General features: G+C 44.3%; 1 protein-coding gene, 1 long non-coding RNA gene and 1 other non-coding gene across 4 annotated transcripts; all 3 read right to left on the reverse strand.

Moving 5' to 3' along the window:
• Positions 1-100,948: 100,948 nt before the first annotated feature.
• ZMAT4 (zinc finger matrin-type 4) lies at positions 100,949-474,939 on the reverse strand. 2 transcript variants are annotated; one of them, XM_027962641.2, is made up of 7 exons: positions 474,799-474,939; positions 389,703-389,808; positions 332,839-332,928; positions 260,722-260,878; positions 233,011-233,238; positions 155,312-155,408; positions 100,949-102,867 (listed from the first exon to the last, which is right to left on the reverse strand). In XM_027962641.2, the coding sequence occupies exons 2-7, from the start codon at positions 389,802-389,804 to the stop codon at positions 102,852-102,854; spliced, it is 690 nt and encodes a 229-aa protein (XP_027818442.1). In that variant the 5' UTR covers positions 389,805-389,808; positions 474,799-474,939; the 3' UTR covers positions 100,949-102,851. The 2 variants fall into 2 exon arrangements, with proteins under 2 accessions (XP_027818442.1, XP_027818440.1); XM_027962639.3 differs by having other exon boundaries at positions 100,949-135,908.
• Positions 371,347-371,418, reverse strand: TRNAC-GCA (transfer RNA cysteine (anticodon GCA)). The gene has a single exon. It is a non-coding gene; the product is annotated as a tRNA-Cys (tRNA).
• Positions 474,940-529,036: 54,097 nt separating the features above from the next.
• LOC114110998 (uncharacterized) lies at positions 529,037-534,354 on the reverse strand. The gene is made up of 2 exons (XR_009598656.1): positions 533,151-534,354; positions 529,037-532,788 (listed from the first exon to the last, which is right to left on the reverse strand). It is a non-coding gene; the product is annotated as an uncharacterized LOC114110998 (long non-coding RNA).
• Positions 534,355-576,716: the final 42,362 nt, after the last annotated feature.

Here is a 576,716-nt window from a genome sequence, read left to right on the forward strand (position 1 = left end):
TTGAACCCTTAACACTCAGGTACCCACTGCTCCTGCAGCCCTGGATACATACCATCCATATTGAGTCCCTGCTGGTCACTCCACAACTGAGCTCTGCCTTGAACTCAGACCAAGTGTCAGAACCCAAGCACCTGCCTAACCCTTGCAAATGTCTCTTCCAAGAATTCCTGCCCTCTTAGAATACTAACTGCTGGCTCTTTTTCCAGATGAGAAGTCCACAAGGAACCACTTCCACCGTCTTTTCCTGGGGGCTCTGTGGAGAGTCCTGACCCAGCCACACCTTGGACAACCTTGATAACAGTAGCCCCTCTAAGTCATTGACCATGACCTTTGAGACTGACCAATTTCTACAGCCTGGTATAAGCCCCAGACTTCCCTCTTTCACTCTTTTTTTCTACTTATATCCAATAGTTCCACCCAGGTTGGATGAAGGGAAGAAGAGCTGGACAACCACTCATCCTAATCTGAAAAGGGCATTATAATATCACTGCAATAAATTGGAATTATGATGCCAATTAACTCAGGTTTCTATGGGGACTTATTAGAAAACCGGTGACATTTTAATTGGTCCTGCCTTCCAGACTACCCTTGCAGGTAAATTAAAATTAAAAATTAAATGTTTCCATGTTGCAAGTACAAATCTTAGATAAGTCAGATGCTGGTCTTCTGCAATTGGCATACAAGATCTAAATTCCAAATCAGAAGAATGGATGCTATAATCCTGTTGGCTGAGCTTTCTCCACAGCCCAAAGTTAGCTTCAGACAGTGGAAGTGAATTATTAGGGAGATCTTTTTGAAATATTTATTAATAGAAATATTAATTATATGTTTCCAAATAAACATATCAGCAAATAAATGTCATAGTACAAAGGTTGAAATGCTACAAACATTAACTTGGAAAGGCAAAAAACTGTCTTCTGTCTACATCCCCCACAAGTCTGTCCAATGTGGGTTTCACCATTCCTCATAGTCAAGAAGTGTTTTCCAAGTTGAAGCCCAAATATTTTACTGTCTTGGCTGAAAATGCAGATTGCTGGCCCAAGGGTAGCTCTACTAGACCATCAGGGGAAAACTAGACATCTTCATTCTAACAAGTAATTCTTATACATACTCCTACTCTCGTGTCAGTTCAGTTCAGTTCAGTTCAGTCGCTCAGTTGTGTCCAACTCTTTGCGACCCCATGAATTGCAGCACGCCAGGCCTCCCTGTCCATCACCAACTCCCAGAGTTCACTCAGACTCACGTCCATCGAGTCGGTGATACCATCCAGCCATCTCATCCTCTGTCGTCCCCTTCTCCTCCTGCCCCCAATTCCTCCCAGCATCAGAGTCTTTTCCAGAGTCAACTCTTCGTATGAGGTGGCCAAAGTACTGGAGTTTCAGCTTTAGCATCATTCTTTCCAAAGAACACACAGGACCGATCTCCTTCAGAATGGACTGGTTGGATCTCCTTGCAGTCCAAGGGACTCTCAAGAGTCTTCTCCAACACCACAGTTCAAAAGCATCAATTCTTCAGTGCTCAGCTCAAAGGTTATTAATAGCTGAAGGATTATCAAATGAGGATGAAGAGGGGTGAATTAATGAATGACAGAATCTAAATGCACCTTTTCTTTTTGGTAGATTTAAGTCACATCCTTTCCCTCCGCCCTCCCAACTGCCTGTAATCCTAGTGGACCTCCCTTTGGGGAGCCCAGGTTATCTGGGGGCAGTGACAGTTCTCATCAAGCGGTCGATGGACTTTCACCCATCTCTTCGGGTAATTAATTCTTTACAGCTCCATTTAATACAAAAGAGGTAAATCCTTGAGGGTATGGTTTTACGAGATATTGCAAAGCCTAATTACAATCTTTTACCTTATTTTGAAAGCAACTTTCTTTAAAAGGGTTTAGAAATATTTAAAAGTAATAAAAAGGCAACTTAGCCACACTAACTTCTGCCCTTGGAATATTCTCAAGACATGTCCATATCTATGGAAACATGTTTAATCCCTAGGAATCTTGATATGGGGTAAAAGTTATGCTAAGTGCTGGGCCTAGAATTATCCAGATTTCCATAAAATTAGAGCTAGGCCAAAGGTAGCCAGTATTTACATGATCTCACTATGGAGCAGCCATTAATCTGAGCACTGTGGAGACCCTGGACTCTTTTTCTAGGTGCAGAACCTAAAGCACAGGGAAGTTAACTAACCATCAACCACCCCCTACCACCATCCCCTCCCATTGTCCCAGGAATGGGTGAGCCAGGCTGTAAATGGGGAAAATTTGCCTTTAACCCCTGCACTGACTATCTCTCCGAGAGTCACATCTTTTCCAAATAGGCAAAGTGAATCCAAGAAATGCAGCAGGGGCCAAGGTCACATGGCCAGGGAGCAACTGAACTGTCATGACCTTGGGTGTCCGGGTCAATTTCTCCTGCTCTAGAGATCAGTGACTGTCAAGCACAGAAACTCAGAATTCCAGGGCTGAAAGGAAAGCCTGGAGCTCACTTCCACCCAAAGAAGGTAGCAAGTCCTCACCTTTAAACTTTTCCTGAATTTCCCAAAGCATCTGCCAAAGCTGATCCTTTGGTTGCATCTATGAATATCTAGCATTGAAATGATATTTTCTCTTTGGCTAAGAGAAACCATCCAGGAGGTTCTTTTCATGGACATGGGAAATGTCCTCTAAGTAAGACACTAGGAAGCTCTGAAGTTGGAACCCTCTGCTGAGCTTTCCTGCCCTGGTCTCAGGCTCATTGGCTCCTGCAGGGGGTTGGGGGAGGGCTTTACTTCCTGTCTGCACCTCTGCACACGGAAGCAGGCCCTCTCCATCCCAGCACTGGGGGGAAAGCCTCCAGGTGGGGGACTCCAGCAGCAGAGCCAGTCCTGCAGTCCACATGCCTCCCAGAAGTCGAGCAGACTCAATGCTTTCTCCCCCTGCATGTTCGTTCTTTCACTTTCCATTTGGTAGAAGGAGAATCCTCATACTTCCAGTTAGATCTGACCTTAAACCTTCTTTGAGCTTTTGCTAAGGTCCTCCTAGAAGATTGCCAAGCTTAAGTTATTACAGCAAAATCACCGATGACAGACTCACCAAACTTTTTATTTTTATTTTTTGGCTAGACCACATGGCATGCAGGAATTTTAGTTTCCCAACCAGGGATCAAAACTGTGCCCCCTGCAGGAATTCCATCATCAAACATTTCCTCCCTCCAAGAGAAGCCATGTGGCCTATTACCCATAGCTGATTATTTGTGTCATAAAAGGATTCCATACACTTTGACAATCTACAAAGTACGTATTACTTTAGCTTCAATCCCATTGCTACTAACTCCAAAGCTCTTGTCATACACTTTAGTGCAAGTGAATTTTGTTGCATGAGGAGATGTTGCTTTAAAAGCAGTAAGTTGTCCAATGGAGCTTCGAGATCATGTGATTATGTATAAATTCTCACTACCAAAGCTATCCAAATTCAAGAAACCCCTCTTCGACATGCAAGTGTATTTAGCTCCATTCCAGCTTATATACTTTGGCCTTTCCAGGGAGGAATTCTTCTCTTTGTCCTCACTCGCTTCCTTGGGTCTTCTTATCCAACAATAACCTCCCTGAGTGTGTCATGTAACTTCGACCTGCCAATAACTTCCAAATGAGTATCTCCAGTGCAAACTCTTTCCTTAGCTTCAAACTGTCTATATGACATCTTTACACGGATGTAACCCATGCCCTTCAACAATGACCTTTTGCCCAAACCCCACTTATCCTCCTTAACTTTTGATTCTGGTGAATATAACTAATCACTCAATTCAGTAAACCTGAGAAGCGTAATAGTCACCCCCTCCACTCCCCCACACCCAGACAATTCCTTCCTGTATTGAACAGTGTTGACTTACTACACCCCCACTTTTACTTCCCTATTTCCAGAAAATTCTGACTTTGTTCAGCTTGCTCCCCTCTTCCCCACTCACTTGCTTCTTTGGAGATGAATCTGAACATCAACTTTAGGAAAGTCCTGGTTGGTTTAACAGTCATCCTATGCTCCTTGCCTGTGGTTGATTTAGGGCTGAGCACATGGCCCAATCATGCAAGAATCAAAGAGAAATTCATTAGGAGCAATCAGGAAAGTTTGTCCCTGTTGGCTGGGCAAGTTTCTAGAAATGATCCTCTCTCTGGATGACGTCATACATGGATAGATAATAGGTCTGGAATTGCTGTAACCATCTTGCTCTCATCTTTAGAATAAAATTGACACAAAGAAGTGAGCATAGAGGAATTTTCCCAGGTGGTCCAGTGGCTAAGACTCTGAGTTCCCAATGCAGGGGACCTGGGCTTCATCCCTGGTCGGGGATCTAGACCCCATACATCATAACTAAAGATCCTGAATGCTGCAATTAAGTCCCAGCAGAGCCAAATAAATTAACTGATTAAAAAATAAATTTAAAAAATAAAAAAGTGAGCATAGAAAATGAAGTGGACATGCAGAGTCATAGTCCCTGGAATCCTCTCCTGAAGTCTACCCTCTTTCTGGATTTAATATCTTATGAGAAAACAACTGTTGAGGCTAGTGTGTACTGTTTATTTTCCTATTATTTGCTGCAAAAAGCTCCTTAAATGACCCATCATGCCTCACGAATATCTAATATCTATCTCCCCATCACTGTCTCCATGGCCACTGTCTCAGTTCCAGCTTTCATCATTTCTCATTTGGATTAATAGAACAATCTTCCCAACTGGTGTTGTTGCCTCTAAGCTCAATCTGCAGCAATCTATCCTCTCCAGCTGCCAGAGTGATCATTCTAACAGAAGGAAAAAAAAAAAAGAAAAAGAAAAGAAAAAGCAATCTGCTTATCTCAGGGCTCCAAGCTAAAAATATAAATCTCTTCAGATTTATCCTTTTTCAACTACCACTTAATGCAAAATGACCTGATGGTTTACACTTATTTAGAAAGCTCTAGAAAAGTGTGGGAGTAGAGAAAGAATGAATCAGCCTTATTCAAGGTCAAGACCTGAGTTTTAGACAGAAGCCCCAATGACCAAAAGGTAAAGTAATCTCTTGGAATGACTCTGGTCCAGCTTGAGTAAGTCTCTCAATCAACTGTGTGGGCAGAAGCTAAGGCATGTAGACCCCACAGGTCTTTTTTAAGGTCAAGATCAAGGCATGTTCCAATTATAATGTGCTGGTTTAATCAACATCCCAGAAGAGCAGGGAGCTGCTCTGACATTGTTAAAAGCTTAAGAAGTATTCAGCTCCCACCTTCTTCTCTGCCAGCTTCCCTAAATGTGGACCGCACAAACCAAATCATCTGGAGCAAACAGAAGGCCCAGGAATGCCAGGCACACAGGTCAGCAAACAGAAAATGGGAAGTCCTTGACCCGTTATTCAGTGTCATTCATGATGGCGTCCTAAACGTTCTCTTCAATAATGACAGATCTTTGCTTTCAATAACAGAGCGATGTTTTCTTTTCCTGCAGCCCCAATACCCACTTAACCCTCTCTTCTATCCAAGATGATCATATTTTCAACAGGAATTTTCAGGCTCCTAAATATAGAATCCTGAGTTCTGGCTTTATATCCTCGATGCATCTTTTGGAGGTAGGTCTTTGAACCCAAACTGGGGCAAGCAGAGGACTTCCCGGGGAACTTTTGAACTACAACCAGCAGCGCGGGCTGATCTCTGTTTTGATGTCTAAACTGCATGCGGTAAAGCTGTTGGTGTTTAAGTTTCCTGCCCTCTAAATGGAAAAAGCTGAGAATGTAGGTGAGGAGCTGGCGAGAGAGAGAAATCCAAAGAGAAACAGAGGGGAGAGAGGAGACGCACGCCTGTCTTTTCTGATTATAGTCACTTCTAAGACTTGACGCTATTTCTGTCCTTAGGCTCCCGGAGACACCACAGTTCTTGATAGCAAATAATTCTCCCCCTTCATCTTCTCTGTCTCTTCGTTCTTGCTTAAGCTGTTTCTACTTGACATTTATGACGCTTGAAAGCAAAATAGTGTTAACTAAGAAGCCCAACTGCTCTCTCTCTCCATTTAACTCCGTGTAGCTCAGGCTCCAGGCAAGGGCACTGTGGGTTTGCAGATCACTCCACCTGGCTCCCTGTTTCTTCCGAGCTGACCTTCCCTCTCATGCCTTCAGTCGTGCCTTTGCCCACGATTCTCCTCTGATTCTTTCCTAAAATACCTATGTCCCCTACTTATCACTACTTGTCTGATGTCTTTTTCAAGTCCTCGGACTTAAGTGAAGTGCCCAGTGCATATAACTCTAATAACTCTGTTATTATTCTTTTATATTGCTGTTTGGTTGCTAAGTCATGTCCTCCTCTTTGTGACCCCATGGACTGCAGCATGCCAGGCTTCCCTGACCTTCACCATCTCCCAGAGTTTGCTCAAATTCATGTCCGTTGTGTTGGTGATGCTAGCGAAGCGTCCTATCTTCAGCTGCCCTCTGCTCCTTTTGCCATAGATCTTTCCCAGCATCAGGGCCTTTAAAAAATATTTAATATTTTTATTGCACTCTTTTAAATATTTATTTATTCATTTTATTTTAGCTGCCTTGGGCCTTAGTCATGGCATGTGGGCCCTTCTGCTATGGTACACAGATTCTCCAGTTGTGGTCCTGGGGCTCAGGACTGTGCTACATGGATGCTCTAGTTGTAGCCACCAGCTTAGTTGCTCTCTGGCACGTGGGACCTTAGTCCCCCAACTAGGGATTGAACCCACATCCCCTGCATTGCAAAGTGGATTCTTAACCACTGGACCAGCAATAAAGTCCCTCTATCATTACTCTTTAAATGCTCTGTTGTGCTGCCCTGCTAACTGTAATGCTGAGGTCTTATGAGAACTTCATCTCTCTCTCTTTCTGCAGCTCCTAGCAAGGCATTTATTCGATAAACAGTTCTTGACCAGATAGTTAAATGAATCAATCAATCAGTTCAACAAATAAATTCTCTACAGCAACCTGAGTGCTTCTCATGAGCAAATTAGCAAAACTTTTAAAGATAAATAAGTTAAAGACACAATTTCTGGAAAACTGGCAAACACATGTACTGTTGGTGGTACTGCAAATTAGTATGTCCCTTTTGGAAAGCAATATACTGCATGTACCATAAAAGGGTCATATCTTGGGCCCAAACATGGCAGTTTTTCCTAAGGAAACAATTTCATAAAACCAAAAGCATCAAAATACTCATGGCAGCAATGTATAATAGCAATAAAATTAAAAGAGACAAATTGTCACTTTTAGTTCAAATTATAGTTCAAATTTAGTTCAAATTGTCACTTTTAGTTCAAATTATAGTTCAAATTCAGCTCAAATTATAGTTCAAGGTGATAAAATATTATATTTTATTTAAAATAAATGAAAACTGGAAATAAGGAATAATATTTATTATGTGTTAAGTTTTTTAAAAGAAAAATTGTGAAAGGACAAATTCAGGATGGTTTTTAAAATTTCAAAACCATTTTCAAGCCTGGAAAGTAAACAGGCAAAAATGCAGCAGTCACACTAAGCAACGGGATTATCAGTATTATATTTTCTTTATCAAAATTTTATTTTAGTTGAAAAGATCTTTTTGTGACAGTATTTATTAAGCAGTAGGAAATGATTACTCTCCTTCATGTTGTGAATTCTTCCTAGTCATTGCTACAAAATCTTCTTCTGGATATGGTATGGACACACCTGCCTAGAAAGTTCTTGACCCATGGAATTCAGCACATTCAATTGCGGACCATTCTGTCAACAGTCACAGTTGGCAAATTTGCATCATGATTTATGGACATTTGCCCTAACAATTGCATGGGGATGTGAAGCAGCTGTTCACTCGCTCAGCTTTGGCTTTGCTAACGAGAGGTGGACAGCTGTGGTTAATGAAAAACAATTGCTAATAGATAATCCCAATTTAGCCTTGAAGTGCCTTTAGGTATGGCCAGTATATGGAGGGACTTTTCAATACGGATCTAGAACCTCATACGTATCCCCATCCTCTCCTCGGACTCCACCTCCTGGGCTGGACTCCTTGTGGGGAGATAGTTCCAGAAGGCCATCTGGGAGCACAGTGCATGGGAAGGGCTGGGTTTGGGCTGGTGGTGAGAAAGTATAAACCCCATGATTTACACGGTTTGTTAAGAGAGAACCAGGAAGGCTCCATTCCTAACTGAGTCTCCTCTACTGCTTCAGCCTAAAACACGAGGACCCTCATTATGAGGTGGCTAGACATTCAGTGTCACCCACAGACACAAGTAGAAGCCAGTCAGCCCGGGACAAGGCTGAAACAGGCAAGTGGCAGGACCCTCCGTTTTCAACCTTAGCTCTGTTGCTTTTGTTGAATGGGTCACTCTCTTTGGACCTCAGGTGGCCCATTTAGAGGAGGGAGAATTTGAAAGATCTCTGAGGCCCCTTCCTTCAATTCTATATGTCCCATTTGGGATGGGTATCCTTTCAGCCAGCTTGTCTTAGCCCACCAGGCTCCTCTGTCCATGGAGATTCTCCAGGCAAGAATACTGGTTTAGTTGCTCAGTCATATCCAATTCTTGTGACCCTGTGGACTTTAGTCTGCCAGGCTCTTCTGTCCATGGGATTCTTCAGGCAAGAATACTGGAGTGAGGTGCCATTTCCTTTTCCAAGCTTGTCTATAAGTAAGTACAATGGATTTGGGGTTTGTCTGTGATTGCTGAAGCCCTAAGTCATGTCTTTGGAGTTCAAGTACAAATTTGGAATGGCAATGGCCCTCACGTTAGAAACTGGTTAATTGGTGAACTGTGCAGGGGACTATTTTTAATATATTGCAAGTTTCAGTTCATATACCACAACTTAATTGAATTTGCCCTAGAGCCCTTCAATTAAAAATTGTGCACAAACTAGCATTTTTAAGATAAATGGGGGGCCTTGACCAAATTCCAAGAAAACAAAATGGTAAGTTTTTGAAAAGTTAATAACATTTTTCTAATCAAAGCCATACTGGAGATAGAGTATTTTCTTTTCTTTTTTAAATAGTGTATCAGAGTTTGAGAGTCTCATCCCAGGGACAACTTGGTGCACTCAAGAATTCACCTGAGAAATGAACAGCCTCTGAAACCACTGGTAGCTCAGACCACCGAGTTGGTTCCGTCTCCACCTCTGGAATACGTTAGTACCATAATGAGGTTCCCCACTAGGGAAGACAATGGCAACCCACTCTAGAATTCTTGCCTGGATAATATCATGGACAGTGGAGCCTGCAAGCTATGGTCCGCGCGTGCGTGCCAAGTTGCTTCAGTCGTGTCTAACTCTGTGCGATCCTATGGACTATAGCCCCAAAGCATCTTAGAACAAAAGACGCTCCTAGTACTTATTATCACTTAGGAATTTACCAGAGTTTCAGGTGCCTATATCAGGGATGGAATCAAAGACAAATATTAGAACAGGAGATGCCCCTATTGTTTCTGCCACTTACGAAGTTGCAAGGTGTTAGGAGCCTTGTGCCGGGAACTGGAGGCAGAGTTGTTATTGTTCAGTCGCTAAGTTGTGTCCAGCCGTAGCCCACCAGGCTCCTCTGTCCATGGGATTCTCCAGGCAAGACTATTGCAGCGGGTTGCCATTTCCGTCTCCAGGGGATATTCCGACCCAGGAATCAAACTCATGTCTCCTGTATTGGCAGGTGAATTCTTTATCACTGAGCCACCAGAAAAGCCCCGGAGACAGAGACCAGTATAAAAATGTTCTAGTAATATTACGCACAGGTTCAGCTGTTTCTCTCTGGTCATAAATGATGTGTGTTCAGGAAACTGTTCACCTTGGTTTACCTGGAATAGCCCTGGTTTCACTAATTGTCCTGGTTTAATGATTAAGAGTGTTCCCCTTTCCTTCTCAAACGTGGCCCAGATTGAGCAGTATACATATATTAGTCTTATCACCTCAAGAGGTCGTTATGGAGAAACTCTAAGCTATTTCTAAAAGGTTAATGGCATTATTTTGAAAGAAAGGAAGTTACACATCATTCTTAAGAGAAGCTAGAAGATACCCAGCCATGGGAGGTCATGCCCAGTGGGATGTTCAGACCTCAGGGAAGGGGGTGGGTAGCATGGATGCAGAGGGTTACCCGAACACGCTCGTTCTTCTCAGTCTGCTTCCTGCGGGTCCTTGGGGTCCCTGTCCTTCCCCTCTGTGCCCCAGCATCTCACTGTACAATGAGGAAGCGAGAAGCAGCACCTACTTCATACTGTCTTTGTCAAACACCAAGGTCTGAAGGTAGGTGAGAATGCTTTGAAAAGCCTGGAACGAGAATTTGATAGATGCCAGGATTTGTCAGGGCTGCCCTGGTGGCTCAGAGGTTAAAGCATCTGCCTGGAATGCGGGAGACCTAGGTTCAATCCCTGGGTCAGGAAGATCCCCTGCAGAAGGCAATGGCAACCCACTCCAGTACTCTTGCCTGGAGAATCCCATGGAGGGAGGAGCCTGGTAGGCTACAGTCCATGGGGTCACAAAGAGTTGGGCACAACTGAGCGACTTCACTTTCAGGATTTGTCATCGGACTGGTGGTTGGATGTGACATTATCTGTCAGTGAGACCCAATATATGGTGGGTTTGTGGATCCTCTTTGAGCGACCCATGCTTTTCCTTCCTTACACAGATCTGGGAAGCCATTTCTTTACAAAGAAAAGATTAGGACCCATATGTGCCTGCAGCTTTTCAATTGACCAAATAAAAACAAAGATCTCTTTATTAATAAGATGCACTTCCTTGGAGGCCCATTGGTTAAGACTCCATGCCTCCAATGCAGACGGCATGGGTTTGATCCCTGGTCAGGGAACTACGGTCCCACATGCTGCACAGAGCAGCTAAAAGAATTTTTTTTTTTTTTTAAGAAAAAAAAAATGAAGTTGTAGGTGTAGCACTTGACTGCTCTGGCAAACTTGTGTCTTGGTGTACCTGTCTTCTCTGCTAGAAAGAGGTCTCTGGGAGCATAAGGACTGTGTTTGACTTCCCCCCAGCCCCGTCTCTTGTATCTTTGTATCTGACTTTGTACCTGACTCTGTACCTGACTCATAGCAAGAATGCAGTATTTTTGTAGAGGAGCTAGGAAATTTTTGCCAACCTAAACAGAGCTGTACTCTGGAACACAGCTGTGTGGTTATAATTTAATGGCTTTTACATTCCACATTTCAAATTGTCTCACTGCAATCAAGTAGACCTTACCCGCTGAGCACCGATGTCCTTTCATGGGTTGATATGGAATAAACAGTTAGCAGTTTGTATAGGAATCTTCGAGCACCCAGCCTGGAGCAAAATGCAGGTTAGATCTAAGCTTAGAGAAAGGAAAGAAGCAATAGCCTTAACAGTTGGCAGAGAAGGAGAGGTTACTTTTAAAGATGATGTTAACATTATAACCCCAAGTTCTATTTTTTCCTTTAGAGGTAGTACATAAAATGGTTAAAAATCACCAACTCTGGGGATCAACTCCTGGGTTGTAACCCTGGCAATGGCAAATAACTTGCTTTAAAGCCTCAAGTGAACTGGATTCCCTACAAGCGCAAATACAAGGCATAAAATGACATACTTACGTGTCTGGGGAGTTCATGACCCTGCTGAATACACAAGTGGAATAAAAGAGAGAGAGAGGAGAGACAGGAAAAGGTGGAGACTAAATACAAAGACAGACAGGGAAAGGAGGAAACGACATGTGGGGCTGGGCTGATCAATTTCAGGGTAAGCTGGTTTCTCTGTTTTGCTGATACCTTTTAAGAGATTGTATGCAACTACCTCCCAAGGATTTGAAGAAAAGAATTTATCTGCAGTGTCTTAACTGCCATTGATCAAAGCTCATACCTACTGGGAGTTAATTGCCCTGACCTTCTGCTTCACCCATGCCTGAGTGACTAGTAGGTCTCACCCTGTAGAGACCACAGGGAACCCCAGGTAGGAACTAAGGATCAGGTAGCCCAGTGTGAGGCCGGGTCTGTGGGTTGTGCTCAGAAGCCACAAGAAAGGCTGATAGAGCTGCTGCCGGTGGCCCCTTGGCCTACAGGTGCAAAGGCAGCAGCATCAGTGCTGGGTTCTTTGGATGCTGAGGGCAGTGTTGGCCATCGCTAGGGTGCTCTGGCTAGACAGGGCCTGGACCTCCAGTGAGGCAGGGACTGAATCCAGTACCTTGCCTGGCTTTGATTGAACAAGTTAATATAGGGAATCTAATTTAGACAATTCCTGGCACACAGAGAACATCATCAAATGTTCGTTCCTGTATGTATCCAATTCTACCTTTCCCTGGCAACCTTTTCTCAGCTTTTTATGTTTCTTCGGAGGGATGTATTTGGAGGTGGAGTTCTAAGGTCTGAGTTTGGTACTGAGCAGTGTCTCAGAGCATCAACATCCCTCGTGCCCTGCGCCTCGTCCCCTTCCACACCAGCTGATTGGATGCTCAAGGAAGAGAGAGAAACTAGACAAATCCCACCAAATAGACACCCAACTCATCTCCGCCTTGGTCCCAAGAGGTGCTCTGGAAGAAGTTACTGAGTTCTTGCCATGGCAGATACACCCATTGGCTTGAGTGGGTTTCCTCAAGTGGAGTTGTTCATAAAATTATCTACAAGTGGTTCAGAGACATAAGTGGGTGCAGCAATGCAAGCTATTATATGTAGAAAAGATAAACAACAAGGACCTACTGTATATCAATGGAATTATATTCACTCTCCTATAATAAACCATAATGGAAAAGAACACAAAAAGTATATATTATGTATTTGTGTACCTATATATAATATATACATAGAGAGAGTATAGTTGATTTATAATGCTATGTTAATTTTTGCTGTATAACATAGTGATTCTCTATAAATCAGTAAAAATTAACATAGCATTATAAATCAACTATACTTTAAAAAAAAAAGAAAGAAAGAAACACTGGTGTAACAAGGGCTTAAAGCAAAGTTTCCATAACCTGGGGGCTCTCTGGGCAAATCTAGCTTGCAGAAGTTTTTCGTTAGCGAAAATATTTCAATTTGACCCTCCTGTAATGACTCCCCAAACAAAAGGCTATTCAAAGTTGCTATGTTGCAATTAATAAAAACCAAGATTTAAACATGTTAAAACCAACATTTAAAATCATAATATCTTTTATAAAAGTTCTCACTCATCACTTCCCTTTAAAAAGTAACCAGATGTTTGCATAACCTGAGCCTGAATTTCCATATAGCAATAACTACTGGGAGTAGAATAAGGGTTCTTCATGTTAGGACATACTTGCCCTAGTCCTTTCCTCTCCATATTGTCTCACCTGGCCGGTCTCACTTATATTACATTCTATTGCAGATTTTCAGTTTTCAGCTCTGGACCTGAAGCTCTTTGGACTGAGATGGCCATTTATTATGGTGGGCTTCCCTTGTGCCTCAGCTGGGAAAGAATCTGCCTGCAATGTGGGAGACCTGGGTTCGATTCCTGGGTTGGGAAGATCCCCTAAAGAAGGAAAAGGCTACCCTCTCAGCATTCTGTTCTGGAGAATTCCATGGATTGTACAGTTCATGGGATCTCAAAGAGGCGGACACGACTGAGTGACTTTCACTTTCACTTTATTACAGACAAGCAGCCTCTAGGACTCTAAAGATACTTTATTTGTTTATTTTGGCTGTCCTGCATCTTCTTTGCCATGCGAAGGATTCTCTAGTTGTGGCAAGGGGACTTCATTGCCCTGTGATATGTGGAAAATGACAACCCACTCCAGTATTCTTGGACAATTCCTGGAGAATCCTGTGGACAGAGGAGCTTGGTGGGCTACCGTCCACGGGTCGCAAAGAGTCGGACACGACTGAGCGACTTCACTTTCACTTTCATGTGGGATCTTAGTTCCCTGACCAGGGATCAGACTTGTGTCCTCTGTATTTGAAGGTGGATTCTTCGCTACTGGAGCATCAAAGGTGTCCCTCTAAAAGTACTTTAAAGATGAGCTGGTCCAATCTCTGTAGTCCTGTGTCCACCTGCCAAACTTGCTCATTAGATAGTTGTTTTGTATGGCTTTTGCAAAAATGGAATAGTTTTTTGGTTTCATTAATAATATCATACATTTTCTGTGTTAAAAATGAAAAGCAGCATAGAAAAAGGAGTTGAAATAAAAAGAAAGGCATGTAGTCACATGATGTAGAGATGCACTAGAAATTTTGGCATAGATCTGTTGCAGCTATTGCAGAAAATCTCTCTAAGCTCCATTCAAATTCCCATAGCAAGTCCTTCTTCACCTTGGAAGCTGGAAATGTAAATTGCATATTCTCAGACTCCCTTAAGCCTCAGGTTTGTCCTGTGATGCACCTGTCCCCAAGCCAAAGCACTGTCGAAGGTTGGAAAACGAGATAGAGTTGATGCTTTTGCTGTGTCTGCGGTTTCTCCTGACAGCAGTATAGTTGTTAAAGCACTAAAAACAGTGGCACAGAACCTGTGCTGTGTTTGGCCCCTGTCGGTCACAAGACGCCAAGTTGCTGGTATGATGACAGCTGAAGCAGTAGGTCTTCAGCCAGCAGCAGCTACAATAGCTTCTTGATGTGGCTGCTGATTGCAGCGGAGACAGTAGCTTTATTGGTGGCCTCTTTGAAGATATTGGAAACTCAAGGCTGGAAACTCAGGCTGGAGCTTGCTCCTCATAACTTTCCAGTGACTTTGTAATCAACTGATTCCCTGTAAAATTTGTTTGTGCCTAAACCAGCTAGAGTGGATTCTGTTATGTGCATCTGAGTCCTAACTAGCAGTGTATTTTTCTGATTCTCAGCATGTGTCTCCTTCAGTGGAAACAAATAACAGAGACACTTCATGTAACTTTTACATCTTGGAAAACTATAGTACAGTGTCACCTGCAGGACACTGACATTGTTACAATCTAACGATTTTATGCAGATGTCCCCTGTTTTGCAGGCAATTTTATGGATACATGTGTAGATTGGTGGACTCATCACTGCAGTCAAGGTACTGAACAGTTGTAACACCACAAGGATCCTCATGTTACCTTTCTGTAGCCATATCCACCCCCCAAACCCCTCCCTAATTTTGGACCCCTTCACTTTCTAATCTGTTCTCCAGTTCTGTAACATTGCCATTGCAAGAACGCTTAATATAATATAAATAGAATCACAGTATATGAACTTTTAAGTTTGGCATTTTAGGGCAAGGGTTTCCTTTTGCTCAATGTAATGCATCATTGATTCATCCAAGTTGTTGCATGTATCAACAGTTCATTCCTTCTTATTGCTGAGTTGTAACTCGTGGTCTGGATGTCTCATTTGACCTTTCACCTGTTGAAGACACGTGGAGAGGATTGTTTCCAGTGTTTGGCTATTATGAGTAAAGCTGCTGGGAACATTCATATGCAGATTTTTGTGTAAATGTAAGGCTTAATTTCACTGGGATAAATGCCGCAGAGTGTAATTACTGGTTCACATGGTAATCACATATTTAGTTTTACAATAAAGGGCCAAAATGTTTTCCAGAGTGGCTGTACCATTTTACTTTCCTGCCAGCAATGTATGAGTGGTCCAGTTTCTCTGCACACTTGCCAGCATGTGGTCATCATGTAAAAAAAAAGGTAGCCATTCTGATGAGGGTGTAGTGGTGGTTTACTATGGATAGGCTTTATTTTATGCCAATTTGTGCAGCACCGCATTATAATTTCAATGGTAGTTTTAAACTGTTTATATCATTATATTCAGAATTTATATCCCACAGCATTGCCTTTCACTTCCATAGCACTTTTCACACATTTTAATCACATTTAATTTTTCCTGCCTTATATCTCTTTATTATTATCATCCGCGTTTCTTTGATGAGGAAATGGAGATAGCAAAAATAAGCGATTTACGCGAGGTCTCTCATGGGAATGAAAATACGTTTCCTGAGCATCTACTTTATGCTAAGCATGCCATATCCTTTGTAATGATACAGTTCTTTCTGCAAGTATATACTGTCATTCCTGTTCGAAAGGGGATTTGAGAGTGCTTATACTCACTAATATGTGACTGTCATGAATTTTATTTGTCAAAAAAATACAGACATAGAAACATATATAGAGAAAAAGAGAGAAAATAATCCACATATTATCTTAGACTATAAATACAGTTAATATTTTATTATATTAACATGCAGTTAATATGTTGATTGTATATTGATATATATATGCATAATATATACTATATGTATATATATCATGGGCTTCCCTGTGGCTCAGTGGTAAAGAATTCACCTGCTGGTGCAGGCAACGTGAGCTCAATCCCTGGGTCAGGAAGATCCCCTGGAGAAGGAAACGGCAACCCAGGCACTCCAGTATTCTTGCCTGGGAACTCCCATGGACAGAGGAACCTGGTAGGCTACAGTCCATGGGGTCACAACAGAATCAGACACAACTTAACAACTAAATAACAATATATATCATTATATATATATATATATATATATATACACACACAGAGAATATAATAGATATACATATATTAAATATATCATGTTTATGACATAACAGGCATGATATAGAGAGACCCACTGGGAATTTTTGTCCATGCATTTACGGCAGATACTACAGAATGGCTCACTAAGCTCCATTTGAATCCCATAACAAAGTTTCTTTCTTCTAAGCTGTACTGCTCAGCTGGCAAATTAAAGACTGGGACTAGAACCTGAGTATCTGATACCGAGTCTGGCAGGTTTTCCACCAAAACAAAGTTACTTCTCATTCTCACTTGAGAAGATTAAAAAAAAAAAAAAAAAAAACAAAACACCAAAGCAAAAGTCTCAGGGAACATTCTAGTTTTGCATTTCGATTGATTAAAGTGTTTTCAACTTCATGTTTCATTTCTTCCACCTCCTTCCCCATCTCTACTCCTGAGATACTTAGACAACATCTGTTCCCAGCTCAGTACTTCATGATGGTATGCGTGTACATCCTGGGAGCCTTTGTTTGATGGCAGAGTTTGGCACCTCATTCCTTCACATGAACACATCCTCTGGGAGTTGCACTGGTGGGCTTAGGAGACTGAACTGAGATCAGGTAGATGCAAGTGCAAGAATTACCCAAGCTTGGAAAAGTCATTTCACCATGTTCTTAAAATGCAATGATCAGACCAGAGCATCTTCAAGGCACCTCCCAACTCTTTGATTGGCTTTGGTTTGTCTTTGGGTGGCTTCACTTGCTCTTCATCACAGCCTTCAATGAGTAAGGCTGTGTTGGAAGTCATCAGTCACTTCATCAGCATCAAGTTTTACCAAGGATTCCTGACACCTTGGTCCCTTCTCAGAGAAGAGAGGTCCAGACCACCCCCCCCCCCACCAAATGCAGCCTCCCCACACATAGAGCAATCTGGTTATTTCCTAGGGAGTACAGTTTCAAATAATGGCACATACGCACAAGTACCTTCTCACTTCAACAATTAAGATAAAGAAAGCATTAAAATTGCAAGTCTGTATTTCTATTCTAATTATGAGTGATGACTTCCCCTGAGGTCCTTAGGATAGTCCTGGCTTAAAAGATGGATCTGTGGCTTGTTCACACACATCAGTCACTTACTCGGTCCTGAGACATGACCCATATAGGCACAGAGATGGTACATGGATCTCTGTAACAGAGGACTCTCTGTCCACCATCATCCCTCCTGATTTTCCCATGTTCTGTTTCCTTCACCAGGAGACATGGGGTCAGGGGGAGTGTTAGGTCCCCAGGCTCCTCTGCTTCATGCACTACAGTGGTTAATAAATAATCGTGAAAGCCGAGCCTTGTCTTGCTGACATGGGACCTCCCAGAGTCCATTCTTACCCAGCTGTTGTTGGCAGACCAGTATCTGCTGAATAGTTATCCCTAATCAGAAGTATGTGATAGAAAAATGAAACCTAGCCTTGGAGAGCCTCCACTTCTTGCACTGTGAGAGCTGGGAGGGACTTGGAGATCATTCAGTCTGACACATTCATTTCAGAGACAAGTAAATAGAGGTTCCAAGACTGACAGCTGGCTAGCGGGAGAGCCAGGCTGGACTACACGTTTCCTGGCTACACTGTCTCAGAACCTCACAGTGTGTGATCCTGCGGCAGCTGCCAAAGTAAACCTGCTATAAAGAAACAGAGTCTGTTTCCATTTTGTCTTGTTTGGGGTAGTGGCAGTGTGGTAGTGGCATTTGTGGCCAGTCTTGGCGGTGGGGGGGGGGGCATGCAGGGATTAAGCTCTTAACTACCAGGGTGCTCCTAAGGCATCAAATCCTAAGCATTGATAAGTGAATAGTGTAGCAAAACTGCAGAATCCCCCATCCCTGGTGCAGCTGTGATTTCCCCAAGTTCTAGAAAAGATGTTGTCAAAATATGGATCAATATAATGATCCTACCACATGAGACCTCTTCTATTTGGTGTGGAAAGTCAAGATAAGCATCAGGAAAAAAAATACACTGGAAAGATATCAAGGCTTGCATTCAAGGAAAGCAATTTGACCAGCCACAGCTCCTCAAATAGCCTGTAATCTTGTTATGACTGTTGTTTTGAACACATGGGACAAAATAGAAAACAATTTAGAACAGGCTAGGGTTGGGTGGTGTAACGATGCAGAATGAAACACTGGAAATACCCCGGGAGTGGGAATTATGACTGTGTTGCTCACAGTTTTATTTCTGTGCCCAGCACAGCTCCTGGCATATGGTAAGCCCTTATTAAACAAATACTCAATCTAATATATGGTAGCGTTAGTGTAAGATATGACATGCATTTTGTACTCTTGAAAAATAAGAACCGTGCCAATTAAACACGATATACCAGTGTTGGAAATGTTAAAATATAAACAGTAACCCAAAAACACACCTTAGAAATCACTGAAATACAGAATTTCACACTGAATATATATTCACTACTGTATGTTCACAGTGAATGAATAAATAAATGAAAAATTCAGGTTAGAATCCCGGGGCAGTTGCTCACTGCATTTGTGAGCTTGAGGAAATCATTACAAGTGCCATAATCTTGAAATGAGAAAATAGTAATAATAAACGCTGCCTCAAAGTTTTCTCATCATGATTAATATACAGAGTTGATGATGAGCACTTGGTGAACTCAGAGTTTTAGTAGCAAATGTCAATGTGTGGTTTCAAAGTTAACTCCTAAGCCAGAGTTGCAATACCTTGATAGGAAAAGATTGTGTGTGAATTATAGCACTGTGAAAGGCTTACTGGAATTCACAGTATGGGCACCGTGTGTTAAAGGATGGAGAAGATTTGGACAGGGAGGACATTTTTCACAGGCTTTATGCTGTAGGTAAGTGCAAGTCTTTGGTGAAAGCAGAGATCTTAGACCCAGACCCAGAATGAGGGGCAGAAAGAAGGGCTGTTGCCCCAGCTGTTTGTCTGTAAAAACAAAAGGGCAAAAGGTAGCCTCACTTTACTCCTTTCCAGGCACAGCCTCTCACATAACTGGTCAACCACAAATTACTTCCAAAGAGGCAGGAGACAAATGTGGAGCTAACATTTTAAAACACTCCCTTTCAGTGCTGACCTTGCCTGTTGAGTATTTTTTTGTGTCACTCACGTTGGCAATCGAGGAGAGCCAGAGTTCTAAACAACAATGCAGGCTGTAATAGAGCTTACGAAAATTTAATGATTTTTAAAATTACATGCCTTTTAAGCCATTTATATGTGTCCCAAGAACTCGTGCACTCCTTGGAAATAATGAAAGCAAAGTGGAGAACAATTATGGAGAAATAGAAAACACTTTACCAAGTTTCCTGGTTTTTCCATGCATATTGATTCTGCTTTAGCAAAGAGAAGTAAATTAGTAAGCAGAAGAGTTTCTTAAAACATTTGAAATCAACAAATGAACCTACCTACGAAACAGAAAGAGAATTATGTACAGACAGAACAGACTCAGGTTGCCAAGGAGGAGGGGCTGGGGGAGGGATGCAGTGGGAAGCTAGGGCCAGCAAATATAAGCTTCTATATGCAGAATGGATAAGCAACAAGGTCCTGCTCCAGAGCACAGAGAACTATGTTCAATATCCCATGATAAACTGTCACGATGGAAAAGAATATATTCAAAAAAAGAAAGTATACACACATATAACTGAATCATTTTGCTGTACAGCAGTATTTAACACACACTTGTCAATCAAATACACTTCAATGAAAAATTGAGTGTCCAATTTTGTTTAATAGAGTTGTTAACATAAATCTCGTGTCCTCTCCTCCACTAAATAAACAGTGAAACAAATTTAAGAAATATGACCTTGAAGATAATTCTCCTGTCTTGGTTTCTTTCCTATGTTTATCTGGCTTTGATGAGACCCAAGTCTTAATCTTTCTGAGGTTCCTGGTTGGAGAAATGTTCCTTCTGGCTGTTCAACAAAAGAAAAGGTTGAATAAACACTCCCGAATGTAAATTTCTTCCAAGCCTCTTTTTCTTTTCTGGCAATTATCCCTTCTGGAAGCATTTCAATTTTGTCTGACACAGTGATCTATTGCACAGATATTTTGGTAAAAACTGACACTTAATGTTTAATGAATAAGCATTGAGTGTATAACTGGATACTGCATCCCTTCCACTCACCTGATATTTGAGATGCCGTCGTAGTCCTCTCTAGCGTGGGGTTCCCATTAGAAGGATCACGGGAGCTTTACATCCCTATGAAACTTCCATTCCCAAAGAATAAATCCAGGACAGATTCGGTCATTGGATTGGCCACTGAAATTCTCTAAAGCTCTACTTCCTCTACCGCTTCTTTTCTGCCATTTCCTCTATGTTTGGCTACATGACTAGTGAGTCCACCTCACTAACAGCATCTGACCTTCTCCCACGGCCCTCATAAGGCACACCTCCCAATTCACGGGAATTTGACGTTCCCAGTAATTTGAGACCTTTGCTTACCTCCTCATGGGCTTTATCCCTCTTTCTTTCTCCATCATACATGTTGCACGAGACAGTAGTGAGCCAAAACCATGTCTACACTCTTATGATAGAAGTATGCATAGTCCTATCTACAGACTGGCATGCTATAGTCCATGGGGTCGCAAAGAGTCAGACACGACTGAGCGGCTTCACTTCACTTAGCAACTGAACAGTAACAACACGCATAGTTCCCCACAGCCGCTGTGACAGATTACCACAAACTGAGTGGCTTAAAGCAACTGAAATTGATGCACTCCTGGTTTTGGAGGTGAGAACTCCACATCCAAATATTGACAGGGTCATGCTCACTCTGGAGGCACTAGATGATAAATCTTGTATCCTCCATCTTCTGATGCAACAGGTGTTCCTCAGCCTGGGGCTGACTGGCTCCAACTTTGTCTTGTCTTCACATTGCCTTCTTCCCTGGCCTCTCCTCGGTGTTTCTCTCACAGAGATGCCAGCTGTCAGATAATCCAGGGTGATCCCTTCCCAACTTGATCCTTAGCTCAACTACATGCCAAGACCTCTCTTCCAAATAAGGTCAAATGTACAGATTCCAGGACATGAACTGGGATTAGAACATGGACAAATCTTTTCGGTGGGGAGAAGAAGATTCAAACCACTGCAAGGCATCAAAAGGTCTCATTTTCTTAGTTAACGTCCACAAGTCCACTCTAGAGACTCTTACTTGACTTTCTTGTCAGTTTCTCACATGCTTTTACCAAGAAAATTCAATTAAGGTACATCAAGTATTGAGTTATAAGATGATACCAAAAAAAAAAAATGTGCTTTGTCTAATTTTTTTCCCCAAAAATTTGAGCTTTTTTCAGGAAGGTACTGTATGCAAGTAGGAAAGAATGCTTATCAGATATCGTTTGGTATCTGACCACGATCTGATGGCCGGGGAACATTCACTGCAGTGAGTATGTGTATAGTGTACCTGATGCCCTTCTTGAGGAGGAGAAGGAAATTTCAGAGCCATCACCACATCCAGTTTGTCTTACCAGGCTGCAGCTCTGTAGCGAGGGCTTGATCTTGACTGTCTCAAGGCTAAATGAAAAATCTCTATGCTATCTTCATTATAGCCCAAACTATAATCCCTCAGATCTTCTTTTTTCCCCAAATTTCTCTACATGCATCCTCAAATTTACCATCCTTCCCCTCTCTTGATCTAACTTCCTCCTGCTCTCCTGTCTCTAAAACTCATCTCTGCAATCCTCTGGAAGACATACTCCACAACAAGCAGACTAATCTATATCCTCAGTTCTGTTCCAATAGTTCCAAGGTCATGGTCTCCAAAGTTGTGGAGCAACCGAAATTCTAAAGAGTATTGAGAAATACACGCTGATTTCCTATTTTAGACATACTGAATCAGGAAATCCTGAGCCAACAGGACCCCTGTCGTTAAAGATTGTCCATAAGTCATCGATAAATTCATCTCTTTATCATGGGCCATAATCAACATCCTTTACAGGCTTTGACTACAACCAATGGGAAATTAAAAAATTTAGCTAGAATGCCTAAACTTGTACTTGACAGAAGAACTACAATAATACAAAACCTAAACTTCACATTTTTTCACGGAAAGAACTGTCAAGTCCTATCTGTTTCATATTCTTGGAAAAATATTGTCCCACAAAAGATTTCTATCCTACTGACTATTAACTTTTCACATGAAGAGCGCTTCTGTATTTTTAAGAGGAGCTTCACAGCAGGGGTTCCATAGCAGCCTTATCAAGAGATCTTATTTCCTTTTTCCTATAAAGATGAGAACAAGAAAAGAAAGGCTTCCGATCAACAGTTTACTTCTATCCCATCTCCCCTCCTTGCCTACTCACCATAAACATCGCATGTTTACCTTGATCTAACCCACCTAAGAACTAGTGTTAATCAAGTTCTTACAAGTTGAAGTCTGAAGTCAATTTGGCCACTTGGACTTACAAATCTACCCAATTTCTGATTCAGTTTGCTTAGCATTAAGCACTTTATTTAGAAGATGGCTTCTTCCTTTGTTGTTGTTTTTTTTTTTTTTTTTAAGTTTTGCAGAAAATTCTGTTTCAGCTCTCTCTTCTTTTCCTTTCTCATTGTTGACAAAGTTTCAAATGAGGTGTTTCTTGGATTGTCTTAAAGCTTATATACCAAGTTATTTCACATTTGGGAGAGAAGTCCTGCGGATTAATTTACCACCTGCTTATGTCTGGAGCTTTCACAGTAGAAGTGAGAAGTAGATAGCACAGATCTACAGGGAATATTTTATAATTCAATTGTTCTTCTGAAATAGGAAAACTTCACTGCAGGTAAAAAACACAAAAAGACAACTTTGGGGCCATCAGTTGAGCATTCACTTTCTTTTTGTCCTAAATCTTGCCCCCAATATACTACAGATGAAATTCTATCCTTTCTGTTTCCTCTGAATATCACTTATTGAAAGACTTTTGACTTTCAGAATCCATTCAGTTCCTGCCCATTACATGAATCATTTGACCAAATCCCCCCACAGTGACCACTGTATTTCTACCCTGGGTTCCTCATTCATTCACTATTTGTTCATGTTTCCAAAGTTTTTACAGGTTCCTAGAAAACGAGCATTGTGTCATAGCAGAGATGGTTACAGCACAGTAGAAAGTAGTCAGGATTTGTCATCAAAAAACTTGATAAGGAGACAGAAAATTTGCTGTGCATGTTGTTTTCCATAAGATCCATGATTTTCTTCATCTTTTTTTTTCCTATGCTGATCAGATGCAAGAAACCAAAGAGAATAATGGTTTACTGAAGGTTTTGAACATGTAAATGAGTCAGTAAATATTCAAACGATGATTAGAGAAAACCTTATCATCTAGCTGGCTCTATCATTAATGAGTTGCATAAATCTTAACACATGCTTACTTCATGTTTGCCTGAGAAACCTGGCTTTTAGCTTCTTGAAAATTATATTTGACAGAGACAGCCAGTTGGTTTACTTTCTACAGCTACTTAAGCTATGTTGCCCAAGAAGTGCCCTTATGAGTTGTTTGGGTCTAAACATGCATATCTTGACATCTTAGGATTCACCCTGGATTTCTTTCCTCTTCCCTTCTTTCCTGCCCCCTCCCTCCATTCCCTCCTCCCTTCTTGCTGTCCTCCTCCCTCTGTCCCTCCCTCTCGCTCTCCCTCTTTTTGTTCCTTCTTTCTCTCTCTCTCTTTCTTGTTTTTCTTCCTCTCTGTTTTGGCTTGGTTTTGCTTGTTCTGGCTCGGTGCTGAGTTCATCTCTAGCCCTCATTTGCATGTCTCATGCAAATGAGGCATCCACTGGTAGCAACCATGATTGGTGGGTTGGTTTTATGGTCTGACCATTAGATAATCTCTAGATAGAGAGGGATCTAGTCTAACTGGAGGAGAAATACTAGTTTTTGGTGGTGGTGGTTGTTGTTGTTTTTTCAATTTCGTGTGTGTGTGTGTGTTTGGGCAAGAACATGCATGATTCCACTGGAAAGGAGAAGAGGTCCTTGAGATCAGGATTGGTGCATTTTTATTTTCCATGCCATTCTGTCCCATGATGTAGTGGTAAAGCATAAGCTGAAAACTCCTTGTCCCTGCAATTGAGAAAAGCCTTTGCCTCTCGTTGTGTAATGTGTGTGTGTGTGTGTATACACACACATACACACGAGTGTGTGTGCCTGCACGTGAGTGCATTATGTGTATTAATATACAGGATTTGATAATAAATTTAACTACAAAGTCCCTTAAAGTAAATGTGCTCTGTTCTTTTTGATTTACAAACATTAATAAACTTATCTCTCCAAAATTCTATAAAGCAATTTTCCTTTAATTAAAAAATAAACAAATTAAAAAAACTTATCTAAACATCATATTCTCACAGTTACTAGAAACTTTAAAAAGAATTGAGCTTCTAATGTTTTAAACATGCTAACATTTAAATAAAAGAAAATGTCTCATAGAAACTGCTAAATCAGAAGCTAAGCTCAGGTGATAAAAATGAATCCTTGAGCAAATCAGACTGGTACAATAAATTTGCTTTAAAAACAGCTATATTTATTTCCCTGACTTTACCAGTAAGAAGTATACACAAATGCACACTGTTTCTTTAAGGAAGACGTAGGTGTTTTGGGTTTTTTTTCCCCTTTCTTTTTACGTTCTTGAAGACAAGTTTGGTGAATCTAATTTTCCTAAACATCTTATACTGATTTACTAAATACAGAAATTTAAAGTACTCTTACAAACACTTCAGACTCTGAACAACATAAAAGTATGCATTAAAATTGAATTGTAACTCTGACAAATTGTATTATGAATATAATACTATCCATATTAATAGTAATTGTGTCAATTTAGACATAATTATCAAATCTCATAGATGACCTTAAGGTCTTAAACCAATATTCATTGAATTGCTCAATGTATACAATCTTTGACTATTTGACTAATTTCTAAAATACTATCAAGAAAAAATACATATATACGTGTGTGTATATATATATATATATATAATATAGTGTTTACTTTGTAGCTTCTTATTTTATGCAGTTTGGAGTGTATATCCCTAAGTAATGTTAACAAAAGTGTTCGTTTTTGCTGCTTTAAAAGGTTAAAAAGGGGTAAGCAGGATAGTATCGCTGCAAGAGTCATGCTATAGATGTAAAATGAGCTTGCAATTTTGTTAAAATGATTATATTTGACATGTTACCTACCTCCTAATTCTTTCTGTGAAACAGATGTCACATAGTTTGGTACAAAGTTTTATTTACCATACATGAATGCTCTCAGTTCAGTTCAGTTGCTCAGTCATGTCTGACTCTGTGACCCCATGGACTGCAGCACGCCAGGCTTCCCTGTCCATCGGACTCCTGGAACCTGCTCAAACTCATGTCCATTGAGTCTGTGATACCATCCAGCCATCTCATCTTCTATTGTCCCCTTCTCCTCCTGCCTTAAATCTTTCCCAGCTTCAGTGTCTTTTCAAATGAGTCTGTTCTTCCCATCAGGTGGCCAAAGTATGGAAGTTTCAGCCTCAGCATCAGTCCTTCCAGTGAATATTCAGGACTGATTTCCTTTAGGATGGACTGGTTGGATCTCCTTGCACTCCAAAGGACTCTCAAGAGTCTTCTCCAGCACCACAGTTCAAAAGCATCAATTCTTCAGTGCTCACCTTTCTTTATAGTTCCACTCTGACATTCATACATGACTACTGGAAAAACCATACCTTTGACTAGATGGACCTTTGTTGGCAGAGTAATGTCTCTGCTTTTTAATATGCTGTCTAGGTTGGTCATAGCTTTTCTTCCAGAGAGCAACCGTCTTTTAATTTTATGGCTGCAGTCATCATCTGCAGTGATTTTGGAGCCCAAGAAAATAAAGCCTCTCACTGTTTTCACTGTTTTCCCATCTATTTTCCATGAGATGATGGGACCGGATGCCATGGTCTTAGTTTTCAGAATGTTGAGCTTTAAGCCAACTTTTTCACTCTCCTCTTTCACTTTCATCAAGAGGCTCTTTAGTTCTTCTTCTCTTTCTGCCATAAGGGTGGTGTTATCTGTGTATCTGAGGTTATTGATATTTCTCCCGGCAATCTTGCTTCTAGTTTGGGCTTCTTCCAGCCCAGCGTTTCTCATGATGTACTCTGCATAGAAGTTATATAAGCAAGGTGACAATATATAGCCTTGACATACTCTTTTCCAGATTTGGAAACAGTTTCTTGTTCTATGTCCGGTTCTAATTGTTGCTTGTTGGCCTGCATACAGATTTCTCAGGAGGCAGGTAAGGTGGGCTGCTTTTCCCATTTCTTGAAGAGTTTTCCAGTTTGTTGTGATCTACACAGTCAAAGGCTTTGGTGTAGTCAATGAAGCAGAAGTAGATGTTTTTTTCTGGAACTCTCTTCCTTTTTTGATGATCCAACTGATGTTGGCAATTTTATTCTCATGAATGCTCTGCTAGGAGGAATAATAACATATAGGTACAACTTAGTATGCAAGGGCATTAGATGTGCTTATTTGCTTAGGTGAAAAAGTATGATAGTTTTGTTTAAAATTAAATGACTGGCCCTTTTAAAATGTCATATATATATATATACATATATATATGAGAAAAACTTGAATTTCTTTTGCAGAAGGTGATTTTATTTTCCTTGGATTATGATACGTGCAAATAGTGAGTCTGAAAAGAAGCAACACAATATGCTAACATTTTGCCAAAAGTGGCTCAGTTTTGATGAACTTATTCAAAAGATTCTTTTAAAAGAGCTTTTATCCCTTTAGCAGCATAATATTTGCTGCTAATATTTATTGATGCATAACTAGAATTAGGTTTATTCTCTGTTAAAATGTTAAATTTATCTTTGAATATTAGTCTACTCTCCTCTACTTCCTAAGATATTTAGGCTAGTACCTGGTCTATGACTGAAAGGAATAGTTAGCAAACCATGGCCACCCATCCAGTTCAGCCCAGCAACTGTTTCTGTAAATAAAGTTTATCAGAACACAAACACATCCATTTGTTTACATATTGTTGATGGGTCTACAATAGCAGACTGAGTCATTGAAACAGAGGTGTTACAGCCTCAAAGTCTAAAGTATTTACCATCTGGTCCATTACAAAAAGTCTACTGACCCCTTGGCTTAAAGCTTCCAATCCTTAGAAGTAGTAAAGAAGGCTACTTCTTGGCTGGCCATGAACCTTAGTCAGAGGAGAGGGAATTTCACCAGTATTTATAGACATTGGGCTTGATCCCATGTCCTTAAACTAAAAGAAACAGTGAGAACAATGAAAAATAATAGAAACTATTCAATTTCTTCAGACAGAAGTTAATTTTCTGGCCTTACAAGCTCTAGACTTGCTGACAGTGCTAAAATGTGGCTTATATGCGTAAATTAGCAATTTTTACTGAAACTATGTAAATGAATTAGCATCAAACACAATGAGGCCAGCTTTTTGTGATCAAAAATAATCTTTGGAGATTATTTATGATCAGAGGAAAGACTGCTAAGAAAAATACGCACAGTGCTGAGAAAAAATAGACCAGAGGGATTACTGAACGTTCTTTCAGTGTATCTGAGTGTTTTCTGGCAGGGTCCCCTAGAGATTACCTGATTCTCCGGGTCAGTTCAGTTCAATTTTGTCATTCAGTGGTGTCCAACTCTTTGCTACCCCGTAGACTGCAGCACGCCACGCTTCCCTGTCCATCACCAACTCCTGAAGCCTGCTCAAATACATGTCTACCAAATCAGTGATCTATCCAACCATCTTGTCCTCTGTCATCCCCTTTTCCTCCTGCCTTCTATCTTTTCCACCATCAGGGTCTTTTCAAATGAGTCGGCCCTTTATTAGGTGGCCAAAGTACTAGAGCTTTAGCTTCAGCATCAGTCCTTCCAATGAATATTCAGGACTGATTTCCTTTAGGATGGACTGGTTGGATCTCCTTGCAGTCCAAGGAACTCTCAAGAGTCTTCTCCAACACCACAGGTCAAAAGCATCCATTCTTCGGTGCTCAGCTTTCTTTATAGTCCAACTCTCACATCCATACGTGACTACTGGAAAAACCATAGCTTTGACTAGATGGACCTTTTCTGGCAAAGTAATGTCTCTGCTTTTTAACATGCTGTCTAGGTTGGTCATAGCTTTTCTTCCAAGGAGCAAGCATCTTTTAATTTCAGGGATTATCTGATTCTCCAGGTCAGGGGTTGGCAAACTATGCCTGCAGATCAGATACTAAAACCGTCTTTTGGAAACAATGTTGAATGGGAACAGCCACACTTCCTTATTTACATATTGTCAACGACTGCTTTCACAGATAGAAAAGAGGAGCTACCCCAGAGACCAGATTGCCCATAAAACATAAAGCACTTACTATCTGGTTCTCTATGGAAAATTTGTGCCAACTTCTCCACTTGGAATGGTTTTCTTCATTTAATTTATTATTTACTGCTGATTGGGATAGTTTGCAAGTCTATAAGTATAGATAAAAACTTACTAAAAATGTATAGCAATGTAAATGATTATTGTCTGATATGAACGCAAACTTTTTTTCCCCCAATTTGGTAGAGATGAAAAAGGTTTATGTATACAGAAATGATAATCTTCCAAATTGAAGTTTTATTACACTATAGGATTTTAACTATTCAAAGCATCAACCACTACAAATTCTCCACTCTCTTCAATTCTCTTTAAATAACCTCACCACTTGGTTGGTTTTCTCATTAATTGATATGTTGGATGTTCACTTTAAAATAAAAGATGTGTAAGATATATATATTTTTTTTACCTGTGATTTCAACAATATTACCACCAGAAAAAATGTAAGCTGAAAGCACACAAAGAATACAAATTTACAGACATCATTACTGGCAAACAATAAGATCTGATAATACCAAGTTTTAGACAAATCATTTAAAAACTATACTTATCCATGATTTATGGAAGTGTACATTAGTAAAACCACTTGAAAAAAAAACAATTTGTAGTTTTTTTTAGTAAATATGTACCTGTAGATTAAGAAAGATTCTTGATGATATAAGCCCTAAAGAAACGTATACACAGATTCACAAGGACACTTACGAGAAGGTTCATAACAGAGTAGTTTGCAATAGCAAACAAATCTAGAGATAAAACTCTAAGAGCAGCAGAAAAAAATCATAGTATGTGCATGGAATATAAAAAATAAATTCGTTATAATTGCATGCAACCATATGGAAGAATTCCAGAATACACATCTTCCTAGATTTATAAAGGTTTTGTGTGTATGTGTGTGTGTGCCAAGTCACTTCAGTCGAGTTGGACTCTTTGTGACCCCATAGACTGTACCCTGCCAGGCTCCTCTGTCCATGAGATTCTCTGGGCAAGAATGCGGGAGTGAGTTGCCACGCCCTCCTTCAGGGGATCTTCTGGATTCAGGGATCGAACTTGCATCTCTTAGTCTCCTGCACTGGCAGGTAGGTTATTTACCACTAGCCACCTGGGGAGCCCCCAAAGTGGTTATTTTCTCATAAACCCATCTTCAGATGTAAATAACATAAGTAAAAAAATGCATTTAATATACCTAACCTATTGAACATCTAGCTTACTTAAGCGTGCATTAGCTTACAGTTAGGTAAAATCATCTAACTCAAAGTCAATTTTATAATTAAGTGTTGAATGTCCCACATGATTTATCAAAAGTGAGAATGAATGATGGTAAGTGTATCAGGTGTTACCTTCTTGATTGCACGGTTGATTAGGAGCTATGGTTCTTTGCTGCTGCTCCACATCTAAAAGGGATCATACTGCATATCACTAGCCCAAACAAAGATCAAAATCTGAAGTACAGTTTCTACTGAATGCATAGTGCTTTCAAATCATCTGAAATTTGAAAAATCCTAAGTCATACCATTGTAAGTCAGGGATCACCTCTACAGAGTTGAATTTAAAAAGCAAGTCAAGGAAGAATACATACACCATGACTGCATTTATATAAAGCTAAAAATTATGCAGAGCCACTATATGTTATTTAGAGATACAAACATATAATACATTCATCAGAATTCAGCATAGTTGCTACTTCTGAAGCTGTAGAGAAGGATGTAGAATCTAGGAGAGGTGACAAAGAACTTGAAAAAGTCATGTTTTCTTTCTTAAACTGGGTGGCAAAAGTTGGGAGTTTGATTTATAGCTATTTTAAAGTTATTCCTTTTTTATATCTTCAACATTTAATATACATAAATTTTAGAAAACACTTTGGAGTGACAACCAAAATGGATTGCCAAAACAAGGAACTCAAGGCGAACAGATCTTCATATATCAGTCAAGATTCTTTTCTAAAAAAATTGAAATATATTTGAAATGTAACTCTATTTAAGGTGTAGGATGAGTTGATGTGATACTTTTATATACTGCAAAATGGTTGCCATTTTAGTGTTACTAACATCTCTATCATGTCACATAATTATCATTTCTGTCTTAGAGTGGGACTAGTCAAGATCTAGTCTCTTAGCAAGTTTGAAATTTAGTATCTGGTATTGCTGCATGTAGTCAATATACTGTGCCTTACATCATGAAGGCTTATCTACTAGTGGCAAATTTGTACCCTTAAAGCAGTCAAGATTCTTTGATTTGTAAATGAACAATAACAACCGAACAAGCAACAACTGGTTTATGCAAAAAGGGAACATGTTGGCTGAAATAAATGAAAAGTCTAGGGTCTTAGCCATTGCTTGATGGGAGGGAAGAGCGTGATCAAACTATGTCTCCAGGTCCCGACTTCTCTGAGCTCTGCTTCCTCTGTGTTGTGTCTGTTGTGAGATAGACCCTTTGGGTTGGCAAGGTGGCTGTAACAGCCCTATTATCACATTTTCTGGGTTCAAGCCTTCAAGTACAGTGGAAAAGAAAATATGCCTCTTATCTAGTAGTCCTAGCAAAAGTTTTTATCATATCACATTGGCTCACTTCGGATCAAGCTACCATCCTGGACCAGCCATCGGCCAGTGGGTATACAACGCTCTGATTAGCTGGAAACAAACCACATGTACTCCTTAAGTTGGACTGGGAATGAACACTGGGTCTGCATAATCAGGGGTGGTAAAGGGAAAACTGATCAAAAAAAATCAAGTTTTGTTTCTCCAAAAGAGAAAGTCAAGTCTAGGTGGCCAAAATCAAAATGAAAAATCAAATCAATCCCAGAATCTAACTTACCCTCAGCCTGACCAGAAATCCTAGTCTAGTTTAACTGGAAGCAGGAGAATCGGCCCAGCAGGTAAGCATCTATCTAGGCCCAGGTTCTTCTGTCTCAGTTCCCCAGGAAGCTGAGACCAAAGCAGAGTCTTTCAACTTTCCGTTCACCAGGAAACTTCCTAGAGCAGGAGATAGGAGCAAGGAGAATGAAACAAGACTGAGAGACACCATCCAAACGACACTGATGAAGCAGCCACCCATTACACGTAACTTGTCCTAAGGGCCATCCACCAAGAAGGGCTGTGTTAGTCACTCAGCCGTGTCCAACTCTTCATGTCTCTATGGACACTAGCCCACCAGGCTCCTCTGTCCATGAATTCTCCAGGCAAGAATATTGGAGTGGGTTGCCATTCCCTTCTCCAGGGGATCTTCCCAACAGAGGAATTGAATCCTGGTATCCTGCATTGCAGGCAGATTCCTTACCAATTGAGCCACCAGAGAAGCCCAGAAGGGCTGTAAATCGCCCCCATCACCCCTTAATCAAAGGTTTTTACTCTGCAGGTCGCAGATGCAATGGACTGAGATGGGAGATGCCCTGGAATGGGAAGCAAGGGATAATGTGAGATGCTGCCAAACTGTACCTGTGGGAGGTGTCTGTGATCCACACAGAGCCAGTTGCTGCCATACCAGCTGGGACAGGAAGCGGGTGAGACAGAACAGATCAGAGACTGTGCCTTGGGTAGGGAGACTCATGGGGGTAGATTTCATGACTGAGCCTTGAGTGCAATCGCTTCAGTGACACAAGAGGACCCCTCCAATAGCATTTTTCTCGCTCCTGTCCTAGAGGCTTCAGGGCTCCATTATTTCCATTGTCTCCTCTCAAAACCTGCTCGGTACACCGAGGACTAGGTGGGAGGGGTCGCTCTCTCAGGTACATCACTTCCTTGCCTGATGTTCTGCTAAATTGATTGCTTAACTCCTGGGGCAAATTGCAGCAAATAATCACTATCCAGGCTGGGTTTCTGTGGGGCCCTTCCCACTTCGCCTGAAGCCCAGCAACCATGTGCCCAAGTGGAAAACTAGGGTGAGGTCAGGACAGCACCGTGAGGATGAGAAAAGGATTGAAAGCTTGGGGGTAATTTAACTGAAGGGGAGTGGAGAGAGTGTCCAGAATATGTGGCTTGCAGATAGTTGGGAGAATGGTATTCCCATAAAGGGACTGTTTTCTTGTTGTGTGAACTGTTTTAGCTCCTTGAAGGTTAACTTTTCATGTAGCATTCTGTGCTGCTCTGGTGTGTAATTGGTTTCTGGGGGTCAGTAGTGCCTCATGAAAAAGCCCATTTGAAAAAAAAAAAATCAATCTGCAACATCACAGTGGAAATAATTCCATGCTTAGCTACAGAAACTCCAGAAACACATTTCATTGATGAAAAGCTTTTAAAAATAATATAGACCTTTATTTCCTCATCCATAAAATGATGGGGTTGGATTAGGTGATCTTGAGGTCACTTGTTTTCCTTTGTCTTGGTTGCTAGGAAGCATAAAGCTCCAGTTGCAGCCGATTTTAAAAAGGAGTTTGGGGTTTGGGCTTGTTTTTCTCTCTCTGTCTTGCTCTGTCCCTTTTACCTTCTCACTCTGTGTTAACAGCTTCAGTGTATATGGGTCTCTCTGTTTATGGTGAGCCATTGTAAATCCCTTGGGTAACATATACAACCAAGATTCCTTTCATTTCTAAGACTATGATTCTAATAATGCCGATACTTGCTTTTCCCATCTGAAAAAATATAAGCAGCAATTCTTGCAGCTCTCTTTGCCCAGATGCTGAATCTCGGGTACACTGAAGCATCAGATGTTAATCACAGTTAAGAAAGGCTTCAGGGTGCCCTGTGCCGTCAGAGCTCCGACCTTGACCACCGACAAGCCTGGGATGCCCCAACAGATTCCTCGCTATACTGGCTTTCATCATCACCAGACTCTCTCCTCAAGCACGAGGCTCCAGCTCTGCCATCTGCTTTGAGGTTTCATTTCGGAATTTATCTCGTATCCTTCTTATACTCAACCTACATCAGCGGCACGAAGACACCTGGGACCCCCTGAGGCTTCGTCTGCGCAGGCGCATGGCGGACCCTCAGGGAAGCACGACAGACTGGTGATGGCTAGGCCCTTCCTAGGTGGCCTCTCTCATCTAAGAAGCTGGAAGAGGACGCAGAGTCACCTGACCCACCTCCTTCTTCCGTCCTGTCTTGTCATTCCCTCCTGCCACTGTGCCGGTTTCTCTGCCTCCGCGGACCCGAACTCTTTGTGTTTCAGCTGCCTCCCCGACCCTGAGTTTCCCTTCGTTTTCTCTGCCGTTTGATTCTTTTTCTTCCCTCATCAAATGCCTCTTCCCTCAGGAATAGCTTAAATGTTGTTTGATATTCGACAGCTTCAACCCCATATTTTTAAACAAAGGGAAATGACTTTTATCCCATCTCTTTTGAGCTCATGACTGTGGCCTGGAAGGAATGAGGCAAACCTGTGACTCAACCGCACATAACCATCCTGGGCTTGGAGCTTTTGCGGGCGTGGCAGGGCGGGGGTTATTGGTCTTTGTATAAGTAGAAAGTTCCACGTTCACGCACCTTTTCGACTTGCCACCTCGGGCAGAAAATCCATTCCCGACTGCAAGAGTGAGCTGGATGGGTGAACTCAGCAAGCTCCTGGCAGGCCAGTCCTTGTCTGCCTGGATAAATCGGGGATGATGACAGGAAAACCACTTTCTACACAGGCGCCAGATAAGTGAGCGCGACCTGTGGCCCCCAGAGGAAGGGAAAACGGCGTCATCACACCTCTGATACCCGCGAGATGTTTTCCTAGGTTCATGGATTGTCCCTTAATTCTAATAACAGCCGATTAGGAGATGATCCTTGAGCCATTATGCAGATGCATAAACTGAGGTGTGTTTTTTTAAATTAATTTATTTATTTTAATTGGAGGCTAATTACTTTACAATATTGCAGTGGTTTTTGCCATACACTGACACAAATCAGCCATGGGGGTACATGTGTTCCCCATCCTGAACCCCCACCCCCCACCTCCCTCCCCACCCCATCCCTCTGGGTTTTAAGATGTTAGGTCTTTTCCAAGACCCGGGTGCACCGCCAGTAGGTGGCAGAGGGGAGATTACAACCTAGGTTTGTCTGATTGCAGAGCCCAGGCCCTTTTTACCAGGCCCCATACAAAGTCTTTTATTAAAATTGGAGAATAATTGCTTTACAATACTGTGTTACTTTCTGCTGTCCAGTGAAGTGAATCAGCTATAGTAATGTAGTGGTTAATTACTCAGTCGTGTCCCACTCGGCAACCTCATTAACTATATAGTCCACCAGGCTCCTTCTGTCCATGGGATTCTCCAGGCAAGAATGCTGGGGTGAGTTGCCATTCCCTTCTCCAAGAGATATTCCTGACCCAGAGATTGAACCCAGGCCTCCTGCATTGCAGGCGGATTCTTTTCCATCTGAGCTATAGGGAAGTCCCACATCCTTTCCCTCTTGGACCTCCCTTCCATCCCCTCATTCCTTTATATGTACTTTCTCAACTCATCACAGTAACAGCCGTCCAAGGTGAGTATTAGCATCCTCAATTTACAAATGTGGAAACTGAGATGCAGAAAAATCTATTAACTTGTCCCAATCCATGCTGCTGTGAAATGACAAGGCCGTTCCCACGCAGGCTTGGTCCAGAGGCCACATGTATGTCATACCCCGATTAAACAGGCAGAGCACTTGCTGCCCAAGGAGGATGGCATGGGATGCTGAGACCTCAGGTCCAGAGCGGGCAGATCTGGTCTGCAGCAGGCCAGAGTTCTCAGACATTCTGCTGGGCTCCCATCAGCGCGTACTTAAGCCCCAGGGAGCCGGGCAAACAAACAGTGTACAGCCTTTCTGTGCCAGGCCTCTCCCTCTGCCCCGAGAGCACTGGTCTGTCGGGGCAGCTGCACCATTAATGGCCCATATGGAGGAGCTGCATCCCACTTATCTGTAAAGGATGCGACCAGAGAGACTGACAGTAGGCAGCAGCTTGGCTGCCCTGGGGAGGATCCCATTTGGAAACCAAAGCAGGGGGCCTGAAGACTGCAGTCACCCCACCAGTGGCCCAGCCCAGCCCTGGCCACGGGAGCCAGTCGCCACGGGGCAAAGCTGCTGAGTTTGGTGCAGAGAAATTGCTAATCAGATTTTCAGCCCCACTACCACACACACACACACACACACACACACACACACACACACATGCCACTTCCCCACCTCAAGCAAAGCAGCACAACCAGCTCTCCTGCTGTGAAGTCGGAAAATATCTATGGAGACAGAGCAACAGGAAAAATACAACCAAAGCAAAACAAACCCAGACTTCTCCATAACAAAACGGCCTCTGTACTGATTACTGTAATGCCTGTCCTCCCAGCGCACCAGAATGTCTATTTTAGAAATGAAGCTTTGTGACTTCCCCCATGCTCCAGTGGTTAAGATTCTGTGCTTCCAATGTAGGGAACGCAGGTTCATCCCCTGGTTGGGGAACTAAGATCTCACTTGCCAAGTGCTACAACAAAAAAGAAAAAAGTCTTAGAAGTGAACCTTTTCTTCTTTCCTCTTCTGTCCCAGCCCTATGACTGTTGAACCCTGCCTGGCACTGATTTAATGATCATTAAAGAAGCAGATGGGAAAATCATGAAATGCATCAGTGGGGAGGGAAGAACACTGGGAAGGCAGAAACGAGCCTGAGAGGGGCTTTGACATGGTGGTCTTTTCCGAGGCTGGAGCTACTGACAGGTAAGCCTGAGATAGCAAAAGAGCCTTGGGAAGAGGAGCTCAGATACCTCCATGTGGCTCGGAAGGAAGCTTGTAAATCTGGGAGACTGTGACGCACACGGTGAGATTCTCTGAAGATGGCAACATGGTCTGGCTTTTAAGAAAAGTGACCTGTTTGTCTGCACTTGGACTGACTGTTGAGCTCTGCCGGGAAGGAAGGCCCCTGTGTAAGGCAAAAGCAGAAATGCCTGTCCCTGTGGGAAGGAAGGAGCAGAGAGGATGCTGAAAGGGATGGATGGAGACGGTGGAAGGTGGAAGGCAGGGCCTGGGAGGAAGGACGGGAGGGGGCTGGGCTCGGGAGCCCCAGGCAACCTCAGCTTCAAACTCCAGGGTCAGCTGAGCAAGATCGCGGACTCCAGAATGCGGTGTGTTTTGGCGCCAAGGTGAAGCCTGCATGTATGGGCAATACCTTGTTCCCTGGGGCAATATGTTCTTGACTGATAGCAGGAGGGGAGAGAGAGTCTATCATACAGAGTGAAGTAAATCAGAAAGAGAAAATCAAATAATGTATTTTAACGCCTATATGAGGAATCTAGGAAAATGGTACAGATGAACCTGTTTGCAGGGCAGGACTAGAGATGCAGAGGTAGGGAATGGACGTGAGGACGTGGAGGGGTGGGGTGAATTGGGAGATTAGGGTTGACAAAGTGTCAGTCACTCAGTCGTGTCAGACTATTTGCAACCCCATGGACTGTAGCCCACCAGGCTCCTCTGTCCCTGGAATTCTCCAGGCAAACATACAGAGTGGGTAGCCATTCCCTTCTTCAGGGGATCTTCTCAACCCAGAGTTTGAACCCGGGTTTCCTGCGTTCAAGTGGACTCTTCATCATCTGAGCCACCAGGGAAGCCCGTGGTTCTCTATACTCATCATTAGTTTAATTCCTCCATGTGTCTCCTATATTTGAGTTTGTCTCTTCGAATGATATCCTGTGTATTGATTGTACCTTGAGACTGATTGGTGATGTAGATGTGTTGGTATATTAATTTTATAACTAACATCCTTATTAAATTTTGTTATCAGTTTTAATGTTTTAATAATTATCCTGCATTTCCCATGTGCACAGTCACATTATGTGCAAAAGTAACTTTCTGACATTTGGGCTAGTTCTTTTCTCTCTTCTCCATATATCGGATAATTCTTCAGAATATTACTCAATATGTGTTGATAATAGACATCTTTATCTTGTTTCTAACTAATAAGAACTCTATTAATCTTTTCACCGAGTCTGACGCTGGTTTTACATAACATAAAATCAAGTCAAAAGTACGTTTAAATTTTATTAATAACTTTTTCTTAATCTTTTTATTCCTTTTTATTAAGTCTACTTTTTTAATCAGTAAAGGTATATTTTATTAAATATTAAGATCTTTATTAAGATTTGTGGAAATAATATGTTATTATTTTCTTTTACATACATAACTTAGTTCTTTAAATGCTGGGTTTTTTCCTTAATTTATTGCAAATATACTGATATATAGTGCTGTGTTAGTTTCAGGTGTAAACAAAGGGATTATGCATATATATACATATGCATATATTCTTTAATTAGATTTTTAAATTCTTTTTAAGTTTTAGATTCTTTTAAGGTTCTGTTACATTATAGGTTATTCAGTTCAGTTCAGTTCCGTTCAGTCGATCAGTCGTGTCCGACTCTTTGTGACTCCATGAATCGCAGCACGCCAGGCCTCCCTGTCCATCACCAACTCCCGGAGTTCACTCAGACTCACATCCATTGAGTCGGTGATGCCATCCAACCATCTCATCCTCTGTCGTCCCCTTTTCCTCCTGCCCCCAATCCCTGCCAGCATCAGAGTCTTTTCCAATAAGTCAACTCTTTGCATGAGGTGGCCAGAGTACTGGAGTTTGAGCTTTAGCATCATTCCTTCCAAAGAACAGCCAGGACTGATCTCCTTTAGAATGGACTTGCTGGATCTCCTTGCAGTCCATGAGACTCTTAAGAGTCTTCTCCAACACCACAGTTCAAAAGCATCAATTCTTCAGCGCTCAGCTTTCTTCACAGTCCAACTCTCATATCCATACATGACCACTGGAAAAACCATAGCCTTGACTAGACGGACCTTTGTTGGCAAAGTAATGTCTCTGCTTTTAATATGCTATCTAGGCTGGTCATAACTTTCCTTTCAAGGAGTAAGCGTCTTTTAATTTCATGGCTGCAGTCACCATCTGCAGTGATTTTGGAGCCCCCCAAAATAAAGCCTGACCCTGTTTCCACTGTTTCCCCATCTGTTTCCCATTAAGTGATATTAAGTATGGTTCCCTGTGCTATACAGCAGGTCCTTGGTGTTTATTTTATATATGCTAATGTATATCTGTTAATTCAGAACTCATTTATTCCTCATCCTTTCCCTTTTGGTAACCATAAGTTTGTGTTCTATGTCTATGAGTTTATTTCTGTTTTGTGAGTAAATTCAGTTGTATCCTATTTTAGATTCCACGTATAAGCAATATCATATAACATTTGTCTTTCTCCATCTGACTTGCTTCATTGAGTGTGATCATCTCTAGGCCCATCCATGTTGCTGCAAATGGCTAAATGCTGTCTTGACCCAGTTATAAGGACCTGGCTAGGCTGGTCAGTTCTCCGTGAGCAGCTAAGTCCGCAATCCCACCAAATCTCTTCCGGAGGCATCTACACTGCAGGCCATCCTATTCCAGCCTTGATGGCCCCAGGGCCACCAAGGCCATCAAGGGCCATGTTCCAGTCACCCGGGCACTGTCTATACCTGGAGCCAACTAAGATCGTGCAAAGCCACTAGTTCTCCGCCTGCTTTCCCTGCCTCACTCACTCCTTCCTGCAGACACCACGAGAAGGACATTTATTCTTTCCCTGGACCTCCTGCCCCACCTCTGCCACCCCCAAGGGGCCCAGGAGCCTGCAGAACTCTCAACAGGGTCCCATAAGGAGCAAAACACCAGCTCTTTCTGGTCTCTCTCTCTCGACCTTTATCTGGCCTCACCACACCTCACCCGAGGAACTAGTGTGAACATAACATGTTGACGTGTTGAACGACATGATGTGTTTTACAGTATTCAACACTTAACATTTCTTTTTTGCTTTTAACTTTGGTAAGATGGTCTCTCTTTTTATTAGAGTATAATTGCCTTATAACACTGTGTTCGCCTCTGCTGGGCAGTGAAGTGGCTCTGCTATGTGTGTGCATACGTCCCCTCCTTCTTGGACCTCACCTGCCCAGCCCACCCCTCTAGTCATCACAGAGCACCAAAGCAAGTTCCTTGTGCCACATAGCAGGTCCCCACTAGCTATCTGTTTTATACATGGTGGTGTACACATGTCAATCCTAATATCCCAGTTCACCCCACCCTCCCCTTCCCCCCATATCCACATGGCCATCCCTTATGTCTGTGTCCCTGTTCCTGCGCTGCCAATGTGCTCGCGTGTACCATGCTTCTAGATTCCATATATATACATGTGTTGGAACACGACATTAGTTTTCTCTTTCTGACTTACTTCACTCTGTATGACAGACTCTAGCTCCATCCACATCTCTGCAAATGATCCATTCTTTGATCAAGTATATTAATCTTCTAATATGCTATTTGATCCTATGCATAGGTGTTTTACTTTGGAATTTTGGATTTTTATACTAAATACATAGTCATAAGTTCGTTGAATGTGTACATATGTGTTTTAACAATGCTTTGTCAGGTTCTCTTGTCAACATTATTCTGGTTTTAGAAACTCAGTGTGGAGTATGTCCTCTTTTTCCATGTGTACTGGAACAGTTTACAGCATCTAAGAATTCCCTGTTCCTCAAAGGTGTGAAAGAATCAGCCTGTGGGACAGTCTGCACCTGAGAGGGGTTGGGGAAGCAGGATTGGGTAGCTCTGGAAACTATTTTTCTCCTACAGCAACTGTTATGTGTGTGTGTGTGTGTATGTGTGTTTGTGTGTTTTTAAGGTTTTTCTGGAATAAATTGTTGTCTCATTTCTGACAAGCACAAACTGGGCATCTGGAGGGAAAAATGCTCAGATACCCGGTGCCAGACTCCCTCACTCAGCTCCAGTCCAGGGCACCCTGCCAGCTCTGAGCTGCCCACCGACCTCCAGGAGGCCTTTCCTGGACCCAGGGGGGCACATTGCCCCAGCTGCTTGTTTGGACACTGAATCAGCACTCTCTGATGGAACTCAAAAGGGTTTGGGAGTATTTGTTCATTTGACAGTTTGAGAGCACTCACCTGGAAAACAAATGAAATAGTTTTCCAGTTTTTCATGAATCTGTGCTGTGAGGTCAGAGCAGAACTCACAACTCAGGACCACAGGCAGGACAAGGAAGGCTTCTGAAGTGAGATAATATCCTTCCTTTCTAGGATCCAAGAGCCTGTGTCTACAGTTGTGTGGATACACCTGCAGCAGGGAGGGCCTGGAGGGGAGGACCCTGGATGCAGCCACCCTGGCATGTTTAGTGCAAGAGCATAGCAAGGCCCTGGGTGCCTGCTGTTCCCAGCAAAGGCGGCAGCTTGGTTGCACCAACGCCAGAAGAAAAATGACACACGGAAGATGCGGAGAAGAGATATAAAGCCCATCACAGGCTTTGGAAAAGGTGGTGAACGCTGGTTCTCCTAGGGCACAAAAGCTCAGCTTTGAGCAGAACACAGCTAGTGGGATCCGTTCACCTGCAATTTGTTTTTAATTAGCTAACCCATTACTGGAAACAAGGGTGGAATGTATCTTACAGTTCGTTATTCAGATGCAAAGGTAGACCAAAGGCTTGGGTTCTCAGTCTTCTTTATAAATTATCTCCACGCCCACTCCCCAGGAGCCCAGATCCTATTCCATACCCTGACTCCAATAGCATCATCGCACTGTCAGTCACCATGAATTTCCAAAAGTTTTTGGTGAAGAACTAAGTAAAAACGAAAGAGAAGTGATGAGTCTTGCAAGGCCTCTGCTCTGATCAGGCTAGTCTGGGAGTCACACAGAAGACAATCCATTCCAAGGTGTGGGTGCTGTGAACGGAAAATGTTGCCTGCCATGTCGGTAAACAGAGGAGGTTGCCATAACATTACAGCTGCCCGGAAGGTAAGCCCAGAGGTAACTCAGGATGGAGACAAAGAATGCCTGGCATTTAGCAGTCAGCGATCCGCCACTTCCCACCGGGTTGCGGGGCACCCTGAGGAGACTCAGGATGGAAAAGCACAGAATTCTAGCCCCAGATAGCTGAGGGGCGGGTCAAAGGCATGATTTCAGTGAGGCCAGACTCTTGCATCGTCCTAGGGCTTCCCAGATGGCGCGAGTGGTAAGGAACCTACCTGCCAGTGCAGGAGACGTAAGAGACGTGGGTTTGATCCCTGGGTCGGGAAGATCCCCTGGAGGAGGAAATGCCAACCCACTCCAGAATTCTTGCCTGGAGAATCCCATGCACAGAGTAGCCTGGGGGGCTACAGTCCATCGCGTCGCAAAGAGTCAGACACAACTGAAGCGACTTAGCACACGCACAGAAAAACATTAAATTCACTAACTTGAGATGTCCAGTTTTCTTTAATTAATAGCAATCTTTTGATGTTCCAACTACCTGTTTTTTGTTGTTGTTGTTGTTGTTGCAAAAGCTCCTGTATATCCTGTCTTACTGTACCCCGCCCCAACACCGTTGCCTCTTCAGAACAGTCTCTCAGCATTATCTGAGATGGTGTGTCCCAGGCTTGAAGTCCCCAGAATGTCTGCCAATTAAAATGTGATTCTCAACTTTTTGATTATGCTTTTCTTTTTTTCTTTTTCAGTTGACAGGACTGAATGTGGACAGGGGTAGGGAAAGGGTTTCTCCATGAAAGTTTCTACCCAGAGATGAAGGGTTACTGGTGTTTTCACAAGGTAGCCAAAGGGAGCTGTTTTCCACTGTTGCTTTGTAATAAGGAAAACAAATGACAATCTGAAATTATCCCCCATAAACTTACTCTGGTTTCAGGCTGTGTTGATGATGGCATCTTAAAAATGCTAATTGTCAGCAGTCTCATAAAATAAAGGTTCACAGCACCATCATTTGAAACGGCCAGAACATGGAAGCACCCTAAAGTGCCCATCAACAAATGAATGGATAAAGAAGATGTGAGATAATATCTATTTTGAAGTAAGTTTAAGTGTAATGTATAAAAATATTAAATTGCTATGTTGTACACCTGAAGCTATCTTCATGCCATAAATCAACTATACGTCAATTAAAATACAGTAAATGCACTCAAAAATAAATAAAATACATATCATTCTGCCATCAGGGGACAATTTGGAATAGATGAGGGACTGTGTGAAGGGTCTTTCTCACCCTTCATTCAGTACCCTCTGGTTTAGGAGAACCCACAAAGGGTTCACACATCTTGGAAAAATCATTAAAAAGTATCAAAACAAGGGTTTGATTCACCCTTAAACTCCACTTGTGATCTTAGTGACAGAAATGTCCTCAGTTTTTCCTGAGCAATTGGTTTTCAGGATCCACCTGAGGTGCTCCCATACCTTCTTTGAACAAGTAGCACATGAAAATGGGAAAATTAGAGTCAAACCACAGGTCAGAAGAACCAGACTGTGGCTCTGTCTCCAAGAAGACTAGTTGAGTGACCTTGGACTTGTCATTTCTCTTCTGTGGGTCTATGTTTGCTCACTCAACCCATGAAAATTCATTCCATTAATTCAAGCTTAAAACATCTTCTGGGTGTCTTGTATGCTGTGCCAAACACAATAAAAGACACTGGGGAAATGAAGGTGAAGGTTGGGTCCTTATTGCTGCTTAGCTTGTGGTGTGTTTTAGTTTGTTTGCTTGCTTGCTTGTTTGGCTGTACAGCATGTGGATCTTATAGTTCCTGGACCAGAGACCAAAGCTGTGCCTCCAATACGGGAAGAACAGTCTTAACCCCTGAACCACTACGGAAGTCCTTGTTTTTCGACAGAATGATATGTGTTATCGTTAAGATCAGTGTAATGATTTTCTTTTGGATGGGCATTCAAGACTTTAGATAATCCCCAAAGTCCTTTTATTTAGGTGTCATTTTCAAAACATTTAACAAGGGTTAAGAGAGCTCACTGCCTTTTTGATCACAGCCAACACTGTTGTTTGTTTCTATGTCCTCTTTGCCAACAATGTCCAGTTTTGTTCGGGTGGCCATGTGCCAGGTCTCAGGAGGTGAACTGTGATGGAGCCTCATCAAGCATCAGACCCCTTGCCCTCTGTCCGTGATTGATCTGGGGTCGTGTTAGCTCAGTTCATACCAGTGAGCTGTAGGATGACGTCCACTGGGGAGCTTCTGGAAAAGATTTTTGTCTCTGCTGTAAGAGAGGGTCACAAGAAGAACTCTATCTCACTTGCTGTCTTACTCACTGCTTACTCTCTCCCTATTACTGTGCTGGCTTCTTGCCTAATTCCTACTTTAGGGGGCACAATCATACGAAGAGCTAACAACTGAGGATGAGCTGGCCATTTGGCACCATTACGGGAGAAGACTCTTGAGAGCCCCTTGGACTGCAAGGAGATCAAACCAGTCAATCCTAAAACCAACCCTGAATATTCATTGGAAGGACTGATGCTGAAACTGAAGCTCCAATACTTTGGCCACCTGAAGCAAAGAGCCACTAACTCATTGGAAAAGGCACTGATGCTGGGAAATTTGAGGGCAGAAGGAGAAGGGGGCAACAGAGGATGAGATGGTTGAATGGCATCACTGACTCAGTGGATGTGAGTTTGAGCAAATCCCGGGAGATGGTGAAGGGCCAGGAAGCCTGGCATGCTTCAGTCCATGGGGTCACAAAGAGTCGGCATGACTTAGCAACTGAACAGCAACAACATGGGACACTAAGAAATCTCACACGTCTCTACAGGCTCTAGGGTGGAGATCTGTGCCAATCTAGAAGCCAGCCAGCTCTAGACTTATTATTATAATAAGTGCAAAATATGTATGTCGTATGTTTTCACTACTCTTAGTCAGATGTTCTGGTTTTGCTGCATTCCTTATTCATGCGTTGATACGATATTTTCTGCTGCTTAACTGCCTGTTTATGTGCAAGAGAATCTTATACCAAGAGAAGGTTGTAACTTCACCTTTCAGCTCAGAGAATCCCCTGGGCTGGAATACTCAGAAATTTTAGCATCTTTAAAGAAATTAGTACAAAGAACCCCCCTTTCCCCTCCCAGGAAGCAGGTCTCCCTGCCCCATCCTCCAACTGGGCACTGCTCTGGAGGCCTGGCTCCTTATGTCCTATGAAAACGCAGTGTCGAAGCCTCTCTGTCTTTGCTTGCAAGTGGAATTTCTAGGCTTAGCCAGAGACAAAGGTGGTTGAGCTGGACCCAGTTCTTTGCCCCTTCCATCCTCTACATTTCCTTCGCATTCTGAACTGGTGGAGAAGAGATCACAAACATTTTTAAGTTACATTGAGAGATGGTAAGTAGTCTGCAAAGAATTTTTTTTTTTTAAGTTTGTGTTGCTTCAGAAAAGACCCATAAGTGATTTAGGTCTGAAAGGACACCAACCCACATCAAATCCAAACTCGTTTTCTTCAGAATGTTGGGTTGACAGACATAGGATCACCCGTGCAAACTGTGCTTGAATTACCGGAAACATGATGCTGATGATTTTGGAACCTGTAGTTGGTGGGGCAGAGGGGTAGTTCGCTGGTGGCTCAGATGGTAAAGAAGGGAATGGCAACCCACTCCAGTACTCCTGCCTAGAGAATTCCATGGACAGAGGAGCCTGGCGGGCTACAGTCCATGGGGTTGCCGAAGAGTCAGACCTGACAGAGGGACTAACACTAGCAGGGTGGGTCAGGGGAGAAACAGTTGGCCCCAGGGGATAAGGAATCAGAATTATTGTTTAAACATTACGAGAAATTATTGAAGGTACCAAAGGTCACTAAAGTTAGGAAACGCAGGAGGTTAGGGAGAGTCTGAAGGTGGTCCCCGGTGTAAAAGTCATGAAAGGTAAGTGGCTGCTTGCTCTGGAGCATTTTTTCTTTGGCAGATTAGAAACTGCTAAGGAAGCATGTGCTAAATTATTGACCACCTGGCAGAAAAAGGACTCGCAGTTTTTTGATGAGGTTAGAAATATTTTTATATATGACATTGAAGAGAGGAAGGATTCATGAGGTGAGATAAATTCCATGCGAATTTAGCAAGTACTGGTGAAAACTCCATTAAGTCCCAGCTCTCCTATCAACCATGTGTACTGTGAGAGGTGCAAAAGGATTCGCCCTGTTATTTCAGTTGACTCAGGTAGAGGAGAAGACGGTCCCAGCATCAGGGAAACAAACCACACAGGGTTCCTGGATGGAGGGGGGAAGCCGGAGAAACTGTAAAAGTTTCTGCTTTCATAATAAGAGTGAACACCTAGACACATTCAGGGACTCTCTTCTGTCAGGGGAGGCCCCATCTTCTACTTCTAGCGTATTAGCAAAACCCTGCTGGCGTCATGGAAACATTTAGAAGTTCAAGTGCAGTCAGGAAAAGGTCCTGGGGGCACATGTAAGAAGCCTACAACCTTGAGAGGCTCTGGGTTCTGTCCCATATTTCTGCCCTCAACCTATTCCTTCAGAAGGGATTTTGGTCTCTTTTGTATGAGGTTGGTGGTGCCACATGTGACCGCAGGGAGAGGGGAACCAGCAGGCCTGCACAGCAAGGATCAGGTATTTACAAACACCGATCGTCTATGAATAACCTTGGTCCACATTCAGCTTCCACATTCAATAGGACCTCTGTGGCCTGAGCTTAGAAAACTGCATTACCTGTTTGCCTCCCTCCAGACACTTTCATACAATTATTTCTCCTAATAAAATCCTTGTATGCTTAGCCTGTCTTGGCATCTGCTTTGAAGAAGATCCTGACTAATATCTTTCCTAACTAGTACAGTAAGTCTCTTAGATACAAATGGGTTCCTTTCCAAGAGCTTGTGCATATGGCCAATTTGTAAGTCCAACACAGTTAGCCTAGATGCCCAACTACAGCAATCAGCTTGTATAGTCCCGTACTGTAAAGGGTTTATAATAATTTTCACACAAATAATACATGAAAAACAAACATATAAAAAATACATTTATGATATTACGGTATAGTGCCTAGAGGAGAGTGAAAAAGTTGGCTTAAAACTCAACATTCAAAAAATGAAGATCGTGGCATCCAGTCCCATCACTTCATGGGAAAGAGATGGGGAAACAGTGGAAACAGTGACAGACTTTATTTTTGCAGGCTCCAAAATCACTGCAGATGGTGACTACAGCCATGAAATTAAAAGACACTTCATCCTTGGAAAAAAAGCTATGACCAACATAGACAGCATATTAAAAAGCAGAGACATTACTTTGCCAACAAAGGTCTGTATAGTCAAAGCTATGGTTTTTCCAGTAGTCATGTATGGATGTGAGAGTTGGACCATAAAGAAAGCTGAGTGCTGAAGAATTGATGCTTTTGACCTGTGGTGCTGGAGAAGACTCTTGAGAGTCCCTTAGACTGCAAGGAGATCAAACCAGTTAATCCTAAAGGAAATCAGTAATGAATATTCATTGGAAAGACTGATGCTGACGCTGAAGCTCCAATACTTTGGCTACCTGATGTGAAGAACTGACTCATTGGAAAAGACCCTGATGCTGAGAAAGATTGAAGGCAGGAGGAGAAGGGGATGACAGAGGATGAGATGGTTGGATGGCATCACCAGCTCGAAGGACATGAGTTTGAGCGAGCTCTCTGAGATGGTGATGGACAGAGAAGCTTAGCATGGTGCAGTCCATGGGGTTGCAAAGAGTCAGACACGACTGAGCAACTGAACAACAGCAAAAGTACCTTGTAAAGTACAGCAGTACAGCACAATAGCTGGCATCCAGGGGTGACAGCAAGTGAACCGGCAAGAAGAGTTACTGACTAGAGAAGGGAGAGGAGGTGGGAGACAGTGGAGCTGAAGGATCGTCAGCAATAGGAGACGGAAGACAAGTTGCAGTATCATTCACACCTGATGTTGATGGCACAGGTTCTGGTTCCTTGATGGAACTGGATACACGTTCGCACCTTTGAACGTTCACAACTTGAAGGTTTGTATGTCAGGGACTTACTATATAAGAATCTTCTAGACCATGCATTCTCAATGTGGGTGATGCCATCCCAAAGGAGGTAAAAATTGGATCTGGGTGCACAACAAAACCTTGATCTTACAAGTGTTTGCGGCCCACAAATTATGAGATAGATTATTTCTGTGATAACAAAATGACATAGAAGAGAGGTGATTAGGAAAAACAGAATCTGAAAAAACTCCTTATGGGAACAGTAGTGTTCCAAAGACTGACTAATTGTTCTGGATGAGTCATTCTGCCAGAAAGCAATGATTTCAGAGCTCATGTCAAGGACCTATCTGGATTGCATTATAGTCAACCCTTACCTTCAGTTTGCCTCTCTGATTTTGATGTGTGAATTAATCGATATGGAACAGATGAACTCAGACTGAGTCATACACATTTCTCCAAGTTCAGGAGGTTTTAGATACTCAGTAAGAAGCCAATGGTTCTCAAAGTTAGACCTAAGAAGTTAGAACTTCCTAACACAGGTATTTTTGCTGTCATGCTCAGACATATCCAACTATAGCTCTCTGGAGAGCTCATCCTTGATGGAGGAGACCAGCACAATCCCTAGTCTGCGACCGTCATTATCTAGTTGGCGAGCAGTGCCCTGAAAAACTGTTGGAAGGCAATTTTCTCTGGGTGTCTTACATGTCAGCACATCTTGTGATAAGGCTTCAATAGCTTATTTCCAGACTATCTTAAAAGGATGGCTGCATAGCAAGTCGCCTTTGAAGATAGAAACAGTATCTTCTTCTAAATAAGGAGGAATATTTGTTTCATGACCAGGCAATGAAGATAATGTCTCCTCCAGGAAAATTTTGGGCACATTGGCTAGAAGCCTCCTTATAGATTGGGGGTTTACTAAGCTTGGGATTCCCTAGCTGAGATAAGCCTGTTACATGGGTAGCATCCTCCTGGGCCCATCACCGATCACCCCAGTGGGGCTTTGGGGCCAAGAGGAAGCAGCGTGAACATGAAGCTCATGCTGTCTGCTGTGCCCTAATTAGTGAGGTCTTTTGCCTTTGACCCCAGGGCTCCCCCGGTGGCTCAGCTGGTGAAGAATCCGCCTGCAATGCAGGAGACCTGGGTTCGATCCCTGGGTTTTGAAGATCCCCTGGAGAAGGGAACGGCTACCCACTCCAGTATTCTGGCCTGGAGAATTCAGTGCATGGGGCCCACAAAGAGTCGGACACAACTGAGCGACTTTGACTTTTGTCTTTGACCCAGGAATTGTGTGTCTCCTTCCCACACCTATGAAATGGTAGAAGGCTAACTTGCTGGCTTGCAAGCAAAAAGAAATCTCAGAGCCTTCATGGGCCTTAGCAGAAGCAGTAAGGGGATGAATTGCATTCTCTCCTCAGTGAGGAAACAGTAAATTGGGCAAGAAGATGGAGAGAACCAGCAAGTCCTAGGATCGGGGAGGAAATGGTGTTCCTTCTCCAAGGGAGGCTGGTTCCCTTCCTCCCATAGCACAGAGGCAGGATTTTCCCACCACCAGAGCCCAGGAGTCTCAGAATCCCAGCCTGCCCATCCCACACCCTGAATGCAGAAGGAGAACATGGTCAAGATGATAGAGCCTTGTCTTCGGCGCACTTTCCCTGTGGCTACACCCTGCTTGACATTTTAAGGTGCACTGATGCAAAAACTCCTTCCACTCAGCTCTGTGTAATAACTGGGGGACAGAGTGGATCTCCACGGTTGTAAAGCTCAGAAAATTATACTAGTGGATAGAGTGAAAAGGTCACCCTTCCTGCCCTTCAGTGTATTCTCTCTTTATTTGAGGCAAACAATTTCTTTTAATTTAATATCATTTTAAAGTCATTCCAAGAGAAAATCAATGAAAGAGACTTCTGTTTATCTTGTCGATGCTCCAAGGTGAAAAATGTACGCTAATACTAGGGCCCGAGCCTTGGTGGTTATGGCAGAATAAAGCTGAGATGATGAAAGGAGACGTGTGAAGGAGAGGAAGGGGAGGGAGTTGACCAATGAGCAAGGGACCCGTGGACACCTTGGGTGTTCATTCAAGGTTTGTTCCAGTGGGCTTATCAGAGATCCACAGAGAAATATAAAGAAATGACAAAGGAACTCATGCTGGACTGTGAGAGTGTCCATGATAAGCTATTGATACTAAATTATATTATTATTTTTATGTAATTCATATTATATACAGTGATTAGATTATTATTACCATAACTAAAATTTATTAAGAATCCACTATATTCTAGGCACTGTTATAAGTGCCTCCAATATATATTAACTCAGTTAATCTCAATAAGAGTTTGAAGTAGGACCACTTTTCTTCTTTTATAGGTGAGAAAATGGAGTCACTAAAATGATAAATAACATGCCAAAAGTTACAGAATTAATAAACTCAGTCCAGACAGCCTGTTCCAGAGCCCCCATTCTGGACCACGTACAACTTTCCTCACATTCTATTGCTCTCTTTCTCTCAGATACGCCTAAGTTTCTTGTATCTTGTGCTCCCAAATAGTACTGTTAAGAGGCAAGTTCTAGAAACGTCTACTACTTCCAAACTAGAATTGAATCTCTTTAAACTTCTCTTGATGATTATGTAATCATCACGGTGAATGCCCAATACCCTGATATCATTCAGTGAAGCTTCACAGAGAATTCAATTGACAATTCAATTGTGCCTGCCATTCTGTGATTATCTGGAAGTTTCCCTTGTTTTCTTCTTCTTTTTTTTTTTTTTTATCTCAGTCATATATTTTCTTTTCTTTTTTATTTATTTATTTTTGGCTATGCCACGGGGCATGTGGGATCTTAGTTCCCTGACCAGGGATCAAACTTACCCCAGCTATAGTGGAAGTGTGGAGTCTTAACCGCTGGACCATCAAGGAAGTCCCTTCTGGTCTTCTTAATTAAGCTGACCAGTGTCATTGTCCTTTTGTTTTGTTTTTTAATAAATCTAGCACAGTTATACAACATGTTAACTTTTAGGGAAGTTGAGTGAAGGTTTTGTGAGATGTTTCTGTACTATATTTATTGCTCTTTGGTAAAACTGCACATATTTCAAAATAAAAAGTTAAAGAAGAAAAAGCAGAGGCCAGGTATGACTATGACTAGGATTCTTGGCTCCTTGAATCACACTTGGGTTCCATCACTAGCTATTCTACAACATTGCTTTTCACATTAGAGCCTGCGTTTCCTCATCTTTAATAGGCTTGCAGGATAATGATAGTTATAGGTGGTTCTCTCAGGAGGATTAGATGAAACAAAGCATTGAATGGCTTTAGCACACAGCTCACCAAGTAAATGTTCAAAAATTGTAGCTCTAACTATCCTTCGTATGACCATAAAGAGAGGTCCCTAATCTGAGTCCACAGAAGGCTTCAGAACATCTGCAAAGTCCCTAAAGCTTTCCATAAAATTGATGCAAAAACTCATGTACATTTTCCTGGGTAAAACATTGAGAGATTTCACTGGATTCTCCAACAGGGCTCAGTCGTGTCTGACTTTGTGACCCTATGGACTGTAGGCAGCCAGGCTCCTCTGGTCATGAGATTCTCCAGGCAAGAATATAGGAGTGAGTTGCCATTTCCTCTTCCAGGGGATCTTCCTGACCCAGGGAATGAATCCGTGTCTCCTGCATCTCCTGCCTTGACAGGTGGATTCTTTACCACTTCACCACTAGCACCACCTGGGAAGCTGGATTCTCCGAGAGGACCTGCCCCAAATGATTTTAACTTCAAGCCTAAAATAAAGGCTTTGAAGATTCTGAGGAAGAGAACAAGGGGGCTTAGCTTGAAAGCACATTCTGTAATTTTTATTGTACTTTTCCAGAGATGGGCTGCTCAAGTTTTTTCCACATATAGAAATTTTTTATCCCTTAGATTGTGTGCTTCACCTGAAGAAGTGAGAGAGAACATTGGATTCATGAAATTGCAGGGGCGGCATGAGAGGGTCATTTCTCAGCTTCTATCACTCCCCATCCTCTTTTTTACTCTTAATGTACCACTATCTGACCTCACATCCACCAGTGGAATTGCTGATGATCTGTCTCCCCACCAGACTGTAAGCCTCAGGAGAGCAGGGGTGTCTTTGTTCACCACTGCAACCTAGCGCCTAGAATATGGCCTGGCCTGTGATTCAGTTCAGTTCAGTTCAGTTCAGTTTAGTCACTCAGTCATGTCCGACTCCTCGCGACCCCATGAATCGCAGCACGCCAGGCCTCCCTGTCCATCACCATCTCCCAGAGTTCACTCAGACTCATGTCCATCAAGTCGGTGATGCCATCCAGCCATCTCATCCTCTGTCGTCCCCTTCTCCTCCTGCCCGCAATCCCTCCCAGCATCAGAGTCTTTTCCAATGAGTCAACTCTTCCCATGAGGTGGCCAAAGTACTGGAGCATCATTCCTTCCAAAGAACACCCAGGGCTGATCTCCTTCAGAATACACTGGTTGGATTTCCTTGCAGTCCAAGAGACTCTCAAGAGTCTTCTCCAACACCACAGTTCAAAAGCATCAATTCTTCAGTGCTCAGCTTTCTTCACAGTCCAACTCACATCCATACACGACCACTGGAAAAACCATAGCCTTGACTAGATGGACCTTAGTTGGCAAAGTAATGTCTCTGCTTTTCAATATGTTATCTAGGTTGGTCATAACTTTTCTTCCAAGGAGTAAGCGTCTTTTAATTTCATGGCTGCAGTCACCATCCGCAGTGATTTTGGAGCCCCCCAAAATAAAGTCTGACACTGTTTCCACTGTTTCCCCTGTTTCCCCATCTATTTCCCAATCTATTTCCCATGAAGTGATGGGACCAGATGCCATGATCTTTGTTTTCTGCATGTTGAGCTTTAAGCCAGCTTTTTCACTCTCCTCTTTCACTTTCTTCAAGATGCCTTTTAGTTCCTCTTCACTTTCTGCCATAAGGGTGGTATCATCTGCGTATCTGAGGTTATTGATATTTCTCCTGGCAATCTTGATTCCAGCTTCTGCTTCTTCCAGCCTGTGATTGGCACTGAGTGGATGAAGCCAGCAAAGTGCAGGCTGAGAGGAAGGCAAGCTTTAAGAAAAGCTGAGCTGGGTGGGATGAATTGGGAGACTGGGGTTGGCATATATGCACTATTGGTGCTGGGTATGAAATAGATCACTATTGAGAACCTACTGTACAGCAGAGGGAACTCAAGTCAGTGCTCTCTGGTGACCTAAATGGGAAGGAAAACCAAAAATAAGGGGATATATGTAAATGTTCAGCTGATTCACTTTGCTACACAGTAGAAAGAAACACAACATTGCAAAGCAACTCTACTCCAATAAAAATTCAGAAAAAGGAAAGTTGGACTGGAAGCCCCAGAACCGAACCCAACCATAAGGATTTTCAGCATGAAGCTGAATCGTCCATCTCTCCACTCAGATAGCTCTGGGTCCCTTCTCAGCTTTCCAAGTGACCCTTCCCCCCAGAATCTGCAGAGATCACCAACAGGTCTGCCCTGAAAAGGTTTGGTTTTCATGGAGCTAAGACCACAGACGGCTGCTATTATGGGCTAAATTTGTCCCCAAAGTCATATGTTGAAGTCTTCATTCTTAGAATCCCAGAATGTAACTGTATTTAGAGACTGGTCTTTAAAGAAGTAGTTTAGTGAAAACGAGGTCATTAACAAGTTGTGCCCTTATAAGATGGAGAAGGCAATGGCACCCCACTCTAGTACTCTTGCCTGGAAAATCCCATGGATGGAGGAGCCTGGTAGGCTGCAGTCCAGGGGGTCTCGAACAGTCGGACATGACTGAGTGACTTCACTTTCACTTTTCACTTTCATGCATTGGAGAAGGAAATGGCAACCCACTCCAGTGTTCTTACCTGGAGAATCCCAGGGACGGCAGAGCCTGGTGGGCTGCCATCTATAGCGTCGCACAGAGTTGGACACGACTGAAGTGACTTAGCGGCAGCAGCAGCAGCAGCCCTTCTAAGAAGAGGCATAAAGCGAGGAATGACCATGTGAAGACACAAGGGAAAGACAGTCATCTGCTGTAAAAGACAAGGAAAGAGACCTCAAAGGAAACCAATCCTGCCCACATCTTGATCTCAGCGTTCCCATCTTCAGATCTGTGAGACAATCAATTTCTGTTGTTAAAGCCCCCCAGTCTGGGCTACTTTGTTATAGTGGCCTGAGTAAACTAATACACTTGGATACCAGAATTTAGGGTCTAACCTCAAGATTCTGTTGAGAGTTAAGCCCTGCAGACAAGAAGATGAAAGTTCTATTCTCCCCTAGAGTGGTAGAGGCAGCAGTTCTCAAAGTGTGGTCCTCAGATCAGCAGGATTGTCATCGACTGTGAGTTTGCAAGAAATGCAAATTTATGGGACCTACTTCAGATTTGCCGAACCAGACTCTCTGGGAATGGAACCCAGGGAACTTTTTTAAAGAGACCCCCCATGACTCTCAGTCACATGGATATTTGAGGGTCTCTGGGGAAGAAGCTGCAGGGTGTGGGTTTCATCCCTATAAACTGGGCTCAGGCATTCACCCCATCTCAAAGTTGCCACACTTCCTTTTAAGCACTGCAATGGTAAAACAATGAGAAGTGTGTCATTAATGGTGACTTCATTTAAGATTAAGAAATGCCAGGTTATCTGGTATTGAGGCAGACAATAAACTCAACTGAAAGTTCAATGCTTTTAAATGTACTTGGAAGCAATAGGCTTGAGAAAACATACTGCTGGCAATTCAGTCAAGAGAATCAAAAATAATTAGCTTTTTTTCCTAAAGGAGATCAATAAAAAATTGAGTTCTATTGCAACAGAATATTCTAAAAATCTAGTGCTTCAAGCCTTGTCTAATTGCAGGACTCTCACTGGGTCCCTTTGCCCAAAGAGCACTTTGCTTTCCACCACCAGGGAACAGAAAGTCACATCTGAGGCTTTTCAGGGGTTTTCCTCTTTCTGGATGGGCAATTTTAATGAGTGATTTTGCTGATAAAATGTGTAATTTCTGGAAAGGTGAAAAGCCACTGAGTCTTTTTGGTGAAACTTTGCAAAGAGTGAAGTTTAAAAGTGAAAGCTTAGAGCTTAAAGACTACAAATTCACTCCACTCCCCAAACCCATAATTCATGTAAGTTCCCCCAGGATCCCTGCCCGAGGGGACCTTGTCTCCATCTTCGTGACGTCATGGACTAATGCACGTGGACAGTTGGCTGTACCTCCAAGTGTGTTTGACGGTCTTGCTTCTGCTTCTCGGTGATGACGGAAAAGCCTGATCTCGTTTCCAGACCAACGGACAGGAGAAGTCAGTACTTTCTCCCTCTCTGGTCTCCTGGACACACTCAACTACTCATCTCCATGGTTTCAATCAACACCCGCATTGAATACCAAACCCCATATTTCAGGCCCGACCTTCCTGAACATTTTGCTAACCACTTCTGGTGATCTCAACCTGAATATCGTGTAAGCACCTCAAATTCAATACATCTTGAACTTCAACACTATTTTTTTTCTTTCAGTTTTTTATTTTTTAAATTTTAAAATCTTTAATTCTTACATGCGTTCCCAAACATGAAGCCCCCTCCCACCGCCCTCCCCATAACATCTCTCTGGGTCATCCCCATGCACCAGCCCCAAGCATGCTGCATCCTGCGTCAGACATAGACTGGCGATTCAATTCTTACATGATAGTATACATGTTAGAATGTCATTCTCCCAAATCATCCCACCCTCTCCCTCTCCCTCTGAGTCCAAAAGTCCATTATACACATCTGTGTCTCTTTCCCTGTCTTGCATACAGGGTCGTCATTGCCATCTTCCTAAATTCCATATATATGTGTTAGTATACTGTATTGGTGTTTTTCTTTCTGGCTTACTTCACTCTGTATAATCAGCTCCAGTTTCATCCATCTCATCAGAACTGATTCAAATGAATTCTTTTTTACAGCTGAGTAATACTCCATTGTGTATATGTACCACAGCTTTCTTATCCATTCATCTGCTGATGGACATCTAGGTTGTTTCCATGTCCTGGCTATTATAAACAGTGCTGCGATGAACATTGGGGTACATGTGTCTCTTTCAGTTCTGGTTTCCTCGGTGTATATGCCCAGCAGTGGGATTGCTGGGTCATAAGGTAGTTCTATTTGCAATTTTTTAAGGAATCTCCACACTGTTCTCCATAGTGGCTGTACTAGTTTGCATTCCCACCAACAGTGTAGGAGGGTTCCCTTTCTCCACACCCTCGCCAGCATTTATTGCTTGCAGATTTTTGGATTAATAATTAAACTTCCATCATATGAGTGCCAAGCAGCATATTTCAGGTCACAACTTCTTGTGTGCTTACTCCTTACCAGCCACTGGTCTTAGCACGTTTGTAGTCTCTCTTTTCATACCTACTCTCATACCTTCCCCAACCCAGCTTAGAATAATCACTCCCTTCCTTGAGCCTCAACTGTCTTGACCCTTCTTCCCTTTGTCTCATCATTACAATTACTCTGCATCAAATCCCATCTTTTGTAAACTGGACTCTCTCTTCAGCACCTGCATCAAGCAGATGAACCTGCCTAAAACAAAAACAAAACTCCCTGAAACATACTGACTGATCTCACTCTCAGTTTATGTGCACAGATCTCAATGTGACCCTTCGTGCTTCTAGGAGTCATGCTACTTTTTATCCCCCAGCTCTCCAAGATGACTATTTCATTCCTTCTCTTTCTTCAAGCTTCCAAACCTCCTCCATCTTCCTCTTGCCCAACTGATGATAGCTTCCCATTTCACTGAAGAAATAGAAGCAGTCAGAGAGAATGTCCCTCATCTCCCTCCCCACCACTGCCCACAACCTCTGTCTGTGTCCCTGTACCAAGACCTCTTTCCTATGAATGAGGGTGAACTGCGCCTCTTCCCTACTGAGCCTGACTCCCAAGAGTGGACCAGTAATTTCACCGGTTAAGTGAAGGGTGAGATAATGCCCAGCAATGAAATGGTAAAAACCCTGCTCATGTCATTTCTCCCGGTGATGCTCTATGACATGGGGGTGGGTAACCTTGAGCTTGAGGTAGAATATCCCTGGAACCCAGCTATAGGATTTTAGGGTTGGAGTGAACAGTTCTCTATCTAATACCATCAGGCAGTGCAGAACAAACAGAGAGACTGGAAAAAGAGCCAGATTCCCCAATGCAGTGTATCAAAGGAGGATTCTGATCACTGATCAGTGGAACAGCCAGAATCAGAGAACAAAGCCAGCAAATGGGACAAAGGGCCACCACGTCAGGAAAGAAAGGGTAGGAAAATTATGGACAACCAGGGAGCTAGGATGCCAGACACTTGGTGACCTCATGGACTGCATGACCACGTCCAGGTATTGTTTGTAGCTCAGTCCACTGATTTTTAAAGGCCTGGGTGAGAAGAGACTGAAGACACAATATGGGCACAAAAGGGCTTCTTCCTGCCTTCTCCATGTATCTCTTCATTTTTTTAAATTCCTTTTCACATTGAACATGGGACTTCCTGTATCAACAAATCAACTTAGGAAGGTACACAGGAGGGGAAAGCTCTGTGAGTCATGCTGTGAAGGCTGATGCCCCCACTGCAGCGCTAGGAGCTGCCCACGTCCAGCAGTGAGTAGCTCAAGGTTTCTCAGAGCCACTGGTAATTGGTTGAACCACAGGTCTCCCCAGCAGATAAACTAAGAGAGAAATAACTCATCTTGATTCCAGCAGATCTCACTCAGTGATTTTGTGTCTAACAGGGAAATAATTTGATCTGAACGAGTAAAGAGATGGCTCCAGAAGTCATCAGGCATTATGGAGGGAACATGACCTCCCAAATCCATCAGGGACTGAATGAAAGGTATCCCATTTAACAATTGAAGATCAATTCTTCACGTGCCTTCTCTTCCAGCTGCAATAAAAAGAAAGAAAAAATCCCTATTGGTATAAAATGGGCCTATGATACTTGACATTATTGACCAATGACTATGTGAAATGGTGACCAGACAGTCATTGGGTTCCCAACAGCTACTGTGTTTCACCCCAGAACCTTACATTCAAAGCCAAGAACTCATACTCTTTCACCAAAGAGTGAAAGGAGTGACTTTCACAGCCAATCCACTTCCTTATTACCATTTCTGAAGATGTACTAAAGGCCTCACTCTGAGAGTCAGTGCATGTTTTATTGGGGTAACTCATCACTACCTGGTGTTAGGTGACCTGAACAAAGGTAGGAAAAGATCTTCTAATAATAGCAAGAATACCTTTTCCTTTCCTTCCAGTCTACGAGCCCTATGTAGTGATAGGGTTTCCAGTAAAACACAAAATAATAAAATTAATAGAACATGAATAGAATGTTGCAATAGAACGTGAAGCCTTCATCCGATGATCCCGTGTCCCTCAAATCTGAACACTGATTGTCTCTGGAAGTCAGGAGTATGAGTGATTTGTACTATTTCTTTATCTTTTTCCTGGGGAATCTCAAGTTGCCCACTAAGAAGCATATATCATTTTTATAATTTTTTAAAAACTGCTAATTTTTTCAAGGAAGGATAGGGAGGTAGAAGAAGAAATGAGGACTTTCTTCTCGATGAAGAGGGGAAAGTTGACATCACCAGAGTTCTTGGCAGAAAGCCCAAACTCCTACGAGTGACAGAGCAGGTTGAATGCCACATCTCACCCACATCTACGATCTTGTTATTCATCCCTACATTTCCGTGCAGCTTTTTGAAGCCCAATAGCTCCAGCTTGCTTTATTCGTTTTATCAAGGGGAGACAGAAAGCAGAAGGGGATTGACAGCAAGCAGAGAGTGGATTCTGCAGCTTCTGTTCATCCCTGAGCCCACTTCACAGCAGACAGGCATCCACACGAATTCCTGTCATAGGAAAGCACAGGTGCTCGTGAAAGAAAGCTCGGCCAGTGACACTGCTCTGAGGTCTTCATTATCCCTCTTTGACTGTCTACTGTGACACAGAGTGCAGAACCTTCTAGACCTGCAGGTTCGATGTCTACTTAAACAAGCTGATGTTTCTTGGTTGAAATTTAGTTCCCTTATCCATCAAACCCCTCCGCAACCTCCAAAGCTTTCTCCAGATGCAAACTGTCCCAGCATCACCCATAAGACCTTGAACCTGTGGAAGGAGAGAGCTCCCCTTCTTCCCTACTGACTACAAAAATCTGGGCTTCCCCAGTGTCTCAGTGGTATAGAATCCCTCTGCAATGCAGAAGTTGCTGGTGACATTGGGATTTCTGGATTGGGAAGATCCCCTGCAGGAGGGCATGGCAACTCACTCTGGTATTCTTGCTTGGAGAATCCCATGGACAGAGGAGCCTGGCGGGCCACATGACTGAGAGACTGAGCTCACACATACACACACAGAAAAACCCCAGAGCCATCGGCATGGTTTATACGGCTCTTCGCTCGCCATCCTTAGTTTATAATTTCAGCATTCCCACCACCCCAACTCATGTGACAGTTCAATTTTACCAGGCTAATAACTGCCTGCCCTCGCCATGCTTTTATGTTCCTTCATCTTTGTCTTTTTTCTCTGCCGAAAATATAGTCCCTTTGTGCTGTTATTCACTTGGAACATTTCTTCCCATCCTTCTCTACCTAATATCCTCAGCTGTCTCCCAGATCCAAAGGGCAGACCCCGCCTCCTTAGGCTCTCACAACATTTGCACCCACCTATGTGTGATCACACTTCCATCTAACTGGTGCTTTATCTGCCCTCTTATCTGTCACGACCTGTGACTCCCATTGGAAAACTATTCATTATTCTCTGTGTTCCCAACAGGCAGTCGCCTAGTAGTTGTTCTCTAAGTGTTTGATGAATGAAGAAGTGATTTCTTCTGCCAGGTTTTCAAATGCTGTGAGATTATGTCTCTCAATCTAATCACAAATGTTGGGGTTTTTTTTTTGTTTTGTTTTGTTTAAATATCTTCCACTATGACTGGATTAATTTGGCTTTGTGCTTTATTTAAGGGATCAGATATCTGTAGATTTAAGTGAATTAGCACCTGCAGTTAAGTATATGCCATTCCATCAACAAATGAGTATGCACTGAAACCTTATTTTACGCTAGCTCCGTGCTGGGTCATGGGGAGACGCTATCTTGTTAGGTCAGAAAGAGAAGGTACATATGGTCTAAGGGGAGAGATAAAGCTGAAAAAAATTTAGACACGTATGTTCAGTTCAGTTCAGTCGCTCAGTCGTGTCCGACTCCTCGTGACCCCATGAATTGCAGCACGCCAGGCCTCCCTGTCCAACACCAACTCCTGGAGTTCACTCAAACTCACGTCCATCCAGTCGGTGATGCCATCCAGCCATCTCATCCTCTGTCATCCCCTTCTCCTCCTGCCCCCAATCCCTCCCAGCATCAGAGTCTTTTCCAATGAGTCAACTCTTCACATGAGGTGGCCAAAGTACTGGAGTTTCAGCTTTAGGATCAGTCCTTCCAATGTACACCCAGGACTGTTCTTTAGAATGGACTGGTTGGATCTCCTTGCAGTCCAAGGGACTCTCAAGAGTATGCATCTTGGTTAATTAAGATTAATAATGTAGGTTTGATTTACATCATGATACATTACAGATCTTCCTCAGTTTACAATGGGCTTATATCCCAATCAACTCATTGTAAGTTGAAAACGTAAGTTGAAAATTTTAAATGTTTTAAAATGGATTTGAAACATCTTACCTACTAAACATCTTAGCTTTGCCTGGTCTATTTAAAGGTGCTCAGAACACTTATATGAGCCTACAGTTGGGCGAAAGTCATCTGACCCAGAGCCTATTTTATAATAAAATGTTGACTCTGTCATATAATTGATTGAATACTGTTTTCAGTGGGAAACAGCATGCTTGTCCGGGTACAGAAGAGTGACAGCATATGGATTGTTTACCTCGTGGTGGGGAGGGAGCCGCGGCTCCCTGGGCTGTTCGCAGAGGGTCTTACCGCAGATCCCTAGCCTGGGAAAAGATCACAGTTCTAAGTTTTCTACTGACTGTGTGTTGCTTTCACACCATGGGAAAGGTGAGAAATCATAACGCAAGGACCTTCTGTAGTGTCTGTTGCTAATCGTGCTGGCTCCGGGGTAGGAGTGATCAACATGCTCGGGAACAGTGGAGGAAGGCAGGGAAGGAAGCTGGGCTTTGGCCGCTGCTTGAAGGATCTGCACGTACGTGTAACTGCAGACCCTGGAGTGTGCCCACACTTCAGGAGAGGAGGCCGTCTTTTCTCTAGTAGATGCTGCCCTTAACACATCTGGGATATCTTATGCTCAACAAATGGATTCCCAACAGCAGGGTTTCTCAACCTCAACACCATTACCATTTTGCCCAGGATACTTCTTTGTCACAGAGACTGTCCTGTGCATTTAAAATGCCTAGCATATCTCTCAATGTCGTAGCAACCCACCTCTTGCCCAACTGTAATGAACAAAAGTATCTCCAAACATTAAAAGTTATACTCAGGCAGGTATAAAGTCATGAAGTCTCTAGGGGTCCAGCCACTGTAAATGGGCTTTCCAGACTTGCTTTATTGAAGCATTGTTATGCATTCTTGAAGAGAGAGAAAGAGAAATTGTATGGATTACTAGGAAGACAGCTCCTAAAGAGTCACTATTTTTGTTTTCTTTTGTGATTTGCTAGTACTGGGAAAATGAGAAACACACACACTCTTCACTGTCTATTTCCTAGTGTTTATTACTCATCCAAGATGAACTGATAATACTGCAGCAATATGAAAGTGGTGCCCAAAGCCATTGAATATGACTTTGAATTAAGCTTTGAAAATATTCTGAGCAACACGTTTAATTAACTAGGATACTTGGTTTCTATTAAATCCACATCAACTAATATTAAAAACATATATATTGAGGCTTAACAGCTTCAGAAGGGCTCAGGATGTAACTGTGATGTGATTCATTTTCCGTGTTCATGAGTTCATTGAGTCTCCAAATTGAGCACTGGGGACGGGTACATTACCACTGATTTGGAAGGAAAGTGAAGAAAATTAAGTCCTGTATAAGTGTTTATATTTCTTTCTTTTTAAAATGTTTATTGGAGCATAGTTGATTTATGATATTGTGTTCATTTTAGGTGTACAGCAAACTGAATCAGTTATACATTTACATATATCCACCCTTTTAAAGATTCTTTTCCCATATAGGTCATTACAGAGTATGCATTGCAGAGTACTGCTACACAGTAGGTCCTCATTAGCTGTTTCATTTACAGTAGTACATGAATGTTAGTCCCCATCTTTCCACTTACCTGCCCACCTTCATGCTTATATTTCTAAGCAGTGTTTATAATGAGCCATAAAGAGGTTGGGGGACCTTGCTTCACGGATGGCAGTATTCTTCCTCCTACCTTAAAATGTTTGGGTTTCAATTCCTTAAGCAAACGCAGAGCAACCAGAGTGATTGAAATGACTGATTGGTCATCCCTTCCCCAACACCCTCTGGCAAAGTTTAGTTGAATATTCGGGATCATCAGTAAGGCTGCCCTAGGTTTGACCAGAGCTTGGAGGAAGCAAAATGGAACAGGATCTAGAAGCAATGGATCCCTGCCCCCACTGAGATGAGGGAGACAAGGCATCATGGGATTTGGGGGATTGCCGGGACTGGGAAGTTGGTGGTGGATGCAGAGGATAGGCCTAAGCAGTTTCATTCGACAAATATTGAGACAGGCTGGGACCTGGAATGCTTTGCTGCAGTGCGTGCACCTGGATAAACATCTCTTCCAGCAACAAAACACAAAGAAACTGTATGGGACTAAAAACAACTGCATGCGTGTGCAGTTGGGGCAAATTATGGACAAAAGATACAAAAAGACCCAAAAACCCAACTTCTAAAGAGCTGGGAGGAAAAACAGGCTGTCCAGAGCAAAAGCAGGGTATGGTACATGGGCCCGCCTTTACCCCATAGAAGGAACCAGATGGCCCGCCTTCAGGGAGCACGCGAGGGAACCTGTTACTTGCTTTCGCCTCCTCCCTGATCCCTTTAAAAGGGGCCCCAATAAAGCCTTGTTTGAGTTTTTTTTTTTGTCTGGCCTGTGGCCAATTTCTATTGATTGGGAAGGTCAGGGACCTTGATTGGTATCAGTACAATAGATCTCAGACTATGTAATCTGATTCATAAGATTCCAGTTTTACAGGAGAAACCCTCCTAAGAACAGAATTCTGTAACACTTTGCTTAACCGTGTAACTTTCAAAATCTTACTCATCATACATACTCACATGTTTCCATCAAGTAAATGGTTTCCTGTGTGCTGATTTTTCTGCCCCCTCCCCCAAATATTGTAAGATTCAAAAAGACTGAATTAGAGAAGGGAGCAGAGCCTGTGAAGAAGGGACTTTCAGCCCCTGGTGCCCCCATGAGATCCCAAGGCTCCCTTGTCGGGAATCCCCTGACTCTGTCCTAAAAATATTTGTGGACTTCTTACTCACCAAGGTGAAGACCACAGTGGATGCTGGGACCTCATTTCTGAGCCCACGCTGGTCAGTAAGGCCCCATTTTTTGGCGAGTGCCCAAATGCTTGAACACAAGCTAAGAATGTCAAAATACAGTGAATTAACAAAGCTTTAACACTATTCTCCACATTCGCCCCTCTAGCAGCCCTCTCCCACTCTCCCAGCGGGTGCCTGCCAGGACACCTCTCTATACCCCAGACCATTCTTCTTTTTTTTCTTTTTTGCTGAAATATAGTTGATTTACAGTGTTGTGCTAATTTCTGCTGTACAACAAAGTGATTCAATTGTACATATTTTGTTGTTCAGCCACTCAGTCGTGTCTGACTCTTTGTGACTTGATGGACTGGAGCATGCCAGGCTTCCCTGTCCTTCACTATCTTTGGGAGTTTGCTCAAACTCATGTCCATGGAATCAGTGATGCCATCCAATTATCTCATCCTCTGTCGTCCCCTTCTCCTGCCCTCAATCTTTCCCAGCATCAGGGTCTTTACCAAAGAGTCGACTCTTTGCATCAGGTGGCCAAAATATTGGAGCTTCAGCATCAATCCTTCCAATGAATAATCACGATTGATTTCCTTTAGAACTGACTGGTTGGATATCCTTGCAGTCCAAGGGACTCTCAAGAGTCTTCTCCAGCACCACAGTTTGAAAGCATCAATTCTTCAGCACTCAGCCTTCTTTATGGTTCAACTATCATATCCATAGATGACTACTGGAAAACCATAGCTTTGACTATCCTATTGAAGACTTGATTTTTAAACAGGAAAAAAAAATACCAAGTAGCTCAAGATACTCCGAGTCAATTCTGTCATGTTGTGATTGCTATTGTTCTGGATTGATTAAAAATTTGATACTAAAATGGAAATATCCTTATTAAGGCGATTTGGGGGACATGTCACAAGAAATCCTAAAAACTCCATTTGGAAAAGACAATTCTGACTTTCAAGGTCCATGAAATAGGAAATATATATCGTGGCCCAAACATTGTGGATTTCACAATTTTGTGTGTCAATGGATAGGTGAAAAGACATTCGGAAGGAAAGATTAAAAGAGAAAAAACCAACTACAACTTGCAACTTTTAGAAGAGTGTTCGCAATCAAATTTGCTCTAAATTGTGTAGCTCATTGACATGTAACTTCTGAGCATTAAGTGGAGGAAGGAAGGGCAGGAAGTTGATGGTAAAAATCCTCTGTGTGATCATTAGCCTTATTAGCACTTAGTAGCCTGGACCTCATGGTGTCACCGCATTTAATTCTCACCACAACCTTCTTGGTTGTGTCATTTATTAATTGTTTTGCAGATGAAAGAAGTAACAGATATAAAACAGTTAAATAGCTTACCCAGCATCAATCAGTTTATAAATGACCATCGATCTTGAAATAAGCTGCAACCACAGATAGTTTGCCTTCATTTTACATGCAACTTGGACAGTCAGTAGAACGGATGGAAAATGCAAATTTCTTCTGAGGTGTTCCACTTACGGTTTTTATAAAGGAAACACTGTGTCACAGATTGGGTGACCAGTCTCATTATTAGTGGGCAAACATCAGAAATATCTCCATCTTGACTAATGAATGTGGGTGAGAAATGAGGAACTGTCAGCTTCTCAACATGATTCCTAGCAGAATTCTTCACTAACCTGTCTATAAACTCAGTACTAAAGATCTTTGTTGTTTTAGAAATGAAGCTAATGGTATGACTTCTTCCTCCAGGACATGGTGGCCCTTTGCATTCCTGGAGGCTGGATTCTGAATTTTGAGATCTCCTTCTAGCCAATTGTGCTTTATTTTTTATTTCTTACAAAAAATAACTTCAATAATTTATTGAGTAATTGAAAGTTACAATCAATCGTACTTTCAAACATTTGTTTCATAAATTATCTCCATATCCTGTGCTGGGCTGAGCTGAGTCGCTTCAGTCGTGTCCGACTCTTTTCGACCCCGTGGACTGTAGCCCACCAGGCTCCTCTGTCCATGGGATTCTCCAGGCAAGAATACTGGAGTGGGTTGCCATGCCCTCCTCCAGGGGATCTTCCTGACCTAGGGATCAAACCTGTGTCTTCCATAACTCCTGCATTGCAGGCAGATTCTTTACTGCTGAGCCACCAGGAAAGTACAATTTCCCAGTGCTTTTGGTGATAATGTTAGCGATTTGATTTTGTCACGCTGGAATGTTTCCAAAGAGCCACTGGTGCTTTAAAAATTTGTAGAGATGTGGATGGACCTAGAATCTGTCATACAGAGTGAAGTAAGTCAGAAAGTAAAACAAATACAGTGAATTAATCCGTATTTGTGGAACCTAGAAAAAAAAATGGCACAGATAAACCTATTTGCAAGGCAGGACTAGAAACACAGATATAGAGAACAGATGTGCAGAGACAGCGGCAGGGAAAGGGTTGTGTGTGGTGAATGGGAGATTAGGATTGGCATATATGCACTACCACATGTAAAATGGATAGCTCATGGGAGCCTGCTGGATAGCTCAGGGAGCTCAGCCTGGTGCTCTGTGATGACCTAGATGGGTGGATGGGTGGGGAGGAAGGGAGGTCCAAGAGGGAAGGGATGTACGTATACGCATAGCTATCTGATTCACTTCATTGCACAGTAGAAGCTGACATTGTAAAGCAACTATATACCAGCAAACTTTTTAAATGCCCCTTTCCTGGTGCTTGTAGAGTTTACCAAGATTTTCTCATGTATTAACTCATTCAATTTTGGTGACAACCCTAAGGCACACGGAAACCATTTTGTTTTTCAGATTTGTGAATGGAGATTCAAAGAAGTTTAGTAATTTGCAGAATCATACGAACAGTAAAGACACAGAACTTGAACTCATGTCTTTTGACCTTTGTTGTTGGGTTCCGCCCTGTATTTATCCATCCAATGCCTTGGGTCCCCAAATACTACAGGGAGATTGGGATCCAGACACGGTGCTTTGCCCAGTACCTTATACGCACCCTTTAAGAAGACCTGAGGTGGGCACACATGTGATGGTACCAAGTTTATCAGTAAACCCTGCAATCTAGCCCTTCCCTCACCATGCCTGAGCCTTCCTCTACTCAGAGTCAAATTAAATAACTAAAACTATCTGATACCACTTTCTCTAGTTTGTCAACAGAAATCCATCCTGCCTGAGAAACACGAATTCAAGTATTTCCTTTTGACTTTTCATCAGGAGGGGTTGACTACCCTGGGGATACAGAATTCTGTCTCCTACTCCTCAAATCTGCCTGTCTATATACATATTTATTGTTAGAACTTAAAACATATTTGCTCCCAGGGACTTTCCTGGAAATCCAGTGGTTAAGACTTTAGCTTCCAGTATAGGGGTTACAGGTTTGACCCCTGATCCAGGAGCTAAAATCCCACGTGTCTCAGGGCCAAAAAACCAAAACACAGAACAGAAGCAATATTGTAACAAAGTCAATAAAGACTTTAACAATGGTCCACATCAAGAACAGTATTCTGAAAAAAAATTGCTCCTTGATAGGCCTCTCTCTACTAAGCCTGTTATATCAAGAATGTATGCGAATTCCTGGAGAATAAGCCAAGGATTTTGTGTTCAACCTCTGCACTGAAAAGTAGCCTCCCCATTAAATAGCAGATCCTTCATCTCAGAGGTTGAATAGTCCAGCTCTTCAAAAAGACTTCCAGCTGGTTACCTGTAAGGGGCTGGAATAAAGGCTGGTCCCAGAATATCTACTGGCTTGAGGCCACAATATATTTTTGTTTGATATTGAATGGGAAGCTTTTCACGTGTTCTCTGTTCCTCCCCCAGGGACCTTTGGTCCTGTAGACCCAGGCACGTGAGCCTGGGAGCCTCTGGCCGAAGTGCTCTGCGTAGTGACCCCACTGAACTTCTATCTTGTCATCATCAGTTCTGGGAGGGGAGGGACTCCTGCTTGGAATCCTTTGTCCAAAGAGAAAAACATACAAGACCAAAGGCTGTCTTCTTACGTTGCTTTCTGATTGCAAACTTTTCTGAAAAAGGGCAGCAAGAATAGGAAAGAGCCATGCCTTCTGGGCAGGGAAGTGGGTTTGCCTGTCTCCCCACCACCTCTGCAGGACTGTCCCCTCTGACCCTGCACAGCTGCACACCTGTCACCTCTCTTCATCCTTCTTCCACGGCTAATTCTCCTCTTCTCCCTCCTGTGTCCCTAACGTTAGACTCTCTCACCATTCAGGCTTTTAATCTCTGCCCAGTTTTAACTCTCTTTTTCTCAGAAAAGTATTGAGGTAGAAATAGTGCTCTGTCTTTTCCCAAGCATGCACCTTTTCACCGGTGTCTTATTTATAAAAAGATAATAAGAATTGGAATCATCCGTGATGCAGAATTTTGCTGTTAGTGCTTGCTGCTCACTTGTCCATGTCGACCTGGCATTTGCTTTGTCCTGTGCTTAGCTGCATCCAACTCTTTGAGACCCCGTGGACCATACCCGGCCAGGCTCCTTTGTCCATGGGGATTCTCCAGGCAAGAATACTGGAGTGGGGGATTTTCTCCCCAAGAATACTGGGATTTCCCACCCCTCAAGAGTACTGAGATTTTCCCAGCCCAACCCAGGGTTCAAATCCAGGTCTCCTGCATTGCAGGCAAATTCTTTTCCAACTTAGCCACCGAAGTACAGTAGCACTGTTTGAATAAATAGCATGTGCAACTTTTAAAATATTTATTTGGCTGCATTTGGGTCTTTACCATCTGAGCCGCAGGAACCATAATGAAGGGCTTTCCCGGTGGTGCTAGTGGTAAAGAACCCACCTGCCAGTGCAGGCGATGTAAGAGACGTGGGTTCAATCCCTGGGTTAGGCAGTTCCTCTGGAATAGGATATGGCTACCCACTCCAGTATTCTTGCCTGGAGCAATCCCATGAACACTGGAGTCTAACAGACTACAGTCCATGAGGTTGCCAAGAGTTGGAAGTGATTTAGCAGGCAACCACAATGATGTGTTTGTCTATGGAGATAACACCAAACTCTGTATGTCTAAACCCTGATCTCCTATGTCAGCTCCAATGTCTTAAGCTGACTACTTTCCTGACTTTTTTTTGGATGTGTTGGGTCTTTGTTGGGGCTTGCAGTTTCTTCCCTGTGGCATGGGATTCTCCGTGGTAAGGGCAGGCTTCTCTAATGTGGCTGAGTGGAGCTTAGTTGCTTCTGCTGTATGTGGGATCTTAGTTTTCCCACTAGGGATTGAACCTGCTCCCCCTGCATTGGAAGGCAGGTTCTTAACCACGGGGCCACCAGGGAAGCCCCTCCCTGACATTTTGATTGTATATTACACTTTCATCATTAATTGTCACTAAGGGAATAGCCATAATCCCTCATCTCACAGATGTTCCAAGGGACCAAGTAGTGGGTTTGTTCTGATACCAAAGACTGATGCAGCCAGTGAAGAAAGAAGAGTTAATCACCTCTGGAGAAAGAGAAGGACCAAGACCCAAGCTCAAATCCATCCCAAACTGGCTTCCATCGCTAAGGGACCTGATTCAGTTGGGACCAGAGGGTTGAGTGGCAGCAGTTCTTAGCATCAGGAAGACGATATTACTATTAAATCAGGTTGGTAAATCCAGGGGAGGCAGAATGAGCCAGAAGCAAGATGTAGCCCTGTGGTAAAAGGATAAAAGGTAGCAGGGACACGGCAAAGGGTCATTGAAGTGAATGGTCTCAGAAATGAGACCTCGTAGAGCCAATCAGACCTGGAATAGAAACATCAAATTCTGATTCTAGATCACCTGACCACTCGGGTGGCTATGAGACGTGGAGAATGTAGGTCAGGGCTGTGAGAACAGCAGACAAGGGCAACGTCTCCCCCCTGGAGAGAGGGGGCTTGTGTGCAGCTTGAGTTTCTGGGTTCTTGGTGCTGAGTCTGCAAGAGAAAGCCTTCGTGCCGTTGGCCACAGAGGGTGAGAGCAGGTGAGCAGTGACCAGTGGATGCATCTGCTTGAACTGAAATTTTCCCAGCTTCCCATGGTGACGTCACATTCTCAGACATCTCGTCTGAAGGTTTCTGCTAGGTCTGACTTTCCACCCTCTGCTTCCTCGTAGGTAAGCCATCATTAAGTCCAAACAGGCACACCTCCAGCCTATGCTAGCACCCTTGCTACCCGCTCCAAGCCTAAACTGTGCTGTTTCACTTCATCCATCATCCGCCTAACAGTTTCCCTCCAGGCTCTCTTCCATCAGTCTATCCTTTCTCCATCTAAAAATCTATGTATTTTAATCATAACACTCCCCTCTATGACTCAGCATTATTTCCTGGGTAAAGTTCAAATCCTTTCAACTCAGCTTTCAAACCATTCCACAAGCTGGTCCCCAGGAAGTGTTCTCACTTGATCTCTTGCTCAGTCTTAACAAAATCATGGCCATCAAGTTAGCCCAGCCACAGGCAGAACGCCTGGTAATTTTCATCCTACAGCTTCTGCACATGCTGCACCCGTGACTCAGACACTGCTTCCCAACCGTACTATCCTGCACTGTTGCTCCCACCTCACTACTAAGATCCTGCTCACCTCCTCTCAGGACGTCCATTGACCTCCCAGTTTGCAAAGAACTTTCCTAGCATTTACCGTCTCTTCCGCCATTCTGCTTCTTTTCGTATCTGCTTGTCTAGCTAACTGTCCACGTTTCTCAGACAGCATCCTGGTGGTTAGGCATTCCTGGGGATCCCAGCCTGTGTTTGTCTGTTTGTACCAGAGGATCTACCTCCACAGCAGATAAGCAAGAGATATTTCCTCAATAAATGCTCTCCTTTTTCATACTGATGTCTGCAAATGGATATGGCTGTTCTATTGGATATAGGCAATAGCGTGATCATTTCTATTTTTGCTATACACAGGACAGCACTCTGAACTGCTTTCCTTCCGGTGGGAATGGACTTGTATGGACCCATTTACACAGGAGGTGTCCCCAGTAATGAATAAAATGGATTTGTGAGATGGTCCCCCAAGGCTACCATGTCTCAAAAGAGGTTTTTGCTTCTATGGAACTAACAAGGCAGAGTGGACTTTGAACCCGCTTTAACAGAATGCATTAACCGTCAGAGGCATATGGGCTCTGATCTGCTTCAGCTTGGTGCAGTTATTTTTAATAATGAGAATAACTTATAGATATGAGCCCATGATTGTGGACAATCATGCCCACAGACACATTCACTATAAGCCAACACGCCCATCTCCCCTTCTAACTTATTCTTATTTTATTATATCCCACTTATATAGAAGTGGCCAGAACACTCCAATAGACCTTTGAGGTAGGTTGTTTTAGGGTGAAAGCTAAACCACCAAGTATTTGAAGGAGGAAAATAACACATTTTTTTTTCTGTGTCTTAATTTTGAACAAATTAAGCAGTTAAACAAAGACAGACAGCTGCCAAATTTCACCTTTTTACTGATATACATATGGGCATTTTGTCTTCCTAATATTTTAGCTGAAATCGGGCAAACTCTTACATCTGGGATGGCCTTGCTGAACCAGGACAGCCCTCGGTACCTGGGGCCACTTGGGTACCTAGCTGCCTTGCCAGGGCAGAGACCACCACTGTAAAAAGTAAACGTTCATAGTGGAATACGGAGGAGATGAAATAAACAGATAATTTATTCTTCTCCAAGTTCCTGATCAGATTTGCCACTCTCCCTCCCTGAGGCAGAGTAAGCCAAGGAGTATGACGGAGCCAGGAATGCTATATTCCCTAAGCTTTCCCTCGTGGAAGGAAACAGCAGGTGTGGAAATGAAACACCGTACTCCAAGGACATGCTTGTGCCAGCGCCGGGCTCCAAGTTTCAGAAGACTTTTAAGTTACTACTCCCTCATCTCTCTAATTTGTTACTCACCTAAGCAAGGTCGGAAAGCAATAGTCAATCTAGGACCAGCAGTTTCAAGAGAAAAGCCAGGCTAGCTTCCAAAAATTGGGACTAGATAAAAACAAATGAGCCAATTGGTCTATTCTAAATTCCGGAGAAGAGCTTATGGAAACATATGGAACTAGCTCAACACGAACACCTGGATTTTGAACCCTATAGCAGGACTGTGCACATACATACAAAGCAGCAGGGGTTTGACAGGCACTCATTTTGCGGGACCCTCTGTGTCAGCCCCAGGCTGCGACTTGATGCCAAGCAAGAATTCTAAGTCTGTCTAAAGGCTAAAGCTTCTTGCGTTCATTTGCGGAACTAGGAAATCCCAGCATGGATAACACACTCTGATTTGTTTCTTATCCAATCTCTGCTTGTTTGTTTTTGATTGTATGTCTCTAGATCCTGGAATGAATGGGGTCCTTCCTATTGTTAGAGATCAAGCCCATCTTAAGTACCAACTGTTGTGCTGAGGATTTATTGATACTATATCAACTCATCTAATCTTCACAAGAAAACTCATGAAAAACGGACAATTCCCAACAGAGCATCACAAAAGAATTTCCCCATAGTCACAGAGCTACTATAGGCTGAAGTTAGGATTTGACTCAAAGTTTTGCTGGTTCCAAAACTAGGTTTTCTCACCATGCTTGGCTCCAATCTCTAGATCATAGGAGAAAGGGGCTGGTCGTTCAGTCCCAGCCTGCTATTAATCTAATGAATGGGACTTCCCTGATGGTCCAGTGGTTAAGAATCTGGCTTGCAGGGCAGGAAACTTGGGTTCCATTCCTGGTCGGGGAACTAAGATCTCTCATGCCTCGGGACAACTAGGCCTGAGTGCCACAGCTAGAGAGTCCATGCACCACAGTGAAAGGTCCCTCGTGATGCAGTGAAGATCCCACGTGCCACAATTAGGACCCAGTGCAGTCAGGTAAATACATATTTAAATATATATATATATATATATATATATATATATAGTTGTTTTTTTTTTTTTTTTAATTTAATGAATGATCCAGAGCTGGGCACTTCTTGCTAAAGTCCTATTTGTTTAGCAGTGAGGTCACTGTGAACCCCACCATGACCCGCCAACAGTGTTGATCCAGCTGGAGCTGATCCTTTTCTCAGCACTTACCTAGGACTTCTTTCCACTCTCCCTAGGCCCCTTCTCCCCCAGCAGGGCCTCAGAAGGCCTGTCCCCTCCCTGCCTTTTCTCCTGGCCCATAGCAACTTTTCTCAGCGTGTTTCTTGCTAAATACGACTCTTTTGTATAAATAAAATATAATTTGAAGTTGTTCTCCCTCTCAAAAAAAAATTGTTTATCTATAAACTGCCTGCCTCACTGGGCTATTGTGAGAAATAAAGGAGATTATTTATGTGAAGCTGTTATGCAAATTGTTAACAAAAAAAAAAAAAGCACAGGAGTAGAAAGGATTCGAAGTATTTCCTTCCTGATCTGAACCTCGGGGGAGAGGATCAGAGTGACACACTCATCAGAGCCTGAGCTTTGTTCCCTTGGACCTCGTCGCCAGCTCCTGTTTGTCCCAGTTTCTGCCAGCTCCCTGTGTCCCAGGATTCTCTTCTTCTGTTTCTTCCCTCCAGTTGGCAAAGCAGGGGTGGGGGAAGGCTTGGCATTTGACAAATGTTTGATAGGTGGAGGGAGTAAAGGAAGGCAAAGATTGCAAATGAACAAATGATTTTCGCTTTTTGGTAGAAAGCTGGCAATGTGGGCAGAGGGATGTCGGACTGGAAAATAACTCAGGGAGATACGACTCCCTGGGTAGCGAATTCATCGACCTCGTGTGGATAAATCAAATACGAAATCACTCCTGACATGGGTGTTGGTCAGATTCCTCCTATGCACACCTTTCTCTTGGCTTCTGGGTGCATTTCCTTGGATGAATTCCTTTTCCAGTTGGGCCTTAAATAACATGTCTCTGAGCAGGAAAGCTCAGGAGAGAAATAATTCACTTCAATAGGGGAAAAAAATCACACGTGCTAATTAATATTAAAATGCCAGGAAATTCAACAACAAATCCCCACTGAGTTGCATCAGGGGAGAAATGTCATCCGGAAAATGGAAACTCTCTTGGAAGGTCAGGGAGTGAAAGTAAGTGAAGGGGCTGTGAGGTGGGTGGCAGGGGGACTTCCTAGCAGGGTGACCCAACTGCCAAGAAGGGACTAGAGGGTGGACACTGTCAACTACACACTGGCCCTTGCCATGGGCACTTGCCACCTACCTTGGTCGTGTTTGCCTGCTCAGTAGCTTAGTCGTGTGTGACTCTGTGAAACCCCTATGGACTGTAGCCCACCAGGCAAGAATTTCCCAAACAAGAATACTGAAGTGAGTTGCTATTTCCTATGCCAAAGGATCTTCTCCACCTAAGGATCGGACCTGAGTCTCCTGTGTCTCCTGCATTGGCAGGCACATTCTTTACCACTGAGCCGCCAAGGAAGCTGGCCATCTACCTCTATAAGGGTTAAATCTAACTCTGCTGCCGCTGCCGCTGCTGCTGCTAAGTCGCTTCAGTCGTGTCCGACTCTGTGCGACCCCATAGACGGCAGCCCACCAGGCTCCCCTAGTCCCTGGGATTCTCCAGGCAAGAACACTGGAGTGGGCTGCCATTTCCTTCTCCAATGCATGAAAGTGAAAAGTGAAAGTGACGTCGCTCAGTTGTGTCTGACTTTTAGCGACCCCATGGACTGCAGCCCACCAGGCTCCTCCGCCCATGGGATTTTCCAGGCAACGGTACTGGAGTGGGGCTCCATTGCCTTCTCCGAATCTAACTCTACAAGGATTAAATCAGGGAACCCTGCAGCAGCTGACTTGCAACACCCCCTGAAAGGAGTTCAGGATGGAGATCAGGAATGAGGCACTCTGTGCTCTGGGGAAAACTGGCATAACCGGTCTGAAAACAGATACTTTCAGGAGCTAATTTTATAAGTCCAGTTCTTACATCTCCTTATATCTAGAAAAATCACTAAGCTCCTTCACGATGACATCTGCTCCTCATGGCTAACAGTAATTCTTACAAGACTAGCAGAAACAATCTGCAAAAAAATAAATAAATAAAATATGTGCTTGATTCCATGTAGCCCCCCTTCACTAAAATCACATATATACTGACCTTCCCCCTACCTCTTTGGAGCAGTTTCTCAGAGCTATCTGAAATGCTGTCTCTCGGGCTATAGTCCTCATTTTGCCCCAATTAAATGTAACTTAAAACTCTCACATTGCGCATTATTTCAAAGTCAGCAAAACCTTGAAACAAGAGAGCCCCTAAATACCTGAACTTGAGTTTCCTGCTTGCCGGGTGGGATGAAAGCTGTGAGTCTAAATTAAACTGATTTTTTAATTAAAAACAACAACAACAATATTCTTTGCACACCTGTCTTTGAGAACTGCGATCCGTACTCATTACACAATCACACAGGAAATCAGAAAGGTCTCACCGTGATTTTAAAAGGGAAATGAACCTATATGAGCATAGTCATATTTTCCAATATGAAAAGGAAATCTGTTTTTATATAAATGAAGGATAGGATAGAGAACGGGAGCTTTAAGATTGAAAATTCTCAAATATGGCTCATAAACAAGACAAGGACTGAGGGCAGCTGCTCTGGGCTTTTTTCCCAGATTCTCAGATTTCTTCATTTGGTTAGCAGGATCCAATTTTGTGCGTTTACTGCGTTCATCCAGGGTTTTCTCACTCGGGGTCTGGCAGCCTAATGGAGCGGAAAGACCTCTGGGGGGCAGCAGAGAGACCCAGGTTCTATGAGATGCATCAGCTCAGGGGCCATTGGCAAGATACTGGGTCCTTCACATTCCTCCTCAGTAAATAAAAGGATGGGGCTCATTTACTCTACTCTCAAGCAACTACACTTTATGGGGGCCGGGCGAGCAGCCACCCAGCTGGAAGAATATTTCTTCACTGGCATTGTTTAGAATTATTGGTGCCTGGCTAATAAAAAGAAGACTGACTATTATTTTTATTTTTTGAAGTTCTTTCCAAAAAATGCTCCCCTTACTGGCCTACTCCATCAGTGGGAGGCTCAGACCCCTCCCTCTGTTCCTTCTTGGTACCCTCTGCTTGGAAGTCTTTTTCAGTCCCTGTGAATCTAAGATTTTATTTTATTTTTTTCCTGATCAACATGGAAAGGTATCTTCTGCTTCTCCCCATTATTTTCTGGCTGGGCTTGGAGAGATAACAAACCAGGACTGTGCTGGGTTACCAGCAAAGACACAAGATAGCAAACTGGCATGGAAAAAGGCAGGCATCAGCCTGCCAAATGGTGAGTGTTATTGAAAGATGTAAAATACCTCATGACTTTCATAATGTGGAGAAATGGCTTGACACAAACTCTAACTGCCAGCCAAACAGAGGCAGTGACAGCTGATCCATTAGGCCTTCTTAGTTTCCAGGCATGAAGGTTCTTGTTGGTCCCCTGTGGCTTATTCAAAATCTGGCCTGAAGTATTAATTTGCAACCTGCTAAGAGCTCTGTGAACTTGGATAAATACAGATAAATACAAGACAACTCTTTTTAAAATGCTCTTTCCCTTGTTCTGCTGATTTCCCTCCAGTGGGTATAGTATTTCCAAAGAGCTCTGAAGTCACTTCTTCCGCTGCATGGGCAGGACTTCACACTAGCCCTGCCAGTATGGAAAACCCCTGAGCGCTTGCGGGCAGCACCGTTTGAGCTGCAGACGGTGAGGCTGCAGAGAAGGAGGGAAATGGTTCAAGGAAAGGAAACCTCGGAAGTGAGCATCTCACGTCAATGATGACCCCTTTTCTCTGGCCCACTCCACCTTTGAAAGTGAAGTCAAAGTATTAGTCACTCAGTCCTACCCGGCTCTTGAGACCCCAGGGTCTATAGCCTGTAAGACTCCTCTGTCCATGGAATTCTCCAGGCAAGAATACTGAAGTGGGTTGCCATTCCCATCTCCAGGAGATCTTCCCCACCCAGGGATCAAACCTGAGTCTCCTGCATTGCAGGCAGATTCTTTACCACTGACCCACTAGGGAAACCATTCCCAGCCTTTGGAGATTATCTGCTCAAGGTTCATGGTTTACAGAGGGAAAAGGGAGAAACATAGAAGAATGAGCAGGGAAAATAAAAACTAAAATCCATCCTAGCTGTTCTTTTCTTCTCCCCCTTTCAGTTTTGGGTATTTCAGCATCTTGGCTTGGGGGACTCATTTGTCTCCCAGGTAAATCTTAACTCATCCCTTCTTTTATATTCCGAAGTTTTTACAGTTTTCAATTCAGTTCAGTCACTCAGTCGTGTCTGACTCTTTGCAACCCCATGGACTGCAGCATGCCAGGTTTCCCTGCCCATCACCAACTCCCGGAGCTTGCTCAAACTCAAGTCCATAGAATCGGTGATGCCATCCAACCATCTCATCCTCTGTCATCCCCTTCTCCTCCTGCCTTCAATCTTTCCCAGCATAATTCGGTGTGTCCCTTCCACCCTGCTCCACAAGGAGAACACTGATCTAATTCAGTTTCTCATTTTATAGATGGTCGAGGATCAGACAGAATAAGTAGACTGTGATGCTCTTTATTTAGTAATCAGGCAGGAACTAGAACACCAGCTCACTATATTTTATTTTTTTTTTTTTTTTTCTGTTCTTTGGGCTCTCAAGGCAGCACCAGCTCTGGGGGCTACCACCCCTGGCCCCTGCCAGGCTTAATTACCAGCTGATGTTTCTAGTGACAGCAGCCAACATGGATGTGTTTCAGTTGTAGGGGGCTGCCTGGACCTGGGGCCAGTAAGGAAACGCTCCTCAAATCCTGGGCGGCTTTTGTGCAGGAAGCAGAGGTGTTTGCAGCTGGAGTTGAATGGAAAGCCCCCTCTTCTGTCTTGGGAGACCCTCAGTGCTGGAAACTTTGGACTCTGAATCCTGCCAGGCTGAACAGGTTAGAAAGTCACAGCTCCAGGCCTTTGAGAGAGAGTGGTGGAGCAGGAATTCAGAGATGAGGTGGTAACTTTTCTGAAATGAGATGTCTTTATTTTTTACCTGTTTTCCTTTCATCTGTTTCATGCGGGAATACCTGAGAAAGCCGAGGGCCCAGGCAAGAGAAATTTGGCCCCCGCTCAAACGATTTTCAGCTCAGCAGACCAATCCAAAAATGAGTTGCATTTTAAAGGAGAAGAGATTTACCCAAACAAAGAGGAGATCTTAGATCTGACTGAGCAATGCACTCAAAGTAGATGGATTTCCTGCTAATCCTCTGGATCCTCCCCACCCTGGGAGACAGGGAAGGCAGCTTTCTGAGTGAATCATTGTCGTTGTGGAGGTTCCCATAGCCTGAAAGGTAGCGTGAGTTCTTGGAAAACCAAGATTTTGGAGGAAAGCCTGAGATGAGAGCAGGGTGTGAACACGGGGTGGGGCAGGGTGATGAGGTGTAGCAGGGCTGGAAACTCACTCTTGTGTACTTTGCATCTTTTGCTGTGGCTCCAATAGGCTCTGAATTATCTGAGAAGTCCTCTGGTCTGCAATTTAATGGGAGAGGTCAGCAATTTAATGGGAGAGGTTCCTCAAATGGTGATGCACAGCCCACGTGGAGCCCCCTAAATTTTTCATACAACCTGCAAGCTAAGAAAAGTTTCTACAAATTTACAAGGTTAAAAAATATCAGCAGAAGAATAGCGTTTTGTGAAAGTTATATGAAATCCAAATCTCTGTCTTCACTGACAAAGTGCAGTTGAGCACAGGCTCACTCATTAATATGTGTACTGTGAAAGTGAAGTCGCTCAGTCTTGTCCGACTCTTTGCGACCACATGGACTGTAGCCTACCAGGCTCCTCCATCCGTGGGAGTTTCCAGGCAATAGTACTGGAGTGGGTTGCCATTTCCTTCTCCAGGGGGGATCTTCCCGACCCAGGGATCAAACCTAGGTCTCCTGCATTGCAGACAGACACTTTACCTTCTGAGCCATCAGGGAAGTCCCGAATAAGGGCTATCTCCAGGCTTCCTAGGTGGCGCTAGTGGTGAAGACTCTGCCTGCCAATGGGAGACTTGGGTTTGACCCATGAATCAGGAAGATCCCCTAGAGGAGGGCCTGGCAACCCACTGCAGAATTCTGGCCTGGAGAATCCCAGGGACAGAGGAGCCCCATGGGTGGGCTACAGCTCATAGGGTCACAAAAACAGACACAACTGAAATGACTTAACACACACAGGGCTATTTCCATGCTACTGAAGCAGGACCCTCTGACCCACAAAGCCCAGGATACTTACTATCTGGCCCTTTAGAGAAAAAAAAAAAATGTTTTCTGGCCTCTAATACAGGGGCTGAAATAAAGACAGCAGTCATGGGGATTGCCTGGTGGTCCAGTGTTAAGAATCCCATCTTGCAATGCAGGGGACGCAGGTTCGATCCCTGGCTGGGCAACCAAGATTCCACATGCCTCAGGGCAACTAAGCCCGTAGCTGTGACTAGCCAGTTCATGCACCACAAGGAAAGGTCCTACAAGATGAAATGAAGATCCTGCGGGCCGCCAGGAGGACCCTATGCAGCCAAAGGGATTTGTAAAGTCACAGTGGAGAAAGGTTTGTCTCCATTCCTCTGAGATGAGTTGGAGGAAGGCATTTGCCTCCCTGGTAAAACCCTCCCATCCAGTTCTCTGTGTGTTCTTTCTTGTCACCAAGGTCAACCTCTGATTGGCACATCCCTTCCACCTGACACCGGATGATGCCAGTTTTTACAACAGAAACAAGCGAAGGCTTTTCTTGAGCAGGAAGACTGGGCGCTCAGTCCCAATGTCAGGAAACAGCCCAACCTTCATATGTTCTTAGCAGACAGGCAGTGACTTGGGGTATTGCTTTGGGCATGATCATGTTTTATTGTGGGAGGGAATCGTGTGTTTAACTTTCAATACATATTTGTTGAACTGTTGTCGGGCCTAATGAACTGTCAGTTTTGAATCTGGAGGACAACCTCTGGATTCCAACACTTGTTTGCCCTTCCAAACTTTCCACTGGCACAACCCTTGAAATACAGAAGCCAAGTGAAGTCGCAACCTCTCTAGAGACATGGAAGTTGGTGGATGGTCTCGCTTTGAGCAACAAACAGAAAGATTTGAGGTACAATATCTTGGCTGTGCAGACACCAAGGAGGCTTTCATTTCTCCCCGTGTGTCCCTGTCTGAGCCACGTGGGCTTTTGTCAACCACAAACGAAGGCCACTCCCCCAAAGTGTAGCTGCTGGGTCTGTGGTGGCCCCACCCATTGGTTTTCCTGTTCTCCCACCCACACCTGCATCCCTCAGCCAGACCCTCTTCCTGGGAATTAGTCTCTTTCTCAGCACACCCTCTCTGAGACTCAAACCCCCAGTAGGGGCCAACAAAAGAAGGAAACAAATGGGCGTGTTTTACTTTGGAAGACTGTAATAACCTGGAAGAGGTGGGACCAACAATGGGAGGAAACCCATGGGGGACTGTAGTCTTTCATTTTCTGTTTCTTGAGAAGGGAAAGAACTGGAATATTTTAGTTTTACACAAATAAATTCACCTTCCCACTGTCAGATAACGGTAACATGTGAGCAGATGAATCTCACTTTCTGCAAAGACGGAAACTTCCCGTGTCTGCATTCAGAGGCCGCTGAACACTTGAAATGTGTCTTGTCCCAATGGTGAACCACATTTTAAGTTTATTTTGTTTCAGTTACTTTGTAGCTGCATGTGGCTAGTGGCTACTGTATTGAACAGTACAGGTCTAAGGGGTGCCCATGAGACAAATAAATGCCAGCCACCAGAAATTTGACTAAGGCTTCCAAACCCCGATATAGCCTTCTGCTTGAAATCTAACATGCAAATTCAAACAAGTAAAAGCAGGGGAGCTAGGAAATTCCATTCTTTTTGAGGGCAAGTAATAGACCCCACTAGCTCTTGTCCCAATTAAGGATGAGTAACAATAAAAAGAAAACAAACATTGGACCCAAAAATACATTTTGAGGTATCAAAGAGCAAACCTATATTTTTCATCTTCTAATGCAGGAAACAAAAAAATCTCTTTTGAAATCTATTGCTTAATGTTGCTTAAATTCTCCATAATGCCCAAGAGTAGGAACACTCTATAAAAGGAAAATTGAAAGATTAGCTATTGAGACAACAAATTGAGATGGAAAAATAGGTAGTTGAAAATCAGAAAGAGATTTTTTTAAAAAGTTGTTAGATGAAAGAAGGAAAGATTATAGACAATTGAAATGCAATCATAGAATTTCCATCTGCATCAGAAGTCCCAAAAGACAGAATCAATACTGTAAAAATCGAAAGAGCAATCTGGAAGACGCATTTCCAAAGCTCCACTTGCCTGTGGATTTTAAGAATGCAAAGAGATGCAAACCAATAAAGTTAAGAGGAACAAATGGAACAGAAGCAATAAGCAAACATATAATCAGAGAAAAACATTCATAAACGTACAGACAGACTCAAGGCACAGATTGATAGAGGTCATTAAGTGAAAGCTGGCAAAATAAGTGCAAACAAGCCAAAAGGCAGGAAGAGTTAGTCAACAATTCTAAGAGTTTTCAGACAAAGCTATTGTCACCGAGTCCAGCCTCTGTCTGCTTGCCACATGACAGGCCCATAATCAGGAGATGAGGTCTTGAGGCAAGGAATAGTGACTTTATTCAGAGAGCTGGGCATCCCAGAAGCTGGTATGAGGTATCCAGACAAGGAACAGTGACTTTATTCAGAGAGTTTGGAGTCCCGGAATCTGGTGGACTGGAGTCCTAGAGTACCATCTATTCAGAGTCTGGGTGCTAGTTTCTTTAATAGAACAGAGAGGGGGAGGAGGTGAGGATGTAAAGTAGAAAGACTATAAGTCTTGAAAAAAAAAAAATCCCTTGGCTTGGCCAGCCTTGGGGAGAAGTTGTATCAATTTCTTTTATCTTTCAGCCATTCACAGGTGCTCAGGGTCAGAAAGTCTCCCTGTGAACTGAACAACACCAAACTGAACAACGGCAATTTAGTTTAACATTCAGGCAAAGGGGCAGGGTTCCTCCCAGGCAGCCCATTATTTGGGCTTAAAGCTATAAACAGCATCACTGTAGTAATTATAGTATTAATAACAAAAGCAATGGTCATCAAAGGTTAAAGCAAAAGGAAACCGATCCAACGTGGAGTCAGCTTTTGTTCTTCTCTGTTACACTATCTCTTCACCTAACCTCCCCTAAAGCGGATGATATAAGAGAGAACGAATTTACTATTTCTGTAAGATACCTTAGTATCGCACTTGACAGTCAACTGTGTACACACACACTGTAGCTACAGAGCTTTCATTCACGTGCAGTCTTTTACTGGATTTTTATAGAATAGCATCAATTCTTAAACTAATGAAAATATTTTAAAATAATTTAATAAAGTGATGAGACATTAATATGTTTGAAAGAATGTCCATTTCTTCCTCAATATTCAATGTTCCATCCATAAAATAATTTTTTTCTTTTCTACCATATGGACACTATTGGGAATTTCCTGGTGGTGCAGTGGTTAGGACTCTGAGCATCCACTGCCAGGGACTGGGTTTGATCCCTGGTCAGGGAACTAAGATCCCACAAGCCATGTAGCCAAAAAATAAAATGAAATAAAACATGAAGATATTGCCTCTCCAGCGTTTCTTTCACAGATTTATTCCAGGTAATTACATTTTGAACCCTTCATAAAACTACATTTCTAACAATACTCAGAAATTGGTCCAAAATAGGCTATAATTTTTCACAGTTATATCTTTTATGACTATTAAAACTGTTACATTTTAATGGATCGTGATAAAACCAGATCCAAAGATTCTTAAGGTCAAACTCTTCTTTTTAATCTTGCTTAGTGTCCATACCACAGTTTGCAGCATAGTAGGAACTTAATAATTATTTTAATGTACCCTAACAACCTGTACCTTTGATGAACTGCTGCACTGTAATACATCGAATTTTGTTTGTTTTCAAAGGCCTCTTTTCTGGAAATCTTCCTGAGTGTGTAAGTTCCATGCCAGCATCCCTGAGATGGCAGGAAAGTTGCAGCACTGTTTCAAGCTGCGTCTGGGATTTGCCCACAGACTTTCATCTCACAGACCCCTTCCTCACCCTCAGAGCGCAGGAATGTGTGAGCCGCAGCCTGGCCAGTCCTCCCCAAGACTGTTTATAGAAATACCCCGCGGGGAGGAGTTCTCTTCCTGCCCATCTGACATTGGCCACCTCCCCCCTCATCCCCATGGAGAGAGCAATTCTGAATGGGCAGCAAGCAGAGAAGGATCCAGATACAGGCAGCTGGGACCCAGGGGAGGGTGGTCCCTGCAGCCTGGGCCTGCGGCTTCCCTGGGCCTCTGGGTGCTACCCTGGAATGTTGTCTTCTAAGTCTTTTTCGCTCATGTGGATTTGAATTAGATTCCTAATTAAATTCCTACCTCCCAGGTGGCTCAGTGGTGAAGAATCTGCCTGCCAATGCCGGAGCCGCAGATGTGGATTTGACCCCTGGGTCGGGAAGCTCCCCTGGAGGAGGAAATGGTAACCCACTCCAGAATTCTTGCCGGGAAAATTCTATAGGCAGAGGAGCCTGAGGGGGCCATGGTCCATGGGGTCCCAAAAAGTCAGACACCACTGAGCATGCAGGTACTCTTACCACCTGCCACGGGAAGAGAGCTGACTGATAATTACAGGAATAAAGGAAAATTTAAAAAAACCACACACACACCTGAACCTTGAACAATGTAGGGGTTAGGGGTGCAGTAGAAAAGCCAGGTGTAACTTTTGTACTTGTGACTTATGTATCCAGGGTTCCTCTGCCTCTGGGGATTCAACCAACCACAGGTACCTTAGTTGGTATTTACTGAACAAAATCTGTGTATAAGCGGACCTGGCAGTTCGAACCTATGTTGTTTGACAGTATACATATATTTATATTTTTAGACATTTTGTTAGTTAGAAAGAGGTTCCTATTATGACAGTTGTTTAATTCACCACTGAACTCTGTTCTGCTAAGCAGCTACCATTGCCCTCTCATATTGTTTTAGACTTGTATGTTTGCATACATATCCCTGTTGTTGATTTATTTCTGTGTAGCAAGTTATCCCGGTACTAAGTTGCTTGAAATGATCGTTTCATCTGGCAATATGATGGGTCAAGAATTCAGACAGGGCTGCACGGATGGTTTGCTGCACACGATGTCCCTGGGGTCACCTGATAGCAGGCAGCTGGCGACTGGTCTGGTCCAGCAAGGCCAGAGAGTCTCAGGCACACATCTGCACTATGTGGGAGTAACTGAAAGGCAGGGCTCAGCCAGGCGCTTTATCCACCGCATGCAACCTCCTGTTCTCCCTGCGGTCTGCTCAGCAGAGTCAGACTTCCTGCATGGTGACCCAGGGCTCCGCGAGAGAAAGGACCTGGAAACCGCCGATCTCTGAGGACTGGGCCCAAATCTGGCACATCATCACTTCTGCCATATTCTCATTGCCAATACCAGCCCAGACTCCAAAAGAAGAACAGTGTCAAAGAATCTGTGGCTTATTTTGTACCTACTACTCTGAGAGCAAGAAATGTGCCTTATGGATCTTTGTATCCCGAGGTCAAAAATCAGGCCAGAAGCACAAGGACAAAGTTAGAGAAAGACAGTCATCTGGAATCTTAAAAATATCCTTGGACAGCTGTACCAGTCCTGGACAGCCCACCTCTCAGCTTCTTGATACATGAAAACACAAACCAACAAAAACTATGTGTTTAAACTCTTGCTAATACAAAATCAGACTGGACTAATATTCCTCCTCTCCATGAGGTCTCAGAACACAGCTGCGCAGCCTTCACAGTGGGGCTTCCTTGGAGGGACAAAGAGGATGGGGCGATTGTAACTTAAACCATGTTGATTTCTCTAAAGCCATATTAAGAGGAATTGACATTTTTGCATCAAGAAGTAAGGAAATACAGACTTTGCGGTGGTCCAGTGGTTAAGACTCTGCCTTCCAATGAAGGGGGTGCAGGTTTGATCCCTACTCAGCGAGCTAAGATCTCATATACCTCCCAGCCAAAAGACTAAAACATAAGACAAAAACAATATTGTAACAAATTCAATAAGGACTTTAAAAATAGTCCACATCAAAAAAGAATCTTAAAAAAAGGAATTAAGGAAATAATAGCCTTGAATATATGCTTAGAAAAACTTAAAGGTAACCATTACAGAATTTAAATTTTATTTAAATTACAAGTGAGTAGGGGAAAGGAAATACTGTCCATATAATTCAGAGAACACAAAGGAAACACATAAAATGCAAAGCAAAGTGATTTCAGACTGACTTTTTTGAAAAGTCAAAATATGTAATGGTTTAATTCTCCTGGTAAGATACATAATCAAAGATTAAAGAAATAAAGCAAAACAAACAAAAACACAAGCCCAGTTAGCAGTATATTTTTGACAAGAGACACATCTAGATAAATGACACAGAAAGCTGTCAGGGCTGATGGGTGGGATGAGGTAGGGTGAGCAGAAACAAAACAGGTTTATGAAAAATAAAAGTAGGAATAAGGGGGCAGCCTTAACAATGTACCCAGTGTTCAGTCGTGTCCGACTCTTTGTGACCGTGTGGGCTGTAGCCCACCAGGCTCCTCTGTCCATGGGATTTCTCAGGCAAGAATATGGAGTGGGTTGCTGTTTCCTTCTCCAGGGAATCTTCCAGACTCAGCCATCAAACCCGACTTTCCTGTGTCTCCCACATTGCAGGCAGATTCTTTATCTGCTGAGCCATCGAGGAAGCCCAATCTTCACAATAGACAATAAACTATAAAATATTAACCCAGATAAGGAAGGTTAGTTCATAATGTTAGAAATCAGTTCAGTTCAGTTTAGTCGCTCAGTCGTGTCCGACTCTTTGTAACCCCATGAATCGCAGCACGCCAGGCCTCCCCGTCCATCACCATCTCCCGGAGCTCACTCAAACTCACGTCCATCGAGTCGGTGATTCCATCCAGCCATCTCATCCTCTGTCATCCCCTTTTCCTCCTGCCCCCTATCCCTCCCAGCATCAGAGTCTTTTCCAATGAGCCAACTCTTTGCATGAGGTGGCCAAAGTACTGGAGTTTCAGCTTTAGCATCATTCCTTCCAAAGAACACCTAGGGCTGATCTCCTTTAGAATGGACTGGTTGGATCTCCTTGCATACAAACCATGATAAATATATAATAGCTGTGACACTTATAGCCAAAACCATTTTGAAATACTTTGGGTAAAAAGGTAGTGCTAAGCACACTTACAAATAGTATCTTATGGAATCGTCATCACCGTACTTTAAAATAGGTATTATTATATCTACTTGACAGATAAGGAAATCTAAGGGTCCAATCTTAGGTAAGAGTACAGGGGTGAAGATTTTCAAGTGCAAATAACAGATGTAAATTTAAAAAAGTGGAAAGAACTGGGGTCATTCTTTGAAATCTGCCCCAAACAGAGGGATTGGCAGGAGTAAAGGCAAGAGCTGGCCTTCTTTCCGATGCCTGGTAAGGCATATGCCCTCCTCTCCTCCAGACCCCACACTGGAGAGGGTAGCAGAGATGACCAGGAAGCCTGAGAGGCCCACAGGAGGAGGGCTTAACTGAGGATGGAGGGGTGGAGGGCACTGCTGTTCTGACCTCCTGGCCTCTGGCTGGTTGCCGGGCTCAGGTAAATGCAAGACTGAAGGTTTTAAGGACATATGCTATACCTGTTGGAGGGACCCTGGCCCCAGAGTGGACAGCCTTGCTCACTCTTTAAACATCTAGGAAATAGCTCAGGGGTTGTTTATTGCTTGTTACTCCTCAGTTATGGATGTTCTTCTGCTTATAAGCTATCAAATAATAATGTCCATCACAAGCACAGCTATAGTCCAGAACAAAAGGGCATCCATCCGGGTTGCTATTAAAAGAAGCCTCCGGCTATTCATACACTGTAGCCCAGCCATTGTCTTGGATCGGTTGTTTGGCTGGTTTGGTTATATTTGGACTTTGCACTGAAATGTCTTACAGACATCATTAAGTTCAACAAGTCCAGTGACTCATTCGAGGAGAAGGTATTGAAAACACCAGTAAGATGAGGCAGTGGGTTAGACACGGGGAGAAAAGTAAAGATAATGCATGAATAAATTAAAAGTGGATTTAAAAAATATTTATATACTTAGGCTTCTCCGGGTCTTAATTGCGGCTCATGGGTCTTTGTGTCATGCGCATGGATCCCTGACCGAGGATCGAACTCGGGCTTCCCGCATTGAGGGCGCTGCGTCTTACTCACAGTCTTATTTTCTTCCCTGGACCACCAGAGGAGTCCCTAACAGTGGGCTTTTTAAAATGACGAATACTGCGTGTCCTTGTGTTTGTGAAAATGAGTCATTGGACTGTCACAAGGATTCTGAAAGAGCTCATTGTGTGTCAGTGATAACCTGGCAACATGGGGAGAAGTGATTGACCACCAGCACCATTGGCCTTCATGGGGTCAGCTCAGGAAACTGACAGGGTCATGGAGAAGCAGGACAGATGGGGGAGGGGACCTCAGAACAACGCGTGTGGGAGCCCCATCCCTGTGGTCCACTGGTTTAAGGCCGATGGAAACTAACTAGTTCTCCTGGGGAATTCATCAGGGAAAAAGTCCCTATTCATGTCCAGTTATGAAGGGTGGTCTCCCCCTTTTTGTTGGGCATATACCTGAGGCTGCAGGTTAAGCCTCTCATTATCAGTTAGGGATTACAAGCGATTCAGAGCCTCCTAGAGTCTGGGTTTCTCTTTGGGGCTTGTTTTCAGAGTTCTCAAAGCCAGGGTGCACAAGGGCTTCGGGGGGCCCGACTTGGCAAAGAGTGAGGCTCTGATCTGGAGTCTCTGCTGCTTCCGCCCTAGTTGTCATTTAAGGAGTGGTCACGCCGCCCAGCCTTGCTAAGTTGCTAAGTAGTGTCTGACTCTTTGTGACCCCATGGACTATAGCCTGCCAGGCTCCCCTGTCCATGGAATTCTCCAAACAAGAGTACTGGAGTGGGTTGCCATTCCCTTTTCCAGGGAATCTTCCTGACCCAGGATTGAACCAGCATCTCTTACGTCTTCTGCGTTGGCGGGCAGGTCTTTTAACACTAGTGCCACCTGGGAAGCCCAGGTTCGGCCCTAATTCTGCCCCTGGTCAGCTAGGACTTCAGGTGAGTTCTCTACCTTTTTTGCCTCATTTCACTCAGTTGGGCTGGTACACAGTCCAAGTTCTACAGATATAAGGGCGAAGAGATGTCACAAGACCTGGTTTCAGAGAAGGATGCTGCACCTGCTACGTGAACACATGTCTGCCAGTAAGCCTCCCCTTCCCTCTGATTCATTTTTTAAATTAATTTTTGTATGAGCATAGAGGCTCCATGGTAAAGAATTTACCTGCCAATTCAGGAGCATGCATGCTAAGCTGCTTCAGTCATGTCTGACTCTTTGCAACCTCATGGACTATAGCCCACCAGGCTCCTCTGTCCATGGGATTCTCCAGGCAAGAATACTGGAGCGGGTTGCCATTTCCTTATCCAGGAGATCTTCCCAACTCAGGGATCGATCCCAAGTCTCCTGTGTCTCCTGCATTGGCAGGTGGGTTCTTTACCACTAGTACCACCTGGGGGTTCAATCCCTGGGTCAGGAAAATCCTCTGGAGAAGGAAATAGTGACCCACTCCAGTATTCTTGCCTGGGAAATCCTATGGACAGAGGAGCCTGGCAGGCTACAGTCCAAGGGATGGTAAAAGAGTCTGTCAGGACTTAGCGACTGAACAACAACGTGAGTATGGCTGGTTTACAATGTTGCATTAGTTTCTGCTGTACAGAAAAGTGAATCAGCCTCTTTTTTGGATTTCCTTCCCATTCAGGTCACCACAGAGTATTGAGAAGAGTTCCCTGTACTACAGAGTAGGTTCTCATTAGTTCTCTATTTTACATTAATGCATAGTATCAGTAGTGTATATACATCGATCCCAGTCTCCTAATTCATTCACTACTCCCCATGGTGCCCATACTCTGCATCTCTAGCTCTGCTTTGCAAATAAGTTAATCTATACCATTTTTCTGGATTCCATGTGCTCAGGTGCTCCGTTGTGTCCGACTCCTTGCAACCCCATGGACTGTAGCCCACCAGTCTCCTCTCTCTGTGGAATTCTCCAGGCAAGAATACTGGAGTGGGTTGCCATTTCCTTCTCCAGGGGCTCCTCCTGATCCAGTAACCAAACCTGCATCTCCTGTGTCTCCTGCATTGACAGGCAGGCTCTTCACCACTGAGTCACCTGGGATTCCACATGTATCTGGAATCCCGTTAATAGACGGCACTGTTTTTCTCTTTCTGACTTACTTCACTCTAAATGACAGAGTCTCAGTCCATCCACGAAGAGACTCTGACCAAAGTCAACAGGCGCGGTTTAGCCGTTTAACCAAGGTGTTAGCCATGGTTTTATTAATTACGTCTCACCATCTTCCTTCTGCATCCCATGTATGAGGGCTTTCCCGATTCCAAGATGACGATCACTCCATGAGCACGGGGGTGCAAATAACTTGTTTTTTGCCATTAGCCTCTCACAGAAGTCATTTCAGCTTACTTGTAGAAGAGGATTAATGAGGTCTATCTAATCTTCTTTTCCCAAAGTTACTATATTTAACAGACTATTCTCATTGCAAGAGCCCATGGATGATCTATAGCTTTCTGCAAATGTGTAAAGGGCTAACTCCACATGCTCCACCCCACAGAGTGACTTGACTCCATCTATTTCCCCAGATTTGGGGTGAGGTGGAAGATTTTCACAAGGAAAGGATGCAGATAGTCCCCCCAGAGAGTTAAAGCTGTAACCCTTATCGGTGGCTTGAACCGGCCTGGAATACTTCACACACTACCAGAGTGAAGGAACATGACAAGTTTTGTGTGTGCGTGTGTGTTTGTGTGACCAGCAGAACACCTTGATCTTTCATCAGATGGAAAGCCTTCTGTGTATGTGTTTGAGAGCATCATGTTCCTCTAACACAGCTCTGTTGGTCCCTCGGTACAATAAGCAGTTACATGTCTCTAGGTATATTGATTTAAATACCAATTATGTAATTAGCAAAATGCAGTCTAATTAGAGCTTTAAGTCCGTGACAGTTAAACACAGCTTTCTCCTTAACCTGTGCGAGCGTGTCTGTCCTGTATTTTTAGCTTCTGAAACACACTGAAATAAGCCCTACAACAGCACAGACTGTTATCCACATAGCAGGTTTATCTGTAGATGCTAATTTGCGAGTGGACAAAAGACCCTAAGTTAGCACTACAGGGGACCGTTATGCACTAGTCCCCCTCTGCTGTCTTAATTCCTGGATGTGGTCCCTTGCTAGGGTGACGCTTACCAATGGCCTGGTGTCCACCGAAGCAAGACCTGCCTCGTCCACATCCCTTGGCTTCTGAGCACCGTGGCTAAGCTGACCGCCCCCCTGAAACGGGCTGGTGGAGAAATCTGGCCATTTACTGTGTTCCCAGAAGCTGTGGGCAGAGGTCCTTGACATCCTAGGAGCAGAACTGCAGAGGAACACGTAGAGAAACCTGAAATAAGTCTGGAGTGGCATCCTACCCTCTCTCTGGTTGATGGCATGGATGCGCTGGGAAGCTGGGTCCCCTCCGTGTGGCACTGCCCTGGGCTCCGCTGGCCTGCTCTCCGCGTCCTGCCTGTGGGCACTTCCCCTGGGGTTCTTGGCTTCACGCTTTGTTCTGCCTTTGACTTTGCATCATCTCCACGTCCATGTCCTCTCTTGGCTCTCAGGCCGGCCTGGGGCTCCTGCTCAGTATGGGCCAGCAGGAGGAGGAGAAGGCCCTGCATGGCCAGCTGAGCGAGCCAGGGCCGACCCCAGACAGCTCATCAGTGTTGCCTGGACAATTGATGTGCTTTTCACCTGATGGCTGGGAGCCAGCCCCCTTCTTTCCAGCCTCTCCCTGGCAGCTTCTGACGGGCCGCTTGGTCTTTGCCACAAATCTGTGTTCCTGCCCTGTCACTGGATATGAACGCTTTTCCAAACGACACCCGAGTTTGCACGATTGTCTGAAAATTGCGTGATGTCCAGCTGAGCGAGTCTTTCTGTCTGAGCGCTGGCTGGCTGTCTGGTCAGTCTTTTGGGTCTCTGCCCCGGTTTAGCTGCTTCCTCAGCCAGGCCGACACAGAGCACCGGGTCCCTGGGTGCCTGCCATGGAACGGGCCTGAGATGTGACAGGGTGGGCATGCCCCGGGAGGGTTCCCTCGCAGGCCAGCAGTGGTCTGCGGCCAGGTAATTCCCTCCTCGTCTCCTTTTCTAAAAGGGCTTATGTGAAGACGGTGTGCTCCCCAGGGGCAGAAAGCCATGAGCAGGGTGAGCCGTCCCTCTCAGTTTGTTTTGCAGAGAAGGGGTAGCGGGAGGCGGGAGCGGACTCCCTTTCCTGTTCTAACACCAACACTGCCAGAGAACAGGACGCAGCGTGGGCTGGGATGGACTTCCAGCCTGCACTGGATGAGCAAGAACGCAGAAGGCCTCTCCAGGACTTTCCGGGTTGATGGCAGACCTGGAATGAACACAGCGACGCCTGCACTGCTATAGGCCTTGTGGCTGAGGTGCCTCAGGGAATGACCCAGGGCACTGTGCAAACTATGGACCTGTCCCTGCGTAGCTGACCCCGAGAAAGCTCCATTTTCAATGCCTCCTCTTTAGCCTAGTATCAAATGGCTAAAGGAACTTCTGAAAATTCACATTCCCCTTTCCTTCTGAAGCCCTGATTTTTTTTTAGCTTTTCATTTCATGTTGGAATATAGCTGATTAACGATGAGATAGTTTCAAGCGCACAGCAAAGCGACCAAGCCATACAGACACTGTGTCCATCGTCCAAATCCGTCTCCCATCCAGGCTGACACATAACAGTGAGCTGCGTTCCCTGTGAAAGCTTTGGTTATGTGTCAGTTTTTTTTTTTTTAATTGTTGTTGTTTTGTTGTTTTTTCTCTCTTTTTGGAGATGGGGTTTTGGCATGTGGGATCGTGGTTCCCAGACCGGGATTTGAACCCATCCCCCCAACAGCGGAAGTATGGAGTTTTAACCGTTGGGAGGGATATCCCTCTTAAGCCTTGATTTTTGCCTGAATTCTATTTTCCCATCCCTGTGCTTTTCCTCCCCTGTCCGAAGACCTAGAACTTAGCTACAGCCTTTTTGCAGGAGCCAGACCTTCCCTCTCCCTCTCCTCTCTCAGCCCAGGAAGCAGAAACCAATACAGTGTTTTAATCTTCCTGGGGAACATCATTATCATTTGATATGCCAATGTGCTAGTGGGCAGTTTGCCAGTCTTGTCATTTTGGAAGCAAATTGGCTTAAGTAATCACCTAAAGCATCCTCTTCCCTGGGACTTTTTCTTCCCCCTACATAGGAGACAGCACCTGTCATTTCTGACTGTGAGGAACGGAGGAAAAAGCTCTTCTCATAAGTGATACAAGGGGGTTGTTTGAAGCCTTTGCCGGCCTTCCGTTTAAATAAAGCTCTCTCTCTCTTCTTCTTTTTTTTAAAGTAAAAATTCCCTGCACGCTCAGTGTTGTCAAATATTCAATTTAAACTCTCCCTGTTATTTACATCCTCCATCCTAACAACCATGATTACACAAGAAAATGTTGTCCCTGCGGAGAGCATTCCAGCCACGTGGGTCGGGTGTTATTACCCTAGCGATTCTTGTCTCGCGTGAGCTGGGTTCCAAAGCCTGGACCCCATTGTTCCCTTTGTCCCTTCCAGCACCCAGAGGCGTTCTCTATGGCAGCAGACAGCGATGATTTCCATCTCCCAATAATCAGCCCTGCTTCCAAGGGGATGGAGCTGGGAGAGCCAGAACCTGGAAGCCGCTGGGCGCTGTGCCCCGGCGGTGGACAGCCCCCCTGCCCCACTCTCCCTGCCTCCCTGCCGCTCTCGATGGATGGATGGATTCGAGGAGATGAATGTGAGGAATGAGCATCCTGCCTCTTCTGTTTCTCAGACAGAGGTTTTCTAGGTCGCCTAAAACCAGGTGCCGGATGCCGCTTCCTTCCTTCCCCAAGGCTCTGCCTGCCAGGCTGCTGTCTCCTTCTGACTCAGGCCCGGGGGCAGTAACAGAACATTGTGTGACCCTGGCAGGTGGTCGTGGGCTGACTCTTGAAAATGACGATGGGGGCCGCACACCTGAGAGTTCGATGACAGCGAGGCTGCAGAATAGTCTACAGACCCTCACCCTGGCTGGGTGCTGCCTTGCCACGTTTCCTCCTACTGCCCGTAAGATCCACATTGATCTGACCTCGGAGTCAACGCTCTTTCCTCCGTCATCGCTGAATTGTTTGACCTATGTAGGTAGGTGAGCAAGCAAGGGGACCTGCTGTTTGTTCTTGCCCCCCCCAGGCCCCACCACCCCCGCTGAAGCAGGGGTCCCAGTAAAGCCTTGCCTGAAAGACAAAGATGAAAGTGCTTCCTCCCTGTCATCTGAGACCTGGGATGCCTTGGACAATTGCAGGATCTTGAAAATATAGAAGCTGTGAGTGGGAGCCGTGTTGTCAAAGAGGTGAATGGTGATAACACCGAGGCATTCTCCTGTCACTGCTGAGTGCGAGGAGTGAAATGCCAGAATCCCCTCTGGACGTCTTTTTTTTTCAGGGGTGGGGTTGATTGTGTAATGTTGTGGGCAAAGTAATTGCAAACTTCATTTGGGATGCAGGTGGCATCCAGTGTAAGCCTCCTGTGATCTGCTCATATAAATTTTTCTGAGTTGCTTTAATTCACATTCCTGAACCCCCAAATAACCTTACTGTGGGAGGTATTACTTCATCACAGCGTACCACAGTAAAACGCATCATCACTTTCTTTATTATTCCATCGACTTCCTATTTTACATGGTAACTGAGACCGTCTTGTCCATAACTACCCTCCTGTTTTATCTGAGAAATCTGGGCTTAGAGAGAAGAAATTGTCTTGCCTTATAAAAACCCCAATTTCTCTTTTGACAGAGCCTGGTTAAAATTCCTACATTTCCTACATTTCAACTCCCTTCTGGCACCTCGATGCCTCCTAATTCATAGAGCTTCAAACTAAAGTCATGATCATTTCTGTTAAGTATTTAGCCTCAGATCATTGAACCAGTGAAACCAAATATATTTTTAAAAAATGTGTGCAAACCATAGCCATGCATGGCTCCTTCCCCAACCCCCCCACCCCATTGTTAGGATTATCACTGCCCCATTTGCTGATGGTGAGAAGAAAAGCAGGAAGAGGGCTGCAAGCTAAAGATGGTCGGTGCAGAGAACAAACCAAGAGAGGAGGACCCCATCTTCAACGGAGGGATCAGTAGTTCACGTCATCAAAATTGAGGGAGCTGGTGAAATCAACACAACCTCGATGTCAGAATCAGGCTCCAGGAATGAGGATCGAGGAGAGGAGTCAGCAGCTGGCCACATGTCTAGGACTGTCTAGAGAGACGGAAGCCTGATATTGTCAGGATATTTACTTTGAAAAGCTCAAGTCCATCAGGCTCTAGGTAGAAGGCTACCATACACACCCAAACCTCACTGATTGCCAAGCAGTGCTCTCACTAGCTCGAGGACTGGGTCAGATGGGACCCCTAAACCCACTGTGCCCTGAACAAGCCTGGGCAGATGTAAGCCAGCTCCAGCCCCGCGAGAATGCACTCATTTCCCAGTGATGAGGATGCCGCCCATGTTTCTCCAGCATGCGCGGTCTGATTCTGAACCAGAGGGAGGATTTCTGGGAAAAAGTATAGGGAATTTTAGCCAGCTAATAATGAAAATTTAGGGTGCCAAGGGGCAGACATATTTAGAGAGCTGGGTCCTTTGATCTTGTGTCCACGTGTAGTCAGCTTCCTGGAGTTGGGGGCTCATGCACGTGTCGTGATTGATGCAGTGGGTTAGACTCAAGCACACAAAGTTTACGATTCAGCAATGTCTGCCTGACATTTATTACCACTCAGACTGGCAGTCATAAATCCAGCTTCATTGTTACAGTCAAATGACTCCTCTCATGAGACAAAGGAACAAAGGGGAATAATCCACAGCTGTGCTATTCATCCTTTGTCATATCAAAAAAAAAAAAAAAAAAGGGAAAAAAAGTTTAGAAATGAATAGGTCATGTTGTAACAGATTCATATTTATGAACAAGCACGCATGTATTCTATAGACAAATGCTATATAAAAACATCTGCCAAACTCAGCTCCACCTATGAAAATAATGTTGAGTAGGCGGCTGTCTCATCTCTCTGTATTAGAGTCAAACCTATCACAAGCACTTCTTGCTAGCTGCAAGTGTGGGTTCTGGAAACAAGGGAAAGCCCAACAGGCAGGCAGAGCTACTGACATAGATGCTTGTGGGGACAGGTGGCTAGTAAAGATGCTTGAGCTTGGGGTTGGGAGGCGGGGGGAGGCATTCGGAGACAGATAAAGGTGCCTCTTGGGAATTCATACTGGCAGCTTCCGGAAAGCTTTAATCTTTGCTCTTCTGGGAAGCTATTTCCTGTTGGAGTTATACTATATAGCATCCTTCTATATAGGGTTCTAAATCATCATGTATTTTTAAAAACAAGAATGATCAAAATGAAAAAGAGGAGCAAGATCCTCTTAATGGCCTCTTCCAACTCTTACACTGAATGGTTCTATTTTCCATCAAACAATTATGAGCTAGTTGGATGGTAGAAAAGAGGGGAGAAGAAGGAATGCATAAAGCTAATTGGTTTAAATTTTATAATTCTTTAATAAAAGTCTCACTCACTGAGTGTGTGAGCTCAGTCGCTTCCTTCTCCAGGGGAGCTTCTGACCCCCGGAGAGAATCTGTTTCTTAGTCTCCTGCATTGGCAGGAAGGTTCTTTACCACTAGCGCCACCTAAAGTATTACTCATCGCACCTTAAATAGTGAGAAACTGAAGCTCGGAAAACTCCCATAACTTGCCCAAGATCATAGAGCAATAAAACGGCAGAACCATGCTCTAAATTCAGGTTATTTTTAACTCCTCCATCATTTCCTTTATAGTATCCCCTTGGTTTGGAACTTTTTATTCAGTAAATAATTATTAAATTGATATATGCACAGAATCCATACAACTCTTTTAGTCTTTGCTATAGACTGGATTGCCAGGGTTTGAGAAAAAAAAAAGGTAAATAGGTTTTGGTTTTTACCTCCTGCTGCTACTGCTAAGTCAGTTCAGTCATGTCTGACTCTGTGCAACCCCATAGACAGCAGCCCACCAGGCTCCCCCATCCCTGGGATTCTCCAGGCAAGAACACTGGAGTGGGTTGCCATTTCCTTCTCCAATGCATGAAAGTGAAAAGTGAAAGTGAAGTCACTCAGTTGTGTCCGACTCTTCGGATCCCATGGACTGCAGCCCACCAGGCTCTTCCGCCCATGGGATTTTCCAGGCAAGAGTACTGGAGTGAGGTGCCATTGCCTTCTCCATTTTACCTCCTAGAGGTACCCATCTCTATTCTCAGAGAATAGCGCTTTGATGAAAGAAGAGTGATTGCAGAGTAAAGCTGGTTTGTTCTCTTCAAATCATAGCAATAAGCCAGATAACATCAGATATTTCCTAGAAGTAGGAATTGTACTCTGTCTTGACAACACATGCAGAGTTCAGGCTTTAGAATAACCAAGACATGTGTTACTGGATGAGGACTGAGTCTATATCCACCCAGAGAGAAGCTTACCACTCACCTGGGAAGATGGGCAGGTTCTGAACTAGTGAGCGACTGAAATTGAAAAAACTAGTTCATTTGCATCTCAGTGCCATCAAAGAAGTAAATGGCTGGCAGAATCCCCCAGGTGGAACACTCAGGTTATTATAAACCTCCATGGGTAGCTTGTAAAGCATTCCAGAATAGTGTTCATCACAATTAAACTCTCTACAACTAAAGGACACTGAGAGATGGTAGCTTATATAAAGAAGTAGGAGATGAGCTTGTAATTGACTTTAAAATAAGTGGTAAAGAACAAGATAATGAAGACAGAGCCTTTAAAAAAGATACCGCGTCAGAAGTAGAAACTTGTTGGCTTTTAAAAAATGTGTCTCCAAAATGCCAAGTATTCTCCATGCCCTGACTATATTTCCCTGTTGTTAATTACTTTAACAGCAACATGCTCTAGTTAAGCAAGAGGGCTGGAGAAAAGGACACACCATGGAGAAGTTCTGAATACGCGGTCCTCGTAGCCAATCAACAGGAAAGCTTCAAAGGAGATCTCATGAGAGAAAGGAAGAATGAACGTGGGAGAAAAAGGGAAGGAAAACTCAAACTATTTATGAATGCTCCTCCAACTAACTGTGGACACCTGGAGGCCAGAGGATGTCTTTTCTCTCATGGGTGTGATCTTCCAAAGGCTTTGACAGTTCTAAGAGTTGCTGTAGACAGACTTCCATGTCGTATGACTGTCCTTCTTTCCATTAGTCTCAAGCTCTACCAAAGAGATGATTTTTTAAAAGCTTTTTATTTTATAATGAAGTATAGTTGATTCACAATACTGCATTAGATTCAGGTGTACAGAAAAGTGATTCAGTTATACATACACACGTGTCTATTATTTTCCAAGTTCTTTTTCCTTTTGTTACATAATATTGAACAGAGTTCCCTGTGCTACACAGTAGGTCCTTGTTGGTTATCCATTTTATATTAAAAAAAATTGATGTGGAATCTAGAAAAATGTGAAGAGATGAACCTTTTGGCAAAGCAGAAATAGAGATACAGATGTAGAAAACAAATGGATGACGCACCAAGGGGGAAGGGGGAGGCAGGATGAATTGAAAGGCTGGGTTTAGACACTATAGGTATAAAATAGTCAGCTAATGAGAACCTACCCTACAGCACAGAGACTCCTACTCAACGCTCTGTGGTGACCTCAATGGGAAGGAAATCCACAAATAAGGGGATATATGTATGTGTATAGCTGATCCGCTTTGCTGTACAGCAGAAACTAACACCACATTGTGTTAGCAACTACACTCACAACAAATTTTTATTAAAAGAGAGATGATCTTTTTGACAAAAGAGAAAACCATCCTTACTACCTTGCTTACACATATGCAGCATTGATGATCTTCTTGGAATTCATATCAGGGGAGCCAATCTCATCTTTCCATTCTTGAGCTTCTTCGGACTATTTACAGCCAGAGTAGTGAATTGATGGGACACAAGGTCGACCCAACATGGCGGCTCTTTGGAGTCTGAACGGTAAAACCGCCAGTACTGCTGCTGTTAGGGATACCAGTTAACACTCGGTCCAGCTGTGAAGACAATACCCAGCGACATGTGAAGACAGTGACGGCCTGATGCTCAAGTAGAACGCCTGGCCCCTGAGTTGGCCACTGCAAGGAAACTTTCCTTGCCCATCGTTTGTGGCTTTATAGTCAGACTTTTAATCTTTTTTAAATTCAGGTAGAAAAATGCACTGAATTCTCAGAATAGCAAGGATGCAATAGGGGAATCCATTATTATGAACAGCAATTTCACTTTTCCCCTTTAATTAAAAAAAAGTGAATAAATTTACAGCCAAATGCACTACACTGTCCATTTCTTCAATGTTGTGAGACTGAATCAGCCCTTGCTGACCCTGGTGCCCACTTGGGGAATGAGAGAACTTGAGCATGGACTTCAAACAACCTCTGCTGACGAGTCAATTTGGCACAGAAGGATACTTCGAGTGTTCTTCACAGTGTAACATGTTCATGATATTTGGAGGTAGGGGGACAGAGAATTTTTTTTTTCCTTCACTCATATAATTTGAAGAGTATAGAATGTGGTTTTTAAAGGTCAGAATGAATTGCCAACAAAGTTGAGGCATTTGAAATTAACAAATAAAACTGCTCCTCAGAATGGTGACTGAGGAGCAATTAATCATGTGGGGATAATGGCAACTGAGTAGACCCAGCAGGAAAATTTCTTTTTAACTAGTTGCCATAGAGCCTTCAAATGGCATTACTGAGAAACGGTTTGGTTTTAATCCCTTTCCTTTCTCTTAGGCTATATCCTTTTCTAAGAAAAAACAACCAATGTGCACCATTTTTCTAGAAAAAGAGAAGGCAAGGCAGATGCTCCCCCGCCCAGGCTCTTGCAGACGTTCTGGAGTATATGGACTGGCCATGACTCTTCCCTAACTCAGCATGGGGAAGAATCAGGGTTACATTATGTAGGCATAACCTTCACCTTATTCTAATTAATTTTTAAATATAAATCACTGGCTATTTTGAGCATTTTTTTTCATTATAGAAAAATCAATTTTATTTCATTAGCAACAAAACAAAAAAAGTGAAATTTAAGAAGATGTCATATAAATCAAAATTTTTAAAAAGTGTAGTTTAGTCACCAAGTCCTGTCCGACTCTTGGTGACCACATGGACTGTAGCCCTCCAGGTTCCTCTGTCCATGCGGTTTCCCAGGCAAGAATACTGGAGTGAGTGGGTTGCCATTTCCTTCTCCAAGCATTTAACCTATTATAACACAGGGACTTCCCTGGTTGTCCAGTGGTTAAGACTCTGGGCTTCCATTACGGGGGGCATGGGTTCCATCCCTGGTCAAGGAACTAAGATCCCACAAGCAGTACAGCAAGGCCAAAACAGAAAAGAAAAAAAAAAATCTGTTATAACGCAAAATGACTTAATATACTCTTTAAAATCAGTGTTGACCTCCCCTCCTTCCTACCTTGGAGAACACCTGCTTTAAAATCTGCTTAAGGAAGCATTTTGTGTTTGCTTCTAGGGGCTTTGTGTTTCCATATGGACTACATTTGCCGGATTTGAGTTAGATATCCTGAGTCCATGGGCTTCCCAGGTGGCGCTAGTGGTAAGAACCTGCCTGCCAATGCAGGAGACTTAAGAGATTCAGGTTTGATCCCTGGGTGGGAAGATCTCCTGAAGAAGGGAATGGCAACCCACTCCAGTATTCTTGCCTGGAGAATCCCATGGACAGAGGAGCCTGGTAGGCTACAGTCCATGGGGTCACAAAGAGTCAGATCGGACTGAAGCGACATAGCACACACCCTTAGTCCATATGCTGAGACTCTCAGAATTTCATTTCACATCAAAATATTTATACATGAAATTTCAAATCAAATTTATCAACATGAAGATAACAATAAAATCACCAGATAGTTCATACATGTATATCTTAAAATAGAAAGCTCAGGCAGCATTTAACCCAGAAATTTGTATTTGTGAGCACTTGACATGTATTAATTAGCTAATCCACACCACAAACCTATGAAGTGGTTCAGCATGACTTTAGGATGAATACATTAGGTAAGACGCCAGAGAAGAAAAAAAAGTTCCATCCCCAAAATAGTATGCTGATAGGAACCTTCTTATTCCGGTCATGAAAGAACAGTCATCAGTTCTTTGTATGAGCTGATCAAACAAAGATTATGTAGCTCAGATGGAAGACAGAAAGAGTAGTGATTTTATTAACTGACCATTTTGTTGGTGCCGTTTAGTCGCTAAGTCATGTCCAACTCTTTGTGACCCTATGGACTGTAGCCCGTCGGGCTCCTCTGTCCGTGGTTTCTCAGGCAAGAAGAATACTGAAGTGGGTTGCCATTCCCTTCCCCAGGGATCTTCCTGACCCAGGGACTGAACCCATATCCCCTGCATTGACAGGTGGATTCTTTACCACTGAGCCACCAGGGAAACTTCGCCTGAGAGTTTAGAAAGGTTTTCTTATTGGAGTTCCAATATTCCATGTTCATGTGACCTGTCAGAAACTCCCCACTCAAAGGCCAGCCTTAGAAGAGATGTGTGACACCCTCCCCACTTCCCACTTACCCCAGGACTCAAATTTCCCAGTGGAAGTAAGAAAATCTATCACGTTCTTCTCCTCCTGGTCCGATGGCCCTAATAACCTCATGTCCAAAGAAAGGTAGAAGTGAAGTGAAGTGAAACTCACTCAGTCGTGTCCGACTACTTGTGACCCCAGACTATACAGTCCATGGAATTCTCCAGCCCAGAATACTGGAGTGAGTAGCCTTTCCCTTCTCCAGGGGATCTTCCCAACACAGGGATTGACCCAGGTCTCCCACATTGCAGGCAGATTCTTTACCAGCTGAGCCACCAGGGAAGCCCAAGAATACTGGAGTGGGTAGCCTATCCCTTCTCCAGCAGATCTTCCTGAACCCAGGAATCAAACTGGGGTCTCCTGCATTGCAGGCAGATTCTTTACCAACTGAGATATGAAGGAAGCCCTAGAAAGGTATAAAGGCTCCTATAGATCCCATGTATGTTTATATGTCATCTAAGAGGTAAAAGGAAAACAAATTCGATTGGTTTTTGTAGTCGAGCAACTACAGATAAGTTTTATTACTACTTTTGTCAGCCAGAGGGATCACTGGAGTCCTCTCTACTAGGCAGATTGCTTTATGATCATATTTATGAGTGTGCCTGGCTGGGGAGACTATGTATAATAAAAGCTTGTTAACTTGAGTCTCATTCCCATGGCATTTGTGGCCAATGGCCCCGAAGCCAGCCTGAAGTTTTCCTCTGTACATAAAGAAGAGAAACTCTTTGCAAAGTAAGTGCATTGCATGCCCAGTAGTGTAAATTTCCTCTCTCTGAGACACCATAGACTATTTCAGCTACTTAGTGAGTATCCTTTTAAATATAAAACTATTCCTCTAATATAAGCACACCATTAGCCTTGTGTGTGGGGGCTTCCCCAGGGGCTCAATGGTAAAGAATCTACCTGCCAATGCAGGAGACACGGGTTGATTGCTGGGTCTGGAAGATCCTTTGGGGGAGGGCATGGCAACCCACTCCAGTATTCTTGCCTGGAGAATCCCTATGGACAGAGAAGCCTGGAGGGCTGCAGTCCATGGGGTCCCAAAGAGTCAGATGCGACTGAACACTGAGGCTTGTGTGTTAACTCCAAATCGTTTTTCCCTCATGGGGGTTAACTTCAAATGGGCAGCAGTTGGTTGATCTAGTTGATACTGCTACAAATATTCTGGATTAGTGCCAGTACTTTGAATACTGATGATTTGGATACTCTCACTATTTCAAAGAGATAGGGTTCTCCCCTGGTTCCCTGAATGGAGATTTTAAGGGAAATTTTTGGACTCTTCTCTCTCCTGGGATCTCCCCTGTAATCAGATGGTCCTTCCAGAGCAGTAGGTCTGCAGGCGCTCATCCTCTCGACCAGAATTTGTATGGCTATCTGAAATTCTTCCCTTACATCTCAATCCTATTATTCTTCATGAAATTGGAAGGTAAGAAACTACCTAATTAAACAAAAAGAACCATTCCCACCCAATAAGGGACAAAAACAATAAGCCTCTAGCTTCCCTAGCTGAGACGCTCCCATTCAACACTTCCCCAAACAGAAATCACATCCATCGCAGAATATGTCACCTCCAAGGTACACAGGAATGATCATTCCTTTTATTTGCATGGACAGAAATAAAGAAATTTGAAAACAAGCCACAAGACCTCTGGTACGGTGTTTACTTGGACTTGACAGATTACCAAAGAGCCATGGTATCTAGATAAGGAATTCTAAAATAATCTGATATCTATAAAGGGTTTGGCACAGCCTCTCTGAAAAGCAAAAGAGATTTACATTCATTGGTGTGTCTATATTGTTATTGACAACAATAATTAAAAAAACACTGTGAACACAAACAGAAACAAATTTTTTTTTCTTTCTTTTTCTTTTTTTTTTTACTTAGTGCTTATTTTACAGCAGACTTGACAAAGAAAGCTTGATTTTACACATTCAAAGAAAAGTCATCCTGGGAAGTTTGTAGCTCTGTGGTGTGCTTTCCAAAACAGAAAAATAGATTCTTCCTATCAAAGCCTCCTTCCTTCCCACGGGACAGACCGTGGCTGGTGTGACTGGCGGGGCTGGCTCTCTCTGAAGTCACAGGAACTGACAAGCCTGCTCTCTCCTGAGTGGACCCTTCTCCAGAAAACAGGGCCAAATTGCAAACACCTCCGTAAAGACACTGTGCATCCCTAAGTCATTTCATTTATTGCTCGCCGAGTTGTAACCACCTTAGGTCTCTGTGGAAAAATCACAGACACCCAGAAAACCCTGACATGGGGAGACTAGGCCCTGTGGTCACAATGTACAAAGGGCGACCTCAGTCAGGGCTCTAAGAAGCATTCAGACTAGAGTGTAAATGCCCAGCTTTGCAGTGAGCCCGCAGGACTACAAATCCAGTTGCCATGGAGAAGATTTCAACCTAGAGATTTCAACCTCAGAGACATTCCCCTTCGGAGAGGAACGGTTTTCCAGTCTGCCATGTTGGCCAATGGCATTCTCTCCAGAGTGGCTGAATCTCAGCTCAGCAAAAGGACTTGAGTGACAAAGACAGAAACGGGTGACCTCAATGTCCAAGGCGGTTATTTGTGCAGAAATCCCCCATTTCTTTCCAAATCCTCCATGCCCTACGTGAACATCCGCAATTCAGGCCAACTTCATAAGAAAACATTCTTTTATTTCCCTCTCATTCTGGGGCTGATGGTTCTTTTCATGAATGCCTTTGGGAAAACGTTTCATTGAGGTCAACTGCTATTAAGACATTTTTGCCTAAGAGGATCATCATGCAGGCAAACTAATTCTTTTCCTAAGCTATTATTTTGGCAGCTTGCAAAAGAGGACTTGGCTTAACCTTGAGAAACTGTTCTTTGAATGATCAGGAAAAGAAAAAAAAGGAGGATTCCTCCTTGATTTACCCTCCTTATTCTTGATCGGATGGCAAAGCTGGCTCGTATTTTTGAAGGTGAAATGAGAATTTGTGTCCATTACGTATCTTCTACTAATATCGGTCAGGTTCTGTGCACGTTGCCACCAATTGTGTTCAACACGATGAAAAAATAAAGTTTATTTCTTGATAGACGTGGTTTGCATTTCCACCAGCAAGGAGTTAACAGAATAATTACATGGTGAAGAAATCTGAGAATAAATTGGAAACTGAGATTTTTTTTCCCCACTGTCTTTAAGTTTGAATGATGCTCCTGCTGTTTGCTATAGGATTATGATGTAGAACATGTGCTAAATATATTATCAGGAAAGAATTTTTCCAAAATCCATCCACATATCATAGCTTACCACAAAATTAAAAACAAAAAAATAGAAAGAAAGGAAGCTCATTCATTCCCCAAAACTAAGATTAGTCCTATGTTCATCTGAATCCTCATGAGAAATGTTCATTGTTCGTGAACAAATCTTCCTCTGGTGGTTGGTAAGCATTTCTCCAAGGCAGAAAATCCTGACTTTTTTTTCTCATCTCTTGATTGATGTTCTTACTACTTATTCTTCAGGCTGTAAGACAGAAGGAAACACTGTTTTATCTTCTTTCATAATTACATATTTCAATCTTCTCCCCACCCACCCTCTCTCTCAAGCTCTTCCCAACCCCCACACCACTTTAGCCATCAAATTAAAGTAAGGATGAATTGATAGGATGAATTGTTTAAGTTTTCAATAAGCTGTGTATATCTTAATTCAATTACCAATGTCACTTCTGTGTATGCACTAGAAAAACTTTACTTCTACTTTGGCAAACCAGCCACCAAATTCATTCTGAAAGTTCTTACGAAAATGAAAATAATAAGTTGAATCTTATGTACGGTGTATTGCAAATACCCATCTGTAAGATCCAGGTTTCACTCATTGCAAAGCCCTCCTTTTGGGAGGAAAGAATAATTTTATAGCATTTAGATTTCAAAGAATTATAAGTCCTCTTCTCAGTTCATTTGGCATTTTCAGTTAAATAGGAAAACATTGCTTCTGGTTTTGCTCTCAAAAAGTATTGATTGAAAGCAAATAGATAACCAATTTTTAAACAGGTTTTTAGTCTTTGTTCTTTGTGGTAAAAAGATGTCTCCATATATTACATTCCTACCATGTGGCAAAATGTCCACATTGATTATTATTATTAGCTGCATTGGTGGGGGCAGCATGTGGAACTTGCGGAGCTAAGGGTGGAACCCACACTGCCTACAGTAGAAGCCCAGAGTCTTAACCCCTGGCCCATCAGGGAAGTCCCACACTACTTTTACGTTATAATGTAGTCCCCTCAACCACCTTTAACGTGAATGTCATTTCTCCCCATTTTAAAGGTGAGAGCAGTGAGGCTAAACTTGGCTAAGTCACCAGAACAGCCACCAGCTGTCAAGAGGGGGAGTCGAATCCTGGGAAAGATCAAAATCAAAGGTGGAAAGAGCTTGTTGACAAGACATGAAAGGGATTTTTCTCACACTAAGGAAGGTTTCTTCTGTCCGCAATCAGCCTGCCGAATTGTATCTTTTAACAATCTCCATTTACCCCAAGGCTATATTTTAGGAGCGAGGGTGACAATGTGCTAGAGTAGGTCAGAATCTTTGCATAGATTTTCCTGTTCAACATTGAGATCTAAATATCTTAGCAGAAATCTGATAAATGAAAACACACACACCACAAAGGAAAATTCTTTTACTCACCTAGAAGCACACAGCATATCTTGAAATTTTATTTTCCAAAAACAGTGCTGTCATAGAATATTCTTAGGATCTGAATAAGAATTAAATGCTGTTGGGATAATGCAGACCAAATGAAAATGGAAACTACTTGCATTTGTGGGGGGAGGGGCGGTAAAAATAGCTTTGAAATTTTGCCTTGGAATGACCCTGGTAACCACAGATGCTTTTTAATAGTTGTTCTAAAAAGAAAGAGACTGTTTTAGAACCTCACATTCAGCGTCTGCTACCATCCGGTCATGACCTAAGGAAATTCTACAGTCCCTGTCATCTTCCTGAATTAATGTGACAGAGAGGTTGGAAGTTCTCACTAAGCAAACAAGTATAATCGCATTTTTTAAAACTGCAAAGATGAACACTTTTCAAATGAAAATGAGTTTGAAGTGCAGTATGTCCACATAATAGTAGGAAGACCAAATATATTCCTAGCTGAGCAGACTTCAATCATGATTACATCGTTTAGGAGAAATCACAAGAGAGGTTTTGGTTTTTCTTTTTTTTTTAAAAAAACTTATAGTAAAAGTGTCATACTAAGAACATAATCCCATAATGAGGAAAAATGGTACACTCTTCTTTTTTATAGGCAGAATAATTATTCAGATCCTTCCTAGAAACATAGAAGTAATGACAAATTAAAATGCCTTTCAATTCCATACAGCTTTTATAATTATTCAGCCGTTACTGTTATTATTGCTGGAAAGCCTCCTTAATAGTTTAGTCAGCATCCCATCTGATACAAAAGAACATGGAAAATTTTACTGCTATTAATAAATATGCAGCCATCCAATCCAAGGAGAAAATTCTTTCTCATCTGAGAGATAAGCTGCATAATTCATGTATTTTCAGAAATTTCCTTAAATAGAAAATTGAAGAAAGGCATAGGGGAAAAAAAGAATTCAGTACATAGCTTCCATTTGTGGGCAGGGATGGTCTTTATTTTCAGCCTTCAATGTGATTCTGTTTGAAGAGACAATTTCTGTTGCATTGTATTCATACCAATCAAAGAGAACTCACTTTATTTTTGACTTGTATCATCGTAAAAATGGTGACAATGTGATCTTTTCTTTCATTATCTAAAAAATAAGACCCTGTAATTAAAGGTTACTGGGACTTTTCTTGAGATTTTAGAATGCAATCAGAAAAGCTTAGAACAACTTGCGATGGGTATCTCTGATTTTCAAGAGAAGTTTCCACATCAGTACACAGGGCGGCTTCCATGATCCCCAGTCCTGTTGGAGTTCCTGCCCCCAAAGGGATGTGTACATGCATGCTTAGTCACTCGAGCGCAACTCTTTGCGACCCCATGGACTGTAGCCCACCAGGCTCCTCTGTCCGTAGGATGCTCTGGGCCAGAATACTGGAGTGGGTTGCCATTCCCTTCTCCAAGGGATCTTCCCCACCCAAGGATCAAAATCAAGTCTCCTATACTGCAGGTGGTTTCTTTGCTGTCTGAGACACCAGGGAAGCCCTAAAAAGACATGGGATGGCCTTAAAAACAGGTCTTGGATTTCAAAGTCCCAGCCAGAGAAGAGTCGCATGTGCAGGACCAGTTGGTAAAAAGCTTTTCTTTCCACTAATCACACCGTTCACCCATCTGACCTGACAGGTCTGGAGAGTAAAGATGCTCTGAATGGGCTGTGAGACAGAAGTGTAATGCTGTCTGATAAAGACTTAATCCCTGAAAAGGAGTCTTAAATGCTGAAATTAAACTGTTCTCACCATTGAAAATGATCAGAAATGTACACAGTTTTCTTAGGTATTATCAAGGTGAGAGAGAGAAGTAGAGAAAGCATTCAGACCAAGTGCCTTTAAAGCAGTGAGTAAGGGAAAATGAAATGAATCATTACCCCCAGGCTGAATTTACACTGTTTGATAAACCAATCAAAAAGCAAAACAGAACATCCTCAGTTCTGATTAAGCCCAGTTTCTGACAGCCAAGCAGCAGTTTGCAGTGACATGAACCATGAAGCTCTAAGCCGTGTCTTATCTGAAATGATACGCCCAGGATCCATCAGATGAGGAGTTACGTTCCAAAATCTTTCACAGACACGTTTCCGGACAGTCGCTGACTTTGAACTTATTCAGCCCACTGCCTGTGCCTAAAAGGACTTCCAAGGGCTTGCTCTCTTTGCCCAAGGTGTTAAGACACCGACAACAATAAACCAGATTGAATCATATTTCCTTAATCGAACATCAGCAATCTCTAGTCTTGCTTTCCCTACATTTTCTAACTTGAATCCAGAGCAGAAATTCAAGAGTTTTTCCTGACCTGTTTCTTTCTCTCCCTCACCCCATAACCAATCAACTGTAAATCTGACTGGCTTCGTTTTGCTCTCCCAAGGGTTATTTGCTCTGCCCCTGCCCTATTTCTGGACCTTGACACTGTACCATCTTCTAGCTGGTAAGTTTTGCAACCACCCTGCTGTCTCCTCGCTCTGCAATCATACTAACCCTAGGTTCCCGTCACCTACCGGAAGAAAATACAATCACAAAAGCCCTCTGTGATGTGACCACCGCCTTCTCCTGCATCTCCATCTTTTTGTTGGTCACCTTCATGATCACGCCAAACCCTGACCATAGAGACCTGCTTGAGGTCTCCGAACCTGCCAGGCTCCCACGTGCTGCTACAGTGTCTTTCTTCCCCCCGGGAGCTCATCCATGCCACGTGCTCTCATCCCACTTAGTAGAAGCATATTTGCTCACGATATCCTTTCAGGAAATAATCCTGACAAGATGTAACAAAATAAAAGGATTTGGAATCTTCTGAGCTGCCTCTCAGGAGCAGAGAATAGGATCCCAAGAAAATGTCCAAGCTACAGAAAGTGATTGGTAAACTGCTTCACCTAAGGCAAGGGGTGCAGTGTGCTTTGCTTCTGCGAGGGGTGAATGGAGAGAATAATAGGGGTGGGGGAAAAGGGGGAGGAGAGAAAGAAGATAAGGGGGAGGGGGGAAGGAGATGAGGCAGAGAGTGGACGAGGAAGACAGCATTGTTCCATGCATGATGCTGTCTCCATGATCCTCAAAACTTGTCTAAACACAGAAAATATTTGCAAAGTATTATTATTAGTGGAAGTCTATGTAGTCTGATTGATACAGGGGCACTCAAAATTATAAGGGGAGAAAGATACAGAAAGACCACAAGACACTGGAAGTTAAAAGAACAGATAGGGTTTTGTATCCTAACAGGTTGCATGAACTTTGTTGGGTGTCCTGAGCCAACCCACGCTGACTGAGAGTGGATGAGGTTCAGCTGGGCTATGCAAGGGGAACTTCTCCAAAGCTTCTTAGAAAAGTAAATCTCATATATTTTATAATCCATTAAATATAGAAATAACTTACAAAGATCCAGACTAATTCAGAGAAAATGCAGATAGTCTGAACATTCAAGGAACTGCGACTATTCTGAAGTAAACAGTATTTAAAATGAATGCAGCTCTTCCACTTCCTAATATACTTAGAGTAACAAAATTGAAAAGACTGATCTGTAATTAAGTTACCAAAACACCTAAGAAAACAAGCCTCCTCTGCTTATACAGAATTTGCATTGTTTATATGCAAATGAAGGCTCCTGATGTGTTTGAGAACAATTTATCCCCTTAAGAAGGCAAATATTCTCTTTATAATCTTGTTTACTTTATTCATTTGCTTTGCAAAACATTTTTCATCAAGATCACAAGATGTTAGTGGCAGAAGAGACCCCAGGGAAGTCCAAAGTCCTCATAGTACGGATAAGAAGCTCCATGGACCCTGAAGCACCCCCATATACCCTCAGCATTCCTGAGGTCTGCTACCCTTGCAACCCCATTCCTCTGATGCTGGCGGTCCAGCTATAGCTGAGGCAGATGCTAACAGGGCAAGGATCCTGCAAAGCTTTAGGTTCAGGGCATCACCAGGACCCATCCACCTCCTACTTTGAAGCAAGAGAGTCCAGTACCATTTCCGGATACACTGTAGGCTTTGTAAATCTCTGTTTCTAAGCCCCAGCTCCTACTTTAGCTCCCTCAGGAGATCTTTGCTGACTCCCTCTTACCCCAGTCCCATCCTGATTAGCTGCCCATCCTAAACATGTTCCTCTTTTTTCTTCTAATTAAGGTTGCAGATGGATCAAGTAGTTAACCAGCTGATTTATTTATTTGGCTGTGTTGAGTCTTAGTTGCAGCAAGCGGGATCTGCATTGCATCAAAGGGGATCTTTCGTGGCTCCACACAGACTCTCTAGTTGTGGAGCCCAGGTTTCAGTGGTTGCAGTGTGTGGGCTTTTGCTATGCAGCACATGGGATCTTATTTCCCCAACCGGGGATCGAACCCATGTCCTTTGTATTGCAAGGCAGATTCCTAACCACTAGACCACCAGGGAAGTCCCTCCACTACTGTTTTCTTAACTACATCCTATGGCCAACTTTCATACACTTTCTGCCCACCCTGCAAAGAAGCCCAGGACTCTGTTTCTATATTTTCAGTGCTTGGGATAAGGCCTGACACAGGCCTTATTGATGCATCAGCTTCTCCAAATAAACCCGGGAGGAAAAACTGGAGAGAGAATCAATTGTCTTCTAGGGAAGGAGCCTCACTTTCAGATTCTCACATGCTTCTTTTCCTGACCCATCTTGGCCAAGTTCGCTTCCATGCTGCATTTTTAGATAAGAAACACAATTAAGAATTCAAAGCATATCTCTATTCTTATCTTCTTCTACTCCTCTTCTTACAGATGCAAGGGACTTCTGATTTAAAGTTAGGAAACTTCGTTTTTAAACTTCAACACCAATTGCTACTACTTGGATATTCATGGACCACATTTTTAATTTTATTTAGTCTCAATGCATGCATCTGCCAAAAAAATCACTAATAGATAAGAAAAATGAGGTAACATGTATAATTGTGTCCAGTAACCACTAAAATGTAGAAATTCAAAGGTCCTTATCCTTGATCTTAGTCAGCCGAAAGAGACACTTTTGATGTAGCTGCTATATAATACAAAATATAGCAGATTTTTTGTCCCAGATTCTTGTGTGGAGGTCCTGAGCCCTTAGAATTTCCCAACTGATAGGAGTAAATTTGTTATTCATGACAGGCTCTGATAGTGTTGGAGAAGGGAACAGCTTGGGTAGCTCCAGTATTCTGGCCTGGAGAATTCCATGGCCTGGAGAATTCCATGGGGTCACAAACAGCCAGACACAACTGAGCAACTTTCACTTTCTGACAGTGTATGCTAACAAGGTGATGCCTGGTAAATCCCAGGATAATTCCAGGGTGGGGGCTGGCCATGCCAGATAGACCAGCCAGGAGATTAGAGAGTTGGGGCTTTCAGCCAAATGTTATTACTCTGACCCCAGAGGAAGGGAGGGTGGCTGGAGACTGAGGTCAGTGATGTGGCAGATGACTCAGTCCATTATACTGAAAAAAAGTGAAGCCCCGATAAAAACTCTGGACACTGAAGCTTAGTTAAGCTTCCTTGGTGAATACATCAGAGTGCCAGGACGGTGGGTGGTGCCCCTTGATTCCACAACGAGAGGGTGCAAGAGCTCTGCACCCAGGAGCACACAGACTTCACCCGGTGCATCTGGTCTGGTCCTGATTTCTATGCTTTACAAAGGTCCCCAAACTTGTTGGCACTAGGGACTGGTTTAATGGAAGACAATTTTCCCATGGACCAGGGGAGAGGGGGATGGTTTCAGGATAATTCAAGGGCATTACATTTATCGTGCACTTTACTTCTAGTATTATTACATCAGCTCCACTTCAGATGATCAGGCATTAGATCTTGGAGGCTGGGGACCCCTGCTTTATAATTAAACTGTAATCATAAGTCTGATCTTGTGGAGAAGGAAATGGCAGCCCACTCCAGTATTCTTGCCTGGAGAATCCCAGGGATGGAGGAGCCTGGTGGGCTGCCGTCTACGGGGTTGCACGGAGTTGGACACGACTGAAGCAACTTAGCAGCAGCAGCAGCAGCAGTGTTTTCTTGAGATCTGCAGTTCCCGTGAGTGAACTGTCTAACCTGAGGGAGTGGTAGGGGCCCCGGAAGTTGTAGACATGGTCAGAAGTGCAGAAAGCAAGGAGATCCCCAATCTTGCAGTTGGGGTCTGCAGGGAGGGTGGTCTGATGGAAGATTACATCCTCACCTCCTGAAGGCTTTGCAGACTCCAGGCAGCCAGTGCCAGAAGCATACTGCAGTGCTGCGGCAGCAAACCGATCCGGCTCTGCTTCTGGTTTAGTGGGCAGAGCCCAGCCCTGTCTCCGTGTGGGCCAGGCCCCAGGCAGGGACAGGGGGCGGGCTGGGAGCTTCTCTGCGGTGGTGCACAAAGTCAAGGCAGCTCTGTGGTTATGAGAGAGAGAGAGCTCTGCCATCACGTGCTGGAGACCTCACACCCCAGGCCTGACGCTCATGACACCCACGGCCTTTGCCTCTATTTCCTGATCCTTAAGGTGGGAACAACATAATATTCATAACAGCATAGCGCTTGTGGGGCTGCTTCAAGATTAAATGAGATGGGAATTCCCTGGTGGTTCAGTGGTTAAGACGCTACATCTCCAATGCAGGGGACATAGGTTCGATCCCTGGCTGGGGAACTAAGATTCCTGCATGCTGTGTGGTGTAGCCTAAAAATGAAAAAAATGTGCCATTTTTAAAATCTATTAATAAAAAAGACAAAATCAGTTAACACGTGGAAGTATCATGTACCTTGTGCACACGGAGCAATAAGTAAATGTCCTCTCTTGTGATCACTAAGCTCTCACTGTTGGTATTAGTATTACTTACTCTGTTACATGAGCGCCGCTTTAAGCTAAATCAATAACTGTACCTTACATAACAGACAGGAACAGAGACAGGGTGTTGAAGAGAAATATGCTCTCTACAATAGAAGCCAAGGGCGGCTCTTCCGTGTGTTTCTAGAGTAGTGAACGGTCATGGGAAACCATGAAGTATGACATAAAGACGCTGGGGGTAGGAGGAACGCTAATATTTCATGAGTTCTCAACATCCTCTCCTGCAACAACAACAACAGCAAAAAGCTTAACGATCTAGACTAGGCTGCCCATCATGGTACCCAGTATAAGCATGCAGTATTCAAATGCAAAATAATTAAAATTGAGTAAAACTTAAGGTTCATTTCCTCAGTGGGTCCAAGAGAGAGGGGCTATATATGCACCTACAGCGGATTCATTTTGTTGTACAGCAGAAACTAACACAACATTGTAAAGAAACTATACCCCAATAAAATAAATCAACAAACAAAAAGCTCCCCCGCCCACAAAAAAAAATAAAACGTTGAGAAGCAAGGCCTTATGAGGCACGTTGCTGAGCGGATAACCAGGAAGGATGGTGGGATGGTATGCAGCCAGCATGCAGGAGGGGAGCTGCCAGGATGAAGAAGGAGAGAAGGATGCTGATGGAGGCAACATGGGGTCACAGAGGACTCTGGTACCCAAGCCTGCCTGCTGAAATAGCATAACAATGCAATTTTTATAAGAAGTTACTTGGCAATTCTTATATTCTTATCAAAACACCAAACCATGGCATTGTGAAACTAGTGACCTCCGAAAGGACATTAAATTAAGATCTGGGCCTGGATTTAGCACTCAGTATCTACACTGCAAATATAGTGCCCTTTCCCCAAGCTTCAGCTTTCTCAGCGACTCAATCAAGAGATGGACAGACTGGTTCTCTAGGCCCTTTCACCCCCGTCATGCTGGAATCCTGCGGCTGGGCCAAGGTCACTGCAGTGAAGATAAGTGCAGCCCTGTAAGTCACCCAGTTCCGAGTTCAGCAGTTTTCTGTCAGCCCCATCTTAATGATCACAAACTCCAAAATGACAAACCCACAGATAGAGAGGCTTCTATACTTTTTCCTTTCCTTTTCAATTTATTTTCCCTTCACACTCAGAGTTTATTTTGCTAATCAGCATCAGCTACAGAGACAGCCAAATCTTTCAGCAGATACCCAAATTCACTACTGAAATTGTCAGGACATTTCCAATGGAGCCAAACTCTAGCTTAGAAATGCGCAGACAGGCTGAAGAAGAGGACCAATTCTTAGCCAGCATGTGCTCGTGGAGAGCCTCTGGGGGACACTGGTAGCACCCCTCCAGGGCACTCAGGTCTGGACCAAAACAAAGCAAAACACACACTGATAGGGAAACTCAATGAGGTGGAGAGAAATCAGCCCAAATTAGGGGCCATCCCAGTGAAATTACTCACCCTGATCCCTCACTCTAAATGACTCTAGAAAGAAGATCTAAACAGACATTTCTCCAAAGAAGACATACAGACGACTAGAAAGCACATGAAGCTCAGCATCAATAATTGTCAGAGAAATGCAAATCAAACCACAATGAAGTGCGATCTCACACTGGCCAGCATGGCGATCATCAAGCAATCTATAAACAATAAACGCTGGAAGGATGCAGTGAGAAGGGAACCCACCTACACTGCGCATGGGAATGTAAACCGGCAGGGCTGCTAGGAAGAACAGTATGGAGCTTTCATTAAAACACTAAAAACAGAGCTGTCATATGATCTGGCAATCCCACTTCTGGACATGTGTTGGAGTAGATATATACACCCCAAAGTTCATAGAAATACTATTTACAATAGTCAGGAACTGCAAACAATCCGAATGTCCATCAACAGGTGAGTGGAGAGTGAAGATGTGGTCCATGCGTACAATGGAATATTATTCAGAGAGAGAACAAAATAATGGCATTTGGGACAAGATAGATGGATCTAGAAATTGTCATACCAAGAAAGACAAATATCATATGACATCACTTACATGTGGAATCTAAATAAACAAGGCACAATTGAACTCATCTACAAAACAGAAATACAGCTACAGATGCAGAAAACAAACTTGTTGTTACAGGTGGTAAAGGCGAAGCAGGGATAAATTGAAATATTGGCATTGACATAGACACAGGACTATGTCAACAAATCTGGAAAACTCAGCAGTGGCCACAGGACTGCAAAAGGTCAGCTTTCATTCCTATCTCAAAAAAGGGCAATGTCAAAGAATGTTCAAACTGCTGCACAGCTGCACTCATTTCACATGCTAGCAAGGTTCTGCTCAAAATCCTTCAAGCTAGGCTTTAGTAGTACATGAACTGAGAACTTCCAGATGTACCAGCTGGGTTTAGAAAAGGCAGAGAAGCAAGTGATCAGATTGTCAACATTTGTTGGATCATGGAGAAAGCAAGGGAGTTTCAGAAAAACATCTACTTCTGCTTCATTGACTACTCAAAAGCCTTTAATGTGTGGATCACAACAAACGGTGGAAAATTCTTAAAGAGCTAAGAGTTCCAGACCACCTTGCTGCTGCTGCTGCTGCTTCTGCTAAGTCGCTTCAGTCACGTCCAACTCGACTCTGTGCGACCCCATAGACAGCAGCCCACCAGGCGCCCCCGTCCCTGGGATTCTCCTTACCTGTCTCCTAAGAAAGTGCTGTACATTGGTCAAGAAGCAATAGTTAGAAGTGGACATGGAATAACTGACTGGTTCAAAATTCGGAAAAGAGGAAGACAAGGCTGTGTATTGTCACCCTGCTTTTTTAACTTCTGTGCAGAGTACATCATGCAATATGCTGGGCTGGATGAATCACAAGCTGGAATCAACATTGTTGGGAGAAATATCAACAAACTCAGATATGTAGGTATACTACTCTAATGGCAGAAAGTAAAGAAGAACTAAAGAGCCTCTTGAGGAGGGTGAAAGAAGAGGGTCAAAAACCTGGCTTGAAACTCAACCTTAAAAAAAGAAAAAAAACTAAGATCATGGTATCCAGTCTCCTTACTTCATGGCAAATAGAAGTGGGAAAGTATAAGCAGTGACACATGTTACTTTCTGGGACCCCCAAATCACTGCAGATGATGACTGTAGCCATGATATTAAACCACACTTGTTTCTTGAAAGGAAAGCTATGAAAAACCTAGGCAGTGTATTAAAAAGCAGAGTCATAACTTTGCAAACAAAGGTGCATATAGTCAAAGCTATGCTTTTTCCAGTAGTCATGCACAGATGTGAGAGTTGGCCATAAAGAAGGCTGAGCGCTGAAAAACTGATGCCTCTGAATCGCGGTGCTGGAAAAGACTCTTGAGAACCCCTTGGACTACAAGGAAATCAAACCAGTCAATCCTAAGGGAAATCGACCCTGAATATTCCTTGGAAGGACTGATGCTGAAGCTGAAGCTCCAATACTTTGGCCACTTGATGGAAGGAGCTGACTTATTGGAAAAGACTCTGATGCTAGGAAAGATTGAAGGCCAAAGAAGGGGGTGGCAGAGGATGAGATGGCTAGAGCGCATCACTGACTCAGTGGATATGAATTTGAGCAAATTATCAGGAGATAGTGGAGGACAGGGCCTGGCATGCTGCAGTTCATGGGTTTGCAAAGAGTTGGACAGGACTTAGAGACTGGACAACAACAATAATATGTAAAATATGTAACTAATAAGGAGCTACTGTGTAGCACAGGGAACTGTACTCAACACTCTGTAAGGGCCTATATGGGAACAGAACACAAAAAAGAGTCGATAAATGTACGAACTGATTCACTTTGCTGTACACCTGAAACTAACACAACATTGCAAATCAACTACGCTCCAAGAATTTTTGTTTAATCGTATAACTGATTAAAAAATGACTTGACCTCTCTGAGCCCCAGTTCGCAAACCCTAAAACTGGGGAAAAGACATCTGCTGCATAGGACATTTGTGAGGAATAAGTAGGTTAATGAAAACCCTTTTAAATGATAAAGTGAGTGGGAAAAGCTATTTAAATGTAAATCCTTAGAATTATAGCTTTAGAGTAATGTAACTTGACTGCTTCTTAAAGACTGTTTTATACATTTTAACTGATATAGTGTTATGGGAATACCATATTAGCCAACTACACCGTCATCAGTTGTTTGTTTATATGCTGAATCTCTATCACTAAGGATTTGCAGGTGCCCAAGAACTTGAATCTAGCAGACTTGAGTTATTGGAAACAAGATGTCTGTTAGACTGGGGATGCTGAGAACCTTGGCCTGAGTAGCCAGGGGCTGCAAAGGGCAAAGAAAGCAAGAGGGAGGGGGAAGGAAAGAGCAGGGGGTGTGGGGGGATTTCACAATTATGCATGGGAGGGATGCTAAAATATAGTTTCTCCCTCATAAGGTGGTCTTGACCAGCACTAATGAACTTGGTGACTGAGCAGAGGAGATTCTTAAGCTATGCTGAAGGTGCCACCTGGCTTCATCTTGCTGCTTATGGGAAACGCTAAGAGTGAGAAACTGAAGGAAGAACTGTTAAACGAAAAGAAACCCAGACTAGATGGCTTTGAAAATTCTCAGCGTCTCTGGACAGAAAAAGATGCTAAAATTCAGAAATGATTTCTAAGCACTGTCAGAAAAATGTGGTCAAGGGACAGAGCTGAAGGAGACCTGCATGACACTGGGTTGAGACTCCAAAAGGATCAAAGAATGAGCTGTTACTGGGTCCAGCCCAGCAGCCTTAAAAGAGACTGAAGGCGTGTCTTACAGATTGTCCCAGTGATTTTTTCAATAGGACCCAAAGCTAGAGAAAGACTTTTCTCGGAGAGATTTGTAGGTGTGACATTATTCTAGTACAATGAACCCCTATAGTTCAGTTCAGTCGCTCAGTCATATCTGACTCTTTGTGACCGCATGGACTGTAGCACGCCTGACTTCTCTGTCCATCACCAACTCGAGTCAGTGATGCCATCCAACCATCTCATTCTCTGTCATCCACCTTCAATCTTTCCCAGCATCAGGGTCTTTTCCAATGAGTCAGTTCTTCACATCAGGTGGCCAAAGTATTGGAGCTTTAGCTTCAGCATCAGTCCTTCCAATGAATATTCAGGGTTGATTTCCTTTAGGATTGACTAGTTTGATCTCCTTGTAATCCAAGGGACTTTCAAGAGTCTTCTCCAGCACCACAGTTCAAAAGCATCAGTTCTTCGGTGTTCAGCTTTATGGTCCAACTCTCACATCCATACATGACTACAAGAAAAACCATAGCTTTGACTATACGGACCTTTGTCAGTAAAGTAATGTCTCTGCTTTTTAATATGCTGTCTAGGTTGATCATAACTTTTCTTCCAAGGAGCAAGTATCTTTTAATTTCATGGCTACAGTCACCAACTGCAGTGATTTTGGAGCTTAAGAAAATAAAGTCTGATGCTGTTTCCATTGTTTCCCCATCTATGTGCCATGAAGTAATGGGACCAGATGCCTTGATCTTCATTTTTTGAATGTTAAGTTTTAAGCCAGCTTTTTCACTCTCTTCTTTCACTGTAATCAAGAGGCTCTTCAGTTCCTGAACCCCTATAAGATTTACAGAAGTTTCGGTATTTTTGAGAAAATGATATTAGCATAAATACTGTCATTTTGGATTAAAAGAAGTAGACACAGTACAAAATGAGAAAGGGCCATCAGAACCCAGAAATTCTACTGGTAAGAAGAGGGCCAAGAAAATTATTCAGGGGCAAGCATGCATTCCTGTGTGTGTGTGTGTGAGCTGCTCAGTCATGTCCAACTCTTTGTGAGTCCATGGACTGTAGCCCACCAGTCTCCTATGTCAGTGGAATGCTCAAGGCGAGAGTACTGGAGTGGTTCACAGTGCCCTTCTCCAAGGGCTCTTCCCTAATCAGGGATCGAACTTTGCCACCTGAACTACCCGGGAAGTTAGATTTCATGAAAAATGAGGATGACTCAGAGAACAGACCATCGAGAGCAGCTTCCAAAGGCCCCCACCTTCTGGTACCAAGACCATGTATGATGCCCCTACCTTGAGTGTGGGCATCTGGTGACTTGTTTCTAGCGAATAGGATGGGCATGCATGCGTGCTCAGCCGTGTTGGTTGTGTCCAAGTCTTTGCAACCCTATGGACTGTAGCCCATCAGGCTCCTCTGTCCATGGGATTCTCCAGGCAAGAATACTGGAGTGGGCTGCTATGCCCTCCTCCACGGGATCTTTCTGACCCAGGGATTGAACCTGCATCTCCTGTGTCCTCCTGCACTGCAGCCACCAGGGAAGCCCAGTATATACGACATGTACAGTATTACTGCAAGACTAGGCTATGAAAAGACTGTGGTTTCCGTTTCCCCTCACAAACTCTCTCATCCTATTGCTTTCTTATTCAGATGGTTGTGAGCGTCTCATGGCCAGAAATGTCTCTGGTCAGTACTTAGCGAGGAACAGAAATCTCTGTCTTGACAAGTCACAAGCAGTTAGACCCTGCCCACAACCACGTGGAAGTTGACGCATCACTAGGGAAGCCTTGACGGAAATCTTAGGAGAAAACTAGAAAACCCAGGTAAACCACACCTGGATTCTTATAAAGCGACAAGGTTAGGGGTGATTCATTAAGGAAAAACAGATAACTAATGGCCAGTGTTACGAACAGAACTGTGCCCCCCACCCACTCCCCTTACAATTTGTGTGTTGAAGTTCTAACCTCCAGGAGCTTAGAATGTGGCCTTATTTGCAAGTAGTCATTGCAGGAGTAATAAGTTAAGACAAGGTAATCTTAACCCTGCAGTAGGAAGGGCCTCAATTCCAGTGTGACCAGTATGCTTAGAAATGGGGGAAACTTGGACAAAGATATGGGGACAATGCCATGTGGAAACTGAAATTTTGCTCCTATAATCCAAGGAACAAGCCAAAGCTAGGAGAGAGTTCTGGAACAGACCTTTTCCTAGCACCTTCATAGGGTCCTTCCGACACCTTGATCTAGGACTTCTGGCCACCCGAACTTGGAGGCAATCAATCGCTGCTGTTGAAACGACTCATCTGTGGTACTTTATTATAGCAGTCCTAGCTAACTATTATTAATTGTGGCTTCCCTGGAGGCTCAGATGGTAAAAAAAATCTGCCTGCAATGCAGGAGACCCCGGTTTGATCCCTGGGTTGGGAAGATCCCCTGGAGAAGGGAATGGAAACCCACGCCAGTATTCTGGCCCAGAGAATCCCATGGACAGAGGAGCCTGGTGGGCTACAGTCCATAGGGTCGCTCACAACTTAGCAACGGAACAGCAAAACTAATACAGTCAGTAAGTGGGAGGAAAAATGTTATAGAAGATCAAGTCAGAAGAGAACAACCAAGGAATGATTTGCTCTGGTTCCAGTAATCCTCAGAAACACTGACACACCCTCACTAAATCTCAGCCAAACAAACAAAAAAGATCTATGTATCCCCATTCAAACGCCATCCCTCTGGGGTGCTTCTGATCACAGAAAGGAGTCACACGACCCAGGCAGAGTCACCCAGGGGGGCGTGGTCTTTGCACCATGCCATTCACACTCCCAGAAAAGGTAAGCAGGGTAGAGTAGCTGGAAATACTCAAGACACAGTAAAAAGAAAGATTCGGGTAAGGAGATCCTATGCATCTCACCCCCTACATAGATTCATTACTAAAAGAATAAAAATAAATAAGGAGAAAATGTGACTCCCTTTTGTGTAAATTAATTTACAGCACTGGCTGACCCATTTAAAGAGCCACAGGGTGAATCGCTTTAACAAGAGACGCACCGTCTTCTAACAGACCTCTTACATAAGCTCGGCCTCTGTGGTGAGGCCCACGCCTTCTCAGCCCAGAATGTGAGCCAGCGGACTCCCAGGGGGCCAGATCCATGCGTTGTCAAATCCTACACATATTCGCTTTCAATTAATAGACAAAAAGAAATTGATTATGGCAAATTCAGGGCTGGAAAACAGACTCTCTGATTAAAATTCATGCTGACTGCTCTCATCCAGGGCTGGCAAGTCCTGGTGGGGAAGAAAAGCCTTTTCTGTTGACTTTGTTAATACTTGAGAAGAAAGAGTGAAGAAATGAATCACATTCTAATGGTCTCCAGGGGCGAGCACCAGTTCCTGGGGCAGCATGATTACATGCTTCCAGCCCATGACCTTTACTCCTTGGTGACTGGCAGGTAAGGGAGCAGGGAGAGGAGCCCAGCGTGGCTCTCCAAGGCTCCCTGTGAGCTGCAAAGGCCGGGAAGCTCTGCTCGAACAGATGCGACAGAAATGTAGGCCATGTGGAGTCCATCAAGCTGCACCTAAATACAGCTCGATGATACTTCCAGCACATCCTCTGAACAGATTCCAACACACCCCACCACCAGGGGTGGGTCTGAGCAGACCACAGTGTTTTTAAAGCATCACACACACACACAGCAGACTAACAGGGAACAAATATGGAAATGCAATCATGATAAAGGGGTGACCTTTCTCAAGGTGCATCATTTGAAGTATTTTGATTAATTCCTCTTTCTGAATGGGAAAGCAGCTGATGTGAATAATCAGCAAACTCCAGTTAGACATCTGTGCCTGCAGTCAAAGTGGAACCCTTGGGTGGCTTGCACGTGGCACCGGTTTTCCCAGGGTCTGGGTCCAGCCATCCAGCCTGGGTGTCGGGAAGGTTTCCAGCAGTCTCCCGAGGCACCTGCGTTGAACTCCTGGAAGCACGCAGACCACTGCAGGCTGGCTGCTGAGCACCCTTCTCTCCTTTTTTGGCTTCTCTCAATCAGATCCCTGACCACCACGCAGTCTAGATAGCAGGAACCCCTGTACAGAAACCGCTCCCTGAATATAGGAAATTATGGAGCTGGCCATTCAGAGAGAAAGGAAACCACCCAGCACTGAAAAGGTCATTGACCATGGGCCAGACACTGATCTGGATTTGACTCTCAGCCTTGCCATTTTCCTAAATAGGTGACTTGGGGAAACTGTTCCCGCTTTCTCAGCCCTGTCCTATGAATATCCATTAATTACCATTAATAATTAATATTTAGCAGCTGATGAGTATGAATATGGATGGGGATTTTAATAGTCACCCTTTTAGAGCCAGGCATTGCTGCAGTGTGCTTGAGGAAATCAAAGTGGCAAAAATCTTTGCCTTTTATTTTGGTAAGGAGAGGCTGGCAGTGGATGAAAATAAGTAAATTATATGGTATCGTGGAGGCAATAGAGACCATGAAAAAGAAGAAAGCAAAGCAGGAATTGGAGTTGGGAATGTTAAGAGTAGCCAGGGGATTGGCCATTCCCACGTGTGGGGAAATTGCCATGCTTATCGGGCGGCAGGGATGGGCAAGGGCAACAGGCCTGAGACAGAGCTCTGTGGAGGTGTCTGGGGAATAAGGAGGCAGAGAGCAGGTCTGGAGCTGAGGGAAGGGGGTGAGAAGCAAGAGGGAGAACAAGAGAGCTGGAGGCAGGACAGTGAGGTGGGTGCAGGGCCTCTCAGACTTCCACGGTGAGAAAGATGGAAACCTATCCTTGTGCTCTGGACCTAGGAGTGACCTCATCCTTGAGGATTTAGTGAATTTAAAGAAGATGAAGACAGGAGGAGGAGAGGGACTATATGAATTTACATTCCCACCAACAGTGCAAGAGGGTTCCTTTTCTCCACACCCTCTCCAGCATTTACTGTTTGTAGATTTTGGGGTGATGGCTATTCTGACCAATGTGAGGTGATACCTCATTTTAGTTTTGATTTGCATTCCTCTAGTAATTAGTGATGAGGCACGTCTTTTCATGTGCCTCTTGGTCATCTGTATGTCTTCTTTGGGGAAATGATACAGCCACTGTGGAAAGCAGTATGGAGCTATGACCCAGTAATCCCACTCCTGGGCATAAAGCCGGAGAAAAGCATAGTTTCAAAAGCTATATGCACCATAATATTCATTGCAGCACTATTTACAATAGCCGGGACATGGAAGCAAGCTCAAAGTCCACCAACAGGGATGGATAAAGAAGCTGTGGTACATATATATATATGTGTTATATAGTGGGAATATAATTCAGCCATAAAAAGAAAACTGTGCCATTTGCAGAGACATGGATGGACATAGAAACTGCCATACTGAGTGAAATAAGTCAGAAAAACAAAAATGCATATTAACACATATATATGTAATCTAGAAAAATGGTACAGAGGAACCTATTTGCAAAGCAGAAATAGAGACACAGATATAGAGAACAAATGTATGGACACCAAGGGAGGAAGGAGGGGTGGGACGAATTGGGAGATTGGGGTTGACATAAATACACTTCTATGTATAAAATCACTGCAGATGGTGACTGCAGCCATGAAATTAAAAGATACTTGCTCCCTGGAAGGAAAGCTGCGGCAAATCTAGACAGCATATTAAAAAGCAGAGATATTACTTTACCAACAGAGGTCCATATGGTCAAAACTATGGTTTTTCCAGTAGTCATGTATGGATGTGAGAGTTGGACCATAAAGAAAGCTGAGTGCTGAAGAACTGATGCTTTTGAACTGTGGTGCTGGAAAAGACTCTTGGGAGTCCCTTGACTGCAAGCTAATCAAACCAGTCCATCCTATAGGAAATCAGTCCTGAATATTCATTGGAAGGACTGATGCTGAGGATGAAGCTCCAGTACTTTGGCCACCTGATGCGAAGAACTGACTCACTGGAAAAGATCCTGATACCGTGAAAAATTGAAACAGGAGGAGAAGGGGATGACAGAGGATGAGATGGCTGAATGGCATCACCAACTTGATGGACATGAGTTTGAGCGAACTCCAGGAGTTGGTGATGGACAGGGAAGTCTGGTGTGCTGCAGTCCACTGAAGCAACTGATGTATAAAATAGATAACTAATGAGAACTGACTGTATAGCACAGGGAACTCTACTCAATGGTCTGTGGTTACGGAAGGGAGAAGGAAATCCAAAAAGGAGGGAATACATGTGTATGTATAGCTGATTCACTTTGCTGTAGAGCAGAAACTAACGCAACACTGTAAAGCCGACTATACTCCAGTAATGTTTTTTTGTTTTTTGTTTTTTTTTTTAAGGAACTTGAGAGGAAGGAGGACAGGGAAGATGAAGGAAAAATGATACAAAGTGCAATAGGAAAGAATAAATCTGACTCCATATTGGATTTGTCTATTTCACTTGAATCTTTGTATTCTATCACGTTTGCTATAGGTTTGTCATAAAGGAATATTGCCTATAACTTAGAGAGTTCATAATGGCCCATCTCTGGGAACCCTGCTTCGCATGACTAAGCATTAACCTCAAATGCCTTTGTTTAGGTCACGGGAAACATCCTGATCAGATCCACTCGTGAATGGCTGCAGGAAAGAAGAAATTAATACATGCCCTCCCAGAATCTGGTCAAAACCAGGAGATTTTTGCAACATCTTCTGACCTTTCAACTTTACCTCTTCATCTCCCTCCTTCTTTGTTCCATAAAAGAAGTGAGCATCCAGATCCTAACGAGATGGTTCTGTAGGAGCCAGATGTAGTTCTGTAGATGACTGTTTCGTCATCTTCTCGGTCTGCTGGCTTTCCAAATAAAGTCTTTATTCCCTGTCCCGATACCTCATCTCCTGATTTATTGGCCCACTGTGTGGTGAGCAGATGGAGCTCGGACTCTGTAGCAAAAGTACTCAGGCACCTCCTGAGACAGGTAAGTGCTTTAAAAATGCTCTTTTGAAACCATCTTCATATTCCCCAGAGAATCACAACCATCTCTCTTTCTCTTCTCTTTTGCCCCAAGACAGTGTGGTTTATACATACAGTTTTGCTTGGGAATCTTTATATTGCTGGAATGAATGTCATGAAACCTAAAAAATAGAAATGAAGTCTGGAATGAAAGCACATTGTTTTTACTAGAGATTCTGGTGATTTGTGTGGGTGATTTGTGTTTTGCTGGGTCCAGGAGCACAGGTTTCCATCCGTCCGTCCATCACTGACTGTCAGAGATGAGGGTGCTCATGACCAGTGTCTGCAGTTTCCACCCCCCACCCCCATGCACCTGCCTGGAGCGAGCAAGGATGCAGGTCTCCAAAGGGACAGAGGAAGACAGGGGCAGGCTGGTAAGTTCCTCATCCATGTGGTGAGAAATTCATGCTGCTGTTCTGCTTACTGACTTCTGCTAAGTAGACAAAGGTCAGAATCAATACCAAGATGCAAGGGAAGGGAGCTTACTCAACTCCCCTCTTTATAAGATTTGAGGTGACCACTGACCCTGCAGGGGTTGTTAAAATGCCTCCCAAGCAAGTAAAGCTCACAAATCCAGTGTGCATCTCATGCATTGAGTTATCAACCCAGGTCTGTGTAAATCAGTGCTGAGGGATCTACTGAATAAAATGCATTATTATCTAAAGAGCATTCATTTTTCCCAAACTGTTGTCTCTACATGCAGTCCCTCATAGCTGAGGGGATGTCTCCACTGTCTAGTGTGCAAGCCAGAAATCTGTAAACAAGAGACACCTCACACACAATTGGTGACTGAGTGATGTTAATTCTAACCTCCACATGCCTTTCGAGCTTCTCCATTTCTGGTATTACTGGGATGGCCAGAGCATCCCCTGTTCTACCTCTTTTCCCTATTTCTTACTATCTTCCAACCCATCTACTGATTCATTTTGGAGGAAAGAAAACTTATTCAAACCCTTCTCTACTTAAAAGGATTCCCAGGTGGCAACAGTGATAAAGAACCTGCCTGCCAATGAAGAAGACACAAGAGATGTAAGATGGGTTGGGAAGATCCCCTGGAGGAGGGCATGACAACCCACTCCAGCATTCTTGCCTGGAGAATCCCATGGATAGAGGAGCCTGGCGGGCTACAATCTATGGGGTTGCAAAGAGTTAGACATGACTGAAGTGACTTAATATGCCCTACTTAAAACTCTCCAATGTCTCCTCCCTGCCTAAACCCCTTAGATATACACATTAGACTCTGATTGAGCTACTGAACATCTCTGCTTATTATTGGGTCAGCCAAAATGTTCATTTGGGTTATTTTGTATGATGTTATGAAAAACTAAATGAACTTTTGAGCCAGCCCAGTATTTCTCAACATCTGCCCTTCATCTTTCTTCATTTCCCCATCAAAATGCACATTAGCCGGATGGATCTTGGAGATCGCCAGAAAGGTACAAAACTGCTTTAAGCAAACACTTTGCATAATCGGCCCTGTTGGTCCGGAGATCTGGCCTCATAGTCACTACAGGGAACGTGCCCCAGGGACCTGCCACCCACGGGGAGGGTGGCCTCAGACCCAGGGGCCTGAGTACAGAGCTCTGATGGCTTCTCCCAGACCACAATTGAGGGCTGTTCCTCCCAGACAGAGACAGAGGGCAGCCAATATGTTGAGGCCAATCCTTGCCCTGAAGGCAGGGAGCCCTGAGGCAGCCTCTCTCAGTCTTCCAGTGATTTCCTCGGATGACAGGAATCTGGGTCACTTCTACCATCTTCCCTCACTCTTTCCTTTACCCCAGATCAGCCGGGAGGTCCAACGACTTCCCCAGTTTCTCCTGGACCACCCCACAGTTCCTCTCACAGCTGTTCCCCCAGGAATATCTCTGCACATTCGACCCTCTCTCAGCCTCTGATCATGGGGCGAAAGCCTCCTTTTTATCAGACGCATCCTCTCCAAGGTGTCTTATGACCCCTGGGTAAAATGATACATCATATATAAAAATAGTGTATTGCATATTATAACTAACCATAGCACTGCTAATCTTGGAGAAGTAAACGCTCGCATGTGTCCACGGCACCCCAGCTGTAATGCCATCACACCTCCCACTATACTGCATGGGCTCGTGGCGTCCAACGCAACACCTCTGTGTCCAGAGAGCTGAGCACAGGGATTGGCCTGCAGCCAGCAAGGATTCACTGGTGATGAGAGAAGTGCTCAGCACACAACAGGTGCTCAATGAATACACATTGACAGCGTGAATGAGAGATGCTTACTGACTATACAAATGAACACAAGAATGGATGCGTACAAGCTTGGAGGGCAGGGGCTCCAACAAGGTCCCGGAGAAACCCAAGGGAGAGAGAAAATATTGTGTTTCATACATAGGGACCAAGGTGTCAATGTGTATGCATGGCTGGGTCCCAATGTTGTTCACCTGAAACTGTCACATTATTTGTTAATCGGCTATACATACCCCAATACAACATAAAAAGTTAAAAGAAAAAAAAATCAAGAAAGAAAATGTTTTGTTTCCTTGAAAGAATAATGGAGGATAAGCCTATTCTGACAGGTATGGATCGTAAGACAGGTACAGAATTGTACTTCTGACATGTCAATTTAAAATATAACCATACGTCAAATACTGGACATTTTGTAATTTTGTTTTGTGGACTGTTTGGGTAATTAGGCTGTTATGAGCTGTTGTGTAGTGGAGGATGGACTAAGTATAGCCTGGATGTTTGTAAAAGATGTGCAATTTGTTGTAGGGAACATACAACCTTGTCTCTGAATGGGAAAGACGTGGATTTGCGTAAGAAACTCTAAAAGAAAGTCGTCACCAGGTTAAATGTTACTATCATAAAACTGTATTGCCAAGAGCAAGGTTCTTTTCAAGAAATGATATGGACCTGGAGGTTACTCTCCACTGGTTTTTTATTTAAGAAGAGATGCTGTATCTTAGGAAATATTAGTTATTCCAGGATGTATCTGCATTTGCAATTTCTCATTTTAAGAAAGGAAGTTTGTGATATAACCCAGTGTAAAAACTTGGATTCAAAAAGCCCAGTTTCTCTCCCTTGCTATCTAGGTGACTTTGAACAAGGACCTCCCAGAGACTAATCACCTATAAAAGGAGAATAATAATAAAACTTCCTATATGGGGTTCGTGAGGATCGAATGAGATAATAAATGTGAACACCGAAGGAATGGTGCTCAACGCACAACTGCTGCTCGATAAACACCGGCTTAATCGACAGCCAAGTCTGTCGTGGCATCGAAGCCTTTTGAAATGTCTGAGATGAATTTCCAGCATGGTGTTTCTCCAAAATCCAAATCTACTTGGAAAGCCTGTGCATCATAACCCTCTCTCCCTCTCACCGGACTCACTTAACTGCTTTGGGCTGGATTCCCTACCCCAGTCTGAAGAGACCTCTTTTCTCGCCAGGTCTGAGAGATGTCCCCAGGCAGGTTCCCACTCTCACGGTCCTCTTCCCATCCATCAAGCCACTATTGCTACTGCCACTGTCAGAGACTGCAGTCCGCTTCCGGGCCTCCCGATCTTACCTTCCATAAACACGTGCAGTTATAAAACTGGGATTTGGGTGCTTAATTCCATGTCCTTTTCTGCTGGACCTTTGTCTCCCATCCCTGCACCTACTCTTCAAATCCTCATGTTCTCTCCCTCCTCTGCTTCCTAAAACCTGTGTCTTACTCCCCTGGTGGCCCAGGGCTTAAGATGTCACCTTCCAATGAAGGGGGTTAAGATTTGATCCTGGTCAGTTAGCCAAGATCCCACATGCCTCATGACCAGCAAACCAAACAAAACATGAAACAGAAACAATACTGTAAGAAATTCATTAAAGGCTTTTTAAAAAATGGCCCACATCAGAAAAAAAAAAATCTTAAAAAACAAAACCAAAACCCTTTGTCCTGGAAAGGATCTGATAAGTTACTTCCACTAGGGGTTTTGCAATACACTGAACTCATATTCATTGAACTCTTTTCTGAACTAGGCACTGTGTCCCTTCTTGCCATTTATTTTAAAGGAGACCATATGTTAGAATATACGAATAAACATAAATCAAACTCTACTGGGAGAACTTGAGCAAGCAGTTGAAGTTGGTTGAGAAGGAAGATGCTGTCCCCATGCTAAACGGATCAGGAGCACTGACTGTCTCATACTCAAATGATATCCTAGGGGACTGCTCATGAACTTTGACTCTAAGGAAGTGTGGTGGCTTTCAAATTCATCCTCATATTTGTTCACACGCCTGCCTTCATGAGGAGGAGTCTCAGCTCAGACTCCCCTTAAAGTGTGGCCAGACTTGACTCCTTTCTAATAAACAGGAAAAACGGTAGAGTTAATGGTGTCTGACCTTAAATACTTGGTCACACAAGGTGCTGTGTCTTCCTCTTGGATTTCTCATTCTGGAAGCAGCTGGCTGCATCTCATGGAGAGAGAGCCACGTAATGAGAACAGAGACCTCCTGCCAATAGCCAAGTCGGTATGCCGTCTTGAAAGCACATGCCTCAGCCCCAGTCAAGCCTTCAGATAAGACTATGTCACACGCCATTCCCGGTTCCCAGACTGTGAAATGGAGTCGCTCAGTCGTGTCCGACTCTTTGCGACCCCATAAACTGCAGCCTGCCGGGCTCCTCTGTCCATGGGATTTTCCAGGCAAGTACTGGAATGGATTGCCATTTCCTTCTCCAGGGGATCTTCCCAACCCAGGGCTTGAACCCAAGTCTCCAGCATTGTAGACAGACACTTTACCATCTGAGCCACCAGGGAAGTCCCAGACTGTGAGATAGCCAATATGTGCTGTTGGGAGCGCCTTAGTTTGGGGATACTCTGTTACCCAGAGATAGTTAATATAGAGGAAGCTGGATATTATGATGTTGTACAGTTAGTTAGAAGTCATGGTGTTTCAAGGTGGCTGCTGAGTTCCTTGTACGATCACAAGAAAATGGGCCTAAAATGCTAAAACCAACAGCACTGACGACCTCCAAAGGCACAGCTGACTCTCATCCCAGGAGAGGGATGCCTGGACCACAAGTGTCTTGGAGGACCAAAATAAAGGCGCCTTACATTCATGCATCATTTCGTGCCTGAAGTCATCTGATCTTCACAATAACCCCACTGGGAATGCAGGGAAATTATAATTATAAATACATTTTGTAGATGATAAAAAGTGAATGCCCAAGTTTCATAGATAATGAGGGATATGGATGGGGTGAGAATTCAGATCCCTGAATGTAAATCCAACATAATTTCTTCTATATTATGCTCTCTGCATGAATTTATTCCCAAGCCAATGACTGTGTTAGTTAATAGTGGAGAGGAAAGAAATAAACACTTTCTGATTATTCATTCTGTGCCAAGAAGTACAGCAGGTGTTTCACACACATGATTTCATTTAATCTTCACACCCATTGGCATAGCTCTTGTTATTTTAGTATTTCTGTCCTTGAAATTCCTTGTAGTTATAACCTGACATGATATAAGGTCAAGGTCTGTCACCCCTGAGTAATTTTTTGTCACATAAAGGCTTTTGTATTAGGGTAAAAGGCAAGAATAGAGCAGGCTTCAACTACAACTACCAACATCAAGGTCACCTCCCATTTCTGCTTTTGTTTTTGGTAAATACAAACCCATCACCATCTCTAACACAAGCAAAAAAGTTAACACCACAAAGTGATTTGGGTTCTGGAAATACATCAATGTAAAAACTAAATATAAACTTCTGCCCTCACCAAGCTCTCTGAAAAGTGTCAAGCAATCCGACATGTACGGAAACCAAGTAAAAATCTGTGTGGGAAACGTCATTCTGTCCCACGCTACTTCCTCATCCAGTTGGGTCATCGACGGCCAATCTTTTTATTTGTTCTCCATCAACTGCCTCACAAAGACTTTTTAAGAAATTGGGATATAGTTGCCTTACAACGTCATGTTAGTTTCTGCCACAGAAGAAGGTGAATCGGCTGTGGGCACACACATATCCCCTCCCTCCGGGCGCTCCCCACCTCCCCTCTAGGTCATCACAGAGCGTGGAGATCAGTCCTCTCTGGTATTCAGCAGGTTCCCGCCAGCTGTCTATTTTACACACAGCAGTGTATATACGTCGATCCCAATCTCAGAATTCATCCCACCCACCTCTTCCCCCACGATATGCACATACCTGCTCGCTACGTCTGCCTCTCTGTTCCTGCCCTGCCAAAGGGTCATCTGTACCATTTTTCTAGATTCCATACACATGTGTTAATGTTTGGTATTTGCGTTTCTCTTTCCGACTTACTTCACTTTGTCCGATAGACTCTAAGTCCCACTACATCTCCACAAATGACCCAATTCCATTCCTCTTTATGGATGAATAATGTTTCATTGTCTATACGTAGCAAATACTTCTTAGTCACAATCTAGGATACCTTCAGATATCACAGTCTTCAAGATTAATCACCACAACAAAAGCAACAGCTAACCTGCTTGTCCAGGAGAAGCCCTATGGGTAACGCTATGGTAACAATCTTATCTGTTTCTCAGACCCCCATGAGACCAGCACAGGGATCCAGTTCTATGGATGAAGAAACCAAAACCCAGAGAGGTTAAGCTACTTGCTCAAGGTCAAACCATGAGTGAGTCACGTGCCAGCTAGCAATGGTAATGTCAGAACCCAAGTTCTTCACTACAAAGGGATGTGGTCTCTCCTCAGGTCCCCACCCCTTCATTCTCAGCAGCAGAGGTTCCCTCTTCACTGATAAGACTGATCTGTGGAACAGCCCACCCGCCTCCTCCTCTCCAGTAAATCACACACCATGATCGCTTCCGGTTCTCCTTCCAGTTTCAGAGTGTGGGTCCTCCTCCTGCCTTTAGCTCTCTGCCTCTGCTTCTCCTAGGACTTTCCTTCCCTGTGAAAAGTGGATTTATGCAGTGAAGGGTCTGTACCCTCAACTTCCCTTCCTCCCCTTTCTTCACCCTTTGACACCCCACAAACCATCTTCTCTCCCGACCTCTCCACAAACTGCTTTTGCTGAGATCATCAAACCAGCCCACTTCTACACTCTCCAGCGAACAGGTAGAAATTATTTCATCAGAATTCCCTCTTGCATTTGACTCTGCTATGACTCCTTCCTTCTTCAAAATCTGTCCAGTGCTCCAAGGTGCTCACCACATGATCCTCTCCCCATATAACTACTCATTTTTGATGTCCTTCATTACCCATACTTAAACGGTTTCTATGGTTTTATCCTTGCTTTCCTCTCCTTTCACCTTTCATCCTCTTTCTATACAATAGGACTCAGGCTCTTCAGTTTAATAACCACCTAATTTGAGGATTCCCAAATCCCTAGATGTGGAAACACTCCTCAGTGATGTTTGCCCCTCCCAACTCTTGTATCCATTTTTAGGTGGAAAATCTTTCTTAATGCTCTGCAGATAACTCAAACTTAACATGACTAAAGCTAAATTCACAATTCCCCTCCTTTCAGATCAGCTCTTCCTCCCTTATTCAAGTGATAGCACTACCATCTCTTCCAGTTCTTGAGTCTGGAAGTTGGAGTTATAAAGATCACTTTCACTCTTCCCTTTCTTCAGCTCCTAGTATTGATCCTATTAATAATATTGTTGTAGATAATACTGTGTATCTTACTCCACCCAGTCCTAAAACCCACCCTCCTAGTGCAGGAGCTCATCACCTCTTGCCTGGATCACCTTGTTGCTATTGTTCTTGTTTGTATGCATGCAGGCATGCCTGCATGCATACTAAGTCGCTTCATTCATGTCAGACTCTTTGCAACCCCATGGACTGCAGCCCACCAGCCTCCACTGTCCATGGGATTCTCCAGGCAAGAATACTGGAGTGGGTTGCCATGCCCTCCTCCAAGGGAGCTTCTGGACCCAGGGATCGAACCCGTGTCTCTTACATCTCCTGCACTGGCAGCTGGGTTCTTCACTACTAGCACTACCTGGGAAACCATAGTTGTTGTTTAGTCGCTAAATCATGTCTGTCTCTTTGCAACCCCATGAACTATAGCCCACCACGCTCCTCTGTCCATGGGACTTCCCAGGCAAGAATACTGGAATGAGTTTCCTTCTCTGGGGGATCTTCATTACCAAAGATTGGAACCCACATCTCTTGCTTGGCAGGCAGATTCTTTATCACTGAGCCAGCAGGGAGCCCTGACTTACTGTAATAATTGATTAACTGTTTTCTCCAGTTCTACAGTTGTCCAATCTGTTGCTTTTCCTTTTTTTTTAAATTGCAGTATAATTGCTTTACAATGTTATGTTAGTTTCTGCTGTACAATGAAGTGAATCAGCTACATATATACACATATCCCTTCCCTTCAGTCATGTCCGACCCTTTGCAACCCCATGGTTGCTGCACACCAGGCCTCCCTGTCCATCACCACCTCCCAGAGCTTACTCAAACTCATGTCCATTGAGTCAGTGATGCCATCCAACCATCTCATCTTCTGTCCTCCCCTTCTCCTCCTGCCTTCAATCTTTCCCAGCATCAGGGTCTTTTCCAAGGAGTCAGTTCTTCATCATGTGGCCAAAGTATTGGAGTTTCAACTTCAGACTCAGTCCTTCCAATGAATATTCAGGACTGATCTTCTTTACGATGGACTGGTTAGATCTCCTCACAGTCCAAGGGACTCTTAAGAGTCTTCTCCAACACCACAGTTCAACAGCATCAGTTCTTCAGTGCTCAGCTTTCTTTATGGTCCAACTCTCACATCCATACATGACTACTGGAAAAACCATAGCCTTGATTAGACAGACATTTGTTGGCAAAGTAATGTCTCTGCTTTTAATATGCTGTCTAGGTTGGTCATAACTTTTTTTCCAAGGAGCAAGTGTCTTTTAATTTCATGGTTGCAGTCACCATCTGCAGTGATTTTGAAGTCCAAGAAAATAGTTTGTTACTGTTTCCATTGTTTTCCTGTCTGTTTGTTATGAAGTAATGGGACCAGATGCCATGATCTTTTGTTTTTTTAAATGGTGAGTTTTAAAACAGCTTTTTCACTCTCCTCTTTCACGTTCATCAAGAGACTTTTTAGTTCCTCTTCACTTTCTGCCATAAGGGTGGTGTCATCTGCGTATCTGAGCTGATTGATATTTCTCCCAGCAATCTTGATTCCAGCTTGTGCTTCATCCAGCCTGGCAATTCACAAGATGTACTCTGCATATAAGTTACATAAGCAGGGTGACAATATACAGCCTTGATGATGATGATGAAGTCACTCAGTTGTGTCCAACTCTTCCTGACCCCATGGACTATATCCTACGAGGCTCCTCTGTCCATGGAGTTTTCCAGGCAAGCGCACTGGAGTGGGTTGCCATTTCCTTCTCCAGGGGATCTTCCCAATGCAGGGACTGAACCCAGGTCTCCTGCACTGCAGGCAGACGCTTTATCCTCTGAGCCACCAAATTTGAGGTACTCCTTTTCCAATTTTGAACCAGCATGTTGTTCCATGCCCAGTTCTAACTGTTGCTTGTTGACCTGCATACAGGCTTCTCAGGAGGCAGGTCAGGTGGTCTGGTGGCTCTATTTTTAGTTTTTTAAGGAAGTGCCATCTGGTTCTCCATGGTGGCTATACCAGTTTGCATCCACACCAGCCATGTAGAAGGTCTCCCCTTTCTTCCACACCCTCTCTAGCATTTATTATTTGTAGATTTTTAGATGATGGTCTTTCCAACCTGTGCAAAATAATACCTCAAAAACATATCAGTGTGACTCTACGATCTGTAAGACTTTCCATTTCCTGTACCTCTACTCATCAACAACTTAAGTCAACTCAAGTCAAGCACCACCTCTTCTAGGAAGTCTTCTAGCTTGGTTCCCCATCTTTTGGCCTTCCTGCTTTCCCCTAATATGGCATTTTTCCATATCATATTAACATTTTCTGTCTCTGATCATCTTTAATATTAGAATACATTACATGCTTCCTATGTGCTGGCCCCTTCCAGGCACTGGGGATAGAACAGTACAAGTGACCCAGAAAATCCCCGTTCCTCTGGGATTTTTATACTATTTGTGAAAGCACAGATACAGGGATGGATGGCTAGATAAACAGATAGATAGAAATATCAGAAAGGAACATGTGCTAGGCAGGGAATCAAAACAAGATGATATGACACAGAATATTTTGGAGTTTTTAAGCTGAGCTGGCTGACAAGAGGGGCTAGTCACATGATGATTGCTTAAAAAATAATAATTTAAAAAAAAAAAAAACATTATAAGGAGAAATTCCAGGATGTGTACGAAATACTAGTTCAGGCAGAAAAAGTTTTCGCTGTTAGAAAATCAGAAAAAACACCACACGGGAGGCCTGGAGCAGCACAGTGGGCAGGGGGGAACTGGTCTGAGCTGACAGAGAGGTGGGCAGAGGTCAGATGACATCGGGTTCCATGAAGGATAAAGCATCTCAGTTCTCCTCTGTGTACAATGGGAAGTCTTCAGTGGATTTTCAGTAAAAGAGAATAAGATCTGGGTTACATTTTTAAAAGCTCACTCTGACTGTGTATGAGGAATGGTAAATAGAGAGACAAATGTGCCCCCAGGGAGCAAGTTAGAGGGCAAGTACACCAAGTCCAGAAAAGGCAGAGGTCAGAGGCTGGGACTAGAATGCTAAGTGACAGAGAGATGCAGACCGATCTGAGATGTGGAGACTGGAGGGAAAGAAAAGGATCACGATTAATTTCTAGACTTTTGCCTTGAGAAGCTGAATAAACTGTAGTGTTGTTTAGAAATATGTGGTGATTGGGGGGAAGGAGGAAGGAGGTTGTGGAGGGAAAGTAAGTGTTCTTTTTATTTTTCTTTCTTACTTTTTTTTTTTATTATTTTGTGGAGTTACCAAAAAATTTAAAAATTTTTATTTTTAAAAATGGAAGTAAATTGATTTATAATACCAAATTCGTTTCAGATATACACCATAGTAATGCAATAATTTTATAAATTATAGTCAACTTAAAGTTATTATAAAATACTGGCTATATTCCCTGTGCTATACAATATATCCTTGCAACATATTTACTTTATAGGTAATAGTATCTCCTAGTCTCCTAACCCTAACCCTCGTCCTGCCACACTGGTAACCACCAGCTTATACTTTACTGTTTCTGTATTGTTATTTGTTTATTTGTTTCTTAGATTCAGCATATAAGTGATAACATACCTTTTTCCAAAAAAGACATACATATGGCCAATAGGCACATGAAAAAAATGCACAAAAATAGGAAAATGTAAATCAAAACCCCAATGAAGTATCACCTCACACCTGTCAGAATGACCATCATCGAAAAGACAGCAAATAACAAGTGCTGGCAAGGATTTGGGGATCAAGGCACACTGTTGATGGGAATGCAAACTGGTATAACCGCTATGAAAAATAGCATGCAGATTCTCCAGAAATCTGGAAATAGAACCACTACCCAATCCAGCAATTCCATTTTTGGGTCTATAACTGAAGAAAATGAAAACAATAATTCAAAAAAGACACATGCACCCTAATGTTCACAGAAGCCCTATTTACAACAGCCATAAGACAGAGGAAACCTAAGCGTCCATCAATAGGTCAATGGATAAAGAAGATACACACATTATGGATTATCACTCAGCTATGAAGAGAATAAAACTTTGCCATTTGCAATAACACAGACAGGTCAAGAAGGCATTATGATTAGTGAAATAAGTCAGACAAAGAAAGAGAAATACTGTATATTATCAAGATTTCTCTTTCATGCTAAGTTTGAGGTCTGAATAGATAGTCTGGAGTTCCAGGGAAAAGTGTATATATACATACATATACCATCAAATGTATATATGTATATATATATACATGTATATATATGTATATATAGTGCATGTGTATGTGTGTGTGTATATATATATTCATATAGATAAATAGTATGTATGTCATTGAAATAGATCCCTTTTGGAAAATGTGTTAATAGAGAAGAACAGAGCACCCAGGGATGGTACCTATAAGACTCTTTGTGACCAGACTTTTTTGATAAGCCTCCTTGCTAGGAATTTTAGAGATGCTGGGGCTGAGCAGGGACTTGGAAGTCTTTGTAAGTTTCTCCCTTTTTGTTCCCTGAAGGAGGTCTGTGCCCTATCTCCTGTCCTCAAGCAGTTTCAGGAGATGGCCCTGCCACTGTGATCCTAGGACACCACCCAGTAAATTTCCCGCTCCACCCATTCACAAACTAGCTAGGCTATTTTCTTCAGAAAGATCTTCCATAACCCTGTCAAATTTTAAATATATACATTGGAAGCAAAATAGACAATTTCACCAAGGGAAATTGGACATTCTATCATAACTCGCTGTCCTGAACAAATTATATAAATAATAATACTTGCAACCACAGATGGTCTATTTCCCGGGAAAGCTCTGTAATAAATCCCTAAGCTATAGGGATGTACCAGCAGAAAATGTGTTTTGGTTTTTTTTTTTTTTCCTTTTTTACTCACCAGTGGGAAAACAAAACATTATTTTCTCTCTCCCTCAAATAAATTTCAGCAATTCAAATTAGTTTCAGATGAAACCATGTATTCTCCAGGTGGTGTTTCAATTCTTTAGTATTCTTGGTTCAATTCATTTCCAGGTGGATATTAATTATCTTACACATGTGATTCTAGAGTATTTTTATTAAAGTCATCAGTTCCATTAAAAATGGTCTTTCATTTATAATTTTTCTATGTACCTAAAGCAAAGAGATTTGGAATGCCATTCATTAATAAAACAAGGTCATTTTCTTGAGAAAATTGGAAACCTCTAAAGTTCCTCTTTAATTTTTTCAGAGCAGGACTAAATGACTCAGCACTTGATGCTCTGAACTTTGATCTGGTACTTAACTGTCTTTCCTTCTGTTGTTATCCGGCTGCTTTGTTAGTGTGCTGTGGCAGTTTTGTAGTGTGCTAACACGGCTAGACTGAATGTTTACTACAATCTCCTCCACTGTCTTGTTCCAGTTTTGTCTTTTCACGCTTGAAGATCAAGGCTTTTGCGGCTCACACAGACCAGCATCTGATTCCCCTGCAGAATGCACCCTTCCCCGAGGTGGGTGGTGATGACCAGTGAGTACTAACGAGGGATTCTGTCCATCCTCGTGGCTTCCAGCTGGTGATCAGGAATTCAAGCTCATCCTGGCACTTCTCCACTTTCAATCCCTTTCTCCTTCCAACAGCCTGGACTGCATCCTCCAAGCCCCAGCTTCTGATGTAAAAGCAACAGCCTTAGAGAGTATTTAGCCAGCTGCCACAGATGCCGGAGGTCAAAAACCTCTGTTGTGGATACCTGGTGGCGGATGGGGGAAGTTGTTCATGATGCTGCTTTTTCCTCTCTGCTCCTTTCCCAGCACCAAATGACACATCTGCCTCCGGGCTTTATCTTGATCCTCTCTGTGAAAGTGAACATATTAGTTGCTTCAGTCGTGTCCAACTATTTGCAACCCCATGGACTGTAGCCCACCAGGCTCCTCTGTCCACGGGATTTCCCAGGCAAGATACTGGAGTGTATCACTTCTCCAGGGGATCTTCCTGACCCAGGGATTGAACCCAGGTCTCCTGCATTGTAGGCAGATTCTTTACCATCTGAGCCATCAGAGAAGCCCTCTCTAGTTAACTCCAACATCCCCATTTTAAGCCTTGGCTTGTATCTGCACTCCATATCTATTTCCAGCTACCTACAGGACATTCTCATCCCTTCAAAAGCAATGCATTTAAAGCTAAACTGACTAAAATCCCTGCCAGCCTCCATCAGCACCCCTTCCATCTTCTAGACTGGACAAAGGCAGGTACCTTTGACCCTTGCCTTTGTTTTCTTCTCAGCAATGGTTTTCAAATGGTTCCTAAGAGTTCTAGAAAACAGTAGGGGCTCAGGAAGAAGTCCAGTGGGTAACACTTTTGACCCTACATGTCCAGTTCCAATAGACAGAGTTCTGTTTTCATGGAATTCCACATGCAGCTATTTTAAGAGTTCTGCTATTGACTGTGGCATCTTCATGAAAAGTCCTATCCTTGGCATGTCCCAGAGCCACATGTCACCCTCTGCCCTCCTCACTGCTAGTATCTGTGGGGCTGCAGGCCTGTCTTGCTCATCCTGTGAGAACATTGGTGAGGAACAACCTCACTCCACCCTCACACTCATCACTGGGGGCATCACAGTTTCCAAATGTCAGCCAGGCTCCTAGGGGAAAAATCAACCACCGCCTCCCAGTGGACAAGCCAGGCTCCCATGGGAAAAACCAACCACCGACTCCCAGCGGACGAGCCAGGCTCCCATCGGAAAAACCAACCACCACCTCCCAGTGGACGAGCTGGGCTCCTGTCGGAGAAACCAACCACCGCCTCCTAATGGGCAAACTAGATTTTTCATCTCTTCCTACTTGACTCTTTCTGGTATGAAGTGACTCTGTTTTTTACTCTGTTTGAAATGCTTTTCTTCCTTGGCTTCTAAAGCATTAGTCTGCTCTGTTCTCCTGCTATTTGAAAAGAAATAAAAAGGCATCATTATGGGAAAAGGGGATGACGTCACTTCCTTTTGTCACCCTGTGTGTGGGCATGTCCATCAGTGTGTGTGTCCCTGTGTTTTCCATATACTCTCTTCGAATGCTCTCATCTCTTCCTGGTTCATCCACTTCAACAATCTTCTATGAGCTGATGACCCTTGAGTCACATCTCAATCACCATTTATGATTTGCACACCAATCTCAAAAAACCAAATGTCCACTGGAATCTTGACCTGAACACTCCTAGACCTTTACAATCATACCATCTACAAATGAACCCATCCTTGTTCACCAGCCCAGGTTCATCTCATCCAAGTGTATTTCTCTCATTTATTCATGCCTGTACTAGTCTCTCCTTTCTCTTGATTCCTTGCATGATGGTATATAAGGTCATTCTCAGATATTAACATTTAAATATTCTTTTATTATGTACTTCTATTGTTTCCTCATATAAACTCTAGGCTTCTTGAAGGCAGGGATCACACCATTGGCTGGTCTTCTAGACTCACATTACCTGACATTTAGCTACACATAGAGCCAACATATGAAATGGTATAGAATTATTCTCCAGTATTTGGCTCAACTAATAAAATAAGATGCCAGAAAATCATAACTGCATCTGCTCTCTAAATCCAAAAGTAACAGATGCAATCCATCTTATTTGAGTACTACTAACAGGAGAAATCATTCTAAAGTGGAAAAATGTAAGGCAAAAATGTTCTAAAATAGATTTTAAAGTTTGACTTAGAGTTATGCCTTAAACATTTTCACCTGCATGACTTTGCATGACTTGATAATCCATCTTTCTCCAACTTCAGCCCTCTGACTGGACAAGGGCATATGAAGACAGATGAGAAAGGCATAATTTATTTGGCTATAGGGCTCTGTCTTAGAGATAGTCAATCCTTGATTCTGAAAGCCAGTCAGAAATTGGGGGACTAAGGGGCGGCTGGGAAACAGAAGTGGGGCTTCCAGCTTTGCTTCCTGTGGCCAGTCTCCCGGTCCAAGGACAACTGCTGACCTTCCACCCTGTGGCCACAGGAGGAGCGGCCTCTCCACTCTCTTATGCCAGGTTCCCCCAGACTCTCAGAAGCTTCACAAATCTGCTATCTACTACCTTTCTCTGACTGAGAACGATGAAACAACAATGAAGCTACTTATTCCCTGCTAGCCTGCCAAAATGATTAAAAAAAAAAAAAATGATGAGTCATGAGCTCAGTACATCCATAGTTACTTTAGAATACTTGAAATCTTGGCTTGACGGGCCCTAAGCAAGAGGAATGAAAGGAATCACTATGGACAAAGCCACAATGAGAAGGAGGTCTAGAAATCCTATGCAGGAGAAATAGTTAGCTCCTTGAGTCACATTTCTCACTTTCCCTTTTAAATCCAGATTATATAGAAGCAGATGCTATTTCTCCATCCTTCGGCCCCAAAAGGCCAAGCCTGACCTGCCAGCTCCAGTCCCCCTCTGCCCTCTTTGCCCTGCTCAATGACATGCTTTAAATGTCTACATCAATCCCTCCCATCCAAACTCCTCACAGATGAGATTCTCATATTTGTCATCCTATTGTACAACTAGCCCTGGGACTTCTATGGGAAAGAGACAAAAGTAACTTTTTTCTTCTTCTTCATTAATTAACTATTAGGCATGTGTGCAGGGAAGGGTATCATGATAAAGAAGAAAGCCATTGCCTGAAATCAGACCCCAAGGCAGGTCCAGTGGTCCAGCCTGTCACATCGTCTCTGGGGAATGGCAAAATTACTCACAATTAACAGAGAACATTTTGGAATGATATTTGGTGACTTTGGTTATTCTATATGCTATGTTGGCCTCAACCCTAATTAGATGGTTGAGGAAAGAAAGACTATTAATTGTTTAGCATCCATTGTGGACACAGGATGAGGTATTTTAATCAAAAGATATAGGAATAATCCTTCTTCAAGGTTAAAAGAAAAATTACCTTCATGGATAGTAAAAAAAAAAAAAATCTGCTTTGGAATAATAAAGCAGTTCTTGTTATGAATATCTGACTCAGGCTGACTCTTTAATCTGTGTGCTACCTTATAGAAGCTAATCATATGCTATCAATGCCTAGAACCATACACTAGAGCTTGTGTTAGAAGCTTGAAGAGAAAACAAATAATTAGAATTGATTTTCAACAGAAGTTGGACAGATAAATGCATCTAATCATCATTCTTTGATCACAACTGTCACTTATTCCTAATGTAATTTGCATCCCTGGTTTCTTCTGAGGAATCACCATGAAATATCCTATCAGATGTTATAAGATTTAAATCATCATACATTAGACATGAGGGCTCTTCAAAGAAAACCCAGAAAATAGGGCATTTTGAGTGAAGAAAGCAAAGGCTTTTGGGGTAAAGTCTTAGAAGGCAAAGCTTCTGTGACAGTCCAGACAATGACACGGCAAGCGCTTTCTTGATGCTTCACTCTGTTCATACTTGTCACCCCTCCTGCATCCTCAGACCACCTTTGCTCTTCCCTTCCCAGCTCAGGTTCCCAGCTGCTACAGAAATTAAAAGCTGCACCTAGAATGTGCATTCCTGGTGACATTTTCTTGGACACACAGCAGGGATGCTATGCCTGGTCACCCAGTTCCACTGCAGTTGGCAGCTGCTCAGATAATTTGTCAGCCTCCATCGCTGAGACGGGCCACCAGCCCTCTCTCCTGCAATTTCAATGGACCCTGAAATGAGAGGTCACTCTTGGGGATTCCAAAGCTTTCGTGTTTAGGCATTTAAAAAGGGCACGATTGCTTGAAGGATAAGGAATGTAATTTGTTAGTTTGCCATTCTCTGCTAAGTGACTTGGAACCTAGAATGCAGTGGATCACTCTGTCATGACTGACTCAGCTATTGACCCAATAAATGGTTGACCTGGAGTTCTTTCACCATGACTTATTGTTTCAATGAAAATGTCCAGCTCGTGAGTGGAGCAAATTCCATCAGTAGAATGAACTCTCAAGATTCAATATAGAACTACCCATTGTGTGTTCTAGAAGGTTGACTAATTAGTGGCTTGAGACTTGGTTTCTTGAGAGTTAAATTTAAATGAGAAATGCCTCCTCAATGTGCATACATACATGAAATCTGCTGGTAGATCTTTAACTTGTACTGATGTTTTTTTTGAAATACTGGTGTGAGGGAGCCTAACTCCTTTCCTGTCACTTTTAGAAGGGGAACAGCAAATGTCTTCCTTCTAATCTAGTAAATTTCTTGTCTGTAATGAATTGCTCAGATTACATTGTGAATTGGTCTCTCTCTTACACAGAAGGCATCCTTTTTACGTGCAGGATTCTCATGAAATAATACAATCGTGACATCTAGTTCCACGAAATAGAAAACTGTGTAGTTTGTTTAAAAGGGTCCTTTCTATTATAGATACTCAAGAGCAACTCAATAAGTTGCCTGACCATGAAAATCTTAACTGTTAGGAAATTTATCTTATTTAGCCCTGGAAAGATGTTAGAACACAGAATCTATTGTTTGAGTTTTATCCATTATCAAGGAAGCCAAATCAGAGGTCTGAAACTTCTCTATTTGGGGCTATTATAAGATCATTCTTGTTAGAACAGGAATAAATTCGGCAGTGATGGTTTTGGAATCAAACACAGTAAAGAGCACATGTTAGCCTGTTAGGTGTCTTTAGAAAAAAGAGCACTTAAATAAGGAAGCAAAAAGACAGATATATCTCTGGGGAGTATAACAGGACCAGAAGCTGTGAGTAGAACTTTGAAGTAATTGTGTCCTGAACTTGAAATGTCACCAACATTTTGAAAGCTAGCTAGGTTTTGATTTGTATTTGACTACTCAGCATGACACGGACTGAGGTTTCTCTGTGACCCTAAAACCTATAGAAAAGAAAATACACTTTCCTATTTTCTGTTAAGGACTATTCAAAGTGACACATATATACTATAATGATGCTCAAAAATGTATATTCAGACTGAGGCCCAGATTCTGATTGCGTCTTGCTATGCTTAACCCACTATAGAATGGCCTGGAAAATTTTAACTTAAAATTTTAAGGAAAAAAAAAACAAACAAAAGTCTTCAAAATGTTTATTGCTGAGTTATAACTTAAATAACAGTAGTTAACACCTGCAGAGGTGACTCCCTAACAGGAAGATCATTTGTTTTTTGAGAAAATCCTTCCAGATTCTGGAAGATAGGGCCATTTATCAAATGCTGTGAATCAAAGTCAGATTTAATAAGTTAATGTTGAGATTAGCTAGAATCTAGCATGAGCTGCAGCAGACAGATGCCTGCATAAAAAAGGATACATATTATTTTTCAATGGAGAAATAAAAAATGCAAATGAAGAAGAAAAATGTGGTCTGTGTTAACAGAATGGTAAAGAAAAATCTCTCCAAGGAGTCTCAAAAGAATATTAGAAGAATGACTTTAGGAAATGCATCCAAGAGTATAGTCCCATTTATTTTATTTACTTTCAAGGTTTATAACTCCCAGTCTTTGGAGAATAGAGTGCTAATTACTGATGACTGACAAAATGTAACTGGTAATCAGAGCCAGAGAAAGTCAGAAGCCTGAGTAGGAATCAAAGTGTAAAGACCACACACACACTGGGAGCATTCAAAAAATTTTCTCCATAAAAAAGAATGAAATAATGTCATCTGAAGCAACAAGGAGAACCTAGAGACTGTCACAGTGAGAGAAGTAAATCAGACAGAGAAAGATAAATATCATATGATATCATTTATATGTGGAATCTAAAATATGATACAAATGAATCTGTGAAACAGACTCATAGATATGGAGAACAGACTTATGATTGCCAAGAGGGGAGAGTGGGGGAAGGGAAGGATGGATTGGGAGTTGGGGATTAGCAGATGTAAAGTACTGTGTGTATATATATATATATATATATATATATATATATATATAGAGAGAGAGAGAGAGAGAGAGAGAGAGAGAACGGATAAACAACACGGTCCTATTGTGTAGCACCGGGGATGCTATCAATATCCTGTAATAAATCATCATGGAATGCTATTCAATATCCATGCAATAAATATATATATATAGGATATATATATATATGAATATATGAATATATATTATATATATTATATATATATTGAATATATATATATTCAATATCCATGCAATAAATAAATCCTATATATATATATATGAGAAACTTAATTACTTTGCTGTACAGCAGAAATTAACACAACGTTGTAAATCAATGATACTGTAATAAAATAAATTATTAAAAAGTGTTCTTTCGGATGCAGCAAGATTGAATACCAAGGTTGACACCGTGTGAAATGAGGACTTGGAACAGGTGGAAGTCAATAGACCCCAACAAACTCAGCATGGGACTAGCCTTCTAAAGGCTGTCCTAGATAATTCTTTATATTGCACAGTCTGATTTAGGTCAATTTGGGTTCTAAACCTTGAATGGGCCTGAACTTTTGCTTGAGTACAAAACCCCAACTTGGAGCAAGCAACTAAACTTTGCTGTAAAGAATTCTGGAGCAATCTTAACAGAAGGAACGTGTGTGTCACTTAGTCATGTCCGACTCTTTGTGACCCCATGGACTATAGCCTGCCCGGCTCCCCTGTCCATGGGGATTCTCCATGCAAGAATACTGGAGTGAGTTGCCATTTCCTTCTCCAGGGGATCTTCTGAATCCATGGATCAAACCCAGCTCTTCCGCACTGTAGGCAGATTCTTTACCATCTGAGCCACCGGGAAAGCCAAAAAGAGTACTTAGGACAAAAAAGTGCTGAGGGAGCCATCAATATTCATCTCCTTGTTCCCCAAAGCCCATTTCAAATGTAATTTCATTAATACAGAATGACAACTAACACTTATGAGAATAAGATCCATGCCGTTCAAGCCAAGTATTATCTAAGAAGAAGTTTCATATTTTTTGTTATTGTTGCTTTTTGTGGTTTTAAAACTCAATCTTCACCACAGTTTTGGTAAGAATTTTTATTTATTTATTTTTATTATTTTGTCCTTTTTTTTTCTTTAATTTTAGTTTTCTTTATTTTTTAAAATCTGTCACATTTTTCAGGTGTGGAAACTAAGCTCCAGGGAGGTCTTTGCGTAAGAAACTCAAGGGCAACCAGTCAGTAGCTGTAGAGCCAGGATTGAACCTTGATGGTCTCATTCCTAAGCCCCTTCCCTGCCCTCACCATTGACCACCTTTCCTTAGGGTCTCCGACCAGAGGCAACCACTTCTGAATTCCAGCAGCATTTTGTGCCAACATATCCTGTATTGATTTTAGCTGCATTTGCTTGACTACGGATTGCATCCCCTCAACTAGATTACAAGCTTGTTGAGAGGCATAGTGATCTTCTATTGTCCCTAAGACTGATTTCAATGTCTCAAACACAGTAGGCGCTCAACTGATTTTGGTCATTGGAGTGAATTGAATGGGGTGAGGGGTAAATTTGTCCAATCACTCAACCTACTACCTCCTTTATTTACACTAGGAAAATCCCAGCCAGAGTGGACCTCCTCAGTCCTCTCCTCCAGCTAAAGGGCAGTGATGGAGAGCCAGACTCAAAGCCATAACAATGGCACGTTTCCAGCCCCATCCTGTCTCCTCCAACCACTCACCTACCAGCATCGACCTATGTGAAGCAAGGTCCTTTATCCTAAGTCAGTTTCCTGGCATTTCCTGTTCTATGACAATTTTAAGAGATGAGACATATGTTGGCCAAATTCAATATTTTTTCCAGAGTTAGGTCAGAGTAAAAGTCAAGGCAGCTCAAGATAGGTAACACATGGACATATTCTAGTGTCTGATCACCTCTGGTGAGATGAGCGAGAACAGGTTACAGTAACTTACAAAGGCCCAGAGTGAGTATAAAACCAGAGGCCTGACTGCTCAGGTGAGGGGTCAAGGCCCCCTTTCCAGCCTTCCTCATGCCTTTGATCCATCCTGTTGGCCAGAGAAACCACCAGAATGAGTGCTTGGTATTCACAACACGGAATAAAGTGAAAGTAAGCTTTTTCCTCTACTCTTTCCTTGTACAATGAACTTCACTTCTTTTGCCCCAAGTCACAGTCTTTGAAAAGCCCCTTTGTCTTTGTCTAAGGATAGGATAAACAGGCCTGTAGGACACCTTTCCTTTAGCAGAACTTGACTCTGAGGGGGTTGGTCAATTTCTGGGCCACTCAGCAAGAGACAAATAAACACTGAAGAAGGATGACTTGACAAAATGTATCTGGTAATCAGAGCCAGAGAAAGTCAGAAGCCTGAGTAGGAATCAGAGTGTAAAGACCACACACACATACTGGGAGCATTCAAAAAATTTTCTCCAATAAAAAAAAAAATGAAATAATGTCATCTGCTGCAACACGGAGGACCTAGAGACTGTCACAGTGAGAGAAGTAAATTTTCTGCACCTGGAAAATCCTGAAAAGTTTAAAAAGCTTAACCTTGAAGCATAAAATTAGATAATGTTGGGTTAACAGAGATCTTGACTACCCTATATTCAAGGAGGGCTTTGAAAGTCAGTGAGGGGACATGATTTGAGAAGCACTGATCTAGGACTAGCTGTCCACCTCCCAGGCTGGGACTATTGAGCTCCATCACTTTCTTCTGGTGGTTCTTTTCTCTCTTAGCGCTGATGCGCTTTCCAGAACCAAATCAGGTAATGGCTTACACCCTTGGAAGTTGGTACCAAGTGACTTTCTTCTTCTTCTTTTTTTTTTGATGTGAACTCTTTTTGAAGTCTTCACAATTTTTTTTTTTACAATATTGTTTCTGTTTCATGTTTTGGCTTTTTGGCTGTGAGAAATGTGGGATCCTAGCTCCCTGACCGGGAATCAAGCCTGCACCTTTTGCACTGGAAGATGAAGGCTCAACTACTGGACCACCAGGGGAGTCCCTAGGAGACCTAAGTGATGTTCTGAAGCACTAAGACAAGAACCTGAGAGGCAGACAAGGGGACTCACGATCAAAGCTGAGACTTGAAACCTTCAGCTCAGACCACTCTGGAGACAGCCATGACTCATGCAAATGTCAAGCAGGGCAAAATCAAAGGCCACCCAGGCTTCCCTGCTGGCTCAGTTGGTAAAGAATCCACCTGCAATGCCAGAGACCCTGGTTCGATTCCTGGGCTGGGAAGATCCACTGGAGAATGGATAGGCTACCCACTCCAGTATTCTTGGGCTTCCTGTGTGGCTCAGCTGGCAAAGAATCTGCCTGCAATGTGGGGAGACCTGGGTTCGATCCCTGGGTTGGGAAAATCCCCTGGAGAAGGGAAAGGCAGCCCACTCCAGGATTCTGGCCTGGAGAATTCCATGGACTGTATAGTCCATGGGGCCGCAAAGAGTTGAACATGACTGAGCAACTTTCACATCACATCCAGAAGGAAGAGGATGGGAAATGAGTGAGCTAGAGAATCCTAGGGGTCATCAGCCAGTCTGTAAATAATATGAAAGAGTGAAAGAGCTCTGTATTTAGTTCTTTCCAAGCCCACAAAAGGCCTAATCTGTTCACAGACTGAAATTGTAATGCATCCTAGATATGGCATATAGAGCAAAAGCATGAAAGTGACATTTAGGAAAGACAGAGGTATTAGAATTGCCTGTGTACTAGTGCTATAGAGAGGGACATATCTAGTTTTTTCCTGCTTCTCTGGAATTCCTTTATCTATAGGCTACTGTCTTCCATTCGAGAAATTGGACTCTGGGGCCTTCCACAAAGAAGGGAAGACTCTTGATAATAGTGGACTTGAATATTCATTTAAAAACAGGGTTAACTATGGAAAAGACTGGAGGTTCCTTGAAAACCTAATAATAGAGTTATCATAGGGTCCAGCAATCCCACTCCTGGGCATATATCCAGATAAGACACAAATTAATTTGAAAACACACAGGCACTCCAATGTTTACAAGAACACTATTCACAATAGCTAAGACACAGAAGCAACCTAAGTGGCCATCAACAGAGATTCCTCTGTTGGACAAAGATTCCTTTGATGGACAAAGAAGATGTGGTAAATGGGCACAGTGGAATACTACTCAGCCATCAAAAAGGAATGAAACTTTGCCATTTGCGGCAACATGGATGGGCCTAGAGGGCATTCCACTAAGTGGAGCAACTCAGGCAGAGAAAGACGAATATCATATGACACCACTTGTGTGTGGAATCTAAAGAATGATACAAATGAACTTATTTACAAAACAGATTCACAGACATGAAAAACAAACTTAAGGTTACAAAGGGAAAAGGAGGGGAGGGATACATTAGGAGTTTGGGATTAATAGATACATACTATCATCTATAAAATAGATAAAGCACAAGAATGTACTGTATAGTACTATACTTGATATCTTGTAACAACCCATAATGGAAAAGAATCTGAAGCTGTACAGCTGAAAGTAACACAACATTGCAAAGCAACTATAGTTTAATAAATACATTTTAAAAAGCAGGGCTAAACAGAGAATGGCCTTTGATCCACAAGCCCTAACTCAGCCCCATCCTTGTGCTTCACCAAGCATCCTCTTCATAGTGCCTAGGATGTAAATGGGCTTCCCAGGTGGCGCTAATGGTAAAGAATCCTCCTGCCAATGCAGGGGACATAAATGCATGTTCGATCCCTGAGTTGGGAAGATCCCCTGGAGAAGGAAATGACAACCCATGCCTGGAGAATCCCATGGACAGAGGAGCCTGGCAGGCTACAGTCCATAGGGTTGCAAAGAGTCAGACAAGACAAGCAACTGAGCACACAGGATGTAAATCGAGCCCTGGGACTAGAAACACGTGGTGACACTCCACAAGCTCCGCTCCCTACAGGGGCTCGTCTGCACGGCCAGATTCATAAACTGGAACAAGCAAAGCGGTTGCCTTGGATTCTAGACTGTGCCCTTTATTCTCAGCCTTTCCAAGCAGCTTGCAAATTATCAGCAGAGGAGAACTAACTTCACCTTCTTTGGGTAAGGACAGCTCTGTTGTCAACACTGTCTCATGCCCTGTTGATCTCAGCACTCAAAATCAAAGTCCCAACCCCTCTGGTTATTGAAATTGGTTATTGACAGGAAACGACATTGAAAATTCAACAAAAATTTCTATATTTGTAGCCTTCGAAGAAGTCCATGCCTTGACTTGGCTTTTGTTTGTTGGCTTGTTTCAGAAGAGAACATCACCTTGGAATATTGAGCTACTTTACTTATTATAATTGCTATTGCTGAATAGTCACTAAGCTATAGAACTTCCCAGGCAAGAATACTGGAGTGTGTTTCCATTTCTTTTTTCAGGGGATCTTCCCAGCCCAGGGATTGAATCCAAGTCACCTGTGTCTCCTGAGTTGGCAGGCAGATTCTTTACCACTGAGCCATCAGAGAAGCCCAATAGTGAAGCTGAAGCTTCAGTACTTTGGCTGAAGGGAAGAGCCGACTCATTGGAAAAGACAGTGAAGCAAGGAAAGACTGAAGGCAAAAGGAGACAGGGCAGCAGAGGGTGAGGTGGTTAGACAGCAATGGACACGAAACTGAGCAAACTCTGGGAGATACTGGAAAACATAGCAGCCTGGTGTGTGACTGAACAGCAACACATTTATTATAATTCCTGTAGATTCTCCATGCTTGGCATCTCTTGCAAAAATATTTTATTTATTATTGATTGTACTCCCACTCAACTACTATCCTGAATGCAAGAACTGAATTCCAAGGTTTTTAAAGCAAATATATTCCAGCTCTGAAAATTAGACTGAACGTCCACTCAATCACTTCACAAATAAATGAACATAATGGGAAAATGAATAATATGAAGGTTTTGTCTGGATGATTCATATTAATTGGGAAAAAAACTGCAGAAAAAGCAGTGGATATCACCATTTCAGGCTTCTTCTCAAAGGAAGCAGCACATTTAGAAATTACAACTAAATTGTGGTCAGTCAGATTTATTCTCTTAGACACTTGTATCTCATTTTGAACTGTCTGAAATATCAAAGTAAGTAATGACAAGTTTTATATCCTTTAATTCCAGGTAATATAATGTCCTGAGGCTCGAAGTATTTCCTAAACTCAAATTTAAGTACATTATTGGGGGGAGCTTTTCATTAGTCTATAGTATGAACTCATGTGTCTTTAAATTTCATTTTAAGCATTTGTACTAATTGACAGGCTAGATCTCCTGGAAATGCTGAAAAAAATCTACTAATGGGCAATCGCTTTATATGTCAGGGTAATCATTTGCATTTCTAAACCTTTAATCTCATTAGATATTGAATATTTATCTTGCTATGTAACCATGGAGCAACATTTGACTGTCATTTTGCTGTTTATGACATTTGCCTAAAAAAGAAAAAGGCATTTAACTAGTTGAGCCAAGAACAGAAGTCAGGTTATTTGCAACCTTTACTATTACAGTTATAACAATGCTTAAATAATGCTATTATTGTCATATTGCTCTTAAGTATTACTATAACAGTAATAGTAAAGGTTGCCAAAAAACCTTCTGTTCTTGGCTCTGCCAACCAATTATTCTGGGGGCCTTGGACAAGTCTGAGATTCAATTTTCTAAACTATAAAGTGGAGATGCGTGGCTCTGGCCCATTATAGGACTGCTATGTGTATGAGATGTGATCCTTTCAAGGCATTTTAGTCTATAGCTGTGTCCTAGTCTCATACAAGTCCCACTTCAGTTATCCACGGTGGCATCACCATCACACCATCCTCTCCAACATCACCATCATTGTCATGATCAGGATCAGCATTGTAAGCAGTTGTCCAGGAAAATAGGACTGAAGGATTACTTACAAAACAAAGCATGTAAGTTTCACACTATATTAATTTCTTAGGGCTGGCCTCAAAAAGTAGTCAAAGCTGCTGCTGCTGCTGCTGCTGCTGCTAGGTCACTTCAGTCATGTCCGACTGTGCGACCCCAGAGATGGCAGCCCACCAGGCTCCCCCGTCCCAGGGATTCTCCAGGCAAGAACACTGGAGTGGGTTTCCATTTCCTTCTCCAATGCATGAAAGTGAAAAGTGAAAGGGAAGTCGCTCAGTCGTGTCCAATGACTTCAAATTACAGAAATGTATTCTCTCTGGAGAATGGAAGCTCTGGAAGACAGAAGTCTGAAATCAAGCTGTCAGCTCCCTGACATCTCTGGAGGAGAATCCCCCTGGCCTCTCCCAGAACATACTGGCTCCTGGTGGTCCTTGTCTTGGAAGGGAGCAAACTCCGATCTCTGAATCTGTGTTCACATGGCCACCTTCTTGGCGTGTGCAAATCTCCCTTTCTATCCCCTCATAAAGACACCATAAGTCATTCTTATAAATCCACAAAGATTTCACCTTGAGATTCTCAACTTTTACTTCTGTAAAGGTGATATTTACAAGTGAGGTCGTATTGTGCAGTTCTGGGTGGACATAACTGGGGTAGGGGAGGGTCATTGCCAGTTTCAATAGACGGTTAAGGCTGACTGGGGGCATGTTTCAGGAGGAATTTTAGGTCTGAATTCAGGTTTCATAAAAAAGAATACCAGGATCATGAGCAAAGCATGGAAAGTGGAACCACATTTGTCTCATTCTTGTCAGCACTAATCTTTCATCTTTGAGGGAAGTGAGCCTGAAAGGTTTGTTGGCTCCCAGGGTCACTCAGCGGCAAAATTGCCCTAGAAATAAAATTCAGTGTTCTTTCCACTATACAACTGAATCATCTTTGCTCATCTCAACACTTCTTTAGAAATGATTGCTTAAAATATAAATATAAAACCTTGAAAATTACTGACACTTTAATACTTATGTTGACTTAGATTAAAACAGTTAAAAAACCATTTGGCTGATCTCGGTTTCTGGTTCTGGTTGAGTAACTGGTCACACTAACCTTCCACCTGAAGACAAAATAAGAGCTGGATGCAATTTAAAGGAAAAAGCTTTTGAAAGCCTTGAAGAGCTGCTGTAGTTGATGTTGGTATACCTCAAGGAAAATACTACTAGTAACAAAGAAAGACATTTCATGGTGGCAAGAGATGATTTTAGAAAAAGGGCCCATACAATAAGAAGGCATTAAAGATCCTAAATTTGTAAGTAGCTAATACTATATCTTTAAATATATAAAACTAAATACAAAAGATTAACAGGACACATAGGCTAATCCATACATATAGTTGGAAGTTTTAATTATGTCTGCTTCTCATGGATATAACAAATAGATTTTTTAAAAAATCAGTGACCATATACTAATTTGAACTGGATTAAGAAACTACCTAATTGATAGCAAGGATCATTTACCCAACAGTAAATTCTTTTCAAGAAAACATAATACATGAGCAAAATTGACTGTATGCCTGGGGAACAAAGCACGTGCATGCGTGCTAAGTCGCTTCAGTCGTGTTTGACTCTTTGCGACCCCATGGACTATACAGCCCACCAGGCTCCTCTATCCATGGGATTCTCCAGGCAAAAAAAACTGGAGTGGGTTGCCATGCCCTCCTTCAGAGAATCTTCCCGACCCAGGGATTGAACCTGCATCTCTTGAATCTCCTGCGTTGGCAGGCAGTTTCTTTACCACTAGTGCTGCTTGGGAAGCCTCAGGGAACAGAGTGAGTCTCTACAAATTTCAAGAGACTGAGGTCATTTAGAGTATTTTCTCTGATCCTGGTAGAATCCAGATACAAACAAATTACAACAAATATAAATAGAAAAATCCTGTAAATATTTGATTTTAGACATAACACTTCTAATCAAACATGAATAAATCAGGAGAATTTCTAAACAAACATGAGTAAAAGGAGCAAAACAGAAAGTATATTGAAATAAGTAACAAAAAGCAAATACTACATATTAAAACTTTTGTAATACAAAAATTTGCCTTTAGAATGTAGCTAAAACAATCTGTTGAGGTACATTGAAAACCTTAAATTCTTATACTGCTGATGCTGCTGCTAAGTCGCTTCAGTCGTGTCCGACTCTGTGCGACCCCCATAGATGGCAGCCCACCAGGCTCCCCTGTCCCTGGGATTCTCCAGGCAAGAACACTGGAGTGGGTTGCCATTTCCTTCTCCAATGCATGAAAGTGAAAAGTGAAAGTAAAGTCCCTCAGTTGTGTCTGATTCTTAGCGACCCCGTGAACTCCAGCCTACCAGGCTCCTCCATCCATGGGATTTTCCAGGCAAGGGTACTGGAGTGGGGTGCCATTGCCTTCTCTGAAATTCTTATGCTAGAAAAAGAAAAAACATTGAAAAATTGCTAACTTACACCCTTTTTTCCCCTAATTTTTATATTGACGTACACAGTCCATGGGGTCGCAAAAGAGTCAGACACAACTTTAGTGAGTAAACAATAACAGCAATAGTTAATTCACAATATTGTGTTAGTTTCAAGTGTATATAGAAAAGTGATTCAGTTTTATATAGTGAAGTCTCTCAGTCGTGTCCAACTCTTTGCGACCCTATGGACTGTAGCCAACCAGGCTCCTTTGTCCATGGGATTCTCCAAGCAAGAATACTAGAGTGGGTTGCCATTTCCTTCTCCAGGGGATCTTCCCGACCCCAGGATCGAACCCTGTCTCCCGTATTATAGGCAGATGCTTTACCATCTGAGCCACCAGGGAAGTCCTTTATATATGTATATATACATCTTTTTTTCTTTTTCAGATTTTTTTTTCATTATGGATCCTACACTTTTATATTAAGAAGCTAGAGAGGAAATGCAGATTAAACCTTAAAAGGTAGAAAAAAAGGAAATAGTGTTTTAGAGGTGATAAAATAACTGCACATAAAGAAAATCAACAAATCCCCAACTTCTGATCATTAAAAGAAACTTAATAAAGAATGATAAACTTCTAACAAAAAGTTGAGCCAAAAAAAGAGGAAGAAACAAATAAACAATGTCCAGAAAGAAAAAATATTCCACAGACATCAAAAATAAAATTAGGTGATAAAGTAAACAACTTTACACCAATATATTTTAAAATGTAAATAAAATGGACACATTCATTGACAGACAGCTTATTTAAACTGGTGTAAGAAAAATACAAAATATGAACAGTATGGTAGAAAAAAAAAAGCTACTTTTTTAATCAAAATACTCCCATAGTATAAATCCATCACCAACTCATTGGAAAAGACCCTGATGCTGAAAAAGATTGAAGACAAAAGGAGAAGGGGTTGACAGAAAAGGAGATGGTTACACAGCATCACTAACTCACTGGACATGAGTTTGAGCAAACTGCAGAAGATGGTGAAGGACAGGGAAGCCTGGTGTGCTGCAGTCCATGGGGTCGCAGAGAGTCAGATGCAACTTAGCAACTGAACAGCAAAACATAAATCTCTAGGCCTAGGTGACTTCATCAATGAATTCTTAGTTTTTAAGATAAGAAACCAGAAGCTGTCTACCACAAACTCATTCAAGAATTAGAATAGAAGGAAGAGCTTTCAACTTGTTTAAGGAGACCCCCACACACTTGAAACCAAACCTAACAAGGATATTACAAGAAAGTTACGGAACAGTCTGTCTCATAAACCAAGACACGCATGAACACACACCCAGGATACTCAGATTCAGCATAATGGCGGATGAGCCAGACCAGCGGGGCGGAGCTGTGGCAGTTGTTTTCTTCACATTTCCCTCATTTCACTCTTCAGAAGCACAGCAAGCTCGTACTTTTGTGGTTAAAAAAAAAAAAAAAAGCAAACTCTTGTTTATTGAAAAGAAGGCAGCACAGGAGGCGATGTGCCCTTCTGAAGTCATGTGTGTTCATTAAGTTACACTAGGGAGGAGATGCCCTTTTTCAAAATTCACCATGGGACCTTCTACTGGCTGTCCCTGACATCCTGTGTCCCAAGCTTGTCTGCAGTGACTGAATGACATGAATTAATTAGAAGCGTGAGTCAGACGCTGCTGAGTCCAGTCCTGGTTCTGCCATTTGTCAGGTGTTGGCTGACTTACTTAGCTTCTCTGAGTCTTGGTTTTCTCAAATCAAATAATGGGTCAGTAATATGTATGTTCGGGCTTCCCTGGTAGCTTAGCTGGTAAAGAATCCGCCTGCAATGCAGGAGACCCCAGTTTGATTCCTGGGTCTGGAAGATCCCCTGGAGAAGGGGTAGGCTGCCCACTCCAGTATTCTTGGGCTTCCCTGGTGGCTCAGGGAGGAAGAAATCCGCCTGCAATGCGGGAGACCTGGGTTTGATCCCTGGGTTGGGAAGATCCCCTGGAGGAGGGCATGGCAACCCACTCCGGTATTCTTGCCTGGAGAATCGCCATGGACAGAGGAGCCTGGCGGGCTGCAGTCCATGGGGTCACAAAGAGTCAGACAGGACTGAGCGACTAAGCACAGTATGTATGTTGAGGTAGTTAAGGGGACAAAATAAGGTAATAGATGTGACTATGCCTGGCTCAAGTTCTATCACAGGAAGTTTTATAGGAACACAGAGAGAAGTAGATGTTTTCCTAAAACTGAGATGCTGTCTGCCTGCGTTGGTTATCTACATAATCCTTGTCACCTAAAGTCATCATTGTCAACCTTTTTCTACCCACGAAGAGCAATAAATGTGCTCTAAATGATGGCTGTTTCATGCTGCAGCTCCTCGTAAGGTGTGTGCGTGTTGGTTAGAATGTTGGTTAGAATGCACACACTGCAATGATTAGAGATGCTGAAGAGATTATGTTTTTGGTTGGGGGTGGCAGGTGGTATAGCAGCTGCTAATAATCAATGCAGGCGCTCAGTAACCAATCATAGAAAATATTGCTTTTGAAGATTTCCCTTGATAAAAGCCCTGTAGGGGTGACTAAGAGGGAAGCAAGTCATGAAAGCAGCTTTGACTCACCCAACAGCACCACATGGAGGAAAAACTGAGTCAGTAAGGGTCAGTCAGAAACTCTGGGCTTAAACTTCCCCACTGAAGCCAGACCCACTGTGATCTAAGCATCTTTACAATATCTTTGCAAAGACATTTCCTTGCCTGGAATGCACCTTCCTCATATATCTGCTTGGAAAGTCATTACTTATCTTTCAAAATCACACGTTCACACCATTAGCAATGTATTATTCTTGTTTAGTCACTAAGTCGTGGCTGACTCTGCAACCCCTTGGACTTTAGCCCACCGGGCTCCTCTGTCCATTGGATTTCCCAGGAAAGAATACTGGAGTGGGTTGCCATTTCCTCCTCCAAGGGCTCTTCCCAATCCAGGGATCAAACTCGAATCTCCTGCATGGTAAGCAGATTCTTTACCACTGAGTTGCCTAGGAAACCCATCAGAAATGTTCATGTAGCACTAGACATGGACCAAGTGCTGTGCTGGCCACTGAGTGATAATAGAAAACAAAATCAAAGCCGGACTTCATTGTTACGAGCTCAGCCCCTGCATCGATGTCCCTGGAAATCTTTCCCTGCCCCTGGTCCTCAGAGCTCGGGGTACCCACTTCATGGTAACAGTGAACAATCTATGTGTTTACATGACTGCTTCCCCAGCCTGGCGGAGAGTTCCCCAAGAGGAAGGCTTCAGTCCACTCAGCTTTTCTTCCCCAGGTCACACCCAGGGTCCGACACATGTGGGAGCTCCATCAGTGTTTGTCCAATGAGTCATTCATCATTCATGAGGCCCTGATATAGTCAAATCTATTTCAATGATTCTGCTCATGAATATGAGCGAAATGAAAACAATTATATTCAGGAAAATTGAGGTATCCTTTGTTTTTTCCCTATTTTATTAGATTTTATTAGCTACTTAAAAAATACCTAAAAGTATTGGTTTTGTAAAAAGATGAGCAGTATATATACAGGGCAAACAATGCCTGATTAGCCTTTTCTGGTATAAAATCATGAGAATCAGAGGGGGGTGTGGAATGAGCCTCCATTCAACTGAAAATAGCTAGACATGTGAATGACTTAAAATTCCAGAGTTGTTAGTTTTCCAGACTCATCAACCATACTCTTCTAGAAACAGAAAGTGGGCATGCATAGAATCTGACTTCACAACAAGGAGGCCTGGTCCACTCCCAAAGTACTAAGAGAAATTATATTGTTTACTTTAAAACATTTAATATAGACTTAAAGATTCCTGGGAAGTTCATACAAATGTGCTTACTGTCCTTGAAAAGAAGGAAAGAAATGGAAAAAAAAAATTGTCATCACTGTATCCAAAAAAAAGGGAAAAAGTCACTCTTCAAGCAATGTCAGGCAGGCTCTGTAGGCTTGAATGGCATAAATATCAAGGGAACCTTGGAGATCAGAGATGTAGTTTTCATCTACTTATTTTGCAATGAGTAAAGTGGTTAGCCTTCATTCATCATACTAACAAAAGGACTGAAGCGTGAAAGCGTGAAAGTACCTACTTGGTCTGGTGCTTGGATCCTTTCAGATGGGCGTGATACTGTTCTATTGAGTTTAGGGAGACACTGCAGGTGGTGCACCTGTAATTGCGCCTCAGACCTGTGGACGACAGACACACAGACCTGGTTAGCCGCACCATCATCATCAACCACAGGAACTAATCCCGGAATCGCCGAATGTTCAGGGACAGACTATCTTAGAAGCCGCCGGTAACATTTCAATTTCTCCTCCCAAGAACCCAACCAGCAGGTTCCTTAGCAGAAGCTGACTGTGAATACGTTGGAAGCAGCCTGTCACATTGCTGAATGACTGAAATGATTAGGACATACTTCTTGGTGTAAAATGTTTCTGGATACTTTGTAACCCAAATAAAGAAGCATTCTACTTTTTCCTTAAGGCAGACAGAAGTGGTAAGCTACTGTTTCTGCAATGAAATTTGAGACTCCAGAGAAAAATTCTGTCTCAATTCCTCTTCCATCTCTATTCCAGTCCCAGAATCAGAAATTCAACTTTTGATATCATTCATGTCAACTCTTCTCCCAGGATCATCTTATCAAATGCAAATACACAGGAGGAGGATTAATTCATCTATTTTTAAAGATTTTTTTTAATGTGGGTACTTTTAAAGTAAGTCTTCATTGAATCTGTTACAATATCATTTCTATTTTATGTTTTCGTTTTTTAACCCCAAGGCACGTGACAGCTCAGCTCCCTGACCAGGGATCAAACCTCCATCCCCTGCAACGGAAGGTGAAGTTATAACCACTGGTCCTCCAGGGAAGCCCCAACTAACTTAAGTCACGTGAAAATTCACTTCCCACCAGAGAGTTGAAATCAAAGTTATTCCCTCATCTGTTTACTCATTTAGCTCATGCAGCAAGAGAGTGTCAACTTTGGAGCAGATATTAGGGATTCCAAGATAAATAAGATGCTCTTTGTTTTCACGAATGTTAGTTCAAAAAAAAAAAAAAAAACTTGGCTGCCATATAATATTGATTCATCTACAGTCAAATGTGTTAGAAATAAACTTCAGCCAAACATCCGCCACAGCTCGTATTCTTTCTGCTGCTGTGTCCCCATCAGAGAGGAGAGAAAAAGTATCTGCAGCATCATGGCTGAGACGTCAGGTTTTAAGTCTTGGCTCCAAATATTCCTGGTTGTGTAATGTAGGGGAAGTCACATAATTTCTTCCTGGCTTTAGTTTTTTCATCTATGAGATGGAGACAAGATCATCCATATCACAAAGTTTTATAAGGATTAAGTGAATACACATACTCAAATGCTTAGCAAGTGAGACGTCTTGTTAATTTTACTCCAAGATTCTCTCTTCCCGTTGTCAAACCCAGAATATTAAACAGTTATAGCATTTTTCCTGATGAATGCATAATATTTTCTTTCCAAGGGGCAATATCATTCTTATTTTCCTAAAAAGAAAGTAATGCACAGAGCTGGAAGAACTTCGCAATCTGTTACCTGAGTGACTTTACAAAAATTACTTGACTTCTCTGAAGTTCTGTTTTCTTATAAGATTGTGAGGAGGACTGAGGAAGATAAGGTATAAAGCAGTGTCTGCTACACAACAAATAATCAACATAAACTAGTTATTATATGATTGCAAAGAGGTATTATAAAGGAATCTTGGTTTCCCAATGTCCTGGACGAAGTCCTGAGTTGAATTTCTAAGACACAGATGCTAGTTACACCACCATGACTAAAGCAGAGATAAGAGTCCCAGTTCAGGGCATTCAATGGACGTGATCAAGAACCAATTTCTAACTCAAACTGGCCACTCATCACCAGTCTGAAAAAAGAGACTGAGAAGAGAGAATTTATTATAGGGAGCTCTCTCATACTATGAGTTTGACTTACCCTTGTCCATATCAGATGGAGGATTCCTTCTCTTTCAACTCACACCCCTGGGAAAAGGATTCAGTGGAACTACCCGGAGATCTTGAGAAATTCCTTCCTGAGTTTGAGTGTCCTGGACTGGACACCACCCTCAAGATCCAAAGAGCGAGAGAGTCTGGCTGCTTAGCTGCTCTGATGGGGAAGTAAGAGAGGTGGAAGGATTGTACCTGGCATGTATTCTCAGAGCTTGTTAGAGCAAAAGATGTAAGTGTCCCACAGACCACGTGTGTGCCATGTATGAACAGTTGAGGCAACGTGACCTCAACAGAAGAATGCTATAGAGTTCAGCTGGACATCGAGTGCCTTAAAGTGACCCTAGAAGAGATACTTAGCTTAAGGCTAAGTATCAAGTAACACTGAGGTCTTGAAAAAGCCATGAAATCACCCCATGGGAAAGAGTCAAATGCGGTCTAGGCTAGCTTTGTCTGTGTATCTATCAAGTAAGCCTTTATCTCCCTTACCTTTCTAACCTGACACCCTGCATCCCTCAGCCCTGGAGGAACCTGAGCTGAGAGAAAGGAAGAAAAGCAAAAGCCAAGGGCAGCGCAAAAGAGAGAAGCCTATTGCCTCCTTTTGTATGGCTAACAGGCAGCCCAAGCAGAACTGACCTGAGGGAGGGGAGAAACTCACTTTCAATTAAGTTCGGAGTTATTTAAAAATTATTCTTCTATCCTGTGTGAACAAAGGATGTCACTTGCCATTTCAGTCAACAAAGGAGCCATCAGCCTCTGCAGCTGCTCCTGCTGGCTGTGCTGCCTGAGGGGATTCAGGATGGAGAGAAACAGGACACGGCCCAGGAGTAAAGGTGAGCATCAGAGGAGATGACCTCAGTGAGCCCAAGACTCTTGCATCTATCTCCCCAGAGGCAGAAAACACTAAAACCATTAACTTGAAATGTTTTGTTTTTCTTATTAGCAGTAATCTTCTGATGTTCGGATACATGTTTCGTTATGTTTTTTTCTCTCAACAAAAACTCCTACATATCCTCGCTCCTCCCTTATTTTTTTTGCAACAGTCACTCAGAGCTATCCGAGAGACTGCATCTTGAGCTAAAGTCCTCCATAAATTCCACCGAATAAAGATAATGCTCAACCCCAAAGCTGTGTGTATTTTTTTTTTCAGAAGACATTTGGATACATCAGCTAATGACATAGAGCTTCTGTGTATCTAAGAATGAAAGTCAAGAACACTTTACTAGTTAAAAGTGAGTGAAAATTCATGAAACTCGCCCCAGTTTATACCCAAAGAGTAGGAAAAAATTAACCCTCCAGAGATGGCATGAAAGGGCAGTGGATGGCAAAAATAAAGTTAGTTCTGATGATATCCAATGAGCCCTGCTTGCGGAATATTGTGGTGTCATCAGAATTGATCTTGTGTCCATTATGTGGCAAAGGGTAGAACTTCCTATAGACTTTCAGATTCCTACAGTTCATTGCATGTTTCTAAGAAACCTATTTGACATGGCATGATAAATTGATCTGGCCAGAGTATGAATTAAGTTGGTTTGTTTTAGCTTCAATTACAGAATAATTGGACATTGACTTACTAATTAGTCAATGAAGAATCAATTCAGTTATGAGAAAAGGAATGAAACCACAGTATCTTCTTGAGAAGCAATCTAAGGGACTGAAAACTTTCCAGGCACAGACTGACAGATCAGAGATGACAGAGATAATTCTTATCTCTCTATTCCCATCTGGTCCCATCACTTCATGGGAAATAGATGGGGAAACAGTAGAAACAGTGTGAGACTTTATTTTTTTTGGGGGGGGGGGTCCAAAATCACTACAGATGGTGACTGCAGCCATGAAATTAAAAGACGCTTACTCCTTGGAAGAAAAGTTATGACCAACCTAGATAGTATATTCTAAAGCAGAGACATTACTTTGCCAACTAAGGTCCATCTAGTCAAGGCTATGGTTTTTCCTGTGGTCATGTATGGATGTGAGTGTATGGATGTGAGAGTTGGACTGTGAAGAAGGCTGAGCGCCAAAGAATTGATGCTTTTGAACTGTGGTGTTGGAGAAGACTCTTGAGAGTCCCTTGGACTGCAAGGAGATCCAACCAGGCCATTCTGAAGGAGATCAACCCTGGGATTTCTTTGGAAGGAATGATGCTAAAGCTGAAACTCCAGTAGTTTGGCCACCTCATGCGAAGAGTTGACTCATTGGAAAAGACTCTGATGCTGGGAGGGATTGGGGGCAGGAGAAAGGGACGACCAAGGATGAGATGGCTGGATAGCATCACGGACTCAATGGACGTGAGTCTGAGTGAACTCCGGGAGTTGGTGATGGACAGGGAGGCCTGGCATGCTGGATTCATGGGGTTGCAAAGAGTCGGACACGACTGAGTGACTGAACTGAACTGATTCCCTCAAGCAAAGACTCCTGGACATCCTAGAACATGCTCTGGTGATGATGTTAAAATACGGATCCCTAGGCACAGCATCTGAAGGTTCTGATGCTATAAAACTTGGATAGGGCCTGAGCCTCTATAAGAAGTTTCAGACTTGTAACCCTAACCTCCAATACACTACACACACATTTTTAAAAGTGTCATCCCGTAGAGTCATACTTCTTTTGGTAGCTTGAATTTGTCAGAAGAACACTGGGTCTTAAAGAAAAAACTTATTCTATAATGAAGAGCTGTGGTTCCATGGTTTTTCCATCTCACAGGTGTTCATGATTCAGAAAGTTTACCACAGTCTCCAAAGCCAGAGGCAGTAAGTTATCACAACCTGCATGTGAGTTGTTTGAATGCTTATCCAGGGCTGGTCTATCGCCTCTTTTATGCATGGAATCAAAATATAAAAGCTAGCTTCAGGCATTCCTGCCTCTAGAGTTCTCTATCAATCTTATCATAATAAATGGTAACCAGTGTTTATATGGGTCCTCTTCAGACTACAGACTCATCAATGGTCTCCTCACAACGAATGGAGGTGGAGTGTGGCAAGAGGCATAAATATTTATGTTTTAAAATGGGCATTCTTAAGAGCACCAACAAATCTAAAAAATATTCTGATCCGTTGCTTTGCATTACAGTTCTCCAGCTCTGCAGCCAAACAGGAGCGTGGGCAGGAAATATTTGGCACTTTATTGCAATGCAAACTACAGGGAGCATAAACCAGAAAGGCAGTGCATAAACAAGAACAAAGGCAGAGAAGGGCCGAGGAGTCCTCCCCCACACATGACACAGTGTCCTTGGTGGGAACTTAGGGCTTTATTAATGTTCAGCTGAAATCCTAATTACTTTGGAATTATACAGCTCCTTTTTCCTCAGAGAAATGGAGAATCTTATTAAACAAAAATGCTAACTTTCTTATTCAATTCATTTTCAGCGCAATGCCATTTTATGTGTATACCCAAACCTCTGCAGATATAAAGGTTAATTTCTGCTGGATTGCCGCTATGTGCTCTGAAATATTCTTGCCTGCAAGGACTGACAATCCAGTTGCAGCGGGAAGATATGTATGCCTGTGCTTAGTCACTCAGATGTGTTTGATTCCTGGTGACCCCATGAACAGCAGTCCACCAGCCTCCCCTGTCCATGGGATTCTCCAGGCAAGAACACTTGAGTGGGTTGCCATCTCCTTCTCCGGAAGATATGTATACGAAACAGCAATAATACAAGGTCAGTCACAAAAAGTACTACAGTCAGAATGAAGTGGAATGTTAGGAGAACTAGAGGAGGAGACTGTTTCCAACTTAGAGAATCTGGAAAAGCTTCCTGAAGATGCTTCACTTATAAATTTATATTCCCTAGCACAGTGTATAAAACAGATGGTCCTGGAGAGTGTAGCAGTGTGACTGCTCAATGTGTCTTTTCAGTTCAAGCAAAGCTAGACTTTGGAGGCCCCTATAACTTCAGTTGCATTCCTGCTACATTAGGGAAACATCCTTGTGCCTTTATTATGATGCCAGATATTTTGCCAAATGCTAAGAATATAAGAGAAAGTGGAGTAAATTTTCATATGGAGCTATTCACATAGAAAGACAAAAAGCAAGGAAACAAACACAACTGTGGAAATATCACAGAGGATGTAACAGGAAAATGAGAGAGTCCCAGAAAAGAAGGCTGGTTTTGGATACTATGGTTAACAGAGATCTCTGACTATCATGAAATGAAACTGGAGAGATAAGAATTAGCCTGTGAAGTGAGGAACCAGTTAAAGAGTTGCCCAGGGAGAGTACAGGGCAAACAGCAAACAGAGGACCAGGAGTGAAATGGGCTTGAATGGTCTAAGGAACAAAAAGTGGTGAAGCAAACAAAATAAAACAACTGTCAACTTAGAATTCCATATCCAGCAGAAATATCCTTCAAACTTTCAAGTGGAACAAGGGCATTTTCAATAAATGAAATAAAAGTCTGCCAGGAGACTTGCACTAAAGAAATGCTTATAAAGTTCTTCAGTTGGAAGGCAAATGACATCAGATGCAAACTCATATCCACAGGAAAAAATGAAGAACACCATAAATGATTAATATATTGGTATTTTTTTTATTGCTCCAAGTTTATTTAACAATCATGATTTAAAGCAAAAGCTATAACACTGTGTTTGCATTGTGCTGTTTATTCTGTATACAGACGTAAAAATATTGAGTTGCAACATATTATGAAAAACTCAAACTTTTTGACCAACCCAATACGTGACAAGAATGAGTAAGAGTAAGCGGTATTGTTGAAAGTTCATTATATTTTATATAAAATATAATAACAATTAAGAAATAATAAATTTACCAAGATTAACTTAAATATAGACAGTGGTCATTTATGAATGCATACTAATCCCCTAGAAATAAATACAAAGATATAAAGCTTAGGAGACTCTAGAGAAAATAAATTGGGATGATTAAAAAGTATATGATTAACACAGAAGTGAAAGTGCCTATATTAAAATCAGATAAAACAGACTTCAATACAAAAAGGATTTCCATAGATAAAGATGTCTTGTAATAATAAAGGGAGAAACTCATTAGGAGAACCTAACAGTTCTAAATGCAATTTAACTAATAAAGCATAAAGATACGTGAGGTAAGAACTGATTGAACTACAGGCGGAAAGAGACACCATAACCGTAAAAGATTTAACACTCCAATCTCAGTAGCTGACAGTACAGTAAGATAAAACAATTAGTAAATTTTAAAAGATCTAAATGAAACTATCAACTATATTGTACTATAGTTTATACAATGCTACACTCAACAACTGGAGATGACACAATATTTTCAAGTGCACAGCAAGTAAAATAAGTTAGGGAATATGCTAAGCCATTGACAATTCTTACTAAACTAGAAATAATTACATTTTGTACTGTGATTTCTTTGACTACCATTGAGAAATCAAAAAGGATAAATAATAATATTATTTAGAAAAAGACCTAAAATACTTCTAAATAACCTATTATCATCATAGGGAAAAAAACCCAAGAGAAATCAGAAGATATTTTGACAAATGTAATCAGTTTTTAAAGGAAAATACATGGCTTTGTGTTAGAAAGAATGAAAGGCTTAAACTCAATGGTCAAAGTTTAAATGCTATAAAACTAGAAAATGATAAGAAAATTAAAACAAAATCAATCAAACAGAAGGAAAGAAATAATATACCAGTCAATTAAATATAACACAAATTACCAAAAAAAAAAAAACCAAGCAAAAAAAATCTGTTCTTTGAAAGGATTAAGCAAGTATTACCATTAGCAAGCTTGATGAATGTTTTTTAAAAAGGCAACATAAAAATTACTAAAATAAAAGAATTATTTTTAGTACAAAAGCTACAGACAATTTTAAAAGGATAATAAGAAAATATTGTGAACAATTTTATGCCAATAATAAACATAATAATGGACAGAAGCCATGAACACAACAGAACGAGAGTCCAGAACTAGACTGAGACCCAAAGAATTGATTGATTTGTTTTCACTTTCATTAAGGTATAACTGACACGCAGCTCTGTGTGAATTTAAGGTGTACACAATAATGGCCTGACATACATATATTGCTGAATGACTACCACAATGAGTTTAGTCAACATCCATGACCTCACATAGATTCAGAAAAAGAAAAAAAAAAGTCCTAGTTATGAAAATTTTTAGGATCTACTCTTAGCAGCTTTCAAACATATAGCAGAGTTAAACTATAGTCATCCTGGTGTTCATTACATCCCCAGTACTTAATTATCTAAAAGCTGGAATTTTTTATCTTTTGATAACTTTCACTGATTTTCAACAAAAGTATCAAGGCAATTCCATGGGAGAAATGAAACGTTTTTGAGCAAATGGTGCTGGAATAATTGAATAAGTGCAGGAAATTAAAAAAAAAAACAAACCACAATCTCTACATCACAGTACACATTAAAATTAAGACTGATTATAGATTCAAATATAAAGGTAAAGTTATAAAGCTTCTAGAAAAATACAGGGGATTATTTTTGTGAACTTGGCATAGGCATGGATTTCTTAAGAAATAAAATACAGCAAATATTTTTTTAAAAAAGATGAATTGGATTTTACAAAAAATTAAAAGCTTTTGCTTAAAAAAGACACATCAAGAAAACCAAGTGAGCCACATCCTGGGAAAAATTAATTGCACTTCATATATCTGATTCAGGACTTCTGTCTAGAATATATAATTAACTCCTACAAATCAATAATAAAAAGACAAACAATTCAACTTTTTCAAAGGACAAGCTATTTGATCAGATAGTCCATAAAAGAAGATATAAAAATGATCAATAAGCAAATGAAAAGGTGCTCAGCATCATTTGTCACCAGGAAATGAAAAGTAAAAGAACAATTCAAAATCATCTCATAACTATTACAAGTGCTAGCATCAAACAAAGCAATAAACATCAAATACAACAATACCAAATGTAAATAATCACATCAAACAGCCGAAATCCACATACAGAAGAATGTAAAATGGAAAAGTTTTCAATTTTTTGTAAACTTAGACTTACTTTGTGACTCAGAAATCCTACTAGACATTTACCCAAAAGGAACAAAAACTTAGTATAAAAAGAGACTTGTGCAAAAATGTTTATAGCAGCTTTATGCATCATAGACAAAATTCAAAATGATCTAAGTGTTCAACACAAGAATTGATAAGCAAATGGTAATGTATTTATACAATGAAATAATAGCTGGAAACTAGAAGAACCTACCGATTTATGAACAACATAAATTAGAACAAAAAACATAACATATAGGTAAAGAAGTCAGATAGAAGAGAGAACATACTGTGTGATTTCATCCATATAAATTTCAAGAACAGCACAGCTATTCTGTAATGCTAAAATGCAGAGTAGTGCTGCCTTCTGGCTGTAGGGATTGACTGGAAGGGGACATGAGAATTTTCCAAAGTAACATATGGTTCTATATCTTAGGATGGTAGTTACAGGGTATATTCACTTACCAGAAGTCATCAGATTATATACCTAAGACCTATATGTTGCACTTTCTTAAAAAATAAATGTGGATGGTCATGGTTCCACAAAGAAATCTCAGCAAACTTTTTGAGACTTCAGTTTATTCTCATTCACTCTCTACAAATTCCATTGTTTTACATTCCTAGGAGGTAAACTTTATATTTCTACTTACGCTTTGATAAGCTTGGATCACTCACATACATTTTTGCATATGTTCTATATTATAATGCATACGAAAGCTAGAACCATTTCAAAAGATAATAAAGTAAAAGTGAAAAGAAAAGGTCTTTGGTTTGGAATGATTCCCTTCTTCTCTGACTCTTAAATATTCATGAATCAAACTGTCTTGTAAATGGATGCATCATCTTCTGGTATGAAAAATAATAACTAATACTTATATATGTCATATATTAGCACTGTTGTGTTCATTTATTCTTGGCAATACTCTACAAGCAGGCACGGTTGTTATCCTGTTTTAACAGATGAGGAAACCGAGGTGGAGCAACTTAGTGACCTTCACAGAGCCACCTGGAGACACAGCTGGGTTTGAACCTATCCATTCTGCTCAGGCTGCCCCTCCCACTATGCATGTGGCCTCCTGGGACAGACAACTGGGAATAATAGATTCACAGAACTATGGAAGGTTCTTTGGAGTTTAATTGGTCCAGTAGTTCCCATATGGGCCACTAAAGAATCAGGCAGGAGCTATTAACAACACAAATCCCAGGCCTTACCCCTTAACCCAGGCCTTACTGTAAGTCAGAAAATCTAGAGTGAGACCTGGAAGTCTGCATTTCATAGAGCTCCAGAAGGTGCTAGTTTTAGAGAAACCATTGGTCTAGCCCAAAACCTCATGGGCATCACATAAGAGTTTTCCAAGCAGAACTGTTGGTGTCCACTTGCATTTGGAACTCTCCTTTTTCAAATAACCCACTTGTCCGAATTCTGCTTTGTGCACAAGTTTTAAGGTTCTGTTTACCAGGCTGAACATCCACTGATACTTTGACCATGTTCTTCATTAAAATATAATTTCAAGTTCCCCTTACCATCTCTATTACCTTATGAATGAAATTTCCTGTTTGTTGATAACATTTTTAAACCATGACCCTTAAACTCAAGTCCAAGACCCTCGTGTGTCTGCATCAGTACAAAACAGAGCAGGGTTGTCACAGCTCTGTGCACCATTAATTCCATCAATACCTATAAAGCTTGAAGTATGCGTGTGTGTCTGGCAACCCTGACCCACTGTAATCTATACTTATACTGAACCTGCTAGCAATCAATTCTAAGTCTTTTCCACATGGATTTCTGCTAAGCCAAATCTTCATTTCCTCTACTCCTATACTTGATGACTTGGATGTTTCTATTTATCCCCGATAAGTTCAATCTCAGTGAACTCTGCTTATGCCTTTAGGGAATCTAGCAGCAAATGCAACCTGGCTCATGTATCCATTCTGATTGGCAGCAGCAATGCTGTGAAGAAACTATGAGCTCTCACTCCAGATGACCATCAAGGACGGCCACCATCTAGTAGCCAGTCTGTCACTGGCTTGGTGTGCTTGGCCTGTCGGTGAGATTCCAGCTCCAGCATGTCAACATATATAGAAAAGTCATGGCAAGGAACATTCTGGTAAACAAGGCTTCATCTACATCTAGGTGGTAGTTAAAGCTGCGAGTGAGTGAGTGAAGTCACTCAGTCATTTCTGACTCTGTGCGATCCCATGGCCATAGCCCGGAATTTTCCAGGCAAGAGTACTGGAGGGATTGCCATTTCCTTCTCCAAGTTACAGCTGCAGGGCTGGTCAGATCATCCATGAAGACAATGTAGGTGAAGAGAGAGAGTGGTGGAGCAGTTAGTACCCCTTTATATTAGAGATACTCACCTTGACACGTGGGGTAGAGCCAGACTCACAAGCATCTCTGGTTCCGCCTTCAGAATCCACCCCAAGACAGATGTGGATTTGGAGACCTGGTATAAAGCCCCAGCATGTCTTGCATGTCACCCACATCATTAAGGCTAGAGCTTACCTGACTTGGATGGGCTGAATGACCCCCAGTCGCCCTATGGGTTCCAGCTCTCCCTCACAAGTACAGTTTGTCTTTGCTCTCCCTGGTGCTCATGGGCATCTTTCCTTTCTGATTGCCAGAGTTACTGACTTTGGGCCTAACACTAGACGCGGAAGGAAAAGCATTACCAACACTGCCGCCCCAGCTGCCATCACTCTTACAGTGCCTCCTTTTGTGTCCGTCGTGGTGGTTGTGCCCCTCTGATCAGACCCCAGCTGATAGAGGTGATATCGAGGAACTAGGGAAAAGAAAGCTTTGCTAAAAGGTCATTATTCTCATGTTTAATCCTCAAAACCTCTTTGTTAACATTATTAGCCCATTTTCCAGATGAGAAAACCCTACTTCAAAGACATTAAATCCATAGAACTAGCAAGTGGACAAGGAGACCTGAATCCACCTACTTCTGAATTCAAAGCTATTGACCTTAATGACGACACTAGGGCTTTTAAAAGAAATATAGAAGTGAAAAAAGAAAAGCAGGAGAACCCTGATTTCAAAAACAAAAACTCTTAATGTGAAACATATTAATATATAAGATTGACAAAGCACAGCTATTCGAGTTGAAATGGGGGTTAGCGGTTTCAAATAAGAGTCAGACCATCAAACTCCAAGCGTAGTGCTTAGGGTACTCCAATAAGGTACCTTGAGCTTGGTGGAAAAGAATTTGAAAATCACTGCATTTTATCGTGCTACTCATCACAAGGATAACATGAGGACTGCTGCCGTATCCAAACTTAGACTTGCACTGTGGAATATCTCTTCCTTGTGAACGTCAGTTAAGGAAACTTCCTAGGATCAGGGCTGGCTGCAGACCCAAATAAAGAAGATTCATACTCCATGCTAGAATCATTATGATGTACAGAATGCTTAAACACTTAACCTTCTGAATTCAGCCCACTGCTTGCAGGCACAGACTGCAGGATATCTAACAGTCGATTAAACAAAGAACACACATTTTCTAAAACAATTCTTTATTTAAATAGTATAAATGTGAAGCCTTGAAAATGGAATCAAGAAGCAAAGAGCTTTAACATCTTCAAAAGCTCTTGGCAAACAAACAAAATCTAAAGCTATGGACTAAATGTATTCCCCATAATTAAAAGACAATTTTTAGCCATGTTGGATGCCTGACCCAAGAAAGGACTGGAAAATTGTCACCCTACTGTGATGATTCAGAAGTAACAGAGTAGTTCATTCTAAGTACTTAAAGAGCTACTTGATCAGAAGAAGGTTTAGCTGTATTCTATCTGGTAGAGGACTGAGGATACTTTTCTTTTCCTGAGGCCATGCGGCAGGTGGGATCTTAGTTCCCCAACCAGGGATCGAGCCATGCTCCCCACACTGGGGGCGCAGAGTCTTAACCACTGGACTGCTGGGAAAGACCCATCACATTTTCATACTTTGAGCAAATCAGCACCCAGACAGCCTTGATTTTCGCCTTGGAGGGGATCACTATTATTATGACTGCTAATAGAAAATGGGCTTCCCCAGCTGCTCAGCGGTAAAGAATCCACCCGCAATGCAGGAGCCTCAGAAGACATGGCTTCAATCCATGGGTCAGGAAGATCCCCTGGAGAAGGCAGTGGCAACCCATTCCAGTATTCTTGCCTGGAGAATTCCATGGACAGAGGAGCCTGGCGGGCTACAGTCCATCGAGTCGCAAGAAGTCGGACATGACTGAAGCAACTTAGCATATACACACTCACTAGACAATGACAAGCAACCCAAATAACTGAACTGATTTTTTGATTTTGCGATTTGAACTAAATGTTAAGAAAAGAGAAGTAAGTAAACCTACTCTGAAGTCATCTACTATTTGAATGATACTCAAGATATCTATAATCATATGTTATAAACCAACATATTTGTGATATACCCTCTTCCTGGCTTGGATGTTGATGTGATGCAAATGGAAATTTATAGAAGATGAAAGGCGCTTTTTCCTTTGGGTCCCATGGCTATGCCACAGATCTTACCTTATACAGGCAACTAATAACATAGCAGGGCTGTAGGTTTCTCATGTAGAATGTTCTCATAAAACGTGTTTTCTTTTTTCCTACAATACAATTTTTGATCACAGATTGCTTCATCCTAAAATAAACTGTACCCGTAAGGTGAAGTTTTGGATTAACGGCCTCAAGGGTACCAAGGGGTTACGTTAAACACAAATGGGTTCAATTAAACTCATGAGGGCTGTTAGAACGCGTGTAAAGGAAAGAAGATGAGTGCCTCTTCCCTTCTCTCTCTGCCCTGTGCCTTCCAGGCCATCTCTCATTTGTCTCCGAGAACTAGGGAATCACAGGCCATGTGATCTCCCTGAAGAATTGTCCTGATAGAGCCACAGCTATCACAGAATCATGTCCCTAGCTCCGTAGCTGCATCAGCTGAGGACAAAGTGACTGTCAACTCTTTTGTCACGGGCTAGAGGTCCGAATGCAGCCCTGGTGACCCTTGCTTTAGAGCTGTCCTGGCTAACAGGTGAACCAAAAAGCCCCAGGAAGCAGGAGGAAAACTGGTGGTCATTTTCAAGAGACTTCATCCAAGAAGGATTCAAAGGGGAAATATGAATGAAGAAAAAGTCCTAATTGTCAGCGTCTTCCTTGAATCACGTTATAAATGAGATCATTCTCTCTCCCTGTTTCTCTCTCACTATCGTTCACACACAAGTCGGCTGTCGGGTGCTTGAATGTTATCTTTGGTGTCCTTCTGGTTCTTGTTAATCCCTCTTGCCTGCCTGTTGACATCTATCTCAGATGACTGGGTCTTTATCTTGTCTTCAGCAGACAGCCTGCCAAACCCCTTGTTAAGTCACGGCTGTCTGATGCTTCCTGCAGTATTGGCTCTTTAATAGGGATGTTTGACATTAAAAAGCTTTCAACATTTGAAGAAAAACAATGTGAAAGGTGAAATTTCAGGCCTGACTAGACAGGTAAGAGACCTTATGAAGACAGTGGGCTTCCAATCTCAGAAGCCCCCTGAATGTGCACCCTGCCTTCCTCTGGACCAGCCTGACACAGATACCCTGACACACGTGGCCCCATTGTGCCTTGAAAAAATGACTTTTCTCTGCAACACGTAGCAAGAGATCTCCCTGTTTAATACCACCATCACAGGAGCCTCACCCACTTACAGAAGCCCATTGATCTTATTCGATTCATACTGTAATAGAGAATAGCAAAATGTACAATTTACTGATAAAGGTTGATTTTAACATTGCAAAAAAAAAATCTAGAAAATGACTGAGGCTTCATAATTCTCAAATATAACTGGACCTGTGAATATGGGAAACAGAGAACATGAGAATGAAGTACAGATCATTTTCAAGAGGAAGAATTACTGGGTTGGCAAAAAGTTCATTCAGGTTTTTCTGTAAGATGGTATAGAAAGACCCAATGAACTTTTTGGCCAACCCAATATATAGTTTTTCCTCTTTCAATTTAAGCTTGTTATTTAATGTTTAGGTATCTCTATTTCTTGATCTATAATAGGAAGATAATAATTTTACCTACTCAGAAAGTTTCTATGAAAATTAAAAATGTAGGTGTAGGTGAACGACTTAGAAAAGAACCAAACAGCTCAATAAATGTAAACTATCATTGCTATTTTTAACCACAATGATTCTTTTCTTTGAACAAGAATAAAGGCCTAAATCATGAGAGTGAGACTTCATAGTAATTTAATATTCTAGAAAGAGTCCTCTTTCATATAGCATCCTGAGGCATATTTAAATTATTCTGGCAAGCTGCCTTCTCTACAGATGCTATTTATACACATCTTTTCTTTTGACAGGTCAAATGCTTCTTTATATACTAATCATCCTATATAGTTGCTCGGCATAAAGTTGAATGGAAAATTATCTCTATTCTTCATTTTTTTTTAAATTTTTGAAAACATGGAAGATATGACATTACATGAACTATTCCCAGGAAGCTGTTGACAGTGGATCTCAATATATTTTGCTGGCTTTGTTCTTAAATTGAGTGATTGAGGCTATTGAATAAGTAATTAATCAAGTTCATAAATTAGAATAAAAGGAAAATGCAGAAGAGTATATTGGAAGTCATGTAATTGCATCTTCTTTTTCTTAAGGCATGCACTCAAGGAGCCATCTGAAGACCTGTTTTTATTCTTCCATTAATAGCCTTTGTTAACAATATTCTTTGTTCTCTTGGGCCCTTATAAACACTGAGCAGGGAACAGCTCTGGTGAGAGCAGTAATTCTACTCCAAATGCTCAAACTGACTCCCCAGGAGACTTTGATGTACCTGAATAGAATATATATACAAATAAATAAGTACATAAATGGATCTTCTTATTATTATATTATATATATTATTTGGTTGGCCACAAAGTTCATTCAAGTTTTTCACATTACAGAAAAACCCAAATGAACTTTTTGATCAACCCAATATATTATATTATACTATACTATACTATATTGTATTATACTTTATAGATCTGCATTTGTGAATTCACCTACCACTAAAATTTATTTAATGATGATTTGTGGTCATTCTTGGGACAGCCCTCATGCACATTCTGTGATGAGGTTGAACAGGCTGTCAACCTGTCTCCTAGCTTCAGCTCTCACTGAGATGACCAGAGGGTGGAGACGGTGGGAGCCACCGGTGTACGGCAAGAAGTTCTAGCTTTGGAACCTGTTGATGGGATTCGAATTTTGACTCTAGTCCCTTTTGCTGGGCAGCCTCAGGCATGCTGCTTATCACTTCTAAACCTCATTTTCCCTTTGTTAATAAAAGGAAAATAGGCTTTCCTTATTTAAGTTGTTTATTAAGATTATAATCTACTTGAGATGAACCACAGTCAGCTCTCAGTCTTGTTTTTGCTGACTGTATAGAGCTTCTCCATCTTTGGCTGCAAAGGATATAACCAGTCTGATTTCGGTGTTGACCATCTGGTGATGTCCACGTGTAGAGTCTTCTCTTGTGTTGTTGGAAGAGGGTGTTTGCTACGACCAGTGTGTTCTCTTGGCAAAACTCTCTTAGCCTTTGCCCTGCTTCATTCAGTACTCCAAGGCCAAATTTGCCTGTTACTCCAGTTATCTCTTGACTTCCTACTTTTTGCATTCCAGTCCCCTATAATGAAGAGGACATCTTTTTTTGGGGTGTTAGTTCTAGAAGGTCTTGTAGGTCTTCATAGAAACATTCAACTTCAGCTTCTTCACCGTTACTGGTCAGGGCATAGGCTTGGATTGCCGCGAATGGTGTGCCTTGGAAACAAACAGAGATCACTCTGTCGTTTTTGAGATTGCATCAAGTACTGCATTTTGGACTCTTGGCTATGATGGGCTTTATGGCTACTCCATTTCTTCTAAGGGATTCTTGCCCACAGTAGTAGATATAATGGTCATCTGAGTTAAATTTGCCTGTTCCTGTCCATTTTAGTTCGCTGATTCTTAAAATGTTGATTTTCACTCTTGCCATCTCCTGTTGGACCACTTCCAATTTGCCTTGATTCATGCACCAAACATTCCAGGTTCCTATGCAATATTGGTCTTTACAGCATCGGATTTTACTTCCATCACCCGTCACATCACAACTGGGTGGTGTTTTTGCTTTGGCTCCATCTCTTCATCCTTTCTGGTGTTATTTCTCTACTCTTCTCCAGTAGCATATTGGGCACCTACCAACCTGGGGAGTTCATCTTTCAATATCATATCTTTTAGCCTTTTCATACTGTTCATGGGTTCTCAAGGCAAGAGTACTGAAATGGTTTGCCATTCCCTTCTCCAGTGGACCACATTCTGTCAGACCTCTCTACCATGACCCATCCATCTTGGGTAGCCCTACCTAGCCTGGCTCATAGTTTCATTGAGCTAGACAAGGCTGTGGCCCATGTGGTCAGATTGGTTAGTTTTCTGTGATTGCAGTTTTCATTCTGTCTGCCCTTTGATGGATAAGGATAAGAAGCTTATGGAAGCTTCCTGATGGGAGAGACTGACTGAGGGGGAAACTGGGTCTTGTTCTGATGGGCGGGGTGATGTTCAGTAAATCTTTAATCCAATTTTCTGTTAATGGGCGGGGCTGTGTTCCCTCCCTGTTGCTTGCTGCTGCTACTGCTAAGTCACTTCAGTCCTGTCCAATTCTTAGCTGCCCCATGGACTGAAGCCCACCATGCTCCTCCGTCCATGGGATTTTCTAGGCAAGAGTACTGAAGTGGGGTGCCATTGCCTTCTCCCCCCATTGCTTGACCTGAGGCCAAACTATGGTGGAGGTAATGACGATAATGGTGACCTCCTTCAGAAGGTCCTGTGCAAGCACGGCAGCACTTAGTGCCCCCGACCCTGCAGCAAGCCACCACTGACCCAGGCCTCCGCCAGAGACTCCTGGACACTCACAGGCATGTCTGGGTCAGTTTCTTGTGGGGTCACTGCTCCTTTCTCCTGGGTCCTGGTGTGCATAAGGTTCTGTTTGTGCCCTCCAAGAGTCTGTTTCCCTAGTCCCATGTAAGTTCTGGTGGTTCTTTGGTGGGGTTAATGGAGACCTCCTCCAAGAGGGTTTATGCCATACCCAGGTCTGCCGCACCCAGAGGCCCTGCAGCAGGCCACTGCTGACCTGTACCTCCACAGGGGATACTCAGATACAGCTCAGGCTCTGTGGGTTGGGCATGTGTTTCATGCCCTTCCCAGGTATGAGCAGCTCAGGAGAGCAGGTGCTTTTGGCGAGTGCACTGTCCCAAGAGGGTCGTGCATCTTAATCACCTCCCTGGTCCCAGCCGCTCGGTTTCCTGGGTGCACAGCAAGAGCACTGTCTCAGGTGTGCCGTGTGTCTCCTCTGGGGAGCTGATCTCAGGCTGCGACCCTCCTGGAGGATGGCAACCATCCAGGATCTCAGCAAGACTTGGTTAGCAGCTGGAAGCCTGCTCACAGTTTGGTGGAAGATGCCGTCTCTTGGGCTGAGACTGCAGCAGCCTCTTGCGTTCCAGCTCTGGCTATCGCAAGCCTGCCTCTCTGCCTCTGGGCGGAGAGGGGCTGGGCTGCAGCCTGCCAGCTCTCCTTTGGTGTTCACTCAGTCCTTTGTTCTGTGAGCGGGCCAGGCTGGGTGTTAAATTGTTACATTAGAGCCTTTCACTGGAAAAGGCTCTCTTTTCCACAGTTGCAGCTAGGTGTGTATTCTGTGTGTGTGTGTGTGTGTGTGTGTGTGTGTGTGTGTGTGTGTTTAATCCCGATTATGTCGTCTTCTGAGATTCCAAAACTCCCCACAGACCTGCCTGTGAGAGTTTCCTACTGTGCGGAAACTTCTCCTTCATGACTGCCTCCCCAGGACCGGTCTCCATCCCTAACTCTTTTGTCTCTCTTTTCGTCTTTTATATTTTGTCCTACCTCCTTTTGAAAAGAATGGGCTGCCTTTCTGGGTGCCTGGTGTCCTCCGCCAATGTTCGGAAGTTGTTTTGTGGAAGTTGCTCAGCATTCAAATGATCTTTTGATGAACTTGTGGGGGAGAAAGTGGTCTCCCCATCCTGTTCCTCCACCATCTTGGCATCTAATTGGACTGCAAGGAGAGCCAACCAGTCCATCCTACAGGAAATCAGTCTCGAATATTCATTGGAAGGACTGATGTTGAAGCTGAAACTCCAGTACTTTGGCCACCTGACGTGAAGAACTGACTCACTGGAAAAGACCTTGATGCTGGGAAAGATTGAAGGCTGGAGGAGAAGGGGACGACAGAGGATGAGATGGTTGGATGGCATCACCTACTCGATGGACATGAGCTTGAGCAAGCTCCGGGAGTTGGTGATGGACAAGGAAGTCTGGTGTGCTGCAGTCTGTGAAGCCGCAAAGAATCAGAGCGACTGAACTGAATTGAAATACTTGACATACACACACACACACACACACACACACACACACACACACATATATATATACAGATAAAATGATAGGTGTTGTGATTTATAAGAAATACATATTTTATCTTCACCCCTGCTTCTGGCACAAAGCTTCTAAAACACAGGGAATTTCCAAAGTGAGGTCAGAGAGGTGTCTTGTTATGTTAATGAGGGGGGTGGCTGCCAGGAGAACCAACCGTGTGATTAAAGGGTTAAAACTTTCAAGTCTGTCCTTCTGATATCTGGCTGGAGGTTGAATCTATCGCCCACGGCCAGTGGTGTAATCTATCATGTCAATGTATGATGAAACCTCCATAGATACCCAATGGACTGGGTTTGGAGAGCTTCTAGGTCGGTGTCCAGGTGATGCCCTGTGGAACCCTATGGGGTTCCTGCACATGAAAGCCTTTCTGTGTACCCCATTCCTTGATTACAGGAAATAGGCTTCACTCAGCCTTCATGATCTTCCCTAAGTTTCAAAGGGCAAGTTCAAATAGTTGCTAATTAGGAAAGCAAAGCGGTGTTGAGACAAGGAAGAAACAGTCAAAATAAAGAACAGCGGCCAGCCTTAGGGCAGGGTCCTGCGTCCCCCTTAAGGGATATACAGAACAATATCTTTGAGCTGTTTTGCAGATACTCCCACCCTCAAATCAGGTGGGAGAAATCAATGGTATGCTATACACAAGCACACAGAACCCAGTCAGGTTGGAACCAGCAGGTTGATGATGCTAACTCCCACTTACTCCACCAACCAGTCAGAAGAATGTCCGTGAGCTGGCCACGCTGTCTTTGAACCATCACCATAAAACTCCTCACTACTTTCTCCAAGTGAGGACACACAAGTTCAAGGACATTAGCCCACTGTGGCCCTCTTTGTCTGGCAAAGCAACAAAGTGATTCTTTTCTACTTCACCTAAAACTCTGCCTCTTTTTAAATATAGCAGTGTGTACATGACCTTCCCACACTGCTATATTTAAAATGGATAAGCAACAAAAACATCTTGTGTCACACATGGAACTCTGCTCAATGTTATGTCGCAGCCTCGATGGGAGGGGGCTGTTGGGGAGAGAATGGATACATGGATATGTATGGCTGAGTCCCTTCACTGTTCACCTGAACCTATCACAGCATTGGTAATTAGATCAAGGAACGAGATCCCACATGCCGCAACTGAGACTTTGTGCAGCCAAATAAATAAAATCTGAAAGAAAAAAAAACTAACCTCTGCCTCTGAGATTTAATTTGGTTTTGGGTACAGGAGCCAGATTTGACTTCAAGAGTGCCTGGAGATGGCATGAAAGACTATATCCCCTTCTTGCATTCATCTCTTCCATCTGGCTATTCCTGAGTTATATCTGTTTACAATAACCTGGTAATCTAGTGAGCAAAATGTTTCTCTGGGTTTTGTGAGCTGCTCTAGTGAATTAATCAAACCCAAGGAGAGGGTCATTGGAACCTCCAATCAATAGCCAGTCGGTCAGAAGCACAGGTATAGATGACAACCTGACCTAGTGGCTGGCATCTGAATTGGGGGGTGGGGGAGGGCAGTAAGGATGGACTGGACCCATGGGATCTGATGCTGTCTCTGGGTGGATGGTGTCAGAATCTAGTTGAATTTTAGGACACCCATCTGGCATCCCAAGGACTGCTTGCTGATGTGGGAAACACCCTGCCAGTGTTGGCATAGGTACCAGAACCTATTGAAATATCCATATTCCCCCTAGGAGCAATGGTTCAGTACGCACTCATTCAGTTTTGGGGTGGGGGATTTATAGAATAACTATCTTGAATAAGGGTTAACTGCATATACACACAAGGGGAGGGATCGAGGCAATGTGAGGACCTGTGGGCCACTGGGGTGACTCTGGCTCTTTACTGCATGATGGGAGCCACTGGACTGAAGGTCAACAGGATCTGACTGCTATTTTGAGAGTCGTCTACAGGCAACACAAGAACAGAAGCAGGGAGACGATGGAGAGATCGATTACAATCATTCCAATAAGAAAATGTAGACACCTGGAGCAGGGTAGTGGCCCAGATTTCGTAAAATGCCAAAAATGAGCTTAAAATGTGCCGTTCTCCTCCTAAAAGATGAAAAGCAAGAGAGCTTTAACCATGCGATGTCTCCATCTGACTGCTCCTCCACAGTGCTTTGCATCATCTCCCAGGAGCCCAGGCTAAGCCTTCAGAGCTATCCTCCGAGCCCCTTCCAGCCCCCTCCAGCTCCCTGGCACATTGGGTTGGCTCTGTCTCCAAAACGGATCCAGAACGTAATCTGACATTTAAAAAATTCTTTTGATTGTGGTAAAATACACATAACATAAACTTTGCCATCATAACCATTTTTAAGTGGACAGCCCAGTGGCATTAAGTAGAGTCAGCCCCCTACATGTGAACGAGTTCCATTGTAAGAGTGCATTCGTAAGTCCAAGTTGTTCAGGAATCCCACATAGTTAGCCTAGATACCCAACTAACAGTCTGCTATATACACTACTGTAATAGATTTTTTAAATACTTTTCACCCAAATAATACATAAAAGACAAACAAAGAACAAAGAAAAGAAACTTCGAATCTTACAGTAAGTACCTTGAAAAGTACCATAGTACAGTACAAGAGCTGGCACACGGGGGCTGGCGTAGAGTGAAGAGGCAAGAAGGGTTAAGTCACTGACTGGAGGAGGGAGAGGAAGTGAGAGATGGTTGAGCTGAAGGATCGTCAGGAATAGGAGAGGGAGGGCACTCTGGAATTTCACTCATGCCTGACGCTGATGGAACGCATGTTCCCATCTTTAAAAGTTCAAAACTCAAAGGCTCATACGTAGGGCGCTGACTGTTCATTCACACCATCCTGCTGCCATCATTGCGAGCCATCCTCAGAGCGCTTCCCACCTCCCCAAACCGAAACTCTGTCCCCATGAGACAACATTTCTTTCCTCTCTCCCCGCCGACAACCACCATCTACTTTGTGTCTATAAATATGACTATTCTAGGTACCTCATCTGTGTGGAATCATCCAGGATTTTGTCCCTTTGTGTCTGGTTTATGCCTTCAAGATTCACCCAAGTGGTAGCATTTGTCTGAACATCCTGTGTTTTGAAGGCTGCACAATATTCCATTTGTATGGATATACTACATTTTGTTTGTCTGTTCATGCATGGACATGTTGATTTCACCTTTTGCCTATTGGAAATATTGTTGCTATGAGCCTGGTGTACACATACATGTCTGTCTGAGCCCTTGCTTTGAATTATTTTGTGTACATACCTTAAAGTGGACTTTCTGGATAAAACAGACCCAGAAACCATCCTTGAAACCTCAGCTGCTACCACCCTAGTCTAAGCCCCCATAACTTTCTTATTTGGATGATACCAGTTGATACCCTCACGCTTCTGTTCCCCTTCCTTCTGTTTAGACCATTCTCCACGCAGCAGTCAGAAGGATGCTGTTCACATTTCAGTCGAATGGCCCCCTTTGCACTCTGATGAAAAGCCATCATGGCGGCATCACACTGTCACCCTGGCTGGACCTCCCCCATTGGCTCTGCCTCACCCCCCACCCCCTACCCCCCCCCAACTCCCACTGCTCCCTGCCTTGCACACCCCTGCCTCAGGGACCCGCCCTGGTCACTCTCTCTGTCTGCTCATCCCCAGGGCTGGGCATGGCTTGCGCTCAACTCCTTCAAAGCTTCTTTCAAAGGTCACCTCCTCCATGAGGTCCTCTCTAACTGCCCTGATGAGACTGCCACCTCCTGCTGCACTCCTGACTGTTTTCTTCTCATCTTTCTCCATAGTACTTAGCACCATCCATCATATTATCGATTTTACTCTTTAAAACAATTTTCTGAAATGCTGCATTAAAATCTAACATTCAAAAAGGCATACATCTTTGTCTTTCTGTTCCAAGCACAGAGAAGTGCCTGGCATAGAAGCACTCAGTAAATATTTGAATAGATAAATGAATGAAAAAATGAAATGGACAATCATTCATAGGTAATTCAGACAAGCTGAACACGAAAAGATGTTTAATCTTTAGAGAAATATCTAGTGGCCCTTTCTTTTGGTTTACCTAGATGGAAAAATTCATTGACCTATTATTTGAATTTCATGGCTATTGAAAACCAAGGTTTCCAGATGGGAGCGGGTTTCAGCAGTAACTATTCTGTCTCTCTGCCTCTCATCAAGATTCTAACGTGCCTCTCCAAAAGGAAGCATTTCAGGATGCAGAGAGGATATTTTTTAAACCTCTTTGAGTTTTATAACTTTATACCACAGATTGAAAAAATAAGAATACATACAATTCCTTTTTACATATGAGTATTATATACATATTTTAAAAATGAAAGTACAGTGCAAAGTATATTATTAAAGGGTATGGTGAACTGATTTTGGAATTCTTTGTGCATACGTACTGTTGTTGTTCAGTTGCTTAGTCGTGTCTGACTCTTTGCGACTCCACAGACTGCACCATGACAGGCTTCCCTGTCCATCACCAACTCCTGGAGCTTACTCAAACTCATGTCCATAGCATCGGTGATGCCATCCAACCATCCCATCCTCTGTCGTCCCCTTCTCCTTCTGTCTCCAATCTTTCCCAGCATCAGGGTCTTTTCCATTGAGTCAGTACTTCGCATCAGATGGCCAAAGTATTGGAGTTTCAGCTTCAGCATCAGTCCTTCCAATGAATATTCAGGACTGATTTCCTTTAGGTTGGACTGGTTGGATCTCCTTGCCGTCCAAGGAACTCTCAAGAGTCTCCTCCAACACAGTTCAAAAGCATCAGTTCTTCAGTGCTCAGCCATCTTTATGGTCCAACTCTCACATTCATAACATGACTATTGGAAAAATCATAGCTTTGTCTATAAGGAACTTTGTTGGCAAAATAATGTCTATGTTTTTAATATGCTGCCTAGGTGATTATGTATAGGAAAATAAATGGAATATTAGGCCTACAATCCACTGAGATGAAATCCCATCAGCTATAAAATATTGCTTTGATAGTTCAACCAAAAGTTTCCGCGATTAACCATCACCAGGCTTGTGAATCGTTACAGGCTTTTTTTCTGATCAACCAATACAAATGACTACTCTGTAGTTAACAGTCACAATCTGGTGGGAAAATTTGACCAAACAATTGTTAATCCAATAAGGTAAGTAGACATAGGCAAGTTAATCAAAAGGTTTAAATTTAAGATTTTCTGAAATTTTCCAAATATCTGACATTGATCTTGACTCCAAAACAAACTGCAGATTCACTAGTTGCTATTTATTTCATCCTTTTTCCTCTTCTTTTTCCCCCATTGCACTTGAATTTTCTAACACTCTGGCCTCTTCTAGTTATAGCCCCAGAGAACAGGAAATATCTGATTCATTTATGAATCTATTCCAGCTTAGGGCCTGGCGAATAGTAGGTATTTCATTGAAGTCTATTAATTATGGTTAATCATTGGACTCTGCAAATAGACACATACATAAACATACATACAAAATACAGACACATAAATGCATACACATAAACACGTATAAATACACATGCTTACACATATGCAGGCTTTCCTGCTGGCTCAGTGGTAAAGAATCTGCCTGCCAAGCAGGAGACATGGGTTTGAGTCCTAGGTCAGGAAGATCCCCTGGAGAAGGAAATAGCAACCCACTCCAGTATTCTTTTCTGGGAAATCCCATGGACAGAGGAGCCTGGCGGCTACAGTCTATGGGGTCACAAAAAGAGTCAGACATGACTAAGTGACTAAACAACAACAAATACACATATAGAGTCCAGTGTTTCTACACTGATTTTGAGGAAGCTGAAAGAGTTCAATTTCCAAGGTAAATTTCACCAAAGAAGGGCTTCCCTAACATAGCAGGTCTTCTCCATTAAAAGAGCTAAGCTGCTCTTCCCTTTGGTGAAACAGGGGCACACCTCATCTGACAACGTTTCCTCTTAGGAAACCATGAGCATGCTTTGAACCCAAGAGTTGGCATCTGCAAAGCCCCATGTTAGTGTGCAGCTGTGCAGTTCCTGACCATGGTTTTCTCTCCCGGGATTGTGCGCCAGGCAGGGGAGACGGTGGGGTGAAGACAGCTGGAAGGAGGCTGGCTGAGGCCGGTGCTGGCTTGAGCATGCTCTGTATGAGGAGGAGCGAAGGGAGGCTGGTGGGGTTCCCATCACTGAGCCCAACTGAGCCCTCTGTTCCTGGCAATAATCTCTTTTTCTGCCTGGTCTCCCTCCCCTTGCACAGTGCCCAAGTTACCCTTAGGATTCCTTGGACAGTGATGGCCTCCCCTGTTCAGGCAGAGCTTGCAAATGTTCTTGATCTATTCAAACAAGCATCATCTTTTTGGGTGTTTTCATCTTCCTGTTTAAACTAAAAGCTGCTTTGAAGATACAGTAACATCTCAAGATAGTCATGTTTTCACCTCCCTCAAGACCTGCAGAGAGCTCTGCTCACAGGGCTGCTTACAGAATGGGTATGTAATCAAATAGGTGTTTATGCAGGAGGGGACAGGGGTGTTGGAAGGGAGGAGTCAGGTGATGGATAAAGCTCTTTTTTTGCTTTCTTTCTATACTTCGGACATATGTCATTCCTCCTAGTATGTAAGTCAACAGATAATAATAGTCCAGTCTCCTCCACATTCAGATATGTTATTTTTCTGACCTCCTTTCTGGCCTGAGCCACGCGAACTCCTATCTCTAAGTTCTTCCAAGATAAAAATGGACCAACAGAAGCATTTCTACACCTTTCAGTACAGGATGCTGGAGGGTGCTGCCTGAATCCCAGCCCACAGATACTGCCTCCTCCATCAGAGTGGACCTAGTTGCCCTTAACAACAGAAAATTACACACACACACACACACACACACACACGCATAGGTCCCAACTTCCCCTGGGCATTCCCTAATGCCCCTGCCACCCTCAAGCAAGAGGCTATTCTAATCCTGGGGATTGGGCGTCTGAAGGGCTCCCAACATCTAGGCTGTGTAACTCCATTTTGCCCCACATCTGGAGACTGGATTCTCGACTGGCTCATGATGCCCGAGTCCTTGTCCTGGAGAAGCCCTATTTCCTCAGTCAGTCCCCTTGCCCTGCAGCCCATTCTCCTTCCAGCTATCCACAGAAAAGCCATTCGATCTTTCCCATCAGTTTCAGAATTCCAACAGGGTGGAAGTAACTTTTGCCTGTCTAGACAGGTGGGTTTGGAAAAAAGTAGTTTTAATCTATAGCTGAGCATGCAAGTGTCAAGTACATAGCACAGACAGGCGAGGGGAGGACCTCCAGCCCTCAGCTTGAAAATGGCTTTCACTAACAACAACCATGATTGCTTGAACATTTGCAATTGTTGAAGGAAATAATTTAAAGGATTCAAAGGGGGGGTGGTGTAAGAGGGAGGCTCAAGAGGAAGGGGATATATGTATACACACGACTGATTCACGTGATTGTACAGCAGAAACCAACACAGCACTGCAAAGCAGTTAGCCTCCAATTAAAAATAAAAAAATTATTTAAAGGATTCAAATAAAACCGAAAGTCTTTATTTATCTGATGTGCCAATAGGGAGCCCCCAAAACCAGGTGACCCAGGGTTGAAATAGAGTCAGTGTCACAGGGCACAGGAAAACTGAGTTTGGGTCCCTGTGGTTTAGACGGAGGCAACCTTTTTCCACTTGAACCAAAACTTGCAGCCCGGATACTAACAACCATTGGCATAGGATTTTCCTAGAAGGGTTTTAGCAAGCCTTGTGGTTGATCAGGCCTTCAAAGGGCCTGGGACGGGGAGATAAAGAGCAGAAAAGTAAGGAAGTGGGCAAAGGTGAAGACTGGGGTCTTTGAGGTCTGTTTTATTCCACTTATGCGGTCAGTCCTTCTCAAAATATCTGTGATGAAGAACCAGATGTTTTTGTTTTTATTGACTTTGAATTTTCACTATGTTGCAGAACCACACTTCTGTGAAATCTAATAAAAATTAAATTAGTAGGAAAATAAAGTGAAAACAAAGGCATGTAAAACACCAGCCCAGAATTATATTATCAGATTCAGCACACTTAAAATGACTCTATAAAGTTCTAGGGGGAAGTTGCTAACTCTCAATTTCTATGCTTATCTCATTACAGATGTAAAACCCAGTTCTCAGGCCAGCACGGGTCCATGAACTAATTTTTGAGCAGGACTGTCTTGATTAAGCGGAGTTTCTTCATTGCCCGTCAATCACAAAGCCCCATCTGCTCATGGGAACAGCCCCCTACTTGACGGCAGGCACCCCGTAACTGCCTGGCTCTTTCCTGCAGACCATTGCCCAAACATGGTCCCCATGTTGCTGTCTTCAGCAAGAATTTATTCCCCAAACCCACAGTCAGATTTTAACACAGGCCAATCTGATCACCTACCAGCCAGAGATAGGAATACCAGACCACCTGACCTGCCTCTTGAGAAATCTGTATGCAGGTCAGGAAGCAACAGTTAGAACTGGACATGGAACAACAGACTGGTTCCAAATAGGAAAAAGGTGTACGTCAAGGCTGTATATTGTCACCCTGCTTATTTAAATTATATGCAGAGTACATCATGAGAAACGCTGGACTGGAAGAAACACAAGCTGGAATCAAGATTGCTGGGCGAAATATCAATAACCTCAGATATGCACATGACACCACCTTTATGGCAGAAAGTGAAGAGGAACTCAAAAGCCTCTTGATGAAAGTGAAAGAGGAGAGTGAAAAAGTTGGCTTAAAGCTCAACATTCAGAAAACAAAGATCATGGCAGCTGGTCCCATCACTTCATGGCAAATAGATGGAGAAACAGTGGAAACAGTGTCAGACTTTATTTTGGGGGGCTCCAAAATCACTGCAGATGGTGACTGCAGCCATGAAATTAAAAGACGCTTACTCCTTGGAAGAAAAGTTATGACCAACCTAGATAGTATATTCAAAAGCAGAGACATTACTTTGCTGACTAAGGTCCGTCTAGTCAAGGCTATGGTTTTTCCAGTGGTCATGTATGGATGTGAGAGTTGGACTGTGAAGAAGGCTGAGTGCCAAAGAATTGATGCATTTGAACTGTGGTGTTGGAGAAGATTCTTGAGGGTCCCTTGGACTGCAAGGAGATCCAACCAGGCCATTCTGAAGGAGATCAGCCCTGGGATTTCTTTGGAAGGAATGATGCTACAGCTGAAACTCCAGTAGTTTGGCCACCTCATGTGAAGAGTTGACTCATTGGAAAAGACTTTGATGCTGGGAGGGACTCGGGGCAGAAGGAGATGGGCTCAACAGAGGATGAGATGGATGGATGGTATCACTGACTCAAAGGACGTGAGTCTGAGTGAACTCCGGGAGTTGGTGATGGACAGGGAGGCCTGGCGTGCGGCGATTCATGGGGTCGCAAAGAGTCGGACATGACTGAGCGACTGAACTGAACTGAACCAGCCCCTGGAATGTGACCAAACCACAGAGCCACCTCCCTGGGACAAGGCCGCATGTTTAATCCTGGATACATCTCAGTTTTCTTCTCACCTTCCCTCATTTTCTCAATTCTTTGATGGATAACTGATTCAACATCTTTTGTTCTGTAATCCCTTCAAACTTTTTTGCTTTTGACAGCTTTGGACCATGGTTTTGCCCAAGTTTCATGTCCTTTCTGTCCCCCCCAGTCCCTTTGAAAAGACATCGTGGGTTCCAGGTGAACCCACAGAGTTCCAATTCAGGGATTCAGGTCGCAGGATCTGCAGCGTCAATGACCAAGTCCAAGTCCTAGTCCCTGTCCTCTGTCCCATCTTCATCAGCCAAGGTACGGCAGCATCTCCAGCTTTACAGTTATTAGATTTATTAATTAGATGAATTAACGCATCACAATTTGAATAGATTCCAAGCGGTGAATTCTATGCAGTAGTTTTTAAGGAAGTTTTTTAAAAGTGTCTTCTAATAGAGTCAAGCCTTGAAAACAAACAAAACTGCAAAGAGTCCAAAAATAAATCCCCACTCATTATTGAATCCAGAGCCTGGAGATCTTCTGTTGTATACAATAAATCCAGAAAATTGACAGCTTATTTACAGAGGCACACACAGCCGAATGTAAAGAGTACCCAAAATACTGTTCACCTGTACAAAGACCACCTGGGTGTCTACTTAACTTTTATCTTGGATCAAACAGGCAAACCTCTGTGAGCACATCATGCCTTAGGTAGACATAATACTACAAAGCAAAAATGGATTGTGTGAGGCAGCCATGCAGGGTTGGAATTCATCTCATGAGGAGATACCCAAAGAAAATCACACACAAAAATAGCCTAATCAAGTGGATGATCCACCAAATCATACACATTTTTTTCAATGCATCTGTCTGGAAAGCCTGATTGCCAGTTGAACCACTTAAGGGAAAATGACTCGTCTGCTTCATGTGCTTTCATAAATGACATGAATACAATTTAATTCTGTTATCTTTTCTGCTTGGGAAAAGTGACTGGATTTCACACAGAAATAAAAATTTGATGTTTGTATATTTCCCATGTTTTCCTGAGAGTGTAATAAGAAAGAGATGGTGCCTCATGCATTTCGAATCTTTGGATGTGCCTTGGTTTCAATTGTGCACATTGTATAAACAGCAGAAGGGAGACAGAAGATGGGACAATAACAAAAGGAGGTTTTGTGTGAAACCCAAGCTGGTTCTAGACTAGATTTTCTTCTATTTTCAAATTAAGTAATCAGATTTCCTTGGCGGCCAGTCTCAGCTTATGTGTATGACAGCTGTTATGGAAATTCCTCTTCACCACCATATAAATATACAATTATCATTTTCAAAAAGATCCAAGGTGGCATCTGCCCTTTCTTTTGAGTTCTAAGAACAAGTAGCCTGTACTTAATTGAGAAGTTCCTTTGGCAAATGCAAAAGTTGTGAAATTTTTTGCTATAGAGAGTCACTTAAAAGTAGTTTTAATGGACCATGTAATAGCTTATTCCACTTCGCCCTTTTATTTTAGCATAAAAGCATAAATATTCCACTCGAATGCAGAAAATCTATTCAAAGCAAGAATACTGGCCCAGCATGTCAGCTACAGCACTTTTGGGGTTGTGGTCCATTTAAAGGACGATGGGTCATCATTCATCCCTTCTGCCTAGAACTTGTACGTATCATCTGTGGGACATATCACTGAAATTTACACTTCAACTTAATGTCTGCTGCATGTAGTCATATTGAGAAAACCATTATTCTGTCCTACAGCAAATCAATGTAGGATTTCCTTCTGGAAGAAGATGTAGGCTGTTCATATTCTGAGCATTAGTAAGGGAGACCAGTAAAGATGAAAAGTTAAAGTCTCCAATGTTCAAACAGTTTCTCAAGAGAGGTTAAAAATAAAATTTTACTATCATCTATTTTAGTTTTACAGACAAGGAGCTTAAGTGCCGCAGTAAACTGGGGAAGTAGGACCTGGAACTCTCCTGTAATCTAGAGAGCTGACTTTTCAGCAAGCGTTTTTTACTGTCAGACCTGCATTGTTATGGTTGAAAGGCAGAGAGAGTCCAGCGGAGGACAAATCCTGGGGGCTTCAGGCTTCACTTTCAGCTCCAGGCCTTACTGTCGTGAGACACTGAGGCTCAGTCTTCAGCTTTGCAAGAATAAAGATCATTTCATACAGTCTGGAGGTGGGGGGTTATTGTGAAGGACTGAAGGAGGAGCCACATGGAAAATATCCAGCACAGTTCATGGTCTTCAATAGAGGGTCTGTCAACTGCTCATTTCTAGTCTCTCTTCTCTCTCTCATGAATCTATTATGATAAATAATGACCACAAGTGCTCTGGGGCTAGACTGCAAACCCAAAGACTCACTGTGTGTCTACACAAATACAGAAGATGCGATTTGTTACTGGTTTTGTTTAGTTGGTAAATCGTGTCCAACCCCTTAGCAATCCCATGGACTTTAGCCCGCCAGGCTCGTCTGTCCCTGAGATTTCCCAGGCAAGAATACTGGAGTCGGTTGCCATTTCCTTCTCCAGGGGATCTTCTGGACCCAGGGATCAAACCCATGTCTCCTGCTTGGAGCTCTGTTTCCTAGGGAAATCTAGGACTAAGAAAATTTCTGAAAAAAACCTTTGCACAATTTTAAATAAAAGACTTTCTTCAATAAGATAAGAATTCTTAGCTTATTTTCCTTTTTTTTGGCATCAGGTATTAAAGGAAAAGAAAAATTAATGTTTATAGTTTAAGCATCTGTTGGGAGAAAGCTACATTCATTTTACAAAATGTGACTTTAGGTTTTCTAACAGCTGGAATGGAGAAGGAAGCAGAATAGGTTTCATTAGTCAATAACAATTGGAAGTAAATTTATCAAGAAAAAAATATCTCAACTCTTACTAGACCCTCGACTTTGGGAGGAATTTGTCATGATGTCATGATGCTCCTTATGTAAGAGTCATAAGGTAATGTCATGAGTCTTATCCTTTATATTTTTTACACTGAAAAAATAAACAGAATACTCCCGATGTGGAATTTTCTTATGCTAAAATTCAGGGGAAAGCAAGAGCAAGATTTTAGGACAGTAGTTACAAAATATTGATCTATACAAGAAGTTTCTTTAAAATACACATTTCAAGGCTTCATTGATGACTCAGAATTCCCAGGACTAGAGTCATGCCCAAAATATGTTATTTTGAAAAGGATGCAGGTATTGCCCACCAAAGGTTGAATACTGGCCCTTTCCAGTAGTTTAACCTAAATGTTGTCTAGAAAAATGGTCCAACTTTGGCCTCTTCTAAGGATACATTCTAAATGTTTCCTAAATGAGGAGACCACTACACAGAAAGACACATCATTGAGATTTGAGGAATTACCGAATGAGCATAAAGCTAAAATAAAATGGCAAATTATGGGTCACCAAATATGATGACTATTCTTTGAACAGATATCTGTGTCACATCCTCGGTGGTTACAATGCCTTATCTAAGTAAATAGCATGGGACACGCAATATTGGATCCTGAAAAGCAGAGGCAGGGCCCCCACCACCGATAAACTTATAGCACAATTGAGAGACAGGATCACACAGCGAAGGTTATGTCAATCAGGGCGAGTCAATGTACCATGAATTATGTCCACAGATGCAAACTATCTACCGAATATGCCAGCCACTGAGGACCTCCAATACCAGCCTAATGTTTTGTCTTTTCTAAAAGAAAGCCTTTGCCAGATAGCTCTGCTGCAGACAAATAGATTGAAATTAAAAATAAAACTAATAAGGAACCTCCTTGGTGGTCCTGTGGTTAAGAGTTCGCCTTGTAGTGCAGGGGATGTGGGCTTGATCCCTGGCCGGGGAACAAAGATCCCGTATTCTGAGCGGGGACAACTAAGTCCCTGGCACAGTAGTGAACCGGTGCGCCACGGAGCAACTGCGCCTGCGCACCGCAGCTAGCGCATCTGTGCACCGCGTCGAAAGCTCCTACATGATGATATGATGCAACAAAGATCCTACAAGCCGAAAGCAAGACCCAACACAGCCAAATAAACAAATACAAGTAATTTTTTTAAATTCCAAATAAAAAATAAGGCATGTGGGACAGATCAGACCACTAGAACTTTCTCTGAAATTCCACCCCACTCCCTACCTTTATAAAGCATGACTTAAACAGCCTGACTGGTCAGAGTTGAATCACCATAGTTTTCTATATATTTAACCTCCAAGCCCTAGGTTTCTACTGTCTGGCTGTGTGGCAACGAGCTGACCCACCACTGGGAACAGTACCATTTTAATATGATTTTTCAAATTCAATATTTAGAGGTAGTTTTAATCATTCCACATATAACAAAGAGAAAACATCCTTCATCCTGGGGTATCCAGAGCAAAGGCAACGTGAGGCAGTGTGCTCATTTGTAACAGAATCCCTCTGGACTCACTGGTATTTATCTTCTACATCATTGCTCTAAGAGGCTAAACACTCACAAACAATTCTGTCAGAGGATCTGGGGAAACACACATACACACACACACACACACACACACACACATAAATAATACTTCCCAACACCAAGTATATTTCATAGTGTCTAACAGATGCTCCAGATTTTAAAAACGGAACCATGGTTTAAATATCTTTCGAGGTGGATGCAGTCTGTGTGGACAGAAGAACAGATACTCCTGAGTGCAAGGATTTCGACTATCTTTTGAGACTTGCGAGTAAGCTTTCTCTAGCTGTGGCAAGTAGGGGCCACTCTCTGGTTGTGGTTTACTGGCTTCTCATTGTGGTGGCTTCTCTGGTTGTGGAACACAGACCCTAGAGCCCATGGGCTTCAGTAGTTGTGACACATGAGTTTAGTTGCCCCCAGCATGTGGAATTTTCCAGGACCAGAGATGGAACACCAGATGTCCCCTGCATTGGCAGCTGGATTCTTAACCACCAAACCACCAGGGAAGTCTGTCTTTCGAGACTTTTAAATTCAAGCTACCAATTCATTTAATGTAAAAACTGAAATTGCTAGGTCCTTTTGATTGAGCGCATTCCATTCTTCCTGTGACTAGCAAAATCATATGGCTTTTGGCGGTCAGAGCCACACTAAAGGTGGAAGGAGAAGAGAAGTGGAGGTCTGGCTGTCTCAGGCCAACTGTGCCCTAGCCTGAAAATCACTGCTTCCGGCCGTGTGCCCTGACTTGGTATTAAGTGGCAACTTAGCTTGGGTTTCTACAGAAGTGACTTGATTCAGGGAATCAAGTACAAGAATTTTCTTCTGAAGACAATTCCAGGAAACACTAATGAGGAAGGATAAAAAGAGGTAAGGAAGATGGTTCATGAAGGATTTGTTTTCCATTAAGTGGGCTCTTAGAACAAGGCTGAACTGCACCGGGTTAAGTGTCTGTCACAGATTAAGGCATGGACCCCACTGTCAATGAGCTCACAGTATCATTCAGAAGAGGCACACCAGCACCTGGTCCATCACTGAGGACAGGCTGCTGGGGAAGGAGAGGGCTATTCACTCTCTGATGCCTGGAGCCTGCCATAGAGACAAGAACGTGGACTCTGGTGAGCAGAGAAAGCCCTCAGACAAAGAGATGCTGGTGGCAACAGCCTTAGCTCAAGGTGGCGTGCCCTGAGTGATATGGGTAGAGTGCCATCAGAGTCAAAGGGGACTTGATCTCAAGTGCCCATTCAAATTCTCTGTAGTCAAGAAGATGGCGGAGCAGGGGTAAAAGAGAAAAGCTTTAAAAATAACTTTTGAAAAGCCTAAAAAATAATAAAAGCACAACCAGTTTGGTCTTCTCCACATGGGTGGAGCATACTTGGCACCCTCAGGGTTTATTCTGTACTGGGTGGGATGCAGGCTGGGGACAGGAAGAGATGCTCATAGGGCAGACACTGAGGAGTGAGCCGTGAGTCCAGATGGGGAGCACAGGAGAGGCAGTGGGGAAGGGAGGCAGACATAGCACATTCTGCTCAGTCCCTGGGGTAACCGAGGGGAAGACAATGCAGTCTGCAAGATGAGGTCCAAGGAGGTGGGCAGCAGAGAGACGCAGGGCCAAGGGGCAGAACATTTCGTGGAAAGTCCTGGCCGGACAAGACTTCTATCTGGCTCACCTCTGAACATCAGCTCTGCACTGCTGACGGGTCAAGCAGAGCACTGAAGGTCAATCGGGCAACTCTCCACCACACAAGTGAAGAAACATGCCCTGGGCAGAGGACAGAGGGGTCACGGTAGACCATGCCCACCACAAACAGACCGAGTGCCTGCTTTTCATTATGGGTCCACGGTGTCCTTCTCATACTTGCAGCCCAGCCCATTACCCACGGCCCAAGACACTGCAGTCTAGCTTCTGACCCAGGGAAATCACTTACTCACATGGAAAACACACAGTGGAAACACAGCAGGCCATCCGCCAAACGTAATCCCAGCATTTGAAAGCTCTTCATCACAAAACAGGAATCTAGACTGTTCCCTAGCCCTAGAGAGTTCTGAGAGATCCCAAGACATGGAAGTGTCAGGGCTGGTGGGTTGTTTAGGAAGGCAAGAGGCTAGAAATTGCTATAGGGCACAAGCCCTGACCCACCCTGTGACCAATTTACCCTTGCCACTCTTGGTCCCAAAGGGTCACTGCAGAGGCGCACTCTAAGTGACAACTAAAATCTGGATGTCTAGAGCAGCAGAAGAGTGGAAGGAAGCTGGAGCAAAGGTTGATGTGGGAACAGTCAGAGGCCCCCTTCCTTTCTGTCCTGCAGAGCATGGCAGGACTGGCAGCCTCAGGGCACAAAGCCAGGACAAACAAATGTTCTCAAGCCCCAGGGCTGGGGAATCTCCCCTCTGACCAACATCATTTTTGTTCCTCTTGTTAAAGATCATTTCTGTAGCTCAGGATCCTTCCTACAAGATCTGGGAATCTCGGGTATTAGCAAAGCAAGGACTCTGGTCAAAGGAAGAGAACAAATTTGTTTCAATTTTGAGAGGCTCGCAATGTAAAATTGTACGTTACTGTAACACAAATTATCCAGACAATGATTCCTCACTCCCATAGCGTGTTTACAGATTTTTATTATCGGGCTCTTGATCCAGCCACTGGGGCTTGCCAGGGCTTCTGTTTGAGTCAGCCTGTAACAAACAGCCCTGATAGGTTATAATTCTGCATTTACAGTGCCTAATACAATCTGGATGTGAACATGCACAAAAATGTAGCAGAAGATCTGTTTCTCTCTCTGGTTTTCTCAGACAAGCTTTTTTGCTGCCCAAGCTCCTTTTAAGCTGTGCTGTACATTTGTTTTTCAGCGAAAGCATTTGATTATATATCCCCTGCTGCTTGTTCATTTCCAGTGCATCTTAGACCATTCGGAATACTAGCAAATTCTTGACGGAATGATTTATATTCTAATCTTAGCAATGGTGTGCTCCACAAAATTGAGGCCTGAGTAGTTTTATTAGAGGAATGACATTCCACACTATTGGTCTCCATCTTTTTAACCTAATAAGAGCGGGTGATGCTCTGCAAAGGAGAGACACTGATTCTAGTCTCATCTCTACCACGGAGGGGTGATGGACCTTGGGAAAGTGACTCAGGGCTTGTGCCCATGAGACAAGCCTGTACACACCAGAACCACCTGTGGAAAGCCAGAAGGTGGAAAGATGGAAAGATGGAAAGATGCCAGAAGGCTAGACAAGGCCAGAACTCACTTCATGAAAGAGTGAATTCAGACACAAGAGCCTGGAGATAGTCCTGAATCCATATTCCAGTCAAGAGGAAAATAGGAAAAGGGCTGGAAGAGGATGTGATTCCAGTAGCTGAGGCTTTGAAGTGGGTTCAGGTCTGGGTAGCTGGTGATCTGCAAAGACTCAGGGATTCAGAAGTTGGGGCAGAAAATAAGGGTGGGGGAAAGAAGAGAGACTCACTCCAGTGGTATCAGGCAGGGCTGGGAATTAAAGGTCCAAGGTTGGAGTTGAACAATGTAGGAAGTGTTCAAAGCAGATCAAATCATATTTGCAAAAGCTTACCCACAGCTCTCAGATTTCAACTGTGTTAGAGCCAACACACTAGTGACAAGGTCATGGACTTTAAAGGGTGCTATAAATATTGAAACTTTCATTGAGTTTTAGTAAAAATAGAAACTCTACTTTCATTTGCCAAAATAACAGCTTTCAGAAGTTTAGTATAAGAGTCAGTTCAAAGTATTTAACATGTTTAAACTGCCCATTGATGATACATGAAAACACAAAAGAAAGTTCAACTGATAAATGAGCTGCCAATTCTTTAAAAAAAAAAATCATTGTGGCTTATAACTTAAACATACAAAACGTAGAAGAAACAAAAGGGTTTATTTCAGAAATCCAGAGTTTACACTTGTATCTGCCTGGAGGAAACAGTGAAGAGGATGAATACGTGTGTATGGTTCACAACCGAAGGATACTGGGAAGGACCGTCGACCCAAAGACGTGTCTTCTCAAAGACTCATGAGGAGGCCCCTCTGAGGCAGAGAATGTGACTTCCAGGAAGCTGGCACGGCCAACACAGGTTTATGGAGAAGAAAACACATTGGCCAAGGATCTGTTCTATTTCCATCAGTGGCCCTAAGTGGGCAACTTTGCATAAATCCTTCATTTCTCCTGGTTTTCTGCCTCATTTGCAAAAGAGGGTATTTAAGGCCAGCTTAAATGTTATAATTCTAAGAGGTTACTAAGTGTTAACACTTCCTTTGACAAACATTTACAGCTTCCCTCTGATGTGTCCAACTCTGTGTTTAGGGCTGGGCAGCAAGACAAATGAAACAGCATACGTGGCTCCAGGGGGCCCTCCATCTGGCTAGGGGATTAAGGAGGACACCCTAGTAGTGAAGTCCAGTCTGGCGGCTCACTGCTGGAAAGCCAATACTTGAGAGGCAAGGTTGGTGGAAAGGAAATCTTGCTTTTTTTTCCTTTCTGGCGGCTGGCAACCAGGGAGAGGGCATACTTGTGCCCAAAGGTCAACACTCCATAGCTGGTCAGTGGGTGAGAGCTTTTAAAGGGGAGTTTCAGGGGTGTCTGGGGGAGGGGCTACATGCAGAACATCACCGTCAGCTTCGATGGCCATCTCAAAATTGGTCATCAGTGGTCCGACCAGCATCATCTTGATTGTTTTAAGTCCAGTTACTTTTCAGTTCCAGGGTCAGTTTGTTTCCATTTCTTGAGGTCAGTTCTTGGAACTGTGGCAGCTGATGTCACGGCCATAGCCTGGTCATCATGCAGTTAACGTCTTCCACCCGGTGGGGGTTTCAGGATCTACAAGGCAGCTCTCAGGATATGGCTCAGAAGATTATCTGTAGTCCTTGAGCAGGAACTAAACATCCTTGACTTTAACGGCTAAATTATTATTTGGTCTTATTTGAGTGCTTCTCCTTTGTTTCCGTATTTTTCTCATTTCTCTGATTAAATTTATTCTTTGACCAAAGTCTTTCTACAGACAAAAGGCAGGCTGAGGACTTGGGGGTAAGGAGGGATCAGTCAAAAGGCTCCCATAGGGTCCTGCTCAGTTTCATAACCACGGGACGCTACACAGACAGAGGGAGGTCCCCTGATATAACAGAAGAAGCTAGCTGGAGATTAACAGCTGTTATCTGAGTAGCTGGCCCCATGGCAGCACAGCAGGGCAGCATGCAGCCCTAGGACAGTGTGACACGGAGACAAGACGGTGGGCTTGGAGGCTGCTCTAGGCAAATACCGTAAGCACTCTGCGTGCTCCTCTGTGAATCTGAAAAACAAGACTAGTATTTTCCTTAATGCATAAGAAAATACTAACAAATGCCTAGCATAATCTTAATATGGAAGGACAAACCTGACTTCATTTTAGATCTATTACTTTTACTTTAACCTTTGTGCCCTGTGGCCTGTGCTGAGTCATGCTGGCTCTGTGCTTTTTGTAAAAGAAGGTGGCCTGTAGCCTGAAATATACAGGACAGTCCATTCTCAAGGCTCCGACCTTTCAAAATCTAACAGTCTTCCATTCAAACAGAGATAACAGAGTTGCACAATAGAGAATAACTTTTGTGTTGTTGGAGATTTACAGGAACATCGTGATCTGACCTATGGGGAGAGCTGTAAGAACAAAGGATTCTGACACCAAGAAGTCTGCAACAAGCAACCGCATACCCTCCCCTTTTAGGGGATTCTAACTCAAGTAAGATGGTTCTTTGGGACATTAGTCTGATGCCTTCTAGGTTCAACGGCTTTCCAAATAAAGTCATTACTCCTTTTCCAAACAGCTCCTGATTTATTGGCCTTTTGTGGTGAGTAGAACAAGTGTGGACTTAGTAACATTATTTTGATGATTTTCATTTTTACTAATATGCAGATTACTCAGAAGGGGAGCCGAGGGGACAAAAAGACAGACAAGGCAGGTTTGCCTCAGCTTGGCTGGAGGAAGTGATCATCACTAACTTGTAGACCCCAGATCCATCTTTTCCACAATGATCAGTGTATATCATGGTACAAGGGGACCAGGGACCACATCTAACACTCCAGCAACAATCAGAAAACAACTGTGCCCTTGGCTGTGGGAGGGCCACCTCACAGGCACACGAGATATGTTGAGTTCTAGAACCACAGCGACCCTGGACAGACCACATCAATCCTAAGATGAAACAAAGGAGCTTTCTTCCTCCAAGTTTCAGCCCTGCTGTAATAAACCACAGAAATAACAAAGCCCATCCAAATCAGTGCTGACTCAGGTGGGAAAGACTTCTGTGACTGGAGGTCCTTTGTCCCCCTCCATCCTGTAAATGCTCAAGGTTTAAAAAACACAAGTTTGCCAGGCTCTCGTCATTGACCCAATATCAATACTTGGGGAAGTTCCTGGGATGCTCACCCCACTCACGCTCTCTCTGCCTGTCTGTGCCCCCCAGAACCTTGTGTTTTCTCTATGGGTGCATCTGGGTATGGATCTGCTACAGATTGAGTCATGCCCCTCACCCCAACCACCCTAACTCTAGCTAGTGTGACTATATCTGGAGTTGGGTTTTTTAGGAGGTAAGTAGGATTAAATGAGTTCATAAAAGTGGGGTCCTAATCTGATAGAATTAGTGGTCTGATAAGAGGAAGAGAGAGAAATCTCCTTCTTTCCAAATGTATGTACAGAGGAAAGGAGTGCCAACTGAAAAATAAGGGCATGACTAAAAGGTGAGAATTATATTCTATCCAACGAGCTTTCTGAGAACTTAAACACAGGAGACAACCTCTCAGCTTGCTCTGAGGGCTGCTCCAAGAGGTAAACGAAGAGTCAGGATATGTACAGTGTTTTGCAAAAAAAAAAAAAAAAAAAAATCCAGGTACTCAGAATATCAAAAATTACTGTTAATGAAAGAAAACCAAACATCTAAAGTTAATGATTTTAGCACTTTTCTCCGTACAAGAAAATGTGAATACTTGCTCAAGTATCCTGTTTCTGTCTATCCTGAATCCCCTCAGCGTGCATAGTCAGAGTGGAGGAGGAGGAGGTTCATGGTTTCAATGGCTGATTACTTGAGGGCAGCAGCATCCATTGATATGGCAGGGGGCACTTTTTGTCCACAAACAGGTGAGGTGGCAGCAAGAAGATGACCAGCAAAAGAGCCCCCAGCACAAGGCGACAATGCTGGCACCCTGTCTTGGGCTTCCAGCCTCCAGGACTACGAGCAGACGAATGCCTGCTATTTAAGTCTGCCAAACTGTGGCGTTTGGTGACGGCAGCCCGAACTCACTGAGATGGTGTCACCTTCATTACCAAGTTATGAGCTCCTTGAAGGTGGAGACCTCGACTTGCTCGCCTTTGTTGCCACAGCCTCAAGTGCCCAGCATATCTTTAATTTCTAAGACGTTTGTCGTAAAGAACCTGCCCATCAGAGCAGGAAACATAAGAGATGCGGGTTGGGAAGATTCCCCTGGAGAAGGGAATGGCAACCCACTCCAGTATTCTCGGCTGGAGAATTCCATGGACAGAGGAATCTGGAGGGCGACAGTCCATAGGGTCACTAAAAGTCAGACATGATTGAGGCGACTTAGCACATGCACCCACACAAGGCTGGAATACTTATCAGACATCAAAGGCAGATGGAGAACAGGCAGCCAGACACAGAAGCCTAGAGCTCGAAGAAGAGGTCAGAACTAGATCAGTGCATCTGCTGGCCATCAGCATACATACAGTACTTGAAGCCAGGAAATTAGATGAATGCATTGGGGGAAATAAATAGCTTGAAAACAGGAGGTGAGAAGAATAAAGTGCAGGACTTCCCAAGTGGGGCAGTGGAGAAGAATCTGCCTGCCAATGCAGGGGGCACAGGTTTGATCCCTAGTCTGGGAAGATTCCACCTGCTGCAGAGCAGCTAAGCTCGAGGGCCACTTCTGAGCCCACACACCCTAGAGCCTGTGGTTCACAACAAAAGAAGCCACCACAATGAGAAGCCTGCATACCACAACAAAGAGTGACCCCACTTGCCACAGTTAGAGCAAGCCTGCAGAAAGCGATGAAGACCCAGTGCAGCCATAAATAAACACTTTTAATTATATATATATATAATAAGATGCAGACACATACTGTTTGAGATACCTAGAATACTCAAATTTATAGAGTCAGAAAGCACACTGGTAGTTTGCAGGGACTAGCAGTTGGGGTGTGGGGAGGCGGGATGGATAGATAGTGTGTGATGGGAATGGTGTTTCAGTTTAGGAAGATGAGGAGATGTAGGAAGGTGAGGAGATGTATGATGGTGAGAGAGTTGCTCAACAACGGAAATGCGCCTACTGCTGCTGAAATGTACAGTTAAATATGGTTAAAATAGTATGTTTTAAATTATGTGATTTAACCACAATAAAAATATTAAAACTAAAATATTAAAATAATCAAAAAATTAGATACCATTTGTCACACACACACAAACATAAAAGAAGAGGCCCCGGGACACTTTAGTTTCTAGAATCACACATGCAAGAAGCAGCCAATCGAGAGCCTGAGAAGGCGCAAGCAGTGAGGAGGGAATCCAGGTAAGTTTGGTATTTCAGAAATCAAGAGGAAATCAAAATGTTTCCTGTTGCATAAAATGAAGATTCTGACAAAGTGGGAATTCATATAGCTGCTTTCGAGGGATAGGAGCAGCAGAAGAGACTTTTAGACCTCAAATGAGCAAACTCAAGGAAATAAAGTCCCTAAGGGTATGCAACTCTATCTGGGTAAAAGGCCAAGACTAGACTCCAAGGCTAAACTAGCCTGCGGGCAGGCCGCCCTGCGATCCTGACCTGCGGCACGCCACCCTCCCCCTGCCCTGACGTGAGCAGTGAGCGTGCCCAGGGTGTTCAGGAACAGCAAAGCTGGTTAAGATCTCTTCGTGCCTGAGCGTTGTGCCAGCATACGGGCTGGGAGGACAGACCAGATCTTTAAACAACAGGTGTAAAGTTAGGTCTCTGTGACTAAAGGAAGGAAAATTAAAATTAAAAAGGTCTTTAAAATTAAAAAGAAACAAAACCATCAATTACTCATGGGAGAGACTGGGTAGACAGGCACCAGTTAGAATTCAATGGGAGAAGTAAAAGAAAACACGGAGAGGAACTTTCCTATCTAGAACAAAAGCAAGCAAATGCAGACGTTTCCATAACAAAATGGCTTATGTATAGCTAGTGTATAACACCTGTCCTCCTGGTGCACGAGAATCTCTATTTCGGAAATGAACTTTGGGGACTTCCCCGGTGGCCCAGGGGTTAAGACTCCATGCTGCCAAACGCAGAGGACACAGGTTTGATCCCTGGTTGGGGAACTAAGATTCCTCATGCCATGGGTGGGGTTTGACCCAAAAACAGAAAAGAAAGCATTTATAACTGTAGCCTCTGTAGGAGGGTTTGGAGTTTGGGTAAAGGTGAACAAAACCAGGAGATATGGAATTATCCACTGGATGAATTAGATTTCCAAACCAAAACTCAGCACATCTGACCCTGTGATGCTCTTCCTGATAACTCCACTCTGAATTATGTGTTTCCTCTGCAGTTTTTCCAAATAATTCTGCCTATAAAATCGCGTTGTTCTTATCTACCTTTGCACCTAAGTGCCACTGAACCATTCCTGGTCTGGCAGACAGTCAGAAAGTGATTACTGAGCCAACCAATAATCAAACAATGAATGGATCAGAATATCTGACATTTGGTTTGTCCTTGAAAATCTGAGATGGGTACTTCCCTTAAGAATATTGCTGCAGAATATTCTATCAGAGAGGCTGAGATTTTCAAGGGCATTAAACACACTGAGAATGTATCGCTGCATTATGTAACTAGAACATTTGAGGTGTATCTGCAGCAGAGTCAGGCATTAGAATCCAATGCATAGATAAACAAAAGAATATATATACAAACACATATGTGCACATATATATATATATACACATATATACATGCATATATACTTAAAAGTGTATATATACATACAGATACTTGTCTTTATATATTTGTATGTCTATATACACACAAAGAAAGAGAGAAAAAAATATTCTTTCACTGTCTTTATGGACCAGGAAGACATACATATGGCTAAAATTAATATTCAATAACATTATTTACAATATTATAATTCAACTTACTTGAATTGTAATTTTTCTACCATTTAAAATTTTTCTACTATGTATAAGCTGGGACTAGAATTAAAATATCTTACATTTTTGAGATTTCAATACCTTCTAGACTGACTTTCATATTTAAATTATTTCAACTTGCTTCTTCAACTTTAAATCTAATGAGAGCTGTATCTCTTTTCTTATACACCAATAAGCATTCTCTGTGTTCAACAAATAGGCATGTTAATAAGGCTTTGTAACTGATTCAGCTCTACCTCTTAGGGAGTCCTTGGAGAGGAGATGGGAGGAGGTGAGGATTAGTCTACAGACAGAGGCAAGAGGCCAAGGGATTGAAAACTGGAAGGTCTCACTCCTGTCTCTGAGGTGGAAGGGAAGCCACCGCTGAAAGTGAAGATGGTGGAGGCCAGGGAGAGCTTTGCAATCAGTCGTCAGCTCTGAACTGTTCACAGGGCAAAGGAAAGTTACAGAGATACACAGGAGGACTGAGCTCCAAGTCAAGAGCTGAGGAAGGACTGCGTTAATTTATCACGGCCAAGGTTTGGGCTCTTTTTCCCACTGGCGTCTCAACATCCTGATCAGAGGAAAGGATGTGAAGATGCATGGGTGACTCCAGGTTACAGCCTGTCTGGAGGGATGTAACACACGAGATGGGCCGAGACCTGAGGGTACTAGTAAGAGATGTACTGAAGACAGGGAAGCAGGTAGATGTCTAGGTGATAAAAGAAATGAAGACAGGAAAAAGCTGATAAGATGATAATACACGTATCAAAGGACTGAAGGTTGTAACACTGGACAGTAAGGTTTTGGAAGGCTTATTATGAGCCAACTATTGTGTGAATTGTTTCACATACGTTACTCCATTACATAATAACTATGAAGCCTGCACTATGACTATCTCTATTATGAGCTCAAAGAGGTTGGGTAAGTTACCAAGGTCATGCTGCTAATAAGTTACAGAACTAACAGGACTCAGCCCTCTTATCTATTATATTAGAAGGCCACATGACAAACAGTTACAGTGAGATTAAGCAACTGCTTTTTGAGTTCAGAAAGCTGTGTGATCTGGGCAAGAAATTTTGGATGAAAAGGAGAAACTGCTGGAGGACTGAAGTTCTAGAAGTTGATAGCTGGCTGGCATAATAAGCATGGGAGGAACCTGATTACTAACTTGGAGCAGAGAGCTGGAAATTTGAAGATGTCTTTAATAAGCTATAAGGATGCCAACAATGCTTCCGGGTTATTTGTAACTTAGAATGAAAATAAAGAGTAGCTAGAGGGGCTATGCCAACCCAAATCTATGCAATACACAATCACTACTGCTGTGAATCTGAATACATAGCAGTAAACATCCATCACACAGTGGAAATAAAGATCATATTTCTATGGAAGATCACAGACATATTATAATGTCTTCTTAAGAAAACCTTACTTTCAGTCTTTCCTTTCTATTTGAATTCTACTTCCTGGCCAAAAAAAAGAAAAACAGCTCATTTTCAATTCCTACTTAATGGTTCAATCCTCTGCTTGGAAAGCTTCACACAACTCAGGCCGGTTCCTCCATCTGAAAGGTCCACCATCAGTGGCATTCATGTACACTCTCCCTTATCTGGACCAAATTCCACACATTCTATGCAAAGTTTTTCTATATTTTCCAAACAGAAAAATAATGTGTCCACCGAATCTGCAAGTGGTTGAATCTGAGAAACACAGAACCAGCAGATGCCAAGGGCTGAGTGTACTATGCCATTTCACACAAGGAATTTGAGCAGCTGCAAATTTTGATATGAGGAGAGACTCAATCTTCCCCAGAAACTGAGAGACAACAGTCTCCACTACCTATGCTCCAAAATCCCCGGCTTGCTCATTTACACTTCAAATGCCTCTCCTGTCTTTCACATGGAGTGTGAAAGTCGCTCAGTTGTGTCCAATTCTTTGTGACCCCGTGGACAATACAGTCCATGGGATTCTCCAGGCAAGAATACTGGAGTGGACAGCCTTTCCCTTCTCCAGGGGATCTTCCCAACCCAGGGATCGAACCCAGGTTTCCAGCATTGCAGGCGGATTCTTTACCAGCTGAGCCACAAGGGAAGCCCTTGTCTTTCATAGTTACATCCATAATTACAAAACAACAGCTCACAATCACTGAGAACATATTCCCTGTCAGGCTTAGCATGGTTCCTTTTAAACAGATTTTCTCTAACTGTCACACATCTCCTATGCAGAGCACAATTGGTATCAGATCCGTTTTATATAGATGAAGAAACAAAGGTGCAGAGAGATTAAGTTACATGTTCAAGGTCACACAATCAAACAGGAGGAAACCCAGTACTGAGACACAGTGATACCTCTTATTAATCTTGGACCCAACCCCAAGTTTGCCATACTTGCGTATTTATATTCTGTATATTCTGTATATCTTGAGTGTTTCTTAACAAGTAAGGACAGGGTAAGATCTGAGTCTAAATCATCTTTGTGTTTCCTAGAGTGACCATGACAGGACTTTGCCCATAGGAGGCTGTGCAAAGATTCTGAATGAAGGGAAAAATGAATCAGCTTATAGTATTTAATAAAGAAAATTTTGTTCCTGGGCATACAAATAATTGTAGGAGAGGGTAAATTATCAGAAGAAAAATAATTTAAAAGTGAGGAAAAGTTGTTAACGTAGAAGAAAAATGGCTGCCTTGGAAATGAACCAAGATCATTCTGTCGTTGAGATTGCACCCAAGTACTGTATTTCTCGCTCTTGTTGACTCTGAGGGCTATTCCATTTTTTCTAAAGGATTCTTGCCCACTGTAGTGGACATAATCATCATCTGAATTAAATTTGCCTATTCCTGTCCATTTTAGTTCACTGATTTCTAAAAGGTAAGTGTTCACTCTTGCTGTCTCCTGCTTGACCAGGTCCAATGTGCCTTGATTCACGGACTTAACATTCCAGGTTCCTATGCAATATTGCTCTTTACAGCATCAGACTTTTCTTTCACAGCCAGATACATCCACAAGTAAGCCTCATTTACGCTTTGGCCCAACCCCTTCATTCTTTCTGAAGATATTTCTCCGCTCTTCCCCAGTAGTATATTGGATACTTGAACAGTCATTGAAAGGACTGATGCTGAAGCTGAAGCTCCAATACTTTAGCCATCTGATATGAAGAGCCAACTCATTGGAAAAGACCCTGATGCTGGGAATGATTGAGGGCAAGAGGAGAAGGGGATGACAGAGGATGAGATGGTTGGACGGTATCACTGACTCAGTGGACATGACTTTGAGCAAACTCCGGGAGATACTGAGGAACAGGGACACCTGGCGTGCTGCAGTTCAAGAGGTCACAAAGAGCTGGACATGACTTAGCAACTGAACTACAATGGCAACAGACAGGAAGTGGAGCTGCAGCCTATCAGGAGCGCTGAAGCGCCCTGAGCCACCCCAGCGCTGCAGAAGCCTCCCGACTCCACTCACTGCCAGCATCCACCCACGGCGTGTCAGTGCATATGTGCATGTCTCACCAATGTTGTTTTTTTGACCCTTAAGAGTTTAATTTTCATTTTAAAAATTTTGCTTTATTTTTCTTATATCACTCCTTAATACCTCAGCAATGCATAGCCCATCAATGGCATATATATATATATTTTTTTTCCAAAGCTAAGTAATGTCACAAAGGTCATCTATTAATGCAGTGATACATAATTTAAGTCAAAGCTTTTACTTTTCTAAATTAAATGTTATAACCTAGACCAGTGGTGGTACTACACTGCCTGATAGTTAAGGAAGGAGAGGAAAAATGCCTTATGGTATATTGTTTTTTAAAAAGATGCCTTGTGTATATGTAGGTGTGTAGGAGTTTAGATGACCACGCATGGAAATTAAAAGCACACGTGAGGCATGAACACTACATGTAATGCTGAACATGTGGCCTTTAGTCTCAAAATTGTTTCACATAGACATCATAGAACACCACTGGACAACACAGATATATTGTGAGCCACATGTGTAATGTTAAATTTTCTAAAAGCCACAGTAAAAGAAAATAAAGCAAAGCAGATGAAATTAATGCTAATAATATTAGTGTATTTTACTTAATATGTCTGAAATTCTATCATTTCAACCTATAAGCAATAGAAAAATATTGATGATAAGTGCTTATTATTTTTAAGTGCCCAATAGCTGTCACTTCAGACGGTACACATGGAATGTTCCAGTTGGAAAGATTCACAGGGATTACATACTTGAATGCCATTAATTTACATATTAGACACCATATTCAGTCCATATTAGGACCGGAAGGGCTGAGTGACTTGTTTAATTCTACACATTTCTAATGTAAGATATTTTGTTCTTCTTTATGGCTTGTTCCCTTATTGTTTCTTGTTTGAATGTAGGCAGAAGGAGGTAGGCTGGAATAAAGTAAAATCATAATCATTTAAATTTTCTGAAATAGAAATACTTTAATGGTACCAGGAATTTCAAAACTCTCATTTCACAAATGAAGAAACTCAGAAAGAGGAATGGAGTCATATGTTAAGAGAGTTTCATGCTCCAAGCTTTGAGGTGAGACATCTGAGGCTCTGATTGGAAAGCTGCTTCTTAGAAGCTCCCTGAGCCCCACTTAGGGTGGGCACCCCAACCCTGAGGCGATAGCCATTAATTCTTCAGTTCAGGTTCAATCCTCCATATTCAAATGGGCAGAGTGTCTCTTACAAGGACATTCGTCATTGGATTTAGGACCCACCCTAATTCAGATGGTATCACCTGGTTATCTTACCTTAACTACATCTTCAAGGAGCCTTCTTCCAAATAAAGTCACATCCTGAGGTTCTGGGTGGATGTATCTTTTGGGGGCAACTATTCAACCCACTGTAGTAGATATTTCTCTTTCTTATGTGTGTGACCGGGTTGTTTTTATATTATCAATGGGTAAAGAGCAGAAGAGAAAATAGCATGACTTGCCAAAAAATCTATAAAACTTTGACTAAGATGCTTTCCTGCTTTGGGTAGGAGTAAAAGAAGAGGGATGAACAAACACCCCATAGATGAACATTACCTAAAAGTTTTGTTTAAGTATCAGATAAGACCAAGAGTTCAATGCCATTGGACTCAATAAAGTTCCTTTCTTTTCGGCACAGTAGCTAGAGGTGTGGGAATCCCCAGGTGGCTCTAGAGGTAAAGAACCTACCTGCCAATGCAGGAGATTTACAAGAAGCCAGTTTGATCCCTGGGTGGGGAAGATCCTCGGAGAAGAGCATAGCAACCCACTCCAGTATTCTCATCTGGAGAATCCCACAGTCAGAGGAGCCTGGAGGGCTACAGTCCATAAGGTCGCAAAGAGTCAGACACGACTGACGAGACTCAGCACACACGCACAGCTAAAGATGCATGACAAAGATTCTGTGTGTTTGCCTGCGTGCTAAGTCGTTTTACTTGTGTCCAACTCTTTGTGACCCTATGGACCGTAGCCTGCCAGGCTCCTCTGTCCATGGAATTCTCCAGGCAAGAATACTGGAGTGGGTTGTTGTGTCCTTTTCCAGAGGATCTTGCTGACCCAGGGATCGAATCCACAGCTCTTACATCTCCTTCATTGGCAGGCAGGTTCTTTACCACCAGCGCTACTACAAGCAACAAAGCATCTAAGCACAATGCAAATAAATTAGTGTTCACCCCAGGTTTGCTCCCTTCAATAGCTGGGGAAAAATATTTCCTATCTGTTGTCACCTCTAAGAAATTAGGGCTGCCTTGGTGGCTCAGTGGTAAAGAAACCAGCTGCCAACGCAGGAGACGCAGGTTGGATCCCTGGATGGGAAAGATCCCCTGGAGAAGGAAATGGCAGCCCACTCCAGCATTTTTGCCTGGGAAACCCCATAGACAGTGGAGCCTGTTGGGCTACAGTCCATCGGGTCCAAAAGAGTCAGACACGACTTAGCAACTAAACAGTGACTGAGAAATTATCTTTCACAGTGCAGAAACACTCCTTATAGCACTAATCCTAGAGAAAGATGATTTCCACATCCTTAATTTCACCCAGAAATTCAAAAGTAAGCCAAGGCAGTAATGTTATGCATCAAGCTGCCATTCTACATGCAATGACAAGGATCCAGAAGCCTTCATGCTGTGCATGGGGAGTCGGGCAGGAAATGTACACTGCTTGCAGGTAAAGGTTTTCTCACCTGGGGCATCGTTCAGCATGGTGGTCTTAAGCTCAATTATTAATTACTTCTCTCCATTCATAATACATCTGATCACTTTTCAAAAACTACTCAAGCATCAATAATCTCCCACAATTTACTTGTGTGTAAAAGCTGCTATAGGAAGCAGTCATCGACACAGAGAAAAAATACGGCTGCAGGATTCTATCACCTACATCCCTCATCACCTTGAAATCATTTGCTGCATTTTAATTTGTATAGATTTGTAGCGTTTCCTGGAGATGGATCTAGAGGCCAGTCATATGGCTCTATTTCTTCTCCCCATTTTGATGGTGGATGATCTTTTCAAAGGGAAGGGCAGCAATTTCCCTGGGGCTCACGTGTAAAGCGCTTGACTACTGATACAGCAAATGAGACTCTCCTCAATCTGATGAACAGATAGTGTGCCTACTAGGTTTGCTCTCCCAAACCAAGACAAAACATTTCCATTTGTATGATTTCTGAGAGGTCCACTTAGCCAAGGCACAAACAAAAAGAAGGTGGCTTAGGAAATGATGTGCAATAAATCTTGATCGTGACCTTTCTCCAAAGACCTGGACGCAAGTGGTGAGGATGACTGGGTAAAATTTGCTCTCTGTAACTTCCTCTCTCAAAAGAACATTCCCCACAACCACACACAGACACACTCACACACATCAGTCAACATTCAGGCATACAGACGTTCTGAGACACCCCATTCCCCGGCCAAGCAATCAAAATCCCATTCTCTTGTAGTGAATGTACGCTAAATATTCATGAAACATGATTCCTGGGAATTTCCTGGTGGTCCACTGGTTAGGACTCTGCACTTCCACGGCAGGGGTCATGGGTTTGCTCCTTGGTGGAGGAACTAAGATCCCACATGACAAAGCACAGGCAAAAAAATAAAAACAATACAAATTTTTTTAATAACAAATAAAAACTAAATGATTCCCACTGAAAGAGTGGCTACAATGTTCCAGAAAGAGCCTCTGACTTTAATTTGAAAATTTTGTGTATTCCCCTTGTTTTATCACTTAACTGAAAGGACAATGCCAAAGAATGTTGAAACTGCCTTACAATCGTGCTCATTTCATATGATAGCAAGGTTATGATCAAAATTCTTCAAGCTAGTCTTCAACAGTACATGAAATTTCAGAAGTACAAGCTGAGTTTCAGAGAAGTAGAGGAATCAGAGTTCAAATTGTTAATATTTGATGGATCATGGAGAAAGCAAAGGAGGTACCGGAGAAACATCTGCTCCATTGACTACGCTAAAGCCTTTGACTGTGTGGATCCCAACAAACTGTGGAAAATTCTTCAAGAGATGGGAATATCAGATCCCCTTACCTGTCTTCTGAGAAACCAGGTCAAGAGGCAACAGTTAGAACCAGACATGGGACAACAGACTGGTTCTAAATTGGGAGAAGTACAATAAGGCTATACATAAGGCTCAGTGGGCATGAATTTGAACAAACTCCAGGAGATAGGGGAGGATAGAGAGGCCTGGTATGCTGTAGCCCATGGGGTTACAAAATCAGACAAGGCTTAGTAAGTGAACAACAACAACAGATTCTGGGGCTTCTAAAAATTCCTCTGCATCTTCAGTGATCCCCTCACCAACTTTGGTGTCATGGCCAGGAAAGCATTTAATACTTTGGATAAGTAGTTAATAGACATCTCTTTTGTGCATGTGTTTGAAAAGCAATGTTTAAAAAGGGAAGCTTAAAGAGTGTGTGTGTGTGTGTGTGTGTGTGCGTGGTCACTTAGTCATGTCCAACTCTTTACAACTCCGTGGACTATATAGCCTGCCAGATTCCTCTGACCATGGGATTCTCCTGGCAAGAATACTGGAGTAGGTTGCCATTTCCTCCTCCAGGGGATCTTCCTGACTCAGGGATCAAACCTGTATCTCCTGCATTGCACAGACTCTTTACCGCTGAGCTGCTGGGGAGGCCTATGTATATATAAAACCAAATCACTTTGCCATACATCTGAAACTAAAACAATATTACAAATCAACTATACTGCAAGTTTGAAAAAGTTAAGATGTTAAAAATAAAAACTAAAAAGGGGCCTTAGGAAGTCAAAGAAACTATAATTGAGTCAAGTTTCAGAGTGGGAAAGGCTGAGTTCCGACATACCTTGTAGGGGTCCCCATCACCATCTGCCAAAAAGAGTGTCAGTGACCTGGGCCCTTTTCTAAAGGTTCCAGACTTCTGAGCAAGCTTCTTAGCCTCTGTCATAAGAGATGCCATGCAGATCTGTGAGAAAGTCCAGCAATGAAAATTGAGGACATTTCCAAAAGGTCCTGTGACTATTCCATGGCACCTTTCAATATGCCATTGCCTTTTCATTTAATGGGCATGGGAACATTTCCTAGTAGACATTTGAGGGTTACACATTTTGTGTTACCTTTTCTTCGTAAGAAACAGGCCTGCACTCACAGAACTGATTGCAATTGAAAAACAGACTCTGCCAAACAGGGACGATTGACGTATGGTGCAGCAAAGCCTTCACTCTGGGAAAAACCAGCTTCTCTGACAAAAGTCAAACAGTTGCTTCAAGTCCTACACATCCCCATTCTTATTTTTAAGCCAGTGTTCAATTTATTCTGACAAATAATCAAAATGGCCTCGCAGTGTTTTACGGGTTGTTTTTTGTTTGTTTTTTGGTGTTTTCGAAGGTCAGCTTTAAATGCCTTCACATTTCTTTGGCTGCCTTCTTTTAATCTTTCAGGAAAATAAACAACAACTTGGAAAAGATAATTTGCTATGCCTGCTAAAGCTTCTGGAGCTATAAGCTATAAACACAGGACGATCACAAGTGACATAGCCTAGGGGAGCTTGTAATGACATAGAGGCATTTTGAGTCCAACCAGAAACCACAGATGAAAGATCGATGGGGAGGGGAGACTTTTTGTCTCAGACAATCAAGTCTCATTCTAACAGATATATCTGGGGCACTGAGGAATCTTATATGAGGGATTAGGGTCCTAGGATCAATTTTAATTTCACTAAGTTCCTAAGACGCATTTGCCAAGTAGTTTGTTTCTTTTTTGTTGTTGTTTGTTTGCTTTTAATGAAAATTTATTTTTATCTTTAGAAAAAATAAAATAAAAACACCTCCCTCCAGAGGGAGTCCTGGTCCCTTTTTCTGATCTGAAAGCTGGGCTAGGTATCCTGCAAAAGTAATTGCTTCTTTAGCCTTGGCTCAAGTGTGCAGCTCCTGAAAAAATAACCACCTTCAAAAGTTCCAAAGAGAGAGAGACGGTCTGAATCTCAAATATAAAAAAATAATGAAATAGATTTTTTTTAATAAAAACTCTATGATTCCCAGGAGAGCAATCTTGAAATGTCTCCTCTGTCTCGAAGAGACATTTCTCAGCCAAATTGCAGGTGCTGGAGATGGGGGTCAGAAGGAGCACTACAGTCATACGACCAAAATAAAATAACAAAATTATCTTCAGATTATTCTCAGAATGGTACCCATTTCAGAGAGACAAGAAAAGCCAGTTGTTTTCATGGAATTGCTGAACGCCAAATCAGAATTAATGACAAGGAAGCTGATTCAGGCTCGAAGAGGCGGACACCCCAGTAAATGTGTGATTCCTCCCTTTGAGTCAGAATCCGCCAAGGTCTGGATAAAGGGACGAAAACCGAGATATCGATGTGGAATTCCTTACAGTTCTGCACCCCCTGTCTCCTCACAGAGAGAGAGAGAGAAATTAATGGGACTCAGAGAATTATTAAAATTAAACTTTAGAAGCAGAAATCCCTTCAAAGTCACATTAAAATAGTTATTAGCTGGGTCTTGTGCTATAATAGAAGTGGTGTATATTGATGATTCAGGTCATGATGAAGTCCTGGGCAAATGTCTGCTCTGAAGAAGCCCTGAACCACTCACGCGACTGCGGGACAGAGGCGTCCTTGTTTTCCAGACTCAATCGGGACACTAGGTACCCATCGCTGGGGGTCAGGGGGTGAAGCAGGGTACACTAGATGCTGAGCATGCTGGAATTTGGGCGCCGTTGGGAAGATGTTCCGGCGGCCACCAACAACTAACCTTCAATTTGTCTTTATGCTCAGTTAGTGGGGGATGGACTCTTTCATCGCCCAGTTAATAGGAGGGTCAGAAAGCTCCTCTGTTTAGGAGGAAATCAGTCGCAGTCCCTTCTACAGTGTGAATAAGTGCTTATTAGATGCGAGGCTACTTCTGTTACAAGGACCAAGAGATGATGGAGAGTCAGAGGCGTGGGGACCAGGGAGAGAAGCGCTGCAGGAGCCGGGCTATCGTAGCAGCTGGAGAAACCAGCGTGAGCACTAAAGTCAAACTTCAGCCACTTCTCAATTTTGCATTTTTCAGGCTGCACCTGGGTGTGAAAGGCCCCAGAGAAAGCTTCTGGTGTTTTGGAGAATGTGGGACGTAAACAAGGTCAGCTACAACCATACACACTGTTTGGATTTCTATTAAATAGGGGAAAAATGGAGTAAATGTCTAAGGCTGTATTTGGAGGAAGTAAAAGTCATAATGAATAGATAGCACATTATAAATGTGAAGTGCAGTAGAAAAGCTTCTGAGTTCAGTGTGTTATGTAGCTGTCATCTCTCTGATACAGCAGTGAGAAGTCATTACATAGCAATGAGAAATTACCCTCGGTCACAGCAGCCTCCATCTACCCCTACAATGACGATGTTGATGATGGCAGGGCACCCCCTCCTTCATCCAAACCCCCAGGCTTATGACTGCTGTTTTCTTTGCCTTAGGGCTTATGGGATCTTAGTTCCTTGGCCAGGGATTGAACCCAGGCCCTTGGCAATGAGAGTGCAAAGTCCTAACCAATGGACTGCCAGGGAAGTCTCTGATTGCTGCTTCTTAGCTGAGCAAAGCCCAGAGGTGGTAAGGGCTCAAGCCACAGACAAGGTCATGGAGAAATACTGGCCAGCCACCCTCTAAAGCATCATGCCTTCAGCTTGATTACTCTTTACCTTATTTCTCAGTTCAGATATAAATGTGAAGATTGGAGGTATGAAAATCATACTTTGGTAAAATTTTCCATCAGGTTTTGAGTGAGCACGGAGATAGTTTCGGAGATGGGAAGGCCCAGCTAGGGCTGATGCACCCAGGCAGGCTCTGGATCTCCAGGACCTCAGGTCCACACAGGGATTCCCACGCTCGCAGGGGAATTCCCGGGCTCACACAGGGCTCAAGCTCAGGGAGCAGTTCTAAGTTTTAGAATCTCCACCATTCTCAGTCATGGGATTTTTGTAACAACCTTCCACAGAGGTGGATCAGCACGACAAAGCTCTGTTTCTCTAAGGTGCAGCCAAGGTAAGTAAGGTTGAAGTGAAGTGTTAGCCGCTCTGTCCTGTCCGATTCTTTGCGACCCCAAGGACTATAACCTGCCAGGCACCTCTGTCCATGGAATCCTCCAGGCAAGGATACTGGAGTGGACAGGCATTCCCTTCTCCAGGGGATCTTCCTGACCCAGGGACCGAACTTAGGTCTGTATCGCAGGCAAATTCTTTACCATCTGAGCCACCAGGATTTTCCTAAATAACTTTTCTATGGAAATGAAAAGCGAGGGGGAAGAGTGAGACAAGGCAAAAACACAAACACACAGATGAAGTCACACAAAAAATCAGTATCTGAGCTCCTATTTGCCTAGGTCTAACCTTCATAGCTTTGAGGGCAGGTGCTTGTCTCAAACAAAAGATCTTTATTATAAATAAATACATATGTAAAATACAGAGGTAACAATGTATAAATGTATGTAAATCCATGGCTTATATTTGCATATATTTATAAATATATATATAAGTATGTGTGTAATATTGTATATATGTTTGTATGCCTACATTATTACACAAGGGAAAAATGAAGAGAAACACTCAAGTGAGGGGAGAATTATAAAAAAAAAAGAAAAAGAAAAAAATGACAAGCTACCACAAGCCACTCCGTTCCCCTGTCCTCTCTTTCTTTCCCTTATATCTATTTATATTTACATTTATTTTGCTCAGGTGACTTTCAAATCTTGTTACAGGAACAGGGAAAGTAAAAGCTCAGAAATGGCTCTATACTTTACATGTCTCAATGATTTATACAGAAATGAAATACTTAAAAGTACTGATAAATTTTAGTCTTTGTTTTTTTTAAATGACTTTGCAAATTTGAGGATCCTGCCTGACAGTAAAAACTGATGTTGCCAAGGGCAGTGAATGCATTTCCTTCTTCTAAGATATCTTTTACTCTTTATTTTATTGAAATTAAAGCTTTTAAAGATATTTTGGCCTGAAGAATTAGGTATGACATAAAGTGTACCAAATTTAGCAAGTGAACATACAGGAAGCTTGATTAAAATTGAATTTTGGATAAATAATAAATAATTTTTGAGTATCAGTGTGTCACAAATATTGGATATTCATTGCATACTAAACTTAAATATACTAAAAATTATTTGTTGTTTTTCTGTAATTCAAATTTATCTGATCTTCTTCTATTTTATCTGGCAACCCAAGGGGCCATTAAAAGAGTCATACCCACACCATATAGCCTACTGTTCTTGTGGGTGAGCATTAATATAAGAAATTAAAAAATAATTATCCTAGGATGTCAAAGACAGTAGGAAAAAATTAACCATTTAGTCATCCTCATTAGCATGGCTGAGAGGCAGAACATACCAACAGTCAACGTAGCTTCCCGAAGAGCCACACACTTTAGTGTATTCAGCTTTCCTAATTTCCTCCCTCGGCCAACGAGGTCATGCTTTTAGGACAAATATTTCCAGCTCACTCCATTCCGTACAAAGATAAAAGACTTCCTTCTAAAGCTGATGCACAAGCATGTCCTTCCTTCAGGAGAAAAATCTGGCTACCTTATGGCAGTTTTAGCCTCTCTCCCCTAAAAGCTATCTGTGAAAGGAGGGCTATTAATATTCTCCCCATTTCCTTATCTAAGGAAGGAGGGTTGCAGGCGAGGCCTCTCCCCTATCAGATTTAGAGGAAGAGCATCAGTGTGTGGGAGGAGTAAAGATCAATATCCATCCTGGTGGGTCTGAGACCTCACATCCGGGCCGCATTTCAGGAGAGCAAGATGACCGTCCTAGCTCCCCGAGGAAAGGAATCTGAAAGACGCTGAAGTCTTGTCTGGGTCAAACGCTGCTGTGAGGGAGCAGCGTCACACCTTATGTACCTGCTCCCCTGTTACAGGCTTTGTGAGTATGTCACTGTCAGAGCGGAAGTTTTGGAAGCTGTTTGGAAATGCCTTAGAGAGCACTCTCTATTCTAAGCTGCGAGGAGGGTGCGGGTGGAGATTTCTTGGCAGCCTTAGAATTCCTGTCCGTTTCTCCGTGGCTGGTTTCCCAGTCCGTTTAACCAAGCACTCGCCACATGCTACATCAGGACGGGGCTCAAGCAGTTCAGATGTTGTACTCTGCCCTCTGTGTTCGCTTGGAAATGATAAAAAGCGAGGCCAGGAACTCTGTCTTATGAGCAACAATAGATGGGTTACATTACCTGTTCAGATACCTACGGAGTCTCTGCCTATAAAAATCAGTATTACTTAACATTTGGAAAGCCATACTCCTTTGGAAGTATGTCTGGGCCCTTTATATCCTTGAGACTAGCATGAGGGGGACTCCCCCAGGGGGCACTTACTGATTCACTAAACACATACTTCTTCAGAGAATGTCAAGTGCCAGCCATTGGGTTAAGCGTTAACTCTACAGCAATGAAACAATGTACTAAGCCTCTGCCGTCACAGAGCCCTCAGCCTGCAGGAAGAGACGTGCAAAGTGATGACAACCATCGCGAAGGGTGTTGTGACGTGAAACCACAGTGCGGGGCCCTGTAGGGAGCTGAGGAAGGACCCCGGCTCGGAAGCGTCCTTGTGAAAGCTTCCTAGAAGATGCTTATCTAAGGAGAGGGCTACTTCATAGGAATCTACCCAGTGAAATGTGTGTGTTGGCGTGTCTGTCTGTGGTGTGTGTGGTGGTGGGGGGGGGCAGGGGGGGGGGCGCGGTGGTAAAAACAAAGGAGGAAGTGCAATGTTCCAGGAATGTAACTATGCAAAGACTCACAAGAAACTAGTTACTTCACTATGGATGAAGTGCAAAATGAGGTTGAGAGTTTATAGACGCAAAGTTGGAGAGGAAGATAGAAATCAGATCTCCAAATCCTTTCCAACAATATTAAGTTTAAACTTTCTCCTGAGAAAAATACTGAGCTTACAAAGGGTTTTAACCAGGGTAATGGCATAATGAGACTTGTATTTTATAAAAAACCTCTCTGGATGCCAAATGGGAAATAGATTAAAGAAAGAGACTGCTTAAGAGATTCTTCTGGTAGAGGAAAGATGAGCTAAAAGGCATAGATGCAATTTAAAAACAAAAAAAATACTTGAAGAGAAAGAATTTGACTACGTAAGGGCACTCCAATAATTAAGACTCCATACTTCCAATGCAGGGAGGATGGGTTAAATCCCTGATCAGGGAAATAAGATCCCACATGCCTTGTGGCATGGGCAAAAGATTAAAATAACAAAAAATTAATTTGACCAGATAGAATAAAATGAAAAAAAAAAAAAACCTTTCAAAATAAGCAAGGGATATAATGCCCAAATCATGGTTTCTAATATAATTATGAACAAAGAAGGGGTGCAAGCAGGATGTCTTCAAGAAATGGCTAATTCTAGGATGGAGGAAGGAAATTTACAAGATGATCCTCAAGTATCTTGTGCTGAAAAGTAAGGAAATGCCAACAAACCAAAACAAAGAAAACCCCACAATAATAGGAGTATATCAAAGAGACAGAGGAGCTTAACTACAAGAATTCCCTGAGGTAAAACCAGAACAATTCACGCAACAAACTAGAGTAGAATTGGATTATAACCAAAAGTGTAAAGTAAATATATCTGTGAGTTCATACTGATATAAACAAATGATTGAATAAATGAAGAGGAGATAAAAAAGAAAAACTTCCCAGGCCAAAGACTTCTAAATAATATCTACCTATCCAATTCATGCTCAAGATAGTGGAGGATAACTCTCCATTCCTTAAGTGTGGGCTTCTTTCCAAAGACATGGTCATGGGCTAGGTGTCAAGGTTAATATCAACAGTCAAAAGTCACACTGATAGTATACTACTTTGCCACTGCAGTCTTTGCCTCAAAAACTCATACCCCTGTCAAATCATGAAGATAGTACCAATTAAGGGGCATTCTCAAAAATATCTGACCAACACCCTCAAAACTATCAAGATTATAAAAAACAAACCAATTCTGGGAAACTGTCACAGCTAAGAAGCCTACGAGACATGGTTAATTGTTATAACAGGGACTTTCCTGGTGGTTCGGTGGTTAAGAATCCGCCTTTCAATGCAGGGGACAAGGGTTTGGTTCCTGGTCAGGGAACTAAAATCTCACAAGCCGTGGAGCAACTAAGCCTGAGCACCACAACTACTGACCCCATGCACCTGAGTGAGAGATCCTGCTGCTGCTGCTGCTAAGTTACGTCAGTTGTGTCCGACTCTGTGTGACCCCATAGACAGCAGCCCACCAGGCTCCTGTCCCTGGCCGACTCTTCACGACCCCATGGACTGCAGCCTACCAAGAGATCCTGCAGGCTGCAACAAAGATCATACTTGCTGCAACCAAGAACTGACACAGCCATAAATAAATCATTAAAATAATAATAACTACATTAGTATTCTAAAAAATAACAACTATAATTGACTTCTGGAATAGAAAAAGGACATTAAGTAAAAATTAAAGAAGAATGATCAATTAGGGACTTCTATTAATAACTTATCAATATTATTTCATTACTGATGACAAATGTGATACACAAACATAAGACATTAATAACAGGAAAAACTAGCTGTGATACACATGAAAACTCTCTGTACTATCTTTACAGTTTTCTTATAAATCTAAAGCTATTGTAAAATTTTAGTTTATTTAATATATGCATAAACAGTGGTGATAGAAATGAAAACCATGAATTACTGAGATAAGAAAGACTCTAATTGTTTTCAGCAAGAGTGTTTGAAAAGACACCTAAGGTTTTAGGGGGAGCCAAGACATAATATATATTTTACTTAAGTTTGACAGATTAGAGAGAAGAATGTATCGAGCTAAAGAGAACACTTAGGTAATCTAAGTTCATTGTAGTAAGGACTTTTATTTGGAAAAATAACTATACAGATAGAGAAAATAATTGGTAGAAGAGAAACTATATTCAGTCAGATTCTGGACTGAGGAAAAGCATTCTCTTTAGCCCAGTGGAAGGAGCGTGGAGAGCCTTAACACAGAGGTATGAGAGGAAATGCCCGGTTGAGATGTGATCAGAACGCTTCCTGCATGGCAGTAAGGTTTCCGGCCCTGGGTAGCTTTTCACACGAGGGAGGCAAAGTGACAGAAGCAAAGGTAAGTGGCAACTCATGAGTAGCACAGTTACCACAGGAAACAAAACAAAGCCAAAACTGTCTTTGAACCCTCTTAAATCATACATAAAGTATAGCGTGTACAGTTGTATGTACATGGTCGGGTGGGGTAATACAAATACTGTGTAGTGAGGTAATCGTAATAGAACAGGGTGATTGTGCTAAGATAATACACATCTCTTAAAGGTCCGTCTGGTCAAGGCTATGGGTTTTCCAGCGGTCATGTATGGATGTGAGAGTTGGACTGTGAAGAAGGCTGAGCACCAAAGAATTGATGCTTTTGAACTGTGGTGTTGGAGAAGACTCTTGAGAGTCCCTTGGACTGCAAGGAGATCCAACTAGTCCATCCTAAAGGAGATCAGCCCTGGGATTTCTTTGGAGGGAATGATGCTGAAGCTGAAACTCCAGTACTTGGGCCACCTCATGCGAAGAGTTGACTCATTGGAAAAGACTCTGATGCTGGGAGGGACTGGGGGCAGGAGGAGAAGGGGACGACAGAGGATGAGATGGCTGGATGGCATCACGGACTCGATGGACGTGAGTCTCAATGAACTCCAGGAGTTGGTGATGGACAGAGAGGCCTGCAGTGCTGTGATTCATGGGGTCGCAAAGAGTCGGACACGACTGAGCGACTGAATTGAACTGAACTGAACTGAATTGAACTAAACTGAACAACAGAATCCTAATATCCCCATTGTCGGTTATCCTCACCATGATACGTAATAAGTATCTCCTTTGAAATAAGTACACACAAAGAGGAGTTTCCATGGTAGGTTTAGTTGGGTCTTGAATTTTACTCATTCAGAAAATCTCTTCCCTTGAATTGAAGGGATAATCATGTCACATTTAACTGTAGTTATTCAAATGGTCAGATCTGAGGCTTCCATTTTCACTGCTTATGTTCATCCTATATATTATTTCTGTTCTTCCATGTTTCTTCTGACTTCTTTGAATTATTTTAGAATACGATTTTAATTTATCCATTATCTTTTTAGACAATGGATAAATTGCACTTTTTTCGGTGTTTTCTCTAAAGACTTTTGTACAGAAACTTTAACTTTTTATTCTATTTAGAATATTGCATCCCTTCCAAGAAAGTGTAAGAACCTTACATTTCCATTCTTTATGTTATACTTTTCTATTGTATTTTATGGTATAGAGACAAAGAAGGATATTTTATGATGATAATATAGTCAATCTAACAATGAAATAAAACAATTTTTCTGCCTAACAATAAAGCCTAAAATGTATGCGAGGCAAAATTTGACAAAAATGAATGAGAAATGGCCAATGGACTACAGTAATTAGAAGCTCCAATATCCAGATTTAAATATGGATAAAAACAACTAGGTGAAAGATCAACAACAACAAAACCAAAGACTTGAACAACACTACAGATAAGTGAGTTCCACAAAAGTTCAAGATAGTGGCCAATATTTTCAAAGCAGATTTCTAAATACGTGAAATAAATAATCCAAAAAGAAATAATCAGTAGCACTTACAACTGCATGAAAATGAATATAATATCAGGCATCAGTTCAGTTCAGTCGCTCAGTCGTGCCCGACTCTTTGCGACCCCATGAATCGCAGCACGCCAGGCCTCCCTGTCCATCACCATCTCAAAGTGTGTATAGGACCTGTACACTGAATACTACAAAATATTGTTGAAGGAAATTTTTTAAAGACCTCACTAAATTTCACAAATCTTGAATTCATGGATTGGAAGACTTAATATTATTTAAATGGCAATATTCCCCAAATTGGGCTACAGGTTCAATACAAGCCTATCAAAGCTTAGCTCTCTTTTTAGAGAGATTGACAAAATGATCCTAAATTTCATATGAAGATGGAAGGGAACCAGAAAATACACAAGATAGTCTTAAAAATGAACAAAGTTGAAGTGCGTACACATCTTGAGTTCAAAATAATATGTGACAATAATCAAGATTGTGTGATACTGGAATACAAATAGATCAATGGAATCAAACTGGTTGTCCAGAAACTCTCCCATACATTTGTAGTCAACTGGTTTTCAGCAAGGATACCAAGATAATCCAATAAGGGAATAATCCTTCCAACAATATTCCTGGGACAAATGGATATGAACACGCAGCAGAAGGGTGCTAAAATACTGTTACAAAGCATATGTATACAAATGCATATATTATACAAAAACTTAATTCAAAATGGATAAATGCTAAAACTGTAAAACTCTTAGAAAAATTGGGGGAAACTTTGTGACAGTCCGATGAGGGAAGAGTTCATTAGATTGGATAGCAAAAGAAGGAAAGAAAAAGAAAATATACACATAAATGTAAAATTAAAAATATTTGTGCTTCAAAGGATACTATTAAGAAAACGGAAAAGATAACTGAGAGATAGGAGAAAAACCCTGCAAAGCACATATCTGATAAGAGTCTAGTATCCAGACTAAATTAAGACTCTCACAATCCAGAAATGAAAAAACAACTCAGAAAATTGGCAAAGATTACACACAAATATTTCCCCAAGAATATATACAAATAAAAACATGAAAAAATACTCAATGTCAGCAGCAATAAGGAAAAAGTAAATCAGAACTGCAAGGAAATACCACTTTACACTGACTAAACTAGTTAGAATCATGAAGATAGATAATAATAAGTGTTGACAAGGAAGTGAAGTTGGAACACTCATTCATTGTTGGTGGGGATGTAAAATGGTTCGGTCACTTTTGAAAATAGGTCTTCAGTTTCTTAAAAAGTTATTTGGAGAGTTACTGCATACCTGGCAATACCACCCCTAGTTATATACCCAAGAGAACTGAAAACATGTTTGTACAGAAACTGTAATGGGAGTGTTCAAAGTAGTATTATTTATGACTGTCAAAATGCATAAACAGCCCAAATATCTATCAGTTGCTGAGTGGATAATCAAAAGGTGATCCATATGATGGGAAAATGACTCAGCAATAAAAAGAATGATGTACTGATACATGCTACAATATAGATGGATTAAAAAAAAAAAACATTATGCTAAGTAAGAAAGCCAGACACAAAAGTCACATATCATTGTATGGTTCTATTTATGCAGAATGCTCAGAATAGGCAAATTCACAGAGACAGAATGTACATTAGCGGTTGTCAGGGACTGTGGCAAGAAGACAATGGGAAATAATGCTCATGGTGCAGGGCTTTATGGGATGAAGAAATGTTCTGAAATTGTGTTCACATCAGCACTTCACAAATGGACTAAAAATCACTGAATTGTATGCTTTTAAAAGGTGAATCTCGTGGCATGTAAATTATATCTCATATTTTTTAAAACTTGAATTTAAAAAGATCATATGTATTTTTTTTAATTAAAAGAAAAGAAAGTCTGTTATGCTAATATACATATTTATTATGCCTGGCAATTTTCATTCCATCTTGAAGCTCTGATTTTCCATCTGGTATTTCTGTACAGCCTAAAGAACTTCTGTAGCACATCCTGCAGTGAAGATCTGCTGGCAACAAACTCTTTAGTTTTTGTTTATTTGAAAATGTCTTTATTACACCTTTATCTTTGAAGAATATTTTCACTGTTGACAGGTTTGTTTATTTGTTGCTGTTTTCCTTCCAGATCTTGGAGGAGTTCTCCTGACTTCCGGATACAATTTTTTGTTTTGTTTTGTTTTTTATCTTATAAAATTTGTTTTAGTGAGAAATCAGCTATAATCCATATTGTTGTTGCCCTCTGTCTAATGTCTAACTTTTTATTGGCTGCTTTCAAGGTTTTCTTCTTTATCTTTTGTTTTCAGCAGTTTGACTATGATGTACATGATGATTCAGCTATCGTTTTCTTTATATTTATCTTACTTAAAGTTCATGAGCCTATTAAATATGTAATTTCTTCTGTCATATACATTATCGTTTTTTACATTGCCTCATGCACTACTACTGGGGCATTTTAATATTTTAAAATATCTTTTCCTCTGTGCTCTTTAGTTTGGGTCATTTCTAGTAATATAACTTCAACTTTTCTGACTCTTTAGCCAAATCCAGTTGGTGTTATAAAGACATTTGATGAATTTTTATTTTGGATATTTTGTTTTTCAGAGCTAAAATTTCCACTCCGTCTTTTTGTTTGTTTCTATTGATGATCAGATTTTCTACTTCCTAACTCATTAGTATATTTTCCTTTCTGTCCTCAAATGTATCCAATAGTTGGATCATCTCAGTGAGTGTTAGTCTCTACTGATTGTTGTTTTTTTTTTTTGAATACCAGTCACATTCTCCTATTTCTCCATAAGCATGTATATTAACTTAGTAATTTTTTTTGGACATTATGAAAGAGTACCTTGTGTAAACTCTGAATTCTGTTATAGTCCTCCAAAAGAACTGATTTTTATTTTTTTGAAGCAGACAGTGGGCTTAGCCACTTAAACTTTCCCTGATTGTCTGTGTGTTAGAGTGGAGGTATCAGATGAAACTTCTGCTCAGTCCTTTTAGCCTTTGCCAGGCTGTTTGGAGTTGGCTTCATGAATGTGATGTTTCGGTGGCAGGGACAAGTTTAGGAAGAATATAAAAACAGAATTTGAGGCTTCCGCTCTATGGCTTCTCTTTCTTGAATTTTTCTTCCAATCCCTAGTGCCATTGTCCCCAAGAGCTATTTTATTCTAGTTCTTCAAGGCATTAAGACTGTAGCTTTTACCTCGGTTTTAGCCAATCAACTTGCTGCTGACTGAGGTCAGCCTTGAGGGGAAAAAGCCATAAAAACTGGGAGACTCACTCAATGTTGCTTCCTTCTTCCAAGTATTCACTTCCCTCGAGTTCTTGCCTGTTTTTCATGCTCTTCATTGCTTCCAAGTACATGATTTTTATATATTGACCAGAGTTTATAGTCATTATCAATTGGTGGGTTCATCTGATAAGAGTTATTCCACTGTTAACAGAGCTGGACTCCCATGATTGGGTGCAGCAAGAGTGGATTCCATTCAACTCGTAGCCACATTTGGAGAAAATGAGAGACAATTAGAAACCATGTGTATGATGAGTAATCGCGCATATGTGTACAGGTAAGAGTATGTACGTGTGTTGCAGAAGCCAATTTGACTACAAAGTTCTCCACTGAAGAACTTTTATGTTAGACAGGTACAGTTGTGTACTTGAAATTGAGGGAAGAGAAGTGAGACAAGGAGATGAGTAAGAGGCCAAAGCTGGCCTTTGCCCTTGGTGGTTCAAAGCATGTCTCAAATAAATCAAGGTGCCTCCAGAGCTCTACTTGTATGAGTTTGCTTAGAGCTTCCAGTAGAGATTTAGCTTGTCCAGACTCAAGTCAAATAGTGATTTTAAAAGCTATTTGCTAAGACTACACTTCTGAATCAAGTCCGTACCTAGCCCCTGGAGTGCAGAAGCCCATGAGTTGTCAAAAAGAATAGGGAGGGGACAAAATAAAGCTCTTCTTCATGGGCCCGAGGTAGGGTCAGTTCCTCATTAAAGCTGGGTTTGGACAATCTGATGCACCAGATTCCATTCCAGAGACGCAGCTGTCCACACCTGAAGCCCATGGACTTACAGTAGAGTGTTCCTCTGTGGTTTAGAGTGACTGGATGGAACCTAGATGGAAGATGATACTACAGGATACATTGCGGATGACCCAGCCTGACACCTTCACTGTATAAGAGAGGACTGAGGCCCAGAGAGGTGAAGCGGCTTCTCAAGATCTCCCAGCTCCTCAATAACAGAGACAAGACTCAACCCCAGATTTTCTAACTCTCAGTCCACTACCCTGAAGCTTGAGCAGTAGCCAAGACTTTGTGAAACCACAACCCTCTCCAAAGAAAGGGTTCATAGTGAGCAATGGATGCCCTTCTTTCACATGTAACCACATAAGAAATCAAGACCTTTACAAAATTTACACACACAAAATTTACAAAACAGGAATGCCTGATAACTCATTTTAAATCATTTAACAGTTTGCCAGCTGGTATCTGTGAAAAGCAAGGCTGCCGCTTCACTGAGCCATTAGCTATTTCAGTAAATGTATCATTATTTGTCATACTTTGCAAAAATAGACTCCAAATTCAAGTTATTACATATTTTTTTTCATTACCCAGATCTAAGAACCCACTTAGCTAATGGAGGCATCATATATACCTTCCAATTTAGAAAAAAAAAAAAAAGTTAAATAACATTTCTATCAGCAGCACACCACCAACCTCCATACTTATAAAGATACCTTCAGTTTTATTATTGTGTTATTCATTATTGTGTGTTTATCATTTTGTTAAAAATGATTTATTTGTCCTGTTTGTTACAGTAAAGACATATAAATCATTTGGGGATTTTAAGCACATTTTTAAAGTACTGTTAAAATGCTTACTTTTCCTATTAAACTTGGAAATTTCCTGAAGTCAAGGACTATGTCTTGTTCATTATTGCATTCCAGCTTCGAGCATGATAACATGTGACATATAATACACTTCACCGATGAAGTATTTGTTGAATGACTAGTGGATGAATAAATAAACAAATAAATAAAAATAAAGAGATTTCTCTTTCAGGTGATTCTATTCTAGCAAAGCATCAGTAAGACTGGATTTCTCCAATTTCATAGAGCAGTTTCCGCCTTGGGCACATAGCCCTTCAAAAATTCCAGACACAGTTTACCAGACCTACTGTTTCTTCCCTTACATCGACCTCCACTAGAAAAACCTCATTTTCTTGGGGGAAAAGTTTTCATGTGATGATAATTGCCAGTAGCAAAATCTATTTGAAAAATAGATCAAAAGAGTAGGATAGACTATTTGTGTGTGTGCGTTTTCCTTCCTGTATCTCAGTGCATTTATACACATAGGACACAGCAGAGATCTTCAGGGTAAAAGCTTTTCACAGTATTTCACTTGCCACCACCCTGCTGTGGACTTCTTGAAGATGGGAGAATCTCTTCTTTTATATTCCAGGACAATGCCATCTTTATATGCCAGGATTTATCACAAGGCCTGTTACATGCTAAGTGTTCATTAAATACTAGTCAAAATAAGATAGTGAACAAAAATATCAGTAGGCAGGCTCTCCTTTGAATAAATCTGACAATTTGTTTTGTGCACCTTAATCTCCGTTTTCACCATCCACTCTGATAGAATCTATCTATTGCAGAAAATTAGGTCTATCTGTAGCAGCTTTGAAAAAAACCGACACATCACTATTTTTTTTTTTGCATGGAGTTAAAGCTATCATTTTAGAAACAAAGAAAATAGTTTTCCATTTGTTAAAAGACAGGTTTCTCCTATCTTTGCATCTTTGCACAAAGCATCCCTTATTTTGTCAAATGACAAAGCCCGACTAACAAAGCCCACAGCTATTGGAAGAGTCAGCATGGCAGATACATGTTCCTAGAACCTAAGGAAAACATTGTGCTGAGCTCTCACTAAATACTAGCCTAGTTCTGGAGCTTAAAGTAAACAATAGAGACCTTCAGTCAATACTGAGGAAGAGCCTTAGGGCACCGAGGAAGGAGAGCAGCTTCACACTGATATTGTCAGCTTCCTCAGGGTAGCCAAAACAGGCATCTAAAGAACACTTCAGTGACCTGCAATTTTGGTGGGTGTGTTCTGATGTTGTTTTTGCCCTGTTCTTGGTCAACATCTCAAAACCAAGGACGCTGGTTCCATGTGTCAAATTTAAGGCCGTTTCCAACGCATTGTCCCTACTCTGAAACGAGAAATGCAAGCCGCTGTCTTTGATAAGTTTGCCCACAATGCCTAAAGGGAGGCAGAATGATTCCTTTGGAACAACCAAGCTCATCTATTTTGGAAGCTAGTCAGTGATGATGAAGAGTTAATCCAGCTTCTTTAGACATGGTCCCATCCATTAGCTACATGAAGAACAATAATGGACCAAAATCTGTCACAGCTGAAGAAAGAATGGCCCGACAGAATGTAAACAGACTGCCATGAGTGTTCATCAGCTACATTTCTTGCTGGATTTGAGGGTGAACAAAAATTTCAGTTATTATTCATATTACTCATTAAATTTCTATTTTTCCTATTAGTGTTCCCAAGGCCTTGCCAGGGTATCTTTCAGAATTCTAATGCTCTGATCCCTCTTCATTTGACTGGCGTGGGGAAGGTAGAGTCTACTGAACCCCCTGGGAAGAGAAATAAGTGTTACCTTTCAGGGGGCCCATTTCTCCCCTCCCCCTGCTAGACCTCAGGCCCCACAAGCCTTCACAGTGGCCTCTGCATCGATTCTACTTAGGTTCCTGGCCTCCTGAATCCCCCTACTCCAATCCATCACACAGCAATCCCCTGAAAGCCCAGATGAAGCCAGTCATCGTCCTACTTAGAAAAGAAAAAAAAAAAAAAAAAAAAAGGCATGGCTAGCAAATACAGTTCAGCTTTGCCTGCCATGGAAACTATTTATAATTTGGTTCTGATTTGTCTTCTCAGCTTCATCTCACTCGCACATCTAACTCCGCTGAACTTGACTGCTAATGGTGCTCACACCTCTGCCACCCCTCCGCACCTTTAGTCATGCTGGTCCTCTGCTCTCAAGACATTGATCATCCGTTTCCACGTGTCCTGATGCTGACTCCAGGTTGGAAGTCATCATTCCTCTATCTTCAATTCCCTAAAACATCGTACTGGGTTGGCTTTTCAGCTCTGTTTTTGTTTTCATATTTTGTGTTATATTTATTTTAATAAACATATTGTTTTGCTCTCCCCCTTGTTCTCAATACTTTAAACTCTTTGAGGTGAGAGGATGAGGCACAGACGTTTGAATATTCCGTGTAATTTGAGACACCGGGCCTGGTATGTAATAGGTGCTTAGTAAGCATGGATGAATGAATGACTGAATGAAAATGATTTCTTCCATATCACCCTCTTTTCCCACACCAGTAGTATGACAGGAACACGAGCCATTTAAGCAGTTTAATTATCTAACCCAAAATGTGGGCTCTGAAGATCAGAGCGAGTCTAGATGCAACAGCTGAGGTGTCAAAACACATTAAAAATAATAATGCAAAAATAACCAGGTGTAATCTAAGCTGAGCATTTTCTTCTGGCACCTCTTCCCCTACCATTCAATTTAGAATTATGTTCTATAATTATCATATCTGCTTAAAGGTCCTATTTTCTGCTGATTCTCAACTAGATAAAATGCATACAGCTCTCCAAGACTGAAAATATTTCTAAGAGGAATGAACTAAGGCTTTAGTTTTCCCTTCTTAAATGGAATAAAAAAACACCTCACTGAACATAGGAATTTTTTAAATCAAAAAGTCAGCACTGGGAAATGTTCCGTCATCCATCTGAGACCCATAATTGTGAGAGCACCAGAGAAAACCGGGGTTGCTTAGCAAGTGTGAGGCCACTCAAGCGCTTGGCCACCACTCAGGACCTTCCATCAAGGATACCTTGTTTTGGATACTGTAGGTGATGCAAAGAATAATAAGTCCACGACTGGGTTAAAAGTGAGGTAGGAGACAGATAGGCCCCTGGACTGGACAACTGGTGTTTCTCAAGTGGAGTAAAGCTGAAATTTTGTTCTCAGCCAGACACTCCAAGGACAAAGCTAGAGGCAGAAGCTGAGCTCTGCTGAAGTAAACAGATATGGTGCTCGCTCCTGAGATCAAGGGAAAAGTCCCTGTCTGCACATGCACAGAAGGTTTCTTGGGGGTCAAAAAGGGAGGCGGTGCCACCCCATAATAAGTGTGGGCATGCATTCACAGGCCTCTGTGGTGGGATCCATCTTAGCAAAAAGTTGCACACGCCTATTGCGGAGGGTCCTAGGCCCCGTCAGGAGTGAAAAGATGAAACAGGATATTAATGATTGGCCAAAGACCTGGAAGGACTGTCCTATCTAAGTGATTTAAATTACCTCTTTACTGAGCTCCTCACTCAGAATGCCTGCTATCCGCTCCGGGTGTATATTTCTGCCTAGCTTCCATCTTAAATAAACTGTTTCTCAGTGTGCTCTCCCATTTGTTATGCTGCGGCTCTAATAATAAACTCGTACCTGTTTTTTACAGTGTTTGCCTCCTTGAAATACTTCCACTTTCAAACAGGGAAAAAGAGCCAGGGCCGCTTTGCTTCTAGCCTCTGGCCCCCATAGCAGCTAGGATTCCTGGTTTCACCCAGGCTACACAGGTTTAGATCCTGGACAGGGAATTAAGGTCTCTCCTCAGGACTGCTTACTGCTATCTCTCCAAGATCATAAGCATCATGCCAGGTAACACCGAATGCCCAGCCCACGGTTCACACTTCAGCAGAAGTTTCTGACGGTATCTGGATACCCAGCCTGGCCAGTTAAGAGTCAGTCGTGGGCAGGACTTGCCTCTACATGGAAGGGACAGCTGTCCACGGCTCTGGAGGACCAGCTGGCCACCAAACTTTGTTGAATTCACATCCAATTCCTTTCTCATTTTTTGCCTTTACTGATATCCTCCCTGCCACTGCTTCCTTTTGTTCAAGTTGATGCAATTTCTCATTGGATTAAATTAGAAGCTTCCCAATAAAAAATTCCTTGCCTCCCAACCAGTTCCCTTCTAATCCAGCTGTCTTGGTGGACGTGTCTATAGACGTTTCTTTCAAAACCACAAATACAAACATGTCATTTTCATGATAAAGGTCTGAGTTACTCCCTTCAGGGTTCCATATTCAACTGTCACCGTGATCTGACTTTCTCTGGCCACTTCTCCCATTAACCCTAAACGTGGCCTTAAGCTCTTCTCACTTGGTGCTCCTTACCAGCCCTGAGACAACCACTGTTCTGATTTTTTTTTTTCCCCACTATAATTTATCTGGGGCTTACCAGGTGGCACTAGCGGTAAAGGACCTGCCTAAAATGCAGGAGATGTAAGAGATCAAATTTCTATCCCTGGGTTGGGAAGATGCCCTGGAGGAGGATCCCACTCCAGTATTCTTGCCTGGAGAATCCCACGGACAGAGGCGCTTACAGTCCATGAAGTGGCAGAGTCGGACACGACTGAAGCAACTTGGCACGCAGCAGGCAAGCTGCAACCACCCCACACATCTCCTCCAGGGGGCGCTGCTGTCCCCGGTTCATATGCCTCTGCGGGGATTCCATCTTCTGCCTGGAGCCTGGTATCACTTGGGCGCCTGACCTGCACATCTTTCAGTATCCTTCAAGGCTCACTTGATCCCAGGGTGCATTCCCAGGAATGACAGAAGCAGGACCTGTTCTTCGACAGAGGGAAGAGCCTGTGACCCACAGTGGAAATGAACCAAGCCCTAAAGTATCGAAAGGTGAGACATAGGGTTCTCACTGCTGCTGCTGCTGCTAAGTCGCTTCAGTCGTGTCCGACTCTGTGCGACCCCACCAGGCTCCCCTGTCCCTGGGATTCTCCAGGCAAGAACACTGGAGTGGATTGCCATTTCCTTCTCCAATGCATGAAAGTGAAAAGTGAAAGGGAAGTCACTCAGTCGTGTCCGACTCTTCGCGACCCCATGGACTGCAGCCCACCAGGCTCCTCCGCCCACGGGATTTTCCAGGCAAGAGCACTTGTCTGTTTTACACACAGCACCAGTAGTGTCCAAATGTCAATCGCCATCTCCCTCTTCACGCCACCACTCCTTCCCCACTTGATGTCCATGTTTGTTCTCTATGTTGCCCATTTCTGCTTTGCAAATAAGTTCACCTACACCATTTTTCCAGATCCATTAATGCATTAATATATGGTTTTATCTTTCTGACTTACTTCACTTTGTATGACAATTTCTATATCCATCCACAACTCGGCAAATGGCACAACTCTGTTCCTTTTTTTTATCACTGAGTAACGTTCCACCACACACACACACACACACACACACATATATATATATACACACACACACCACATCTTCTTTATCCACTCATCTGTTGATAGACATCTAGGTTGCTTCTATGTCCTAGCTATTGTAAATAATGCTGCAATAAATATTTGGGGTGCATGATTTTTTTAATTACACTTTTCTCAGGGTATATGCCCAGAAGTGGGATGGCTGCATCTTATGTTATCTCTATTTTTAGTTTGTTAAGGAGCCTCCATACCGTTCTCCATAGTGGTTGCACAATTTACATTCCCACCAGCCCTGTAGGAGGTGACCCTGAGGAAAGGCAGAACATTTAAACTCACAAGGAAGATAAGCTGCAAACACCTCTGCGCACTTAGAATAAATCACAACTTCTTCCAACAACCTACTAGGATCTACGCAGTGTGACCTCACCTAAATCCAGTCTCACTTTTTACCCCTCTCCTGTCATTAGCTTCAGGCTCTCTGCCTACCACAGGACCTTTGCACCTGCCAACACCTCTGCCTGAAGGAGCAGATGCTTCATGTTGGGATCCTTCGCTTCCTTCACAGGTCACAGTTCCACATATCAGCTTCTCTGAGTGGCTGTCACTAACCTTCCCATCTAAAGGAAACCACCTCTCTCCCATTCGTGCTTGTCATCAGCTAAACATATTTTGTTTGTTTCCTGCGTCTTCTCAAGATAGGAACCTTGTCTTCTCATTCACTGAAGTATTTCCAGTACTTCATACCTGGTACCTAGTAGGCATTCAGTGTTAGTGGAATGAAGTGGGAAAGAAATGAAAAAGTAAAAGAAGGAGTCAAAGAGGAAATACAGAAGTGACAGATAACCAGCTGTCTGTTTCTAAAATCTGGACCTCGAGTCACTGATCAGAAGTTCTGGGTCTGTCATCTCACAGGGAGACTGGGTACCCCTAAACAAGCTGGAAACTCCCGTTATTAATAACTTGGCCCCCAAATCTCTGGAGTCACCGAGGGTATTGAATTGGCCACGCCCTAAGGGAGAATGGTTTTCAGATGAAGAAAGGATTGCTGAAAACTCACATGGAGATGCTTAAGCAACCTGCCCTGTCTCTGTCAATTCCACCCATGACATCCATCAAGTCCTGGGCAGAGGACCTCAGAGAAACTATTTTCTGTTGATCTGGTTCTCATGAGAACAGGCAGAGATCTTTGTTAGATTTGTTTAAAACAAAATCCATGACTTGACGTGGTTTTTTGTACTTACTAATTCCACCTGTGGATGAGATATTTTTCACTCCAAAGTCTACAAGTGTGCAGTTTGTCACGTGGGCCAGTCGTTTGCCTGCATTACGACTGTGGTGGTTTAACAGTGTCCACGTGTTCCCTCATAGCCCTCTCTTCAGGGGTAGAGGTGAATTCCCTCCCACCACTTGAACAGTCACTGGCATTGACTTCTAGAGCTAGCCTGGTGGCTCAGTGGTAAAGAAACTGCTTGCCAATGCAGGAGACCCAGGAGACATGAGTTTGACCCCTGAGGTTTGGAAGATTCCCGTGGAGAAGGAGATGGTAGCCCATTCCAGTATTCTTGCCAGGGAAATCCCATGGACAGAGGAGCCTGGCGGGCTATACAGTCCATGGGATTACAAGAGTCAGACACAACTTAGCAACTAAACCACCATCACCATGATTTAATTCTAGCCTATAAAAAGTAATGGAAGCAAGACCATGTGACCTTGGAGCATCCTAAAAAGAATGGCCTCCACTTGAGGCTCCATGGGAAGCCAGTAACCACAGCATAGACACCTTCAAAATCGCTGGGAGAAGCCCACAAAGAGAAAAACCGAGGTCTCCTGCATCACACGAGTGAATTACCTTTTATTTCTTTTTTAATTTGACTTTTGAAACTGACATGTCACTGTCTCCTTGGATACAGTTACATGAGTTTTGACAAACAGACACATACAGCCACATAGCTGTATCAAGATCCAGGTAAGTTCCATGACCCCACAAATGTCCTCTTGCGGTCCCACTACAGTCGACTCATTCCCCTCGCCCCCAGGGACCAGCAAGCACTACTCTGCTTTCTGTAATGGAATGAACCACCTTTCAAAGCAGAACCGAAGCCCAGGCTGAAATCTCAGCTACACAGGGATGAGAAGTCTCAAGTCAGGATCACCCAGTCAAGCCACTCCCAAATCGCCCCCTAAAAACTTTCAGAGATAATAAAGGTCTACAATTTTTTAAGCCACTAAGTTTTGACTGTCACACAGCAATAGCTGTACTGTTTGCCTTTGGAAATGCTTCAGTTTTTTTAACCTAGAGTGCTTTTCCTTCTTAGAGAAGCCCCAAAGCCCAAGGCCCCTGCCCAGGTACCCTAGGTGACCAGAAGGTGGAGGAAGGTCACTGAATGATATGACCAAGCTCATCTTGTTTTGTTGTTCAGATACTCAGTTGTGTCCAACTCTTTGCGACCCCATGGACTGTAGCTTACCAGGCTCCTCAGTCCATGGAATTTTCCAGGGAAGAGTACTGGAGTGGGTTGCCATTTCCTTCTCCAGGGGATCTTCCCAACCCAGGGATCGAACCCAGGTCTCCTGCATTGCAGGCAGACGCTTTACCATCTGAGCCACCTAGACTTTCCTAATTCAATAATGTCTGCTTACCAGACATTATTTAAGAAAATGAAGAGCCAAGACATATGCTAAGACAAAATATTCATAATGGGTATATTTGTATTGATAATATATGGACACCTTCCACTTACTACTCAATAATAAAAAGGCAGGCAACCAATTTTTTTTTTAATTGGCAAAAGACATGAATTGTCTAATTCACAAACGTAGATATACAAATGACCAACATTTTAAAATGTTGGACACCATTAGCCTACAAGGAAACACAAATTAAATTCATAGTGACATGCTCTCCTACACCCACTAGAATGACTATTATTTGAAAGACAAATGTTGGTGAGGATGTAGAATTCATGTACATTGCTTTAGGGCGTGCAAAATAATGCAGCTACTTGGAAAACATTTTGGCAGTTTCTTATACAGTTAAAAATGAACCCAACTTATGACCCAACAATTGTACTCTGAGATATTTAACAACAGAAGAAAAAACATCTGTCTACAACAACAAAAATAATGTTCAGGAAAGCTTTATTCAACATACCACCCGCCCCCCCACCCAAAAAAAGAGAGAAGCAGGCATAAGCCAAATGCAGGATTTCTGCCTAGAAGAAATCCACTCAGTGATAAACAGCAAGAAGCTACTTGCTTTCTGTGCAACCAATGGATCCATTTCAAAGTGATATCAGAAACTAGATCTAGAAACATGCATACTTTCTGTGGTCATTTATACAAAGTTTTAGAACAAGCAGAACTAAGCTATGGTGAACCAAAGAAGAAAAGTCGCTGGGAATCTGGAATGGGAGGCTAGGGTTGACTGAGAAGGGGTACCTGGCAACGATGTTGTGATGGAAAAGTTATGGATTAACAGGAGTATGGGTTACACAGGCATTTGCATGGTTAAAACCCAATGAACTATATAACACAGTATCTCTGCATTTCACCATATATAAAATATATGTCATTTTTTTAAGTTAGATGAAAAAGTCATAAGTAATTTCCTGTAAAAATATGCAATCGGGATCCTTTTAGAAAGGAAAGTGTTTGCTGTGTTTAAAATGTAGAATTTTCAATGATTTATTTAAATCTTGCTTTCTCTATTTATTCATTCATCCAGCAGTCATTGAGTACCTGCTCTGTATCTGTCACTGTTCTAGGTGTTTCTGAACATATCAGCGGGCAAAACAGACATAGATCCCTGCTTTTAAGTCGCTAACAGTCTATAGGAGTAGGGAGAAATCAGGAAAACCAAATTAAATGGGTAAATGTGGTGTCTAAAATCTGAGAAGTGCTAAGAAAGAGAAGAAGCCTGTGACATTGCCATATCATCCTCCAGCTGCTTGACAACGTTTTTTAAAAAGTTATAGATATGCCTGTATTTACTGATTAGCATTTTTGCCTTTGTTAATTGATGGATCACTCACTAGAAGATTTCCAGAAATAGCAGACAGGGTGTATGTGTGTGTGTTTTAAAACTTGCTGGGTTATCATCATTGCTTTCTTCCCCAAGCTTTTGCAATATTTAATGCCTGGAAGCATATATATCAAGATGTCACCTGGGGTGAGTGGAAAGGTTGGTTTCAAGGACACTGTGCTCAGCGCAAATCCCATTTCGTTTGCTACTGAGTCAGAATCTCACTGAGTTATCAAGTCCCAGAGCAGCTCTTTTTGTCTTCTGTATAAAAAGACCAACCACTCAAATGTTACAGAATTCAGACACCCAAGTCATTAAGATGTGGTTGTACATAAAAGAGGCATCCCTGATAATTCAAAACAGACAAGAAGAATGTGCTCTAGGAATCATTCTTCTCCAAATCATAATATCTGGCACAAAACATAAATAAAGCCCTCTTTTTCTCCTTCAGTGCCTGCCGTCAAGGAGTTACAGAGCAGACTTGTTATCTGCCAGGAACAGCAAGTTGTGGAGAGGCCTTCAGCTAAAAAATACTCCTCCTGTATTTTTTAACAAGGCAGAGACTGAGAACACAAGTAATTCCCCAGCAGACAGCAATAGGACCAACAATTCAAAAGCATCTGCGACGTGATTATCCAACACACCAAAATATTAAGCTCCATGCTGTTTCTCTTTAGCTACAAGACCTACACAAAAATAAAGTGGTTTTGCTCTTTGCTCTTAGTTCTTGTTTTTAATCATGTATCTTGGAAAACTCAGTCTCTCATCAGGTTCCATAGATGTCCTAATGGACCCCCAGTCTTAAATCTATGCCATGTCACAGGATTCCTCCATGATAATGTGTTTATTTGCCAGTTACCTCTTACGCTTTCCTCTCTTTTACCAGAACATGCATGATTCTGCTCACAGAGAATGCCTTCTCACCTGTAAAATGCCACCAACATTTCTAGTTCCAACACAAGTCCCTTTCTTTAGTGAAGTCTTCCCCAACCAACACAGTTAGAAGTGACCTGTTCCTCCTCTCAGCTCACTCAGCATGATCTTCCATCCCACTTATTCTATCTAGACATGTTCTGGGTTCATCTTCTTAGAGGCTAATAGCCCAATCAGAGTGATAAGAATTGTAGGCTCCTTGAACCGAATCCAATTTAAACCGAGGTTGCATTCTCAAAAGTGATTTGCAAATTCTGTTATTACAGTTATTAGGATGGATGATCCCCGGGTCAGTCCCTAAAAGAGTATCTAACCCATAAAATATCTGAGATACAGTAGAACACCCTTTGTAGAATTATGTTTCTGAGAAAATGCATTTCTACTTCTACAATGCCAACATCAGCTGATCAAAACTGTGTAGGTGATCCAAAACTGCTTGAGTAGTCGCTGACGATCAAATACTCTACTAGGTCCTACAGATTGGTTTCTGGCTTCCTTAGGAATGCATAGGACTGATCCTCATCCTGTGACTTACAAGTCTCCACTTCACAGCTTCTGTGAAATCTCATAGACTTCTAATGCTCCGTGGTTTCCCAGCAACAGAAAATATGTGTCAGGTGAGGGAATGGAAGCAGCCAAGTACTGATTCCACACCGGTCCACAGCACTGACTTACCTCAGCTTCCTAACATGCATGCAAAGGTCTTGGGCTTACTTCAAGCCATGAAATAGAGTCAACGGTTTGCTTTGTTTCAACTGACTTCATAAAAGCACACAAATGTAAAACAAAGATAATGGCATTTGCCCTTTTGCATCTGCTCCCTTACAATTCATGTACAAAAGCATTCTTTTGATAAGGTGCTTAAAGATAAGGCAGAAGGAAAAACTGGTTCATAGATGGGCAGCTCTGATCTGAAACTCAGTCAATTAAAATCTGACAACCCCAAATACTTTGAAAGAAAGGAGATGGCAAAATGTTTATGTCCATGTCCATTTCCTTCATTCCTTTTGAGAAGCCTAGAATTGTCCTTAGTAAGCAAAGCAATAAGAAGAATCATCCTAATTTGTGAAAGCGCCACCCTTTCTCAGAAAGCCCAGTTCTGCGGCAGAAATTAGAAGTTTCTCTTACCTCTTAGTTCGCCCATATCCAGAGTTGTCCCCAGCTGCTCTAACAAAGCAACTCTTGCCGCATTCTTTTTGTGCTTCTTGCCATCGTAATGCTGCTGGGCCATCAGAGGATTGTTGAACCAGGCTGCACAGAGTCCACAGTATCTGTCTGAGTCTCTTCTTTGATAGGGAGATGGAGTCACTGGAGCAGTGTCCACCCTCGGAGGTTTAAGTGAGCTCAGAGGTGTAGCTGGGGAGAGAAAAAATGGAGAGAACGACAAGCCAGGTTAGTCCCTTCCTGAGTGCATGCTTCCTCGGTAGTTGAAGATGGAAGAGTCTCACATTCATTCTAGAGCTGAAAAATCCAAGAATTTGGGAAATTTCATGAACGAGAACAGAAAAGATCTTGACTGAAGAATCTTGAGGACCAGGGTATCATTAACAGCCACGAAGGCCAAAGCCACTTAAAACCAGTTACTTCATGAGTGTGCTTCATGGACTGAAAGCACCAACATCACCTGTAGTTTATTGAAGATGCAAATTTCAGATTCAGTCCTGGACCACTGGGTGAGGGCGTACATTTATGAGAGCTTCAGGTGACTCCTGCAAGTTAAATTTGGAAAGCATTGAATTTGGATTCAGTGGTCCTCATCCTTGACGGAGCATTAGGATCGCCTGGGAGGGGTTGAACATTTTGCTTTTGAACCTGGGCTACAATTAAAAATTCCTAATTTATTGCAGTCAGAGATTGTAGTCTGTTATGGTTTCATCTGATAGTTCGGGAGACCACTCTTTAGGAGGAAAGAAAGGCTTTGTTTTTTGTTTAATAAACTCTTGGAGGTCAAGAAATGATTTATTAACCAAAGCCAAAACTTCAAGTTAACATTGAACAATCAGGACTTGAAAGATTCTGAATGAATTAGACATCTGTGTGCTATAAATGGGTATAACTAATAAACAAGGGGTTTGTTGAAGTGATAGAAGCAGACCCATCAGTTGCATAGATGGTACCAATTGACAAAGTCATGCTAATTTTATTGTCAATTACTTATGTTTATTGTGAGAGGTTATTTTCAACCCAAACCTGCTAAAATTGATGCTGAAAGTACAATATTTGTTTAGACCAAAAGACAAACACTATAGAGCACATGTTGCTTATCTAAACTGAAAAGATGGGACTTTCACTATTTTGAGATACACAGCCTCAGCTATTAGCACATTCCATTGTGAGCTTACAGTTATTTTGGGTTCGGGCGGGGGGGGGGTGGGCGGAAAATGAATCTAACTTGGAAGGGTTTACTAACAAAAAACATAATTAACTTTTTTAATGCATTACAACATTCAGTTGCTTGCATCTTTTCAATAACTATGAGTTGGATTATTGTCCTTCTCAGATGATGGACTTCAGAGATGTCCAAGCTTGGGTTTTGTTGTGGTTTTCTTTTCTTTTTAAAAATCATTATTTATTTGCCTGGACCAAGTCTTAGCTGTGGCATGTAGGATCTAGCTCCCCAACCAGGGATCCAACCCATGCCCCTGCACTTCCATGCAGAATGTAAAAACAATGCAAATGAACTTTTATGGAAAACAGAAATGAACTCACAGACACAGAAACAAACTTGTGGCTACTAAAGCGGGACTGGAGGGGCAAATTAAAGTGTGGGGTTCGTACTCCCAAATTACTACACGTGAGACAGATGAGCCTCAGGCATCTACTGTACAGCATGGGGAATTATATCCGATATCTTCTAATCATCCAAAATGGAGTGTAATCTGCAAAAATATGGAATCCTTATGTTGTACAACTGGAACTGACACAAATTTTAAATCAACTGGGTCTCAATAAAAGATAAATAATTTATATACAAATAAATACTCGCTAAAGGACATTTTAACTCAGAAAATGTCTGCATGTCACAATACCTAGAGAGCCTTTTTGGACCTACCCAGAGATCTCACCATTAGGGAAGTTTTTAGCTACTCTGGATGAAACCGAGTGGTATTATTCCTATAGGGACTTAAGAGAAATAAGAAGTCTCTTGAAAGCCTCATTGCAAGATTTAGTAATACATCACCTGGTGATGATAAAACTCCAACTGGGGCTATACCGTTCCTGCAGCCACACAGAATCACTCTGCTCTGACTTAGAAATGCTAATAAAAGCTACAAATATGCAGTTGACCTGTAATGTGAAAGGACTTCTATCCACTTTTCTGAAGGAAATTGGATCTTTCTTCCAAAGTTTCCAGCATCTTTATCAATTTCTGAGGATTTATGGCCATCTATGGTTTTGGATAGAAATGAAAAACATATCAAATGTTTGCAGCCTGGATGAATGCTGACTCGTGAAGCATAATTTACTTATCTCTAAACTGGACCCTAAAAACATTTCAGAATTGATTTTGTCAATTGATACCTTATATACCACATTCTGGCAGGAGCGATACAGCATAGAATTTTCATCAAATAAGATAATCTTATCTTGTGCATAAGAAAGTAGTTTAATGTTGCATTTGCATGGGAGCTTCTTCTCTTTAATAATCCTACCATCCTGGTACAGACCCAGAGTTTAAGTTTTCTTATGCCTCTTTGTCTAACTGTCTTCATAAATCGAAGCTCAGTTTATATTCCCTATGTGTATGTTAGTTGCTCAGTTGTCTCCGACTCTTTGCAGAGTCAGAACTGTTATCTCGCCAGGCTCCTCTGTCCATGGGATTCTCCAGACAAGAATATTGGAGTGACTTGCCATTTCCTACTCCAGGGGATCTTCCCAACCCAGGGACTGAACCTGGATCTCTCACATTGCAGGCAGATTCTTTACCATCTGAGCCACCAGGGAAGCCCATATCCCCTATAGGCAAACAAAGGTAGTAGCTGGGAATGAAAACAGCTTTGACTCAAAATTGGAAATCAAAGCGAAGTTGGACCCCACCACTCCTGAACTGTGTGACCTTCAGCCAATCTCTGATGGCTCTGGTCGCCACAAGGTTCAGTTCAGTTCAGTTCAGTCGCTCAGTCGTGTCCGACTCTTTGCGACCCCATGAATTGCAGCACGCCAGGCATCCCTGTGCATCACCAACTCCCGGAGTTCACTCAGACTCACGTCCATCGAGTCCGTGATGCCATCCAGCCATCTCATCCTCTGTTGTCCCCTTCTCCTCCTGCCCCCAATCCCTCCCAGCATCAGAGTCTTTTCCAATGAGTCAACTCTTTGCATGAGGTGGCCAAAGTACTGGAGCTTCAGCTTTAGCATCATTCCTTCCAAAGAAATCCCAGGGCTGATCTCCTTCAGAATGGACTGGTTGGATCTCCTTGCAGTCCAAGGGACTCTCAAGAGTCTTCTCCAACACCACAGTTCAAACGCATCAATTCTTCGGCGCTCAGCCTTCTTCACAGTCCAACTCTCACATCCAGACAGGAAAAACCATAGCCTTGACTAGGTGGACCTTAGTCGGCAAAGTAATGTCTCTGCTCTTGAATATACTATCTAGGTTGGTCATAACTTTTCTTCCAAGGAGTAAGAGTCTTTTAATTTCATGGCTGCAGTCACCATCTGCAGTGATTTTGGAGCCCCCAAAAATAAAGTCTGACACTGTTTCTACTGTTTCCCATCTATTTCCCATGGAGTGATAGGACCAGATGCCATGATCTTTGTTTTCTGAATGTTGAGCTTTAAGCCAACTTTTTCACTCTCCTCTTTCACTTTCATCAAGAGGCTTTTAGCTCCTCTTCACTTTCTGCCCTAAGGGTGGTGTCATCTGCATATCTGAGGTTATTGATATATCTCCACAAGGTTATCTTTGCATATTTCAGAGAGTACAAATAAGGTATCTCATTCTGGAAATTTTGCATTCAAAAAGGAAGCCATTTTCCTCTGATTCGTTGATCACAGTATCCAAACCCTCAATGCGGCTTTTGGCAGGGTACCAGTGTATCTGTGACCAAGAGGGTTCCCAGGACACGCGGCTTTCAGAGCTAAAGTGGGAAAGTGAAATGAAGTGAAAGTTGCTCAGTCGTGTCCAACCTGTTGTGATCCCATGGACTACACAGTCCATGGAATTCTCCAGCCGAGAATACTGGAATGGGTAGCCTTTCCCTTCTCCAGGGGATCTTTCCAACCCAGGGGTCAAACCCAGGTCTCCCACATTGCAGGAGGATTCTTTACCAGTTGAGCGACAAGGGAAGCCCAAAATGGGAAAAGTTCTGAGCAAACAAGGATGAGTTGATCACCCTAGCCTCTGGGATCAGAATGGATTTAACATCCTACTGGAGAAAAGAATTAAAAGAAAAAAAAGTTCAGAAATAACTGCTCAGGAGACTAGAGCACGTTTTCTTTCAACCAAGCAGAGAAGATCCATTGATAGTTCTCAAAGGCTTACTTGCTAGATCATGAAGTGGGTGTCTTTTGCCAGAGAAAGCGGTAAGACAGTCTCCAGGAAATGGTGTAACGGTGTTCTCACTGACCTGTCTGCCTTCCAGTCCAGAGTCACATGAAGACCTTCAACCCCCACACCCACCCAAGTGAGGCTTCACTAACATCTCTTAGTTCCGACACTTTGTCTCTCTCTTCCTCTCTTCCTTCTTTTTTCCTTCTTTCCTCCTTTTCTCTCTCCCCCTTTCATTCATTCTCACAAAGAATTTGGGGGCTTTTGAAATAACCCTGTAAATGGATGCATTTAAAAACAGGTGGTTTTCTACTCATTGAAAAAGACACACGCACCTTAGTGTTCACAAGAGCATTGTTTGCAACTGCAAATATACGGAAGCAACCTAAGTGTTCGTCGACAGATGGACAGATAAAGATGTGGTACCTATATATACAACGGAACATTACTCAGCCATTAAGAGGAATGGAATTTTGTCATTTGCAGCAACATGGAGGGACTTCAAGGGCATTACAAAATAAGTCAGACAGAGAAAGACAAATACTGCGTGATATCCCTTATATGCAGAATCTAAAAAATACACTAAACTACTGCTGATAACAAAAAAAGAGGCAGACTCACGGACACAGAGAAGGAACCAGTGGTTACCAGCAGTGAGGAGGAAGGTATGATACAGGGCAGGGTGGGTGAGGCACAAATTATTTGGTATAAGACAGGCTCAAGGATATATTGTACAATATGGGGAAAACAGCTAATAGTCTGAAATAACTAAATGGAAAGTAACCTTTAAAACTTGTATAAACATTTAAAAAATAATAATAAAAGTCCATAATGCATTCCCCCCAAAAGTATGTGCTTTTCTTACTGAAGAGTTTTTATCCATGATACTAAGTCTTCCAAGTTTTATGATATTATGCAGTTTATCCTGCCTGCTGTTGTTTTGTTTTTGAAAATCTGAGCTGTCCCCAAATCCAGCTTGACCAATGGGGCAGCTTGAAGCTCGGGAGATAAATCAGCCAGTGTAGGACTCCTGCTTAATAAGTAGCAAAGGAAACGGCAGCGATCAGCTCTCCTGACTTGAGACCCAGCACCATATTTCAATGTCAGCTCGCTTCTAGTGATGTCAAGGGTGCTACAGGCCAAATGCTAACAGATAAACTACAGAGTCGGAACACATTTCCCAGGCTTCAGCATCTGTTCTCAGTAGGGATTATTTGAAAATATGCGTGTTCTCTTAAAATAATTTTCCTAATTTCCAGGCCCTATGATAAACTGCCTTTCATTTCTCTCTCTCTCTATTTTCCTACCCTAAACCAAATTCATGATAGGAGGAATTCTTCTTCAAGTATCACTGTTTTTTTGTACATGCTGTTGACAGTTCAATGTGACCAGGTCACTTAGTGCCTGGCTGAAAAGCAGCTATCCCTACACAGCTGTCCCTACACAGCTTAGCCCAAAGAGTCCAGCCCCTTCTGCAGATAAATGCCTCAACGCCATGCAAACTGTGCAAAGTTGGGGCTCAGAATGTAGGCTCCCTTTGTGCCTCTCACAGAGGACAGCATCCCCTTGTGTAGACAGTAAATGTTCAATAAACATGTGATGAATACATGAAGAAAAGAACTAGTAAATTTCAGTTAATATCAACTTTCGTGTTTTAATAAATGCCTTATGATAGCTAAATTTAAAATCTTTGATAATTTCATTAAACTTACTTTATAGGATTAAAAACAAGTTAGATATTCATAAGTGGAATGAATTAAATACATTGTGGCTCTCTACACTCTGAAATGACCCAGGTTCGGTCCCTGGATCGGGAAGATCCCCTGGAGAAGGAAATGGCAACCCACTCTAGTATCCTTGCCTGGAAAATCTCATGGACAGAGGAGCCTGGTGGGTTGCAGTCCATGGGGTCATAAAGAGTTGGGCACAACTAAGTGACTAATACTTACTGACACCCTGAAACACAGCAGTCAAAATTATGTTTTAGAAAAAATATTTAGTGACCTGGAGAAATGTGCAGGATATAATATAAATGAAAAGACAGAGATTACATGGGGGATGTAAACCAAATTACTTATTAAATTATGCACATAGACATATAAAACTATGAAGACTAGCAGGCTATAAATAAAAATCTTAGGCAATGGTTATCTTAAAGTTGTGGATTATGGATGATGTGGTTTATACTCATGGATATATAACCCTTGATGCGGGGAAAATCATTTTTATTTTTCATCTTATATAGAGGCCACATTTCATGCTAACTTGTTTTAGTGCAAAGTCCAGAAAATGGTGCTTAGGGGACTTTTGGTGCCACAATCAGGTCTTAAATTAAATCTCACAAGATGTTTATTGCAGTGATTTATTCATTAATTTATTTTTGTTTGGGGGAGATGGGCTGGGTGAAAGCTGACTCAGTCAGAATATAATGTAAAAGCTCCAGCTTCTCCCACAAAGGTACTGGGTGATTCCTTTCCCACTACAGCCAGTCCCAAAAAGGCTCTCATGATTTAGACAAAATGAAGCATCTCTCTTGCTTCTCCTCTGATATGTTAGGAAGTGAATACTGCTATCTGAGGCTGCAAGACAGAATAGAAAAATCCATGTGCTACTTCTTAGATGCCATGAAGAAAATTAAAGAACACTATCAAATATCCCATATTCCAAAGCACGTGTCATTAAACACTTCCTGAGAATAAACAAAGATGAGGGTGACTTACCAGAACCATCATTCCGATTCAGTTTTGTATCAACAGTCTGAGTAGAATCAGCCTATTAGTGAGAACTGCTTCCTTACCCACACTGCATTCATAGATCATCAGTCTTCATTAATGTCCTATTCATAGATCATTGATTTTCATTAATATAGGATAATTCCCTCTAGTTCAGTCACTGATTAGGTTCTAAATATCTTGAGTATTCCTGTTTTCTGCAGAATCCTAATCTTCGAAACTAAGTCATTAAATAGAACTTCAGAGGAGATAAAAGCCCTTTTGTAACTTTCTCATGTTGCTTGACAAAAGACTCCCAGGGCTGTGATTCTCCACATTCTTCTAGGCATTGAGATAAGGAGGACAGAATGTAAGTTTCATGAGGACAGAATCTTTATCTATTTTGTCCGCTGACATATCCCAGGTGCTCAGAACCAGTGCGTGCAGAATGAGGGGGAAAATGTCTTCTCCACTGAGCTATTTAGTTAAGAGAAGGAATCACATTTTACTTCAGGAGAGGGGTCCCTCACGTCCAGGATCTAATGCCTGATGGTTTGAGGTAGACTTGATGTAATAATAACAGAAATAAAGTGCAAATAAATGTAATGTGCTTGAATCATCCCAAAACCAAGCCCTAACCTGTATCCATGGAAAAATTCTCTTCCATTAAATCAATCCTTGGTGCCCAAAATAGGGCTTCCCAGGTGGCACCAGCAGTAAAAGAACCCACCTGCCAATGCAGAAGACAGTAAGAGACGTGAGTTCGATCCCTGGGTGGGGAAGATCCTCTGGAGGATGGCACGGCAACCCACTCCAGCATTCTTGCCTGGAGAATCCCATGGACAGAGGAGTCTGGCGGGTCATGGTCAAGAGGGTCACAAAGAGTTGGACACGAGGGAAGTGACTTAGCATGCACACACACTTTAGGACTCTGCTAGGATGACACGGTAGCATCCTCTTTGTTCCAGACTGATCTTAAAAACTCCTTGCTGCGCTGTGGGTACAGCACACTCAAGGCATTCAGTCTTCAAACACTATTCAGTTAAGAAGCTTTATTCCCTCTGAGTTCAGTCTCAGAATCTTTAGTTATGGCCCCCATCCTCAAACTCTGTGCAGAGGTGCCCTGGACAAGGCAGTGAACAAACAGGAGAGCCCATAAGATCTTTTGCAATCCTAGAAGGCATAGTGAATCCAGCAGACCCCATGGGAACCTCTACCTCCAGGTAAAATTCACAGTTTTCAGCATGAGATGCTACCATCCTTTCCATGCTCTCCACATTCCCAGGAAGCTGGACTTCTGGAGGCTGCCGTGTACCTCCAATCCATCCAACCAACCAGTGAGGAACAGGGAACACAGTAGACAGCATCCAGTCTAATTCTAAGATTTGAGAAGTCACACAGTGCCTGCCAGGCAAATGCACCATTAGTCAGTGTGGTTATTTGAGGATAAAGTGCAAAGTTAAGACTTCTTTCAATGTATGCGCATTACTTTTGCACATGGCTGAGAAGTCATTAGGACATAAATACTCATTAAGTTGTTTGGACCCGAAGAGTTATGACATCATCCGGCTGTATTCTTTGCTTATTGCTTGAGCCAGAATTAATGACCGGCTAATTGGACGCTGCTTGAAATGCCTCTCCTCACAAATCTCAGACAAGAGGCAGAGTCGGCTTCCCCAAGAGAGACTCTTGACTCACTGCCACCCCCTGCCCACTCCCAGCAGGTGCCATTCTTAGAGTGGCGAGCGAGACAGCATCACCCAGACCATCGTGGGTACAGTGAGAGAGGGTGGGCGGGTCACTGAGCCTGGGAACAGATACCAACCCCTGCTCTTTTCATTCTGCTACCATCCCCGGCGTCACCTAATCCATACTCCATGCTCAAGGGGTGGGCATGATTTACTCATCCAGAAGCATCAGCTATGCAACCAGGGAGCCAGCTTCCTGGGATCGTTTCTTATAGCCTATGAATATTTATAGAGGATTAAAAGATGAGAAAAGTGATCCGTGCCAGAAGCACAGCGGAGATAAAGCGCCAGCTAAGTTTAGAGGAAGAAGGAGAAAGAGGGTGGCCTTTTGGCCTGGGCTGGAGGGAGGCTGAGACTTTAGAAGTCATTTTAAAGCAGTTGTCGCTGATACTGTCCCCCGAGGAGAACACGTGCATGTACGCTTCCCTCCTTCACCCTTAGCCAGCATCCCCCATGCCCCCAAAGGGACCTCCTGGCTTCTCCATCCAACCTCAGCTATGACCTTGCTTAAGCCCACATTCATAAAAGGAACACTGATCGCAACAGCTCAGAGTTTGCAAGTTATGAAAACTGCCACTGCTTTGTATTTATTTTTCATTTATTTTTACTTGGAGGATAATTGCTTTGCAATGTTGCATTGGTTTCTGCCATACAACAGTGTGAATCAGTCGTTCAGTTGCTCAGTCATGTCCGACTCGGTGAGAGACCCCAGGCTTCCTTGTGCTTCACTCTCTCCCGGAGTTTGCTCAAACTCAGGGCCATTGAGTCGATGATACCATCCGACCACCTCACCTCCTGTCGGCCCCTTCTCCTGCCCTCCGTCTTTCCCAGCCTCAGGGTCCTTCCCAGTGAGTTGGCTCTTCACAAAAGGTGTAAGTATACACAGATCCCTCCCTCCCATCTCAGCCCTCCAGGTCATCACGGAGCACTAGGCTGGACTCCCTGCGCTTTACAGCAACTTCCCACTAGCTGTTTTATACCTCGTGATGTATATGTTTCAATGCTGCTCTCAGTTCCTCCCACCTTCTCCTTCCCCTGCTGTGTCTACAAGTCTGTTCTCTATGTCTGTGTATTTAAAACTTTGGATATTAGCTTTGCATATATTTTGCATGTATCTATTTGGCTAATCCAAACAATCTAGAAATAAAAGTACTTTGTATTAACTACCACTTAGAAACTGCTTCATCTGTGCCCTTGGGAGTCAGCTCTATAAACCTCAAAGTAACCCAAGAACTTCCAGAGGTCAGACTGTGACACAGACAGAGCTCTTGGGCTCCATCACATGACTTGCCCTCCAATACCTGGATCAAGAGAATCCAGAGTATCAAAAGCTAAAGCAAGAAGGTTTTCCAGCCCCAATGAGTTTAAGGACCACAGACTTACAGCACTGCTTCTCATCTTGGACAAAGGCTGGTGGACAGAGAATGAGGTTTTAGGCTGGATGAGACTTTGAAGGGAAATGTTAGAAAATTACCAGGCAATCCAGTTTTCCTGAGGAAACAGAAGCCTACTCAGAGCCTGAATTGATTACATGTAGATGACGCCACCCTTATGGCAGAAAGCAAAGAGGAACTAAAGAGCCTCTTGATAAAAGAAGAGAGTGAAAAAGCTGGCTTAAAACTCAACATTCAAAAACTGAAGATCAAGACATCCGGTCCCATCACTTCATGGCAAGTAGATGGGGAAACAAGGGAAACAGTGACAGACATATTTTTTGGGGCTCCAAAATCTCTGAAGATGTGACTGCAGCCATGAAGTTAAAAGATGCTTGCTCCTTGGAAGAAAAATTATGACCAACCTAGACAACACATCAAAAAGCAGAGACATTACTTTGCCGACAAAAGTCCGTCTAGTCAAAGCTATATGGTTTTTCCAGTAGTCATGTACAGATGTGAGAGTTGGACCATAAAGAAAGCTGAGCACCAAAGAATTGATGCTTTTGAACTGTGGTATTGGAGAAGTCTCTTGAGAGTACCTTGGACTGTGAGAAGATCAAACCAGTCCATCCTAAAGGAAATCAGTCCTGAATATTCATTGGAAGGACTGATGTTGAAGCTGAAGCTCCAATACTTTGGCCACCTGATGTGAAGAACTGACTCGTTGGAAAAGACCCTGATGCTGGGAAAGATTGAAGGTGGGAGGAGAAGGGGAAGAGAGAGGATGAGATGGTTGGATGGCATCACTGACTCAATGGACATGAGTTTGAACAAGCTCTGGGTATTGGAGATGGACAGAGAAGCCTGGCACACTGCAGTCCATGGGGTCTCAAAGAGTCAAACAGGACTGAGTGACTAAGCTGAACTGAACTGCTCATCCATAGTCATTCCTTTAACCATGGTTTTGACCACAAATTGCACCCTTCATATCCAGACAGACACAGCCTAATGGGAATGCATGAGAGAAAACAGAATGATCTCAACTGAAGACTTTCTACCATTAACAGCCAAGGAGGGTGAAGCCTCTTAAAACTTGCTACTCTGAGTGTGCTCCATGGATCAAAAACATCAGCATCGCCTGGTAGTTTATTGGAGATGGAAATCTCAGGTACAATCCTGTTCATAATGTATGAGAGCTTCAGGTGACTCGTATGCAAATTAAATTCTAAAAGCATTGAATTAGGATTCAGTGGTTTTCATCCCTGTCTGAGGGTTAGAATCACCTGGGTGAACACTTAGGCACTCTAGGTCACACTGTAGGCCAATTAAATCAGAATCCTTTGGCTCAGGGCTGAGCATCAGTAGGTTTCAAAGTTTCACAAACTGCTTCCAGTGTGGGGTCAGGGCTGGAAACCATGGGACTGGAAGGACACCATCTGGCTTGGACCCTGTGTTCACCTTGACCTCACCAAGCCCCTGTGACCCTTTGTCCCACCCATTTGACTATAACTAGCACCATCTTTCCCTTGAGATCTACAGCACCATGCTGGCCCATCTTTGATTATTTTTAAGTGGCATCTTGTCCAACGACATGTAGAATTCAGGAACTTGGAGCCAAGACAGAGCCTTCCTGGCTTAGCACAAGGTCTCCCAGGACATCTTTCCAACCCCCTCCTGTCAGAGGAGAGGTGGGCCATGCCCTAGATGCTCTTTGGGCAGTTTTACTGCAGATGTTAGCGCTTCCCAGGTGGCTCAATGGTAAGGAATCTGCCTGCATTGCAGGAGACACAGGAAACACAGGTTTGATCTCAGGGTTGGGAAGATCCCCTGGAGAAGGAAATGGCCATCCACTCCAGTATGCTTGCCTGGAGAATCCCATGGACAGAGGAGACTGGCGGGCTACAGTCCATGGCATCGCAAAGAGTCGGACGCAACCAAGCTGCGCAAGCAAGCACCACAGATGTTATTTTTAAAATAAACATCCTTTCCCCCTCCTTTTCAAATGAACAGATTTGATTGAATAAATTCTAAAATTATTTTAAGTCTATGGCCATACCACCCTGAATGTATCTGATTGCCGCTGATCTTGGAAGCTAAGCAGGGTCAGATCTGTTGAGTACTTGGATGGGAGAACACCTGGGAATACTGAGTGCTGTAGGCTTTAAAAAAAAAAAGTAAATAATAAAAAGTTTAAGAACTATTATATTTTGCTGCATTAATTCTACAGAAGTCCATGTATCTTTTTAAACAAAGAGATAATGGGAATGGAAAAAAAATAGCATGGCTTTTAGATGAAATCCAACAACTCAGGATGGAGTTTTTAATTATACAAAAAAATGATGCTAATGGTTCAACCTCATATTATTATTGTGAGGATTCAAAGTACCTGCTTGGGGGGAAAATACTTCTGTGGTAGTCCAGTGGCTAAGACTCCATGTTCCCAGTGAAGGAGTCTCAGGTTGGATTCCGGGTCAGGGAACTAGATCCCACATGCTGCAACTAAGTAAGACCCAGTACAGTCAAATAAATATTTTAAAAGAAAAATATTTATGTCAAAAAAAAAAAAACCCTGCTTAATAGACATCAGTTCCCTAGCAGCCCAGCCATAAGGAAAATTAAGACTGGAACTCAGTTCTCCTAACCCTGGCTCTGTGGTTTCCCACTGCCCTGCACTGCCTCTAGTTCTGCCAAGCTGGTCCACAGCCTGGCCCAGCAAGGACCAGGAACACAGTGAGCTTGAGGAAGGGCAGAGTCAGGTGAGAATAAGCTCATTTAGTGGTAATGAAATGTTCACATAGCTTGCCATAAGCTTCCAGTATTACAGTAAGTGATGTATGTTGTAGAATTATACATGAGAGCCAGAGAGCTGGCTTAAGGAAGAACAGTGTATGAGGGGTTACATACACCACTGCTGTAGTTAAAGGATTTGGAATGGCTAAACCAGAAGAAAGGAGGCTAAAGACTGAATATCTCTTGAGACTCATCGAGGATGATGGCCTTTGGACTGATGGCCAGCTATTTTCCAAATCTGCTCAAGAAGGGAAATGGACTGAGTCTGAAACAGTGGGCTTTTGGAAAAGAGGCAGCTTAAAGGAGCTCATGTCTGATGCCTGATGTGAAGCACACTTCCTGCCCTAGGATGATTACCTGAAGGAGATTTCCAGAATGTGAGCATCATCAATACCCAGTGTTGGGGGATGCCAACAATGGGACAATCATGCCAAACAATGGGACTTAGAATGAAATGGAATCTTACTGGAAACAGAGAGATGGATAAGACCCTAAATCCAGGTTCTGTGACTTTCTAGGTATAACTAGCCTCTGAAGGAAACATAAGACTTTTTTTCAAAAATCAAAATTCTTCCTTTTTATGCATTCCCATTCTATATTCTAATTACTACACATAGCTCACTTAACATTTTCCAGCAAGCCATTCTCTGTGAATCAATACATTTTAGGTTTGTTTATACAGTCCAGTGTTCTTGCCTGGAGAATCTCAGGGATGGGGGAGCCTGGTGGGCTGCCGTCCATGGGGTCACACAGAGTCGGACACGACTGAAGTGACTTAGCAGCAGCAGCATATAGTCGGGTTGGGTACATCTTTCTTTCTTTCTTTCTTTTTAATTGGAGGATAATTGGCTTACAATGTTGTGCTAGTTTATGATGTACAAAACATGAATCAACCATAAATATACATATATCCCCTCCCTCTTGAGCCTCCCTCTTGAGCCTCCCTCCCACTCCCCATCCCACCCCTCTAAGTCATTACAGAGCATCGAGCTGAGCTCCCTGAAAAAAGCAAAATTCTTGAATATTAAATCATCAGAGTTATATATATATCTTTCTTTATGACTTATTTTGACTAAAATCATCTGCCTTGGGTGATAAGAAAGATCAAGAAAAACTTTGCCAAAGTTAGTTTTTGCTTCCCTGGCCCATTAGTATTCTTGGTCTATTAGTTTTACTGTCTGAAAGTGAAAGCCCAAGTATTAATATTTCATCCATTCTATTGATGGAAAAGCAAAATGAAGATGTAACGATTTGTACTCTGCACTAATCAAGATGTAATTACAGTAAGAATTCACACGGAGGCCTTTAACCCTGGACTCTTGCTTCCAAGTAAGTGACTCCAGCAGGTGGGACAAATGGCCATCACGCCTTCCAGTGACCCAGGGCTGTTGGCTTCCAAAGATCTTTGTATATTTCAGGTTCGAGGCTAGCACTTGGGACTCCAAGGTCATGTCTTTAGCTAGTATCACTAACAGTGGCTGTAATTCCTGCTCCTTCAACATAGCCAACATTCTCTTGAAAAACTAGATGGATTTGTAATTAAAACCACAAACTGTGTGCCCAACAGGCCATAGAAGAAGGTCACTTAGCAGTAAACCCTAGACAAGAGAAGCTGCTTCTCTAAAGGCTGGTCATACAGCGAGAAAGCATGAAATGTTCTCTCTGTTTTCAGATGGGGAAACTTGGTGTCTAGATCACATGATGATTTATAGCACAGGATAACCTGTAGAGAAATTGTCTGTTTTCCTATAGACCACCTCCTGATAAGGAAAGGTGCTTTTCTACCACATTCCGACAAGAGAGATAAGCCTGGAAATATGATTTTTCCCACCCCCATGAGAGAAGGGACACTGCATTTATCCTGGGCTGTCTGAGAGGTAAAAGGATATGAATGTCAGAGGGGTGGGTCCCATGTCAGGACAGGAACTGCTACTTAAGGATTAGGAAAAAAGAGGGCTGTACATATGGATAGAGACTGGGGTGTCCAAGGTAGCTGGACCTCCCCTGGGAATGTCCATAATGGGACTACGGTCTTTGCTTTGAAAGCCTAGAGGGGTTTGAAAGGCACAGAGGGATTGAAACCACCAAGGAAACGCATTGACCTGGAGGAAAACTCCAGGCTATAAGAGGAGAGACAAGTGAGACCCATATCTGGGAAAGCCCCAGGTCTTCATCCCGTGGAAGAGAGAATCCAGCAGTCTCCTGGTGATCAGAAAGCTCCAGGCTGAGGGATCTCTTTGAGGGTCCCCCACATGTCTCTGGGGCTCTGTATGGCACTAAAGAGAGGGTACTCCAAAGAAGGACCAAGACTGGCCTTCTCATCAAGCTTCAAGGCTAGAGGACACATGTCAGATAAATTGATTTTTTAAATATAAAGAAATATAAAGTTTATTGCACTCAAGTGCTATCCAGTAATTCATGCCCATTGCATCTTTATTGTAGAAACCAACCTGAGTGTTAATTAAGATTTTTAAGGCTGATGTTTAAACTATATAGATATTTGAGAAGATAAGAGTACAGTTTGGGACATTTATGACCAATTATTTCAGGTAGAATATTTACTGTACAAGTACCTTCTCAATCTCATCAAGTAGACGGTTTTAGGGTTCTGATCTTTAGTCGATGATTGAAGAGTTGCTGCCCGAACATCTCTCCCTCATAGTTTCCTGAATCATGATGCATTCCGTGTACGGATGCCAAGACCTGAACATGTCTTCTACTGACAGTTTCAGAGAAATCACAGGAAATTGGTTATTTTATTGTTCTACTATATTCTTTCCTAAAAATGTGTCAAGGAACACTTTCTGGAATAAGGGTATAACCACATCATAAAAGCTGCTGATATCATCAACTATCTTCTACTGCTATTAGATTACCTAGAGGAGAAAAGTGAGTTTGGGATATTTAAAAAAGATTTGTGAAAATCGGCTAGGCAGTAGCCTCATTGTCGAAATCTTTAATTCAATCTAATCATCAACCTGTTGTTTTATTGGTCATCAAATATAAAATAAAAAGACAGTAGCCTCGATCAAATCACTGTTCCAGGCCTCATATGATCCACTGTACAAATGCATGGCCAAAAGAATTTGGCTCACCTCCCATTGCTAATTCATTCAAACCTAATTTCCCATGGAGCAGCCAATGGCCTGACTGGTGCAATTTCTCCCGGTTCGATTTCTCCCTGAACATGCTCCTGACCAGGGAATCATCACCTCAAGAGAAGAGAAGCCTCTTTGCCATCCACCAGTTTTATCACCTTGGACAAATAATTTCATCTCTCTAGGCCTCCATGTCCTCATCAGGAAGATGAGGTGGTTGAAATAATAATTGCTACGTGCCTTCCAGCTCTGTAATTCTGTGAATCTATTACTTGCTGTATTTGTAAACATTAGATAAGCCAAAGGCATCATCAGAACGAATGCATTGATCTGAAGACAATGCCTTAGAACATGGCAGCTTTCCTAATTTAAAAGGAACTGCACTGCTGTGAGGATCTGCCTGTTTGACAAACTATTGTTTGCATCTATTAAAACAAGTATCCAGACAGGTTCTGCCAGGCAACCCAAATAACCTGATTCAGATGATAGAACTGCTGTGGTAAAGAAACTCTTCTATGCAGATATGAGGCACCGACTGGACCTGAAATGCATATATTATTCAAAACGTGAATATATAAAAGTTTCAAAGAGATCCAGAATACCCTGATCTTTATTCATTCGACAGACAACTCAAAGAAGCAATTCGGTGTCTGCCATAGAAATTTATGGAAAAGTTCTGAAACTCTGTCTCTCTCATTTTCAACAGGAAATAAGGAAAAAAATAGAGACAAGCAACATGGTTTGAGAAGAGGCATATACGATAAGCAGACCCACACACAGGATAAGCAGAGCCCCCACGGTCGTTGGTTGTCTGTGTCTTTCCTCCCAAGGTGGTTCACTGCTCCTACAAATGAGAAATTCTCTTTTTTTTTTTCTTGAGCTTCATCTTTTTAATTGAGTGACGTTTTTATATAAATATCAGTCTTTGCATCTTTATTGCTTTCAATCATCTTAGTGACAGCTTCGGGGTTTGAACTGTGCTCTTCATTAGGTGAGCAAAAGTCTGTAGATCATTTTACGAAGCATTATTTATCGTCACCTAGAGGTCAAGGGGAAAGCTTTAGAAAATGCAGTCAGAAGTCCTGGGTTCTGACTTCCTTGGTGATCCGGTGGTTAAGGAGCCACCTTCCAATGCAGGAGACAGAGGTTCGATCCTTGGTCCAGCAACTAGGATCACACATGTCTCGGGGCAACTAAGTTCGAGTCCTGCAACTACCAAGCCTGCACCACAACTAAGACCCGACGAAGCTAAAGAAATAAATAATTTTAAAAAAAAAGAAAAGAAAAGAAGAAGTCCTGAGTTCAAATTCCTATTGTGTATTTCATTATGTGACACCAATCACCGTACCCTGTAGAGTTTCAACTTCCACCCACAAAATGGAGTTAATACTACTTTATATTCATTTTGAAGGCAATATTTCTGATATAATATCTTAACAACTATCAGTTATGATCATTGATTTTTCTCATGAGGTTAGAGTCAGCCTGGTCAACTAGAGTTTACCACACTGCAGGATCTCTAAAACATATTACATTTTTATTTCGTGGTTGAGAGATGAACAGGTTTTTTTTGAAAGTTTCATTTTATAAATGAAATGAATATAAAGGAACTTTTATCATGTAGGTGTTTGATTCTTGCTATTCCTGGCAGTTATATTCTATAAACTCTCCAAGTACACTGAATTAGCAAATATTGATCAAGTGTTCCTTGGAGGAATAGAGTTAGATTCCTGTGAGGCTGTGGTCACATTCTAATCAACTGGTCAACACAGAATCTTGTTGTACATGTGCTTCTGTTTAAAGACACCTTCTTTCACATACATTTTTGATTCACTAGCTTTTAACTCAAATCCACCATATTACAATGCATGCCTGAACAAAGCTTATCTAAACAAACACATTTTCCCATAAGGCATATCAAAGCCTTCTCGCACTTAGAAGCCCTAGAGAGCATTCCAGCACTCTCCTGGGGAGCCATTTTAAATAACAACATATCCAACAAAAAGCATAAAAGTGCAAAATACTTGGCAGGAACTAGATTGTAAAAAAGGCATTTGTTTGCCATATGAGAGTTGAAATTCAGAAGACAGAGTGTGGCCTTCAGCTGAGAACATACTCACAGGGCAACTCAAATGTTTTACCACTTTGTATACAATTGCACACATGGCCCATGAAATGCCATGAGTGTTGATTTTGCGGTTACAAAGAAATTTTAGTGAGTAGGTGCATTCACAGACACAAAACCTTGCAAATACTGACGGTTGTGTGTTTGTGTATAACTATATATATATATATGTATTCTTTCAATATTTATGTTGTAGGGACTACAGTAAGTATTTTACATATACCTTCTCCTTTATTACAATAGTTACATAGACTCAATATCTCCATAATCTTACCAACATGCAATTGAGGGCTGAGGACTTTAATTGCAAAAGTTCACACAGATATAACCAGAATGTAAAGCTGAGTCCGATTCCAGGGCCTATATTTGTCTTATTCTTTATTCTGTGTTTTGCCAAATTTGTTTTTTTAAAATCAGGCAAGTGGCCAGGCATGCCACTTCTTGTCAAATTGGAAAACCACTGCCTTTGATCATCACATTGACGTCAAATTTAAATAAGGTAACTTAATTTGAAAAGCAAGCTACAGACATTTAAACGCCCCTCATTATTCTAATGCATCCTTCCAATTTTCAGTATTCTAACAAATATTCATTAAATGCCTACTAAGTGCCAATAAGTATTGCACTTGCAGTCATCAACACAGAGGTGATGACAGGAGGCCTCTTGGAGCACATCAGACTGTTCTCTATCCATCTCCTAAGGTTAAGATATACACACCACTACAGCAACTTCAAACTCTTACTGGTCAAAAAATGAAAGAAAGGTTAAAGCTAAATGTGATGCCATTACCTGTCAAGCTAGTGATTTGGGGGAATTATATATATAAAAAAGTACTCTATCCATTTTGGCTAAGAATGATGGATGTATTCATAAAAGCTTATGTGTGAAACAGTAACGTTCAGGGACAATGTATCAAGCAGGATGGATTAGACTCTCCTGAAATAACAAACAGCCCCAAAGGATCACAAAAAAAAGCCTTCTTTATTTGCTCTTGCAAAGTCTAATGTCGGTTGAATGGCCCTCTTCCATCTTGTAACCGGTCTTAAGGCATCTACTCCGTGAACTTCCCTGGAGCACCAGTGGTTAAGAACCTGCCTGCCAATGTAGGGGAAACGGGTTTGATCTTTGGCATCCCACATGACCCAGGCAACCAAGCCACAGCAACTGCAGCCCACGCATCATAGAGCCCATGCTCAGCAAAGAGAGAAGCGACAGCAATGAGAAACCCCTGCACCTCACCCAAAGAGTAGCCCCGCCCACCACAACTAGAGAAAATCTGCACAGAGCAACCAAGAAAAACTGCAGACAAAAATAAGATGAATAAACTTTTCAAAAAAGCACATCTCCTCTCAATCATCTGACAGTCTGCGGAAGGCAGAAGCAAAGAGTGTTTGGATGAGCAAGGTCTCTGCCACAAATACAAATAACTATTCCTGATAATTCTGAAGATAATACCCAACCCCTCACCCATCAGAAAAAGACCCAGTTTCCCCCTAACTCAGTCTCTCCCATCAGGAAGCTCCCATAAGCCTCTTATCCTTCTCCATCAGAGGACAGACAGAATGAAAACCACAATCACAGACAACTAGCCAATCTGATCACATGGACCACAGCCTTGTCTAACTCAGTGAAACGATGAGCCATGCCATGTAGGGCCACCCAAGATGGACGGGTCATGGTGGAGAGGTCAGACAGAATGTGGTCCACTGGAGAAGGGCATGGCAAACCACTTCAGTACTCTTGCGTTGAGAACCCCATGAACAGTATGAAAAGGCAAAATGATACGATACTGAAAGAGGAACTCCCCAGGTCAGTAGGAGCCCAATATGCTACTGGAGATCAGTGGAGAACTACCTCCAGGAGGAATGAAGAAATGGAGCCAAAGCAAAAACAACACCCAGTTGTGGGTGTAATTGGTGATGGAAGTAAAGCCCGATGCTGTAAAGAGCAATGTTGCAAAGGAATCTGGAATGTTAAGTCCATGAACTAAGGCAAATTGGAAGTGGTCAAACAGGAGATGGCAAGAGTGAACATTGACATTTTAGGAATCAGTGAACTAAAATGGGTTGGAATGGGTGAATTTAACTCAGATGACCATTATATCTACTACTGTGGGCAAAAATCCCTTAGAAAAAATGGAGTAGCCATCATAGTCAACAAAAGAGTCTGAAATGCAGTACTTGGATGCAGTCTCAAAAACGGCAGAATAATCTCTGCTCATTTCCAAGGCAAACCATTCAATATCACGGTAATCCAAGTCTATGTCCTGACCAATAGTGCTGAAGAAGCTGAAGTTGAATGGTTCTATGAAGACCTAAAAGACCTTCTAGAACTAACATCCAAAAAAGAGGTCCTTTTCATTACAGGGGACTGGAATGCAAAAGTAGGAAGTCAAGAAATACCTGGAGTAACAGGCAAGTTTGGCTTTGGAATACAGAATAAAGCAGGACAAAGGCTAACAGTGTTTTGCCAAGAGAATGCACTGGTCAAAGCAAACACCCTCTTCCAAAAACACAAGAGAAGACTCTACACATGGATATCACTAGATGGTCAACACCGAAATCAGATTGATTATATTCTTTGCAGCCAGAGATGGAGAAGTTCTATACAGTCAGCAAAAATAAGACTGGGGAGCTGACTGTGGCTCAGGTCATGAACTCCTTATTGCCAAATTCAGATGTAAATTGAAGAAAGTAGGGAAAACCACTAAACCATTCAGGTTTACCTAAATCAAATCCCTTATCATTATACAGTGGAAGTGAGAAATAGATTCAAGGGATTAGATCTGATAGACAGAGTGCCTGAAGAACTATGGACGGATGTTCCTGACACTGTAGAGGAGGCAGGGATCTATACCATCCCCAAGAAAAAGAAATGCAAAAAGGGAAAATAGTTGTCTGAAGAGACCTTACAAATAGCTGTGAAAAGAAGAGAAGAGAAAGGCAAAGGAGAAAAGGAAAGACTCTTCATTTGAATGCAGAGTTCCAAAGAATAGCAAGGAGAGATTAGAAAGACTTCCTCAGTGATCGATGCAAAGAAACAGAGGAAAACAATAGAATGGGAAAGACTAGAGATCTCTTCAAGAAAATTGATACCAGGGAAACATTTCATGCAAAGATGGGCTCAATGAAGGACAGAAATGGTAGGGACCTAACAGAAGCAGAAGATATTAAGAGGTGGTAAGAATTCACAGAAGACCTATACAAAAAAAGATCTTCATGACCAGGATAATCACGATGGTGTGATCACTCACTTAGAGACAGACATCCTGGAATGCAAAGTCAAGTGGGCTTTAGGAAACATCACTATGAACAAAGCAAGTGGAGGTGATGGAATTCCAGTTGAGCTATTTCAAATCCTAAAAGGTGATGCTGTCAAAGTGCTGCACTCAGTATGCCAGCAAATTTGAAAAACTCAGCAGTGGCCACAGGACCAGAAAAGGTCAGTTTTCATTTCAATCCCAAAGAAAGGCAATGCCAAAGAATGCTCCAACTACCACACAATTGCACTCATCTCACACGCTAGTAAAGTAATGCTCAAAATTATCCAAGCCAGGTTTCAACAGTACATGAACTGTGAACTTCCAGATGTTCAAGTTGGATTTAGAAAAGGCAGAGGAACCAGAGATCAAACTGCCAACATCTGCTGATCATCGAAAAAGCAAGAGAGTTCCAGAAAAGCATCTATTTCTGCCTTATTGACTAGGACAAAGCCTTTGACTGTGTGGATCACAACAAACTGTTGAAAATTCTGAAAGAGATGGGAATACCAGACCACCCAACCTGCCTCCTGAGAAATCTGTATCCAGGTCAAGAAGCAACAGTTAGAATTGGACATGGAGCAACAGACTGGTTCCAAATTGGGAAAGGAGTATGTCAAGACTGTATATTGTCCCCCTGCTTACTTAACTTATATACAGAGACATCATGAGAAATGCCAGACTGGATGAAGCACAAGCTGGAATCAAGATTGCCAGGAGAAATATCAATCACCTCAGACATGCAGATGACACCACCCTTATGGCAGAAAGTGAGGAGGAACTAAAAAGCCTCTTGATGAAGTGAAAGAGGAGAGTGAAAAAGCTGGCTTATAACTCAACATTCAGAAAACAAAGATCATGGCATCCAGTCCCAACACTTCATGGCAAATAGATGTGGAAGCAGTGACAGATTTTATTTTGGGGAGCTCCAAAATCACTGCAGATGGTGACTGCAGCCATGAAATTAAAAGACACTTGCTCCTTGGAAGAAAAGTTATGACTAACCTGCTGCTGCTGCTGCTGCTGCTGCTAAGTCGCTTCAGTCATGTCCGACTCTGTGTGACCCCATAGATGGCAGCCCACCAGGCTCCTCCGTCCCTGGGATTCTCAAGGCAAAAACACTGAAGTGGATTGCCATTTCCTTCTCCAATGTATGAAAGTGAAAAGTGAAAGTGAAGTCACTCAGTCATGTCCGACTCTTAGCGACCCCATGAACTGCAGCCCACCAGGCTCCTCTGTCCATGGGATTTTCCAGGCAAGAGTACTGGAGTGGGGTGCCATTGCCTTCTCCGATGACCAACCTAGAAAGCTTATTAAAAAGCAGAGACATTACTTTGCCAACAAAGGTCCATTTAGTCAAAGCTATGGTTTTTCCAATAGTCATGTTTGGATATAAGATTCGGACCATAAAGAAAGCTGATCACCAAAGAATTGATACTTTTGAACTGTGGTGTTGGAGAAGATTCTTGAGAGTCCGTTGGACTGCAAGGAGATCAAACCAGTCCTTCTTGACTGGCAGGAAATCAGGAATTAGGGAATTCGAATTTCCTAAAGGAAATCAGTCCTGAATATGCATTGGCAGGACTGATGATGAAGCTGAAACTCCAATACTTTGGCCACCTGATGCGAAGAACTGACTCATTTGAAAAGATCCTGATGCTGGGAAAGATTGAAGGTGAGAGGAGAAGGGGCAACAGAGGATGAGATGGTTGGATGGCATCACCAACTTGATGGACATGAGTCTGAGTAAACTCCAGGAGTTGGTGATGGACAAGGAGGCCTGATGTGCTGTAGTCCATGGGGTTGCAAAGAGTGAGACATGACTGAGCCACTGAATTGATACTGATAGAGGATGGGTGATCTCAAATCTCACTTTGATTAATGGCAGACAGTGGGAAACACCTGTAGTTGAAAGCTTTTGTTTTATGCTTCAAGGGGACATGGTTTGGGTTTCCTTGGAGATGGCCTTTCTGGGGTGAGTTCTGTGAACAGAGGTGGGGGACTGACCCAGGAGAGGGGAGGAGTACGGGAGCTGGGGGACCTGGGGAGCACTGAAAATGCCATCTAGGCTGACCATGTAATCTAGCAACTTAAAACGTCCTCTGGGCTAATGTTATGATGGTAGAACCCACCTCAGGAAATGCCCTGCCACGTGGTCCAGGCTCTGCTTCAGCAGCCCCTTATCCCTGGACACACAGTCCACCTTCAAGTGTCTCTGAATACTCAGATTTCCCTGGTGTCCAGGTTAAGACTCTTCACTTCCAATGCAAAGGATCCAGGTTCTATCCCTGGTCAGGGAACTAAGACCCCACAAGCTGCATGTCATGGCCAAAGAATAAAAACAAATATCTCTGAATATGAGATACTCCTTCAGAGCTCAGATTTAGGCCCCTAATTTCTACCTACTCATTGGTTGTATCTTTTAAACCCAAGCACACACAAGCACGATGCACATTCACGCGCACACACAGCATGATTCTCTCTTTCCCATGACAGCCTTCCCAGTAATCTCTCTTCCATGCTCAACAGCATCACTTCCTTTCCTCCCCCTCCAGTGAGAGGATCCTCATGCTCTTCACTGTTCTGGCCTCTATTCTCTGGGTCCCCTCCAGAAGCTTCCCACAGTGTGGCAGTGACATGACCAGGGCGGCCTCTACCTAGCCTCCGATCTGGGCAAGACCTCTACACTAAGGTCTGTCAACCCTTAGAGAACATGGTGAGTTTGTAGTTTCCTCATGCTCTCATCTTACAGAAAGAAAAGCATGAACTAGAGCAGAGATTCCAAAACACACTGGCTTTTGTCCTTAGCGGCGCCTCCAAGCATTTCAGACATCCTAGTAAACACACAGGAGAAGGCAATGGCAACCTACTCCAGTATTCTTGCCTATAGAATTCCATGGACAGAGGAACCTGGTGGGCTACAGTCCATGGGGTCACAAAGAGTCAGATACGACTTTGCCTGTGTGTACTGAACTGTAACTTCCTCCAATTTTAAAGGAAAACTGGAGAAGGAAATGGCAACCCACTCCAATGTTCTTGCCTGGAGAATCCCAGGGACGGGGGAGCCTGGTGGGCTGCCATCTGTGGGGTCGCACAGAGTCGGACACGACTGAAGCGACTTAGTAGTAGTTAGTAGTAGTAAACACACACCCATTTGAAAAAAGCAACTCAAATGCCAACTAATTCTGCAGGATCCTCAGCTGATGTCTGATCAAAGTGCATCCTGAGTAGGAGGAAAGGTGATGCTTCCCAGACACCAACTGCTCACCTTCATCACATAGGATAGCTCTGAGAAGGAATGAATCATGCTTTATTCAATTATTCCCACTCAGAAGTCACCACCATTCAGGAGCCTATTACTTATGGAGGGGAAACTCCAGGAACCCACCTGATGAGGAGGGCGACTGCTTCTAAATTCAGTTGGCTGGGTTTTTAATGTTCTGTGTTTTCCTTCTGTTTTCACTGTCGAAGTGATGTCCAGCCACCCTAGTGCACTGGACAGAGAAGCTCCTAGATCGGTGGAGGGCAGCCCCAGCTTCAGGCAGTGCTGCTGGGGCAGCTACAGGCAGTGAAGATGGATGGTAGGCTGTCTTGAGGCCATTCACGGATCTGAAGGAGCTTCACTTGGGGACTCAGGAAGTCTGTGTCCTGAGTGTTCTTTTCTGCTGCCTCTTGGTCATTATCCTCTATTTGTAGTAACCAAATTTGTGCTAGAGACCAAGCCTCAACCTCTAACCTAGATCTGGGAGCCAGGTTCTTGCTATGTTCCTGAATGGTTTCCAGCCCAGAGCTCTGGTTGAAAATGATGGTACCTTGCCATGCTCTTGGACTTCCCTGGTGTCTCAGATGGTAAAGAATCTGCCTGTAATGTGGAAGACCCAGGTTCAATCCCTGGGTTGGAAAGATTCCCTGGAGGAGGAAATAGCAACCCACTCCAGTATTCTTGCCTGGAGAATTCCATGGACCAAGGAGCATGGTGGGCTACCACCCATGAAGTTGCAAAGACTTGGACACGACTGAGCGACTAACCTTCTTTCTGCCATGCTCTTAACAGTCTTTCCTTTCCCCAGAACCTCAGGACTGCAGCCAGGGCTCTGCTACCATTTGCCTGACTCTCCTGATGCTGGTACCCTGCTTGGTCTCAGGATGATCTCAGTACTCCGAATCCCCATCACTGGAGTCCACCCTCCTCCCAGGCCCTCCATCCTTCTTCTGTGCCCCAGGACACAATGCCTGCCCTCTGCTTACACATGACTAATGTGTGAGTACCTAATGACTCACCTCCCTCTAGGAGGATGCCTTGTTTCGTTTGCTCCCTGGTGGCAGTTGGGTCGACATCAATGTCAGCCTGGGGAACCAGTGTAGCTCCCCAGGCTCTTCAATTCTGTCTGGAGCTAACACATTCCAAGATCCTTTCTGCTCAAAGCAGCTTTGGAGGAGAATGGATGAGAGGTGAAGCTGCAGAAAGGGGATGTGCAGCTTCGGGACCCTAAGCTAGATGAGAAATGGAGATGTTGGGAAAAGAAAACAGCATCTCTTTCCCCATCCCGAGCCAAGTGCTGTGAGTGCTTCCTACCCCCCAGCCCACTCCTATTCCCTCCTCACCCACCCAGCAACTCAATATCTGTCACAGTGAGGACTGGGATAGCTCTGTGAACACCAGAACTAAGTCATTAAGTAAACACTGCAGTTTCCGTATTGTAGATTGTTTTCCCTTGGAATATATAGAAGGCAACTAACAAATTACCCCCAAGTTATATTTACCAGCTTTGAGGGTAACTCGGAGAAACAAAATGGTGCTTGGCTATCTTAAGGATGTGTTGAAATTCACAAAGAACTATTTTTTTGCCAGGTGGTGATTCTTCTTTACAGAAATAATAACTCCCACTTGCTAATTGATGTGATAAACGAAGACAGAACCTCTTCTCTTCCATCACTACCTCCAAAATTAAATTTAACAGCAATACTCTGCTTAGGCAGGGAGAACAAATGGGCTAGTTACTCATTCATGGAGAACAGGTAAAAATTTTCCAGTGGCTGTTTCTTTGAAGTGTCTATTTTGAGAGATTTGAGGGGGTGTAGGTTACAAGGTGAGTATCCAACCTTTTAGAGAGCAAAAATCAGGAGTTTCAACCAAGTGCCTGCTTATCAAATGTCAATACAGACAGTGTACCTCAGTCAAGCTGAGCTTTCTTCCAATTCCATGTGCTTTGCAGCCATCCTATATCTGAATGTCACAGCTACCTTTACAAAAACAATATTCTTCAATTCAAGTAAGCAGAAAAATACAGTGAAAAGATTCCCTACTAGTCTCTAGGTAAAAGCAGATATTTTTCTTAAGAAAAACACTAGTGAGAATAAAAGCCAAGTATTGTTTTAGATTCTCTTCAATTTCCAAAATACCATTTAAAAAATAATTACACCCACGATTCATGCATGATTCATTAGGCAGGCAGCTCCAATGCACAGCTCCATTGTAATTGCAGTGAAAATGTCGACATCATGAAATATACCCCCAACTTCTTGAGATTATCACCTATTCTAGTAACATCTTTGCTACCATGTAAATCTTGTCCTAATAGTCTATCTTCATTAAACGATAACGATAGTATTTCAGTTCTATGACTGGATAGCCTTCTGAAGAAATTTTTTGTTACTTCTGAATAATTAGAAGGTCAAACACTCTGTTACTGATATTTAAACCTTTTATCGTGAAAGTTAATAGGCTTAAATCACAGAATCCTCTAAGAAGATGACTGGAATGTTACCTAGGGTGGGGTGGGTGGGGAGAAGGCACACCATGGTTGTCAGCAAATACAAGTGTTTCTAAAGACAAAAAATGGTACAGATGAACCAGTCTGCAGTAGGGAATCAATAATATACAGTACACTATCCATCACCTCTGCCGATTACAGACCAAAGTCAGAAAAGACAGCATTCCTTACATAACAGATAACCTTACATAACACAACATATAATAAATATTATAGACAATATCTTGCAGGATAGAAACAAAAGATGCAAACTGCTGAATCACGTATCTGAAGGGACCAGGTTGAGAGGACCAGCACCTGGATTTAATGGCCTTACAACTGAGAGTTCCACTGGGCGACCTGCCCATCCCTTTAGGTTTGAAGGGCATGCACTCTGATCTGGCAGCCACCCCTGAAGAGGCAGCCTGATGCACGGGCCAGGCACTGGAGGTCAGGGTCTGCCCACCACCACCATCCAGACACCTACCTGTGGTCTTTAACGGGGTTTTTTCTCCTAGCAACAGCTTTAACCTTTTGGCGTGGATTTTGCCTTGATAATGTGAGTCAGCCACCACCGCAGAGGTGAAGGACATGTTACAGAGGGTACAGCATTTGTTCTTATCCACCAGATCAGCATCATTTCCCTGAGAGAGAGAGAGAGATTGAGAGAATATTAGAGCACCCCAAGGCTTCCAGTGTCTTTGTTCCACTCACCATGAAACTCACCATTAGTCTTTTTCTTGTCTTTTTTCTTTTTTTAAAAAGCACTGCATTGAGTATTATTCCATGTGGGATTTGTAGATGAAAACTTGTTTTACCCAGGCTATGTCATGTAACTCCATTATAAAATGAGGGTTTTATACTTAGTATTGTTAATATTAACTATCAACAAAATTAGTTAATATTCATTGAGCAAGTTAGTTAATATTGTTGAAAAGATTGAAATAGTCAATCCATATAACAGGAGTTAATCCAATGCCTGGAAATAGTAATCAACACATAGTAGGTTCTACTATTATCATTTTAATTTTGGCCTGATCATTAATGTTATCCGACTAGAACCGATTATGTGTGTGTGTGTGTGTGTGTGTGTGTGTGTGTGTGTGTTAGTCGCTTAGTGGTGTCCGACTCTTTGCAACCCCATAGACTGTAGCCCATCAGACCCCTCTGTCCATGAGATTCTCTGGGAAAGAACATCAAAGTGGGTTGCCATTTCCTTCTCCAAAAGGAACTATAAAAAGAAAGAACATTAAGTCACTCAGTACTGTCCGACTCTTTGTGACCCCATGGACTGTAGCCTACCAGGCTCCTCCACACATGGAATTTCCCAGGCAAAAGTACTGGAGTGGGGTGCCATTTCCTTCTCTGAGAACCAATTATATTCTTAGTTAATTATTGGCTAGTTTTTGATCCATTCTACGGTCCATCTAGTCAAGGCTATGGTTTTTCCTGTGGTCATGTATGGATGTGAGAGTTGGACTGTGAAGAAGGCTGAGCACCGAAGAATTGATGCTTTTGGACTGTGGTGTTAGAGAAGACTCTTGTCCCTTGGACTGCAAGGAGATCCAACCAGTCCATTCTGAAGGAGATCAACCCTGGGATTTCTTTAGAAGGAATGATGCTAAAGCTGCAACTCCAGTACTTTTGCCATCTCATATGAAGAGTTGAGTCATTGGAAAAGACTCTGATGCTGGGAGGGATTGGGGGCAGGAGGAGAAGGGGACGACAGAGGATGAGATGGCTGGATGGCATCACTGATTCGATGGACGTGAGTCTGAGTGAACTCCGGGAGTTGGTGGTGGACAGGGAGGCCTGGCATGCTGCGATTCATGGGGTCGCAAAGAGTCGGACACGACTGAGCGACTGAACTGAACTGAACTGAACACAGTGCTTATCTATACTTTCTCCATGTTCATCAAACTATCTCCTCATTTGACACAATTTTAGTCAATGGCTTTATGTTCTATATCATTGAAAACTTTGTGGTCATCAATCAGATGAGCTCAAGAATTTTTCCTTATAAATAGCATCTCTGCACCGTCACTTCACTGTTCATCATTTTTCAAAAGGCATCTTAAAGCTGATGCAATAGTTGTTCAGTTAAGCAAGAGTTTACTAGTCTACTCTCTGTTTCTTGTTGGTTTTTTTTTTTTTTTTTTTTTTGACCATAAGTAAATTCTCACCCTTGGAAAGAAGTAGCCTCTTCCTTTTTCTTGAAATGTCTCTTTTGTCCTTGCTCTGCAATCTATTATTTCCTACATGATAAACATCACCAAAACTTTCTCAGTGACCAACTTCAACCTCTATTTAATAGGGAGCACTACTGCCAGGCTCTAGGAACACCGCACAAATGGGAGAATATGAGCTACCTGCAGAAAATTAAGGCCCACAGCGGGTGAGAACCCAGTGGATCTGGTACCAGGAGGAAAAGGTTCTCTCGTTGCATCTGTATTATGCATCAAAGTAAGTAAAACACCAGAGTTCACAGGGCCTGAATTATTTAGCAGAAATTATCATTTGGCATTCAGCTCTGCTTTGACACACTTTAGCCTCACCAGGATACGTGGCCCCATGTTCAAGATTTTTTTTAAAGATTTCTTTAAGGAATCCAATATTTATCATAAAAAACTTGAGTCTATCATAAAGCTACGGTGACCATGCTGGCTGAATTTTCCGGGAGAGTTTGCATCATTTTCCTTTTCTTCAAGACAGGTGATTCATTAACTGCTGCGCAAAATACTTAAATCCAGCTTGATTTTTATTCCTCTGTTAGACTTCATGAAAATGAATAATGATTTGGGAAAAAATAAATCCTTTGTCAGACCATGTGACCTGGCGATTGTGCCCACAGGTCATCAATTACCTATATTCTGCGAGGGGAAGATTAATTCACGGGCTCCCCTCCCGCCTAGTTAGAAATTGAGGGTAAAGAGGACTCTCAGATAAGGAGTTAATCTATTCCTTAATGGAATGGTAGGAGCAAAGCATCTCTTTGTTAAAAGAGCAGCCATGGGTGAGTATCTGGCCTCACAAAAGCCCCTTTCCTGGCAGACTCCAAAGAATGCAATTTAAAATGGCATGGGGACAAGGATGAAGGTGGGGGTGGGACAGAGAAAGGGAATTCTGTATTTTTCTGCACAACAATAAGGTGTCCAGAGTGATGGAGAGCATTGCCTTGCATATTTTGTGGCAGTTAGAAAACTAACACTTTCCTTCTTAAGGCATCTGTTGGTAATAGCACTGATAATTTGCACTCAGTCTTGGGGCGTGTGTGTGTCTGTGTGTGTGTCTGTGTGTTCTAGGAGGCTGGCATGCAGTTCAGGGGTGGGGGAAGGGAGAGACTCCATAAAAGTTTCTGAGATTTGGAATCCTACCTATAGCCAGTTATTAGCTTGACCTTGCGAGCGTGCTCAGTCACGTACAACTCTTTGAGACTCCATGGCCTGTAGCTCGCCAGGCTCCTCTGTCCATGAGATTTCCCAGGCAAGAGTACTGGAGTGGGTTGCCATTTCCTTCTCCAGGGGATCTTCTCGACCCAGAGACTGAATCCACATCTCCTGCATTGGCAGGCAGATTCTTTACCACTGAGCCCCCCGGGAATGGTAGCATATATTAAATCTTAGAATCTACCCAAGACCCTTATCACATTTTAAAAGTGAGATTTAAGGAAATGTACTGCTAGAGGTTAGGGTGGGGAGTCCATGAAAGGAGATGGATTTTACGGACAGAGGCTGGGCCTCCCAAAAGGGGTCTCTCATAGCGAGGCACAAACCTCAGGACACCTGGGTAGGTACTGAGGCTGGACCCACCAAGTGTATCTTTGCTGAGCACTTCAAGCTGAGGTGCTTTGAGTTTCCTCATCAGTAAAAATTGAAAGAGGAACTTCCCTAGAGGTCCAGCGGTTAGGACTCCACACTTCCACTGTAGGGAGCATAGGTTCGATTCCCTGGTCGGGGAACTAAGAATCTGCATGTCATAAGGGGTGGCCCAAATTTTTTTTAATTTAAAAAAAATTAAAAATGAAAAAATAAAAAGCTTTTAAAAACAAAAAGAAGTCATAGACACTTGAACCCCTTTGTGTGGTCTGCTGTGGAGCTGACTGAACCAGGCAAGAAAGGGGAGACTTGGTTTCCTGGCATCTGTGTGTCTAACCAGGCCCAGGACATGCCCCAGACCCACGATGGGGCAGAGCCAAGAAGACCAGGAAGCACAGATCAGGGAGTTGCTGAAGGGGTCGAGCCCAGTGAGGGAACAGTGGACAGCTCGGGAGGACTGAGCCCTAACTGACACTTTTCCGCTCTGTCAGGGAATATTGGTCTGATGTTTAAAGGGACAAAAGGGGAAGGTTGTCAAGGCGAGAGTGGTTGCTTGGATTGCCCATTTTCACCTACTTATGCATAATATGGGCTCAAGCATCTCATTTTTCTTAAAAGCACAAGATCATAAGCTAAAGCTTAACTCACAATCCACACCTATTTAGAATCTGTGCATCCCTTATGCCACTTCTAGCAAAACCACCAGCTGAACCTGGGCTCAGGAACTAGTCCCTGTCTCCCTGGAGCTCTAAGGTGGAGACATCTCTACAGAAAGGGGCTGCCATCATTGTATGAAGTGTATTCAGACCGAGTTTCCAAGGCAAAGAACAGCCCTTAAACTGGATAATGACTAGTGGGTTTATGGTATTCATTCATTCAACACATTTTTAAGGACCCCCTAAATATGTGCGATGCTGTGCTAGAAGAATAAAACTCCACTCTCTGTTATTAAAGAGGTTGAGACCAGGGGAACTGGAGAAAGCAGGCAAAAAATGAAAGAAAAACAATATAATCAAAGAAATACAGTCTCCTGTTGGAACCATGCTCTCCCAATTAGGTAAGGTTAAAAGACCAGTCATGCAAATGAGCCTATTTGTATGGATTTTCATCTTCCAGCCTTCTCCTGCCTGGTACATCCTTCCTCATCATTGCTTATCTAATCTGGTCTATCCAAAACCTTTTTTGTGGCTCAGTTTAACCATCACTTTCTTGAGATGAAGCTTCTTCTATTTCCCATCCTGAAGAAGCTGACAGTGGCCTTGGGGTCTTCCATGTGTCCTGTATATGCCTTTTTTATAAGAGAATGCTGAATTCTGACATGTACTTTTTTCATATTTGTTCCCCTCAAGAGGAACAAGGAAATAATAGTTAAAGTTAAGGAAAATTTTTCATTAATCCTGGGGCCTCAGCTCCTAGTACAAAGCTTGCCACACAGTAGGACCTGCAGGTGTTTATTGAATGAACACAGGAGTTGAGGGTTGGTTTGTGGGATTAGTAAATTGCATGCCATAAAAAGACAAAACAGGAAGACAGGTAACACAAGGGGGTCTATGGTCAGCCAGGAAGAGAACCAGAGTTTTCAACAATTTGTAAACTAACTTGAGGGTTCAACTAGGGAACATTTTCCAAAAGGTATGGTCATTTCATCATGGTTTTAATATGCATTCTTAGATTTCTGCTCTGCTGTATCAATCTCATGAGACTCTTGGATTTCTGCTCAATCTCATTCACACCATCATAGACAAGAATCAAAGAATAAGACAAGCAGAGAACCAACGGTTATGCAAGAAGATATCATGGAAGGCGGTTATGCCATCATTACAGAAGAGGGACCAAGAAAGGTTAGGTGTCTGACCATACAAGGGCTGTTATGCCTTGAGAAGTCAGGCAGCTTTTTGAGGCCCATAAGGCATCTTTTATGGGATATTTTGCTAAGGGAGGTCAATGTAACTTACACAATGTCACCAACTCTGATTCCTCGAATGACCCCAGTGGAGACGCAACTATCCAGAGAGAATCTCAATATTAACCAAGGTCCTAGAATGTGCCAGAATTTAGTTGTGTATTCCTGGCTATCTAAATTCCAGATCAAAGGCTGCTTGCAACTACAGATCACATCATTGTTACTGGAGTCTCTCACTGTCCCAAAAGCCCTGCTGTTCTAAGCTCAGGGGAGAAATTCCATAAGGGTTGATGAACTGATGTCAGAGATCACATTTAAAGTTTCTGACTTAACAAATTGAGAATGGTCCTAAGCTACCAAGTAAATGAAGGGGAATCCAAGATTGTCTTTATAAAATATGGGTTTCAATCAGAAGGCAAATATTTGGTCAGACTTTTTCAATGCAGTGTCCACATCACTGAAAGAAAAAAAAGCTTGTGGAGCATCCTAAGACCGCTTATTCAAAGCATTTCACAAAGTTAAGAAGTTTTCTGAAGAATTCCAACCTCATGAAAAACCCTGACTGACTCAGCCAAAAATCTAGTTTTGAAATTCCATTTTATTTTATCATAAGCTTTTTTTTCCACTCCATTCAAATAACCATCTTCATTCTTCTTCAGGTAAATGTAAAAAGCCTAAGAGAAAGACTTTTATTTCAGAATGTCAGAGTGAGGAATTCTGCAATGTTGTTCCCCAGCAAAACAGCTATAAATGGTGCACGTTATTTGTTTAAAAAACTATTCAAAGTCTTTGAAAATTATCCTAAAAGTAAATACCACGTTAAAATCTTTTTCAGGAAAACATACTAACTCTCAGTAAGAACAGTGAGAGTTCCATGGCACTACAGAGATGACCTTTTCTCTCCCTCTGGACCGCCCAGCTCAGCATGATGGCAGCTCCACTCCACTGTGTGTGGTCCAGAAATTTGGACTCCCCTTCCCATCAGCTCCCAGTTAGGAGATATCAGGAAGAGCAGGCCACTAACCTGAACCACATCCCCTTCAGCTCCAAGATGCAGAAACTAAATTCCCAGCAAAGCAACCCAGAAACTAGGTACTCTCTCCCTTCAGTCTTATTCATAAGACAGAAGCTCCATCCCCCACACAGCTGGCCCAGAATATTGGAACCGTGATAAGATGTGCCCCAGTTTGCTTGTAGGACAAAGGTTCTGTGCCTGGGAAACAAGCTAAGAAGACCAGAGGCTGTCACCTCTGCCCAGATAATGAAGCAGAGCAGTCACTCTGAGAAAAGCAGTGGCTCAGAGATTTTTCCATGAGAACAGAGGGGAAATAAGAACAGGGAGCTGCTAAGCTCTCCCCAGAGGAACAGACCGTGTTTGAAATAGAGTGTGGGAAAGTTTAAGCATAAGGATGCTCTCAAGCACAATGGCAGTTTTGGTGGTAAGCAATTAAGAAAAATCCAATGGCTCCATCAGAGCAACAAGCTAGTTTACCAGAGAGAACCAGAGAAAGAGACAGCTAAGGCGTGCCTTATCATCATCAGAACAAACTGCAAAGACTTGCCTTAAAAACTGATGATACAAAAGGGACTAAATTCAATCAAATTGGCATTTATATCTTAGAGTATTGGTAGAAACAACAGAGCAATCATCCAGCAACAAGCAGAGCTTAAGAGCTAGGTATGATTCCAGCAGAGGGAGACAGCTTAACAGAGGAGACCAGGGAAAGAGACAGCTCACTGGAGTCCTGCAAAACCCACTGTCAGCCCACAATGACTGTGCACTCTCCTGAGGATGTCCCTCTGAGGAATCTGCAACTATGTATAGTTGGGGAAAAGGATATAATTAAAATAATCTAGTAAAGACACTGGACAAATAAATAAGCAATCTACAACAAAAACAAGTTCAAGAGAGTGGGAGAATTAGTTTCCAACATTGCTACATTACCTAAAATATCCAATTTCCAACAACAATAAAAATTATAAAGTAGGCAAAAAAAAAGAAAAATGTAACACATATACAAGGGAAAAAAAGACAACCAAAAGACGGTCCAGATAGTAAGTTTATCTGGCAAAGACTTCAAAGCAACACCAAAGATTTCAATTACTGATGTGTTCAGAGAATTAAAGGGAATCATGTTTAAATAATGGAATGTATGATGCCAATATGCAGTAAAATAGAGAATATCACTAAATAAATAGAAATAATGAGAAAGAAAATGGATATTCTGGAGTTAAAAAGTACAGTGACTGAAATTAAAACTTCATTAGAGAGACTCACCAGTAGCTTTGAGCTTACATAAGAAAAAAATCACTGGTCTTAAAGACAGAAAAAAAAGTAGAGATTATGCAATTCAGAAAAGAAACGAAAACAAGAATAATAAAAAAAAAAACTGAAGACTGTCTCAGAGAAATGTAGAACACTATTAATCACACCAACATATGCATTAAATTATAATACCAGAAGGAGAATAGAAAGAGAATGGAGCAGAAAAACATATTAAAAAAAATATTGACCGAAAACTTCCCAAATTTGAAGAAAAATATTCTCATACACTTCCAAGAAGTTTAACAAAACTCAAGTAGGATAAGCAGCAAATGATCTCTGCATCACAACACATCATAGTACAAAACACTGGAAGCCAAAAACAGACAGAGTTTTGAAGCAACAAAGAAACACAGCCACCACGGACAAGGCAACCACAATAAGATAAACAGTTGATTTCTCATCAGAAACAATGAAGGTCAGAAGACGATGTGATGACATACTCAGAAGGCTGAAGAAAGAAAAATCTATCGACCAAGAATCTTATGTCCAGCAAAACATCCTTTTAAAATTTGAGGTGAAATAAAGGCATCCAGAGATTTTTAAATTTTTTTAATATAAATTTATTTATTTTAATTGGAGATTAATTACTTTAGAATATTGTATTGGTTTTGACATGCATCAACATGAATCCACCACAGGTGCACACGTGTTCCCCGTCCTGAACCCCCCTCCCTCCTCCCTCCCCGTACCATCCCTCTGGGTCATCCCAGTGCACCAGCCCCAAGCATTCTGTATCCTGCATAGAACCTGGACTGGCGATTCATTTATATGATATTATACATGTTTCAATGCCATTCTCCCAAATCATCCCACCCTTGCCCTCTCCCACAGAGTCCAAAAGACTATTCTATACATCTGAGTCTCTTTTGCTGCCTCACATACAGGGTTATCGTTACCATCTCTCTAAATTCCATATATATGCGCTACTATACTGTATGGGAGTTTTTCTTTCTGGCTTACTTCACTCTGTTTTTTTAAAACTGAATTTGTTGCTAGCAGATTCACACTACAGGGAATACTGAAGAAAGTTCTAGCTGAAAGCAAAACACATGAGACAATAATTTGAATTTCACAAAAAGAAATAATAAACAAAGAGCACCAGTGAAGGTAATTATATAATTATAAAAGACAACATAAATGCATGCATCTCCTTTTTTCTCTTAGCAAATTTAAAAAATATATAGTCACATGCATGTATTTGTATAGTCGGGTCAATAATACATAGAAATATAATGTAGAGGATAATAATAGTACAAAAGAGGTAGGTGGGACCAAATCTATATCATAAGGTTGCAACTCAAATCCATAGGAGTTAATGTTAAGAACCATAGAGAATAAATAAAAAGGTTATTACAGCAAACACTAAAATACATACTGTCTTCCTTTCATTTCTAGCTTCCTTATAAAATTGCATAAAACGGCAATTATAACAGTGTATCATTGGATTTATGACATGCCTAGGCAGAATACCTATAATAATAGAAGCATGAAAAATAGGGAGAAGACAGCTACACAGGAGTAATATTCCTATATCTGGTTAAAATTAAGTCAGTATAAATCAAGCAAATTCAGAGAAGTTAGGATGTATATGTAAACCCTAGAACAATCACTAAATAAATAATTCAAAATAATATGATGAAAAATCACTTAAGGAATTAGAGTGGTGTAATACAAAAATTCTCTTAATGCAAAGGGCCTCCTGTACTACAGGCAGATTCTTTAGTATCTGAGCCACCAGGGAAGCCCAGTACAAAATATTCTGTGAATGCAAAAGAAGGTGATATAAGAGAAACAAAAGAAGAAAAGAACATAATTCATACAGAAATTAAAACCAAAATAGTAGACATAACTCCAACTATTTAGCAACAACGTGAAAGCCTTGCTGCCACCCAGGCATTCAGCCGAGTCTGACTCTTTGTGACCTAATGGACTGTAGCCCACCAAGCGCCTCTGTCCATGGAATTTTCCAGGCAAGAACACTAGAGAGGGCCACCAGTTTCTACTCCAGGACATCTTCCTGATCCAGAGATCGAACCCACGTCTCCCACATTGGCAAGAGGATTCTTTACCACTGCGCCGCCTGGGGAGCAGCATGAAAGTTTTGTCTAATCAAAATAGAGAGGATAAGACTGGATAAAGAGAAAATTTGGCAGATCAATATGTTGTCTGGAGGACACACACTTTGGAGTCAATGATACATATGAATGAAACTAAAAGGATGAAAAGATATATCTGGCAAACAGCATCCTCAAGGAAGCTGCAGTGACTCTTAGGAAAAGACATGGGCAGTACACTCCTTGACATCAGTCTGAGAATTATCTTTTTCAATATGTATTCTCAGGTAAGGAAAACAAAAAGACACACATGGGACTATTATCACACAAAATACTTCCTCATAGAAAAGGAAACCATCAACAAAACAAAAAGACAACCTACCAAACAAGAGAAGATATTTGCAAATCAAAGAGGTTAATATGCAAAATATATAAAGAAGTCATACAACTCACAATAAAAATCTGATTAAATAGTGAGCACAGGAGTTGAAGAGACATTTTTTCCCCAAAGAAGACAAACAAATGGACAACAAACATGTGAAAAGTTGCTGAACATCGCTAGTCATCAGGGAAATGCAAATCAAAACCACAAGGAGCCAAAACCCCACACCTGTCGGAATAGCTACTTTCAAAAAGACAATAAATAACAAGTATCAGCTAGAACGGAGAGAAAAGGGGACCTTGTGCCCCACTGTTGGGAGTGTAAAGCGGTGGAGTGGAGTGTAAAGACTGTGAACAAGTGTACCGAGGTTCCTAAAAGTTAAAACCAAACCTACTATACGAGCCAGCAATTCCATTTCTGGGCTTCCAAAGAAAACAAAAACAGTAATTTGAAATGATATTTGCAGCCCTATGTTCAATGCAGGATTATTTACAATAGCCAAGATATGGAAGCTACCAAAGTGTGCATTAACAGATGAATGGACGGTAATCATAAAAAGGAATGAAATTTTGCCATCTGTGACAACATGGATAGACCTAGAAGGTATGCTACATGAAATTAGTCAGACAGGGAAAAACAAATACTGTATTATTTCACTTACAGGTGGAATCTAAAAAACAAGACAAATGAACAAACATAACAAAAAAGAAACAGTCAAAAGTACAAACAGGTGGTTGCCAGAGAGAAGGCAGGTAGGGGGATGGGTGAATTAGGTGAAGGAAATTAAGAGGTACACGCTTCCAGTTACAAAATAAATGGGTCATAGGATGAAATGTATGGTGAGGAAACCTAACAATAATGTGATATTGCATGGTGACGAAGGAGATCAAAAGGTACAAACTTCCAGTGATAAGATAAATAAGTTCTACGGCTATAACGTATCATAACAAGACTCATTAGCACTGGTATATGATATATACAAAAGCTCTTACAAGATGAAATCCTCAGAGTTTTATCATAGCAAAAGTATTTTTTCTAGTTTAATTTTGTATCTGTATGAGACAATGTATGTACACCTAAATTATTGCGGTAATTCAGGATGTATGTAAGTCATACATACATACATACATACACACACATACATACATACATATACATAGATACATACAAATTTTGTAACTTAAGTCATTATGCCGTATACTTTAAACTAATACAATGCTGTATCTCAGTTACATCATATTAAAATAAGTAGAGTTAAGTAAAGGGTCTGAATAAACATTTCTATGAAGAAATGGCGAATAAAAACATTAAAAAGTGCTTGACATTACTATCAGGAAAATGCAAATAAACCACAATGAGATACCACTTCAGAAACCACTAGAATCAGTTCAGTTCAGTCACTCAGTCGTATCCGACTCTGTGACCCCATGGACTGCAGAATGGTTAGTATAAAAAAGATGGGTGATAAAAGGCATTAGCAAAGATGTGGAGAACCAGGAACCCCCCTCCACTTCTGGTGAGAATGTAAAATGGCATCAGCAACACTGGAAAACCACCTGACAGTTCCTTAAAAGGTGAAACATGGAGTTACCAAATGATCCAGCATTTCCAGTGCCAAATGCAGTCTTCCTTGTTTACAGGTGTGTACCAGTATCCCCAAGGTTTTAGAAGTTTGGTTTTACGAAAGACCTCCATTAGCACCTGCTTCACTAACTGAAAGAAATCCCAAGGGGATTTTGGCTTTTAAGGGGACTATCTGGAAAATGAAAATAGCATTCAGCTTTTGTTTTGCATTGGCCTGAAATAAAAGCGGCAGGCACCCCGCAGCAGCCCCTTCGCCAGGAATTACGCAGCATCTCGGCATCAAGCCACCATAGCTCAGAACTGCCTCTGAGCTTCTGTGCTTTAACTCAATCTATTTTGTGCCTCTAATAGCAAGATGTGTCCTAAGCTAATCGTTTCTTTGCTTTATGCCATTCCAGCATATGAAAGGTTTCATAGGAACACTCTTCTTTCAGACAGTCGGGAGAGCCTACCTTTGCAAACTTACCTACTTGCAAATATTTATTTATGAGCCCCAAATTCAAACTTGTGGTGCTTTGGTGGTAATTCATGGGCACGTACAGAGTGTCAAAAAATTTGTCACCTGCCACACATGTTCTCAGCTGAGATTTAACAAGGCAACAGTGCCTTCTTGCCTCTAACGCTGTAAACAAGTGTTCTTTTCATGGCCCATTCAGTTTCACATTCTTTTTGTTGCATGTGTGTGTGCTCTTTGTTGGTGATTTCATTGCTTCAAATGACCCCCAAGGGTAATGTTGAAGGGCTGGATAGTGTTCTCAAGCACAGGAAGGCTGGGAGCGCCTCATAGAGAAAATACAAGTGTTAGACCAGCTTCATTCACGCATGAGTTATAGTGACGTTTGCTGTATGAGTTTGGTGTTAATCCATCAACAATATTGTACATCCAGAATAAGGAAGAAAAAATTCACTGATCCATATGTGAGATCACTCCAGAAAGTGGTAAATTAATATCTGTAGAGCATGATGAAGCTGCGGAAAGGCTGGAAAAGTGGCTAAGTGTGTGGATTCACAAGATAACCACCAATGGAAAAAATACAATGGACTGCATTATTGTAAGGCTAAAAGTCAATGAAATGTACCGTGTTATGTAGAGTCAGGAAAATATTTAAACATTTCTCGGCTCATTTTATTATAAAAAGAATTACATATAGTCAACTATTTGTAAGAAATATATATTAAATAAAGCACATATAAGGAGAAATGCATAAAATGAGGTTACCTATTGATGGATGATTGATCAAAGTCTTGGGACCAGCGGCTTGCAGGAACTTAACCCTGTACTTCCTCTAGAAGCTATAGCCCAGTATTTGCTAACTCAGAGCTGGTTGACTTTACAGAAAGTAACTATCAACACAAGAAAAGTGGGAATTGAATGTATATTTCATTCAAGAGAAAAATACATGTCCACATGAAAATTTTATGAAATTTTTTCTTTTTATGTGTACATAAAAATTCATAACAGCCTACTTCGTAACAGCCCAGATGTGGAAATAACCCATAGGCCTATCACCTGAAGAACAGGTAAATAAAATGTGCCATAATCCATACAATGGCCCATTATCAGCAAGAAAAAGAACAAGGTACTGATAGGTGCTGTAACCCAGGTGAACCTCAAAAACATTATGCTAAGTGAAAAAAGCCAGCTACAAAAGACTGTATACTGTATGATTCCATTTATATGAAATTTTCAGAGTAGGAAAATCTACAAAAACAGAGAAGTCGCAGAGTCATTACTGAAGAGTAGGAAAAGAGGGGACAGAGTGAGGAAAAACAGACACACCTCAGCAGGTACAGGGTCTCTTTTTGGTGAGAATGATATTCTACAGTTTATTGTGATAAGAGTTTCACAACTCTGTGACTGCACCAAAGACCAGTGCCTTGTGCATTTTGTCTTGCTAATTGGTGTATTCCCAGGTGGTGCTAGCAGTAAAGACCCTTCTGTCCAATGTGGGAGATTCAAGAGACGCAGCCTGGATCCCTGGGTCGGGAAGATCCCCTGGAGAAGAAGGAAATGGCGGCCCACTTCAATTTTCCTGCCTGGGAAATCCCATGAACAGAGGAGCCTGGTGGGCTACAACCCATGGGGTCGCAAAGAGTTGGACACGACTGAAGCGACTTTGCTTGCTCACTTGCACCATTCCCTTACAATGTGGTGCTAGTCTCTGCAGGACTGCAAAGTGAATCGGCTAGAAGTGTGCGTATATCCTTCCCTCTTGAGCCTCCCTCCCCCCACCCCATGCCCTCCTTCTAGATCGTCACAGAACACTGAGCTCCCTGTGCTGAACAGCAGGTGCCCACTGGCTACATGTGGCATAGGCACACCCAGTAGTCTACATGTATCAGTCACAATCTTCCCGTTCATCCCCCAACCCCATCTACACGTCCATCCTCTACACCTGCAGTGAGCTGTAGGGGATATGAATCATATCTTAATAAAACTGTTAGAGGAAAAAAAATGATACACTTAAATGTTCTAAAATTTCAAAGAACTACTAACATTTGAAGCATAACTTTTCTGGGCTTCTTTTGCTTGGAGGCACATCTACTGAGAAAGGGAAAAATAAATAAAAAGTATTTTCTTTGCATGGGCTTCCTATAGGAGTATATATCTCAGGACTAGCTGATGTCCTTGGAATTCTGATCACCAGTGTCCATTTTAGCTAAAGGCATTTCTCGGCTATAATAGAACTCTATCTGCAGCTGCTACTAAGCTACACTTAAAGGCGAGAGCCACCTGACATTCTCCGCTAGAGCCAGAAATAACTGTAGCTCCCAGCACATACCGTGTGGTAAGATGAAATGTCCAACAAATGCAACTATTTCCAGAGTTATGTATGTCATTGCTTATTGTCTTGTATCTAACTCTGAAAAGAGGTAGTAAGCGGGAAACACTGTTCCTTCTCCTTCTCTCCTACTTTACTTGGACCAAAAGACCTAGAAAAATTCTTCCTGATTGACTGCAAGGTCCTGAGCAATTTTTCTCCCACTGTTCTCTCTCAGGCATCCTGTCCCATTCCATTTAGGTCGTGTTCTCTGTCGTCCCAGCCTACTCAAATTACACTCAGATGCCGGTCCGTTTTATCCAGGACCCTTGTTAACTTCATCCACAGCTCTGTGGCTGACCTCTCCCAGTCCTGAATATCTGTGCCTTAAGTTTTGATTAGATATATTTCTTTAATTATTTCATTTGCATTTTTTTAAAATTTGGATTGTCACTCCAAGAACATCTTGAAGGCAAGAACTTGAGGCGTGATGCTTCTTCCCCGTCTCCAAGTCTGCCATGGGTCTAGTTACACGGGAAAAACTCAACAAACATGAACCAAACAGCTGCTGAATGAATGAAGTGGCCATCCACGAACCAGTCCTCACTTCTTCGTGTACATCTACTTTCCGCATAAAATTACCTCTCCCCTGCTCTCTTGCCAACATTACTTGCCCTGTCTCAGAAAAAGGTCAATCGGCGTAGAGTTCAGACTCAATACTGAAATGGACATAGTGGCAATGGTATGCTATCATGGGAGTCTGCCCACACAGGAAGGATGTCTGCTGGCTAGGAAACTGGAAGGTGACCAGATATCCCAAGAGGAAGCGACAGTGTCTACAAGAAAGCTGGCCAGAGCCTCGTGTCCCAGCGTTGACTAGAGGTACACACCCTGAACCTTGAATGGAAACCATCCCTCCACGGCCATAGGATTGGGGAAAGTGGTCCTCTTGACAATAAGGGAAAGAGAGACAGGAGGTGTCTCCCCTGGACAGTATAGAATTCTCTGTGGGCCTTTGGCATTTGGAAGGCACCGGGTGGTTTTCCAGCCACTGAAGTGTTTAAACAGATGGTAACAGGACTTACAAGAAAGACCCCAAAAGGGAGAAATGAACCAGACCTCCCGAGAGAGGACCAACGCATAACTCAGATAAGCCCCACTAACTAACAGAAGTGGCAAACAAAAGCGTCGCCACTGCATAGCTGTGCCACTGAGCACAAAGGTGGTGGGAGACATAGACAGGGCAGAGAAAGGGCTGAGAGCTCTGAAAATCTAGAAACCTCCAAAGGAAAAGCTGTCTGAAGATCAGACAGAGTTGAGGTGGCTTTAAAACCGGAATGCCATGTATGTGTTTGTTTCATAGTAGCTCGAATCTGCTTCTATCATAATTGATGGGTTTACCTGTTCATGGTTGAGATTACCTTTCACTGTTATGGATTATATCTCATCTGTCTCCACATTTTGAGTGTCTCATGCTTTAAAAAGTATGTCAAATGGAGTGACTAGAATAAAGAAATATGGAAATTGTATGTCAAGTCACAAGTACCACCTTTATTAAAGCTTGGTTATCTGAAAAAATAAAGAAATAAAATCAGAATGCCATCCACGGCAGAGAGGTTCACCTCCAGAACAGTCCTAGTCACCTCTGCCAGCCACGCTCTCAGGCTCCACGGTCTCCACACACGTGCCTTCCGAGTCACACACGGGGCCTTGTATGTTTCCCAGCAGTTAGTTTCCGTGACTCTAAAACAGGCTTAGGACTTACTCTTCTTCCCTTTTCCCTCACCCCCCGCCCCCAAATGGTCTATTTCTCCCGACTCTCACTGCACATTTTTCTTCTTTTCTCCCAGCACTCCCGTCACAGCCCGAGTCCTTCTCCAGCACATGCCTCTCCTTTAGACTCTTCATAGCACTTCGTTCACATTCTACAATGATATAATTTAGGGATTTAAATCGACTTATTTCCTATCTGTCTCCTGCCACTAAGTTATTCAGGACCGTGTGGCCATATCTAGAGCAGAAACACTGGCCTGGAGTCTACAGTACAAGCCACAAACACACCACACTTAAAAGTTCAACAGATCTATTAAAATATTAAAAGAACCTATGAAATTAATTTTTAAATATATTTTATTTAGTCTGATGTATTCAAACTATTTTCCTTTCCACATGTATTCAACATAGAAATTATTAAGCAGGCATTTTATAGTCTTATGGCAACCCACTCCAGCGTTCTTGCCTGGAGAATCCCAGGGACAGGGGAGCCTGGTAGGCTACCGTCTATGGGGTCGCACAGAGTCAGACACGACTGAAGAGACGCAGCAGCAGCAGCAGCATACTCCTACCTGCTAAGACTTTGGAGTCTGGAGTTTACACTTAAAGCACAACTCATCTCAGGTTACCTGTGTTTCAAGAGTTCAGGGGCTCCACAGGCCAGTGGGTACAGGGTTGCATGGCATAACTTGAGATCAAAGTGAATAATCATTAAATACTAGTTGAACTAAAGAATGAAGGAAGGAAGAAGGGAGGAGTCAGCGAATAACCAAATGAATAAACTCCCATTTTCACAGGTCAGGAAAGTGAAGCTAGAATGTTTACATAAATTCTCCAGCATGTCAGATGTTTAGCGTGTGGGGGGATGGGGCGCTGATTTTTGAATCCTTGACCCATAGAAGTCAAGGCAGTGCTGTTTCCATGATAAGGCGCCAGCATCTGAGGTCAAGTATTCTCATCAGAAACTTTCAAGGGCTCTTTACTTTACTACTACCTAAAAATAAATTTTTCATCGTGACATTTAAAGTCTGCTAGGAGCTAATGCTCCACACACTTTTCTACTACTTTGCCCCAACCAAACTGATTTTTTTCAAGGTCAAGAACACCAAAGGACCTGCTAAGAGATGGTCTGAAGTCCCAGCTGCCAGCACCTCTGCCCTTCCTAGGCTGCCTGCCTGCCCTGGTCGGATGCTGCAGGTGAGCAGAGATTCAGGGCTTCCGATCCCATCTCTGTCTCAGGTTGGAGAGCAGTAGGCTCCCTGGGAGAGGACAGTCCTGTCGATCTTTCTTTCTCTGCCCCAGCACAGTGCCTGGCACCTGGGGGCTTACATGGTTGAATGAATGTGCCCCCCTCGTTCTACAACCACAGGGAGGACTTCCCTAGATGTCCTTCTTCACACAGCTCCTCCCACCTGGGGTTTCCCCAGGCTCTGCACATGCAAGGGTCACTCAGATGCCATCTCCCTCACCGGGGCTTCCCCAAGCCAGCCCACCACCAACAGACCTCTTTCTCCCCTCGCAACTGCACTCAGGCGTCTGCCCACACACTTAGCACCACCTAGCAAATATCTCACTATTTATACTAGAACGCTCATTCTTTGGTCTAAAAATGTATTATCCAGGTGTTTTGTGTGATGTCCTAAGGAAAAACACAAAATACTGAATTAAAGAGGAGCATATCTGGATTCAAAAGATGCTAGTTCAAGTCCTGGCTTTAAATGTACTAGATGTCACTTAAAATTATTGAGTCTGAAATTTCTCCCCAGTTATTTATGAAATAAAATCTGCCCTGTTTGTCTATTCATGAGATAAAAGTCAGGATAAAGGAATATAATACATGGAGACATAGCTTCCCTCATAGTTCAGTCGGTAAAGAATCTGCCTGCAATGCAGGAGACCCAGGTTCGATTCCTGGGTCAGGAAGATCCCCTGCAGAATGAAATGGCAATCCACTCCAGTATTGTTGCCTGGAGGGCTACAGTCCATGGGACCCCAAGAGTCAGACACGACTTAGAGACTAAACCTTTTGGAGACATACTTTGCAATTTGGAAAGTACTTCTCAAATATATATATATATATATATATATATATATATATATATATATATATATATGACTCCCAGATGGCACAGGGGTAAAGAACCCGCCTGCCAATGCAGGAGACATAAGAGACAGAAGTTTGATCTCTGTGTCAAGAAGATCCCCTGAGGAGAAAATGGCAACCCACTCCAGTATTCTTGCCTGGAGAATCCCATGGCAAGGAGGAGGATGATGGGCTATGGTCTTTGAGGTCACAAAGAACCGGACACTACTAAGCAACTGAGCAGACACACACATACACATATTTATGTATATACATGCATAACAAATAATTACATTATTATAATTTAACAGATTGTTCATATATACATATATATTCAGATAGACTGGGGAATGGATGTATATTACCTTATTTATCTTTTTCAATGAATATACTTATCCCTGACATCTTCTCACTTATTTACTGGTATACATGTTTCACGTCTGTCTTCTGCCATTGTGATGTATGCTTCTTGAGGCCAGGAACTCTGTTTTATTCACAGCTTGACCTGTAGTGTCTATAAGAGGAACTGCCATAGGCCATTCAATAAACATCTGCTGATGAATGAAAAACTATATACCCACAAAATAAAATGAGAATTCTGAGAAGATGTTAACAACAGTGGCACCAGTTTTAATATTTATCTAAATCCTCAAATAAAAGCAGAACTCAAGAGTCAAATGAGAAAACTCACAGTCTAACAAAACTAGGTGACAAATGCACTTCAAAATGCAATGGGATAAAAAGAAACATCAAGATCTAGAAGCCTTGCAGGTATTAGCCTCTGTATAGGAAAAGAGTAATGCCATGGAGCATTGCTGGATCTCAGAGCAGGAGGACCCTCAGCGGCCGGCAAGTCCTCGTGAGAAAGCACGGCAAATCCATGTGAGGACACTAGTTGAGATGAGGAGGATTTGCCTCACCCCAACAGCAGAAAGGTACCAGGGTCTACGCAAGGTCGGAAGAGGCAGGCACAGTCTAGCTCCTTGGAACCTTCAATATGACCCACTAGAATTCTCTCTAGGACAGACTCGATACTGACGAGACAATGCTGAAGGCAGAATCAGAATCTTGGGGTTGATGTATGCACACTAGATTGAAAATAGGTAACCAACAAGGACCTCCCGTATAGGGCAGGGAGCTCTGCTCAATATTCTGTAATAACCTAAATGGGAAAAAACTGAAAATAAATAGATGTATAACTGAATCACTTTTCTGTATACCAGAAGCTAACACCACATTGTAAATTGTTTATTCCAATATAAAAGAAATTGTAAAAAAACATTTAAGAACATGGACAATGGAGACAAAGAAAAAAAGAGGTTAAGACAAAGGTGGAGAAGAGAAAAAGAGCCAAAAATATTCAGTAAACAAGCCCTTGTATTTTCAAATACTATACACACACACACCATACTCATGTCAGTAATGGAAAAAGAAAAGAGCTCTGTTAAGTTAGAAAGCCTTGAAACACACTTCCTTCTAAAAGTTCAAGAGACAAATACATGATAATAAGCAAGAGAAAAACATAAAAATAATATGCCATAAAAGTTATTTTCAAAAGGAGCAAAATAACATGCTTACATAAAGTGAAAACATATCAGAAATAAGTGTTTTCAAAACAGATCAAAACAGTAACCTTCGATTTCAAAGCAAACTAAGCCACTTTAAGAAAATGATACAAGGCATGAAAGGACAAGATCAAAATGAGAAAATTCAAAAATTAGGTGTAAGAACCACAAAAATAAGTGGAAATAAAAAGGATAAATCATTGCTTCAGAAATGAAGACTAAACTAGAAGAAACAGAAGATGAACAAACACAATGAATAATTCTCTAAGAGAAAGAAATAGAAGGAAAAACCAAGGAAAACATTTAAAATTCTAAAGAAGTAGAGATAAAAGGGATTCAATAACAAGTGATGAACTGAAAAAAGACAAGGGTGATCCAATATATGAATAATAAGAGACCATGAAAGTGAAAGTGAAATAAAATAAAGCAAATGCACTGGCATTTCTTAAAATTGAAATTAAAGCATATATGAAAAGAACATCCTCTGAATGTCAATTTAGAGCAACCACTTCTAAAATACATTCCAGGAAAATTATTGAACTTTAAAATTAACAATTAAAAATATATATTTGCACCTCTAAAAATTGAATTCTTCCTAAAGGAAGACAACATTAAATCATCATCAGACTTTTCAACGGCAGAGTATTTCTTTATAAAAATTAGAGTAACATATTTTACATTCTCAAGAAAATATATACACAACAAACCTGACACTTCAACAGAAAGAGCTCAAAGTAACAACAGGTCTGAACTCAGGTAATGTTGTTCTCATGTCTCTCCTGCTGTATCTGCTGAAATGACCGCTGCTGCTAAGTCGCTTCAGTCGTGTCCAACTCTGTGCGACCCCAGAGACGGCAGCCCACCAGGCTCCCCCGTCCCTGGGATTCTCCAGGCAAGAACACTGGAGTGGGCTGCCATGTCCTTCTCCAATGCATGAAAGTGAAAAGTGAAAGGGAAGTCGCTCAGCAGTGTCCAAATCTTCGAGACCCCATGGACTGTAGCCCACCAGGCTCCTCCATCCATGGGATTTTCCAGGCAAGAGTACTGGAGTCAGGTGCCATTGCCTTCTCCTAGGAGACCTCAGTAGAAGATGGGTGGTTGCCTAACATACATGATTACTTACGAAATTAAGATAAAGTTGGTTATAGGAAGAAGGTATAGTATGTAGTGGCTTTATGTTCAGATCCTATGGATTTAGCATAAGTATTTAAATTAGTGAGGATATGTGCTGCAAAAAAGATAGATCAGTCAACACATGAGTTGTATAGTATTAGCATTGCTGGGCTTCCCAGGCGGCTCAGTGAGTTAAAAAAAAAAAAAAAAAATCCACCTGCAAAGCAGGAGACGAAAGAGACGCAAGTTCAGTCCCTGGGTCAGAAAGATCCCCTGGAGGAGGAAATGACAACCTACTCCAGTATTCTTGCCTGGATAATTCCATGGGCAGAGGAGCCTGGCGAGCTATAGTCCATAGAGTCACAAAGAGTCAGACTCAACTGAGTGACTAAGTACATACGTATTAGTACTGCTATTTGCAAGCTGTTGTGTGTATAACATGGAGGCAGTAAATGAGTAATTATAAGATACTTCGTTTTCTCATTTCCTATGTCTTTGACATTTCCTGTGTCAAGATGCTCAGTGGGGAGAAAAGGGAAACAGAAGAACAAAGGAGAGTAACACCTGAAATCATGAAACCAGGAGAGCAAACCCGGAAATCACGATGGAACTAGAAGAATCAGTATTTGCTCCTGAGATCTTGTATAAGGACATATCTCTCTAGTTTGTATCCACTGAAGAGACCTAAAGACAATCACAAACTCAAGACAACACCCCTAGAGCTCAGAAACCTAACAATCTCAAGAAACCATTCCCACCAAAGTAAACTCAGTCTTTTGGGGACAAAAAAAAAAAACTGATTCCTGGAAATGTACAAGATATTCCAGGAAGTGTACAAGATGAGTCTGGGCTATCTTGCCATACTAGATAACAAGAATGCTATCAAAGACAACCACAGTCATGACCCAACGACTCAGGGGCAAACTTGAAGAGGCTCCTACTGACAAAAGATGAACTTCAAGAGAGATGGTAATTGTAACTGACTGAAACTCACCAAAATATGTTAAATCCATGCATTTCATAACAGTATTTCTTAAAGGTCTATCAGATCACCTTTGCAGGGAGCCAAAAAAATTGGTAAATAAAACAAGAAAATAAGGTAATATTTCTGCCTTTTCTAATAGAACTGTAAATGAGAAAAAGTGCTTGTTCTAAATAATTCCAACTAATCAGTGAAAAATTATGGAATAAAACAATTTTGCAAACTTCAGCGGATTCATTGATCTAGGCACTGAACACCAAGAGCTGCTAACATCACAGAAAGAGAGACAATCAAATATCATGTATCTTTGGATGAAAGAACCCAACACCATTTAGTCTTGCCAAAGGCATCGATCCCAAATCTTATCAAGACTCTGGATCCATCTGCCAATTTGCAGCACACAGAAAGGATATAAGGAAGTGTTAGATGGAACCACAAATACACATTCAGGAAAAACTACACTCTAGCGAATTCTGTAGGTCAAAGGCCCCCCCAGGCTTTTTTATGCAAGTAAATTATAATGAAAAGAAGAAAACGGAGTAGGAAATGGCAGATTCAAAGCAATAAAAACAAGTGCTTCAAAGCTTTAAAAATTAGGCAAGAGTAAACTATGGTTGGGACTTCCCTGTAGCCCATCTGGTAAAGAATCTGCCTACAATGCAGGAGACTGGATTCAATCCCTGGGATGAGAAGATATTCTAGAGAAGGGAATGGCAACCCACTCCAGTATTCCTCCCTGGAGAATTCCATGGACAGAGGAACTTGGTGGGCTACAGACCTTGGGGTCACAAGCAGTTGGATATGACTGAGAGACTACTACTACTAAACTACGATAATTAGGGAGGCACATTGTGTCATAAAATTCTACAAAAACCTGAGAAATGATTCTGGGAAAGTCAAGGTAGCAGGTTATTTTGGGAGACCTGGGTCATGGTTACAGAGTGTTTGCCTTAAGATTTTTTAAGTGATACATCTATTTCTTTAGTAGAACTTTGTATCTGTATTCTATTTTCTAACAAAAGTTTAAAGAAAGATGGATTCCAGTTTTCAATGTACCTGACTAGCAGCTCTAAGTGCCTCCCTGAGTATAACTCTAAAATACTAATGAAGAATGAAAGAGATGAAATGCACACTAAAAATTAATTTGATGGACCACCTGATACCAGAACTTAAAGTGAATTTCCACTAGCTATAAGGCATAAGGGGTTCAACTGAGATAAGCTGTAAAACTGGAATAATAATAGCGCTGCCTTCATTGGGTAGTAGGGAGGATTAAATGACTTTATAGGTGGAAAGTACTTAAAATGGGGTCTGACCTCGAGTAAGGCTGTATTTAAGAATAAGTTACTGTTTTTTTATAAACTTACCCACAGCCACGTTTTATGAAAGAGGGATCCATGAAACAGAAAAATAAAAATATACTGTCTATATTTCACTGTCCTTTCCCTAGGTTCAGACTTCTACTAGCAAAAGTAACAGCAGCTGAACAGCTATCCCTTATGATATGGCTTCTTTTTTTTTCTTTTTTTGGCCATGCCACAGGGCAGGTGGGATCCTAGGGCCCTGACCACAGGTGAAATCTGTGCCCCGTGCTCTAGAAGCACGGAGTCTTGACCACTGGACGATCAGGGAAGTCTTTCATATGATTTCTTAAACAGATAAAACACTAACTGCCATCTCTCTGCAGCCACTCTGTGACACACTCATAATTATCAGCTGGGTAAGGTGGCTCAGCAGTAGAGAATCCACCTGCCAGCGCAGGAGACATGAGTTCATTTCCTGGGTTGGGAAGATCCTCTGAAGAAGGAAATGGCAATTCACTCCAGTATTCTTGCCAGGAAAATTCCATGGACAGAGAAGCCTGGTGGGCTACACAGTCCACAGGGTTACAAAGAGTCAGACTTGACTTAGTGACTAAACAACAACAATAATAAAATGTAACTAATCCACTCTACGGCGGTGGGTGTATCTTCCCAGCCCATCTGCAAGAAAAAAGACGGGTTTCAGGCATAGAGGCAGGGATGGCTGTAGGGGCTCAGCACCCTGGCGGGTCATAGCTTTAAACTGAGGCAGCCACTCCTAGTGTTGGGGAACCAGGCAGCAAGGATAAGAAAAGACGTTACTCAGAAAGCAAGGCTTAACTGTAAAGTGGAAGATCTTGCAGAAACTGGGGATAGGCCAGAAGCTGTGCCCACCAACCCACATTTCATAATGGCTCTAAGAAAGGGATTAGACAATTAGCCAACTAGACATCAAGAGAAGTTATTTCTGCTCAAATTTATCAACAAATTCAATACAAGTTTAACTACTAGATGTTGGTAAAAAAAAAAAAATCTAAATTTCTGCATCAAGGGAAAAAAAACTAAAAAGGTGAGACAATTTTGAAAATTAAAATTTAGGAGTTATTCAGCTTCAAATATGAGAAACATGAAACTCTAAGAGTTTTTAAGGCGGGTTTCCTCTACAGAAAGCCTAATGAAACAAAAATGTAGAAACGGCCAAAGAATAAATTCAAATTTGAAGGTAATAAGGGGAAATTTCAAGTCATCAGAGAAATCACATTATTAAATAAATGGAATTAGAAGATTGAATAATAATTTGGGGAAAATAATATAGCCATAAAATAACTAGAAGAAGTATATAAAATACTCATATAATCTTAGGATGGGTTAAACTTTTTAGGCATAAAATAAAATTAAAAAAAAAAAAACAGTTCAACTCAGAAAAGCTATGCATATCCCATTCCCTAAATGCTAAACTGTTTTGTATATCAAGAAATACCATGATGATATTTAAAAGCAAATGGCAAAGACTATTAACCACATACATGTTTAAGTGCTTATGTATATAAAGGACATTGGCAAAACACTAAAACAAAGCTGACCAATTCTACCCTCAAATTAAGCAGAAAACATAAATCTTAAATGTATAAAAGGAATATACACATCCAATAAAAATACTTTTTAAAAAGCAATCATATGAACAATCCAAGAAATATCAAAATATTTTTACTTGTAAAGCTGGAATATTTTTTTTTAATCTAATATTGTAAAAGGTGAAGAGAAATGAACATCCTAAATCACTGCTTTGGGAAAAATACAGCCAGCCTTTCTGGAGAGTGACTTGAGAATGTGCATGAAAAATCTTAGATATATTCTTGACCAGAAATTTCTTTTCTGGAAATTTATTCCAAGGAAATCGCCAGAGTTTGTGCGAATGTACACAAAGTTATTTGCTAAGGCACTGATTATAATAGCTAAGTGCAAAAATTTATACACTGAAATTAATAGAGGACAATATTTGAACAAACGGTGGTATATTGGTTATTAAATGAATGTTTGATAAACTGTGGCATGTTTGTATATGGGCATGATGGAATACAAAGTTATTAAGTGAAAGCAAAGCTATTAAAGTCATGATAGAAGATATTTATGAACACGGAATATAATTTCTGATGCATTACTAAGCTCATTCATTAGAGATTTTTAAACAGGTATTTATAGAGTGTCATCTCTGCACTGGGAATAATACAGGAAACAGTCCAGGTGAGAAGCCCAATCATGGAGTTAATATCCTAGTTGGTGAAGCTGACAATAATTAAATAAGCAGAATACATGGTATGTTATTCATGATTGCTAGAAAAAGAAAACGATGAGACAGGAAGTGAAATTTTAAAGTGATCCTAGGATGGGCAGCAGCAGCAGGATGGGGGAGAGAAGGACGGGGAGTTTGGGACTAGCAGATGCAAATTAGTATATATAGGACAGATAAAAACAAGGTCCTACGCTACAACACAGAGAACTGTATTCAAATCCTGTGATAAACCCTAATGGAAATGTAACAGAGCACAGTGAACACAGACCTTAGCACGCAGCCATTGCTGTGTGACATTAGTAGGTACCCTGTTAACCAGGCAACAGGTCCTGTTCAGCCATTGGTTGGCACCTCAGTGGGCCCCGCCCACAAGCAGCCAGCTGGCAATGAAGGAACATTAGTAGTCTTGCCCGGACACTTGTCAGTGGGCCCCGCCCACTAGTAAACTATCAATTAGGGACGTTGGTAAAATGATTCAGCCAATGGTTGGGGATGTGGTGGTCATCAGATGGAGACTGACCTAAGAGGCAGATTCAGGCTTTCTCCTGGAGGTCTTCCAGCTCACCCAGCTTTGGGCCAGAGGCTGAGCTGGGAAGCACAGGGAACAGACGTCCTGCCGGGCTCCAGAGTCCTCCCCAAGGCCGCCTGCTAGCTCTGGCCCAGGCCTGGAGGCAGCACTGCGCCTCTCCCTCATCCCTGTCTCTGAGACCTAGTGGCTGTGGCCCTCTTCCTGGGTTGCAGTGTGTGGGACCTGGTCCCCCCGGTTAGGCAGGCTGAGGAGACTGAGGGCCAGCTGAGTTGAGCGCCTGGCTCCCTCAGAAATGATGGCTGGACAGGGTGTGGGAACTCGGCCTCGAGGGAGCCGCCAGCTGAGCTCTGTTCCTCTCAGGCAGGCCTGGGACCTTGGAGAGTGAACGCTGTACCTTGGGACCTTGCCCTTTTTGTCAGGACAGAGAATGACATTCATTTGGGAGACATTTACAGGAACATCACTGCCTGACCCATAACCTGACCTCAAGAACAAAGGACCTGATGCCAAGAACTTTGCAATAACCAACCACACCCCTTCCTCACCTTTTGCTTAAAAACGGCTTTGCAGAAAGCTTTCAGTAACTTTGGGGGTTTTCGGGCATGAACAACCCATCTCCTTGCATGGCCCTGTAATAAACCAGTCTCTGTTCCAGATTCCACTGTTTCAATATTGTTTGGCCTCATTGTGCATCAGGCACAAGGACTTGCGATTCAGCCGCAGAAACAAATATAAAAAAGAATAGACATATGTTAACTAAAACATGTTGATGCAAGGCAGAGACTGACACCACATTGTAAGTCAACTGTACTTCAATAAAATTTTAAAAAAACAAGCACAATTTAAAAAGTCATCCTGGAAGACCTCACTGTGGAAGGAACTTCTGAAAGAAGAGATGACAGGTTATGCTGATGGATACCTGGAGGAAGGACGGCCTCTGTGGAGGGTACAGCAAGTAATAAGATGCTGAGCATGAGGTGAGCATGGTGCTCACAGGTTAGCAAAGAGACTGCAACAGACTGGCAGGAGAGGTCACACTATCAGGGAGATGGCCAGGCAGGGGACGTGATGTAAACAGTAGGCTATGATAAAGACATTGGCTTTTACGCCGAAAGCAATGCAAAATCATCTACAGGCAACAAACGGCGTGATCCACACGCTACCATGTACAAAAAGCAATATTTGCATGTATAAGCATACATTTTATTTATTCATATACACATAAGACAAGGGAGAAAAACAGACAAGTGAACACAAAATGAGAAAGACATGTCTCTAGATAGTGAAGAAGATTTTCTATATATGCAATTATATAAAATTTCTTTCTTTGTTCTTCACAAATTGTCTAAACATTCTATCTTGAATATGTTTCTTTTTTGTTTTAAAAGAGATGATCATACTAAGTGAAGTAAGCCAGAGAAAGAAATATTCTCTGATATGTCTTATGAGGTACCTAAATCTCAAAAAATGATGCAGATGAATTTATTTACAAAACAGAAGCAAGACTCACAGCATTCAAAACGAAACTTATAGTTACCAAAAGGGAAAATTCAGTGGGGAGAGATAAATTAGAAGTTTGGAATTAACATCTGGACACTATATAAAATAGATAGTCAACAAGGACCTCCTGTATAGCACAGGGAACTCTACTCAATATTCTGTAATAACTTAAGTGGGAAAATAATCTGAAAAATAAGTAATGCCATATGGGTTCTTTTCCCTGGTCAGCTGGTAAAGAATCAGCCTGCAATGCGGGAGACCTGGGTTCAATCCCTGGGTTGGGAAGATCCCCTGGAGGAGAACATGACAACCCACTCCAGTATTTTGCCTGGAGAATCCCCATGGACAGAGAAGCCTGGTGGGCTACAGCCCATGGGGTTGCAAAGAATCGAACACGACTGAGCAACTAAGTATACACACACACACACACACACACACACACACAGCTGAATCATTTGCTATACCTGAAATTAACACAACACAGTAAATCAACTATACTCCAATATAAAATAAAAATTAAATTAAGAAAAAATAATACCCTAAATCTACTGCAGGAGTGGTTCTTCAGAATCTGCTTAAGGGAAAGTTGACTGGATTGGGGGGCAAACGTCTAGGCTTCTGTAGGAGCTCTTCTGTCCTGCTTTGTGCTCTGCAGAGGTTTCCAAAAGTAGTGTCCCTTCATGATATCAACACCTACCCAGTCTCATTTATATCTCCAGCTGGTTAGACTGGGCAAGATTTGGGTCATGAATCCTTTCTCTAGACAGAATTCAGAGACCAATGCCCATCTGCTTTCCTCTCTTATTCCCTCAACTGCCAGCGACACCTATCATTATGACACTGTTCCACTGGTGAGTTAATCTGTCTGGATATAAAACTCTGTCCTTCTATGAGAAGTTCAGAGCATTTCCTTTTAATAACAGTGAGACTAGCTGAAACATTTTCTATCTCTTTATAATCCTATAATCTTATCTCTGATTGTTCAGTAATACCATCTTTCCGTGGTAGGTTGGAATCATCCTTTTGCTATTAAAACTTTGCACACACTGAAGGCCCTAAGTCCCAATCTAACAGGGCCAGAAGGAGAGTATTCTGAGAGTCTCATTTACCATTTAATAGGTGTTTGTCTTGGATGCAAGGTGTACAAAAACAAATCACGTACTCACTACCCTTTCTGTGTCCATTCAACTAAGCAAGCCAGACCAAAGGAACACTTTCTAGTGGGAAATACGCAAAAGAAAACATTCAGTAAAAAATGTGTATTCCTTGAAAAAACTTCATGGGGTTATAGCCTCAAAGACTCAACCTCAAGCAGGGACTGAATCTAGCAAAGAAAGGTAACTGAGAATTTGGATGGTATGTTCCTTTCTATTTTATTTGTAAATAAACTGTTTATTTTGGAATAATTTAAAATATACAGAGAAGTAGCAAGGATAGTGCAGAAAGTTCCCATATATGGCTCACTCAGCTTTCCCTAGTGATAACATCTTACATAACTATGATGTATTCTTCAACGCTATGAAATTAACATCCATACATTACTATCACCTAAACCAAAGACTTTATTCAGATGTCACCCGTCTCTCCACTCAGATTCTTTTTCTGTTCCAGGATCTGATCCAGGATACTACACTGCATTTAGCATTCTGTTTTTCAGCTCTCTTTTACTCCTTCCTGCCAGCTTCAGGATTAGAACTTCATACAGAATAGCTACTTATAAATAGCTGTTAATTAACTAACACAGCATCCTGTGTTTCATAACTGGCAATGATTCTCTTCTAAACATCAAGCAACCCATCATGCCCTGTCACCAGCCTGCCTTGGGGGTTAGGCTGGCCCGACTCAGACATGGGCACCCTCTTAGGTAGGTCTGCAGTCAGAGCAAAAAATCTATTTTGGGCCCCCATGAACTGGACAAGCTAACCAAGTCCTGTTGGTTCCTATTCCTGAGGATAGAAGTAATCCAGTGTGTTGTGGGGGCAGGTCTTTGTAATAATATTCTCAGGGTGGCTGGGATGACAAATGGTTTAGGAAACAAATGGTTAGGAAAATTATTTTTTTAATTGCCAGTTTATTCAAAGGCTATGATATTATCTAGGCAATGGTGGGGGAAAAACCAGAAATCACCCACAATTCCTTGGAGAGCAGCCTCTGGACAACAGTTACTGTGTCTTCATCGGCTCACCAGCCCCCGATACACCCTCCCCACTCTACTCACCTCCACAGCAGTGAGAGAAAGAGAGAGATACACACAGAGTAAAACAGAAGCCTTTAGCCAAAAGGGAAGCTTGCAGCAATCCTTCTAGATGGTGGTTCTTAGCCCTGCTCTGTACACAAGGTTTCCGCAGGTGCAGGAAAATGGTTTCCTGAGTGGAGGCGATCATCTCTCACATCCCTGTGAGCTCAAGTCCCAATTCCTAACAGTGCTCTCCCTCTCTAAATCTCCGACATGCAAACACTTCCTAAGCTCCCACTGTGGCTTCAACCTGAAATCTCAGGACCCTTACAGGAGGAAGAAACACATAATCACATCTGCTTCTTGGAGGCACCTTGCAGATGGGAAATGGGTGAGGCCCAGAAATAAACCCGGAGGCTTTCTCCTTAAATGAATTGTACCATGAAGATGTTTTCCTTTTTTAAATTAATAAGTTGGCAGGAGAGTCATTAAGACTTTGAGGAAGAGACACTAGAGAAAGCAGTGGGAATATGGCCCTGAACAGATGATGATGCGGCCATGGAGAAGGCCTCCCATGTGCTGCCCTCCATGAACCAAGGGGCACAAAAGCCCCATCGGCCACAACCTCTGCCCTCCCTCAAGGCTAATTCTGGATGGGCACTGAGACCTGGACAGTTCTGGCTTACCCTCCACAGAGGACCAAGCCACCTACATCATCGTAGGTCAATGATGGACATACCTTCCCCTAGTTTCAAATTGATGACTCTCTGCATCTGAAAATTCTTACCAGCTTCTTCCCCATGTTGTTTAGCCTCAGAGATCCGTCTGGAAACACTGTCAATGAACCAGAGGGAATCAGTCTTTCAGGTGGTGGCTGTCATTGCTTCTTGTGACAATCAGCACTGTTGAGTACAAAAGGTTCTGTGCTAAGCGTGCCATTCAGAGCAAGTGTCCCCAGACTCTTCTTAATCGATTTGCAAATTTTCCAAAGATAGTCTTACAATTGCCTTGGGTAAATAAAACTCTGGATCTGAGGTCAGAAACACTTGACTCATCCTGCCTCCCTGCCATCATCATCTAAGTTACAGGAAAAGAATGACAGGAAGTGTGACATCAGTGGCCAGCTAGGTCACAGGCCAGACGCAATCTCAGAATCACCGGCTAGACTCTTTCAGAAGCCCTGTCTCCTGACAGCACGATCTGAACCAGGGGATGAAGGGAGGGAGAGGCAGGCTCAGAGACAAAATAGCAATGCCACTACAAAGCTGTTTCAAGCCCGCATGTGACACTGAGGGTAGAGGCTTCTTGCCCCACAGAGCTCCATCTTAAAGCCAACATGCCTCTGCATTTTAGAACTATCAGCTAGAAGCATCTTAGTGAGTAGGGAATTTATATGTATAGACAGATAAGTACACAGTCCGGTCATAAACAATGTAAAGCCGCTTCTTTTTCTATGCCTAGCATGATTTTAGCAGCACTCTCTGCTTTTCTTTACAAAGAGACCTAAACGTGGTCACAAGCAAAATGCCATCAAATATAATAAAGTCATATTCAAATTATTTTCCAAAAAGTGAATAATTATTCTCTTTTTTTTTTTTTCCTGTGATGAAACCCCAAGGGGAAAAGCCTGACTTGGAATTAACACACAGCTCTCCCATTCATGAGCAGGAGAAAATAAAGGAAAGCAGTAGGGGCTGAATGCAGCACCAGGGAAGCGATGGGGAGGTACAGAGTAGAAGGGACCCGGTAAACCGAAGCGATGACGTTTATTTCTATCGCTACCTATGACTGCAGGCGCGCATAGCACAAGACAGCAGGCACAGGCGCACACACGCTAGGCAGTGCAGATACAGACACACACAGACACTCACCTGTACACACGCACATACATGCATACACACACTCATACATGCACATACACTCACAAGTTAGTCTTCCTAGTTCCTAACATTGACACTCTCAACACAAAAATGACCTGACCCACAGACAAGAAGTTTTCCCAAGGAGTCCACACCGCCGGGACAAGGCCGTTTCTTCCCCCACCTAACTGAGCCTGCAAGCGCCCCTCCACTCGGGGAGAAGCGCGAGACAGAGGCATGTCTTCTCTCAAGGTGGTCACTAACTGATGCTCAGGACTGGAGACTGTAGGTAATCAAGAACCCAGAAGCCCCTAAGTCAAGACGGAGAGGCAGGGGGTGGAGTGGGGGTGTGAGGATCTGTATCTGAGGCCACAGTCTCTTTCCAGAAACCATATCCTGAAGATCGGTTAGGTGCAACTGAAAGATTCTATCCGTTCTTCACCTCAGGCACATCAAGGGCTGATGAGGTTTAGTGGACCAAGGGGAGATCAAACCAGAGTTTACAGTATTCTTTCTAGGGAAAAAAAGTTTCCAACTGCAGGTAAAGATTTACAAATGAGTCATTAGAACACCATATGTTTGTGCTAAAGAGGGGAAGGAGGGGGAGGGACTAGCTTTATGCCTCTCGTCTTGCAGGATGCAGCCAGAGGATGAGGGGCTGTGCTCCATGGAGGCAGTGGAGTGTCCTAGAAATGTCACATCTGAAGATGCACTCTGATGATGACTGCCACTTGTCCTCCCGCGTGCAAAGCTGCCTCCTGAAGTCCTGTGCTGAGTGCCCTTGCCCTTGAACCTAGCTGTGCATTCGCCCACCCCACCCCTTGCTCTGAGAGCCAGGTAGACGCCCTTTTTAGCCTGTAATTCAGGTGCTTCCTGTCCTGTAGGTTGAAGTTTCCCATGTCTTTGAAAGTCACTTCTCATGCTCTGCTTGTGGACTCTGCCCAATGACTTGTCCTGGAATAAACGCGAATCCCCCTACCTCTTCCCTATTGCTCTCCCCACAACCTGATCGGCACTTTACAATTAATTGAAAAACCTCTGCTTTTAAGTTGCTGCCAGGCAGGATTAACACACGGGTGTCTTGGGAAGCATGGGTGAATGCAGGTGCGCCAACACTTGGTGGTGGTTGTCGTTCCGTTGCTCAGACGTGTCTGACTCTTTGAGACCCCGTGGACTGCAGCATGCCAGGTTCCCCGTCCTTCACCATCCAGACAGGACACTGGATGGGGAGGGGAAGGAGTAACAAAACCACCCAAGGAGGCAGGTGTGGTCCCGGTTTCAGGGGAGGTCCGGACGAAAAATTACTTCCTTGGCTTTTAGTAGGACTGCAAGGAGATCCAACCAGTCCATTCTGAAGGAGATCAGCCCTGGGATTTCTTTGGAAGGAATGATGCTAAAGCTGAAACTCCAGTACTTTGGCCACCTCATGCAAAGAGTTGACTCACTGGAAAAGACTCTGATGCTGGGAAGGATTGGGGGCAGGAGGAGAAGGGGATGACAGAGGGTGAGATGGCTGGATGGCATCACGGACTCGATGAACGTGAGTCTGAGTGAACTCTGGGAGATGGTGAGGGACAGGGAGGCCTGGCGTGCTGCAATTCACGGGGTGGCAAAGAGTCGGACACGACTGAGAGACTGAACTGAACTGAACTGAAGCTTATTCGCTTGCACAGAGGAGATGAGCTCTGTAGGTGTTTGATCTTTTTTTCTACCCTGTTTTGTAGATCGGTGCATCATGGGACACTGTCTTAAGATGACAACTAGCTTTTCTGTGGGCTGACTCATATACACAGGTACTTATTAATCACCTACTATATGCCAGGCATCAGAGATGAATAAGATATAGACTTTGACCTTCAGGAACTCCCCGTGAAAGGAGGGAGAATGACATGTAAACAGGCCAGTTGATTTCAGTACATTCTGGTATGTTCTGTCACAGACAGCGGGAGGCACAGCATAGATAATAACTCTTCCAGAGAGAGCTGGGACTTTCCTAGATGAAGAAATATTTAAACTGGCTTTTGAAGGGTAAGACTTTGCCAAGCAGATATGAATGTGGAGATGAGAAAGGAGATGGCACAATCTGGAAACAGGAAGATATACAGAGTAGGGTACTCCAGGGAGATGATGAAGAAGGACAGGTGGGCAGGACCCAGGGGCTTCCCTCATAGCTCAGTTGGTAAAGAATTCGCCTGCAATGCAGAAGACCCCAGTTGCGATTCCTGGGTTGGGAAGATTCAATGGAGAAGGGATAGGCTACCCACTCCAGTACTCATGGGCTTCCCTTGTGGCTCAGCTGGTAAAGAATCCACGTGCAATGTGAGAGACCTGGGTTCCATCCCTGGGTTAGGAAGATCCCCTGGAGAAGGGAAAGGCTACCCACTCCAGCGTTCTGGCCTGGAGAATCCCATGGACGGTATAGCCCATGGGGTTGCAAAGAGTTGAACACGACCAAGCGACTTTCACTTTCAGGCAGGATCCAGGACAAAAAGAGGCTCAAGCCCCAGCAGGAGGAGGTTAACTGGATACTCAGCTCCCCATGTTCATGTAGAAAACCACTTTACTAATGAAGGACCAGAAGTCAAGATCACATCTCTTGTTGAATCTGTCTGCACTTCCACCAGTGAGACTGAAACAAGGACTCCCTTCCATCACTATTATGACTTGCATGTGATACTGTAATCATCGACTGGGATCACAAGGCTTGATCACAAGGCTCCTGGGAGCCTTGTCACGGGGGGAGCAGGCAAGGGGAGTCATCTCACGATTCTCAGGCATCAGGCTGAGCTTCTTGAGACACCTGTGTGTGTGTGGATTCCTGCTTAGTCACCTGGCAGCATCTTAAAAGCATTTTTTCCTTCAATTAATTGTAAAGTGGCAATCTGGCTGTGGCAAGAGTAACGCATGCGTGCGTGCATGCCGAGTCGCTCAGTTGTGTCTGACTCTTTGCAACCCTGTGGACTGTAGCCCACCAGGCTCCTTTGTCCAGGGAATTCTCCAGGCAAGAATACTGAAGTGAGTCACAATGCCCTCCTCCAGGGGATCTTCCCCACCCAGGGATCACAAGTCTCTTAGACTCCTGCATTGGCAGGCAGGTTCTTTACCACTAGCGCCACCTAGGAAGCCAGTGGAGAGGGCAGTAGGAATGGGGTAAAAGGATTCAAGTTTCCTAGGACTGTGTTTACTTCTTCCCAGAGAAGACCTCATTAGAAACTAAGCTAAGGTAATGCCTTTCCTGGGATGCCTCTTAAGAGGGGTTCTTTTGTTCTGTTTTGTGTGTGTGTTTGTATTAATCAGAATCCACCGAGATGCTGAATATAAGCATGCATGTGGGTGATACGACGCAGACTTCTCTTCTACTCGGGGTGCAGGGAGCAGCTGCTTATAAGCATGATGCTGACTCGGGGGTGTAGCTGCTTGGCTGATCCTGCGTGGAGCTCAGTGGTCCCGCACAGAGCAGGACCCATCGAACAGCCAAGAGGAAGCCTGCCCTCCGGGGCTATGTGCTCTAAGGAACTCCTTCGAAACGATCATTTCCACCTACTGTCAGAGACAGTGTTCCATTGGAAGAAATAAGGGGAATCAGAGATAAGAGAAGAGCTAAGAGAATTCATTGTAATATGTAGTGAATGTTCTTCTGAAATTGTGCTGGACACAGCTGCATAATTTTTACAATATTAATCATCAGATCATGTCAGCAGGATCGTCCAGCTTCCACTCTGCTTTCCCCCTGTTTTTCTTATCAGATACTCACCATTGGTCAGTCAGTTTTGCCTAGATCACTTAGCTGATTTCTGTTACCCCATGTTGTTTTTTGACAGAGTTCTTGATTATCTCAAATAGTACACGGGCTAAATGTGACAGACAAGCACTTTAAGAATTAAAGGGTTTCCTGATTCCCTAATTAGAACAACATTCCTGCACAGACTATCCAGGTGCACCTGCCTTGGTACAAACTCTGAAGGCAGAATAATTCACAAGCCATGTCCAATTAGTGACGAACAAGTTATATATGTTATACACACACACACACGCATGCACACACACACACACACACACACACACACACACACACACATAGAGAGAGAGAGAAATTTATACAGTAGAGAATGCCTTCTATTTTAAACATTAAACCAGTTCCATGAACTCTCACTGTGAACCTGGAACTTGGGTACATCATTCTCTCTCTCTGGACCTTAAGAGGTTAAGACAAAATGAAAACCCCTTCAAGGTCTAGGATACAAAAATCATTATTAATTCACAACCTTAAGTAAAGGAACGTTGGTATTTGGATAAATATTTTATTCATATGTTTGTATATTTATAAGCTGCATTTTTACACAAAGCAGATGAGCTAACCTTAAAACAAATCTAAATTCCAAAGGGAAAAATAAGTAACCATGGGAATTGGTGCTAGCAGGAAAAAATGGAAGGAAAATATTAAAGACCGAGGTTAGGGGAGCGTGGAGAAAAGCAAACCATATGTTCCCAGAGAGCTGCTTGTAAGAACCACCTAAAAGCTGAGTTCTAACCTCTCTACCATTTGAAACAAGAAGGGAAAGCCCTTAAGTTCAAAACAGTGTCCAAGAGATAAAAATCACAATACTGCTTTAGAGGAAGCATAGCTTTGCTTGATAGTAAGGCTTCAGATAAATTTCACTCATGTCTCCTCTTAAGGAAGACACTACAAGTATTCTTCTTACTGTCAACATTTTAGAGTTTGATCTATTAATTAAACCAATGCTGTGCTTCATCACTCAGTCATTTCCAACTTGCAACCCCATGGACCGTAGCCTGCCAGGCTCCTCTGTCCATGGGGATTCTCCAGGCAAGGATACCAGAGTGGGTTGCCATGCCCTCCTCCAGGGGATCTTCCTAATCCAGGGATTGAACTCAAGCCTCCCACATTGCAGGTGGATTCTTTACCGTCTGAGCCACCAGGGAAGCCAAAAAGTAATGCTAACCACTGGAATAAACCAAACCTAACAGATCAATGCCAAAATACAGTAAAAATGTATCGCTGGCTGACGTGACCTCCTCTGTTGGTGCTTCTGACCAGGGGGTGGCCATGATCTCTCCACATCTCAGGTTCAGCCTTCTCTGGGAACTTAGAGCCCTCTACATCCATTTAATATGGGGTTTCTCAACCTTGGCACTCCTGACATCTTAGGAGAGCTGGGGTTCTATTGTAAGGGCTGTCCTGTCATTGCAGGGTACTGAGAAACAGCATAAGCTACCCACTAGATGCCAGAAGGAGGGCAATCGAAACGGCCTCCCAACACTGCCAGACATCCCATGAGGGACAAAATGGCTTCCAGTTGAGGATGGGGAAAGGAAGAGCAGGGAAAGCACGCCTCCTTTTTATTGATGTATAATTTACGCACACAAGTGGTCAGAGCTTCAAGGTTCAGTTCAGTGAGTTATGACAATCACAACACCTGTGTGATAATCACCATGCGAGACAGACGTTAACCATTCCCCTCACCTAGAAAGCTGCCTAGGCCTCTTGCCCAGTCAGTCCATCATTCCCTCCCGGGCATTTCTGATTTCTGTCACCAGCGATGAGTTTTGTCTAGTCTTGGACTTCATGTACATGGAATCGTACCATATGCATCCTCCTGTGTCTGGCTCCTTCGCAGAGCGTTTTGAAACTCATCCCTGTGTTGTGTACATCAGTAGTTCCTTCCGTCATGTTGCTGACAGCACTCCATTGTATGAATGGACCACAGATGTCTTTATTAGCTTTTGCACTTTGTTTTAAAGTTTATCCTGGGAGTGATGTGTATCACTTCTGCTCACGTTCCATCACTGAGAATGACTATTGTGACCCATCCAAATATAGGAGGGCTGGAAAAGGATGTCCCCAGCTGGGCAGTCACTGTCAGGGATGATTCTGTACTCTGGAAGGTAGAGCATAAATCTTTTGTGGGACAGTTAATTATCTCTCTCATAACTTGCATCCAAATAAGAGAAATATGTACTGTTTCTTGCCTTTAGGCTAGAAAAGGTGAAAGCTGTGGGCAAGTACTTACATTGCATGGATAGTAATTTTTGAAATAAAGTCTAAAAAAGTATTAGCTATACAGACATTTTCCAAGTCAATCATGTTAAAAAATGAAATAAACTCATACACAGTTGATCATTCACATGCTCCCTGATACTAAATAACCCATTGATATCCCAACTTCCAGCAAATGCATATCAATGTCTTTTTGAACATTTCTTTTCTTAAAGGCTCAGTGATTTAAAAATAAATTATTTGGCATGATTAACCAGGTATAAACAGTAATATGTTCGAACACAAATAGCAACGTTATGTTTAAAATCTGCAGATGTGTGTGTCACAGAAGGCTCAACTTGCATTTCATATGATGTGATTACGCTTGTTTTAACTTAAACTGAAAAGAAAAAAAAAAAAAAAGGTAACCCATACGGAGAAATTAAGTTGAATATTGGTCACATGTGCTCACGAATGGAAGCCCATTAATCATGAATCCATAAGTGTTTTCAGAATAAAATCTTTCCCAGACCAAAAGGGCTAGCACCCTCAACACACATGGAGAAAACACAGTCGTCTTTTCTGCTTGAATAATGCTAAAAGGTAAAGCAGCTTAGCATTCTCTGGTTTATTTTCATTAATGATTTAATAAATAAAAGCACCCAACTAAAATATATAAAAGTAACTGTGTGATTGAAGATGAATTGAGACATAAATTTACATATATATTCAAATGAGAGATGTACATATGTAAATATGTGGCTGGCCAAAAAGTTCGTTCAGGTTTTCTATGTTTTAGAAATAGCCAAACATTTTTGCGGAACCCAAAACATTCCTCATTTGAAAAGATGGACACATCTATTAAAATGGCATCATATAAAAACCCAGAGAGACGTTATGGGGAGGGAGGTGGGTGGGGGGTTTATGTTTGGGAACGCATGTACACCCGTGGTGGATTCATGTCAATGTATGGCAAAACAAATACAGTATTGTAAATTAAAATAAAGGGGAAAAAAATAAATAAAAAATAAACCCGGGTAAGGCATCAAAAAAAAATGCATACAGATGTGCATAAATATGCCATCATATGATGACCCTGATTTCCCTAAGCTAATACAGTAACAACACTTAATTTCTTACAATCTTTAAGACACTTGATTTGTTTACATTGTATATCTCTTTGTATAGGGGGTTTCCAACCTGAGCTCCCTGAAAGGGTTCAGACCCAACTCTAGGGAAACAGCCCTTGAAGGAAGAGCAGACAGACTCAGCTCATATACAAAGAGTTCTGATACAAGAACCTGCAACAGGAAGGTCAAAGCCAATAGCAGGTACTGGTGACATACAGCAAGCAGGAGACATACGGTCAGCATCAGCCCCAGCCAGGAGCAGGAAAGAGCGTCCTGGGGCTGCTGCCCTCAGAAGTTTAAGAGAAAGGCAGTACCAGGCATTAGGACAGCCAGGCAGCAGGGAGCAGGGCCCAAGTCACTGAGCTGGATTTGTGTCCAGGACTCATGCCAGGAATGCTGGCATGGGACTCAGGCCGAGGACAGAGGAGAGTTTAACACCTAGCCAAAGCATCCAGTGGTCCACGATGCCAGCCCATGACCGATGCTGGTGTTAAGAGCAGTAGGATGGATCCTCATCATCTCTTTTGAAGATGGGCCCCAGACGCCTTGGCTGTGGAAAGAAGGATGCAGGATACGGGGACCAGGGACACCTAGAGGCACAGGCTGAGCGTTTTTATTTTTTATTTATTTTTTAACTTAAAAAAAAGATATCTTTCCAGAGTTGAAGTAGATTGACATTCTTTTAGAAGAGCCCTGAACCCACCTTGGCAGGGAAAATTATTACAGGAGGGGTGATGGGCAGAAAAGACCCCCTTCTTGCCCCTTCGTTAGGTTTGCTGTGGTCTCTGCAAAAATCAAAACTCTGGTGTATTGCACTTCCTACTTAAAAATGCCTTGAAAAGCTCTCATGTTCCACATTTTTAAAAGTTGTTGCCAGAAAGAGGGTAACTGCATCTAATTGGCAATGCATGCCTAGTCATCATGTTAATTCACAGGACTTGTGTTAATAATATGATACACTTCAAAGTGAATCCTGTGTATTCCACAGAATTAACTCGAGTTGTTTAGGGGCCTGTTAACAAGTTGCTGAAATACAGAAGCTTTGGTGTTTGCTGGGCAGTCACAGCCTATTACAAGTTGTGTCAAGGCGATGTCAGGGGCAGGCAAAAAAGGATTGTTACTTTCTGGGGAGCCTTAGGCATGACTTTCAGATTGCATTAGAAATGACATGTACATGGATTCTGGATAACTATTATAGGTGGGCTCCATGTGAAGAAATATTAGTTATGAAAGGCAATCTGAGTGCATGTCTAAACGAGCAGGAAGTTATTCATTTCAATACATTAATTTTCTGTTTATTCAACAACTATTATTCATTCATTCATGCAGCAATGTTTTCCAAGCCTCCCCATGAGTAAGAAACTCTCAGTTCAGTTCAGTTCAGCTGCTCAGTCATGTCCAGCTCTTTGTGACCCCATGGACTGCAGCATGCCAGGCCTTCCTGTTCATCACCAACTCCCGAAGCTTACTCAAACTCATGTCCATCACATCGGCAATGCCATCCAACCATCTCATCTTCCGTCATCCCCTTCTCCTCCTGCCTTCAATTTTTCCCAGCATCAGGGTCTTTTCCAATGAATCAGCTCTTCACATCAGGTGGCCAACGTATTGAAGCTTCAGTTTCAGCATCAGTCCTTCCAATGTATATTGGAAACAGATTTCCTTTAGGGCTGATTTCCTTTAGGATGGACTGGTTGTATCTCCTTGCTGTCCAGGGGACTCTCAAGAGTCTTCTCCAACACCATAGTTCAAAAGCAACAATTCTTTGACACTCAGCTTTCTTTATAGTCCAACTCTCACATCCATACATGACTACTGGAAAAATTATAGCTTTGCCTAGATGGGCCTTTGTTGGCAAGGTCCTGAAGACACATGTTAGTAATGAGCTAGTTCCAGGAGGTGACAGATGAAAACAAGATGCTCTGAGCTTCAAAATGACAGAGATGCCATTTCTGGCTGGAAATTTATTGAAAGCTTCTCAAAGAAGATGGCAGCCTAGCTGATATTCAGGGCTAGCAGGGGTTTAGCAGTTAGTACTTGTTAGTAGAAAAGAGGAATCATCTAGACAGGCATAAAAGTGAGCAGAGAATGAAGACAAGAAACAAGAGGGCGTAGTAGGGAGCCAGCAAAGGGACGCTTTTGTCTGATTTGAAGAAGGGAATGGAAGTCGGAAACAGAATCCGACAGGTTAGTTAGAGCCACATTGAGAAAAGCAAGAAATTCCAAGGTAGGGAGTATGTGACGGATTTGTTAGGCAATCAGAAGCCACTAAGCTGTCTGCAAAGAGAAAGAACAGGATGAATGCTTATTGAAGGAGAGCAATATTTGCTTCTGAAAGGCTGTGCTTCTTCTACAGGGAAGGAAGATTGAAAGCAGCGATATCAGACACAAATATGTCACCATCGTTTGGTGGAGAAGCGACGGGGCACTGACCCATGGGATTATACACTGTACACTTCGATGGTGATGCCCCATAAGCTGGTCTGGAGGAGGCTCCAGGGCATGTCACAGTGCTGCCCAAAATCGGGCATGCATTTTTACTGTGGGCTTCAAACAGGAGGAGGCTCTTTCTCCCAAGAGTCTTTCAGTGGCCCCATCATACTGCCCTTGGGGAAGACAGACAGACAGGCAGACACACGGGTTAGAGGGATGGGACTGTAGCCCTGTGGTACCGCCACCAGGAAAACACAGTCATCAGAGATACATTTTGCTCAGGACCAAACCAAGACCAGGTTACTAACGAGAGTCTGGAGTGAATACTGGACATTCCAGAATAGGTCAGACTCTTGGGGACCAGGGCAGTGGGGGCTTTAGAGCAGAAGCTATAGACGTGATCCATTCAGAAACATTCTCCTGGCACTGCTGGCAAAGGTTACTCATCAGTTCTTTAATATAGAGGACCTGAAGACTGTGCTGAAAACCCACTACTTCTATGTTTAGCTGCACAAAAGTCTGGAAAGGAAACCAAATATTGCTCCTACTGGAGTAGACATGTGGTTATTCATGGTGCATTCTCTCACCAGTGCTATACGGGAGCAAGACGGCCAATCCCTCCAGGTAGGGGTATCTATTCATTACTACGTTGAGAGGATGCCTCTGAAATTTAACATCAGGATCCCTGTGACCAGCAGGGCAGGTAAGGTGACAGATTGTTGGTTGACCAACAATTTCCCCTTCCCAACTACTGTTACTTGACAGGGAGCATTGGCCCCCTGGCTCCCAAAGTCAATCATTCAGTTCCACTCAGCTCCTCTTCTTCCTGTCTCCAAACCTAAAGCCACGTTACTGTTCTTGAAGTTACTGCAAAGTGTAGCTTCTCTGGGTGCATACAACCCTCGGTACCATGGAACGCTAGGACAATCTGTCACCTTACCTGCCCTGCCCCCCAACACATGCTGGTCACAGGGATCCTGACGTTAAATTTCAGAGTGCTTAAGGGGCTTCCCTGGTGGCTCAGAGGTTAAAGCGTCTGCCTTCAATGCGGCAGACCTGGGTTTGATCCCTGGGTTGGGAAGTTCCCCTGGAGAAGGAAATGGCAACCCACTCCAGTATTCTTGCCTGGAGAATCCCAAGGACAGAGGAGCCTGGTGAGCCCCAGTTCACGGGGTCACAAAGAGTTGGACACGACTGAGCGACTTCACTTCACTTCACTTCCAGTGCTTAAGACTCTTCCTTCCAATGCAGGGGACACGGGTTTGATCCCTAGTCCAGGAAGATCTCACATACTGCTTGGCAACTACTGAACCCACAGACTAGAGCCCCTGAGATGCAACTAGAGGAAGCACACATGCCTCCATGAAGACCCAGTGCAAACACACACACACACACACACACACACACACACACACACACACACAAAGATGATTTCAGTTGAGGACAGATTTACATTGGATGGGAAATTCAAAGCAAAATGCAGGCACTGGAAAGGTAGGCTAAGGGACCAGTGGAAAGGTCAGGGCACAACCCAAATGCTTCTCAAAAGAAAATGCAAACCAATAAAAAGGGACTCAAAACATATTATCTGTTTGCAAACAGCTTTCTAGACCTATCTCAAAAGGTTAAAATGAGTTACACCTTTAATTATATTAGTAGTATATTTGACATTAAGTAGACTATCATTTTACACACTTTTAGAGAAGTAAGGAAAAAACAATACACTTTTTTCCAATACCAAGTTGACTTTCTTTTTTTTTAACTTTTTATTTTGTGTTAGGGTAAAGGAACTGCAAAGTTCTAATATATCCCTCATTCTTGAATTAGTCAGTACTCTTACTGAGACAAAACTATCATTGCAATAAAAATTGGGGGATATAAGTTGCTAATAATTTAATCTTTCATAGAAGGACTGGAGGCTTTAAGACACTCTGAGCTCCAAGTGTGCTTTTGATCATAAATTAAGAGCCAAAATATGCAACACACTATTGGTGTTGATCATTTTTAAGAACACAGAACCAAATCCTAATTCAAAGAATTAATACATGTTGCATGTTTCTATCTTATGGCTCTTCCCTCTATTGGCTCTCTGATGTGCAGAATTAATCATTTAAAGTCACTCCAGAAACAGAATTTATAAGGCAGGTTCACACTGAAAGGCATCCACTCAGCTCCTCTATACACAGGCCACGTGTGCAATTGTTTTCCAACTCTATTCTCAGACAAAGCAAAGCACACCCGAACAGACCCTGAAACCAAAACACCCACCGGTGCATCACAGCACTAGAATATTCCACTTTACAAGGACAGAGACGTCTGTCTGTCTGTCTGTTCATTGCATCCTCACTGCTGAGAGCAGTGTCCAGCACCCAGCTGGTGTTCAGTAAACATTTGCTGAATCAATCAATCAATAAACACACAGCAAAAATTTTTCTTTCTCCACAGACACACGTCTGGCATTTTAGAAGGAATTGTTCTTAACCTGTGAAATATCACACTGCACATTGTCAGACAATTAAGCCCCCTGACTCTTCCCTGCTTGATGCCAGGAAACCCCATTGTAACAACCCCCAAACACTCTCACCCATATTCAAATGACCCCTAAGAGGAGGTATTGGCCCCAGTTTGAAGATCCTGTGTGGTAATTCATTACAAGCATCTGAGAACCCCAACCAGCTTCAGGAAACTCTGCAAAATAAAGCAAAATCTGGAATATCCGAGTGTAGACTTGGTGATTTCCACACAAAGAAAAAAAAAATGCTGCTACTAAGAAAGTGTGCAGAGAAAAAATGCTGAGTTAGAAAGGTACTAAGTTAGAAAAAAAATCAGCCCTCTCTCCTAAGTAAACACTCATCTGTCGACTCTCCCCCATTGATAGAGAAACACATCTAAGTTTATAAAGAAAGTCAAAGGGGAAGGAAGATCAACCTTGCATTAGGCATCACCCATTCCATCAGGTTATAGATACCTATTCCAGAGGGCAATATCGAAAATCCCCAAAAGATATCTGAATTGTTCAGTACTTAAGATACCTTTGGGCTCAGGTGGTAAAAAATCCATCTGCAATATAGGAGCTGAGGGTTCAGTCCCTGGGTTGGGAAGATCCCCTGGAGAAGGAAATGGCAACCCACTCCAGTCTTCTTTCCTGGAGAATTCCATGGACATAGGAGCCTGGCGGGCTACAGTTCGTGAGGGTGCAAAGTTGGACACGACTGAGCTACTAACATTAAGATACCTTTAGAGACATTAGAAATTACATTTTTAAAAATAAAGCTCTCGTATTTGAATGTTGCAACAAATGTGTGTGAAGTTGCTCAGTTGTGTCCGACTGTGTGACCCCATAGACTGTGTAGCCCGCCAGGCTCCTCCTTCCATGGGATTTTCCAGGCAAGAATACTGGTGTGGGTTGCCATTTCCTACTCCAGAGGATCTTCCCGACCCAGTGATAGAACCCCGGTCTCATGCACTGCAGGCAGACTCTTTTTATCATCTGAGCCACCAGAGAAGTGTTGTAATTAAAGAAATGTGCAGGGATTTTTTTTTTAAAGTACCCTAAACATTTCGTAGGGCTCTATGTCCATTTTTATTGCAAATAATACAGTCACATCAGTATCTATCGCCACTGAAAAATTACAGAGCTTGTCGAGTTTGATTTTTGAGGAACATAAACTATTTTCAACTCTTTCTTGGGAGGATGCCCATTGCTAGATGACAAAAAGGCCCATCTGAGGCAAAGCTGACTCAGCTTTCAACTGGCTGAATGTGTGACCATCCAAACTGCTTACCAAATCTGATGTTCTGGGCAGAAACCCTCTCTTATCAATGCTCAGAACTCTGGGTTTTATCTATAATAGCACAACAGTCAAGAAATATAAGTAGAGCCATCGTGAGAAATCCTTAATGGTGATAACTCTGCCAGTGAAGATGCTAAAAACCCAACATTCAGCACCGTGCTTCATGCATATTTGGAGTTTCATAAATATCGCTTGAATAAAGGAATAAAAGAGATGACCTTAGCCATCCAGGAAATTTAAATTGTATTCCATTATCTTCTGTTTATATAGGACAAGATAATGGTCTATACATTTTATGAGGCTTTTTATCAAAATAGTTAAATACTCATTTTCAGGGCTCACAAAGTAATAGCCAATTCTCTGAAAAAGATACTCAGAGAGAACGGTCCGTTAGCAGAAAGTGTCAGGTATTTTTAGAAGGCATCGCTAAAATACAGGATATGAGTTAGAAACTTTATTAAAATATTTGAGAGCTGGTTTCAAGAATTTAACCCACTGCAAAGCTTGAGTGTACTGCAGCCACTTTCCAACTCTGCTCACAGAGAGTGGGCCTCCACACAGCCGCCCATCAGAAGGGGCAAAGCCTAGCCCCCAGTATGTGCAATCGTCCTCCTAAAGCAGAGTTCATCTTCTCTCTAGTCGCCAAGTGTCTCTCTCTGCAGGCAATGGCATATGGACATGGAACTACAGGCACCACCATAATATTCACTGTCCCAAAACATTGTGTCTGGAAGGGAGCTGGGAAAGCATCTCCTTTTTACAGAGAGAAAAACAGGCACAGAGAGTCTGAGCGACTTGTCCTGGATCACAGAGCACTTCGGTAACTGAGATGATACCGGGAACCAGGTCTTCTTCAAAACTAAGAATCCTGGATAAGTTACATTGCTGTGGTTCACTCAGTCATGTCCGATTCTTTGCAACCGCATGAACCGCAGCACGCCCAGTTTCCCTGTCCTTCACTGTCTGCCAGAGCTTGCTCAAACGCATGTCCATTGGGGTCTTATTTGCCAACACTGGAAAGATCAGGAATGCATTTAGTTCTGACAGGACAAAGCACCAGCAGACTTACGGAGGGAGAGACCTGTAAAGCACTTAGATCCAGGTCTAGACCTGGGAGGGGACGTGGGGAGCAGGGTGGTGATGGGAGCCACAGCAGCGAATGGAAGAGCGCAGAGAGAATGTTTAAAGAGAGAAGCGATGGCAGTCATGGGTGGGACCTCGAAGCACCTGAGAAGTTAAGAATTTAACGGAAGCTAAGCCATTAAAAGAGAACGAAATGATTTTCATGAATGAGTTTCTTTTCAGAGAAATAGGAGAAGAAGAAAAGTCATGAACGTGCAAAGCGTTAGTCGCTAAGTCGTATCCAACTCTTTTGCGACCCCATGGACTGTAGCCCGCCAGGCTCCTCTGTCCATGGAATTCTCCAGGCAAGAATACTGGAGTGGGCTGCCATTTACTTCTCCAGGTGATCTTCCCGGACCCAGGGATCAAACCTGGATCTCCCGCATTACAGGGAGATTCTTTACCATCTGAGCCTCCAGGGAGTACTAAGAAAAGCAAAAGAAAGAGGTGTGCACTGGGTGGGTTGAAAAGGAAGAGTTAAAGGGTTGGAGACGTGGATGAGTATGGACAAGGCATTACTAAATTTACAACTTGGAGAGCAAGAGGAACAAGAAGTCACGATTAGAAGTTTCTATGTTGCATTTTAATACGTCAAAAAAAGATTAAGTGCTGGGTAATAACAAAGGAATATGATTAAGGCAATGAGGAAGACAAAGATCATTTGTTCCCAAGAAACAAACACTTCTTGAGAAATGTTGTTTGGGGAGCTGGAGACACACCTTGAATCAAACTTGAAACCTGACTGCAAAGCCTGGAGGTCAGGATGACGGATGGCTTGTCTCCGAGGATGTGAGAGTTGTTCCTGGCTGTGGCTGGACAGTAGACCCAGCGATCCAAGACCACATAGGACCAGACCACAGGCCTCAGCTGAAGGAGAGCTGGAGGGTGACATGTATGGATGGAATGAGGCTAGAAGTAGATGGCGGCAGGGAAGTGCCCACCACGTGGGGAGGTGGGGGATGTGATCTGAGAGAAGACTGCTATAGAGCTGTTGGTCTGCCCCCGGGTGGTACTGTCCCACTAGGCAGTACTGGCAACCAGCCTCAGGGCCCAGGGCCTTTCCAGAACTTACAAATCAGACTTTTAAAAAATTTGGCTCTGAAATATGGAAAGAAAACAGCAAAACTGCTAATGCTAAATGTTTAATTAAACATACACAAAACGCAACATTATGTCGACTTCATTAACTGTTAAATTTAGTGCTCATAAAAATTTCATCACATTTAGAAAACAATTTGTATGTTAAGATCTACCCACTTCCCAAGAACCCCTGAGTAAGCACAATTGTTCTCGAGAACTCAGAGTTAGCTGTAAATTAAGTTGCTTTCTCATAATCAAGTGATTTTAAAAATACAATTAGTATAATTCTTTCAACTTTGTTATAAAAATATATTTAATGGGAATATGAGTAGATGATAATATATTTGATGTAACACTTGCCAAGTTTCCAGGAAACATAGGTCAGGAATCCCAGAATGAAGAAGAAGGCAGAGAAAGGAAAGGTCAGGGCAAAAGAAGAATCCTAACCTCTCACCAGGAGCTAGTCAGAATCTTCTAATAACTCTGACACTCTCTCTAGTTCAGGGATTCCTAACCTATGTTTGTTTTGATGCCTACAGGCATCAAAATAATCTTTTTAAGTGCACAGAGCCAAATGCACAGGATTACAAAGGAACCCAACTGCAGTGAAAGACACAACCAACAAATAATTTCATGTTTTTGTAATAAAAAGACAGAGTAACATCTATGCGTTTTTATAAAATGGCAAGGCTAGTTTCATTTCAGAGTAGTGATGAGTGTCCTTGATACTTCAGGGTATTTTCAACAGCAATGACGTGATTTCAAAATATTGGCAGTTTTCATGGGTGTCAAGAGTCACTGCTACTACTACGGTTACTCACATTTATAATTGAAAGACATATCAAATTTCAAGATGTCAGTGCACATAAAGATGTAATTTTCTTTCCCATCTAAGTTCACAAATCTCTAGAATTCTACCCAGAGATTCCCTTGAAAATTCATGGGTCCCTGGTTAAAAAAATATCATGCTGTAACTTCTGTGCAGATGAAATGAACAGAAGGGAGAAAATTTAAAGGAGTGAGAAGCAGGGGCAGAAATTGCCAGCTGACTTACAGGGACCTCAAATTCAAAGGTGTTCCCCCAAATTTTCATTTCCTCTCTCTAAACTACATACATTCTGGCAAAATCTATTTCAGTTGGTCTGGGGTTTTATCTGCTTTAGCAAAACCTCATATGAATACTACTGGCTTCAAAGTAGAAGACAATTTCACAAATGGGTAAGGGGATAGAGTGTGTGCGTGCAAGCTTAGTCACTAAATTGGGTTCCACTCTTCAAGACCCCATGGACTGTAACCCGCCAGGCTCCTCTGTCCATGGGATTCTCCGGGCAAGAATACTGGAGCGGGTTGCCATGCCCTCCTCAAGGGGATCTTCCCAACCCAGGGATCAAACCCATGTCTCCAGATTATCCTGCACTGCAGGCAGATTCTTTATCTATGAGCCACCAGGGAAGCCCATACATATACATGTGTACATAGTTTACACATAAAGGGGATATGTAAATATTATAAACAGCTTACATACAAATATTATGTATGTATACATACAGATGTATAAATGTATACATATATATACAAACATAATTTGTGAAATTATGAACACTCCAGTATTCTTGGGCTTTCCTGGTGGCTCAGTTGGTAAAGAATACGCCTGCAAAGCAGGAGAACTGGGTTTGATCCCTGAGTTGGGAAGATCCCCTGGAGGAGGGCATGGCAACCCACTCCAGCCTTCTTGCCTGGAGAACCCCCACAGACAGAGGAGCCTGGCGGGCTGCAGTCTGTGGGGTCACAAAGGGTCGAAAACAACTGAGCGACTAAACCCACAGCACATAAATGTATATAGAAATGCAACTAGCAAAACATTTTCTCTATATACATATATCTCCAGATATATCAAAGTAAAGAAAGCAGAAAGGATCCGTATCATTCAATTACCTACGACATCTCTCAGGGTGAGATTTTAGCTTTCAACTAAAATAGGTAAATAAATAATGTTGTTGTTGTTCAGTTGCTCAGTTGTGTCCGACTCTTTGCGACCCCAGGGACTGCAGCACGCCAGGCTTCCCTGTCCTTCACCATGTCCTGGAGCTTGCTCAAACTCATGTCCATTGAGTCAGTGGTGCCACCCAACCAGCTCGTTGTCTGTCGTCCCCTTCTCTTCCTGCCGTCCCCTTCTCTTCCTGCCTTCCGTCTTTCCCAGCATCAGGGTATTTACAATGTAGACAACCAGAGTCACTGTATCTGATTTTATAATCAGGAAAAGCAGCAGCACAGCTATTCCTGTTTGACAAAGTGTAACCTGGTTTCTGTGTTCGCCAAAGGCCGCCTTCTTTAAAAAGGAGCCTTTAAATAATTGAGCTTTTTCTCTACTCAACAAGAATTCCGGGCTTTAAAACACTCGCTTAATTGGGTCATTTCAGTTAACACCTGAAAGCAGTAACTGGTGATGACAGTTGAACAGGAAGCTTTCTTCCTGAGTACTTCCTAATGTCCCCAGGATGTCAGGCAGATGCCCGACAGCTCATCCCAGGCTGCCCTGGTTGAAGGTCCCACTGAGCGTTTCCTAAGGGCCAAGTAATCCACCTGAAAAGTAATGACGTTTTGCATTGACAGAGGTCTGGCTCAAGCCCAAGTGTTATTTTCTTGTTCATTTATTCTCTCACCACCCATGTGCTAAGTGCAAGACATAAAGAAATAATATATTCTCTCCCCTTCTGGACCTTACCATGGAGAAGGAAACCCTTAGTATACAGGAAATGCACGTGCACGCGCGCGCACACACACACACACACACACACACACACTGTATGTGTCTATATAATATATATGCATGTATGTATGTATGTGTGCTAAGTTGCTTCAGTCGTGTCCAACTCTTTGTGACCCTATAGACCATAGCCCACCAGGCTTCCCTGTCCATGAGATTCTCCAGGCAAGAATACTGGAGTGGGTTGCCATGCCTTTCTCCAGAGGATCTTCCTGACCCAGGGATCGAACATGGGTCTCCTTTGTCTCCTGTATTAGCAGGCGAGTTCTTTACCACTAGCACCAAATGTTGGTGTGTATATATATACACATATACATATATACATGTAATTAATATACATATTCCACAAAACAGAATTCAGAGGGCCCCAGCTGACAGTAGTCTCGAGGGACAGGTGCTGTCCAAGCTGGACCATGAGTGAGAAACGGGGTTCTCCAGGCAAAGAAGGGGAGAGCAGGCACTCATTTCCAGGAAGGCAACCAGCTCTGAAAAAAGATGTGTAGTGACCGCTTCCAGGAATGGGGAGAATCTGACCTGACATGATCTTCGGGTTCCCCTGGGTCAATGCCAGGAGCTGAGTCCAGAAGGCTGAAGGGATGGGACAATGAGGGCTTGTAAGGCACCCCTTGGAGACAGTCCCCTACGTGGGATCCAGCTCCCTGGCACCCTGGCACCCTGGCACCGCACGCTTGGATGTTTCTCTCAGGAAGCAGGAGGGGTTGGTGCACAGCTTATTCAAACATGCCAAGGACTCTGGGTGCACAGCCAGTGGAGAGAGAAGGCAAGCCAGCCAGAGACCAGGAGCTGGGAGGGGGCATGAGCGTGAGGCGAGTGCAAGGGGCGGGGCCCCCTGCAGACCCCCGGCTGTTTGAGTCATCAGGCTTTCATTCCTTTTACGTTTGCATCAAAAGTGAGGCACGCCCTGCTCATCAGTGTCCCAAATGAGATGGAAGAAATGTGAAAAGGTGGATCCGGTGGCCCCCGCTCCCGTTTCTCCTGTAATTGAAGAAACACGTGGTGTCAGACCCTGGATCTGGCACCTCAAGCACCTCTCCTTAACACAGTGACCCAGCTCTGCTCAGCTCTAATCATAAGTGTCCTCTCGACATGAATCGGAGAAGGCAGTGGCACCCCACTCCAGTACTCTTGCCTGGAAAATCCCATGGACGGAGGAGCCTGGTGGGCTGCAGTCCAAGGGATCGCTAAGAATTGGGCACAACTGAGCGACTTCACTTTCACTTTTCATTTTCATACACTGGAGAAGGAAATGGCAACCCACTCCAGTATTCTTGGCCTGGAGAATCCCAGGGTCGGGGAGCCTGATGGGCTGCCATCTCTGGGGTCTCACAGAGTCGGACATGACTGAAGCAACTTAGCAGCAGCAGCAGCAGCCAACATGAATCACTGGGGACATTAACTCGGGATAGGCACAGCTCTTGGCACAGCTCTTGGCACAGCTCTTGGTACAGCTCAAGAATGGCCTCTTGGACTTCCTTTGTGTTCCAGCAGTTAAGAATCTGCCTGCCATTGCAGGGGACACAGGTTTGATCCCTGGTTTGGGAAAATCCCGCATGCCGCAGGACAACTAGGCCCAAGCTCCACAACTATTAAGCCCACGTACCACAAGTAGTGATGCTCCTGTACCCTAGAACCCACGCTCCACGAGAAGGGAAGCCATCACAGTGAGCCCATGCGCCACAACTAGAGGGTAACCCCCGTGCGCTGCAGCGAGAGAAAGTCCATGCGTAGCAACAGACTCAAAAATAAAATAAAATTATTTTTTTACAAAAAAGAACTGCATCTTCATGAAGGGGAACTGGGAACTAGGAATGAAGGTGAGGGAAATCCTCTGGCCGTACCTACCCTTGGTATCCGGTAAATCCTTTTCTAACTTTGAACAAAAAGTAATGAGTAAGGCAAGCCCTAGTTAGACAGCTTTTAGGAGGGGCTGCCGGCGCTCTGTCAAGAAAGTTTAGGTTTTATCCTACAAGAAAATGCATCAAAGGTAGATACAGAAGATGGGACAAGATCAGACCTAGACACAAGAAAGGCAATTCTTGTGACACTATTTCTAGGCTGGAGGAAAGTGAAGACGGATGTAGAACAAGGGTGAGGAGGCAGAGGCAATGGGCCGAGTGGGAGGTGATGACGGCTTGATGTCTTTCTGAAACGGCAGGAAGGAACCGAGATGGGGTGAGCAGGTCAGACAGGGCAGAATCACAGGATCGGAGCATGGCTGAATTATTTCCACAGTTTGCAGCCTGACCAAATGGAAGAAGTTTGGTATCATTAAATCACAAAAGGACAAACAGGAGGGGAAGCAGGTTCCTGTGGGGAGAAAAGATAAATCCGGGAGGTGTGCTTATTCTAGACTGAAAACACCCCAAAGTCCACAACCTGAGACCAAGGGGCTCCATTTTCAATATATAAAAGCAAACTGCAGGGCAGTAATGAAAGCAAGTGGCATACGAAAGCATTTTCCCCCGCACTCACATAACCACATTTCCCAGAATAGAGAGATATTTCTTCATGCCTAAAATTCAGTCTTCTGAGCAAAACAAAAGACTTTAGCTTATCAGTCATTTGCACCTTAGTATAAAAGAGCTTATAAGGCTTGGAGGAGAGTATCTGAGAGTTAAGTACTGTGGCCTCAAGAAGGAACAAAAGTGCAAGAGGATTCGATACATGAAACAGGGCCCTCAAGGCCGGTGCACTGGGATGACCTGAGAGATGGGATGGGGAGGGAGGCGGGAGAGGGGTTCGGGATGGGGGACACATGTACACCCGTGGCTGACTCACGTGTATGGCAAGAACCACTACAACTGTGTAAAGTAATTAGCTTCCAATTAAAATAAATAAATTAATTTTTTTAAAAAGAAGAGGATTACAGGCAGTGCAGCCCTTGCTATACACAAGGCCCAGACCTAGAGCTGCCATGCATTTCCTCCTGCCTTTCCAGACAGAGAAGGGGTTTGTCCTGCACTCACAGATCATAGAAACCCCTGTCCCTGCAGCCCGTGTACCACAAGGCAAGAAAGACAGGCCATTTGGTATTACTTAGTGCCTCTCATTCAACCTGCCCCCTTGAGGAAACACAAATGGACCATTTGTTTTTATGGAATACTGAAGTAGTAAAATGCAAAAAAAAAAAAAAAGAAGAAGAAGAAGAAAATGTTCTATAGCTGATTTTATCCTCTACCGTGACTTTGACAGTAACCAGCGAGGCTGGCCTGACACAGCACGTTCCGATCTTCCTCCTGCTCAGCCTGCCTCCTCCACAAGTCCTCTGAGGCTCCGCTGTCATCCTCGCAGGAGGTTTCCAGGCACGTGCCGCAGCCTCCTCCGTCCCCCTCTCTTCTCTCCACACTCTCTCCCTGGAGCTTGTCTACCCCACAGGTTACACACACTCACACCTATTTCTCCACTCAGATGCCCCTCTGAGCTCCAGACACAGATCCCCACTCCTGGTTGACGTCACCTCCTGAATGTCTTAATCGCTCCTCAAAATAACCACGTCCACACATATTTATCCAGACCTAGTCTTCTAGAGTTTTCTCTCAGTAACAACTTCTGCATCTGCACTGTGCTGAGTCGCTTCAGTCGTGTCCAACTCTTTGTGACCCCATGGACGGTAGCCCGCCGGGTTCCTCTGTCCATGAGATTCTCCAGGCAGGAATACTGGAGTATTCCTTCTGTGCCCTTCTCCAGGGCATCTTCCCAACACAGGGATCAAACCTGTGTCTCTCGTATCTCCTGCTTTGCAAGACAGGTTCTTTACCACCAGGGCCCCCTGAGAAGCCCTTCTGCATTTACTGCTATGTAACAAACCAAACCTAAATGTACTGGCTAGGAACAACAACTGCTTCCCCTGAAATGGAGGTGGGGTGGCAGGAGGACACTGGATTCCTCTTTTCACCTTTCTTTAACTTTATTTGGTTCACTGACCAAACAGGGTGTCCCTGATATTTGATGGAAACATACAAGGAATGAAACATACAAGCTTCATCAAACATAGCTGCTTCCACCTATTTTTCCAGTTTCATTATCAACAGCGTGCCTTCACTTGCACACATGTCCCAGCTGGGATGGATTGGGATGGTCAATGACATTGTTGCTGCTGCTGCTAAGTCACTTCAGTCATGTCCGACTCTGTGCGACCCCAGAGACAGCAGCCCACCAGGCTCCGCCGTCCCTGGGATTCTCCAGGCAAGAACACTGGAGAGGGCTGCCATTTCCTTCTCCAATGCATGAAAGTGAAAAGTGAAAGTGAAGTCGCTCAGTCCTGTCCAACTCTTAGCAACCCCATGGACTGCAGCCTAGCAGGCTCCTCCACCCATGGGATTTTCCAGGCAAGAGTACTGGAGTGGGGTGCCATTGCCTTCTCCCAATGACATTGTTAGACTTCTCCTAAAAGCCTCAGGGGTCTGGCTCCTACTTAGTGCCTGTTCTAGCCTCTTCCAACTCTACACCCTGTGATGTTCTGCCCTGGTTATGCTCACCTTCTTTCCAGTCCTACCAAACTTTCATAATCTTGATTCCTGCTCCTAGAATGATGTTCCTTTACCACCTTACCCAGTGAAAACCTTTGTACTCTTCAGATGTCACTTAGGAATCACTGCTCAGAGACACCTTCCTTCAGCTCCCAGACAAGTCCCCTAAAGAGTTTTCCAGGAACCATGTCCACTCGCCACAACGCTTATCAGGGTTGCCAATTTCAGCTGAGGTCAGGGGGACCTTGTATGGGTCTGACTTTCCTCACCATTGACTATATCTGGAACTGGAACTTAATAATGGGTTATGCAGATGAATAATTAATGCATTAGAAAATGAAAGCATATTTGTAGTGATAAACAATTCACCATCCACTTTATTTATGAAATATAATATTGATCCCCATAAGATACTGTCTCAGCTGGTAAAGAATCTGCCTGCAGTGTAGGAGACATGGGTTTGATCCCTGGGTCGGGAAGATGCCCTGGAGAAGGGAAAGGCTACCCACTTCAGTATTCTGGCCTGGAGAATTCCATGGACTGTATAGTCATGGGGTGGCAAAGAGTCGGACATGACTGAGCAACTTTCACTTTCAGAGTATATTTAAATCAATTACTTTGATGAAGATCAGAAAGCAACATGTGATCATTTAACCCAGATAAGGAAACGTACCAAAAATGTTTAGTGATTCATTCAAGATCTCTCAACCTTTCCTGAAGTCCAAGTGAAATTCAGACAGGACTATAGGTTTTCGCTTTTATTTCTAAGTGACAAGGCTTTCATGAAGAAGCCTTGAGATCTCTTCCAAACTCAGATACTAGCTGATCTTAATTTAACTTCATTTTTGTCTTGATAGTGTTCTGGTTTTTTTCTTCCTCTTTCTGTCCCTTTTCTTTCTCCTTTTTGCATCATTAGATATTAAAGCCAAGAACTACTGCCCAAGAGAGTATGTCACAAGGCACACACACACACAAAGCCTAAAAATGCCAAGACTATATGGAGAGAGGAAAGGACAGGAGAGACACACTCACAACCCTTATCTCTTAGTGCTGAGGAAATTTCAAGCCTTAATCCCAGCTTGAATTTTTCAGTTCTCCATTACAGCAATGAAAATAATGGGTAATGAGAGATCAAACAAACTAATTTGTCAATTCTGGGATGTGACATCAGGACCATTCATTTCAGGGGTTGTTAATGCCAACCAGTGACCTTCTGGGATTATGTACAGCTAAAATGTGATGAGGAAATTTAATAAACAAAGGTCAACCATCATTCAGTACAGCAAGGAAAACAATACTTTTTTTTCTTTTACAATAAAATACCAAAATTTTTTAAATTCAACATTGTCTTGGTTATTATAACCAAGTGTCTCACAATACTTATTCAGTGCATATGGCCCAAATTCTAATGACTTTCAATTATACAGAGGATAATATTTGCTGAGTTCTTGAGTATCTGAGGCTATAGACATTCCTTGAAAGGTCAGCTGTAAAACTCAGTTAATAACTTTGAAGAAAAATGCCTTTTTTCCATCAGGAATTCACAATAAAAATTATCTCCTTTTCTACACAATTTTCCTTTTAACTCTACTTGGCAAAGGGGCAAAGCTAATAGACAAATTATACATGATTACAGGACTATTTGGCTATACAGTGTCACAGATCAAGAGAAACGGCCCCCACTGCAAGTAAGCAATGGTCCTGCACCATTCACTCACATAAGCTCCAGAGAGAGTTTTGATGGAGCTTCAAGAATGACACGGTTAAACAGCCACATTTTTAATATCTATTAAAGTCTCTGTGCCATGACTGAATAACGCCACCCGTGAACAGGAAGGAGGAATATGGTACAACCAACCCCACCATGCACGTGGCCAAGGGGCGTGCATGCTGTCACCCCAGCTGTTCCAAACATCCAAGTCTCTCCTGCTTAGACTTAACGACTGGTGCTGGATAGCAGCCAAGTCATGACAAGACGAACGTGTTCCTCCAAGCAAAGATCCAGTGTGCAAATACCAACACCATATTTTTCACTCTTTGTATTAGTTTAGGTTCCTTAGAACAAGGATGTTATTGAACACTGTAATATTGCCTCTCAGCCTGTCTAGCTCCTTGGCCATCACATAGGGCTTCTACAGAAAATGTATGTCTCAGCATCCTTTGGTTTTCTGGATACAGACCATTGAATTTAGCCACTGGCTCATTCTAACCAGTCCGGCGTGCATTTCTCCCTCTATCAGGTATAGCATCGGAAAGACACTCACCGTTATTAGGGCTGTTAGAAAGGGGCAAAAGGTAACAGGTATGGAGCATCTCTCTCCCACCAGACCCTGGGCTCTCTACTTTATCTAAACATTATCACATACATTCTTCTCAGTGGTCCTGGAACATAAGGGTTGTTGCCACCATTTATCAGATTGTTGCAGCAAAAACAGAAATGAATGAAACTTAGGCACATATCAGCCAAAGAGGCAAGACTTAAACCGTCTTGCTTATTCTTTAGCTGTTGCTACTAACAAAGACTTACAAGCCTTATAAGCTGGACATGTCCTTCACAAAGCTGATAACTCTCAGACCCCATATGAATTGCACTGTGCACCTGGCATTCGTCTGCCCTAACACTGTCTTGCAGGCTTCTGCATTTCAGAAGGAAGGTCACAGACCAATATCTTCAGGGACACCAGACCCAGCTGCTGAGTTGCCTGATGCCAGCTGAGGCTGCTTGGAAATTTTGCAAAAGAAAAATAAAATGGAAGACCTCCATTGGGATATAAAACCTCTCCCAGTTCCCCAGAGAAGAGGGCACAGCTTTTGAGGTGCCAGCCTGTGGTGTTCTTCCCCTTCCGCCACAAAAGGAATAAAGCCTCTCTTCCTATTTCCTCCAAACTCTGTCTCTGTATTTCTATTTGGCACTAGTGGACAGGGAGCTGAGATTTTGGCAACAAGATGAGGAAACTAAGTCTCAGAAAAATTAAGACGTTGACCACGGTCACCCAATTAGCAGGCATTGAAGGCCATATTCAATGCCAGAGACGTTCCCAAGGTCTATGACTTTCCATTTATATGACACCGAACCTGGTGACACCTCAGATTTTTCTATAAGTCCATAACGCCATCAACCTTTGGTAGGGACCTGGGGGGGGGGGGAAAAAACAATGTGACTGGGATGACCCAGCAAACATGGCCCCAGCCCACGGCAGGCTCTGAGTGGAGATTTCCTTGAGTCACTCCCGTACGGAATGTTCCACAGGAAAAGTGCACTACTGACGTCATTGGTGTATGAAATGGCTGAGCCAGGAGTAAAAATGTGTGCTGAAGAAAGAAATCCGAGGCATCAAAGGTTGCCACAAGGAGGTGGGAGGATGAGGAAGTCTCTAGAATTAGATGACCTACCCCTGAACCTTCTTCATCTCATTTGTAAAATGGGCACAGTATCTGCTCACATGAGAGAAGGTTCTGAGAATGACGGAAGTCCAGCAGGCAGAGTCGTCTGTGATACAGAGCAGGTGCATGGGAGGGGTTAAATGGTCCCAAGTCTAAAAAGCCATTTTACTGCAAATTAGTCGGACTCAGTGCATCATCTCTATTTTCAGAATGTATTTTTGCAAGGCTTGCTGGTGTTTATCGGGAGACATTCATCATTGTCTCAGCATGACCCACACCAGATCCAGGTCACATGAAGTTATAAATGTGTCTTATATTCCAATGTCATGACCCCTTGTCTGATTCTGAGGCAAGAAGAATAATTTACATTTATTTCTAAAAGAACACATCAACCGAAACACAGCCCAAACAGCCGCAAGCCAGAAGGTAGTAAAGGAAACAGATTTCTTTGTTCTGCAAGAATAATATTTGGAGCATGAGGAATGTCCAGAGTTGACAAAGGAGAACCAAAATGGGGACACATGGGGTCACATAATGGGGTGACGGCAGGTATAATTTATGGCAGGGCTGCAATGAGGTTCCAGACTCATGAAGCCACGTGGGACAAAGCAGGGAAGGGAGGCAAGACACCCTCATTCTGATCCCTGAAGCCGAGGAAGAGATGAAGATAGATGGATTCCGACACTGAAGGAAGGAAATCTGATTAAACACGAGTGATAAAATTTTCAGGATTGAATTGGGATTTAAGAGAAAAACAAACTGACATTTTGCCCGATTCTAGCATGTCAACAAAGGAAATCTATCTATCAGGTGGAAAAAAAATTCAGACAGGGAAGATACACTGGAGATGCAGACACCTGAATGGAGGAGACACAGCAGAGAGGGAGGAGAGAGATGTAGACCCCAGAGACCCCCAGCTGCCACGTGCCAGTGAGTCTCCACTGTGCAGGCAGGCTCCTGTGAACCCCTACTTAAAAAGTCAACATAGAAACTCATACTTCACAGCCGAGGTCAGCAGAAGAGCAATTATCACAGATCCAACAGCTCTTTGGTAATCTGTGGTCACCAGGATTCTTTGAGTCAAACTACCCTAAACAAAACTATATTTTGATTCATTTTCAAGGACCCATATGGTGTGTAAAGTTAGAGTCACACACAGGAATTAGACCCATACTCTTCCACGTCTCAAGATCACCCAGTAGGCATGGACAACCTCTTTGCTCCAGAAGCAACGCCAGACTGTCCTCCTAAGAAGGACATCTTGATTCTCATGTCCCTTTACTCTTAAAGATGAGAGAAGGTTGGCCTCTCAGGAAGGCCATCTGCCTCTGTTAGCTTCACACTGACTCCTGCTCACACAGCCTTGATTTCTGGTAAAACAAGATCAAGTCTCCAAAGCAGAAAGGAGAAGGCAAGCAATGCCCAGCAGCAGAGGCGGCCAGTGAGAGGGCAACAGGGTTTGTTGGCGGACAATGGAGTCAGGATGTACAGGCTGCGATCAGAAGCAGCTGCTGAAAGGACCAGCTTGTGCTATGAGAGCACGCCCTCCAAGGACCTGCCTCTCCTTTTCTTCGGGCTTTTCCTATTTGAACATGACCCTCGTGGGACCAAGAAACTGGTCAAGATTCTTGTGGAAACTGCCCACAACCCTAAGATTTTCTTGAACATAGCCAACTGCACAAAATATTCCTTAATAAGGCCACTTTGATAGGTAAACAACCAAAGGATGATTTCAAGGAAATGTTCTAGAAGACTTTCTATGTGAATGACAACTTTTTGTTAAAGCTATTTTTAAACACATAATTGTTTTAAAGAAAACGGCAATGGGACAATACTTTATTATGAAGATATGAACAATCATTTATGGACCCCCCTCTGTGTGAGGTGCTAAGGTGAATAAGCAAAAACCATGCCCTTGAGAAAGCTAAATCGTGCTTTCTGGGCATTTTAAAAACATCTCTGCATTTTATTTCACTTATTTTATTTTTTGGCCACACCACAAAACATGAAGGATCTTAGTTCCTTCCCTGACCAGGGATCGAACCCACATCCCCTGCATTGGAAACATGGAGTCTTAACCATGGTACCACCAAGAAGTCCCCCATCTCTGCATCTTAAATGAAGAAAGAACAGGATGGACCCCCTGGGGATCACTGGACCTGGGTCCCAAGACCACATCTGAGCTGTTCCCGCTTTCTAAATAACCTCAGTCCTCCAGCTGGAAGCACATTATCTAACCACTGCCAACTTCTCCATCCCTTCTGGAAGCCCTCCAATAGCTCCCTGCTTGTATCCTTCATTCAAGGCACCAGGGCTCTGATACTGTGCTCTCCCCAGGCCCTCACTTGGTGCCTGTCTTGAACTCACTCCATGGGCTTTTCTGGTTTTGCATATCAATGCAAAGGGCACAGCTAGCCCTGACTTTGTGGGCACCCCCTCATGGGCTGGTTCCTGAGTCACCTCACCCTAACCATCAGAGAGACAGAAAGGCTTAATTGAGAAGAAACACTAAGGACAAAGTCACCCAGGCCCTCTCTTTTGCTGCCCCTACCCCTTGTCAGGGGGAAAATTCACTCTAGGCAACTTAGGCAGGGGGGCAGTAACCATCCAGTTGTGTAAGATCTAAAGATGGAAGTTATTCAAAAACAATCTTACCTCTCACATCCATTATCCACTTCATCCATTTTTACCTACTTAATTGTCCCTCAGATCTATGTATTTCTCATTTTTCTCCCCTGCTGTTACCCTCATCCAAGGCCACCCTCTTTCAGTTGATAAAAAAAAATGCTCACATATCGAAGTCTTGGGAAGTTATTCTGACTTGACATGAGTTAACATGAATTGTGGGATAACCAAAACTGCCTGTCCATGGCGATCAAACCTACAGTGTACATCTGCTTTAATTATTGAAGAAAAGGGTGCAGTGACCAGAAGTAAAGAATGTCTATGTTAAAAAGAAAGATGAAACACCTCCCTTCCTGAGACACCAATGCTGGTCTTTCTTCCACGATAAGAACCCCCCTTCCCCAGGCGCCAAGGCCATACTCACTGTGTACATGCCAATCTGGATTTTTGAAAACCTAAAGGAATGTATCACCACCTTGCTTGACGTTCTTTGTTCTGACAAGACATAAAACTGTGCTGAAAATCATGCATCTCCTGAGCAGTTTCTCTGAATCATCTGAGAAGCCATCTTCTGGGCTATAGCCTTCAATTTGACTCAAATAAAACTCTTTCTATTTCTATTATGGGGTTCCCCAGCTGGTGTTAGTGGTAAAGTACACACCGCCCAGTGCAGGAGATGTAAGAAATGTGGGTTTGATCCGTGGGTCGGGAAGATCCCCTGGAGGAGGGCACAGCAACCCACTCCAGTATTCTCGCCAGAATCCCCTTGGACAGAGGAGCTGGTGGATATGGTCCACAGGGCCGCAAAGTATTGGGCACCAGTGAAGTGACTTAGCACGCATGCTTTCCTATTTTAGATTGCTTATCGATGAATTTCATTGACACAGGAGACAATTGAAAGTTTGATAGATGACAGTTCAAAGAAGAGGAGGCCCTTCTTTCCCCAAATCCATTCTCTACATCTCACCACACAGCTTCTACCTCTGAGCACCAGCCATGCTGATTTTCTTGTTATAACTTATCCCTTAAATTGCTGTGACTTGTCTGAGTGTAGAGGCTTTACATATGCTGTTCCGTCTACCTGGAATTCTCTGACTGACCCGTACTCATCTTTCAGACACTGGTTCAAGCCTCATTTGTTCAGAAGACTTCCCTGATTCCAAAGACCTTATGATTTCCCAAATTCTATATTTTTCCACTATGTTCCTTCATTTATGTATTTGCCCATTCCCCACACTATCCTATAAACACTGCAAACAAAAACTGTTTCATTCACTTGTAAGTTATCCCCAATTAACCCAGCACCTGGCTCTTGGTAGACAGCCAATCGATAGGAAAGATTAAATAAACAAAGTTGTTGTTGTTCAGTCCTTCAGTGGTGTCCTAATCTTTGCAGCCTCGTGGACTGCAGCATGCTAGGCTTCCCTGTCCTTCACCATCTCCCAGAGTTTGCTCATGTCCATTGGGTCGGAGATTCCATCCAACCATCTCGTCCTCTGTCGTCCCCTTCACCTCCCATCTTCAATCTTTCCCAGCATCAGAGTCTTTTCCAATGAGTCAGCTCTTTGCATCACATGGCCAAAGTATTGGAGCTTCAACTTCAGCATCAGTCCTTCCAATGAATGTTCAGGATTGATTTCCTTTACGATTGACTGGTTTGATCTCTTTGCAGTCCAAGGGACTTTCAAGAGTCTTCTCCAACATGCTTTTGATGTTCAAAAGCATCAATTCTTCGGTGCTCAGCCTTCTTTATGTCCAACTCTCACATCCATACACACATGGATGAGTAAATGAAGAATACATAGTAATTCAGAACTCAGATCCAAGATTCAATCTGTATAGTATTCACATCACTTACGTGATGTACAATTTTGGATAAAATTCTTGACCTAAGCTTCAGCCCTCACATTCTTTTAAAATGGAGGCAATAAAGATTCTTACTTGCACTTGTAAAGTTCAAATGAAATATCTACCATGTATTTATTAGTAAAAGACCTGACACATAAAAAAGGGCATCATAACTTGCTGGCTAAGGAGAGAATTCATCCAGTGATAACAATAACAAAATTAGAGTACAGCAGGAGGGCCACGAAGCTTGTAGTAATCAAACATCCGTGACACTGCATCCATCTTTTAAAAAATTAGTTTCATAGCTGTCATTTTGGGGGATTCTTTCCTCTCCTCTGGATCAGAGTCTAGATGGAAGTCTTAGCTATGATGCATATTTTAGTATAAATGAGTTTCAGAACCAGAGTCCCAAGCTATAGATCTAGTCTCAGGCCTAGGAAGTTGTATACAGCTCAAGTGTCATACTTCACACTCACATCTGTTTTTTTCATTTAAATTATCATTTGTGTGTTTGTATAATAAAAGTTTTTACTCCACTTTTGGGTACAGTTTCCCGAGAAAATATTAGTCTTTTCAGGACATATCATTGATTTGTGGTGACAAGAAAAAACATTCTAAATCAGGGCTGTGTCAGAAACTCAGGAGTTCTGCTTACCATAAATTGAGTTTGGTGGAAGAGAGAATCCATTCTCATTGTTCCTACAGTGTTGCAGGCTTCCCACAGATTCCTGCAACATAACCTGCTCATACATCCCAGTCTATCTGTATCAAAAGGCGCAAAGCGAAATAGTAACGGAGTTCCCGCTCAGTGGTGGGAACGGTGTTTTCTATTCTGTGCGACCTTCTACCTGCTGGGCCCTGAAAAAAAAGGAAACGCCTGAAATAAACAGAAGACACAGGGAACTCGGCTCAGGGCTCTGTGATGACCTACAGGGGTGGGATGAGGGGAGGGGAGCAGGTGTGTGAGAGTCCAAGAGGGAGGGGATATATGCATATGTATAGATGATTCACCCCACTGTACAGCAGAAACTGACTCAACATCGCCAAGCAATTATGTTTGCTGTTGCTTAGTCGCTCACTTGTTTCCAAACTCTTTTGCAACCCCAGGTACTGTGGTCCACCAGGCTCCTCTGTCCATGGTATGTTCCAGTCAAGAATACTGGAGTGGGTTGCATTTCCTTGTTCAGGGGATCTTCCCGACCCAGGGATCAAGCCTGAGTCCCCTGCATTGGCAGGCAGATTCTTTACCACTGAGCCAGCTGGGGATTATACACTAATTTAAAAAAAATGAAGACAAGGCAGCTTTAGAGTCTGGAATATCCCAAAGGGATCATTCCTGTGAGTAGGGAGACTACATCCACATCCAGAGAGGTGACAACCTACCTCTTTCTTTGCCAAAAGCATGCACTTCACCCAGGGATTAGCAGACACCTCCTGTGCAGGGCCAGAGGGTAAGCACTGTAGATTTTGTGGGACAGAGTGCCCCATTGCCACTGCTCAGGTCCTCTGAGTGATGTGAAGACAGCTCTCAACAGTTTGGAGAGGACTGAGAATGCCTGGGTTCCAATAAGACTTTACTTTTGAGCATCAGTATTTGAACTCCATATAATTTTTCATGTCATGATGTAGTAATCTTCTTTTAATTTCCCCCCCCCAACATTTCAAAACATAAAACCCATTCTTAGCTTGCAGACCTTACAAAAACAAGCAGGGGCTGCATCTGGCCGATGGCTATATTCTGACTCCTGGCTTAAGACGAGACACATAAGTAAATACTTAACTTGCACCCACAGATTTCCTAATTGCTCTTCGAGTCTCCCAGATATAGACAGCGGGCCTGTCCCTAAGCGGACGGTGGAAGTCGTGTACTGTACAGCAGAGACCAAAGATTGGAACTCACAGACAAGGACATTTCTAAAATTCCCTGAAAAAAAACAGTTCACACACACTTTACAGTTTGTCATGCAGCTGCACAAACAGGAAGCTTTTATCTGAAGCCCTCTGAGAAAGGGGCAGAGAAGCAGGCATTACAGCGACTGTAACCCTTGATTATAAATCTACGGCAATTACAGTTTAGAAAGTCCAAAGCAAAGCTGTAAAACTAATCTGTAACTCAGCCAGGGACAGGGTCCCCACTTTAAGCTCTAAATGTGTAGCTGGCAGGCAAGACACAACATCGTTGGTAGACACATCCCTCATTGAGAAATCCCCATGAATTCAGCAGCAGACCAATGGAGACAATGGAAAAGGTTGATCAAGCAAATGTCAATGCTATGCACAGTAGGGGCTTATATCCCTGCCCACCGTCCAGTCTCCTTCTGCGTCTCCACTTCCGCATTGGTGGAATACTGTCTCCCTGGTTATATCCATCTCGGACATGTGACCTTATTTGGAAACTGTATCTTTTCAGGTGTAATTGATTATGATGCCTTCACACTGGATGATCGGGCTTCTCTGGTGGCTCAGACAGTAAAAATCTGCCTGCAATGCAGGAGACCAGGGTTTGATCCCTGGGTCAGGAAGATCCCCCTGGAGAAAGAAATGGCAACCCACTCTAGTATTCTTGCCTGGAGAATCCTATGGACAGAGGAGCCTGGTGTATTCCAGTCCATGAAATCATAGAGTCAGACAACAACTGTGCACGCATGCACACTGGATGACCGTGGGCCTAGATCCAAAGATGGGCATCTTTATTAGAAGACAGAGACGTACACGGGGATGAAAGCAGCCTGCTGAGACACAGTTCCAGACCAAGGATTGCCAAGGGTGGTCAGCTACCTTGCCAGGAAAGAAGCACGTACCTGATTTCCCATCAAGGCTTCCAGAGGGAGGTCCTGCCTACACCCTGATTTCAGATTTGTAGCTGTAAGAACTGTGAGAGTACAAATTTCTGTTGTTGGAAGCTAACCGGTTTGTGGTCTTTTGTTAACAGAAGCCCGAGGAAACAAAAACAGCCACTTATTAGCCCTTTGCATTTCAAGATGCCTTGGAATTTTATTTCTCTAAAGACATGACTCGTGGAGTCCACATTCAGAAGAGGCCTTTCCCAGCCTTCTTCATTTGATCACTCACATCCACCCTCTAGAATCAGCTTGGGGACTTCCCTAGTGGTCCAGTGGCTAAGACTCTGTGCTCCCAGTGGTGGGTTCGATCCCTCATCAGCGAACTAGATCCTACATGCCACAACTAAGACCCTACACAGCCAAATAATTTTTTTTTTTAAGAAAGAATCAGTTCATTGTCACTTTCTCTGGGAAACACTGTCCTACCAACGTCCTGCCAAGGGATATCAGGGTCCCCTCCCTCATGCCCAGATGCTAGTGATAAAACACACATTCACACTGAGGGTCTAGAGAAGTCATGCTGGCTTATACCTGAGTTAACTTGGATTTTATGCTAACAAGAACGGCCTCCTTGTGATTATCAAATCTACATTGTACAAATGCTTTAATTATTAAAGAAAAGAGCACAGTGAGCAGAAGTGAAGAATGCCCATGTTAAAAAAGAAAGACGAAGTGCCTTCCTTCCTAGTCAACCAGTGCTCGCCCTCCTTCTATGATAAGAGCCCCTTCCTAAGCACCAAGGCCACGCTGACTCGCTGTGCATGTACTGGACCAGTTTTCCTTTTGAAACCTTGAAGGAACGCATCCCTGACTTTAATGTTCTTATTTCTGACAAGACGTGGAACTGTGCCCAAAACCACGCTTCTCCCGGAGCAGTACCTCAGGGTTGTCTGAAAGCTGTCATCCAGGCTATGGTCCTCAGTTTGGCTCAAATAAAACTCTTTTCTCTTCCTATTATAGGCTGCTTATTGATTATTTTCATTGACAGTTGTCTAGCTGCATATTTAGGGTAGCGTCTGCTACACTGTAGGAAAAAACATGATTTGCACATAACGGAACCCCCCGCTATGTCCTGATTCCTGTAAAGGAAAGTTCCACATGCTTCCATCTTTATGCCCCAGCACTTAGGAGATGGTGCAGCCCCTATCCCCAGGCAGGGCATGGTGAGCCACTTTGTAGGGGCCAGAGGGAATTCTATTTTGCTGTGTTTTATATTTCCCCAGCCTTGTCTCTGCTACTTACTGGCTGTTTGACCAGAGTCAAATGACTTCATTTCAGTTTTCTTCTCTGTGGGGAATAACGCTAGCTCCCACCTTACACAGGACTTGTGAAGAGGAAACGTGTTAATATATAAGCATTTGGGGGGGAAGCATCTGAGAAGCGCCAGTTACTATTAATACTCTCCCCAGGGGAAGCAATGCTCTCTGTCTCTGGACCCAGCAATGGCTTCCAGGCCCCCAAAGAAGCTACAATTTCAAGACATGTAGAAGAAGCACAGGAATAGAATTTAGGGTAGCAGACAGGGTCTTTTTTTTACAAATTTGGACAAGACGCGGTACTTCTTTGAGCCTTATTTTCACCTTTGTAATTACGGGGTTGGAAAGGGATTACAATGAATCCTTCCAACCCAAAATCCAGGCTATTTAGGGACCTGTGAGTGCAACAGTGGAGGTTCTCAAGCTATGCCAAATATTTCAGAATGTAAGGAAAGCCATATAAATATTTAGGAGTGGGTAAGTCCAATCACACTAACCAAATGTCAAGTCTCCTCTCTCAGAAGGAATTACATGAACTCCAAGTAAAAACAGTTTACTTAATACTGACAGGCAATTTGAATTTGCAGTTAACTTATCTTTACGGAATAAAAATAAAAGTAAAACTAAATCACCTTTTAACTTCAAAGTGCTGTTTCCCAAGCAGACATTTTTTTTTTTTTTTTTGAAGCATGCGATCCATGAGTGAGAAGATAATAAAAGGGCCCATTGGTGGAAAACCAAGGCTCTCAGTGGACTAGATAATCTTTAAGTCCTTTCTGGCTCGAATGCTCGCGGGATTACTGAAAATTTCTCCAAGGCAATCAACTATAGCAATTTATTTCTTATTTAATTTTATTCTGTAGCCTCACGGGGAATATGCTGTGCTCTAAAATTTCAAGGAAAAAAAAAAAAAAGAAACAGAGGATCCAAATGAGGATTCTAAAGAGTAAAGCAAGGAATTTTAAAAAGCTGGAAAGACCAGAACAAAAGGCAGAAATGAACATAAGTTTTTAAACAACAAACAACCAAAAAGGTCAAATGACCTGAAATAGAAATTACAATGGCCTTGGGGATAATAACAGGTACTTCTGTTCCTCTGTAAGTAAATAAAGTTACCAAGTATTCCCAGGAAAGGGATGGCTGTCATTACCTATCAATTTTAGGAATAACTGTGGCCCAAGGTTCGTGTGGGGTCAGGGTTTGGAAAATCAGCAACAAGTTTTCTATTTTCAGAACCACTCATTTTGTTGGCTATTGTTCTGAGGATGCAAACCTCAGCCCCCCGGGAGCAGGGTAGGTGGGAGGATGGGCAAGACAAGAGAGGCAAGCGGAGCGAAGTAGGACAACCTCCCCAGATCACAGCTGCTGGTGGGGAGAGGATCAGCAATAACAGTGCCTGCAGAAAGCACTTTCAAAACAAAGTGCTCGATGAATGAGTTTGCTCAGTTGGACCTTCTGATGAACCTGTACATTATGGATTATTATCACACTCCCTGTCTTACCACCCGTGGAAAGAAATGCCAACCAAAGGAGAACAAGAAAGGCTGTTGACATAGAGCGTGCTGTAGCCAGGGAGCCAGCCAGCCAGCCGTCACCTCCATCTGGAGGAGACGCAAAGGCAAGCAGAGGCATGGGGAAGCTTCAGAATGGAGGTCACCTAAAATGGGAAGAAGCCCATGTGATGGGTCAGGGGTGCATATTTGGCTTTTTCTGGTTGGTCCTGAGTTGCAAATGGACACAGAAGTCCACGATGATGTCAGCTACTCATCAACTCCTGCCATTCAGGACCTGTTTTGTCACAGGGCTGTTTTTTACTTCCTGGATTGTTACTATAGACAGTGGTCTGACATCCTGTAGTCTGACTTACAGCAGGCAGGCTTCTGGGCTGGTTCAGTTCAGATCAGTTCAGTTCAGTTCAGTTCAGTCGCTCAGTTGTGTTAAACTCTTTGCGAACCCATGAATCACAGTACGCCAGGCCTCCCTGTCCATCACTAACTCCCAGAGTTCACTCAGACTCACGTCCATCGAGTCAGTGATGCCATCCAGCCATCTCATCCTCTGTCATCCCCTTCTCCTCCTGCCCTCAATCCCTCCCAGCATCAGAGTCTTTTCCAGTGAGTCAACTCTTCGCATGAGGTGGCCAAAGTACTGGAGTTTCAGCTTTAGCATCACTCCCTCCAAAGAAATCCCAGGGCTGATCTCCTTTAGAAAGGACTGGTTGGATCTCCTTGCAGTCCAAGGGACTCTCAAGAGTCTTCTCCAACACCACAGTTCAAACGCATCAATTTTTCAGTGCTCAGCTTTCTTCACAGTCCAACTCTCACATCCATACATGACCACAGGAAAAACCATAGCCTTGACTAGACGGACCTTTGTTGGCAAAGTAATGTCTCTGCTTTTGAATATACTATCTAGGTTGGTCATAACTTTTCTTCCAAGGAGTAAGCGTCTTTTAATTTCATGGCTGCAGTCACCATCTGCAGTGATTTTGGAGCCCAAAAAAATAAAGTCTGACACTGTTTCCACTGTTTCCCCATCTATTTCCCATGAAGTGATGGGACCAGATGCCATGATCTTCGTTCTCTGAATGTTGAGCTTTAAGCCAACTTTTTCACTCTCCTCTTTCACTTTCATCAAGAGACTTTTTAGTTCCTCTTCACTTTCTGCCATAAGGGTGGTGTCATCTGCATATCTGAGGTTATTGATGTTTCTCCCGGCAATCAATAGGTTGGTCTTCTGTACTGGCTGCAAGTTGTGGGTCAAAGTTGTAGTTTCATATATGGTCCGTGTGTTGTTGCTCAGACAAGTCCAACTCTGTGACCTGATGGATTATGCCTGTCAGGCTTCTCTGTCCATAGGATTCTCCAGGCAAGAATACTGGAGTGGCTGCCATTTCCTTCTCCAGGGAATCTTCCCAACCTAGGGGTAGAACCCAAGTCTCCCACATTGCAGGCAGATTCCTTACCATCTGAGCCACCAGGGAAGCCCTGTGTATGGTCTAGCCATTGTTGATTTGTACATTCAGGGTCTCAGTCCTTAGATGTGAATCTGCATCAAATAAAATTGGTTCAAATGGTTACAACATCAACTCTCAAGGCCCTGGAATGGGGCTGGGGGAACCTTCCACATTGCATCCAATACATCAAGATGCCTAATGGAAATGATAGTTTTCACTGCGAAATGTCCATACAGCCTGTTAAAGCATCAACCATCTCTTCCAAAGAGTAAGATCATTAGGTTGTTTTTCCTATTTACTGATTTGCTCATAGACCAAGATTAACAAGTCAGAGGAAATGACTGAATCAGCAAATCCAATGATAAAGCCAAGTTTTCAAAACCCCAGAAAGAGTTCTCAAAGGGGCCTTCAGGAAAGAACTCTTGTAAATACTTCTTGCTGTAAAATCTGACCTTCATCCCTGCTAGGAACTGACCCCAGGATGTCTGGCAGAACCAGAGCCTGAGTGGGGTGCATCATGGGTCTGACCAGACCAGCAAAGGCTGTGTCTTCAAGGCCACCAGCAGGAGTCCCCGTGCCCCTTTCTCTTTGCCCATGAAGGGGAACAGGACACCCCACCCTATAACATGCCACTTTGACATATTGATTTTTTAGTAAAGTGACTTAAGAAATAGCAGGTGCAGGAAGGACACTCTGACTATCTCCTGTCCCCCTGAAAGCAGGAGATAAATCTCCCATGTGAAAGGCACCCTCCCTGTATCAGGAGGTAGAGGGACAGCCTTATCACCAGGGATACAGAATCCAGGGCCAAGAAGCCTGTATAAACAAACCTCAGTACATCTTCACTAATTTGATACCCCAATCCCAGAACCATTTCTTTGCCCTTTCAATTCCTTATAAATTTATCACTTCACTGTCTAAGAACATAAAAGTTGCCTGCTTTGGTCACTTCGTTGAGTCTCTTCTCTTTGGGGCTCCCACACGTACGGAATTAAATTTGTGATTCCTCTGCTCATCTATCTTTAAGTCAGTTTAATTATTAGACCAGCCAAGGAACCTGAGAAGGAAAGGTTTTCCTCCTACGGATCATTCCTTAGGAGTTCAGTGCCCCACTCATGATTAGAACTTGAGTGGACAGACAGTAATAGTCTGTGCTCCAAGAGCTTCTTGTTAAGTGTCCATGAATCCCTATTGTTTCTGACTCTTAGGATTAGATGCTAAACGCCCACTGAATGAAGGGATGCATCGCTGGGGAACAATTGCAAGGGGAAACAACCGGATTCTGTTCTCTCTGTTAATGGACACCTGACGGAGAGGATGACTCCAGTATGCCTATGGGACTCTGAGACTGCATAAAAGCTGGCTTAAACCGACTCTCTGGTGGCTTAATAGGTTGTTTTGCTATGGATGCACCCAAGAAAACACCCATCCACCCTCCTCACTCCCACTGCTTCCATCTGGTACCATCCATCCAATCCCAAAGACCCCAGCTCGCACGCCACCTCTGCAGTCACACCTTCCCAGGTCGCATGGCCCAGGCATGACTCATCCACCCTTTGTCTCCATGAGGCGCTGTGTATAAATGTTAACAGACACCTCCACTGTGGCACCAGAGCTCTTTTATGCAATGTTTATCTCTCTCACTGTATTTAAGTCTCTTTAAGGCAGGTCTGTGGCTTATGTGTGTCTGTCTCCTCAGTGGGCAGTAAAGAAAAATCCACAGAGTCCAGGTGAGTGTGCGCGTGTTAGCTCATCTTGGGATGCTGAGATGTGGCTGGAAACCCCTGGCCCCGGCCAGCCCTGACATTCTCCACCTTCAGTCACGTGGAAGGGACGAGCCCCATTGTAACCACAGCCAAAAGCCCCCCTGATCCTTACTGGTCAGCTTCCTGACCCCTAATTAGGCAAAACTACCCACCCCAGGTCTCACCCATCAGGGCTCTAACCAGTCACCCCATGAAAACCACACCTCTCTCTCTCTCTCCTGTGAAGAACAAATGAGTGCAGGTTTTGCCCAGTCTCTTCAATGGTTATGTATTAATTTTTAATAAGAAAAGAAGACTGGCATCGATATGGCAGCAGGAAAAAAAAAAAAAAGCAGGATCACAAGCACAGTGAGAGGGTGGGACGTGAACTCTTCACCCGCAGCCTCTCGGCCCTCAGAGGGTGAGGCGCTTCTGTGTTTAATCCACAGTTGGTATCATGGAGGACCTCTGCCATGAATGGGTAAGAACATTCTACTCGGCAGGGAAAGGGCCCTCCGCAGGGAGGAGGGGGTGACCTTCTCAGCAATCTTGGCCTCGGCCTGGCTAAAGCAAGCCCTTTGTTCTGACTTTAAACCCTCAAAGCGACTGCCTAATTGTTATTTGTCTGCCTAAGTAAACATTCCCTCAGGGAAAGGTAACACTAATCAAAACCCTGAATATTTTTATTTGCAAGATGTGTGCACAATTTTCATTATAAGTGAACAAACCAGCACTCTGTTTTACACACCAAAGGAAACATACATTATGCAGAAAGCAAGGCCTCCGATATTTCTGACAGGTTTGCCCTTAGGTCATGCCTTCTCCAGGCGCCCGCCTCCCCTCACCCAGCCTCTGACGGTCTCAGCCCCTCCATCTGTTCTTTTTCTGCAAGGTCCCAGCACAAAATCATTGAAAAGTCTCCCAACCCTGTATCCTGCAAGATCTGGCAGGAAGAAAAAAAAAAAAGGAAAAGACTTGCTTATATGTCATATTTTCTGTCGTAGTTAATGAGAATGATTTCGACTCACTTAGCTTTCCCGCTAGGCTGGACATAACTGGAATTCCCAGACCTGAGAAGTTTCTCGCCGACAGAACAAATTGTCCAAGGAGATTGTGCGGTGTAAGATACTCACGTTTTCTGATCGGAGCCTCTTGGCTGGACACCCACCGTCCCTGGGGTGGAGCATGTAATACAGTCGGACTTTGCTGGCATGTTTTCGACTCTGGGAAGGAAAAGCAGAAGCAGACACTGTGAAAGAGAAGGCACTGAGGGTCCTTGGGCGCACTGGCAGTGCCAATGCCTGGAAGGAACTTCCCTTAGAAAATGCGAAGGTCTACACCAAGGTCACAGTGAGAGGCCTTGCACCAAGGCCCCGGATGCAGAGGCCAGAACCAAGGTCATCTCTGAAATGACTGAGCTCCGCTGTGAAAGTGTTAGTTGCTCAATCACATCCAACTCTTTCTCTCCTTCTCCAGGGGATCTTCCTGACCCAGGGACCGAACTCGGGTCTCCTGCATTGCAGGCAGATTCTTTACCTTCTGAGCCTACTTCTTCCCTACTTCAGGGAAGTCCATTTAACTGTTGCCAAAAGCCCCCTTCATCCTTATCTAAGTCAGCTCCCTGACCCCTAATTAAGCAAATATGCCCACCCTGGTACTCACCCTATAATACTCTAACCTAATGCCACCCTTCAACAAGAATTTTCTTTGTCTTCAGGCTATAAAAATTGGCTACTAATTCATGTAAAGTGTCGACTCCCTAGTCTGTCAGGAGGTCAGCCCGCTGTGCTCACAGAGCCTTCATTCTCAGCTCCCTACTCTTAATAATTACTCCCTTCTGAAATTCTCTGTGTCTGGAAATTCATATCCAACCCATATTTGGACTGCCACGACAGAAAATACTCGAGCACATTCATGTGGGTCCCCTGGGATGACATGTCAGATAGGTTAAGCGACTTGCCCAACGTCATCAAGACAATGTAATTTCAGGATTAAAAAGCAGAGTTAGGGAAGAAAGGTGCAACCACTGGGATCTTTTAGCCTGGAGTCTTCAAAGGTAAGAATAGGTCAGCAGAGGGAATGATACAAGGATCAGCTGGGAAGAAGAGCCCAGTCCCCCACCGTAAGTCCTGCTCTAAGTAGCTGGGGACCACGCTGCCTTGGGAGCTGGGCGTGCACACAGCATCTCTAACCTGATTAGAGCCAAGCTACACGCATGGAGCCAGATGCCACTGAACCAGTCAAGCCCCACCACCTGCAGATCAGCAGGACCCCGAACTTCTATCTGTCCTGACTGCCCCATGCCTAGCGTGGAGAAACTGATTTCTTGTTACTTCCATCTTTCCTCTCTTCCTTTGCTGAACTGAGAGCCCATCTGAACTCCCCTCACCTCTAAAGAACACTGAAGTTCTAACTTTCAAGCTGCTACCTGAGGCAGGATGGTGGAATGAAAAATACCCATAAAAGAGTCAGAGATTCAGAATCCCAGTTCCGGCTCCACCACTTTCTCCCTGTGTGATATCACACAAATCATGACATGGAATGAGTCATTTACTCTAATCTGATTATAGTCAAAGCTAGTCTCAAGCTCCCCTGGTGGCTCAGCAGTGAAGAAGCATCTTCCAATGCAGGAGACACGGGTTCGATTCCCGGATCGGGAAAGATCCCCTGGAGGAGGGAATGGCAACCCAGTCCAGTAGTCTTGCCTGGAGAATTCCATGGACAGAGGAGCCTGCCAGGTTACAGTCCATAGGGTCACAAAAGAGTAGGTCATGACTTAGTGACTAAACCACCCAAACAAGTCTCACATTCTCCTTGTACAAAATGAGCACAATAATATTTATTAGGGTTTCCAGGAGAACCAAATGAGACATTATATAGGAGAGTCTGTTTCTCAAGGCGGATTGCACCAGTCCTAACTTTGAGCTCCATGTGGTCTCTATAACGTGAATTCTCCTTGAATCCATTGCTACCTGATTCCAAGTCCCCCAGCCCCTTCCTTTACTCAGAGATTATTTCCTTCTTTTCCAATGACTTGGTTCCACGTGTCATTCTTTACAACTGGGTTCTAGCCAATCTCCTGATTGATGGGTTGCCTTCCCGGATTAGCCACAAAGGGGAAGTGATTTCAGAGAATACACAGCAAGTCGCGTCTTGTTCGCAGGACATCGTGTAACTGCTTCCCGTCTGGTTTGCCTCGTTTATCACTTCCATTCCTTCACTGTGCCTCAAGCAAGAAGACTGCACCTCCAAACACCTGCTGGACACTTCTAAGGTCTTTAAATGGATTTAAAAGGACTAACCAGTCCATCCTAAAGCAGATCAGTCCTGGGTGTTCATTGGAAGGACTTATGTTGAAGCTGAAACTCCAGTACTTTGGCCACCTGATGCGAAGGGGCTGACTCATTTGGGAAAAAAAAAAAAAAAAACTAGTGCTGGGAAAGATTGAAGGCAGGAGAAGAAGGGGACGACAGAGGATGAGATGGTTGGATGGCATCACCAACTTAATGGACGTGGGTTTGGGTGGACTCCGGCAGCTGGTGATGGACAGGGAGGCCTGGCGTGCTGCGGTTCATGGGGTCACAAAGAATCAGACACGACTGAGCAACTGAACTGAACTGATTTGGGATATGAAAATTATTAGAGACGTTTTTAAAAAGTACTAAAGTGTGATTTTTGAAATATATCTGCAGCCCTTTCTAGGTTGAATTTTAAGTTTTAATCAAAGGTTATCTTGTTTGCTTGGAAGACTGGTAGGATAGAGAAACAGAACCCATATGAGTGTGTATCAGATGATTTCAACATCATTGCTTAGCTTCTGTGTGTTCTTGAGAATGTTGCCGTGCAAACAAGCACGTTTCATTTTGCAGGCAAATCTGTTGATGTCTAAAATGTGTACAGCTATTCTACAGGGTTGTGGGGGTTTGGGAGGTAAGGGGTAGTGGAAACATTAGGAATACTGCCACAATTTAAAAAAAAAAAATTAAGAAGATGTCAAAATCTCCAGGACATTGAATGTTGCCACAGAATCTAGGCTGCTGTAAAGCACACACAGGCAGGTAATTGGTGAAAAGACAAAGTGATAACAGTGTGAGCTCGAATGGGGCTGAAGTAGGTTTTCAATTTTGCTTTTGTTACCATAGCAGAACTTCTTATCACAGTCCCTGCCGCATCAGTCTACCCAGGGAACAAAATCACGGCAAAATTGGAAATCTCATAAAGCAGCTTGTTTTGTGGTAGGGTTTTTTTATTCTTTCCTAAAATATAACATTTCTTTCAAAAAGGCTATTTCCAGCAAAGACAGAGTTCACTGGGTTATTTACTTGCAGTTTGACAAAACAAGTTTTTTAAAAAAAAAAAAACATTAGCTGAGAAAATAAAAGAAAAAAAGAGCAGCTCTGCTGTGATTACTGATGAGCAATGTTAGGTCCAAACCTTCTTCCTGATATTGTCCACTGAAGGCTTGTGTTTCGCCTTTGGCTTCCCAGTCTCCAGGCTGGCTGGAAGGACCGCCTTACCTAGTGTCTAGGTGGAAAGAAACAGAGCCTTGGCACACACCACCTGACCCTGGGTTGACGGGGGATAGATCTAGGTCTGGCTCATCACTCAGCCACATCCCTTTTGCCTGGTCCTCTCTTTTCCTCCTGTTGCTTTTCCCAGGCCGCTTGGCCTGGAGCCAATGCCTCCCCATGCTGACTTCAGGGGGAAAGTCAAAACCCCAAAGACAGGCCACTCCACAGTGAGAGGAGCACGGGACTGCCCTGCCAGCTGGTTTGACTCAGGCCCAAAGCCACAAATGATGTTGGTCAACAAAGGGAAGGAGGCTCCCAGTTGAACGTTCCGGGAGCCCTGCTCTGCCCCAGAGCTCTGCCAGCAGCTCCGCTCTTGCTTCCTGCCACGTTCACCTCCTCACCCAGACAGGACACGGAGTCACCTACCGCATCACCCTCCAAGTAACTTCTCTTAACTACCCTCCTCTCAACCTCCCTTAACGCTCTGAAGCTGCATCAAACTTGGCACAGAAATCTCACCCCATTCCATCTATTCGAAAAACGAAACCTTTCCTACCGAAAGTTAAAATTGCATTTGAGCAAAGATGTTCATCGCAGCATTATCTAAATAGGAACAAAAAAATAAACTGGGAGACAGCTACACTTTCGACAATAGGAGACGGGTTCAAGCAGCCGTGGAATGCCCTTTATGTTCAGTTGCAAGTGGAAAATAAAATGCTTTCTACACAATGAATATTGGATAGAAAATGCAAAGCTCAAAATTGCTCATATACGATGATGACAATTAAATAAAAATTTGTAAGTATAGCAAGAAGAGATGAGGGGAGAAAAATATAGTTTTTTAGGGCAAGAGTCTAGATGGTTTCTCTTTTTAATTTTTATAACAAATTCATCTTTAACAAAATGTAATAATAACTTCACAATGTTCAAGCCTTTGTAATTCCTCCTTAAGTCTACTTTATACTAATTATAATTAGTAAAAAGCATCACTGATCTGCAATGCATTTAACATATACTGATATAATTGACCACACTCCCATCTACCCTTATCAACATTCAAAATGCACACTGTTTTCACTGTAATGCTTGGTAATTAGATGAGCATACTTAACCGAAGAGCAGGACGTGCTACTTCAGAATTGAAAACTTGATTTTGGTCCATTGAATTCTTTGGTAAATATGAATACTTTTCACCATGTGGTCATTTTAGCTTTCTGTGTAATGAACAGAGATTATGGGATGGTAAATGCTGTCCAGACAACCAAATCAAGAAGGCTTGAAAAAAAAAACTACGCCTCAAACTGCCTTATGTCATCCAAATAAACACAAATAGTAGCAAGTCCTTATGACTTTTTCAAAGATCCATTAATACCTAAAAATAACACTGTTTTTAAGAGTTTAAAAAGCCCAACTGCCAGCCGAAATGAACTTAAAAGAGAAAAAATATACCTTACTAACATGTTAAATGTATATATTACAGAGTTTCAGGAGGGAAAAGGACCATTAATTTCAGGGGGAAAAAAACACGAAAAAGAAATTATACTCTCTTTCAATTGCACTGAGAGTCAATCCCAGGTTCTTTCTTGCATTAATATTTGCATTTTAAGTAAAAGTCATTATTTTCATTCAAACCACATCAACTTTAAGCTTCCCAGATAGGCCAGAAATGACCAAACCTTTCATTTTAATTAAAGCCTTTGCCCCCGTTGCTGGGCATTGTGTGGGGGCAGACCTATCTGGAGATTATCTTCTTTGGCTTAAACAATCTCTTGGCATGCTAAGGAACAGTCTAAAGTGGAAATTCAGGCCGGCCTTCTCTTTGCAGGGATGATGAGCAAGACCAACCTCTATTTCAGATGTATTCCTGTGAAAGGAGAGAGTGAAACAAAGAAGCAGAATAGCTCTGTGCTTCACCTAAACAGCCACCTTCCACAGTCACATGCATTCCTTAAGAAATTCTCAACTCTCATTTGCTTCCAACAAGGCTACTGATTTCTGCTCTCATAAAATGTGGCGATAACAAAGCAACTTGGTATTTGCATAATGTTCCCAACAGCCTTCAAAGTCCTTTCACATTTATCCTCTCATTTTATCCTCTGATCACAGTTGTGAGGCTGGCAGGAGACGTGTTGTTTCAAATAAGCTTTAAGATCCATTGCTGATTTCCCACTTAAATCTTCACCATCTTATTTCATCATAGATATCTAATTATACCTCCTTCCAGAAACCAGCTAACATAAGCCAAGGACTATAAGGAAAAACGAAAACCTGGAGCAGCTTGATCATTATAGAGGAGTGACTCTCGCAAGCCACCAATTTATTTCTACTCATTCTAGCGTGAAGAGGGGCTGGTTAGGGCAGAAACAAAACACAGCAAAGGTTTCACTTCCTGGTTGACCGAGAATGTCTGTCTAGCTGATATGGGATGGAGGCTCCATCTCTTGGGAAGGAGGAGAACCTGCCCTGGCAGATCCCCCCTTAACACTCTAAGGTTGAGGGCCCAAGGCGGAGCCCCACAAACACTGGGGGCAACTTCAGTAGGAAGTCACGGTTAGATGCAGATGAACCAAGAGGAAACACCAAGTGTCAGAGATTCTCTCTGATGAATGGGGCTCTTTCCTGGATCAGTGCATCTTGATTGGTAGGATACAGAAACCTAGAGTAGAAGATGGACCAACTGGAAAGAGAAGACTGGCTCTCTAGAGAAAGGCTTTCACAGCACAGGGAAAGAAGACATAGAACTCCCCCACCCAAGTCCCCAGATACCAAGTCTCCTACCCAGGCTGCTGGGCTCCTGAAATGGCCTGTCATCATCCAGCCCTCAAGCTGAAATTGGATCAGAAGATCCTAAGAGGGTTCAGGTGGACTATGGAAGGATGCAAGGCTGATACACACACACTGGGGACAGGAGGCAGGCCTTAACCTTCTGTTCTGATGAGTGGCACATAGAAAAAAAAGTTCAGTTCAGTTCAGTTCAGTCACTCAGTCGTGTCCGACTCTTTGCAACCCCATGAATTGCAGCACGCCAGGCCTCCCTGTCCATCGTTATCTCCCGGAGTTCACTCAAACTCACTTCCATCGAGTCAGTGTTGCCATCCAGCCATCTCATCCTCTGTCGTCCCCTTCTCCTCCTGCCCCCAATCCCTCCCAGCATCAGAGTCATTTCCAATGAGTCAACTCTTCGCATGAGGTGGCCAAAGTACTGGAGTTTCAGCTTTAGCATCATACTTTCCGAAGAAATCCGAGGGCTGATCTCCTTCAGAATGGACTGGTTGGATCTCCTTGCAATCCAAGGGACTCTCAAGAGTCTTCTCCAACACCACAGTTCAAAAGTATCAATTCTTCGGCACTCGGCTTTCTTCACAGTCCAACTCTCACATCCATACATGACTACTGGAAAAACCATAGCCTTGACTAGACGGACCTTTGTTGGCAAAGTAATGTCTCGGCTTTTGAATATGCTATCTAGGTTGGTCATAAATTTTCTTCAAAGGAGTAAGCGTCTTTTAATTTCATGGCTGCAATCACCATCTGCAGTAATTTTGGAGCCCCCCCAAATAAAGTCTGACACTGTTTCCACTGTTTCCCATCTATTTCCCATGAAGTGATGGGACCAGATGCCATGATCTTCATTTTCTGAATGTTGAGCTTTTGGACTCAATTGTATGCCCTCGCAAATTCATATGTAGAAGCCTAACCCCCTCCTCTCTTGGCATTGCTTTGAGATAATCAAACCAGTCAATCCTAAGGGAAATCAACCCTGAATGGTCACTGGAAGGACTGATGATGAAGCTGAAGCTCCAATCTTTTGGCCACCTGATGCGAAGAGCTGATTCACTGGAAAAGACTCTGATGCTGAGAAAGATGGAAAGCAGTTGGAGAAGAGGGTGACAGAGGATGACTTGCTTAGACAGCATCACTGACTCAACAGACATGAATTTGAACAAACTCCAAGGACAGAGGAGCCTGGTATGCTGCAGTTCATGGGATTGTAAGACGTCAGATATGACTTAGCAACTGAGCAACAAGTCAAGGTTGAGTGGGGCCCTAACCCAACAGAACTGGTGGCCTTCAGGACAAGAGCAGGGGATGCTTCCTCTTTCCGTGAGCACAGAGGAAAGGCCAAGTGAGGAAACAGTAAGCAAATGGAAGTTCTGCAAGGCAGGAGGAGAGGCTGCACCAGTAACCACGCCAGCACCTTGATCTCAGCCTTCGAGCTCCAGAACCAGCAGGAAAGTAAATGTCTGTTGTGTAAGCCCCCACTCGATGCTATTTTGTCTTGGCTGCCTGGGCTGACTAAGACACATGCCGTCATCCACACCAGGCGCTCTTTCTTCTCATCCCAGGAATCGGTCCGTTTTTCAAAAGCAAAGAGGACAGCCTTCAAGTTTCTAGAATTAGGTCATTTTTATGTTTTTCTGAAATATTTTTAAAAGAGCATTTAAAATGAGAAGTGCTTATCTTAAACAAGTTTTGGGAAAAAATGGATTTTTGTTGGAGAAAACCCATCTAGGGTGGGCTGGGCAGCCTTCACGAGTGTGTAAACATGTTTGCACTAAATCTGTACTTCCGTCTGCCTACACGAGTGCCTACACGAGTGCCTACACGGGCACATTACAATTTTAAATCAAAGTCTTGCAACTCAAAGCATTACATTACCACTGAAGTACAGAGGAACCATCTTTCTGTCGTGTGAGGGCAGAGCTAAATGTGTCTCCATGAAGTCTGCACATTTTTAGCAGAATCACAGGAGAAAGAGAACACCAGAGGATAAATAATGCAATATACCTCATCTAGGCTGCTCTTCTGCTGTTTGGGAAAACAAGGCAAAAATGATTTTCCCCTCTCTCTGGAAGCTCTCGTTAAGAAGTAAAAGATAGAGATGAGGGAAAAAATAAAGCCAGTGAGATCAGTGATTAAAGTCAGAGAAGATGGGGTGATACGAAGCAACAAAGATGCCAAGTCCTTCTGCAACGTGAAAGCTTTAACAACACAAGCCAGTCCTGTGCTACCATCTCCCAAGGTCTCTTGGCTTCTCTTAGAAAATTCATGTCAGGAATAAGAAAAACGTTCAGTTCAGTTCAGTTCAGTCGCTCAGTCATGTCCGACTCTTTGCGACCCCATGAATCGCAGCACGCCAGGCCTCCCTGTCCATCACTAACTCCCAGAGTTCACTCAGACTCATGTCCATCAAGTCAGTGGTGCCATCCAGCCATCTCATCCTCTGTTGTCCTTTTTCTCCTCCTGCCCCCAATCCCTCCCAGCATTAGAGTCTTTTCCAATGAGTCAACTCTTCACATGAGGTGGCCAAAGTACTGGAGTTTCAGCTTCAGCATCAGTCCCTCCAAAGAACACCTGGGACTGATCTCCTTTAGGATGGACTGGTTGGATCTCCTTGCAGTCCAAGGGACTCTCAAGAGTCTTCTCCAACACCACAGTTCAAAAGCATCAATTCTTCGGCGCTCAGCCTTCTTCACAGTCCAACTCTCACATCCATACATGACCACTAGAAAAACCATAGCCTTGACTAGACAGACCTAGCACTTTATAAAAGCATGATTGTGAGTGAGGTCTTCCAAGATTAACCCCCACCACTGCCAAGGGTGAATGCTCATCTCCATCTGTTTGGAGTGAGGTTTAGGTGGTGGAGAAATCGAGATTAATCCAAGTCCATGGTCTTGTGAAATAGATGCTGTTCACTCAGTCAACCCAATAACTAAGGCAGTGGGAGCACAGCTCACACGTGGCCTCATTACTCGAATGTAACATTTTTACCCTTGATTCTCTTTTGGCCCTATTACTTTATACTCCTTGGTATGCATCCTATAATTATCCTCAAACTGAACTCTGTTTTTACAACTGAATCCTCAATTTTCATTATTTTCATAGTCCTGATCCATCCCACTGTGCACCTTTAAACCTTCTGCACAGAGCGGTTCCTCTACAAAAGTATGTTAATGTCTTAAACAGTCAGGTGAAAAGAAGCTTTGCGATTTGTTGTCTGTTTTCATATTATAGTCTCACTTGCTTATTTTTACTTACGTTGCCTTTGCTCCTGGTATCAAATCAAAAAGTAATTTGACTGGTTGTGAGTCTCCTGGAGAAGGAAATGGCAACCCACTCCAGTGGTCTTGCCTGGAAAATTCCACCGACAGAGGAGCCTGGTGGGCTACAGTCCATGTTGTCACAGAGAGTTGTACGCAACTGAGTGAGTAGACAACCACCAAAAAAATAATAATTGTCAAGGCCTCTGTCAAGAAGTTTACTGCCTACACTTTCTTCTGGGAATTTTATGGTTTCAAATTGTATGTTTAAATCGATCCTTTAATCCATCTTTTTTTTTTTTTAGTTTTTTATTTTTTAAATTTTAAAATCTTTAATTCTTACATGCGTTCCCAAACATGAACCCCCTCCCACCTCCCTCCCCATAAAATCTCTCTGGGTCATCCCCATGCACCAGCCCTAAGCATGCTGTATCCTGCATCAGACATAGACTGGCAATTCAATTCTTACATGATAGTATACATGTTAGAATGCCCTTCCATCTTGAGTTAATTTTTGCGTATGGTGTAAAATAGTGGTCCAGTTGCATTCCTTTGCATGTGACTGTCCAGTTTTCCAAACCCCTTTTATTGAAGATGCTGTCCTTTCCCCAGTGTAAATTCTTGGCTCCTTTTTCATAAATTAATTGATCATATATGCATGGGTTCACTTCTGATCTAAGTGTTCTGTTGATCTGTATGTCTGTGTTTACAGCTCTATCATACTGTTTTGATTACCAACTCATCAAAACATGGTTTCAAATCCAGAAGTGATGCCTCCATCTTTACTCCTCTTTCTCAGAATTGCTTGAGTTATCTAGGGGTTTTGTGCCTCCATAAAATTTTGAGATAGTTTGTTCTATCTCTTAAAACAAGTGCATAGTAATTGTAATAATGATTGTATTGAACCAGTAGAATGCTTTGGTTGCATGCATGTTTTAACAATATTACTTCTCTCAATTCATAAGCTTCTACTGTCTTTCTATTTTTGTGTGTCTTCTTCAATTTTTTTTTTCACTTTCAGTTACAGATCTGTCATCTCCGTGGTTAAATTTCTTCCTAAATATTTTACTCTCTTAGATGCAGAATGGGACTGCTTTCTTAATTTCTATTTCTGATCATTCATTGTCAGTGTGTAGAAACCAGCTGGGTTCTGTGTATTCATTTGTATTCTTCAACTTTAATGATTTTCATATTAGTTCCTTTTAATGACTTTGCACATTAGTTATAACGGTAATTTTGGCACAGTGTTTAGAGTTCCCTACATGTTATATTACATCATCTCCAAATAGGGACAGTGTTACTTCTTCTCTGATCTGATACCTTTTATTTCTTCGTTTTGCCTGGCTCTGGCTAGAACTTCCTATACTACACTGGATAAAAGTGATGACAGTGTAAACCTTTATCTTACCCCTGATGTCACAGAAAAAGCTTTTGGTGTTTCGCCATTGAAAATATAGTGTTGGCATGTGGGCTTATCATGTATGGTCCTTACACACTGAGATAGATTCCTTCTACAGCCAGTTTGTTGAAAGAGTTATCAATAAATGGATGTTTGAAGTGAAGTGAAGTTACTCAGTTGTGTCCTACTCTTTGCGACCCTGTGGACTGTAGCCTACCAGGCTCCTCTGTCCATGGAATTTTCTAAGCAAGTGTACTGGAGTGGGTTGCCATTTCCTTCTCCAGGGGATCTTCCCTACCCAGGGATCAAACCCAGGTGTCCTGCATTGTAGGCAGACGCTTTACCATCTGAGCCACTAGGCCTTTACTAAATGGATGTTTAATTTTGTCAAATGCTTTTTCCACATCTATTGAGATGATCAAATGAGTTTAACATTCATTTTGTTAATGTGCTGTATCACACTGACTGATTTGCCAATGTTCAACCATCCTTATATCCCTGGAATGAATCACCTTTGATCATAGTACACAGTCCCTTTAATGTATTATTGAATTTGGTTTACTGATATTTTGGTGAGGATTTTTCACCTATGTTCATGAGGCTTATGAGGCTATAAATTTCTTTTCTTGTAGTGTCCTTGTCTGGTTTTGGTATTAGCATAATGATGGCCTCATAGAGCAAGTTTAGAAGTGTTCCCCCCTCTTCTAATTTTTGCAAGGTTGTGAAGGATTGGTATTAATTCTTCTTTAAATATTTGGTGGAATTCACCAGTGAAGTCATCTAATCCTGGACTTTCTATGTTGAGAGATTTGTGATTACTGACTCAACCTCTGTAGTTGGTTCAGATTTTCTTTTTCTTCATGGTTCAGTCTTTAAAGTTTGCACTTTTCAGGAATTTATCCATTTCTTTTAGGCTGTCCAATTTGTTGACATCTATTTGCCTGTACTAGTCTCGATGAGCCTTTGTATGTATCAGTTGTAACGTCTTCTCTTTCATTTCTAGTTTTGGTTTTGAGCCCTCTCTCTCTCTCTTTTCTTGGTAAATCAAGCTTAAAAATACATCTGTTTTGTTTACTGTTTCAAAATAGCAGGTTTGAGTTTCACTGGTATTTTTAAATTGTCTTTTTTAGTCTCTATGTCTTTTATTTCCACTCTGATCTTTGAGATCCCTTTCTTTTTACTAAAAGTTGCTGCATAGGAAAAGCTAAACAAAACCGTCAACAAAATAAAAAGTCAGCGTACGGAATAGGAGAAAATATTTGCAAATCATACTGCAAATAAAAGCTTAATAGCCAAAACATGTAAAGAACTCCCATAACTCTTTCTTTAATCAAAAAGAACAATTTGATTGAAAATGTGAAGAGGAATCACATAGACATTTTTCCCCAGAAGATATACAAGTGGTCAATGGGCACATGAAAAAGTGCTCAACATCACTGATTATCAGGAAAATGTAAATGAAAACCACACCGAGACATCGTTTCACACCATTCAGATTAGCCACCATCAAAGGGACAAGAAATAACAAGTACTGGCAAAGATGTGGGGGGAAGCGAAGCTGGCACAGCCACTGGGAAATCAGAATAGAAATTCCTCAAAAGAATTAAAGCTAGGGCTACCCTACGATCCAGCAATTTCACTTCTGGGTGTTTATTCCAAGGATATTAAAACAGGATATCCAAAAGGTATTTGTATTCTCATGTTCCTTATAGTTTTATTCACAATATTCTTATATCACAAGATATGAAACAACCTAAGTGTCCATCTATGAATGAAAAGAAGATGTGGCACTTACATGCACAGAAATATTATTCAATCATGAAAATGAAGGAAATCCTACCATCTGAGACACGGCGATGGCCTTTGAGAGCATTATGCTAAGTGAGATGAACCAGACAAGGGGAAATATTGTGTGAAATCACTTATCTATGGGATCAGTTGATCAATACAAAGCTGAACCCATAGAAACAGTAGAAAAGTGGCTGCCAGGGGCTGCAAGATAGGAAAAGATGGAGATGCTGGTAAAAGAGTGCAAGACTCCAACTATAAAGTGAAAAAGGCCGGAGGACCTAATATGAAAGATGGTGACTACGGCTGATCACACTGTATTGCATAACTGAAAACTGTGAGGACAGTAAATTTAACTGATTTCACAAAAGTTAAATAAATATGATAAATATGTAAGGTGATGGATGTGCTCATTAATTATGTGGAGAGACTCCTTTCACAATCTATACATATGCCAAATCACCATGTGTCCACTTTAAATATGTCGATTATACCTTAATGAAACTAAAGTAAATAAATAAATAGTCAGATGACTTATACTATAGAACATAACTCAAATATAGCTCACTTTGAATGTAAACAATAGTAAGTAAAAATAATAAATTTTAATTGGGCTAACAGAATATCTGCCTAACAAAGAGATTCTTCACTGACAAAAAAAAATAATTTTTAAAATCAGTTTCCTCTGGTACACTTGAAATGTGACTTTATTTTCCAATTTTCCTCACTTTATTTTCCTATTTTCAAGAAAACTTTAGGTACACATAACTTTTATAATCTGAGAAAAGTAATCAGCGAATTTATTAGGAACATTTCTAGTATAAAACAATGTGCAAAGAATGGAATATCCATTTCTTCCTATCCGAGTATCCTCCCCACCATGTCTAGCTAGTGTTTTTGCACAAGAAATTAGCTGGCTGCCTTGGGGATAGCTAGGAAGCCTCACAACTGCTTGAAATCAAGAGGGTTCAGCCCCCTCTCCCCCCCACCACTAGAGGAAACCTAGGTTTGTACCTGTTTCACTTAGTAATGGGAAACAGAAAAGGTTTTCTTTTTTTTTTTCACTTGAATTCCTAGAGTCAAGTATCCTGAAGCATATTTTATTTTGCCAGAGATACCTGCTTCGCATAGCACAGCTCCCCAGACCTGCAGGGCACACACATGCTCAGGGCTGCCAGCTGCAACTCTGCGGTCACTTCCAGCTCACCACCACCTGCATTTCCACTTATCTATTTGCCTGTTCAAAGTCCCAGATTTTAATCTGCTTGCAGGTTGCTTTGAACTGATAGCTTGATTAAAGCAAAACAGGGAATTCTGAAATAATCCCTCCTCTCTAACCAGGTGGTTCAGAGAGACAGACTGTTCCGTGGAAGATTGTTGTATCTATTCAATAAATGCTCCCCCAGGTGCCCCCAGAGCCCCTGCGTCACTCCTTCCCCTTCTCTGGAGGGACCGGAGAGAAACACATCCTACAGGAGCCAGAGGTTTGCACACCATCTGCTATGGGGTGCAGAGCACCTCCTCCCAGGGACACTGGGGATGGACGCAGGAACCTCTAGGTCCTACCTCATCTCCACCCCCTCTGCATACAGATCAGACCTGGAATAGCTCTTTTCGTTCCAGTCTTTTCCAAAGTCTGGTCTCTGGACTTTCAGAATCATAGGACGTTTTCTTAAAGGAAGGTTTCAGACCTCATCACAGGAATTGCTAGAGGGTGGAAGACCAGGAATTAGGTTTTTAGCAGCTCCCCAAGGGCTTAGGGGCTTACCAGGTGGTACTAGTGGTAAAGAACTCACCAGCCAGTGCAGGAGATGTAATGGACAAGAGTTCAATCCCTGGATAGGGAAGATCCCCTGGAGGAGGGCATGGCAACTCACTCCAGTATTCTTGCCTGGAGAATCCCATGGACAGAGGAGCCTGGTAGGCTACAGTTCAGCGGGTTGCAAGGAGTTGGACATGACTGAAGTGACTTAGCATCACACACTCAAGGGCTCGGAAGGCAAAGATCCACTCTGAAAACCCAGCTTTATTTTCCCTTCTTTCTAATCAGCTCGTCTCCTCTTCCCTTCTGTGGCTGCCAAGCCCAGATTGAAAGAAAAAGAAAACAGATCGGGAGAGCTATCTCCAGCTTCAGCTGGATTGCATCTCAGTGTGAAGCAAAATCTGGAGAGCTGGTCTCGGCCAACCTCCTAGGACCTGCAAAGAGCAGCTTGAGAAGTGCAGAGCTTGAAAGAGGCTACACAGTTCAGCGATGCTGCTTTGACAAGCCCAGATCTCAAATCCGGGACTCCACTTTCTCCTTCTCGCCATCTTCTCAGCTTCTCACAGCTTCCACTCTCCTCTTCCTAAGGGTCTTCAGAACATCGCCCTTAGGTCCTACCACTATCTTATTCAAACTCAATACTTCCAAAGAGAAGTCGTTACCTTTCTTCCTTGTCTAATCCCCTTTTCAACATCTCTAATTCTGTCTGGGATACCATTGTTTTTGCAGGCAACCAGGCACAAAACCAAGCAAAGCAAAAATATTGGGAAATACCAACCAAAATTGTTAAATAGGGATGATAAATATATCTAAGTTGAGAAGACATTGCCAATATGAAGCAAAACATGAAATCATAAAAAATAAAGAAGCAAAAATACTTTTACACAGCATGACTGTATGAGGTCTATTGCTGGATGAAAATCCATCAGTGTAACATATCACATTTATGAATGTGAACCTGCCATTTCTCTTAAGCGAAAAACAACCAAATACTCGAAATTTTATATGGTTTAACTTTAGTTTACTTTGATAATCAGAAAAAAATACATCTTGTTTTTTTTTTAATGATAATGTATATTCACGCAAAGACCTGCACACAGATATTTAAAGAAGACTTGTTCATAATTTTCCAAATTTGGAAGCAATCAACATTTCATTCAGTAGGTGGATGGATAAATGAACAGTAGTCCATACAGACAATGGAATATTATTTAGCACTAAAAAATAAATGAGCTATCAAGCCATGAAAAATATAGAGGAAACTTCAATGTGAAAAGGTGACATATATGATTCAAAGCACATGAGATCCCAGAAAAGGTAAAGACGGTATGGGCTCCCAGGTGGCCCAGTGGGAAAGAATTCCACCAGCCAGTGCGGGAGACACAAAAGGCATGGGATCGCTCCCTGGGTTGGGAAGACCCCCCGCTGGAGTAGGAAATGGCAACCCGCTCCACTATTCTTTCCTGGAAAATTCCATGGAAAGATGACCTTGGCAGGATATAGTCCATGGGGTCTCAAAGTGTCAGACATGACTGAGCAACTGAGCACTCTCTCTCTCTCTCTCTCTCTCTCTCTCTCTCTCTCACACACACACACACACACACACACACACACACACACGGAGGCAGAATAAAGATCAGCAGTTGCCAGGGGTTACAGAGGGGAACGGATAGACAGGCAGAGTACACAGGATTTTTAGGACAGTGAAACTACTCGATATGATATTATAATGATGGATGGATGGATGCCACTATGCATTTATCCACATCGAATGCACACCACCAAGAGTGAGTGAACCCTAAGGTAAACTATGGACTTTGGGTGATGATGCTGTGTCGTTTATTAGTCCATCAACTGTAACAAAAGTACCATCTGGTGAGAGGTGTTAAAATGAAGGAAGCTGTGTGTGGGGTGGGGGCAGAGCATATCTATGAAATCTCTGAACCTCCTTCTCAATTTTGTTATGAACCTGAAAACTATTCTAAAAATTGCCTATGAAAATAAAAAATTAACATAGATTCCAAAACTCTTAAGTAAAATTGACAAACGTAGTACAACATTGGTTTTTTTTCCCCAAAGCACTTTCTTTATCTTTCAGAAACTGAACATACAAAGTAAGTTTTTTCCAAAATATTTTCATAGGCAACGGATTAAAAATGATTTTAATTATACACATATGGTCACAATTTTGCATTAACAACATTGCTTTCTAAAGCAATGTATCATGATCAATAACGGATTATCTAAGAAATGCAAGCATGGCAGAGCATCAGAAAGATCAATGTTATTTACCACATTAATAGACTAAAAGAAGAGAAAATCATTATCTCGACCAATACCAAAAAAGTCAGATGATAAAATCCAGCACCCATTTATACGTTTTTTAAAGCTTTTCGTAAAGTAGGGAATGATAAGAATATTCTTATTTCCATGGAGGTTGTATGAAGAATCTGCAGCAACCATTACACTTAATGGAGAAATTTTGATTTGTATTTCTTTAAAGATGGATACCAAGAAAAATTTGACCACTGTCACTCTTATTGTTGAACAGTGCCCTGGAGTTCCTCATCAGCTCTGTAAAGACAGAAAAGGAGATCTGAGCAAACGAAGGGAAGAACTAAAACTCAGCTTGCAAAAATAAAAAACGTATCTGGAAAAAAATTGACAGAGTCTGTGACATATCATAAGAACTCCTAAGAAAGCGTCATCAGCATGATGGACATGGAGATACACTGCCCAGATCCCCTTCCACGGAGAACGTGTGGCCTCTGCTTCTGGGGGTACTCTCAGCAACCAGCCTTCAGCTATCATCTCTTTTAGGGGTCCCCAAGGCCTTCCAAGGATCCTCCAAGATTTCAAGTCCTCCCCAGAGTATCAGGAGAAAAGAACATAAATAAATACCAGGAGACGTACCTTGCATAGCCCAATATTGAGAAGACTTTACAAACTTGGAACCTGCTTAACTTGTCCAGGTTACACATTTAGTAGGTTGTGTACAAGGTTAGACAACAGTAGGTTGTATCAGCCAGTATTTGAACTCTGGTTTTCTCATTCCAGGGCCTAAAGTTTTAATTACAAGGTCGTGCCACAGGGTAATTTCCTCTTACCCTCCTATGATCACAAAATGCATATCTTTGCTTCTATACATTTGCTGATTGTCTTCCCAATTCCTGGGATACACAGATGCCTCCCATCATAGACTCAAATATATTAACAATAACCGTTCTATGTCTATCTCAAGACTGACACTTCTATGGACTCTTCTCCAGCTGCTCCAGACACTAACTTCATCCTACTTGAGCATCTCACAGCTCTCATTGTCTTTACCATATATTTTGGCCTCTTTATTATTTTCACTTAAGCATTTCACAAAATACTCCCCAGGATAGCAAACACATATCTAGTACCCTCCCCAGCAAGACTCATGTAGCCCTAAACCACAACCATTATGCAAAAGGCAATGCTGGAGCTCTAATCCTTTGTCCAACTGATGCAAGGAGCCGACTCGTTGGAAAAGATCCTGATGCTGGGAAAGATTGAGGGCAGGAGAAGGGGGCGACAGAGGATGAGATGGTTGGATGGCATCACCAACTCAATGGATATGAGTTTGAGCAAACTCCAGGAGAGAGTGAAGGACAGGAAAGCCTGGCATGCTGGCAGTCCACAGGGTCACAAAGAGTCAGATACGACTTAGCAACTGAACAACAATGTATGAATCTCTTATATTTCTACAGGGCAGGGTGTACAGTAGGTGTCCAAAGAAACACCTCTTGACTTTAATCGATTACAGGAATTAATCAATTAGTCTCGCTGCCTCAAGACTGAAGTTAAAGCGAACAGAACTGACTGTCACATTCAGTTCTGCTTGTCTTTCTCAGACACATGGTCAGTATTCTATAATTTCTTCTTCACCCTCATCATTCTTGACAATCTAATTTTGATTCAGCATCTCTTCCTGAAAGTCAGCACACAGATAAATAGGCACATATAAAGTTAGCCCAAGACTACTGAGGGGTGTTTAACCGGTGTAATCACGCATTCAGGCTAGACACCTTCTCATCCAAGGAAAAGAATGACATCTTCATCCTAACATCTTCAGGCACCCACGGTTATGCAGTGCCACACACAGCCCCTGTCCTCTACCACCTGCTTTTAACTAAATTTCCAGGAAGCCTACCCCACTTCTTTTCACCTGCGGAGTGATTGGCTATTTCATATAAATGGACTGAAATTTTGAAAACTGATGAATAAGGGTGGGAAAATTATGACTATTATTTTTCGAAAGGAGAGAGGGTTTGGCTGTCTTCAGCTCTCCGACGCCCGCTGCAGCGGTTTCTGGCTCACATGACAAAACACGGCCGCCAACAGGGTGGGGGCTGCGGCTGCCCGTTCCTTCCTTCTCTGCTGAATTAGGAATCCAGCAGAAATTAGTGCCTTCAACACAACCATCTGTTCTCTACACGCATTTCTTTGCTCTGGACTTCAACAGGGGGTGATATGTTGATGCTAAGATGCATTTAAATCCAATTCCTGGTGTTTCAGATCTCATTCGTCTCAGCTGAGAATGAAGTTACGAAAATGGGCCAAGACGAGGGAGGAAATTAACTGACGTTTGTGCCCCACTAATTTTCTAGCTTTCTTTTACTAGACTAAACCAACTGTACAAAAAAAAAAAATTCCCGTGATATGTCAGCTACAAGAAGAGTTATAAGGACTGTAGCAGATAAACAGTGTGGACAATTACATAACATTCGTCCATTCACTCATTTATCGTCCAAACCCGGGATGTGTAATATGTACACATGGGGGTCAGAAATTAACCTTCGCGAGTCATGTGGGTTATTTCAGTTGAGTTATTGCTGCAAAAAGAGACGCCACCAAAAGGAAGATGATCTGACACACACACTTTCTAGTTATTCTCTCGTGAAGTCTCAACGTCACCTTCCACGAACGTCTGCTGAGTCACTGTGCTTCCCAGTTTACTGGCCAGAATTCACTCCGCTACCCTCCTCAGCCTGACACGTCTTGATCTTCTTTTGACTCGATGTGTCTAATAGCACTCCCCTTCCTCAAGAGTCTGGGCCCTAGAATAAACGTACACAAACACGGGTTGTGCTAACAGAAGAAAACTGGACTTGCATTTCACCAAAGCCTATTCTGGGTCCAAAAAGGATGAGTAGGTAGAATGTAATTTTGAAATCTGTTACAAAGATTAAAACAGAACAGAAAGCTAGCTTCTGAGTATAAAGATGGATTAACTTTCCAAAATTGGGCTCACGAGAGAAGTTTTTTAAAGGCCAGTGAAGGAAAATACATTAACTTTGAGATGCAGGCTAATTTATAATCCCTTAACAATAAAATGTGAGGGTAGAACGTGATCATCTTTAATGTCCCAATCAATGGTAACATCGTGATTCATGATGTACACATGTTGAAAATGCCATGGCAAATTTAGAACACTAAATGCTCGTGTAAGGAGAGAAGGAAGGTCTCAAAACAACGGCTTCAGCTTCTACCTTAAAAAAAAAAAAAAAATGTAAAAAAAAAAAGAGTAAATTAATCCTAATGAAAGCAAAAACAAGAAAAAATAAATATTAAAGTGAAAATCAAGGAAAGAAACAGAAACAGAAAAAAAACATGGAGAAAAACCAGTGAAATCAGAAGCTGGTTCTATGAAATCAGTAGCTGGTTCTATGAAATCAGTAAATTGATAAGCCTCTAATCAGACTGATAAGCAAAAGGAAAAAAACCATAAAGGACACAAATCACCAATCAGATGAGAGCACTAACATTAGTACAGAGAGTACAGACAGTAAAGTATTAATGAGAATATTATGAACAACTTTCAGTTCAGTTCAGTTCAGTTCAGTTCAGTTCAGTCACTCTGTCACGTCCGACTCTTCGCGACCTCATGAACCGCAGCACTCCAGGCCTCCTTCCCTGTCCATCACCAAGTCCCAGAGGTTACTCAAACTCATGTCCATTGAGTTGGTAAGAACATCCAACCATCTCATCCTCTGCCGGCCCTTCTTTTCCGGCCTTCAATCTTTTCCAGCATCAGGGTCTTTTCCAATGGATCAGTTCTTCACATCAGGTGGCCAAACTATTGGAGTTTCAGCTTCAGCATCAGTCCTTCCAATGAATATTCAGGACTGATTTCCTTTAGACCAATGAACAACTTTAGACCAATTAATTCTTCAACTTAAATGAAAGGAAAAAAAAATGTCCTTGAAAAATATAAGTTACTGAAGCTCACTCAAGGTAACTCAAATAGCATATCTATGAAAGAAACTAGATTTGTAGTTTATTAATAAAACCTTCCACAAATGAAACAATACTCTCAAGTGATTTCACTGGGAAATCCTACCAAACATTTAAGGAGGAAATAATACCAGCGGTACACAAACGCTTCCAGAAATGGAAGAGGAAGGAATGTTTCCCAACTCATTCTATGAGACCAGCATTATTCTGACATCAAAAACAAAGATATTACAAGGAAAGAAAACTATAGATGAGCATTTCTCATGAACATAGATGTAAGAATCCTAACAAATTTTCAGCAAGCAAAAACCAATAATGTACAAAAAAGATAATACCTCATGATCAAGTGGGATTTACCCTAGTAATGTAAGGTAGGTTTAATATTTGAATATCAGTCAGTCAATAGAATTCACTACACCTGCCACCAAAAAGTAGTAAATAGGAGACGGGAAAAAAGAAAATTTGTGTGAACATCACAATAGATGAAGAAAACACATTTGAGAAAATCCAACATCAATTCCTGATAAAAACTGAAAGCACACTAGGAATAGAAGGAAGCGTCCCCAAGTTGATCAAATATATCTACAAAAAAACTAAAGCTACCATGATACTGAATAGCAAAAGCATCACTGCTTTTCCTAAGATGAATTAGGCAATGATGTCCAGTCTCACTGCTTCTATACAATATTGTACTAGAGATTTCTAGCCAGTACAATATAGCATGAAAAAGAAAATATTTCCAGATGTTACGGTGAAAGACTAAATATACCAAAGAGCAAAAGCCTAACCATATAAACATAGAGCTCTGACCCGTAGCTGTAGCGACCAGCCCTGGAAGTCAACCTACTATCTGCAGATACTAAGGGGTACTGTCTGGACTACTCAGTCCAGAAAATCAAAGAAATATTTGTAGCAACCAGTCCAAGGAGCCAAAGAGTAATACCTGTAGAAATAGCACCCAACTGTCAGAATATAATTACTAACTGAAGCTTCATAATTTTTCCCTTATTTCCAACTTGAGATCAACTGGAGAAAGTCATATATACATCCCAAACCAATCACATAGTTAACCCATCTATAGATCCCCCACTGCTAAAAGCTTCCAATAAGGACATGTCTGAATCCTTTTTTTCAACTTTAAAGTTTTCCCACTCCTCTACCTGTCTTTGAGTTTCTGCCAAACACAAGTGATGGTGACTGACTCCCTTATTATAGCAGTTTCTTAATAAATAGCCTTTGCTTGTTCTCATTTGAGTAGTCTTCACTTATATCTATAAAACAAAGAAATAAACTTGATTTTATTCACAAAAAAACAAGATTTATGTGTCAAAAAGATTATAGAATCTTTCTTAAAAGCTCTTAAAACTAAGCACCAAATTAGTAATGTTTCAGGATACAAGACTGATATTAAAAAATCAGTGATATGTATACTAGCAACAAAATATCAGACACTGATGTTTTAACTCACTAGTTACAATAAATAAAAATGGAAACGGTGGTGGTGGTGATTTAGTCGATAAGTCATGTCCGACTCTTGTGACCCTATGGACTGTAGCCTGCCAGACTCCTCTGTCCGTGGAATTTTCCAGGCATGGATAGTAGAGGGGGTTGCCATTTTCTTCTCCAGGGGATCTTCCCAACACAGGCATCAAACCCTTGTCTCTTGCACTGCAGAATGATTCTTTACCAACTCAGCCACCAGGGAAGCCCAAAATGGAAATATTTAGAGATAAATATGACAAATTATGTGCAAGACCTATACACTAAAACCTATTAGTACATTGTTGAGAGAAATTAAAGAAAAATAAAGTAAATGAAAAGCTGTACTGCATTCATGGATGATAAGACTCGACACTGTGAAGGGGTCTACTCCTCCGACAGCTTATTTATAGATCCAAAGCAATTCCAAGATACCAAAAAAAAAAAAAAAAAGGATATGAACAGACATTTCTCCCAATGTCAAATAAGCACATGAAAAGATGCCTCGGCATGATTTGCCATTAGGAAAATTCCAGTGAAAACCACCATGAGATGCCACTGCATACCTATTGGAATGCCAAAACAACGACTGAGCATACTAAGTGTCGACAGGGTTTTGGAGCAACTAGAGCTTCTATCCACTGCTGGAGTGAATACCAGATGGTACAATGACTTTGGAACATGGTTTGGGAGTTTCTCAAAAAGTCAAATATGCACTTACTGGATCAGCTTGATAGGGATGCCATAATCAGTGTCACAGACAGGGAGGCTTACACAGTATCAGTGCATTTTCACACAATTTTGGAGACTGAAGTCTGTGATCATTGTTGCCCTAGCTAAGCAGGTCACTGTAAGGCTGGGTAACAATGTCTCCATGGTGAGGGGCATTGCTTTGCTGTTTAGCCAAGAAAAGCAGTGAGTTCACGTCCTCTGAAATTGTGGAGAAGGTTCCAGCTATGACTAGGTTCAGGGGCAGAACAAGTTTAGATGGACACTGAGGCATAACATGAACAACGGACTGGTTCCAAATAGGAAAAGGAGTGCGTCAAGGCTGTATATTGTCACCCTACTTATTAACTTCTATGCAGAGTACATCATGCAAAATGCTGGGCTGGATGAAGTACAAGCTGGAATCAAGATTGCCGGGAGAAATATCAGTAACCTCAGATATACAGATGAGACCACCCTTAGGGCAGAAAGCCAAGAGGAACTAAAAGCCTCTTGATGAAAGTGAGATAAGAGTGAAAAAGCTGGCTTAAAACTCAATGTTCAGAAAATGAAGATCATGGCATCCAGTCCCATCACTTCATGGCAAATAGATGGGGAAACAATGGAAACACTGACAGACTTTATTTTCTCAGGCTTCAAAATCACTGCAGATGGTGGCTGTACCCATGAAGTTAAAAGATGCTTGCTCCTTGGAAGAAAAGCCATGACCAACCTAGACAGCATATTAAAAAGTAGAGACATTACTTTGCTGACAAAAAAGGTCCATCTAGTCAAAGCTATGGCTTTTCCAGTAGTCATCTATGGATGTGAGAGTTGGACTATAAAGAAAACTGAGCGCCAAAGAATGGATGCTTTTGAACTGTGGTGTTGGAGAAGACTCTTGAGAGTCCCTTGGACTGCAAGGAGATCCAATCAGTCCATCCTAAAGGAAATCAGTCCTGGGTGTTCATTGGAAGAACTAATGCTGAAGCTGAAGCTCCAATACCTTGGCCACTTGATGCGAAGAACTGACTCATTGGAAAAGACCCTGATGCTGGGAAATATTGAAAGCAGGAGGAGAAGGGGACAACAGAGGATGAGTTGGTTGGATGGCATCACTGACTCGATGGACATGAGTTTGAGCAAGCTCCAGGAGTTGGTGATGGACAGGGAGGCCTGGGGTGCTGCAGTCCATGGGGTCACCAAGAGTTGAACATGAATGAGTGACTGAACTGAACTGATAGGTTCATGGATGATAACAAATGCACCACACCAGTGCAAGATGCGAGGAGCACGAGAAATAGAGGTGAATATACAGCAACTCTGTACTTTCTGCTCAGTTGGTTTTTTTTTTTTTTTTTTTTGGTAACCTAAAACTTCTCTAAAAAATGAGTCAATTAATTTTAAAAGAAAAAAAAAATGCACCTTGACTTTCATGGTCAAATACACAGACTAAAGGACAGGTGAGCTCAAGGAGAAAAAGCCCGCACAGGCTGTGTGCACCTGGGGCGAAAGGCAGCCTTAATGTCTGCAGAAGGGGCCCTGAAGGAGCTCAGACAAGTCCCAGAGACACGCTCCACCGACTTTCCAATCTGCCTAAGGCTGACCTTCCTTTCCTAATAGCATGACTTCACAGCAGCCTGGAAATCCTTTTGCGAAATTTGCTGCTTCCTTTCAAGCATCACAAATTTTCCATTTGGGGGGTGTTTCTGAAGCTCTGGTGACGTTTAATCTCATCTCCAAGTCATGCCAAGAAGTCCAACACTTGCAAACATTTCCAAATAAAATGAATAGCTGGTGACAAGCAGTGTCCCCAGTGTTTTCAAACCAGCAGGTCCATGAGGACAGGGACCACTCTATTTTTATCTGGGTCATTTTTGTTCACCCTCAGACTTCTCAAGGTTGAAGGGTCCCCTGAGATGTGACCCCTGTCATTACGATCCCTCTGGATGCCTCTTGTCACCTCCTTTACGGAAAATGTGACAGACCGGTCCTTCCCTTTGTAATCTTGGTAGAAGCATGCACTCGTGTATTTTCTGCCCAGATCTGTACATTCCCGAAGCCCTTCCATCCATGGAAAACAAAGCATGTTTATTTCTCCCCATTCTCCTGTATTCTCATTCGGTTGAACTGAATGGCCCATTTCACCAAAAAGAAATCCCTTGGAATTAGTTATCTGTGGGCTGATCCAGGAGAGGTCAAAGGACTATTTTTATTTTACCTTTAACAGCATTTTTTGAACTGAAACATAAATATCATTAAACAAAACCCAGGGATCCCTTCCTGGAAGTCCCTAACATGACACAATACTCAGCTAATGAAACTCGGCAGCTTGATCGGGAGGTCAGGAAACATTAAGGAAGAAACTGCCCTCAAGAGCCTAGATGGGAAATAGTTCTCTATACCAGGAGCTGAAGAGAGGCATTGGGATCTGCCGGGACTCAGGATGCAGGGATGTTTTCACTCAACACACTAGAGAGGAGGGCCTGTCTGCAGTGTGGATATTTACTCAAACCTGGGGCACCGCGAGTGGAAATATACACAGTGTGTGGCATTTCACCAGCCCATGCACAACCTGCTAGGGCTTATCAGGCTGGCTTCTACATCAGGCTTCTTCTTAAGGGCTTCCATTGCCTCATTATTGAGTGTGTAGGCTTCCCGGGGGGCTCAGTGGTGAAGGATTCACCTGCCAGTGCAGGAGACGTGCATTCGATCCCTGGGTCGGGAAGATGCCCCAGAGGAGGAAATGGCAACCTGTCTGGAAAATTCCATGGACAGAGGAGCCGGGCAGGCTATAGTCTACGGGGTCGCAAAGAGTCTGACTCAGCTGCGGGCCTGAGCACACACAGGTTGAGTGTGTGCTGTTGGCATCAGGATGCCAAATTCGGTGGTTCAAAACAGAAACGTCGTGTCCCCAGATCCTTCCCTTTCCTAAGGACACAGGTGTCCTCATCCCGGTACCAAGCCCATATCCCCTGTTCTGTCTCTTCTTGGGGGTCTGTCTCAGCGAAGTTCCCAGCTGGACAGCTGTCATCACAGACCTGTTGGGTGATAGCCTGACAATGGTTATGTTAAAGGGAAAACAAGAACTTGTCGATGGGACAGGAGGGAGGTTGAGGGATAGCAGCTAATGGACCCTCATCAGCCTGACAGCAGAGGAGGAGCCGGGGCGCTGGAAGATCCGAAAAGGGAAAGTGTCTGATGCAGAAGCACTTGGTGTTGGCTTAGAAGCCCAGACAAAGCCACCAGGAGTCCTCCGAGCTTCTTTTTCTGCATCTGCTCATTAAGGACTCCTGAGCAATTGTAGCTCACAGTCCTGCCATAGCGGTCACCCTCAGGGCCCCCAGTCGTATATCTACTCTGGACCCAGCCTTTTCGCCTTGCAAGTCCCAACCTGGGCCATGTTTATGGAAGTGTTCCCATCACAGCACCTGACCCGGGGACAGACCTCTTGGGCAGCCACCACCAACGGTGTGACTGTCCCTGCACTGCCCTCGTGCGAAGAGGCACTTCTGCACAAGAACCCTAAAAACACAGAGAGCCCACCGCGTCAACCCATCAGGCCTTGAAAGGTGCAAGGTCCCCTTCTGACACACCGCAATCAGCAGACTACCAAACTGCTCTTTGGTGTGATTTCTCACCAACTTCGCTAACGTTAGAATTAACAATTACAGAGACACAAGGCAGAGCTCGGCTTTTCCTGAGCTGAGGGCAGAATTTAGGGTAACACCTGCTTCCTCCCTAGGGGGAGGCTCCCTTTTTACTTTCACTGGCTGCACTGATACATCCATTGGGAAGCTGTCCCATCAACTGGGAAAATCTTCAGTGGAGAGCAGTATTGATTTAAAGGGCTGCTGAGGCTCTTGGGCTCCAGAGACAAACTTTATCCCCAGATTTATTGGATACAATCCACTGCATTAATGTTGCATATAAGAATTGCCCCCTGCTTCATAACGAACATTCTCTGTTCTGCACATCACAAACTGATGGCATTCCTGAGCACCCGGAGTGATGCTTTGCATGCCAAACCACCATTACTGGTATCTTAGAGTTGATACAAGACGCTGCTTACACAGGCTCTCATCCGTCCCTATTACAAAATAGACTTGAGAAGCAAAAGAAGTACTTTAAAATGTGGCTATGACTTTTGCGTTTTCTACATTTCCTTTAAAAAAAAATGTCCATTATTTATTTGGCTGCCCCGGGTCTTAGTTGCGGCATGTGGGATCTGATTCCTTGACAGGGGGTCGAATCTGGGCCCCCCTCCTTGGGAGCATAGAGTCCTACTCACTGGACCAACAGGAAAGTCCCACACTTCCTTTCACTTTGAGTCTCAATAGCAACTCCATGTGAGGCGATGGAGAGGTTTATGCTGCACTCTCTCTCCCCAGAACAACCTCACTCCGGCTGGCAGAGATGGGTGAGTCTATAAAGAAGGGGAAGTTTCTACACCATACGTGACCTGCCTCGAAAGGAAGGTCGAGGCAGCCAGAGCGCACCTCCCGTGGAGCATGCACCTGCTGAAGCTCCGAAACACACGGAGGGAGAGGAGACATCAACACCGCTCTGTTCCGCCCAAACATTACGGCAGCCTCCACCCTCCCCTACCCTTTCCCTTTAGGGGCGTGGTCCCTACATGATTTACTCACATCACTGCTGAAATGAGGAGAACATTAATATTCCATCTCAGGATGCGTCTTTGTGTGCCATTTAGCTCAGGCGAAGGTAAAGAGCAAGTGCTTAAATCAGCAATTCACAGAGCAATTCACAACGCTGTCTGCTCACCACCACCCTGGAATTTCACCTGGCCCTTTGTCACTGTCTTGGTGGTATTTAGAAAAAGAAAAAAGAAGACAAAGAAAACTTTGAAAACTGCAGACCTGTACTTCTGCCTCACGGCACTAATGAGAACAGTGTCTCCTTCCTCCCCACACAGTTGCTGCCCAGACGGGAGGCGAAGGTGCCTGGATTTGGACGCCTGAAGCAGCTTTCACATTATTGCCTTTTGCTTCTTCCTTGAATCCAGTCTGGGTGTTGGAAAGCAAACCTTAGATATGCAGTTGACACCACCCTAATGGCAGAAAGTGAAGAGGAACTAAAGAGCCTCTTGATGAAGGTGAAAGAGGAGAGTGAAAAAGCTGGCTTAAAAGTCAACATTCAGAAAACTAAGATCAAGGAATCTAATCCCATCATTTCATGGCAAATAGATGGGGAAACAATGGAGACAGTGACAGACATTATTTTCCTGGGCTCCAAAATCACTGAAGACAGGGACTGCAGCCAAGAAATTAAAAGACACTTGCTCCTTTAAAGAAGAGCTATGACCAATCTAGATAGCATATTGAAGAGCTGAGACATCACTTTGCCGATCAAGTTCTGTATAGTCAAACCTATGGTTTTCCAGTAGTCATGTATGGATGTGAGAGCTGGACCATAAAGAAAGCTGAGTGCTGAAGAATTGATGCTTTTGAACTGTGGTGTTGGAGAAAACTCTTGAGAGTCCCTTGGACAGCAAGGATATCCAACCACTCCAACCTAAAGGAAATCAGTCCTGAATGTTTATTGGAAGGACTGATGCTGAAGCTGAAGCTCCAATACTTTGGCCACCTGATGTGAAGAGCCCACTCATTGGAAAAGACCCTGATGCTGGGAAAGATAGAGGGCAGGAGGAAAAGGGGACAACAGAGGATGAGATGGTTGGATGACACCATCAACTCAATGGACATGAGTTTGAACAAACTCAGGGAGATAGTAAAGGATAGGGAAGCCTAGCTTGCTGCAGCCCATGGCGTCGCAAAGAGTCGGACATGACTGAGCAACTGAACAACAATAACAATAATGCTGCGTGAAGTTCTAGGCCAAAGACCCACCCACTCTGCTTGAAAAACAGACCAACCCCAGCCAGGAGTCACACCAGCCCCAAGTCTTCCAGCCCCACAGGGTTCCCTCACCTCGGGGGTCGGCCGATCCCCTGATCTCCACTTTGGGGCTCACCGCACGTGCTCTGCACTCCAGCAAAGCCGGGCTGCACACCTTTCATCTTTACTCTGACTCTGCAGCTTTGTGCCCTCAGCCTGGAGCTGCCTTTTCCCCAAGTCTAACTACTGAAAACTTCTGAGCCCGGTCACCTCCCCTCGGTGAGTCCCACCCAGTGATCTACCATGTCCTATCCACAACAGAGCCCAGCCCCTGTCCAGGGGTTAGGGTGGGTCTGACCTAACCCCTAGGGCAATTTGACATGAAGAGCAACCACTCACGCAGACATCCTTGTGCTCTAGGAGCCCCAGGCAGTCACCATTCACCCTCTGATCTTGGGCCCCAGGGCTTCCCAGGTGGCATTCAGTTCAGTCAGTTCAGTAGCTCAGTCGTGCCCAACTCTTTGCGACCCCATGAATCACAGCACACCACGCCTCCCTGTCCATCATCAACTCAGACTCACGTCCATCGAGTCCGTGATGCCATCCAGCCATCTCATCCTCTAACATCCCCTTCTCCTCCTGCCCCCAATCCCTCCCAGCAACAGAGGCTTTTCCAGTGAGTCAACTCTTAGCATGAGGTGGCCAAAGTACTGGAGTTTCAGCTTCAGCATCATTCCCTCCAAAGAAATACCAAGGCTGACCTCCTTCAGAATGGACTGGTTGGATCTCCTTGCAGTCCAAGGGACCCTCAAGAGTCTTCTCCAACACTACAGTTCAAAAGCATCAATTCTTCAGCACTCAGCTTTCTTCACAGTCCAACTCTCACATCCATACATGACTACTGGAAAAATCATAGCCTTGACTAGATGGACCTTTGTTGGCAAAGTAATGTCTCTGTTTTTAAATATGCTATCTAGGTTGGTCATAACTTTCCTTCCAAGGAGTAAGCGTCTTTTAATTTCATGGCTGCAGTCACCATCTGCAGTGATTTTGGAGCCCAAAAAACCAAAGTCTGACACTGTTTCCACTGTTTCCTCATCTATTTCCCATGAAGTGATGGGACCAGATGCCATGATCTTTGTTTTCTGAATGTTGAGCTTTAAGCCAACTTTTTCACTCTCCTCTTTCACTTTCATCAAGAGGCTTTTTAGTTCCTCTTCACTTTCTGCCCTAAGGGTGGTGTCATCTCCATATCTGAGGTTATTGATATTTCTCCTGGCAATCTTGATTCCAGCTTGTGCTTCTTCCAGTCCAGCGTTTCTCATGATGTACTCTGCATAGAAGTTAAATAAGCAGGGTGACAAGATACAGCCTTGACGTACTCCTTTTCCTATTTGGAACCAGTCTGTTGTTCCATGTCCCATTCTAACTGTTGCTTCCTGACCTGCATATAGGTTTCTCAAGAGGCAGGTCAGGTGGTCTGTATTCCCATCTCTTTCAGAATTTTCCACAGTTTATTGTGATCCACACAGTCAAAGGCTTTGGCATAGTCAAGAAAGCAGAAATAGATGTTTTTCTGGAACTCTCTTGCTTTTTCCATGATCTAGTGGATGTTGGCAATTTGATATCTGGTTCCTTGGCCTTTTCTAAAATCAGCTTGAACATCTGGAAGTTCATGGTTCATGTATTGCTAAAGCCTGGCTTGGAGAATTTTGAGCATTATTTTACTAGCATGTGAGATGAGTGCAATTGTGCAGTAGTTTGAGCATTCTTTGGCATTGCCTTTCTTTGGGATTGGAATGAAAACTGACCTTTTCCAGTCCTATGGCCACTGCTGAGTTTTCCAAATTTGCTGGCATATTGAGTGCAGCACTTTCACAGCATCATCTTTCAGGATTTGAAACAGCTCAACTGGAATTCCATCAACTCCACTAGCTTTGTTTGTAGTGATGCTTTCTAAGGCCCACTTGACTTCACATTCCAGGATGTCTGGCTCTAGGTGAGTGATCACACCATCATGATTATCTTGGTCTTGAAGATCTTTTTTGTACAGTTCTTCTGTGTATTCTTGCCACCTCTTCTTAATATCTTCTACTTCTGTTAGGTCCAGGCCATTTCTGTCCTTTATCGAGCCCATCTTTGCATGAAATGTTCCCTTGGTGTCTCTGATTTTCTTGAAGAGATCTCTGTTCATTTCCAAGGCAAACCATTCAATACCACAGTAATCTAAGTCTATGCCCCAACCAGTAATGCTGAAGATGCTGAAGTTGAACAGTACTATGAAGACCTATAAGACCTTTTAGAACTAACACCCAAAAAAGATGTCCTTTTCATTATAGGGGACTGGAATGCAAAAGTAGGAAGTCAAGAAACACCTGGAGTAACAGGCAAATTTGGCCTTGGAATACAGAATGAAGCAGGGCAAAGACTAATAGAGTTTTGCCAAGAAAATGCACTGGTCATAGCAAACACCTTCTTCCAACAACACAAGAGAAGACTCTACACATTGACATCACCAGATGGTCAATACTGAAATCAGATAGATTATATTCTTTGCAGCCAAAGATGGAGAAACTCTATATAGTCAACAAAAAACAAGACCAGGAGCTGACTGTGGCTCAGATCATGAACTCCTTATTGCCAAATTCAGACTTAAATTGAAGAAAGTAGGGAAAACCACTAGACCATTCGGGTATGACCTAAATCAAATCCCTTATGATTATACAGTGGAAGTGAGAAATAGATTTAAGGGACTAGATCTGATAGATAGAGTGCCTGATGAACTATGGAATGAGGTTCGTGACATTGTACAGGAGACAGGGATCAAGACCATCCCCATGGAAAAGAAAATGCAAAAAAGCAAAATAGCTGTCTGAGGAGGCCTTACAAATAGCTGTGAAAAGAAGAGAAGCTAAAAAGGAGAAAAGGAAAGGTATAAGCATGGCTATATATTGTCACCCTGCTTATTTAACTTCTATGCAGAGTACATCATGAGAAACGCTGGACTGGAAGAAACACAAGCTGGAATCAAGATTGCCAGGAGAAATATCAATAACCTCAGATATGCAGATGACACCACCCATATGGCAGAAAGTGAAGAGGAACTAAAAAGCCTCTTGATGAAAGTGAAAGAGGAGAGTGAAAAAGTTGGCTGAAAGCTCAACATTCAGAAAACAAAGATCATGGCATCTGGTCCCATCACTTCATGGGAAATAGATGAGGAAACAGTGGAAACAGTGTCAGACTTCATTTTTGGGGGGCTCCAAAATCACTGCAGATGGTGACTGCAGCCATGAAATTAAAAGACGCTTACTCCTTGGAAGAAAAGTTATGACTAACCTAGATAGCATATTTAAAAGCAGAGACATTACTTTGCCAACAAAGGTCCATCTAGTCAAGGCTATGGTTTTTCCAGTAGTCATGTATGGATGTGAGAGTTGGACTGTGAAGAAAGCTGAGTGCTGAAGAATTGATGCTTTTGAACTGTGGTGTTGGAGAAGACTCTTGAGGGTCCCTTGGACTGCAAGGAGATCCAACCAGTCCATTCTGAAGGAGATCAGCCCTGGGATTTCTTTGGAGGGAATGATGCTAAAGCTGAAACTCCAGTACTTTGGCTACCTCATGTGAAGAGTTGACTCATTGGAAAAGACTCTGATGTTGGGAGGGATTGGGGGCAGGAGGAGAAGGGGATGTTAGAGGATGAGATGGCTGGATGGCATCACTGACTCGATGGACGTGAGTCTGAGTGAACTCCGGGAGTTGGTGATGGACAGGGAGGCCTGACGTGCTGTGATTCATGGGGACACAAAGAGTCGGACACGACTGAGCGACTGAACTGAACTGAACTGAACTGAACGCAGAGTTCCAAAGAATAGCAAGAAGAGATAAGAAAGGCTTCCTCAGAGATCAATGAAAAGAAATGGAGGAAAACAACAGAATGGGACATCTGCCTGCAATCAGAAGATACAAGAAACCTGGGTTTGATCCCTGGGTCAGGAAGATCCCCTGGAGACAGAAATGGCATTTCACCCCAGTATTCTTGCCTGGAAAATTCCAGGATTGAGGAGCCTGGTGGGCTACAGTTCATGGGGTCGCAAAAAGTCAGACACAGCCAAGCACATGCATTCTAGTGCTCAGTGCCTGGCACATTTTAAAAGCACAGCACCAGGCTTGCTGCATTGAAGACAACAGCTGAATTCAATGGCATTGTCAGCTGTCCTTTCTCAGAGGAAGGAGGGAGCGTGCTAGGATCAAAGTAGGTGGCATCTGGGGAATTCCCCACATAACAGATTCCGAGTCCTGCACCCGGGCAAACTACGCAACTTATTCTAAACAACAGCATCCTCAGAAAGAAGTGAAGTTGCTCAGTTATGTCTGACTCTTTGCGACCCCATGGACTGTAGCCCACCAGGCTCCTCTGGCCGTGGAATTTTCCAGGCAAGAGTACCGGGTTGGGTTGTCATTTCCCTCTCCAGGGGATCTTCCCCTCCCTGGGATCGAACCCAGGTCTCCCGCATTGCAGGCAGACGCTTTACCATCTGAGTCACCAGGAAAGCCCAGGAGGACTCTCCTCAGAGGAAAAGGCTAAAATCGCGACATCTGCCACTTGAGAGTCCTTCAAGGAACGACACGAGATGACCCATGTGGAGGCCAGGGCAGTGCCAGGTCCTAGGTGAATGGAAGCGCTGCCATCAAGAGGAGCTTGGGGAGGGGGGCATGTCAGGCAGCGTCCTCAGGGTGTGATGGGCGTGCCGTGACTCCAGGGGTGTGCCAGGTGGGAAACAGGTCAGGGAGTGCTGGGGACTGGCAGGTCTCTTGGGTGAGCTCCTAGGGGAGGGTGTCAGGTGTCCCAGGCTTTCTCCCTCCCCCGGGTCTTGACTGTCACCCTCAGCTTCAGAGCAGGGAGACAGGAGGGCTCAGCCAGCACCTAGAGAGGGGGCGTCTACAGGAGGTATGACCCTGACTCGTCTCCTCACCTCCTCTGAAGCTGCGCACGTCTTCAGAAAAAAAAATTTTTAAGTCGCTCAGTCGTCTCTGACTCTTTGCAACCCCGTGGACTATATTATACAGTCCATGGAATTCTCCAGGCCACAATACTGGAGTGAGTTGCCTTCCCCTTCTCCAAGGGATCTTCCCAACGCAGGGATCAAACCCAGGTCTCCTGCACTGCAGGCGAATTCTGTACCAGCTGAGCCCCAAGGGAAGCCCTTCAGAAAACTTTAAATCCAAATATGCACCAGGGCAGCTCCACTCAGAGACCCGATATGCAGCCTCATGTCCCACATGCCTCTCAGGGAGAATTTTCTATTTGGTTCTCCTCCTCCAATGACAACTGTTCACCCAGCCCCACAGTGGGATGTGGTCGTGCCAACCTTTAGGATATGACGCCAAGGTCCTGGTCACCAGCTGTTAATGCATGAGAACCCACAGAGGGCAGGGCATCTTATTTCTCAAACCCTGTTGCAAACTATCTGAAAAGAAAGATGCTGCTGAAAAGCCGAACACCTAGAAACTGATCAACGTCTCTGCTCCCTGACTGATTCCACCTGGAAGAGCTGCCTTGAGTTTCCAAACATGGCACACACTCAGACCATTTTAGAGCCATGAGGTTCTCCGCCGATGTTCCTCATGGTTCGGATCCCTCCCAACTTCTGTTGGCTCTGACAAGGAAACTTTGTTGACAAAGTAGATAATTCATACTCACTTTCCCAAAGCAGCACTTGGCTGAGATGTATTTCCCCTTCTCTTTACTGCCTTGCTGCTTCTCAACTCTACTTCCTAGGGTTTGATCCTGGGCCAGCCCAGTGTTTTATCAGTGAATAAAATAGCAGCTAAAATTAGAGGCACTTTGGTGCACAGATCACCTCCACCCCGACCTCCTTCTGCACTCCGGATTTCTAAACTCTTTCTACCATTTCAAGGGATTTTTTTTTTTTTTCAGACCGAATTCTCCTCAATTGGATCAATTACCTTTATTAGCATCTAGTCTAGCTTATCCCTTCCTGTGGCTTCCCAGGTGGCCCAGTGGTAAAGAATCTACCTGCCAATGCAGGAGACACCTAAGACACAGGTTTGATCCCTGGGTCGGGAAGATCCCCTGGAGAAGAAAATGACAACCCACTCCAGTATTCTTGCCTGGGAAATCCCATGGACAGAGGAGCCTGGTGAGTTGCAGCCCATGGGGTCAAAAAGAGTCGGGCCCAACTGAACACACACGCACATCCCTTTCTTTGACTGTTTCTGTTGATTGATTGATAGATATTAATAGATAGAAAGAAAACAGATCATCAAAAATTCTGTTTTTCTCTCTCTTACAACAGAGACAGATATTTTATCTCTGATATCTAATGGAAAAAGAGGAACAGAGTCAGACAAGAATGGAAACAAACTGGTTTTTTTTTTAATTTGTTCCAAATTCATAGATCTACTGCTTTCACCATTGGAGCTTTCTCTTGAGGTCTCTGAAGCCTCTCTTAAGTGGTTTTCAATTTCAAAATATAAAAGAAAGTCAGCTAGTCAAACACATAAAAGTATAAAAGAAAAATTTTAAAACAGCACCAACCTACTTGGAAAACAGATAAAATCAATGGTTAGATCCATCAGTCAAATGATCATCCAGTCATCTAAACCATCAGTTCACCAAATCTGGAGACCACGGAACTCAATAGCAATTTAGAAGTATGAAGCCCCCAAAGGAGTAATTGAATTGTGGGCTGTAAGATGCAACGTGTCTCAAATCAAGGTAAAAGAAGAAATTCTCAAGTGTCCACAAGAATAGTATTCTTAAGGATCTGATGATTCCTGTCTGAGAAACAGTAATTTAATAATCTAACGTCTTAATCCATAAAAAAATATCTTGTGTAACCACAGAAAAGGAACATGATTCCTCTTTAGACCTAGCAAAACAAATGCATTAAAATGATTATCAAAATTTTTGAAGAGTAAAAATGTTTGCAGGGTCACAAGATTACATCATTGTACCATGTGTGAGAAGCCTGAAATGTCTCGCATCCAGACAGTTCAGTCAACAGTGTCAACACTCCCTGGAATCTCAGAGCTGCCAACCTCCACCTCCACAGAAGCAGACACAGGGCATCACGAGGCTTTGTTTCTGGTTTTCTTTTGTTTTTCTAAGTCAGGGCATTTGAATCGACTTTCTTTCCTAAAGACAGGAAATAAGCACTTCCTCACAGGCATACACAGGACAAGTGTCCAAGGTCAGAGACGCAAGGCTTCTTGACGTGTGACCTTGAGTGACCTTAATTTTCAGAAACATGCTGCCATAATGAGGTTTTTGTTCTAGTAAACAACTGTATTTCTCCCTTTTAATTTTTAAATATACAAAATGTACAAATCTAGTCCAGAGAAAAGACACAGGTAGTTTAGTTTCCACCTTTCATTAGAGAAGAAGTCCAACTGAATTTTCTCTAACCAAGTCACCCTAAATCGCTGATGAATAACACGTCCCTACGCTTGCCTAACACTCCCTCACCTTCTCATCTGTATGGCTGTCATTTCTACTTTATCCAAATGAGTGTCAGAGCTTTGTCTTTTTCATCTCGGGTTCCCCGTAGAGGAGGAAAATAGAAACGATTATGCTGCATTTACACAGCAGAGATGTTCAAAAAGTATGTTGGGAGAATAAATGCAGGCAAACATCAGAGGTGTTCATCACCAGGCTCCTGACTTGGAAGAAGATGTTCAGAAATTGCAGTGAGTCAACCACCTCTTAGAATCCTATACCTCTTGGCTGATCCAAATATAAGAGCACGGACCAGTGTGTCTTAAACAGCATTAAAAGCAAGCTGAAGAGGTTTCGCAGTTTCCCAGATGAACATTTCCAGAGGGCAGAATAAGACCTCTTGAATTGTGGAGACAACCCCTGGAAGTCCGGGCGTGCGGGGTGGGCATGAAGCCATTTATGCGCTTGGAGTTTCACGTCTTCCCAAGACTGAGGGGATAGCCCTGGTCTTTACCACCCAGCGTGAAGTTGCATTTTTATTAAACAGAGAATGTGCTATCTCTGCCACATTAATATTTCAGCTGCAAGACTGCTTTCCTGAGCAAACACATTTTGGTGTCTAAGGTGCTACTGTAGTAAACATACACTTGGTATTCCTTCACTCAGAAAACATTTCAAGGGAAATTCTAAATGTCGCAGAAGCCCAGTGACCTCAGATTAACTTCTGTTTCCACCTCAACCGAATCAGCAGATTGATTAGTCCATAAACACCATGCCCCCGTGTGTCATCTCTGACATGCCATGCCATTCCAAAGACATCCGGGTTCTCCAACTCCCAGGGCCAAGGGCTACCACACTTTTTAGTGCCCTCAGCTTATCCAGTTTTGAATTATTTCTTCCAAACAGGGTCTTGCCTTCTCATTACAGATAGTCCCTAAAGCAAATAACATGATGAATTCTTTGCACAGTGACATAGGTTCAAACAGCTTTTCAACTTGGACAATCTCATTATCATACATCTTTATTATGTGGGTTTAGATGAGGTGCAGAGAAGGCAATGGCACCCCACTCCAGTACCTTTGCCTGGAGAATCCCACAGACGGAGGAGCCTGGTAGGCTGCAGTCCATGGGGTCGCTAAGAGTTGGACACGACTGAGTGACTTCACTTTCACTTTTCACTTTCATGCATTGGAGGAGGAAATGGCAACCCACTCCAGTACTCTTGCCTGGAGAATCCCAGGGACGGGGGAGCCTGGTGGGCTGCAGTCTATGGGGTCACACAGAGTCGGATATAACTGAAGTGACTTAGCAGCAGCAAAGGTGCAGGTCCAACCACGTTTCTGGATCATCATGAAGAAATTAAAGAGCAAACAGAGCCAAACAGCTAATAGGGCTGGGGTCCAACATGCCATGAGCCAAAGAAAGAAGCATCTACTATGACTTTCTCTTACTAAAACTTTTTTTGTTCTCTAAATCAAAGAAGACTACCACGGGAGCACCTAAAACAATAAAGGTTTCCATAACAAATGTTACAGCACTTTGAAAAGAAGATGTGTAATGAAAATGCAGCTTGAGGATGAAATTAGAGGGGGAAAAAAAGACTGCATTCACTGGCTTTTTATTACAGGATATTTAAGAGACAGCTTGGCAATAAATGTTAACACCTTTCTAATGGTTGGCAATGCAGTTGTATAAAGCCAAAGACTCACTGTCACTTATTGACACAGCTGAGTTTTAAGTGACACCCCTCAACCCAAGAGGGAATGTACCACTCTGCGAAAAAAAAGTGCTCAGCCTCACTCGATAAGCAGGAGAGGTATGAGCTACAGTTACAAAGCCACATTAGACATTCTCACCCAGGGGAGCCAACAAAAGAAAAGCATGCAATAGGCAAGAAAATCAGTAAAGAGGGAAAATCAAAGACCAAAACTGTAAGCGAGGAGGCCAGGAAAAAATTACCTTCCCTAAGGTATTTATCCTGCATATCAATTAACTTTAAAAAAAATAACAACTGCCATTCATTATGACCCTCTAGGTTCAAATACAGTGAGAGGGGGGAGAAGAAATTAAAAGCATAACCCTTAGTCCTCATCACAATTCCAATTTAGTTGAAGAGGAGTGATTAAAACTTGACAGAAGAATAGAAGGGAATAAATAATCATGGAGAAGTAAATTACCCAGCAGTTGCATACAGGCTCAAAGGTTCTGTGTTTATTAACCCACTACTGACCAGTGAGAGAAAGTGAAGTCGCTCAGTTGTGTCTGACTCTTCACGACCCCATGGACTGTAGCCTATCAGGCTCCTCCATCCATGGGATTTTCCAGGCAAGAGTACTGGAGTGGATTGCCATTTCGTTCTCCAGAGGATCTTCCCGACCCAGGAATCGAACCTGGGTCTCCTGCATTGCAGGCAGATGCTTTACCATCTGAGCCACCAGGGAAACCTATTACTGACCAGAGACATATTAATGCCACAGGTAGTTTCTGCAAAAAATCCCCTGGTCAATAATGCATTGAGTTACATTTCACTGAAACTATAATGTAAATTGAATATATGGATAGATACCCCTGCTTTAAGATGACTTGATACTATAAAGGTACACATTCTGCTGAAATTCACTCTTCAATGTGATGGAATTCCAGTCAAAATTTCAACTGAGTGTGTACACTTAGTCAAACATGAATATGAACAGCACAACAGGACACTGCCTAACCAGCCAAGACAGCTCTGCAACGGAAGAGGAAAGAAGTGCGACTGGTCTCTCTCGGATATTAAGACACGACACCAACTCACAGTAATTAAATCCTGTACTGACTGGCCTGGATAGACAGAACCATGGGGCAGAATAGAAAGGTCTGGTTTGGAGACAAGCATGTGTGGAAAATGAACAGATGATAATGGTGACACCAACCACATCATAAAGACCATAAAGAAAGCTGAGCACTGAAGAATTGATGCTTTTGAACTGCAGTGTTGGAGAAGACTCTTGAGAGTCCTGTGGACAGCAAGGAGATCCAACCAGTCCATCCTGAAGGAAGTCAGTCCTGAATATTCACTGGAAGGATGGATGCTGAAGATAAAACTCCAATACTTTGGCCACCTGTTGCAAAGAACTGACTCAATGGAAAAGACCCTGATGCTGGGAAAGATTGAAGGCAGAAGGAGAAGGGGACGACAGAGGATGAGATGGTTGGATGGCATCACCGACTCAGTGGACATGAGTTTGAGCAAGCTCCGGGAGTTGGTGATGGACAGGAAAGCCTGGCATGCTGCAGTCCGTGGGGTCACAAAGATTGGACACAAATGAGCAACTGGACTGAACTGAGCCACACCATGGTGAATGAATGGACCGTAGATGGTGGTAGGAAGAGTGGCTCACTGTATGGAGGAAAACCAAAGTTGATTCGCACCTTATACGTGATACAAAGGCAGACTCCAAATAGAGTTAAAGGCATGAATGTGAAAACAGAAGTGTCAGATTAATAGGAGCTGGGATACTTAATGCTTTTGTGACCAATCAATGAAAGGATTTCTTAAGGAAAACACAGAGGAAAAAGTTTATTAAATGTATCACATAAAAATGAACAAGTTCAACAAATAAAATTAACAAAGGACATCAAGAGCAGACATGATAAGAAGATGGCTGAATATGCGTCATGGGCATGAGTGCTACGTTATGCCCAACTCTGCAACCCCAGAGACTGCAGACTGCCAGATTCCTCTGTCCAGGGGACTCTCCAGCAAGAATGCTGGAGTGGGTTGCCATTTCCTTCTCCCGGGGATCTTCCTGATCCCAAGAATAGAACCTGTGTCCCCAGTGCCTCCTGCATTGGCAGGCGGATGACTGAATGGGATAAGGTATTTCCAATGTCCAAACCCAAGGAGGAATATATGAGGAAATCAAAAAGAAAAATACAAGAATACCGATAGAAAAATTGATGATAGGAAAAGCAATCAGCAACAAGAAAAGGAAAGCAAAAGGGCTAATTAACAAGTTTGTGAATCTGTTTCTGCTTTTTTTTTTTATTCATTTCTATTGAAAAATGTCTAAATATCTTTTTAGATTCTGCATATAGGGGATGTCATACGCTATTTCTCTTTCTCTGCCTGACTTCAGTAGAACAGTTTCTCAAAGACTTAGAGAACAAACTTGCATGGGGCTGGGGAGGAGATTGGAGGTAGGAATAGTTAGGAAGCTTGGGATGGGCATGTACACACTGCACATTTTAAATGGAAAACCAACAAGGCCCTACAGAGCACAGGGAACTCTGCTCAATGTTCTGTGGTTGGCTGAACAGGAGGGGAGTCTGGGGGAGAATCGATACACGTATATGTATGGCTGAATCCCTTTGCTGTTCACTCCAATATAAAATAAAAAGCTTTTTTTATAAAGCTATTATAACAGCTAGAAAAAAGAATAATTAATTGTGGTAGAGGTCTATTTAATTCCATCTATAAGAATCAGTCTTTAAAAATAGAGAATCTTCTAAGAAAATTAATTTAATAAAATGACTTAAGAAAATCAGCAAAATCTGAATAGAGCAATAATCATTCATAGCCAAGAAATGGAAGGTTACCAAATCATTATTTAAAAAAAGAAAAACCTTCAGAATGAATTCTTTCTATTAGTTCTTTCAAATTATCAAGGAAATACATCTTTTGTGCACAGAAAACTAGTAAAAAACATGGCCAAACATGAAATTGATGATGAATTGTACTGAGTGCATTTTTCACTATCCACTGATGTTATTTTTCTCTGAGCCTATTGATTTGATTTATAGCATTTAATAAAAATTTTAATACTTTTGTATTTTTTAAAAGGGCTAGAATGTATACAAACAGTTGTTCAAGCTTTATAATAATTAGAGAAATGCAATTTCATGTGACAAGATATCACGTAGCAACTAGATTAGAACAAAATGAGAAAGCCAGACAAAACCAGTTATTGTCAGAAATGTGGCTGGGGGACCCAGAGCATGCCAACTCTTCCCTGAGTGAGGCTCAGTGAAAGTAAGAGATAACAGGGCTTCTGAGGTACAAGGGCCCTTTAGGCCTGCATGTCCAGCTCAGAAAAATGCTCACACAGGTCCCTTAGGAAACATGGTTCACAATGTTTGTCCACCATCACTTGTGTGCATGGGGGACTGGAAGCAATCTAAGTATCCAACCCTGAAGGAATGGAAAAGTCAAAATATGAGAGATGCTCACTAAAGAGTGTCGAGCAGCAGGAAGAGGGAAGATATCAGACATACATGTAGCAGCACAGATGATACTTAAACGCATCCTGCTGAACATAACAGCAAGAGAAGAATGAAGCTCACATCGTGATGCCACTAAGAATATATGCCTGCACCGTGCATAATGTCTTCCTTCCAAAGATCCCAACACAGAAGAGGAGGAAAGGGTACATTTGCAGTGGAGAAATATACGAACAGAATCCAGAGCCAGGAGCTCCAGGTCACCGTGACCAGGGGCGCAGCCACTTGATAACCAGACACTGCAAATGACGTGACGGGAACAGCACTTCACGTCTGGGATCCTCCCCACCAAGAACCAGCAACCCCTCTCACCTTGAGAAGCACAGCAAACAAACATCCACGGCCGGTCCTTCTACCAAACGTCTGGCCAGGAACCCTAGAAATTATCAAGGTCACCACAAACAATGAAAGTCAGGCCCTTCCCTGGTGGTCCAGTGACTCAGATTCCTTGCTCCCAGTGCAAGGGGCCCAGGTTCCAGTCCTGGTCAGTGAACCGGATCCCAGGCATTGCAACTAAGACCCGGCACAGCCAAATAAACACATAATGGGAAAAAAAAAAAAAAAAGCCAGAGAAACTGTCACACCTACAAGAGCCTAAGGACACTCTATGACTAGGTGTAACGCGGAATCCTGGACAGGATCCTAGAGCTGGAAAAGCACATGAGGTAAAAACTAAGGAAATCTGAATAAAGAATGGACTTCATACTTGACGATGCACATTATAAAATAATGATCACGCATCAATCTTGGTCTCTTAGCTGTGACAAAGGTACCATAGTAACTCGAGACGTTAATAGCAGGGGAGATGGGGTCAGGGTTCACCACAGCACTGCATACCATATTTGCAACTTTCCCATAAATCTAAAACCACGTTAGAACAAAAGTTATGCCAAACTTCACAGAGCAGCACTGTTTACGAGAGCCGCGGCAAAGAAGCAACCTAAATGTCTGTCAACAGAGGAATGGATCAAGACATGGTACATATACATCACGTGTATATGGCATACCGTGTGTGCACCACAGAATGCCGTGCGTGCTGTGCTCAGTCAGGCAGCCATGTGCGACTCTGCACGACCCCATGGACTGCTGCCCACCAGGCTCCTCTGTCCATGGGATTTTCCAGGCAAGAATTCCGGAGTGGGTTGCCATTTCCTCCTCCAGGGGATCTTTCCCACCCAGGGATTGAACCCACATCTCTTGCCATCTCCTGTATTGGCAGCTGGGCTCTTTTCCACTGTGCGACCTGGGAAGACCACACAATGGAACATTACTCAGCCATAAAAGGAAAGAAATAGTGCCATTTGCAGAGACGTGGATGGACCTAGAACCTGTCATATAGAGTGAAGTCAGTCAGAAAGAGAGACACTTAATATCACACAATATCACTTAAATGTGGAATCTAGAAAGCTGGTACCGATGAGCCTATTGACAAAGCAGAAATAGAGACACAGACAGAGGGAACAAACACAGGGTCACCAAGGAGGGGAAGGGGCGGGGGGATGAGTCGGGAGATTGGGCCTGACATCTACACGCTATTGACGCTATCTATGAAACAGATAATGAATGAGAACCTCCTGTACCGCGCAGGGGGCTCTCCCCAGTGCTCTGTGTTGACCTAGGTGGGAACGAAATCCAAAAGAAGAGGAGATGCCTGTACACGAAGAGCTGACTCACTTTGTCGTACAGAAGAAACTAACACAACACTGAAAGCAGCTATACTCCAGTAATAATTAAAAAATAAACAAATAAGTAAATAAAATACACACAGCCACAAGGCAATATACATTTCAAAAAACTTAATACAAATAAAAAACATGTCAACCCTAATAAAACGGTTACCCGTGTGGATGCAGGGGAAGTGGGCATAAGAAGCGTTAGTGAAAGGAAAGAGGACGCCCAGCCTTCTCAGAGTAAGAGGGGAAACTAAATTCTGGACTCTGGACGGGTGCCCGGGTAAAGCGATGTAGCTAAGATTATCCTTACAAGGCAGCCTCTGACCTTGAGAACACCTGAAGCCCTCTTTCTACCTCAGGGCAGCTCTGCCTGCTCTGAAGATGAGCCAAGTGAACTCACTCCACCAGTACGAAATGAGGAATTTAGCAGGTGGGCTGCGAGGGAGCATGGTAGTTTCCACCAAGTGGAAAAAGAAGCTACTGCTTTAAAGCAAGGGACAGAATCCCATAGAATCCCCCAGGTTAAATGAGGGGGCTGCTTTAGGGCCCAGGGAAACCGGCGAGGAAGATGAGAGATATCATCGAGGGCCAAACCTGGAAGGGTTTCGTTTCCAGAAGGGACGCGTACTACCAGTAAGGTGGTAGCTACAAGGAATTAATGAAAACAGCGGTCGAGTCAGATTTCTGGAACTGGAAGATGGGGAAACATCCCTGCTGCTGCTGCTGCTGCTGCTGCTGCTGTGTCACTTAAGTCGTGTCCGACTCTGTGTGACCCCATAAACGGCAGCCCACTAGGCTCCTCTGTCCCTGGGATTCTCCAGGCAAGAATACTGGAGTGGGTTGCCATTTCCTTCTCCAATGCATGCAAGTGAAAAGTGAAAGTGAAGTCGCTCAGTAGTGTCCAACTCTTAGCAACCCCGTGGACTGCAGCCCACCAGGTTCCTCCGTCCATGGGATTTTCCAGGTAGGAATATTAGGTTGCCATTGCCTTCTCCGGAAACATCCTTAGGGAAGGGCAAAGTTCGGGACTGCAAGGCCAGTGCAGGACGAGGAGGATTTGTAGCAGAGACAGAAAGGAGTTTTACTCTATTTTTCCTATTGTCTCAGTGAAATCTACCACTTGGCAGCTGCCTGTAGGTTTTTCAAGGTGAGGGTAGAGCTGTTTCTATACCTGAATCAGTGGAGTGTGTGGACGGGAGAGCTTTCCCAGCAGCTGGCATCGTGGAGGCATTGACCTCCCCAGAGGCCAGGGAACCTGAAGGATGGGACGGCGAGCAAGGGGCTGCAGACAGGAGGGGGCAGTTTGAAGGAGGCAGGGGTCTTGCATGAGTAGGTGGAGCTATGTCCTTGTAACAGTGATCCTTGGGGAAAGGGATGGAATTCAAAGTTACAAAAATGCCACTCAAAATTAAAGCAGAAGGCTCAAGTCATGGGTGATGCCCTCAGCACCTTCTCCAAACATCAGAAGAAACCTGGGCAAAACACGTGGCTTAGAGCAAGGCTCCAGCACACTTCCTTATGTCATCAACCTTTAAGAATCCCCTGCCTGCTAATAATATCTTCTTGAAAAATTGGCAAGCCCAGGAACTTTCCTGGTGGTTCAGTGGTTAAGAATCTGCTTTGCAATGCAGGGGACATGGGTTTGATCCTTGGTCGGGGAACTAAGATCTCACAGGCTGTGCAGCAGCTGAGCCCACGCAATGCAACTAGAAAGACAGTCCCTGAACCAAAACAAAAGACCCTGAAGGACATAACTAAGACCCAATGCAGTTAAATTAATAATTATAATAATAAGGTAAATAAATAAATATTTCTAAAAATCCACAAGCCCAGATGGTTCAGTGAATCGGAAGTCAGAAATTCATATGCTTTCAAGGGAATGCCAAGAATGGAAAACTGGAAGAAAACATGTCACTGTCAACAGCCAGTCAGTAGGAGCCAGGATCTGAAAAGTAACTGACATTCGCTTCACGCACCGAGGGTGCACGGAGAGCATCTTCCTGCTACCAAAGTTTTATCAAGGCTGCCAAGGAGTCATCAGTCAATTCAGCCAGGTGTTTTCTTTACAAGTGGCGATATCCTATCATGAGAATCTAAGCCACAATTAAAGCAGATGAAACATGGAGGCTCTAGGATGCATTTGTGGAAAGTAAATGAAAGGAAAAATCAAATTGCAGCCACATGGATGGACCTAGAGATTGGCATACTGAAATAGGTCAAAGACAAGTATCAGATGACATTGTTTACATGTGGGAATCTTAAAAAGGTGGTACAAATGAACTTATTTACAAAACGGAAATAGAGGCACAGATGGAGAAAAGAAACTAATGGCTACAGAGGGGTGGTGCAGGGTGGGGTGGGGGGTGGGGAGAAATTAGGAGTTTGGGATTGACGTATGCACACTGCTATGGATAAAATAGATAACTAATAAGGAGCTACTATACAGTACAGGGAACTCCACTCAATCCTCTGCAATGGCCTATATGGGGAAAGAATCATAAAAAGAGAAAATATATGCATACGTGGGCTTCCCTGGTGACTCAGACGGTAAAGAATCGGCTGCAATGCGGGAGACCTGGATCCGATCCCTGGGTCAGGAAGATCCCCTGAAGGAGGGCATGGCAAGGACAGAGGAGCCTGGTGGGCTGCAGTCCATGGGGTGGCAGAGTCAGGCGTGACTAAGTAACTACCCACAACAAAGCACATATGCACCTGCATTAATATGACTGAGAAACTCTGCTGTATACCTGAGGCTAATACAACACTGCAAATCAACTACACGCCAATAAAAATATTTTAAAAACTAAGTTGCTTTGATATGCATGGATCACTTCAAAGAAAATCAGTCACCTCTGATTCTTCTGAGATGGAGAGTTGGGGAGTTGAGAGATGGGAATAAGTGTAAGAACCCTTCCACATTTAAAAAAATTTGAGCCCTATAAATTTGTCCCTTTCTTCCAAAAAATGAATAAAATGTTAAAAGCAAAGATTAAATATTAATACGTTTATCCCCCGCTATTTTCCTCAAAGACTTTAAGACGTCATATCAAAACAACATCCACCTCTAATGCAAAAGGATGAAACAAATAATTGAGAGGTACAGATTTAAAATAAAACAGGGAAAAGAGCAGCATAGCATACGGGGGTACAGTGAGCACAAGAAAGGCTCTCACAGAATCCTGTTGCTGGACATGGCCTTGAATTTGGTGGATAAAGCAAAGTATGAAACAAGATCAGAGTCGGGGGGGCAGGTGACAAGGCGGCCTCTCAAGCAGAAGAACAAGGGAGAGCAAAGAGAAACTTCTCTCAAACATCCATCCTTAGCAGATGCTGAACCCAGGGCAGATCTCTAACGTCCACCTGCAGACGGAGAGCCGCCCCTCTGGGATGGTTCCCAGACCCTTGAGTGTGGGGTGGGCGGGCTGCTCACCACCCAGGGTGCCCAGAGCTCAGAGCCTGGGAGACCTGATGGGGGGCTGAGAAGGCAGAGCAGAGGTGGGGAGCAGCCTACAATCAGACACACCACTCAGAACACAGGCTCCAAACTCCAACGAAGAACAAGATGATGGAGGAGCAGGTGGATGTGGAGTACATCTCTCTCCACGGATACATCAGGAACACAACTTCAGACACACAAGTGCATGCAGGACACCAGCTAAGAGCCGACAGGGGTGCCGAACTCCAACTAGACCATCTCTGTGCTTGACCAATTAAGTCAGAGGAGTTGGAGAAAACGTTCTCAGTTAGTAGCATTTTATTCCTTTGTCTCTTAAACGACACACAGTGGCTTCAGCTTTCCACACAGCCTGGAAATGAAGTTGGCATCCAGTTCACAGTGGCCCCCGGGCACTTGGCTTCAAGCGTGGTCTCCTATGCATCTGTTTGCCCAAAGCACTCCCTGGAGGATGCGCAGCCTTTCTTCTCTTCCTCTTTCTTCTCCCGCCCACTCTCTACCCCCAACAAACCCATAGCAGGCCCTAACCACCAAGCCCTCTCTAGCATCACACGCACGATGTGCACAGAGGCGATGCTGCATGTTCACCAGACAGGCTTCACGTTCCTCCTGGGCACCCAGCTACACCACCTTGCTCAGCCTCGCATGCAGACAGAAGAAAAGACAGGACTGAACTCTGGCCAGTAGAAGCTGAGTGGGTATGGCATTGTCACTTGCAGGCCTGGCCCCTGAAATGTCCTGCAGAGTCACCCACATTGTCTATCAGTTCCCCAGGCGCCAGCTGGACTTGGATACTCAGAGCAACTATCTGTCATCTTTGTCAGAAGCCAAGATGGTGGAGCCTTGGTCAACCTTAGTCCTAAATAATTGCATGGTGCAGAACGCCCTCTGCTAACCCACAATGGGCTACAACATGGGCAACCATAACATTTATTTCTAAGATACTGATATTTTTGTGGCTGCATTTTAGCCTACCTTGCCTAAGATAGAAATGGGGGTTCACCCTTAACAAAAAAAATATATTTGGCACTGGCTTAGCAGGTGGAGAGTTAAGGGGACTTATAGAGCGGATCCAGGTCATTCATGACAAAATAATGGCAAAGCTACTGCCTACAATACCCTGGAGCGCCGACCTGCCTCTGGAGCTTATGATGCAAGAACTGGATGGTTCTGCACTCAGAGGTGATTAAGATTCTAAAAGAACTAGAAGAGGATGGGAAAAAGAGATTGCCTGGTTAGATGTTACCTTGTTAGATGAACAGGTAATGTCTACTTGTCTGTTATTGATGTTTGGGCATGTTTTTTATAAAAGAATCAGCTACAAGAACTATTAATATGATGTGTCTCTGATACACTAGCAAATAGAAATCAACTAAATATAGCTATTCCAGAAACTTGAGACCTAGAGAGTTGGAAAAGTCATTTGCTAATTGCTTCTAGTCACTTCAAAGTAAGAGATGTCATTTTTTTCAACTTTTTTTAAAAAATTGAAGTATAGTTGCTTTACAATATTTTATTAATTTCAGGCGTGCAACACACTGATCTCAAATTTTTATAGCTCATGCTCTATTTATAGCTATTATAAAACATAGGCGATGTTCCCTGTGCTGAACAATACATCCTCATAGCTTATTCTCTTCTTTTTACTTGTAGCTTATTTTTTTTTTAAGTTTGTTTAGGTATATATTTTGGCTGTGCTGGGATTTCACTGCTGTGCACGGGGCTTCTCTAGTTGCAGGGAACGGGGGTGCCTCTCTAGTTGTGGTGCACAGGCTCCTGATTGCAGGGGCTTCTCTTGTTGTGGGGCACAGGCTCAGTAGTGGTGCCACATGAGCCTAGTTGCCCTGCGGCAAGTAGCATCTTCCCAGACCCAGGATCGAACCTGTGTCCCCTGGTGGATTCTTAACCACTAGACCACCAGAGAACTCCACTTGTTTATTTTATACATAGTAGTTAGCACCTCTTAACCTCCTACCCCTATCATGCCCTTCTCTCTTCCCTCTCTGTCATTTTAAAAGACTGTGTCTGTTGGAGACTCTGTGAGATTTCTCAGTTACACGTTGTGACTCAGGCCTGTGGCAAAAATCAGATTAAGGATGTGGTCTTTCCACCCACTTTCAGATAACCTCAGGGTAGCCACCATTAAACTGAAAAATAGAGGCACAGAGGTGAGGAAGTAATAAAATAAACAGCCTTGAAATTACGTCTAGGAAAAATCGTATGGTTATGACATGCAGAGCTTTCTGAAAGGAAACAAATCAGAAGCCTTCTGTATCACTGAGAGAATTGTATTACTAAAGCCGTTATGATCTTGAATTAGAAAAGCTTTGAATGATCTCCAAGCCTTAAATCAATCTCAGGCAGGAAGTGGGCTGTGAATGCTGGCAGTCCCCAAGGAGGATGTAGGGATCCAGGATTCATCTCACGTGTAACCAGGAGGACAATGAATGGACAGGGACGTGCTCTGGGGGCAGAGCCAGGGGTCATTGGAAAAAATGAAAAAGAAACTCCCTCCCAGAGGTGAAGATCGGAATCTGTTTGGGCAACTTTCCCCACTCCCTGCAAAGAGACACTTCCCAGTGCCTGCACGGCAGGATGCCAACTCTGCTGTGAACTAGTGGTTACTCTGCCTTCTTTTTTTCCTTTTCCTGATGGAAAATGTTCCGCTGCCTTCATCGCTCTCAAGTGAAGAGGAGAAGAGGTGTCGTTTCCCTTCTGGTCATAGGTTGTCAAGCCAACAGGATTCACAACCGCAGCTGATAGGGAGACCCACCCCTCCCCTGGAGATCCTGAAATCTGAGCTGTTGGCAGTGACTGGGTAGCACTTGGGGTTTGTCGCCACGGAGAGGAGATGCATGTTCTCCACCTGCCACAGGAAGACTGTGATGGGGACCAGAGGGGTTGACGTGGCAAAGATGACCCTAGGTATTTGCTGCACCCATTGCATGTTTAAAGAGCATTCCCCAACTTCCTCAGAGGTTAAATGGGACCAGGTAACTAAGTTCTAGCCAATGGAGTGTGGCCTGGCTTCTAAAGTCCATTGAGCAATGTCATATGCTCTCAGCAAATGAAAACTCATCAACCACCCACTCTAAACCAATGAGCATTAAGCACAGCATCTGATAACTGCTCTCGGTCAGAGTCCGTGTCTTCTGGAGTTGAGTGTGTTCCTTGCCTCGTCTTGTTTATTTCGCTGTAGCTTCTCTAATAAGCATTCATTTTATGTGCCCATGAACCGTTTTGGCCAATAATAACTGATACAAGGTAGAAAGACCAGACCTACTGGAATAGACAGTGGAAAAACAAAAGAATGGCTACAAATCTCACAAAAGCTCAAGAGAGTTCCCTGAAATGATCAAGAAACTGACTTTGGAGAGTACCAGGCAACCAAAGACATAAAGAAAGGTAGTTAAGAGCTGCTTTAGCCCCGGCAGATGCACCGATAATTGTATTATTAATAATAAAAGCATCTGGGATAAATTAAGCATGCCATGATTCCAAGAGATCTGAAGAGAAAACAGAGGTTCTCAATGCACAGCACACAGGAGGCACCTCCACAGGAACAAGAGATAAGGGTCTCTTGCTATCCTCCCCCAGTTAGTCCTCGCATCTCCCAGAGCACATCACCAGCATCACCAGGAGAGGTGTGCGGATAAAGGGACTCCAGTTAGCCTGGCACCTGGCAGGTCCAATGGGCTGCAGAAACAGAACACACTATTGACGCCCAAATCTCATACGTGGGTCAGGAGCTGTCTAGCCTGCCCGCTCACTCAGGCAATTAGCCCAGAGAAGAAGCAAAGTGGAGACAAAGGGGTGAGGGACGAAGAGCGAGGAAGTAATAGAGACGTTGTGCTGTGCTAAGTCACTTCAGTCATGTCCGACTCTTTGCGACCCCATGGGCTGGAGCCCGCCAGACTCCTCCGTCCATGTGATTGTCCAGGCGAGAATACTGGAGTGGGTTGCCATGCCCTCTTCTAGGGTACCTTCCTGATCCAGGGATCAAACCCATGTCTCTTATGCCTCCTGCATTGTCAGGTGGGTTCTTGACCACTGAGCCACTAGGGAAGCCCCAAATAGAGGCACTGTTAGCACCAAAAGGTAAAGACACTAATCAGCACTTATTAGGGACCTCGGGTTTACCCTGTTGGCTCTACCCACAAAACACTTATGTCCCATTTACTATTTGACCCAGAGAGACTAGGAAAGTGCCCTTTGGCTACTCTCCACTTTAGACAGAAGCTAGGGAAGGCCAGAGTTGTGTTGGAAGGCCATCAAAGCAGGTGAAACCGAGCAATCTGTTCAGTATGCCCCAGTGCCTGCTGCTACTGACGAGAGAAAGACTAGATTCTGACTTTCCTGGGTGAGCTAACGGGGTGCACTTGCCAGAACCCACATTACTACAAGATTCACAGATGGTTGAAGACTTTCCCATCAGTTTGGAGAACGTCTTTCCTGTAACTATGGAACTGTCACCTCTACCTTGAAGGTCGCTCCGAGTACCAAGTGACTTCCAGTCTACAGAGTCACCTCTTCCGGTGTAGCCATCAAGGCTTCTGTGAAACCTGCCCCACAACCTTCCTCCACCAGTCCCAGCCCAGCCTCTTCATCAACCTCAACGTGCCAGTGAGCAACTACCATGGGCCAAGTGTAGAAATATTAATAAATTAGAAACACAAGGCGTGACTCCATTGTGCCCTCGGGAAGCTCACTGTCTTGTTTGGAGATGCCTCTGAGACATGGATTTCACAAACAATGATTAATTACAACACAAGGGATATTAGGGTTCGCAGAGCAGACACGCACTCCAGGCTGGTACTGTGATGACTGCCTTCCTTGGGTCTGCCTAACAAGAGTCTTCTCTCTCCTTCCAGATCCGATCATGCATCTTCTGCCTCGAGTTTTACTCCAAGAAATAATCTTTCTGCCCTTTTGGCTTCAATTCTCATAGGGTTGGGATCCTCTTCTTCCTGTACCTAGAAAACCACGCCTTCCCTCGTGGCCTCACTAGGAAATGATTGTTAACTTCTGTAACATCAGGTATGTTCATCTGAACGCTTTCTCTTTTCCCTTCTCTGTCTGAATCTACTTGTTCTACGGATTCAGACTATTCAACCAGTGAAAAGAGACAGCATCTAATTATATTTTCTACTGAAACATTAACATGTTATTAATGCTTAGCAAATAAGAAAAGCAATAATGTCGTTATGTCTCTTCTTTTTTCACTCCCAGAGTTCACATGCAAAAAGAGATCTTAAAAGTATAGCATGGAAGTGCTTGGTCCATTAGACATATATTAGGTTGTTCTGTCCTCCTATACAAAGGTTCAGGCTTTTAAATGGGGCATGAAGCTATTAGCCATTACACATCTGCTGTGTTTTTTCTCTCCAACTTCAGTGGACTGGCATGCTGGGCTCTTGGCAAAACTTACATAAAGAACTGTTCTTTTCCCAACAATACATCTTGACCACCATAAACAAGCTATCAGTCAGAAAGGCTCAGTTATTTTTATGCTCTCAAAAACTTGAGAGCCTCAGAAGAGTTCAGGTTCCCGTTTCCTTACTTCTTGATCCCACCCTACCTGAAGGTGCTGCCAGCCACTCTAGGAAAAATCTTTGAGTCCAATCAGGCTGGTCTCTGTAGGGCTCCTTGGAGATTCCAAGTCCCCTTATTCCAGTAATCACTAAATTTAAACCATCCATCATGCATGCAGGCTCAGCCGTGCCCTACTCCTTGCAACCCCATGGACTGTAGTCCACCAGGCTCCTCTGTTCATGCAATTTTCCAGGCAAGAATACTGGAGTGGGTTGCCATTTCCTACTCCAATCCATTGAAGCCTTGGTAATTCATGTCATCCTCCACAAATCTCTCTTGACCATAACAGATCTTGGTGATGACTCACCCTTTTGAATTTGGAATTTGCAAAGATCCAAAAATTTAATAGCATCACACAGCATATGTATCACAAAGCCAAATGGACAGAAGAACGGACACTTTGTTTATATTAAATTAGATCAGCCTCTCCCTAGGAGTAGAATCTGCAGGTTCTGTTCTTCATATCACACACACACTCACAGGTACCACACCAAAGTATTCATAGCTTTTCCTTCTAATGGAGTTTATGTGCTTCTGAGGGGCAGAGACTACTCCTGATATAACCCAGAACCCCTGTGATGGCAAACACTAACAGTGCTGGGCACGCAGAAGATACACAGTAGATTGTCACTGATTTGCCCCATATAGGGCTGGGAATATGATCTGGTCAAACTGGGAGTAAAATCATACTCAAGTAAAAAATCAGTGATAGAGTATTGAGAGTAAATGTGACCACATGGCCAATGTGAGTCTGGGGACTGTAACAAACATGACCCTATGGGGTTTTTCTAGAACAGACACCCCGCCACGTTCTCTGCCTGCCCTTTGTCTGTAGAAAAATTTTAGTCAAAGAATAAATTAAATCAGAGAAGTGAGAAAATGCAGAAAGGAAAACAGTCAAGCAAAACAAAATAATAACATGTTAGCCATTAAAAAAGGCAAGGACCTTAGTTCTTCCTCAAAGGCTATAGATAACGCTGTCAGCCATGTCCTTTGAGCTGTTTTGCAGACAATGAAACCCCCAGCAGGCGGAAGAAGGAAACTGTCTGCCGCCCACACGGATGCAGATCCTAGACCAACTGGAAGCATAAGTTGGTGATGCTGACTCGCCACGACTTCCTCATCAACCAATCAGAAGAGTGTTCACAAGCTGGCCACGCCCTACTTCTTGAACACTGTGCAACTCCGCAATACCTGCTCTAGGGCGGACACACCATCTTGAGGGCATTAGCCCTCTGTGGCCCCCTATGTCTGGCAAAACAATCAAGCTATGTCTTTCTCAGTTCAGTTCAGTTCAGTCACTCAGTCATGTCCGGCTCTTTCCGACACCATGAGTTGCAGCACGCCAGGCCTCCCGGTCCATCCCCAAGTCCCAGAGTTCACCCAAACTCATGTCCATTGAGTCAGTGATGCCATCCAGCCATCTCATCCTCTGTCGTCCCCTTCTCTTCCTGCCCCCAATCCCTCCCAGCGTCAGAGTCATTTCCAATGAGTCAACTCTTTGCATCAGGTGGCCAAAGTATTGGAGTTTCAGCTTTAGCATCATTCCTTCCAAACAACACCCAGGACTGATCTCCTTTAGAATGAACTGGTTGGATATCCTTGCAGTCCAAGGGACTCTCAAGAGTCTCCTCCAACACCACAGTTCAAAAGCATCAACTCTTCGGCACTCAGCTTTCTTCACAGTCCAACTCTCACATCCATACATGACCACTAGAAAAACCACAGCCTTGACTAATGGACCTTTGTTGGCAAAGTAATGTCTCTGCTTTTTAATACGCTGTCTGAGTTGGTCATAACTTTCCTTCCAAGGAGTAAGTGTCTTTTAATTTCATGGCTGTAGTCACCATCTGCAGTGGTTTTGGAGCCCCCCAAAAAGATAAAGTCTGACACTGTTTCTACTGTTTCTCCATCTATCTGCCATGAAGTGATGGGACCAGATGCCATGACCTTCGTTTTCTGAATGTTGGGCTTTAAGCCAACTTTTTCACTCTCCTCTTTCACTTTCATCAAGAGGCAAACTCCATCTTGGAGATTTAATCCAGCACTGGCGTATACAGGCCAAACTCTGGCCACAAGACTCACAGAGACCCACTCTATACTCAGTTCCAGCAGAGGGGGTGTGTGGAGGTGGGGGGGATGAATTGAACCAGAAAATCTGTTCTCAGACAGCCTTGGGGATCATGTGATAGAGGTCATCCTCCTGGAGATGAGGAATGAAGGATTTCTCCTAACCAAAGCCTGGAGCCCAGCGACTACACAAGGTGTGCTTGGTCCTGACTCAGCCATTTCTGCACCCCCTGCAGCTTTTCAGCTCCTGTTTCTCCTGAAGGAAGGGCCCACCACTGCCTGGAGGCAGGGCATGAACCATTACTCAGAGGTCCCATCCCTGGCTAACCGGAATGCATCTCATGTTGTTCTGATGATGTGTAACTCTGCTAACTAAAGGTCTATTGTGATTGTTTTCACTTCTCTATCTCACCTGAGCTAAAGGGAAGTGAAGTCACTCTGTCATGTCCAACTATTTGCGACCCCATGGACTGTAGCTTACTAGGTTCCTCCGTCCATGGAATTCTTCAGGCAAGAGTACTGGAGTCGGTTGCCATTTCCTTCTCCAGGGGATATTCCCAAACCAGGGATGGAACCCGGGTCTCCAGCATTGCAAGCAAATGACTTTACCATCTGAGCCACTGGGGAAGCTCACCTGTGCTGCTTGCAACAAATCCTAACACATCTTCTGAACCATTAGATTCGGCCGCAGACAGTACAGTGTGGTGAGAGGAAAAGCTGGGTTCAAATAACTAAATCTGTAACTGAGCAGCTAAGATTTTTTTTTTTCCTTTAAGAAGAATTGCTGTTTTTGATTTTCTGACATTACACTGCCTGGACAGGGTCACCAGGTTATTTTTGTAAACAAAAGTTCAGTGAGTGGTTCTGATAGGCAGACATTGTTCCAGGAATTACGGAAGAGCAGATGAATAAACTCTGTTTCTGTTGATAAGAATCTAGTAGTGAAAGTCGCTCAGTCGTGTCAGACTTTTTCTGACCCCACGGACGATATACAGTCCATGGAATTCTCCAGGCCAGAATACTGGAGTGGGTAGCCTTTGCCTTCTCCAGGGGATCTTCTGAACCCAGGGATCAAACCCAGGTCTCCCACATCACAGGCAGATTCTTTACCAGCTGAGTCACAAGGGAAGCCCAAGAATGCTGGAGTGGGTAGCCTAACCCTTCTGCAGCCGATCTTCCCAACCCAGGAACTGAACCAGGGTCTCCTGCATTGCAGGCAGATTCTTTACCAACTGAGCTATCAGGGAAGCTCCTTACTAGAATCTAGTAAAATGATTAAAAAGGGAACCCAAAAGGTCTAATAAAGAGAGAACATAATGGGCTATGGAATTTCAGAGCAGGGACAAATACCCTGAGTTTCCTTCATGAGGAAATGGAATTAATAAAAAACCATATGCGTTTACAAAGCAATATCTAACAAATTTAGAAATTCTTCATTTCAAAAGATGGCTACCTTCCACTTTAGATCACCCTTTTGTGCTCACATTTTCTTCTTCCACTTGATTGCCTACCGACAAAAGAATATGCTGACTTTTTTTTTGCAGAGGCTGATTTTTTTTTTCAGTTTTTCTCTGAAGAGCAAGTTTTCTTTGCCATCGTCCAAACACTGCTGCCACAGAGTAGATAATGAGAAACAATGTAATTTTGCATGGTGGGCACACGTTCTAGCTGCCAAAGCATTCACGCAAATAACCATTTCAAGGGCTCTCATCTGGCCACCGCAAAACCCCGAGGAGCACACAGGGGCCAAGGAACGGGTCCCGGAGTGTCTGCGCGTGCGTGCGATTATTATTGTTTTCCCTGTGCTCGGAGGAATCCGAGACTCAGAGGAGTGTGGTGAGTGACAGTGACAACTGGCATTTGTCAGATGCGACAAAAAGAAAATTGCTGGCTAAGCCCTCCAATCTAAAATTACTTACAAATTATTACCCTTGAAAGCTCGTGTTCTCACTGGTGTGTGTTCTCTTGCACAGCTACGAGCCCTGGGCAGCATCTGGGGGGCCAGGGGCCTCTTTTCTCCACGTGTGCTTCCCATTCCCCCCTCAGAAACGGGTCGATCTCTCTCCTCTGATCCTCTCTTCCCAAAAAAAGGATCAAAAAGCAGCCTTTTGAGCTCCCATCCTAAAAAGTCAAAGCCACTGAGTTATGTCCTTCAAGAATATTTGGACTTTAAAACTTGATTATCTCCCTGCTGGGGACGTCTTTCTGCTGATAAACCCTTTGGGAGCAGCAGCCAGAAGGCGGAAGGATCTGGTGCTGGGCCCCTGCTGCTGCCGTGTGCCCCTCCAGCAATGGAGAAAGGGTCTCTGAGGTTTCCTTCAAGCGTCAGAGAAGGACAGAGAAGCTGGCACTCACGCATCCCTGGAAGGAACTTCAGAGATGAGCAGTGACAGATTCAACAAGCAGAGGAAGCCCACTGGGTTCCCTGCGGGGCTGAGGTCCAAAGGGAAAAGCAGGACCTGGGAAACCACCAGGGGCCTGAAAATGCCATCCTCAGCCCTCTTTGCAACCCCACGCATGCACCTCTGTCTTGACCTGATCTCAGACTGTATGCTCAAGCCCTGTGGTTCTTCAGATCTGCCCCAAGGCCAGAGGCAGAACCCTCAAGCCCCACGACCTTGACTCAGGCTGCTGTTTCCTCCATCTGAACACCCTGAGCGGGAAAAGTTGTTCTTACCTCGTAGTGGGCCACACGCTGAGATTCCGATATCAGCTGCGCGCTGCACACCTTGCAGTAACTGTCTGTAAATAAGTCCTGATCGATATCGGAGGACTTCATCAGGCTAAAAGAGAATCAACAGAAAAGAGAGATGAATCCACCGCCATAGTGTTGATGTAGGACATTAAGGGTGTGACGAAGCCAGGAGCCTGGCACCAGATCCAACAATGGTGAGAGCCGGGGAGATCTCCCCACACCTTTGGGGCGACCATGTCAGTCACCTTTAGAAAGTGTACAGTGCACCATTTTCTCATAAATGTTCAGCAGCTTGGCTGATACTCTGAAAACCTGAAATCCAACTTTAGTTTTCTATGTATGACAAAGTAGACTTACGTCTACTGTATTACTAAGAATTTATGTGAGAAGAAATCTTCAAAAATAATTTATACTACCAAAATGCTGTAAGCACCCAACATAGCCAAGAGTGGGAACTAGGTTAATTAAATTTTGATACATCAGCTTGCTACAATCCTATATACCTCCCAAATCCACACTCAGATCAATTATTTTCATAGGATATTTAGTAAAGTAGGAATACATTTATCATTAACAGCAAAAGGCTTACAAATCAGTATGTACAGTATTATACATTTCTTTTATACATTTCTAATTTCTTTTAAAACATGTAGAGGTGTGCAGAAAAACATTCCAGGAAGTTTAAACAGAATGTTAGTAGCAGCTGTCTTTGGGAGATTATAGATAGTGACATGATTTTCTTCCTTCTTAAATTTTCTGCAATGAATATGAATTGCTTTTGTAGTACAAAGAAACAGGTTAGCTTTGTCAAGAGCCTTGTACAAACTCAGTCACTCAGTCATGTCTGACTCTTTGTGACCCCATGGACGGTAGCCAGTCAAACTCCTCTGTCCACGGGGATTCTCCAGGCAAGAATGCTGGAGTGGGTTGCCATGCCCTCCTTTATGGGATCTTCCCAACCCAGGGATTGAACCCAGGTCTCCCACATTGTGGGCAGATTCTTTACCATCTGAGCCACCAGGGAAGCCCCAAGGGGCTTCCAAGCAACATCAAATAGAGTTTTGAGTTCAGCAGCTATACTTTGGGGCCTCCCAGGTGGTGCTAGTGGGAAAAAGCCTGCCTGCCAATGCAGGTTAGAAGTAAAAGACATGGATTCGATCCCTGGGTCACTCAGGAAGATCCCCTGGAGGAGGACACAGCAACCCACTCCCGTATTCTTGCCTGGAGAATCCCACAGACAGAGGAGCCTGGCAAGCTGCAGTCCTAGGGTCACAGAGTCAGACATGACTGAAGCGACTTAGCATGCATGCATGCACAGGTATACTTAGACAATTAAAAAATAAAATCAGACTAACCTATTGCTTTTTTTTTGCAAGCCTATATCTCGCAAAGTGAGGAGCCCTCGTTATTCCTACTGACTCGTCTACATGTAGGGCAGAGGAAATTCATAAAGATTATTTCTACCCCTCCACACCACCATTGAGCCTGCAAAGGCAAACAAACATCCTTAAATTCCAAACTCTGAATTAAAGTGCAGCCAGGGACTTTTCTGGAGGTCTAGTGGTTAAGGCTCTGAGCTCCCAATTCAGGGCACACAGGTTCAATCCGTGGTTGGGGAACTAAGATCCCACATCCTGCACAGCAGGGAAAAAACAATGTAGCCAAGGTTCGCAAGTTTGTGAAAGTGGTCTGACACGGAAGTGCATTACATATAAGGCCACCACCCTGAAAACACCCACTGGCACATCATGATGCTTTTCTCCAACCCAAAATTTCACTTCATCTTACCTCCTACCTGCCAGGCGAAGAGTAAGGACTCTGCCAGGTGCTGAGGCCAGAAAAGCCCAGATGGCAGGGTGGGGTGAGCCCCTGGAACTCAGCCTACTCCAACGCCCTCACTATACACATGAAACTGCCCAAAGCCACACTGCGGATGCTTGGCATGGCCACAGACACCGCCCAGCTTCCGTGGTTCCAATTCCCACTTTCCAGCTCCGTCCCAGGTGGAGCACGGCTTGCCAGCTGCATGCTACAGATGAGTCACTAAGCCCTGTAGGTCTGTTTTCTTCCTATAAAAATTGAGAAAATACTGTTTTCCATGCCTCCTTGGAGAATTGCAGGGAATATCAGAAGAGGAGAAGGTAATATAAACTGTAGAACTCCCTTTGTTTGAAAGGGATCACTATCCTATTTTTAATGGCATACCAATGTTGGTAAGATATTGGACAAGTCTTGATTAATGCAACAAATGAAAGATTGCTGTCCAATTAAAGACATTTTACAAATCATCTAAATAGTTGGGTTGCTGAGCTTCTCTGGTGGTCCACTGGTTAAAAATCCACCTGCCAATGCAGGGGACACAGGTTCGACCCCTGATCCGGGAAGACTTCATGTGCCTCGGGGTAACTAAGGCCGTGTGCCACAACTACTGAGCTCTCTAGAGGCCATGCTCTGCAACAAGAGATGCCTCCCATTGCCGCAGCTAGAGAAAGCCCATGTGCAGACACAAAGACCCTGCACAGCCAGAAATAAATACATAAACAAAAGTTGATAAATAAATACATTTTAAACAAATAAATAGCAGTGTCTCAAGAATAAAACATCTTCCTGAAACAAAAGGCTGCCTGCCTCAACAACTCCAAAATCCCTTTCTACCTTGACGTTGGCTGCCATGGCCCATGAAGACATTTGTATTAAGCAACTCAAAAGGATTCAGAGTTTCTGCTGCCAAGAGACAAGAGCACCTGTGGTTTCCAATGCCCCGAGTTCCGACAGTAATGCCAAGGAGTAAGGACGGGTGATTCTCACAGCTGAAATGGACCTGTTATTTCTGGAAGGATCATTCCTGGCAGACAGCCTGGTCAACCTGTAGTTCAGCACCTATAGTGCCTGGAGGCGCTCTGCCTCACATGACAACCTGCTCCAGAATCTGGCAGCACTTGTCTTTACGCACTCTTTAGGTTGAATTAAATCTGTCCCCTTGTACATTCCATTCATTGACTCTGTCTTTGGGAACAATACAGAATAATTCTACTCCCCTTTCTCATGAGGTCCCCTCCTTCAAGCACTGGAGATAGCTCTCTTCCATCTATTGCCAACCCCCGTCCTCCTTTATCATCTTGGTCTGTGTGTATCTTTTTATGGACCATCTTCAAAGGCAGCGCCAAGAACAGAATGAAACATTCCCAATCTGTGGGCAGAGGATCACGAATCCAAATGACCCTCCGAAATATCTACTGTCATTTGCAACGGTCTGTATTCACAGCTTGGAATGCAAATGGAGAGGAGGCGCTTTGATGATGTGAAAATGTAGTACAACATTTTGAAATGTCAAATGGGAAAAGAAAACTTGGGAAGGTGTATTTTGAAGCCAAGCTCCTCTAAGCAGTTGTGTTTAAATATTATCATGTTCCCTGCTATTTCTAATAAAGAAGAGCACAAAAATAGATTCATGGGTGACCTGGTTAATAGGAATCTCCAGACTCACTGCATACTCCCTCCTCATTATACAACCAACTGCAGAAATCAAACAGTGTGAAAGGATATTCAAGGTACATGGCGGACCAAGTGGGGCCCGTAGGAGTCTGAGTCTTGGTAAAGCAGCTGTGCAGCAGAAATAGCTTTAAAGGCAGAATGTAAAGTGTGTATACTAAAAAAAAAAAAATCAAAAGAAGAAGAGAATATCCTGGCTTTTTCCACTGTTTCATATAAGAATATTGACTTGAATAAGCCCACATGCAGGAAAAGGACCATAAAGACTCCCTCCCCCTGAAATTGACAAGGCCTGGAATAAGTTAATTTACAGTAGGAGACCATCAGGGAACAAGTGCCAGTCTAGTCTGTGCAGGAGGCCTTTTCTCCAAGACAAGAGAACTCTCTATGTTAGTTACTTTAGATGACAAGAAGGTCTGATTTATGATTCAAAAAGTGGAATTCCCAAAGGGGAAAGCTGCTACTTGCTCCCCTTCTCCAGGTTGTTTAGAAGAGGATCTTAGCTTCCCTAGCCTTCAGAAGTATAGGAGAGCTGGGAAGAAAAGGCAGGAAAACTTGAAGCTTTCCTTAGCCTTGTCCATGGTGCTGAATCATTGCTAGAGCTGCAACAGAGCTGGACCGTTGATCACTTATTGACCAATCGTACTGGCCCAGAGCCAATGCGTGGTGACCCCCAACTCTAAGAACATGCTGACTGTACTGAACTCTGAGGCACTGGGACACTGTGATGGAGGAGAAAAAAGTAAGGAAAGGAAGGAAAGAAGGAGTTTGATTTCCAAGACTTGAAACTGACCTGAACAAAAGCTTTCTCAGTATTCCCCATCCTGGCACATTTCAAAGCAAACACTGAAGGTTTGAAGAACTTCAGCTCTTTAGCATTCACAGAGGAAAGTGCTACCTGTATTTTAGGAAAATCAAGGCCCAGATTAGAATGGGAGGCAATATTAGAACAGGAAGGTGGTCAGATTCTTCTGTGTTAGCCCGGGTCTCTGTAAAGCAACAGACCTGCTTAAACATGTATCAGTGACAGTAGAAGGTGCAGAGGTGGAGCTGAGGGTAATAAAAAAGAAAATACAGAGGAGGAGCTTCTATTTATTCAATAATGGTGGCGGGGGAGGGGGGGTCGGTTCCCTGGTGGCCTAGTGGTTAAGAATCGCCCTTCCAATAAAGGAGACTCAGATTTGATCCCTGGTTGGGGAATTAAGATCCCACATGCCTGGGGTAATGGAGCCTGTGCACTGCAACTAGAGAGACCACGTGCTGCAATCAGTGAACACACAAGCTCTAGAGCCCACGGGCCACAACAAGGGAAGCCCAGAACCTGCACACCACAACTAGAAAAAGCCCATGCACTGCAACAAAGACGCAGCATGGCCAAAATTTAAAAATAACCAAATTATGGTTATTGAGCATCTACTATGTATTGGGATGACATCAGGATAAAAGAAGGCACATTTCCTGTCTTCCAAATCTTTCTGAGCTATTTAATGAGAAGACAGATACCCACCAAATACCTAAGACACAGGCAGCAAGTATAATGGGCTGGTTTAAAAAAAAAAAAAGCTACAGGATTTCAAGAGATGAGAAGAATCTTAAAGAACTCTTCCAGTTCTATTAGAGTTGAAAATTTGAAAACGGATAGGATTAGAGTGAAGGGAAATGGGTTCCAGCTCGAGCTAATTTTTTTTCCCTGGCACAGGGGAAAACAAAAATCTTGCTATCGGTAGGCATTAAGACGACACATCCAAAGGGCACTGGCAGGGCTAATTCGGGATTATGCAACATAAGGGGAGGAGGCAGTACAATGCAAGAAGAGAAGGGGACACCAAGCTGAAGGTCCAGATGGAAAGAGGAGAGGCAGGTCCCAATGCATTGCTCATGGTGCCGGGGATGGCCTTTTTCAGGATCTTCAATCAAAGGCAGATAAGAAAACCTTCTTTTCTGCCTCTTGCTGCTCCTCAAGAGCAGATTTGAGAAACACAGGCTGAAAACCCAAAGACACTGGAGGCTTGGTAGCCAAGATTGATATTCTTCATTCCGTTCCATTTCTAATAATGCTAAAATAGCTTCTGTCTCAAAAATCCCCAAACCTATGCAGGGCCTTTAGAAGAAACCAAGACATTAGTTCAGATCCAGGTTTGGTCCCTCGCCAACTAGGTCTGTGAGCAAGTTATATATCCTCCTTGAGCCCTGTTTTCCTCATTTGTGAAGTGGGGTAAACATCCTCCCAGGGTTATTGTGATGACTGGAGAAGATGTAGATGGAAAACATCTAACAAAGACTGTGACATACGGCAGACACTCAAAAACAGATATCACCACCACTGTTACAAATGTTATTATTTTTGTATTATCATTTTTCTTATTTTCAGGAAGGAGGCTGTAAATACTGAAGCAGAGAAACAAATAGAACCACCTTCAAGAGTAAGGGGGAAGATAACACCATCGGTGTGCTAAAATCATAGCCTTTATTGCCATCACAGGCTTTCTGTTGTGTATTAATATCATCCACCAAAATGTCTTGTTTTCACTGAATTCCACTGGCAGCTGATACTGGGGCTGGATGCCTGTGAAGACCTCATACTTCATGAATGCTTCACATCTCCTCTTGTCAGAGGCGCTGATAGTGACAGATGGAGCATTTTGATAAGAAGTGTGTCCCACCCTCTCGCTTGCCCACTTGCACTCTTCCTGTTGTGACCTGCTCCCAGAGGGACATAAAGGAAGAACACACTACCCAAAGGCTGAATGTGGACCAGCTTTCTGCATGCACAGCCACTCACTGGGATGGCTCTATGATAGCCAACAGCCGTCATGATCCCCTGGGTGACACTTCTGTGCCCCTGGCCCTTGGAGAGAGATGCCTTCAGCTCGGTGATCCCCACCTTTAGGCATCTCCTCACAGATTTGGGCATTTTCACTCCAAAGCTCATCTGTAAGGTCTAACAACCTAATCTACTCCTTCACCTACTCTCCTCCCTCACTAGTCCTTTTAAAAATAGGATTTAAGGGACTTCCATAGTGGTCCAAGGGCTAAGACTTCATGCTCCAAATGCAGGGGGCCCAAGTTCGATCCCTGGTCAAGGAGCTAGATCCTACATCCCTCAACTAAAGATAAAGATATCACAATTAAGACTTGGTGCAGCCAAATAAATATTTTTTAAAACAATAGGATTTAAGACTCATGGCAATTTCAACCAAAGAATTACTCTCGCTCTTAGGGGCAGATTTCTGCATTTCCCAGACTGCTAATCCATATGACTTTGTGAACTCATCAGTACCAGTTCAGTTCAGTCACTCAGTTGTGTCTCACTCTTTTCAGCCCCATGAACCACAACACGCCAGGCCTCCCTGTCCATCACCAACTCCCAGAGTTCACCCAAACCCATGTCCATTGAGTCAGTGATGCCATTCAACCATATCATCCTCTCTCGTCCCCTTCTCCTCCTGCCTTCAATCTTTCCCAGAATCGGGGTCTTTTCAAATGAGTTAGCTCTTTGCATCAGGTGGCCAAAGTATTGGAGTTTCAGCTTCAGCATCATTCCTTCCAAAGAAATCCCAGGATTTCTGATCTCCTTCAGAATGGACTGGTTGGATCTCCTTGCAGTCCAAGGGAATCTCAAGAGTCTTCTCCAACACCATAGTTCAAAAGCATCAATTCTTCAGTGCTCAGCTTTCTTTATAGTCCAATTCTCACATCCATACATGACTACTGGAAAAACCATAGCCTTGAGTAGATGGACCTTTGTTGGCAAAGTAATGTCTCTGCTTTTGAATATGCTATCTAAGTTGGTCATAACTTTCCTTCCAAGGAGTAAGCGTCTTTTAATTTCATGGCTGCAATCACCATCTGCAGTGATTTTGGAGCCCCCAAAAATAAAGTCTGACACTGTTTCCACTGTTTCCCCATCAATTTCCCATGAAGTGATGGGACCAGAGGCCATGATCTTAGTTTTCTGAATGTGGAGCTTTAAGCCATCAGTATCAGGGGCTGCATCTAAAATGACCCCTCACAGTGTTGGACCCTTGTGAAAGCTCTAGACCCAGAGGAATAAAGATGTGCACTACGATAAGCATATTAGGTGGGGCTCCTGAGCTGGGCTTAGTGCTAAGGGCCTTCCCACCTGACTTCATTCTTCCAAGAGGCAGGTAGAGTCATCCTTCTCATTGACCAGTTGAGGACCTAAGGTGAGGATGGAGTAAACAAGCCTGTAAGCAGCAGTCAGGTACCAAGGCCGGGCTGACTCTGTGTCCATCAGCTCAGCCCCCATCTTGACTGCCTCCCCATGGCGGAATTCAGCACAGTGAGCCCTTCAGTCTGTTGCCCTACTGCCCGTCTAAGGAGCCACCATTTAAAAAAAATATGAAAATGAAAGGCAGACACCTTTCAAGGGAGCCTCGACTATCCCAGTGAAATCTGGGAAGCTGGAAGTGACCTCAGGGCCCAGATGCTCTTCTCTGCATTTATCGGAATCAAACTGGGAGGCAGGGCCTTCTCATTCACTCTGCCTGCCCATCTATAGTCTGATTCACCCTCAAATTTGGTGCCTACTCCTGCTCCCCCTGCTCGGCCTGACAGCCTGCAAAATCACCCCACCCCTCCATGCAGTCTGGCTGGCTCTTCTTAATCCAGCCAAGACCCTCCACAGCACACCACGTGCCCACCCCTGGCAAAGCACTGGGCTCCCGCAGCCACCACTCTGGGCGGCTTTGCCCCCAGTGCCCAGGGTGGGAAGACTGGACTCCTCCTGTCTCTTTCAACTTTGACAAGCTGAACGGTTGACTGAAAATGCCACCAATTAAAATGAAACTGCCTCTGGTTGTGAATGTGAAACAGCCAGGAGGTATGCCACTGCCATTTAAAATCAGCCACTTTTTTTAAGAAAGGTTTTTCATGTGGGTCATTTTTAAAGTATTTTATTGAATTTATTACAATATTGCTTCTGCTGGTTGATTCTTTGGTGGCAAGGGGCGTGGAATCTTAGCTCCCCAACCAGGGATCAAACCCACACCTCCTGCATCAGAGGATGAAGTCTTAACCGCCAGGGAAGTCCCCCAAATCAGACACATTTTAAAATTAAAATTATTAATATCAAAAAGGCTACTGAAATGGTTCCTGTTTTCTTTCACCAAAATTGGAAGGGATCAAACTCTGTTCAAAGGAGGAAAGGTGTAAGGATTGGGGCTGGGCCATTCTCAACACAAAACAAATAAGCCTTGGCCTCCTTCTCTGTGAGCCTCAGAGTTTATATCCCACTTGAGAAAGGGCCCGAGTTGGAGGCCAGCTTGGTGTCCTTGTGGCTGGGTCATGATCTTTGCTCCACCATCTTGAGGCCCTGCCACTGTCTTTCCAGGGCACAGAAGACACCTTCCCCGCCGCCTTCCTGGCCCTCAGAAAACTAAGATTTGGGGACAAACACACCAGTTTATAAACATCTCCGCAGTGACTCCCCACCTCCCTCCAGTGCCTCTAAGGACCAGGAACCCCTACGGACGGGCCGGGTCTGTCTCATCCCTTCACACCTCCCTCTGCATGACTTGGGGGATGCAAGACTGGTTGCCATGACAGCAGATCAAGCAGCCTTAGAAGAAGAAAAAAAAAGTCACGGAAAGTGCTCCAGAAATGGAAGCACACTGGACTTTCATGAAACAGTGCCCAAGGGAGAATAGGGCAGAGAGCACACAACTGAAGCCACCCGGGACCAGCTCCCAGGGTCTGCAGAGCTCGCACGCTCACCTTCCATTCCCCACACACCCCCAGGAGGCTGAGCTGTGGACCTGGAACCTCTGTGAAGTGGCTGAGATCAGGACAAACATCAGACACAACCAGCCTGAAGAACCTTAGGGTTCCCTGTTTCTTGGGATGAAGCCCTCTCTGCTGATTGGCTGCTGCCCCCCTCCCCTTCCTGGTGATGCTCAGAGGCAGGAGTGTGGCAGTCCAGGTCCCTCCTCATTAACCATCCACAGGCAGGTGAAAGCTCTGATTTCCAGCCAGAGTTTGCATCTGCATGGGCCAGAGGGGGAGGAATAAACTGAGGTAGAATTGCCATGGGAATGAGGGCGCACAACAGCCCAGAGGATGGAAGAACCGTGGCAATCGAAAGTTTACACGGAAAGGCAGGTCAAAGAGCACCTGCCTGAGATCCATTCTACAAAGGCAAAAACTAAACTAGAAATAGATGCCCCTTTAGCATCCATGCAGAGAAGACACAACTCTTCTTCTCTGTTGAGGGGAGGCGGTGCGGTGGGGTGGGAGGAACCCCTCACACCACTCTCTTCTGCTTGGCATCACCAGGAGCTGCAAGGCTGACTCACACCCTTTGAATACTTGCCTTTTGATGGCACCATTTTCTTCACTTGTAAAATCAGCCTCCGTGATCCTGACTCAGAGGCGTCTGCCTCTGCTGGGCCCACATGCCTTACCCCAAGCCCTGGGCCGTGGAACCGTTATCTGTTGGTCTTGTGCACGTATGGCCCGGGGCTGGTCGAGGACACCCAGAGCAGTGAGTAGCAAACAAGCCCCCAGCCTGGGACAGCCTCTGAGGGTGCACACACATGTGCCTGCTCCCTGACCCCTTGTGCCCTGTCAGGATGTGTGAGTTTGGACTGTAGACTCCAGCAGGCTCGGCAGAGCCCAAGGCTCCCAAGGACTCCAGCCCCTCAGATTTGCCATGACATTTACTGGACAACCTCTGCCTGAGACCAGCATTTCCTACAGCCTCGCTCAGATCTCCCTTAATCATCACCTGGGTTTTGCTGAGCATTTACTATGTGCTGGGGTTGCCCTAGGCACAGGCAGTGTGCCACAGAGAACAGCTCCTCCAAGGCTCTGATCTCTCAACAAGGTTCACACGCTGGACTCAGTGCATGCCATTCTGCAGAAACACACCCAGAATCCCTATCTCCTTGCACGTAAATAAAATACCCACACCAGCTAGTAGGCGGGGGCTGGCTCTCTCCCTCATGTCACTTGAGAGGCTTAACCTTCCTGCTGAGGTTTCAATGTTGGACCTTCATCTCCAGTAAGCAGTAGAGACAGGGGATGTGGGCAGAGGTGGGGCTGACCGGTGATCCAGAAGGTGGGAGCCCTTCTGTCCAGGTTTCCCACGGGCCCCTGTGCGAGGCTGCTGCGGGGAAGCCCGAGGAGTCTGGCAGGACCAGGCAGGGAACCCAACTGCGCCCAGCTGACGGGTCTGAGGGGCCTGGCAGGGCACTTTCATCAGAAGAAACACCATTTGCTGATACAAATGAACTTATTTACCTGACTTTGCTAACAAAGGTCCATCTAGTCAAAGCTTTGTTTTTTCCAATAGTCATGTATGGATGTAAGAGTTGGACTATAAAGAAAGCTGCTGCTGCTAAGGCTAAATCGCTTCGGTCGTGTCTGACTCTGTGCGACCCCACAGACGGCAGCCCACCAGGCTCCCCTGTCCCTGGGATTCTCCAGGGAAGAACACTGGAGTGGGTTGCCATTTCCTTCTCCAATGCAGGAAAGTGAAAAGTGAAAGTGAAGTCACTCAGTCAGATCTGACTCTTAGTGACCCCATGGACTGCAGCCCACCAGGCTTCTCCACCCGTGGGATTTTCCAGGCAAGAGTACTGGAGTGGGGTGCCATTGCCTTCTCCAAAGAAAGCTGAGCACCAAAGAATGGATGTTTTTAAACTATGGTGTTGGAGAAGACTCTTGAGAGTCCCTTGGACTGCAAGGAGATCCAGCCAGTCTATCCTAAAGGAAATCAGTCCTGAATATTTATTGGAAGGACTGATGCTGAAGCTGAAACGCCAACACTTCAGCCACCTGATGCGAAGAACTGACTCATTGGAAAAGACCCTGATGCTGGGAAATATTGAAGGTGAAAGAAGGGGACAGCAGAGGATGAGATGGTTGGATGGCATCACTGACTCAACGGACATGAGTTTGAGTAACCTCTGGGAGTTGGTGATGGACAGGGAGGCCTAATGTGGCACTCGGTGGGGTCGCAAAGAGTCAGACATGACTGAATGACTGAACTGAACTGAACACAGACTCACAGACTTAGAGAAAGAATTTTTGGTTCCAGGGAGGTGGGGAAAGGATGGAGGAAGGGATAGTTAGAGAGTTTGGGACTGACATGTACACATTGCTGTATTTAAAATGGATAACCAGGGCTTTGCGGGCATCCCAGTGGTTAAGAATCTGCCTTGTAATGCAGGGGACAATGGTTTGCCCCCCTGTCTGGGAAGACTGTAGTTAAGCCCATCAGCTTGTGCTCTAGAGTCAGAGAGCCACAACTACTGAAGCCCGCATGCTCTAGAGGCTGTGCTCTGCAACAGGAGAGGCCACGGCAAGGAGAGGCCCGCACCCTGCAGCCAGAAAACAGGCCCTGCTTGCCACATCTAGAGAAAGCCCACACGCAGCCAGGTAGACCCAGTGAAGTAAAAAATAAATAAACAAAATATTTGAAATGGGTAAGCCACAATGGCACAAGGAACTCTGTTTAATGTTACATGGCAGGCTGGATGGGAAGGGCGTTTGGGGGAGAATGGAGGCAGGTATGCATATGGTTGGGTTGCTTTGCTGTGTGCCTGAAACTATCACAACATTGTTAATCAGCTCTACTCCAATATAAAATTTAAAAAAAGAAGAAAAGCCATTTGCTTCCATAGCGTATGAATGGGTAAATTCCAGCACACCTGCCAGTCACAGTAGGCCAGGAGCATTTTCTTTCTCTTTATGCCCCATCAGAGGGGAGACATGGCAGGGGGGTGGAGAACTTGGATTTTCCCTTGGTTCATCCCTTCAAATCAGAGCAAACACAGAGCCTCCATCTCGGGAGGACAGCCAGAAATAGAGAGAAAAAAATAAATCACCAAGCCACAAAGAGCAGGAGAGGGGAGGAGAAAGTACAGGGGAGAAGAACACGCCCTTTATGCTTTCTGTCGCCCATTCCATCAAACTAAAGCGCTGCATGCCCAGGTGGAAAAGCCACACACATCTTAAAGCCCAGGCTCCGCCCTGCCCCCACCCTTGACTAGAAAGAAGCAAAGTAACGTGGCTTCTTCATTTCCCGGGGTGCCAGCTGCCTGGGTGGAGCAGGCGCACCCTTAAAACAGGTGGATTTTCTTAACAAGCTGCAAGACCAACAGGAGCTGGCTTTCGAACAGTCAATCCAAGCCTTCACAAACAGCTCATAAATAAGCATCCCATTACTGGAACTTGTTCGTGTGATTTATCTTCATAAGACCGTCACTGTTCTGCCCCTACTGAACCAGACAGATTGAGGGCAGATCTGAATGCAACCATCACAGCTGGGGCTTGGAGGCACAGTTCTGCACCTGTAACCTACTGCAGAGGAGGACAGAGCCGGACTGAGCTGAGCTGCTGCAGGGGAAACGATCGCTCTTATCCTCATCTGCGCTCAGACAATGCACCGTGGCTGTCCATCAGCCAGCCAGCAGGCAATCTCAGCCCCGTTTCCCCGCTCCCCCAGCCTGCTTAACTTCCATTGGCTCCTCAGGGGATTGCTCTTTGGTCTTGATTTCTGTGCTGCTTTGCCTAAAATCAGCAGAATTGTAGAGCCCGTGTAATAGCATCTGGAGTGGCCAAGATGGAAAGACACAGGGATTAAAATGTCACGGAGGCAGGGGCTACCCATCCACAAACTGACAAAAGCCTGCCTGTGAGTCTACCCGTTTTGTGGTTCTTCAATCAGAACGTCTCTTCCCATCTGAGGGTTGGTTTGAGATCTTGTGTCGTTTCTTGCCTTGGGATGCAGTGAGAAGTAACGAAAATGATGATAGCTTAGGTAATTCAGCTACCAGGGGAAGAGAAGTATAAAAGGTATGTGTGCTATGCTCCTGAATAATGATAAAGGGATTGGTAAAAATGAAAATATCTCTATCATTTGTTGGTGAAGGTATGGACACATGGAGTCTTTCACCCATTTTTGATAGGAGGAATAGTTTAGCATAATCTAATCAAGCTAAGCACTCTAGCAACTGCACTCCTAGTCGACAGGATAGAACTATTCTCACTCAATGAGGACACGAGGCATGTAAAGGATGATGATGGTAGCACTGTTCAAATACCAAACCTGCAATCACCCTGGCATGCAGCTGCCAGAGGGGAAGTGATTAACTGAGGCAGAATCACAATGTGAATGAGGGCCCACAACATCCCAGAGTATGGACGAACCATGGCAATCCAATGTTTACACAAAAAAGTGGGTCAAAGAGCCCCTGCCTGAGACCCTTTCTACAAAGTCAAAAGCTACACTAAAAATAGATATACTTTTAGGATCCATGTAGAGAAGACACAACTCTGAAAATGTCTGGCAAAATGTGAGGATCAGATTCAGGATGGTGATTAGCATAGACGGGCAGGAGGAGGAAGCCATGTGACTACATGCAAGTTGTTGGGAGATCTTCACTTTTCTGTGGAAGGTGTCGTCGGGGGTGGGGGCTCACTCTTATTAAAGATGGGAAATGATAGTGATGATGGTGGTAGATATAGACAGACAGATAGATGATGACGCTAGATAAAAAGATAATAAATGGATGGATGGCTAGACAGACAGATAACTGATAGCTAAAAGACTGAGGGATGGATAGACAGATGATAATGTCAAGTAGATAGCCTCTATGCACCAATGATGAGAAAGAATGTTTTGGAAACAATCCTCCACAGTTTCTGTAACAGAGACATAGCTGTACTTTTTCTTTCTCCCCAACCACAAAAAAAACAACTGAATTTGGCATCCTCTCTGGCAGTTAGTGTCCCTTAGCACTAGTTCTGGCCAATGCAATCTGGGACAAAAGCAGTGTGCCCGCTTGGAGACTGGCTCTGGAAATCCTGCACGTGATCTTGAACCTGCTCTTCCACCTGAGGGTCGGGTACCCCTGCCCTGGTCCCCCTACCTCACATTAAAGAAGTGAAACCTCTGAAAGCCTGAGTTTCTGAATGACCACGTGGACTGGAACCCCACGTCCCCAATCCCAGTTGCCCACTGGATGTTCCGCGGCGGAGAAATAAACTTCTGATGCACTAAGTCACTATGATTGTAGGGTTTACCTAGTACAACCTGAACTAACTCAACTCAAACACAGGTACCACAGGCACAGCTGGAAAACAGTTACCCAGAAGCATGCTTTTTATCAGTTAAACCTCTTACGTGCTGGCATTAGACAGCCCAGACCTCTGGAGTATGCTTACTCAGGCCAGCACCAATCGCTTCCTCATTTGAACAGATGTGGTGCTTTTATTGTGTCTGGAATCAAGCGATTAATGGAGAAGTAGAGCATCATTTGAGGACAAGGTCTATGTCCTGGTTCATTGACCAGAAGTGCCTTTTCCTGTATTTTAACTAGGAGCCTCTTTCACATACCAGCAGCACTAGGAAGGCCACTCTTGTTTCTGTCCAGTGTGGAGTGCGTTCATCCTCCTCACGCCTGGCATGCAGGCGCTGCTGTCTCCTGCAATCTGCTCTGCCATCTTGTTGGGGGGAGCGGGCACCGAGCAGATGGTCATGACCACTGGGATGCCAGGTAATGAGCAAGTGCCTCACATCAGAGGATCAGGGCCTTGTCACCCTGCCAGAAATGACAGCTTGGCCGTCTGGCATCAGCCCTGATGTTGGGGAGACGCCCCCAGCTCACCACTCCAGTTCCTAATGTAGTGACACTTTCAGATGCTTGCCCCGAATCAATTCTTCTTGCCTTTTCAGCTGAGTTGAGCAGGGCATGGGTGGTTTGCAGGAATGAAACCATATTAACATAGATCCATCACTTGGCTGATGAGTCTGGCTTTGGGGACAAGAGCCTGGGCTGAGTGATGCTCTCCTAAGGCCAAGCCTCCTCCCCATCTATTCTGCTTTCGTCATACCCCTGCCCCAAGCCTGGCAGTGAACTGTCAGCCCCTCTACCCAACGTGTCCATGCACACCAGAATGACCTTAAATCAGTGCCCCCATCCAGCCTCCCTCCGACCTGTCTTCCCCACCTGCTGTGAGAGGAGGGGCTTCCTAGTGGAAGAGCAGGTCAGTGTCTGGATGTGCCAGCAAGGAGACAAGGAAATGTGAACGCTGGGCAGGTAGCAGAAGAGGGCTGGCTGCAACGTGAGGAAGGGCAGACACCAAGGGAATGGGACCCAGCGACCCAGAACTGAGTGGACTGGAGTCAGTGAAAGACAGCATCCCACAGCGGAGACAGGAAGGAAATCGCAACCCTAGAAAGGACCTGAGGGACCATCTGCCCCATCCTCCACACCCCCAGAGAGGAGGTGACACCCAGGAAAATAATGGGACTTACCCCAACCCACCTCCCATGAGTAAAGGCAAACTAGGGATCCCCAACTCCTATGGTAGCATCCTTTCCCTACACAACCCCTCTCCATCCAGAATGTTCACTGTCTTCCTTTTAGGAATCATTCTGAGCAGGGAGGAACCAAAGCCATTCTTTTAAATTAGGGGGGAAGTCAAACTCTTCAAGGAACCTGCAATACAGAGATGCCCAACAAAGACCACCTTCCAAGCTGGTCCCTGGGAGGCAAATGAGAGGAGCTGCGAAGAGGAGGAGGGACACTGGGTAGCAGACTCACCCCCTACCCCCAACCCCCGCCAGGCTCTCAGATTGCCCAGGTGAGCATTCTGTCAAAAATGAAAGCACTGTGTCCGGGACCTGTGAGCCATGCCGATGCCAGGTTAGAGCGCTAAGGAGGCTTAAGGACCAATTCCACCTACACTGGCCACGCATCCCCGTCTCAAACAGCAATTCTGAGTCCTCACAGCAAGAGTAACAGGCCATCACCCCAAGTCAATGGGCTGTGACCTGCTTAGTGGTCAAGCGGTCAGGACACTCAGTGAAGTGTGTACTTGGATCTTCCCGGGCTGGATAGGGAAACACGAGGTCTGGACACCCTTTCAGGGAAAACTTTCCCACCACCCCCCCCGCCCCCTTGCTGGGACTGGGGTTGGCCCTTGGGATCAGCTGTCTGCCCTTTGGGAACAGCTTCAGCTGGACAGTCACTGGCCCAAGGTCACCCTCCTAGCCAGGGTGGCCCACACCTAGGGGCCGATGGATGCAAAGATAAAGAGAACAGCCACTGGGGCTCAATATAGAGTAACTCACACTCTCGGTGTCAACCAGACCCCCTCAGGGCCAGCAAGGTTACGGCACCAGCTTCCTGCTCCTGCCCCTTCCTTCCACCAGGCCCATCAACACCCCGAGCACTAAACCCTGCAGAGTTCACCTCCTGGCGAACTGCTTCCCTTTTGCCTCCAGAGAAGCAAACCTCAGACCATAGCCTCACTGTGGACCCCACCTTGAAACAGAGCAGGACCCTACAGTCCATGTCCTCTGCCTGTCTTTTGCCTGTGGAAAGCTTTAGTCAAATCAGATTAATCAGAGAAATGAGAACATACAAAAACAGAGGAAAACAAAGGAGATCAAATAATAATGACGTAGTCATTAAGCATAGACAAGGACTTTTAGCTCCTTCTTAGGGGCTGTAGATAATATTCTGAGCCATATCCTATGAGCTGTCTTATAGATACTGAAATCCTGACCAGGTGGAAGAAGTTAACTACATGATGACCACACTGGACCCTTCCCGCTCCCAGTTGCCAGGATCTAAACAAAAGCAAACTTTCCCCTTCACCAACCTGGCCTGTTTATTGGCTTTTGAGCAGCAAGCAGCTGGACTCACCACATACTCTTTTGGAAACAACCTCACCAGAAATTCAGTGTGTTGTTATTAGGTTGCTCATATCTGAATGCAGAGTTCCAAAGAATAGCAAGAAGAGATAAGAAAGCCTTCTTCAGTGATCAATGCAAAGAAATAGAGGAAAACAACAGAATGGGAAAGACTAGAGATTTCTTCAAGAAAATTAGAGATACCAAGGGAACATTTCATGCAAAGATGGGCTCAATAAAGGACAGAAATGGTCTGGACCTAACAGAAGTAGAAGATATTAAGAAGAGGTGGCAAGAATACATGGAAGAACTGTGCAAAAAAAGATCTTCATGACCCAGATAATCATGATGATGTGATCACTAATCTAGAGCCAGACATCTTGGAAGTGAAGTCAAGTGGGCCTTAGAAAGCATCACTATGAACAAAGCTAGTGGAGGAGACGGAATTCCAGTTGAGCTGTTTCAAATCCTGAAAGATGATGCTGTGAAAGTGCTGTATTCAATATGCCAGCAAGTTTGGAAAACTCAGCAGTGGCCACAGGACTGGAAAAGGTCCGTTTTCATTCCAATTCCAAAGAAAGGCAATGCAAAAGAATGCTCAAACTACTGCACAATTGCACTCATCTCACATGCTAGTAAAGTAATGCTCAAAATTCTCCAATGCAGGCTTCAGCAATACGTGAACTGTGAACTTTCTGATGTTCAAGCTGGTTTTAGAAAAGGCAGAGGAACCAGAGATCAAATCTCCAACATCCACTGGATCATGGAAAAGCAAGAGAGTTCCAGAAAAACATCTATTTCTGCTTTATTGACTATGCCAAAGCCTTTGACTGTTTGGATCACAATAAACTGTGGAAAATTCTGAAAGAGATGGGAATACCAGACCACCTGACCTGCCTCTTGAGAAATCTGTATGCAGGTCAGGAAGCAACAGTTAGAACTGGACATGGAACAACAGACTGGCTCCAAATAGGAAAAGGAGTACGTCAAGGCTGTATATTGTCACCCAGCTTGTTTAACTTATATGCAGAGTACATCATGAGAAATGCTGAACTGGAAGAAACACAAGCTGGAATCAAGATTGCTGGGAGAAATATCAATAACCTCAGATATGCAGATGACACCACCCTTAGGGCAGAAAGTAAAGAGGAACTAAAAAGCTTGTTGATGAAAGTGAAAGAGGAGAGTGAAAAAGTTGGCTTAAAGCTCAACATTCAGAAAACAAAGATCATGGCATCTGGTCCCATCACTTCGTGGGAAATAGATGGGGAAACAGTGGAAACAGTGTCAGACTTTATTTTGGGGGGCTCCAAAATCACTGCAGATGGTGACTGCAGCCATGAAATTAAAAGACGCTTACTCCTTGGAAGAAAAGTTATGACCTACCTAGATAGTATATTCAAAAGCAGAGACATTACTTTGCCAACTAAGGTCCGTCTAGTCAAGGCTATGGTTTTTCCAGTGGTCATGTATGGATGTGAGAGTTGGACTGCAAAAAAGGCTGAGCGCTGAAGAATTGATGCTTTTGACCTGTGGTGTTGGAGAAGACTCTTGAGAGTCCCTTGGACTGCAAGGAGATCCAACCATTCCATTCTGAAGGAGATCAGCCCTGGGATATCTTTGGAAGGAATGATGCTAAAGCTGAAACTCCAGTACTTTGGCCACCTCATGTGAAGAGTTGACTCATTGGAAAAGACTCTGATGCTGGGAGGGATTGGGGGCAGGAGGAGAAGGGGACGACAGAGGATGAGATGGCTGGATGGCATCACCGACTCGATGGACTTGAGTCTGAGTGAACTCTGGAAGTTGGTGATGGACAGGGAGGCCTGGTGTGCTGCAATGCATGGGGTCGCAAAGAGTCAGACACGACTGAGTGGCTGAACTGAACTCATGTCGAACTCTTTGCGACTGCATAGACTGTAGCCCACCAGGCTCCTCTGTCCATGGAATTCCCCATGCAAGAACACTGGAGTGGACAGCCATTTCCTTCTCCAGATCTTCCCAACCCAGGGAATGAACCCAGGTCTCTCACATTGCAGGCAGACGCTTCACCATCTGAGCCACCCAGAGACCTGATCAATTCCCCAAGTCCCAGAACTCTTCCAGGAGCCCATCGAGTCATCCCCAGAGTAATATTCGTGCAACCTGAAGCCAAGCATTGTCTCTAGTAATGCTGAATCCCAAGACAGGCTCAGTACGACTTACTGACAGGCAAAAAAGGAGAAAGCTGCTAGTGCTGAATCCCATTTTTCAGCCCTTTGATCTGTGGTGTCCACGGGGGTTACAGTTACTCTCACACCATCTGACTAGAACTGATGCCTCTAAGCTCTATAATGTCAAATAAGTCATATTTCAGTAACACTTCCTACCCACTGCTAAAAATATTGTTCCTTCACACACAGCTATTTCTAATGAGATATTTCAAGCCACCTGGCACTCGGGGAAGATCCCTGGCTCTTCCTCGACCGCATGCCATGAAATGGAACCAGGTACAATAGAACCCAATGGATGCTGGTGTCAGGGGCAGGAAGAGACCTCACAGGTTCCTCTGCCCTACAGTAAGAGATGCCTCTTGGAGATGGCATTAGATCCACAGTCTGAGTGACCTTCGGGTAAAACGTAGGACACCAGAAGAGGCACTGGAGCCTGTTACCGATGGGCTATCCTCCAGGACCTTAGCTGCTCTTACAGCTTCTGATGAGAACCAGTTTGAAGCCTGAAAAAGTGTTAACTCCCGCTGAAACGTGACTGCATCCGAGGAGCAAACAAGGTTCCTAACTGCTAATTTGCTGTGCCATGCTAAGTCACTTCAGTAATGTCCAACTTTGTGCAACCCTATGGACTGTAGCCCGCCAGGCTCCTTTAACCATGGGATTCTCCAGGCAAGAATACTGGAGGGGGTTGCCATGCCCTCCTCCAAGGGATCTTCCCCACCCAGGGATCGAACCTGCGTCTCTTAAGTCTCCTGCGTTACCAAGTGGGTTCTCGACCACCGACCACCGGCGCCCCCTGGGAAGCCCCTTACCTGCTGCTGCACTAGCTGACAAACAAACCCCAGCCGTCCCAAAGGCTTGCCACGGAGGATCAGATGGAATACCCCCCACACTTATCCTCCCATCCTGTCCAATGCTGTGTTCCCTCCTCTTCACCACCCTGTGGATCCAGAGGGTCGGGGCTGCCTCCCTGGGCGTGGTCCCTCTTCTTCTCACCCAAGGTGGATAAAGGGCTCTTTTCTAGGTCCTCCTGGCACTCTGTGAACAAATATACGCAACAGATAGAATATATTCTGCACCCTTGGTAGCCTGTGCACCCCAAGGACCAAGGAGCTGTTTAAGGCACGTCAGCTAGTGTGACAAAAACAAAACTACAATGTACCGGCGTGGTCATCCAGGTCTAAAGACAACATGCCGTTTCTGCTGCGTCTTCCTCTGAAAATGACTAAGCAGAGCCCAGAGGATGGTCCCAAAGGAAACAACTCCAGCAGCAACCCTGGGCTGCCCTGGGCAGGCCTTCTCTCGGGAGAGACGGGCAGCATGCCCCTGCACCTCGCTGTGCAGACCTGGGAGTGCCTCAGAGCCCGCGGAGGGGGCTCCACTCTCTCACCAGAAGAGGTGAGATCTGTGACCCGGAAGAGGCCTCTGTGATCCGGAAGCGGTCTTGGGGAGGTCAGTAGAGTCTCCCCTCCCCCACCTCGAGACCCTCACCCCTTCACACTAGGTCACAGCGGTAACAGGAGGTGACACTAAAGAGAATGAATGTGCCTTGGTGGGATCCCAGGATCCCAGGAGGACCAAGTGAAAATGAAAGTCGCTCAGTCGTGTCGACTCTTTGTGACCCCATGGACTATACAGTCCATGGAAATCTCTAGGCCAGAATACTGGAGTGGGTAGCCTTTCCCTTCTCCAGGGGATCTTCCCAACCCAGGGATCGAATCTAGGTCTCCTGCGTTGCAGGCGGATTCTTTACCAGTTGAGCCACAAGGAAAGTCCAAGAATACTGGAGTGGGTAGCGGATCCCTTCTCCAGAGGATCTTCAGGACACAGGAATCAAACCGGGGTCTCCTGCATTGCAGGCAGATTCGTTACCAACTGAGCTATCAGGGAAGTCCAAGAGAGTTCACCTACTCTGCCTCTGCCCATACACAGGGCGGCTCTGTTCTCAGATACCCCTCCCACGGATGAGGAGTTCCCCTCATCCACCATTCAGACCACAGCAGAGGGACATTTGAGAACATGCTACTGGGTACTCATCATCAGGGTCAACACTGACTGCCATGGGTTGAGTCGTGACCCTTTAAAAAAAAATTAAAAAGGTACATTTAAATCCTAACTCCCAGGACTTGGGATATGATGTTATTTAGAGACAGGGTCTTTGCAGACATAGGGAAGATAAGATGAGGTCCTACTGAACTGGGGCAGGTCCTTATTCAGTAACTAGTGTCCTTATAAGAAAGAGGAAGTTATATAAATGCGCAGATGGGTAGCCACCTGAAAACAGAAGCAGACCTGAGAGTGAAGCATCAACAAGACAAGGATGCCAGAGACCACCAGAGCTGGAAGAACAGAGGGTGCATCCTCCTGAGGGCCTCCAGAGAGAGCCTCACCCACACCTGATCTCTCAGAAACTAACGTGGTGAGCAGGCATTTTATGCTGCACGTCTAATGATGCTGTACAGCCCTCACCTCGTAACAGCCCAGGAGGTGCTTATTGACACCCAGAAAGCCCACATGACAGGCCCAAGGCAAGGTCAGCATATGGTTCCCAAAAACTAGCAGAAACAGAGCAGAAACTCAAATTCATGTCCCAGGGACTCAAATCCCTCTCTCCTTGCCTCCAAGTGCAGCCATCTTTCCAGAGCATTTAACTCAACTGTTGTTTCAGCATTTCCTTCAAGGGTCCTCTGAACTTTGTTAGAACTTTTCTTCCCAGTTCAGTTTAGTTCAGTTCAGTCACTCAGTTGTGTCCAACTCTTTGTAACCCCGTGAATCACAGCACACCAGGCCTCCCTGTCCATCACCAACTCCCAGAGTTCACTCAAACTCATGTCCATCGAGTCGGTGATGCCATCCAGCCATCTCATCCTCTGTCGTCCCCTTCTCCTCCTGCCCCCAATCCCTCCCAGCATCAGAGTCTTTTCCAATGAGTCAACTCTTTGCATGAGATGGCCAGAGTATTGGAGTTTCAGCTTTAGCATCATTCCTTCCAAAGAACACCCAGGACTGATCTCCTTTAGGATGAACTGGTTGGATCTCCTTGCAGTCCAAGGGACTCTCAAGAGTCTCCTCCAACACCACAGTTCAAAAGCATCAACTCTTCGGCGCTCAGCTTTCTTCACAATCCAACTTTCACATCCATACCTGACCACTAGAAAAACCATAGCCTTGACTAGATGGACCTTTGCTGGCAAAGTAATGTCTCTGCTTTTTAATATGCTGTCTAGGTTGGTCATAACTTTCCTTCCAAGGAGTAAGCATCTTTTAATTTCATGGCTGCAATCACCATCTGCAGTAATTCTGGAGCCCCCAAAAAAGATAAAGTCTGACACTGTTTCCACTGTTTCCCCATCTATCTGCCATGAAGTGATGGGAACAGATGCCATGATCTTCGTTTTATGATTTCTGAGCTTTAAGTCAACTTTTTCACTCTCCTCTTTCACTTTCATCAACAGGCTCTTTAGTTCCTCTTCACTTTCTGCCTTAAGGGTGGTGTCATCTGCATATCTGAGGTTATTGATATTTCTCCCGGCAATCTTGATTCCAGCTTGTGTTTCTTCCAGCCCAGCGTTTCTCATGATGTACTCTGCATATAAGTTAAACAAGCAGGGTGACAATATACAGCCTTGACTACTCCTTTTCCTATTTGGAACCAGTAAAAAGACATGTGCACCATGGAAGCAACCTAATCACTCATCAGTGGAGGAATGGATAAGGAAGATGTGGTACATACAACAGAATGTTATTCAGCCAAAAAAAGGAGCAAATTGGGTCATTTTTAGAAACACGGGTCAACCTAGAGACTGTGCCACAGAGTGAACTGAGTCAAGAAAGAGAAAAACAAACATCATATCCCTTATACGTGGAATCTACCAAAATGGTATACATGACCTCATTTGCAAAGCTGAAACAGAGACACAGATATAGAGAACAAACGTATGGATACCAAGGGGGGAAGAAGGGGTGGGATGAATTGGGAGACTGGGATTGATAATATAAACACTACTATGTATAGAATAGATAACTAATCAGAACCTAGGTGAACTCTTCTCGAAACTGTGGTGACCTGAACAGGAAGGAAATCCAAAAAAGAGTGGATCTGTGTATATGTACGGCTGATTCATTTTGCTGTACAGCAGAAAATAACAACATTGTACAATGCAGTGTAGTACAACTATACTCCAATAAAAAAATTTTTTAAAACAGAACTAAAAAAAATTTTTTTAAAAAAATAAAAAGTTTGGCGCATGCCAGAAGGAGAGAGACTTTGAGGCTCTGACGGAATTCAAAATCTCACAGTCAGGAAAGGCCGGGCCAGTCGCAGCTGCCGTCTGCTTCGTTTTGTCATAGGGTTGATGCACTTGATTTAAGGGTCAGGAGAAAGCAGTAATTTACCAGCTGTCTTCACCTGCCAGTGTCCTAAAGGGAGTCCATAGCAATTAGGCACTTATAATCACTTAATCCACTGTAAATCTCTGAAAGAGAAAGGTAATCATTATGGAGCTCCAATCTGGCTTGTCCTTGGCTGGTCTTCAGGTGCCCTGAATCCTACAAAATATTTTTTTAAAATACACATTTTTAAAGACTCCTCCAAAACAGCTGCAGCCCTGAAACGAGAGCTCTGTGTAGAGGCCAGGAAACAATTTGGGTTTCCTTCTGACCCTTCCCAAATTGGGAGCCAAGTTGTTCGAAAGCCCTCCACAGCTGGGATGTCAGGGTTGCAAACTGGAATCAGACCCCTCATTCCATCACATTGGCTTGGGCCACCTTTGCAGCCACTGCTGACCTCCACAGACCCCAACAAAGGCCTGAAAGTAGAATATACCAGGTGCTGCTGGGTCAGAGACCCAGCGTGATGTCATGGGCTCCTGTGTCCAGCCAGGTCGCACTTGTGAGCTGGAAAAGAGAACAGAACTGGGATGAGGCGTGGGGCCTGAGGGACAGACCAATGCATTTCCCATCTTTCCAGAGAACAGAAAGCTTGCCCACGGCATGGACACCCCTCCACCTACTGAGAGAAAACCTCTCCTCTGATCTTTCCAAAGCAACAGCAGCAAGCTCTAAATATTTCAGCTTGTATCTTCAGGTCCTCAGTGCTCCGCCAGCCTTCAACACCCTCAGTGTCTAGACCACAGAAGCGCATCATTTGTTCACCAGTTGCGAGGTCCACAGACCCAAGGGTCACCCTCCAAGCCTGTTTTTCTGCCTTCTTTCTGGGGAATTTGTGCCTATAAGCAAGTCACCACCGTATCCTGGTGATAGAAGACAAGCTTCTATCACCCCAAGAACTACCAACGAAGTAAAAGTCAACTGACTGGATTTGTTGCCAATGCTGATTTGGGTTGGTGGGACTTCCCTGGTAGCTCAGATGGTATAGAATCCACCTGCAATGCAGGAAACCTGGGTTAGATCCCTGGGTTGGGAAGATCCCCTGGAGAAGTGAATGGCAACCCCACTCCAGTATTCTTGCCTGAAGAATTCCATGGACAAAGGACCCTGGTGAGCTACAGTCCATGAGGTCACAGGGAGTCTGACATGACTGAGCCACTAGCATCATTATGGGGGGAAACCGAGGGCATGACTGGAAAATAAACCCAGTGGGACCTTGCATTAATTTTCAGACTCTGTCCCTCCTTCTTTCCCTGGGGTTTACAGGCTGTGTAGACACGGCATCCAAAAAACCAGGACTCACACAACCAGCACTGACGCAGTTCAGCAAAAGTCCAGCCAATGACACCAAACATCTTCAGCCCGGGGGCCTCTGAAAAATGCCGAAGGATACAACCAGTAGATCTGACAAGGGAGAAGGGTTGAAGATGAAGAAACTGGGAAAGGAAACATCGGAATTAAACGGAATAACAGCTGACCTGGCTTATAAGCAACAAAACTTTCTAACTTACCAAAGTGATCCCACAGAGCAGCATTACATTTTTAGCTCACTTGGGGTAGTCAGTGTCTTTATCTCTCACCTGACAGGGCAGAAGGTGAGGACCAGCGGAATGAAGGAACTTGCCTTGGGTCACATCGTCTGTGGCAGGGTCAGGGTCAGAGGCAGGGCACCTGTGGCATTGCCGTGAGCAGAAATAACAGGGTTCTCCCAGGGGAGGGTCCACAGGGCGAGCTCAGTGCATCAGTGGGACAAAACAAAAGACACTGAATTCTCCATGCAGCCAGCAAGGGATCGTTTTCAATTCAGTCCCAGATAACCTAGCTGCAGGGGCTGAGTGAGGCTCTGAGCTGAATATCAATCACCGATAATAAATATCACATCCCCAGCCCTTCACAGCCTCACCTTTCGATATCCCCCACTTCCCTGGAACTTGGACCACCTCCTGAAAGAAGTGCGGGGACACCCTGGACCCATTCCCAGATCAATACAGCCAAGCAGCATCAAAGAGAATCTTTTCAGCATCTTCATTATTACTTTCAAAAGCTTGGCTTCTCCAGAGAAAATAGTCTTGTTTCCAGAGCCACCAGTCTGCGGATTGCCTTCCAAAGAGGACAGAAAGTTGAAAGTTATTAATGGGTATCTCCAGGCAATTACAGACACCCTGCCCTGGGGTTTCTGGTTTCTCCTGAGTGCCAGTTGGCAACTCTGCTGCTTCTGGAAGATAACACAGCCTCTGCTAAAAGTCGGCGAGATGCTCAATCAAGACCTGCGGGTTATGGCAGCTTCTGCAAGCAAAGTCGCGTCCTATAATTTGACTGCAGGCAAGACAGTTGCTCATGTTCAGGGCAAGAGAGTCCTGACATGGCGAGAACCCCAAGAGACTGCCGGGAGAACATGGTGAAAAGCCGTGTTCACCGTCCGAGGAATCTCGAAAAACCTGTTAGGGAATGATTCAACCTCCCAGTGCTAAATGCACTTGATAAATTTTTTTTTCTTTTTCAGAAAAGCAAGGTTGGAGGGAGCCAAGAAGGGTGAAGATATGCTGAATGAGGACAGAGCCCAGCATCAATCAGGACCAACCCCCAAAGGAGGCAAGATGTCAAAAGGAAGGACCAGCCAACTGACATATGGGTTCCACGCAGGGAACATTCAGACCTCTCCTTGCCTGTGGATCCTGGAATTCCAATGTTTGGACTTCAGCCTCTTTCAGAGCCCAAGATCAGCTCAGCAATATCCTTCTCAAGGGATCAGAGAGCAGGCCCATCTGCCAGAGGGGCATCAAATAGTCTGCCCGTCAACCGGGTCTAGCTGAGCCCCGGGGTGCTGCTATTCTGTGAGCTTCTTCCAAAAGGGCTCCCCATTCACACATGTCATTTTTTTTTCTTACAGCCTTCTGCATATTTCTCTCCTTAATCCATCCCACCATAGCCCCGCAGTCCCACTCATCCCAATCTCCAATCTTCCAAACAAGACCAGATCTCTCTCTTTCTCAATGTGCTTCGGGACACAAAGGGAGAATCAGCACCCCGGAGCTCAGGTCTGGGGGCTGAGGAGGTGGGTTCTGCGGAGGAAGAGGGTTCTCAGGGCAGGGTTGGAGCCGCCTCAGAGCTGTCTGCCTCTGGATTCCGTCATTAGAGTCGCTGGGTGTTTGATCACCTCCCTGACGCAGAGTAATTAAAATCCTGCACTGTTTGTTTTTCATTTCCTTTGATAAATGGAGCAAATGGCTCACGAGCAAGGGCAGCGATGTTTCCCGTCATTCACCCTCGGCTGGCTCCCCATTTCCAGGAACATCCCACTTTCCTCCAAGTGGGGACCACACAGCAGGAGGTGCAGGAGCAGGGTCCCGTGAGGTCCAAGAGCCCTGGCAGGATGGATCCACACAGCTGTGGGGAAGGTGTTCAAGGACGATCTCTCGGGGAGGACTGACCCTGTCCTTTTTTAACCTTTAGAGGGGAGACATGGTCAGGGCAGGTCTTTGTTAAGACTATTCTGTTTGGCTTGCAAACGCATCCCTCTTCCCCAAGCCATTATGAAAAAGAAACAGGAAGATCCCATCATCAAGGAGAAAATGCCTTCTAACTCTCAGTCTCTCCATCCAAGAAATGGGCACAGTTGTATCTGCCCTGCTTATCACGCTAAGATGCCATGGCAGTTCAACCACAGGTTACACAAGAGAACTGCACTCAGACAGGGGGCTCTAAGGAAGCGAACTTGTCAGCGAGCTTCCAGCATCATCCCTGCCTCCTTAGGGCGCAAAGGGACAGCCTGGCTGGTTCCCAAAGCAATTTAGTGTCTCTGGCTAAACAGGGGCTTCTGAGGAAGGACAGGGAAGGGGAGGAGGTGGGAAGACAAGGGTGTTCCAAGGAAATTTCCGCACCATCTGCTCTGTAAGAAGAGCTCGTCTGTTCCTCTTGCAAACCTCTAGGAGGTGCTGGAGGCCTCTGGCCCCATCTGTCATGACTTGCTTTCCCAAGTTGCTCCACAGCTACGGCAACTGCAAGAAAAATGTCCTTCCCCTAATGACCTTCATGTCTGTGTACCTGGATTTTAAGGCAAATAAAGAACCCTACAGTGATGACCTCTGTCCTGGGAGTTGCCCCTCAAGCCACTTCTCCTGTGACAGCTTAAAGCCACCACTCAGATACAGGCCGGATCTGCTGAGGTCAAGTCCAGTCCACCCCGATGATTCTAGCAGCACTATTGATGTCAGCCAAGACACAGAAGGCACCTAGGAGCCCAGCCACAGAGGAGTGGAGAGAGATGGGTGTGGTTTGTGTATACAATGGAATACTGCTCAGCCACAGAAAGAATGAAATCCTGCCATTTGCATCAACACGGATCGACTTGGAGCGTATTATGTCTAGTGACATAAGTCAGAACAGACAAATACTGTCTGATGCCACATGTAAGTGGAATCTAAAAAATACAACAGAAAAATAAAACAGAAACAGACTCTCAAATACAGAGAACAAACTTGTGGCCACCAGTAGGGAGAGGGAAGGGGGGACAAAATCAGGGTTGGGGATTAAGAGATACAAAGTGCAGTGTGTAAAATAAATAAGCTACAAGCATATATTGTACAGCAGAGGGAATACAGCCAGTATTTTATAATAAGTATAAGTGGAGTATAACCTTTTAAAATTGTAAGTCACGGAGGGAGGGAAAGATGGCGGAGGAATAGGACGGGAAGATCACGTTCTCCCTCACAAATTCCTCAAAAGAACATTTCAACGCCGAGCAAACTCCACAAAACAACTTCGGTAGGCTGGCAGAGGACATCAGGCAACCAGAAAAGCAGACCATTGTCTTCAAAATCAGGTAGGAAAAAATATAAAAGACGAAAAAGGAGACAAAGGAGGTGGGGAGGGAGCTCCGTCCCGGGAAGGGAAGCCCGTCCTGGGAAGGGAATTTTAAGAAGAGAGGTTTCCAAACACCAGGAAACACTCCCTGCCGAGTCTGTGGCGAGCCTTGGAAACACAGAGGGCAACATAACAGGAAGGAAAAATAGATAAATAATTAAAACCAAGAGATTACAAGCCCACCAGTAACTCCCCCAGCGGAAAAGCAGCACAGACGCCTGCATCCGCCATTGGGAAGTGGGGGCAGGGCAGGGACGCGCGGGAGGCGCGGGCTGCAGTGCTTTGTAAGAATCGGGCAGGAACGCCCCACGCTCCACCAGAACGATCTAACTTGGGCTAGCAAACCAGACTGTGGGATAGCTACCACGCGAAAAGCTCGAACATAAGACACCGCCAGGACCGAGCACAGAACAAAGGACGGAGCGGAAAAAGCCGGCTGCAGACCATCCCCCGCCGGGGACAGGCAGCCAGAGCCGTAAGGACTGGAAAGGGGCAATTGCAGACCCGGAGAGACTTTACTTACCTAACTGCAAGCAGGCTCCTTTGCTAAGACTTCTGGGGGTGCTGGACAGTCACAGTCTGCCTCACGGGGTGCGCCAGCGGTCCACCCAGAGAGCTGAGCGGCAGCGGCGGAAAAGGTGACAAGCCGCGGCGATCGCGCTCGCCAAACTCCTGAGCTACTCGGACCTGGGAAGGGCACAAAGCGCAGTCCCAGCCACATTTGTGCCTCTGAGGGCTGCCTGAGGGCCGAACCTGAGCGGCTTGGACCGGGAAGTGCACGCAGCCTAGGGCCGGCCCCAGACGGTTCCCGGCTGAGCATCGTAGAGCCGGAGCGGTTTGTGCGCCGCGAGGAAGGACAGGTCAAGCGGGGCAGAGATACTGTGTACACACAACAGTGCTATTTGTTTGCAGCATCCCCCCTCCCCACAGCGCGACTGAACTAGTGAGCCTAAAAACCAGCAAACAGAAGAAGTTAAACAGAGGGAACCACCTTGGAAGTGAGCCCACACGGCCCATAACATCAGAGAAGAGCCAGATATATTTTTAATTTTTAATATTTTTAAAATCATTCTTTTTTTTTTTTGCCTTTTGCATTTTTTTCTTTTTTTCCGAGCTTTTTTTTTAATTGTTAAATCTTCTATTTCTCCTCTAATTTTTATTTCTATAACCTAGTATTACTATTTTAAAAAAAAAAAAGACTTTTTTTTTTTTTTAAGGCAAACACCATATATACTCTTTGGATGGTTGTTGGTGTTTTGTTTTGTTTTTTTTTGTTTGTTTGTTTGTTTTTTAATAATTCTTTTTTTTCTTTCTTCCTTTTTCCTTCTGCTTTTCTTTAATATTGTATCTTTGAAAATCCAACCTCTACTCCAGATTTTTAATCTTTGTTGTCAATTTTGTACATTTAAAAACCCAAACTTCACTACCCAAGTTTACCTGAGAGCAAGATTACTGGCTTGTCCACTCTCTCCTCCTCTGGCCTCTCCTTTTTCTCCACCAGGTGGCCTCTGTCTCTTTTCTCCCCCATCTCTTCTCTATCCAACTCTGTGAATCTCTGTGTGTTCCAGACGGTAGAGAACACCTAAGGAACTGGTTACTGGCAGGATTTGTCTCTCTCCTACTCATTCCTCTCTTATCCTCCTGGTCACCTCTGTCTACTTCCTCCCTCTCCTCTTCCCCGTATAACTCTGTAAATACCTCTGAGCGGTCCAGACTATAGAGCGCACATAAGGAAGTGACTACTGGCTAGCTTGCTCTCTCCTCTCTTGATCTCACCGCATCTCATTCCAGTTACCTCTAATTACCCCTCCATCTTCTCTTCTCCTTGTAACTCAGTGAACCTCTCTGAGTGTCCCTCAAGGTGGAGAAACTTTTCATCTTTAACCTAGATGTTTTATCATCGGTGCTGTATAGATGGAGAAGTCTAGAGGCTACTGTGAAAATAAAACTGAAAACCAGAAGCAGGAAGCTTAAACCCAAAGCCTGAAAACATTAGAGAACTCTTGAATTCAGGGAACATTAAGCAATAGGAGCTCATCAAAAGCCTTCATACCTACACTGAAACCAAGCTCCACCCAAGGGCCAACAAGTTCCAAAACAAGACATACCACGCAAATTCTCCAGCAACACAGGAACACTCCCTGAGCCTCAATATACAGGCAGCTCAAAATTATCCCAATACCTTTGATGTCTCATAACCCATTACGGGTCACTCCACTGCACTCCAGAGAGAAGAAACCCAGCTCCACCCACCAAAACTCCAACACAAGCCTCCCTAACCAGGAAACCTTGACAAATCACTGATAGAACCCCACCCAAAGTGAGGAAGCTCCATAATAAAGAGAACTCCACAAATTATCAGAATATAAAAGGCCACGCCAAACGCAGCAATATAACCAAGATGAAGAGACAGAGGAATACTCAGCAGGTAAAGGAACAGGAGAGTTGCCCACCAAATCAAACAAAAGAGGAAGTAGGGAATCTACCGGAGAAGGAATTCGAATATTGATAGTGAAAATGATCCAAAATCTTGAAATCAAAATGGAAACACAGATAAATAGCCTAGAGACAAGGATTGAGAAGATGCAAGAAAGGTTTAACAAGGACCTAGAAGAAATAAAAAGAGTCAAAATATAATGAATAACACAATAAATGAGATCAGAAACACTCTGGAGGCAACAAATAGCAGAATAACAGAGGCAGAAGATAGGATTAGTGAAATAGAAGATAGAATGGTAGAAATAAATGAATCAGAGAGGAAACAAGAAAACGAATTAAAAGAAACGAGGACAATCTCAGAGACCTCCAGGACAATATGAAACGCTCCAACATTCGAATTATAGGAGTCCCAGAAGAAGAAGACAGAAAGAAAGATCATGAGAAAATCCTTGAGGAGATAATAGTTGAAAACTTCCCTAAAATGGGGAAGGAAATAATCACCCAAGTCCAAGAAACACAGAGAGTCCCAAATAGGATAAACCCAAGGCGAAACACCCCAAGACACATATTAATCAAATTAACAAAGATCAAACACAAAGAACAAATATTAAAAGCAGCAAGGAAAAACAACAAATAACACACAAGGGGATTCCCATAAGGATAACAGCTGATCTGTCAATAGAAACTCTCCAGGCCAGGAGGGAATGGCAAGACATACTTAAAGTGATGAAAGACAATAACCTACAGCCCAGATTACTGTACCCAGCAAGGATCTCATTCAAATACGAAGGAGAAATCAAAAGCTTTACAGACAAGCAAAAGCTGAGAGAATTCAGCACCACCAAACCAGCTCTCCAACAAATTCTAAAGGATATCCTCTAGACAGGAAACACGAAAGGGTGTATAAACCCGAACCCAAAACAATAAAGTAAATGGCAACGGGATCATACTTATCAATAATTACCTTAAACGTAAATGGGTTGAACGCCCCAACCAAAAAGACAAAGACTGGCCGAATGGATACAAAACAAGACCCCTCTATATGCTGCTTACAAGAGACCCACCTCAAAACAAGGGACACATACAGACTGAAAGTGAAGGGCTGGAAAAAGATATACCACGCGAATAGAGACCAAAAGAAAGCAGGAGTGGCAATACTCATATCCGATAAAATAGACTTTAAAACAAAGGCTGTGAAAAGAGACAAAGAAGGCCACTACATAATGATCAAAGGAACAATCCAAGAAGAAGATATAACAATTATAAATATATATGCACCCAATATAGGAGCACCACAATATGTAAGACAAATGCTAACAAGTATGAAAGGGAAATCAACAATAACACAATAATAGTGGGAGACTTTAATACCCCACTCACACCTATGGACAGATCAACTAAACAGAAAATTAACAAAGAAACGCAAACTTTAAATGATACATTGGATCAGTTAGACCTAATTGATATCTATAGGACATTTCACCCCAAAACAACGAATTTCACCTTTTTTCAAGTGCTCATGGAACCTTCTCCAGGATAGATCACATCCTGGGCCATAAATCTAAACTTGATAAATTCAAAAAAATCGAAATCATTCCAAGCATCTTTTCTGACCATAATGCATTAAGATTAGATCTCAATTACAGGAGAAAAACTATTAAAAATTCCAACATATGGAGGTTGAACAACACACTTCTGAATAACCAACAAATCACAGAAGAAATCAAAAAGAAATCAAAATATGCATAGAAACTAATGAAAATGAAAACACAACAACCCAAAACCTGTGGGACACTATAAAAGCAGTGCTAAGAGGAAAGTTCATAGCAATACAGGCATACCTCAAGAAACAAGAAAAAGTCAAATAAATAACCTAACTCTACAACTAAAGCAACTAGAAAAGGAAGAGTTGGAGAACCCCAGAGTGAGTAGAAGGAAAGAAATCTTAAAAATTAGGGCAGAAATAAATGCAAAAGAAACAAAAGAGACCATAGCAAAAATCAACAAAGCCAAAAGCTGGTTCTTTGAAAGGATAAATAAAATTGACAAACCATTAGCCAGACTCATCAAGAAGCAAAGAGAGAAAAATCAAATCAATAAAATTAGAAATGAAAATGGAGAGATCACAACAGACAACACAGAAATACAAAGGATCATAAGAGACTACTATCAGCAGTTGTATGCCAATAAAATGGACAACGTGGAAGAAATGGACAAATTCTTAGAAAAGTACAATTTTCCAAAACTGAACCAGGAAGAAATCGAAAATCTTAACAGACCCATCACAAGCACGGAAATTGATACTGTAATCAGAAATCTTCCAGCAAACAAAAGCCCAGGTCCAGATGGCTTCACAGCTGAATTCTACCAAAAATTTCGAGAAGAGCTAACACCTATCCTACTCAAACTCTTCCAGAAATTGCAGAGGAAGGTAAACTTCCAAACTCATTCTATGAGGCCACCATCACCCTAATACCAAAAACCTGACAAAGATGTCACAAAAAGAAAACTACAGGCCAATATCTCTGATGAACATAGATGCAAAAATCCTCAACAAAATTCTAGCAATCAGAATCCAACAACACATTAAAAAGATCATACACCATGACCAAGTGGGCTTTATCCCAGGGATGCAAGGATTCTTCAATATCCGCAAATCAATCAATGTAATTCACCACATTAACAAATTGAAAAATAAAAACCATATGATTATCTCAATAGATGCAGAGAAGGCCTTTGACAAAATTCAACATCCATTTATGATAAAAACTCTCCAGAAAGCAGGAATAGAAGGAACATACCTCAACATAATAAAAGCTATCTATGACAAACCCACAGCAAACATTATCCTCAATGGTGATAAATTGAAAGCATTTCCCTAAAGTCAGGAACAAGACAAGGGTGTCCACTTTCACCGCTACTATTCAACATAGTTCTGGAAGTTTTGGCCACAGCAATCAGAGCAGAAAAGAAATAAAAGGAATCCAAATTGGAAAAGAAGAAGTAAAACTCTCACTGTTTGCAGATGACATGATCCTCTACATGGAAAACCCTAAAGACTCCACCAGAAAATTACTAGAGATCATCAATGAATATAGTAAAGTTGCAGGATATAAAATCAACACACAGAAATCCCTTGCATTCCTATACACGAATAATGAGAAAGTAGAAAAAGAAATTAAGGAAACAATTCCATTCACCATTGCAACGAAAAGAATAAAATACTTAGGAATATATCTACCTAAAGAAACTAAAGACCTATATATAGAAAACTATAAAACACTGATGAAAGAAATCAAAGAGGACACTAATAGATGGAGAAATATACCATGTTCATGGATTGGAAGAATCAATATAGTGAAAATGAGTATACTACCCAAAGCAATTTACAAATTCAATGCAATCCCTATCAAGCTACCAGCCGTATTTTTCACAGAACTAGAACAAATCATTTCAAGATTTGTATGGAAATACAAAAACCTCGAATAGCCAAAGCAATCTTGAGAAAGAAGAATGGAACTGGAGGAATCAACTTGCCTGACTTCAGGCTCTACTACAAAGCCACAGTCATCAAGACAGTATGGTACTGGCACAAAGACAGACATATAGATCAATGGAACAAAATAGAAAGCCCAGAGATAAAACCACACACATATGGACACCTTATCTTTGACAAAGGAGGCAAGAATATACAATGGAGTAAAGACAATCTCTTTAACAAGTGGTGCTGGGAAAACTGGTCAACCACTTGTAAAAGAATGAAACTAGATCACTTTCTAACACCGCACACAAAAATAAACTCAAAATGGATTAAAGATCTAAATGTAAGATCAGAAACTATAAAACTCCTAGAGGAGAACATAGGCAAAACACTCTCAGACATAAATCACAGCAGGATCCTCTATGATCCACCTCCCAGAATTCTGGAAATAAAAGCAAAAATAAACAAATGGGATCTAATTAAAATTAAAAGCTTCTGCACAACAAAGGAAAATATAAGCAAGGTGAAAAGACAGCCTTCTGAATGGGAGAAAATAATAGCAAATGAAGCAACTGACAAACAACTAATCTCAAAATATACAAGCAACTTCTGCAGCTCAACTCCAGAAAAATAAACGACCCAATCAAAAAATGGGCCAAAGAACTAAATAGACATTTCTCCAAAGAAGACATACGGATGGCTAACAAACACATGAAAAGATGCTCAACATCACTCATTATTAGAGAAATGCAAATCAAAACCACAATGAGGTACCACTTCACACCAGTCAGAATGGCTGCGATCCAAAAATCTGCAAGCAATAAATGCTGGCGAGGGTGTGGAGAAAGGAACCCTCCTACACTGTTGGTGGGAATGCAAACTAGTACAGCCACTATGGAAAACAGTGTGGAGATTCCTTAAAAATTGCAAATAGATCTACCTTATGACCCAGCAATCCCACTTCTGGGCATACACACCGAGGAAACCAGGAATTGAAAGAGACACATGTACCCCAATGTTCATCGCAGCACTGTTTATAATAGCCAGGACATGGAAACAACCTAGATGTCCATCAGCAGATGAATGGATCAGAAAGCTGTGGTACATATACACAATGGAGTATTACTCAGCCGTTAAAAAGAATTCATTTGAATCAGTTCTGATGAGATGGATGAAACTGGAGCCGATTATACAGAGTGAAGTAAGCCAGAAAGAAAACACCAATACAGTATACTAACACATATATATGGAATTTAGGAAGATGGCAATGACGACCCTGTATGCAAGACAGGGAAAGAGACACAGATGTGTATAACGGACTTTTGGACTCAGAGGGAGAGGGAGAGGGTGGGATGATTTGGGAGAATGACATTCTAACATGTATACTATCATGTGAATTGAATCGCCAGTCTATGTCTGACGCAGGATGCAGCATGCTTGGGGCTGGTGCATGGGGATGACCCAGAAAGATGTTATGGGGAGGGAGGTGGGAGGGGGGTTCATGTTTGGGAATGCATGTAAGAATTAAAGATTTTAAAATTTTAAAAATAAAAAAAAATAAATAAATAAAATTGTAAGTCACAACATTGTACATCTGAATCATAATACCGCACATCAACCATGCTTCAATTACAATATTATTAAAAATTTAAAGAATTTTTTTAAATGCAATGGCTGAATAGAATTTGGGGGAACTTTAATTACTGAGCCTCAGTTTACTCACCAATAATGCAGGGATAATAATAATCACATCATATCACTGCTGTGAGGAGAGAAAAGAACATAAAGTACCTAAAATCTTGATGCATAAAAAGTATTAAATAAATAGTAGCTATTCATCTTTACTACTAAAGATTGCAGCTTTTTTGAGGGGGAAATGGGGTAAGGGATAAATTTGGAGTTGGGGATCAACATATACACAAGACTATATATGAAATATATAAACAACAAGGACCTACTTTGCTGTATAACACAGGGGACTATATTCAATACTTCATAATAATCTATAGTGGAGAACAATCTGACCAAGAATATACACATATATATGTGTAGGGTTTCCCCAGTGGCTCAGCAGGAAAGAATCTCCCTGCAATACAGGAGCCACAGAAGATGTAGGTTTGTTCCCTGCGTTGGGAAGATCCCCTGGAGGAGGGCATAGCAACCAACCCCAGTATTGTTGAGAAGCCTAGTGGGTCCGTAGGGTCGCAAGCATCTGCCAAAAATAAAGCAACTTAGCATGCATGTACATATATGTATATATAACTGAATAAATATATATGTATGCTTATGTAAATGAATCACTTTGCTGTCCATCTTGAAAGCAACACAAAAATATAAATCAATTATACTTAAACAAAAAACTATCTGAAAATAAATAAAAATTTTAAGTAGATTACAGCTTTGAGAAGGATTGTATAATCCTTCATCCATTCCCTTCCTCAGTTCAAAAGTTCCTTCACCCTAATTCCTGATCATAAAAATGAAGTCAGTGCCTGCATCATTCCAGCCAGCCCCAGAGAATGGTTTGGAAAGGACTCCAGATTCAGCACCAAGGAGAGCGGAGGGGTCCCCTGCAGGTCACGCGCTCTGCTCCTGGCAGATCGTGAGTCCTGCAGGGGACCAGCTGCTAAAGGGCTGGCGAGTACCACCCCACACTGGCATCCCAAGTCGTCAGGTCAGGTGGCACAGCTGCCTAGAGAGAACCAGAGAACCCAGCCTGAGGATCTAGAAATGAGGCAGGGAGGAACCTCTCCCCAGGACCTGCACCAGCCATGGTTGACCACGGGCCACTCTCAATACACAACTGCCCTGTCTTCATCACCTTTAACCCAAACAAACACATACCACCAGAAACTGTCTCCTTTTCTGCTTTCATTGGTTCATAACATATTTCCAATAATGACATTCTTCTGCCCACCTCTCTCCCAGTTACAGGAAGGAGGAGTAAGATGAAATGCTCTAAGCTTCCCAGAAGAAAGAGATAAAAGACAATATATCTCTTGGGGTCCCCCCAAATTGCAAAATGTTTCCTCAGCCATGTCACCTGTCTCTTGAAGAGCACACATCTCTAACTCCCGGATTTTCCTGTACTTTGGTCATTCTCAACATACTCCCTGAGAATGGGGTCCCAGGATGATGTTACCCAGATGGGGTTACAGTGACGCTCTTTCCTGCTTCCAAACCACTGGACAAGACAGTCACATGAGATTGTGTGTGTCTCATTCATGAGGAAACCCTTGAATGCCGAGATCAGTGTTCCGCACAGCATAGGTACTGCTCAATGTCTGCACAATTACACTGTAGTTCATATGCCCGCCTATCATTCAACAGGGCTCTAATTTAACTGGAATCCACAGAGAACTACTGAACACCATCTGTGAGCTCATGGCCCCCAAGGTTTTCTCGGCTCTGTAAATGGTACAAAGCACTCACCCAGCTACTCGGGAGAGAAGCCCAAGACTCCTCCTTGACTGCTCTTTGTTTGCACCCACATCCAATCTGCAAGCAAGACATGTTGCTTCCAACTCAAAAACAGATCCCAAATCCAACAGCTCTTACAGGCAGGACCCCTGGAGCCTAAGCCAGCATCATCTCTCCTGGGGTCCCGTGAAGCACCTCCCTGCTCTCCAGTCTCCATCCTGCCATCTGAGCGTCCATCCTTTGAGGGCCTAGGGTGATTTCACACATCAATCAGACACCACCGCTTTCCTGCTTAAAGGCTAGTGAAGCTTCCCAAGCAATAAGGCCCAAACATGCTCCCAGCCCAGAAGCCATACCTGATCTGGACCCTGCCTCCCCCCCTGGCTGAACCTCTGTCTACACTCCTCACGCACACCCTCCAGCCCCACTGGCCTTCCCTCCATCCTCTTGAAGGCACCAAGCTCATCCCTGGAAGGTTCATCGACCAGATCTCTGTCTGCTGCCTTCTTGCAAGTCTGACCAAGCCCCCACATGTGCAGGCACCCACCCCTCTCCTGCTGACATGATTCTCTACCTGGTCAGCCTGCTTTCCCTGCATGAGAGCTCAAACCAGTACATAAAGTGATGCAATTTGTGTGTTAATGGTCTAACTTCCCCCAGAAGAATTTAAGCTCTTTAGAGAGAGACTTCCTCTGTCTTGTAGATGGCTAGATCTCCGGAGCCCAGAATGCCACAAGGCGCATGGTAGGTCCTCCACAAACAATTATGGGATGGCTAAATTAAATGGCATGAACTAGCACTGTCTTCACCAACCAAGTTCTTCCTCACTGAATTTAGTTCTTCACACACATGTATTTATAGATCACACGGGGAGGGAATAAGCCCTCCCGAGACATTATGTAAACTCTCAACCTCATAACTCTTATCAAAGGTGAGCGATTTGCAAATACGAATGTTCGTCTCTCACAGATACATGAGGTCAGCAGTTTTCAGGCTTTTTGTTCTCAGAACCCCTTTCCACACTTATAAACGGTTGAGAATTCAAGGGCTTTTGTTTACGTGGGTCATATCTCTCAGGGTTGAATGTGATAGAAATTTAAGCTGAGACTTTTTTAAAATTTATTTATTTTTTAATTGAAGGATAACTGCTTTACCAAATTTTGTTGTTTTCTGTAGGGTTCAAGAGGGAAGGGACATATGTACACCTATGGTTAACTCATGTTGATGCTTGACAGAAAACTGGGACTTTAAAAAAATATTTATTAACTCATTTTAAAACAATCATAGGGATTCCCCTGGTGGTTCAGTGGTTAAGACTCCATGCTTCCATTGAAGGAAACAAAGGTTCAATCCCTGACTGTGGGAACTAAGATCCCACATATTGTGCGGCAATGCCAAAAAGTAGAAAAATAAAATAAAAAGGGTTTGCTATAAAAAATAACAATATGAAATCATTACATTTTCACATGCATTTAATATTTATATAACACTATCTATATTCTAAATGTCTCATGATAGCCTAGCTTAATCCTGGAACAGAAGAACGTTCATGGAAAACCTGGTGAAATCCACATGAAGTTAATCAACATGAGGTTAGTTAAGGGCGGGTACCCACACTAATAACTACATTAATATTAATCATTTCTAAGTGTTAAATACTTAGTTTTGATCAACATACTATGGAAATATAAGACTTCAACACTGGAGGAAAGTGAATGAAGGGGATACAGAAACTTTTTGTACTGTTTGAACTTCTCTATAGACATAAAATTAATTTAAAATAAAGATTCGTTTCTTAAAAGCTGAATTTAAAATAGATTACTGAATTAGTGTGAAGAGTGGCACTGTTTTGCTTTTCTGCAAATCTCTTTTATGGAGAAGCTCTTCTAGCTCCGTAGAAGAAATCTGGTTTCTTTTATCTGTATCTGCGTTCAATCTGTTGTGATGTGCTGTTTTAGTTGAAGTAAATGAAGAAAATCCAGTTCACATAGATATGTCATTGGAAAAGGGAGGATATAATAGCCTTAGCATAGAATTATGGGCATTTTTTCTGTGATACTACATCAAAATTTGACAAGGGGTAACTTCTTAAAAGGTTAGATGCATCATGAAACATGAACCCTTATCAGTGAACTTTTTTGTACTTTGTTATGATAGACTCTGCCAGTCTGTCTTACATTTTCAATGTATCTTCTGCCCATCAATGATTTCATAACAACATGCATTGATCATGTGGAAAACAGTTCACTGAGTTATGTAGATCTCTCAAATTTTGACAAATTTCATTGTGCAGTATCAAAAGTAAAGAACATTCATTAATATCAACCACCTCATCATAAAGTCTTTAAGGTTTGGGAAGCTGTCAAACTCATCGTGATAGATACAAATTTTCCAAAATTTTAATTTTCACTTGAGTGCTTAGATTTTATCACCGGTAAAAAAAAAAAAATACAGTCAGTTGTTTTTCTTAAAATGGCAAACTTGTTTCGCTCAGTTTTTAAAAAAGGTCTCACAACTATTCAAATCTGAATAACCATATTTTCAAAGAGTAGTTTATCTGCCAGTCCTTTTTTCAAGCAAAAATAGTATTCCATGCAAAAAGCAGCTGGGCATGTACTTCTCCTCAAGACAACTGTTGCACCAGGTAGAAGAGAAATCCTGTGTGTTCCATTCCCACTTCACCACATAGGATGCTAAAAAAAATGTGTACTCAAAGGCTGATAACTAACACGATTATTAATCTCTAAAACTTCAGCTTTCTTAAGTACAGCTGACAGTCTGGGATTTCGGTTTACTGCCACACGTGTGTTAGGCATCCCAACAGCCTTTGGACCACACTTTGTGATCCACCTTTGTGAGTGGTCCACCGCTAAGATCCCCCTAAATGAGAACATTCAGAGAGCACCCGCTGCAGACTGACTGAGCTCTAAGTTCCTGCGGAGAGTGAGGCTAAGATAGCACAAAAGAAGAAAGATAAAGTCCCTTCCCTAGGACTTCAAAACATGGTTATATACACAATGGATTCATAAAAGAACCCCCAATAATTTAAGGAATGACGGTGACAACAAGACAGAGATGCAAGTGAGAATTCAGAGTGCCAAGGCAATGCTGGGATTCGGACACGACTGAGCGACGGAACTGAACTGAACTGAACTGAAGGCAGTGCTGACTGTGGACCTCCAGGGGTCAAGAGGATTAGGGAGGGGAGATTCCAGGTCAATCCTTTGGCAGAGTTGGCTCCAAATTCTGGATTTCTCCCCGATTCCCAGCAATCCAGCTCTGGTGGATTCTGAGGATCATGGCCTCAACCCGAAGATTGCAGGTAGTGTGAGAACCATCCCAGGCAGGAAGGGAAGACAGCAGCGGGGTGCGTGAGATGGTTTCTGTAAGTTAAACAGTGCAGGAGAGAAAGACAAAAGACCCAGGCCAGATACCAGTGGGAGCCAAGGTCTACATTTGGGTGAGGGACAGAGAGAAGGGAAGACTTTGGGATGCTCCAAAGGGGCTGATTATTAGAAAAATATAAAAAATAAAGTCAGTTTAATGAAAGGTCATCATCCAAGGACAGGTAAGGCAGTTTTGAGCTGAAGTTTATACCGGAGGAAGACGCTACACCAGCAGCATCCGAAACGCCCACAGCTAATTTGAACACACTGGCATTCACGCTTTTCCTCTGTCTCCCACTGTTTGTGTTCATTTCAAATGACACTAGACTTCGGAAATTGGCCACCTGCCCACGTAACTCAGGCTCTTCATAAATGGCTGGTCCACACCAAAGCCATTGGCGCCTGCACTATTTTTCTGAGAAGTGGTGGTATGTTACCCTGCAGAGCCAGGATGTCCAGAAGCCCAGTGGGCCCCCACAAGAGCCCATCAGAGGTGGTGATGGCTTTTCTGCTGCCTGCTCTGATGGCCCTGGTGCCAAACGACTCAAAACCCCTCAGGCTCTCTGTTGCTAGGCTCTAGATGATGCAAAGCCAAGGGCCAGAGACATGTTCAGGGAGATGAAAATTGTTTCTGTCCCAGCAAATCCACAGGCTTGGGTACCACAGCCCTGCATCACACAGTCAGTATGATGGAATCAGAATCAGTTCTCAAGGAGGCGGGGCATTTTTCCCAACAGAACTGACCCATGTCTTTCAGGTCCACCCACCACTTACAGGGTCCATCCTTCCATCATGTGGTGCTATTGTGATTCCAAGCATTACTTTCTTTAAAATATTTTTAGGATGATGCTAATTCTCCATTTTATTTTTCTGCTATTTATTTACTTTTTTTTTTTTTTTTGGCTGCACCATGCAGCTCGTGGGATCTTAGTTCCCCAACCAGGAGCTGAACCCATGCCCCTTGCAGCCGAAGTGCAGATTCCTAGCCACTGGCCTACCCACCACCAGGGCAGTCCCCAAGCATTCCTCTTTAAGGAGCCATTCGGCCTAGGTATTCCTCCCAAGAGACCTCCAGGCTCTGAATAATGAATGAGCTGCAGTAAGTCTTAGTCCCCATAGGCTATGTGAGCTAGGGAAGGGACACAATGAATTCTATACCATGCCCTTACTATCTCTTCCCCTGTATTTGTCTCCACTCTCTAAATAGACAGTGAGCCTTTAGGAAGGCTATGATGAGTGACAAAGGGATGTAGAAAGATTGAGGGTTACTCAGAGGAGAAAGAATTCTTTCTGGACACCTTTCCTCTGGTGTCCTGGGATGCCAGATGGAGGCAGCAGAATTAAGGAGCTAATACAAGGCAGGAAGGATGGGAAAAGGCAGACAAAGTGCAGAGGGCATTCCAGGTGAGGCAGGACGTTGTGGGCAAAGGCACAGAGAAAGATGCTTGTACAGTACAGAATGCGTACCACTCTGGCAAGGAGTGCAAGGTTAAAGCATGGAAATTAGTGAAGATAATGTAAGAAAAGTAGGCTGAGCCCATCACGTAAAGGAAAGTGAACATCAGACTGTGGGAAACAAGGGCAATTAAGACGACTGCAGCCCAGCAGGGTGTGTGGAGGGGAAGATGCTACACAGAGCAGAAGACAGCAACCCCGGAGATGTCAGGAAGGACGGATGCTGGAGTATCTTGGCCCAAAGGCTGTCGTGGTCCCCAGGCAGGCACTGGGGCATGGACAAGAAGCACTTTACAAGGACAGGAAACAGCACAGGCAGAGACGCTGAGGCCTGGAACAGTATTTTGCATCCAAAAGACTACAGGCACAAAGCTATGGCTGGAAGGGGATATAAAAGAGCTGTGGGGGCTGGAAGAGTAGATGTGGACAGGGGCCATGTTGCGCTTGGGTGGGAGCAGTTGATGGCTTCCAACATACACCCCAAAAAGCATCAGGAGCTCATGAGGGAACCTCGAGGGCTGCAACTCTACAAGGACAGATGAGAAGTATGTACAAGCATGTTCCCATCTCCATTCAAAAGGCAATCTCTGCTCCAAAGAAAGAGTTCTACACTATGATCATATTTAAGTTTGAAAACTTCTGATATTGGTGTTAGTCATTCAAGGCATGCAGGCACAAAGGACGGAAGTGATCAGGAAGCCAGTAAAGCAGCCCGACAACCTGGCTGCCTGGAGTGAGGAGGGCAAGTGAAGAGACCACTGCTTAGCTCAGCTGAGAGGTGATCAAGACTGGGCTATGACTACTAAAGAAGGAAAAAAGTTTAAAAGATGCATCTGAGAGCATCAAGAGCATCCTTCAAGAAAGGATTCACCAGGACTTGAAGGTTAATTTCACATGAGGAACCACAGTGAGACTTCACTGCACATCCACGGAAATGATTACAAAGAAAAGGTTAACAATAACTAATGCTGGGAGGGGACAGACAGCCTTTCAAATTCTCATGCATTGATGGCAGGGGGTGGGAAAGGGGTGTCCACTTTGGAAAACTGTGTAGCAATTATTGTTAACGTGAAATACCAACTATTTCAGTCCTAGATATTTACCCAAGAGAAATGAAAACATACAGTCCCAAAAAGACTCATATAAGAATATACATAATAACTTTGCTCATAAAAGGAAAAAACTGGAATTTTCCCATATGCCCAGCAACTGGAAAATGGACAACCCAATTTTGGTATCTCCATATCATTGAATACAACTCAATGATAAAAAGGAAGGTACTCTCCATCTAAGGAACAATCTCAAAAATCAGGATGTGCAGCAAAACGTTAGGCATAAAAGAACTCAACGCATGATTCCATTTAAAAAAAGCTCAGGAATAGGCAAGACTCTTCTCTAGGAGGAAAATCAGAATACTGGGGAGTCCCTAGAAAGATCAGGAGCAAACACTCAGGGATGATGGGCTGTATTTTCATTTGGGTGAAAGTTATGCAATGGAAAAGACCTTGATGCTGGGAAAGACTGAAGGCGGGAGGAGAAGGGGACGACAGAGGATGAGATGGTCGGAGGGCATCACCGACTCAATGGACATAAGTTTGAGCAATCTCCAGGAGTTGGTGATGGACAGGGAGGCCTGGCATGCTGCAGTCCGAGGGCCACCAAGAGTTGGACATGACTGAGCAACTGAACTGAACTGAACTATGCAGTGTAAACATTTATCAGTACTCACTGAACTCTACACTTCATATCTAGGCATTTCACTGTGTGCTTTGACATATACTTCAGTGACTTTTTTCACTCAAGGAGACTGGAAAAAGGAAAAGTCAAAGTTGACTTGAGTTCACCTGAACAGACAGAAAGAAGAAGATTTCCATGAAGGAAACAGGGAATCGATCAGGGGTGAGATGGTGCTCTGTCTCACCTCCTCTGAAGCTTCCTGTTTATACTTTGAAATATTTGGATTTTGTCTTTTGCCTCCTCTTAGAGCATCAGCTGCCTGAAGTCTCCTTAGCACAAGATCCGGGGCAGACCGGCCTCCTGGTCACTGGTGCTGCCTCAGCCTTGAGATCAGGTGGAGACTTTTCTTCTCTTCCCTCTGGATCCCCAGGTCGACTGGCTTAATTAGCGAGTATAGGGAAGCTCTGCTGAATGAATGATGCCAGGTCAAAGTGCTACCTTCGCTGGAGAAGAGGGCTTCATTTCTGTGGGTCTAAGAGAACTTTAAGGACCTCACCCAAGGAAAGGCTAATTAGAAGACTCAGGCTCCACGACGGGCAGGCTGCAGAGATCTCTGAAAGGATTTCCCCCAGCCTCAGCTCACATTATCTGCTTCCCCAGGAAGAGTTCAGGTCTGTTCTCAAGGCACCAGCGAATGCTCTTTGGGGGAGAATGGATACATGCATATGCATGACTGATTCCCTTTGCTGTCCACCCAAAACTACCATAACATTGTTAATCAGCTATACCCCAAAACAAAACTATATACAGACTTCTCAGAAATCCCTTCTCCTTTTGGCTCCTCTGTTCTCACCCATCACATTCATCCCCTGGCCTTGTCCTCCTTGTCAACATCATCAAACACGTGGAATCAGCCCACACTCCCTGTTCAAGGTCCCGGCCCGTCCCCTGCCCCATGCGGCTAAAGGCGGCCCTGCGAGGCAGGACAGCCATATTTATGCTGACCGCGCGGCACGTCAGGTCCCCACATCCTCCCGTCATCAAGGTGCATTTTGTTGGCACTTAATTAAGTTGGGAGGCAGAGGCGACGACCCCTGAGGTCCAGAGGAAGCCTCTATAATTGCCCTTGACCATCAACACCTCATACATGCTGCTTCCTGCCAGCAGGGCCAGGCTGCTGGTGCCTGCCTGGCCACTCCTGATCTCAGCAACTTGAGAAGTACTGTGTTAAGAGGACAAAATTAGATTTCCGCAAAACACCCAGCAAAGTGGCATGCCGACCTTCCAGGTTTCCCGGATCCGCTCCTGCTTCAGAAGCCGCAGGGGAGCTGCCCCAGGTCACTCTCCATACCCTCATCAGATGGTGAAAAGGCTTAACCAGAGACACAAACGCTCAGAAAGGAAAGAGACAGCCCTGCCTTGCCCTCTGCACACAAGCAGCACATGGGTGGAAGCCCAGATGGCACCCTCCCAAACGCCCTGCAATGGCAAGTGGAGGGTCTAGGGACACACACTCGGAGGATTCTGAGCTACCTGCCAGACAAAGACGAGGATAAGTCCAGCTCTCATCTTCAGTGGGCTATGGACATAAACAAAGCAACTCGGATTAAGAGCAGAGCCCAAAGGACTTCTGGTGGTCCAGTGGTTAAGACTCCATGCTTTCAATGCAGGGGGTGTGGGTGCGATCCCTGGCCGAGGAACTAAAATCCCACATGCTGTGCGGTGCGGCCAAAAAATAAAATAAAAAAAGTCGAGCTCAAGGTAAAAGGCAGTGATACAGCTACCAGATATCAAACCAAACGCTGTGTGTTCACAAGAGATGCTTCAATTACAATCTCGGTGGTCAGGAATATAAATTACCCTGCAGTGAAACCAAGCATCTATATATATCCGCGCACAGCGAGTTAAGTCACAAGGGTTAAGTGGAGAAAGAGGGTAGCCAGGACCCAAGCATCTCATGCTGCAGCAGAGTGATGTCACACAAGCTCTTCCTTCAGCATCTCCCAAATCTACTTTTCAGCCTCACTATGCAAACGACTTGATAATACTGAAAAAAATGTCTGAAATCCTACTGAGAAGTAACACGATGGTATGCAGTAGGGTGAAAAGCATACAATCTGGGGTCAGATAAATCAAGGACTAATCCCAGCTCTGGAATTGGTGCCTGCGGCAAGTCACAGACTGTTTCAGCCTCAGTGTGCACATCTGATTACAGGGATAATAATACCTGCTTAGACACAAGCAATGTTTGATAATGATCCCTGCCACAAAAAGCCTCTCATCTGTAAGTGATGTCATACAATGCTTCTTTCCCTCTCTGACTGACTTCACTCAGTCAGATCCATCCATGTTACTGCAAAAGAAGTGATACAAATGAACTGATTATTTACAAAACAGACTCAGAGGCTAAGAGAACAAACTTACGGTCACCAGGGGGAAGAGACAGTTAGGGAGTCTGGGATGGACATGTACACACTGCTACATTTTAAATGGATAACCAACAAGGGCCTACTGTATAGCACAGGGAACTCTGCTCAATATTATGTAGCAACCTAAATGGGAAAATAATTTGAAAAAGGATACCTGCATATGTATAACTGAATCACTTTGCTCATACCTGAAACTAACACAAGGAACAACAGACTGGTTTCAGATTGGGAAAGGAGTGCGTCAAGGCTGTATAAAGTCACCTTGCTTATTTAATTTATATGCAGAGTACATCATGAGAAATGCTGGACTGGATGAAGCACAAGCTGGAATCAAGATTGCCAGGAGAACTACCAATAACCTCAGATATGTGGATGATACCCCCTTTATGGCAGAAAGCGAAGAACTAAAGAGCCTCTTGATGACAGTGAAAGAGGAGAGTGAAAAAGTAGGCTTAAAACTCAACATTCAGAAAACTGAGATCATGGCATCTGGTCCCATCACTTCATGGCAAATAGATGGGGAAACAGTGGAAACAGTGGCTGACTTTATTTCTGGGGCTCCAAAATCATTGCAGATGGTGACTGCAGCCATGACATTAAAAGATGCTTGCTCCTTGGAAGAAAATTATGACCAACCTAGAAAGAATATTAAAAAGCAGAGACATTACTTTGCCAACAAAGGTCCGTCTAGCCAAGGCTATGGTTTTCCAGTGGTCATGTATGTATGGATGTGAGGGTTGGACCATAAAGAAAGCTGAGTGCCGAAGAATGGATGCTTTTGACCTGTGATGTTGGAGAAGACTCTTGAGAATTCGTTGGACTGCAAGGAGATCCAACTAGCCCATCCTAAAGGAAATTAGTCGTGAATATTCATTGGAAGGACTGATTCTGAAGCTGAAGCTCCAATACTTTGGCCCCCTGAGGCGGAGAACTGACTGATTTGAAAAGACCCTGATGCTGGGAAAGATTGAGGGCAGGAGGAGAAGGGACGACAGAGGATGAGATGGCTGGATGGCATCACTGACTCGATGGACATGAGTGTGAGTGAACTCCGGGAGTTGGTGATGGACAGGGAGGCCTGGCGTGCTGCAGCCCATGGGGTCACAAAGAGTCAGACACAACTGAGAGACTGAACTGAACTGAAACTAACACAACATTGTTAATCAACTCTACTCCAGGATAAAACAAAAAGTTAAAAGACAAAGCCTTTCGCCTGGAGATGTTCCAATCTGAAAGAAACGGATCACTGGCGTGAGCTGAGTATCAGCTCGAGATGATGCTGGGGGATCCATCACGGGAGGGGGAGCCAAACAGAACCCAAATATCAGCCCGCAGTCACAAGAGTCACTGCGGCACACTGCACATCTGCCCCCCAACTGCAGAATTTACAGGCATAAGAAATGTATTGACTAGGACAGACATATTTCCACTTTATAACAATGTCCAATGTCATCTTAGGTCTTTTCAAAGGGAAAAGATAATCCTTTGCATCATGACGTTACCACCGTGGGCAGTGTCTCCCTCTGCTTGCTCCCAGGACCACCCAGGAAACTCTGTGAAGAGTTGTGGTCGAGTGGCACGGGGCCCTGGAGATACGGATTGGCCTGCTCGAACATTAGGATAATAGCTCCTGAATTGTCTCAGCCTATGGAGAATTTTGGCAGGAAATGCAGGCTACTGTTTCTCTCCTGTGACTGGTAAGAGCTTCCAATTCCCCCACAAGCCATCAAGAGATATTCATGAGCGACTACTGTGCCTGGAAATAAGGATGCAGAAACCAGGCTCTGACCCCTCCCTCAGGAAGCTGACAATCTAAAGATGGAGGGCTGATTTTCCAATATAATAACCAAAAATCTCAGAGGCAAGTGGGCGGTGCTATGTGAGCCCTAGGAAGTCACGAAACCCACAACTAGGAAGCCAGGAGAAGCTTCCTAAAGAAAGTGGTGGGAGAAAGACCCTGAAGAACAGGTCTCAGCCTCCTCACTGCCTCCAGGAAGCCCTCTCTGATCACCACCTTGATCTAAATAAGGCCCTTCTCACACTCTTGTCCACCCTCTTCCCTTATTAATCACCATTGCCATTTACATATTCATGTTATCATTGGCCCCTGAACTAGTTCCAGACCCTACAGGGAAAGGAACCAAGTCTCTCTCATGCCCCCAGGCCTCAGGCCAGGACCTGGCACAGGGTCACAGGCTCTGTATGTACACGTGGGTGAATCATGGCAGAGAGGAGACCATCCCGGATAAGAAGACTAGGCCATGCAAAGGGCTGAGCGTTGGACACAGGCTGCATTTGAGGAACAGGAAACCATTCAGGTGTCACAGAGATCATCTGGGGTCCAAAACACAAACAAGAGATAAACCTGGAAAAGGAAGCAGTAAAGACACCAGACAGTGACGCGACAGCTTAGATTCTTTCACAAGGACAGCACGGACTTCGGAAGACCTCAAGTAGGGCAGCTAGGTGATCAGATCTGTGTTGCTCTCACTACCGCGTAGCAAGGACCAAGCCAGCAAATGGGAAACGGGTTAGGATGGTGTGTATAAAACCATGTGGAAAGTCGGGGGGAGGGGGCGGGGGGTGCTACGCCAGCAGTGGAAGAAAATTTGGAGGAAACGAAGGTACAACAGAATCAGTAGGAAATAGAATCTGTTGAAGGTCTTTGAAAGAAGTGGTCGAAGAAAAGGAGTGAGTCAAGAAGTAGCCCTGGCATTGGCTCAGGTGGGGTGCCACTCACTGCGGCCAGAACAACCCCAAAGGAGGTGGCAGGCGAGGCTGGGAGCGGATGGAGGTAACAATTACGTACAACTGGGTGAGTTTTAGTTCAAATGGAGGGACTTCTCTGGTGGTCCAGTGGCTAAGACTCCATACTCCCAATCCAGGGGGCCCAGGTTCAATCCCTCATCAGGGAACTAGATCCCACATGCTGCAGCTAAAGAACCTGTGTGCTGCAACTGAATAAACACATTTTTTAAGATTCCTATGGAGTACTTCCCCGGTGGTCCAGTGGATAAGAATCCACCTACAGATGCAGGGGACATGGGCTCGATCCCTGGTCCAGGAAGAGTTCATATGCGCCATAACTACTGAGCTCACGCTCTAGAGCCTGTGAGCTACCATCTGAGTGACCCCATGTGCTGCAACTGCTGAAGCCCATGTGTCTCAAGCCGGTGCTCTGCAACAAGAGAAGCCACCGCAATGAGAGGCCCATGCACCACAGCATAGAGTAGTCCCCACTCAGCACAATTAGAGAAGTCCCGTGCTCAGCAACGAACACTCAACACAACAACAAAAAATACCCTATAAAGTTTCTAGGAGAAAATGCCCAGCAGGTAACAAAATGCACCAGAAAGTGTCTCAGACTAAGAACTGGACTTGAGATAGAGCCCTGAGACAAATCCATCTCGTGACCGTCACTGAAGCAAGAGAACATAGGAAACTCTGAAATTCATCAGAATAATGTAATTTTGAGATACCAATGATGGAAAACCTTGTGAAAATCATTCACTATGTCAGAAATCAAAGTAAAGCTTTCTACCATCAATACCGATGATCTAGTATCCATTTAAGGATTACACACACACACACTTTTATTTTTATGACAGCATTTACCTATATAAAGTAATTAGCACACATTATTACCTGTTCAACAATTAGATCATAAAGTCCTAGAAAATGGGGATATATTTTTACCCATATTTTATTTGTGTCTCTTGTGACTGGCACAATTCCAGCATACAGAAGGTCTGTGCATGGCTTAGGGTGGTATGCCTTGTTTATGACCTTCTGAGTTCCTTTGCCAGCAAATGAATGCATCTCACTTTTGCTTGGGTGGAATAAACCTGAGTTGTGTTGTCCCAGACTCAAGAAGTCTGGCCCACTTCACTCACCCTGGATGGAAAGGCACTTGTCTAACTGCCAGTGTCTAGAAAATCAGCAGAAAATGAGCTCTGTTGAAACTGATTTCCCCTTTAAGAGTTTCCCCTTCTCCCAATTCTACACTGGCTATAGGCCCACAGATAAAACACAGCACTAAAATCTTACAGATCTGAAAATGTCTGAAATGTTTCAGAAGAAACTGGAGAAAACTTGAGAAAAATAAATCTGGGAGGGGTCAGGTGGGGTGGCCCTCAGATGTGCCATGCTGGCAACACCTCCAAGTTGTTACCATCTAGCTGCTGGGAAAGGTCAACTTTAGTGACCAAGATGATGGCAGAACATCTTTTGCAAGGGCAAAAGAGGTCAAGTTCACACTTACTCCGTGGAGCCGGTTACTGTGACAGAGTCCAAGCTCACTCTGCTTGGCCACATGATAAGCCAATGAATCCAGGTCAATGAACCCGAGAGATGAGGTGTTGAGGCACAGAATACAGACCGAGAAGATGGCGGACTAGCGTCTCAAAATAACCATCTTATTGTGCCAGGTCCTTTGGCAGAATAGAGGTGGGGGTCGGGGGAGGAAGGGAACAAAGTAAAAAGGCCATGAATCTTGTAAATATCTCCCAGAATGGCAAGTCTCAGGCAGGGGATGCCTTAAATTTCTTCCTTCCTGCAGCCATCTACAGGTGGACAGCGTCCTGAACAAAGGCACTTTAACAGTCAGGCAGAGGTACAGGGTTCTCTGAGGCAAGCCATTCATTCTGATCATAGTACCAGAAGCCATGAAAAGCAAGTGAAAGAAACACTTCCAACCCAGAGTCAGAACTGGCTTTTCCCTGCAACAGCACTCGTCACAGTTCCTGGCAGCCATGAGTTGGGGATGACGTCATGACCCCAGGTCACACAGGTGACACAAGGGTGCAGCATCTCAATTCTAAATTTTTCATCTCTACGACTGCAGTGGGTTGTGACTTGCCCAAGTGACTGATATTCTTACACACCATGATGGTATAAGTTGGATTCGAGCAAACATAGAGACAGCCCCCAGCGTGTAAGGAGGTAGCTGTAAAAAGTCTACCAAATTGCATTTGTCAAAAACTGAACTATATGTCACAACATATCAGAAATTGAAAATGCACTGAGCCTGATTTGGATGATATGATATTCCAATATTTATAATATGACGAACTGACTTCCTAAAAATATAAAATCCCGAGCACTTTCATTGAAACACTCACTGAAATTCTTCCTCTATTTAGTACGTCAGCTCTTTAAATAAGAGTGACATTCACACCACACAGAATTTTACTGAATGGATTCTGAACAGGGTCAGGCAGAAAGAAAAAATGTGAAATTAAATCATATTGGGAAAATTTTGACGCAAGATGCCCCTAAAAAAATGTCAGGTTTGTGTGTGGATATCTCTTGGCAAAAGGGAAGGCTCAGAGAAACAAGCTTTTTTGAATTCTCAAGTTCACTATGCCTCACAGCAAGAGTGACAAAGGCCACTTTCTCCCATTTCTGAGCTTCAACAGTGTTTCACACGGGAAAGTCCAAGACAAAAAGGGAGTTGTGAAAGCAGAGTCAATTGTGCCAATACACACCAAGACTGACATCCCTCAGAAAACATGTCCTTCAGATAAACCTCCCCCATTATTCCACCTGCATGCTGTAGAGGGGAGGGCCAGGCGGGTCTGGGGCAGAGAGGAAGGGGGCCTAGTGCAGAGGGGTGGTCCAGCCAGGACAGGAACTTGGCCCCCAGGGCAACCCTGCCAGGGACCCCAGGCCTCTCTCTTCCAGAGTCCACAGAGGATGCGCAATGACCACTGACCCAACATCATTTCCAGGGTGAACCCCAATTGGGTGATTGAAATACATGGCTCATCTCTCCCCAGCAACAGGCCTAGGAGGAATGACATCATCCTTACTGTCCTGAGATTCAGACAGAAACTGGAAGTTAGAAAGTAAGTCACCTAAAGCCACACAGCCTCCAGGTATAAAGCAGAGACTCAGTCCCAGACTTCTCATGTAGTCTGAGCCCTAAAAGAAGCTAACTTCCCTTCTCCAACCCACTGGCTGGCTGATCATCAGTCTGACTTTCTCAACAAATGTTTGGATTTTAGAAGGCTGGACCAACTAACCCACCAGCTTCTCAAAAGGAAAGAAAGCCAGGAAGCAGGTGAATGGCCATAAACAATCCTCGGCTCCACGGGCCTCCTCGTAAGCCACCCCAGAGCTAGCCTGGTGTTTCCCAGCGTCTGTCTAGTGGGTGAGAACAGAGATCGACAATTCTGGTTCACAGCATCTCCAGACCTCAGCGTTCTCACTGCCTCCATCCCTGGGCCCCCAGAAAGAAGAGGTTCCCCTGTGATTGTCCCTCTGGAATTCGTATCCATCACTGCAGGGCCATGCCATCTGCGACTTCGGCTCTTCCCTTTTCCTGATTCCGTCGCCTGTGGTTGACAGTGGTGAGGACCAGAGGACCCAGAGCCCCGCGGGCTGCGGGGTTCTGCTTACAGTGCTGGTGTCCCGGGGCTGGAAAACCTCAAGTGCCCCATTGCAAGCAGATCCATTTCCACTAATAGCTGGTGGATGTGCATTCAGAGCCCACGGGCACCCCAGGCACATTTCCAACAAACGATGTGGCACACACAGGAATTCATCCGAATCCAGCAAAAATCACTTAGCTTAATAACGCTGCCCTGATTTAATTTTAACTTTTCATAAAGCATGAGCGATGAGCGGGGGATGCTTGGTTTTTTTTTATGGATTACTGATGAGACCGGGCTCACATCTGGCTGTTTCATCTTTTTTTTTTTTACAACTTCCAAAAAGAAGGGGGTTGGGAAAGGAAGTGGTGGATGATTGAGGGGAGGGCAGCACCTGCAAAATACACCCGCAAAATGCCTTGGGGGTGGGGACGCGGGGATGGCTGGCTAGAGCCCACGGAGCCAGAGACACTGGCCTCGGTGGATGGATTCAGGCTGTGGCTGTCCGCGTCCAAAAAGAAAGGCACCACACGCATGCGCACACCCTCTCCTGTGCACACGTGTGCAGGTACACATTCATACACACACACAGGGCACACTAATGAAGAAACAGTACCGGACCCCTCCCCCTACCCCGACTCAGTCTGTATTTAGGCACAGGAAGCCCAATGGCTCCCTACAGAGTGACTCCGGTTTACAGGCAGGAGATTGGACCAGATGTTCTAACAAAGGCATCGTGAACACTTGCTTCTTTTTCCAACTCAAACTGCAAAATACATCCAGCCTTCCGCCATCTCCACAACTTTGCTGTCAGAAGGCACCCTCCCCCCTCACCTGCATTATTACCCTGGGCTCCTTGTCGGTCTCTCTGCGCCCTCCTCTGTCCCCTGTTTTATTCTCAAAGGAGCAATCAGAGTGATCCTGGCAAACAGAAGTCAGATCCTAAGATGCCTTTGCTCAGGCCTCCCCAGGGGCTCCCCATTTCTCTCAGAGTAAAGCCAAAGTCATTGCAGCGACTGCAGAGCCCTGCGTGACCTGCACGATCCCAGCCTCCTTCCTCTTCGCCTCTGTCTGAACCACCAACTGCTTTGGTTTCACCCCACAGTTCCAGTCACACGGCCAGCTCACTACGTCTCAAATATGCCAGGCACGCTGACCCCAGGGCCTTTGCACTTGCTGTTTCCTCTGCCTGTTAGTCTCTTCCTCAGATACCGCCCCACAGCTCCCTCACTTCCTTTGGGTCTCTGTTCAAATGTCACCTAAGCATCACGGGTAGAATTCCAACCCTGTATCCCAGCATCCCCAATCCATCTTACAGGTGGTTCTTATTTTTCCACCCCACACTTAGCATCTTATAAAATATTATGGAATTTGCCTGTTTGTTTGTCTTATTTGCCCCAACGTAGCAGACTGTCATTTCCAGGAGAAAAGGGATTGCTGTCCTCAGCTGTACCCCAGAGGCGAGCACTATGTCTGGCACAAATACACTATTAATATATTTGCATAGTATATATAGCAATTATTTTAATATATGTGTGGAATGAAGAATGAACACGTGATTTGTTCTGATTTGCAAGTATATTCAGATACAAAAATGTAATCCCATTGTGTTGTTTTTTATAAATCTGCTGTACTCAACATAATAAAATCAGACAACATGGAGAGGGCCATGGGCTATTAGGGGGCTGGAGGCTGAAAGGCTGGAGGCCACAGCAGCTTAGGAACATCTGTGACAAGAGGTGGCCACTTCGGGTCTCCATCTGCAGCTGCTGGTATCTCTGGAACTCTTGCCTGAAGGGGCAGCTCAGCTCTGCTCCAAAACCACTGGGAAGGGGGGAAAACAGCTCATTTCCTGCCCACACTGCCTGAGGGTGATGCCGTGGTTATCTCAGGACACCACACCTTGCAGCCCTCTAATCACAGACTGTGCCTGGGTAACAGGAGTGCTCAGCGTGGGCCAGGACAAGAGGCAGGAAAAGGGTCTGGGTTAGATCATCAACAGAACAGAGTCCAAGGGCATCTGATCCGACCTGTCCTTCTCCCCAGCTTCAAGCAGTGATCACTACGAACCCCTGCCCCTAAGCTCTAAGGCTTCATATCGACCTTGAGAAGGAGAATAGGTGGAAGGTGTGTCCATCCTTCTCCACAGCCACCAAAAGTAGGCACACGAGTCAGCCTGCCCGGCTCCAGGCTCTGCTATCTATTCTGTTCACCCAGATGAATGACCAAATGCCATTGCTCACAGGCAGCTGCCTATTTAAAAGCCTTCATGTTTATCTATTACACCAAATCAAATTTCACCTATCACACCCTCCCGCCCTCATAGCCCCGTGAGATGGCTTTGCTTCACCCATCCAACCCTCTAGATGGATTCCTTCTTCACTCTAACCAGGCTCCTGCACGTCCCACGTCTGTTCTAATATGTTTGCATCATTCCTCTTCACTGAAAGGCCCTCCCTTTAGCCTCACAAGAACCACTGAAGCTTCTAGAAGGTCTGGCTCAAGCCTCACCTTCACCAAGAAAGTCTACTCCTCTTATGAAACACCATCAGCCTGCATAATGTGAATCTCTTACATAATAATGGTACTGAACATAGACAAGCCTCCCAGTAAACATTCACTGGTTGGCTGATGTCTCTTGCCTTGGTACCCAGGGGATTCTTTTTTGCCCGTGGGGAAAGAGCATAATATGGGACTTGGACTTAAGCTCCAGCTTGACTTTGGCTAAACTACTTAGCTTCTTTTAGTGTCAACTTATTCTTTATAAAAGACCAGAAACTTTGACCACCCCCCCGTCATAGTTATTAAAAGGACAAAATGAGATGTTCCCCAAATTCCGTTGGAACAGGAACTTGGTGTTATTCACCTTGGTGCCCAGAACTGTAACTGCCACACTGTTCTCAGTAATAAAAAGTGTGAGTGAATAATGTGCATACAGTTACTCATATAATCCAGTGTGAGGTAGACAATAAAAATAATAAAAAATAAAAATAAAAAAACAGCGCAGAGTATTGTTACAGCCTTATTCTTAAGCAAACTGTAGAACACTGCAGGAGCACTCACTGAACAACTCCACACCCCGAAAGATGTCAGCAAGAGTCCTCCCCAGCTCCTCTCCTGGGGGAGACAGCCCAGCCCCTTGGCTCTTTCTCACCAGATCTCTTTCCCTAATCTTTCCATCTCCTTCCTTGAGGATCTTTCCAATCTTCCCACAAGGTAAAAATGAAGAAGCCTGGTTAATTTTGGAAGGGAAGATTATCCTTCCCGAGAAGTTAATTGCTTAATTTCATCCATGTTTTGTGCTGCTAAACGTCTCGGAATTCATCAGGATATGTCAGTCGTCCCCCTCCCAGACGGAGGATGGATTCTTAGACATACAGAACATTTGCGACACGTGTTTATCCCTCCAACATCAGGCACGGAATAGATGGCTGAAAAAAAATAAATGCTGAGTAACTGAATGAATGCTCCTATGGACTGAATAAAGCCAGTTTTATTACCGCACATCTCAAAAAGCAATAGCAGAAGTGGGTCTAGACTGCGGTCTTGCAAATCAAGTGGAGATTTCTTTCCAGGCTAAGGAAAAAGATTCTGGAGCAAACCAGGCTTAAGAGACACTCTCTCCAAGGAGGTGCTCCTGTCTGCTGCGCCATCTCCCCTTTCCCTCCCTTGACCAGCTCCCCTGTTTGTAAAGCAAGCCCATGACCTTCCAAGGTTGCTGGTGGAGGCCTGAGATGGCTCATCTTGAAACTTCCACACTCCTCGGGAATGCGAATGCTTCAAAGGAAGGGCGTTACCACTGTCAGGTGGAGACCTAGCTCACGTCTTACTGCCCCACAGAGACACGCGGCGAGAATTTCTTTTTCACAGAAGTAGCTGCACCATTTGCTGAAGGATGTCTTAGGGTGGGTAAACAGGATGATAAAGGGAAGGGATGTCTCAAGACATCTGCTCCACCCTCTCTTAAGAGAGTACAAACGAAATTAGAGGTAACTGGGAACAGCGGAGAAAAATCACCGTATTTCTCCACCTTTGTATCCAGAAATAGCAAACGCAAGGGATGGGGAATTCTCAGAACCTCCACCAAGCTGCAGAGGTTGGGGAGGGGAGGGAGCAAGGGTTAGTAGACAAACGACATGAAAAAGAGATGCCTGAACACAAAAGAAGCAGACTCACAGATCTAGAGAACAAAGTGATGGTTATCCGTGGGGAGAGGGAAAGGGAAGGGCAAGGTACAGGTAAGGGATTAAGAGGTATAAAGCATTATGGATAAAATAACAAGAGGGGCTTCACCGGTGGCTTGCTCAGTAAAGAATCCCCCTGCAATGCTGGAGATGCAGGTTCGATCACTGGGTCAGGAAGATGCCCTGGCGAAGGAAATGGCAACCCGCTCCGTATTCTTGCCTGGGAAATCCCATGGGCAGAGGAGCCTGGCGGGCTACAGTCCATGGGTTCACAAGAGTCAGACATGACTTAGCAACTAAACCACCACTACCACCAAGCTACAAAAGACAAGCTCATACTGTATAGCACATGGAGCTATAGTCAACATTCCATGACAGACAATCCACACAACACACACACACACACACACACACACACATCACTTTTCAGTACAGAAGAAATTAACACAACATTGTAAATCAACTATACTTCAATAAAATTGAAAAGATAAAATAAGCAACAAGGATATATTTTTGTGCAATGTGAGGAATATAGCCAATATTTGATAATAACTGTAGTGGAATATGACCTTTCAAATTGTGAATCAGTGTATTGTACACCTGTATCTTGTATACTACTATACATCAACAATAACTCAATAAATAAGTAAACAGATGGATAAAGAGATTCCAGACCAAGATTCGGAGCCATAAACATCACCAGGGGTGTGCTAAGTCTCCCAGGGTGAATGAGGCTCAGCATTCGGCTGGGGACAAGGCTGAGTGTGGATGACGCCTCTCCTATGGCCCTTCTCAGCCTCTGCCTCAAAAACCCACCCTTCCCCTAGGGGCCCAGCTCCCTCATGCTCTTTCTGCCTCCATCCAGGAAGTGCTCTCAGAAAAGGATGTGATGAACTTCCCCCCTGATGTGTCTAGACTGATAGAAAGACTCATGGGTTAGACTCCTAAATATTTTCAGCTCAGATTAAACCCGAATGCTAAGGACAATTAGCAAACATATTACCAAATGAATTCAAGGTAACTAATGTGTGACAAAGAATGTAATCAAGTCCTCTGAGGACTAGGCATTGTCTATCTTTTTTTTTTTTTAATGTATACAATTTTTGTATCTATTTAGCTATATATTAATAAAAGGGCATTAATAAAACCTAATAAGGTTTTGCATTAATAAAACCTCTTGTAAAGAAAAGGTTTTTCTTTACAAAAAGAAAAACCTAACATGAAAGACATCCATCTTAATGCTGGGCTTTCAAGGGGGAAAAAAGCATGCAATGTGATGGAATGCAAAACCAAATGTTTGAACCCAGGGCCAGCTTGGGCCAGTTTTAGCAAATCTGATCACTGCAGCAGTCAGTCCAAGAGGAAGGTGTGTACCTGAAAGTGATGGGCACCTTCCGGGATGTCTGGAACCCTCTGGAACCCTCTGGAACCCCAGGAACTGAGCTGCTGCTTCCCCAGCCTCTGCACTCCCATCACCACCACCGTCCTCATGGCTGGACCATGCACGTGATCACACAGAAATACACACGTGTGCACACACCGTGTGCAAGAGCAAGAAAGACATCCCACAGTGAGGGACTCTGCAGGCAGGCCCCAGGTCACCCCAAGAGCCGCGCCCCCAGCTCAGGGAGAGACTCACGGAGTTCCCTCCACATGCCCGTGGGGACATCTTTCTTCCAGCCGCAGACCTGCGGCAGGATGTGACTGTTGCTAGGTAACACTGATCCCCATCCAGTCTCCCCCTTGCCAAGCCCTCCCACCCTGGACATGGAGGCCCCTGTACAACCTGCTAAGCGCTCCCGGAGTGTCCTCAAAGCCTTCCTCCTGGGAAGGCAGACCCTGGCCCCATCTTATAAGGCAACACCCCTGTGCGTGAAAATGAGAAGACTGTGGTCAGAGAACTGGCCTTGCATTTGAGGACAGGGGCCACTGCTCGGTTGAGGGCATGGGGAGAGGAGCAAAAGAGATTTTGCCCATCTTAAGTTTCTGTGGACTGTTTTACAATTGAAGGGGGGAATTTGCCATTTCATGCAGCCCTCAGAGCCCAAACTACCAGAGCCATTGGCAGGGGCCAGCCAGCTGAACTCTCGGCGGACCAGCACAGCAGAAACTGTGGCCTCCAGGATTTTACATAATCAGGGGCCGTCAGTACCAATAAGCCTCAGTCTCTGAAGCACTGAGAGGTTAAAAAAAAAAAAAACACAAAACTCCACGCAAGGTGACAAAGAGATTTAGATGTAGAAGCCTTTGGGATGACAAAGAGGGCAGCTGCAGTGTGCAGGGACGAGTTGCCACTGGCCCACCAGGGAAACCGCCCAGAGTCACCTGATGGGCCAGCCAGGCCCCAGCCAGCCCTCCCTGGATGCACCAGCACATGTGCACGGAAAAGATAATGTTACTGTTGCTCCTTATTTGTTTTCTGTCGACCCAAATGCCCACTTATCAGTGTTTAATGGCTCTCAGAAATAAAGCTATTTTAGAACATGATCCAAGATGAAAATAAGTCGCTGGAAGCTGTTGCTGTGACCTTTCCCGGTGACTGGGTGATGTTCCCGGCTCCACAGTAGCTCCCGGATGGCCTGAGGCAGGGTGGGGCCCCAAACAGAGTCAAGGAACATGGACCTTAAATGTGGGGGAGAGGGGAGGCAAAGACCCCCAAATATTCACCCGTCCTTGAAGAGTCAACTCCTTCATTTTACAGAGAAGCCCCAGGGGTCTGCTCTAGACAGAAGGCTTTCTCCTCAAGAGGTTGTTTCCTTAGCCGCCTGACCTGTGAGGAGAAAGCCAGGGACAGCAAGGAGACAGCCTTCTGCCTCTGGAAGAAACAAACACACAGAATTCAGTCAAATAAAGACCCCACCACCACCTGCGAAGGAGCCGCAGAAGCCTTCCAACAGTTCACCTTCACTGGGGTCAGGAAAGCAGGACTTTAAGAGATCAAGCGTCCTCCCCACTCTCTCTCCCATTTCAGCTGTTTTTGACAATCTCAGTTCCACAAGACTGCCTGAGATTTCACCCTGGGGCTGTGAGGATGGGATGGTGGTGGTCAGTGTGAATTGGGGACACCAGGTACACGGGGCGGGGTTGGGGAGTAGGGGGCGTGGGGGCACTCTGTTCTCACCACCAACCTCGGCTCCCACTGCAGACTCAGCAAAGGGGACGCGGCTGGGAGCTGAACTGCACTTTCTCACACAGAAGGCCCTTTTCCACAGATGCCCACACCCACACGCCTCTGTTTACCAGCTTCCACCCCAGACGCTACAGGAACATGTGGACCCACGGCAGTGTTTCCAAAGCCCCCTAGATCTGAGGGTCCCCAAAACCAGGCTGGCCTCTTCCCTCCCCTCAGCCCCCCAAAGAGCTGTCTCTCTTCCTCCGTCTCTTCATCCATGAGATGAGATGGTCTTCCTGACCCCGGAGGCAGTCACCGCACGTGGTAAAGGGCAGCTGGACCCCTGGCTGTGTGCAAGGCTGGGCAGCCTATTCAAATCCTGGCCTCGGTTTCTCTCACTTACCGGATGAGCTCCTAACAGTGCTCACCTTCCAGAGAGCGGACAGAAGGATTAAGGGAGGAAAGTGTCTTATAAAAGCCATCATCATCATTATGCTTGAGGGCGTGCTAAGTCACTTCAGTCCTGTCTGATTCTTTGCAACCCTATGGACTGTAACCCTGCAGGCAAGAGCAGGGATTCTCCAGGCAAGAACACCAGAGTGGCTTGCCATACCCTCCTCCAGGGAATCTTCTCAACTCAGGGATCATACCCATGTCTCCTACAGCTCCTGCATTGCAGGTGTATTCTTTACCGCTTAGCCCCCAGGAAAGCCCTTCATCATCGCTATGCAGTAGTTTTTAAAGTCATCAGTAATCTGGGTGCAGAAGGGTACAGATTCCTCTCCATCAGTCTCCATCACTATGGTCCTAATTCTGGCCACCACCACTTCCTGCCAGGACTATTGTGAAAGCGTTTTGTCTCTCTGAATCCACAATCCCATCTTTCCAATCTTTCATGCCACTCTAGAGTCCAGGACCCGATCATAAACTTATATCCTTCTTCTACTTAAAAATCTTTAGTATCTAACTGTTCCTTATGGCATAAAGTTGACTCCTTAATAAGGGTCTTCACGGCTGATTCACGTCTCTTCAGGGTCACCTCCCATATCGTGCTGGTCCTACTGCCTGGAATGGCCTTTCTGCTTTATCTGGGAGAAGAAGTACCACACATCCTTACCCATACAACTCACATCCTTACCCATACAACTCACATCCTTACCCATACAGCTCAACACCGTCATCTCTAGAAAACCCTTCCAGGGCCAGCTGGGCAACGGACCTCTCTTCCAAGCCCCAACTCGACCTCTGGTTGCTTTCACATCTGTCTTTTCTGGTTGACGGGGCGTTAACAACAGGTGCTGTATAGCAGGCATCCTTTCTTCTGGCCTGGTGGCTGGTACTGAGTAGATGTTCCTTAAGCACTTGTGGCATGAAGAGTCCCCTCTTGTGATGATACAGACACAATGAGGTTCAACATCAGCCCATTCCCACTGGGACAACCCCACTGGGTCTATTTTAAGTAAGCAGCCCCCATGAGTAAACTTTCAGCCAGATCTCTCTACCAACTGAGTGGGAAAGCTAACCTAACCAGAACTCTCTGAAGCCTGGGGTCACAGAGAAAGCCCTTCCTGCCTCCCTATCTTCCAGAATCCAAAGTAACATTTAATTTTTAGTAGAACTCACACTGCATCGGCATGCCAATTAACACCAATTAATCATCTTCATTAAGTGTGATAATGACTAAGGAGAGAAAAGATTAGCTCCAAGAAAAGGTTCTATGCTTCTATCAAATGTCCTGGTGGCTCAGGAGATTAACCCACCCAAAATCAAACCCTCAGCAAACAACCCCACTCCACAGGAGACCCGCCACTGAAAGTTTGGGTAATGATGAAAAAGCAAAATGCCCAGCTGGACCAGCAGCAGATGGACAGATTTGACCTGAACAGTCACCGGAAGTCAACCAGTGTCTTCCCAACACAGGAATTCTTTGCTACCAGAGCAGTTTCTGAGATAGAGTCCATCTATCAGTGATCGATAACTCCTGAGTCCCAAAAGAGACAGCCAAGATGGACAACACCAAGCCGCGCCTCCTTCCAAGCAGTTTCCAGTCCAACAAGGACCAACTCAAAGCCCCTCACTTGCCTGAGCCCTCCTCACAGCCTTTCTCATCCCTGACGCTGCAGGCTTGCAATTGTTCAGGCCAAAATCTTCACATGCATCCTTCATTTCTTGCCCTCTCTATCACAACCTTTTCGTTGATAATAAAATTCGAAACACATACAGAGTCTGACCACTTCTCATTACTTGCATTCCAGCCCAGGCCACCTGGACCAGCCAGGAGCCTCTGGTTTGGTCCTCTGTGTCCATCTTCTTCCCTCTGTTCTCAACACAGCTTCCAGCTCGATTCTTTGAGAAAATAAATCTTATCAGATCACTCTGTGGCTCAAAATGCTCCTTGTCTCCCTCGGTCCTTAAGATGGCCTACAAACCAACCCCCCCCCATCATCTCTCTGATTTTATTTCCTGTTCTCCCCACTTCTCACTCTATTACAACCACACTGGCCTCCTTGTTCCCAGATTGCACTATCACCTCAGAGCCTTTGCACAAGCCTTTGCACAGATGTAACCTTCCACACAGACATCACCCTCCACAGGAGGCCTATCTAAAGACCACTTTCAAAAATTGCAACCCAATACTATATGCAGGTCAGGAAGCAACAGTTAGAACTGGACATGGAACAACAGACTGGTTCCAAATAGGAAAAGGAGTACGTCAAGGCTGTATATTGTCACCCTGCTTATTTAACTTCTATGCAGAGTACATCATGAGAAACACTGGGCTGGAAGAAGCACAATCTGGAATCAAAATTGCCGGGAGAAGGATCAATAACCTCAGATATGCAGATGACACCACCCTTATGGCAGAAAGTGAAGAGGAACTAAAAAGCCTGTTGATGAAAGTGAAAGAGGAGAGTTAAAAAGTTGGCTTAAAGCTCAACACTCAGAAAACTGCGATCATGGCATCTGGTCCCATCACTTCATGGGAAATAGATGGGGAAACAGTGGACACAGTGTCCGACTTTGGTTTTTCGGGCTCCAAAATCACTGCAGATGGTGACTGCAGCCATGAAATTAAAAGACGCTTACTCCTTGGAGGGAAAGTTATGACCAACCTAGATAGCATATTAAAAAGCAGAGACATTGCTTTGCTGACAAAGGTCCATCTAGTCAAGGCTACGGTTTTTCCAGTGGTCATGTATGGATGTGAGAGTTGGATTGTGAAGAAAGCTGAGTGCTGAAGAATTGACGCTTTTGAACTGTGGTGTTGAAGAAGACTCTTGAGGGTCCCTTGGACTGCAAGGAGATCCAACCAGTCCATTCCAGAGGAGATCAGCCCTGGGTGTTCTTTTGGAAGGAATGATGCTAAAGCTGAAACTTCAATACTTTGGCCATGTTATGCGAAGAGTTGACTCACTGGAAAAGACTCTGATGCTGGGAAGGATTGGGGGCAGGAGGAGAAGGGGACGACAGAGGATGAGATGGCTGGATGGCATCACCGACTCAATGGACGTGAGTTTGAGTGAACTCTGGGAGTTGGTGATGGACAGGGAAGCCTGGCGTGCTGCAATTCATGGGGTCGCAAAGAGTCGGACACGACTGAGCGACTGAACTGAACTGAACTCTCCCATCACATCAGCCTTCCCAACTCCCCTTCTCCCACTTTCTTTTTCCTTTTTCCCATAGCCATTAATATCTTCTAATACTTTGTGATTTACTTATGTATTAGCATTTCTATTCACTATCTGCTTTCCCTAACTAGAACACTAGTGCAACAACAGCAGAAGTCTTTGATTTATTCATTGACTTATCTAAGGTGCAGAGAGTCCTACTTAGTACATAGTAACTCCTCAATCAATATTTTACTACTAAGTTGTAGGTGATAATTAAGGAAAATACATATAAGTGACTCCGAGCATCCCTTAGAGCCAGGAACAGGAGAAGATCAGGGCAAGTTCCACAGAGGACGTGACATCTCACCGAAGGCTGGGAAGGATTTGAACCTGCAGAGCTGTGGGAGGGGCCTTAGGTGGAGGAGAATGGTAGGTCTTAAGCCAGTGAAGGGCCTGCTGAGATGAGAGGTGGTTCTACCAGGTACAAGGCAAGCAGTGGGCAGGGAACACTGACTTGGGTGCACCGGAGCTGTTACCAAGTCCAAGCTCACTCTGCTTACAGCACGGCAGACGAATAATCCAAGAGAGGAAGGCAGGCTGAGCAAGAAGATGGCAGACTAATGTCTCAAAATAACCCTCTTATCGGGGTCTGGATGCCAGGCTCTTCTATAGATCAGAAACAGTGGTGAGGAAGTAAAGTAAAAGGCCATTAATCTTGCAGATATCTCCTAGAATGGCCAGCCTCAGGAAGGGGATGTGTCAGTTTCTTCCACAGGTGGACAGGGTCCTGAACAAAGGCATTTTCATTTAATATTCAGGCAGAGGAGTAGGGTTCCCCGAGGCAGGTCATTATGTATGGACAGTATTCTTTTAGCGAACCAAAGCAATGGGAAGCAAGGTTAAACAAAATAGATCCAACATGGAATCATAATTGACTCTGCTCTGTAACAAAGCCACAGCTGTGAGATCCAGGAAGAGGACTCTGATGATGAGAGTTGCTAAGGATTCTGTGATGACCTAGAGGGAGGGCTTCCCTTCAGCAACTTCTGTTTTATAGAAACACAAACTGAGACTATTTGCCATGCATAACCTACCTTCACAAACTGGTGGCCAGCAACTGATCCTTCCCCCTCTTTAACCTCCTAAACTAACTGGCCCTGGTTCGACCTTCCTTGCCCTTGCACTTGCCGCCTGCTCTGACCTCCACCAGTGATCATCCCCTCCTCTACATGTTCACAGCACTCTCCTGTACCCCACAGCATCTTCCCTGTCCCCGGGTCATCTGACGTGTGTTGTCTCCAAGTCTACATCATAGGGGACGCTCAGGTCTCTTCTGTGGCATCGGCACTCTTCTGAATAAGTAGGAGGTATGCACAGCGTGTCTGTGTTTGGCTGTTCTTCTGGACCAAGAAGCAGTCTGACCTGGTGCAGGATCTATATGAGTGTGCCTGACATGTCCACAGCTAAGATCATCATCTCTCAGCACTCTATGGAAGGAAAGAACCTCTGAGGGACTGAGAGCTACATTCTGGGCCCACCTGAAGATAAGGAGAGTGAATGGTACAGGCTTATTGCTGGTTTGTTTTTGAAGGAATGAGTACAAGGTATACGGAGAAGACCTCAGGGTGGGAGCGAACTTCAGCATCTTCCTTAACAGTTTTCTGCTTCATATCTGGGATGAAATCTGGGCTTCCCAGGTGGCCCAGTGGTAAAGAATCTGCCTGCCCATTCAGGAGACGTGGATTCAGTCCCTCAGTCGGGAAGATCCCCTAGAGAAGGAAATGGCAACCCACTCCAGTATTCTTGCCTGGGAATCCCCTGGACAGAGGAACCTGGTGGGCTACAGTCCATGGGGTTGCAAGAGTCAGACACGACTTAATGACTAAACGACAAGAACAAACAAGCTGGAATGATACACCTGCTCCAATCTTACAATTAGGGGCCAGTTCCCCGGTTGCCCCCCACCCAGAGAAGAACTCCTTCCAAGCCAACAAGCATATCTTTCCTATGCTTTGCCTTCACCCTTGTCCCAGATGAAAAGCTACATTAAGTCCTCTTTACAGGTGTCATTTGTTGCCCTTTCCAAGCAAGCTAAGCCTATCTAATCTACATAAAATTTGAAGAAAGTTCCACTTTTGCACATGAATGGTTCTTGGCTCTGAAAACTTTTCTGTGGGCACTTTTGTGCAATCAGTGGCCCATCGCCTTTCCTTAACTCGCAGCCTGAATGGATTGGACTGGGCTGCAGCGGATGCGGCTTCAGACCAGGCTTATCTCAGAGAGCAAGACCGGAGAAGCTGGTGGTGTCTGTGTTCATAACTCAGGAGGAGAGAATTGCTTCCTCTCTAGCCATTTTCCCCCAGGATTTTCCATCTGCACTGCTCAGCATGTCAAGAGCAGAGCAGACGGAAGAACCAAGATAAAGACCCACTTGCCCTCGAAGCATTAAACGTACTGGTGCCAGGTTAGAACTGGCCAGTACAACTTCCCAGCCTCTAAGGGAGGAACTAGGGTGGCTGGGAAAGAAGTTAAAGTCTTATTTCTGTGTCAAACCAGGCTCTGTTCCTGGGCTTCAGATTCTTAACCTTCCCCAGAGGAACCCCAGTCTCCTACTGAACAAATGTTAATGGACCCCTAGCTCCCTCCTGTCCAGAGCCCACGTGAAACCTCTCATCCAGAAGTGTCTATGCTACCTGCATTGGTCTTTTCCCAGCCCAGCATCAGCCCCTCCCATGATGGCTGTGGATGTAAGTTGTAGGGTGCTCGGAGGAGCAGACCCAAAGATCACCCTGAACATGTCTGGGACAAGGGCAGAGGGTGAATAAAGGCAGTTGAAGAGTTTATGTCTAAAAAGTATTCAACAGAGCCTAATCTGTTGGGGTTGGCAGCCCACTGGCTAAAAAAAAATGAATAAGTGTGCGACTGAAAAGAGTTGGAGGTCAGCTTATTGGTGCTGGCCATCTCCCATGGGCAAGGAAAATACCCGTTATTACCTACGGGGTTTGCAAGTTCTGAAGCAGAATGGGCAAAGAGGGTGATGTGAGCGGTGTGCGGTGTCTTCCCTGGGCAAGGAGGAGCAGCTGAGAAGTGGCGAAGTCAAGGCTTCAGCTACAGATGCAGCTAGGCTGGGGCTGAACGCTGGCCCTCCACTCCACCTGCTCCCTGGACCGCACGAGTTCTGCCCACAGGACCCGGGGCTGATCAGGCCACAGTGGAGAAGGAAGGATGCAGGATATGTTGACTGGCCTCCTGTGCCCCCACCTGGACCAGGACAGCCCCCTGCCCCTCGCCGCCCACCTGCCAAGGCTTTCCCTGTAGGAGCTAAGGATCAGGCTGCAATGGGAGAGCTCTGCACCATGAAGAGGCCAGAACATCTGTGGGACAGAGAAGAGGGATGTGTCTTGTCCATGAAGACAGCTTCTAAGCCCCTAGACCCAGGCGGGGATTGGGGGAGGGGGGTGTGCTGAGCGTTCTCCACTGGTTTCACAGAAGAGTAATTGAGTATGGCTCCAAGAAACAGGATGTGGCTCATGGGATCAAATTCGAAAGTAATGTTCTGGACTTCCCTGGTGGTCCAGGGTCTAAGAGTCCAAGCTCCCAATGCAGGGGGCCGAGGTTCAATCCCTGGTCAGGGAACTAGATTCCACATCTGGTGCAGCCAAATAAATAAAAATAAACATTAATTAAAAAAAAAAAAAGAAAAGAATGTGAATTGTGGGAATTCACTCCTTAGTGAGGGGACATATTCTCAATCTGGTTTTCTGGGGTGGCTTAAGGCAAGTTATTGCCCAAGGTAAAAAGACTGTTGTCAGGATTCAATGGTGCTAAACCCACCCCTGTAAAAAATTCAAATAAGATCCTAACCTCCAGGCCCTCAGAACATGACCTTGCTTGGAAAGAAGAGCATTAACAGAGGCAATCACATTGAAATGAGGCCATGAGGGTGGTTTCTAATCTAAGAAGAACAGTGTCCTTATGAAAGGGGACATTTGGACGCAATGACAGACACACGGATAGTGTGAAGAGCCCAAGGGAGCATGATGGCCTCTACAAGCCAAGGACAGAGGTCCAAATAGATCCATCCCTCACAGCCACAGGAGGAAGCAACCTTGCCACCACCTTGAACTTGAACTTGGACTTCCAGCCCACAGAGCCTGGAAACAGCGCGTGTCTCTGGTTCAACCCACTCAGTCTGGACCCTCTGTTATCTCCGTGCTGGCAAACTAATACAGCTGTGAGAAAATCTCTGTGCAGCTGAGAGAAGTCCCCAGGAGTTTATAAAAGGTATCTCTTCACATTTTTTTCCCAGGGTACCTGATACAATTAGTTTCTCATAAAGCTGCCCTCTTGCTGGACTGTGCGTTCTGATGCCAGGAACTGATTTAATTTAATGCTATGCTTGTACAGAGTAGATGTTTGGGAAGTCCTTTTGTTTTCTGTTATTGTTGAAAGGTCTTTAACTCCATGTCACCTAATTCCTAAAAAAAAAAAAAAAAGAAGCAAACACCCATACGTGTTTGAACACATTTAAGCTTTCTACTTCTGTCTAAATATAACTTCAAATGTGTGTGTGTGGAGAAAGAATTTTCTCCCAAGACTTTCAGTGGGTGGCAGGGGAAAAAAAAAAAAATCAGCCTCACACCAGCATTATAGCTGATGTTTGGTACTATTTATAGAGCCGGCCATGGTCATGCCAGATCTTTAAAAGAAGCAAAACATCTGGGCTCATTCCAAAGCAGAGAGGAAGAACCTAAGTCACAACATATTACACAGTGGAAGGCTGCATCTTTACAAAAGATACAATTTACATTTGCTAAACATAATCCGTGCCTCTGAGGAGCTCAGGGAACCAGATTCTGGCACCCAGTGTAATGAAAGAATAACACAATAGCCATTGTGGTTTTCACATTTCAAGACGTTCTGAAGGGAATGAATGAATGGTTACCCAAAGACTGAAAACCCAGCGTTTCCTCAGTGAAGGCCCTCCAAGTGGCCAGTGGCCATCAACTGTCAATCATAAGAGGCAACACCCCTGAACTGAGTCAGAGCTATTCTGGAAGGTTCTCAGTGTGGCCACAGTTCAAGACCAAACCATCCTCCGCTCCACACTTGAAGGCAGGCAGCACTGCCTCCCTGCTCCCATCTCCCAGAGCTGTCTTCAGGATGAATTAAAGAAAAATATTTAAACTTACATAACACTTGGGACATCTGTACTAAAAGGGAAAAAAAATCACTATTTCTACAATATTTCACAGACTGAAAGCAATGATGTCCTACTTTAAGCAAAACCAATATTCAAAAAAAAAATCCAGATTTTTGAAATACAAACCAGAACTAAGTTGGTCGTCCAATGTGCAGAAAAAGAGTAAGCTCCTCAAAAGCTTTATTCACCAGGGAATGCCCAACACCTAGCCTGAGAACCAGGCAGGTTACACTCAAAAGGCATTTGTTGAATAGAAGCATCGCTTCTGTTAAACAGCCAGCTCCACTGGTATATTTCATGAGTTACAGAATCCACAACTACTCCGTTCATGTTGCCCACTCCCCAGCATGCACAGAGCAGCAGGTGAGACCCTGGAACGTGCCCAGCTTGAGGACAGCTGTGTCCTGGGAGCCACCGGCGCCCCGGACTCACTGCCTCTGCAAGCGTTTGCCTGCATCCCTCCTGGGGTCTCAGTTCCCATCATCCCCTGTCCCATCACCGATAAAGAGGCAGCTCTGCATCTTTGCAGACACCTCTTTCTGGCTTCCTGGTGGCAATGGCCAGGCAAGAGGGCACCCTGTCCCAGGCCGGTCACGGCTTTTTGGCATTGACTAAAGACACCGGCTGTCACCGTGCCTGTGGCCTCGCAGAAGCTGTTGGGTTTCAGGGCAGAGCTCCCCACTGCGCTTCACACTGTCTTCATCACATACCCACCCCTGCCTCTTTGTTCCAAAATGTTTCTTTCTGCCCCCAAAACATTTGTTTTGTCCATGTTGGTGGGCCAGGGGTTAGCAGAGGATCCATGCAGAGCCATCTACAAGCTTCCAGGGAAACCACATCAGATCTGGTCCACAAGGAAACACTTCTGAAACAGGGCTAGGACCTGGTCCCCTCAGGTTACTGAAGCTCATGTTCTTACTGTAACTTTTATTATTACTATGATAAAAATTAATAAAGGCTCACTGTAAGACATTTGGAAACTGTAGGGAAAAAAACATTAAGAGGAAAACAAATATCATCCGTAATCTCACCATGCAGAAAGAATGTCTCAGCATTTTGGTATATTTTATTCATGTCTTCATATATATATACACATATACACACATTTCATTAGCCAGTCTGGAAGATATTTAACATACAGCTTCATCAGCATCGTCTCCTGTCATTTTCATTCTTTAAATATTTTTATGCAACTGCCTATGACTGCATTGTATGGATGTATCTTTATTCACTTAACTAGCTTCCTGCTAGTGGGAGAAGTCGAGTCCAGTGTTTCCAGAAAGATAAATAGCATTGCACTGAACAATTTTGTGCACACCTATCCCCCTACATTTCTGATTATTTCCTTTGTACAGAATCCTAGAAGTAAATCAAAAGTATGAAAATACCCTCCCCCAAAATCATGCTTTCCAGAAAGATTGTGCCAATTATAGTTCCATCAGCAGGACTTAGACCAATCTATTAAACCTCTGCGACACTGAGCAACGTCATTTTTAAACGTTAGTAATTTTATAGCTGAAAAAAAAAGCGCATCTTATTGCCATTTTAATTAGCATTTTTATTGTTGTTATTATAGTAAGTCCCCTACAAATGAATGAGGTCTGTTCCAAAAGCCAGTTCATAAGTCCACAAAGTACCCAACTAACAGAATCGGCTATATACTGCTGCCTTTACACTTGATTCCAGAAATCCTGGACTTGAAATAAAGACACCATACCGCTGCACTCTACGCAGTAAAGTACACAAAAGCACACGCACTTGTAGAAAACACACACACATGACAATGTACAGCAGACACGTGCGCGAACTCACACGACTGGACGTGCAAACACATTCGCTTCTTTGAGAGCTTGTAACCTAGAGGTTCGTATGTAGGGAACTTACTGTCTTGGGGTTGTTACTGGCAGTCAGGGCTTGACCTGAATGCCTCCCCTTACCCTCACACGGCATCCGTGGAAGACAGGCGCCCTCAACCTCACTCTACAGAGGGGGACACTGAGGCCCAATCAAGTGACTTCCACAAAGACAGCCTTCTTCAGAGCCAGGGTCAAAGCCCAAAGCCCACCCATCTGACTATTCTATTATGCTGTATTCATGGAGTCAAACTTTTTTTCACGTGTTTGTAGCCCCTGTATTTCTTTTTCTCAGAACTGGGAGTAAATTTATTCTGTGTGTGTGTATATAGAAAAACAGCGCTCAGCATTTCGGATGTTTTGACACTCCATGCTTGTGTGAAGATTCACACCCTCAGCTTTTGGAGCCTCAGCCCAACCCAGCCCCCCGTTTCCCCCCCGCCTCCACTCAAGGATGACACAGGGTCTCCTCTCTACATTGACAAGACTGTAAGCTGACTTCACCTGAGCCCTCGTGAGGTCAGTCAGAATGCCCTGGAATTGAACTTAACCTCGAGTGAGAACTATCCTTTCCCAGTCACAGAAGGGTCAACTCTGGAGCACCCAAAACCTAGCCCAGCCTGAAAGCACAGCTCTTCCACAAGGGCCGATTCTCGTGGACCATTCTTCCTTTCTTTCCGGGAGGCAGAGGGAGGAACCACTATGTCTCGTCTCACAGGGATAGGAGTATCTCTTGACCAGATAGCTCCCCCTCCATGGCGTTCAAGTTCACAGCCAAGACAGCACCTGCCCACCAGGACCACTCCTCAGAGGCCCAGGGAAACATGTGCCAGCCTTCCTCCACGGGCAGAAAAGCCTCAAAGGCTGGGAGCCAGGAGGCTCTGCCCTGGGCAGGCAGGTGACACCCTTCCACTCCACCAGGAGCCTGCACTGGCAGCTGGAAGGGAGGCCAGCGGGATGGGGGAGTTTTCTCCTTTGAAGTCACCTGCTCGCCCAGGAATTCATGCCGCAGAAAAGTTCTGCAGGATCATAAACCAGCCTCACGCCCGCCTCAGAGCTCCCCCTGCAACTCACAGCGATCGTTTGCTTGATTCAACTCAGGTTAGGGAGATGGATAGGATTTTCCCACCAATCACTTGATTAGGATGAGAAATCCATGCTCCTGCTGTTCTAAGCATTGCAGGGGTTTTTGCTTCCCTCAAATCTCTCTCAATATTACAGTTCTTGCAGCTTTTCAGAGTTTCCTGCCCAGGGTTATTGTTCAAAGGCACTGCACAATTTGCAACGCTACACGGTTCTTCTCTGGTACCCTGTCCAGCAGTATCTGGGAGAAAGAGCTTGAGCTTTGAAATCCCCAAACAGGTATTCCGACCTTTTCGCTAACACTCTAGGATCTCGGCAACGGAATCACCTGGAATCCATCACCTGGTGTCTCCTGAACACAGTACATTACCCTGCCCCCCGCCCCTCCGGCTTCTGCTTAGAGACAGACCTACTCTCACGACCATCATCACTTCGTATAACTCCCCAGGCATCCCGGAGCCCTCAGTGCATTACAGCACTGCGTTCATGTGTTACAGCTCACACTCCGCTGAATCCCTACAGCAAAGCTCCAACGTGGGTACCAGGAGGTCTCACAGGTACCAGGAGAAACTCAAGTGTGGAACAGCCACAGGGACGATGTGAGCTGGGTCTGCAGAGATGGCTTGGGGTCCGCACCCCTCCGTGTCTCCAGCTCCTCTAATCAAACAGACCTCCAGGAATGAGATCTGGAGAAAAGACAGGAGATCTTGCTTCCTGGATGGGCCCTGAGCCACACTCCTTCCTGCTTTATCACTCCCACAAAGGACCGCGGCCCCTAGGTGAGCACAACATCTTGGACCCTCTGCCACCCAAGAAGAGGCCCCTGTCAGAGAAACAGATGAGATCAAGGCTCAGGGCCAGACACACGTCCTGTCCGCCCTTGGTTTAGTCAGAGGCCACCCCCTTTCCCGGCCATGTTGATAGTGCAGGAGGTCCCCTTTCTGAAGCTCTCTGAGCAAACCCGCCTCCCTCCCACTGCTGTGACCCTCCTCAGCCCCACAGCACCATCTGGGTCAAGTTCTCCACCCTGTTGGTCTGTGAACCCGGACTGTTCACTTTGCTAAAGCCCAGATCATCCTGTAATCCCACCTCTTGCCTGGGCTGTTTGCCTGTCTTTCTTCCGACTGACCCCGAAGGAGAACGAAGATGATGCTCTATGTCTTCACAGTTATATCAGCATCTCCCTCTTCCCAAACTGCAGGGAAGGCTGGAATCCCTCTCCTAAGGGGCTTTCCTGGTGGCTCAGACAGTAAAGAATCTGCTTGCAATGCAAGAGACCCAGGTTCAATCCCTGAGTCAGGAAGATCCCCTGGAGAGGGAAATGGCCACCCACTCCAGTATTTTTGCCTGGAGAATTCCATGGACAGGGAAGCCTGGAAAGCTACAGTCCATGGGGTCTGCAAAGAGCGGGACGTGACTGATAGACACACACACACACACACACACACACACACACAACAGGGGACACCCAGGACTCGGCCTACCCTGAGCCCACACCATGTCCAGATCAGGTGACCTGGGTTGGTTCCCTCTCTCCCCCAGAACAGCGCATCTTATAGCAAAAACTAGAGAGAGGAATCTTCTTCCGTTCATTCCCATCTCCCTCCTGCCTTACAGGAAGATGGAGAAAAAAAACTAAGAAGTCTCCAAAAAAAAACCCACAAAAGCTTTAGGAAGAGAGGGGAAGATGTGCAGAAAGCACCTTTCAACTCTCCCTCATCTCTGGCCAAGCGGCTCTTGGCACCTCCCACACCTGCCTGACTTTGAGGATTGTCAGCACTTTCACTCCCTCCCTGTGGAAACACTCCCCTAGGTCTCTGAGGACACATTCCTTCTAGGGTCCCTCTCTTCTCCCCCCCACCGGGGGCTGCTCCCTTTCAGTCTCCTAGGCCGGGGTTCATCTACACAGCCCAGATTCAAGGGGCCACAAATGCGGCCCTCGGCCGCTGCCTGCTGTTGTAAATAAAGTTTTACTGACACACAAGCTCATGCATTGTCTGCAGCTGCTTCTGTGCTAAAAAGGCAGTGTTGAGCCACTGCAGGAAAGTCCAAAATATTTACTCTGTGGCCCTGTAAGAAAAAGTTGACTAATTCCTACCCCAGACCCCTAAATACCATGGAGCTCCAGACTCAGACTTCAGAGCTTCTCTATCCACATTCACTCTCCAGGTGATCCCATTTGGTCCCACAATTTCAATTTTATCAAGACACTGACAACTGCCGAGATTCTTCTCCAGCACAGAAAACTCTTCTCCAAACTCCAGACCCATCACCCTGCTGACTGGTGGACTTTGCATTTGGATGGCCCAGCATCCTTCCCAAACAAAATCCTTACTTCTTGTTTCTCCCCTCAGTCTGCTCCTCCAGAAAGCCTTTCCATCTCACACCAAAAACCTGGGAAGTCATTCGACCACCTCTCTTTTCTCTCAAACCCCACGTTCAACACATCAGCAAGTCTTGTTGCTTCCACTTTCAAAATGTGTGCAGAACTGGCCCAGTAACCCCTCCATTGTTCCCACCCAAATCCAAGGCACCCCCACCCTTGCCAGGATCACTGCCTCCATGCAGCCCTCCTGGAGGTGCTTTCAACATTGCCGCCCACAAGGCGGCCGGAGTGATCTGTTTCCATCTAAACCATGTCAGTCCTCTGCTCAAAACTTCCCAGGGGTTGGAGGACCAGCACCTTGGTCCCAGTGCTACCCCTGACATCTCGCGTCTCCAGCTTCAGGACCCCTGCTGAGTGGACAGTTCCTCCCAAGCCTCCACCTGGACCCGCTCCTCTGCACCGTGTCTGCTTCAATGCAGCTTGATTACAAAGACACCCCTGGGCCTGGCCTCGCCCACCCCCAGCCCCTGGTTCCGCTTCCTTTCTCCCAGTGCACTGACTCACCTTACTACAGACTCACTCCCTTGCTTACCATCTCTTCCCCCCACCAGACAGAAGCTTCGAGAGGACAGGGAGCTGGTCAGTTTTGCCCACTCTGAATTCTCAACTTGGAGACCTGCGCTTGTCAATTCTCAGTATTTGGGGCAACAAACAAGTAGACATATGACATTTCAGATGCTCCCATCTCCTTGGGAAGAAGCAGAAGGTTGGGGAAGAGGAGCACATGGCTTCTGTCGTGGAGAGATCAGAGAGGACCACAGCACTGAGCTCTCCAAGCATGAGCCAGTGGCATCCCTCACTGACCTGTCCCAGGGAATGTACTGAAGCAAGCCAGTCCCCGAGGACAAGGCGACTGCCTGCCAGCTGCTCCCCCAAATCCCTCTGAAGAGCCCCCAGGAAGCCAGGAGGCTGCTCTGGAGGCAGATGGTACCAGATCCCAACAGGGCCTCCTTGGTCTGCCCTGCAGGCATCCAGGTCACCCCGACCCAGGAGGGGTGAGCCAGATGGGGAGTCACGGCAGGCAACGCACCAGGCTTGGAATCCAGCCGTGTAACCTGCTGAGCCTTAACCAGGCCAGGTCTCAGTGTCCTCTCTGCAAAAGGAGGGTGGTGAGTAAATGTTTTAACAATTGAAAATACAGTCAGCCTTCTGTATCCGCAGGTTCATCCCTGGATATGGAGGCCGGGGAGGGAAGATTGTAAGGGACTTGGGCATCCATGAAGTTTGGTATCCCGGGGGTCCTGAAACCCAACCCCCATGGATACTGAGGGACAACTGAAAAGGGTGGTCTCAGACTCCTTGAATTTTCTTATCTTTATCACATCACATTTAAAGTTCCACTCTGTAAAAAGAGGTCATGCTTAAGGTTTGGGGTGAGCTGAAAGTCACTCCCTCATCTCCAAGCATTCTTCTTGAGTTCCCACCTATTCCCCGATCTGCTCCCATTTTTTTTTGTTTTTTTTTTTCCACCCCTTTGTCTTTTTGTCTCATAACCTTTCCCTCCTCTTCACATATTCTGAAAACCCTGAGGTCCAGGCAGGTGGGGAGGGTGGGCAAGATGGGACCACCCTAACCCCCTTCCCTCTCCTCCCAGAAACCCCACAGGGCAGTTTCACATCAACAGATACAAAAGCAAGAGACAGGGAGAGTGAATCCGCGTGAGAACCTCCAACCCATCCCCCCCCGGCCCCCCTGCCAACCCTTGCCTCCCCACCCTCCTGGAACAGCACCTGGGCCCCAGCTGATAAAACAGAAGGGCTTTCTGAGACCCCAGTACAGCCTGGAACCCCGGGTTTCTCAGCAGCCTCAACGCCCACACTGGCTCTGGGCTCGAGACCACCACTCACACGAGGATGTCCCTCTTTCCATCCAAGTCTCCTCACACTTCTGTGCTTAGGACTCAGGGCTCCGTCTCCTGAGCCCTCTGTGACCCCTCACACCCCCATTGACACCCACTTTCTCAGCACCTACACCCCGGCCTCAAATTAGGTCTCAGGTGAACCCACCATGGACCGGAAGTCATCTCATCTGTGCTGCTGTTAACCCCTCCAGGGTCCTCCAGGACACAGGATGCTCTGCCCATCCGTCTGTGGCCCAGGACACTCAGACCAGCAAGAAGCCCTGCTGGCTTCCAGGTCAAGGTGATATATATACTTGCAGGCTCTTTCCATGCTGGCCCTTCCGCCTGCTGCCATACAACCTGGGGAGCATGGCTTCGACTCTCCAGGTATCAGTTGCTTCCCCATCCACCTCCAAGGCTTGTGAACACAGAACACCACACACACACACACACACACACACACACACACACACACTTCTATTAAAATAAATAGAGCGGCAAATCAGCCGCAGGCCCACACCCCTCCTCACCCTGCCGACTCTCCCGCAGCCTAGCCACTTTTCCAATTAAGCCCAAGAAAGCCCCAAGGAGGTGAGCATCACAGCTGGCACCCCACTGAGCCAAGATACCCCAGACCCCCCCACGTGGCTGGGCACACATCACACAGCCGTCCAGCTGTGAGCTGCACAGGGAGCCGGGTGCCCAGCCTGCCCGGAGGGGAGGCAACAAAGGAAAGCACAGCAGCCGGTGAAGACATCTCAGAAAAGCAGCAACATACAGGACCCCAGGAGGCAGAAGCCCGAGGTGGCCTCTGGAGAGCCTTGGGCACCCAGAGTCCCTGCTCTGAGGAGGAAAGCTGTCAGGGCGTGCCCTTGGTCTTAATCAATAAGGGAATCAGGCAAAAGGCACGGCTTCCCGGAAGGAGGGAAGGACGGCTCCACCCTTCCCAGTGGAGAGGTGCCAGCTGACTCCACGGCACCAGGAGCCCGGCTCGATGGCCCAGCTGGACAGGCTCTGACATCACATTCTCCATGACCTGGCTCTGCCATGCTCTGCCTTGGTGACTCTGGCAAATCTCGGTCTCTCTGAGCCTCAGCATCTCAACCTGCGACATCCGCAGAGGTGCGTGATGCTTGTCACCAGGCTTGTCCTGAAAGACTAGGACAGGTCTGACCCCTGCAGACGGGAGCTGGGGGTGAGGCAGGGAGGAAGGAGCAACACGCCACAGCCCTGGGTCCCCGTGCCCTGCCTGGAGACCCCGCCCCCTTGATGTTCAGCACCGACCGGCCTGCAGGACCACACGCTGCTTGGTCTGGGCACACTGATCTGACCTGGGCACACAGATCTGACCTCACTATTCCTACTCATGAGACACTTTTCAGTGAGAATATGGGAGCTGATCCACTGCTAAATGTATGGTCACTGCTTGAACCTTAGTGGTTTGAGGAACTGACTTCGAGTTTTTTTTTATTTGCAAAATAGCACATTTCCTGTAGGAAATTTGGGAAATAAAGACAAGCTGAACAAAGTTTAAAAATCAAGTGTTTGCTAAAACCCAAAGAGAACCACCGTTAACCCCTCCATATATTTGCATCTATTCTATTTTTTCATGACTGTACACTTTGTTTTACCAAAATGCATTTATACTCTGTTTGCTTTTAAACCTTTATTTATATAATATATATAGATAGTTTTTTCCCATATCCTTGTATATTACTCAATGTTATTTTAATAGCTTCCTCGATGGATGCACCATATTAAACTAATCCCCCCACAATGTTTTGTTGTAATGAATAATGCTAAAAGGAATCTCCTTGATTAGATCTATTCTGCACAGCTCTGATGATTTTCTTAGGAGAAATTCCGGAAGAGGAATTGCTAACTGGTTCAAAGGGCATATTTTTCAGACATGTCTCTTGTGTTTGCAAATTATCTTCCCACCAGCTATGTCTAAAAAGGTCCATTTGCCAACACTCTTAATGGCACTGATATCCGTTTTCCTTTTTGCTCATCTGCTAGTTGGGTAATATCTTGTTTTTAATTTCATATTTTAATGATGAGTGAGGCCGGACGCTTTTGCATCTTTTTCTGGACATTTCTGCTTCTTTGTGTCTGAATGATCTCTTCACATCCTCTGCCCACTCTTGCCACAGAGGACAGGCTGGTTTGCTAATACTATACAAAGAGCGGAATTAGTCCACAGCCTCCTTTGATGACTCTGCCCCTGTGTTGAGCAGTCCCCTCCATTAAGGCGTTAATGCTAATGTCTAGCTTACATTCTTTTCCTGTTGTTTAAGCCCATTTGCTCTCATCCTACCTTCAGTGAGGGGCACCCTGCCTCTCTCATCTGAGAGTGCTGCCTTTGCTGTCACCTGTCAGCCTCCGGGGATGAATAACTCCTCTTCGTTTATGCCTGACCTCGTGGAACTCATGAAGCCAGAAAGTCACCCTGTGAGGCCATCCCTTGTCTTCTTAGACTTCTTCCTCCAGACCCTCATCCTTTCTCCACTGGATGGCAACAAATGGCTTCGGAACTGGCTTCCGCATCTCATGCTCACCCCTCCCCAACCTCATCTCCCTCCACTCTCCACTCTCATCTCATTTTCCCTAAAGGCAATTGTGACTGCCTTGTCCTGCCTAAAATCCTTTTGTACCCAAGGGTGGCCCGCTGGCCCCTCCCTATTTGGGAGCACCCATATCCCCTCCTACAACACCCCCAAAGCATCCTTCGTGTGCTCAGACAGTCACACCCAGTGTGACCCCCGGGGCACTAGTGCCTTGCTACTTTCTGCTTCTGGGTCTTGACCTATGGCTGTCCACCTTCCCCACCAGGCACTCACCCCTAGCTAGCCCAGCACCAGCCTCTGTGTTTTCTCCCTTTTTCCCAGTTTTCCCCTAATTATGTATTTATTTGGTGATGTTCATTTCGTCAGTTTATCTTATTGCCTACGTGGCTCAAAGCACCACAGGGCGAAGCTGCCTCTGCCTGTTTCTCCAGAGGGCCAGCCTCTGTGTTGGTCCCCAGGCCACGAGAGCATCCCTCCACATCCACTCCCATCCCTGGGCCCCTGGGGTGCCAGCTTCTAGACCCTGACACAGCACCCTCTGCCGAAGTGCACACCCTGCCCTGGGCCTGCAAGCACCCAGGAGGTGCATCTGCCCAGAAATGAATCAGATCTGGCCAGAAGGAAGGTAGAATTTCAGCCCCTTGTTGTAGAAGCTTCTCTTAGAAATGAGACACATGAAATTCAAAATTCTGTTTTGCCGGGTGAAGGTAACTGGTGAAATGTCTTGTCCAGAGCCCACGTGTGCCGTGGACCTGTTTTATTTCATTTATCCGATGAGGAGTTAGAGCTAGACGTCTAAAGATGCTTGCCTTGGTAACCGGCAGACTAACTCATCCCCTATTTTCCTTCCTCTCTCTCTTCCTGGTCTCCACGGCTCTATCCAATCCCCCTTTCCATCCCCTGGGTCTGGCTCACATCCTGGCCCCGCAGACACCCCTTCTCTTCCAATGATGGAGACCACAGCATCGGTTGTGTAAACCAGGGAAGCTAGAGTCGGTTCCAAGGCATCCATGATGGGCATTCCATGACCAATGCCAACTGCAGGGCTCCCTGCCTCTGCCATTTGGATAGAAGACAGCAGCCCCGGAAAAGGAAGCAGCCCCTTCAATTGGGAAGCAAGGGGGAAAAAAAATTGAGCTACAGGCTTGGGATGGAGAACCTTGATTCTGGTCCCGGGTCTCCCAGTTGGGTCACCTCTCCAGACCTTGGGCACCACATCTGGAAACGAAAGGCTGGACTTGAGATGAGGTCCTCAAGCCTGACCGAGTCTGCCCCTCTTGCAGCAGCAGGACAGCAGCAGGGTGTCCTGCCTCTATTCTGGGACTCTGATTCTCCAGCCCTTTGATGCCCCAGAGCACAGGTGAGGTCTCAGAGAAATTAAAAAAAAAAAACAAAAAAACAGACCCCTCATCAGGAACCGGCCAGGACGCCTGCACTAGACGGCCCCAGCCTGTCCCCAAGCCCTGAGAGCCCCCCACCTGTTCCCCCAGCTGAATTCCCCACTCATCCGTTTCCTAAAGATCATCACAGAGGCTCCAAACCTTCCCTTTTTAACAACTCTGGCTGGTGGAAAATTCTTCTCATACCTAATCTAAGTCCATCTGCTGCAATTTCTGTCTATTTTCTCTCGTTCAGTCCTTACTGGAGATGGAGAACAGCTGGTCGCCATCCTCCATATAACATCCCCTCCTAAACCCAACTCGGTTATTACATCACCCCTCAGCCTGTTTTCCTTCTGGTACAACATTCACTGTTCCGACCTGCCTTCACGGCGGGACTCCAGGCTCGGGAGGCGTCGCGGAGCGCGGCGGCCCGCGGCGGAGCAGCTCGGTAAACCCAAGTCCTCGGAGAACCGCGACATCCCCGGACAGACGTTGGACGCGGGCGCCAAAACCCTTGGAGAAGGTCGGAGCAGAAAAAGGGTAGCTGAGAACACAGCCCAAGTCCCGGGTTTTATGAGAAGGTCAAAAAAGGCAAATCAATTCAGTGCTCAAGGTCGGATCTGAGGGATCAAATCTCAGCTGCTAGACCCCAAAATCCTGCCAGCACGATGCTCGGGGGACCGCAGCGCGACCTCAACGTGGGTAAGAGCAGAACGGAGCCTTAACAGGGAAGCAAAGCCCCACAGTTATGCAGACATTCCGGATCCAAACTCATCTCCCTTAACAAACAAAGAAACTCCACTTTGAATCCACGGAGAACTCAAACACCTCTGAAAGTGGCAACACTGTTAATGGTTCACACTCTAGTAGGAATAAGTCAATTCCATCCAAGCTCTTGATAGAGACATTTAGGGGTGAGAAGAGAGCAAAACACAGAGAATAGATTAACAAACAAACACCACCGCAGGCAGGTTTTCCAAGGTCAGACTTGTGCGCATATAAGAGGCTAAGGGGGGGTTGGGGCTCAGCGTTGCAAAGGGTGGGGGCTGCATCTACCCGGCACCAGTATGCATCCAGAAGGTCTGTTTCCCTACCTTCACGCAGGGCTTCTGCACCACCCTAGGTGTCCGGGTGAGGTCCAGAACTGAACCCAGAGCTCCCCCTGGGGCCAGACCCCAGGTGCATTCCAGAATTCCTGACTCCCTCCGGCACACGGTCTCAGGTCTCAGACGTGAGATAAGGATGGTGTCTAATATTAAATCTCAATCTCTAAGGTGCCCTTAAGTGACAGCGAGGAAGAACCAGAAGGGAAGGAAGAAAAGACAGGCACACGTCAAGATGAAGTAAGATGATTCAGGCATCCACTTGCTGCCCTGTGAAGTCCCTCCCAAGGTGGGAGGCGGGTGGGGGCCACATGAGTGTACAGAAAGGGGAAGCAGGTGAACCATTTACTAATAATCTGGGCTATAAAATGTTTCCAAGTGGAGAATGAAGAGGGCAACGCACAGAGTAGAGTGAACGCATCTCAGCGCCTAGATTTCAAAACAGCCTTCACCGTACCTTGAATAAGCAGAAGCATCAGACTCCAGCCTGTCCGCCCTCAGAGGCTGCTCCAGACTCTTTCCCACCTCCAGAATCACACCCCCACACCCCCCAGGATTACAGGAAGTTCACACATCTACCGGAGGAAGAAAAGAAGACATTTCCACTGTGTTTACAAAAATACCTAACACAATAAGCGCCCCCCACATCGCAATATTAAATTTTAAGAGAGAAGACTCAAAGGTTCATCTCTGATTAAAATTTTCATAGGTTCTCTATCCTGTTTCAGGGGGTAGTGTTCTTTAAGAGCACAATTGGCACAAAATGACAAGATCAAAGCAGGTTGGCAAAGAGATTATTTACTAAAGTGTTGATGAGGAAATGGAGAACAGGGAAAGGAGCCGAAAAGTAAGGAAGGGACTTTGTCTGGCTTGTCAAAGCAGACAGAGGTGACCCTTTCACAGCACAGTGGTTAAAGGAAGAGTCATCCTGGCTGGCCAGTTGGGCAGGGCCCTGTGGATGGTGCTTCTCCGGGGTCCAGGACCAAGCTACCACGTCTGATGAAATGACAAGTGACAAATTTAATTTCCTGAACACTAATCAGTCCCTTCAGACATAGACAGGCGCCTGGCTTCACAAGGAACCAGCCAGCCCAACAGTAGCCGGCGATGAAATTCTCCAAAGTGGATGGCATGGCACGGCGGAGGGGCTGGATCCTGGGTTTCACGGGGCGCCATCCAAGGTGAAGTTGCAGCGGTGGTGTTTTGCTTGCCGTCAATTATTCTTTAGCTCCCATTATGCTTTTTTTAGCCTTAAGTTGTTATTTTAATGATCTTTGTTCCAAAGAGGGAACTACAAGAAAGACGAAGGAGGAGAGGGAGGGGGAGAGGGAAAGCAAGTGCTCCCAGTGTGTCCCCCTTGTGCGTTGCAGCTCACCGTGCTCCCTCCCCCATCCTGCCTTCTAACTCTGCATGAGTCACCACTCCGAGCTGGTTTCAAAGCCTTACTTTGAATGTCCTCTATCACGACAGAGATCTAGCAGATCGGCATCAGCAGAGGGGACTCGCAATCTCACTCCCTGTCCCCGGTTCTAAACACCCCTGCGACTCCAAGGCCGTGTTCCGTGGTTATTACCGCCTTCCTGAAAACCAAAGCCATCCCCTCCCCTTTCAAAATCCCCCACCTGCTAGATGTCGCCTTTGTGGGCTCTCTCTGCCCCAGACAGACCACAGAGGAGAAGGTCTCGGGCCAAGGATGCCTCAACAGCCAATAAAAGTTCAGCATCCTCTCCAGGCTCCCAAACACAAAGGCGTTCTCCTTTGCGGGGTTGCAAGCTTGTTTTGTTTACTGCCAGGCAACATGTGCAGAGGAGAAGGCTGACTGTATCCCCACCAAGACAAAAAAAAGTCAACCAGCCTTTTTTTTTTTCCTTAAGCATTGTGAGTAAAGCTTCAGCAATAACATCTCCCACCCGAAATAGCTGTGGAAAGAAGGTGGGCGAGAAGCCTTTGCGGAGGTTAAAGGAGACAAGAATTAAAGAGTGAACATGATTCGTGGAGCCGGGGAATGGACACATTCACATCTCTGAGGGAAGGCTGTCCTGGGGACTGGGTGTCCTGGAGGAGCCCTGCCTGAACATCCCCATGCGCCCAGGACCAGGACTTGAACCTCCCAACTTGGGGGTCTAGGTTGGAAGTCAGAGAGACTCAGGGAGGTGGAAGATCAGTCCCAAGCCGGCAGCTTCTGAGGACCCAGCAGGTCGGAGGACACACCTGGCCAATGTTGTGGAATATTCAAATAGGAGCTGCCTGCACCAAAGCAGGAAGGAAGTTTGAGACCAAGCACATTGCCTTCTCCCATGGGGACACTGCTTCCTAGCCGGCCCTCAGACCTAACACCTCCTGGTGGGCAGAATCTGGGGAGCAGGGTTTCTCCCCAGGACCACCAGTGGAATTCAGATCAAGCCGCACCCTTGTGGTCCCACCGTTCACAAGCGAACAAGGGTGCCGCGAGGCTGGACCGCCCTCCGGCGGTGGCCAGCCTTTCCCTTGAAGAGCAGTCATCACAGACAGCAGGGATGATGGCTCCAGTCACCTCTCAATCAGAGCAGCACCTGAGCACCCACCCAGAGCCAGCTCCTCCCACCAGCCCCCCACCCCTCTCTGCACCCAGAGCCCCTGGCTTGCTTAGTGGACAGCCCATCCCTGGTGAGGTGTAACCTTCACAAGGGACTCGATTTCCTTCCAGCCCCTTTATTTCCATAGACACCAAACCTGGACAGTCTTCCAGAGTTTTTGGGAGCTAATCAATTTAGTGATGTCTTCCCCCCCAACACACACACACACACACACACCCCGGAGAACTGCTTTGTTGATTTCTCCCCAAGTTTTGTGTTGCAGACAGACGCCCATCAGGTCACACAGGACAGTTGCCCGCACCCCAGGATGTCACACATCTCCCATCAGCGGATTAAGCGAGCTGAGACAGAGTGGGCAAGGGAGGGGGCAGGGACAGAAGGAGACAGAAGTCCGACGAAGGACTCAAGTCGAAGGTCACAAGAGTTGGGGCACAGCAGGTCCACGTAATGTCAAGGGGGCAGACCCTATGATGGAAAACACAGCCACCCCATCGCCAGTCCCAGAACCGGCCTCCCAGCTGCGGGGTCAGCGCGGGGGGTAAGCAACACATCCAGGGTCCAACCCCCTTCACCCAGCAAACCTGAATCTACACCCCGACCCCAGGCACAGCACCCCAGCCCAGGACCAGACCTATTTCCACAGACCTGAGCGCCACTGATTGAAAGAGTAGTAAACAAACCCCAGTTGTAGACAGCGCAGAAGTTTCCCAAATCATCAGCTTGTTTTCCTCCCAACAGAAGACGGGGATTTCCCTCCTTGGTCACGTTTCCTCCCCTAAACTTTTCTTCCTGCGCCCCCTCTACAGAGGCTCAACTGCCAGCCACTGAGGATGGGGGACCAGGCGCAGCGCCCCCTCGCCATACACACACACACCCGGGGAGACGCAGCGGGAGTACCTTTTCCGCGGAGCAGAGGGGCCCGGTGCCCAGAGGCTCGCTGCCTGCGGAGCCTGGAGGGATGCTATGGGGATGGTGCACGCTGAGGATTGCGCGTTCCTGCCTCGGCGACCAGACCTTTCGGCAGCGCGGACCAACTGTGCTAGCGAGGCACTTAGCAATTATCTGCGGGCGCCGACGCCCCGCCCTCTGCTCCTGCGATTGGCTCCCGGGGCCCGGGCAGGACTGCATTGGTTTCAGGCGACCTCACTCGTTGCTCCGGCTCCTACTATTATCTAAGCCATCAAAGGAAATAATTCCAGGTTTCATTGACAACCTGTAAGGCTCTCCTCCGGCCCGGTGTGTTTGGGGGGGGTGAGGGGGTGCTGGTGTGCAATCCTGCTAGTCCGGGGGAGGGAGGAAGGGAGAATAGATAAAGTGGGGGTTCGGGAGAGCCGAGAAGGGGTGGGGGTGAGAGAGAGAGATGGGGGGGGGGGGGGGGGGGCAGCTATCAAGCAATCAGATTCTTGCACCCGCATTTTAACTTCCACAACACAGAGCCCATAGCAACAATTTTCTGGCCTTATTCCCACCCCCCCCCCCCAACTGGTTCCTGAGGGCAGAGAGAAGTATGACGGTGGGGTTTCTGCCTGTGTAACACAGACTCTGGGAAGCAGAGCTAGGCAAAAGGCTGAAGGAATCTAGTGATGTATTTCCCGGGGCCACTCTGGAGGGCATGTGAAGGTCATTTTAAATTATTTAGAGGGACAGATTGTGCACCTTCAGTGGGTTCATCCATCCATTCTTTCCCTCGTGGTCCACCTCAGCCCCCAACCTGAGAAGACGGCTTCTCTTTACACCTTCTTCATTCTCAGAAGAGCAGATTTTAAAGTCAGTGAAAGTCTGAAATTCCTCACTGGCCTCGCGGGGAGGTCCAGGGAGACAGGCATTTGCCAAGCTAGTAGTTCTGCTCGGACCCTGGCTTTTGGTTGTTCCCAAGTGGCTTCAGTGAATTGCTTAGACTCACATCATCAGCTCATCCAAGGGTGAGAAAAACCCAAATGCTTTCCCTTGCTCAACAAAGAATTATGAAGCATGAGTCTTGCCCTTTTATTTTCCCTGAATTTTTCACTATATGGAAAAGACATCATTGGATAGCAGACATCATTTGATAGCTGAATGTTTTAAGAGGAAGAAAAAGAATTTGAAAAGGGTCTTTTAAAGGAAGCTCTCGGGATGTCCAATTTCAGATCAGTTAGAGCTAATCCTTCCCTCTCCTCCTGTTGGAATCCACCCATCTTTGAGTCCAGGCTACGGTTCCAGTTCATCCCCCCGTGGCCTTGAACAACTGCAATTGTTATCACCTTCTGCATCCTTGGAGGCAAATAGATTGTTCCTCCTGCCTCGTTCAGTGAGCTTCTACTCCTGGGGACTATGCCCATCACAAGCTTTGTAAGGGCAGAGCCAGGATCATGCGTATCTTTATAACTCCACTAACAGCACCTAGCATTCAATAAGTGGGCTGACTAATAAAACTCAGCTCAAAACGTTGAGTGTGCCTCTGAGCTTCCTGGAATCTTTATTTCGCTGTGATCACTCATCCAGCTGGCGGGGTAAGGGAGGGACCCTGGATTCCAGGAGGTAAAAATTCAGGACTAAATCCACTGACAGCTACAGCCATCCCTCCAAGCTCTCAGTGCCCCTGTTCTCTCTGGAAAATGAAGCAGCTCTTCACTCCCTGTCTTCTTTCTCCCTCAAGCACTGGAAGGAAATGAGAAGATGAGGGATGCACATTTTATTTGTGAGGCACATACCTCAAAAAATTAAGTCATTTCCATAATGGCTTTCCAAATAACCGCATGCCTAAGAGGGGAGTGACCGTCTACTACGAATCAAAAACTAGGACAAGGAGTGTAGCAAAGTGTCTATTGTCTATCTCCTGCTTTGTCTGGATGAAATTCTCATAAAGCACCAGGACGAAATGAAACTTAGCTGTTCATTTGAAATTGACCCTGTCCCAGAAAATCTGGCATGTTCTGTCATGGAGGGAAAACCATAAATAATACTTTTATGATTTAAGCCATAAGGTTTCCACTTCCAAGAGAAAGCAGGCTTCAGCTCTGCGCCTTCACACTGTCTCCCTTTCCCTCCTTTAAAAAATAAGAGAAATAAAATAAGTTATAAGAACGCTCTCAAGCACCTATCAGAGGTCCAGTCATCCTCAAAGGAAAAGAAAGCATTTCGAGTGATTTTCTAAAATGCTTTGTCTAAAACAGCAAGACCTTACACGTACTTTTTGCCTTTTGAAGATGAGAGGGGGAGAGAGAGAAAGCTGCAAACAGTTGTTTATGTCAGTGCCTTTAAAACTGCCTGGTCATAAAATATTCTCTTTGAGAGAAGGATGATCTGTTTGTGTCCCCTAGATCAACTGCTTAATTCTGAGAGTTGGAGAACACAGATTAAGTATGCAGATTCCCCTGGTACTTGCATTTGTGTTAAATATCGGCTTCATACCATTGAAAGGCATCGGGGTATGAAATGTACCACACTCCATTCTGTGGGCAGTGCCCTGGCAAAAGGCGTCCATTTCGATTTAACAATTTTCAGTGCATTAGTGGCCTGAAAGGCTTTGGAGGGGGTTCACGATTCATTTTCGGCAATTAAAACGAAGACCGTGGGTTGCTTTATTAAAACACAAGTTAAACAGCAGCTGTGGTTGCTCCCGTCCTTCTTGTGGGTAACCGCTCTCTGTGACAAATCGCCCTGACCTGCGGTAGGAGGTTGGAGGAATCCTGTGTTTACTCTCCTGCTTATACCGTTTTCTCGGTTATCATTTATTTATGCCAAATTCTGTTCCTAAGAGGAAGAAGAGGAGAATAAATCTAGGCAATGCCAAGAAAAAAAAGGAAATGTGTGAAAGCGGGAGAAAAGGAATGACGAGAAAAGAAAGGGTGACTTTCAACCCTACGTGTTTGCTAATTGAGTCGAGCCACACGATACTGTCTTGGAACATATATTAGCAAGATTTCTGAAAACCAGTGTTGGGTGGATGAAGGCGCAGCTTCCTAAGTAGAGAAACTTGGAGGAACAGACTCACAGCTTTCCGCTCTGGCTGATGGCTGCCGTGAAACTTTATGTAATCGGATTCCCGCCCCCTCCACCCACCACTCCACCCCCCAGATCAAACCTGTGGAGCCAATGACATTTCCACTAAGTACAAGAGGGGATTGTGGTTGCCAGGAAGGTGTCAGTCACTGTGAACCATTCTTAATGATTTCATTAATTACTAATGAATCTTCAGAAAGTTGGTATTAAAATAGACAGGGCTTCCTGAGCTTTGAAGACAGTATTTTATTATTTAAAATACCCTGCTAAATAAAAGCAGGTGATTCGGGGTTGGGGGGGGCAGGTTTCAAATCATGATGATGTTGTCAATAAACTGGAAGAGAAAAACAGAAATGGACAGACAGGCAGACAGCGATCTGCAAGACTGAATCGCCCACCGGAATTCTGTTTTGCTTCAGCTAATTCCTTCACAAGAAGTATGAAGCTACAAGCTGCCATTGAATATTGTCCAGCAATATACCAGTCGACAGAGGAAAGGCAGCATGCCTTCCATGACGCTGGCAGAGAGGTGAGGGTGGCAGGAGGCGCCTTCCAGATCAAAGGTCTGCAGCGTGACTGTGGGACCCCCTGCCTGCCAGGACCCATCCTGACATAGAGACTTCTCGAAAGGACATATCCAACATGTTTACAAAACCCGGCACACACCATTCCCTTATGTTAGTATGTTTCTAGGGCCATAGAGAGAATGGTGGCAAGTCAGCCGACAAAGGACCATACAGATGTCCTACCACTCGATATGAAGGGACCGCGTTAAGGCATCGGCAGTCACTCTGCTCTGTCAGCTCAGTTGTCAGGTCAGCTCTTGCCATGGGGCCAGAAGATACTCAGAGGGGCAGAAAAGATGCTCCGAGCACAGGGCAAGGCCTCAGGCAGTGAGATTTCGTTTCCTACTGCCTAAGGAAATTCTCAAACCGGCCCATGATGCACGCCATATGGGAGACAGCACCTGGGTGGCGTGACACTCACGCAAGGGATCTGCCACGAGCCAAGGTGTCTTCAAACGTGCATATTTTATTTTGAAAGTTGTGCCAATTTTATATTCTACTCCAAAACATGTCCGTGTTTGTTTTAGTGCAGAGTTACGGAATGATTTACCCCCAAATATTTGTATAACACTGGGTTTCCCGGAAGATGCTACATATTCATGAGCAGCCTAGGGTTTGAGAGACACAAGCCTCAAGTTTCTGGTCTGCCCTGGCTTCCAGAGTCAGGCGAAACCTGGCCCCATCAGCCCTGTGTAGCGTCCTCCACCCTTACCCTCACGGACCACGACGAGCCCATCACAGCCTCACCGAGCTTGCTCACTCCAGGCTCCTGGCCTCCCCTTGCCTGCCCCAGTGTCTCCCTCACACCATGCCTTCTCCAAGATTACAGCCATCTCCCTACACCCAGCCGCATCCCTCCATCCATCACTTCTGTCTGCTAGGATGTTTCCATTGGACCTTGCACCACACAAGTTTAAATTAGTTACATTCTTTGTATTTTCATGATCGCTTCCACATGGGCATTTTCGCATTTGCTACTGCACGCCACGCTGTGCGGCAGCCTTAATGCCACATCACCCCCAAATCCACAGTGACACCCATAGCTGTTAGGACAGTGCTGGACAAAGACTTAGAAATCCCAACAAGGAACAGTTTATGAAGAGGACAGATAACTTCATTCACAGCTGGAGAAAATACATTTCCAGTAAGTGGTAAAAAATCTGCCTGCCACTGGAGACATGAGTTTGCTCCCTGGTTGGGAAGATCCCCTGGAGGAGGAAATAGCAACCCACTCCAGTATTCTTGCCTGGAGAATCCCATGGAGAGAAGAACCTGGTGGGCTACAGCTCATGGGGTCGCAAAGAGTCAGATACAACTTAGCCACTGAACACACACACCCAAACATCTAGCCCAACGGTCACCCTGACCCGTTCAAAATGTTCAGGGGAGAGTGGAGCATCCCATCTCAGCCTCTTGGCCATACACATGCATATCACACTGAACATCTTACATTAATTTTAGCTCTTAGCATCTCATCTTTGGCAAGCAAAGAGCTGAAAGCATCTCACTGAGGCAGGACCTGATTTTCCTCCATCTACTTACTTCTTTAGTCAGTCTTAGAGGAAATCAGTCCTGAATATTCATTGGAAGGACTGATGCTGAAGCTGAAGCTCCAATACTTTGGACATCTGATGTGAAGAACTGACTCATTGGAAAAGACCCTGATGCTGGGAAAGATTGACGGCGGGAGGAGAAGGGGATGACAAAGGATGAGATTGGTTGGATGGCATCACCAACCTGATGGACATGAATTTGAGTATGCTCCGGGAGTTGGTGATGGACAGAGAAGCCTGGCGTGCTGTGGTCCATGGGGTCCCAAAGAGTCGGACACGATTGAGCGACTGAACTGAACTGAACTTATTTCTTCCTTCAGCAGGAAAGGAGGCTTGGTAAGGCCAGCAATGTTCCTTTTAGCATAAAAATGCATTTAAGTTACCAAGGAAAAGTGGTAAACATTAGCAAGGAAACCCTGGTCTGCCATGATGACGTATTTAAAGGGAGTACTTTCTATCAAGTATATTTGCCTCCTTTGAAATGAAGGGAAGATCCTGGGGAAGATGGCGGGGGTAGAAAAACTGCAGAGAGTTGGAATTGAAGAGGAAGATAGGGAGGGGACTCCTGGACCCTCATCCGATGTGGTCACTGTTAGGACTGAAAGGTGATTGATGGAAAAAGCAAAGTAGTGCTTTTGCATGGTCCTCTGCATTCTATGTGGGATTGGCTGATACTAAGAATACCATGAGGATGGACTTGGGCTGCACATCTTTCCAGTCCCTGTTGCTTAACCAGTAGTTTCCATTATGGTGCAACAGAGGTGCAGAGCTAGTGTAAAATTCCCCCCAAACTGTTAGGGAATTATGTTCAATTATACTCTCCTATCGGAGAAGGCAATGGCACCCCACTCCAGTACTCTTGCCCGGAAAACCCCATGGACGGAGGAGCCTGGTGGGCTGCAGTCCATGGGGTCGCTAAGAGTTGGACACAACTGAGCGACTTCACTTTCACTTTTCACTTTCATGCATTGGAGAAGGCAATAGCAACCCACTCCAGTGTTCTTGCCTGGAGAATCCCAGGGACGGGGGAGCCTGGTGGGCTGCCGTCTATGGGGTCGCACAGAGTCGGACACGACTGAAGCGACTTAGCAGCAGCAGCAGCAGCAGCATACTCTCCTATGGCAGCATTAAGTATCTAGAAAAGACAGCTCCCAAGGAAAACTTACTCTCCGAGGTTACTGTATACTAGTTATCTTCCTCTTTTGTCTTAGAAGTCACCTTAATAAGCTATTTATTTCAAAGTCTGAGATAAAAATGTGTTAGGTAGGAATTAATTATGCACAATAATTGCGGGCTTTGGTTAGCTAAGTGTCTGGTGTGCTTTAGACTGAAATAAGGACCCTTGATTCCTTCATGTTCAGAACTCACAGATGCTTTTTTCTCGTCACCTGAACATCTATTCCGAGCTGCACTCCAGAAGACAGGTGTTCATCTCCTTTGTTGTAAGAATTCCCAGAATACCAGCTTCCCTTGGCCTCTCCCCACCGAGACTCCCACTGGTTTGCTGGTAGAGCTCCAAGATCTTTTTTTGTTTGTTTGAGCTCCGAGATTTTTATCCTCTGTCTCCTCAAGGGCTCTGGACCGCCGTTGCCAAAGGAGAGTTAGTGAGGTGCCCTCAGGGTCCTGCTGGGCAATAGCCCCCACCAAAAATATCTCCTTTCTCCCTCAACGAGAGGTGGTTCTGTTTTATGACTGGTTTATTAATGGAACTATATACTTTTCTGTAACTTCATTTCACGATTATGAGACCATCAAATCTGTTTTAAGCAAAGTCCCCTACATATGTGGACAGTGGAGCATGACCAGTTACTGTCCATTCCTACAGAGACCGGGACCAAAGGCACGGGACAGATGAAGAGACGCTTGAGATCTGGACTGGAGAACAGTGCAGCTCTTCAACCTCAGGAACAGGGAGACCCTCTCCTCTCGTTGGAATGGTTTATGTGGACGCCTCCCTGAAAGTTCGACAGCCGTGTTCCCTCTGAGTGTCCTCTGATCTCTAAATTCTGGTGGTTTATCTCTTCTGATCCTTTCCTCCTTTCCCCTCGTTCCTCTTTCTCTTTCCTTTTCTTACAACTCCTGCTTTCATTTTCAATTTTCAATATTAGACCTTTTTGTTAAATATTCCTAAAGATATCTTCTTCCTCTTGTAGGACAAACGGTCCTGACCATTAAGCCATTTTGAGCAAAGAAGACATGAAAATCAAACCAAATGAAATCAAAATCCATAAAGCCCCACCTCTTAGCCTAGATGGTCTAGAGAAGAAAAGAAGGGCAGACGTCCAGTTTGTAAAACGGTTCAGGCTGCAAGTTGTTCGTGAAGGCAGAGTGACGTAAAGGTGGGTCCATGGAGCATGGTCTTGATTTTTCTCAGGATTTGGGTTGGGGGTTATTCTCCTGTAACCTCAGCAAATGACTCTTTGGTGCTGAAATTCCTTATCACTAGTCCCCATTTCCAAGCCTGCAGCAGGAATATCTGAGGGATTGGAGGCTTGAGTAGGGTGACAGATGAGTAAGAAAAGAGTGATGGAGCTAACATCTCAGGTTAAATCTTCTTAACATCAGTTTTACAAAATGTCTGAGTGATGGAGTTTCAGAATCCAGCTCTCTTTTTAGCTATTAAAGAACAGTTAAGAAGGGTTAAGCTTCCAGAGGAAAGCTCTGAAATCGACACAAGCTCCTTAAGACAGTCTCCACAGCCCAGGACGTTGAGGGGCTGGAAGAGGATAAATATGCCAATGTATTTGCAGCAATATCACTGCCATGATTAGAAGTGGTCTTTTAATCTTTTTTCCCCAACTTTCAAGGGACTGCTGGGCTTCTGTGATGTACAGCTTCTATGAACTGATGTTCTTTTCTGGGTCATTCCCTCTTGGCTCCATTGAGCGTAGAATCCATCTAAGGACATATGGTCCTTCTGCTGTTATAATGGGCAGAGTGCAATGACCTGCTCTGTGGGGATAAGAGGACGCATGTAGCAGGTATGGATGAGGACATTTTAATAAAACTAATAATTAGTTGCACAGAAAGACCCAGCTGGGATTCTCCATCTTGACTAACTAGGAAATTGTTTCCTAAGGTTTTGAAGTACATGTGGAACTTCTCTAAAATGGGGAAAATTCTGCGGGACTCCTCACCCTGATACTGAAGATCTTCGGTTGGGGGAGAGGAGGGCGGGCATGATCACAAACAGAAGTTTATCAAAGATCCCTGAACAACAGAGCATTCTAAAAACACAAGATCAACAAAAAGAATGTTTGCTCTTCAATGAGCAATGATGACGGGCAATAGGGACCCTAGGAGCACAGGACCTGGTACCCTCGTAGGGCTCCATGAATGAATGAGCAGATGAATGAACTGCGTCGCTGCCTCAAACCTTTGGTCCATTTAACATGACCTCCCATTTCCAGGAGTAACACATATGTTCGTAAGGAGAAATTATCTCCTTTCTCAATGTTGCATGCAAAGATTAGGAACACCTCCAAAATATCATATCCTTGTAAGGTCCTATGCACGAAAGCAATGCCACACAGAGCTACCTTCAACTTTTCCAATTTATCTCCTCAAACATCCTCACCAGCTTTGGAGGGATCCCTAACATTGCCGACAATCTCCTCTGGGTAGTGGAGTACATGTAACGAGTAAAAAACTTTCTTGAGTTGTTCTAAAAGGACCCTCTCGTCTCACGACTCACCTTTTACTTTATTTTCAGCTGATCACTGTCAAAGAATGTGCTTGCATTAGTCGGCTTGGGCTGCCGAAAGAAAATGCCATAGGCTGGGTGACTTAAAAACAGCAATTTATTATGCCACAGTTCTGGGGGCCGGAAGTCCTAGCTCAGTTTCTGGAAGGACCAAGTTCTGGGATGGATTCTCTTCCTGACTTGCAGATGGTCATCTACTCACCGTGTCCTCATATGACAAAGAGATAGCGCTCTGGTGTCCCTTCTCATAAGGCCACGACGCCAGTCGGATCAGGGCCTCACCCCTGTGACCTCATTTCACTATCATTGTTTCCAGAAAGACCCTATTGCCTACAGTCATATTGGAAATTGGGACTTCAACATACAAATTTTAGGGAGACACAACTCAGCCTATAGCCATGATCGTTCATCTAATTGGAATAGCTTGGGTATAATTCTTCCTGAAGAGGTAGAAGTGGAGTGTGTGGCATCCCAATATTGTATACCTCCCCAACTGTATTTGAGTGTGGCTTCTGGAAATTATCTTCCTTTTTTTTCTTTTTCCTCTCCTGTTTTCCCCTTGCCATCATCACCATTGAATTCATTGATTTTTAATATTAGAGCATTTTCACAATGTAATAAGACAAAACCCCCACTGTTTGCACATTATGATATATGATGTCCTGCATCATTTTTTGCAATCCACTATAGCCTTCCTTTTCATGGCCCCCAACTGCAACCTAAGCATCCTCCAGAATCCCAGGTCTGCATACCTTCCCCTGAGCGACCTCCTCCTCTGGTGACTGGTGGGATCATGCTCCCAGGCCCTCCAACCTGCCCCCCTGACACATGAGCAGACCTCCAGGGTGGCAGAGCACCTCGTCCACCAGATCTCTGGTGCAACAAAGCAGGTGCTCAGTTAACGCTTGTTGAAGGAGGGACACCTCTGATCTGACATAATTGCCATTTTCAGAGCAGGCTGAAAAGAAGATGTAAGTAGGTGACCGTATCTTGCCATATTGCCTTTAATCCAGCAAGAGCTGGACTAGGCATCAGAGGACTTGGTGTCCATTCTCAGGCATGTGCTTCTCTTTCAGAACAAACAGCCTTGTCTGAGGTTTAGCGCCCATAACTTTAAAAGTTGCATTGCTGCCTATCTTAAAACAATGCTAGGAGAACTATTACATGAGCTAATGTATCTGAATTCATCCACAGAGGGCTGGGGACAAAGCAGTTCCCAACAAGTGTATGTTCAGCCTGAACAGTGTCACGGGCGAACAGTGCATGGCTTCTTGCTCATGTATTTACAGAAGCTCACTGGCCAGTTTACAACCTTTAAGGTGTATTCTCTTTGATTGAAGTACCCTGCTACAGAGGACGTTATGGTTTCTTCCTTATGAATTATGAAATAGTCAGCTCCTCTTAAAACAGTAACTTGAAAGGACTTTTGCAGACCAAAGATAAGAGTAGCTTTCCTTTTCTTAAGAACAGCTTAGTAAAAACAAATGGCAATCTTTTAAAATCTGAACAATTCAAAAGACACTATTTAGGACCAATGTATTTAAAAAATAAATAAAACATATGCTTGGCACTTTAAACACTGATCAAACTTATTTTAATCTGACCTGACTTTATTCTTCCAAATATGAAACTCTATGCATATACCTGTGTGTGTTCATATATAGACGTCAGCACAAAGGCTAGTGTGAGGGCTTAACATAGAACAACAAGGATTCCCATTAAAGTGAAAAATGAAATAAGTGTATCTATTGTGACCATTTTTACTTAGCATCATTCTGCAGACACTAGCTTACACAACCATATGAGAGAAACAAGTATGTATTTGGAGGAAAGGGAAGTACAGCTATTATTATGTGTGTGATATATAATTGTATTCTTAAAAATGCAAGAGAAGTTACAAATAACACAAATTTTAATATGGATAAAGATGTCTGGGTTTATAATTAATATACCAAACTAAATAGTTTTTTTATAATTAAAAATCAGTTGGAAGACCTTACTCTTACTATGAAAGTATAGTAAGTGTAACGTTAAAATACTTAGGAAGTTGCTGGGTGTGCCAAAAGATTTGTTTGAGTTTTTTGGTAACATCTTACAGAAAAACCTGAATGAACTTTTTGGCCAACCCAATCCATAAAAAAATGTGTAACTTCTGTGTGATTTAAATTTTACAATGCATTGAGAAATAGATATGAACCATTTAATGAACAAAAGGCATGCCATGTTCTTGAGCAGAAATATGTAATGTAAAGATTTCAATTATCCTTAAATATCTATAAAATAATGCACATAAAACCCACAGGACTTTCGGAAGGAGGGGGCAAGCAAATGATACAATATAATTTAAAAATCAACAAGAAGGAAGAGTGAGGAATGTTTTTTAAAAGTAGAGCCCTTTCAAGGGATCACTAACAAAATAAAAGTGGAAATCAAAAAATACCCAGAGACAAATTAAAAAAAAAAAAAAAAGCACACAGTAATCCAAAATACATAGGATACAAGAAAAGCAGTGTGAAGAGGGAAGTTTCTGACCATAAATTTGTACCCCAGGAAATAAGAAAAACTGCTACTGGAATGTGTAGTAAGCTATGAGAATTAAGAGGATGCTGTTTTATTTCTTGACTGTACATACTAATTAACGGTTCTAAACAGAAGTCCCAAAGTAGATTCAGATTTAAGTCATAAAGGTAGCATTTCAAATCAATGTAGCAAGCATGGCTTATTTTATAAATGGTATTCGGCTATCTCAGCTACCATCTGAAAAGTAATAAAGCATAATCTTTGGTGCAAATCTGTCATAAAAGAAACTTCAGAGGAATCAAAAATTTAAATACAATAATGGAAATGCTGAAAGTAGTTGAAGTACACTGAGATTTTGCATGAGGAATTTTAGTGGGGAAAATCTTACTAAGTATGATAACAAAATCCAAATGCAAATATAGAGAAAGATTCATGCATTTGTTCACAACCATAAAAAAGCTTCTTAAATGCCAGCAGGAGTAGGTTAGGGGTACAGAGAAGTGGGAGGCACACGATAGATAAACCAGATCAGAAGGCAAGTAACAAATGGAAATCAGATTTGCAAATAGCAGTGCAGAGAAACAACGAATTTCCTTAATATATAAAGATATCTTGTAAATCAATAAAAAGCCAGTAACCAATAGGAAAATGAGCAAAAGAAACAACAGAATATTTATTTCTGCAAGGCCTCATAAACATAAGGATGTTCAATACAGCAGAGTCTGAATACAAATGAAAAATGCAACCAGAGATTCTTCACCTGTCATAATCTCACCCAGCCTAAAAATGGGAAATGGTTGATGGGGGCTGTGTGTTGGCTCTGGCTGGGGAGACAGGTACCCCCGTCTTTGTAGTGCTACAGAAAATTGGCAATATCAACAAAATGTAAGACACGTTCCCTTTGTCCTAGGAGTTTCACTTCTAGGGATCTGTATCCCAGATAGATCCCCACATGTGTGAAATGATATATGTACAAAGATCCTTATCACAGCATTGTTTGAACTAGCCAGAGAGACAATGTGACCTAAATATGCTAAAGAAATTCTAGGACCTCCAGACAATAAAAGATGAGGCAGGCATTTAAAAAGAAAGAGGCAACTGGATGGGGCCTGATGCGTTAGGAGCCCCTTTGGGATGTTCTAAAATAATAAAAGCGAGATGAAGGGCACCATGAATAGTGCGCTGATGTTTGTATAAAAAAAGAAACATATTTACCTGTGGGCTTGTCCACCTGCGGTCTGGGATGCTCTGAGGGGCATACAGGGAGCCTGGGGGCAGTGAGCCCAAGGGAGGGGAGATGCTTCAGCCAGGAATGAGAGGGATACCGCTTTCTGAATCTATATCTTTTGGATTTTGTATCGTATGCAGATACTGTTTTAAAAAATAAATAAGATTTAAAGCCCTCCACTTTGTTCTTTCCTTTAACAAGAACTTGCTATTTACAACTGATCAACAAATAAATGTTCAAGAAGGGAGAAAACCGAATTTAAAAGGCAAATAGTATTTAGGGAGCTATGAACAGAGACCAGAAGAGCTAACGTTCTTTGCCTGTTGTGCTTCTCATCCACACAACTATATACTCAAAAAATAATATCTAAATGAGTTTTCTGCACAACACCCATAACATTGTGACCCTAGGGGGATTGCCCCTCCTCTCCCAATCTCAGTTCCTGCGTTTTTTTTAATGAAATCATTGGACTGGATGCTCCCCAAGATCCCTCCAGCTCTGGAATTCTATAAAACATTACCCTGATCTTTCCCTCAGGTCATTTTATTAACTTGCTTCAGTATTAGCCCACAAAGTAGGGATTACCAGCTGCTAACTATTGCATGAAACTTCCTCTTCATTTAAATAAAATGGTTCCCTTATCAACCTTTCGCTTAAAACCAAGCTTATAGGAACAGACTCTGTTTATCTCTGTTTACTAACAAAGCTTGTTTTTGTATACATCCCAATTTATACCATTGTCTGTTTTCTAAAAGCCAGTCTTCTTTCTGGCTCAAAGGGTGTCTAAACAAAATTTTTTAAATTGCAAACTTTACATCTGAAAGGGAGGAAGGAAGCAGTTTCCCCTCATAGGTTCTGTTTTTTTGTGTGTTTTTTTAGGCAAGGCAATGCTCAGGAATGACTTTGCAGGTGGCTCAGTGGTAACGAATCCGCCTGTCAGTGCAGAAGACGCAGGAGACGCAGGTTCACGCCTTGGGTTGGAAAGATTCCCTGGAGGAGGAAATGGCAACCCAGTCCAGTATTCTTGCCTGGAAAATCCCAAGGACAGCGGAGCCTGGCGGGCTACAGTCCGTGGGGTTGCAAAGAGTCAGACACGACTGAACACGCTCACATGCACTACTCAGAAAAGAATTTTCCGCTTCCAGTTAACAATCAATTTGCAACAGCATCCTGTTCTGTTTTCTGAAAGGCACTGGGGGCACAGGATTTGCTAGACCAGGGGGGTTTCTGAAAGGTGGGTCTGTTTCCAGGGGCCTATTTAGCCAGTGGGTTCATCTCCCAATGCCTTGGGCTCTCTTTCATTATTCCTGCTTGATCCTGCCTTTTGATCATTTCTGGTAACAGCCTGCTATCTTATTCTCTGCTTTAGTGACGAGATTGAGGGAGAGCTACTTAAGTCACTTGACCAAAATACATTTTCAGCATCAAGAGAACATAGGTTGCTTTTGTTTCTGCACCAAACAGTTACATGGATAAATCTTGTTCACAGACTTGTTAGTTGCAACATGGTGACATGACATAAATTTCTCAGGCTGTTAGGATCTCTACTTTCCTTTTCACAAAATGAAAATAATAGTAAGAGTATTAAAAATGCATAATATATAAAATAGACAATACGTGTAGCATAGTATATATAGTGTGTATATATACACATATACATGTAATTGTCAATGAAAAAATGTTACCTGCCATATCAGTAAACAAAGGATGTTGTAACCATCAAGCCATCATGTTACAGCCGGCCTGTTGGTGAGCACTGAGAGAACTCAGACTGTAAACAGGATGCGCACCCCCCACACCCCCCCATCCCCCCACCCCACCACCACCCCTGTCTAGCAGTCCCATGCTGCAGCCATCCCTGACAGGTTAACCGGAGGCAACTCAGGACGGTAAAGAACAAGATACTGGCTCCAGAGAGCTGAGGCGCATATCAAAGGAATGGCTTCAATGAACCCATAATCTTGCCTTTCCCATTCATAGAAAGGGGGCTTCCCATGAGACGCTGGTAGTAAAGATCCCACCTGCCACTGTAGGAGACATAAGAGACCTGGGTTCCATCCCTGGGTCGGGAAGATCCCCTGGAGGAGGAAATGGCAACCCACTCCAGTATTCTTGCCTGGAGAATCCCATGCACAGAGGGGCCTGGTGGGCTACAGTCTGTGGAGTCACAAAGAATCAGACACTACTGAAGAGACTTAGCATGCATATACATAGAAAAGTGCTAAATTCATTCACTTGAGATGTCTGGTTTTCTTTAATTAACAGTAGCACTCTTTTGATGTTCTCACTACCTGGTCTCTGTTGGAAAGAGTCCTACATATCCAGCCTCCTCCCTTACCTCTTCTAAGCAGTCCCTCAGAGCTATCTGAAAGGCTGTGCCCTGGACTTAAGTCCTCAGTTTCGTCCGCCAAAGAAAACATAGTTCTCAACTTCTAAGCTGTGCATTTCTTTCGGTCGACATGATACATATGTTAAATATATGAGTATATATCTTAGTGTAGGGAGGTAAAAACATGGGTTTTACTTGCTATTTAACTATTACGAGACTCGGTTTCCATTGCATAAAAATAGATATATTAATAGATCCTAAGTTGCAGTGCTGTCAGAAGGGCCAAACATACATAAAGCTTGTGCGCACTGCCTGGCAAACAGCAGGAGCTCGACAAACGCTGTCCAGTGTCACCGCAGCAGTAGTTGAGACGCCTGGAGTCACTATACGGTGGGTATTATGCTCATCGTCCATTTCTTTCCGGGGTCATCTGGAAGCCCAGAGGCAGAGGTCCGGAGGGAAACGTCAGACCTCAGAATCTGCAGTGTATTTGCAAAAAAAAGCAAAGGAGACACTGTCAGGGAGTCCTGGGTCCCGGCGCTCCGTGGCTGCGGCACCAGCAGTTTTGAGGGCAAACTGCTCACTCCTGAGTATTGACCCAGCCACAGCAAGGTGCAATCTGCTTTTTAAAACAGCTCTGTTGGAGAAACAGACCCACAGACACAGAAAACTGTCTTGTGGCTAGCAAAGGGGAAAGGGTTGGGGGAGGTATGAATCAGGAGGTAAGGATGAACAGATACACACTGCTGCTGCTGATGCTGCTGCTAAGTCGCTTCAGTCGTGTCCGACTCTGTACGACCCCATAGACGGCAGCCCACCAGGCTCCACCGTCCCTGGGATTCTTCAGGCAAGAACACTGGAGTGGGTTGCCATTTCCTTCTCCAATGCATGAAAGTGAAAAGTGAAAGGGAAGTCGCTCAGTCGTGTCCAACTCTTAGTGACCCCATGGACTGCAGCCCACCAGGCTCCTCCGTCCATTGGATTTCCAGGCAAGAGCACTGGAGTGGGGTGTCATTGCCTTCTCCGAGATACACACTGCTGCTGCTGCTAAGTCACTTTTGTCATGTCCAACTCTATGTGACCCCATAGACGGCAGCCCACTAGGCTCCTCTGTCCCTGGGATTCTCCAGGCAAGAACACTGGAGTGGGTTGCCATTTCCTTTGGGACCTACTGGATAACACAGGGAATTGTATTCCCTCCCTTGCAATCACATAGACAGGAAAAGAATCTGGAAAAGAGTGTAAGTTGTTTAGTTGCTAAATCATGTCCGACTCTTTGTGACCCCGTGGACTGTAGCCCGCCAGGCTCCTCTGTCCATGGGATTCTCCAGGCAAGAACACTGGAGCGGGTTGCCATTTCCTTCTCCGGGAGATCCTCCCAACCCAGGGATTGAAGCCACATCTCTTGTATCTCCTGCACTGGCAAGCAGATTCTTTACCACTGAACCACCAGGAAAGCCCAAAAGAATGTGTGTATGTATACATATATGGGTGTATGTGTATGTTTAAATTATATACAGTCCAGCAGTTACGACTCCATGCTTCCACTGCAGGGGGCACAGGTTCGATCCCTGATCAGGGAACTAATAATCCTACTATGCCACATGGCACAGCCAAAACATTTGGGCTTCCCTGGTCCTCAGCTGGTAAAGAAGGCACCTGCAACGCAGGTCCTGGTTCAATTCTTAGGCTGGGAAGATCCCTTGGAGGAGGGCATGGCAACACACTCCAGTACTTTGCCTAGAAAATCCCCATGGACAAAGGAGCCTGGAGGGCTATAGTCTACGGGGTCTCAAAGAGTCAGAACAACTGAGCGACTAAGCACACGTCACACGGCACATGTATTATATACAACATACACATATAACGTGTACATATAACTGAATCACTTTGTGTACAAGTGAAACAAACAATGCTGTAAATTACCTATACTTCAATGTCAATTTTAAAAATAATAATAATAATTTTAAAAAATTTTACAGTCGGTGTGTAACAAGACAGGAAGGTGAAAAGCAGGGAGGGTGGACAGAGGAAGCCTGCCACCACGTCCCCAGCGCACAACTTCAGACCAGGAGCCCTTTACTGCCTGAGTTTTAGCGCGTGAGGCAGAAGCTTTTCAACTCAATTAGCATTTAATGGTCCTGATGCTCAATCACAGGGATCAGCTGTGAAGTTACTAAAGCAGTTACCAGGGGCTGGAGTCGCCAGTCACGTTCGAATTGTCAGTGCGTTTCCACTGACATCGCCTCCACCCATCCCACCATCCCTCCCAATCAGAGATCCAGGTAATTTGGTAACCTTTTGCAACGGCAGGGAGTCATCCTGCAGTCTTGGGATCAGGGACTTTGAAATACCCAAGAGAGTCAACGACAGCTTGCCTCTGTCCCTAGGAAAATAAAGCAGCATCAGAGATGTGGGAGGAATTGGGGTCCTGGGCAACACGGGCATGTAAGTTTTGAGGCTCCTTCCCCCAGATGGTGCCTGCATCCCCCCAAACCTTCCTAGGGGACCATGGGCTGTAGGGGTAAAAAGAAGAGCCAGCTAAATGTCGCTATAACAAAAAGAGAATACAAACGGAAAAGTATCTAGTATTAGATGAGCGTTGCTGCAAGAATGTAACCATTTGTATCCTAAAGATCTGAGAGTGACTTGGTGGGTAGGTAGCACCTTGGCCAGAGAAGGCAATGGCACCCCACTCCAGTCCTCTTGCCTGGAAAATCCCATGGACGGAGGAGCCTCGTAGGCTGCAGTCCATGGGGTCGCTGAGAGTTGAACATGACTCAGTGACTTCACTTTCACTTTTCACTTTCCTGCATTAGAGAAGGAAATGGCAACCCACTCCAGTGTTCTTGCCTGGAGAATCCCAGGGACGGGGGAGCCTGGTGGGCTGCCGTCTGTGGGGTCGTACAGAGTCGGACCCGACTGAAGTGACTTAGCAGCAGCAGCAGCACCTTGGCCGGTTATTAACTAACATCCATTGGCCCTCCCTCTTTGCGGCATCCAGATTCTCTTCTGAGCCCCCTTGCTTGCAGGGTGAGGCCATGTGGCGAGCCCTCAGCGGTGGACCATGCACAGAGGTGGTTCTGTCCTCCCTGGGCAGAGGAGGTCAAGAGCATGCATGCCTTCTCCAAGCTCCCTTCTTCCTGTCTTCCCAGCATGGGGCTTGGAAGTCCTAAGGTAGGGGATGCCACGAAATGGAAGGGACCCCGAGTCCCTCACCTCTGCAAAAACTGAGTCCCCAACGCCAACCCCAGGCTGTAAATGGATCCAAAAGTCCAACTTGTGTGATTGAAGAATGTCCCTCCCCTACCAGTTAACAAAGGATGTCGCGGCCATCAAACCATCAGTCACTGCAGCCACTTCTGAAGGTGCACCTGGAGGGATTTAAGATGGACAAGGGCTGGATGCTGACCCTAGACTGTTACAATGCACATCAAAGGAGTGATTTCAGGGTGTCCAGACTCTCGCATCTTCTCTTACACAGAAAAGCACTAAATTCATCACTTGAGATATCTGTATCTTCTTTAATTAATAGTCAACTTTTGATGTTCCAACTACCTGGTTGTTTGGGGTTTTTCTTTGTTTGCAAAAATCCCATATGTCCGGGCTCCTCTCTTATGTCTTTAGAGCAATCCCTTGAGCTCTCTGAGCCTGCCTCCCTGGCGTAAGTCCTCAGTAAGTCTGCCAAATGAAGCATAATTCTCAGCATTTGGCTGTGCCTTTTTTCTCGGTCAACATCTGCTAAGCCATTGAGACTAGTTTGTCTATTAGGACAGCTACCATCGATTATCCTAAGTGAACAAAATGACAGAAGAATCACAGACAAAAATATTGATCATAGATGTATTTATTAACAGCAAAATAACTGAACTGACTGTCCAAAAATAGGGAACTGATTAAATAAAGCACGGTACGTGACGCAGCCATTAACACACGTCTTTAAAATGATGCTAATGACATGGTGATATGATACAAAGTGAACTTACTTTTTTTTACTGGGGAGTCTAGTAGTCAAAAAATAATCATAAAATAGCATAAGTACTTTGCTTAGAGTCTTTGAAGGGGATTTACAGATCACAGAATTATTTCTTTAATTCCCCCCTTCCCTCTGTCCACTCTTCTTAACAGCATCTGCTCCCACTTTCTTCTTCAAATATTCTTGCACAAACTCCGCTCCCTCAGCCAGCTTAGCCCCAGCCTTTTCTTCCTTCTGTGCCCCAATACTGTACTGTAGTACCACAAAACTAAAGAACAGTCTACTTGGCAGAAAAGGAAGGATGGAAGGAAAAGGGAAAGACAGCTAGCAGTCATGCGTCAACAGGGCTCATCCGACATCTGTGGCAGAAAGAACTTCATTTCCCTCCATTTCCAGGATCAGAATCTTGCCCGAGTTCCATGCATGAAGCAGGGCTCCCAAAGCCAGTGCTCTGGGACAACCCAGAGGGATGGGGTGCGCAGGGAGGTGGGAGGGGGGTTCAGGATGGCGGGACTCATGTGTACCTGTGGCCAGTTCATGTTGCTCTAGGGAAAAAACAATCACAATATTGTAAAATAATTATCCTCCAATTAAAATAAATGAATTAATTTTTTTTAAAAAAAGAATCTTGCTCACCTCTTCCCCAGAGTCAAAGGCAATTCTTGTCACCACAGATAAATTAAGGCGCTCTCCATTGCCAGGAAAAGTAAGTGAGGATGCTTTGTGATGAACTGCACGCTGGGGGAGAGAACATGTTTAGCCTACTCAAGGGTTCTTTTGTGACTTAGAAAGAAAAGAGGTCAAAGTTACATTAAAATGAAGAATCAAAGAGTTCTTTTATTAAAAAATCATTAATTATCTGACTTTTGATCAGACTGCGTGCCTTCTCAAATCAGAACGTCACTCACACATGGATGAATAAGACATCCCCACAAGATCCCTCATCAGCTGCAGCCCCCAAGTTATTCTAACCACTTTGGCTGGGGACCATGGTTTCTTTCCTCTCTGTGAGTCAGGTGGGTTGGGGATGCTTCACTTTGAAAAGAAGATGCCCAAAACTTTGTCCATTAAAAAAAGGCAGAGTTCTGCAGCCTTCCTGTCTGTTCTGGACACCCACTCAGGGCTCCGGAATGATTCTGTCTGCTGGATCTTCACAGAAGATAGGTATGAATTACATGACAAAGCTCCAGGCCATGTCAGACAGAGGGGGTGAGTCATAGTGTCTGATAGAACAAGTATTTTGCCCATTTTAAAACTTCTGCACAGTAGGGGACCCTTTTCTACACTGACCCATCTGAAAGTTCTTTTTTCCCCCGCATGTATCAATTTTCGCCTCAACAGAATATGGGCCCCAGAGACGCCACAGAGAGACCTCAGAATGAAAAAAGGAGAGCCCTATAAAGCCTGGATCTCCCAGAGGACAGAAACAGGCATTTTGCAGAGAGCATTAAAGAAAAGCATTAAAGGAGATGACTTTACTTAAAGCAGAATTTTGAGCTACAACAGCTCCGGGAGCTCAAATCCTCTCCAATTAGTAAATATATAGTTTGCACCATCTCAACACAGAATCATCTGAGATAAGGTAAGAGACAAGGTACTAAAGATCGACGGGACCTAGATTTTGAGAGAGGAGGACTCTGAAATTGGCAAGAACTGAGATGAGTATACTTAATACAACAAGCTGGGACTTTGTCCACCCTTGGGAGGAAGGTGAATATTAGGAACCTTGGTAAAAAATGACTTAGAGAATCCTTTTGCTGTCTTGTAAAACATGCAGAGAGATAAACAACCTCAGTAATTATCATGGATCCTGTCTGGACTATGGGTGTGTCATTGGCAATGATATTATAACCATTCGTGGAGTATTACAACGAATTGATCCTTGTCAAGGGCACTTTCAAATATGGTGCTGACTGCCAAGCACACAGCACTTAGAAGTGATGAGTCGCAACTATAGAACAGCAAACTGAAGCTTGGAGAGGATATATGATACCTTATAACACCAAATACAAAAACATGTAAAGAAAAGATGCCCCCCGTAGCCAAATCCACACTTGTTTTAATCCCTTTTCCTGCACTTTATTATTAAATTTTAACAAACTTTAAACACTCCATCTAGTATTCTGTGCCCTGCTTTTACACTACTTCTTCCCATCATTAAATATTCTTTGAGAAAATCATTTTTAATGAATGAACTGTTTTCCATTCTTAAGCTGGGCCATCAATTATTTAACCAGTCCCCTATTCGGGATTTTTAGGTACTTTCTAATATTTTTTCTATTATGCTAATAACTGAGATGAATATTATTGGCCATAAGTCTTGTACATAAATTTGATTTTTGCCTTAGGATAAAATCCTAAAAGTAAAATTGCCAGCTCAAAGTGTATGAACATTTTATGGCTGTTGATGCACAAATTGCCAAATTACCCTCCAGAAGGTTTGCACCAGTTTCCATCCCCATCAGCAGCAAGAGATGAAAACTGCCTTTTCCTTACATACTCAGCAGCAAATTCTGTGCTTTGGGGGGAACAAAGGAGAAGATGGTTGGATGGCACCATCAACTCAATGGACATAAGTTTGAGCAAACTCCGGGAGATAGTGAAGGACTGGGAAGCCTGGCGTGCTGCAGTCCATGGGGTGGCAAAGAGCCAGACATGGCTGAGAGACTGGGCAACAAACAGCAACAACCCATTAGATGAGGGGGGAAAATAGATTTACAACTCGCATTTCTTCGGTGGATAGTGAAGTTGAACACCCTTCAGTGTCTACTGGGCATAAGCCTCTGCTTTATCGTGAATGTCCCATCATCTCTTGTACCCATGAATCTATTGCTGTGTTGGAAGATGCTGGGCTGCAGAACCTTTCTCAATGCTTGGTGTGGATCTGTTCCTGCTGAGTCAGGTCCTTTTTCGGTGAAGGACCGTTGCTTCTTAATACAGTGAGGCCCCTAGGTATGAACCTTCGAGTCGAGAACTTTCAAAGATGTGAACCCGAGTTCCATCATCGTCAGGCGTGAGTGACATCACAGCTTGCTCCCCGTCTCCTACTGCAGCTGACCCTTCAGCTCCACCATCTTCCAACTACTCTCCTTCTTCCAGTCAGTAACTCTTCTTGCTCGATCACTCGATGCCAACCTCTGGATGCCAGCTGCTATTTGCACTACTGCACTTTTCAAGGCACTGTACTGTAAAGCTCAAAGTGTTTATTTTATGTTTGTTTCTTATGTATAATTTGTGTGAGAAAGTATTATAAACCTATTACAGTGAAGTACTACGTAGCCAGTTGTGTTAGTTGGGTACCGAGCCAAATTTTGTTGGGCTCGCAAACAAACTGGACCTATAAATGTGTTCCTGGAATGGAACTCATTCAGAGATAGGGGACTCACCATACAAAGAAATGTCATCACCCCTACAGCCTGGCCGTGGGGATGGAACGAAGGTCTCCTTGTTCCAACCACGATGGTTCAGGAGGAATTGAATTCACGTCCCTAGATTTAAGAACTCACCAGCAGCCAGAACTTGGACTCCAGGACTGAACAACTCTGCAGTGGACCATTTCTCATGAACTTGACCTTCCTCCTCCTGCCTTCAGTGGGTGACGGAATGAGGCCAAGAGGCCGTGGAGACGCAGCTGCAGCTCCCTCCTCCCGGGAGTGGGGCTGCAAGGCCAGTCTGGAACAGATATCCCTGCAGATGGTGGGGACACCCGCTGGGTGACCCTGGGGCACAGCAGGAGGGAAGAACAATGACCATCTTAACACTTCTAGCAAAGCAGCCACACTCCCCAAAATAGATGCGGGAAACATAAAGCACACAACAACCCAGATGAACTTGACCTCAGCGGTTGGAAAGAATAACCCCACTTCTCTGCAAGTCCCTGCTCGCAGGATCCTTTCTCCATTGCTAAGCAGTTCCTTCTGACTTAAATCGCTACTGCTGGTGGTTTCCAGCTTGGTCTCCCCCACTAGAATGTCAAGTTCAGGGCATCCAGTTCCTAGCAGTGAAACCCTTTGTAGTTGCTATGGGTGAATGGATGAGTGAGTGATAAATGAACAAAACAATTTTTTTTTCCTAGCACTTTCATGCTGTTTCTAAGTGACAGATTTCCACAGCTGCCTCCCCCAGACAACCGCAGACTGTTTGAAGACACCTCTCTCTCAGCATCTGCCTGGCACATAGTAGGATAAATGCTTATCTAAGGAATGAATGAGCCAGATCCTCTCTGGACCACAGTAACGCCCACATGAGCTCATCTCTTTTGAAGTTCTTCCCTTAGGAGACAAGTAAAATGCAGCAGGATTCTGAACCTGTCCCCCACGGTCGCTCGTGCTAGACGGAGCTTTGCATTGTTCTGTGCGGGCCTTGGGCTGCTGGGGGAATGCTTCTGACAACTGCCCCCACAGGACTTTGGGGAAAATGAAAAGTCTGTCTTCCCAGCCTGACGCTGCTGAAAACCACGCTTCCCAGAGGAGGCAGATGGGCCGGTCCACACTTGAATGCATGTCTGTGGATGGGTGCGGGTGACGGCCAGCTCTTGCAGGACCCAGATCAGCTGAAATTCACAGAACTCGGCCACCGGCCCCTGACAGCAATTGATGGGGGTGTTGCAACTGGCGTTGCCTGAAACCACACCCTCCTAAGCTGCATCAGAGTGAGATCCTGTCGGAAGAAATAGGCTGTGGTTGCAGGTTAATGAAGGTTTCCCAGGTGGCACTGGTGATAAAGAACCCGCCTGCCAGTGAGGAGATAGAAGGGACGCAGGTTCGATCCCAGGGTCGGGAAGATCCCCTGGAGGAGGGCATAGCAACTCACTCTAGTATTCTTGCCTGGAGAATCCCTTGGACAGGAACCTGGCAAGTTACAGTCCATAGGGTCTCACAGAGTCAGACATGACTGAAGTGACTTAGCACAGCATGGATAGCGTACTAATGAAGAGTTTCCTCATGAGAAAAGTCCCTCAGAGGGCAACACTGTGAAAGAGGCATCTCCCACAGAGCAGGGCATAAGTCCCAGGCAGGGCATCCTGCACCCCGTCAGCATGGTGGGAGGTTCCCCCCAGCCGCCTCCACCCCCCCACACCCCAGACACCAGGAATTCTCCTTTCCTAAATAATTGAGTTTTCCATCTAGAACAGGTTCTGTTCTCTCCTTCCATGAACATTAGAGCTTCTAAATATTTCAGGATCCCTGGGTTGTAGAGGGTCATTCACCCAGCCCTTTGGATAAATGAAGCCAATGCCAACGGCTTCTGGGATGGCCTTGAAGAAAACCATCAAGAAAACAAGTCTCTGCTCCCAACCTTCCTCCCATCACCCCCAATCAAGCCTTTCTTTCAGCATGCAATGACTCAACTCTTTGATGAACAGGAAAAGGTACCTTTTATGCATGCACTTCTGTGGTCCCTGCAAAGATGAGGTGGGTGTTGGGGGTCCTCAACCATGCCCACCTCTGCTGCCACCCCCGGGAGCCTTGATAAGCAGCACAGCACAGCACAGCCACCCACAGGACCACTTGGGCTCCAGCCGGCAATCCCTTGGGCCTTCCTAGGGATGCTCAGATGAATACAAAGCCAGCCGTGCAAACCCCCAGCTTCACCAAGCTGGAACTCTTCACCTTTTCTTGACTCCATCCACATCGCCCTCCACTTACACACTCTTAAAGCTTCCAAGATGAGGGTGGCCCTACTGCTCTGCCACGATGCCAGCCTAAAGGCAGCCCCCTCCTGACAGCCTGCCCTGGCAGGGCAGTCATTGCCACCTCCACATGGACCGTCCTCGCCACCTCCACATGGACTGTCCTCTCTGGGGTCCAGTGAAAATGCACCGAAGGGTGGTGTCTTCCACGGAGCCACCGTCCACAACCATGGCCCCTGCGTCAGCCCCCTCCTTGCATCCGCTCTCAGCTCTCGTCCCGTGTGCTTGCCCCGTCCCCTGCGTGTGTCCCCTGCGTGTGTCCCCTGTGTGTGTCCCCTGCTTGTGTCCCCTGCTGTGAACACACTTCTCTGTGCAGAGAGCATGACCGCCAAGTCTGAGCCTCCCGGCAGACCTCTGTGCTTGAGAGGCTGGAGGACGCGGCCCCCCAGTTGGCATCTCTGCAAGATCCTGGTAAACCAGTCTGCTTCCACTCAAGGAGGGCATGGGACCCCCATGGAAGGATGCCCAGAAGCTCTCCCAGCCTATAGGAGTCGGCAGGGGAGAAGCAATTGTTAAGCTCGCTAATGCTGGGTCCACCGAGAGAACTGCGATCTCCGCCTCACATGCATCTGTCTTTAGCCTCTTGCCTGGGCACCCCATCCCCTGTGAAGATGCAAACTAAACCCCCAGGGGCGTGGCCTGGAGGGAGGGGCCGCCCAGGGTCAAAGTACATCCCTCCTCTAGACTTGCAGGTGGGGCTCAGGCTAAACTCCCCTCTCAAAGCCACAAATGATGAGAAAGGAGGTATGTCTGCCCACATGTAGGGTCCTTACCCCTCCTGCCAGGAGGTAATGTGGTCCCAGAGGTTTTCCCTAATCTGCCAGCCTCCCTGTCTTAGCCTCGGGATCCGGGGTACACTGGCATTCCATCACCCTCAGCTGGACTCCTGAGCTCCAGGGTTAGCCAACAGCTGAGGACGACAACATGTTCCAGGGATTTCTCTCCTCCAAGGGCTCTTAAACACAGGAAGAGCTCCAAGATCAAGGAATTTTGCTCCAGTGGCAAAGTTACAAGTAGCTCTGCAAACGCTTCAGGCTGGAGGACTAACTAATCACTCCGGGCTGGTCAGTGTAGTTCTCTTAAGGATGCTTGTGATATTGATCATCTTGTACCTTCCAGGTAGAGATGCAGCCTTAGGAAGAAGGCTGGACCCAGACCATCAGGCAATCATATTTACCCATTGATCTACCCTCTTCCTCCCTATTCCCTCCTTCACTTTGGAAGCTTTAGCAAAACATATTTCAATTCCCACTTTAAAACAAAATCATTAGCCTCTAAATAATTAACCTTGCATCGATAGGAGGGCATGCAATCTGCACAGACACCTGTGCTGGTCGGTCGGCCCAGTGAAGGGGAGGAGCAGAGTGAGTGCTCTCCAAGGGGCTTCCTCACAGCTTCCGAGGCTGAAATTTGAGGACTGATGGGGTGTGCACGTTTGGAAGTGAAAGAGAGAGACTCCAACTGCAGGAGAGGAGGGAGAAAGACAGTGCAGTTCCTAGCTCTCAAGCTCCTGGAGCCATTGACACTCCTCTCCATCACACCCGTGAAACAGCAACACAGCACATATCTCTGTATCCTTTTCCTAGCATGAGAGTATCTTTTAAATATTTTAACTTTGTGTGGTCTTGTCCAGGAGGGTCACGGAGTCATATATTCGAGACTGGGAGCCCTGACTTCATGAAGAGCAAAGCTAATATCTGATACAGTCAGGAAGTTGCAAAGCCCCTTGGGACCCCAGGTACCCAAGATCAGTCTGCACAGAACACCCAGCTGCCCATTCGGCTGGTCATCCACCTGCAGGCTCCGCTGTCAATTGCTTACGTAGCCTCCGCTTCGTATCTTGCCAAGCGGCAACTCGTGGTGCTCAACTAACCGAGCCTGAGGCACTCAGAGCCTCTCCCGCTGGGCACACAGAGCTCTGATCCCAAGAACTGCGCCACCAGAACAGGATCCTGTGGCCAAGAAAATAGGAACCCTTGCACAGTTTGTCCTCTTTCTGAGGAGCCACCATATTTTTTTGTTAGTAAAGCCTCTAGGATAACCTTTAAGAAAGACACTTGGTTTCTTCCTCCCAAACTCGCTAACCTTTTCCCGTGATGAAATTTTTATTAATATCCTACAGACTTGTGCTTCACAAAAAGCAGGAAGACTTTTCCAGAATCGCATGGAGGGTGCCTGCAACAGTAGCTCTTTTGCAAATGCAGCAGTGAACTTTGCATGGCTGTTTCAAGGATGTTTAATTAAAGCCAAGGGCATGATTCCTAAAATGCAATTCAATGAAGATAATTACACAAGGAAATAAACTAATATGGTTCGAGTAATCGGCCTTCCGGTAGTCCAGAGAGATGCATTGGGTCTCAGAGCGCCCACAGGAATGGATGGGGTAGGGGATCTTGGACAGTCACCCCTAAATGGTGCTTCCCTCCCAGACTTCGTTAGTACTAAACAGCCAACAATCCGAGGTTAGACTCTCAGGGAGGAAGCAGAAGCACCATTATCTCTCTTTAATAATTGAGAATAAGATCCATATGCTTTGGAGACAAGGAAAGCAAATGGCAAAGATGCCATCTGAGTAGGGAAATGGATGAGCTCATCAGTATCGTCACCTGAATGGAAGTCTCCATCTTCCTCAAGGACTGGGGCAGGGACAGACTTGCCCAAGGTCACACGGTGAGTTGCTAAGAGGACAAAGTCACATCTGATTTCCTGACTCTCCCCTCGATGATTCTGTTCAGTGGTTACTCACCCAGCCAACTACCTAAAGACCTCAGCTCTTCTTGAACTGAGCTTTGCGAGCTCATCATTTTAATGCAACCAGAAGTTTCAATAGCTTTGTTTTATTTTTTTTAAGTAGCTGGAAGCCTGAGACTAGGGGTGATGGGAACTAGAATGGAAAGGGAAGGAAAAGAGGAAAAAGTAGGGGAAGCGAATCCTCCTGAACTCTTGCCATTTGTTTTAAGGCTTCGTCTTTCCAGCCCTCTGACCTGAAGACTAGTGATGGTTTTGATGAAGGCTGCGAGTAACTGAGCACCTGCTCTGTGCTGCGTCTCATCCTCAGCGTGCCATTTTGGCTCTCTTGTTAGTTTCTTCTCGTTTTCCCGACTTTGAGACCTTGGAACGTCCCACCCGCTCCTTTCCTCTGTCCTCACTCACTCCCTTGATGATCTCACACAGTCCCAAGATTTTTTCTTTTTTAAATATTTGTTTGGCTGCACCAGATCTTAGTGGCCACTTGAGGGATATTCATTGTGCAAAGCAGGATCTTTAGCTGCGGCATGTGAACCCTTAGTTGCAGTACGTGGGACCTAGTTCCCTGACTAGGGACCGACCCTGGGTCCTCTGCACTGGGAGGGTGGAGTCTTAGCTCCCGGACCACCAGGGAAGTCTCCAGTTCCAAGATTTTTAACATTGCCTAAACATGGGTGATCCCAGTCTTGTGTCCCAACCCCAGCCTCTTCCACGGACCGACTCTCAGCTCGCCCCTATGTTGATATTATTTGTTAACTCAGTGAGTGCAGGTATCGTGATCCAGTTTTATAGGTGAAGAAACTAAGGCTCTTAGAAGCTGATAACCTGCCAAAGACAAGTGAGTGATAAATTCTACTAGTAAGTTCAGCAGACACTAGAGTCCTTGCTTTGTGCCACGTCCATCACGTTCATAACAATAAAGAGTGCTCTTCTCCCAACCTTTCTTTTCCTGCCTCCGGGAAGCAAACCGCTCTTGGGGGCCAGGATGGGGCCAAGCACAAACCAGCAGAGGTGACAAGCAGAGAGAAGTATGGGGTGTGAGGCTTCACTGGTGCCACACAACCGGCACCTCTGTCTGCTGTAATTGAGTTGCTGAACTGTGTACAGCCGGCCTGGATTCCAGGGCACCTGCCCCAGAGGAAAAGCTGGCTTCCAAAGGAAGCTGTAGGTGCCCACGGTCAGTTCACCGAGCCTTCTTTGGGCCTGCTCACCACACACACTGCTCAGGCTTCTGGATTAATCACAGACAGGGAAAAGAATAGGAAATCTTTCTCTGTAATTGTAACTCAGCTAGGTTTCGCAGGATGTTTCCCAGCAAGCCCAGTGAGACTTGCTTTGCCAGGACTTCAGGCCCATCGTTAAGCCCAAGGTCCCCCACCCCTTCCTGGGAACAGAGTGCATGACTTGCTCCCTGACCAAGACTGCCCAGGGAACCCCTGGACTCTGCTGATCCAGAGCGGCCAGAGTGGATGACCCTGCCTGCCCAGCTGCCCGAAGGATGGGGCTTAGAGGGGGGACAGGACAGCAGGTCTCAGGCCAGCCTCCAGGGCCGACTCCCCACACCGCCCACCCCCCCCCCCACCAGGGAGCCACAGCCCACAAGCTCTGCAGGTTCGGGAGCAGTCTAGGCAGCAGGTCTCAGCAGCACCTGAATCTCAAGTGGTTTCCCTTGTTCTCTGCCTCTCAGACTCTTCCCCGAAGCCTCGGGGAGGAATCTCATCAGAAGAATATCAATCTATTGACATGGGGCCCGACAGCCTCTCTGAGCAGAATACCAAAGCCTCAAGCCTGCACTGTGTCCGCCCCGTACACCCTAACTGCAGCCTCGGGGCTCACTTCCCAGCTCTGTGGACCCTGAGCCGAGCTCTGAGGCTCCAGGGTCTTGACTCAGCCCAGAGCGGAGAGGTACAGCCCTGGGTGTGCCGTGGGGAGGGCGGGAGACAGGCAGACGCGAAGACAGAGGACCAGAGGGAGGCAGAGGCGAATCCAACAGCCCTGCTCCTGTTGCTGCTTCGGAAACCACTTCTCCTCCTGCCTGTGACCGTGCCACATCCCAAGGACATGTGGCCTTGGAGTCTCACTTCTTTCCATTTCAGAGAGTCACCTGGGAGCCCAAAGATAGGTTGACGGGCTGGGTCCTGGCATGCCACTGTGGCTTCTGCTGCTGCTGCTGTTGATGGTGATAATGATGGCTGGGACGATGCTGATGCTGGGACGATGCTGATGCTGGGATGATGCTGATGCTGCTATCAGTGCTGTTGCTATTGGTGATGATGGTGGTAGTGACGCTGATGCTGTCACAGCATCTCTCCTGGTCCCCCTCAATCAGCCACTTTCCACTTGTTGCCCTAAACATGAGTCCATGAGTCCCACACGAGTCCCTGGGCTATTAGAAGTCATCATGTGTGTGATGGGGAAGGGGAGCAATGAAGGGTCTGTGTGGAGGGTAATCACAAAGTTAGGGAAAGCCAAGTTCAGGACAGATGAACGGATGTCTTTCTTGCAGGACTTCTCAGAGCCTTTAATTTATATGTTTAGATGGGGAGTGCCCAAGAGGAAAATCAAGGAGCAGTGTTGACTCACTGATTTTATAAGGGAACACATTTTTCAAGGGACTTGGCTTCTGACAAGGGCTTCAGAGACCTATTTTGTGAAATGTCACTGTTGGCATGAAACATGGCCTGAGGCACAGGGAAGAACTGGGAAGAGCAGACGATGAGATGGGACAGGGAGCCCCCCTTGCAGAGAAGCAAGATGCCCCTGTCATCACTGCTCAGCTGTAGGGGGGCAGTGTTTGGAGCGGAAGCACGGGAGGTGTGTGCGAGATGAACACCCGGAGAGGACAGGGCGGAAGGGAAAGAGAAGCAGATCTGGAGCCCAGGTCTGGAGAGGGTCAGCTGCCTGTTAAGACATGCCTGAGACCCCCTACTCTGGCTCCCCATCTCAGCCTGTCAAGGAGAGAGGAGGGGGACATCTGAAGCTGGCTGACCCTTTGTTCCCAAAGTTTTGGTTTCAATTTTAATTCCAGAAAGTGAGTCAGTGGAACTGAAGCCTTTCCATGCCTCTCAGTTCATTTTAGCTGGTGTTTATTAAATGCCAAGGGTGGGGGTTGGGCTTCCCAGGTGGCTCCAGTGATAAAGAACCCGCCTGCCAAGTCAGGAGACACTAGAAATACAGGTTCGATCCCCGGGTCGGGAATATCCCCTGGAGGAGCGCATGGCCACCCACTCCAGCGTTCTTGCCCATGGGAAATCCCCATGGACAGAGGAACCTGGCAGGCTACAGTCCATGGGGTCACAAAAAGTCATACACAACTGATGAGGGTCAGTCCTCAGGGGCCGTGAGGAAGGACAGTGTGAAACCCAGATGCGGCTTTCAAAGAGTTGGCAGCTTTACGGGATTGACAAGACCACACCGGGGGAATGATTAGGGAACAAGAGGAGACTTAATGAAGAGTGAAGGGAGACAGGAGGCGGGGAGCCTGGGGGATAGTTTCCATCTGTAAGTCATGGGGGGAGGGCACTCCTGTGAGGGGACAGTCAGGGAGGCACCCTTGGCAGCCCCCTGCATCCAAGCGAGATGGTGAGAACTGGAGATACCTGTAGACCCGCTGGGTAGACACAGACCTTCTGAGGATGCCGATGGGAGACGGATGGCTAAGGCCACATCCCATACTGGGCACCCTTAGGCATTATACAAAGGAGGGGGACAGCGAGGGCTACTGGAGGCACACAGGAGTGGTCTGAAGGCCGCTCAGGTGACCATCATCACCTTCCCACCTGCCAGGCAGGGTCATGATGAGCTGAACTGCATCCCTGCCCCCAAATTCATATGTTGAGGCTCTAACCCCTAGAACCTCAGAAAGTACACGGAGATAGGCCCTTTAATGAAGTGATTTTTTTAATAAGGTTAAACTAAAGTCAGGAGCCGGGTGGGGGCCTGATCCAGTCTGCCTGGTGTTTACAGGGAGAAGGCGGCTGTCCTGAAGCCAAGGAGAGAGGCTCCAGAAATCAGCCCTGTCCACACTCCAGCCCCCAGAGCTGGGAGCAAATAGACCTATGCTGTTAAGACGCCCAGCCTTTGCTACTTTGTTACAGCGCCCCAGCAAACTCACAGAGGTACTCACTCCATCTTTTCTGCTATACCCTGATAGAAGAGAGGCCATCTTCCCATTTCCCCCATCACTTATTTTTTCTTCTTCTCCGCAGTCTCATCGTCAAGATCAAATAAAAGTTGTATCAGAGCAAACTCTGAATGGACTTCCTATAAATATCTGTCAGCAGTAATGAGGCCCAGGGCTGGGCAGTGGAGACTCGACGGTGCGCATCACAGTGACCCCACCCTCCCAGAGCTCCCAACGGAGTGTGGATGGCGGTTACACCCCCGCGAGTGTCTGGGGGTACTAAATAGGCGGGAACAGTGTGGAACTAGAGGCTCACTAGGGAAGACTGTCCAAAGAAGGGGGCATTTGAGCTGGGCGTTGACGGTTGAACAAAAACCTTTCTGGGAGAGAGCGAAGAGTATTCTCTACAGACAAGGAGCATATGCAAAACCCACAGGCACGAAATTCATGATGTGTTCATGGAACAGTGATGAGTCGGGGTGTCTGCATGGGCCACATGGGGAGAGGTGAGAACGACCTCGGCGAGGCAGCAGAGAGCATTGGCGTGAAGCGAGATCTTAATTCCCTGCCTGGGAATTGAACCTGAGTAGCCTGGATGAGAACCAGATATCCCGGCCACCAGACCAGCAGGGTCTAGAGGCTAGAGGCCATTTTTCCCTGGATCTTTGTCCCCAGTGGAAAAAAAAAATGCATTTATCACAGACGCAGAAAACTGTAAATGCAGGTACAAGGTTTATTGCCAGAGACACAGCACAACAACAAGGGGAAAGCGCACAGAAAAATGGTTTGTTCAGTTAAGGCAGAAACAAGGAGATAAAGGCTGTGGGTGTCCTGCCTAGCAAGTAGGAGTGCAGTGAAGGGCCGATTAAGTCATTTGTATATGTCAGTTTTTCCCCGTCTTTGTCTTCCTTCAGGCCAATTATCTGGTTTCTTTTTCTACACTTGATCTACCCTGGGACCCTCTCCTGGGTGCACACTGACCCCTCAGCCAAGATGGATCTCAAAGTGAAGGCTTCTGGAAGGAGCAAGACTCATTATGACCTGGTGTTATTTCTTGACTTTGGCCCACAAGGAGCCTGAGTATGTACAGCGTCTCCCTTGTCCCAGAAGAGGTGGGAGCAGAGATCTCTTAATCCTTCAGTGAACAAGGTTTTGCCCATTTTGTCCTCGCAGTGACTATTACCTTGAATACTGCCTCGACTATTAGCTTAAGTGTTTACAAGAGAGAAACACTGGCTATTTACCCTGTTGCCTTTGTTACTTCCACTTGGGAGGGCAAACAGGAGACAGATTGTAAATGCCTTAACTGGAGCCCATTTGTCTCTGGCCTCAGGAAATGCTAACAGCTGTAAGTATGCAGCCTGAAGCCTGCTTCTTGGTGCCCCATGAGATGTAAACAGGAGGCCAGTTGTAAATGTCTAACCTGGAGCCCATCTATCTCTTACGAAGAGGCTGTGAAGTCTGATGGGGCTTGTAGTCAGTCCAAGGCCTCCTGGGAAGGAAGCTGGCCTTTGTCACTGAGTAGTGAAGAGCCGGAGAAGGCAATGGCAACCCACTCCAGTACTCTTGCCTGGAAAATCCCATGGACGGAGGAGCCTGGTAGGCTGCAGTCCATGGGGTCACTAAGAGTCAGATATGACTGAAGCGACTTAGCAGCGGCGGCAGCAGCAGTAAAGAGCCACAGAGGGTGCTAAGTCTGGAGAGAGCCTGGTGGAGTGAGCAGATTAAAAGTCTGCTGTCAGACCCTGGGGGAGACTGTGGTGCCTGCACTCATCAGGCAGCGATCGCATGAATGTAAAGCTTAGGAGAGGACTGCAGATGGGGTGGAGGAGGTGCGGAGGGCGGGGTGGATGGCGAAATGAGAAGGCGGTAGGGACTGGGAGCCTAGCCTCCTAGGCCTCAGTTTACTCATCTGTGAAGGGTGGATAAAAAGAGTTCTGACCCCACGTGACCAGTTTAAGGATGAAAGAAACCAAATAAAGTAACACAGGAGCCCTCCCAGCCTAGCCCGGAGGGTCCAGTCGGCGACGGCAGCTCTTGCTGCTTTCTCTGGTCTTGGACGGAAAGGGTGGAGAGCTGGTCACACAAAGCGGGGTCTCCTCAAAACTAGGAAAGATGTCTGAGCCCGTTGGCAGCGTGTTTGCTTGGACGCCCTGCTTCTCCATCTATGAGGTCACAATCCCAGCTGACACCTTGACCACAGCCTGGGAGATGCTGGGCTGAGGACCCACAGGGACTGCGAAACAAGAGATGTATGTTGTCTCCAGTCGCTACATCCGTGATGGTATGCTGGGCTGAGGACCCACGGGGACTGCAAGACAAGAGATGTATGTTGTCTCCAGTCGCTACATCCGTGATGGTTTGCTGGGCCGCGGTGGAGGACGGATGCAGAAGCCGTCAGCACGTGCGAGCCACATCCGCCAAGCTGCAGGTGACCTGCCAGGTGGGATGAGGAGAGATGGACCAAGAATCTGCAGCCTCCTTCCTCATCCTGAGGCTCAAATTCAATGTCAAGCCCAGGAAGAGGTGGGGTGAGTGTATCCCCTGCAGGCACTGCAGAGATCAGCTGATCTGCATGTAAATACGATCTCCAGGGTGCTGGGCTCCACGGCTGTGTGTTCTGGCAGTTGGAGAAGGCACAGACTCAGAGCTGGTGGTCCTGCCGGGCTCGTTGATGGAGGTGCTCTGGGGCTACCATGCTTGCTGGGCACAGGCAGGCGATTCGCTTCCCTCCCTCCCTCCTCGAGTTCTCCCATCACCCTTCAATCCTCAGGCACCTTAATGAGAAGCCCAGGGCTCCTTTTCCTCTTTGCACTGGATGCGATGCGTTTTCCTCTGTTGAATGGCAGGTACTCTGATTCTGCTTTGTAACTTTGAATACTCAGCCTTCTCCTTCCCTGCTACTCATTGGACTGGAAATTAAAGCCAACAGAGGCAATTTTTATCAGGCAGACCAAGGAAAGGTACTTGAAATTCAATGCAACTCCACATTTAAATGTCTGGGATCCCCTACATGGCTAGACTCTGCGCTTAATCAATTTGAAATGTGGCACTGAATGCATTACCGTGGACTTTCCTCATCTACTTGAGGCTCTGGCATCTAATGCAGAAGTTTTATGGAAGATAGATGCTTGGAAGGTTAGCCAGGAACATGATTCTGTTTTGGGCTGTGCCTGCTGTGTGTTTTTATGTGGTGGGGTCACCAAGGGTCATGGTCTGTCTGGGTCTCAGTTTTACAGATTAATAAATTAGATTTTATTGGCTCATCTAAGGATGAGCATGTACTTGGGAATGAATGTGTAATCATTGAATTCACAAAAGGCTGACAGGTAACCCTCATCGTAGGAGAGGCAAGTCCAGAAGAATCATCGGTTCAGGTCATGACCCGGGTTTAAATTTGGGTGGGCAGGTTCACCCCCAAAATAAAACTTAGAACCTTACCTGGCACACTTCTTCTGAGTCCTTCTTACATGCCAGGAACCAAGCCAGACACATGATGGGTGCAGTCATAAACTAGGTGGGTTGTGCCCTCGAGAAGCTTCCTTACATATAAATGTGATACTGATGAGAAGGTAATACTATTTAAAAAGATGCAGAAACCCTGCTAGGAGAGTACAGGAAGGGAGAGATCTTTCCAGTAGCGGGTGGAGCCAGTGGGGAGGGAATCAGAACCCAGGGAGGGGGCCAGCGTGTTCGGGCTGCCTCTTGCAAGAAATGTGGTTTGTACCCAAGGGGGTGGAGATCACCATTCCAAGGAGAACAGTGAGGGAGCAAAGAGGATGGGAACAGAGGATGGGAAGGGAGTATTCTGGCTGATGGGGTGGAGGGGAGGATGCTAGGAAGATGAGGGGGTACCAGATTATGCCTCACTGTCTCGGAACTCATGGGATGTGTCTATCAATCAAGGAGAGCTCAATGAAGTCGCCTTCTCCAGGATATGGAGACTTTTGTTTACACAATCAGTATTGACTCCTTGAAGATGCGTTTTCCATCAGTTAGTGGAGACACCCTGACATGCTTCAGTGGGCTCTGCTTACAGCCAACTAATTCTCCCTCAGTCGTTAATGTCTTCTGCCATTGTGACGCGTCTTACAGCTCACGAGACTACAGCTTATTGTGCATCAGTTACCCTGTACATCCGTGTCTTCCCAGCAGCCTTCTCAAACCACAAGCCTCTGTTCTTACCAGCCATGCTGAAGCCAGCTGCTCCTGCGAGCGGCTTCCTTTCTCAGAGGCAGAGCTCCTCCGTCTTTGGCAGAATTCATCAACTCAATGGACATGAGTTTGAGCAAACTCTGGGAGATAGCGGAAGTCAGGGAAGGCTGGCAGTCCATGGGATCACAAAGAGTCCAACGTGACTGAGCAACTGAACAAAAAATTTGTTCCCATAACAAGGGGTGACATTACGTGACTTTGTTCCCATCCTTGAAGTCTACACTTCTTGTTGATTATGGCGGGGCTGGAGATGGATCTTGGGTGGGGAAGATCCCCTGGAGGAGGGCATGGCAACCCACTCCAGTATTCTTGCCTGGACAGAATCCCAAGGACAGAGGAGCCTGTTGACCTTGGGCAGATTGAACATGGCAACCTGGCCTCGGGGGGCAGTTTGCTGAGGTATACAAGTTTCTGCTGCAGAGAATAAAACCTAAGAATTGGCAGAGGATGTGTCCAGAGCTCCATAAAGCCTAGATCTTCCACTTGATGGTACGTGTTGGGCTGGGAAGCCAGGTTCCAGAGGAACAGAGCCAGCTCTGCTACTTAGCAGGCTTATAACCTTGGGCACTTTATTTAATTCAAGCTTTGGTTTCTGTGTGTAAAGTGGGGATCAAGATCCCACTTTCCTCCTAGGGTAGATGTGGAGACTGACCGAGATGAGGTCTACACAGCAGCCAGCATAGAGCATGCGTGCTGAGTTGCTTCAGTCACTTCTTTGTGACCCCATGGACTGAAGCCAAGTTCCTCTGTCCATGGGATTCTCCAGGCAAGAATACTGGAGTGGGTTGCCACTCCCTCCTCCAGGGGATCTTCCAGAACCAGGGATCGAACCCACGTCTCTTACATCTCTTGCATTGGCAGGTGGGTTTTTTACCGATAGTACCACCTGGGAAGCCCAGCCAGCACAGTACCTGGGCTGGGTGGATGGAGCTGGGTGGATGGGGCTGGGTGGATGGAGCTGGGTGGATGGGGCTGGGTGGATGGGGCTGGGTGGATGGAGCTGGGTGGATGGGGCTGGGTGGATGGGGCTGGGTGGATGGAGCTGGGTAGATGGGGCTGGGTGGATGGGGCTGGGTAGATGGGGCTGGGTAGATGGAGATGGGTGGATGGGGCTGGGTGGATGGAGCTGGGTGGATGGGGCTGGGTAGATGGAGATGGGTGGATGGGGCTGGGTGGATGGGGCTGGGTGGATGGGGCTGGGTGGATGGGGCTGGGTGGATGGGGCTGGGTGGATGGGGCTGGGTAGATGGAGATGGGTGGATGGGGCTGGGTGGATGGGGCTGGGTGGATGGGGCTGGGTGGATGGAGCTGGGTGGATGGGGCTGGGTGGATGGAGCTGGGTGGATGGGGCTGGGTGGAAGGGGCTGGGTGGATGGGGCTGGGTGGATGGAGCCGGGTGGATGGGGCCGGGTGGATGGGGCCGGGTGGATGGGGCCGGGTGGATGGAGCCGGGTGGATGGGGCCGGGTGGATGGGGCCGGGTGGATGGAGCTGGGTGGATGGGGCTGGGTAGATGGAGCTGGGTGGATGGGGCTGGGTAGATGGAGCTGGGTGGATGGAGCTGGGTAGACGGAGCTGGGTAGATGGAGCTGGGTGGATGGTAGGTGTCATCACCCCATACTTAAGAGAGCTGGCAGGGCTGTCAGCAACCTTCCTGCCAGTGGGAGGCGCTGCCATCAACACCCCTGGCAGGCAGGGAGAGCTGGACCAGTTGCCAGGGGGCCCACCCCTCTGTCTCTGAAATGGTCATAGGAGTTCCTGCCTGCCCCTCCCCCTTTCCTACATCTGACTCTGGGGCCACCAGCAGTTGGTGAGCCCAGAGAAACTCTCCGAAGCTCCCCTGATTTTCCAGTGTCCAGTATGTACCTTGGTGACCTACTGTGGGGCCAGGGAAAGGCAGCCCTTTGACCCCCTGTGGGGCAGGAACAGGATGGCCAGCCTCCCTGCGGCTGATGGTGCAGGGCACGATGGTAATTCGAGTTTCTAACCTTCCAGAGACAGTGGCTCCCACCACGTGCCTGCCAGTTTGGGTAAGTCTGTTGGTACATCTTGGGGAACTGCCTTAGCTGCCAGGCATCCTGTTGGCGGTGTGACATGGGTCACCATGAGTAGGTCAACGGTACCTACTGTTGACACACAGACATCCGTGGACATTATCTGTCAAGGTGGTTCCCCTCCCCCACCCCCGTCCCCTAGCGCTGGTGGTTAAACATTTATGAGCACATCCCCTGGCACGACCTTTCTCACTTCCTACCCCTACCTCCAGCTTCCTTGGTGGCTCAGCTGGTAAAGAATCTGCCTGCAATGTGGGAGACCTGGGTTCAATCCCTGGGTTCTGCCCTGGAGAAGGAAGAGGCTACCCACTCCAGTATACTGGCCTGGAGAATTCCATGGACAGTGTAGTCCATGGGGTCGCAAAGAGTCGGACATGACTGAGTGGCTTTCACCCCTCCCTCAATTATTTTTAACTATTCCCCTCACATTGTACACCCATCTCAAGTGCTCCTGAAATAAACCACCAGAGACAGGCGATGAGAAGCCGTCTGTGATGTGGACAGGGTGTGCCCATGAGCAACGAAGACTCCGGCTCCTCCCTTTACGGGCTGTGCCTCTTCGTGGAAGGAAGTTCCCCAGCAGATATTGGGATACAAAGATGCATCAGCTAAATCTCTGCACCAGCTCTGCCAGGTGCCGTGGACCAAAGAGGAAGACAGAACAATGACTCGGAGCCCAGAACCTTGACCTCTAGGGGAACACCTAGGGCCACAGAGACTTGTGGACACCACCCCGTCCCTGTGGAGAGGACTCATGAACAAGAACCTGGGGGGCTTGTGGAAAAGGAAGACTATCCAGTGTCAGCCAGGATTGGGGGCCTTGCAGAGACCTCAGCTTTTCTGGGGTCTCACCCACATCTCTACTTGTGGGAGCTGAAAGGAATCCAGAGAGGGAGCTCTGAGGCTGAGGCAGACAGAGCATCTCTGTCCCCATGACCTCCACCAAGTGGACACTTGCAATCCTGTCCCATCAGGAACGTCACTGAGCGGGGCAGCATCTCAGAAGGCCCGGGAGTCCCAGACTCTGGGAGTGACACTGCGTCCCGATGGGAGCCTCCCTTTCCCATCCTCTCCTCTCCACAGAACTTCGCTCTCCTCAGCAGCGGGTTTCTCCCTGAACTTTATCCTTAAGTGTGTCTGGTGCATTCTCTCCTGCAATATTTATGACCTACATCAATTTTTCATCCATCCCATCACTCAGCTTCTCAGGTGCATTTGGAAGCTTCCCTTCTGAGTTCTCCATCTCCTGAGGGTGGGACAGAAGTAGAGCTGCAGGGACCCACGGCCCCCATCCGCCCCACTGCCCTCCTGCCCGAGAATCCAGCGTCTGCGAGGTAAACTGCCAACTTGTCCACCCCTCTTTCTCAGCCAGTCACAATCTGATTATGCTTCAAACATCCAATCTTACCCCAGTCTCTGTTCCCACCTGCCTCTTCTCTCCAAGATCTGCAAACGCAAAGCTTCCCCTTCCTGCCTGGGTCGGGGAGGGGCCCTCCTGCTTCTGACCTTGTCTTCCTTTGGTGCATCTGGCCTCATCTCCTCCTCCAAGCCCAGACTGACTCCACATTTTCCACGAAGCCATGTTTCCCTTCATCTAACCCCACACCATCTCCTTGCTCATCCCTGTTTCACTTCAGCCAGGAACTAATGACTCAGTATTTAGCTGTTCTTCAACTGTTCTCTCGCGCTGAACAATGAGCTCCCTAAAGACAGAGTCTGCACTCTCATGCTTCTGTGATCTGGTCCCCCAAAGGGCTTACATATGTAGCACCAGCCACATAGTAGATGCTTCATAAATAACTGGACACATAAATAAAAAGGAAAGCACAAAATAACATACTAAAATGATAAATAATACAACGATTGTAAATGAACAATTTAATACATAACTTGGTGGAAATCATTAGAACTTTCTCTATAATAATACGGTCTTATTCTCATCTGGTCTAATCTCAGATGTGATGATGCTAGTACTCACAGAGATGCTCTTATCTCTGAGAAATACGGTAGTATGCTGATTGTATTATTAATAATAACAATTGCTCTGATTTATTGAGCACTTACTCTGCGCTCAGAGCAACAAAGTGTTTTACAGGCACTATCTTGCCCGCCTTTCATGTGTGTGTGCATATGCGTGTACGTGTGTTAGTTGTTCAGTCGTGTCCAACTCTTTGAGACCCCATGGACTAGCATGCCAGGTCCCTCTGTCCATGGAATTCTCCAGGCAAGAGTAAAATGCTGTTTTAACCCCATTTAACTTATATGCAGAGTACATCATGAGAAACGCTGGGCTGGAAGAAGCACAAGCTGGAATCAAGATTGCTGGGACAAATATCAATAACCCTGGATATGCAGATGACACCACCCTTATGGCAGAAAGTGAAGAGGAACTAAAAGCCTCTTGATGAAAGTGAAAGAGGAGAGTGAAAAAGTTGGCTTAAAGCTCAACATTCATAAAACAAAGGTCATGGCATCCGGTCCCATCACTTCATGGGAAATAGATGGGAAACAGTGGAAACAGTGTCAGACTTTATTTTGGGGGGGCTCCAAAATCACTGCAGATGGTGACTGCAGCCATGAAATTAAAAGATGCTTACTCCTTGGAAGAAAAGTTATGACCAACCTAGATAGCATATTGAAAAGCAGAGACATTACTTTGCCAACAAAGGTCCAGCTAGTCAAGGCTATGGTTTTTCCAGTGGTCATGTATGGATGTGAGAGTTGGACTGTGAAGAAAGCTGAGCACCGAAGAATTGATGCTTTTGAAATGTGGTGTAGGAGAAAACTCTTGAGAGTCCCTTGGACTGCAAGGAGATCCAACCAGGCCATTCTAAAGGAGATCAGTCCTGGGTATTCTTTGGAAGGAATGATGCTAAAGCTGAAACTCCAATACTTTGGCCAAGTCATGTGAAGAGTTGACTCATTGGAAAAGACTCTGATGCTGGGAGGGGTAGGGGGCAGGAGGAGAAGGGGACGACAGAAGATGAGATGCCTGGATGGCATCACTGATTCGATGGACGTGAGTTTGAGTGCACTCTAGAAGTTGGTGATGGACAGGGAGGCCTGGCGTGCTGCGGTTCATGGGGTCGCAAAGAGTCAGACACAACTGAGTGACTGAACTGAACTAAACTGAACCCCCATTTCACAGGTGAGGAATCTGAGCCACAGAGAGGATGTGACTTGTCCAGAGACACTCAGCTAATATGAAGTGGAGCAAACTCTCACCTGCCAAAGCCCAGACCAGGATTCACACTGACACATTGCCTTGGTCCTGCCACAGCCAGCATTCCTGCCTCTCTGCATGCGGACCCCAGGAGGGCAGCTTGAGGTGTGGACAAGCCAGTCGCCACCAATGGCTGGTGCAATGAGCCCAGCAAAAGAGGGGGATCTTCAGGAAAATATGGGGAACGGGCATAAGCATTTATATCTGCTCCCACTTGAAACAGCATAAATTTTATGGTAAAGGAATAACAAAAGGATCAGTCCCCAAAGACAGTGAGAGGAAGAGAAGCCACAATTCTGGAAGTCGGGGGGGGGGTGCAGAGAAGGGGGGGCCACCACCGCAGGACAGACAAAGGCCCTGCAGTCCCAGAGCGGAGGGGCTGAGTTCTGGAGCAGGCAGGCAAGAACAGAGACTAAAAATAGAACAGTGTGGAAGCTTTCTAGAGAATAATCAGGCCTCCAAGACCCCTCTTCATACCCTGCAGAGGCAGAGCATGGCTCCTCTTCTTCGTTAGCTCAGGCGGCTAGCACAAAATAACATAGACAGGGCGACTTCAGGGGCAAACATTTATCTCTCAGTTCTGCAGGCTGGGAAGCCCAAGATCAAGGTGTGGCCAGTTCCTGGCCCTGTTGCAGATGTGTGCCTTCTTGCTCTGTCCTCACGCACCAGAAGGGAGTCTTTTCTCATAAGGGTGCTAATCCCATGATGGGGGTCCACCCACATGATCTCATATAACACTAATCACCTCCCAAAGGCCTCCACCTCCAAATCCCATCACCTTGGGAACCAGGCTTTAGCCCATGAGTCTGGTGGGGACACAAACGTTCAGGCCATAGCAAAGGCCCCCACTCCCCTACTCCCAGTAGGAAAAGGCACTCGAGGAACACTGGCAAGTGTGGCTGAGCTACGAGGCTGAGGAAAGGGACTGAATGATGTGTGTCTACAGAGCAAACAAGCCTTCACCCCTCCCTACTCCCCACCACCCTCTTCCAGTCTCAGACTTCAAGTGCTAGCAGCCAGATACATATCCCAAGGCAGGAGGCCGAATAGTACTCTCTCAGGAAACAGAATTCTCTATAAACAAGCAGATAGTTCAGAGTAAATGGGCTGGTACATTTGAGAGATCCCCCATGAAAAACCCCACCAGCACCTCCACCCTCCAATAACACAGCCTGGGAGGCAGCATCCCACCAGGCAGGGAGCTTCACTTCAGCTTCAATCTTCTATTCTGAAATGTGGACAAACAGCAACAAAGCAGTAGATTTAAAAAAAAAAAAAAAAGCATTCAATATGAAGATCAAAATTAAAACAAGATTTTAAAAAAATCAGGAAATAGAGACAATAGAGAGAACAGAAGAAAAGTTCCAAAAGTCATCAGTATCATTACAGACATACAAAGATACCACACTCACCAAATAAGAAGGGAGTGCTCTAACCCCAAATGGCGCAATCAGAGAATAAGGAAGCTCTTTAAGAAACGAAGTTAAAATTCTGAATCTTAAAATTTTAAAAAATTAGTAGAAGTTTCAGTTAAATTAAGTAAATATCCCAGATGGTTCTCCTGGTGACTCCACGGTAAAGACTTCATCTCAGTACCAGAAACACGGGTTCAATTCCTGGGCTAGAAAGATCCCCTGGAGAAGGAAAAGGCAACCCACTCCAGTATTCTTGCCTGGGAAATCCCACGGACAGAGGAGCCTGGTGGGCTACCGTTCATAGGGTTGCAGAAGAGTCAGATACAACTTAGCAAATAAATAACAACAACAAAATATCCCAGAAAGTACATTTAAAGAGAAACAGAAGAAACAAACAAATGAGCTATAGACAAGCTGATAGGAGAATCCAATGAGCAGTTCAGGGAGTGTAATATTTAGCTAGCAGAAGGAATTCTGTGAAAAAAGACAAGGAAAACTTGGATGGGAGGATAGTAACAAAAACACAAAGAAAACAATATAGAAAAATTTCAGTCTGGACAGATTAACAGGGCCCATTTAAATACCAATGCAATGAATGGAAAAAGGCCCAGAGCAGGAAATCTTAATCACGATGTTTCATGATGAGAATAAAATGATGGTTGAAAGAAAGGGAAAGAAAGAGAGATAGAAAGAGGAAAAGAAGAGGGATGAAGCAGAGGAGAAGAGAGAGGAAGAGAGAAAGGAAGGTTATATGTCATGAACTGGAGACCCGAATGTCATTTAGCTCAGTTCAGCCTCTCAGTCGTGTCCAGCTCTTTGCAATCCCATGAACTGCAGCACGCCAGGCTTCCCTGTCCATCACCAACTCCCAGAGCTTGCTCAAACTCATGTCCATTGAGTCGGTGATGCCACCAACCATCTCATCCTCTGTCGTCCCCTTCTTCTCCCACCTAACCATCAACAAACTGATATTTTCAAGCATGAGAGTGCATAAATGTTCTATCCTACCATGCATTATTTCCTGGGAACTACCAGGAAGTTTCAGCAATAATGGATACATGCATACTCACACAAACATGCAAATAACACAGAGATACACATATGCATATATGATACATACACAGAGATGCATGTACATATACATGCATGCTTAAACATACACATACATGCATGCGCACACAAATGCATACATCCAGGAAACAAACAGGAAGAGAGAGTCAGGGAGTAAACCAAGAAAGAAGAAGACCAGATCCAGGAAACCAGTGAGATGTCAGAGAAAACTGCAAAGAAGCCCAAGGACAACAGCCAACTGCCATGTGTAAAGAAGGCAGCAGAAAAAGTAGAAAGCTTTATGAGAAAGGCATCCAGGAGTAAAAGTAGAACCAATTTTTAAAAACTGTTAGTCTGAATGGCATCACTGACTCGATGGACGTGAGTCTGAGTGAACTCCGGGAGTTGGTGATGGACAGGGAGGACTGGCGTGCTGCAGTTCATGGGGTCGCAAAGAGTCGGGCACGACTGAGCGACTCAACTGAGCTGAACTGAACTGAGTCTGCTTCTCTGGTCAATTCCTGAATTTCTAACTCAAGGAAAAACGAAAGGATGTGTAAGAGCGAAAATACACCCATAGTATAGCATGTGGTTTAGCAGTGAACAATATTTGCAGGAACAGGATGAGTTAAGAGCCAACCACTAGTTCATCCAGAATGTGTGATACGACTCTGCTGAGAAGACTGAAGGGGGTGTGCTCGTGTGTGGACAGAGTGGGAGGTGCATAAGAAAGCTGGATCCTCATCCAAGCTTATCCCTGCCTCTGGGCTTTTGCACAGGCAGTTCCCTCTGCCTAGAGCACTGTTTCCCAGGCAAAACAGGGCTCACCCCTTATTTTACTCAAGTCTCTGCTTCAATGTCACGTCTTTTGCCCAAATATCTAAAATAATGCTTCCCCAACCTGCAGCACCCATATCATCTCACTGCACCGTATTTTCCTTTATAATATTTCCTAACTGACCCCTGATGGCTCAGTAGGTAAAGAACTCACCTGCAGGGCAGGAGATCCAGGTTAAATCCCTGGGCCGGGAAGATTCCCCTGGAGAAGGACATGGCAACCCGCTCCAGTATTCTTGTCTAAAGAATTCCCTGGCCAGAGGAGCCTGCTGGGCTATAGTCCAAGGGCCACAAAGAGTCGGATACGCCTGAGTGGCTAAGTATACACACAATCATGTATAATATAAACCTTGCAGAATAGTGCTAGCCACGTGGTAGATGCCAGATTGGTTAAATATTATTAAAACAATGGATTACCAGGAGGCAAAATCCATAGTATTGACTTGGATCCGTCTCAGCTTGAACTTCTCCAGAAATAGACTCTCAGACAAGAGTTAGTACAAAAGCTTCTTTAGATTGGTCACTGGGGGCTTGTGGGGAGGGAGTAACAAGGAGTTAGTATTAAAAGGGTACAGGTTTTCAGCTTGAGATGAAGGAACATTCTGGAGATAAGCAGTGGTGTTGGTTACATGTTGGTGGTGGTGGTGGTTAACACAGCAACCTAAATGTGCTGAATGCTGCTGACTTGTACGGTTACAATTGGTCAAAGTGATGTTTATGGTATGTATATGTTATCACAATAAAAATGGTATGCGTGCTGCGTGCTAAGTCATTTCAGTCCTGTCTGACTCTTTGTAGCCCCAAGGACTGTAGCCCACCAGGGTCCTCTGTCCATGGGATTCTCCAGGCAAGAATATTGGAGTGGGTTGCCATTTCCTCCTCCAGGGGATCTTCCTGACCCAGGGATCCAACCTGCACCTCCTCTGGCTCCTGCATTGCAGGCAGATTCTTTACTGCTGAGCCACCGGTGAAGCCCAAAATTGATATATCTAGTCTTAAAAAAAAAAAAAAAAAAAAGCTTACTCAGGAGAGACCGAAAACACCACTGAGGAGTAAGCAGAACAACGGGGCCACCAATGAAGGCGCGTGGCCAGGGCTTCCCTGGTGGCCCAGTGGTTAAGACTCCAAGCTTCCACTGCAAGGGGCATGGGTTCGATTCTGGGTCAGGGAAGTTCCGCATGTCTCATGGTGCGGCCAGAAAAAAGAGAAAAACAGGTGTGCGATCAATCAGAGTTTGCTGGAGCAACTTCACCCTGCAAAGAAACCCTGAGGTGGTTAGTGCCTGCCCCAGAGTCAGTCCACCGGCAGCTAGGGAGTGAGGGCGTTTATGCACCAAGTCCCATACGTTGGGGGGCTGCTTCCGGGATATTCCTCTGTACCTCCAGCCTGCCCTGTGCACAGGAAGAGTTGTCTTTGAAGCAAGTGCCCAGGCAGAGATGACACATTAGCGCCTAGACACAGGCCAGCTGCCCTGAAGGGCTAAGACCCAAGGAACACAGGTGAGGCACTGATGGGTCTCAGACAGCCTAAAATTGATAAACACTCGGAGTGCTTGGCAACGTGGAATTAAATACCCCAAGCCAGTCAGAGGAGGGGTTGCATCTGGGAAGCAGGACTGAGAAATGGGAAGGAGATTGCTTTATTTTGTCATAAATTCTTCTGATTTTAAAGTATTATTTCACTTCTAAACTATGTCCATGTATTATTTTGAAAAGGGAAAAAAGAGATGAATTTTAAATGAGTATGAATAGCACCAGGAAGTCATCCCACACTGATTTGGTTCTAATTTTTCATGAGAAAATGTCACAAAAATGATTAACCAGCCCCCTGGAAAAAGAACTCCATGAATGTTAATTGGAGAGAACTGTAGCCAAACACAATCCTGCTCCTGCTCAGTCGCTCAGTCGTGTCCAGCTCTTTGCAACCCCATGGACTGCAGCCCGTCAGGCTCCTCTGTCCATGGGATTTTCCCAGGCAAGCCCAACACGTTGGAAACCAGTAATGGGTTGTAGGCAATTCTGAACACTTTTTGTTGAGCTCCTATTAGGTGCCTCATGTTAGCAAGAGGAAGAGCGACCCTGGTCCCAGGGTGAAAAGTCTCCCTGCAAAATCCATGTCCACCCAGAACCTCAAAATGTATTCTTAAGTGAATGTAAGTTTTTTTGTAGATATAAACTTAGTTGAGAGGAGGTCACACCAGATCAGAATGGATCCTGAATCCAATGACTGGTGTTTGTATAAGAAAACAGGTGAAGACACGGCCATGGAGAGGCGGAGGCATGAAGACGCAGCCAGAGTGTGGAAGGATGACCTACAAGACGGGGCACCAAGGAGCCAGGAGAGGACCGTGGACCGTGTCCCTCCTTGGAGCCTTAGAGAGAGCGTGGCCCTGCCCACTCCTTGATTTCAGGCTTCCCTCCTCCAGAACTGCAGGAGGATACATTTGTGCTTAAAGTTTGTGGCCATGTGTTACAGCAGCCCCTGGAAGCTAAGACAAGCCTGTTCCCAGAAGTCTGTGATTTGGAGAGGTGACCTCTGCCTAAGGGGACGTGTCCTTCACCCCTCCTTTTCCTCCTCTCCATGATTGGAAGGTGAGCCCAATGGACTGAGCTGAAAGAGCCATCTGGGGTGATGAACGGAAGCCATCCACATGAACGAGGGGGTCAGCCTGGGAGAAGCCCCCCCCGCGGCAGCCACGCTGGCCTGGGACTGTCAAATCCCACGTGGCTTGGAAACGCGCACCTACGCTGCTTATGCCACTGTCATTTGGGATTCCCGGTTATTTGCTGCTTGACCTAATCCTAGCTCATCCTGGGAGACAGATTTGCAAATGAAAAGATGCAATTCAGCGTGGTAAATAATATGATAGAGACAGGCCACAGGAGCCGCACCAAGGAATGAGTGATTAACCACCCTTGGGAGATCAGGGAAATCACCTCGAAAAAAGCCACAGCCGTCAGAGTCAAGAACACGCGACGGAGTCTGCCTGGCAGTCAGGATGTGGGGTGGCGGGTGGGATTTTCAGACAGAAATCCACCCTGGAGGGAAAGAACAGTTCCGTGGATGCACCTGTATCTCTGCACAAGCGAAGCAGGGGATGGAGCAGTCAGGGACAAGACTGCAGGGAGCACAGAGGCAAGGTGGCAAGCCCCTTCGAATGCCATTCCTGGTGCTCATCACAAAGAAGAGCCAGCTACCGAAGTGGAACAGTAGAGCAGGGTGATCAAGTTACCCTGGTAGAAAGACCCCTTGGCTAGAGTGTTGGTGGATGACCAGGAGGGAACAAGGAGGGAGACAGAGAGACGAGGTCAAAGGTCCTTGCAGGGACTGCTGGGTTTGATGATGACAAGGGTCAACATGAGCGTAGACACACTGGGGACCAAAAGGAACGGACAATTCAAATACAACCAAGGAGGCTGAAATGATTGGCTGTGGGGCTATAAACCTGCTTGGCTGGTCCGGGGCATGAACAGGTGGAGTTTCACCTGGGACCAGGAAGCTCAGAGGGAGGGGCAGGTATGGAGGCAGATGATGGAATAGTAACGGTCTGCTGGGCTCTGAATCTTCCTTCTGAATCCTGGAGACCAGATCGCTCCATTTCTAGAGCCACAAAGTCGCCAGGGGGCAGGGAGAGGAGGGGTGAGGGAGAGAGGGATTGACTAGCTTCCCAGCAGGGTGGCCATCAGGGGTGCCGTTCCACCATCCAGAACCAGCCTGATGTACCCTTTCAGAAACCCCAGCACCAGCCCGTCAGCATCCATCCCCAGAGCCCGGGGTCTCGGCTCTGTGGTTCCTGCTCCACGCTCCTGAGGTTCCAGCCCAGACAGCTGAGCTCTCTCTGTGTGGCCTGGGCCTCCCAGATGGAAGCAGCCTCTCGTGACCCTGTGGAGGGTCCTCCGTGGAGTGAGTGGGGCACAGAGGGTGATGGGTGAAGCCTGAGGAGCTGATGGAAAACTAGACCAGGCAGACGGATATTAGCTACAGGGCCAGAGGACAGTGGTTCTATTTCTACCTGAGGGAGACCTGAGCTTCTTTAGAAGCCCTGGGAGGGCACCACCAGAGAGGAGGCAAGGGGACGGAGAAGGAGGCGGTGAGCTGGGAGACGGGCCTGCAGCAGCCACAGTATCACTTCCTCTAAGGCCATGCGTCCACCCGCAAAGTCTTCCATGTCTAAGGTGGGCCAGGCACTGTTCTAGATGCTGGGGGTGGCAGGGAATAGAAGAGATCAAAGTCAGAGGGTGGGGCTTCCCTGGTGACTCAGTGGTAAACAATCGCCTGTCAACGCAGGAGACACGGGTTCAATCCCTGGTCTGGGAAGATCCCATGGACCGTGGAGCACCTAAGCCCAAGTGCCACAGCTGCTGAGCCTGCGCTCTGAAGCCCAGGAGCTGCCGCTGCTGAAGCCCCCACACCCTAGAGCCCGTGCTCCGCAACAAGAGAAGCCACCGCAATGAGAAGCCTGGCACCGTGAGCGGAGAGTAGCCCCCACTTGCCATAGCTAGAGAAATAGCCACCCAGCAACAAGTAGCCAGCACAGCCAAAAAAAAAAAAAACAAAGAAAATCAGTGGCTGGAAGCAGGCGGCCCAAAGAGCTTCAGAGTGAGAAGCCTAAAAGGCAAAACCTTCCAGGGTCTCTGGAGGAGGCAGCAGGGTGATTGATCGATTATTTTTTTAATCTATTTGGTCGAGCATCATGTGGGATCTTAGTTCCCCAAGCAGGGCTCAGACTTGCGCTACCTGCAGTGGAAGGGCTGAGTCTTAACCACGGGACCACCAGGGAAGCCTCGAGGCAGCAGGTTTAGAAAGCCAACTACTGCTCTGTTTCCCCCTGAAGTCACTGGCCCATTATTGTTTGAGTGAGGTGGGGAGACCAACCCTTCCTTGCAACTGCTGGCTGCACCCCAAGTAAAGATGCTGAGCTCACCCTGGGGTCCCCTGCCTTAGAAAGAGAGGCTCAGCGTGTAACTTGCTCCTCTTCTTGATACATCCTCGGACTGCACAGCCCATGGAAATGCTTTTGACCACCCTTTTATTTCTAACCATGAATTCTTTTTTTTTTAATTTAATTTATATTTGCTTATTTGGCTGTGCCAGGTCTTAGTTGTAGCATGCGGGATCTAGTTCTCTGACCAGGGATCGAACCCCGGTTCCCTGCATTGGGAGCTTGGAGTCTTACCCACTGGACCACCAGGGACGACCCCTGACCCTGGTTTTGACTTAAATGTCTGGCAGCGCTGTTTCTCACTGGATCCTGTCACTGCGATCATAACAGATAACTGTGATCACAAAGATGGCTCCATCTTAAAGGCAGTGATGATTAAAGCATGGATCCAGATCTGAGAGGGTGTGAGGCTGTCTCAGGCAGCCCTGCATGGCTAGGCAGGGGAAGCTGGACTGCTGGGACAGCCCCTCACTGAGAGGCGCTCCTTCCCCTCGCCCTTCTAGTCTATTTGCCAAATATGCCGTTTCCCACTTAAGCCCCTTGGCATGTGGAGACCTGAGTCTCACAAGCCTCCAGCAGCCTCCCTGAGGACACACTCTGACCCTTTAATCCGGCTACATGGAGTAACCTGCCCACCAGGTGTCATGCTCTCTGGAGAGTGCTGATCTTTTTTTTTTTTTTCCTCACCATTCTTTGGTCAACTTCTACTCAACCTTTTAGCTAAATGCAAGCATCACCTCCCTGAGTACCCACCACTCATTGCCCCTCATGATGGACGTTCTGCAGATGGTGATATTAATACTGGCAATTTACCTTGCAGGTCAGCTACTGAGACGGGGCCCGGTGAAACTGTATGCCTCACCAACCACTCAGGAAACACCTACCAAATAAAACACATCACTTGAGGACTCATTAAAATATAGATTCCTGGATCCCACACACATCTAGGAATTCACTGACAAATTTGAGCATCGGTTTGCTATTGCCTGTCAGTGCAGGAAGTTAGGAAATTTAACTCAGGCCCAGGAGGGAAGTGAGGCATCTCTGCATGATAAAGCCAGCAATACTCACTCAGAAGAAACAAAATCAGAGCTATGATTTTAGCGATCATAAATATCAGTCCCTTAAATTGTGTGTAAGAAATACCCACTTCTTTATTCTTTTAAATCTGATTTTAAGTTCTCATCCTTCTAGGATGGCAAGAAAGATCCCTCTTTCATGCCTGACCCCATCCCCAGCTCACTTCCGGGAACTCAGCTTCCTGGGATGTCCAGAAACAGTGCAAGACCACCAGTTCTGACTTAGCCACGGTAAGCACTGGCATTCACAGCATCCACAGCTGCAGTGGACTCTCGGAGATCAAAGATTTGCCTCTTGCATGCTCTCACTGGGGCATGGGAATCTTTGCTGAGGCTGTGAAGTCACCCAGTCATCTGAGATGACATCCCCTCTCCAGGGAGCTGCCGCAGTTGGGGATGGTGGCTTCCCACTGCTTGCCAGGTCCGGGGACCATCTGCCCATCCCCAGCCCCTGGAAATCTCTTCCTCCTGTCTCCCTCCATCAAAAACTCTCCTTTCTCTCTCCATGTCTCCCATCCATGACAACTAATAAACTCTCTGCAGTGATCTCAAGCCTTGGAGAAAACAAAAGCCTGAAACAAAAGCCATGTGGGTAGGGTGCTGGATGTGTTAGCAGAAGAAGAGTCTGGAGACCCTTCCTCCTGTGGGCCTCAGTTCTTGGTAAGGATGCTAAGAAGAATCTAAGATCTTGCCTGTTGCAAGAAAGTTTATTAACAATAAGGGAAGAAAGAACAGGCTGCAAAGAGTTGATCACAACTGAGCAACTGAACACACACAAAGAAAGAACAGAGAGAACACCATAAGAGAGAGGTGGCCCACCCGAAGGGAGGCAGAGGCCCTGGAGGGCTGGGATCCAGAGCTTTCAAGGCAGGATCATTTACATAATCCAGGGGGGGTCATTGACTGACAGCCTTGATCGACAGCTGCACGCTATATAATAAGATGCTCTGCTGCACATGTCCTTCCCATAATTCAATCTGTTATAATTAGATGTATGTGTTCATGGAATATTTATGAGCAGTTAATGAGTCTAATGGCCACCAAAGGTTAGTACAGGATAGTGTGAGGTGTACGCGTGTAAACTGCTCGGTGGGATTAGGCAGCTATTGTATGGTTAGCTAAAGGTGTCGCGTCTCCTTATTCTTAGCTAACTTCCTGCCTATCAAATGCAGCGCTCACCCTGCCCTCCTCCTCTGGGGACGTGTCAGTCCCTGGAAGCAGAGACCGTTTGTGATGGGTAGCAGCTCACAGGTAGCGAGGGACAATGCGGAATGCCTACTATACCAGCAGACCTAAGAAGGGACTGAAAAAAACAACCTCCTAAAAATGTAGAGTTTCTATTGAGAAGTGGGACAGATCCCAGGATAAAAGAAGAGGGGAGGAAAATGGAAGAAAAATGTTTCTGAAACGAGAGAAAGATGGAGGAACACATGTTATCCAACGAGTGCCTACAGAGCAAAGTAAGAGGGGGAGCAGGAACAATCGGGAAAGAAAAAGCTGGACCGGACACAGACGCTTGATGGAAGAAGAAACACAAATAGCTGATGAAGATAAGCAAAGGTGCTGGACAGGCCACCTCAAATTAAAACCACGGTGAGGTCCGCCGCATGTCCTCCATATCGGCCAAAATCTTAAAATGTGATCATAACAAATGGTGAGAACATGAAAAAATGAGAATCCTTGGTAGGAGTGGAATCTGCTACAATCACTTTGGAAAACAAATTGACATTGTCTAGGAAATATGAAGCTGGGAGCACCCGTTTAACCCAGAAATTTCACTACTAAGTACTCGACATATAGTCCCCAAACTCCTGAGGGCCTGCAAGACTCTTACAGGGATCCTGCAAGGTCAAAGCAAAAAAATATCACTCTAATACTTAGAGGTGATTGGATTTTTTCACTGTGTGTTTCACTTTCAGGTACTTATAAATTTAAAAAAGTTGCTGTTATTCCTTAAGCGTGTCCTTAAAGCAGAGAAAAGCATTAGCTTTATTAAATCTCAACTCCTGACAAACATCTTTTTAATATTTTATGTGATAAAATGAGAAATACACCTGAAACGTTTCAGCTGCATATTGAAATGTGAGGTTGATACTGAGGAAAGAGAGATCACTTGAATTGTGAGCTGAATTGACCATGTTTTCCGTGGAACACCATTTTTATTGGAAACAAATACTGACAGGCAGACCCAGTTGCTCAGTCTTGAGCATTTGAAAGATATTTTCACAAAAATGAATGAAGTGAATCTTTCACTCTTGGAGGAAATTAATATTCTTTGTTGCCAGTGGTAAGATTCCACCTTTCAGATTTCACATTGCAACTGACACTTAAGAAATTCCTGCTTGTCAAATTTTGGTGTAAAATTAGAGAATACCCACAATTACTTGAAAAGGCTATTAAAATATTACCATCATTTTCAACTCCGTACGTGAGCAAGGCCAGATTTTCTCCACATATTTCAACCAAAACAAGTAAAAATAGGTTGCAAGAACCCCCCTAGTGGTCCAGTGGTTGGGAATCTGACTGCCAATGCAGGAGACACGGGTTCCATCCCTGGTAAGGGAACTAAGATCCCACATGCTGCACAGCAACTGAGCTTTCAAGCCACAACTAGAGAGATCAGTGTTTGGTTACACCATCAGTGCAGCCATCAACATCCTTATATGTTTCTCCTCTGTTCACTAGTGAGTGCTTCTCTGCAACAGAACTGCTTGGAAAGATCCGCACCAAGGAAAGATCCCACATGCCACAACCAAGACCCAGTGCAGCCAAAAATAAGTAAACAAGTATTTTTTTTAATTCAAAAAAACACAATAGTTTGTAGGAACAGACATGAAGATCCAGCCACTAAAGAGGTTTCTCTTAATGTAGAACAATGCCTCTCTTCAATAATTTTTTTCAGAAACTAGAGTCATTTTTCATAAAGATAAGTTGCTTATATCAGTACCTAATGGAACAACAGACTGGTTCCAAATAGGAAAAGGAGTACATCAAGGCTGTATATTGTCACCCTGCTTATTTAACTTATATGCAGAGTACATCATGAGAAACACTGGGCTGGAAGAAGCACAAGCCGGAGTCAAGATTGCCAGGAGAAATATCAATAATCTCAGATACGCAGATGACACCACCCTTCTGGCAGAAAATGAAGAGGAACTAAAAAGCCTCTTGATGAAGGTGAAAGAGGAGAATGAAAAAGTTGGCTTAAAGCTCAACATTCAGGAAACTGAGATCATCACATCTGGTCCCATCACTGCATGGGAAATAGATGGGGAAACAGTGGAAACAGTGATAGACTCTATTTTTATTTTGGGGGGGCTCCAAAATCACTGCAGATGGTGATTGCAGCCATGAAATTAAAAGACGCTTACTCCTTGGAAGGAAAGTTATGACCAACCTAGATAGCATATTCAAAAGCAGAGGCGTTACTTTGCCAACAAAGGTCCGTCTAGTCAAGGTTATGGTTTTCCAGTGGTCATGTATGGATATGAGAGTTGGACTGTGAAGAAAGCTGAGCCCCAAAGAATTGATACTTTTGAACTGTGGTGTTGGAGAAGACTCTTGAGAGTCCCCTGGACTGTGAGGAGATCCAATCAGTCCATTCTAAAGGAGATCAGTCCTGGATGTTCATTAGAAGGACTGATGGTGAAGTTGAAACTCCAGTACTTTGGCCACCTCATGCAGAGTTGACTCATTGGAAAAGACCCTGACGCTGGGAGGGATTGGGGGCAGGAGGAGAAGGGGACAACAGAGGATGAGATGGCTGGATGGCATCTCCAACTCGATGGACAAGAGTTTGAGCAAACTCCGGGAGCTGATGATGACAGGGAGGCCTGCTGTGCTGATTCATGGGGTCACAAAGAGTCGGACACGACTGAGCGACTGTACTGAACTGAACTGAATATCTTTTAGAAAGACTTTATTTTTAGAAAAGTTTTTAGGTGACAGTAAAACTGAGAGAAAGGTACAGAGATCTTTCCCAAATGAGCCCTGCTCCCACAGATGCACAGCCTCCCCGTTATCAACATCCCCCACCAGATGGTACACTTCTTACATTTACTGAACCTACACTGATCCATCAAAAACACCCACAGCCCACAGTTTGCAGTGAGGTTCACTCTTGGCGTTGTTCACTCGGTGGGTTTGCACAAATATATAATGATATGCATCTACCGTTATGGTATCACACTGAGTATTTTCACCATCCTAAGATCACTGTTATTTTAAATGAATTCATAAATATCTTTAAGTTGTCTTGTTTTTAATTCCTGAAACATTAATAGCTCTTTAAGGCACTCAAAAAATGTTAGAAGTGAAAAAGCTCCTGAAGGCAAGCGGTTTAAAAAGTTCTATTGCAGAGAAATACTCACTCATGGGGAGAGGAGAAGCACAGAAGAATGTTTACGGCAGCCCTGCTGGTGTTACCCAGACACTGGATTCAACGCACTCAACGTGAGAATGAATGATAAATAAATAGAGTATGTTCATACCGTGCAACAGGAGTGGGTATTGCAGACATGTTCACGACCATTAATGGTCTACAACAGAGAGTAATCTCAGTAATGTAATGTTGAGGGCCGAAAGGAAGTGAATGGAGAATACGGCCGGTATCATTCCATTGACATATAAGCAAAGAAAATGGCAAGCTAAAAACACAGGATTAAACTGAAACTATCCCTATTTCCTTACACAAACTCCCAAGACAAGCAACAGAATGATACACACAGAATTCCAGAAAAAGCTTCTGCCAGAGAGCAGGGCTGCAGGGATGGACTGCAGAACAGTGCCCTGGAAGCTTCAAAGATAATGATTCATTTTATCAACGAGGAGTAAGTAGCTTGCTGCGTGTCCTATTTTTTTTATTCTTCATACTACACACACTTTATAAGATTCTGTATCTATCCAGTTTTTGTCAAAGCAATCTAGAAAAAAAAAAATGAAAATTAAGTCAACTTTGGAAATGAAGGATAAAGTGGAAAGACCCGCCCACTAAATACACTGCTAATCCACAGTAGCAGAATCAGGGCAGCACACGTGAGAACAAGCAGGCCACAGGAAGGGAAAAAGGGCTGAGAGAGAGTCCTGTGGATATTCAGGAAGTTTACAGCCCCACCAATTACACTGGAACAGGGGACTTCCCTGGTGGTACAGTGGATAGGAATCTGCCTACCAGCGCAGGGGACATGGGTCCGATCTCTGGTCTGGGAAGATGCCACATGCCAGGCAGCAGCTAACCCGTGCACCACGGCTACTGAGCCCCTGCTCTGCAACAAGAGAAGCCGCTGCTCCCTGCAACTAGAAAAAGCCCTCAAAAAGCAACAAAGACCTAGCACAGCCAAAAATAAATAAACAGAAATTTAAAAAAAAGAAAAACAGGAACACACTCTTAGTATATATAGTGTTGGGAAAGTTGGCTCAACGGATTAAGAACAGGACTGGATCTTTACCTAACCCAACATTTCAAGATAGACTCCAGATGAACTAAATACCATCTGGAGTCTGTGTGAAAGATACAATGATAATATAAACAGACAATAACAGAAGCCAATAGGTGTATGACCCAGGACTAGAAAGGGACTTCTTAAAATCTAAAAAGTATAAGGTAAAAAAACAAAAATTTAATGGATTTGAAAACCTCGAAATTAAGGATTTTTGTGCAATGTAAGTTAACCAAACAAGAAGAGGTATTTAAAACTAATGAGGGATTAACACTGAAAATCTTCAAAGAACTCCCACAAATTTAAAAAAAAATCTACAAGAAAAAGTCAGGAGCCCCCAAAGAAAGTGATCAGTAGCCACAGTCAGTTCACAAAAGGGAAATCCTGAAGGCACAGAAGAGACACTTACACCCAGAGAAATGCAAATTAAACCACAGGGCTCCATCACTTAACATCTACCAGCTTAGCAAAAATTAGAAAGCTGGATAAAGCCAGCGGGTTTTGAGGGTGTGGGGATGTGGAGGCCCTTGGCAGTGTTTGTGAGTGTGTAGAGGCTGCAGCTCTCCTGGGGACCATTCTCGGAGGGCTTAGACTAAACACTCAAATACTCCATGGCCCAGCAAGTCTGTTCCTGGGTATAGATCACAGAGAAGCTCTCAAAGTGCCTGCATGTGGCTGTCTTGAGTACTGGTTATGTCCATTTGGGAGGGGAAAGATGAAATAAATATGGCAGACCCCCACGATGGAACACTCCGTGGCAGTTTGAATCAACAGACCAGAAGCACACAGACAAACAGGAAGAGATGGTACAAACACAGCGCTGTGTTTGGGAAAAAAAGAAGGAAACAACTCCACTCTGTTATGTACATTGAAGTGCTGCATGCTATCTTCTATATAATCTACAACAGCAGAAACCAAAATGAAAGAATATTCAACAAGTACATCAGAAAGATGTCCTCAGAAAGAGAAGGAGAAGGGTAAAATACAAAGGAATAAATAATAGAAAGCAGCAGCAAGAGGAACCATGTGGGAATAAAAGATAATTTGCCCAGAAATGAGGAGAGTTTGGAAATCAACCTGTGACTGCCTGGCTGCCCGACCACCCATTGCTGGGTGTTGAGAAGCCAGAGGGCTCCTCCAGGGCCAACAGCTCAGTCCCACCTTCTGATGAAGAACTGCTTAAACTTTCACCGGCCACTGTGCATTTGAACAGACCAAGACACAATGATATGGGATATTAGTCAGTGTTTCCCAGAGAAGCAGAACCAGCAGGGTGTGTGTGTGTGTGTGTGTGTGTGTGTGTGTGTGTGTGCGCGCGCGCGCGCGCACGCGCCTTTCTCTAGTAGATGGATGGATAGATAGATACAGATATAGAGAGATGTATGGCTAGATAGATACAGACAAGGGGCAGTGTCAAGAGGTATTTCATCTCTACGTAGACAGAAAAAAAGATGCAGTCAAGGAACTGGCTCATACTGTTGGGGCTGGCTAGTTTGAAATCCGTATGGCTGGCCAGCAGGCTGCAAACTCTCAGGCAGGAGTCAAGGCTGCAGGCCAAGGGCAGAATTTCTTCTTTCTTTGGGAAACATTGGTTTTGCTTTTAAGACATGCCAACTGATTGCACTAGGCGCCCCTAGATTAACAAGAATAATCGCATGATCTCTTACTTAAAGTCAACCAACTGTAGATATGAACTACATCTACAAAATCCCTTTACGACAACACCTGGGCTACCGTGGGGTTGAATAACCAGGCACTGTAGACCAGCCAAACTGACAGATGAAGCTATCACAGATGGCGTCCAGATCACATAAGAATGGGCTTTGACAACAGATTCATTACAGACAATTGGGCATCCAGGGATATCAACTCACAAATTCCATCCTGTTGGGTTGAATAACCAGACGCTGCAGACCAATCAAATTGACACATGAAACTCAGGTTCAAAGCCAATAAGCAAGGATAAGTTTCAATAGAAAGGAAAGATGCTTCATTTAGAAAAGTTCATCTGGGGGGAAGGTGGACTCCTGTCCAGAGGCCAGCTCCAAAGATTCTGCTCAACCTTGACAATTTTTTAACGGAAAAGGAGAAAACAATTTCAGTTCATCATTAAGGCACGACGTCAGAGTCATCATTTTTCCATCCTGTGCAGACTGCCAGCTTCTCTTGTTTTCCTTTGGATTTTCTCTTGACCATGTGGTCCTCCTGCAGATTTGCTAAGGGGAAAGTGAGGATAGAAAGTCAGTCATTCTTGAACTTTAAAAAAAAATTTTAATGTGGACCATTTTTAAGCTGTTTATTGAATCCTTTACAATATGGTTCTGTTTTATGTTTTGGTTTTCTGAGTTTTTTTTTTTTCGGCCACGAGGCATGTGAGATGTTAGCTCCCCAATCAGAGATTGAACCTGTACCCCCTGCACTAGAAGACAGTTTTTAACCACTGGATCACCGGGGAAGTCCCTATTCTTTACTTTCTTAATTCTTCATTCTTACTCCTTTTAATCCAGGAAAGGAATCAACAGGTTAGCAGGGGCATAAATGCAGTAAAGCAAAAATCAGGAGTTCGGTTAAATATTACCTTAAAGAAAGTGAAAGCATCAGTCATTCAGTCGTGTCCGACTCTTTACGACCCCATGGACTGTAGTCCACCAGGCTCCTCTGTCCACGGAATTCTCCAAGCAAGGATGCTGGAGTGAGTTGCTTTTCCCTTCTCCAGGGCATCTTCCTGACCCAGGAATGGAACCCGGGTCTCCTAAAATGTTAACTAGTAATCTCATTTATATGGTTAAGGTTTAAGGGGAACAGAAATAGACAAGCAGGAAAGGGGCAAAGGAGCTGCTCACAATCGAGGCAGAACACGGATGGCACCTCCCCTCCGTTCCTTTCTGCCCTCTCCACTTCTCAGGCCAGTACAGCAGACCTCCGCCCCAGCAAGCAGGCTGTGTATCACCTTCATTTACAAATGAGGAAGCGTGCTCAGAGGGGTAATTGACCTGACTTGCTCTAGACCACCAGGTAGAGCTGCTGTATCATCCCAAGTCAGGCGGATGCCTTCCACAACAGAAACCCTGCCTTTGACACAGCACAGCTTCCTAAGCATCTTCCTCTGGTGCCATCAGCTCTCAGAATAGCCCACGAGAACCTCGGGTATAGCTCTCGCCTCTTCAAACTGGGTCTATTCAATCACTGGTCTTCTTCCCCAAAATCCAGATACCTGGCCCTCCCTGTGTTCCTGGCCTAGTCTGATTCGGGCACACGCTAGGTATAAGAAACAAGAGTGCCCAACGGTCCTCTTTTCAGAGAAAATGGACGTACAGAGATGTGGGGCACCTCAGTACTCACAGTTCTGTGATGACCCCGCCTCTCTGGCCAGGAAAGTTACATCATCTCATAGGAATCTGAAACTGGAACCAATAAAGGGCTCAGCAGCAATCAGGAAGGGACCTGAGCGGTGACAGACCCTACAGGTCCCACTGCTGGAGGCTTCCAAAGTTGTCTCTGCTTCCTCCAGTCTTCAGCTGTTAATGGCAACCCACTCCAGTACTCTTGCCTGGAAAATTCCATGGATGGAGGAACCTCGTAGGCTACAGTCCATGGGGTCGCAAAGAGTCGGACACGACTGAGCAGCTTTCACGTTCACTTTTCACTTTAGGTGAAAGTGCTAAAACACAGAACCAAGGGCTCAAGCCAAGCAGAAATCCATTCCTTGTAAAGGGACAGACCGGCTCGCTGCCGGCCGCCCCGCCACGCTCAGCTCCAGGCGTCCCAAAGCCACTGCAACAAACCGGCTCGAGCCTGGGGCGGAGGGAGCGACGGACGGATGAGCTGCGAGGTCCTGCAGCGCAGCCCAGCGGTGGAACGTGGAACTTCCACTCACACTCACGGGCCGCACCTGCAGGAGGCGTGGAGCCGGGGATGTTGGTCCCCCCTGGACGACCATCTCCTGCTTCGATGCCGCCAGCTACTTATGACGGAGGAGGAAAGAACAGCCTTGCTGGACACCAGCAATCCCCCGCTGCTAATCTCTGATGACTATGCCCTCCCACCCCTAGACGAGTCAGAGTCTCTTTCTGTTGCTCCCAATCACGGGAAACTTAGCGGACCTGGTGAGTGAAGAGTTCGTTGATGCGTCCTTCATAATGTCCCCCAGGGCTGGGGTCCTGGGATTGATGAGCAGAGACTACACCTATTACATCTGGGGTCAGAGGACAGAGGTCAGAGGTCTCATCCGATCAAGGCTTGGTCCTCCCAGCTTGGGAGAGTCTGAACTATAAGAAGGGGCTTCTCTTGGGGAGGCAGTGACTTGGATAAGAACGGGGCTTTACCAGACCAGCCCTTCCCTGTGTGAAAAGTGGGCAGTCGGGGACCAGGAGCCCCTGCAGAAGACCCCTTGCTCACACACGGACCCCACAGAAGGGACCAAGGGGAGCTCAGGCCTTGGTTTCCGAGTCATCGCCTTTGAAGAGTCCAGGAGGGTTCTAGAGCGTGTCCCAGTTCCCAAGAAACCATGACCCCAACTCTCCTCCAGGCCAGCCCCAAATCCTACAGAAACAGAGTGCCCAGAGGCTTTCAAAGTAAAGGGCTTGGGACTTCCCTGATCGTCTGGTGGCTAAGACCCAGCGCTCCCAATGCAGGGGATTCAGGTTTGATCCCTGGTCAGAGAACAAGATCCCACAGGCTGCAACTAAGACCCAGCCCAGTCAAATAAATAAGTCAAAGTAAATATATTTTTTAAAGGGAGAAAAGTAAATAATACTTTAAAAAAAAAAAAAAAGTAAAGGCCTTCATGGTCATTGGGTGAGCTATTAGGCTGTTTCATTTCCCAAATACAACTCAACCCTCCCAGGTCCAGAAGGACCCAGAACTGGACGGATCAGATTCAAGGCCAAATCCACACGCCCAGCAGGGCTGCAGCTGGCACATCACTCGGGAGCCCCCTTTGTGGGAGGAGCGCTTGGGAGTTGACTCTTGAATATAGCCAACGGGGATACTTATCATTGACATATTACGGGCCAGGGAGTTTCCTAAAGTCACACCTAAGAAAATGAGAAGGAAAAGATCCACGGAGCTGAAGGGGGTGACCCTGTGCGTAGGTGAGAGAATACTGCAAGCTGTTTACAGGAATCTTACAGGCGTGCGTTTCACTCAGCCGTTCCTCTGTGCTCTTCCACGGCTCTGATTACAGTTCAGTCACTCAGCCGCGTCTGATTCTTGCAAATCTGGAGCCCACCAGGCTCCTCTGTCCACGGGATTCTCCAGGCAAGAATACTGGAGTGGGTTGCCATTTCCTTCATCAGGGCATCTTCCTGACCCAGGGATCAAACCCAGGTCTCCTGCATTGCAGGTGGATTCTTTACAGATGGTGCCACCAGGGAAGCCGTGTGTTTACCTACATTTGAGTCTCAAAGCAACCCGTTGTCTGAGTAAGAAAACCAAAGACTTCTTGTATCATTTTCTTATATTTCTTGTGTTGGTTTCTTACTTATAAGTCTGGTGACCTTATCTTTAGAAATAAGAGTAATCATGGTTAACACCTGTGAGTACTTAGTCCATACCAGGCCTTCCGCCATCAAGCACACCATCTTATTAACACATAAGTCCCAGGCATGTACACAGCCCGACAGAGGCACTTGTATTACTTTCGTCTGATGTAGGATAAAATAGGCTCAAAACTTGTGATACAAAATCTGAACTTCACAGCATCACAGTATCTAAAGGCTTGGTGGTTTCTAGAGCTAACCTAATTCTTTCACCTTCTTCAGCCAGGAACTAAACAGGTGCAGAGTGCCAAGGAGTTTCACCACCTCCTCTGGCTACTCCCACCAAGGACCCGCGTAGCTCCTTAATCTTAATTGCAGGAACTTTTCTTTCTGATGCAGACACAACTATTTTTTAACTGGAGTATATCTGATTTAAAATGTGTTAGTTTCAGGTATACAGCAAAATGATCTAGCATATACATATGTGTGCGTGCCAAGTCACTTCAGTTGTGTCTGACTCTTTGCAACACTATGGACCGTAGCCCACCAGGCTCCCCTGGCCATGGGATTTTCCAGGCAAGAATAGTGAAGTGGGTTGCCATTCCTTCCTCCAGGCGATCTTCCCGACCCAGGGATCAAACCCACATCTCCTGCATCACCTGCATTGGCAGGCAGGTTCCTTATCACTAGGCCCCCTGGGAAGCCCAGTTATACATCTACATATACCGATTCTTTTTCAGATTCTTTCCCCATATAGGTTATTACAGAGTACGGAGTGAGTTCCCTGTGCTATACAGGACGGCCTTGTTGAGCATCTGCTTGTGTTCGTGTGAATGTCAACCCTAACCTCCTGATCTAGCCCTCCCACTCCCACTCCCCTGTGTCAACCACAGCTTTGTTTCCTGTGTTTGAGTCTGCTTCTGTTTCGTAAAGAAGTTCATTTGCACCGTTTCTTTAGATCCCTCTTATAAGTGATATTGTATGGTAGTTGTCTTTCTCTGTTTGACTCCCTTCACTTCGTATAATGATCTGTAGGTCTATCCATGTTGCTGAAAATAACATTATTTTATTCTTTGTTATGGCTGAGTAATATTCCATTGTGTGTGTGTGCACATGTGTGTGTGTCTGTGTGTCTGTGCGAGCATGTGTGTGCGTATGTCTGTGTGTGCGTGCATGCATGTGTGCATACGTGTGTGCATGTGTGCACATGTGTGTGTCTATTTGTGTGCATGTGTGTGTGTCTGTGTGTGCATGTGTGTGCCTGTGTGTGCATGTGTGTGCACATGTGCGTGTGTGTGTCTGTGTGTGTGTCTGTGAGTGCATGTGTGCATGTGCATGCACATGTGTCTGTGTATGTGCGTGTATGTGTGTGTGTTTGTGTGGGTGTGTGTGCATGTGCATCTGTGTATCTGTGTGTGCGTGTGTGTGTCTGTGTATATGTCTGTGTGTGTGCATGTGTGTGCGTGCATGTGTGTGTGTTGTGTGCATGCATGTGTCTGTGTGTTCATGTGCATGCGTGTGCATGTGTGTGTGCATGTGTGTGTCTGTGTGTGTGCATGTGTGTGTCTTGTGTGCACGTATGTGCCTGTGTGTTCGTGTGCATGTGTGTGCATGTGTGTGCATGTGTGTCTGTGTGTGAGTGCATGTGTCTGTGTGTACGTGTGTGTGCGTGTATGTGCACGTATGTCTTTGTGTGTGCGTGTGTGTGTGCATGTGTGTCTGTGTGTGTGCATGTGTGTGTCTTGTGTGCATGCATGTGTCTGTGTGTTCATGTGCATGTGTGTGCATGTGTCTGTGTGTGAGTGCATGTGTCTGTGTGTACGTGTGCGCGTGTATGTGCACGTATGTCTCTCTGTGTGCATGTGTGTGCGTGTACATGTGTGTGTGCGTGTGCGTGTGCACGTGTGTCCCATCTTCTTTGTCCGCTCCTCCGTCAGTGAGCACGGGCTGTCTCCATGTCTTGGCTGTTGGCAATAGTGCAGCAATAAGCGTTGAGGTGTGCGTGTCTTTCAGATTCTGGTTTCCTCTGGGAACACACCCAGGAGTGGGGCTGCTGGATCATACGGCGGCTCCATTTTTAGTTTTTTAAGGAACCTCCATGCTGTTCTCCATCGTGACTACATTCCAACCATTAGCAGACATCACCATTAAAGCATAGAAAATACCCCCCAGATTGGCCTATAACAAGAGACTCCAGACTGGCCCTGAGCCGGATTCTCCCCATTTTATACTCTGCAGCTGAGAGGCACCGTGCACATTTCACATTGCTAAGAATTCCACAGCTCTAACATGACTCAAATTTAAAGTAAGAGGAAGCACGGAGTAATAGCTTTCCTTGTGGGAGACCGTCTCCTGGTATAAGTGATCTTGCTAGGCGGCCCTGATTGTGTCCCAATGATGGTATGATTGCCCAGTTCCAGATGAATTTGCGAGGTTTCAGGCCGAGCGTCCAGGACTCTCAAAGCTGTGGGTGAATGCAAAGAAACATGACTATGCCATGCGTTCACTTTCTCTTGAAAGAAACCCAAGCCCCAAAACCAGACAGTCCCTTAGGAGCATCTCTTTGAAAGAAATATCCAGTCTCAACGGGACATTATCCAAAGTGGGATCATCATCAAACACCAAAACCAGGAAAGCACTTTCGTTACTGAACCAAACTTGGGTCTGCTTGCCCCCCAGCATGCAGTAAAGCCAGTGTGCTGACGCCAAGTGTGGTGAAGGGAAGTGCAGTGTTTACTGCAGGGCACCAAGCAAGGAGGCCAGGAGCTAGGGCTTAAAAGGGTCAAGCTCCTCAGTGGCTTTCAGGGAAAGATTTTTAAAGGCAAGGCAAGGGAGAGGATTGCCGGGTATGTGACCAGCATGTGGACAAGCTTCTGATGGGTTGGTGGTGAGGTAACTGGGAGTCAGTATCAACAGCTTTCACATTCCAACCTGTATGGGGTCTACGTGCTGCGGGCAGCATGCAGTTAACTTCTCCCACCTGGTGAGGGTTTCAATATCTGCAAAACAGCTCTAAGAACATGGCTCAGAATATTATCTACAGCCCTTGAGGAGGAGCCAAGTGTCTCTGACTTTGTTTAATGGTGAAACTGTTATTCATTTGTCTTGCTTGACGATTTTCCTTTGTTGTCGCATTTTCTCACTTCTCTGATTAAATTTATTCTTTGGAACTCAGAGAAAGCCTAGAAGGCTAAAGTTTTTATATAAACAAGAAGCAGACAGCCCCCACCTACCATAGGGTCCTGCTCGGTTACACTTCTGGTCTTAGATAGGAAATTAGAAATCTCCCAAGGATGGTCGGACCTAGCTAGGACCCTGTGTGTTCATTTGGTCCTGGCGGTTGTTAGTCTCACTAATCAGTTTGCCATTAGACTCCGACCCGCACACTCCCCTCCACGCTGCCCCGCACCCCAGACAACCTGGCTTTGTTTTACATTGATGACAAGAATCCAGGATTGAATCTGCCTTTTCTTGCTTCTGTTGGCCTGCTGGGATCCTCGCCCAAATGCACTGGAAACCCTAATTGCTCTCTGTCAGATGTCTGTATCGCTTCTCCATATGACTTGTTAATAGTGCTCAGAGAATTGTGATGGCCAAAAAGAAAAAAAACACCCTATTTTTAAAATGCTACTAGCAGACACGTGACACTGCCAACTCTTGCTGGTTATGATGCTTCAGCCACCTTCTGTTTCTTCAGATTGGGTGCAGAAAAGATGCCGTTTGAGTGGGGAGCCCAGGACAGCCAGTTGTGTCAAACTCATTCCCCGGTCCCTAAACAGCCACAGGTGAGGATGGCAGATGTGTCACGTGGGAATGATGGCGACAGCTGGGTGATTTGCTTGAGAAACTTTGCTGAAGAGTTCAGTGCCGTGGAGGCAGGGGGCGGGGGCGGGGGGGCATGTCTGGGGGTTGCTAGGGTTCATGGCACAGGCTGGAGCTTAGCGTTTATGCGGATGTCACATAAGATAAGCTTGCAAGCATGACCATTTCTTGATCAGTTCTTGACAATCATCTGAATAGTCCGATTGTGATGCTAACAAACACACAGGCCCCATTTACAATTCCTTTGTTTCTCTTAGAACCCGCAATGAAAAAATAAAAGACTTAGTCTTAGAGATAGGGTTGACCTTCAACTTGATTTAAGATGGGGTCTGGGTTTTCTTCCCATTTCATCCACTCATCACCTGCAGGAAAGCAGGCAAGTTGCTTGTCCATGTTTCAGGGATCTGTGGGACAGGGCACAGCGGAGGATGGCAGGGCAGAAGGGCACAGAGGAGATGGCAGGGCAGGGCACAGAGGAGGATGGCAGGGCAGAAGGGCAAGGAACTGGAAATACAGCATGTATTCAGGTTCTTGTAAAATAGCTGACTTCACAGACACCAGGGGACCTCGCAGTTTAATAGAAATCTGCAAATGTTTTAAAAGAGAAGTCTCTTTGCATTATTATTAATTACTTTGAAAATAGTTAAGAACAAATAAACGGAGTTTTATCCAGTCGGGTTACCAATGAACACCTTTTGCTTATGTGGCTCTAGTGGTAAAGAACCCACCTGCCGATGCAGGAGACATAAGACACAAGTTTAATCCCTGGGTCAGCAAGATCCCCTGGAGGAGGGCGTGGCAACCCACTCCAGTAGTCTTGCCTGGAAAATCCTATGGACAGAGGAGCCTGCTGGGCTACAGTCCATGGGGTCGCAAAGAGTCGGATACAACTGAAGCAACTAAGCACGCACATATGTTGATATGAGTGTCCCTAGGGGACACCAGCCTAGGGCACAGGTCAGAAGTTCTGCATTTAGGTCCCAGCTCCACCCTTGACGATTTCTGCAACCCGTCTTCCTCTTGACCTCGTTTTCCCTGCAGAAGACAGCAAGGTGAGGCTGTGGTGTATGAGGTCTGCGGTTTTTCACGATGTTAGGGTCAGGGTGCGCACTGCAGTAGATGTGACTGGTGGTCCACCCAGACCCACTGTACCCCCTTCTCTATGTCCACCCATCTCCCCACCTCTGCAAGCTTCGAGTCTAAGGGCCAGCACCTGGACTGCTTCCCGGGTCTGCCCTGGGCCCCGCCCCGAGTCAGCAGAAATAAGGGCCCTGGGGGTGGGGGGGGTGTTACATCTCCTGCCCCCGTAGGCAATGGCTCATTTGGATGTGAAAACCCAGCAATGAGGGCCAAGCAGACAGGCAGAGGAGTGCCTGAGTGACTGCCACTCCAGGGTAGCGGGGCCGCCCCGCCCCTCATCCTTGGCCTCTCCCCTCCCCTGTCTGCTCACCCAAGCCCTCCCCGCTTTCTCCTAGGAAGGGTTCCCTGGTCTGCTTCTGCAGAAACTGACTTAAAAATTCACATGTAATAGACACAGCAGAATTCATAGTCATTGAAAAGAGCTGTCTGCGTCTGCGGTGCAACCTCACTGATAATTAAAGAGGTTCGCACCTGAAAGACATGGGCACGTAGAATGGCACCACATACCCTGATTCTCCAGGACCGGAGGCTGAGAAGATGGTCTCAGCGAGGGATCGCATCTGGTGTAAAACTCTTCCACCTCCAAGTTATTCTGGAGAAGCGCCCATACGCCCTGAGCGTGTGAGTGCAGCCAGCAGGGGTGGTGATGGGAGGTGGTGATGAAGAAGAGGTGAATGGAAGACAGAAATGCAGAGGAAGGGACCTAAGAGCCTGTGTTCAGGGCAGCGAGTGAACCAGGATGGAGCCAGGAAGCAGAGCCTCCCCTCGCTTCTCCTCCAAATGCCCAAATCCAGAGCGGGTTGGAGGTCAAATGGCCTTTTCTTCCTCTATAGCCACCTTGCCCTTCTCCACCTTCCCCTCATCCTGGCTCCTTCCTTCCTCCCCGGAAAAGCATGGATTGCCATGGGTCACACCCCCAGGGAAGCCCTGTGATTCTGAAGAACCCCTCCCTCCCATCACAGGGTCTGTGTTCCAGGCAGGACCAGAAGGATGTCAGTGAGGGTGGTGGTCGGAGTGTTTTTGAGGGTCTGACAGTTAGAAGGGAGGGAGTCTGGTGGTCGTGTCTAGGGGTTAAAAATTATCTCCTGGAGAGGATGATCTGGAGGTGAGACTCGAACATTGCCCACAGGGAAGAGAGAGAAGGGCATTCTAGGAACTCAAAGGCACAGGGGCTGCCCAGAGAGTAACGCCCTGCCACCACAGTGTGTGTGGTTCAGGCAATGGGGCGGGAGAAGAGATCAGGAAACTGGGAGGGAGAAGACGCAAAGGAACCAGCCTGAAGCCACTTCGATTCACAGCAAGAGTCTTGAACTTCATCCTGTACACAGTGAGCAGTGAGTGTCAGGAATGTGGAAGTATAGCCGCTCAGTTGTGTCCAGCTCTTTGCAACCCCATAGACTGTAGCCCGCCAGGCTCCTCTGTCCATGAAATTCTCCAGGCAAGAATACTGGTGTAGGGGTTGCCATTCTCTTCTCCAGGGGCTCTTCCCAACCCAGCGATCAAACCCAGATCTCCCTCACTGCAGGCAGACTCCTTACAGTCTGAGCCACCAGGGGACTCAACTGACTGCCCTTCAAATACTTTCAAGGTCACTCAGATACCTGGGGTTGAGTGCCCTCAACCTCCAAAGCCAGGAAAATTGATTCCTCTTCCCAGGACTCCCTGGTCCAACCTCCATGCCAAAGCCAGAGGCTGCTAATTTCAGCTCCCATTAAGCTCTGCTGCAGGGCCCCGGAGCCCCTTAATGAAGAGGAGTGCGAGAGCCTGATCTGCACACAGGAGGAGCTGAGAACTCATTTGTATCCGTGACAGGGTGTAAGGAGAGCCAGAATCTCGCTCCAGCCAGATCGCAGAGACACCAGCCCTGACTTTATGGAGTCTTAATTAGATCTCCTCGGTCCTCTTGTTATTATTTTGTGTTAGCCTTAAAAAAAAAAAAAATACAGGAAGAATCCCCAGTATCTCACACTACCAGAGTGCACATTTTATGGCGAGAATGCAGATGGTAGGGGTCTGCCTCCTGACCACCTGCAGGGCTGAGAAGCCAGGGGAAGGGGCTTCATTCTTCTGAAAGTGGGTGAATCATTTCTTATCCTGATGAACTCTCGCTCGAGGAGCACCACGAGCTACCTGCAAAGGATGCTTCACCTGCCTCACCCACCTGAACCCAGATGGCTTTCGGGGTGAGGTGGGGGTGGGTTAGAGCCAGAGAAAGTTGGACTACCATCAGCTGTGGGGGTGAAGACCCTTCCTTGGTGTTTTCTTCTCAGGATGAAAATGTGACAATCTCAGGAAACTCTGGAGAAAGGCATCAAGAAGGGAGCACAGCGAGGAGGAGGGTGCAAGACCAGGAGAGGTGCCTGAGCTCGGAGACCTGGGTTCACCACCATGTGATGCTGGCGAGGTGTTTATCTCGTATAAACATACTAAGCCCGTATGCCGCAACTGATGATTCCACGTGCCATGGAACTGATGAATCTGTGTGCCACAAGACAGTCAGCCTGCCACGATGAGGATTCCACAAGACGCAACTGAGATGTGCTGCAAGCCAAGGGCCTGATGCCGCCAGATTAATTAATTAACAATTTAAAAAAAGCATTGCCCAATAGAAGCAAGGATGCATAACGACATGACTTGGGGCAGGCTGGTGGCAGTGAAGATGCTGAGAAATTGGTAAATTCTAGATACCTTTTGAAGGTTGAGTCAGTTGGGTCCCCCTCATAGATGGGATGGATTAAAGAAACTAAAGAGTCAGCAATGACACAGGTTTTGGTCCTGAGCGAGTGTAAGGGTTGAGTTGCCATAAAGAGACAGGAGAGACCCCCGGTGAAACTAGTCTGAAACAGAAGCCAGTAGCTGAGTGTTTACATGGAGGGTGTGTGGTGCCTACTGACTGCCAGATGGATGTGTCAGGAAGGGAGTTGGATGTATCCGTTGGTGTTTGTCGGAGCTGTTGGGTCTGGTGATAAAAGCTGGAGGTCATCACATACATATGGTGATTAAAGCCACCATACTCCTGAAATCGATGTGGGAGTGAGCATGTTGGAGAAGAAAAGAGGTCTACAAACTACCCCCACTCACGTACACACTACACCCAGGGAGAAACCAGCAAAAGAGACAGAGAAGAGGGAAGAGTGAGAAAAGAGCATGCTGTTGGAAACCAACCCAACGGAAAACATGCAGCCAGGAGGAGGGAGCGAGGGGCTGACATCTCGCAAATGGGGCACGAGGGCTGGATTTAACAACAAGGAGGTCATGGGGCTTCAGAAGAGCAGCTTCCGCAGAGCTGGGGAGGCAATGCAACCCAACTGAACGGGGTCAAGGAAATGGGAGGCAAGGAGCTTTGCTTCAAAGGGAAGCAAGAATTTGAAGATAAAGTTGGTGGAAGAAGTGGAGCCAAGAGAAATATTGTTTTATCAACATTTTTTTTTTTTAATGAGAGAAGCAAGAGCATGCTCAGCCATCAATTGGAATAATCCAGAAGAGTAGAGGATGAGCAATCAATGAGGGAGAGAGGGAGGGAAGTGTTGAAGTCGTGAGCCTGGATGCTGAGACAGAATGGGCCATGGAGATAAGTGAGCAAAGAACTGTGGGCAGCTGGCCCATGGCAACTAGCATGGATGCAGTGGTGGGAGTCTTTAGAAGCTGCTTCCATTTTATCAATGTAACAGGACAGGAGAGAAGGTTGAAGATTTGTGGAGAGAGGGAGAAGTCTCTTAGATGTGTAGGAGAGTGGGAAAGTGGCTCCTCCACTGGGCAAACAGAACGTGAATATCTGGAGGCCCATTGGGAGTCGGTGGTTGTGAATGTCAGATGGACAGTCTTCGTGGAGTGTGCTTCTCTCCAGCCACATTCGGCTGCCTGGATGCAGGCTCAGACCAATTCCCCCAGACCCTCTGGACCTGCAGAGGACAGACTCTCAGTCCCTCATGCCAGGAGTTTCAGAGGCCAAAACCGACGGAGACTGAACCCTCAGGCCTGCCTCTGCCCTAAAATCCCTGTCACTCCTGCTAGGCTGAGCTTTAAAAGTAACAGATCTGAAATCCAAGGAAGTGCTTCTCAGTCCTTGGGCAGAAGATCTTGAAAAGGAGGCATCCAGTTAGTGTTACTCTGTAGAAATGGCTGCTAGGGCAAGTCTATGAGAAGCAATATTTGGCCAGACCCACATAAGTGGGCTGTGAACAGCCAGCCCTTGTCCAGCCAGGAGTCCAGTCCCAGTGCAGCTGTCATGCCTGCAGAGCCTCTGGTCTGCCTGCCCCAGACATGGGCTTCCAGGCAAGTTTTCCCTCCCTCTTTGGGTGACTGACCCTGTGTCACTTAGGACTGTGGTCACCGACCTTTTTGGTGCCACAGACCAACTTCATGGAAGACAATTTTTCCGTGGAGTGGGAGGGATGGTTTCAGGATGATTTAAGCTCACTGCATTTATTGTGCATTTTATTTCTAATCTAATGCTGCCACTGATCTGAAATGAGGCATTGGGCTGTGCCCCGGAAGTTGGGGGACCCCTGATTCAGGGCGTATCTGCCTCTGCTCAGAGAGGGTCTCTGTGACTTCTGAGTCACACAGCACAGAGTCCCAGGAGCACAATCACTCCTGTCTGGCCAATGAACAGAGCTGTGATCAGGTGATCAGATGCCAGGGACCAATCAGAGAAGACACTTCTCTCCCACCCTGGTTCACTGATTAAATGGAAGCAACTTCCAAAGACTCCTGCCACTGCCTCCATGCTTGTTGCCAAGAACAAGCTGCCCACAGTTACCACTCACTTGCTCAGTTCAGTTCAGTTCAGGTCAGTCACTCAGTCATTGAGACCCCATGGACTGCAGCACACCAGGCTTCCCTGTCCATCACCAACTCCCGGAGTTTACTCAAACTTATGTCCATTGAGTCGGTGATGCCATCCAACCATCTCATCCTCTGCCATGCCCTTCTCCTCACACCTTCAATCTTTCCCACCATCAGGGTCTTTTCCAATAAGTCAGTTCTTTGCATCAGGTGGCCAAAATATTAGAATTTCAGCTTCAGCATCAGTCCTTCCAATGAATATTCAGGACTGATTTCCTTCAGGATGGACTGGTTGGATCTCCTTGCAGTTCAAGAGCCTCTCAAGAGTCTTCTCCAACATTGCAGTTCAAAACCATCAATTCTTTGGCATGCAGCTTTCTTTATAGTTCAACTCTCACATCCCTACATGACTACTGGAAAAACCATAGCCTTGACTAGAAAGACTTTTGTTGGCAGAGTAATGTCTCTGTATTTTAATATGCTGTCTAGGTTGGTCATAGCTTTTCTTCCAAGGAATAAGTGTCTTTTAATTTCATGGCTGCAGTCACTATCTGCAGTGATTTTGGAGTCCCCCAAAATAAAGTCTGTCACTCTTTCCATTGTTTCCCCATCTATTTGCCATGAAGTGATGGAACCAGATGCCATGACCTTCGTTTTCTGAATGTTGAGTTTTATGCCACCTTTTTCACTCTCCTTTCTCACTTTCATCACGAGGCTCCAGTTCTTTGCTTTCTGCCATAAAGGTGGTATCATCTGTGTATCTGAGGTTATTAATATTTCTCCTGGCAATCTTGATTCCAGCTTGTGCTTCAGCCCAGCATTTCACGTGATGTACTCTTCATATAAGTTAAATAAGCAATACACAGCTTTGACATACTCCTTCCCAATTTGGAACCAGTCTGTTGTTCCATGTCCAGTTCTAACTGCCCAGTTCTATATCCAGTTCTAGCTCACTTGTTACTTACAAGTTACTTAGCTGCTTGTTACATGAACACTCATCACCTTTGCATGAAATTTCAAGCCAGTACCATGAAAAATAAAATACATCCACTTAGACCTCAAAAAAATAAAACATGGTTTAAGTAAAGTGTGTGGCATAGAGGGTGTGCCCAGCAAACCATTGCTTCAACGATCATCATATTGTGTTTTCTGATTTGTTTCTTGATTTTTTTTTTACGTGTTCTGTTATCCTTTAGCCTTTAAGTAAAGGTTCAGAAGGAGGGATTCCAGAATCTTTTTAGTGCTTTATTTCTTCCCAGATGTGAAACCTCTGTATTTTTGTTGGGAAGTCATTTCTACGAGCATTCATTCAATTAGAAAGAAGGCAGCAGAGTCAGGATTTAGAATAAGCTTGTGATGGACAATCTGGGAGGGCTGTACTGAGAGCAGATCCGTGCAGATTCCAAAACTGGGCATCATTTTACCAGCACAAAGGAAGGGCAGAAAAGCCATTCCAAGTTTCTGCATGACGCCAAACAAGGCAACATTGAGGTGTTCCCTACACCACGGTGGAAGAAGGGATTGCATGGAGAGCTCTCTCTTCTGCGTCCATACGCATCCAGGCTCCTTCATCCCTCCCTTTCCCCTACGCCCCAGAATGCTAACATTATTTTTGCCTCATCCCTTATAATAAAGATCCACTGAAAGGGCTAAAGACTTATTTGCTTTAGTTGGTTTTCCTAAGTAGAAAAAGGCCATAAACATCACCAAGAATGTATCCTGAGCATTCATTCTCTCTGATCTATTAACAAAAGCAATCAATACAAGTTAGGTTTGTCCGGGAACAAATTCCCATGCAGCTAGGGCTCTGAGCCAGGGAGGCCGGCGATGGCCAGTCAAGGGCGCCTTTTCCAGGCAGAACCTGCCACCGTGTGGCACGCATCGGCTCTGCAGCTGCCTGTCCAAAGACACCCGGGACTGCTTTCCTGACAATGGCTGTTGTGAGCAAAGGGCAGAGGGCAAAATGTAGTCAAGAGCCCCTCCAAACGGAGATCGTGGAGAAGCCAACACCGCCGTACCACCTGCAATCAGCTTAGGCCGCCAAAGGGACGTGAGGATAATGGGTGCTTTGGTATTAGAAAGCAAGACTAGCTCTGATTCTCAGAACAAGAGACAGGGCACCTCCATCATCCACCCCTCAACCCCTCCACCCACATCCCCCTGCCACTCACACTTCTACCTCATCCTCCTCACCCCCCCCCCCTCAAAAAAAAGAGCCACAGACCATCAGGGATGCGAAACTGCCGCTCACTTGGTTCATTTTTTTAAACGGGAGGATAAGGATGACTGAGATGTCTGTGGCGCTGTGTCCTTTCTCTCCATGGTTGATAGACATGGGAGGTCCCCAGGAGACCCCTGTTGGGGACACGCGGGTTCACAGAGCATGGAGGGAGGTGCACTTGGATGGGAACCCCCCTCTCAGGTCAGCCTGGGGAGGCAACTTGTTCTGAGCCTGTCGGAGCCGAGGGGCCAGCGTGGTGGTGGCGGGGAACTGGGACCCTCGAGTCCAGGTGAGGTCTGGTCCATAAATCCGTGACCTCTGGGGGATGGTGATGGGGCAGGTGGGGTGGAGGGAAGTGGGAGTTCGGGCAGGCCCTCTGCCCATCCCTCTCTTCCTACCTGGTTGGGTCGCCCATGTCTGGGGTAGATGACACTTACTCTAAAGTACAAGGAATGGGGGCTGGGGGGACGGGTTCCAAAGACTCAGGGGTGGGGCAGGTGCTGAAGGGAGCCGGGAGCCTGCCCTGGTCTTTCAGAGCACCTCCCGCAGCCCTAAAGGGGGACCTAGAGACTGTCACAGCAAGAGAGGAAAATGAGGTACAGAAAGATATCGTACGGTACTGCTTAGATGTGTAATCTAAAAAACAGGGGCAAGTGAACTTAGTTACAAAGCAGGAGTCGCAGATGCAGAAAACAGACACGGTCGCCAGTAGATAAGCAGGAAAGGGATATACTGGGATACTGGGACTGACATATACACACTACTAGATGTGAAATAGATAACTAATAAGGAACTCGCCTCGATACCCTGTAACGGCCTATATGGGAAAAGAATCTAAAAAAAAAAAAGAGTGGATAAATGCGTATGTGTAACCGATTCACTTTACTGTCTCCCTGAAACTCACACAACATTGTAAATCAACTGCACTCCAATAAAAAGTTTAAAATAAATATAAATAATTTTCTGCCTGTGTTGTTTTACACTTGTGAGGATATGTTTTCAGAGGAAATTTCTAGGAATGGGATGCTGGTCAAAGGTTACATGGACATGATGGTTTGCTTGCTATTTCCCATCCACGGGAACAGCATCATCCCATTTTACACACCTGCAAGCTTTGTGTGGGAGTGCCTATCCTCCAGAGCTGTGCCAGCAGCCTGCTGTTAAGTCTTTGAATTTTTGCCAAATCGATAGGTGAGAAATGATATCTCATTGTGGGTTTAATTTGCATTCTTTTTTTACAGTAAAGCTGAATATCTCTGCAAGATCCAGCCACTTTATCTATTTTTCAATGAATCTCCTGTTCATCACTTGCTCATTTTTTCTATCAATTTGCTGATCTTTTATTCTCCTCAATTTCTAAGAATTCTTAGAGTGATTAGTCCAGTGTCTATGAAATATACTGTAAATGTTTTCTCATAATTTATCACTTGTGGCATTTTTTACAGTAATTTTTTTTTTAATTTCACATGGTTCGACTTCTCAGGATTTTTTTTTTTAATCCCATTTGAATTGGATAATCCTTGCAATACAGCATCATATCACAGTGGTAGGACATGTCACAGAGATGCAGGACATCCTGCCATGATGGAAAAGCCTCTATTGTTTGACCAAAATAGCACGGGGCTTGAGGACCAGTGTGTGATGATACACCTGGGAAGGTAATAGCATAAACACACACACACATCATGTTGAAGAAGTGTCTATCCATTACTATTTTATTGTGTATTTGTATAAGGAATGGCTGTTGGATTGTGTTGAAGATCTATATTCATCCACAGATATAAACAACATTTTCCTATATGAATTAATTCGGTGGGTTATATTACTCAGTCTCCTAATATTAAACAATTTATGTATTCTTAATGTCCTGAATACTTATGTATTCCCTGCAGGAGACCTGGGTTCGATCCCTGGATTGGGAAGATCCCTGAAGAAGGGAAAGGCTACCCACTCCAGTATTCTGTCCTGGAGAATTCCACAGACTGTGTAGTCGATGGGGTCGCGAAGAGTCGGATACAACCAAGCGACTTTCTCTTCACGTGTGTTCTTAAAGTAAATCTCCCTTGGTTATAATGTGCTGTTTTCCTAACATAATACAGTAAGTCCTCTGCATAAGAACAAGTTCCCTTCTCAGCACTCATTTGTAAGTTCGATTTCTTCCTAAGTCCAACAAAGTTAGCTAGGTATCCAACTAACACAATTGGCGATATAGGACTGTGCTATACAAGGTTTATAACAGTTTTCACACAAGTAATACATAGAAAACAAACTCAAAAAAATAAGGAAACATTTTTCATCGTACAGTGCAGTACCTTGAAAAGTACAGTAGTATAGCGCAACAGCTGGCATCTACAGACACGTTCGTACCATTGAAAGTCGGCAACTTGAAGGTTCTTATATACGGGGCTTACTGTATTAAATTGTCTCTGCTACCATTTGGGATTTTGCCTAGATATTTGTAAGTGAGAATAGTCTGGAGTTTCCTCTTTTTAATGATCTCTTTAGCACATTTAGTATTGATATTATATTGCTTCATAAAAATAATTTGAAAGTCATTGTTTTTAAGTCCTGAAAAAATTGGTTTAATATTAGTCTTTCAAGTTTTGATAGAAAGCACCTTTGAAACCATCTGGGCTTGGTGAGTTTTTCTTAATGGTGCAATTCCTTGGTGACCTCCTGTATTCCTTTCAGGGAAATTAGTCTGCTTAATAGCTTCTCTATTGAAATCAATTTTGGTAAATTGCATTTTCCCAAGAAGTTATCCGCTTCATCTAGGTTTTAAACTTTATTTGCATGGTGCCTTTGTGATACTTTAAGAAATATACATTTGGTCTTTGCAGGGGTGGAAATTATTTTCTCCTTTTCTAGGTATTTTGGCTAATATAATGACAGAGGTCAGATTAACACAAGAAAAACAATTTTAACTTTGTCCATACAGAAGTCTCATTAAAAATACAATACCCAAAGGCAGTTGAGGCCTATATGTCAAAAAGGAACGGAATAGGGGCAGGAACCTCAGTGGGCAGGACAGTGAATCACAGGAAGATAAGAGCAGGGGTGTGGGAATTAAATGTTAGTTCTGCCATACAGGTAAGTTTTTCAGATTTAAAAAAAATCATCTCTGGGGAACTTCGCTCATGGGCCAGTGACTAAGGCTCCAGGCTCCCGAGGCAGGCGGCCCAGGTTCCAACGCTGGTCGGGGAACTAGATCCCACATGCTGCAACCAAAGATCCTGCAAGCGGCAACTGAGACCTGGTGAAGCCAAATAAATAAATATACATTAAAAAAAAATCATCTCTGGTAATAGCTCTCTTTCTGGGCCAGGTCCTTCATCTAGATTATTTGAGTCAGTTCAGGAAGAAATCTCAGTTCTCCTTGAGTCGGTTGGGTCCGGATTGCCTTCAGCTCAAAACAACCCACTTGCCAAAGGGGCATATTTTGGGGTGGGCTATTCTCCCCAGGTGGCTATTCTCATCCCCACCTCACATTCCTTGCCCAGAGCTCCTTAAACACTTGCAGTGACAGGGGTGATAGAAACATCTTCGGTTATATTTTCTCTTCATCCCCAGTTCCTGGTCCAAGAGCTTCTAGGACACCAGGCAACTCCTGAATGATGGGAGAGAAGTCGGCTATAGGCGGACATATGTCCCTTCCTTCTTGAACCTCCCTCTCACCTCCCACCCCATCCCACCCCTCTGGGTTCTCATAGAGCACCAGATTTCAGCTCCCTGCCTGTTTACGACAACTTTTTAAGTAGCAGCTTTACTGAGATATAGGGCTTCTCTCGGAGAAGAAAATGGCACCCCACTCCAGTACTCTTGCCTGGAAAATCCATGGACGGAGGAGCCTGGTAGGCTGCAGTCCATGGGGTCGCTAAGAGTCAGACACGACTGAGTGACTTCACTTTCACTTCTTTTCATGCATTGGAGAAGGAAATGGCAACCCACTCCAGTGCTCTGGCCTGGAGAATTCCGGGGGGGGGGGGGGGGCCTGGTGGGCTGCCATCTATGGGTCGCACAGGGTCGGACACGACTGAAGCGACTTAGCAGCAGGGCTTCTCTCATGGCTCAGCTGGTAAAGAATCTGCCTGTAACGCAGAAGACCTGGGTTCAGTCCCTGGGTCGGGAAGATCCCCTGGAGAAAGGAAAGGCTACCCACTCACAATGTTCTAGTCTGGAGAATTCCATGGACTGTATAGTTCATGGAGTTGCAAAGAGACAGACACGACTGAACGACTTTCACACTTACTGAGATATAATTCACATGCCATAAAATTCACACATTGAAATGTAGAATCTAGTGAGTTTTAGCATATTCACAAAGTTGTGCAATCATCGTCACTATCCAATTCCAGAACATATGGATCTGCCCATTCTGGACATTTCATAGAAATAAAATTAGATCATTTAGATGTCCTTTTATGTCTTTCTCTCATACAGAATAAATTTTTAAATATTTGCCCATATTGTAGCATATGACGTGTGTCCTTCTTTTTTATTGTCAAATAATATTGAGTTATGGGGAAACACTGAAAACAGTGACAGACTTTATTTTTTTTGATTCCAAAATCACTGCAGATGGTGACTGCAGCCATGAAATTAAAAGACGCTTACTCCTTGGAAGGAAACTTATGACCAACCTAGATAGCATATTCAAAAGCAGAGACATTACTTTGCCAACAAAGGTCCGTCTAGTCAAGGCTATGGTTTTTCCAGTAGTCATGTATGGATGTGAGAGTTGGACCATAAAGAAAGCTGAGCACAGAAGAACTGATGCTTTTGACTGTGGTGCTGGAGAAGACCCTTGAGAGTCCCTACAACTGCAGAAAGTTCCAACCAGTCCCTTCTAAAGGAAATCAGGCCTAAATATTCATTGGAAAGACTGATGGTGAAGTTGAAACTCTAACACTTTAGCCACCTGATGTGAAGAACTGACCCATTGGAAAAGACCCTGATGCTGGGAACAATTGAAGGTGGGAGGAGAAGGGGACGACAGAGGATGAGATGGTTGGAAGGCATCACTGACTCGATGGACATGAGTTTAAGTAAACTCCGGGAGTTGGTGATGGACAGGGAAGCCTGGTGTGCTGCAGTCCATGGGGTCACAAAGAGTCAGACACAACTGAGCAACTGAACTGAACTGACTGAGTATTGAGTTATGCTTTTCCTCTGGTTTCTGATTGGTTGTGTTGGGAAAAAAGTCCATATTTATTGTCATTTTTCATTTTCATCTCTTTGAATCTTTCTTTTGTTTTATGGTTTTCGAAAATGCCTTATATTTTCCTGGGTGAGCAAGTGCAGGTGGGCAGGAGTGAAGGACCTAGGTGACTCACCCGCTGGGTTTCTTAATTCAAGATTTCACTTCTCAGTATAGTAAGATGCAGATTTGTTCATTTTTAGTTAATGAGAAACTTCTTTCTGTGGGGAAGCCTTAGAAAGATCCAAGTGTCCTTGGATCCCCTGGTGCTCTTTTGTTTCTGAAGGAGCCTTTATTTTTACCTCTTACTTCCTTCTTTCCTTTTCCCATCAAACCTTCAAGGAACACCTGCCTCTTCTAAGTCACCGGTCTGATTTGCCGCTCTCCCGAGATGGCGCCCTCACATCCTTTCCTTTGATTCCCCAGGAGCTAGGTGTTCAACTCCTGGTCTCAGACTTGTTTTCACATTTCCCCACCCGGGTGGGCCCCTCACCTCCTAAGCGTGGTTTTATCGGAGTCCTCTCACCCCTGGGACCCAGAGGCACTTCTGTTCAGCACAGTCTCCATTCCTCCCCACTGTGGCGAGGGCGTCCCTCCTGGGTTCAGGGGTCTGTTCCTTACTTACTGAGGGTTGCCGTGTTCCCTGTCTTTCAAGGGTGTTGCAGACATGGCTTACAGGTGCCTTCATGGCCCCTGCTTCTTGCTCTGCGTAGTTTTTGCCGAGCCCATGGAGTCCAACTTTGGAGACACTACTATCCTAAGAGCTCTTGGTAGCTCCTCCTCTGACTTTCAAAGACTCCTTTGCCCTTCAAAACTTTTTCTGAAATTCCTTAACTTGGCTTCACTAGTTTAAAAAGTGTTTAAATGTGTTGGGACCTCACGGGTGGCCCAGTGGCTAGGACTCCATGCTCTCATAACCAGAGGCCCAGGTTCCATCCCTGGTCAGGGAACTAGATCCTGCATTTGCATTCTGCAACAAAGATCCAAGATACCGTGTCCACAACTCATACCAGGCACAACCAAATAAATATGAATAAGTATTTTTTTAAAAACCTAAGTCATTCAAAAACATAAAAAGCGTTGAGTAGTAAACAAGGAAGCGATAAAAGTGATCGGACTCAGCCGGCCCCTAACCTGAAACAGGTGAGAGACACTTCTATCTCCACAACGTTTGGAGGGTCTGCTGCTGCTGCTGCTGCTAAGTCGCTTCAGTTGTGTCCGACTCTATGCAGCCCCATAGACCAGGCTCCCCCGTCCCTGGGATTCTCCAGGCAAGAACACTGGAGTGGGTTGCCATTTCCTTCTCTGATGCATGAAAGTGAAAAGTGAAAGTGAAGTCGCTCAGTCGTGTCCGACTCTTAGCCACCCCATGGACTGCAGCCCACCAGGCTCCTCCGTCCATGGGATTTTCCAGGCAAGAGTACTGGAGTGGGATGTCATTGCCTTCTCCTTGGAGGGTCTAAAGACCCTAAAAAGATCCTATATCATCACATCCTTTTGTTTTCTCCTTCTTTCTTTCTCCTGGTCCTCCCAGCCTACTGACCTTTATCCCGTCTGATAAGCAGGACCACATATTCTACTCACAGAGAAAGTCAAATAAGCAGATGACCCACATACAGTCTAGGGCCCCAAGACTGAGGTCAGAACCACCCCCTTCTCCAGCCAGGTCCAAGTCTGGAGGATAGTCCTGTGTCTCTCTGAACTCAGCATCTGCATCTAGAAAGCCCAATAGCTCTCTCGCCTCAGGAGACTGATGCAACAGGAAGATGCTTTAAAAACATTCGTATCATTTCTTTTTCAACTCCATATATAAAGGATGTCATACACTTTCTCCTTCCCTGTCAGACTTACTTACTTCATGCAGTGTGACAATCTCTGCTGCTGCTGCTAAGTCACTTCAGTCGTGTCCGACTCTGTGTGACCCCATAGATGGCAGCCCACCAGGCTTCCCCGTCCCTGGGATTCTCCAGGCAAGAACTCTGGAGTGGGTTGCCGTTTCCTTCTCCAATGTATGAAAGTGAAAAGTGAAAGTGAAGTCACTCAGTCGTGTCCGACTCTTAGCGACCCCATGGACTGCAGCCCACCAGGCTCCTCCATCCATGGGATTTGCCAGGCAAGAGTACTGGAGTGGGGTGCCATCGCCTTCTCCAATGACAATCTCTAGGTTCATCCATTTTCCTGCAAATGGCATTATTTCATTCTTTTTAATGGCTAAGTAATATTCCATTATATAACTGTACCACATCTTATTTATCCACTTGGAAGGTGATGTCTATAACCATTGGACTGCTGGGAAAGGCCTCCTTGGGATCTTGAAAAAGATTTTTTACTGTTTGCTCTCCTTCCCATCTTTATTTACTCTAGGGAAAGAAAACAGAAACTGGAGAAGACGAAAGCCTCTTCTCTGGTTCTTGGCTTGCTAACCGTTTTCTGAGTCTTAAACAAGTGTGGAGTGAGAGTGGCTTTTTATAGAATTCTGAGAAACGAGCAGCTCTGGAAAGGCTCAGTCTCAGGGTGGCTGCGTGAGGATTATACCCACCTGGTTGGTTATAGCCTGATCTGCCTCCAGCTCTGGCCTTCCTCAAGGTCTCTGGGGGCCTCTGGGGAAGACCCCGTCTTCTCTGTCCTCTGGACTCCCTGATTTGTAGATAGTTATTACTGAGCGTCTCTGATGCCTTTCCTCTGGACAATATCTCAGCACCTGATTCATGTTTCATAGTTTTAACTGGTCCTCCTCTCAGCCATCATCTTAGGAAGCTGACAAATGAGAAGTTACACCATATGTGTTATAAATTATACATATGTATTATATGTATAAGCATGCATGCATGCTAAGTCGCTTCAGTCGTGTCCAACTCTGAGACCCTATGGACTCTAGCCCGCCAGGCTCCTCTGTCCATGGCATTCTCCAGGCAAGAATACTGGAGTGGGTTGCCATGCCCTCCTCCAGGGGATCTTCCCCACCCAGGGAAGACTGAACCCGGGTCTCCTGCACTGAAGGCAGATCCTTTACTGCTGAGCAACCTGGGAAGCCCCTGTATTTAAGTATGGCTTGGTATAAATACAGTTTACTATATTAAATGCACACATTTGGTAGACACCGTTCATTATCCAACCAGTATCTGTTTCTCCTTCCTTGCTAATAGATCCTATTTTGTGTAAGTATGTACCCTTTGCCTTCCAAGGGAAAGAGGTCCATTTCCTAGGGGTAGATTCCACATCATCTAACCAGGGTGGGACCTATACCAGGGCACTTCTGAGAAGGGAGTTCTCACTCCCAAGAATGAGACGAAGGAAGACGCCTCCCTCTTGTCAGGTCTGGATACAAGGCCTGGAACAGCCCCAGCCACCGTGCTCCAGTCTGAGAATGGAGCCAGACCTCTTGTTATGTGGAATAATGAACTGTCTTTTGTTTAAGCTAGTTGCGTCAGGGTTTTCTGTTCCAGCAACTAAAAACATCTACTCCAATAATGAGAGTAACATAAAGAGCTTCTATTTGAAAATTTCCACCCACAATTACTCACACCCAAGAAGTATATTTCCACCTCATTACAAAACCTTGATGGAGAAACTGTTTATTTGGTAGAAGGGGGGGATTTTTATATAGGAAGATTTCCCCCACAATTCCTTTATACCACAAGGTGTACAAATTTTCTACAGAAATACCTGTGTTAATGCTGGATGTAAAATGGATAACCAACAAGGACCTACTATATAGTGCAGGGAATTCCCCTCAATATTATATGACAACCTGAATGGGAGCGGAGTTGGGGGGAGAATTGATGCGTATATATGTATGGCTGAGTCCCTCTTTGTTCACCTGAAAATATCACAGCCTTGTTAATTGGCTACACCCCAATAAAAAATAAAAAGTTTAAAAAAATACCTGTGTTACACACTTAGGAATTTTTCAAGAGAAGCCTTGTTTTAAAAAGGTGTACTTCCCTGATAGCTCAGTTGGTAAAGAATGCGCCTACAATGGAGGAGACCCCGGTTCGATTCCCTGGGTCAGGAAGATCCACTGGAAAAGGGATAGGCTACCCACTCCAGTATTCTTGGGCATTCCTTTTGGCTCAGCTGGTAAAGAATGCCTGCAATGCAGGAGACCTGGGTTCAATCCCTGGGTCGGGAAGATCCCCTGGAGGAGAGCATGGCAACCCATTCCAGTCTTCTTGCCTGGAGAAATCCATGGACAGAAGAGCCTGGTGAGCCACAGTCCATAGGGTCACAAAGAGTCGAACATGACTGAAGCAACTTAGCACGCACTTCTGATGTATAATATTTCAATTCTGAGAAAGTAGAAGCTATGCCTTTAACTTATCTGCACCCTGGCTTCTTAACAAAGGCCAATGCTAACAGGAGCAAGCAGCCCTTGCCTACTTGTGAAGGAGAAAGCAGATGGAGTCCTCATCACTGTCCATCTTATGGGTGTCTCCTCGAATAGTTACTTTGGTGTGGAACTTCACTGGCAGTCCTGCGGTTAAGACTCCTTGCTTCCACTGCAGAGGACACAGATCGGATCCCTGGTTGGGAAACTAAGATCCTGCAAGCTGCAATGAAGATCAGAGACCCTGCATGTCACAGCTAAGACCAGGCACAGCCAAATAAAAAAAAAATCTAGCTACTTTGGTGCGCCCCCAGAGTCTATTATTCTAACCAGCCAACCCAAAGTTGTTAACTCATTGAAGATGAAAACAGAACCTAAAACTTGAAGGTTTAATGCCCCCAAATATCACCAGAAAGCCTCATTTTTAAAGAAAAGTAAAAGTAGCTTAAGTCACTGCCATAAGGAAGAACATAAGGACCTTGGTGAGTCTTAGCCATGTCTTGAAAGTGGGGAGTTAGAAGTGGGCTATTTCTAGGGCTTTGGCATCTCAGCTCAAGTGACATCCCTTGGGTTGAATCTTTCAAGGCAGAGAACTGGTGGGGGAGATTTTGTGATAAAATACTTTATAGGGCAGATGGATGCCGCAGAGCAAGAATCCCAAAGGCAGTCTTCATATCTACACTCCTACCTGGAAAGTGGGCAGGCTGCTCAGGGGAGCAGGCAGTTGTCTCCAAAAGAGAGAAGTGGAGTTGCTTATAGGTTCACAGTGTTATATTTCCCAGCAAAGTTTTCCGGAAACAAACAACTTAGGCTTTTCTGGTGATCCAGTGGTTAAGAATCCACTTTGCAATACAGAGGGCACCAGTTCAATCCCTGGTCTGGGAAGATCCCATAAGTCTCAGGGCAACCAAGCCAGGGCACGACAACTACTGAGCCTGAGCTCTGGAGCCTGAGAACCACAACTCCTGAGCCCACATGCTGCAACTCCTGAGGCCGTGTGCCTGGAGCCCGTGCTCAGCAACAAGAGAAGCCACTGCAATGAGAAGGCCGTGCATGGCAGCAAGAAAATAGCCCCCACTCTCTGCAGCCAGAGAGAAAGCCCACACACAGCAACGAAGATCAGCACAGATGTTGCCAAAAAAAAAAAAAAAAAAAACTTAGTCCTGTTGACACAGTGGGTCTCAGTGTTGTCACGAAAGATCATGCATCTCAGGCAGTAAGAGGGAAAGATTTGAATTCAGAGGCAAAGAGAGAAAAGGCACATGTCCTGTCACGTGGCCCAGTCTCCTCCACTACGTCCTGTCCAAGAAGGGGCCTTGTTTTTTTGGGTTTTACGGACAGCGACTTCTGAACCAGCTCTAACAATGTGCATGCGTTCATGGCAGGTGTTTTGTACCAAACCCTGGCCGTGCCTGTGTGACCTCAGGCAAGTCACGCATTCTCTGAGCCTTCATTTCCACAACTAGAAAAAAATCAGTAATACCTTCCAGGGTTGGCATGTGGATTAAACCACCTGACAAGGGCAAAATGAACTTAGCATGGTGCCCGGAATTGTCCAATACGTGTATTAGTTTCCTTTGTCTTTCTTCAAGGAACTTATAAAAATTTTAGAGGAGCACAGATAACCTAGGTGACAGGTGAATAGCAAAGTGTCAGACTGTACAAGGCAACAAATGCCCAGTGGTCAAATACGTGCTGGGGACAGCAAGATTTGGAAGCTGGGGTGCGTGGGTGTGTGGGTGTGGGGTGCATCAGGACAGGCTCCACGGAGAGGAAGAGGGCCCACACCAGGCTTGAGATTTCTTGGTGTTTCTCTGATTCCTACCGGGAAGAGTACAACATGGCATTTGCTTCAGTCCTAGGATTCCGGAGTTGCAGTGACTACCGGTATGTGATTATAGAATACAGCAAGTCCCCTCCAGTAAGTCCCCTACAGACAAAAGAGTCCCAAGCCGAGTCCAATCTGTCTGTAAGTCCAACAGAGATTGCCTAGGTACCCAACGAACACAATCAGCTATATGTCTCTGCTTTTTTCTCGCCTCCTGACATCCTGGGCTTGAAATAAAGATACTGTCTAGTGTACTCTACACAGTAAAGTACACAAAAGCACAGCCGCTTGTAGAGGACGCACACGTGTGGCAGTGTATGCCAGACACGCGAAGTAACTTGTGATTGAACATGCGAATGCATGCTTGCATCTTGGAAAGTTCACAACGGGAAGGCTCATACGTAGGGGGCTTACTGTACTCTCTTTACCCTCAGGAGTTCACTGTAACCCAGGCCTCCACATCTGACATACCCTGAGGCACTGGTGGATAATTCATCTGTAAGCAGATGGCTGAGAAAATAAGGTGTCTACCTTGTAAATTGTAGTAAGATGTTTACACTGAATGTATGCAAATACATTGAATTTAAGAGACATCATCTTTCTTCAATAAATGGAAAACCATTTATGGATCAATGATCATAAATAAAAGATAGCTTCAAAGATAAAAATAATGAAAATAAGTGTTCTATCCTCCCCACAGATCTCCCCAGGAGAATATCATAAGTACCTGGATAAGTACCTCTTTTCCCCTCAACACAAGCTCTATCCTGAGTCCTCGGATAGAGGGCTCTATCGTTGACCTCAGTGCTTGAAGAACTACTCACATAAACAAAGACTCACAGAGACGCCCTTCATCTGTTCCTTGTGAAGCCATTGAACCCAGAGAAGGTGTCTGGCAGCCAGTCCTCCACCTTTTGTCTCCTAATCTGGTCAATTTAATTCCCCAGAACCAAAGATGCTCTCAGGCAGCAGATATCCTTCAGCTAAAGGAGGGAGACAGAGAGAGGGACCGGAGACCCGCAGCCCGAGGTTTCCAGCCTCAGACCTGCCTCCTCCCTAAGGTCCATCCCCCGCCTGAGGGCACCACTTGGTACGCCTGCACCAGGAAACAGGAGGTCCTCTGCTCTGTACACCTGGGAGGCACAGTGGTTCCACTTGCCCTTTATCCTCCTGTGACTGTAAGGCCTCCTTGCAAAACTCCACAGACTAAAACTCCAATTCAAAGAGACACAGGCACCCCAATGTTCATAGCAGCATTACCTACAATAACCAAGACAAGGAAATAACCTAAATGTCCATCAGCAGATGAATGGATCGGAAGACGTGGTCCATACCTACGCTGGAATACCACTCAGTCATAGAAAAGAACAAACTTTTGCCTCTTTCGGCAACACAGATGGACCTCGAGGTTATCATACCAAGCGAAATCAAAGGCAAATATCACATAATACCACTTATACGTGAAATCTAAAACACAGATGCAAATGAATTTATTCACAAAACAGAAACAGACAGAGAAAACAAATTTATGATTACCAAAGTGGAAGGGAAAAAGGATAGACTAGGAGTTTCAGATTAGCAGATACACACCACGGTATATAAAATAAATAAGGACCTACTGAGTAGCACAGGGAGCTATATTCTATATCTTATAATAACCTATAGTGGGAAAGAAGCTGAAAAAGAATGCATGTGTTTGTATGTGTGTGTATAACTGAATCGTGTTGCTGTGTACACCCGAAACTAACACAATATTGTAGATCAACTACACTTCAGATAAAACTCCCTAAACTGTCGTGAGTCTGGGCTCCTGCTCACGAGCATTCCTACAGGCCCGAGTGAAATCACATCTCAAACTGCGGCTCTGTGAGAGCCACTCTGACATCTTGGCCAGCGTCGAGTCCACCTAAGTCTAAAAGTCTAGAACTCTAAAAGCTGGCATTGGAGGAGTCCCTCGTAGTTATAAACTGGACTAGAGGGAAGAGGCCTGCAAGGGACCAGGGAGACCCAGACCCACCAGACGTGATGGTCCAGCCTCTGACTCAGTTCAATTCAGATGCCTTTTCACTAAACTTTATAGAGACATCTGCTAATTCAAGAGTGACTAGAGATCAGCCTTTTTCAGAAAACTCTCTTGGGAAGGAGGGTGTTGGGGGAGCAGAGACTAGAGCCCCCCACTGGTAGAGAAGAAAATGGGATACCTGGTAGAATGGGAGGACGCTGGGTGCTGTCCCTAGAACCTTCCATTTACACTTAGAAGGATGAGTATTCTTAGCCGCATCGGAAGAGGCCGTGGAGTAACTTGCCTAAGATCACCCAGTTACAAACCATGGTGAGTGAGTGAAGTTGCTCCATTGTGTCCAACTCTTTGTGATCCCATGGACCGTAGCTTACCAGGCTCCTCTGTCCATGGAGTTTTCCAGGCAAGAGTACTGGAGTGGGTTGCCATTCCCTTCTCCAGGGGATCTTCCCAACGCAGGGACTGAACCCAGGTCTCCCGCATTGCAGGAAAGACGCTTTACCATCTGAGCCACCAAATTCACATCTTTGTATTTCCTCCCACACCTTCCTTCTCAGACATTGGTGATCTGAGCGCCGCTTCCCTGGTCTCACCATACACGTGTCCGTGTGTGCTATGGCTTACCAGACATTCTCCTTCAAGCGGAGCCTTTTAAAAAAACTGGACTATAAGTTGCTTTACAATGTTGTACTAGTTCCTGCTGTACAAAGGCTGAATCAATATACAGATACATACATCCCCTCTCTCTTGGGCCTCCCTCCCAGCCCTCACTCCAGCCCTCCAGGTCATCGCAGAGCACAGAGCTGGGCTCCCTGCGCCAGTCTGCAGCTTCCCCGCAGCTGTCTGTCTGTCTCACGCGTGGTGGCGTGCATGTCGGTGCCGCTCTCCCGATTCATCCTGCCCTGCCCCACCCGCCGGGTCCACAAGTGCACTCTCGAGATCTCCGTCTCTTTCTTTCTAAACTCAAACACATTCTGTATTTCTGTATTCGATTGTGCTTACACTGAACATATGCAAATAATTCTACTCAAGAGACACCGTCTTTCTTCAATAAATGGAAAACCACGTATGGATCAGTGATCACGAGTAGGAGAGAACTCTGAAGATAAAAATAATGAAAATCGGTGTCCCGCCCTCCCCACGGGCCACCCCAGGAGAACACCATGAGTAACTAGACGAGGAAAGAATGTCAGCACAGGTTTGGGTGGAAGAGAGAGGCTGGGGGAAACGACCTCCCTGGCCATGTGGGCCTGCTGTGGTCAACTGCCTGTTTTCATGTATGCGACAAGCTAAGAATGAGTTTTCCAGCTTTCGTGATTTAAAAACTGCAAATGCTTCCAAAGAAAATAAGTGTTTTATAACATGTGAAAGTTGAAAGAAAGTCACACGTCCATGCCCATAAATAAAGGATACAGCCACGCCCATCCGTTCACACACGGCCCACAGTCATTCTCACTCTGTGGCTGCTACACACACACCACCCAACCTGCAAGACAGAAGCGAGTTTCCGCCTGTCCTGCAGGCGATCTGCTGACCTCTGGGCCCAGGGCTGGCGGGCAGTGCTTTACAAGTGAGTCCAGTCTGTTGTCTTGTGAGCTGCAGGGCTCCTTTCCTAGTTGCTATCCAGACCAGTCACTGCCACTTCAAGGGACCCCTTGGGTTGAACATCCAAGCTCCGGTTGTCCTGATTCATCCCATGCCAGGGGACAGCCATGCAGAGGGTCCCCGTGTTATACCTCGAGTGTGGATGACGATGATGGTGGTGATGATGAAGGTGATGATGAAGGGGAAGAAGGAGGAAATGGGAAAGAATAACATCAAGATACCACAAAGGATTCATGGACACGGCTTGGTCTAGTCATCAACGCAGTCCATCCCACACCACTCCTATGAAAGAGATACTATTATTGGCCCCATTTCACAGATGAGAAAAACCAAGCCTGTAGCAAGACATGTAGTCAGCTGCACAAGGATGCATAAGGGATGATGGCTTGGTTATCACTCAGTGTTCCAGCTCCTGAGCCTGGATCTTACTGCTCTGTCAGAAGGCCTTCCCCAGGACCTTCAGAGTTCCAGAAAGCCCTAAGATTCTTTGTTGCAATCATGACTGATTTTGTTCAACCCAATTGAACTGAACTGAAGTGCTTACTCACATCAGGGGAGGTCCACAGCAGAGAAAGGTGATTCTCAGGAACACTATTAAAGTTAAAAAACAACAAGAAAATGTTGCAGAAAGTATGTCATCCACAGAGAGTATTCCCAGAGTGACCCAATTTCCAAACCCCAAATCAAACAGTAATAAACTCCCCACCTGTGGAACCCAGATACCTGGTCAGATCTCAGAATCCTCACAAGAGACCAAAGAATCCATCTATGCATCATGGCTTTAGAGAAACGAATAACATTCTGTATATATCAGTGGATTTTTAAATGGATTAAATAGTGTGGTTTAGAAAAGAAATTGATTTAAACAGATTATTGAGTTTGCACTACCTTTTTGTCACTCTCCTTCGTTTCCCAATCAATAGTTAATAAATTGGGAAAACTACCATCTACAAGATCCTCACCCCGAAAAGTGAATGGGGACTCTGACTGCAACATTTAGCCTGACAACAGAACCGAATGTTTACAGTTGGTGCCTTACAAGCAAACTCGGGTGTATGGGCACTGAATTCGGAACCCTTTCATTTCCACGAGTCTTTCTAATCGAATTACCTAGTTCTGTCTGTGTATATCCACGGGAAATGAACATGTACGAAATTTATTGAGTCCCATCCAGAGGCTTCTTCTAGAAAGAGATTATATATTTTCGCCACCTGTGAAGAGGGCGCTGGCTAACATCAGCTCTCTGTTCTCTAGTAATGTTTTCTGCCTCAAGCCGCAGGGAGCGCTCTGTGCATCAAAGAGCTGGGTGCAACCATTAATCAGGGTCTCCGCGGATAGAATTTCCACCTTGGGCAAGAGATGCTGATAACCTCCAGAGGACCATTCTGATTCGAAATCTATTATTCTAAGATAAAGCCCAGGAACATTTTTCTGAGGTGATCGCAGAGAAAATCTAATAGCTCCGGGCACACAATACCTCTTGTTCGTCATTCACCTGCTTCTGCAGCCTGCCCCCCTAGCTATCCTGTTAAGTTCATAAAAAGTAGAAGATTTGGCTTCTGAGCTGCAATTCAATATGTGTGTAAAAGTGATATGCGGCTCGTGCCCATCAAGAGGGCTGTACCAAGGAACAGGGCAGGCTTTATTAGTTCCTTGTCAATTAAACAGGGAAACATTCAGGCTCCAAGAGGAACTCTGTCTCGGGGCAACAGGGAGAGATGGTTTTGTCTAAGAGAGCAGAAATCCACTGGGGACAATGGAAGCTCTGTTTCACATGAGGAAAGGGTGGGGATCCTTATCTGCCTTCAATAGCGATTTCCAGTGAGAGAGAAAATCCTCTTGTGAAGGAAGGAGTGAGGAACAACAGACCCCCGGAGGCTTTTGCAAACTCCATGTCCTTCCGCACCAAGATTCCGGCATGTCCTACTCTGAACGCATATACCCATGCTTCCGTGGGACTCGATACAAAAATGTTACTGGCAGCAAGACCTTCTAGACCCTGACACACTGGTGCAGAGTGGAGAACCGCAAGCTGGGACAAGTGTGTGTTCCCTGGGGACTGGAGGGGCTGATGTGTATTCCATGATCTTGTGATAGACAGTGAAAGGTAGGGACTGTAACGAAACGATGTCTGGGGACTTCCCTGGTGGCCCAGTGGCTAAGACTCCATGCTCCTGCACCCTCCCATGCAGGGTGTCTGGGTTCAATCCCTGGTCAGGGAACTAAGATCCCTTACGCCACCACCAAGACCTGGTACAGCCAATAAATTCATTAAATAAATAAAAAATAATTTAAAAAAAAAAAACAAAAGAAATGATGCTAGAAAATGAGACTGATGCCTGATCATGGAGGGTCTTGTGTGCCTGGTGAGAGGCTCCTGCAGGTTACTGAGCCGATAAGGTTCTGAGAAGGGGCGTGATGGGGCGTGATGGACATCACGGTCAGCTACCTCCTGGGGGCATGTGCTCGGATGCCGCACAGGCTTCAAAAACCAAGGGAAGAAGCTTCGACTGGAAGCAATCATTGTGGTATCACCAGGGTATAAGTGGTTGATGAGGACATAGGAGGCCTGAGACCACCCAAGGAGCTAGAATACAGGAGGGGTGCAGAGAAAAATCAGGAACCTGTGCATGAGATGAGCAAGCAAGAACCAAACAGTACAAGAGCAACTCGGGAGGAGAAGCGAACAGGGGCACCCGGCCAAGCACCAAGTCCTCTTTGGGGACTGAGGTGGGAGGGTGCAGGGATCCCACAAACCGAAATCCGGGGTGACGGCGTTGGGGATGTTGATTTCATTTTTGATAAATACTAGAGAGGAGAGCAGTGATGAGGAGGCTCAGATGGTCAAGAGGACCATCAGGGCCAGAATATCGAGTGTGTCCTGACTCTGACCGTGGGACCTTCCGAAAGTCACTCTTGGGCTTCACTGTCTCAACTGGAAAGTCAAGGGATCGACTGATCTGCCCTCCACTCGAACAGTAGATAAAACCGCCAGTCATCTCCCCAGCCCACCTGGACCAATCGCCATCCTCCCCAGCTATCAGAAATACCAAAACGGAGCGAAGCATCTCCTTCTCTACCTCCAACCTGTCATGATGCACAGGCCCCATGTCACACCTGGCTCCCGGTGGTACAGTAAGAATGCTCTTTTTCTCCTGGTCAATAGCAGGAACTCTTCTCTGGGACTCCTCTGAAGGTCAGCTTCACACACACACGCGTGCTCAGTCGTGTCTGACTCTGAGACCTCATGGACTGTAGCCCACCAGGCTCCTCTGTCCATGGGATTCTCCAGGTGAGAATACTGGAGTGGGTTGCCATTCCCTTCTCCAGGGGGTCTTCCCAACCCAGGGATCGAACCTTGGACGTCTTTGGCGTCTCTTGCGTTGGCAGGCAGATTCTTGACCACTGAGCCACCTGGGAAGCCCCAAAGGTCAGCTTAGAACGTTTCCTAAAAGTTTTAAATGAGTCATGAGAGCATGGCCACACTCACTTTGGGGAAATGCTGTAACTTAGGGCACCTGGGAGCCCTTTACACGGGTCTTGGCAACACGGAGCCTTGCTGACATCCCAGGGGATAGGATGGGGTACATTTGTTTCTTCTCTGCCAGGAGGGTCAACTCTGCTGTACCAATATACTCCTTTGCACGAGACAGCCCTGTGCAAAGCCCCCACCCCATGTCTCGAGATAGTCCAGCCCAGAGCCCCTGATGCATCCCTCTCCAGTTACTTCTGTGCAAACTTCCCCTATGTTTTGAGATACTGCTAACCATAAAAAGGGGGGGGGGGAGCTCTTGAGGGGAAGAAAATGACTTCACTACAGATAAAGATGATCTTTGTTTAAAAAAAAAAAAGAAGGACAAGAAAAAAGCCTGATCACTTGCTCAAGTAACAAAGCTCTTTCTGCATAAAATTATAAAGAGCAAAGATCACTCGAAAGTGACAAGGTTGGAGTTTTTCTCCCATCCCTTCCTCACGTATTCTGATCCCCAGTGGACGGCAGGACCTGTTTTCAAATATTGACCTTGGAGGCTTTAGTACACAAGGCTGCGAGCACTGAACACTGAACTGGATCCGTTATTCATTCTGTTGACGGGCAGGATAAGATGGATTAGAGCTGAGCAAAGAATCATTTGTAGTCTAAGATTTTGATGGCAGGACTTATTGTCCCGGCCCCTCCGTTGGTCTTGGTAGGGTGTTATCACTACCTCCGTTTCTGAGTATTTCTGAGGCTTCCATCTCTTTCCATCTGAAAACATCCATGTCTTTGAGTCCAGCCTGATGTCAGGAAGAGACAAATCATGGCAAATAGCAGAGAGGGACCAGGTAGAAGACACTGTGAGCTGAGATTAGCCAGCTGTTCTGTCCCTGTTGCCATCGCCATCCCTAGGGGCTCAACCCCATCACCAGCACCAGCTCTCCTAACCGCAAGCCTGTACCCGCTCACACTGCCCACAGACCACTGCATGGCTCCGGGGCTGGGGAGGGGGGCCAGGCAGAGACCCTCCTCACACCAGAGCTGCCTGCCTTACAGAAACAACTGAATTCTCTGAGGATGCAAGTTCTAACACCAGGAAGGACTATCACTTCTCCGGCCCCAGCCACTGAACCCTGTCCACGCCCTGATTTCTCTCTCCCACCTTCTAGGCCTCACAAATTCACTCACTTCTCTCCACCTGCATTGCTGACGTACCCAGATGGACCATCTATTTTTCCTGGACAACTAAAGTAAAGTCACTCAGTCGTGTCCGACTCTTTGTGACCCCGTGGACTGCAGCCCACCAGGCTCCTCAGTCCATGGGATTCTCCAAGCAAGAATACTGGAGTGGGTTGCCATTTCCTTCTCCAGACTAAAAGCCTCCCAATTACTTTCCCTGTGTTTAACCCTTGCCTCCTACGGTGGATTCTCCACCTTGACAAGTGATCTGAAAATACTACTCTTGATGGTCCATTGACTAAGACTCTGCGCTCCCAAGGCAGGGGTCCCACGTTCAATCCCTGGTCGGGGAACTAGATCCCACATGCTGCAACTGAGGCCCAGCCCAGCCAAATAAAAATTTTTAAAAATTCTTATGTAGTCACTTGTCTGTTTAAAACCCTAGAACAGCTTAATTGGCCTTGGGACTGAGTCTAAATCTTTCACCTGACCTAGAGGCATTCAGTAGGCACCTCCTGCATACCATCCCCCTGACCTCTCTTGCCCTTATTCTCTGCTCTAGAAATTCTACTTTTCTTTCAGTTTCTCAATGTTCATCCTAAACTTCGTTCCATAGAGAAACTTTGCCTGTGTTTCATTTTATAATCAAGTGTATATTTTCCTCTGTCTCTAGCGTCTCAAACTATGGCAAGCAGGCAATAAACATGTATTGAATGAACGCCTGAGTGAAGGAAGCCCCTCTTAATAGAATCGTTGCTGTTTCCAATGAACTTTGGTTTCCAAAGAGAACTGCGTTTATTAAGACCAGTTTGCCCTGATTGGTCTGGCCTGTTAAGATTTTACAGTTAGTATGGCTGCTTATCATTCAAACTAAGACATTTGGGGGAGTGCTAATTAAAATTATATGTTTTTGAATATGCATTTATTGAGAGGCATACTGATTTTATTGGCGGACCTATAAAACAGTTCTATTTGAGGATAAAATTATTTATAAAAGTAATTTCAAAAATAAAACACTTTCATTTCAAAATTAAAAACCTCAAAACTGAAAATACCTTAAAAATGGAAATCTGTAAGTTAAGACAACAAAATTTATTTACAGTAATTATCTGAGCATTGAAAAATAACATGAGCAGAATAACTGTCTTTAGTAGTTTTCCATGTACTTATGTTAGTTGGTAAAGTGTATTTGCATCAAATTATGCATCATTGTCTATTTCTGACCTTTTTTTCCAAAATGATCTTATTTTTAATTCGTCTATAAAATCGCTTACAGTCATCTTCAAAGTTGCAATTTATGATTAATAGTATGAAAATGTTGATACATTCTATTGGCTCTTTGCTGGTAAACCCACAATATTTTTATCTAAGAAAAAAAAAATCTCTAACAACAAGTTGTACTAAATGAAGGGTAGTCCCAATTCCAATTTTTCTCACACTGAAATGTGTAAATATTTCAACCTAAATATTTTCACTTTTTTTTTTTCGCCTCCATTCAGAGCAACTTTCTTTGACAAATCCTTCAGTAAGACAAAACATCAAATAAATTCCTTGATTTTTTTGAACATTTGACTGTATTTAGAGGCCACAAGTTGTTGGTCTTATCTGTTTTGTTCTGTTCTGATAATGAATCCATACTTTCCAATTAGAAGTCAAAACTCTACAAATTGAGCCATTTCAAAGTGAAATCATAGAATATTAGCATTAAGTCTTATTCATCATTCTTATTTACATTACTTGATTTGTTCATTTCTCTTTGCTTTTTTAGGGATAAATTTCAATGGTTTTCTGTTTGCAAACTTTGTCTTCAAAATTGCAACATAACAATTTGCTAAAACTTTCAAATGTAAAAAGTTTTCAGTGTTCCATTTTTTGAATATCTTACTTAAAGATTTTAAAACACCTTTTGAACAAAATGTAACTAAAATTTAAAGGACTCATTTCCAGAAATGTCCAAATTGTAATGAAGCTTAATTCACCAAGGCCCAGATGTTTCCAAAGGCATTGGCAAGTAAGGTGGTGGCAAGTAAGGGAGGCCTGGCGTGCTGCGATTCATGGGGTCACAAAGAGTCGGACACGACTGAGCAGCTGAACTGAACTGAACTGAAAAAGAAAGAAAGAACATAAAACTGCCAATGTCAAACTGTTTTGGAAGGAATTCAACATCAACTTCATCAAAACAATTTTGTACTTCAGTCATTCAGTGTATATCTGAAAATAGTCACAAATAATGACACCTCTGACCTCAACTTTGATAGAATATCAAGGACTTTTTGAATACAATTATGAATTTTAGTGAACCACAACCAGTTCTATTTCTGTTCCATGATTTTCTTAATTAAATCACTAGCTTTACCACAAAACTCTGTTCTCCCAGACCTTGTTTATATCGTCCCTGTAAAAATGATTATTTTATTTCAACATTGAACTTTATACCAACATTTACAATAGTCTTCACAACAGTCAAGATTCTGCCTTTGAGAAAATAAACTGCCAAAAGCTATACTCTGATGTCATGAATTGGATAAAGAATCAATTAATGGGATTCATTGATTTTCCTACTTGGAGTATCTGATGACATTTTATAAAGCTGTCATCACTTAACCGTATGAGGAGCTCTTCTAATGGAACCCACACACCAGCAGCTATGACCTCACTTTTTTGTACGTGCCAGGAGAACTTGGGGTTCCAGATGAGCGGTGCTGAAACTCTGGAGTCAGCAGTACTGCAGCAGCATAGACTCCAGTATTTGTCAAGAGGGTTGATCTCAAGTGTTCTTACCACACACACAAATAAAGAACATAAGGAAACTTGGAAGTAATAATACATGTCTTTTATCTTGATTGTGGAGATGATGTCACGGGTGTATGCATGAGTCCAAAATCATCAAATTTTATATATTAAATATGTGCAGTTTAATGTGTATCAATTATACCTCAATAAAACTGTTTAAATTTTTTTAACTTTAATGAGTGGAATTAGAAGATATAAATGATGTAAATAAATACATCGATATAAACGAAAAGTAATACTCTTCAGAGTAATTTTAAAACATGCTTTTGAAAGCTGCATATAGTCTTCTTCAAATAACTCTTGGAGTAACTTCTGAAGTAGATGTTGACATTTTTTACCAGCTGAGGATGGACAGCAGAGACCAGCAACCATTTTGTGCACATTACGTGTTGTTGAAGTTGATAGTGATCAACTTTCTTAGAAACATAAATTTAGTAAACCCTGTATTTTCTATTAAATACTTACTTTTTTAACTACCATTGAGAAATTAAAAGACGCTTACTCCTTGAAAGAAAAGTTATGACCAACCTAGATAGCATATTGAAAAGCAGAGACATTACTTTGCCGACTAAGGTCCGTCTAGTCAAGGCTATGGTTTTTCCTGTGGTCATGTATGGATGTGAGAGTTGGACTGTGAAGAAGGCTGAGCACCGAAGAATTGATGCTTTTGAACTGTGGTGTTGGAGAAGACTCTTGAGAGTCCCTTGGACTGCAAGGAGATCCCACCAGTCCATTCTAAAGGAGATCAGCCCTGGGATTTCTTTGGAAGGAATGATGCTAAAGCTGAAACTCCAATACTTTGGCCACCTCATGCAAAGACTCGACTCTTTGAAAAAGACTCTGATGCTGGGAGGGATTGGGGGCAGGAGGAGAAGGGGACGACAGAGGATGAGATGGCTGGATGGCATCACTGCCTCGACGGACGTGAGTTGGTGATGGACAGGGAGGCCTGGCGTGCTGCAATTCATGGGGTCGCAAAGAGTCAGACACAACTGAGTGACTGAACTGAACTGAAAGCTTTATGAGAGTTGCATTAATCGGGAAAGAACTGCTATCTTGTTAAAACTGAAGTTTTTTAATATGGGAATTAATATATTCCTTCATCTATTTAGGTTGCCTCTAATTTATCTCACTACTACTTTAGACTTTGATGTGTAGAAATTTGACACATTTTGGGGAGATAAAGTCCTAAGCACTGGACTTGTTTCATGCTACTTTAAATGTTTTTTTTTTTTTTTCCAGATTTAATTTTCTACCTGTTTGTTACTAAGATATAGAAGTGAAATTAATTGTCCTACATTGACTTTATATTTGCTAACCTTGATAAACATATTTATCTTTATTTTCTGTGAAGATTTTTACTCTGAATTTTCTATTTCATAAACATATTATCTAGGAACAATTTCTTTTTCCTTATTTCCAGTCCTTATACATTTTACTTTTTTATTTTTCTTTTTTGTCATACTGGCTAGTAGCTCCAGTACAGGTTGAACAGAATCGGTGTTGGTGACCCCTACTTAATTTTTCAGCTCATTTTTGCAAGTGGCAAACCCATGCAAAATATGACTTATTAAGATTAAATCAGTAACAAAAATCACTGTAGCTGGAATATAGACAACTCACTCGCCATGCTGACATGTCCAGCCTTTATTTCTCGCACATATTTTACCTACGCCCAGCCCATAATTTCTGGTGTTTTCAAGTGGATGGTGGCTTGGAGGCTTCCTGCATCTGGGCCAGGGCACAGGTGCGATGGAAGTCGGCAATGCGTTGAGAGGCCCCATAGGTGCAAGAGTGACAAACACATCTCTCAGCATCACCTGAGATGGGAAAATTTACTCTCCTTAGCAGCTCCTGTCTGAGATGTTTCTGTCTACCAGAGTCTCCTAGGAAGGTGTTGGTGTCTTTTGACTGGAAAAAGAGAAAGTGATAGTCACTCAGGCGTGTCCGACTCTTTGCGATCCCATGGGCTGCAGGCTCCTCTGTCCACGGGATTCTCCAGGCAAGAATACTGAAGTGAGTTGCCATTCTCTTCTGCAGGGGATCTTCCCAACAAAGAGTTTGAACCTGAGTCTCCTGAATTGCAGGCAGAGTCTCTACCATCCAAGCCACCAAAGAGAGCTGAATGGATGCTCTGGTCATCTTCCAGATAAAACCACTGCACACGCATCTCATAACCTACCCAATAAGGTCATAGCACAGCAGGAACCACCAAGAAGAGGTCTACCAAAGCCGCCCAGGCTTACTTCAATGGAACTATAATATTTCATTTTAAAATGAAGAATCTGGAATTTCTATGGCTGTCTAGGGGTTGAGACTCCTTGCTTCCCATGCATGGGACGTGGTTTCAACCCCTGGGTTGGGAAACTGATATCCCACATGCTACATGGTACAGCCAGAAAAACAAATGAAAAATAAAAATGAAGACTTGAACAAATGCTCAGCCAAACTGGGTACAAGGCCAATAGGAACAAACTCCCTCAGCCCTGGGCAAACTAAGACTTGTGTGCCTCTTTATTCTTCCCTGGCAGCAGACTTATTCATTTTCTACTATTGAATATGAGTCAAATATGATGCAAAAAAAAAAAAATAGAAGATGTCAGCAACCATCAGCATTTATTCTCCATCAACAGCTCGAATATTTTCCATTTCGGAGATTTAATTCTGCTGTAAGAGGAGGAGATGGGGAATGAAAGCCAGGAAATAGAGAGGCCATCATCATCCAAACAATGGAAGCATGTTTAGAACTTTTCAGCATTCTGTGGGCCATTAGAACAAGAACAAAAGTGAAGAGAAGCCAGTCTCCCAGGCACTGTTGAAAGCTGTCTTTCTGGGGGTCTGTCCTTCCCATCTGGCTGGAGACATTACTGAGACAGGAGAAAACAGGAGAACAGAAATGGAGGGGATGGGGCGGTCTGTGTGCTTTGGGGCAGGAGGGGGGTAGTGTTAAGACACGAATTTGTCATCCCTTAAAAAACTATGATGTTCCTTCAAAATAACTGATGTTTTCCAGTCCTACCATAAAACAGTAAAAAAAAATCCTTTCCAAATGCTAAACTTTCCATCAGATTGATGCTTGGAGCTCAGCAAGCTGCAGAACAGAGACTAAGACCCCAGAAAGCTTTGCTCCAACTTTCAAGCTTCCAGTCGAAAGGCTGGAGGTTTAGAGCTGGACTCAGGGGCGAGGAGAGAGGGTGAGAAATAACCTTGGCCTCGGGGGTGATCCAAAGTGATTTGGGGCTTCTGAAATTGTAGAAAAACATCACTGTAGCCGAACCTGCACAAGCATCTTCTTCCCCCAGACATTTCCCCTGAAACAGTGCTTTAGTAGAGTCTTAACATGAAAATGACGTGTGTTCTATAAGCTACTGCCAGTGCCCAGAGCATTCTCAAGGTGAGCCAGCTGTCTCTGCAGAAGGTGCCAGCTCCTTTTCTCCCCTCAAAGTGATACGCTTCAGTTCAAACCCAGAACTGAGACGCTGTTAGCAGGATGAGCCTGGGTTTCCAACCACCTAGAGTGGAAAGTCACCAGTGCAAACTCGTTTGACCTCAAACCCGCCATAAGTCCTTCATCCTCCATGATGTTAACTTTGACTGTTGTTACCAAACAGGGAACAAAGAGGGAAGAATACTGAGTTGCTGAACAATGGCTGTGATTGTTTTCTGGTCATTAAAGCCTTTTTTAAGGTTCTCTTGGGCAGGGCAGCTTCCCCAGTGACTCAGCGGTAATGAACCCCTCTGCAATACAGGAGACGCGGGAGACATGAGTCTAATCCCTGGGTTGGGAGGATCCCCTGGAGAAGGGCATGGCAATCCACTCCAGTATTGTTGCCTTTAGAATCCTCAAGGACAGAGGAACCTGGCTGGCTATGGTCCACAGGGTCACAAAGAGTTGGACGCGACTAAGCACGGACGCACGCAAGCAGGCAGTCTCATTTCCACCCTCTTCTCTGACAACTGCATTCAACACAAGGGTATCTGAAAATCAAAACAAGGAATTTGACCTCTAAAGTTTCCTATTACAGAGTGTGAAGACTTTCTCAACTGATCTTTCCTTTTCTAAAAAAAATAATTATTATTATTTTATACTGGAGTATAGCTGATTAGCAAAGAAAGCTGAGCACCAAAGAATTGATGCTTTCGAACTGTGGTACTGGAGAAGACTCTTGAGAGTCCCTTGGACTGCAAGGAGATCCAGCCAGTCCATCCTAAAGGAGATGAGTCCTGAATATTCATTGGAAGGATCGATGCTGAAGCTAAAGCTCCAATACTTTGGCCGCCTGATGCAAGGAACTGATTTACTTGAAAAGACCCTGATGATGGGAAAGATTGAAGGTGGGAGGAAAAGGGGATGACAGAGGATGAGATGGTTGGATGGCATCACCGACTCAACAGACATGAGTTTGAGTAGACTCTGGAAGTTGGTGATGGACATGGAAGCCTGGTGTACTGCAGCCCATGGGGTCTCAGAGTTGGACATGACTGAGCAACTGAACTGAATATTGTGATGGTTTCAGGGGAACAGCAAAAGGACTCAGCAAAACATATACATGTATCCATTTCCCCCCCAAACCCTCCTCCTATCCAGGCTGCCACGTAACTCTGAGCAGAGTTCCCTGTGTTATACAGTAGGTTCTTCTTGGTTATCCATTTTAAACATATCTGTACATACATGTAGTTTGGGATGGACATGTCAATTGATCTCTCCTTATCCAACAGGAGCGATACTGTCACCCCTGGAGTCTACTAGCAGTGATCCACTGATGTGCTGAGACCCTGTACATCAGAGCTGCCTCTGAGCCTGCATTTTCCCCAAGAGGAGGCAGGACCCCCGGCTCGGAAGGGCTGCAATTTCACATCGGTAGAGGTGAGGATGCCGGTAAGACATTATTAGGGTTATTGCAGCCAGCAACCTCTGCCAGATGGTCAGTTTCTTGAGGGCAGCGACCAGTGGCTTCACTCCCATGCTCACCATGTTATCCAGCACAATCAGAGCCTGACACACACTGGAGACCCAGCAAGTGCGTCTTCTGTTGTGTTCAGAGCTACTTTCCAAAGGGCTGACCTCACAGCACTGGCTGTACACCATCTAAATAGATTTGCAATGGTTTTTGCCTCCTGACTTCAGTACACCTCCCCTCTCCTAAGAATGGCAAATTAGATGAAACAGCTCAAGTGCTTTCCAACACAATAGTTTGGACAGGACGCACACAAAATGCAGAACAGATTTCCCAACCAATTCCTCTCATCACCTTCAAGCTGGGCAATGACAGACTGATAAGGAAGCACTTGTGTAAACAGGGGGAGGAAGGAAGAGAGGGAGGGGCCGACCGAAGGTAAACAAGCAGAGGGTGGGAACAGGAAAGGCATCTTTTTCATGATTCTCCCAATTTTTCTTTGAAACCCACCTAATTAGTTCCTCATCCCTTCCAAAGATTAACCTCAGTTCCCTGTTGGCTTTTCATGTGCAGATAGACTGAAGGAGGGGTGGGGATGGGATGGGAAGGAATGGAGTTTTTCTTGTCTTTGTAAACTCAGTACCAGGCTAGAGTTTCCTTTTTTTTTTTTTTTTTTAATTAAAAAGCACAACTGTCAGTGAACTTTCACGTATATTATCTCAGATTATGATAAATGCAACTGTTGCCGACACTGTTCCAGAACTCTTGGTGAAATTAGCGTTGTGGTCCTGCCAACTTAACCCCAGTAAGAACAGAATTCCTTAGAGACAAGCGGGAGAGCAGCCGCTGGGAGGCAAATCTGAGGCCACCTGGCCAATGCTCTTCCAGCCACACCATGCTGCTTGCATTGCCAACACCTCAAGATCACAGCCCCCAGCCCCTTGGGAGAGAGCAAAGCTGAAATGAGAGATACAGTTGACAGACTCAAGAACTGAACGCTGGGCCACTGCAGCGGGGGAGACTCGGAAGTCTCTGTGATTCACATAGTTCTCTGCAAGGAAAGGGATGTGCATTGCTTTTGAAACTCTTCTGGTAAACAATTAAATGAGGGGGAAGGCACAGATCTGTATCCCTGGGGAAGTGGGTTTCCAGACTGGTAGAAACTGGGGGGAGCTGAGCTTCAGAGATGCCTGGACATAGACCCTACTTTATCAGTCCACACCCATGAGAGTTTGGTGCTGCTGAGGAGTTTGGTGAAGAACCAGGGGTAGTCCCATGTTTGCAAACATTCCTCTAAAGCTATGGTTCTCTCCTGAATACTGGGAGAGGCTTTAGAAATTATTCATGCCTGGACTTCACTCTCAGAGATAC

This window comes from Ovis aries, chromosome 26 (genome assembly GCF_016772045.2).
Source record: "Ovis aries strain OAR_USU_Benz2616 breed Rambouillet chromosome 26, ARS-UI_Ramb_v3.0, whole genome shotgun sequence".
Classification (NCBI taxonomy): domain Eukaryota; kingdom Metazoa; phylum Chordata; class Mammalia; order Artiodactyla; family Bovidae; genus Ovis; species Ovis aries.

Coding starts and splice junctions, on each gene's coding strand:
- ZMAT4 (XM_027962639.3), bottom strand. CDS start 389,804: ATGAAGTCCTCCGATATCGATCAGGACTTATTTACAGACAGTTACTGC. Junction 332,929..389,702: donor AGCGTGTGGCCCACTACGAG/GTAAGAACAACT, acceptor TTTCCTTCCCAG/AGTCGAAAACATGCCAGCAA. Junction 233,239..260,721: donor AACCCCGTTAAAGACCACAG/GTAGGTGTCTGG, acceptor TTCTCTCCCCAG/CTACACCTCTGAGCTCACTT.